The sequence below is a fragment of the Scyliorhinus torazame genome, chromosome 7 (assembly GCF_047496885.1).
Source record: "Scyliorhinus torazame isolate Kashiwa2021f chromosome 7, sScyTor2.1, whole genome shotgun sequence".
In the NCBI taxonomy this organism is placed as follows: domain Eukaryota; kingdom Metazoa; phylum Chordata; class Chondrichthyes; order Carcharhiniformes; family Scyliorhinidae; genus Scyliorhinus; species Scyliorhinus torazame.
Window position 1 is genome coordinate 10,560,043 of NC_092713.1, and position 576,716 is coordinate 11,136,758.

At 50.5% G+C, this 576,716-nt stretch overlaps 4 protein-coding genes and 1 pseudogene across 8 annotated transcripts; 4 read left to right on the plus strand and 1 right to left on the minus strand.

The window, feature by feature from the left end:
* Window positions 1-206,025: 206,025 nt before the first annotated feature.
* ccn1 (cellular communication network factor 1) lies at window positions 206,026-210,496 on the minus strand. Its single transcript, XM_072510303.1, has 5 exons — window positions 210,199-210,496; window positions 209,366-209,579; window positions 208,634-208,987; window positions 207,576-207,748; window positions 206,026-207,450 (listed from the first exon to the last, which is right to left on the minus strand). Exons 1-5 carry the CDS (start codon window positions 210,247-210,249, stop codon window positions 207,148-207,150), a joined length of 1,095 nt encoding a protein of 364 aa, XP_072366404.1. The 5' UTR covers window positions 210,250-210,496; the 3' UTR covers window positions 206,026-207,147.
* A 1,046-nt stretch (window positions 210,497-211,542) lies between these two features.
* Window positions 211,543-451,670, plus strand: ddah1 (dimethylarginine dimethylaminohydrolase 1). Of its 4 annotated transcripts, none has more exons than XM_072510305.1 (6): window positions 211,543-211,617; window positions 410,192-410,291; window positions 415,038-415,111; window positions 431,347-431,466; window positions 448,090-448,233; window positions 450,781-451,670. In XM_072510305.1, the coding sequence occupies exons 1-6, from the start codon at window positions 211,558-211,560 to the stop codon at window positions 450,889-450,891; spliced, it is 609 nt and encodes a 202-aa protein (XP_072366406.1). In that variant the 5' UTR covers window positions 211,543-211,557; the 3' UTR covers window positions 450,892-451,670. The 4 variants fall into 4 exon arrangements, with proteins under 4 accessions (XP_072366406.1, XP_072366405.1, XP_072366408.1 ...); XM_072510304.1 differs by lacking the exon at window positions 211,543-211,617 and adding an exon at window positions 289,978-290,533; XM_072510307.1 differs by lacking the exon at window positions 211,543-211,617 and adding an exon at window positions 368,562-368,580.
* A 22,601-nt stretch (window positions 451,671-474,271) lies between these two features.
* On the plus strand, window positions 474,272-529,746 carry bcl10 (BCL10 immune signaling adaptor). 2 transcript variants are annotated; one of them, XM_072510308.1, is made up of 3 exons: window positions 474,272-474,576; window positions 522,632-522,917; window positions 525,771-529,746. In XM_072510308.1, the coding sequence occupies exons 1-3, from the start codon at window positions 474,526-474,528 to the stop codon at window positions 526,139-526,141; spliced, it is 708 nt and encodes a 235-aa protein (XP_072366409.1). In that variant the 5' UTR covers window positions 474,272-474,525; the 3' UTR covers window positions 526,142-529,746. The 2 variants fall into 2 exon arrangements, with proteins under 2 accessions (XP_072366409.1, XP_072366411.1); XM_072510310.1 differs by having other exon boundaries at window positions 525,774-529,746.
* Window positions 529,747-546,255: 16,509 nt separating this feature from the next.
* On the plus strand, window positions 546,256-566,758 carry c7h1orf52 (chromosome 7 C1orf52 homolog). Its single transcript, XM_072510311.1, has 3 exons — window positions 546,256-546,552; window positions 553,247-553,439; window positions 564,875-566,758. The coding sequence occupies exons 1-3, from the start codon at window positions 546,289-546,291 to the stop codon at window positions 565,033-565,035; spliced, it is 618 nt and encodes a 205-aa protein (XP_072366412.1). The 5' UTR covers window positions 546,256-546,288; the 3' UTR covers window positions 565,036-566,758.
* On the plus strand, window positions 563,739-564,840 carry LOC140426027 (small ribosomal subunit protein uS8-like; annotated as a pseudogene).
* Window positions 566,759-576,716: the final 9,958 nt, after the last annotated feature.

The window sequence follows — 576,716 nt, forward strand, 5'->3', positions numbered from 1 at the left end:
CGCTGGTGACAGCGCGACTTGTATTCTGACGCTGGTGACGCAGTGCGGCTTGTATTCTGACGCTGGTGACAGCGCGACTTGTATTCTGACGCTGGTGACGCAGTGCGACTTGTATTCTGATGCTGGTGACACAGTGCGACTTGTATTCTGACGCTGGTGACGCAGTGCGACTTGTATTCTGACGCTGGTGACAGCGCGACTTGTATTCTGACACTGGTGACACAGTGCGATTTGTATTCTGACGCTGGTGACACAGCGCGACTTGTATTCTGACGCTGGTGACACAGTGCTACTTGTATTCTGACACTGGTGTCACAATGCTACTTGTATTCTGACGCTGGTGACACAGCGCGATTTGTATTCTGACGCTGGTGCCACAGTGCTACTTGTATTCTGACGCTGGTGACACAGTGCTACTTGTATTCTGACGCTGGTGACGCAGCGCTACTTGTATTCTGGCGCTGGTGACGCAGTGCGACTTGTATTCTGACGCTGGTGACGCAGTGCGACTTGTATTCTGACGCTGGTGACACAGTCCTACTTGTATTCTGATGCTGGTGACACAGTGCTACTTGTATTCTGACGCTGGTGTCACAGTGCTACTTGTATTCTGACGCTGGTGACAGCGCGACTTGTATTCTGACGCTGGTGACGCAGTGCTACTTGTGTTCTGACGCTGGTGACACAGTGCTACTTGTATTTGACGCTGGTGACACTGTGCTACTTGTATTCTGATGCTGGTGACGCAGCGCGACTTGTATTCTGATGCTGGTGTCACAGAGCTACTTGTATTCTGACGCTGGTGACAGCGCGACTTGTATTCTGACGCTGGTGACGCAGTGCGACTTGTATTCTGACGCTGGTGACGCAGTGCGACTTGTATTCTGACGCTGGTGACAGCGCGACTTGTATTCTGACGCTGGTGACGCAGTGCGACTTGTATTCTGATGCTGGTGACGCAGTGCGACTTGTATTCTGACGCTGGTGACGCAGTGCGACTTGTATTCTGACGCTGGTGACAGCGCGACTTGTATTCTGACGCTGGTGACACAGCGCGACTTGTATTCTGATGCTGGTGACGCAGTGCGACTTGTATTCTGACGCTGGTGACACAGTGCGACTTGTATTCTGACGCTGGTGACAGCGCGACTTGTATTCTGACGCTGGTGACGCAGTGCGACTTGTATTCTGATGCTGGTGACACAGCGCGACTTGTATTCTGATGCTGGTGTCACAGTGCTACTTGTATTCTGACGCTGGTGACGCAGCGCGACTTGTATTCTGACGCTGGTGACAGCGCGACTTGTATTCTGACGCTTGTGTCACAGTGCGACTTGTATTCTGACGCTGGTGACACAGCGCGACTTGTATTCTGATGCTGGTGACGCAGCGCGACTTGTATTCTGACGCTGGTGACGCAGTGCGACTTGTATTCTGATGCTGGTGACGCAGCGCGACTTGTATTCTGACGCTGGTGACGCAGTGCGACTTGTATTCTGACGCTGGTGACAGCGCGACTTGTATTCTGATGCTGGTGTCACAGAGCTACTTGTATTCTGACGCTGGTGACAGCGCGACTTGTATTCTGACGCTGGTGACACAGTGCGACTTGTATTCTGACGCTGGAGACGCAGTGCGACTTGTATTCTGACGCTGGTGACAGCGCGACTTGTATTCTGACGCTGGTGACACAGTGCGACTTGTATTCTGACGCTGGTGACAGCGCGACTTGTATTCTGACGCTGGTGACGCAGCGCGACTTGTATTCTGACGCTGGTGACGCAGTGCGACTTGTATTCTGACGCTGGTGACAGCGCGACTTGTATTCTGACGCTGGTGACGCAGTGCTACTTGTATTCTGACGCTGGTGACAGCGCGACTTGTATTCTGACGCTGGTGTCACAGTGCGACTTGTATTCTGACGCTGGTGACAGCGCGACTTGTATTCTGATGCTGGTGTCACAGAGCTACTTGTATTCTGACGCTGGTGACAGCGCGACTTGTATTCAGACGCTGGTGACGCAGTGCGACTTGTATTCTGACGCTGGTGACACAGTGCGACTTGTATTCTGACGCTGGTGACAGCGCGACTTGTATTCTGATGCTGGTGTCACAGAGCTACTTGTATTCTGACGCTGGTGACAGCGCGACTTGTATTCTGACGCTGGTGACGCAGTGCGACTTGTATTCTGACGCTGGTGACAGCGCGACTTGTATTCTGATGCTGGTGTCACAGAGCTACTTGTATTCTGACGCTGGTGACAGCGCGACTTGTATTCTGATGCTGGTGTCACAGAGCTACTTGTATTCTGACGCTGGTGACAGCGCGACTTGTATTCAGACGCTGGTGACGCAGTGCGACTTGTATTCTGACGCTGGTGACACAGTGCGACTTGTATTCTGACGCTGGTGACAGCGCGACTTGTATTCTGATGCTGGTGTCACAGAGCTACTTGTATTCTGACGCTGGTGACAGCGCGACTTGTATTCTGACGCTGGTGACGCAGTGCGACTTGTATTCTGACGCTGGTGACACAGTGCGACTTGTATTCTGACGCTGGTGACAGCGCGACTTGTATTCTGATGCTGGTGTCACAGAGCTACTTGTATTCTGACGCTGGTGACAGCGCGACTTGTATTCTGACGCTGGTGACAGCGCGACTTGTATTCTGACGCTGGTGACGCAGTGCGACTTGAATTCTGATGCTGGTGACACAGTGCTACTTGTATTCTGACGCTGGTGTCACAGTGCTACTTGTATTCTGACGCTGGTGACACAGTGCTACTTGTATTCTGACGCTGGTTTCACAGTGCTACTTGTATTCTGACGCTGGTGACACGGTGCTACTTGTATTCTGACGCTGGTGACGCAGCGCTACTTGTATTCTGACGCTGGTGACAGCGCGACTTGTATTCTAACGTTGGTGTCACACTGCTACTTGTATTCTGATGCTGGTGACGCAGTGCGACTTGTATTCTGATGCTGGTGACACAGTGCTACTTGTATTCTGACGCTGGTGACGCAGCGCTACTTGTATTCTGACGCTGGTGACAGCGCGACTTGTATTCTAACGTTGGTGTCACACTGCTACTTGTATTCTGATGCTGGTGACGCAGTGCGACTTGTATTCTGATGCTGGTGACACAGTGCTACTTGTATTCTGACGCTGGTGTCACAGTGCTACTTGTATTCTGACGCTGGTGACACAGTGCTACTTGTATTCTGACGCTGGTTTCACAGTGCTACTTGTATTCTGACGCTGGTGACACAGTGCGACTTGTATTCTGACGCTGGTGTCACAGTGCTACTTGTATTCTGACGCTGGTGTCACAGTGCTACTTGTATTCTGACGCTGGTGACAGCGCGACTTGTATTCTGATGCTGGTGACACAGTGCGACTTGTATTCTGACGCTGGTGACACAGCGCGACTTGTATTCTGACGCTGGTGTCACAGCGCTCCTTGTATTCTGGCGCTGGTGACAATGCGACTTGTATTCTGACGCTGGTGTCACAATGCTACTTGTATTCTGACGCTGGTGTCACAGTGCGACTTGTATTCTGACGCTGGTGACACAGTGCTACTTGTATTCTGACGCTGGTGACACAGCGCGACTTGTATTCTGACGCTGGTGTCACAGCGCTCCTTGTATTCTGGCGCTGGTGACATTGCGACTTGTATTCTGACGCTGGTGTCACAATGCTACTTGTATTCTGACGCTGGTGACACAGCGCGATTTGTATTCTGACGCTGGTGCCACAGTGCTACTTGTATTCTGACGCTGGTGACACAGTGCTACTTGTATTCTGACGCTGGTGACACAGTGCTACTTGTATTCTGACGCTGGTGCCACAGTGCTACTTGTATTCTGATGCTGGTGACACAGTGCTACTTGTATTCTGACGCGGGTGTCACAGTGCTACTTGTATTCTGACGCTGGTGTCACAGTGCTACTTGTATTCTGACGCTGGTGACAAAGTGCTACTTGTATTCTGACGCTGGTGTCACACTGCTACTTGTATTCTGACGCTGGTGCCACAGCGCTACTTGTATTCTGACGCTGGTGACACAGTGCTACTTGTATTCTGACGCTGGTGACACAGCGCGATTTGTATTCTGACGCTGGTGACACAGTGCGACTTGTATTCTGACGCTGGTGCCACAGTGCTACTTGTATTCTGACGCTGGTGTCACAGTGTGACTTGTATTCTGACGCTGGTGACACAGTGTTACTTGTATTCTGACGCTGGTGACACAGTGCAACTTGTATTCTGATGCTGGTGTCACAGTGCTACTTGTATTCTGATGCTGGTGACACAGTGCGACTTGTATTCTGATGCTGGTGACACAGTGCGACTTGTATTCTGACGCTGGTGACACAGTGCTACTTGTATTTGACGCTGGTGACACAGTGCGACTTGTATTCTGACGCTGGTGTCACAGTGCTACTTGTATTCTGACGCTGGTGACACAGTGCTACTTGTATTCTGACGCTGGTGACACAGTGCTCCTTGTATTCTGACGCTGGTGACATAGCGCGACTTGTATTCTGACGCTGGTGACACAGTGCTACTTGTATTCTGACGCTGGTGTCACACTGCTACTTGTATTCTGACGCTGGTGACACAGTGCTACTTGTATTCTGACGCTGGTGACACAATGTGACTTGTATTCTGACGCTGGTGACACAGCGCGATTTGTATTCTGACGCTGGTGACACAGCGCGACTTGTATTATGACGCTGGTGACACAGCGCCATTTGTATTCTGACGCTGGTGACACAGTGCGACTTGTATTCTGACGCTGGTGACACAGCGCGATTTGTATTCTGACGCTGGTGACACAGCGCGACTTGTATTCTGACGCTGGTGACACAGTGCTACTTGTATTCTGACGCTGGTGACACAGCGCGATTTGTATTCTGACGCTGGTGACACAGCGCGACTTGTATTCTGACGCTGGTGACACAGCGCGACTTGTATTCTGACGCTGGTGATACAGTGCTACTTGTATTCTGACGCTGGTGACACAGCGCGACTTGTATTCTGACGCTGGTGACACAGTGCTACTTGTATTCTGACGCTGGTGACACAGCGCGATTTGTATTCTGACGCTGGTGACACAGTGCTACTTGTATTCTGACGCTGGTGACACAGCGCAATTTGTATTCTGACGCTGGTGACACAGCGCGACTTGTATTCTGACGCTGGTGACACAGCGCGATTTGTATTCTGACGCTGGTGACACAGTGCTACTTGTATTCTGATGCTGGTGACACAGTGCGACTTGTATTCTGATGCTGGTGACACAGTGCGACTTGTATTCTGACGCTGGTGACACGGTGCTACTTGTATTCTGATGCTGGTGTCACAATGCTACTTGTATTCTGACGCTGGTGACACAGCGCGACTTGTATTCTGACGCTGGTGACACAGTGCTACTTGTATTCTGACGCTGGTGACACAGCGCGATTTGTATTCTGACGCTGGTGACACAGTGCTACTTGTATTCTGACGCTGGTGACACAGCGCGATTTGTATTCTGACGCTGGTGACACAGCGCGACTTGTATTCTGACGCTGGTGACACGGTGCTACTTGTATTCTGATGCTGGTGTCACAATGCTACTTGTATTCTGACGCTGGTGACACAGCGCGATTTGTATTCTGACGCTGGTGACACAGCGCGACTTGTATTCTGACGCTGGTGACACAGTGCTACTTGTATTCTGACGCTGGTGACACAGCGCGATTTGTATTCTGACGCTGGTGACACAGTGCGACTTGTATTCTGACGCTGGTGACACAGCGCGATTTGTATTCTGACGCTGGTGACACAGCGCGACTTGTATTCTGACGCTGGTGACACAGTGCTACTTGTATTCTGACGCTGGTGACACAGCGCGATTTGTATTCCGGCGCTGGTGACACAGTGCTACTTGTATTCTGATGCTGGTGACACAGTGCGACTTTTATTCTGACGCTGGTGTCACACTGCTACTTGTATTCTGACGCTGGTGACACAGCGCTACTTGTATTCTGACGCTGGTGATATAGCGCGACTTGTATTCTGACGCTGGTGACACAGTGCGACTTTTATTCTGACGCTGGTGTCACAGTGCTACTTGTATTCTGGCGCTGGTTCACAGTGCTACTTGTATTCTGATGCTGGTGACACAGTGCTACTTGTATTCTGACGCAGGTGTCACAGTGCTCCTTGTATTCTGACGCTGGTGACACAGTGCTACTTGTATTCTGACGCTGGTGATTTGCGCGACTTGTATTCTGACGCTGGTGACACAGTGCGACTTGTATTCTGACACTGATGACACAGTGCTACTTGTATTCTGACGCTGGTGACACAGTGCTACTTGTATTCAGACGCTGGTGACACAGCGCGAATTGTATTCTGACGCTGGTGTCACAGTGCTACTTGTATTCTGACGCTGGTGACACAGTGCGACTTGTATTCTGACGCTGTTGACACAGCGCGACTTGTATTCTGACGCTGGTGACACAGCGCGACTTGTATTCTGACGCTGGTGACACAGCGCGATTTGTATTCTGACGCTGGTGACACAGTGCTACTTGTATTCTGACGCTGGTGACACAGCGCGACTTGTATTCTGACGCTGGTGACACAGTGCTACTTGTATTCTGACGCTGGTGACACAGCGCGATTTGTATTCTGACGCTGGTGACACAGCGCGAATTGTATTCTGACGCTGGTGACACAGCGCGATTTGTATTCTGACGCTGGTGACACAGTGCTACTTGTATTCTGACGCTGGTGACACAGCGCGACTTGTATTCTGACGCTGGTGACACAGTGCTACTTGTATTCTGACGCTGGTGACACAGCGCGATTTGTATTCTGACGCTGGTGACACAGCGCTACTTGTATTCTGACGCTGGTGATATAGCGCGACTTGTATTCTGACGCTGGTGACACAGTGCTACTTGTATTCTGACGCTGGTGACACAGCGCGATTTGTATTCTGACGCTGGTGACACAGCGCGACTTGTATTCTGACGCTGGTGACACAGCGCTACTTGTATTCTGACGCTGGTGATATAGCGCGACTTGTATTCTGACGCTGGTGACACAGTGCGACTTTTATTCTGACGCTGGTGTCACAGTGCTACTTGTATTCTGGCGCTGGTTCACAGTGCTACTTGTATTCTGACGCTGGTGACACAGTGCGACTTGTATTCTGACGCTGGTGACACAGTGCGACTTGTATTCTGACGCTGGTGACACAGTGCTACTTGTATTCTGACGCTGGTGTCACAGTGCTACTTGTATTCTGACGCTGGTGACACAGTGCGACTTGTATTCTGACGCTGGTGACACAGCGCGACGTGTATTCTGACGCTGGTGACACAGTGCTACTTGTATTCTGACGCTGGTGATATAGCGCGACTTGTATTCTGACGCTGGTGACACAGCGCGATTTGTATTCTGACGCTGGTGTCACAATGCTACTTGTATTCTGACGCTGGTGACACAGTGCGACTTGTATTCTGACGCTGGTGATATAGCGCGACTTGTATTCTGACGCTGGTGACACAGTGCGACTTGTATTCTGACGCTGGTGTCACAGTGCTACTTGTATTCTGACGCTGGTGACACGGAGCGACTTGTATTCTGACGCTGGTGACGCAGTGCGACTTGTATTCTGACGCTGGTGACACAGCGCGACTTGTATTCTGACGCTGGTGACACAGCGCGACTTGTATTCTGACGCTGGTGACACAGTGCTACTTGTATTCTGACGCTGGTGACAGCGCGATTTGTATTCTGACGCTGGTGACACAGTGCTACTTGTATTCTGACGCTGGTGACAGAGCGCGACTTGTATTCTGACGCTGGTGACACAGTGCTACTTGTATTCTGACGCTGGTGACACAGCGCGATTTGTATTCTGACGCTGGTGACACAGGGCTACTTGTATTCTGAAGCTGGTGACACAGCGCGATTTGTATTCTGACGCTGGTGACACAGTGCGACTTGTATTCTGACGCTGGTGTCAGAGTGCTACTTGTATTCTGACGCTTGTGACACAGTGCGACTTGTATTCTGACGCTGGTGTCACAATGCTACTTGTATTCTGACGCTGGTGACACAGTGCGACTTGTATTCTGACGCTGGTGACACAGTGCTACTTGTATTCTGACGCTGGTGACACAGCGCGACTTGTATTCTGACGCTGGTGACACAGCGCGACTTGTATTCTGACGCTGGTGACACAGCGCGATTTGTATTCTGACGCTGGTGACACAGTGCTACTTGTATTCTGACGCTGGTGTCACAGCGCGACTTGTATTCTGACGCTGGTGACACAGTGCTACTTGTATTCTGACGCTGGTGACACAGCGCGATTTGTATTCTGACGCTGGTGACACAGCGCGAATTGTATTCTGACGCTGGTGACACAGCGCGATTTGTATTCTGACACTGGTGACACAGTGCTACTTGTATTCTGACGCTGGTGACACAGCGCGACTTGTATTCTGACGCTGGTGACACAGTGCTACTTGTATTCTGACGCTGGTGACACAGCGCGATTTGTATTCTGACGCTGGTGACACAGCGCGATTTGTATTCTGACGCTGGTGACACAGCGCGACTTGTATTCTGACGCTGGTGACACAGCGCTACTTGTATTCTGACGCTGGTGATATAGCACGACTTGTATTCTGACGCTGGTGACACAGTGCTACTTGTATTCTGACGCTGTTGACACAGCGCGATTTGTATTCTGACGCTGGTGACACAGCGCGACTTGTATTCTGATGCTGGTGACACAGCGCTACTTGTATTCTGACGCTGGTGATATAGCGCGACTTTTATTCTGACGCTGGTGTCACAGTGCTACTTGTATTCTGGCGCTGGTTCACAGTGCTACTTGTATTCTGACACTGGTGACACAGTGCGACTTGTATTCTGACGCTGGTGACACAGTGCGACTTGTATTCTGACGCTGGTGACACAGTGCTACTTGTATTCTGACGCTGGTGTCACAGTGCTACTTGTATTCTGACGCTGGTGACACAGTGCGACTTGTATTCTGACGCTGGTGACACAGTGCGACTTGTATTCTGACGCTGGTGACTCAGTGCGACTTGTATTCTGACGCTGGTGACACAGCGCGACGTGTATTCTGACGCTGGTGACACAGTGCTACTTGTATTCTGACGCTGGTGATATAGCGCGGCTTGTATTCTGACGCTGGTGACACAGCGCGATTTGTATTCTGACGCTGGTGTCACAATGCTACTTGTATTCTGACACTGGTGACACAGTGCGACTTGTATTCTGACGCTGGTGATATCGCGCGACTTGTATTCTGACGCTGGTGACACAGTGTGACTTGTATTCTGACGCTGGTGTCACAGTGCTACTTGTATTCTGACGCTGGTGACACGGTGCGACTTGTATTCTGACGCTGGTGACGCAGTGCGACTTGTATTCTGACGCTGGTGACACAGCGCGACTTGTATTCTGACGCTGGTGACACAGCGCGACTTGTATTCTGACGCTGGTGACACAGTGCTACTTGTATTCTGACGCTGGTGACAGAGCGCGACTTGTATTCTGACGCTGGTGACACAGCGCGATTTGTATTCTGACGCTGGTGACACAGCGCGACTTGTATTCTGACGCTGGTGACACAGCGCCATTTGTATTCTGACGCTGGTGACTCAGTGCGACTTGTATTCTGACGCTGGTGACACAGCGCGATTTGTATTCTGACGCTGGTGACACAGCGCGACTTGTATTCTGACGCTGGTGACACAGTGCTACTTGTATTCTGACGCTGGTGACACAGCGCGATTTGTATTCTGACGCTGGTGACACAGCGCGACTTGTATTCTGACGCTGGTGACACAGCGCGACTTGTATTCTGACGCTGGTGACACAGTGCTACTTGTATTCTGACGCTGGTGACAGAGCGCGACTTGTATTCTGACGCTGGTGACACAGTGCTACTTGTATTCTGACGCTGGTGACACAGCGCGATTTGTATTCTGACGCTGGTGACACAGTGCTACTTGTATTCTGACGCTGGTGACACAGCGCAATTTGTATTCTGACGCTGGTGACACAGCGCGACTTGTATTCTGACGCTGGTGACACGGTGCTACTTGTATTCTGATGCTGGTGTCACAATGCTACTTGTATTCTGACGCTGGTGACACAGCGCGATTTGTATTCTGACGCTGGTGACACAGCGCGACTTGTATTCTGACGCTGGTGACACAGTGCTACTTGTATTCTGACGCTGGTGACACAGCGCGATTTGTATTCTGACGCTGGTGACACAGTGCTACTTGTATTCTGACGCTGGTGACACAGCGCGATTTGTATTCTGACGCTGGTGACACAGCGCGACTTGTATTCTGACGCTGGTGACACAGTGCTACTTGTATTCTGACGCTGGTGACACAGCGCGATTTGTATTCTGACGCTGGTGACACAGTGCTACTTGTATTCTGATGCTGGTGACACAGTGCGACTTTTATTCTGACGCTGGTGTCACACTGCTACTTGTATTCTGACGCTGGTGACACAGCGCTACTTTTATTCTGACGCTGGTGATATAGCGCGACTTGTATTCTGACGCTGGTGACACAGTGCGACTTTTATTCTGACGCTGGTGCCACAGTGCTACTTGTATTCTGGCGCTGGTTCACAGTGCTACTTGTATTCTGACGCTGGTGACACAGTGCGACTTGTATTCTGACGCTGGTGACACAGTGCGACTTGTATTCTGACGCTGGTGATATAGCGCGACTTGTATTCTGACGCTGGTGACACAGTGCGACTTGTATTCTGACGCTGATGACACAGTGCTACTTGTATTCTGACGCTGGTGACACAGTGCGACTTGTATTCTGACGCTGATGACACAGTGCGACTTGTATTCTGACACTGGTAACACAGTGCTACTTGTATTCTGACGCTGGTGACACAGTGCTACTTGTATTCTGATGCTGGTGACACAGTGCTACTTGTATTCTGACGCTGGTGTCACAGTGCTCCTTGTATTCTGACGCTGGTGATATAGCGCGACTTGTATTCTGACGCTGGTGACACAGTGCGACTTGTATTCTGACGCTGATGACACAGTGCTACTTGTATTCTGACGCTGGTGACACAGTGCTACTTGTATTCAGACGCTGGTGACACAGCGCGAATTGTATTCTGACGCTGGTGTCACAGTGCTACTTGTATTCTGACGCTGGTGACACAGTGCGACTTGTATTCTGACGCTGGAGACACAGTGCGACTTGTATTCTGACGCTGGTGTCACAATGCTACTTGTATTCTGACGCTGGTGACACAGTGCTACTTGTATTCTGACGCTGGTGACACAGTGCTACTTGTATTCTGACGCTGGTGACACAGCGCGACTTGTATTCTGACGCTGGTGACACAGCGCGACTTGTATTCTGACGCTGGTGACACAGCGCGATTTGTATTCTGACGCTGGTGACACAGTGCTACTTGTATTCTGACGCTGGTGACACAGCGCGACTTGTATTCTGACGCTGGTGACACAGTGCTACTTGTATTCTGACGCTGGTGACACAGCGCGATTTGTATTCTGACGCTGGTGACACAGCGAATTGTATTCTGACGCTGGTGACACAGCGCGATTTGTATTCTGACGCTGGTGACACAGTGCTACTTGTATTCTGACGCTGGTGTCACAGTGCTACTTGTATTCTGACGCTGGTGACACAGCGCGATTTGTATTCTGACGCTGGTGACACAGCGCGACTTGTATTCTGACGCTGGTGACACAGCGCTTCTTGTATTCTGACGCTGGTGATATAGCACGACTTGTATTCTGACGCTGGTGACACAGTGCGACTTTTATTCTGACGCTGGTGTCACAGTGCTACTTGTATTCTGGCGCTGGTTCACAGTGCTACTTGTATTCTGACGCTGGTGTCACAGTGCTACTTGTATTCTGACGCTGGTGACACAGTGCGACTTGAATTCTGACGCTGGTGACACAGTGCGACTTGTATTCTGACGCAGTGACACAGTGCGACTTGTATTCTGACGCTGGTGACACAGCGCGACGTGTATTCTGACGCTGGTGACACAGTGCTACTTGTATTCTGACGCTGGTGATATAGCGCGACTTGTATTCTGACGCTGGTGACACAGCGCGATTTGTATTCTGACGCTGGTGTCACAATGCTACTTGTATTCTGACGCTGGTGACACAGTGCGACTTGTATTCTGACGCTGGTGATATAGCGCGACTTGTATTCTGACGCTGGTGACACAGTGCGACTTGTATTCTGACGCTGGTGTCACAGTGCTACTTGTATCCTGACGCTGGTGACACGGTGCGACTTGTATTCTGATGCTGGTGACGCAGTGCGACTTGTATTCTGACGCTGGTGACACAGCGCGACTTGTATTCTGACGCTGGTGACACAGCGCGACTTGTATTCTGACGCTGGTGACACAGTGCTACTTGTATTCTGACGCTGGTGACAGCGCGATTTGTATTCTGACGCTGGTGACACAGTGCTACTTGTATTCTGACGCTGGTGACAGAGCGCGACTTGTATTCTGACGCTGGTGACACAGTGCTACTTGTATTCTGACGCTGGTGACACAGCGCGATTTGTATTCTGACGCTGGTGACACAGGGCTACTTGTATTCTGAAGCTGGTGACACAGCGCGATTTGTATTCTGACGCTGGTGACACAGTGAGACTTGTATTCTGACGCTGGTGTCAGAGTGCTACTTGTATTCTGACGCTGGTGACACAGTGCGACTTGTATTCTGACGCTGGTGTCACAATGCTACTTGTATTCCGACGCTGGTGACACAGTGCTACTTGTATTCTGACGCTGGTGACACAGTGCTACTTGTATTCTGACGCTGGTGACACAGCGCGACTTGTATTCTGACGCTGGTGACACAGCGCGACTTGTATTCTGACGCTGGTGACACAGCGCGATTTGTATTCTGACGCTGGTGACACAGTGCTACTTGTATTCTGACGCTGGTGACACAGCGCGACTTGTATTCTGACGCTGGTGACACAGTGCTACTTGTATTCTGACGCTGGTGACACAGCGCGATTTGTATTCTGTCGCTGGTGACACAGCGCGAATTGTATTCTGACGCTGGTGACACAGCGCGATTTGTATTCTGACGCTGGTGACACAGTGCTACTTGTATTCTGACGCTGGTGACACAGCGCGACTTGTATTCTGACGCTGGTGACACAGTGCTACTTGTATTCTGACGCTGGTGACACAGCGCGATTTGTATTCTGACGCTGGTGACACAGCGCGACTTGTATTCTGATGCTGGTGACACAGCGCTACTTGTATTCTGACGCTGGTGATATAGCGCGACTTGTATTCTGACGCTGGTGACACAGTGCGCCTTTTATTCTGACGCTGGTGTCACAGTGCTACTTGTATTCTGGCGCTGGTTCACAGTGCTACTTGTATTCTTACGCTGGTGACACAGCGCGACTTGTATTCTGACGCTGGTGACACAGTGCGACTTGTATTCTGACGCTGGCGACACAGTGCTACTTGTATTCTGACGCTGGTGTCACAGTGCTACTTGTATTCTGACGCTGGTGACACAGTGCGACTTGTATTCTGACGCTGGTGACACAGTGCGACTTGTATTCTGACGCTGGTGACTCAGTGCGACTTGTATTCTGACGCTGGTGACACAGCGCGACGTGTATTCTGACGCTGGTGACACAGTGCTACTTGTATTCTGACGCTGGTGATATAGCGCGACTTGTATTCTGACGCTGGTGACACAGCGCGATTTGTATTCTGACGCTGGTGTCACAATGCTACTTGTATTCTGACGCTGGTGACACAGTGCGACTTGTATTCTGACGCTGGTGATATAGCGCGACTTGTATTCTGACGCTGGTGACACAGTGCGACTTGTATTCTGACGCTGGTGTCACAGTGCTACTTGTATTCTGACGCTGGTGACACGGTGCGACTTGTATTCTGACGCTGGTGACGCAGTGCGACTTGTATTCTGACGCTGGTGACACAGCGCGACTTGTATTCTGACGCTGGTGACACAGCGCGACTTGTATTCTGACGCTGGTGACACAGTGCTACTTGTATTCTGACGCTGGTGACAGCGCGATTTGTATTCTGACGCTGGTGACACAGTGCTACTTGTATTCTGACGCTGGTGACAGAGCGCGACTTGTATTCTGACGCTGGTGACACAGTGCTACTTGCATTGTGACGCTGGTGACACAGCGCGATTTGTATTCTGACGCTGGTGACACAGGGCTACTTGGATTCTGAAGCTGGTGACACAGCGCGATTTGTATTCTGACGCTGGTGACACAGTGCGACTTGTATTCTGACGCTGGTGTCAGAGTGCTACTTGTATTCTGACGCTGGTGACACAGTGCGACTTTAATTCTGACGCTGGTGTCACAGTGCTACTTGTATTCTGGCGCTGGTTCACAGTGCTACTTGTATTCTGACGCTGGTGACACAGTGCTACTTGTATTCTGACGCTGGTGACACAGTGCTACTTGTATTCTGACGCTGGTGACACAGCGCGACTTGTATTCTGACGCTGGTGACACAGCGCGACTTGTATTCTGACGCTGGTGACACAGCGCGATTTGTATTCTGACGCTGGTGACACAGTGCTACTTGTATTCTGACGCTGGTGACACAGCGCGACTTGTATTCTGACGCTGGTGACACAGTGCTACTTGTATTCTGACGCTGGTGACACAGTGCGATTTGTATTCTGACGCTGGTGACACAGCGAATTGTTTTCTGACGCTGGTGACACAGCGCGATTTGTATTCTGACGCTGGTGACACAGTGCTACTTGTATTCTGAAGCTGGTGACACAGCGCGACTTGTATTCTGACGCTGGTGACACAGTGCTACTTGTATTCTGACGCTGGTGACACAGCGCGATTTGTATTCTGACGCTGGTGACACAGCGCTACTTGTATTCTGACGCTGGTGATATAGCGCGACTTGTATTCTGACGCTGGTGACACAGTGCTACTTGTATTCTGACGCTGGTGACACAGCGCGATTTGTATTCTGACGCTGGTGACACAGCGCGACTTGTATTCTGACGCTGGTGACACAGCGCTTCTTGTATTCTGACGCTGGTGATATAGCACGACTTGTATTCTGACGCTGGTGACACAGTGCGACTTTTATTCTGACGCTGGTGTCACAGTGCTACTTGTATTCTGGCGCTGGTTCACAGTGCTACTTGTATTCTGACGCTGGTGTCACAGTGCTACTTGTATTCTGACGCTGGTGACACAGTGCGACTTGTATTCTGACGCTGGTGACACAGTGCGACTTGTATTCTGACGCAGTGACACAGTGCGACTTGTATTCTGACGCTGGTGACACAGCGCGACGTGTATTCTGACGCTGGTGACACAGTGCTACTTGTATTCTGACGCTGGTGATATAGCGCGACTTGTATTCTGACGCTGGTGACACAGCGCGATTTGTATTCTGACGCTGGTGTCACAATGCTACTTGTATTCTGACGCTGGTGACACAGTGCGACTTGTATTCTGACGCTGGTGATATAGCGCGACTTGTATTCTGACGCTGGTGACACAGTGCGACTTGTATTCTGACGCTGGTGTCACAGTGCTACTTGTATCCTGACGCTGGTGACACGGTGCGACTTGTATTCTGACGCTGGTGACGCAGTGCGACTTGTATTCTGACGCTGGTGACACAGCGCGACTTGTATTCTGACGCTGGTGACACAGCGCGACTTGTATTCTGACGCTGGTGACACAGTGCTACTTGTATTCTGACGCTGGTGACAGCGCGATTTGTATTCTGACGCTGGTGACACAGTGCTACTTGTATTCTGACGCTGGTGACAGAGCGCGACTTGTATTCTGACGCTGGTGACACAGTGCTACTTGTATTCTGACGCTGGTGACACAGCGCGATTTGTATTCTGACGCTGGTGACACAGGGCTACTTGTATTCTGAAGCTGGTGACACAGCGCGATTTGTATTCTGACGCTGGTGACACAGTGCGACTTGTATTCTGACGCTGGTGTCAGAGTGCTACTTGTATTCTGACGCTGGTGACACAGTGCGACTTGTATTCTGACGCTGGTGTCACAATGCTACTTGTATTCCGACGCTGGTGACACAGTGCTACTTGTATTCTGACGCTGGTGACACAGTGCTACTTGTATTCTGACGCTGGTGACACAGCGCGACTTGTATTCTGACGCTGGTGACACAGCGCGACTTGTATTCTGACGCTGGTGACACAGCGCGATTTGTATTCTGACGCTGGTGACACAGTGCTACTTGTATTCTGACGCTGGTGACACAGCGCGACTTGTATTCTGACGCTGGTGACACAGTGCTACTTGTATTCTGACGCTGGTGACACAGCGCGATTTGTATTCTGTCGCTGGTGACACAGCGCGAATTGTATTCTGACGCTGGTGACACAGCGCGATTTGTATTCTGACGCTGGTGACACAGTGCTACTTGTATTCTGACGCTGGTGACACAGCGCGACTTGTATTCTGACGCTGGTGACACAGTGCTACTTGTATTCTGACGCTGGTGACACAGCGCGATTTGTATTCTGACGCTGGTGACACAGCGCGACTTGTATTCTGGCGCTGGTTCACAGTGCTACTTGTATTCTGACGCTGGTGTCACAGTGCTACTTGTATTCTGACGCTGGTGACACAGTGCGACTTGTATTCTGACGCTGGTGACACAGTGCGACTTGTATTCTGACGCAGTGACACAGTGCGACTTGTATTCTGACGCTGGTGACACAGCGCGACGTGTATTCTGACGCTGGTGACACAGTGCTACTTGTATTCTGACGCTGGTGATATAGCGCGACTTGTATTCTGACGCTGGTGACACAGCGCGATTTGTATTCTGACGCTGGTGTCACAATGCTACTTGTATTCTGACGCTGGTGACACAGTGCGACTTGTATTCTGACGCTGGTGATATAGCGCGACTTGTATTCTGACGCTGGTGACACAGTGCGACTTGTATTCTGACGCTGGTGTCACAGTGCTACTTGTATCCTGACGCTGGTGACACGGTGCGACTTGTATTCTGACGCTGGTGACGCAGTGCGACTTGTATTCTGACGCTGGTGACACAGCGCGACTTGTATTCTGACGCTGGTGACACAGCGCGACTTGTATTCTGACGCTGGTGACACAGTGCTACTTGTATTCTGACGCTGGTGACAGCGCGATTTGTATTCTGACGCTGGTGACACAGTGCTACTTGTATTCTGACGCTGGTGACAGAGCGCGACTTGTATTCTGACGCTGGTGACACAGTGCTACTTGTATTCTGACGCTGGTGACACAGCGCGATTTGTATTCTGACGCTGGTGACACAGGGCTACTTGTATTCTGAAGCTGGTGACACAGCGCGATTTGTATTCTGACGCTGGTGACACAGTGCGACTTGTATTCTGACGCTGGTGTCAGAGTGCTACTTGTATTCTGACGCTGGTGACACAGTGCGACTTGTATTCTGACGCTGGTGTCACAATGCTACTTGTATTCCGACGCTGGTGACACAGTGCTACTTGTATTCTGACGCTGGTGACACAGTGCTACTTGTATTCTGACGCTGGTGACACAGCGCGACTTGTATTCTGACGCTGGTGACACAGCGCGACTTGTATTCTGACGCTGGTGACACAGCGCGATTTGTATTCTGACGCTGGTGACACAGTGCTACTTGTATTCTGACGCTGGTGACACAGCGCGACTTGTATTCTGACGCTGGTGACACAGTGCTACTTGTATTCTGACGCTGGTGACACAGCGCGATTTGTATTCTGTCGCTGGTGACACAGCGCGAATTGTATTCTGACGCTGGTGACACAGCGCGATTTGTATTCTGACGCTGGTGACACAGTGCTACTTGTATTCTGACGCTGGTGACACAGCGCGACTTGTATTCTGACGCTGGTGACACAGTGCTACTTGTATTCTGACGCTGGTGACACAGCGCGATTTGTATTCTGACGCTGGTGACACAGCGCGACTTGTATTCTGATGCTGGTGACACAGCGCTACTTGTATTCTGACGCTGGTGATATAGCGCGACTTGTATTCTGACGCTGGTGACACAGTGCGACTTTTATTCTGACGCTGGTGTCACAGTGCTACTTGTATTCTGGCGCTGGTGACACAGTGCGACTTGTATTCTGACGCTGGTGACACAGTGCGACTTGTATTCTGACGCTGGCGACACAGTGCTACTTGTATTCTGACGCTGGTGTCACAGTGCTACTTGTATTCTGACGCTGGTGACACAGCGCGATTTGTATTCTGACGCTGGTGACACAGTGCTACTTGTATTCTGACGCTGGTGACACAGCGCGACTTGTATTCTGACGCTGGTGACACAGTGCTACTTGTATTCTGACGCTGGTGACACAGCGCGATTTGTATTCTGACGCTGGTGACACAGCGCGACTTGTATTCTGATGCTGGTGACACAGCGCTACTTGTATTCTGACGCTGGTGATATAGCGCGACTTGTATTCTGACGCTGGTGACACAGTGCGACTTTTATTCTGACGCTGGTGTCACAGTGCTACTTGTATTCTGGCGCTGGTTCACAGTGCTACTTGTATTCTGACGCTGGTGACACAGTGCGACTTGTATTCTGACGCTGGTGACACAGTGCGACTTGTATTCTGACGCTGGCGACACAGTGCTACTTGTATTCTGACGCTGGTGTCACAGTGCTACTTGTATTCTGACGCTGGTGACACAGTGCGACTTGTATTCTGACGCTGGTGACACAGTGCGACTTGTATTCTGACGCTGGTGACTCAGTGCGACTTGTATTCTGACGCTGGTGACACAGCGCGACGTGTATTCTGACGCTGGTGACACAGTGCTACTTGTATTCTGACGCTGGTGATATAGCGCGACTTGTATTCTGACGCTGGTGACACAGCGCGATTTGTATTCTGACGCTGGTGTCACAATGCTACTTGTATTCTGACGCTGGTGACACAGTGCGACTTGTATTCTGACGCTGGTGATATAGCGCGACTTGTATTCTGACGCTGGTGACACAGTGCGACTTGTATTCTGACGCTGGTGTCACAGTGCTACTTGTATTCTGACGCTGGTGACACGGTGCGACTTGTATTCTGACGCTGGTGACGCAGTGCGACTTGTATTCTGACGCTGGTGACACAGCGCGACTTGTATTCTGACGCTGGTGACACAGCGCGACTTGTATTCTGACGCTGGTGACACAGTGCTACTTGTATTCTGACGCTGGTGACAGTGCGATTTGTATTCTGACGCTGGTGACACAGTGCTACTTGTATTCTGACGCTGGTGACAGAGCGCGACTTGTATTCTGACGCTGGTGACACAGTGCTACTTGTATTGTGACGCTGGTGACACAGCGCGATTTGTATTCTGACGCTGGTGACACAGGGCTACTTGGATTCTGAAGCTGGTGACACAGCGCGATTTGTATTCTGACGCTGGTGACACAGTGCGACTTGTATTCTGACGCTGGTGTCAGAGTGCTACTTGTATTCTGACGCTGGTGACACAGTGCGACTTTAATTCTGACGCTGGTGTCACAGTGCTACTTGTATTCTGGCGCTGGTTCACAGTGCTACTTGTATTCTGACGCTGGTGACACAGTGCTACTTGTATTCTGACGCTGGTGACACAGTGCGACTTGTATTCTGACGCTGGTGACACAGTGCGACTTGTATTCTGACGCTGGTGATATAGCGCGACTTGTAATCTGACGCTGGTGACACAGTGCGACTTGTATTCTGACGCTGATGACACAGTGCTACTTGTATTCTGACGCTGGTGACACAGTGCGACTTGTATTCTGACGCTGATGACACAGTGCTCCTTGTATTCTGACGCTGGTGATATTGCGCGACTTGTATTCTGACGCTGGTGACACAGTGCGACTTGTATTCTGACGCTGATGACACAGAGCTACTTGTATTCTGACGCTGGTGACACAGCGTGACTTGTATTCTGATGCTGGTGTCACAGTGCTACTTGTATTCAGACGCTGGTGACACAGCGCTACTTGTATTCTGACGCTGGTGTCACACTGCTACTTGTATTCTGATGCTGGTGTCACAGTCCTACTTGTATTCTGATGCTGGTGTCACAGTCCTACTTGTATTTGACGCTGGTGACACAGTGCTACTTGTATTCTGGCGCTGGTGACACAGTGGTACTTGTATTCTGATGCTGGTGACACAGTGCTACTTGTATTCTGGTGCTGCTTCACAGTGCTACTTGTATTCTGACGCTGGTGACACAGTGCGACTTGTATTCTGACGGTGGTGACACAGTGCTACTTGTATTCTGGCGCTGGTGACACAGTGCAACTTGTGTTCTGACGCTGGTGACACAGTGCTACTTGTATTCTGACGCTGGTGACACAGTGCTACTTGTATTCTGACGCTGGTGACACAGTGCTACTTGTATCCTGATGCTGGTGTCACAGTGCTACTTGTATTCTGACGCTGGTGACACAGTGCTACTTGTATTCTGACGCTGCTGACACAGTGCTACTTGTATTCTGACGCTGGTGACACATTGCGACTTGTATTCCGACGCTGGTGTCACAATGCTACTTGTATTCCGACGCTGGTGACACAGTGCCTCTTGTATTCCGACGCTGGTGACACAGTGTTAATTGTATTCTGACGCTGGTGACACAGTGCAACTTGTATTCTGATGCTGGTGACACAGTGCTACTTGTATTCTGACGCTGGTGACACAGTGCTACTTGTATTCTGACGCTGGTGACACAGTGCTACTTGTATTCTGGCGCTGGTGACACAGTGCTACTTGTTTTCTGATGCTGGTGACACAGTGCTACTTGTATTCTGACGCTTGTGACACAGTGCTACTTGTATTCTGACGCTGGTGACACAGCGCTACATGTATTCTGACGCTGGTGTCACAGTGCTACTTGTATTCTGACGTTGGTGACACAGTGCTACTTGTATTCTGACTCTGGTGACACAGTGCTACTTGTATTCTGACGCTGGTGACACAGTGCTACTTGTATTCTGACGCTGGTGACACAGTGCTACTTGTATTCTGACGCTGGTGACACAGTGCTACTTGTATTCTGGCGCTGGTGACACAGTGCTACTTGTTTTCTGATGCTGGTGACACAGTGCTACTTGTATTCTGACGCTTGTGACACAGTGCTACTTGTATTCTGACGCTGGTGACACAGCGCTACATGTATTCTGACGCTGGTGTCACAGTGCTACTTGTATTCTGACGTTGGTGACACAGTGCTACTTGTATTCTGACTCTGGTGACACAGTGCTACTTGTATTCTGACGCTGGTGACACAGTGCTACATGTATTCTGATGTTGGTGACACAGTGCTACTTGTATTCTGACGCTGGTGACACAGTGCTACTTGTATTCTGACGCTGGTGACATAGCGCTACTTGTATTCTGACTCTGGTGACACAGTGCTACTTGTATTCTGACGCTGGTGACACAGTGCTACATGTATTCTGATGTTGGTGACACAGCGTGACTTGTATTCTGACGCTGGTGACACAGTGCTACTTGTATTCTGACGCTGGTGACACAGTGCTACTTGTATTCTGACGCTGGTGACACAGTCCTACTTGTATTCTGACGCTGGTGACACAGTCCTACTTGTATTCTGACGCTGGTGTCACAGTGCTACTTGTATTCTGACGCTGGTGACACAGTGCTACTTGTATTCTGATGGTGGTGACACAGCGCGACTTGTATTCTGATGCTGGTGACACAGTCCTACTTGTATTCTGACGCTGGTGACACAGTCCTACTTGTATTCTGACGCTGGTGACACAGTGCTACTTGTATTCTGATGCTGGTGTCACAGTGCTACTTGTATTCTGACGCTGGTGACACAGTGCTACTTGTATTCTGACGCTGCTGACACAGTGCTACTTGTATTCTGACGCTGGTGACACAGTGCGACTTGTATTCCGACGCTGGTGACACAGTGTTACTTGTATTCTGACGCTGGTGACACAGTGCAATTTGTATTCTGATGCTGGTGACACAGTGCTACTTGTATTCTGACTCTGGTGACACAGCGAGACTTGTATTCTGACGCTGGTGTCACATTGCTACTTGTATTCTGACGCTGGTGTCACACTGCTACTTGTATTCTGACGCTGGTGACACAGTGCTACTTGTATTCTGATGCTGGTGTCACACTGCTTACTTGTATTCTGACGCTGGTGACACAGTGCTACTTGTATTCCGACGGTGTTGACACAGTGCTACTTGTATTCTGACGCTGTTGACACAGTGCGACTTGTATTCTGACGCTGATGACACAGTGCTACTTCTTTTCTGACGCTGGTGACACAGTGCTACTTGTATTCTAACGCTCGTGTCACAGTGCTACTTGTATTCTGACGATGGTGATACAGTTCTACTTGTATTCTAACGCTGGTGACAGCGCGAGTTGTATTCTGACGCTGGTGACACAGTGCTACTTGTATTCTGACACTGGTGACAGCGCGACTTATATTCTGACGCTGGTGCCACAGTGCTACTTGTATTCTGACGCTGGTGACACAGCGCGATTTGTATTCTAACGCTGGTGACAGCGCGAGTTGTATCCTGACGCTGGTGTCACAGTGCTACTTGTATTCTGACGCTGGTGTCACACTGCTCCTTGTATTCTGACGCTGGTGACACAGTGCTACCTGTATTCTGACACTGGTGACAGCGCGACTTATATTCTGTCGCTGGTGCCACAGTGCTACTTGTATTCTGAAACTGGTGACACAGCGCGACTTGTAATCTGACGCTGGTGACACAGCGCGACTTGTATTCTGACGCTGGTGACACAGTGCGACTTGTATTCTGACGCTGGTGACACAGCGCGACTTTTATTCTGATGCTGGTGACACAGTGCGACTTGTATTCTGACGCTGGTGACACAGTGCTACTTGTGTTCTGACGCTGGTGACACAGTGTTACTTGTATTCTGACGCTGGTGACACACTGCTACTTGTATTCTGACGCTGGTGTCACACTGCTACTTGTATTCTGACGCTGGTGACACAGTGCTACTTGTATTCTGATGCTGGTGTCACAGTGCTACTTGTATTCTGACACTGGTGACACAGTGCTACTTGTATTTGACGCTGGTGACACAGTGCTACTTGTATTCTGATGCTGGTGACACAGTGCTACTTGTATTCTCACGCTGGTGACACAGTGCTACTTGTATTCTGACGCTGGTGACACAGCGCTACTTGTATTCTGACGCTGGTGACACAGTGCTACTTGTATTCCGACGCTGGTGTCACAATGCTACTTGTATTCTGACGCTAGAGACACAGCGCTACTTGTATTCTGACGCTGGTGACACAGTGCGACTTGTATTCTGACGCTGGTGACACAGTGCTACTTGTATTCTGACGCTGGTGACACAGTGCTACTTGTATTCTGACGCTGGTGACACAGTGCTACTTGTGTTCTGACGCTGGTGACACAGTGCGACTTGTATTCTGACGCTGGTGACACAGTGCTACTTGTATTCTGATGCTGGGGTCACAGGGCTACTTGTATTCTGACGCTGGTGATTTTGCGACTTGTATTCTGACGCTGGTGACTCAGTGCTACTTGTATTCTGACGCTGGTGACACAGTGCTACTTGTATTCTGACGCTGGTGACACAGTGCTACTTGTGTTCTGACGCTGGTGACACAGTGCGACTTGTATTCTGACGCTGGTGACACAGTGCTACTTGTATTCTGATGCTGGTGTCACAGTGCTACTTGTATTCTGACGCTGGTGACTCAGCGCGAATTGTATTCTGACGCTGGTGACACAGTGCTACTTGTATTCTGATGCTGGTGTCACAGTCGTACTTGTATTTGACGCTGGTGACACAGTGCTACTTGTATTCTGACGCTGGTGACACAGTGCTACTTGTATTCTGATGCTGGTGACACAGTGCAACTTTTATTCTGACGATGGTGACACAGTGCTACTTGTGTTCTGGCGCTGGTGACACAGTGCTACTTGTATTCTGGCGCTGCTTCACAGTGCTACTTGTATTCTGACGCTGGTGACACAGTGCTACTTGTGTTCTGACGCTGGTGACACAGTGTTACTTGTATTCTGACACTGGTGACACACTGCTACTTGTATTCTGACGCTGGTGTCACACTGCTACTTGTATTCTGACGCTGGTGACACAGTGCTACTTGTATTCTGACGCTGGTGTCACAGTGCTACTTGTATTCTGACACTGGTGACACAGTGCTACTTGTATTTGACGCTGGTGACACAGTGCTACTTGTATTCTGGCGCTGGTGACACAGTGCTACTTGTATTCTGACGCTGGTGACACAGTGCTACTTGTATTCCGACGCTGGTGTCACAATGCTACTTGTATTCTGACGCTAGTGACACAGCGCTACTTGTGTTCTGACGCTGGTGACACAGTGCTACTTGTATTCCGACGCTGGTGTCACAATGCTACTTGTAATCTGACGCTAGTGACACAGCGCTACTTGTGTTCTGACGCTGGTGACACAGTGCTACTTGTATTCCGACGCTGGTGTCACAATGCTACTCGTATTCTGACGCTAGTGACACAGCGCTACTTGTATTCTGACGCTGGTGACACAGTGCGACTTGTATTCTGACGCTGGTGACACAGTGCTACTTGTATTCTGACGCTGGTGACACAGTGCTACTTGTATTCTGACGCTGGTGAGACAGTGCTACTTGTATTCTGACGCTGGTGACACAGTGCGACTTGTATTCTGACGCTGGTGTCACAGTGCTACTTGTATCCTGACGCTGGTGACACGGTGCGACTTGTATTCTGATGCTGGTGACGCAGTGCGACTTGTATTCTGACGCTGGTGACACAGCGCGACTTGTATTCTGACGCTGGTGACACAGCGCGACTTGTATTCTGACGCTGGTGACACAGTGCTACTTGTATTCTGACGCTGGTGACAGCGCGATTTGTATTCTGACGCTGGTGACACAGTGCTACTTGTATTCTGACGCTGGTGACAGAGCGCGACTTGTATTCTGACGCTGGTGACACAGTGCTACTTGTATTCTGACGCTGGTGACACAGCGCGATTTGTATTCTGACGCTGGTGACACAGGGCTACTTGTATTCTGAAGCTGGTGACACAGCGCGATTTGTATTCTGACGCTGGTGACACAGTGAGACTTGTATTCTGACGCTGGTGTCAGAGTGCTACTTGTATTCTGACGCTGGTGACACAGTGCGACTTGTATTCTGACGCTGGTGTCACAATGCTACTTGTATTCCGACGCTGGTGACACAGTGCTACTTGTATTCTGACGCTGGTGACACAGTGCTACTTGTATTCTGACGCTGGTGACACAGCGCGACTTGTATTCTGACGCTGGTGACACAGCGCGACTTGTATTCTGACGCTGGTGACACAGCGCGATTTGTATTCTGACGCTGGTGACACAGTGCTACTTGTATTCTGACGCTGGTGACACAGCGCGACTTGTATTCTGACGCTGGTGACACAGTGCTACTTGTATTCTGACGCTGGTGACACAGCGCGATTTGTATTCTGTCGCTGGTGACACAGCGCGAATTGTATTCTGACGCTGGTGACACAGCGCGATTTGTATTCTGACGCTGGTGACACAGTGCTACTTGTATTCTGACGCTGGTGACACAGCGCGACTTGTATTCTGACGCTGGTGACACAGTGCTACTTGTATTCTGACGCTGGTGACACAGCGCGATTTGTATTCTGACGCTGGTGACACAGCGCGACTTGTATTCTGATGCTGGTGACACAGCGCTACTTGTATTCTGACGCTGGTGATATAGCGCGACTTGTATTCTGACGCTGGTGACACAGTGCGCCTTTTATTCTGACGCTGGTGTCACAGTGCTACTTGTATTCTGGCGCTGGTTCACAGTGCTACTTGTATTCTTACGCTGGTGACACAGCGCGACTTGTATTCTGACGCTGGTGACACAGTGCGACTTGTATTCTGACGCTGGCGACACAGTGCTACTTGTATTCTGACGCTGGTGTCACAGTGCTACTTGTATTCTGACGCTGGTGACACAGTGCGACTTGTATTCTGACGCTGGTGACACAGTGCGACTTGTATTCTGACGCTGGTGACTCAGTGCGACTTGTATTCTGACGCTGGTGACACAGCGCGACGTGTATTCTGACGCTGGTGACACAGTGCTACTTGTATTCTGACGCTGGTGATATAGCGCGACTTGTATTCTGACGCTGGTGACACAGCGCGATTTGTATTCTGACGCTGGTGTCACAATGCTACTTGTATTCTGACGCTGGTGACACAGTGCGACTTGTATTCTGACGCTGGTGATATAGCGCGACTTGTATTCTGACGCTGGTGACACAGTGCGACTTGTATTCTGACGCTGGTGTCACAGTGCTACTTGTATTCTGACGCTGGTGACACGGTGCGACTTGTATTCTGACGCTGGTGACGCAGTGCGACTTGTATTCTGACGCTGGTGACACAGCGCGACTTGTATTCTGACGCTGGTGACACAGCGCGACTTGTATTCTGACGCTGGTGACACAGTGCTACTTGTATTCTGACGCTGGTGACAGCGCGATTTGTATTCTGACGCTGGTGACACAGTGCTACTTGTATTCTGACGCTGGTGACAGAGCGCGACTTGTATTCTGACGCTGGTGACACAGTGCTACTTGCATTGTGACGCTGGTGACACAGCGCGATTTGTATTCTGACGCTGGTGACACAGGGCTACTTGGATTCTGAAGCTGGTGACACAGCGCGATTTGTATTCTGACGCTGGTGACACAGTGCGACTTGTATTCTGACGCTGGTGTCAGAGTGCTACTTGTATTCTGACGCTGGTGACACAGTGCGACTTTAATTCTGACGCTGGTGTCACAGTGCTACTTGTATTCTGGCGCTGGTTCACAGTGCTACTTGTATTCTGACGCTGGTGACACAGTGCTACTTGTATTCTGACGCTGGTGACACAGTGCTACTTGTATTCTGACGCTGGTGACACAGCGCGACTTGTATTCTGACGCTGGTGACACAGCGCGACTTGTATTCTGACGCTGGTGACACAGCGCGATTTGTATTCTGACGCTGGTGACACAGTGCTACTTGTATTCTGACGCTGGTGACACAGCGCGACTTGTATTCTGACGCTGGTGACACAGTGCTACTTGTATTCTGACGCTGGTGACACAGTGCGATTTGTATTCTGACGCTGGTGACACAGCGAATTGTTTTCTGACGCTGGTGACACAGCGCGATTTGTATTCTGACGCTGGTGACACAGTGCTACTTGTATTCTGAAGCTGGTGACACAGCGCGACTTGTATTCTGACGCTGGTGACACAGTGCTACTTGTATTCTGACGCTGGTGACACAGCGCGATTTGTATTCTGACGCTGGTGACACAGCGCTACTTGTATTCTGACGCTGGTGATATAGCGCGACTTGTATTCTGACGCTGGTGACACAGTGCTACTTGTATTCTGACGCTGGTGACACAGCGCGATTTGTATTCTGACGCTGGTGACACAGCGCGACTTGTATTCTGACGCTGGTGACACAGCGCTTCTTGTATTCTGACGCTGGTGATATAGCACGACTTGTATTCTGACGCTGGTGACACAGTGCGACTTTTATTCTGACGCTGGTGTCACAGTGCTACTTGTATTCTGGCGCTGGTTCACAGTGCTACTTGTATTCTGACGCTGGTGTCACAGTGCTACTTGTATTCTGACGCTGGTGACACAGTGCGACTTGTATTCTGACGCTGGTGACACAGTGCGACTTGTATTCTGACGCAGTGACACAGTGCGACTTGTATTCTGACGCTGGTGACACAGCGCGACGTGTATTCTGACGCTGGTGACACAGTGCTACTTGTATTCTGACGCTGGTGATATAGCGCGACTTGTATTCTGACGCTGGTGACACAGCGCGATTTGTATTCTGACGCTGGTGTCACAATGCTACTTGTATTCTGACGCTGGTGACACAGTGCGACTTGTATTCTGACGCTGGTGATATAGCGCGACTTGTATTCTGACGCTGGTGACACAGTGCGACTTGTATTCTGACGCTGGTGTCACAGTGCTACTTGTATCCTGACGCTGGTGACACGGTGCGACTTGTATTCTGACGCTGGTGACGCAGTGCGACTTGTATTCTGACGCTGGTGACACAGCGCGACTTGTATTCTGACGCTGGTGACACAGCGCGACTTGTATTCTGACGCTGGTGACACAGTGCTACTTGTATTCTGACGCTGGTGACAGCGCGATTTGTATTCTGACGCTGGTGACACAGTGCTACTTGTATTCTGACGCTGGTGACACAGTGCTACTTGTATTCTGACGCTGGTGACACAGCGCGATTTGTATTCTGACGCTGGTGACACAGCGCGATTTGTATTCTGACGCTGGTGACACAGGGCTACTTGTATTCTGAAGCTGGTGACAAAGCGCGATTTGTATTCTGACGCTGGTGACACAGTGCGACTTGTATTCTGACGCTGGTGTCAGAGTGCTACTTGTATTCTGACGCTGGTGACACAGTGCGACTTGTATTCTGACGCTGGTGTCACAATGCTACTTGTATTCCGACGCTGGTGACACAGTGCTACTTGTATTCTGACGCTGGTGACACAGTGCTACTTGTATTCTGACGCTGGTGACACAGCGCGACTTGTATTCTGACGCTGGTGACACAGCGCGACTTGTATTCTGACGCTGGTGACACAGCGCGATTTGTATTCTGACGCTGGTGACACAGTGCTACTTGTATTCTGACGCTGGTGACACAGCGCGACTTGTATTCTGACGCTGGTGACACAGTGCTACTTGTATTCTGACGCTGGTGACACAGCGCGATTTGTATTCTGTCGCTGGTGACACAGCGCGAATTGTATTCTGACGCTGGTGACACAGCGCGATTTGTATTCTGACGCTGGTGACACAGTGCTACTTGTATTCTGACGCTGGTGACACAGCGCGACTTGTATTCTGACGCTGGTGACACAGTGCTACTTGTATTCTGACGCTGGTGACACAGCGCGATTTGTATTCTGACGCTGGTGACACAGCGCGACTTGTATTCTGGCGCTGGTTCACAGTGCTACTTGTATTCTGACGCTGGTGTCACAGTGCTACTTGTATTCTGACGCTGGTGACACAGTGCGACTTGTATTCTGACGCTGGTGACACAGTGCGACTTGTATTCTGACGCAGTGACACAGTGCGACTTGTATTCTGACGCTGGTGACACAGCGCGACGTGTATTCTGACGCTGGTGACACAGTGCTACTTGTATTCTGACGCTGGTGATATAGCGCGACTTGTATTCTGACGCTGGTGACACAGCGCGATTTGTATTCTGACGCTGGTGTCACAATGCTACTTGTATTCTGACGCTGGTGACACAGTGCGACTTGTATTCTGACGCTGGTGATATAGCGCGACTTGTATTCTGACGCTGGTGACACAGTGCGACTTGTATTCTGACGCTGGTGTCACAGTGCTACTTGTATCCTGACGCTGGTGACACGGTGCGACTTGTATTCTGACGCTGGTGACGCAGTGCGACTTGTATTCTGACGCTGGTGACACAGCGCGACTTGTATTCTGACGCTGGTGACACAGCGCGACTTGTATTCTGACGCTGGTGACACAGTGCTACTTGTATTCTGACGCTGGTGACAGCGCGATTTGTATTCTGACGCTGGTGACACAGTGCTACTTGTATTCTGACGCTGGTGACAGAGCGCGACTTGTATTCTGACGCTGGTGACACAGTGCTACTTGTATTCTGACGCTGGTGACACAGCGCGATTTGTATTCTGACGCTGGTGACACAGGGCTACTTGTATTCTGAAGCTGGTGACACAGCGCGATTTGTATTCTGACGCTGGTGACACAGTGCGACTTGTATTCTGACGCTGGTGTCAGAGTGCTACTTGTATTCTGACGCTGGTGACACAGTGCGACTTGTATTCTGACGCTGGTGTCACAATGCTACTTGTATTCCGACGCTGGTGACACAGTGCTACTTGTATTCTGACGCTGGTGACACAGTGCTACTTGTATTCTGACGCTGGTGACACAGCGCGACTTGTATTCTGACGCTGGTGACACAGCGCGACTTGTATTCTGACGCTGGTGACACAGCGCGATTTGTATTCTGACGCTGGTGACACAGTGCTACTTGTATTCTGACGCTGGTGACACAGCGCGACTTGTATTCTGACGCTGGTGACACAGTGCTACTTGTATTCTGACGCTGGTGACACAGCGCGATTTGTATTCTGTCGCTGGTGACACAGCGCGAATTGTATTCTGACGCTGGTGACACAGCGCGATTTGTATTCTGACGCTGGTGACACAGTGCTACTTGTATTCTGACGCTGGTGACACAGCGCGACTTGTATTCTGACGCTGGTGACACAGTGCTACTTGTATTCTGACGCTGGTGACACAGCGCGATTTGTATTCTGACGCTGGTGACACAGCGCGACTTGTATTCTGATGCTGGTGACACAGCGCTACTTGTATTCTGACGCTGGTGATATAGCGCGACTTGTATTCTGACGCTGGTGACACAGTGCGACTTTTATTCTGACGCTGGTGTCACAGTGCTACTTGTATTCTGGCGCTGGTGACACAGTGCGACTTGTATTCTGACGCTGGTGACACAGTGCGACTTGTATTCTGACGCTGGCGACACAGTGCTACTTGTATTCTGACGCTGGTGTCACAGTGCTACTTGTATTCTGACGCTGGTGACACAGCGCGATTTGTATTCTGACGCTGGTGACACAGTGCTACTTGTATTCTGACGCTGGTGACACAGCGCGACTTGTATTCTGACGCTGGTGACACAGTGCTACTTGTATTCTGACGCTGGTGACACAGCGCGATTTGTATTCTGACGCTGGTGACACAGCGCGACTTGTATTCTGATGCTGGTGACACAGCGCTACTTGTATTCTGACGCTGGTGATATAGCGCGACTTGTATTCTGACGCTGGTGACACAGTGCGACTTTTATTCTGACGCTGGTGTCACAGTGCTACTTGTATTCTGGCGCTGGTTCACAGTGCTACTTGTATTCTGACGCTGGTGACACAGTGCGACTTGTATTCTGACGCTGGTGACACAGTGCGACTTGTATTCTGACGCTGGCGACACAGTGCTACTTGTATTCTGACGCTGGTGTCACAGTGCTACTTGTATTCTGACGCTGGTGACACAGTGCGACTTGTATTCTGACGCTGGTGACACAGTGCGACTTGTATTCTGACGCTGGTGACTCAGTGCGACTTGTATTCTGACGCTGGTGACACAGCGCGACGTGTATTCTGACGCTGGTGACACAGTGCTACTTGTATTCTGACGCTGGTGATATAGCGCGACTTGTATTCTGACGCTGGTGACACAGCGCGATTTGTATTCTGACGCTGGTGTCACAATGCTACTTGTATTCTGACGCTGGTGACACAGTGCGACTTGTATTCTGACGCTGGTGATATAGCGCGACTTGTATTCTGACGCTGGTGACACAGTGCGACTTGTATTCTGACGCTGGTGTCACAGTGCTACTTGTATTCTGACGCTGGTGACACGGTGCGACTTGTATTCTGACGCTGGTGACGCAGTGCGACTTGTATTCTGACGCTGGTGACACAGCGCGACTTGTATTCTGACGCTGGTGACACAGCGCGACTTGTATTCTGACGCTGGTGACACAGTGCTACTTGTATTCTGACGCTGGTGACAGTGCGATTTGTATTCTGACGCTGGTGACACAGTGCTACTTGTATTCTGACGCTGGTGACAGAGCGCGACTTGTATTCTGACGCTGGTGACACAGTGCTACTTGTATTGTGACGCTGGTGACACAGCGCGATTTGTATTCTGACGCTGGTGACACAGGGCTACTTGGATTCTGAAGCTGGTGACACAGCGCGATTTGTATTCTGACGCTGGTGACACAGTGCGACTTGTATTCTGACGCTGGTGTCAGAGTGCTACTTGTATTCTGACGCTGGTGACACAGTGCGACTTTAATTCTGACGCTGGTGTCACAGTGCTACTTGTATTCTGGCGCTGGTTCACAGTGCTACTTGTATTCTGACGCTGGTGACACAGTGCTACTTGTATTCTGACGCTGGTGACACAGTGCGACTTGTATTCTGACGCTGGTGACACAGTGCGACTTGTATTCTGACGCTGGTGATATAGCGCGACTTGTAATCTGACGCTGGTGACACAGTGCGACTTGTATTCTGACGCTGATGACACAGTGCTACTTGTATTCTGACGCTGGTGACACAGTGCGACTTGTATTCTGACGCTGATGACACAGTGCTCCTTGTATTCTGACGCTGGTGATATTGCGCGACTTGTATTCTGACGCTGGTGACACAGTGCGACTTGTATTCTGACGCTGATGACACAGTGCTACTTGTATTCTGACGCTGGTGACACAGCGTGACTTGTATTCTGATGCTGGTGTCACAGTGCTACTTGTATTCAGACGCTGGTGACACAGCGCTACTTGTATTCTGACGCTGGTGTCACACTGCTACTTGTATTCTGATGCTGGTGTCACAGTCCTACTTGTATTCTGATGCTGGTGTCACAGTCCTACTTGTATTTGACGCTGGTGACACAGTGCTACTTGTATTCTGGCGCTGGTGACACAGTGGTACTTGTATTCTGATGCTGGTGACACAGTGCTACTTGTATTCTGGTGCTGCTTCACAGTGCTACTTGTATTCTGACGCTGGTGACACAGTGCGACTTGTATTCTGACGGTGGTGACACAGTGCTACTTGTATTCTGGCGCTGGTGACACAGTGCAACTTGTGTTCTGACGCTGGTGACACAGTGCTACTTGTATTCTGACGCTGGTGACACAGTGCTACTTGTATTCTGACGCTGGTGACACAGTGCTACTTGTATCCTGATGCTGGTGTCACAGTGCTACTTGTATTCTGACGCTGGTGACACAGTGCTACTTGTATTCTGACGCTGCTGACACAGTGCTACTTGTATTCTGACGCTGGTGACACATTGCGACTTGTATTCCGACGCTGGTGTCACAATGCTACTTGTATTCCGACGCTGGTGACACAGTGCCTCTTGTATTCCGACGCTGGTGACACAGTGTTAATTGTATTCTGACGCTGGTGACACAGTGCAACTTGTATTCTGATGCTGGTGACACAGTGCTACTTGTATTCTGACGCTGGTGACACAGTGCTACTTGTATTCTGACGCTGGTGACACAGTGCTACTTGTATTCTGGCGCTGGTGACACAGTGCTACTTGTTTTCTGATGCTGGTGACACAGTGCTACTTGTATTCTGACGCTTGTGACACAGTGCTACTTGTATTCTGACGCTGGTGACACAGCGCTACATGTATTCTGACGCTGGTGTCACAGTGCTACTTGTATTCTGACGTTGGTGACACAGTGCTACTTGTATTCTGACTCTGGTGACACAGTGCTACTTGTATTCTGACGCTGGTGACACAGTGCTACTTGTATTCTGACGCTGGTGACACAGTGCTACTTGTATTCTGACGCTGGTGACACAGTGCTACTTGTATTCTGGCGCTGGTGACACAGTGCTACTTGTTTTCTGATGCTGGTGACACAGTGCTACTTGTATTCTGACGCTTGTGACACAGTGCTACTTGTATTCTGACGCTGGTGACACAGCGCTACATGTATTCTGACGCTGGTGTCACAGTGCTACTTGTATTCTGACGTTGGTGACACAGTGCTACTTGTATTCTGACTCTGGTGACACAGTGCTACTTGTATTCTGACGCTGGTGACACAGTGCTACATGTATTCTGATGTTGGTGACACAGTGCTACTTGTATTCTGACGCTGGTGACACAGTGCTACTTGTATTCTGACGCTGGTGACATAGCGCTACTTGTATTCTGACTCTGGTGACACAGTGCTACTTGTATTCTGACGCTGGTGACACAGTGCTACATGTATTCTGATGTTGGTGACACAGCGTGACTTGTATTCTGACGCTGGTGACACAGTGCTACTTGTATTCTGACGCTGGTGACACAGTGCTACTTGTATTCTGACGCTGGTGACACAGTCCTACTTGTATTCTGACGCTGGTGACACAGTCCTACTTGTATTCTGACGCTGGTGTCACAGTGCTACTTGTATTCTGACGCTGGTGACACAGTGCTACTTGTATTCTGATGGTGGTGACACAGCGCGACTTGTATTCTGATGCTGGTGACACAGTCCTACTTGTATTCTGACGCTGGTGACACAGTCCTACTTGTATTCTGACGCTGGTGACACAGTGCTACTTGTATTCTGATGCTGGTGTCACAGTGCTACTTGTATTCTGACGCTGGTGACACAGTGCTACTTGTATTCTGACGCTGCTGACACAGTGCTACTTGTATTCTGACGCTGGTGACACAGTGCGACTTGTATTCCGACGCTGGTGACACAGTGTTACTTGTATTCTGACGCTGGTGACACAGTGCAATTTGTATTCTGATGCTGGTGACACAGTGCTACTTGTATTCTGACTCTGGTGACACAGCGAGACTTGTATTCTGACGCTGGTGTCACATTGCTACTTGTATTCTGACGCTGGTGTCACACTGCTACTTGTATTCTGACGCTGGTGACACAGTGCTACTTGTATTCTGATGCTGGTGTCACACTGCTTACTTGTATTCTGACGCTGGTGACACAGTGCTACTTGTATTCCGACGGTGTTGACACAGTGCTACTTGTATTCTGACGCTGTTGACACAGTGCGACTTGTATTCTGACGCTGATGACACAGTGCTACTTCTTTTCTGACGCTGGTGACACAGTGCTACTTGTATTCTAACGCTCGTGTCACAGTGCTACTTGTATTCTGACGATGGTGATACAGTTCTACTTGTATTCTAACGCTGGTGACAGCGCGAGTTGTATTCTGACGCTGGTGACACAGTGCTACTTGTATTCTGACACTGGTGACAGCGCGACTTATATTCTGACGCTGGTGCCACAGTGCTACTTGTATTCTGACGCTGGTGACACAGCGCGATTTGTATTCTAACGCTGGTGACAGCGCGAGTTGTATCCTGACGCTGGTGTCACAGTGCTACTTGTATTCTGACGCTGGTGTCACACTGCTCCTTGTATTCTGACGCTGGTGACACAGTGCTACCTGTATTCTGACACTGGTGACAGCGCGACTTATATTCTGTCGCTGGTGCCACAGTGCTACTTGTATTCTGAAACTGGTGACACAGCGCGACTTGTAATCTGACGCTGGTGACACAGCGCGACTTGTATTCTGACGCTGGTGACACAGTGCGACTTGTATTCTGACGCTGGTGACACAGCGCGACTTTTATTCTGATGCTGGTGACACAGTGCGACTTGTATTCTGACGCTGGTGACACAGTGCTACTTGTGTTCTGACGCTGGTGACACAGTGTTACTTGTATTCTGACGCTGGTGACACACTGCTACTTGTATTCTGACGCTGGTGTCACACTGCTACTTGTATTCTGACGCTGGTGACACAGTGCTACTTGTATTCTGATGCTGGTGTCACAGTGCTACTTGTATTCTGACACTGGTGACACAGTGCTACTTGTATTTGACGCTGGTGACACAGTGCTACTTGTATTCTGATGCTGGTGACACAGTGCTACTTGTATTCTCACGCTGGTGACACAGTGCTACTTGTATTCTGACGCTGGTGACACAGCGCTACTTGTATTCTGACGCTGGTGACACAGTGCTACTTGTATTCCGACGCTGGTGTCACAATGCTACTTGTATTCTGACGCTAGAGACACAGCGCTACTTGTATTCTGACGCTGGTGACACAGTGCGACTTGTATTCTGACGCTGGTGACACAGTGCTACTTGTATTCTGACGCTGGTGACACAGTGCTACTTGTATTCTGACGCTGGTGACACAGTGCTACTTGTGTTCTGACGCTGGTGACACAGTGCGACTTGTATTCTGACGCTGGTGACACAGTGCTACTTGTATTCTGATGCTGGGGTCACAGGGCTACTTGTATTCTGACGCTGGTGATTTTGCGACTTGTATTCTGACGCTGGTGACTCAGTGCTACTTGTATTCTGACGCTGGTGACACAGTGCTACTTGTATTCTGACGCTGGTGACACAGTGCTACTTGTGTTCTGACGCTGGTGACACAGTGCGACTTGTATTCTGACGCTGGTGACACAGTGCTACTTGTATTCTGATGCTGGTGTCACAGTGCTACTTGTATTCTGACGCTGGTGACTCAGCGCGAATTGTATTCTGACGCTGGTGACACAGTGCTACTTGTATTCTGATGCTGGTGTCACAGTCGTACTTGTATTTGACGCTGGTGACACAGTGCTACTTGTATTCTGACGCTGGTGACACAGTGCTACTTGTATTCTGATGCTGGTGACACAGTGCAACTTTTATTCTGACGATGGTGACACAGTGCTACTTGTGTTCTGGCGCTGGTGACACAGTGCTACTTGTATTCTGGCGCTGCTTCACAGTGCTACTTGTATTCTGACGCTGGTGACACAGTGCTACTTGTGTTCTGACGCTGGTGACACAGTGTTACTTGTATTCTGACACTGGTGACACACTGCTACTTGTATTCTGACGCTGGTGTCACACTGCTACTTGTATTCTGACGCTGGTGACACAGTGCTACTTGTATTCTGACGCTGGTGTCACAGTGCTACTTGTATTCTGACACTGGTGACACAGTGCTACTTGTATTTGACGCTGGTGACACAGTGCTACTTGTATTCTGGCGCTGGTGACACAGTGCTACTTGTATTCTGACGCTGGTGACACAGTGCTACTTGTATTCCGACGCTGGTGTCACAATGCTACTTGTATTCTGACGCTAGTGACACAGCGCTACTTGTGTTCTGACGCTGGTGACACAGTGCTACTTGTATTCCGACGCTGGTGTCACAATGCTACTTGTAATCTGACGCTAGTGACACAGCGCTACTTGTGTTCTGACGCTGGTGACACAGTGCTACTTGTATTCCGACGCTGGTGTCACAATGCTACTCGTATTCTGACGCTAGTGACACAGCGCTACTTGTATTCTGACGCTGGTGACACAGTGCGACTTGTATTCTGACGCTGGTGACACAGTGCTACTTGTATTCTGACGCTGGTGACACAGTGCTACTTGTATTCTGACGCTGGTGAGACAGTGCTACTTGTGTTCTGACGCTGGTGACACAGTGCGACTTGTATTCTGACGCTGGTGACACAGTGCTACTTGTATTCTGATGTTGGTGACACAGTGCTACTTGTATTCTGACGCTGGTGACACCGCGCTACTTGTATTCTGACGCTGGTGACACAGTGCTACTTGTATTCTGACACTGGTAACACAGTGCTACTTGTATTCAGACGCTGCTGACCCAGTGCTACTTGTATTCTGGTGCTGTTGACACAGTGCTACTTGTATTCTGGCACTGCTTCACAGTGCAACTTGTATTCTGACGCTGGTGACACAGTGCTACTTGTATTCTGACGCTGATGACACAGTGCTACTTGTATTTGACGCTGGTGACACAGTGCTACTTGTATTCTGACGCTGGTGACACAGTGCTACTTGTATTCTCACGCTGGTGACACAGTGCTACTTGTATTCTGACGCTGGTGACACAGCGCTACTTGTATTCTGACGCTGGTGACACAGTGCTACTTGTATTCCGACGCTGGTGTCACAGTGCTACTTGTATTCTGACGCTGGTGACACAGTGCTACTTGTATTCTGACGCTGGTGACACAGTGCTACTTGTGTTCTGACGCTGGTGACACAGTGCGACTTGTATTCTGACGCTGGTGACACAGTGCTACTTGTATTCTGATGCTGGGGTCACAGGGCTACTTGTATTCTGACGCTGGTGATTTTGCGACTTGTATTCTGACGCTGGTGACTCAGTGCTACTTGTATTCTGACGCTGGTGACACAGTGCTACTTGTATTCTGACGCTGGTGACACAGTGCTACTTGTGTTCTGACGCTGGTGACACAGTGCTACTTGTATTCTGATGCTGGTGTCACAGTGCTACTTGTATTCTGACGCTGGTGACTCAGCGCGAATTGTATTCTGACGCTGGTGACACAGTGCTACTTGTATTCTGATGCTGGTGTCACAGTCGTACTTGTATTTGACGCTGGTGACACAGTGCTACTTGTATTCTGACGCTGGTGACACAGTGCTACTTGTATTCTGATGCTGGTGACACAGTGCAACTTTTATTCTGACGATGGTGACACAGTGCTACTTGTGTTCTGGCGCTGGTGACACAGTGCTACTTGTATTCTGGCGCTGCTTCACAGTGCTACTTGTATTCTGACGCTGGTGACACAGTTCTACTTGTGTTCTGACGCTGGTGACACAGTGTTACTTGTATTCTGACACTGGTGACACACTGCTACTTGTATTCTGACGCTGGTGTCACACTGCTACTTGTATTCTGACGCTGGTGACACAGTGCTACTTGTATTCTGACGCTGGTGTCACAGTGCTACTTGTATTCTGACACTGGTGACACAGTGCTACTTGTATTTGACGCTGGTGACACAGTGCTACTTGTATTCTGGCGCTGGTGACACAGTGCTACTTGTATTCTGACGCTGGTGACACAGTGCTACTTGTATTCCGACGCTGGTGTCACAATGCTACTTGTATTCTGACGCTAGTGACACAGCGCTACTTGTGTTCTGACGCTGGTGACACAGTGCTACTTGTATTCCGACGCTGGTGTCACAATGCTACTCGTATTCTGACGCTAGTGACACAGCGCTACTTGTATTCTGACGCTGGTGACACAGTGCGACTTGTATTCTGACGCTGGTGACACAGTGCTACTTGTATTCTGACGCTGGTGACACAGTGCTACTTGTATTCTGACGCTGGTGAGACAGTGCTACTTGTGTTCTGACGCTGGTGACACAGTGCGACTTGTATTCTGACGCTGGTGACACAGTGCTACTTGTATTCTGATGTTGGTGACACAGTGCTACTTGTATTCTGACGCTGGTGACACCGCGCTACTTGTATTCTGACGCTGGTGACACAGTGCTACTTGTATTCTGACACTGGTAACACAGTGCTACTTGTATTCTGACGCTGCTGACCCAGTGCTACTTGTATTCTGACGCTGGTGACACAGTGCTACTTGTATTCTGACGCTGATGACACATTGCTCCTTGTATTCTGACGCTGGTGATATAGCGCGACTTGTATTCTGACGCTGGTGACACAGTGCGACTTGTATTCTGACGCTGATGACACAGTGCTACTTGTATTCTGACGCTGGTGACACAGCGCGACTTGTATTCTGATGCTGGTGTCACAGTGCTACTTGTATTCAGACGCTGGTGACACAGCGCTACTTGTATTCTGACGCTGGTGTCACACTGCTACTTGTATTCTGATGCTGGTGTCACAGTCCTACTTGTATTCTGATGCTGGTGTCACAGTCCTACTTGTATTTGACGCTGGTGACACAGTGCTACTTGTATTCTGGCGCTGGTGACACAGTGGTACTTGTATTCTGACGCTGGTGACACAGTGCTACTTGTATTCTGGTGCTGCTTCACAGTGCTACTTGTATTCTGACGCTGGTGACACAGTGCGACTTGTATTCTGACGGTGGTGACACAGTGCTACTTGTATTCTGGCGCTGGTGACACAGTGCAACTTGTGTTCTGACGCTGGTGACACAGTGCTACTTGTATTCTGACGCTGGTGACACAGTGCTACTTGTATTCTGACGCTGGTGACACAGTGCTACTTGTATCCTGATGCTGGTGACACATTGCGACTTGTATTCCGACGCTGGTGTCACAATGCTACTTGTATTCCGACGCTGGTGACACAGTGCCTCTTGTATTCCGACGCTGGTGACACAGTGTTAATTGTATTCTGACGCTGGTGACACAGTGCAACTTGTATTCTGATGCTGGTGACACAGTGCTACTTGTATTCTGACGCTGGTGACACAGTGCTACTTGTATTCTGACGCTGGTGACACAGTGCTACTTGTATTCTGGCGCTGGTGACACAGTGCTACTTGTTTTCTGACGCTGGTGACACAGTGCTACTTGTATTCTGACGCTTGTGACACAGTGCTACTTGTATTCTGACGCTGGTGACACAGCGCTACATGTATTCTGACGCTGGTGTCACAGTGCTACTTGTATTCTGACGTTGGTGACACAGTGCTACTTGTATTCTGACTCTGGTGACACAGTGCTACTTGTATTCTGACGCTGGTGACACAGTGCTACATGTATTCTGATGTTGGTGACACAGTGCTACTTGTATTCTGACGCTGGTGACACAGTGCTACTTGTATTCTGACGCTGGTGACATAGCGCTACTTGTATTCTGACTCTGGTGACACAGTGCTACTTGTATTCTGACGCTGGTGACACAGTGCTACATGTATTCTGATGTTGGTGACACAGCGCGACTTGTATTCTGACGCTGGTGACACAGTGCTACTTGTATTCTGACGCTGGTGACACAGTGCTACTTGTATTCTGACGCTGGTGACACAGTCCTACTTGTATTCTGACGCTGGTGACACAGTCCTACTTGTATTCTGACGCTGGTGTCACAGTGCTACTTGTATTCTGACGCTGGTGACACAGTGCTACTTGTATTCTGATGGTGGTGACACAGCGCGACTTGTATTCTGATGCTGGTGACACAGTCCTACTTGTATTCTGACGCTGGTGACACAGTGCTACTTGTATTCTGATGCTGGTGTCACAGTCGTACTTGTATTTGACGCTGGTGACACAGTGCTACTTGTATTCTGACGCTGGTGACACAGTGCTACTTGTATTCTGATGCTGGTGACACAGTGCAACTTTTATTCTGACGATGGTGACACAGTGCTACTTGTGTTCTGGCGCTGGTGACACAGTGCTACTTGTATTCTGGCGCTGCTTCACAGTGCTACTTGTATTCTGACGCTGGTGACACAGTGCTACTTGTGTTCTGACGCTGGTGACACAGTGTTACTTGTATTCTGACACTGGTGACACACTGCTACTTGTATTCTGACGCTGGTGTCACACTGCTACTTGTATTCTGACGCTGGTGACACAGTGCTACTTGTATTCTGACGCTGGTGTCACAGTGCTACTTGTATTCTGACACTGGTGACACAGTGCTACTTGTATTTGACGCTGGTGACACAGTGCTACTTGTATTCTGGCGCTGGTGACACAGTGCTACTTGTATTCTGACGCTGGTGACACAGTGCTACTTGTATTCCGACGCTGGTGTCACAATGCTACTTGTATTCTGACGCTAGTGACACAGCGCTACTTGTGTTCTGACGCTGGTGACACAGTGCTACTTGTATTCCGACGCTGGTGTCACAATGCTACTTGTAATCTGACGCTAGTGACACAGCGCTACTTGTGTTCTGACGCTGGTGACACAGTGCTACTTGTATTCCGACGCTGGTGTCACAATGCTACTCGTATTCTGACGCTAGTGACACAGCGCTACTTGTATTCTGACGCTGGTGACACAGTGCGACTTGTATTCTGACGCTGGTGACACAGTGCTACTTGTATTCTGACGCTGGTGACACAGTGCTACTTGTATTCTGACGCTGGTGAGACAGTGCTACTTGTGTTCTGACGCTGGTGACACAGTGCGACTTGTATTCTGACGCTGGTGACACAGTGCTACTTGTATTCTGATGTTGGTGACACAGTGCTACTTGTATTCTGACGCTGGTGACACCGCGCTACTTGTATTCTGACGCTGGTGACACAGTGCTACTTGTATTCTGACACTGGTAACACAGTGCTACTTGTATTCAGACGCTGCTGACCCAGTGCTACTTGTATTCTGGTGCTGTTGACACAGTGCTACTTGTATTCTGGCACTGCTTCACAGTGCAACTTGTATTCTGACGCTGGTGACACAGTGCTACTTGTATTCTGACGCTGATGACACAGTGCTACTTGTATTTGACGCTGGTGACACAGTGCTACTTGTATTCTGACGCTGGTGACACAGTGCTACTTGTATTCTCACGCTGGTGACACAGTGCTACTTGTATTCTGACGCTGGTGACACAGCGCTACTTGTATTCTGACGCTGGTGACACAGTGCTACTTGTATTCCGACGCTGGTGTCACAGTGCTACTTGTATTCTGACGCTGGTGACACAGTGCTACTTGTATTCTGACGCTGGTGACACAGTGCTACTTGTGTTCTGACGCTGGTGACACAGTGCGACTTGTATTCTGACGCTGGTGACACAGTGCTACTTGTATTCTGATGCTGGGGTCACAGGGCTACTTGTATTCTGACGCTGGTGATTTTGCGACTTGTATTCTGACGCTGGTGACTCAGTGCTACTTGTATTCTGACGCTGGTGACACAGTGCTACTTGTATTCTGACGCTGGTGACACAGTGCTACTTGTGTTCTGACGCTGGTGACACAGTGCTACTTGTATTCTGATGCTGGTGTCACAGTGCTACTTGTATTCTGACGCTGGTGACTCAGCGCGAATTGTATTCTGACGCTGGTGACACAGTGCTACTTGTATTCTGATGCTGGTGTCACAGTCGTACTTGTATTTGACGCTGGTGACACAGTGCTACTTGTATTCTGACGCTGGTGACACAGTGCTACTTGTATTCTGATGCTGGTGACACAGTGCAACTTTTATTCTGACGATGGTGACACAGTGCTACTTGTGTTCTGGCGCTGGTGACACAGTGCTACTTGTATTCTGGCGCTGCTTCACAGTGCTACTTGTATTCTGACGCTGGTGACACAGTTCTACTTGTGTTCTGACGCTGGTGACACAGTGTTACTTGTATTCTGACACTGGTGACACACTGCTACTTGTATTCTGACGCTGGTGTCACACTGCTACTTGTATTCTGACGCTGGTGACACAGTGCTACTTGTATTCTGACGCTGGTGTCACAGTGCTACTTGTATTCTGACACTGGTGACACAGTGCTACTTGTATTTGACGCTGGTGACACAGTGCTACTTGTATTCTGGCGCTGGTGACACAGTGCTACTTGTATTCTGACGCTGGTGACACAGTGCTACTTGTATTCCGACGCTGGTGTCACAATGCTACTTGTATTCTGACGCTAGTGACACAGCGCTACTTGTGTTCTGACGCTGGTGACACAGTGCTACTTGTATTCCGACGCTGGTGTCACAATGCTACTCGTATTCTGACGCTAGTGACACAGCGCTACTTGTATTCTGACGCTGGTGACACAGTGCGACTTGTATTCTGACGCTGGTGACACAGTGCTACTTGTATTCTGACGCTGGTGACACAGTGCTACTTGTATTCTGACGCTGGTGAGACAGTGCTACTTGTGTTCTGACGCTGGTGACACAGTGCGACTTGTATTCTGACGCTGGTGACACAGTGCTACTTGTATTCTGATGTTGGTGACACAGTGCTACTTGTATTCTGACGCTGGTGACACCGCGCTACTTGTATTCTGACGCTGGTGACACAGTGCTACTTGTATTCTGACACTGGTAACACAGTGCTACTTGTATTCTGACGCTGCTGACCCAGTGCTACTTGTATTCTGACGCTGGTGACACAGTGCTACTTGTATTCTGACGCTGATGACACATTGCTCCTTGTATTCTGACGCTGGTGATATAGCGCGACTTGTATTCTGACGCTGGTGACACAGTGCGACTTGTATTCTGACGCTGATGACACAGTGCTACTTGTATTCTGACGCTGGTGACACAGCGCGACTTGTATTCTGATGCTGGTGTCACAGTGCTACTTGTATTCAGACGCTGGTGACACAGCGCTACTTGTATTCTGACGCTGGTGTCACACTGCTACTTGTATTCTGATGCTGGTGTCACAGTCCTACTTGTATTCTGATGCTGGTGTCACAGTCCTACTTGTATTTGACGCTGGTGACACAGTGCTACTTGTATTCTGGCGCTGGTGACACAGTGGTACTTGTATTCTGACGCTGGTGACACAGTGCTACTTGTATTCTGGTGCTGCTTCACAGTGCTACTTGTATTCTGACGCTGGTGACACAGTGCGACTTGTATTCTGACGGTGGTGACACAGTGCTACTTGTATTCTGGCGCTGGTGACACAGTGCAACTTGTGTTCTGACGCTGGTGACACAGTGCTACTTGTATTCTGACGCTGGTGACACAGTGCTACTTGTATTCTGACGCTGGTGACACAGTGCTACTTGTATCCTGATGCTGGTGACACATTGCGACTTGTATTCCGACGCTGGTGTCACAATGCTACTTGTATTCCGACGCTGGTGACACAGTGCCTCTTGTATTCCGACGCTGGTGACACAGTGTTAATTGTATTCTGACGCTGGTGACACAGTGCAACTTGTATTCTGATGCTGGTGACACAGTGCTACTTGTATTCTGACGCTGGTGACACAGTGCTACTTGTATTCTGACGCTGGTGACACAGTGCTACTTGTATTCTGGCGCTGGTGACACAGTGCTACTTGTTTTCTGACGCTGGTGACACAGTGCTACTTGTATTCTGACGCTTGTGACACAGTGCTACTTGTATTCTGACGCTGGTGACACAGCGCTACATGTATTCTGACGCTGGTGTCACAGTGCTACTTGTATTCTGACGTTGGTGACACAGTGCTACTTGTATTCTGACTCTGGTGACACAGTGCTACTTGTATTCTGACGCTGGTGACACAGTGCTACATGTATTCTGATGTTGGTGACACAGTGCTACTTGTATTCTGACGCTGGTGACACAGTGCTACTTGTATTCTGACGCTGGTGACATAGCGCTACTTGTATTCTGACTCTGGTGACACAGTGCTACTTGTATTCTGACGCTGGTGACACAGTGCTACATGTATTCTGATGTTGGTGACACAGCGCGACTTGTATTCTGACGCTGGTGACACAGTGCTACTTGTATTCTGACGCTGGTGACACAGTGCTACTTGTATTCTGACGCTGGTGACACAGTCCTACTTGTATTCTGACGCTGGTGACACAGTCCTACTTGTATTCTGACGCTGGTGTCACAGTGCTACTTGTATTCTGACGCTGGTGACACAGTGCTACTTGTATTCTGATGGTGGTGACACAGCGCGACTTGTATTCTGATGCTGGTGACACAGTCCTACTTGTATTCTGACGCTGGTGACACAGTCCTACTTGTATTCTGACGCTGGTGACACAGTGCTACTTGTATTCTGATGCTGGTGTCACAGTGCTACTTGTATTCTGACGCTGGTGACACAGTGCTACTTGTATTCTGACGCTGCTGACACAGTGCTACTTGTATTCTGACGCTGGTGACACAGTGCGACTTGTATTCCGACGCTGGTGACACAGTGTTACTTGTATTCTGACGCTGGTGACACAGTGCAATTTGTATTCTGATGCTGGTGACACAGTGCTACTTGTATTCTGACTCTGGTGACACAGCGAGACTTGTATTCTGACGCTGGTGTCACATTGCTACTTGTATTCTGACGCTGGTGTCACACTGCTACTTGTATTCTGACGCTGGTGACACAGTGCTACTTGTATTCTGATGCTGGTGTCACACTGCTTACTTGTATTCTGACGCTGGTGACACAGAGCTACTTGTATTCCGACGGTGTTGACACAGTGCTACTTGTATTCTGACGCTGGTGACACAGTGCGACTTGTATTCTGACGCTGATGACACAGTGCTACTTCTTTTCTGACGTTGGTGACACAGTGCTACTTGTATTCTAACGCTCGTGTCACAGTGCTACTTGTATTCTGACGATGGTGATACAGTTCTACTTGTATTCTAACGCTGGTGACAGCGCGAGTTGTATTCTGACGCTGGTGACACAGTGCTACTTGTATTCTGACACTGGTGACAGCGCGACTTATATTCTGACGCTGGTGCCACAGTGCTACTTGTATTCTGACGCTGGTGACACAGCGCGATTTGTATTCTGACGCTGGTGACAGCGCGAGTTGTATCCTGACGCTGGTGTCACAGTGCTACTTGTATTCTGACGCTGGTGTCACACTGCTCCTTGTATTCTGACGCTGGTGACACAGTGCTACTTGTATTCTGACGCTGGTGACACAGTCCTACTTGTATTCTGACGCTGGTGACACAGTCCTACTTGTATTCTGACGCTGGTGTCACAGTGCTACTTGTATTCTGACGCTGGTGACACAGTGCTACTTGTATTCTGATGGTGGTGACACAGCGCGACTTGTATTCTGATGCTGGTGACACAGTCCTACTTGTATTCTGACGCTGGTGACACAGTCCTACTTGTATTCTGACGCTGGTGACACAGTGCTACTTGTATTCTGATGCTGGTGTCACAGTGCTACTTGTATTCTGACGCTGGTGACACAGTGCTACTTGTATTCTGACGCTGCTGACACAGTGCTACTTGTATTCTGACGCTGGTGACACAGTGCGACTTGTATTCCGACGCTGGTGACACAGTGTTACTTGTATTCTGACGCTGGTGACACAGTGCAATTTGTATTCTGATGCTGGTGACACAGTGCTACTTATATTCTGACTCTGGTGACACAGCGAGACTTGTATTCTGACGCTGGTGTCACATTGCTACTTGTATTCTGACGCTGGTGTCACACTGCTACTTGTATTCTGACGCTGGTGACACAGTGCTACTTGTATTCTGATGCTGGTGTCACACTGCTTACTTGTATTCTGACGCTGGTGACACAGAGCTACTTGTATTCCGACGGTGTTGACACAGTGCTACTTGTATTCTGACGCTGGTGACACAGTGCGACTTGTATTCTGACGCTGATGACACAGTGCTACTTCTTTTCTGACGCTGGTGACACAGTGCTACTTGTATTCTAACGCTCGTGTCACAGTGCTACTTGTAGTCTGACGATGGTGATACAGTTCTACTTGTATTCTAACGCTGGTGACAGCGCGAGTTGTATTCTGACGCTGGTGACACAGTGCTACTTGTATTCTGACACTGGTGACAGCGCGACTTATATTCTGACGCTGGTGCCACAGTGCTACTTGTATTCTGACGCTGGTGACACAGCGCGATTTGTATTCTGACGCTGGTGACAGCGCGAGTTGTATCCTGACGCTGGTGTCACAGTGCTACTTGTATTCTGACGCTGGTGTCACACTGCTCCTTGTATTCTGACGCTGGTGACACAGTGCTACTTGTATTCTGACACTGGTGACAGCGCGACTTATATTCTGTCGCTGGTGCCACAGTGCTACTTGTATTCTGACACTGGTGACACAGCGCGACTTGTAATCTGACGCTGGTGACACAGCGCGACTTGTATTCTGACGCTGGTGACACAGTGCGACTTGTATTCTGACGCTGGTGACACAGCGCGACTTTTATTCTGATGCTGGTGACACAGTGCGACTTGTGTTCTGACGCTGGTGACACAGTGTTACTTGTATTCTGACGCTGGTGACACACTGCTACTTGTATTCTGACGCTGGTGTCACACTGCTACTTGTATTCTGACGCTGGTGACACAGTGCTACTTGTATTCTGATGCTGGTGTCACAGTGCTACTTGTATTCTGACACTGGTGACACAGTGCTACTTGTATTTGACGCTGGTGACACAGTGCTACTTGTATTCTGACGCTGGTGACACAGTGCTACTTGTATTCTCACGCTGGTGACACAGTGCTACTTGTATTCTGACGCTGGTGACACAGCGCTACTTGTATTCTGACGCTGGTGACACAGTGCTACTTGTATTCCGACGCTGGTGTCACAATGCTACTTGTATTCTGACGCTAGTGACACAGCGCTACTTGTATTCTGACGCTGGTGACACAGTGCGACTTGTATTCTGACGCTGGTGACACAGTGCTACTTGTATTCTGACGCTGGTGACACAGTGCTACTTGTATTCTGACGCTGGTGACACAGTGCTACTTGTGTTCTGACGCTGGTGACACAGTGCGACTTGTATTCTGACGCTGGTGACACAGTGCTACTTGTATTCTGATGCTGGGGTCACAGGGCTACTTGTATTCTGACGCTGGTGATTTTGCGACTTGTATTCTGACGCTGGTGACTCAGTGCTACTTGTATTCTGACGCTGGTGACACAGTGCTACTTGTATTCTGACGCTGGTGACACAGTGCTACTTGTGTTCTGACGCTGGTGACACAGTGCGACTTGTATTCTGACGCTGGTGACACAGTGCTACTTGTATTCTGATGCTGGTGTCACAGTGCTACTTGTATTCTGACGCTGGTGACTCAGCGCGAATTGTATTCTGACGCTGGTGACACAGTGCTACTTGTATTCTGATGCTGGTGTCACAGTCGTACTTGTATTTGACGCTGGTGACACAGTGCTACTTGTATTCTGACGCTGGTGACACAGTGCTACTTGTATTCTGATGCTGGTGACACAGTGCAACTTTTATTCTGACGATGGTGACACAGTGCTACTTGTGTTCTGGCGCTGGTGACACAGTGCTACTTGTATTCTGGCGCTGCTTCACAGTGCTACTTGTATTCTGACGCTGGTGACACAGTGCTACTTGTGTTCTGACGCTGGTGACACAGTCCTACTTGTATTCTGACGCTGGTGACACAGTCCTACTTGTATTCTGACGCTGGTGACACAGTGCTACTTGTATTCTGATGCTGGTGTCACAGTGCTACTTGTATTCTGACGCTGGTGACACAGTGCTACTTGTATTCTGACGCTGCTGACACAGTGCTACTTGTATTCTGACGCTGGTGACACAGTGCGACTTGTATTCCGACGCTGGTGACACAGTGTTACTTGTATTCTGACGCTGGTGACACAGTGCAATTTGTATTCTGATGCTGGTGACACAGTGCTACTTGTATTCTGACTCTGGTGACACAGCGAGACTTGTATTCTGACGCTGGTGTCACATTGCTACTTGTATTCTGACGCTGGTGTCACACTGCTACTTGTATTCTGACGCTGGTGACACAGTGCTACTTGTATTCTGATGCTGGTGTCACACTGCTTACTTGTATTCTGACGCTGGTGACACAGAGCTACTTGTATTCCGACGGTGTTGACACAGTGCTACTTGTATTCTGACGCTGGTGACACAGTGCGACTTGTATTCTGACGCTGATGACACAGTGCTACTTCTTTTCTGACGCTGGTGACACAGTGCTACTTGTATTCTAACGCTCGTGTCACAGTGCTACTTGTATTCTGACGATGGTGATACAGTTCTACTTGTATTCTAACGCTGGTGACAGCGCGAGTTGTATTCTGACGCTGGTGACACAGTGCTACTTGTATTCTGACACTGGTGACAGCGCGACTTATATTCTGACGCTGGTGCCACAGTGCTACTTGTATTCTGACGCTGGTGACACAGCGCGATTTGTATTCTGACGCTGGTGACAGCGCGAGTTGTATCCTGACGCTGGTGTCACAGTGCTACTTGTATTCTGACGCTGGTGTCACACTGCTCCTTGTATTCTGACGCTGGTGACACAGTGCTACTTGTATTCTGACACTGGTGACAGCGCGACTTATATTCTGTCGCTGGTGCCACAGTGCTACTTGTATTCTGACACTGGTGACACAGCGCGACTTGTAATCTGACGCTGGTGACACAGCGCGACTTGTATTCTGACGCTGGTGACACAGTGCGACTTGTATTCTGACGCTGGTGACACAGCGCGACTTTTATTCAGATGCTGGTGACACAGTGCGACTTGTGTTCTGACGCTGGTGACACAGTGTTACTTGTATTCTGACGCTGGTGACACACTGCTACTTGTATTCTGACGCTGGTGTCACACTGCTACTTGTATTCTGACGCTGGTGACACAGTGCTACTTGTATTCTGACACTGGTGACACAGTGCTACTTGTATTTGACGCTGGTGACACAGTGCTACTTGTATTCTGACGCTGGTGACACAGTGCTACTTGTATTCTCACGCTGGTGACACAGTGCTACTTGTATTCTGACGCTGGTGACACAGCGCTACTTGTATTCTGACGCTGGTGACACAGTGCTACTTGTATTCCGACGCTGGTGTCACAATGCTACTTGTATTCTGACGCTAGTGACACAGCGCTACTTGTATTCTGACGCTGGTGACACAGTGCGACTTGTATTCTGACGCTGGTGACACAGTGCTACTTGTATTCTGACGCTGGTGACACAGTGCTACTTGTATTCTGACGCTGGTGACACAGTGCTACTTGTGTTCTGACGCTGGTGACACAGTGCGACTTGTATTCTGACGCTGGTGACACAGTGCTACTTGTATTCTGATGCTGGGGTCACAGGGCTACTTGTATTCTGACGCTGGTGATTTTGCGACTTGTATTCTGACGCTGGTGACTCAGTGCTACTTGTATTCTGACGCTGGTGACACAGTGCTACTTGTATTCTGACGCTGGTGACACAGTGCTACTTGTGTTCTGACGCTGGTGACACAGTGCGACTTGTATTCTGACGCTGGTGACACAGTGCTACTTGTATTCTGATGCTGGTGTCACAGTGCTACTTGTATTCTGACGCTGGTGACTCAGCGCGAATTGTATTCTGACGCTGGTGACACAGTGCTACTTGTATTCTGATGCTGGTGTCACAGTCGTACTTGTATTTGACGCTGGTGACACAGTGCTACTTGTATTCTGACGCTGGTGACACAGTGCTACTTGTATTCTGATGCTGGTGACACAGTGCAACTTTTATTCTGACGATGGTGACACAGTGCTACTTGTGTTCTGGCGCTGGTGACACAGTGCTACTTGTATTCTGGCGCTGCTTCACAGTGCTACTTGTATTCTGACGCTGGTGACACAGTGCTACTTGTGTTCTGACGCTGGTGACACAGTGTTACTTGTATTCTGACACTGGTGACACACTGCTACTTGTATTCTGACGCTGGTGTCACACTGCTACTTGTATTCTGACGCTGGTGACACAGTGCTACTTGTATTCTGACGCTGGTGACACAGTGCGACTTGTATTCCGACGCTGGTGACACAGTGTTACTTGTATTCTGACGCTGGTGACACAGTGCAATTTGTATTCTGATGCTGGTGACACAGTGCTACTTGTATTCTGACTCTGGTGACACAGCGAGACTTGTATTCTGACGCTGGTGTCACATTGCTACTTGTATTCTGACGCTGGTGTCACACTGCTACTTGTATTCTGACGCTGGTGACACAGTGCTACTTGTATTCTGATGCTGGTGTCACACTGCTTACTTGTATTCTGACGCTGGTGACACAGAGCTACTTGTATTCCGACGGTGTTGACACAGTGCTACTTGTATTCTGACGCTGGTGACACAGTGCGACTTGTATTCTGACGCTGATGACACAGTGCTACTTCTTTTCTGACGCTGGTGACACAGTGCTACTTGTATTCTAACGCTCGTGTCACAGTGCTACTTGTATTCTGACGATGGTGATACAGTTCTACTTGTATTCTAACGCTGGTGACAGCGCGAGTTGTATTCTGACGCTGGTGACACAGTGCTACTTGTATTCTGACACTGGTGACAGCGCGACTTATATTCTGACGCTGGTGCCACAGTGCTACTTGTATTCTGACGCTGGTGACACAGCGCGATTTGTATTCTGACGCTGGTGACAGCGCGAGTTGTATCCTGACGCTGGTGTCACAGTGCTACTTGTATTCTGACGCTGGTGTCACACTGCTCCTTGTATTCTGACGCTGGTGACACAGTGCTACTTGTATTCTGACACTGGTGACAGCGCGACTTATATTCTGTCGCTGGTGCCACAGTGCTACTTGTATTCTGACACTGGTGACACAGCGCGACTTGTAATCTGACGCTGGTGACACAGCGCGACTTGTATTCTGACGCTGGTGACACAGTGCGACTTGTATTCTGACGCTGGTGACACAGCGCGACTTTTATTCTGATGCTGGTGACACAGTGCGACTTGTGTTCTGACGCTGGTGACACAGTGTTACTTGTATTCTGACGCTGGTGACACACTGCTACTTGTATTCTGACGCTGGTGTCACACTGCTACTTGTATTCTGACGCTGGTGACACAGTGCTACTTGTATTCTGATGCTGGTGTCACAGTGCTACTTGTATTCTGACACTGGTGACACAGTGCTACTTGTATTTGACGCTGGTGACACAGTGCTACTTGTATTCTGACGCTGGTGACACAGTGCTACTTGTATTCTCACGCTGGTGACACAGTGCTACTTGTATTCTGACGCTGGTGACACAGCGCTACTTGTATTCTGACGCTGGTGACACAGTGCTACTTGTATTCCGACGCTGGTGTCACAATGCTACTTGTATTCTGACGCTAGTGACACAGCGCTACTTGTATTCTGACGCTGGTGACACAGTGCGACTTGTATTCTGACGCTGGTGACACAGTGCTACTTGTATTCTGACGCTGGTGACACAGTGCTACTTGTATTCTGACGCTGGTGACACAGTGCTACTTGTGTTCTGACGCTGGTGACACAGTGCGACTTGTATTCTGACGCTGGTGACACAGTGCTACTTGTATTCTGATGCTGGGGTCACAGGGCTACTTGTATTCTGACGCTGGTGATTTTGCGACTTGTATTCTGACGCTGGTGACTCAGTGCTACTTGTATTCTGACGCTGGTGACACAGTGCTACTTGTATTCTGACGCTGGTGACACAGTGCTACTTGTGTTCTGACGCTGGTGACACAGTGCGACTTGTATTCTGACGCTGGTGACACAGTGCTACTTGTATTCTGATGCTGGTGTCACAGTGCTACTTGTATTCTGACGCTGGTGACTCAGCGCGAATTGTATTCTGACGCTGGTGACACAGTGCTACTTGTATTCTGATGCTGGTGTCACAGTCGTACTTGTATTTGACGCTGGTGACACAGTGCTACTTGTATTCTGGCGCTGGTGACACAGTGCTACTTGTATTCTGGCGCTGCTTCACAGTGCTACTTGTATTCTGACGCTGGTGACACAGTGCTACTTGTGTTCTGACGCTGGTGACACAGTGTTACTTGTATTCTTACACTGGTGACACACTGCTACTTGTATTCTGACGCTGGTGTCACACTGCTACTTGTATTCTGACGCTGGTGACACAGTGCTACTTGTATTCTGACGCTGGTGTCACAGTGCTACTTGTATTCTGACACTGGTGACACAGTGCTACTTGTATTTGACGCTGGTGACACAGTGCTACTTGTATTCTGGCGCTGGTGACACAGTGCTACTTGTATTCTGACGCTGGTGACACAGTGCTACTTGTATTCCGACGCTGGTGTCACAATGCTACTTGTATTCTGACGCTAGTGACACAGCGCTACTTGTGTTCTGACGCTGGTGACACAGTGCTACTTGTATTCCGACGCTGGTGTCACAATGCTACTCGTATTCTGACGCTAGTGACACAGCGCTACTTGTATTCTGACGCTGGTGACACAGTGCGACTTGTATTCTGACGCTGGTGACACAGTGCTACTTGTATTCTGACGCTGGTGACACAGTGCTACTTGTATTCTGACGCTGGTGAGACAGTGCTACTTGTGTTCTGACGCTGGTGACACAGTGCGACTTGTATTCTGACGCTGGTGACACAGTGCTACTTGTATTCTGATGTTGGTGACACAGTGCTACTTGTATTCTGACGCTGGTGACACCGCGCTACTTGTATTCTGACGCTGGTGACACAGTGCTACTTGTATTCTGACACTGGTAATACAGTGCTACTTGTATTCTGACGCTGCTGACCCAGTGCTACTTGTGTTCTGATGCTGGGGTGACAGGGCTACTTGTATTCTGACGCTGGTGACATTGCGACTTGTATTCTGACGCTGGTGACACAGCGCTACTTGTATTCTGATGCTGGTGACACAGCGCGACTTGTATTCTGATGCTGGTGTCACAGTGCTACTTGTATTCTAATGCTGGTGACAGAGTGCTACTTGTATTCTGACGCTGGTGACACAGTGCTACTTGTATTCTGATGCTGGTGACACAGTGCGACTTGTATTCTGACGCTGGTGACACAGTGCGACTTGTATTCTGATGCTGGTGACACAGTGCAACTTGTATTCTGACGCTGGTGACACAGTGCGACTTGTATCCTGACGCTGGTGACACAGTGCAACTTGTATTCTGACGCTGGTGACACAGTGCAACTTGTATTCTGACGCTGGTGAGACAGTGCTACTTGTGTTCTGACGCTGGTGACACAGTGCTACTTGTATTCTGATGCTGGTGTCACAGTGCTACTTGTATTCTGACGCTGGTGACTCAGCGCGAATTGTATTCTGACGCTGGTGACACAGTGCTACTTGTATTCTGATGCTGGTGTCACAGTCCTACTTGTATTTGACGCTGGTGACACAGTGCTACTTGTATTCTGACGCTGGTGACACAGTGCTACTTGTATTCTGATGCTGGTGACACAGTGCAACTTTTATTCTGACGATGGTGACACAGTGCTACTTGTGTTCTGGCGCTGGTGACACAGTGCTACTTGTATTCTGGCGCTGCTTCACAGTGCTACTTGTATTCTGACGCTGGTGACACAGTGCTACTTGTATTCTGACGCTGGTGACACAGTGTTACTTGTATTCTGACACTGGTGACACACTGCTACTTGTATTCTGACGCTGGTGTCACACTGCTACTTGTATTCTGACGCTGGTGACACAGTGCTACTTGTATTCTGATGCTGGTGTCACAGTGCTACTTGTATTCTGACACTGGTGACACAGTGCTACTTGTATTTGACGCTGGTGACACAGTGCTACTTGTATTCTGGCGCTGGTGACTCAGTGCTACTTGTATTCTGACGCTGGTGACACAGTGCTACTTGTATGCCGACGCTGGTGTGACAATGCTACTTGTATTCTGACGCTAGTGACACAGCGCTACTTGTATTCTGACGCTGGTGACACAGTGCTACTTGTATTCCGACGCTGGTGTCACAATGCTACTCGTATTCTGACGCTAGTGACACAGCGCTACTTGTATTCTGACGCTGGTGACACAGTGCGACTTGTATTCTGACGCTGGTGACACAGTGCTACTTGTATTCTGACGCTGGTGACACAGTGCTACTTGTATTCTGACGCTGGTGAGACAGTGCTACTTGTGTTCTGACGCTGGTGACACAGTGCGACTTGTATTCTGACGCTGGTGACACAGTGCTACTTGTATTCTGATGTTGGTGACACAGTGCTACTTGTATTCTGACGCTGGTGACACAGCGCTACTTGTATTCTGACGCTGGTGACACAGTGCGACTTGTATTCTGACGCTGGTGACACAGTGCTACTTGTATTCTGACACTGGTAACACAGTGCTACTTGTATTCTGACGCTGCTGACCCAGTGCTACTTGTATTCTGGTGCTGTTGACACAGTGCTACTTGTATTCTGGCACTGCTTCACAGTGCAACTTGTATTCTGACGCTGGTGACACAGTGCTACTTGTATTCTGAGGCTGATGACACAGTCCTACTTGTATTCTGACGCTGGTGACACAGTGCTACTTGTGTTCTGATCCTGGGGTCACAGGGCTACTTGTATTCTGACGCTGGTGACATTGCGACTTGTATTCTGACGCTGGTGACACAGCGCTACTTGTATTCTGATGCTGGTGACACAGCGCGACTTGTATTCTGATGCTGGTGTCACAGTGCTACTTGTATTCTGATGCTGGTGACAGAGTGCTACTTGTATTCTGACGCTGGTGACACAGTGCTACTTGTATTCTGATGCTGGTGACACAGTGCGACTTGTATTCTGACGCTGGTGACACAGTGCGACTTGTATTCTGATGCTGGTGACACAGTGCAACTTGTATTCTGACGCTGGTGACACAGTGCGACTTGTATTCTGACGCTGGTGACACAGTGCAACTTGTATTCTGACGCTGGTGACACAGTGCAACTTGTATTCTGACGCTGGTGACACAGTGCTACTTGTATTCTGATGCTGATGTCACAGTGCTACTTGTATTCTGACGCTGGTGACACAGTGCTACTTGTATTCTGACGCTGGTGACACAGTGCTACTTGTATTCTGACGCTGGTGACACAGTGCAACTGGTATTCTGACGGTGGTGACACAGTGCTACTTGTATTCTGACGCTGGTGACACAGAGAGTCTTGTATTCTGACGCTGGTGTCACACTGCTACTTGTATTCTGACGCTGGTGTCACACTGCTACTTGTATTCTGACGCTGGTGACACAGTGCTACTTGTATTCTGATGCTGGTGTCACACTGCTACTTGTATTCTGACGCTGGTGACACAGTGCTGCTTGTATTCTGGCGCTGGTGACACAGCGCTACTTGTATTCTGACGCTGGTGACACAGTGCGACTTGTATTCTGACGCTGATGACACAGTGCTACTTGTATTCTGACGCTGGTGACACAGTGCTACTTGTATTCTTACGCTCGTGTCACAGTGCTACTTCTATTCTGACAATGGTGATACAGTTCTACTTGTAATCTAACGCTGGTGACAGCGCGAGTTGTATTCTGACGCTGGTGTCACAGTGCTACTTGTATTCTGACGCTGGTGTCACACTGCTCCTTGTATTCTGACGCTGGTGACACAGTGCTACTTGTATTCTGACACTGGTGACAGCGCGACTTATATTCTGACGCTGGTGACACAGTGCTACTTGTATTCTGACGCTGGTGACACAGTGCGACTTGTATTCTGACGCTGATGACACAGTGCTACTTGTATTCTGACACTGGTGACACAGTGCTACTTGTATTCTAACGCTCGTGTCACAGTGCTACTTGTATTCTGACGCTGGTGACACAGTGCTACTTGTGTTCTGACGCTGGTGACACAGTACTACTTGTATTCTAACGCTCGTGTCACAGTGCTACTTGTATTCTGACGATGGTGACACAGTTCTACTTGTATTCTAACGCTGGTGACAGCGCGAGTTGTATTCTGACGCTGATGTCACAGTGCTACTTGTATTCGAACGCTGGTGACAGCGCGAGTTGTATTCTGACGCTGGTGTCACAGTGCTACTTGTATTCTGACGCTGGTGTCACAGTGCTACTTGTATTCTGACGCTGGTGACACAGTGCTACTTGTATTCTAACACTGGTGACAGCGCGACTTGTATTCTGACGCTGGTGACACAGTGCGACTTTTATTCTGATGCTGGTGACACAGTGCGACTTGTAATCTGACGCTGGTGACACAGCGCGACTTGTATTCTGACGCTGGTGACACAGTGCGACTTGTATTCTGACGCTGGTGACACAGCGCGACTTGTATTCTGATGCTGGTGACACAGTGCGACTTGTATTCTGACGCTGGTGTCACAGTGTTACTTGTGTTCTGACGCTGGTGACACAGTGTTACTTGTATTCTGACGCTGGTGACACAGTGCTACTTGTATTCTGACGCTGGTGACACAGTGCTACTTGTATTCTGACGCTGGTGACACAGCGCTACTTGTATTCTGACGCTGGTGACACAGTGCTACTTGTATTCCGACGCTGGTGTCACAATGCTACTTGTATTCTGACGCTAGTGACACAGCGCTACTTGTATTCTGACGCTGGTGACACAGCGCGACTTGTATTCTGACGCTGGTGTCACACTGCTACTTGTATTCTGACGCTGGTGACACAGTGCTACTTGTATTCTGACGCTGGTGACACAGTGCTACTTGTGTTCTGACGCTGGTGACACAGTGCGACTTGTATTCTGACGCTGGTGACACAGTGCTACTTGTATTCTGATGCTGGGGTCACAGGGCTACTTGTATTCTGACGCTGGTGATTTTGCGACTTGTATTCTGACGCTGGTGACTCAGTGCTACTTGTATTCTGACGCTGGTGACACAGTGCTACTTGTATTCTGACGCTGGTGACACAGTGCTACTTGTGTTCTGACGCTGGTGACACAGTGCGACTTGTATTCTGACGCTGGTGACACAGTGCTACTTGTATTCTGATGCTGGTGTCACAGTGCTACTTGTATTCTGACGCTGGTGACTCAGCGCGAATTGTATTCTGACGCTGGTGACACAGTGCTACTTGTATTCTGATGCTGGTGTCACAGTCCTACTTGTATTTGACGCTGGTGACACAGTGCTACTTGTATTCTGACGCTGGTGACACAGTGCTACTTGTATTCTGAAGCTGGTGACACAGTGCAACTTTTATTCTGACGATGGTGACACAGTGCTACTTGTGTTCTGGCGCTGGTGACACAGTGCTACTTGTATTCTGGCGCTGCTTCACAGTGCTACTTGTATTCTGACGCTGGTGACACAGTGCTACTTGTGTTCTGACTCTGGTGACACAGTGTTACTTGTATTCTGACACTGGTGACACACTGCTACTTGTATTCTGACGCTGGTGTCACACTGCTACTTGTATTCTGACGCTGGTGACACAGTGCTACTTGTATTCTGATGCTGGTGTCACAGTGCTACTTGTATTCTGACACTGGTGACACAGTGCTACTTGTATTTGACGCTGGTGACACAGTGCTACTTGTATTCTGGCGCTGGTGACACAGTGCTACTTGTATTCTGACGCTGGTGACACAGTGCTACTTGTATTCCGACGCTGGTGTCACAATGCTACTTGTATTCTGACGCTAGTGACACAGCGCTACTTGTATTCTGACGCTGGTGACACAGTGCTACTTGTATTCCGACGCTGGTGTCACAATGCTACTCGTATTCTGACGCTAGTGACACAGCGCTACTTGTATTCTGACGCTGGTGACACAGTGCGACTTGTATTCTGACGCTGGTGACACAGTGCTACTTGTATTCTGACGCTGGTGACACAGTGCTACTTGTATTCTGACGCTGGTGAGACAGTGCTACTTGTGTTCTGACGCTGGTGACACAGTGCGACTTGTATTCTGACGCTGATGACACAGTGCTACTTGTATTCTGATGTTGGTGACACAGTGCTACTTGTATTCTGACGCTGGTGACACAGCGCTACTTGTATTCTGACGCTGGTGACACAGTGCGACTTGTATTCTGACGCTGGTGACACAGTGCTACTTGTATTCTGACACTGGTAACACAGTGCTACTTGTATTCTGACGCTGCTGACCCAGTGCTACTTGTGTTCTGGTGCTGTTGACACAGTGCTACTTGTATTCTGGCACTGCTTCACAGTGCAACTTGTATTCTGACGCTGGTGACACAGTGCTACTTGTATTCTGAGGCTGATGACACAGTGCTACTTGTGTTCTGATGCTGGGGTCACAGGGCTACTTGTATTCTGACGCTGGTGACATTGCGACTTGTATTCTGACGCTGGTGACACAGCGCTACTTGTATTCTGATGCTGGTGACACAGCGCGACTTGTATTCTGATGCTGGTGTCACAGTGCTACTTGTATTCTGATGCTGGTGACAGAGTGCTACTTGTATTCTGACGCTGGTGACACAGTGCTACTTGTATTCTGATGCTGGTGACACAGTGCGACTTGTATTCTGACGCTGGGGACACAGTCCTACTTGTATTCTGATGCTGGTGACACAGTGCGACTTGTATTCTGACGCTGGTGACACAGTGCTACTTGTATTCTGATGTTGGTGACACAGTGCTACTTGTATTCTGACGCTGGTGACACAGCGCTACTTGTATTCTGACGCTGGTGACACAGTGCGACTTGTATTCTGACGCTGGTGACACAGTGCTACTTGTATTCTGACACTGGTAACACAGTGCTACTTGTATTCTGACGCTGCTGACCCAGTGCTACTTGTATTCTGGTGCTGTTGACACAGTGCTACTTGTATTCTGGCACTGCTTCACAGTGCAACTTGTATTCTGACGCTGGTGACACAGTGCTACTTGTATTCTGAGGCTGGTGACACAGTGCTACTTGTGTTCTGATGCTGGGGTCACAGGGCTACTTGTATTCTGACGCTGGTGACATTGCGACTTGTATTCTGACGCTGGTGACACAGCGCTACTTGTATTCTGATGCTGGTGACACAGCGCGACTTGTATTCTGATGCTGGTGTCACAGTGCTACTTGTATTCTGATGCTGGTGACAGAGTGCTACTTGTATTCTGACGCTGGTGACACAGTGCTACTTGTATTCTGATGCTGGTGACACAGTGCGACTTGTATTCTGACGCTGGTGACACAGTGCGACTTGTATTCTGATGCTGGTGACACAGTGCAACTTGTATTCTGACGCTGGTGACACAGTGCGACTTGTATTCTGACGCTGGTGACACAGTGCAACTTGTATTCTGACGCTGGTGACACAGTGCAACTTGTATTCTGACGCTGGTGACACAGTGCTACTTGTATTCTGATGCTGGTGTCACAGTGCTACTTGTATTCTGACGCTGGTGACACAGTGCTACTTGTATTCTGACGCTGGTGACACAGTGCTACTTGTATTCTGACGCTGGTGACACAGTGCAACTGGTATTCCGATGGTGGTGACACAGTGCGACTTGTAATCTGACGCTGGTGACACAGCGCGACTTGTATTCTGACGCTGGTGACACAGTGCGACTTGTATTCTGACGCTGGTGACACAGCGCGACTTGTATTCTGATGCTGGTGACACAGTGCGACTTGTATTCTGACGCTGGTGTCACAGTGTTACTTGTGTTCTGACGCTGGTGACACAGTGTTACTTGTATTCTGACGCTGGTGACACAGTGCTACTTGTATTCTGACGCTGGTGACACAGTGCTACTTGTATTCTGACGCTGGTGACACAGCGCTACTTGTATTCTGACGCTGGTGACACAGTGCTACTTGTATTCCGACGCTGGTGTCACAATGCTACTTGTATTCTGACGCTAGTGACACAGCGCTACTTGTATTCTGACGCTGGTGACACAGCGCGACTTGTATTCTGACGCTGGTGTCACACTGCTACTTGTATTCTGACGCTGGTGACACAGTGCTACTTGTATTCTGACGCTGGTGACACAGTGCTACTTGTGTTCTGACGCTGGTGACACAGTGCGACTTGTATTCTGACGCTGGTGACACAGTGCTACTTGTATTCTGATGCTGGGGTCACAGGGCTACTTGTATTCTGACGCTGGTGATTTTGCGACTTGTATTCTGACGCTGGTGACTCAGTGCTACTTGTATTCTGACGCTGGTGACACAGTGCTACTTGTATTCTGACGCTGGTGACACAGTGCTACTTGTGTTCTGACGCTGGTGACACAGTGCGACTTGTATTCTGACGCTGGTGACACAGTGCTACTTGTATTCTGATGCTGGTGTCACAGTGCTACTTGTATTCTGACGCTGGTGACTCAGCGCGAATTGTATTCTGACGCTGGTGACACAGTGCTACTTGTATTCTGATGCTGGTGTCACAGTCCTACTTGTATTTGACGCTGGTGACACAGTGCTACTTGTATTCTGACGCTGGTGACACAGTGCTACTTGTATTCTGAAGCTGGTGACACAGTGCAACTTTTATTCTGACGATGGTGACACAGTGCTACTTGTGTTCTGGCGCTGGTGACACAGTGCTACTTGTATTCTGGCGCTGCTTCACAGTGCTACTTGTATTCTGACGCTGGTGACACAGTGCTACTTGTGTTCTGACTCTGGTGACACAGTGTTACTTGTATTCTGACACTGGTGACACACTGCTACTTGTATTCTGACGCTGGTGTCACACTGCTACTTGTATTCTGACGCTGGTGACACAGTGCTACTTGTATTCTGATGCTGGTGTCACAGTGCTACTTGTATTCTGACACTGGTGACACAGTGCTACTTGTATTTGACGCTGGTGACACAGTGCTACTTGTATTCTGGCGCTGGTGACACAGTGCTACTTGTATTCTGACGCTGGTGACACAGTGCTACTTGTATTCCGACGCTGGTGTCACAATGCTACTTGTATTCTGACGCTAGTGACACAGCGCTACTTGTATTCTGACGCTGGTGACACAGTGCTACTTGTATTCCGACGCTGGTGTCACAATGCTACTCGTATTCTGACGCTAGTGACACAGCGCTACTTGTATTCTGACGCTGGTGACACAGTGCGACTTGTATTCTGACGCTGGTGACACAGTGCTACTTGTATTCTGACGCTGGTGACACAGTGCTACTTGTATTCTGAGGCTGATGACACAGTGCTACTTGTGTTCTGATGCTGGGGTCACAGGGCTACTTGTATTCTGACGCTGGTGACATTGCGACTTGTATTCTGACGCTGGTGACACAGCGCTACTTGTATTCTGATGCTGGTGACACAGCGCGACTTGTATTCTGATGCTGGTGTCACAGTGCTACTTGTATTCTGATGCTGGTGACAGAGTGCTACTTGTATTCTGACGCTGGTGACACAGTGCTACTTGTATTCTGATGCTGGTGACACAGTGCGACTTGTATTCTGACGCTGGGGACACAGTCCTACTTGTATTCTGATGCTGGTGACACAGTGCGACTTGTATTCTGACGCTGGTGACACAGTGCTACTTGTATTCTGATGTTGGTGACACAGTGCTACTTGTATTCTGACGCTGGTGACACAGCGCTACTTGTATTCTGACGCTGGTGACACAGTGCGACTTGTATTCTGACGCTGGTGACACAGTGCTACTTGTATTCTGACACTGGTAACACAGTGCTACTTGTATTCTGACGCTGCTGACCCAGTGCTACTTGTATTCTGGTGCTGTTGACACAGTGCTACTTGTATTCTGGCACTGCTTCACAGTGCAACTTGTATTCTGACGCTGGTGACACAGTGCTACTTGTATTCTGAGGCTGGTGACACAGTGCTACTTGTGTTCTGATGCTGGGGTCACAGGGCTACTTGTATTCTGACGCTGGTGACATTGCGACTTGTATTCTGACGCTGGTGACACAGCGCTACTTGTATTCTGATGCTGGTGACACAGCGCGACTTGTATTCTGATGCTGGTGTCACAGTGCTACTTGTATTCTGATGCTGGTGACAGAGTGCTACTTGTATTCTGACGCTGGTGACACAGTGCTACTTGTATTCTGATGCTGGTGACACAGTGCGACTTGTATTCTGACGCTGGTGACACAGTGCGACTTGTATTCTGATGCTGGTGACACAGTGCAACTTGTATTCTGACGCTGGTGACACAGTGCGACTTGTATTCTGACGCTGGTGACACAGTGCAACTTGTATTCTGACGCTGGTGACACAGTGCAACTTGTATTCTGACGCTGGTGACACAGTGCTACTTGTATTCTGATGCTGGTGTCACAGTGCTACTTGTATTCTGACGCTGGTGACACAGTGCTACTTGTATTCTGACGCTGGTGACACAGTGCTACTTGTATTCTGACGCTGGTGACACAGTGCAACTGGTATTCCGATGGTGGTGACACAGTGCGACTTGTAATCTGACGCTGGTGACACAGCGCGACTTGTATTCTGACGCTGGTGACACAGTGCGACTTGTATTCTGACGCTGGTGACACAGCGCGACTTGTATTCTGATGCTGGTGACACAGTGCGACTTGTATTCTGACGCTGGTGTCACAGTGTTACTTGTGTTCTGACGCTGGTGACACAGTGTTACTTGTATTCTGACGCTGGTGACACAGTGCTACTTGTATTCTGACGCTGGTGACACAGTGCTACTTGTATTCTGACGCTGGTGACACAGCGCTACTTGTATTCTGACGCTGGTGACACAGTGCTACTTGTATTCCGACGCTGGTGTCACAATGCTACTTGTATTCTGACGCTAGTGACACAGCGCTACTTGTATTCTGACGCTGGTGACACAGCGCGACTTGTATTCTGACGCTGGTGTCACACTGCTACTTGTATTCTGACGCTGGTGACACAGTGCTACTTGTATTCTGACGCTGGTGACACAGTGCTACTTGTGTTCTGACGCTGGTGACACAGTGCGACTTGTATTCTGACGCTGGTGACACAGTGCTACTTGTATTCTGATGCTGGGGTCACAGGGCTACTTGTATTCTGACGCTGGTGATTTTGCGACTTGTATTCTGACGCTGGTGACTCAGTGCTACTTGTATTCTGACGCTGGTGACACAGTGCTACTTGTATTCTGACGCTGGTGACACAGTGCTACTTGTGTTCTGACGCTGGTGACACAGTGCGACTTGTATTCTGACGCTGGTGACACAGTGCTACTTGTATTCTGATGCTGGTGTCACAGTGCTACTTGTATTCTGACGCTGGTGACTCAGCGCGAATTGTATTCTGACTCTGGTGACACAGTGCTACTTGTATTCTGATGCTGGTGTCACAGTCCTACTTGTATTTGACGCTGGTGACACAGTGCTACTTGTATTCTGACGCTGGTGACACAGTGCTACTTGTATTCTGAAGCTGGTGACACAGTGCAACTTTTATTCTGACGATGGTGACACAGTGCTACTTGTGTTCTGGCGCTGGTGACACAGTGCTACTTGTATTCTGGCGCTGCTTCACAGTGCTACTTGTATTCTGACGCTGGTGACACAGTGCTACTTGTGTTCTGACTCTGGTGACACAGTGTTACTTGTATTCTGACACTGGTGACACACTGCTACTTGTATTCTGACGCTGGTGTCACACTGCTACTTGTATTCTGACGCTGGTGACACAGTGCTACTTGTATTCTGATGCTGGTGTCACAGTGCTACTTGTATTCTGACACTGGTGACACAGTGCTACTTGTATTTGACGCTGGTGACACAGTGCTACTTGTATTCTGGCGCTGGTGACACAGTGCTACTTGTATTCTGACGCTGGTGACACAGTGCTACTTGTATTCCGACGCTGGTGTCACAATGCTACTTGTATTCTGACGCTAGTGACACAGCGCTACTTGTATTCTGACGCTGGTGACACAGTGCTACTTGTATTCCGACGCTGGTGTCACAATGCTACTCGTATTCTGACGCTAGTGACACAGCGCTACTTGTATTCTGACGCTGGTGACACAGTGCGACTTGTATTCTGACGCTGGTGACACAGTGCTACTTGTATTCTGACGCTGGTGACACAGTGCTACTTGTATTCTGACGCTGGTGAGACAGTGCTACTTGTGTTCTGACGCTGGTGACACAGTGCGACTTGTATTCTGACGCTGGTGACACAGTGCTACTTGTATTCTGATGTTGGTGACACAGTGCTACTTGTATTCTGACGCTGGTGACACAGCGCTACTTGTATTCTGACGCTGGTGACACAGTGCGACTTGTATTCTGACGCTGGTGACACAGTGCTACTTGTATTCTGACACTGGTAACACAGTGCTACTTGTATTCTGACGCTGCTGACCCAGTGCTACTTGTATTCTGGTGCTGTTGACACAGTGCTACTTGTATTCTGGCACTGCTTCACAGTGCAACTTGTATTCTGACGCTGGTGACACAGTGCTACTTGTATTCTGAGGCTGATGACACAGTGCTACTTGTGTTCTGATGCTGGGGTCACAGGGCTACTTGTATTCTGACGCTGGTGACATTGCGACTTGTATTCTGACGCTGGTGACACAGCGCTACTTGTATTCTGATGCTGGTGACACAGCGCGACTTGTATTCTGATGCTGGTGTCACAGTGCTACTTGTATTCTGATGCTGGTGACAGAGTGCTACTTGTATTCTGACGCTGGTGACACAGTGCTACTTGTATTCTGATGCTGGTGACACAGTGCGACTTGTATTCTGACGCTGGTGACACAGTCCTACTTGTATTCTGATGCTGGTGACACAGTGCGACTTGTATTCTGACGCTGGTGACACAGTGCTACTTGTATTCTGATGTTGGTGACACAGTGCTACTTGTATTCTGACGCTGGTGACACAGCGCTACTTGTATTCTGACGCTGGTGACACAGTGCGACTTGTATTCTGACGCTGGTGACACAGTGCTACTTGTATTCTGACACTGGTAACACAGTGCTACTTGTATTCTGACGCTGCTGACCCAGTGCTACTTGTATTCTGGTGCTGTTGACACAGTGCTACTTGTATTCTGGCACTGCTTCACAGTGCAACTTGTATTCTGACGCTGGTGACACAGTGCTACTTGTATTCTGAGGCTGGTGACACAGTGCTACTTGTGTTCTGATGCTGGGGTCACAGGGCTACTTGTATTCTGACGCTGGTGACATTGCGACTTGTATTCTGACGCTGGTGACACAGCGCTACTTGTATTCTGATGCTGGTGACACAGCGCGACTTGTATTCTGATGCTGGTGTCACAGTGCTACTTGTATTCTGATGCTGGTGACAGAGTGCTACTTGTATTCTGACGCTGGTGACACAGTGCTACTTGTATTCTGATGCTGGTGACACAGTGCGACTTGTATTCTGACGCTGGTGACACAGTGCGACTTGTATTCTGATGCTGGTGACACAGTGCAACTTGTATTCTGACGCTGGTGACACAGTGCGACTTGTATTCTGACGCTGGTGACACAGTGCAACTTGTATTCTGACGCTGGTGACACAGTGCAACTTGTATTCTGACGCTGGTGACACAGTGCTACTTGTATTCTGATGCTGGTGTCACAGTGCTACTTGTATTCTGACGCTGGTGACACAGTGCTACTTGTATTCTGACGCTGGTGACACAGTGCTACTTGTATTCTGACGCTGGTGACACAGTGCAACTGGTATTCTGACGGTGGTGACACAGTGCTACTTGTATTCTGACGCTGGTGACACAGAGAGACTTGTATTCTGACGCTGGTGTCACACTGCTACTTGTATTCTGACGCTGGTGTCACACTGCTACTTGTATTCTGACGCTGGTGACACAGTGCTACTTGTATTCTGATGCTGGTGTCACACTGCTACTTGTATTCTGACGCTGGTGACACAGTGCTACTTGTATTCCGATGGTGGTGACACAGTGCTACTTGTATTCTGACGCTGGTGACACAGTGCTACTTGTATTCTGACGCTGGTGACACAGTGCTGCTTGTATTCTGGCGCTGGTGACACAGCGCTACTTGTATTCTGACGCTGGTGACACAGTGCGACTTGTATTCTGACGCTGATGACACAGTGCTACTTGTATTCTGACGCTGGTGACACAGTGCTACTTGTATTCTAACGCTCGTGTCACAGTGCTACTTCTATTCTGACGATGGTGATACAGTTCTACTTGTATTCTAACGCTGGTGACAGCGCGAGTTGTATTCTGACGCTGGTGTCACAGTGCTACTTGTATTCTGACGCTGGTGTCACACTGCTCCTTGTATTCTGACGCTGGTGACACAGTGCTACTTGTATTCTTACACTGGTGACAGCGCGACTTATATTCTGACGCTGGTGACACAGTGCTACTTGTATTCTGACGCTGGTGACACAGTGCTGCTTGTATTCTGGCGCTGGTGACACAGTGCGACTTGTATTCTGACGCTGGTGACACAGTGCGACTTGTATTCTGACGCTGATGACACAGTGCTACTTGTATTCTGACACTGGTGACACAGTGCTACTTGTATTCTAACGCTCGTGTCACAGTGCTACTTGTATTCTGACGATGGTGACACAGTTCTACTTGTATTCTAACGCTGGTGACAGCGCGAGTTGTATTCTGACGCTGGTGTCACAGTGCTACTTGTATTCGAACGCTGGTGACAGCGCGAGTTGTATTCTGACGCTGGTGTCACAGTGCTACTTGTATTCTGACGCTGGTGTCACAGTGCTACTTGTATTCTGACGCTGGTGACACAGTGCTACTTGTATTCTGACGCTGGTGTCACACTGCTACTTGTATTCTGACGCTGGTGACACAGTGCGACTTGTATTCTGATGCTGATGACACAGTGCGACTTGTATTCTGACGCTGGTGTCACAGTGCTACTTGTATTCTGACGCTGGTGACACAGTGCGACTTGCATTCTGACGCTGGTGTCACAGTGCGACTTGTATTCTGACGCTGGTGTCACAGTGCTACTTGTATTCTGACGCTGGTGTCACCCTGCTACTTGTATTCTGATGCTGGTGTCACAGTCCTACTTGTATTTGACGCTGGTGACACAGTGCTACTTTTATTCTGACGCTGGTGACACAGTGCTACTTGTATTCTGATGCTGGTGACACAGTGCAACTTTTATTCTGACGATGGTGACACAGTGCTACTTGTGTTCTGGCGCTGGTGACACAGTGCTACTTGTATTCTGGCGCTGCTTCACAGTGCTACTTGTATTCTGACGCTGGTGACACAGTGCTACTTGTGTTCTGACGCTGGTGACACAGTGTTACTTGTATTCTGACGCTGGTGACACACTGCTACTTGTATTCTGACGCTGGTGTCACACTGCTACTTGTATTCTGACGCTGGTGACACAGTGCTACTTGTATTCTGATGCTGGTGTCACAGTGCTACTTGTATTCTGACACTGGTGACACAGTGCTACTTGTATTTGACGCTGTTGACACAGTGCTACTTGTATTCTGACGCTGGTGACACAGTGCTACTTGTATTCTGACGCTGGTGACACAGCGCTACTTGTATTCTGACGCTGGTGACACAGTGCTACTTGTATTCCGACGCTGGTGTCACAATGCTACTTGTATTCTGACGCTAGTGACACAGCGCTACTTGTATTCTGACGCTGGTGACACAGTGCGACTTGTATTCTGACGCTGGTGACACAGTGCTACTTGTATTCTGACGCTGGTGACACAGTGCTACTTGTATTCTGACGCTGGTGACACAGTGCTACTTGTGTTCTGACGCTGGTGACACAGTGCGACTTGTATTCTGACGCTGGTGACACAGGGCTACTTGTATTCTGACGCTGGTGATTTTGCGACTTGTATTCTGACGCTGGTGACACAGAGCTACTTGTATTCTGATGCTGGTGACACGGCGCGACTTGTATTCTGATGCTGGTGTCACAGCGCTACTTGTATTCTGATGCTTGTGACACGGCGCGACTTGTATTCTGATGCTGGTGTCACAGCGCTACTTGTATTCTGACGCTGGTGACACAGTGCGACTTGTATTCTGACGCTGGTGACACAGTGGTACTTGTATTCTGACACTGGTAACACAGTGCTACTTGTATTCTGACGCTGCTGACCCAGTGCTACTTGTATTCTGGCGCTGGTGACACAGTGCGTCTTGTATTCTGATGCTGGTGACACAGTGCGACTTGTATTCTGATGCTGGTGACACAGTGCAACTTGTATTCTGACGATGGTGACACAGTGCGACTTGTATTCTGACGCTGGTGACACAGTGCAACTGGTATTCCGACGCTGGTGTCACAATGCTACTTGTATTCCGACGCTGGTGCCACATTGCCTCTTGTATTCCGACGCTGGTGACACAGTGCTACTTGTATTCTGATGCTGGTGACACTGCGAGACTTGTATTCTGACGCTGGTGACACTGTGCTACTTGTATTCTGACGCTGGTGACAGAGCGAGACTTGTATTCTGACGCTGGTGACACAGTGCTACTTGTATTCCGACGCTGGTGTCACAATGCTACTTGTATTCTGACGCTAGTGACACAGCGCTACTTGTATTCTGACGCTGGTGACACAGTGCGACTTGTATTCTGACGCTGGTGACACAGTGCTACTTGTATTCTGACGCTGGTGACACAGTGCTACTTGTATTCTGACGCTGGTGACACAGTGCTACTTGTGTTCTGACGCTGGTGACACAGTGCGACTTGTATTCTGACGCTGGTGACACAGGGCTACTTGTATTCTGACGCTGGTGATTTTGCGACTTGTATTCTGACGCTGGTGACACAGAGCTACTTGTATTCTGATGCTGGTGACACGGCGCGACTTGTATTCTGATGCTGGTGTCACAGCGCTACTTGTATTCTGATGCTGGTGACACGGCGTGACTTGTATTCTGATGCTGGTGTCACAGCGCTACTTGTATTCTGACGCTGGTGACACAGTGCGACTTGTATTCTGACGCTGGTGACACAGTGGTACTTGTATTCTGACACTGGTAACACAGTGCTACTTGTATTCTGACGCTGCTGACCCAGTGCTACTTGTATTCTGGCGCTGGTGACACAGTGCGACTTGTATTCTGACGCTGGTGACACAGTGCGACTTGTATTCTGACGCTGGTGACACAGTGCTACTTGTATTCTGATGCTGGTGACACAGTGCGACTTGTATTCTGACGCTGGTGACACAGTGCGACTTGTATTCTGATGCTGGTGACACAGTGCAACTTGTATTCTGACGCTGGTGACACAGTGCGACTTGTATTCTGACGCTGGTGACACAGTGGTACTTGTATTCTGACGCTGGTGACACAGTGCTACTTGTATTCTGACGCTGGTGACACAGTGCAACTGGTATTCCGACGCTGGTGTCACAATGCTACTTGTATTCCGACGCTGGTGCCACATTGCCTCTTGTATTCCGACGCTGGTGACACAGTGCTACTTGTATTCTGATGCTGGTGACACTGCGAGACTTGTATTCTGACGCTGGTGACACTGTGCTACTTGTATTCTGACGCTGGTGACAGAGCGAGACTTGTATTCTGACGCTGGTGTCACACTGCTACTTGTATTCTGACGCTGGTGTCACAGTGCTACTTGTATTCTGATGCTGGTGACACTGTGCTACTTGTATTCTGACGCTGGTGACACAGCGAGACTTGTATTCTGACGCTGGTGTCACACTGCTACTTGTATTCTGACGCTGGTGACACAGTGCTACTTGTATTCTGATGCTGGTGTCACAGTGCTACTTGTATTCTGACACTGGTGACACAGTGCTACTTGTATTTGACGCTGGTGACACAGTGCTACTTGTATTCTGACGCTGGTGACACAGTGCTACTTGTATTCTGACGCTGGTGATTTTGCGACTTGTATTCTAACGCTGGTGACACAGTGCGACTTGTATTCTGATGCTGGTGACACAGCGCGACTTGTATTCTGATGCTGGTGTCACAGTGCTACTTGTCTTCTGACGCTGGTGACACAGTGCTACTTGTATTCTGATGTTGGTGACACAGTGCGACTTGTACTCTGACGCTGGTGACACAGTGCTACTTGTATTCTGACACTGGTGACACAGTGCGACTTGTATTCTGACGCTGGTGACACAGTGCTACTTGTATTCTGACACTGGTAACACAGTGCTACTTGTATTCTGACGCTGCTGACCCAGTGCTACTTGTATTCTGGCGCTGTTGACACAGTGCTACTTGTATTCTGGCACTGCTTCACAGTGCGACTTGTATTCCGACGCTGGTGTCACAATGCTACTTGTTTTCTGACGCTGGTGACACAGTGCTACTTGTATTCCGACGCTGGTGCCACAGTGCCTCTTGTATTCCGACGCTGGTGACACAGTGCTACTTGTATTCTGATGCTGGTGACACTACGAGACTTGTATTCTGACGCTGGTGACACTGTGCTACTTGTATTCTGACGCTGGTGACACAGCGAGACTTGTATTCTGACGCTGGTGTCACACTGCTACTTGTATTCTGACGCTGGTGTCACACTGCTACTTGTATTCTGACGCTGGTGACACAGTGCTACTTGTATTCTGATGCTGGTGTCACAGTGCTACTTGTATTCTGACGCTGGTGTCACAGTGCTACTTGTATTCTGACACTGGTGACACAGTGCTACTTGTATTTGACGCTGGTGACACAGTGCTACTTGTATTCTGACGCTGGTGACACAGTGCTACTTGTATTCTGACGCTGGTGACACAGCGCTACTTGTATTCTGACGCTGGTGACACAGTGCTGCTTGTATTCTGAAGCTGGTGACACAGTGCTACTTGTATTCTGAAGCTAGTGACACAGCGCTACTTGTATTCTGACGCTGGTGACACAGTGCGACTTGTATTCAGATGCTGGTGACACAGTGCTCCTTGTATTCTGACGCTGGTGACAGAGTCCTACTTGGATTCAGACGCTGGTGACACAGTGCTACTTGTATTCTGATGCTGGGGTCACAGGGCTACTTGTATTCTGGCGCTGGTGACATTGCGACTTGTATTCTGACGCTGGTGACACAGCGCTACTTGTATTCTGATGCTGGTGACACAGTGCTACTTGTATTCTGAAGCTAGTGACACAGCGCTACTTGTATTCTGACGCTGGTGACACAGTGCGACTTGTATTCTGACGCTGGTGACACAGTGCTACTTGTATTCTGACGCTGGTGACAGAGTCCTACTTGTATTCAGACGCTGGTGACACAGTGCTACTTGTATTCTGATGCTGGGGTCACAGGGCTACTTGTATTCTGGCGCTGGTGACATTGCGACTTGTATTCTGACGCTGGTGACACAGCGCTACTTGTATTCTGATGCTGGTGACACAGCGCGACTTGTATTCTGATGCTGGTGTCACAGTGCTACTTGTATTCTGATGCTGGTGACAGAGTGCTACTTGTATTCTGACGCTGGTGACACAGTGCTACTTGTATTCTGATGCTGGTGACACAGTGCGACTTGTATTCTGACGCTGGTGACACAGTGCGACTTGTATTCTGATGCTGGTGACACAGTGCAACTTGTATTCTGACGCTGGTGACACAGTGCGACTTGTATTCTGACGCTGGTGACACAGTGCAACTTGTATTCTGACGCTGGTGACACAGTGCAACTTGTATTCTGACGCTGGTGACACAGTGCTACTTGTATTCTGATGCTGGTGTCACAGTGCTACTTGTATTCTGACGCTGGTGACACAGTGCTACTTGTATTCTGACGCTGGTGACACAGTGCGACTTGTATTCTGACGCTGGTGACACAGTGCTGCTTGTATTCTGGCGCTGGTGACACAGCGCTACTTGTATTCTGACGCTGGTGACACAGTGCGACTTGTATTCTGACGCTGATGACACAGTGCTACTTGTATTCTGACGCTGGTGACACAGTGCTACTTGTATTCTAACGCTCGTGTCACAGTGCTACTTCTATTCTGACGATGGTGATACAGTTCTACTTGTATTCTAACGCTGGTGACAGCGCGAGTTGTATTCTGACGCTGGTGTCACAGTGCTACTTGTATTCTGACGCTGGTGTCACACTGCTCCTTGTATTCTGACGCTGGTGACACAGTGCTACTTGTATTCTTACACTGGTGACAGCGCGACTTATATTCTGACGCTGGTGACACAGTGCTACTTGTATTCTGACGCTGGTGACACAGTGCTGCTTGTATTCTGGCGCTGGTGACACAGTGCGACTTGTATTCTGACGCTGGTGACACAGTGCGACTTGTATTCTGACGCTGATGACACAGTGCTACTTGTATTCTGACACTGGTGACACAGTGCTACTTGTATTCTAACGCTCGTGTCACAGTGCTACTTGTATTCTGACGATGGTGACACAGTTCTACTTGCATTCTAACGCTGGTGACAGCGCGAGTTGTATTCTGACGCTGGTGTCACAGTGCTACTTGTATTCGAACGCTGGTGACAGCGCGAGTTGTATTCTGACGCTGGTGTCACAGTGCTACTTGTATTCTGACGCTGGTGTCACAGTGCTACTTGTATTCTGACGCTGGTGACACAGTGCTACTTGTATTCTGACGCTGGTGTCACACTGCTACTTGTATTCTGACGCTGGTGACACAGTGCGACTTGTATTCTGATGCTGATGACACAGTGCGACTTGTATTCTGACGCTGGTGTCACAGTGCTACTTGTATTCTGACGCTGGTGACACAGTGCGACTTGCATTCTGACGCTGGTGTCACAGTGCGACTTGTATTCTGACGCTGGTGTCACAGTGCTACTTGTATTCTGACGCTGGTGTCACCCTGCTACTTGTATTCTGATGCTGGTGTCACAGTCCTACTTGTATTTGACGCTGGTGACACAGTGCTACTTTTATTCTGACGCTGGTGACACAGTGCTACTTGTATTCTGATGCTGGTGACACAGTGCAACTTTTATTCTGACGATGGTGACACAGTGCTACTTGTGTTCTGGCGCTGGTGACACATTGCTACTTGTATTCTGGCGCTGCTTCACAGTGCTACTTGTATTCTGACGCTGGTGACACAGTGCTACTTGTGTTCTGACGCTGGTGACACAGTGTTACTTGTATTCTGACGCTGGTGACACACTGCTACTTGTATTCTGACGCTGGTGTCACACTGCTACTTGTATTCTGACGCTGGTGACACAGTGCTACTTGTATTCTGATGCTGCTGTCACAGTGCTACTTGTATTCTGACACTGGTGACACAGTGCTACTTGTATTTGACGCTGTTGACACAGTGCTACTTGTATTCTGACGCTGGTGACACAGTGCTACTTGTATTCTGACGCTGGTGACACAGCGCTACTTGTATTCTGACGCTGGTGACACAGTGCTACTTGTATTTCGACGCTGGTGTCACAATGCTACTTGTATTCTGACGCTAGTGACACAGCGCTACTTGTATTCTGACGCTGGTGACACAGTGCGACTTGTATTCTGACGCTGGTGACACAGTGCTACTTGTATTCTGACGCTGGTGACACAGTGCTACTTGTATTCTGACGCTGGTGACACAGTGCTACTTGTGTTCTGACGCTGGTGACACAGTGCGACTTGTATTCTGACGCTGGTGACACAGGGCTACTTGTATTCTGACGCTGGTGATTTTGCGACTTGTATTCTGACGCTGGTGACACAGAGCTACTTGTATTCTGATGCTGGTGACACGGCGCGACTTGTATTCTGATGCTGGTGTCACAGCGCTACTTGTATTCTGATGCTTGTGACACGGCGCGACTTGTATTCTGATGCTGGTGTCACAGCGCTACTTGTATTCTGACGCTGGTGACACAGTGCGACTTGTATTCTGACGCTGGTGACACAGTGGTACTTGTATTCTGACACTGGTAACACAGTGCTACTTGTATTCTGACGCTGCTGACCCAGTGCTACTTGTATTCTGGCGCTGGTGACACAGTGCGACTTGTATTCTGACGCTGGTGACACAGTGCGACTTGTATTCTGACGCTGGTGACACAGTGCTACTTGTATTCTGATGCTGGTGACACAGTGCGACTTGTATTCTGACGCTGGTGACACAGTGCGACTTGTATTCTGATGCTGGTGACACAGTGCAACTTGTATTCTGACGCTGGTGACACAGTGCGACTTGTATTCTGACGCCGGTGACACAGTGCAACTGGTATTCCGACGCTGGTGTCACAATGCTACTTGTATTCCGACGCTGGTGCCACATTGCCTCTTGTATTCCGACGCTGGTGACACAGTGCTACTTGTATTCTGATGCTGGTGACACTGCGAGACTTGTATTCTGACGCTGGTGACACTGTGCTACTTGTATTCTGACGCTGGTGACAGAGCGAGACTTGTATTCTGACGCTGGTGACACAGTGCTACTTGTATTCCGACGCTGGTGTCACAATGCTACTTGTATTCTGACGCTAGTGACACAGTGCTACTTGTATTCTGACGCTGGTGACACAGTGCGACTTGTATTCTGACGCTGGTGACACAGTGCTACTTGTATTCTGACGCTGGTGACACAGTGCTACTTGTATTCTGACGCTGGTGACACAGTGCTACTTGTGTTCTGACGCTGGTGACACAGTGCGACTTGTATTCTGACGCTGGTGACACAGGGCTACTTGTATTCTGACGCTGGTGATTTTGCGACTTGTATTCTGACGCTGGTGACACAGAGCTACTTGTATTCTGATGCTGGTGACACGGCGCGACTTGTATTCTGATGCTGGTGTCACAGCGCTACTTGTATTCTGATGCTGGTGACACGGCGCGACATGTATTCTGATGCTGGTGTCACAGCGCTACTTGTATTCTGACGCTGGTGACACAGTGCGACTTGTATTCTGACGCTGGTGACACAGTGGTACTTGTATTCTGACACTGGTAACACAGTGCTACTTGTATTCTGACGCTGCTGACCCAGTGCTACTTGTATTCTGGCGCTGGTGACACAGTGCGACTTGTATTCTGACGCTGGTGACACAGTGCGACTTGTATTCTGACGCTGGTGACACAGTGCTACTTGTATTCTGATGCTGGTGACACAGTGCGACTTGTATTCTGACGCTGGTGACACAGTGCGACTTGTATTCTGATGCGGGTGACACAGTGCAACTTGTATTCTGACGCTGGTGACACAGTGCGACTTGTATTCTGACGCTGGTGACACAGTGCGACTTGTATTCTGACGCTGGTGACACAGTGCAACTTGTATTCTGACGCTGGTGACACAGTGCTACTTGTATTCTGATGCTGGTGTCACAGTGCTACTTGTATTCTGACGCTGGTGACACAGTGCTACTTGTATTCTGACGCTGGTGACACAGTGCTACTTGTATTCTGACGCTGGTGACACAGTGCAACTGGTGTTCCGACGCTGGTGTCACAATGCTACTTGTATTCCGACGCTGGTGCCACATTGCCTCTTGTATTCCGACGCTGGTGACACAGTGCTACTTGTATTCTGATGCTGGTGACACTGCGAGACTTGTATTCTGACGCTGGTGACACTGTGCTACTTGTATTCTGACGCTGGTGACAGAGCGAGACTTGTATTCTGACGCTGGTGTCACACTGCTACTTGTATTCTGACGCTGGTGTCACAGTGCTACTTGTATTCTGATGCTGGTGACACTGTGCTACTTGTATTCTGACGCTGGTGACACAGCGAGACTTGTATTCTGACGCTGGTGTCACACTGCTACTTGTATTCTGACGCTGGTGACACAGTGCTACTTGTATTCTGATGCTGGTGTCACAGTGCTACTTGTATTCTGACACTGGTGACACAGTGCTACTTGTATTTGACGCTGGTGACACAGTGCTACTTGTATTCTGACGCTGGTGACACAGTGCTACTTGTATTCTGACGCTGGTGATTTTGCGACTTGTATTCTAACGCTGGTGACACAGTGCGACTTGTATTCTGATGCTGGTGACACAGCGCGACTTGTATTCTGATGCTGGTGTCACAGTGCTACTTGTCTTCTGACGCTGGTGACACAGTGCTACTTGTATTCTGATGTTGGTGACACAGTGCGACTTGTATTCTGACGCTGGTGACACAGTGCTACTTGTATTCTGACACTGGTGACACAGTGCGACTTGTATTCTGACGCTGGTGACACAGTGCTACTTGTATTCTGACACTGGTAACACAGTGCTACTTGTATTCTGACGCTGCTGACCCAGTGCTACTTGTATTCTGGCGCTGTTGACAGCGCGACTTGTATTCCGACGCTGGTGTCACAATGCTACTTGTTTTCTGACGCTGGTGACACAGTGCTACTTGTATTCCGACGCTGGTGCCACAGTGCCTCTTGTATTCCGACGCTGGTGACACAGTGCTACTTGTATTCTGATGCTGGTGACACTACGAGACTTGTATTCTGACGCTGGTGACACTGTGCTACTTGTATTCTGACGCTGGTGACACAGCGAGACTTGTATTCTGACGCTGGTGTCACACTGCTACTTGTATTCTGACGCTGGTGTCACACTGCTACTTGTATTCTGACGCTGGTGACATAGTGCTACTTGTATTCTGATGCTGGTGTCACAGTGCTACTTGTATTCTGACGCTGGTGTCACAGTGCTACTTGTATTCTGACACTGGTGACACAGTGCTACTTGTATTTGACGCTGGTGACACAGTGCTACTTGTATTCTGACGCTGGTGACACAGTGCTACTTGTATTCTGACGCTGGTGACACAGCGCTACTTGTATTCTGACGCTGGTGACACAGTGCTGCTTGTATTCTGAAGCTGGTGACACAGTGCTACTTGTATTCTGAAGCTAGTGACACAGCGCTACTTGTATTCTGACGCTGGTGACACAGTGCGACTTGTATTCAGATGCTGGTGACACAGTGCTCCTTGTATTCTGACGCTGGTGACAGAGTCCTACTTGGATTCAGACGCTGGTGACACAGTGCTACTTGTATTCTGATGCTGGGGTCACAGGGCTACTTGTATTCTGGCGCTGGTGACATTGCGACTTGTATTCTGACGCTGGTGACACAGCGCTACTTGTATTCTGATGCTGGTGACACAGTGCTACTTGTATTCTGAAGCTAGTGACACAGCGCTACTTGTATTCTGACGCTGGTGACACAGTGCGACTTGTATTCTGACGCTGGTGACACAGTGCTACTTGTATTCTGACGCTGGTGACAGAGTCCTACTTGTATTCAGACGCTGGTGACACAGTGCTACTTGTATTCTGATGCTGGGGTCACAGGGCTACTTGTATTCTGGCGCTGGTGACATTGCGACTTGTATTCTGACGCTGGTGACACAGCGCTACTTGTATTCTGATGCTGGTGACACAGCGCGACTTGTATTCTGATGCTGGTGTCACAGTGCTACTTGTATTCTGACGCTGGTGACACGGTGCGACTTGTATTCTGGTGCTGGTGACACAGTGCGACTTGTAATCTGACGCTGGTGTCACAGTGCTACTTGTATTCTGACACTGGTGACAGCGCGACTTGTATTCTGACGCTGGTGACACAGTGCTACTTGTATTCTGACGCTGGTGACACAGCGCGATTTGTATTCTGACGCTGGTGACACAGCGCGACTTGTATTCTGACGCTGGTGACACAGCGCGACTTGTATTCTGGCGCTGGTGTGACAGTGCTACTTGTATTCTGACGCTGGTGACACAGTGCTACTTGTGTTCTGATGCTGGTGACACAGTGCTACTTGTATTCTGACGCTGGTGACACAGCGCTACTTGTATTCTGACGCTGGTGTCACAGTGCGACTTGTATCCTGATGCTGGTGTCACAGTGCTACTTGATTTCTGACGCTGGTGACACAGTGCTACTTGTATTCTGACGCTGCTGACACAGTGCTACTTGTATTCTGACGCTGGTGACACAGTGCGACTTGTATTCCGACGCTGGTGACACAGTGTTTCTTGTATTCTGACGCTGGTGACACAGTGCTACTTGTATTCTGACGCTGGTGACACAGCGAGACTTGTATTCTGACGCTGGTGTCACACTGCAACTTGTATTCTGACGCTGGTGTCACACTGCTACTTGTATTCTGACGCTGGGGACACAGTGCTACTTGTATTCTGACGCTGGTGACACAGCGAGACTTGTATTCTGACGCTGGTGTCACACTGCAACTTGTATTCTGACGCTGGTGTCACACTGCTACTTGTATTCTGACGCTGGGGACACAGTGCTACTTGTATTCTGATGCTGGTGTCACACTGCTACTTGTATTCTGACGCTGGTGACACAGTGCGACTTGTAGTCCGACGGTGGTGACACAGTGCTATGTGTATTCTGACGCTGGTGACACAGTGCTACTTGTATTCTGACGTTGGTGACACAGTGCTGCTTGTATTCTGGCGCTGTTGACACAGCGCTACTTGTATTCTGACGCTGGTGTCACACTGCTACTTGTATTCTGACGCTGGTGACACAGTGCCACTTGTATTCTGACGCTGGAGTCACAGTGCTGCTTGTATTCTGACGCTGTTGACACAGTGCTACTTGTATTCCGACGGTGGTGACACAGTGCTATGTGTATTCTGACGCTGGTGACACAGTGCTACTTGTATTCTGACGTTGGTGATACAGTGCTGCTTGTATTCTGGCACTGGTGACACAGCGCTACTTGTATTCTGACGCTGGTGTCACACTGCTACTTGTATTCTGACGCTGGTGTCACAGTGCTACTTGTATTCTGACGCTGGTGACACAGTGCCACTTGTATTCTGACACTGGTGTCACAGTGCTGCTTGTATTCTGACGCTGGTGACACAGTGCTACTTGTATTCTGACGCTAGTGACACAGCGCTACTTGTATTCTGACGCTGGTGACACAGTGCGACTTGTATTCTGACGCTGGTGACACAGTGCAACTTGTATTCTGACGCTGGTGACACAGTGCTACTTGTATTCTGACGCTGGTGACACAGTGCTACTTGTATTCAGACGCTGGTGACACAGTCCTACTTGTATTCTGACGCTGGTGACACAGTGCTACTTGTATTCTGACGCTGCTGACACAGTGCTACTTGTATCCTGATGCTGGTGTCACAGTGCTACTTGATTTCTGAAGCTGGTGACAGAGCGAGACTTGTATTCTGACGCTGGTGACACAGTGCTACTTGTATTCCGACGCTGGTGTCACAATGCTACTTGTATTCTGACGCTAGTGACACAGCGCTACTTGTATTCTGACGCTGGTGACACAGTGCGACTTGTATTCTGACGCTGGTGACACAGTGCTACTTGTATTCTGACGCTGGTGACACAGTGCTACTTGTATTCTGACGCTGGTGACACAGTGCTACTTGTGTTCTGACGCTGGTGACACAGTGCGACTTGTATTCTGACGCTGGTGACACAGGGCTACTTGTATTCTGACGCTGGTGATTTTGCGACTTGTATTCTGACGCTGGTGACACAGAGCTACTTGTATTCTGATGCTGGTGACACGGCGCGACTTGTATTCTGATGCTGGTGTCACAGGGCTACTTGTATTCTGACGCTGGTGACACGGCGCGACTTGTATTCTGATGCTGGTGTCACAGCGCTACTTGTATTCTGACGCTGGTGACACAGTGCGACTTGTATTCTGACGCTGGTGACACAGTGGTACTTGTATTCTGACACTGGTAACACAGTGCTACTTGTATTCTGACGCTGCTGACCCAGTGCTACTTGTATTCTGGCGCTGGTGACACAGTGCGACTTGTATTCTGACGCTGGTGACACAGTGCGACTTGTATTCTGACGCTGGTGACACAGTGCTACTTGTATTCTGATGCTGGTGACACAGTGCGACTTGTATTCTGACGCTGGTGACACAGTGCGACTTGTATTCTGATGCTGGTGACACAGTGCAACTTGTATTCTGACGCTGGTGACACAGTGCGACTTGTATTCTGACGCTGGTGACACAGTGCGACTTGTATTCTGACGCTGGTGACACAGTGCAACTTGTATTCTGACGCTGGTGACACAGTGCTACTTGCATTCTGATGCTGGTGTCACAGTGCTACTTGTATTCTGACGCTGGTGACACAGTGCTACTTGTATTCTGACGCTGGTGACACAGTGCTACTTGTATTCTGACGCTGGTGACACAGTGCAACTGGTATTCCGACGCTGGTGTCACAATGCTACTTGTATTCCGACGCTGGTGCCACATTGCCTCTTGTATTCCGACGCTGGTGACACAGTGCTACTTGTATTCTGATGCTGGTGACACTGCGAGACTTGTATTCTGACGCTGGTGACACTGTGCTACTTGTATTCTGACGCTGGTGACAGAGCGAGACTTGTATTCTGACGCTGGTGTCACACTGCTACTTGTATTCTGACGCTGGTGTCACAGTGCTACTTGTATTCTGATGCTGGTGACACTGTGCTACTTGTATTCTGACGCTGGTGACACAGCGAGACTTGTATTCTGACGCTGGTGTCACACTGCTACTTGTATTCTGACGCTGGTGACACAGTGCTACTTGTATTCTGATGCTGGTGTCACAGTGCTACTTGTATTCTGACACTGGTGACACAGTGCTACTTGTATTTGACGCTGGTGACACAGTGCTACTTGTATTCTGACGCTGGTGACGCAGTGCTACTTGTATTCTGACGCTGGTGATTTTGCGACTTGTATTCTAACGCTGGTGACACAGTGCGACTTGTATTCTGATGCTGGTGACACAGCGCGACTTGTATTCTGATGCTGGTGTCACAGTGCTACTTGTCTTCTGACGCTGGTGACACAGTGCTACTTGTATTCTGATGTTGGTGACACAGTGCGACTTGTATTCTGACGCTGGTGACACAGTGCTACTTGTATTCTGACACTGGTGACACAGTGCGACTTGTATTCTGACGCTGGTGACACAGTGCTACTTGTATTCTGACACTGGTAACACAGTGCTACTTGTATTCTGACGCTGCTGACCCAGTGCTACTTGTATTCTGGCGCTGTTGACACAGTGCTACTTGTATTCTGGCACTGCTTCACAGTGCGACTTGTATTCCGACGCTGGTGTCACAATGCTACTTGTATTCTGACGCTGGTGACACAGTGCTACTTGTATTCCGACGCTGGTGCCACAGTGCCTCTTGTATTCCGACGCTGGTGACACAGTGCTACTTGTATTCTGATGCTGGTGACACTACGAGACTTGTATTCTGACGCTGGTGACACTGTGCTACTTGTATTCTGACGCTGGTGACACAGCGAGACTTGTATTCTGACGCTGGTGTCACACTGCTACTTGTATTCTGACGCTGGTGTCACACTGCTACTTGTATTCTGACGCTGGTGACACAGTGCTACTTGTATTCTGATGCTGGTGTCACAGTGCTACTTGTATTCTGACGCTGGTGTCACAGTGCTACTTGTATTCTGACACTGGTGACACAGTGCTACTTGTATTTGACGCTGGTGACACAGTGCTACTTGTATTCTGACGCTGGTGACACAGCGCTACTTGTATTCTGACGCTGGTGACACAGTGCTGCTTGTATTCTGACGCTGGTGACACAGTGCTACTTGTATTCTGAAGCTAGTGACACAGCGCTACTTGTATTCTGACGCTGGTGACACAGTGCGACTTGTATTCAGACGCTGGTGACACAGTGCTCCTTGTATTCTGACGCTGGTGACAGAGTCCTACTTGGATTCAGACGCTGGTGACACAGTGCTACTTGTATTCTGATGCTGGGGTCACAGGGCTACTTGTATTCTGGCGCTGGTGACATTGCGACTTGTATTCTGACGCTGGTGACACAGCGCTACTTGTATTCTGATGCTGGTGACACAGCGCGACTTGTATTCTGATGCTGGTGTCACAGTGCTACTTGTATTCTGACGCTGGTGACACGGTGCGACTTGTATTCTGGTGCTGGTGACACAGTGCGACTTGTAATCTGACGCTGGTGACACAGTGCTACTTGTATTCTGATGCTGGTGTCACAGTGCTACTTGTATTCTGACACTGGTGACAGCGCGACTTGTATTCTGACGCTGGTGACACAGTGCTACTTGTATTCTGACGCTGGTGACACAGCGCGATTTGTATTCTGACGCTGGTGACACAGCGCGACTTGTATTCTGACGCTGGTGACAGCGCGACTTGTATTCTGGCGCTGGTGTGACAGTGCTACTTGTATTCTGACGCTGGTGACACAGTGCTACTTGTGTTCTGATGCTGGTGACACACTGCTACTTGTATTCTGACGCTGGTGTCACACTGCTACTTGTATTCTGACGCTGGTGACACAGTGCTACTTGTATTCTGATGCTGGTGTCACAGTGCTACTTGTATTCTGACGCTGGTGTCACAGTGCTACTTGTATTCTGACACTGGTGACACAGTGCTACTTGTATTTGACGCTGGTGACACAGTGCTACTTGTATTCTGACGCTGGTGACACAGTGCTACTTGTATTCTGACGCTGGTGACACATCGCTACTTGTATTCTGACGCTGGTGACACAGTGCTGCTTGTATTCTGACGCTGGTGACACAGTGCGACTTGTATTCTGACGCTGGTGACACAGTGCTACTTGTATTCTGACGCTGGTGACAGAGTCCTACTTGTATTCAGACGCTGGTGACACAGTGCTACTTGTATTCTGATGCTGGGGTCACAGGGCTACTTGTATTCTGGCGCTGGTGACATTGCGACTTGTATTCTGACGCTGGTGACACAGCGCTACTTGTATTCTGATGCTGGTGACACAGCGCGACTTGTATTCTGATGCTGGTGTCACAGTGCTACTTGTATTCTGACGCTGGTGACACGGTGCGACTTGTATTCTGGTGCTGGTGACACAGTGCGACTTGTAATCTGACGCTGGTGCCACAGTGCTACTTGTATTCTGATGCTGGTGTCAGAGTGCTACTTGTATTCTGACACTGGTGACAGCGCGACTTGTATTCTGACGCTGGTGACACAGTGCTACTTGTATTCTGACGCTGGTGACACAGCGCGATTTGTATTCTGACGCTGGTGACACAGCGCGACTTGTATTCTGACGCTGGTGACACAGCGCGACTTGTATTCTGGCGCTGGTGTGACAGTGCTACTTGTATTCTGACGCTGGTGACACAGTGCTACTTGTGTTCTGATGCTGGTGACACAGTGCTACTTGTATTCTGACGCTGGTGACACAGCGCTACTTGTATTCTGACGCTGGTGTCACAGTGCGACTTGTATCCTGATGCTGGTGTCACAGTGCTACTTGATTTCTGACGCTGGTGACACAGTGCTACTTGTATTCTGACGCTGCTGACACAGTGCTACTTGTATTCTGACGCTGGTGACACAGTGCGACTTGTATTCCGACGCTGGTGACACAGTGCTACTTGTATTCCGACGGTGGTGACACAGTGCTATGTGTATTCTGACGCTGGTGACACAGTGCTACTTGTATTCTGACGTTGGTGACACAGTGCTGCTTGTATTCTGGCGCTGTTGACACAGCGCTACTTGTATTCTGACGCTGGTGTCACACTGCTGCTTGTATTCTGACGCTGGTGACACAGTGCCACTTGTATTCTGACACTGGTAACACAGTGCTACTTGTATTCTGACGCTGCTGACCCAGTGCTACTTGTATTCTGGCGCTGGTGACACAGTGCGACTTGTATTCTGACGCTGGTGACACAGTGCGCCTTGTATTCTGACGCTGGTGACACAGTGCTACTTGTATTCTGATGCTGGTGACACAGTGCGACTTGTATTCTGACGCTGGTGACACAGTGCGACTTGTATTCTGATGCGGGTGACACAGTGCAACTTGTATTCTGACGCTGGTGACACAGTGCGACTTGTATTCTGACGCTGGTGACACAGTGCGACTTGTATTCTGACGCTGGTGACACAGTGCAACTTGTATTCTGACGCTGGTGACACAGTGCTACTTGTATTCTGATGCTGGTGTCACAGTGCTACTTGTATTCTGACGCTGGTGACACAGTGCTACTTGTATTCTGACGCTGGTGACACAGTGCTACTTGTATTCTGACGCTGGTGACACAGTGCAACTGGTATTCCGACGCTGGTGTCACAATGCTACTTGTATTCCGACGCTGGTGCCACATTGCCTCTTGTATTCCGACGCTGGTGACACAGTGCTACTTGTATTCTGATGCTGGTGACACTGCGAGACTTGTATTCTGACGCTGGTGACACTGTGCTACTTGTATTCTGACGCTGGTGACAGAGCGAGACTTGTATTCTGACGCTGGTGTCACACTGCTACTTGTATTCTGACGCTGGTGTCACAGTGCTACTTGTATTCTGATGCTGGTGACACTGTGCTACTTGTATTCTGACGCTGGTGACACAGCGAGACTTGTATTCTGACGCTGGTGTCACACTGCTACTTGTATTCTGACGCTGGTGTCACACTGCTACTTGTATTCTGACGCTGGTGACACAGTGCTACTTGTATTCTGATGCTGGTGTCACAGTGCTACTTGTATTCTGACACTGGTGACACAGTGCTACTTGTATTTGACGCTGGTGACACAGTGCTACTTGTATTCTGACGCTGGTGACACAGTGCTACTTGTATTCTGACGCTGGTGATTTTGCGACTTGTATTCTAACGCTGGTGACACAGTGCGACTTGTATTCTGATGCTGGTGACACAGCGCGACTTGTATTCTGATGCTGGTGTCACAGTGCTACTTGTCTTCTGACGCTGGTGACACAGTGCTACTTGTATTCTGATGTTGGTGACACAGTGCGACTTGTATTCTGACGCTGGTGACACAGTGCTACTTGTATTCTGACACTGGTGACACAGTGCGACTTGTATTCTGACGCTGGTGACACAGTGCTACTTGTATTCTGACACTGGTAACACAGTGCTACTTGTATTCTGACGCTGCTGACCCAGTGCTACTTGTATTCTGGCGCTGTTGACAGCGCGACTTGTATTCCGACGCTGGTGTCACAATGCTACTTGTTTTCTGACGCTGGTGACACAGTGCTACTTGTATTCCGACGCTGGTGCCACAGTGCCTCTTGTATTCCGATGCTGGTGACACAGTGCTACTTGTATTCTGATGCTGGTGGCACTACGAGACTTGTATTCTGACGCTGGTGACACTGTGCTACTTGTATTCTGACGCTGGTGACACAGCGAGACTTGTATTCTGACGCTGGTGTCACACTGCTACTTGTATTCTGACGCTGGTGTCACACTGCTACTTGTATTCTGACGCTGGTGACACAGTGCTACTTGTATTCTGATGCTGGTGTCACAGTGCTACTTGTATTCTGACGCTGGTGTCACAGTGCTACTTGTATTCTGACACTGGTGACACAGTGCTACTTGTATTTGACGCTGGTGACACAGTGCTACTTGTATTCTGACGCTGGTGACACAGTGCTACTTGTATTCTGACGCTGGTGACACAGCGCTACTTGTATTCTGACGCTGGTGACACAGTGCTGCTTGTATTCTGAAGCTGGTGACACAGTGCTACTTGTATTCTGAAGCTAGTGACACAGCGCTACTTGTATTCTGACGCTGGTGACACAGTGCGACTTGTATTCAGATGCTGGTGACACAGTGCTCCTTGTATTCTGACGCTGGTGACAGAGTCCTACTTGGATTCAGACGCTGGTGACACAGTGCTACTTGTATTCTGATGCTGGGGTCGCAGGGCTACTTGTATTCTGGCGCTGGTGACATTGCGACTTGTATTCTGACGCTGGTGACACAGCGCTACTTGTATTCTGATGCTGGTGACACAGTGCTACTTGTATTCTGAAGCTAGTGACACAGCGCTACTTGTATTCTGACGCTGGTGACACAGTGCGACTTGTATTCTGACGCTGGTGACACAGTGCTACTTGTATTCTGACGCTGGTGACAGAGTCCTACTTGTATTCAGACGCTGGTGACACAGTGCTACTTGTATTCTGATGCTGGGGTCACAGGGCTACTTGTATTCTGGCGCTGGTGACATTGCGACTTGTATTCTGACGCTGGTGACACAGCGCTACTTGTATTCTGATGCTGGTGACACAGCGCGACTTGTATTCTGATGCTGGTGTCACAGTGCTACTTGTATTCTGACGCTGGTGACACGGTGCGACTTGTATTCTGGTGCTGGTGACACAGTGCGACTTGTAATCTGACGCTGGTGCCACAGTGCTACTTGTATTCTGATGCTGGTGTCAGAGTGCTACTTGTATTCTGACACTGGTGACAGCGCGACTTGTATTCTGACGCTGGTGACACAGTGCTACTTGTATTCTGACGCTGGTGACACAGCGCGATTTGTATTCTGACGCTGGTGACACAGCGCGACTTGTATTCTGACGCTGGTGACACAGCGCGACTTGTATTCTGGCGCTGGTGTGACAGTGCTACTTGTATTCTGACGCTGGTGACACAGTGCTACTTGTGTTCTGATGCTGGTGACACAGTGCTACTTGTATTCTGACGCTGGTGACACAGCGCTACTTGTATTCTGACGCTGGTGTCACAGTGCGACTTGTATCCTGATGCTGGTGTCACAGTGCTACTTGATTTCTGACGCTGGTGACACAGTGCTACTTGTATTCTGACGCTGCTGACACAGTGCTACTTGTATTCTGACGCTGGTGACACAGTGCGACTTGTATTCCAACGCTGGTGACACAGTGTTTCTTGTATTCTGACGCTGGTGACACAGTGCTACTTGTATTCTGACGCTGGTGACACAGCGAGACTTGTATTCTGACGCTGGTGTCACACTGCAACTTGTATTCTGACGCTGGTGTCACACTGCTACTTGTATTCTGACGCTGGGGACACAGTGCTACTTGTATTCTGACGCTGGTGACACAGCGAGACTTGTATTCTGACGCTGGTGTCACACTGCAACTTGTATTCTGACGCTGGTGTCACACTGCTACTTGTATTCTGACGCTGGGGACACAGTGCTACTTGTATTCTGATGCTGGTGTCACACTGCTACTTGTATTCTGACGCTGGTGACACAGTGCGACTTGTAGTCCGACGGTGGTGACACAGTGCTATGTGTATTCTGACGCTGGTGACACAGTGCTACTTGTATTCTGACGTTGGTGACACAGTGCTGCTTGTATTCTGGCGCTGTTGACACAGCGCTACTTGTATTCTGACGCTGGTGTCACACTGCTACTTGTATTCTGACGCTGGTGACACAGTGCCACTTGTATTCTGACGCTGGAGTCACAGTGCTGCTTGTATTCTGACGCTGGTGACACAGTGCTACTTGTATTCCGACGGTGGTGACACAGTGCTATGTGTATTCTGACGCTGGTGACACAGTGCTACTTGTATTCTGACGTTGGTGATACAGTGCTGCTTGTATTCTGGCACTGGTGACACAGCGCTACTTGTATTCTGACGCTGGTGTCACACTGCTACTTGTATTCTGACGCTGGTGTCACAGTGCTACTTGTATTCTGACGCTGGTGACACAGTGCCACTTGTATTCTGACACTGGTGTCACAGTGCTGCTTGTATTCTGACGCTGGTGACACAGTGCTACTTGTATTCTGACGCTGGTGACACAGTGCTACTTGTATTCAGACGCTGGTGACACAGTCCTACTTGTATTCTGACGCTGGTGACACAGTGCTACTTGTATTCTGACGCTGCTGACACAGTGCTACTTGTATCCTGATGCTGGTGTCACAGTGCTACTTGATTTCTGAAGCTGGTGACAGAGCGAGACTTGTATTCTGACGCTGGTGACACAGTGCTACTTGTATTCCGACGCTGGTGTCACAATGCTACTTGTATTCTGACGCTAGTGACACAGCGCTACTTGTATTCTGACGCTGGTGACACAGTGCGACTTGTATTCTGACGCTGGTGACACAGTGCTACTTGTATTCTGACGCTGGTGACACAGTGCTACTTGTATTCTGACGCTGGTGACACAGTGCTACTTGTGTTCTGACGCTGGTGACACAGTGCGACTTGTATTCTGACGCTGGTGACACAGGGCTACTTGTATTCTGACGCTGGTGATTTTGCGACTTGTATTCTGACGCTGGTGACACAGAGCTACTTGTATTCTGATGCTGGTGACATGGCGCGACTTGTATTCTGATGCTGGTGTCACAGCGCTCCTTGTATTCTGACGCTGGTGACACGGCGCGACTTGTATTCTGATGCTGGTGTCACAGCGCTACTTGTATTCTGACGCTGGTGACACAGTGCGACTTGTATTCTGACGCTGGTGACACAGTGGTACTTGTATTCTGACACTGGTAACACAGTGCTACTTGTATTCTGACGCTGCTGACCCAGTGCTACTTGTATTCTGGCGCTGGTGACACAGTGCGACTTGTATTCTGACGCTGGTGACACAGTGCGACTTGTATTCTGACGCTGGTGACACAGTGCTACTTGTATTCTGATGCTGGTGACACAGTGCGACTTGTATTCTGACGCTGGTGACACAGTGCGACTTGTATTCTGATGCTGGTGACACAGTGCAACTTGTATTCTGACGCTGGTGACACAGTGCGACTTGTATTCTGACGCTGGTGACACAGTGCGACTTGTATTCTGACGCTGGTGACACAGTGCAACTTGTATTCTGACGCTGGTGACACAGTGCTACTTGCATTCTGATGCTGGTGTCACAGTGCTACTTGTATTCTGACGCTGGTGACACAGTGCTACTTGTATTCTGACGCTGGTGACACAGTGCTACTTGTATTCTGACGCTGGTGACACAGTGCAACTGGTATTCCGACGCTGGTGTCACAATGCTACTTGTATTCCGACGCTGGTGCCACATTGCCTCTTGTATTCCGACGCTGGTGACACAGTGCTACTTGTATTCTGATGCTGGTGACACTGCGAGACTTGTATTCTGACGCTGGTGACACTGTGCTACTTGTATTCTGACGCTGGTGACAGAGCGAGACTTGTATTCTGACGCTGGTGTCACACTGCTACTTGTATTCTGACGCTGGTGTCACAGTGCTACTTGTATTCTGATGCTGGTGACACTGTGCTACTTGTATTCTGACGCTGGTGACACAGCGAGACTTGTATTCTGACGCTGGTGTCACACTGCTACTTGTATTCTGACGCTGGTGACACAGTGCTACTTGTATTCTGATGCTGGTGTCACAGTGCTACTTGTATTCTGACACTGGTGACACAGTGCTACTTGTATTTGACGCTGGTGACACAGTGCTACTTGTATTCTGACGCTGGTGACGCAGTGCTACTTGTATTCTGACGCTGGTGATTTTGCGACTTGTATTCTAACGCTGGTGACACAGTGCGACTTGTATTCTGATGCTGGTGACACAGCGCGACTTGTATTCTGATGCTGGTGTCACAGTGCTACTTGTCTTCTGACGCTGGTGACACAGTGCTACTTGTATTCTGATGTTGGTGACACAGTGCGACTTGTATTCTGACGCTGGTGACACAGTGCTACTTGTATTCTGACACTGGTGACACAGTGCGACTTGTATTCTGACGCTGGTGACACAGTGCTACTTGTATTCTGACACTGGTAACACAGTGCTACTTGTATTCTGACGCTGCTGACCCAGTGCTACTTGTATTCTGGCGCTGTTGACACAGTGCTACTTGTATTCTGGCACTGCTTCACAGTGCGACTTGTATTCCGACGCTGGTGTCACAATGCTACTTGTATTCTGACGCTGGTGACACAGTGCTACTTGTATTCCGACGCTGGTGCCACAGTGCCTCTTGTATTCCGACGCTGGTGACACAGTGCTACTTGTATTCTGATGCTGGTGACACTACGAGACTTGTATTCTGACGCTGGTGACACTGTGCTACTTGTATTCTGACGCTGGTGACACAGCGAGACTTGTATTCTGACGCTGGTGTCACACTGCTACTTGTATTCTGACGCTGGTGTCACACTGCTACTTGTATTCTGACGCTGGTGACACAGTGCTACTTGTATTCTGATGCTGGTGTCACAGTGCTACTTGTATTCTGACGCTGGTGTCACAGTGCTACTTGTATTCTGACACTGGTGACACAGTGCTACTTGTATTTGACGCTGGTGACACAGTGCTACTTGTATTCTGACGCTGGTGACACAGCGCTACTTGTATTCTGACGCTGGTGACACAGTGCTGCTTGTATTCTGACGCTGGTGACACAGTGCTACTTGTATTCTGAAGCTAGTGACACAGCGCTACTTGTATTCTGACGCTGGTGACACAGTGCGACTTGTATTCAGACGCTGGTGACACAGTGCTCCTTGTATTCTGACGCTGGTGACAGAGTCCTACTTGGATTCAGACGCTGGTGACACAGTGCTACTTGTATTCTGATGCTGGGGTCACAGGGCTACTTGTATTCTGGCGCTGGTGACATTGCGACTTGTATTCTGACGCTGGTGACACAGCGCTACTTGTATTCTGATGCTGGTGACACAGCGCGACTTGTATTCTGATGCTGGTGTCACAGTGCTACTTGTATTCTGACGCTGGTGACACGGTGCGACTTGTATTCTGGTGCTGGTGACACAGTGCGACTTGTAATCTGACGCTGGTGACACAGTGCTACTTGTATTCTGATGCTGGTGTCACAGTGCTACTTGTATTCTGACACTGGTGACAGCGCGACTTGTATTCTGACGCTGGTGACACAGTGCTACTTGTATTCTGACGCTGGTGACACAGCGCGATTTGTATTCTGACGCTGGTGACACAGCGCGACTTGTATTCTGACGCTGGTGACAGCGCGACTTGTATTCTGGCGCTGGTGTGACAGTGCTACTTGTATTCTGACGCTGGTGACACAGTGCTACTTGTGTTCTGATGCTGGTGACACACTGCTACTTGTATTCTGACGCTGGTGTCACACTGCTACTTGTATTCTGACGCTGGTGACACAGTGCTACTTGTATTCTGATGCTGGTGTCACAGTGCTACTTGTATTCTGACGCTGGTGTCACAGTGCTACTTGTATTCTGACACTGGTGACACAGTGCTACTTGTATTTGACGCTGGTGACACAGTGCTACTTGTATTCTGACGCTGGTGACACAGTGCTACTTGTATTCTGACGCTGGTGACACATCGCTACTTGTATTCTGACGCTGGTGACACAGTGCTGCTTGTATTCTGACGCTGGTGACACAGTGCTACTTGTATTCTGAAGCTAGTGACACAGCGCTACTTGTATTCTGACGCTGGTGACACAGTGCGACTTGTATTCTGACGCTGGTGACACAGTGCTACTTGTATTCTGACGCTGGTGACAGAGTCCTACTTGTATTCAGACGCTGGTGACACAGTGCTACTTGTATTCTGATGCTGGGGTCACAGGGCTACTTGTATTCTGGCGCTGGTGACATTGCGACTTGTATTCTGACGCTGGTGACACAGCGCTACTTGTATTCTGATGCTGGTGACACAGCGCGACTTGTATTCTGATGCTGGTGTCACAGTGCTACTTGTATTCTGACGCTGGTGACACGGTGCGACTTGTATTCTGGTGCTGGTGACACAGTGCGACTTGTAATCTGACGCTGGTGCCACAGTGCTACTTGTATTCTGATGCTGGTGTCAGAGTGCTACTTGTATTCTGACACTGGTGACAGCGCGACTTGTATTCTGACGCTGGTGACACAGTGCTACTTGTATTCTGACGCTGGTGACACAGCGCGATTTGTATTCTGACGCTGGTGACACAGCGCGACTTGTATTCTGACGCTGGTGACACAGCGCGACTTGTATTCTGGCGCTGGTGTGACAGTGCTACTTGTATTCTGACGCTGGTAACACAGTGCTACTTGTGTTCTGATGCTGGTGACACAGTGCTACTTGTATTCTGACGCTGGTGACACAGCGCTACTTGTATTCTGACGCTGGTGTCACAGTGCGACTTGTATCCTGATGCTGGTGTCACAGTGCTACTTGATTTCTGACGCTGGTGACACAGTGCTACTTGTATTCTGACGCTGCTGACACAGTGCTACTTGTATTCTGACGCTGGTGACACAGTGCGACTTGTATTCCGACGCTGGTGACACAGTGCTACTTGTATTCCGACGGTGGTGACACAGTGCTATGTGTATTCTGACGCTGGTGACACAGTGCTACTTGTATTCTGACGTTGGTGACACAGTGCTGCTTGTATTCTGGCGCTGTTGACACAGCGCTACTTGTATTCTGACGCTGGTGTCACACTGCTACTTGTATTCTGACGCTGGTGACACAGTGCCACTTGTATTCTGACGCTGGAGTCACAGTGCTGCTTGTATTCTGACGCTGGTGACACAGTGCTACTTGTATTCCGACGGTGGTGACACAGTGCTATGTGTATTCTGACGCTGGTGACACAGTGCTACTTGTATTCTGACGTTGGTGACACAGTGCTGCTTGTATTCTGGCACTGGTGACACAGCGCTACTTGTATTCTGACGCTGGTGTCACACTGCTACTTGTATTCTGACGCTGGTGTCACAGTGCTACTTGTATTCTGACGCTGGTGACACAGTGCCACTTGTATTCTGACACTGGTGTCACAGTGCTGCTTGTATTCTGACGCTGGTGACACAGTGCTACTTGTATTCTGACGCTAGTGACACAGCGCTACTTGTATTCTGACGCTGGTGACACAGAGCGACTTGTATTCTGACGCTGGTGACACAGTGCTACTTGTATTCTGACGCTGGTGACACAGTGCTACTTGTATTCAGACGCTGGTGACACAGTCCTACTTGTATTCTGACGCTGGTGACACAGTGCTACTTGTATTCTGACGCTGCTGACACAGTGCTACTTGTATCCTGATGCTGGTGTCACAGTGCTACTTGATTTCTGAAGCTGGTGACACAGTGCTACTTGTATTCTGACGCTGCTGACACAGTGCTACTTGTATTCTGACGCTGGTGACACAGTGCGACTTGTATTCCGACGCTGGTGACACAGTGCAACTTGTATTCTGATGCTGGTGACACAGTGCTACTTGTATTCTGACGCTGGTGACACAGCGAGACTTGTATTCTGACGCTGGTGTCACACTGCTACTTGTATTCTGACGCTGGTGTCACACTGCTACTTGTATTCTGACGCTGGTGTCACACTGCTACTTGTATTCTGACGCTGGTGACACAGTGCTACTTGTATTCTGATGCTGGTGTCACACTGCTACTTGTATTCTGACGCTGGTGACACAGTGCTACTTGTATTCCGACGGTGGTGACACAGTGCTACGTGTATTCTGACGCTGGTGACACAGTGCTACTTGTATTCTGACGCTGGTGACACAGTGCTGCTTGTATTCTGGCGCTGTTGACACAGCGCTACTTGTATTCTGACGCTGGTGACACAGTGCGACTTGTATTCTGACGCTGATGACACAGTGCTACTTGTATTCTGACGCTGGTGACACAGTGCTACTTGTATTCTAACGCTCGTGTCACAGTGCTACTTGTATTCTGACGATGGTGATACAGTTCTACTTGTATTCTAACGCTGGTGACAGCGCGAGTTGTATTCTGACGCTGGTGACACAGTGCTACTTGTATTCTAACGCTGGTGACAGCGCGAGTTGTATTCTGACGCTGGTGTCACAGTGCTACTTGTATTCTAACGCTGGTGACAGCGCGAGTTGTATTCTGACGCTGGTGTCACAGTGCTACTTGTATTCTGACGCTGCTGACCCAGTGCTACTTGTATTCTGGCGCTGGTGACACAGTGCGACTTGTATTCTGACGCTGGTGACACAGTGCGACTTGTATTCTGACGCTGGTGACACAGTGCTACTTGTATTCTGATGATGGTGACACAGTGCGACTTGTATTCTGACGCTGGTGACACAGTGCGACTTGTATTCTGATGCTGGTGACACAGTGCAACTTGTATTCTGACGCTGGTGACACAGTGCGACTTGTATTCTGACGCTGGTGACACAGTGCGACTTGTATTCTGACGCTGGTGACACAGTGCAACTTGTATTCTGACGCTGGTGACACAGTGCTACTTGTATTCTGATGCTGGTGTCACAGTGCTACTTGTATTCTGACGCTGGTGACACAGTGCTACTTGTATTCTGACGCTGGTGACACAGTGCTACTTGTATTCTGACGCTGGTGACACAGTGCAACTGGTATTCCGACGCTGGTGTCACAATGCTACTTGTATTCCGACGCTGGTGCCACATTGCCTCTTGTATTCCGACGCTGGTGACACAGTGCTACTTGTATTCTGATGCTGGTGACACTGCGAGACTTGTATTCTGACGCTGGTGACACTGTGCTACTTGTATTCTGACGCTGGTGACAGAGCGAGACTTGTATTCTGACGCTGGTGTCACACTGCTACTTGTATTCTGACGCTGGTGTCACAGTGCTACTTGTATTCTGATGCTGGTGACACTGTGCTACTTGTATTCTGACGCTGGTGACACAGCGAGACTTGTATTCTGACGCTGGTGTCACACTGCTACTTGTATTCTGACGCTGGTGACACAGTGCTACTTGTATTCTGATGCTGGTGTCACAGTGCTACTTGTATTCTGACACTGGTGACACAGTGCTACTTGTATTTGACGCTGGTGACACAGTGCTACTTGTATTCTGACGCTCGTGACACAGTGCTACTTGTATTCTGACGCTGGTGATTTTGCGACTTGTATTCTAACGCTGGTGACACAGTGCGACTTGTATTCTGATGCTGGTGACACAGCGCGACTTGTATTCTGATGCTGGTGTCACAGTGCTACTTGTCTTCTGACGCTGGTGACACAGTGCTACTTGTATTCTGATGTTGGTGACACAGTGCGACTTGTATTCTGACGCTGGTGACACAGTGCTACTTGTATTCTGACACTGGTGACACAGTGCGACTTGTATTCTGACGCTGGTGACACAGTGCTACTTGTATTCTGACACTGGTAACACAGTGCTACTTGTATTCTGACGCTGCTGACCCAGTGCTACTTGTATTCTGGCGCTGTTGACACAGTGCTACTTGTATTCTGGCACTGCTTCACAGTGCGACTTGTATTCCGACGCTGGTGTCACAATGCTACTTGTATTCTGACGCTGGTGACACAGTGCTACTTGTATTCCGACGCTGGTGCCACAGTGCCTCTTGTATTCCGACGCTGGTGACACAGTGCTACTTGTATTCTGATGCTGGTGACACTACGAGACTTGTATTCTGACGCTGGTGACACTGTGCTACTTGTATTCTGACGCTGGTGACACAGCGAGACTTGTATTCTGACGCTGGTGTCACACTGCTACTTGTATTCTGACGCTGGTGTCACACTGCTACTTGTATTCTGACGCTGGTGACACAGTGCTACTTGTATTCTGATGCTGGTGTCACAGTGCTACTTGTATTCTGACGCTGGTGTCACAGTGCTACTTGTATTCTGACACTGGTGACACAGTGCTACTTGTATTTGACGCTGGTGACACAGTGCTACTTGTATTCTGACGCTGGTGACACAGTGCTACTTGTATTCTGACGCTGGTGACACAGCGCTACTTGTATTCTGACGCTGGTGACACAGTGCTGCTTGTATTCTGACGCTGGTGACACAGTGCTACTTGTATTCTGAAGCTAGTGACACAGCGCTACTTGTATTCTGACGCTGGTGACACAGTGCGACTTGTATTCAGACGCTAGTGACACAGTGCTCCCTGTATTCTGACGCTGGTGACAGAGTCCTACTTGGATTCAGACGCTGGTGACACAGTGCTACTTGTATTCTGATGCTGGGGTCACAGGGCTACTTGTATTCTGGCGCTGGTGACATTGCGACTTGTATTCTGACGCTAGTGACACAGCGCTACTTGTATTCTGATGCTGGTGACACAGCGCGACTTGTATTCTGATGCTGGTGTCACAGTGCTACTTGTATTCTGACGCTGGTGACACGGTGCGACTTGTATTCTGGTGCTGGTGACACAGTGCGACTTGTAATCTGACGCTGGTGACACAGTGCTACTTGTATTCTGATGCTGGTGTCACAGTGCTACTTGTATTCTGACACTGGTGACAGCGCGACTTGTATTCTGACGCTGGTGACACAGTGCTACTTGTATTCTGACGCTGGTGACACAGCGCGATTTGTATTCTGACGCTGGTGACACAGCGCGACTTGTATTCTGACGCTGGTGACAGCGCGACTTGTATTCTGGCGCTGGTGTGACAGTGCTACTTGTATTCTGACGCTGGTGACACAGTGCTACTTGTGTTCTGATGCTGGTGACACACTGCTACTTGTATTCTGACGCTGGTGTCACACTGCTACTTGTATTCTGACGCTGGTGACACAGTGCTACTTGTATTCTGATGCTGGTGACACTGCGAGACTTGTATTCTGACGCTGGTGACACTGTGCTACTTGTATTCTGACGCTGGTGACAGAGCGAGACTTGTATTCTGACGCTGGTGTCACACTGCTACTTGTATTCTGACGCTGGTGTCACAGTGCTACTTGTATTCTGATGCTGGTGACACTGTGCTACTTGTATTCTGACGCTGGTGACACAGCGAGACTTGTATTCTGACGCTGGTGTCACACTGCTACTTGTATTCTGACGCTGGTGACACAGTGCTACTTGTATTCTGATGCTGGTGTCACAGTGCTACTTGTATTCTGACACTGGTGACACAGTGCTACTTGTATTTGACGCTGGTGACACAGTGCTACTTGTATTCTGACGCTGGTGACACAGTGCTACTTGTATTCTGACGCTGGTGATTTTGCGACTTGTATTCTAACGCTGGTGACACAGTGCGACTTGTATTCTGATGCTGGTGACACAGCGCGACTTGTATTCTGATGCTGGTGTCACAGTGCTACTTGTCTTCTGACGCTGGTGACACAGTGCTACTTGTATTCTGATGTTGGTGACACAGTGCGACTTGTATTCTGACGCTGGTGACACAGTGCTACTTGTATTCTGACACTGGTGACACAGTGCGACTTGTATTCTGACGCTGGTGACACAGTGCTACTTGTATTCTGACACTGGTAACACAGTGCTACTTGTATTCTGACGCTGCTGACCCAGTGCTACTTGTATTCTGGCGCTGTTGACACAGTGCTACTTGTATTCTGGCACTGCTTCACAGTGCGACTTGTATTCCGACGCTGGTGTCACAATGCTACTTGTATTCTGACGCTGGTGACACAGTGCTACTTGTATTCCGACGCTGGTGCCACAGTGCCTCTTGTATTCCGACGCTGGTGACACAGTGCTACTTGTATTCTGATGCTGGTGACACTACGAGACTTGTATTCTGACGCTGGTGACACTGTGCTACTTGTATTCTGACGCTGGTGACACAGCGAGACTTGTATTCTGACGCTGGTGTCACACTGCTACTTGTATTCTGACGCTGGTGTCACACTGCTACTTGTATTCTGACGCTGGTGACACAGTGCTACTTGTATTCTGATGCTGGTGTCACAGTGCTACTTGTATTCTGACGCTGGTGTCACAGTGCTACTTGTATTCTGACACTGGTGACACAGTGCTACTTGTATTTGACGCTGGTGACACAGTGCTACTTGTATTCTGACGCTGGTGACACAGTGCTACTTGTATTCTGACGCTGGTGACACAGCGCTACTTGTATTCTGACGCTGGTGACACAGTGCTGCTTGTATTCTGACGCTGGTGACACAGTGCTACTTGTATTCTGAAGCTAGTGACACAGCGCTACTTGTATTCTGACGCTGGTGACACAGTGCGACTTGTATTCAGACGCTGGTGACACAGTGCTCCTTGTATTCTGACGCTGGTGACAGAGTCCTACTTGGATTCAGACGCTGGTGACACAGTGCTACTTGTATTCTGATGCTGGGGTCACAGGGCTACTTGTATTCTGGCGCTGGTGACATTGCGACTTGTATTCTGACGCTGGTGACACAGCGCTACTTGTATTCTGATGCTGGTGACACAGCGCGACTTGTATTCTGATGCTGGTGTCACAGTGCTACTTGTATTCTGACGCTGGTGACACGGTGCGACTTGTATTCTGGTGCTGGTGACACAGTGCGACTTGTAATCTGACGCTGGTGACACAGTGCTACTTGTATTCTGATGCTGGTGTCACAGTGCTACTTGTATTCTGACACTGGTGACAGCGCGACTTGTATTCTGACGCTGGTGACACAGTGCTACTTGTATTCTGACGCTGGTGACACAGCGCGATTTGTATTCTGACGCTGGTGACACAGCGCGACTTGTATTCTGACGCTGGTGACAGCGCGACTTGTATTCTGGCGCTGGTGTGACAGTGCTACTTGTATTCTGACGCTGGTGACACAGTGCTACTTGTGTTCTGATGCTGGTGACACACTGCTACTTGTATTCTGACGCTGGTGTCACACTGCTACTTGTATTCTGACGCTGGTGACACAGTGCTACTTGTATTCTGATGCTGGTGTCACAGTGCTACTTGTATTCTGACGCTGGTGTCACAGTGCTACTTGTATTCTGACACTGGTGACACAGTGCTACTTGTATTTGACGCTGGTGACACAGTGCTACTTGTATTCTGACGCTGGTGACACAGTGCTACTTGTATTCTGACGCTGGTGACACATCGCTACTTGTATTCTGACGCTGGTGACACAGTGCTGCTTGTATTCTGACGCTGGTGACACAGTGCTACTTGTATTCTGAAGCTAGTGACACAGCGCTACTTGTATTCTGACGCTGGTGACACAGTGCGACTTGTATTCTGACGCTGGTGACACAGTGCTACTTGTATTCTGACGCTGGTGACAGAGTCCTACTTGTATTCAGACGCTGGTGACACAGTGCTACTTGTATTCTGATGCTGGGGTCACAGGGCTACTTGTATTCTGGCGCTGGTGACATTGCGACTTGTATTCTGACGCTGGTGACACAGCGCTACTTGTATTCTGATGCTGGTGACACAGCGCGACTTGTATTCTGATGCTGGTGTCACAGTGCTACTTGTATTCTGACGCTGGTGACACGGTGCGACTTGTATTCTGGTGCTGGTGACACAGTGCGACTTGTAATCTGACGCTGGTGCCACAGTGCTACTTGTATTCTGATGCTGGTGTCAGAGTGCTACTTGTATTCTGACACTGGTGACAGCGCGACTTGTATTCTGACGCTGGTGACACAGTGCTACTTGTATTCTGACGCTGGTGACACAGCGCGATTTGTATTCTGACGCTGGTGACACAGCGCGACTTGTATTCTGACGCTGGTGACACAGCGCGACTTGTATTCTGGCGCTGGTGTGACAGTGCTACTTGTATTCTGACGCTGGTGACACAGTGCTACTTGTGTTCTGATGCTGGTGACACAGTGCTACTTGTATTCTGACGCTGGTGACACAGCGCTACTTGTATTCTGACGCTGGTGTCACAGTGCGACTTGTATCCTGATGCTGGTGTCACAGTGCTACTTGATTTCTGACGCTGGTGACACAGTGCTACTTGTATTCTGACGCTGCTGACACAGTGCTACTTGTATTCTGACGCTGGTGACACAGTGCGACTTGTATTCCGACGCTGGTGACACAGTGCTACTTGTATTCCGACGGTGGTGACACAGTGCTATGTGTATTCTGACGCTGGTGACACAGTGCTACTTGTATTCTGACGTTGGTGACACAGTGCTGCTTGTATTCTGGCGCTGTTGACACAGCGCTACTTGTATTCTGACGCTGGTGTCACACTGCTACTTGTATTCTGACGCTGGTGACACAGTGCCACTTGTATTCTGACGCTGGAGTCACAGTGCTGCTTGTATTCTGACGCTGGTGACACAGTGCTACTTGTATTCCGACGGTGGTGACACAGTGCTATGTGTATTCTGACGCTGGTGACACAGTGCTACTTGTATTCTGACGTTGGTGACACAGTGCTGCTTGTATTCTGGCACTGGTGACACAGCGCTACTTGTATTCTGACGCTGGTGTCACACTGCTACTTGTATTCTGACGCTGGTGTCACAGTGCTACTTGTATTCTGACGCTGGTGACACAGTGCCACTTGTATTCTGACACTGGTGTCACAGTGCTGCTTGTATTCTGACGCTGGTGACACAGTGCTACTTGTATTCTGACGCTAGTGACACAGCGCTACTTGTATTCTGACGCTGGTGACACAGTGCGACTTGTATTCTGACGCTGGTGACACAGTGCAACTTGTATTCTGACGCTGGTGACACAGTGCTACTTGTATTCTGACGCTGGTGACACAGTGCTACTTGTATTCAGACGCTGGTGACACAGTCCTACTTGTATTCTGACGCTGGTGACACAGTGCTACTTGTATTCTGACGCTGCTGACACAGTGCTACTTGTATCCTGATGCTGGTGTCACAGTGCTACTTGATTTCTGAAGCTGGTGACACAGTGCTACTTGTATTCTGACGCTGCTGACACAGTGCTACTTGTATTCTGACGCTGGTGACACAGTGCGACTTGTATTCCGACGCTGGTGACACAGTGCAACTTGTATTCTGATGCTGGTGACACAGTGCTACTTGTATTCTGACGCTGGTGACACAGCGAGACTTGTATTCTGACGCTGGTGTCACACTGCTACTTGTATTCTGACGCTGGTGTCACACTGCTACTTGTATTCTGACGCTGGTGTCACACTGCTACTTGTATTCTGACGCTGGTGACACAGTGCTACTTGTATTCTGATGCTGGTGTCACACTGCTACTTGTATTCTGACGCTGGTGACACAGTGCTACTTGTATTCCGACGGTGGTGACACAGTGCTACGTGTATTCTGACGCTGGTGACACAGTGCTACTTGTATTCTGACGCTGGTGAGACAGTGCTGCTTGTATTCTGGCGCTGTTGACACAGCGCTACTTGTATTCTGACGCTGGTGACACAGTGCGACTTGTATTCTGACGCTGATGACACAGTGCTACTTGTATTCTAACGCTCGTGTCACAGTGCTACTTGTATTCTGACGATGGTGATACAGTTCTACTTGTATTCTAACGCTGGTGACAGCGCGAGTTGTATTCTGACGCTGGTGACACAGTGCTACTTGTATTCTAACGCTGGTGACAGCGCGAGTTGTATTCTGACGCTGGTGTCACAGTGCTACTTGTATTCTAACGCTGGTGACAGCGCGAGTTGTATTCTGACGCTGGTGTCACAGTGCTACTTGTATTCTGACGCTGGTGACACAGTGCTACTTGTATTCTGACGCTGGTGACACAGTGCTACTTGTATTCTGACGCTGGTGACACAGTGCAACTTGTATTCTGACGGTGGTGACACAGTGCTACTTGTATTCTGATGCTGGTGTCACAGTGCTACTTGTATTCTGACGCTGGTGACACAGGGCTACTTGTATTCTGACGCTGTGACACAGTGCTACTTGTATTCTGACGCTGCTGACACAGTGCGACTTGTATTCCGACGCTGGTGTCACAGTGCTACTTGTATTCTGACGCTGCTGACACAGTGCTACTTGTATTCTGACGCTGGTGACACAGTGCTACTTGTATTCCGACGCTGGTGCCACAGTGCCTCTTGTATTCCGACGCTGGTGACACAGTGCTACTTGTATTCTGATGCTGGTGACACTGCGAGACATGTATTCTGACGCTGGTGACACTGTGCTACTTGTATTCTGACGCTGGTGACACAGCGAGACTTGTATTCTGACGCTGGTGTCACACTGCTACTTGTATTCTGACGCTGGTGTCACACTGCTACTTGTATTCTGACGCTGGTGTCACACTGCTACTTGTATTCTGACGCTGGTGACACAGTGCTACTTGTATTCTGATGCTGGTGTCACAGTGCTACTTGTATTCTGACGCTGGTGACACAGTGCTACTTGTATTCTGATGCTGGTGTCACACTGCTACTTGTATTCTGACGCTGGTGACACAGTGCTACTTGTATTCCGACGGTGGTGACACAGTGCTACGTGTATTCTGACGCTGGTGACACAGTGCTACTTGTATTCTGACGCTGGTGACACAGTGCTGCTTGTATTCTGGCGCTGTTGACACAGCGCTACTTGTATTCTGACGCTGGTGACACAGTGCGACTTGTATTCTGACGCTGATGACACAGTGCTACTTGTATTCTGACGCTGGTGACACAGTGCTACTTGTATTCTAACGCTCGTGTCACAGTGCTACTTGTATTCTGACGATGGTGATACAGTTCTACTTGTATTCTAACGCTGGTGACAGCGCGAGTTGTATTCTGACGCTGGTGACACAGTGCTACTTGTATTCTAACGCTGGTGACAGCGCGAGTTGTATTCTGACGCTGGTGTCACAGTGCTACTTGTATTCTGACGCTGGTGTCACACTGCTACTTGAATTCTGACGCTGGTGACACAGTGCTACTTGTATTCTGATGCTAGTGTCACACTGCTACTTGTATTCTGACGCTGGTGACACAGTGCTACTTGTATTCCGACGGTGGTGACACAGTGCTACGTGTATTCTGACGCTGGTGACACAGTGCTACTTGTATTCTGACGCTGGTGACACAGTGCTGCTTGTATTCTGGCGCTGGTGACACAGCGCTACTTGTATTCTGACGCTGGTGACACAGTGCGACTTGTATTCTGACGCTGATGACACAGTGCTACTTGTATTCTGACGCTGGTGACACAGTGCTACTTGTATTCTAACGCTCGTGTCACAGTGCTACTTGTATTCTGACGATGGTGATACAGTTCTACTTGTATTCTAACGCTGGTGACAGCCCGAGTTGTATTCTGACGCTGGTGACACAGTGCTACTTGTATTCTAACGCTGGTGACAGCGCGAGTTGTATTCTGACGCTGGTGTCACAGTGCTACTTGTATTCTAACGCTGGTGACAGCGCGAGTTGTATTCTGACGCTGGTGTCACAGTGCTACTTGTATTCTGACGCTGGTGACACAGTGCTACTTGTATTCTGACGCTGGTGACACAGTGCTACTTGTATTCTGACGCTGGTGACACAGTGCAACTTGTATTCTGACGGTGGTGACACAGTGCTACTTGTATTCTGATGCTGGTGTCACAGTGCTACTTGTATTCTGACGCTGCTGACACAGTGCTACTTGTATTCTGACGCTGGTGACACAGTGCTACTTGTATTCCGACGCTGGTGCCACAGTGCCTCTTGTATTCCGACGCTGGTGACACAGTGCTACTTGTATTCTGATGCTGGTGACACTGCGAGACATGTATTCTGACGCTGGTGACACTGTGCTACTTGTATTCTGACGCTGGTGACACAGCGAGACTTGTATTCTGACGCTGGTGTCACACTGCTACTTGTATTCTGACGCTGGTGTCACACTGCTACTTGTATTCTGACGCTGGTGTCACACTGCTACTTGTATTCTGACGCTGGTGACACAGTGCTACTTGTATTCTGATGCTGGTGTCACAGTGCTACTTGTATTCTGACGCTGGTGACACAGTGCTACTTGTATTTGACGCTGGTGACACAGTGCTACTTGTATTCTGACGCTGGTGACACAGTGCTACTTGTATTCTGACGCTGGTGACACAGCGCTACTTGTATTCTGACGCTGGTGACACAGCGCTACTTGTATTTGACGCTGGTGACACAGTGCTACTTGTATTCTGACGCTGGTGACACAGCGCTACTTGTATTCTGACGCTGGTGACACAGTGCTGCTTGTATTCTGACGCTGGTGACACAGTGCTACTTGTATTCTGAAGCTAGTGACACAGCGCTACTTGTATTCTGACGCTGGTGACACAGTGCGACTTGTATTCAGACGCTGGTGACACAGTGCTCCTTGTATTCTGACGCTGGTGACAGAGTCCTACTTGGATTCAGACGCTGGTGACACAGTGCTACTTGTATTCTGATGCTGGGGTCACAGGGCTACTTGTATTCTGGCGCTGGTGACATTGCGACTTGTATTCTGACGCTGGTGACACAGCGCTACTTGTATTCTGATGCTGGTGACACAGCGCGACTTGTATTCTGATGCTGGTGTCACAGTGCTACTTGTATTCTGACGCTGGTGACACGGTGCGACTTGTATTCTGGTGCTGGTGACACAGTGCGACTTGTAATCTGACGCTGGTGACACAGTGCTACTTGTATTCTGATGCTGGTGTCACAGTGCTACTTGTATTCTGACACTGGTGACAGCGCGACTTGTATTCTGACGCTGGTGACACAGTGCTACTTGTATTCTGACGCTGGTGACACAGCGCGATTTGTATTCTGACGCTGGTGACACAGCGCGACTTGTATTCTGACGCTGGTGACAGCGCGACTTGTATTCTGGCGCTGGTGTGACAGTGCTACTTGTATTCTGACGCTGGTGACACAGTGCTACTTGTGTTCTGATGCTGGTGACACACTGCTACTTGTATTCTGACGCTGGTGTCACACTGCTACTTGTATTCTGACGCTGGTGACACAGTGCTACTTGTATTCTGATGCTGGTGTCACAGTGCTACTTGTATTCTGACGCTGGTGTCACAGTGCTACTTGTATTCTGACACTGGTGACACAGTGCTACTTGTATTTGACGCTGGTGACACAGTGCTACTTGTATTCTGACGCTGGTGACACAGTGCTACTTGTATTCTGACGCTGGTGACACATCGCTACTTGTATTCTGACGCTGGTGACACAGTGCTGCTTGTATTCTGACGCTGGTGACACAGTGCTACTTGTATTCTGAAGCTAGTGACACAGCGCTACTTGTATTCTGACGCTGGTGACACAGTGCGACTTGTATTCTGACGCTGGTGACACAGTGCTACTTGTATTCTGACGCTGGTGACAGAGTCCTACTTGTATTCAGACGCTGGTGACACAGTGCTACTTGTATTCTGATGCTGGGGTCACAGGGCTACTTGTATTCTGGCGCTGGTGACATTGCGACTTGTATTCTGACGCTGGTGACACAGCGCTACTTGTATTCTGATGCTGGTGACACAGCGCGACTTGTATTCTGATGCTGGTGTCACAGTGCTACTTGTATTCTGACGCTGGTGACACGGTGCGACTTGTATTCTGGTGCTGGTGACACAGTGCGACTTGTAATCTGACGCTGGTGCCACAGTGCTACTTGTATTCTGATGCTAGTGTCAGAGTGCTACTTGTATTCTGACACTGGTGACAGCGCGACTTGTATTCTGACGCTGGTGACACAGTGCTACTTGTATTCTGACGCTGGTGACACAGCGCGATTTGTATTCTGACGCTGGTGACACAGCGCGACTTGTATTCTGACGCTGGTGACACAGCGCGACTTGTATTCTGGCGCTGGTGTGACAGTGCTACTTGTATTCTGACGCTGGTAACACAGTGCTACTTGTGTTCTGATGCTGGTGACACAGTGCTACTTGTATTCTGACGCTGGTGACACAGCGCTACTTGTATTCTGACGCTGGTGTCACAGTGCGACTTGTATCCTGATGCTGGTGTCACAGTGCTACTTGATTTCTGACGCTGGTGACACAGTGCTACTTGTATTCTGACGCTGCTGACACAGTGCTACTTGTATTCTGACGCTGGTGACACAGTGCGACTTGTATTCCGACGCTGGTGACACAGTGCTACTTGTATTCCGACGGTGGTGACACAGTGCTATGTGTATTCTGACGCTGGTGACACAGTGCTACTTGTATTCTGACGTTGGTGACACAGTGCTGCTTGTATTCTGGCGCTGTTGACACAGCGCTACTTGTATTCTGACGCTGGTGTCACACTGCTACTTGTATTCTGACGCTGGTGACACAGTGCCACTTGTATTCTGACGCTGGAGTCACAGTGCTGCTTGTATTCTGACGCTGGTGACACAGTGCTACTTGTATTCCGACGGTGGTGACACAGTGCTATGTGTATTCTGACGCTGGTGACACAGTGCTACTTGTATTCTGACGTTGGTGACACAGTGCTGCTTGTATTCTGGCACTGGTGACACAGCGCTACTTGTATTCTGACGCTGGTGTCACACTGCTACTTGTATTCTGACGCTGGTGTCACAGTGCTACTTGTATTCTGACGCTGGTGACACAGTGCCACTTGTATTCTGACACTGGTGTCACAGTGCTGCTTGTATTCTGACGCTGGTGACACAGTGCTACTTGTATTCTGACGCTAGTGACACAGCGCTACTTGTATTCTGACGCTGGTGACACAGAGCGACTTGTATTCTGACGCTGGTGACACAGTGCTACTTGTATTCTGACGCTGGTGACACAGTGCTACTTGTATTCAGACGCTGGTGACACAGTCCTACTTGTATTCTGACGCTGGTGACACAGTGCTACTTGTATTCTGACGCTGCTGACACAGTGCTACTTGTATCCTGATGCTGGTGTCACAGTGCTACTTGATTTCTGAAGCTGGTGACACAGTGCTACTTGTATTCTGACGCTGCTGACACAGTGCTACTTGTATTCTGACGCTGGTGACACAGTGCGACTTGTATTCCGACGCTGGTGACACAGTGCAACTTGTATTCTGATGCTGGTGACACAGTGCTACTTGTATTCTGACGCTGGTGACACAGCGAGACTTGTATTCTGACGCTGGTGTCACACTGCTACTTGTATTCTGACGCTGGTGTCACACTGCTACTTGTATTCTGACGCTGGTGTCACACTGCTACTTGTATTCTGACGCTGGTGACACAGTGCTACTTGTATTCTGATGCTGGTGTCACACTGCTACTTGTATTCTGACGCTGGTGACACAGTGCTACTTGTATTCCGACGGTGGTGACACAGTGCTACGTGTATTCTGACGCTGGTGACACAGTGCTACTTGTATTCTGACGCTGGTGACACAGTGCTGCTTGTATTCTGGCGCTGTTGACACAGCGCTACTTGTATTCTGACGCTGGTGACACAGTGCGACTTGTATTCTGACGCTGATGACACAGTGCTACTTGTATTCTGACGCTGGTGACACAGTGCTACTTGTATTCTAACGCTCGTGTCACAGTGCTACTTGTATTCTGACGATGGTGATACAGTTCTACTTGTATTCTAACGCTGGTGACAGCGCGAGTTGTATTCTGACGCTGGTGACACAGTGCTACTTGTATTCTAACGCTGGTGACAGCGCGAGTTGTATTCTGACGCTGGTGTCACAGTGCTACTTGTATTCTAACGCTGGTGACAGCGCGAGTTGTATTCTGACGCTGGTGTCACAGTGCTACTTGTATTCTGACGCTGCTGACCCAGTGCTACTTGTATTCTGGCGCTGGTGACACAGTGCGACTTGTATTCTGACGCTGGTGACACAGTGCGACTTGTATTCTGACGCTGGTGACACAGTGCTAATTGTATTCTGATGATGGTGACACAGTGCGACTTGTATTCTGACGCTGGTGACACAGTGCGACTTGTATTCTGATGCTGGTGACACAGTGCAACTTGTATTCTGACGCTGGTGACACAGTGCGACTTGTATTCTGACGCTGGTGACACAGTGCGACTTGTATTCTGACGCTGGTGACACAGTGCAACTTGTATTCTGACGCTGGTGACACAGTGCTACTTGTATTCTGATGCTGGTGTCACAGTGCTACTTGTATTCTGACGCTGGTGACACAGTGCTACTTGTATTCTGACGCTGGTGACACAGTGCTACTTGTATTCTGACGCTGGTGACACAGTGCAACTGGTATTCCGACGCTGGTGTCACAATGCTACTTGTATTCCGACGCTGGTGCCACATTGCCTCTTGTATTCCGACGCTGGTGACACAGTGCTACTTGTATTCTGATGCTGGTGACACTGCGAGACTTGTATTCTGACGCTGGTGACACTGTGCTACTTGTATTCTGACGCTGGTGACAGAGCGAGACTTGTATTCTGACGCTGGTGTCACACTGCTACTTGTATTCTGACGCTGGTGTCACAGTGCTACTTGTATTCTGATGCTGGTGACACTGTGCTACTTGTATTCTGACGCTGGTGACACAGCGAGACTTGTATTCTGACGCTGGTGTCACACTGCTACTTGTATTCTGACGCTGGTGACACAGTGCTACTTGTATTCTGATGCTGGTGTCACAGTGCTACTTGTATTCTGACACTGGTGACACAGTGCTACTTGTATTTGACGCTGGTGACACAGTGCTACTTGTATTCTGACGCTCGTGACACAGTGCTACTTGTATTCTGACGCTGGTGATTTTGCGACTTGTATTCTAACGCTGGTGACACAGTGCGACTTGTATTCTGATGCTGGTGACACAGCGCGACTTGTATTCTGATGCTGGTGTCACAGTGCTACTTGTCTTCTGACGCTGGTGACACAGTGCTACTTGTATTCTGATGTTGGTGACACAGTGCGACTTGTATTCTGACGCTGGTGACACAGTGCTACTTGTATTCTGACACTGGTGACACAGTGCGACTTGTATTCTGACGCTGGTGACACAGTGCTACTTGTATTCTGACACTGGTAACACAGTGCTACTTGTATTCTGACGCTGCTGACCCAGTGCTACTTGTATTCTGGCGCTGTTGACACAGTGCTACTTGTATTCTGGCACTGCTTCACAGTGCGACTTGTATTCCGACGCTGGTGTCACAATGCTACTTGTATTCTGACGCTGGTGACACAGTGCTACTTGTATTCCGACGCTGGTGCCACAGTGCCTCTTGTATTCCGACGCTGGTGACACAGTGCTACTTGTATTCTGATGCTGGTGACACTACGAGACTTGTATTCTGACGCTGGTGACACTGTGCTACTTGTATTCTGACGCTGGTGACACAGCGAGACTTGTATTCTGACGCTGGTGTCACACTGCTACTTGTATTCTGACGCTGGTGTCACACTGCTACTTGTATTCTGACGCTGGTGACACAGTGCTACTTGTATTCTGATGCTGGTGTCACAGTGCTACTTGTATTCTGACGCTGGTGTCACAGTGCTACTTGTATTCTGACACTGGTGACACAGTGCTACTTGTATTTGACGCTGGTGACACAGTGCTACTTGTATTCTGACGCTGGTGACACAGTGCTACTTGTATTCTGACGCTGGTGACACAGCGCTACTTGTATTCTGACGCTGGTGACACAGTGCTGCTTGTATTCTGACGCTGGTGACACAGTGCTACTTGTATTCTGAAGCTAGTGACACAGCGCTACTTGTATTCTGACGCTGGTGACACAGTGCGACTTGTATTCAGACGCTAGTGACACAGTGCTCCCTGTATTCTGACGCTGGTGACAGAGTCCTACTTGGATTCAGACGCTGGTGACACAGTGCTACTTGTATTCTGATGCTGGGGTCACAGGGCTACTTGTATTCTGGCGCTGGTGACATTGCGACTTGTATTCTGACGCTAGTGACACAGCGCTACTTGTATTCTGATGCTGGTGACACAGCGCGACTTGTATTCTGATGCTGGTGTCACAGTGCTACTTGTATTCTGACGCTGGTGACACGGTGCGACTTGTATTCTGGTGCTGGTGACACAGTGCGACTTGTAATCTGACGCTGGTGACACAGTGCTACTTGTATTCTGATGCTGGTGTCACAGTGCTACTTGTATTCTGACACTGGTGACAGCGCGACTTGTATTCTGACGCTGGTGACACAGTGCTACTTGTATTCTGACGCTGGTGACACAGCGCGATTTGTATTCTGACGCTGGTGACACAGCGCGACTTGTATTCTGACGCTGGTGACAGCGCGACTTGTATTCTGGCGCTGGTGTGACAGTGCTACTTGTATTCTGACGCTGGTGACACAGTGCTACTTGTGTTCTGATGCTGGTGACACACTGCTACTTGTATTCTGACGCTGGTGTCACACTGCTACTTGTATTCTGACGCTGGTGACACAGTGCTACTTGTATTCTGATGCTGGTGACACTGCGAGACTTGTATTCTGACGCTGGTGACACTGTGCTACTTGTATTCTGACGCTGGTGACAGAGCGAGACTTGTATTCTGACGCTGGTGTCACACTGCTACTTGTATTCTGACGCTGGTGTCACAGTGCTACTTGTATTCTGATGCTGGTGACACTGTGCTACTTGTATTCTGACGCTGGTGACACAGCGAGACTTGTATTCTGACGCTGGTGTCACACTGCTACTTGTATTCTGACGCTGGTGACACAGTGCTACTTGTATTCTGATGCTGGTGTCACAGTGCTACTTGTATTCTGACACTGGTGACACAGTGCTACTTGTATTTGACGCTGGTGACACAGTGCTACTTGTATTCTGACGCTGGTGACACAGTGCTACTTGTATTCTGACGCTGGTGATTTTGCGACTTGTATTCTAACGCTGGTGACACAGTGCGACTTGTATTCTGATGCTGGTGACACAGCGCGACTTGTATTCTGATGCTGGTGTCACAGTGCTACTTGTCTTCTGACGCTGGTGACACAGTGCTACTTGTATTCTGATGTTGGTGACACAGTGCGACTTGTATTCTGACGCTGGTGACACAGTGCTACTTGTATTCTGACACTGGTGACACAGTGCGACTTGTATTCTGACGCTGGTGACACAGTGCTACTTGTATTCTGACACTGGTAACACAGTGCTACTTGTATTCTGACGCTGCTGACCCAGTGCTACTTGTATTCTGGCGCTGTTGACACAGTGCTACTTGTATTCTGGCACTGCTTCACAGTGCGACTTGTATTCCGACGCTGGTGTCACAATGCTACTTGTATTCTGACGCTGGTGACACAGTGCTACTTGTATTCCGACGCTGGTGCCACAGTGCCTCTTGTATTCCGACGCTGGTGACACAGTGCTACTTGTATTCTGATGCTGGTGACACTACGAGACTTGTATTCTGACGCTGGTGACACTGTGCTACTTGTATTCTGACGCTGGTGACACAGCGAGACTTGTATTCTGACGCTGGTGTCACACTGCTACTTGTATTCTGACGCTGGTGTCACACTGCTACTTGTATTCTGACGCTGGTGACACAGTGCTACTTGTATTCTGATGCTGGTGTCACAGTGCTACTTGTATTCTGACGCTGGTGTCACAGTGCTACTTGTATTCTGACACTGGTGACACAGTGCTACTTGTATTTGACGCTGGTGACACAGTGCTACTTGTATTCTGACGCTGGTGACACAGTGCTACTTGTATTCTGACGCTGGTGACACAGCGCTACTTGTATTCTGACGCTGGTGACACAGTGCTGCTTGTATTCTGACGCTGGTGACACAGTGCTACTTGTATTCTGAAGCTAGTGACACAGCGCTACTTGTATTCTGACGCTGGTGACACAGTGCGACTTGTATTCAGACGCTGGTGACACAGTGCTCCTTGTATTCTGACGCTGGTGACAGAGTCCTACTTGGATTCAGACGCTGGTGACACAGTGCTACTTGTATTCTGATGCTGGGGTCACAGGGCTACTTGTATTCTGGCGCTGGTGACATTGCGACTTGTATTCTGACGCTGGTGACACAGCGCTACTTGTATTCTGATGCTGGTGACACAGTGCGACTTGTATTCTGATGCTGGTGTCACAGTGCTACTTGTATTCTGACGCTGGTGACACGGTGCGACTTGTATTCTGGTGCTGGTGACACAGTGCGACTTGTAATCTGACGCTGGTGACACAGTGCTACTTGTATTCTGATGCTGGTGTCACAGTGCTACTTGTATTCTGACACTGGTGACAGCGCGACTTGTATTCTGACGCTGGTGACACAGTGCTACTTGTATTCTGACGCTGGTGACACAGCGCGATTTGTATTCTGACGCTGGTGACACAGCGCGACTTGTATTCTGACGCTGGTGACAGCGCGACTTGTATTCTGGCGCTGGTGTGACAGTGCTACTTGCATTCTGACGCTGGTGACACAGTGCTACTTGTGTTCTGATGCTGGTGACACACTGCTACTTGTATTCTGACGCTGGTGTCACACTGCTACTTGTATTCTGACGCTGGTGACACAGTGCTACTTGTATTCTGATGCTGGTGTCACAGTGCTACTTGTATTCTGACGCTGGTGTCACAGTGCTACTTGTATTCTGACACTGGTGACACAGTGCTACTTGTATTTGACGCTGGTGACACAGTGCTACTTGTATTCTGACGCTGGTGACACAGTGCTACTTGTATTCTGACGCTGGTGACACATCGCTACTTGTATTCTGACGCTGGTGACACAGTGCTGCTTGTATTCTGACGCTGGTGACACAGTGCTACTTGTATTCTGAAGCTAGTGACACAGCGCTACTTGTATTCTGACGCTGGTGACACAGTGCGACTTGTATTCTGACGCTGGTGACACAGTGCTACTTATATTCTGACGCTGGTGACAGAGTCCTACTTGTATTCAGACGCTGGTGACACAGTGCTACTTGTATTCTGATGCTGGGGTCACAGGGCTACTTGTATTCTGGCGCTGGTGACATTGCGACTTGTATTCTGACGCTGGTGACACAGCGCTACTTGTATTCTGATGCTGGTGACACAGCGCGACTTGTATTCTGATGCTGGTGTCACAGTGCTACTTGTATTCTGACGCTGGTGACACGGTGCGACTTGTATTCTGGTGCTGGTGACACAGTGCGACTTGTAATCTGACGCTGGTGCCACAGTGCTACTTGTATTCTGATGCTGGTGTCAGAGTGCTACTTGTATTCTGACACTGGTGACAGCGCGACTTGTATTCTGACGCTGGTGACACAGTGCTACTTGTATTCTGACGCTGGTGACACAGCGCGATTTGTATTCTGACGCTGGTGACACAGCGCGACTTGTATTCTGACGCTGGTGACACAGCGCGACTTGTATTCTGGCGCTGGTGTGACAGTGCTACTTGTATTCTGACGCTGGTGACACAGTGCTACTTGTGTTCTGATGCTGGTGACACAGTGCTACTTGTATTCTGACGCTGGTGACACAGCGCTACTTGTATTCTGACGCTGGTGTCACAGTGCGACTTGTATCCTGATGCTGGTGTCACAGTGCTACTTGATTTCTGACGCTGGTGACACAGTGCTACTTGTATTCTGACGCTGCTGACACAGTGCTACTTGTATTCTGACGCTGGTGACACAGTGCGACTTGTATTCCGACGCTGGTGACACAGTGCTACTTGTATTCCGACGGTGGTGACACAGTGCTATGTGTATTCTGACGCTGGTGACACAGTGCTACTTGTATTCTGACGTTGGTGACACAGTGCTGCTTGTATTCTGGCGCTGTTGACACAGCGCTACTTGTATTCTGACGCTGGTGTCACACTGCTACTTGTATTCTGACGCTGGTGACACAGTGCCACTTGTATTCTGACGCTGGAGTCACAGTGCTGCTTGTATTCTGACGCTGGTGACACAGTGCTACTTGTATTCCGACGGTGGTGACACAGTGCTATGTGTATTCTGACGCTGGTGACACAGTGCTACTTGTATTCTGACGTTGGTGACACAGTGCTGCTTGTATTCTGGCACTGGTGACACAGCGCTACTTGTATTCTGACGCTGGTGTCACACTGCTACTTGTATTCTGACGCTGGTGTCACAGTGCTACTTGTATTCTGACGCTGGTGACACAGTGCCACTTGTATTCTGACACTGGTGTCACAGTGCTGCTTGTATTCTGACGCTGGTGACACAGTGCTACTTGTATTCTGACGCTAGTGACACAGCGCTACTTGTATTCTGACGCTGGTGACACAGTGCGACTTGTATTCTGACGCTGGTGACACAGTGCAACTTGTATTCTGACGCTGGTGACACAGTGCTACTTGTATTCTGACGCTGGTGACACAGTGCTACTTGTATTCAGACGCTGGTGACACAGTCCTACTTGTATTCTGACGCTGGTGACACAGTGCTACTTGTATTCTGACGCTGCTGACACAGTGCTACTTGTATCCTGATGCTGGTGTCACAGTGCTACTTGATTTCTGAAGCTGGTGACACAGTGCTACTTGTATTCTGACGCTGCTGACACAGTGCTACTTGTATTCTGACGCTGGTGACACAGTGCGACTTGTATTCCGACGCTGGTGACACAGTGCAACTTGTATTCTGATGCTGGTGACACAGTGCTACTTGTATTCTGACGCTGGTGACACAGCGAGACTTGTATTCTGACGCTGGTGTCACACTGCTACTTGTATTCTGACGCTGGTGTCACACTGCTACTTGTATTCTGACGCTGGTGTCACACTGCTACTTGTATTCTGACGCTGGTGACACAGTGCTACTTGTATTCTGATGCTGGTGTCACACTGCTACTTGTATTCTGACGCTGGTGACACAGTGCTACTTGTATTCCGACGGTGGTGACACAGTGCTACGTGTATTCTGACGCTGGTGACACAGTGCTACTTGTATTCTGACGCTGGTGAGACAGTGCTGCTTGTATTCTGGCGCTGTTGACACAGCGCTACTTGTATTCTGACGCTGGTGACACAGTGCGACTTGTATTCTGACGCTGATGACACAGTGCTACTTGTATTCTAACGCTCGTGTCACAGTGCTACTTGTATTCTGACGATGGTGATACAGTTCTACTTGTATTCTAACGCTGGTGACAGCGCGAGTTGTATTCTGACGCTGGTGACACAGTGCTACTTGTATTCTAACGCTGGTGACAGCGCGAGTTGTATTCTGACGCTGGTGTCACAGTGCTACTTGTATTCTAACGCTGGTGACAGCGCGAGTTGTATTCTGACGCTGGTGTCACAGTGCTACTTGTATTCTGACGCTGGTGACACAGTGCTACTTGTATTCTGACGCTGGTGACACAGTGCTACTTGTATTCTGACGCTGGTGACACAGTGCAACTTGTATTCTGACGGTGGTGACACAGTGCTACTTGTATTCTGATGCTGGTGTCACAGTGCTACTTGTATTCTGACGCTGGTGACACAGGGCTACTTGTATTCTGACGCTGTGACACAGTGCTACTTGTATTCTGACGCTGCTGACACAGTGCGACTTGTATTCCGACGCTGGTGTCACAGTGCTACTTGTATTCTGACGCTGCTGACACAGTGCTACTTGTATTCTGACGCTGGTGACACAGTGCTACTTGTATTCCGACGCTGGTGCCACAGTGCCTCTTGTATTCCGACGCTGGTGACACAGTGCTACTTGTATTCTGATGCTGGTGACACTGCGAGACATGTATTCTGACGCTGGTGACACTGTGCTACTTGTATTCTGACGCTGGTGACACAGCGAGACTTGTATTCTGACGCTGGTGTCACACTGCTACTTGTATTCTGACGCTGGTGTCACACTGCTACTTGTATTCTGACGCTGGTGTCACACTGCTACTTGTATTCTGACGCTGGTGACACAGTGCTACTTGTATTCTGATGCTGGTGTCACAGTGCTACTTGTATTCTGACGCTGGTGACACAGTGCTACTTGTATTCTGATGCTGGTGTCACACTGCTACTTGTATTCTGACGCTGGTGACACAGTGCTACTTGTATTCCGACGGTGGTGACACAGTGCTACGTGTATTCTGACGCTGGTGACACAGTGCTACTTGTATTCTGACGCTGGTGACACAGTGCTGCTTGTATTCTGGCGCTGTTGACACAGCGCTACTTGTATTCTGACGCTGGTGACACAGTGCGACTTGTATTCTGACGCTGATGACACAGTGCTACTTGTATTCTGACGCTGGTGACACAGTGCTACTTGTATTCTAACGCTCGTGTCACAGTGCTACTTGTATTCTGACGATGGTGATACAGTTCTACTTGTATTCTAACGCTGGTGACAGCGCGAGTTGTATTCTGACGCTGGTGACACAGTGCTACTTGTATTCTAACGCTGGTGACAGCGCGAGTTGTATTCTGACGCTGGTGTCACAGTGCTACTTGTATTCTGACGCTGGTGTCACACTGCTACTTGAATTCTGACGCTGGTGACACAGTGCTACTTGTATTCTGATGCTAGTGTCACACTGCTACTTGTATTCTGACGCTGGTGACACAGTGCTACTTGTATTCCGACGGTGGTGACACAGTGCTACGTGTATTCTGACGCTGGTGACACAGTGCTACTTGTATTCTGACGCTGGTGACACAGTGCTGCTTGTATTCTGGCGCTGGTGACACAGCGCTACTTGTATTCTGACGCTGGTGACACAGTGCGACTTGTATTCTGACGCTGATGACACAGTGCTACTTGTATTCTGACGCTGGTGACACAGTGCTACTTGTATTCTAACGCTCGTGTCACAGTGCTACTTGTATTCTGACGATGGTGATACAGTTCTACTTGTATTCTAACGCTGGTGACAGCCCGAGTTGTATTCTGACGCTGGTGACACAGTGCTACTTGTATTCTAACGCTGGTGACAGCGCGAGTTGTATTCTGACGCTGGTGTCACAGTGCTACTTGTATTCTAACGCTGGTGACAGCGCGAGTTGTATTCTGACGCTGGTGTCACAGTGCTACTTGTATTCTGACGCTGGTGACACAGTGCTACTTGTATTCTGACGCTGGTGACACAGTGCTACTTGTATTCTGACGCTGGTGACACAGTGCAACTTGTATTCTGACGGTGGTGACACAGTGCTACTTGTATTCTGATGCTGGTGTCACAGTGCTACTTGTATTCTGACGCTGCTGACACAGTGCTACTTGTATTCTGACGCTGGTGACACAGTGCTACTTGTATTCCGACGCTGGTGCCACAGTGCCTCTTGTATTCCGACGCTGGTGACACAGTGCTACTTGTATTCTGATGCTGGTGACACTGCGAGACATGTATTCTGACGCTGGTGACACTGTGCTACTTGTATTCTGACGCTGGTGACACAGCGAGACTTGTATTCTGACGCTGGTGTCACACTGCTACTTGTATTCTGACGCTGGTGTCACACTGCTACTTGTATTCTGACGCTGGTGTCACACTGCTACTTGTATTCTGACGCTGGTGACACAGTGCTACTTGTATTCTGATGCTGGTGTCACAGTGCTACTTGTATTCTGACGCTGGTGACACAGTGCTACTTGTATTTGACGCTGGTGACACAGTGCTACTTGTATTCTGACGCTGGTGACACAGTGCTACTTGTATTCTGACGCTGGTGACACAGCGCTACTTGTATTCTGACGCTGGTGACACAGCGCTACTTGTATTCTGACGCTGGTGACACAGTGCTGCTTGTATTCTGACGCTGGTGACACAGTGCTACTTGTATTCTGACGCTAGTGACACAGCGCTACTTGTATTCTGACGCTGGTGACACAGTGCGACTTGTATTCTGACGCTGGTGACACAGTGCTACTTGTATTCTGACGCTGGTGACACAGTCCTACTTGTATTCTGACGCTGGTGACACAGTGCTCCTTGAATTCTGATGCTGGGGTCACAGGGCTACTTGTATTCTGGCGCTGGTGACATTGCGACTTGCATTCTGAAGCTGGTGACACAGCGCTACTTGTATTCTGATGCTGGTGACACAGCGCGACTTGTATTCTGATGCTGGTGTCCCAGTGCTACTTGTATTCTGATGCTGGTGACACGGTGCGACTTGTATTCTGGCGCTGGTGACACAGTGCGACTTGTATTCTGACGCTGGTGACACAGTGCTACTTGTATTCTGACGTTGGTGACACAGTGCTACTTGTATTCTGATGCTGGTGTCACAGTGCTAATTGTATTCTGACGCTGGTTCACAGTGCTACTTGTATTCTGGCGCTGGTGACACAGTGCGACTTGTATTCTGACGCTGGTGACACAGTGCTACTTGTATTCTGACGTTGGTGACACAGTGCTACTTGTATTCTGATGCTGGTGTCACAGTGCTAATTGTATTCTGACGCTGGTTCACAGTGCTACTTGTATTCTGACGCTGGTGACACAGTGCTACTTGTATTCTGACGCTGGTGACACAGTGCTACTTGTATTCTGACGTTGGTGACACAGTGCGACTTGTATTCTGACGCTGGTGACACAGTGCTACTTGTATTCTGACGCTGGTGACACAGTGCTACTTGTATTCTGACGCTGGTGACACATTGCTACTTGTATTCCGACGCTGGTGACACATTGCTCCTTGTATTCTGACGCTGGTGACACAGTGCTACTTGTATTCTGACGCTGGTGACAGAGTGCTACTTGTATTCTGACGCTGGTGACACAGTGCTACTTGTATTCTGACGCTGGTGTCACAGTGCTACTTGTATTCTGACGCTGGTGACACAGTGCTACTTGTATTCTGATGCTGGTGACACAGTGCGACTTGTATTCTGACGGTGGTGACACAGTGCTACTTGTATTCTGACGCTGGTGACACAGTGCTACATGTATTCTGACGCTGGTGACACAGTGCTACATGTATTCTGACGCTGGTGACACAGTGCTACTTGTATTCTGACGCTGGTGACACAGCGCGACTTGTATTCTGACGCTGTTGACACAGTGCGACTTGTATTCTGACGGTGGTGACACAGTTCTACTTGTATTCTGACGCTGGTAACACAGTCCTACTTGTATTCTGACGCTGGTGACACAGTGCTACTTGTATTCTGATGCTGGTGTCACAGTGCTACTTGTATTCTGACGCTGGTGACACAGTGCTAATTGTATTCTGACGCTGGTGACACTGCGACTTGTATTCTGACGCTGGTGACACAGTGCGACTTGTATTCTGACGCTGGTGACACAGTGCTACTTGTATTCCGACGCTGGTGTCAGAATGCTACTTGTATTCTGTCGCTGGTGACACTGCTACTTGTATTCTGACGCTGGTGACACAGTGCTACTTGTATTCTGACGCTGGTGACACAGTGCTACTTGTATTCTGACGCTGGTGACACAGTGCTACTTGTATTCTGACGCTGGTGACACAGTCCTACTTGTATTCTGACGCTGGTGTCACAGTGCTACTTGTATTCTGACGCTGGTGTCACAGTGCTACTTGTATTCTGACGCTGGTGACACAGTGCTACTTGTATTCTGATGCTGGTGACACAGTGCTACTTGTATTCTGACGCTGGTGACACAGCGCTACTTGTATTCTGACGCTGGTGACACAGTCCTACTTGTATTCTGACGCTGGTGACACAGTGCTACTTGTATTCTGACGCTGGTGACACAGTCCTACTTGTATTCTGACGCTGGTGTCACAGTGCTACTTGTATTCTGACGCTGGTGTCACAGTGCTACTTGTATTCTGACGCTGGTGACACAGTGCTACTTGTATTCTGATGCTGGTGACACAGTGCTACTTGTATTCTGACGCTGGTGACACAGTGCTACTTGTATTCTGACGCTGGTGACACAGTGCTACTTGTATTCTGACGCTGGTGACACAGTGCTACTTGTATTCTGACGCTGGTGACACAGCGCTACTTGTATTCTGATGCTGGTGACACAGCGCTACTTGTATTCTGACGCTGGTGACACAGTCCTACTTGTATTCTGACGCTGGTGACACAGCGCTACTTGTATTCTGATGCTGGGGTCACAGTGCGACTTGTATTCTGACGCTGGTGACACAGTCCTACTTGTATTCTGACGCTGGTGACACAGCGCTACTTGTATTCCGACGCTGGTGATACGGTGCGACTTGTATTCTGGCGCTGGTGACACAGTGCTAATTGTATTCTGACGTTGGTGACACAGTGCTACTTGTATTCTGACGCTGGTGACACAGTGCTACTTGTATTCTGACGTTGGTGACACAGTGCTACTTGTATTCTGATGCTGGTGACACAGCGCTACTTGTATTCTGACGCTGGTGACACAGTCCTACTTGTATTCTGATGCTGGTGACACAGCGCGACTTGTATTCTGATGCTGGTGACACAGCGCGACTTGTATTCTGATGCTGGTGTCACAGTGCTACTTGTATTCTGACGCTGGTGACACGGTGCGACTTGTATTCTGGCGCTGGTGACACAGTGCGACTTGTATTCTGACTCTGGTGACACAGTGCTACTTGTATTCTGACGTTGGTGACACAGTGCTACTTGTATTCTGACGTTGGTGACAGTGCTACTTGTATTCTGATGCTGGTGTCACAGTGCTACTTGTATTCTGACACTGGTTCACAGTGCTACTTGTATTCTGACGCTGGTGACACAGTGCTACTTGTAGTCTGACGCTGGTGACACAGTGCTACTTGTATTCTGACGCTGGTGACGCAGTGCTACTTGTATTCTGACGCTGGTGACACAGTGCTACATGTATTCTGACGCTGGTGACACAGTCCTACTTGTATTCTGACGCTGTTGACACAGTGCTACTTGTATTCTGATGCTGGTGACACAGTCCTACTTGTATTCTGACGCTGGTGACAGAGTGCTACTTGTATTCTGACGCTGGTGACACTGCGACTTGTATTCTGACGCTGGTGACACTGCGACTTGTATTCTGACGCTGGTGACACAGTGCGACTTGTATTCTGACACTGGTGACACAGTGCTACTTAGAACATAGAACAGTACAGCACAAAACAGGCCCTTCGTGCCTCGATGTTGTGCCGAGCCTTGACCGAAAAAGGTCAAGCTATCCCACTCCCTGTCATTCTGGTGTGCTCCATGTGCCTATCCAATAACCGCTTGAAAGTTCCTAAAGTGTCCGACTCCACTATCACAGCAGGCAGTCCATTCCACACCCTAACCACTGTCTGAGTAAAGAACCTACCTCGGACATCCCTCCTATATCTCCCACCCTGAACCTTATAGTTATGCCCCCTTGTAACAGCTACATCCACCCGAGGAAATAGTCTCTGACCGTCCACTCTTATCTATTCCCCTCCTCATCATATACACCTCTATTAAGTCGACTCTCTTCCTCCTCCACTGCAAAAAGAAAAGCACTCGCTCCCTCAACCTTTCCTCATAAGACCTATCCTGCAAACCAGGCAGCATTCTGGTAAATCTCCTTTGCACCCTTTCCAATGTTTGCACATCCTTCCAAGAGTGAGGTGACCAGATCTGCACACAATACTCCCTTGTGGTCTCACTAGGGTCATGTACAGTTGCAGCATAATCCTCTTAAACTCAAGCCCCCGTTAATAAACGCTGACACACTATTTGCCTTCTTCACAGCTCTATCCACTTGAGTGGCAACCTTCAGACATCTGTGGACATGAACCCCAAGATCTCTCTGTTCCTCCACATTCCTCAGACCCCTGCCGTTAACCCTGTAATCCGCATTCAAATTTTTCCTCTCAAAATGAATCACCTCGCACTTATCAGAGTTAAACTCCATCTGCCATTTTTTTGGCCCAGCTCTGCATCCTATCAATGTCTCCTTGCAGCCTGCAACAGCACTCCACCTCATCCACTACTCCACCAATCTTGGTGTCATCAGCAAATTTACTGACCCACCCTTTAGCCCCCTCCTCCAAGTCATTGATAAAAATTACAAATAGCAGAGGACCCAGCACTGATCCCTGTGATAGACCGCTGGTAACTGGTCTCCAGTCTGAACATTTTCCATCCACCACCACCCTTTGTCTTCTTTTTGATAGCCAGTTACTTATCCAATTCGCCAAATTTCCCTCTGTCCCACACCTCCTTACTTTCTTCATGAGCCGACCATGGGGACCACCTTATCAAATGCCTTACTAAAATCCATGTATACGACATCAACTGCTGTACCTTCATCTACACACTTAGTTACCTCCTCAAAGAATTCAATCAAATTTGTGAGGCAAGACCTCCCCTTCATGAATCCATGTTGAATATCCCGGATTAAGCTGCATCTTTTCAAATGGTCATAAATCCTATCCTTCAGGGCCTTTTCCATTAACTTACCGACCACCAAAGTAAGACGAACTGGCCTATAATTACCTGGGTCATTCCTATTCCCTTTCTTGAACAGAGGAACAACATTCACCACTCTCCAGTCCTCTGACACTATCCCCGTGGACAGTGAGGACCCAAAAATAAAAGCCAAAGGCTCTGCAATCTCATCCCTTGCCTCCCAAAGAATCCTTGGATATATCCCATCTGGCCCAGGGGACTTGTCGACCCTAAAGTTTTTCAAAATTGCTCATACATCCTTCCTCAGAACATCTACCTCCTACAGCCCACCCGCCTGTATCACACTCTCATCATCAAAAACATGGCCCCTCTCCTTGGTGAACACTGAATAAAAGTATTCATTCAACGTCTCTCCTATTTCTTCTGACTCCACGGACAAATTCCCACTACTGTCCTTGACTGGCCCTACCCTCACCCTGGTCATTCTTTTATTTCTCACATAAGAGTAAAAAGCCTTGGGGTTTTCCTTGATCCGACCCGCCAAGGGCTTCTCATACCCCCTCCTAGCTCTCCTAAGCCCTTTTTTAGCTCATTCCTTGCTACCTTGTAACCCTCAAGCGACCCAACTGAACCTTGTTTTCTCATCCTTATATACGATTCCTTTTTACTCTTGACAAGACATTCAACCTCTTTTGTGAACCATGGTTCCCTCACATGGCCATTTCCTCCCTGCCTGACAGGGACATACATATCAAGGACACGCAGTATTTGTTCCTTGAACAAGCTCCACTTTTCATTTGTGCCTTTCCCTGACAGTTTCTGTTCCATCTTATGCTCCGTAATTCTTGCCTAATCACATCATAATTACCCCTCCCCCAATTATAAACCTTGCCCTGCCGTATGGCCCTATCCCTCTCCATTGCAATAGTGAAAGACACCGAATTGTGGTCACTATCTCCAAAGTTCTCTCCCACAAACAAATCTAACACTTGGCCCAGTTCATTACCCAGTACCAAATCCAATGTGGCCCCACCTCTTGTCGGCCTATCCACATTGTGTCAGGAAACTCTCCTGCACACACTGTACAAAAACTGCCCCATCCGAACTGTTCGACCTATAGAGGTTCCAATCAATATTTGGAAAGTTAAAGTCACCCATGACAACTACCCTGAGACCTCCACACCTATCCATAATCTGTTTTGCAATTTCTTCCTCCACATCTCTATTACTATTTGGGGCCTATAGAAAACTCCTAACAATGTGACCGCTCCTTTCCTATTTCTAACTTCAGCCCATATTACCTCAGTAGGCAGATCCTCTTCGAACTGCCTTTCTGCAGCTGTTAAACTATCCTTGATTAACAATGCTGCTCCTCCACCTCTTTTACCACCTTCCTTACTCTTACTGAAACATCTATACGCCGGAACTTCCAACAACCATTCCTGTCCCTGTTCTCCGTAATGGCCACAACATCGTGGTCCCAAGTACCAATCCACGCTCCAAGTTCACCTACCTTATTACGGATGCTCCTGGCATTGAAGTAGACACATTTCAACCCACCTTTCTGTCTGCTGGTACACTCCTGCGACCTTGATACCCTCCTCAGTACCTCACTACTCTCAACATTGACTTCTGGACTACAGCTCATTTTCCCATCCCCCTGACAAATTAGTTTAAACCCCCCCGAAGAGCCGTAGCAAATTTCCCTCCCAGGAAAATGGTGCCCCTCTGGTTTAGGTGCAAACCGTCCTGTCTGTACAGGTCCCACCTTCCCCAGAATGTGCTCCAATTATCCACGTACCTGAAACCCTCCCTCCTACACCATCCCTGCAGCCACGTGTTTATCTGCACGCTCTCCCTGTCCCTCACCTCGCTAGCACGTGGCACCGGCAACAGACCAGAGATGACAACATGGTTTGTCCTGGCTCTCAGCTTCCACCCTAGCTCCCTAAATTCCTGTTTTAAATCTCCGTCCCTTCTCTTACCTATGTCGTTGGTACCAATGTGCACCACGACTTGTGACTGATCCCCCTCCCCCTTAAGGATTCTGAAAACACGGTCCGAGACGTCACGGACCCTGGCGCCCGGGAGGCAACATACCATCCGTGAGTCTCTTTCGCTGCCACAGAACCGTCTATCTGTCCCTCTAACTATCGGGTCCCCAATAACTATTGCTCTCCTGCTCTCGCCCCTTCCCTTCTGAGCCACAGGGACGGACCCGGTGCTGGAGATCCGTTCACCGTGGCTTACCCCTGGTAGGTCCCCCCCCCCAACAGTATCCAAAGCGGTATACTTGTTACTAAGGGGAACGACCACAGGGGATCCCTGTACTGACTGCTTCCTCCCAGTCCTCTCACCGTCACCCATCTATCTTGATTCTTCGGAGTAACTACATCCCTGAAGCTACTATCTATGACCACCTCTGCCTTACGAATGATCCGAAGTTCATCCAGCTCCAGCTCCAGTTCCCTAACGCGGTTTCTGAGGAGCTGGAGATGGGTGCACTTCCCACAGGTGAAATCAGCAGGGACACTGATGGCGTCCCTCACCTCAAACATTCTGCAGGAGGAACATTTCACTGCCTTCCCCTCGAGATAAAACAAGAAAAAGAAAGAAAGAACGAGCTTACCTGTTATTCACTCAACCCCTTAGGTTAGAGGAGGTGGAAGGGTGAGGGACACTACAAGTGTAGTGTCTCGGGTTTAGGAACCGCCCAACTTAAATACAGGTAAAAATAAAACCCTTAACCAGCAACCACTGCGCCCCACACAATAACAGCAATCAGCTGCTATGGGCCTGCGCAAACAATTTAAATCTTTACTACTTACCCAGCAGTCACTCTGTCCTCACTCCGACCAGATTCAGCTGGAAACTCCCAACAGTAAGTTTTTTTAAAATTTACTTCCCTTCTCAGCAAACAGTCGCTCAGCAACCACTGCGCCCTGCACGATTGGATTGGATTGGATTGGATTGTTTATTGTCACGTGTACCGAGGTACAGTGAAAAGTATTTTTCTGCGAGCAGCTCAACAGATCATTAAGTACATGAGAAGAAAAGGGAATAAAAGAAAATACATAATAGGGCAACACAACATATACAATGTAACTACATAAGCACCGGCATAGGATGAAGCATACAGGGTGTATGTAGTGTTAATGAGGTCAGTCCATAAGAGGGTCATTTAGGAGTCTGGTGACAGCGGGGAAGAAGCTGTTTTTGAATCTGTTCGTGCGTGTTCTCAGACTTCTGTATCTCCTGCCCGATGGAAGAAGTTGGAAGAGTGAGTAAGCCGGGTGGGAGGGATCTTTGATTATACTGCCCGCTTTCCCCAGGCAGCGGGAGGTGTAGGTGGAGTCAATGGATGGGAGGCAGGTTCGTGTGATGGACTGGGCGGTGTTCACGACTCTCTGAAGTTTCTTGCGGTCCTGGGCCGAGCAGTTGCCATACCAGGCTGTGATGCAGCCCGATAGGATGCTTTCTATGGTGCATCTGTAAAAGTTGGTAAGAGTCAATGTGGACATGCCGAATTTCCTTAGTTTCCTGAGGAAGTATAGGCGCTGTTGTGCTTTCTTGGTGGTAGCGTCGACGTGGGTGGACCAGGACAGATTTTTGGAGATGTGCACCCCTAGGAATATGAAATTGCTAACCATCTCCACCTCGGCCCCGTTGATGCTGACAGGGGTGTGTACAGTACTTTGCTTCCTGAAGTCAATTACCAGCTCTTTAGTTTTGCTGGTATTGAGGGAGAGATTGTTGTCGCTGCACCACTCCACTAGGTTCTCTATCTCCCTCCTGTATTCGGACTCATCGTTATTCGAGATCCGGCCCACTATGGTCGTATCGTCAGCAAACTTGTAGATGGAGTTGGAACCAAGTTTTGCCACGCAGTCGTGTGTGTACAGGGAGTAGAGTAGGGGGCTAAGTACGCAGCCTTGCGGTGCGCCGGTGTTGAGGACTATTGTGGAGGAGGTGTTGTTTATCCTTACTGATTGTGGTCTGTGGGTCAGAAAATCGAGGATCCAGTTGCAGAGTGGGGAGCCAAGTCCTAGGTTTTGGAGCTTTGATATGAGTTTGGCTGGGATTATGGCGTTGAAGGCGGAGCTGTAGTCAATAAATAGGAGTCTGATGTCGGACTCCTTGTTTTCGAGATGCTCTAGGGATGAGTGTAGGGCCAGGGAGATGGCGTCTGCTGTGGACCGATTGCAGCGGTATGCGAATTGCAGTGGATCAAGACATTCTGGGAGTATGGAGGTGATACGCTTCATGATCAACCTCTCGAAGCACTTCATTACGACTGGAGTCAGGGCCACTGGTCGGTAGTCATTGAGGCACGTTGCCTGGTTCTTCTTTGGTACCGGTATGATGGTGGTCTTCTTGAAGCAGGTGGGGACCTCGGAGTGGAGTAAGGACAGGTTAAAGATGTCCGCGAATACCTCTGCCAGCTGGTCCGCGCAGGCTCTGAGTGCACGACCAGGGATCCCGTCTGGGCCCATCGCCTTCCAGGAAGGCCAATCTGACTTCGGAAGCTGTGATGGTGGGTATGGGTGAATTATGGGCTGCTGGGGCATTCGACAGCAGATTGTTGGTTACCTGCTTGAACCGAGCATTGAATGCATTGAGTTCATCGGGGAGGGGTGCACTGCTGCCAGAGATACTGTTCGACTTCGCTTTGTAGCCCGTTATGTTGTTTAGTCCTTGCCACAACCGCCGAGAGTCTGTCTGTGACTCTAGCTTGGTTTGATATTCTCTCTTGCCATTCCGGTTGGCTTTGCGGAGGTCGTACCTGGATTTCTTGTATAGGTCAGGGTCGTCTGCCTTGAACGCCTCAGATCTGTCCTTCAGTAGGGAGTCAATCTCGCGATTGAGCCATGGTTTCCGGTTGGGGAACACACGTACTGCTTTCTTTGGCACGCAGTCGTCCACACATTTGCTGATGAAGTCTGTGACGGTGGTGGCATACTCATTTAGGTTGGTCGCTGAGTTCTTAAATATGGACCAGTCCACTGTCTCTAAGCAGTCACGTAAGAGCTCTTCTGTCTCCTCGGACCAGCACTGCACGACCTTCTTAGACGGATTCTCCCGCTTAAGCTTCTGCTTGTATGCCGGGAGAAGGAGCACCGTCTTATGGTCTGATTTCCCAAAGTGAGGTCGGGGGATGGAACGGTAGGTGCCCCTGATTTTTGAGTAGCAGTGGTCAAGAGTGTTGTCGCCTCTGGTGGGTCAGGAGGTGTGCTGGTGAAATTTGGCAGTACACTCTTGAGGTTGGCCTTGTTGAAGTCTCCGGCCACGATGAACAAGGCCTCCGGGTGTTCTGTTTCGTAGTTGTTTATTACTGTGTATAGTTCGTCCAGCGCCTTCCTCACTACTGCTTGAGGTTGGATGTAGACCGCTGTGATAATGGCTGAAGTGAACTCACGTGGAAGATAATATGGGCGGCACTTCACGGTCAGGTATTCCAGGTCTGGGAGCAGTAGGTCGCCAGAGTCGCCACATCCAAGCACCAGGAGGAGTTGATGAGGAGGCAAACCCCTCCACCCTTCGCTTTGCCTGATGATGCCGTGCGGTCCGCCCGGTGAATTGAGAAGCCTTCAGGTTGTATGGCACAGTCCAGTGAGGCGGGGGTGAGTCATGTCTCTGTGAAACAGAGCACACGTCAGTTTCTTACTTCCCTCTGAGAGGTAAGTCTGGCGTTAAGTTCATCCAGCTTGTTTTCGATCACTTGGACGAGAATAGCAATCAGCTGTTATGGGCCCGCGCAAACAATTTAAATCTTTACTACTTACCCAGCAGTCACTCTGTTCTAACTCCAACCAAACTCCCAACAGTAAGTTTTTTAAAAATTTACTCCCCTTCTCAGCAAACACTCGCTCAGCAACCACTGCGCCCTGCAGAGAACACGTCAGGGAAAAGAAAAACTACTTACCAGTCACCAGCCAATCACTTACCTGCAGGCTGTGACATCACGGTTCAACTTATTTATACTTCTACCTACCCTCGAGTCTCCCTCTTGATCTTTATTCGGCTGGGATCCTTACAGTGATTGGTTTTTTTTGTTAGAGGAGGAGGTAGGGAGGGAAACACTGAAGAAGTGTTTGGGGTTTAACTGTCACTTGACAACAGCTCCTCCACAAACCACCTTCTGTTTACAGTGACCGCAATGCACTGGTGCAAATTTTCCCCCAATAGCCAATCAGCGGCTCTGCTCTGCCACCCCCTGGTGGATGCTTGCCTTCACTTGAACACAGAAGGTGTCTTGCTCAGGTACACCTTCTGGATACAGTGACCGCAATGCACTGATGTAAATTTTCCCCGCAACAGCCAATTAGCAGCCCTGCTCTGTTGCCCTCTGCTGGATGCTTGCCTTCACTTAAACACAGAAGGTGTCTTGCTCAGGTACACCTTCTGGATACAGTGACCGCAATGCACTGATGTAAATTTTCCCCGCAACAGCCAATCAGCGGCTATGCTCTGCTGCCCTCTGGTGGATGATTCTCCGACCCTGCGCCGGGCCAGAGAATCCCCGGGGGGAGGAGCGAATCCCGCCCCAACGCCATCTTCCCTATTCTCCGACGCCATTTTGCGGGCGCCGGCGTGATTCCCGCTACGCTGGTCGGGGGCCATTGACAGCGCCCCCCCGGCAATTCTCCGGGCCTCGATGGGCCAATTGGCCGACAGGTTTTGCCCAGTCCCGCCAGCGTGGATTACTCACCTCACACATGGCGGGACCTGGCAGGTAAGTGTGCAGGGGCCATCCTGGGTGGGGGTGGTGGCAGGGCGATCCGACCCCCAGGGAGGGGGGGGGGGCGGGGGCCACGGTGGGCCTGGCCTGCCATCAGGGTGTACCAATCGACTGGTGGGCTGGTTCCGTTGGGGTCATTTTTCCTCCGTGCTGGGCCCCTGTAGGGCTCCACCATACTGCCCTGCGGCCGGCGCAGAGGAGGGAACCCTTGTGCATGCACGGAAATACGCCGGCCCTTCAGCGCCAGCTGGAGCTGCGGGAACCACTCCGGGATCAACCTAGCCCCCGAGAAAGGGGCGAGTTCCCCGGTTTTCATGCCGGCGCGGGGACATAGCCCCATTATTGGAGAATCCCGCCCATGGTAAGTCACAGAGCCCGTGGGTGGGATTCTCCATCCCTTCATGCTGATGGGATTCTCCGGTTCCGCGATGTGAATGGAGTTTTGGCTGAGTGTCAAATTCTCAGGTCTCGCTGGCAGCGGTAGCTAGGCGAACTCTGATTGGAGCATTATGACTGGCATGTCTCTCCTGAGTACAGATTTTTCCATCTGCTCCACTGAATTTCCACCACACGAGTGCTCATGTCACCGCTACAATGATATACATCAATAACGCATTACCATAACTATTAACCCATTTGTGATGAACGGTTACTGCCTTGTCATCATGTACGGTGATGTCCCCTTTAAAATCGGGCTTGGAACCCTGGGGACTCTGCCTCTTGCTCCGCCCATCTGTGAGCCGTATATAAGGGGCTGCCTTGTGGGCTGTGCAGCAGTTAGCACATGTCTCGGCTCCAGCATAGTTCTTAGTCTATTAAAGCCTTCTTTACCGTTTACACTCTAAGCGTTGTTATTGAGGGTACCACAATTTAATAGACTAAACTAGATCAGGATGGACGCAGGCCTAAAACCAGAGAAGCTCAACCTGGAAGCACGGACACCGGAGGCAAAGGAAATTTTTTAATACTAGATGCGGTGCTTCGAGGCCTACCTGGACTCCGCAGAGATTCCCATCCTGGGGCCATGCAAGCTGAGCCTACTCCACGCCCCGGTGAGTCACAGAATCTCCGCCACGCTCGAAAAGGCGACGACTTATGAAGAGGCGGTCGAGTTACTCCGCAAGCGGTTTGTCAAACCCATCAACGAGGTACACGTCAGGCATCTGCTCTCTACCTGCCGGCAGCGCTCGGGGCAATCGCGAGACAAATTCGTCGAGAAACTCACCGCACTTGGCAGGGACTGTGACCATCAGGATGTGACAGGGGAAGTCCATATGAATCTGCACATCAGAGACGCTTTCGTGTCCGGCATCCGCTCGACCTACATCCGGCAGCGGCTGCTCGAAAACGGGGCAAAAGACCTCCAGGACACGCTAACATTCGCCTCCTCGCTGGAGGTGGCCCGACATATCTTGGGTGCGTATCCCGCGGACTCTGCGAGCCCCCACCCCCGGACTTCCTCAGACTCAGCCGTATTACAGGCCTGCGCCACGCGGCGACCCGCTCACCATGGGGGCACACCGTGCTACTTCTGCAGACAGGGCCAGCATCCACGCCCACCTGCCCAGCCCGCTCCGCGATCTGCAGCGACTGCGGGAAGAAGGGGCATTTTGCGAGGGTCTGCCTGGCCAGGCCCAGGGGCCAGAAAAACAAAGAACAGCCGGCCCGAAAATCAGGCCCGCAGGCCTTGCAATGCGGCTGCGCACCGACCCGACACGCCCTCTTCTAACGCGTCATCAGCCTTGTGCGAATCATGGGAGCGGCCATCTTGTTGGCGGCCATCTTATCGACCCGACACGTGCGACCGATGGCGGTGGCCATTTTACGAGTCCGACGCGGCTGACGCCTCCGACTACCCGCGACTGGGTACGATCACCCTCGACCAAATTCGGCCAAAACACCTGCAGAACTCTATGATGCAGGTCCAGGTCAACGGGCACGACACTGCATGTCTCTTCGACTCCGGGAGCACAGAGAGCTTTATCCATCCTGAAACGGTAAGGCGCTGCTCCCTGCATCCCGCATCCCAAACCATAGCCCTCGCATCCGGGTCTCACTCGGTACAAATCACGGGGTACTGTATTGCGGATCTCTCGATCCAGGGCGTCAAATACACCCATTTCAAATTTTATATCCTCCCTCACCTCTGTGCCCCCCTGCTGCTCGGACTGGATTTCCAGTGCAGCCACCGAAGCCTGACACTGAAGTTCGGCGGACCCTTGCCCCCCCTCATGGTGTGCTGCCTTGCGACACTGAAAGTCGCACCCCCCTCGCTATTCGCGAACCTCACTCCTGACTGTAAGCCCGTCGCCACCAGGAGCCGGCGCTACACTGCCCAAGATATGGCTTTTATCAAGTCAGAGGTCCAGTGCTTACTGGGAGAGGGGGTCATCGAGGCTAGCAACAGCCCTTGGAGAGCGCAAGTGGTGGTAGTCCGGTCCAGGGAGAAGAAACAGATGGTCGTGGATTATAGCCAGACCATAAACCGACTCACGCAGCTTGATGCGTACCCCCTTCCTCGCATCGCGGAAATGGTAAATCGGATCGCCCAATACCGAGTCTTTTCCACTGTTCACCTCAAATCCGCCTACCACCAGCTCCCCATCCGACCAAAAGACCGCCCCTATACTGCATTCGAAGCAGCCGGACGGCTCTTCCACTTCCTCAGGGTCCCCTTCGGCGTCACAAATGGGGTCTCCGTCTTTCAAAGGGCGATGGACCAAATGGTGGACCAGTACGGTTTGTGGGCTACATACCCGTACTTGGACAATGTCACCATCTGCGGCCATGACCAGCAGGACCATGACGCTAACCTCAAAGTTCCTCCAGACCGCCCGAGCCCTTAACCTGACCTATAACGAGGAAAAATGCGTTTTCCACACCACCTGGCTGGCCATCCTCGGCTATGTCGTGGAAGACGGGGTCCTAGGTCCCGACCCCGACCGCATGCGCCCCCTTAAGGAACTCCCTCTCCCCCGCAGCCTCAAGGCCCTCAAACGGTGCTTGGGGCTTTTCTCCTATTACGCCCAGTGGGTCCCCAAGTATGCGGACAAAGCCCACCCACTCAAAAAGACCACCATTTTTCCCCTCTCGGCTGAGGCTCAATTGGCCTTCAACCGCATCAAGGCCGACATCATCAAGGCCGCCATGCACGCGGTGGACGAAACCATCCCTTTCCAGGTAGAGAGCGATGCATCAGACATCGCCCTGGCTGCTACCCTCAATCAAGGAGGCAGACCAGTAGCGTTCTTCTCCCGAACCCTCACCGCCTCCGAGATTCGACACTCTGCAGTCGAAAAGGAGGCACAAGCCATTGTGGAGGCTGTGCGGTGCTGGAGACACTACCTAGCCGGTAGGAGGTTTACCCTCGTCACCGACCAACGGTCGGTTGCCTATATGTTCAATAACACGCAACGGGGCAAAATTAAAAATGATAAAATTTTGAGGTGGAGGATCGAACTCTCCACCTGCACGTACGACATCAAGTATCGTCCAGGGGAGCTCAACGAGCCCCCAGATGCCCTGTCCCACGGCACATGCACCAATGCGCAGGAGGCCCACCTGCAAGCCATCCACAATGACCTCTGCCACTGGGGGTTACCCGGCTCGTCCATTTTATCAAGTTCCGCAACCTACCTTACTCAACCAAGGAGGTCAAGGCCATGGTCAGGGCCTGCCAAGTCTGTGCGGAGTGCAAACCGCACTTCTATCGGCCAGACAAGGTTCGGCTCGTGAAGGCCTCGGGGACCTTTGAGCGACTGAGCGTGGACTCCCGTCCACCAATCGTTATGCCTGTTTCCTCACCATTATCGATGAGTTCTCCCGTTTCCAATCCGCCATTCCCTGCCCAGACATGACCTCTGTCACCGTGATAAAGGCACTGCACAGCATCTTCACTCTGTTCGGTTTCCCCGCTTATATCCACAGCGACCGGGGTACATCGTTCATGAGCGATGAACTGCGTCAGTATCTGCTCAGCAAAGGCATCGCCTCAAGCAGAACGACCAGTTATAACCCGCGGGGAAATGGGCAAGTGGAGAGGGAGAACGCGACAGTGTGGAAGGCTGTCCTTCTGGCCCTGCGGTCGAGAAGTCTCCCAACTACCCGCTGGCAGGAGGTCCTACCCGATGCCCTACACTCCATTAGGTCGCTCCTCTGCACGGTCACGAATGAGACCCCTCACAACCGATTGTTTGTCTTCCCCAGGAAGTCTACCTCCGGGGTCTCGCTTCCACCTTGGCTAATGGCTCTGGGACCTGTTCTTCTCCGGAGGCACGCGAGGAGCCATAAAACGGACCCCCTGGTTGAAAAGGTGCGACTGCTCCACGCCAACCCCAGTTACGCCTACATTGAGTACCCCGATGGCAGGCAAGATACGGTTTCCCTCCGGGATCTGGCACCTGCTGGATCCCCCACTACAGACTACCCCTTCCCGTGCCGCTCCCCTGCAGGACCTGGCGGCCCCTACAACACACCCCATTCCGGCCCTACCCCCCCATTGATGAGCACCTACCGCGTGCCCCCCTTTACACACCCCGCCGGCACCGGCACCGCTACCCCCGGCCCTGCCTAGTCCCCCTGCCCTGACCTGGACCGAAGCTCCGACCGCTGTGCTCCTGGATGTACCCTCAACCGGGACGTCCGTGCCCGCCGCACCACCGCCCAAACTGAGGAGGTCGATGAGGATGATCTGGCCACTGAGACGGATGGACCTATGATGGCACTTCACCCCCGCTGGACTCTTTTTTAAACATGGGGTGAATGTGATGAACGGTTACTGCCTTATCATCATGTAAGGTGATGTCCCCTTTAAGACCGGGCTTGGAACCCTGGGGATTCCGCCTCTGGCTCCGCCCATCTGTGAGTCATATATAAAGGGCTGCCTCATGGGCTGTGTAGCAGTCAGCAGATGTCTCAGCTCTAACGTAGTTCTTAGTCTATTAAAGCCTTCTTTACCGTTTACACTCTAAGCGTCGTTATTGAGGGTACCTCACCATTATACTGTACCCCACTCCCCAAGTGTAATATCAACTTCTTTAATCACAAACTGTGACTACTTCTTAAACTATTTACAATAGTGGCACGATTTAATCACCACATTGTGCCCGGCGTGGATCTGAGCGTGCCAGTTAAAAAGCGTGAAAGGCCAAAATCAAACGTAATTAGTTCACTATCTAACTGGTCCACCCCCGATGATGAGTTCCGGATCATGCCCCAATATGGCAAGCATATCATTGACATCAATTTGCATCAATTTCCAGCTCATTAGGCCTGTGCTGGAAAGTATATACATAAGCAGCTGTCAGTAAAGGCCAATGCTGTAACCACACAGACACTATTGGAACCATGTTTGTTTCTTCTCTAAAAATGCTGAGCAGGGGTTTATGATCAGTAATTACTGTAAAATGCCATAGAACATACAGTGCAGAAGGAGGCCATTCGGCCCATCGGGTCTGCACTGACCCACTTAAGCCCTCACTTCCACCCTATCCCCATAACCCCTCCTAACCTTTTTAGACACTAAGGGGCAATTTATCATGGCCAATCCACCTAACCTGCACGTCTTTGGACTATGGAAGGAAACCGGAGCACCCGGAGGAAACCCACGCACACACTGGGAGAACGTGCAGACTCCGCACAGACAGTGACCCAGCGGGGAATCGAACCTGGGACCCTGGCGCTGTGAAGCCACAGTGCTATCCACTTGTGCTATTGTGCTGCCCACATTTACAGCCATCTGCCAACATGTTGATAGAATTTTATTACGATCCCTGACCCGACCCCAAGAGTGGCTCGGATACTGGTCAGAAACCCAAATATTTTATTTTAATTTCGTCAGACTGAGGGGAGGAAACCTCGCTCCCCATCTGCATCAATGGCTCCGAAGTGGAGATGGTCGATAGCTTTAAGTTCCTGGGAGTCACCATCACCAACAGTCTGTCCCGGTCCACTCACGTTGATGCAACAGTCAAGCAAACCCAACAACGTCTCTACTTCCTACGGAAGCTAAAGAAATTTGGCATGTCTGCATCGATTTTCACAAACTTCTACAGATGTGCGAGAGAGAGCATCCTATCCGGCTGCATCACAGCCTGGTATGGCAACTGCTCGGCCCAAGTTCGCAAGAAACTGCAGACTGTGGTGAACTCAGCCCAACGCATCACACAAGCTTGCCACCCCCACATTGATTCTGTCTACACCTCCCTCTGCCTCAGGAAGGCAGACAGCATTGTCAGAGGCCCCTCCCACCCAGGCTTTGCCCCCTCTTCCAGAACCTTCCATCAGGCAGATGATACAGAAGTCTGAAGCCCGCACATCCAGACATAGAAACAGCTTCTCCCCCACAGCTACCAGACTCCTCAACGACTCTCCCTCTGACTGATCTGTTCCCTGTAAGAACACTATTCACGACGCCCTATGCTGCTCTTGTTTGGCCCCTTGTTCCGCACTGTAACCAATCACTGTTTTGTCGATGTACCATTTGTCAATGTATTCTGTTGATTATTCTTTTGTCTACTATGTACGTACTGTGTACCTTCCCTTGGCCGCAGAAAACTACTTTTCACTGTACTTCGGTACGTGTGACAATAAATATCAATCAATCAATTATAAGGAGTAATAGGGGTATGGTAAATTAAAACAAACTTTATTACTAACACAGTATAAAAATCTTTAATGTCACACCAGAAAACAGTTTACAATTAACCCGTAAACAATACTACTCAATACAGTGAATACAATACCCTTAACTGCTATCTTTATTCCCACTTAAACAACAAGACAAAACAAATCTCAACTATCAATCCATTATTAAACCAATGGCACTTAGGAATACTTGCTGTACAGAGATGTTCTTTGAGACAGAAAGATCTCTTGACACTGCTTTAAAGACAAGATCTGATTCCTGTCAGACCCATGCAGAAACCCTGCCTGTAGAAGCTTCTCAGTTTGCTTCTGCTCCCCCTTATTCTCAGACAAGTCTGCACTGCTTTAAAGACTGTTTATCTCTTTTAACTTAACTGCAGAGAGCAAACTGTTCGACTTCTGGACACAGCTTCATTCAGCTCACAACTGAACTGCTTTCTGCAAAACGCCCGATGTCTTAGCTCCACCCAGCAATGACATCATCTTACCAAGCTGAATTCTAATTAACTCCACAGGGAATCCGCTTAATACACACAACATTCCATTAGCCCGAGCTTTAATTGTACCCCTGGCTCCAAACCTTGGTTGTCTTTCAAACTCAAGTTTCTTTAAGAAAATGCCTGCAGCAGTCACGTACACTAACCCTGGTTTTTAACCCTTACTGCACCAAACACCTAGAGTACAATGTATCTGAAATTCCTATATTCACCACAATTACTTTATCCCGAAGATGATGGTCAAACCCTCTTTCTCTATCCGTGAGTATGCTTTCTCTGCGGTCAGACCTTGATGAATAGCCGATGGGCCTTTCTCACACGTCCATAAGGAGATACATCACAAGTCAGAATGATTTATTTGGAAGGGTCGAAATGGCTTAAAAGGCAGCACGTCTGCAAGTCTTGTTTCACTTGTCTGTTTTGCTGTGTCCTCCAGTTTCATCCCTGGTGTTTTTTTAATCATAGATGTCGAGGTGGCAATATCGTGGACAAAGTTGGGATGAACCTCCCATTATATTTTACCATTCCAAGAAAAGCTTTTAACTCTGACACATTCTTCGGGGCTGGTGCTTCTTTGATGGCCCTGACCTTACCCTCCCTCGAGTCCAACCCTTGTGCATCTACTCTAAACCTGGAATTCGTCATTTCATAGAAACATAGAAGATAGGAGCAGGAGGAAGCCATTCGGCCCTTCGAGCCGGCTCCGCCATTCATTATCATGGCTCATCATCCAACTCAATAGCCTAATCCCGCTTTACCCCCAAGAGTGGTGAACCTTTGATTCCCTTCGCCCCAATTGCTATATTGAACTGCTTTTTGAAGCATGCAATGTTTTGGCCTCAACTACTTCCAGTGGTAATGAATTCCACAGACTCACCACTCTCTGGGTGAAGAAATTTCTCCTCATCTCTGTCCGAAATGTTCTACCCCGTATCCTCAGACTGTGACCCCTGGTTCTGGACACACCCACCATCGGGAACATCCTTCCTGCATCTACCCTGTCCAGTCCCCCCCCACCATCGGGAACATCCTTCCTGCAGCTACCCTGTCCAGTCCTGTTAGAATTTTATAAGTTTCTATTTCCAGAGATCCCCCCCTCATTCGTCTGAACTCCAGTGAATACAATCCCAACTGATTCAATCTCTTCTCATGCGTCAGTTCAGCCATCCCAGGAATCAGTCTGGTAAACCTTCGCTGCACTTCCTCTACAGCAAGAACATCCTTCCTCAGAAAAGGACACTAGAACTGCACACAATACTCCAGGTGTGGCCTCACCAAGGCCCTGTATAATTGCAGCAACACATCCCTGCTCCTGTAATCGAATCCTCGCGCAGTGAAGGCCAGCATCCCATTTGCCTTCCTCACCGCCTGCTGTATTTGCATCCTTACTCTCAGTGACTGGAGTACGAGGACATCCAGGTCTCGTTGCACAATCCCCTCTCCTAATTTTGGCCATTCAGATAATAATTATCTGAGATCAACATCAGTAGAGAAATGGTGCTGGGAAAATTGATGGGATTGAAGGCGGATAAATCCCCAGGGCCTGAGAATCTGAATACCAGAATGCTTAAGGAGGTGGCTCTGGAAACAATGGATGCATAGGTGGTCATCTTCCGGGATTCTATAGACTCTGGAACTGTCCCTGCAGATTGGAGGGTAGCTCACGTCACTCCGATATTCAAAAAGGGAGGTAGAGAGAAAGCAGGAAATTATAGACCAGTAAGCCTAACATCGGTAGTGGGGAAAATGCTTGAATCCATTATCAAGGACTTTATAGCGGAACATTTAGAAAGCAGTGGCAGGATCAGTCAGAGTCAGCATGGATTTATGAAGGGAAAATCATGCTTGACAAATCTGTTGGAATTCTTTGAAGATAGAACCAGTACAGTTGACAAGGGGGAGCCAGTCGATGTGATATATTTGGACTTTCAGAAGGTGTTTGACAAAGTCCCGCAGAAGAGATTATTGTGCAATATTAAAGCTCATGGGATTAGAGGAAATGTATTGAGGTGGATATAAGTCTGGTTGGCAGAGAGGAAACAAAGAGTAGGGATTAATGGGTCCTTTTCAAATTGGCAGGCGGTAACTAGTGGGGTACCACAGGGATTGGTGCTGGGACCCCAGCTATTCCCAATATATATACTCCAGGATTTGGATGAGGGAACAAAATGTCCTTGTGCTCCATTCGCTGAAGGTAAGCATGCAGGTGCAGCAGGCGGTAAAGAAGGCTAATGGTATGTTGGCCTTCAATGCGAGAGGTTTCGAGTCCAGAAGCAGGGATGTGTTTCTGCAATTGTACAGGGCCTTGGTGAGGCCACACTTGGAGTATTGTGGGCAGTTCTGATCTCCTTCTCTGAGGAAGGATGTTCTTGCTCTCGAGGGAGTGCAGCGAAGGTTTACCAGACTGATTCCAGGGATGGTGGGACTGTCTTATGAGGAGAGACTGACTAGGTTGGGACTGTTCTCGCTGGAGTTCAGTAGAATGAGGGGGGATCTCATAGAGACTTATAAAATTCTAACAGGACTAGACAGGGTAGATACAGGGAAGATGTTACCAATGATGGACGTGTCCAGAACCAGGGGTCACAGTCTGAGGATTCAGGGTGAACCATTCGGACAGAGAGAAGGAGACATTTCTTCACCCAAAGAGTGGTGAGCCTGTGGAATTCATTATCACAGGAAGTAGTTGATGCCAAAACTTTGAATATATTCAAGAGGCGGCTGGATATAGCACTTGGGGAGAATGGGATCAAAGGCTATGGGATTGGATTGGATTTGTTTATTGTCACGTGTACCGAGGTACAGTGAAAAGTATTTTTCTGCGAGCAGCTCAACAGATCATTAAATACATGAGAAGAAAAGGGAATAAAAGAAAATACATAATAGGGCAACACAACATATACAATGTAACTACATAAGCACTGGCATCGGATGAAGCATACAGGGATGCAGTCAATGGATGGGAGGCAGGTTCGTGTGATGGACTGGGCGGTGTTCTCTCTGAAGTTTCTTGCGGTCCTGGGCCGAGCAGTTGCCATACCAGGCTGTGATGCAGCCCGATAGAATGCTTTCTATGGTGCATCTGTAAAAGTTGGTAAGAGTCAATGTGGACATGCCGAATTTCCTTTGTTTCCTGAGGAAGTATAGGCGCTGTTGTGCTTTCTTGGTGGTAGCGTCGACGTGGGTGGACCAGGACAGATTTTTGGAGATGTGCACCCCTAGGAATTTGAAACTGCTAACCATCTCCACCTCGGCCCCGTTGATGCTGTCAGGGGTGTGTACAGTACTTTGCTTCCTGAAGTCAATTACCAGCTCTTTAATTTTGCTGGCATTGAGGGAGAGATTGTTGTCGCTACACCACTCCACTAGGTTCTCTATCTCCCTCCTGTATTCGGACTCGTCGTTATTCGAGATCCGGCCCACTATGGTCGTATCGTCAGCAAACTTGTAGATGGAGTTGGAACCAAGTTTTGCCACGCAGTCGTGTGTGTACAGGGAGTAGAGTAGGGGGCTAAGTACGCAGCCTTGCGGGGCGACAGTGTTGAGGACTATTGTGGAGGAGGTGTTGTTGTTCATTCTTACTGATTGTGGTCTGTTGGTCAGAAAATCGGGGAGAAAGCAGGATTAGGCTATTGAGTTGGATGATCAGCCATGATCGTGATGAATGGTGGAGCAGGCTCGAAGGGCCAAAAGGCCTCCTCCTGCTCCTATCTTCTATGTATCTATGTAATCTGCCTTCCTGTTTTTGCTACCAAAGTGGATAACCTTGTATTTATTCAAATTATCTGCCATACATTTGCCCACTCACTCAACTTGTCCAAATCACCCTGCAGGATCTCTGCATCCTCCTCACAGCTCACCCTCCCACCCAACTTGGTGTCATCTGCAAATTTGGAGACATTACATTTTGTTCCCTCATCTAAATCATTAATATATTTTGTGAATAGCTGGGGTCCTAGCACCGATCGCTGCGGTACCCCACTATTCACTCACTGCCTACTCATTTGAAAAAGACCCGTTAATTCCTACTCTTTGTTTCCTGTGCCCCCAGTTTTTCTATCCACCTCAGTACACTACCACTAATCCCATGCGCTTTAATTTTACACACTAGTCTCTTACGTGCGGCCTTGTTAAATGCCTTCTGAAAGTCCAAATATACCACATCCACTGGCTCCCCCTCATCAACTCTACTAGTTACATCCTTGAAGAATTCCAGTAGATTTGTCAAGCATGATTTCCCCTTCATAAATCCCTGCTTACTCCGTCCGATCCTGCCACTGTTTTCTAAGTGCTCTGCTATAAAATCTTTGATAATGGATTCTCGAATTTTCCCCATTACCGATGTCCAGCTGCTCTATTTTAGGTGTTGGATACCTTTCCAATTTTGCCATTTGATTGACCGTTAATTTATAGTTGCCACATATTGGTGCCGTCTTATCTCACTTAAGTATTGGCAGAATGGGAGCTGCCCATTCCCCCAACCGCACAGGCTCGATAATGCCCAAATCTTCCCACCTTCGAATTCCGGTTTCCACCTTCTCATGCACGGAATAGGGCATAGGTCTTGCTCTATTAACTTTGGTATAACCTCTGGACGTCCGTAAGTTTTGACTTTCAAGCCTTGTATTTTGCCCAATGCTTCTTGAAATACCTCCTGATATCGCCGGATTAATTTTGAAAATTTCTAGCCAGTTCAATTTTATTTTCTGAAGCTAATCTCACCCCATCAAGCTTGACTCCCAACTACAATGAAAGGCACTTAGGCAGACTGCTACCTGTGATGGACAGTTGCTGTAATTGTTCCCAAATCCCGCCTAGCTTCCCCTCTATACGTCGCCAGCCTGTCTGCCGTATTTTTTAATCTGAGGGGCTGGAGCGCTCCCTGGAGGTGTCGATACGTTTGTTCTCCCACTACTGAGGCGGAGGCTCCTGTGTCGGCCTCCTTTGTGAGTGGACAACCATTAACCATCAGTGCGATTGTGATGGGAGCCACTTTGCCCTCCTTAATATTATTAACCCTCTACATATCCGATCCTCCTTCTGAATTACTCTCTCTGTTGTGCACTGGACCCAGAAGCTATTCTTTAGTGTCTGGGCAGGTCCTGTTAAGCCTTACACTTGCTTTTTATGTGCCCCTTCATGCTATAGGTGTAACACACAGCTTCCCTGGGGATTTTCACAGTAACTTCATTGCAATGTTAATGTAAGCTACTTGTGACAATCATGATGATTATTATTATTGGGTTGAGCTCTCCCACATCGATAGCATTCTTCACCATTCTTGGTTTGTGACTGAATATCCTCTATCTCTGCACCCTGTTTGGTTCTGTCCTTTGTTCATTAAACTCTGCGCCCAATTCCCTGGCACTACTGCCATTCACAGTTCATCTCCAAACTTGGTGTGAGTGAGTGTGCGTGTGTGTTTGTGTGTGTGAGCGTGTCTGTGTGTGTGAGTGAATATGTGTGTATATGTGTGTGTGTGTGTGAGCGTGTCTGTGTGTGTGAGTGAATATGTGTGTATATGTGTGTGTGTGTGAGCGTGTCTGTGTGTGTGAGTGAATATGTGTGTATATGTGTGTGTGTGTGAGTAAATATGTGTGTGTGTGTGAGCGTGTCTGTGTGTGTGAGTGAATATGTGTGTATATGTGTGTGTGTGTGTGTGAGCGTGTCTGTGTGTGTGAGTGAATATGTGTGTATATGTGTGTTTGTTTGTGTATGTGAGCATGTGTGGGTTTGTGAGTGTGTGAGCATGTGCGTGAGCATGTGTGTGTGAGTGAGTGTGTGAGTGAATGTGTGTGTGAGCATGTACATGTGTGTGTGTGTGAGTGAGTGTGTGTGAGCATGTGTGTGTGTGTGAGTGAATGCGTGTGTCAGTGAATGTGTGTGTGAACGTGTGGGTTTGTGAGTGTGTGTGAGCATGTGTGTGTGTGTGTGAGTGTGTGTGTGAACGTGTGGGTTTGTGAGTGTGTGTGAGCATGTGCGTATGTGTGAGCATGTGCATGTGTGTGAGCATGTGTGTGTGAGTGAGTGTGTGTGTCAGTGAAGATGTGTGTGAGCATGTGGGTTTGTGAGTGTGAGCATGTGCGTGTGTGTGAGCATGTGCATGTGTGTGAGTGTGTGTTAGTGTTAGTGTGTGGGTCTGTGTGTGAGTGAGTGTCCCTACACTGACCCCAGGGGAATTCCTCTGTAACCCTTCCTCCAGTCAGAACTCCAGAGGTGTGAAATATAATAGAATTGGCGGAAAGCAGGAGAGCTCCGAGAGCTGGAGGTTACGGCAACAGAGAGAGCGGTGGGAGGCCATGGAGAGATTTGAACACAAGAAACTAACACACAAGTACACACACTCACACTCACAAACATACACACACATAAAACAGACACACACACACACTCACATAAACACACAGTCACACACTCACAAATGCACTCACACTCACACACACACACACAAATGCACATACACTCACACACACACAGGCACAGACACGCAAACACTCACACACGAGGAATCTGCACTGTCCCCCCCTTTTCACTCACACAATAAATGGGGGTAAGATGCTTCAGGGCACGACCACAATAAAAAATACAAGTTGGGATTTTACATTCGTCCGGAATCTGACGTCAAGTGGAATGTTCCTTCCGAGAAGACTTTGGCTGAATGCAGGATGATCCATCTTCCAGAGCGAGCCTTCCATGACAGGAGGCGGTGTGTAGAGTGAGTTAGTTCACAGACACTAGTTCCAAACTTTCAGCAGTCGGCAGTTTTGATGAAGGTCAGAGTTCCTTCTGCTGCCACCAGCTGAGCTGTCGCCTGGAGTTCTGTTCACGTTGGAGGTCAAACAGGAACTGCCGGAGCTCAATATGACAGTCCAGCTGGGATGGTGGTCATGTGACAAACCTCCTCGATGTTGGACAAAGGTGGCTGGAGTCATGAGGTGTTTGATTCTCGCTAACTTCTACAGATGTGCCACAGAGAGCATCCTATCCGGCTGCATCACAGCCTGGTATGACAACTGCTCGTCCCGAGGTCGCAAGAACCTGCAGAGTGTGGTGAACTCAGCCCAACGCATCACACAAGCTTGCCACCCCCACATTGATTCTGTCTACACCTCCCGCTGCCTCAGGAAGGCAGACAGCATTGTCAGAGACCCCTCCCACCCAGGCTTTGTCTTCTTCCAGACATTTCCATCAGGCAAAAGATACAGAAGTCTAAAGACCCGCACTTCCAGACATAGGAACAGCTTCTTTCCCCCAGCTACAATACTCCTCAACGACTCCCCCTCGGACTGATCTGTTCCCTGCAAGAACACTATTCACGACGCCCTCTGCTACTCTTATTTGGCCCTTGTTCCGCATTGTAACCAATCACTATTTGTTGATGTACCATTTGTCAATATACTCTGTCGATTATTCATTTGTCTACTATGTACGTACTGTGTACGTTCCCTTGGCCGCAGAAAAATACTTTTCACTGTACTTCGGTACAGGTGACAATAAATATCAATCAATCAATCAATCAATCAATTGGAGTCAGGATTCCTTTTGTTTTTGGAGACACTGGATTCTGGTTAACTAAATAAAGCCCTCTTGTCGAAACCATTGTGTTAGATCAGTTAATACTGAGGCCATTATGGGTGATTACCTGCAAAGGCTTGCCTTTGATTGAAGTTGGCTCGGGCAGGCTCATCGTCTGCAGGACCATTGTGTTGGCTGGGTTGGAATGTTTTCGGTAGGCCAGGACTGTTATATTCCAGATGTTTGAGCCTTTGTCAACTTTGACACTGCTGGATGCCAGCTGGAGACATCTTGTCAGCTCAGCCGTTGTCCCAGCGCACAAGAAAAGGCCTTTATGAAGCAGTTCAGCCGACGGATGTCTGAACTGTATTTTCTTTCGCATCTCGACCGTGACACTGCCATGATCTCAGACAGCACCCAAGAGTGTTTTACCGGCAGTGAGTTGAAGTCACTGTGGTTAATGTAAGAACACTTAATTCATTATATTTCTGAGGCATTGGTTTGGAACACCTTGTTCATCTCAAGCGGTTCCTCATTAATTGGCCTTGAGGGGAAATGATGGCATTGTGGAAACGTCACCGGACTTGTAATCCAGAGGCCCAGGCTAATTGAAATGAAAATGAATGAAAAATGAAAATCGCTTATTGTCACACGTAGGCCTCAATGAAGTTACAGTGAAAAGCCCCTAGTCGCCTCATTCCGGCGCCTGTTCGGCGAGGCCGGTACAGGAATTGAACCGTGCTGCTGGCCTGCCTTAGTCTGCTTTCAAAGCCAGCGATTTAGCCCAGTGTGCTAATTCCCTGAGGCCATGAGTTCAAATCCCACCAAAGGCAGTTGGTGGACTGAAAGCAAGTTAATAAAAATCTACAATGGAAAGCGGGTCCCTGTGACGGAGAGCATGAAGCAAAACTATCAATGATTTCTGTAAAAACCCAACCGGTTCACGAACGTCCTTTCGAGAAGGAAATCTGCCGTCATTACCTGGTCTGGCCTACATGTGACTGCAGACCCACAGCAATGTGGTTGACTCTAAACTTCCCTCTGAAATGGTCAAGCCAGAGGCTCAGTTGGAGAGCCACTGGCACTGGGCAACATGTGGGCTTTGCCAGGGTAACCCACACCCCATCAATACATTTTAGAAATACTACAAGAGATGTGGAGTTTTCAAAATTTGTTTCATGGGATGAGGGTGTTGCTGGGTCGGCATTCATTGCCCATCCCGGAGGGCATTTAAGAGTAAGCCACATTGCTCTGGCACAGTGGTCAGCACTGCTGCTTCACAGCTCCAGGGTCCCAGGTTCGATTCCCGGCTTGGGTCACTGGCTGTGCGGAGTCTCCACGTTCTCCCCGTGTCTGCGTGGGTTTCCTCCGGGTGCTCCGGTCTCCTCCCACAGTCCAAAGATGTGCAGGTTAGGTGGATTGGCCACGATCAATTCTCATTACTGTCCAAAAAAAAAGGTTGGGTGGGGGTTACTGGGTTACGGGGATGGGGTGGGCTTGCGTAGGGTGCTCTTTCCAAGAGCCGGTGCAGACTCAATGGGCCAAATGGCCTCCTTCTGCACTGTAAATTCTATGATTCTATGACAGTGTGGAACTTCAAAAGCACAAAGGCAAGTTGGATGAATGGACGGAAAGATTGCAAATGAGGTTCAATGCGACGGAATGACTCATAAGAACATAAACATAAGAACTAGGAGCAGGAGTAGGCCATCTGGCCCCTCGAGCCTGCTCCACCATTCAATGAGATCATGGCTGATCTTTTGTGGACTCAGCTCCACTTTCCGGCCCGAACACCATACCCCTTAATCCCTTTATTCTTCAAAAAACTATCTATCTTTATTTTAAAAACTTTTAATGAATGAGCCTCTACTGCTTCACTGGGCAAGGAATTCCATAGATTCACAACCCTTTGGGTGAAGAAGTTCCTCCTAAACTCAGTCCTAAATCTACTTCCCCTTATTTTGAGGCTATGCCCCCTAGTTCTGCTTTCACCCGCCAGTGGAAACAACCTGCCCGCATCTATCCTATCTATTCCCTTCATAATCTTATATGTTTCTATAAGATCCCCACTCATCCTTCTAAATTCCAACGAGTACAGTCCCAGTCTACTCAACCTCTCCTCGTAATCCAACCCCTTCAGCTCTGGGATTAACCTAATGAATCTCCTCTGCACACCCTCCAGTACCAGTCCTTTCTCAAGTAAGGAGACCAAAACTGAACACAATACTCCAGGTGTGGCCTCACTAACACCTTATACAATTGCAGCAGAACCTCCCTAGTCTTAAACTCCATCCCTCTAGCAATGAAGGACAAAATTCCATTTGCCTTCTTAATCACCTGTTGCACCTGAAAACCAACTTTTTGCGACTCATGCACTAGCACACCCAGGTCTCTCTGCACAGCAGCATGTTTTAATATTTTATCATTTAAATAATAATCCCTTTTGCTTTTATTCCTACCAAAATGGATAACCTCACATTTGTCAACATTGTATTCCATCTGGCAGACCCTAGCCCATTCACTTAGCCTATCCCAATCCCTCTGCAGACTTCCAGTATCCTCTGCACTTTTTGCTTTACCACTTATCTTAGTGTCGTCTGCAAACTTGGACACATTGCCCTTGGTCCCCAACTCCAAATCATCTATGTAAATTGTGAACAGTTGTGGGCCCAACACTGATCCCTGAGGGACACCGCTAGCTACTGATTGCCAACCAGAGAAACACCCATTAATCCCCACTCTTTGCTTTCTATTAATTAACCAATCCTCTATCCATGCTACTACTTTCCCCTTAATGCCATGCATCTTTATCTTATGCAACAACCTTTTGTGTGGCACCTTGTCAAAGGCTTTCTGGAAATCCAGACATACCACATCCATTGGCTCCCCGTTATCTACCGCACTGTTAATGTCCTCAAAAAATTCCACTCAATTAGTTAGGCACGACCTGCCTTTTATGAACCCATGCTGCGTCTGTCCAATGGGACAATTTCCATCCAGGTGCCTCGCTATTTCTTCCTTGATGATAGATTCCAGCATCTTCCCTACTACCGAAGTTAAGCTCACTGGCCTATAATTACCCGCTTTCTGCCTACCTCCTTTTTTAAACAGTGGTGTCACGTTTGCTAATTTCCAATCCGCCGGGACCACCCCAGAGTCTAGTGAATTTTGGTAAATTATCACTAGTGCATTTGCAATTTCCCTAGCCATCTCTTTTAGCACTCTGGGATGCATTCCATCAGGTCCAGGAGACTTGTCTACCTTTAGCCCCATTAGCTTGCCCATCACTACCTCCTTGGTGATAACAATCCTCTCAAGGTCCTCACCTGTCATAGCCTCATTTCCATCAGTCACTGGCATGTTATTTGTGTCTTCCACTGTGAAGACCGACCCAAAACACCTGTTCAGTTCCTCAGCCATTTCCTCATCTCCCATTACTAAATCTCCCTTCTCATCCTCTAAAGGACCAATATTTACCTTAGCCACTCTTTTTTGTTTTATGTATTTGTAGAAACTTTTACTATCTGTTTTTATATTCTGAGCAAGTTTACTCTCATAATCTATCTTACTCTTCTTTATAGCTTTTTTAGTAGCTTTCTGTTGCCCCCTAAAGATTTCCCAGTCCTCTAGTCTCCCACGGATCTTTGCTACTTTGTATGTTTGTTCCTTCAATTTGATACTCTCCCTCCTTTCCTTAGATATCCATGGTCGATTTTCCCTCTTTTTACCGCCCTTCCTTTTTGTTGGTATAAACCTTTGCTGAGCACTGTGAAAAATCACTTGGAAGGTTCTCCACTGTTTCTCAACTGTTTCACTATAAAGTCTTTGCTCCCAGTCTACCTTAGCTAGTTCTTCTCTCATCCCATTGTAATCTCCTTTGTTTAAGCACAAAACTCTAGTGCTTGATTTTACCTTCTCACCCTCCATCTGTATTTTAAATTCCACCATATTGTGATCGCTCCTTCCGAGAGGATCCCTAACTATGAGATCTTGAATCAATCCTGTCTCATTACACAGGACCAGATCTAGGACCGCTTGTTCCCTCGTAGGTTCCATTACATACTGTTCTAGGAAACTATCGCGGATACATTCTATAAACTCCTCCTCAAGGCTGCCTTGACCGATCTGGTTAAACCAATCGACATGTAGATTAAAATCCCCCATGATAACTGCTGTACCATTTCTACATGCATCTGTTATTTCTTTGTTTATTGCCTGCCCCACCATAATGTTACTATTTGGTGGCCTATAGATTACTCCTATCAGTGACTTTTTCGCCTTACTATTCCTGATTTCCACCCAAATGGATTCAACCTTATCCTCCATAGTACCGATGTCATCCCTTACTGTTGCCCGGATGTCATCCTTAAATAACAGAGCTACACCACCTCCCTTACCATCCACTCTGTCCTTCTGAAAGGTTTGATACCCTCGGATATTTAACTCCCAGTCGTGACCATCCTTTAACCATGTTTCAGTAATGGCCACTAAATCATAGTCATTCACGATGATTTGCGCCATCAACTCATTTACCTTATTCCGAATACTACGAGCATTCAGGTAAAGTACACTTATGTTGGCTTTTTTACCTCTGTTCTGAATCTTAACACCTCGATCAGTAACCTCTCCTAAGTTATATTTCCTCTTAACCTTTCTCCTAATTTTCCTTGTCGTCGAACCCATATCTTCCTGTAACAACCTGCCGTGTCGCTTACCATTAATGTTTTCACTTCCCGTTTTATTTCTTTTAGTATTCCTGGTCCTATTCACTGAGCTCCCCTCAGTCACTGTACCTTGTACTGTCACCCTTTTTGATTTTTGACTATGGCTTCTCTGCCTTACACTTTCCCCCTTACTGCCTTTTATTTCTGTCCCTGTTTTACTACCTTCCAACTTTCTGCATCGGTTCCCATCCCCCTGCCACATTAGTTTAAACTCTCCCCAACAGCTCTAGCAAACCCCCCCCCCCCCCGAGGACATCGGTTCCAGTCCTGCCCAGGTGCAGACCGTCCGGTTTGTACTGGTCCCACCTCCCCCAGAACCGGTTCCAATGTCCCAGGAATTTGAATCCCTCCCTCTTGCACCATCTCTTGAGCCACGTATTCATCCTCTCTATCCTGACATTCCTACTCTGACTAGCTCGTGGCACTGGTAGCAATCCTGAGATTACTACCTTTGAGGTCCTACTTTTTAGTTTAACTCCTAGCTCCCTAAATTCAGCTTGTAGGACCTCATCCCGTTTTTTACCTATATCGTTGGTGCCTATGTGCACCATGACAGCTGGCTGTTCACCCTCCCCCCGCAGAATGTCCTGCAGCCGCTCCGAGACTCAAGTTTAGTATGAAGAACATGGAGGAACAATCTAAAATAAAGGATACAATTCTAAAGTGGGTGGAGGAACAGAGACACCTGGGTGCATATGGACTTAACTCATTGAAGGTAGTAGGACAGGTTGAACAAAGAACAAAGAAAAGTGCAGCACAGGAACAGGCCCTTCGGCCCTCCAAGCCCGTGCCGACCATGCTGCCCGACTAAACTACAATCTTCTACACTTCCTGGGTCCGTATCCCTCTATTCTCATCCTATTCATGTATTTGTCAAGATGCCCCTTAAATGTCACTATTGTCCCTGCTTCCACCACCTCCCCCGGTAGCGAGTTCCAGACACCCACTAGCCTCTGTGTAAAAAACCTGCCTCGTACATCTACTCTAAACCTTGCCCCTCGCACCTTAAACCTATGCCCTCTAGTAATTGACCCCTCTACCCTGGGAAAAAGTCTCCTCTATCAAGTCACCCCTCAACTTCCGTCGTTCCAGTGAGAACAAACCAAGTTTATTCAACCTCACCTCATAGCTCGTGCCCTCCATACCAGGCCACATTCTGGGAAATCTCTTCTGCACCCTCTCTAAAGCCTTCATAACCTTCTGTTAGTGTGGCGACCAGAATTGAACACTATACTCCAAGTGTGGCCTAACTAAGATTCTATACAGTTGCAACATGACTAGCCAATTTTTATACTCAATGCCCCGGTCAATGAAGGCAAGCATGCCGTATGCCTTCTTGACTACCTTCTCCACCTGTGTTGCCCCTTTCAGTGACCTGTGGACCTGTACACCTAGATCTCTCTGACTGTTAATGCTCTTGAGGGTTCTACCATTCACTATATACTCCTTATATTCCTTACCTGCATTAGACCTTCCAAAATGCATTACTTCACATTTGTCTGGATTAAACTCCATCTGCCATCTCTCCACCCAAGTCTCCAAACGATCTAAATCCTGCTGTATCCTCTGACAGTCCTCATTGCTATCCGCAATTCCACCAACCCTTGTGTCATCCACAAACTTACTAATCAGACCAGTTACATTTTCCTCCAAATCATTTATATATACTACAAACAGCAAAGGTCCCAGCACTGATCCCGCGGAACACCACTAGTCACAGCCCTCCAATCAGAAAAGCATCCTTTCATTGCTACTCTCTGCCTTCTATGACCTAGCCAGTTCTGTATCCATCTTACCAGCTCATCCCTGATCCCGTGTGACTTCACCTTTTGTACTAGTCTGCCATGAGGGACCTTGTTAAAGGCCTTACTGAGGTCCATATTGACAACATCCACTGCCCTACCTGCATCAACCATTTTCGTGACCTCCTCGAATAACTCTATAATCTTAGAGAGAGCAGCTAATAAATCATAGAGTATTCCAGGCTTTATTAATAGGGGCATGGAGTACAAAAGTAAGGAGGTTATGTTGAACTTGTATAAAACATTAGTTGGGCCTCAACAGGAGTGTTGTGTTCCGTTCTGGGCATCATAGTTCAGGAACGATGTGAAGGCATTGGAGCGAGTGCAGAAAAGATTCACGAGAATGTATCCCGGGACGAGGAACTTCAGTTATGAAGGTGGATTGGACAAATTGGGATGGTTTTCCTTGGAGAAGAAGGATGAGAGGAGATTTGACGGAGGTGTTCAGAATCATGAGGAATCTGGACAGAGTTGACAGGGAGAAACTGTTCCCAGGCATCAAAAGATCAAGAGCGAGAGGGCACAGATTTAAATGAATTGGCAAAAGATGCAAAAGCGACAACAGGGATAAACATTTTCACTTCCTACTGATCTGGTATTGCTGGCATTTTGTGTCGACCATTTAACGTGAGAGGATCATAAAGGATAGAGTCCAAGATTCCCTTATCCCCAGTGCGAGCAACGCTGAAACCATTGATATTGCACCAATCAGAATAAGGGAAGAATTGTGAGACCTGATAAGTAGAATCATAGATCATAGAACCACAGAATGTACAGTGCAGAACTCAAACAACTAAGATTACACACCATTCATCCAATAATTATAAAACGTCAATGAATTCCATTTGTTAGGTAACATATTATGTGACTAAATATGGTCAGTCTGCAAGCATGATTAACTTTGCACCTCCAACAGTAACAAGTCTTGTTCGTTAACTGCAAATCCTCAATGTCTGAAATGATTATTTTGCTTTGACCCACCAACCAGCCGATCTTTCTTCAAGTGATGCCATTTGGCACGAAATTGAATTTCATAATGTCATACATATCCTCAAAATGTAATCTCTGTGGCTAGGATATAAAATGTAATCTGTTTGTAAAAGGCAAGGTCACCTCAGGACGGTAACTGCTTTCGGTGCAAATGAATGTGTAATTTTCGCATCACTGCTTGAATAGAAAATATGAATTTTAAAAATTGAACACCGGTGTTCATGAACACTATTTTATCGCCGTGTATTTTGCCTTGAGTCTTGATGCTGAAGGTAACTGTTCTCTTGTTCTGTGTTCCATCGCCGACCACCATTGGCTCCCGATCCAGCACTGCCTCGATTTTAAAACAGTGTTTCTCGTGTTCAAACCTCTCCATGGTCTCCCCACCTCTCTCTCTATTCCTGGAACCTCCAGCTCTCTGAGATCTTCTGGGGAGGAAGAAAACAGGGAATCACAGGTCGTTTAGCCTAACATCAGGAGTCGGAAAAATGCTCGAGCCTTTTATAAAGGATGGGATAACAGGGCACTTAGAAAATATCAGCGGGATGAGACAAAGTCAATATGGATCAATGAAAGGGAAATCATGTTTGACAAAGCTACTGGAGTGTTTTGAGGATGTAACGAATAGAATAGATGGGGGAGAGCCAGTGGATGTTGTGTATTTGGGTTTTGAGATAGCTTGTGATAAAGTCCCACCTAAGACGTTCTTCAAAATTGCATTGAATTGGGGTAATACACTGGCATGGATTGTGCATTGGTTAACAGCCAGGAAACAGAGAGTAGATATAAATGGGTCTTTTTCTGGGCTTCACGGTGGCGCAGTGGTTAGCACTGCTGCCTCACGACGCCAAGGACCCCTGGTCGATGCCGGCCCTGGGTCACTGTCCGTGTGGAGTTTGCACATTCTCCCCGTGCCTGCGTGGGTCTCACCCCCACAACCCAAAAAGATGTGCAGCGTAGGTGGATTGGCCGCGCTAAATTGCCCCTTAATTGGGAAAACAAATAATTGTGTACTCTAATTTTTTTTTGAATGGGTGTTTATCGAAGAGGCAGGCAGTGACGCGTAAATCCCGCAGGGACCGGGGCCTGGGTCCCAGCTACTCACAAAATTCAATTTCATAATCTCATATATATCCTTGGATTGTCGGGCGCGATTTACCGGCCTCATCGTGCCCGACTTGGTGACGCGACGAAGCCGCTTGAGATGTCTCGCGAGATTCATCCAAACCTGGATCTTACCCTCATAGGGTGAGATCCGGATATAGATATTTACATGAGCTATATGACTAGGTTAAATATGTCTGCGCTGGATTCTCCCGGCGCCTGGGAACTAGCGAAGACTGTACCAGACACTGTTTGTACTGATCCACACAAATGTGGACCAGGCCTAATGGCACCTGGGGTTCTCCCAGGCTATTGGAGAGCTCTGGGTGGTCGGGGACAGGGCAGGGTGGGTCCTTGGCTCTCCCATTGGCAACTGGGAACCTTGGCACTGCCAGCCTGGTACTGCTGAGGTGCCTGGGTGGCACTGCCAGCGTATCAGGGTGACAGCACTGCTGGGATGCACACATGCCAGGGTGTCATTGCCAAGGGTTGGGGACGGAGGCGGGCTATGTTCATGAAAGGGGATATGAGGGGGAGTATGAAGGGTGGGGGGTGTGAAGAGTAGGTATGAAAGGGCCTCATAAAGGTTGGGGCATTAGGGGTGGTGGTCCTGAAAGGAGGGGGGGGGGGTCTGAAAGGGGGACGGGGAGGTCTGTAATGTGTGGGGGGGGGGGGGTCTCAGCAACCCCAAAGCCGGATGTCCTCACTTGGGGGTTAATGCCCATGTGTGCGGTGAATGACATTGCCTGTGGGTGGGGATGTGCAAATTCATTTCGAGATTGAGGCCTCCTTTCAAAATGGCGGCCCGATCTCTGAGGAGCCGGTCTTGTGGTGAGATGTATATATGATGGTATATAAAGAGTTAATGACTACATCATAGTGTAAGACTACCACTGGATGGCAGCACTAGATTCATGTATAAATAAATGAACTCAAAGGATATTGGGTCTCTTCAAACCAGGAGTGACTAGACAGCAGTCAGAGAGAGATATAGCATAGTTAATACGTGTAGTTAAATATAGTTAATACTTATTCTGATTTACTTTATCACTAGTTATAGTTCTGTAAGAGTGAACAAACTCATTAGTATTTAATTAGTTATTCATTAAGCCTATTTTGCTTTGAATTGAAGATTGGTATTTGCCTTGAAATCTAACCATCGGACCGTTCTGGAAGTAAAGCAAAGAGTAATGACACATTACAAACAAGTAATATAACACGGGCTGACCGGCAAGTCCAGTTCCCCAGTGTCGAAAAAACTTCTGAGTGTGGACTAGACCGCCGATCAATGCGCCAGGGTCCAGAAAGATGACTGTGTGTGGCTGAATAACAGTGTGGATCTCACACAAAAAACAGTGAAAAACAGCCCGTCAAACTTGCCCAAAATGACACTTTGAAATTTTTCCGTTGAATCGTGTCCATAATCTCTGTGGTTTGGATAAAAAATGTAATCTGTATGTAGAAGGAAAAGTCATCTCAGGTCGTTGTGAAAAAAGTGGAATTTTCACCTAACTGTTTGATTAGAAAACATGAATTTTAAAAATTGAACACCGGTATTCGTGAACACTATTTTATCGCCGTGTTATTTTGCCTTGAGTCTTGACGCTGAAGGTTCTCTTCTCCTGCGTTCCATCGCCGACCTCCATTGGCTCCCGATCCAGCAATGTGTCGATTTTAAAACAGTGTTTCTCGTGTTCAAATCTCTCCGTGGTCTCCCCACCTCCCTCTCTACTGCTGCCACCTCCAGCTCTCTGAGCTCTCCTGCCTTTCTCCAATTCTATCAACTTTCACACCTCTGGAGTTCTGATTGGAGGGAGGGTAACAGAGGAGTTCCCCTGGGACCCTTGCTCTTCCTGATACATATCATGGTGCACGGGGCGCAGTTTCCAAACCAGCGGACAATACGAATCTGGGAAACATTGCAAACAGTGAGGAAGATAGTGTAGAATTTCAGAATGATTTAGACAGGTTATTGGAATGACAGATAAGTGGCAATGAAATTTCAATGCAGAAAAATGTGAAGTGATTCATTTTAGTAAGAGGACGGCAGAGCGAGAATATAAAGTAAATGATACAATTCTAAAGGGGATGCAGGAGCAGTGGGACCTGGGGTTAATGTGCATAAACCCTTAAAGGTGGTGGGACAGGTTGAGAACGTGATTAATAAAGAAAACAGTGGGCGGGATTCTCCCCTACCCGGCGGGGCGGGGGGTTCCGGCGTAATGGAGTGGCAGGAACCACTTCAGTGTCAGGCTGCCCCAAAGGTGCGGAAGTCTCCGCTCCTTTAGGGGCCAAGCCCTCGCCTTGAGGGGCTCGGCCCGCGCCGGAGTGGTTTCTGCTCCGCCGGCTGGGGGGAAAGGCCTTGGGCGCCACGCCAGCCGGCGCCGAAAGGTCTTCGCCGGGCGACGCATGCGCGGGAGCGTCAGCGGCTGCTGACGTCATCCCCGCGCATGCGCAGTGGAGGGGGTCTCTTCCGCCTCCGCCATAGTGAAGACCATGGTGAAGGCGGAAGGAAAAGAGTGCCCCCACGGCACAGGCCCGCCCGCGGATCGGTGGGACCCGATCACGGGCCAGGCCACCGTGGGGGCACCCCCCGGGGCCAGATCGCCCCGCGCACCCCCCCCCCCCCAGGACCCCGGAGCCTGCCCGCGCCGCCTTGTCCCACCGTTCAAAAGGTGGTTTAATCCACGCTGGCGGGACAGGCATTCCAGCAGCGGGACGTCGGCCCATTGCGGGGCGGAGAATCGCCGGGGGTGGGCCCGCCGACCGGCGCGGCGCGATTCCCATCCCTGCCGACCGGTGCGGCGCAATTCCCGCCCCCGCCGATTCTCTGGTGCCGGAGAATTCGGGACACGGAGGGGGCGGGATTCACGCCAGCCCCCAGCGATTCTCCAACCCGGTGGGGGGTCGGAGAATCGCGCCCAGTATCCCAGGCTTCATTAATTAGGATGTGGAGATGCCGGCGTTGGACTGGGGTGGGCACAGTACGAAGTCTTACAACACCAGGTTAAAGTCCAACTGGTTTCCTCACCTGTTGGACTTTAACCTGGTGTTGTAAGACTTCTTATTAATTAGGGGCAGAGAGTACGAGAGGAATTTCCAAATTACTGAAAGAATCAAGAAGCAAATAGATTTCCTGACTCGACAAGGTGTGTGGTGTTTGGGGGGAGCTCTGGAGTATGACGTTGGGATAGAGGGTCAGTCATGTTCATACTGAACGGTGGAGCAGACTCGAAGGGCTGAATGGCCGCATGTATTTTCTCTGTTTCTCTGCTACTCAAGGACCCAGAAGTGATAGATTGGGTGAAGTGCAGGGTCCTGCGGTGGGGGGGTGCGGGGGGCGGCGGGAGGGTTGCGGTCGAAAGATCGGGGCTGCCTTTAAAAGTGGTGCCCGATTCGCAAGAAGTCTCCCTGAGCTCGCCAGTGCAGGAAATGACTTAGAGAGTGGCCTCAACGGGGCGTTCCTCGCCGAGGCCAAACAAAACGGCAAAGTGATGTTGAATAGCGGGGGGTTTCCCGGCGCTGCAGGGCCGTGGGACGCCCCGCTAAATGTACCATTCTGCAGACGTTATGTGTCCGCTGAAACGCGCCCAAGATTTCAGATCGATGACCTTTCAGCATTTCCTGGTGAACTCTAGGTCTCTCTCCGGAGATGCTGCCAGATCTGCTGAGCACTTCCCCAATTTTAGCCTTTTTTTCCAGATTTCTGTTTTTGTTTTGTGCCATTCTAGTAAATCTGTTCTACAAAGTACTTGCAGCACCAAAACAGACCATTCGGCCCGGCACAGGCATCTCCATTCCCTTCTTTAGCCAATCCCGTCGACATAGGGATTGCTGAGTGCTGAATTTGGTGCTTTTTGAGTGCTGTAGTGAGGGTTTGGTGACTGAGGGAGTTAGGTGAGGAGGGAGTAAGGTGCTCCTTTCATTTTGTTTCATACATTTCCGCAAAGAGTGAAAAGAGAGCCAGGAGTTTACAGAAAGTGCAGCTGACTGGGAGCAGAGTCGGAGGGCGGAGATCTAGTTAGTCCACAGGGCAGCTATATTCTGTCAGGTAAGAGGGGATGGAGGCTAGGCCAGTTGCATGCTCCTCCTGTAGGATGTGGGTGGTGAGGGATACCACCGGTGTCCCCGCTGACTATACCTGCGGGAAGTGCACCCAACTCCAGCTCCTCAAAGACCGTGTTAGGGAACTGGAGCTGAAGCTGGATGAACTTCGGATCATCCGGGAGGCAGAGGAGGTGATAGAGAAGAGTTACAGGGAGGTAACCACACCCAAGGTACAGGACAAGGTTACAGTCAGGGGAAAAAAAAAAAACAGGCAGACAGTGCAGGGATCCCTCGTGGCCGTTCCCCTTCAAAACAAGTATACCGTTTTGGATGCTGTTGGGGGGGATGACCTACCGGGGGAAGGCCCTAGCGGCCAGGTCTCTGGCACTGAGTCTGGCTCTGGGGCTCAGAAGGGAAGGGGGGAGAATAGAAAAGCAATAGTTGTAGGAGATTCAATGGTTAGGGGAATAGATAGGAGATTCTGTGGTCGCGAGCGAGACTCCCGGAAGGTATGTTGCCTCCCGGGTGCCAGGGCCAGGGATGTCTCGGATCGTGTCTTCAGGATCCTTCAGGGGGAGGGGGAGCAGCCAGAAGTCGTGGTGCACATTGGTACCAACGACGTAAGTAGGAAAAGGGGTGTGGAGGTAATAAATGAGTTTAGGGAGTTAGGCTGGAAGTTAAAAGCCAGGACAGACAGAGTTGTCATCTCTGGTTTGGTGCCAGTGCCACGTGATAGCGAGGCTAGGAATAGGGAGAGAGTGCAGCTGAACACGTGGCTGCAGGAATGGTGTAGGAGGGAGGGCTTCAGGTATTTGGATAATTGGAGCGCATTCTGGGGAAGGTGGGACCTGTACAAGCAGGACGGGTTGCATCTGAACCAGAGGGGCGCCAATATCCTGGGAGGGAGGTTTTCTAGTACTCTTCGGGAGGGTTTAAACTAATTTGGCAGGGGAATGGGAACCGGATTTGTAGTCCAGCAACTAAGGTAGCCGATATTCAGGACGCCAACGCGTGTAATGAGGCAGTGGGGAAGGGAACACTGACAAAGGAGAGTACTTGCAGACACGGAGATGGGTTGAAGTGTATATACTTCAACGCAAGAAGCATCAGGAATAAGGTGGGTGAACTTAAGGCATGGATCGGTACTTGGGACTACGATGTGGTGGCCATCACGGAAATTTGGATAGAAGAGGGGCAGAAATGGTTGTTGGAGGTCCCTGGTTATAGATGTTTCAATAAGATTAGGGTGGGTGGTAAAAGAGGTGGAGGTGTGGCATTGTTAATTAGAGATAGTTTAACAGCTGCAGAAAGGCAGTTCGAGGAGTATCAGCCTATTGAGGCAGTATGGGTTGAAGTCAGAAATAGGAAAGGAGCAGTCACCTTGTTAGGAGTTTTCTATAGGCCCCCCAATAGTAGCAGAGATGTGGAGGAACAGATTTTGGAAAGGTGCAGAAGTCACAGGGTAGTAGTCATGGGTGACTTTAACTTCCCAAACATTGAGTAGAAACTCTTTAGATCAAAGAGTTTGGATGGAGTGGTGTTTGTGCAGTGTGTCCAGGAAGCTTTTCTAACACAGTATGTAGATTGTCCGACCAGAGGAGGGGCAATATTGGATTTAGTACTTGGTAATGAACCAGGGCAAGTGATAGATTTGTTAGTGGGGGAGCATTTTAGAGATAGTGACCACAATTCTGTGACTTTCACTTTAGTAATGGAGAGGGATAGGTGCATGCAACAGGGCAAGGTTTACAATTGGGGGAAGGGTATATACGATGTTGTCAGACAAGAATTGAAGTGCATAAGTTGGGAACTTAGGCTGTCAGGGAAGGACACAAGTGAAATGTGGAACTTGTTCAAGGAACAGGTACTATGTGTCCTTGATATGTATGTACCTGTCAGGCAGGGAAGAGATGGTCGAGTGAGGGAACCATGGTTGACAAGAGAGGTTGAATGTCTTGTTAAGAGGAAAAAGGAGACTTATGTAAGGCTGAGGAAACAAGGTTCAGACAGGGCGCTGGGGGGATACAAGATAGCCAGGAGGGAACTGAAGAAAGGGATTAGGAGAGCTAAGCGAGGGCATGAACAATCTTTGGCGGGTAGGATCAAGGAAAACCCCAAGGCCTTTTACACATATGTGAGAAATATGAGAATGACTAGAGCGAGTGTAGGTCCGATCAAGGACAGTAGCGGGAGATTGTGTATTGAGTCTGAAGAGATAGGAGAGGTCTTGAACGAGTACTTTTCTTCTGTATTTACAAATGAGAGGGACCATATTGTTGGAGAGGACAGTGTGAAACAGACTGGTAAGCTCAAGGAAATACTTGTTAGGAAGGAAGATGTGTTGGGCATTTTGAAAAACTTGAGGATAGACAAGTCCCCCGGGCCTGACGGGATATATCCAAGGATTCTATGGGAAGCAAGAGATGAAATTGCAGAGCCGTTGGCAATGATCTTTTCGTCCTCACTGTCAACAGGGGTGGTACCAGGAGATTGGAGAGTGGCGAATGTCGTGCCCCTGTTCAAAAAAGGGACTAGGGATAACCCTGGGAATTACAGGCCAGTTAGTCTTACTTCGGTGGTAGGCAAAGTAATGGAAAGGGTACTGAAGGATAGGATTGCTGAGCATCTGGAAAGACACTGCTTGATTAGGGATAGTCAGCACGGATTTGTGAGGGGTAGGTCTTGCCTTACAAGTCTTATTGAATTCTTTGAGGAGGTGACCAAGCATATGGATGAAGGTAAAGCAGTGGATGTAGTGTACATGGATTTTAGTAAGGCATTTGATAAGGTTCCCCATGGTAGGCTTCTGCAGAAAGTAAGGTGGCATGGGATAGTGGGAAATTTGGCCAGTTGGATAACGAACTGGCTAACTGATAGAAGTCAGAGAGTGGTGGTGGATGGCAAATATTCAGCCTGGATCCCAGTTACCAGTGGCGTACCGCAGGGATCAGTTCTGGGTCCTCTGCTGTTTGTGATTTTCATTAATGACTTGGATGAGGGAGTTGAAGGGTGGGTCAGTAAATTTGCAGATGATACGAAGATTGGTGGAGTTGTGGATAGTGAGGAGGGCTGTTGTCAGCTGCAAAGAGACATAGATAGGATGCAGAGCTGGGCTGAGAAGTGGCAGATGGCGTTTAACCCTGAAAAGTGTGAGGTTGTCCATTTTGGAAGGACAAATATGAATGCGGAATACAGGGTTAACGGTAGAGTTCTTGGCAATGTGGAGGAGCAGAGAGATCGTGGGGTCTATGTTCATACATCTTTGAAAGTTGCCACTCAAGTGGATAGAGCTGTGAAGAAGGCCTATGGTGTGCTAGCGTTCATTAACAGAGGGATTGAATTTAAGAGCCGTGAGGTGATGATACAGCTGTACAAAACCTTGGTAAGGTCACATTTGGAGTACTGTGTCTAGTTCTGGTCGCCTCATTTTAGGAAGGATGTGGAAGCTTTGGAAAAGGTGCAAAGGAGATTTACCAGGATGTTGCCTGGAATGGAGAGTAGGTCTTACGAGGAAAGGTTGAGGGTGCTAGGCCTTTTCTCATTAGAACGGAGAAGGATGAGGGGCGACGTGATAGAGGTTTATAAGATGATCAGGGGAATAGATAGAGTAGACAGTCAGAGGTTTCCCCGGGTGGAACAAACCATTACAAGGGGACATAAATTTAAGGTGAATGGTGGAAGATATAGGGGGGATGTCAGAGGTAGGTTCTTTACCCAGAGAGTAGTGGGGGCACGGAATGCACTGCCTGTGGAAGTAGTTGAGTCGGAAACATTAGGGACCTTCAAGCAGCTATTGGATAGGTACATGGATTACGGTAAAATGATATAGTGTAGATTTATTTGTTCTTAAGGGCAGCACGGTAGCATTGTGGATAGCACAATTGCTTCACAGCTCCAGGGTCCCAGGTACGATTCCGGCTTGGGTCACTGTCTGTGCGGAGTCTGCACATCCTCCCCGTGTCTGCGTGGGTTTCCTCCGGGTGCTCCGGTTTCCTCTCACAGTCCAAAGATATGCAGGTTAGGTGGATTGGCCATGATAAATTGCCCTTAGTGTCCAAAATTGCCCTTAGTGTTGGGTGGAGGTGTTGACTTTGGGTAGGGTGCTCTTTCCAAGAGCCGGTGCAGACTCAATGGGCCGAATGACCTCCTTCTGCACTGTAAATTCGATGATAATCTATGATTAATCTAGGACAAAGGTTCGGCACAACATCTGTGCTGTATTTTTCTATGTCCTATGTTCTATATCCTTTTCCTTTCTGCCCCGATTTGTTTATCTAGGTGCCCCTTGACCGCATGGGGAGACCGTGGTATTGTGGTAATGTCACTGGGCTAGTAATCAAGGGGCCTCAGCTGAATCTCTGCGGGACATGGGTTCAAATCCCGGGGGGAATTTAATTTCAATTAATAAATCCGGAATATTAAGCTAATCTCAATAATGGCGACAAAGCTGTCATTGACTGCTGCAAAGATCCATCTGGTTCAGTAATGTCGCCTAGCAAAGGAACTGACTTGGTCTCAGTTCCTACCTGTGGTACTGGGTTCCATATTCTCCCCATTCTCCAGGTGAAGACGTTTCTCCTGAATGCAAAGCCTTGGAGTTCTCAGGACAGATGTATGAATGCCAAATGTCAAAGGGAGCTTATACTGCACAATAATAATAATAGCTTATTGTCACAAGTAGGCTTCAATGAAGTTACTGTGAAAAGCCCCTAGTCGCCACATTCCGGCGCCTGTTCGGGGAGGCTGGTACGGGAATTGAACCCTCGTCTTGCTCTGCATTACAAGCCAGCTGTTTAGCCCACTGTGCTAAACCAGCCCTATGCTAAACCAGCCCACAAGGGAAGGGTTGGCAGCTGGACTCTAATTGGTCAAGGCATTGCCATGGAGAATGTGACAGGGAACAGTTAACTTCCAAGCTTTTGTTTATGTGCAAACGTTAAACAAAAGCTTGGGTGATATATGTCCATTCACCAGGGCAACGGCTCGACCAATCAGAGTCCATTTGCCAAACAATCAGCACTCAAGAAGTATGAATTGTTGCTCTCTTTGAAATTTGATATTCTTGACGTCAACCCTGCTGAGTGCAAGTTGATAAGATTGGAGAGCATGATTCTCTTTTCGGCAACACACATTTGTCCTACCGAGATGGCAGGAAAAAGGGAAAAATCTGAAAATAAACTTGTTTCTCTTCAACATTCTATTGCTAAATTCTCTTTTTTTTCTGGACTGATCAAACGGCTGCAGGTGACCACATGATGGTAGTTCTGGAAAGTTTCTGACCAGTTTAAAAATGGATAACTCATCCAATTCCTGGAATGTAACACTCCTTGCATTGAATAAACATTCCAGCCAAGGCAACATAAGACCAGAAGACATAGGAGGCAGAATTAGGCCACTCGGCCCATCGAGTCTGCTCCGCCACTCAATCATGGCTGATATTTTTCTCATCCCCATTCTCCTGCCTTCTCCCCATAACCCCTGATCCCCTTATTAATCAAGAACCTATCTATCTCTGTCTTAAAGACATTCAGTGATTTGGCCTCCACAGCCTTCTGCGACAAAGAGTTCCACAGATTCACCACCCTCTGGCTGAAGAAATTCCTCCTCATCTCTGTTTTAAAGGATTGTCCCTTTATTCTGGGCAGCACGGTAGCACAGTGGTTAGCACAATTGCTTCACAGCTCCAGGGTCCCAGGTTCGATTCCCGGCTTGGGTCACTGTCTGTGCGGAGTCTGCACGTTCTCCCCGTGTGTGCGTGAGTTTCCTCGGGGTGCTCCGGTTTCCTCCCACAGTCCAAAGATGTGCGGGTTAGGTGATATTCTGAGATGGTGCCCTCTGGTTCTAGTTTTTCCTACAAGGGGAAACATCATCTCCAAGTCCCACTCTATCCAGGCCTCGCATCATGGATCAGTGATGAGATGTCATGATGGCACAGTGGTTAGCACTGCTGCCTCACAGCGCCAGGGACCCGGGTTTGATTCCGGCCTTGGATGACTGTCTGTGTGGAGTTTGCACTTTTCCTCCCACAGTCCAAAGATGTGCAGGTTAGGTGGATTGGCCAGGATAAATTGTCCCTCAGTGTCCAAGGATGTCCTTCTACACTGTAGGGATTCTATTCTATGTAATAATAACAATCTTTATTATTGTCACATGTAGGCTTACATTAACACTGCAAAGAAGGTACTGTGAAAATCCCCTAGTCGCGACACTCTGGCACCTGTTCGGGTACACAGAGGGAGAATTCAGAACATCCAATTCACCTAACAGCACGTCTTTCGGGACCTGTGAGAGGAAACCAGAGCACCCGGAGGAAACCCACGCAGACACGGGGAGAACGTGCAGACTCCACACAGACGGTGACCCAAGCCGGAATCGAACGTGGGACCCTGGTCCTGTGAGGCAGCAGTGCTAACCACTGTGCCACCCCTATTGAAGACACTCCACACCACCGGGAGACGGGCAGGCAGGGGGGAATTGCCGGCAGCAAAAGGGAATTGTAACGGCCAGAGAATTCCGGCCAAGGTGTTTCTCCATTTCATATTCATGTCCAACAGTTCTGGAGACGGTCACATGTGGAAACACCCCCTCTGCGTCTTTCGCAGTCAATCCCTTTCATCGTTTTAAAGTCCTTGGTCGGGTCCCTTCGCTTTTCCAGAGATAAGAGTCCAGACTGTGCAAATCCTGCACTGGTGGCTGTCTTCACCAGCACATTCCTAAACCATTTCACATGTTGAGGACGTGGCTTAGAGAAGCAGAAATGGCTGTGATGCTGAGCCCTGCCAAGGCTGAGGGAGTATGCAGCCAAACACAAAGTAATCATTCAATGTCAATCTTTCAGATTAACTTTAATGACTGCTAATAGGCTGATATGAAAGAAAGTCGGATGTTTTCCCTTCTCTCTTTATTGTGGAGTAATCCAGTTCGCTTGTCCTTGGCAAAATTCTTGTTCTTGTTGGAACAAGTTGTTATTTGGAGGACTTAACTTTCCAGAAACTTCCTGCTTTTCCTGGGAATGCAGCTGGATATCTGGCTATCACATTCGTCAATAAATATCAACCTGGCGCACTTTTACAGAAATAGTTGGAGGTAATGAATGCTGAATAGTAATGTGCGATTGGCTTTGAAACAGGAACCAAAGTGTGGTGATGGACAGTGGGTTCAGATTGAAGGGAAGTGCACCCTGGTGATTCCAGAAACTGCTCTTTGATCGGGTACGCTGCTTGGGCAGACAGCATATAAATCTCAAAGTTAGCAATTTACAAGTAACTCAGCCCAGTGAGGTGGATAGTAACAGATGTGGGCGTGGACTGGAGAAATGGATAGGCGCATGGCCAATGAGATTTCATACAGGCAAGTGTGAAGTCACCCCTTTTTGTGAAGAAAATGAAATGGAAAAGGACCACTTGGATTAATACGGCGGGCGGGATTCTCCAATAATGGGACTATGTCCCCACGCCAGCGTTAAGACGCTGGCAAATCACTCTAGACTTACCTGGAGAAAGTCCAGGGTGATTCTCCTACCTGGAGAGAGCTGGCAGGGCCCTGGAGTACTCCTCGCAGCTCCGGCTGCCAATAGGGGACCCTGCACTTCCTGTCGGCCGCCCGCGCGACATGGCGGACCCACACCGCGGACCGCACCAAAAAGATAGGCGCCTCCCCCCCCCCCAAGATCGCCCGTGCCCGCGGACCGGTGGCCCCTGATCGACAGCCAGGCCGTCCGTGAGGCCCCCCCCCCCCCCCGGCCCGGTGAATGATCCCCCCCGCCCCTCACCGGGAGTCAGTCCGCAGCCGCCATTGGCTGTTCCCGACAGGCAAAACATGGTTAGAACCACGCGTCGGGAACTCGGCCGGTTTACGTCGGAGAATCACCGCGGGGGCCTCTGTCGGTGGCCCCCGACCCATGCCGCGCAGACCACACGCGCGCGATGCACAACGATTCTTTGTTCAAGAGCAGCGTGGGACCGGTTTTTGGGTTTGGCGCCCAGTCTCCGCCCCGCGTCGATCGCGCCTTCGGAGGCTCGGAGAATCCCGCCCAGCATTTCTCACAACCTTCATCACCAATGGAGTGTTTTTGAAGGGGTGAACACTGTTGTAGGAATCGCAGCTGCTGTTTTGTGCACAGCAAGCTCCCACAAACAGCAACATAATAATGACCAGATCATCAGTTTCTGTGATGCCAAATCTGGATACAGGGGCATACTCCCTTGTTCCTCTTTGAAATAGTGCCGTGGGATCAGTCACATTCACCTGGGGAGGCAGATAAGGCAGTAGTTAAATGTTTCATCTGAAAGACAGCATCTCCCACAGCATGTTCGTGAAGGCTGCTGTGTCAATAACAGACAGACCTGGGGTTAACAGACACAAATGTTTGGGGTGGGAGGACGAATTAAGAAGGCTGTTTATAAAGCCATGGAGTTGTGTGTCTTTGACTAACGGGCATGGAGCACAAAAGCCAAGAAGTTATTCCTAAAAGTCTACAAATCACTGCATCGCCCCAGCTAGAATATTGTGTCCAACACTGGTCGCCACACTTTAAGTAGGATGTCCAGGCCTTGGAGAAAGTGGTTAATCGAATGGGACCATGGGTAAGGGCTTCACTACTAACATGGATTGACGATTGGCTGTCAGGCAGAAGGCAGAGAGTTGGGATAAAAGGTTCTTTTTCGGAATGGCAACCGGTGACGAGTGGTGTCCCGCAGGGTTCAGTGTTGGGGCCACAGCTGTTCTCTTTATATATTAACGATCTAGATGACGGGGGCATTCTGGCTAAGTTTGCCGATGATACAAAGATAGGTGGAGGGGCAGGTAGTATGGAGGAGGTGGAGAGGCTGCAGAAAGATTTAGACAGTTTAGGAGAGTGGTCCAAGGAATGGCTGATGAAATTCAACGTGGGTAAGTGCGAGGTCTTGCACTTTGGAAAAAAGAATAGAGGCATGGACTATTTTCTAAACGGTGACAAAATTCATAATGCTGAAGTGCAAAGGGACTTGGGAGTCCTAGTCCAGGATTCTCTAAAGGTAAACTTGCAGGTTGAGTCCGTAATTAAGAAAGCAAATGCGACTTCCGGGTGCGGCGATGACCAGCTAAGTCGCACGTTTCGGCAGCTCCTGGTGGAACGGACTTTTGGGCTCTTAATAGGAGCCCCAACGGCAATTTTAACGGCTAAAAACACTGTGCGGTAAACCAGAAGGGAATTCCCCCTGGACACAGATGGAAAAAGGAGAGGAAGGTGGCCGGATTGCGGAGGATCCTCTAGAGCAGCGGCAAGGAAAGCAAGCACAAAGCAAGATGGCGTCGGAAGGTGGCCGTCTAGTATGGGGCCCTGACCAACAAGAGTTCCTGCGGCGTTGTGGGGAAGAACTTAAAAAGGAGATGAAGAAGGAGCTGCTGGCCCCAATATTACAGGCGATTGAAGGGCTAAAGGAGGAACAAAAGACCCAGGAGCAGGAGCTTCTGGTCGTGAAGGCAAAGGCCGCGGATAATGAAGACGAAATACAGGGCCTCGTGGTGAGGACAGAGATGCACGAGGCACAACACAAAAGGTGTGTGGAAAGGCTGGAGGTGTTGGAGAATAATGCGCGGAGGAAGAATTTAAGGATTCTTGGTCTTCCCGAAGGTGTGGAGGGGGCAGACGTCGGGGCATATGTGAGCACGATGCTTCACTCGTTAATGGGATCGGAGGCCCCGACGGGCCCATTGGAGGTGGAGGGAGCTTATCGAGTTATGACGCGAAGACCGAGGGCTGGAGAAATACCTCGAGCCATAGTGGTGAGATTTCTCCGATATAATGACAGAGAGATGGTCCTCAGATGGGCGAAGAGAACTCGGAACAGTAGGTGGGAGAACGCGGTGATCCGCGTATATCAAGATTGGAGTGCGGAGGTGGCGAGAAGGAGGGCGAGTTTCAATCAGGCCAAGGCGGTGCTTCACAAAAGGAAGGTCAAATTTGGAATGCTGCAACCGGCAAGACTGTGGGTCACACACCAAGGGAAGCACCACTACTTTGAGACGGCAGAAGAGGCGTGGACATTTATTGTGGAGGAGCAGCTGGAATAGGCGGGCCAGAAAAAGAACGTTTGGGACAAAGTGGTGGTGTGATTTCGTGGGGTGAAGGGGGGAAAAAAGGGGGAAGGGATGATTTCTCAAGTTGTTAATCTTGCGACCCTGTAACTTTTCTCTCTTCCCCATGTCGTGGGGGAGGAGGGGGGGGGAAGGATGAGGAATTGTGGGCGCCGGCAATTGGGGGCGGGGCCGAGTGGGAAACGCGGGCTTTGTTCCCGCGCTATGGTAATCATGGCGGGAACAGGGAAGCAGGAAGGAGGGGGCCTCGCACAGTGGGGGCCGAGGTCACGGGGGGAAGCCGAGGTCAGCCAGAGTTTGCTGACTTCTGGGAGCAACATGGGGGGGTGCAATTACGCTAGAAGAGGATCTAGCGGGGGGGGGGGATTAACTGGGTTGCTGCTGCTGGGGAGAAGGGGGAGCTGGTACGGGGTGGGGTGGTCGAGGCGGGAGGGCGCCGTCGGGGGGAGATACGGCTACGTGGGAACCGGGTGAGGAGCTGGATTAAAAAAGGGGATGGCTAGTCGACAAGGGGGGGGGGTAAAGAGCCCTCCAACCCGGCTGATCACGTGGAACGTGAGAGGGCTGAACGGGCCGATGAAAAGGGCACGGTCACTCGCACACCTAAAGAAATTAAAGGCAGATGTGGTTATGTTACAGGAGACGCATCTGAAACTGATAGACCAGGTTAGACTACGCAAAGGATGGGTGGGGCAGGTGTTTCATTCGGGGTTAGACGCAAAGAACAGGGGGGTGGCTATATTAGTGGGGAAACGGGTACTGTTTGAGGCAAAGACTATAGTGGCGGATAGCGGGGGTAGATACGTGATGGTGAGTGGCAGATTGCAAGGGGAGGCGGTGGTTCTAGTGAACGTATATGCCCCGAACTGGGATGATGCCAATTTTATGAGGCGAATGTTGGGACGTATCCCGGACCTAGAGGCGGGAAAGTTGGTAATGGGGGGAGACTTTAATACGGTGCTGGACCCAGGGCTGGACAGATCGAGGTCCAGGACCGGGAGGAGGCCGGCTGCAGCTAGGGTGCTCAAGGACTTTATGGAGCAGATGGGAGGAGTAGACCCCTGGAGATTTAGCAGGCCTAGCAGTAAGGAGTTCTCGTTTTTCTCCTATGTCATAAAGTATATTCACGGATAGACTTTTTTGTATTGGGAAGGGCGCTGATCCCGAAGGTGACAGGGGCGGAGTACACGGCAATAGCTATCTCGGACCACGCTCCACATTGGGTGGACCTGGAGGTAGGGGAGGAAAAAGAACAGCATCCACCCTGGAGAATGGACATATTGGCAGATGAGGGGATATGTTTAAGGGTGAGGAGGTGTATTGAAAGGTACTTGGAGCTTAACGACAATGGGGAGGTTCAGGTGGGAGTGGTCTGGGAGGGGCTGAAGGCAGTGGTTAGAGGGGAGCTGATATCTATCAGGGCACATAAAGGAAAGCAGGAGGGTAGGGAAAGGGAGCGGTTGCTGAAAGAACTTTTGAGGGTGGACAGACAATATGCGGAGGCACCGGAGGAGGGACTGTACAGGGAAAGGCAAAGGCTACATGTAGAATTTGACTTGTTGACTACGGGTAATGAAGAGGCACAATGGAGGAAGGCACAAGGTGTACAGTATGAATATGGGGAGAAGGCGAGCCGGTTGCTGGCCCACCAACTGAGGAAGAGGGGAGCAGCGAGGGAGATTGGGGGGGTGAGAGACGAGGAGGGAGAGATGGAGCGGGGAGCGGAGAGAGTAAATGGGGTGTTCAAGGTATTCTACGAAAGATTATGTAAAGCTCAGCCCCCGGAAGGGAAGGAGAGAATGATGTGCTTTCTGGATCAGCTGGAATTCCCTAAGGTGGAGGAGCAGGAGAGTTCGGGACTGGGAGCACAGATTGAGATGGAGGAGGCAGTGAAAGGGATTGGGAGCATGCAGGCGGGGAAGGCCCCGGGACCAGACGGATTCCCGGTGGAATTTTATAGGAAGTATATGGACTTGCTGGCCCCGCTTCTGACGAGAACCTTTAATGAGGCTAGGGAAAGGGGGCAGTTGCCCCCGACTATGTCAGAGGCAAAGATATCACTCCTCCTAAAGAAGGAAAAAGACCCGCTGCAATGCGGGTCCTATAGGCCCATTTCTCTTTTAAATGTAGATGCTAAGATTCTGGCCAAGGTAATGGCGACGAGGATAGAGGACTGTGTCCCGGGGGTGGTACATGAGGACCAGACTGGGTTTGTGAAGGGGAGACAGCTGAACACGAACATACGGAGTTTGCTAGGGGTAATGATGATGTCCCCGCCAGAGGGGGAAGCGGAGATAGTGGTGGCGATGGATGCCGAGAAAGCATTTGATAGAGTGGAGTGGGATTATCTGTGGGAGGTGCTGAGGAGATTTGGCTTCGGAGATGGATATATCGGATGGTTACAGCTGCTGTATAGGGCACCGATGGCGAGTGTGGTTACGAGTGGACGGGGGTCTGCGTATTTCCGGCTTTACAGAGGGACGAGGCAGGGATGTCCCCTGTCTCCGTTATTGTTTGCACTGGCGATTGAGCCCCTAGCCATGGCACTGAGGGGTTCTAGGAAGTGGAGGGGAGTGTTTAGGGGAGGAGAAGAACACCGGGTATCTCTGTATGCGGATGATTTGTTGTTGTATGTGGCGGACCCGGTGGAGGGGATGCCAGAGATAATGTGGATACTTGGGGAGTTTGGGGATTTTTCGGGGTATAAATTGAACATGGGGAAAAGTGAGTTGTTTGTGGTGCATCCGGGGGAGCAGAGCAGGGAAATAGAGGATTTACCGCTGAGGAAGGTAACAAGAGACTTCCGATACTTGGGGATTCAGATAGGCAAGAATTGGGGAACCTTGCACCGGCTTAATTTAACACGATTGGTGGAACAGATGGAGGAGGACTTCAAGAGATGGGACATGGTATCCCTGTCACTGGCGGGTAGGGTGCAGGCGGTTAAAATGGTGGTCCTCCCGAGATTCCTCTTTGTGTTTCAGTGCCTCCCGGTGATGGTCACGAAGGCTTTTTTTAAGAGAATTGAGAAAAGCATTATGAGTTTTGTGTGGGCCGGGAAGACCCCGAGAGTGAGGAGGGGGTTCTTGCAGCGTAGTAGGGATAGGGGGGGGTTGGCACTACCGAGCCTAAATGATGATTACTGGGCCGCCAATATTTCAATGGTGTGTAAGTGGATGGGAGAAGGGGAGGGAGCGGCGTGGAAGAGATTGGAGAGGGCGTCCTGTAAGGGGACCAGTTTACAAGCAATGGTGACGGCACCGTTGCCGCTTTCACCGAAGAAATACACTACAAGCCCGGTGGTGGTGGCAACATTAAAAATTTGGGGGCAGTGGAGACGGCATGGGGGAAGGACGGGAGCCTCGGTGCGGTCCCCGATAAGAAATAACCATAGGTTTGTTCCGGGGAGAATGGATGGGGGATTTGGAGCATGGCAAAGAGCTGGGGTAGTACAATTGAGAGATCTGTTCGTAGATGGGACGTTTGCGAGTCTGGGAGCGCTGACGGAAAAATATGGGTTGCCCCAAGGGAATGCATTTTGGTATATGCAACTGAGGGCTTTTGCGAGGCAACAGGTGAGGGAATTCCCGCAGCTCCCGACGCAGGAGGTGCAGGATAGAGTGATCTCAGGGACATGGGTGGGGGATGGTAGGATGTCGGACATATACAGGGAAATGAGGGACGAGGGGGAGATCATGGTAGATGAACTAAAAGGGAAATGGGAAGAAGAGCTGGGGGAGGAGATTGAGGAGGGGCTGTGGGCTGATGCCCGACGTAGGGTAAACTCGTCGTCCTCGTGTGCCAGGCTAAGCCTGATACAATTCAAGGTTCTACACAGGGCACATATGACTGGAGCATGGCTCAGTAAATTTTTCGGGGTAGAGGATAGGTGTGGGAGATGCTCGAGAAGCCCAGCGCACCACACCCACATGTTCTGGTCATGTCCGGCATTACAGGGGTTCTGGGTGGGGGTGGCGAAGATGCTTTCGAAGGTGGTGGGGGTCGAGCCAAGCTGGGGGTTGGCTATATTTGGGGTTGCAGAAGAGCCGGGAGTGCAGGAGGCGAGAGAGGCTGATGTTTTGGCCTTTGCGTCCCTAGTAGCCCAGCGCAGGATATTGCTTATGTGGAAGAAAGCCAAACCCCCGGGCGTGGAGACCTGGATAAACGACATGGCAGGGTTTATAAAGTTAGAACGGAACAAGTTCGTATTAAGGGGTTCGGCTCAAGGGTTCACCAGGCGGTGGCAGCCGTTCGTCAACTACCTCACAGAACGATAGAGGGGATGAAAAGAAAGAAAGACAACAGCAGCAACCCAGGGGGGAGGGGGGGGTGGGGGAGAGGATCCGGGCGGGCTCTTAGGGATGTCATTGTATATGTATAGACATTTGCTATAGGCTGGAAAATATATAGTTCGAGTACAATAGATGGGTCGTTTTTTGTACAGTGTGTGCAGGAGGGTTTCCTGACACAATATGTTGACAGGCCAACAAGAGGCGAGGCCACGTTGGATTTGGTTTTGGGTAATGAACCAGGCCAGGTGTTGGATTTGGAGGTAGGAGAGCACTTTGGGGACAGTGACCACAATTCGGTGACGTTTACGTTAATGATGGAAAGGGATAAGTATACACCGCAGGGCAAGAGTTATAGCTGGGGGAAGGGCAATTATGATGCCATTAGACGTGACTTGGGGGGGATAAGGTGGAGAAGTAGGCTGCAAGTGTTGGGCACACTGGATAAGTGGGGCTTGTTCAAGGATCAGCTACTGCGTGTTCTTGATAAGTATGTACCGGTCAGACAGGGAGGAAGGCGTCGAGCGAGGGAACCGTGGTTTACCAAGGAAGTGGAATCTCTTGTTAAGAGGAAGAAGGAGGCCTATGTGAAGATGAAGTGTGAAGTTTCGGTTGGGGCGATGGATAGTTACAAGGTAGCGAGGAAGGATCTAAAGAGAGAGCTAAGACGAGCAAGGAGGGGACATGAGAAGTATTTGGCAGGAAGGATCAAGGAAAACCCAAAAGCTTTCTATAGGTATGTCAGGAATAAGCGAATGACTAGGGAAAGAGTAGGACCAGTCAAGGACAGGGATGGGAAATTGTGTGTGGAGTCTGAAGAGATAGGCGAGATACTAAATGAATATTTTTCGTCAGTATTCACTCAGGAAAAAGATAATGTTGTGGAGGAGAATGCTGAGCCCCAGGCTAATAGAATAGATGGCATTGAGGTACGTAGGGAAGAGGTGTTGGCAATTCTGGACAGACTGAAAATAGATAAGTCCCCGGGACCTGATGGGATTTATCCTAGGATTCTATGGGAGGCCAGGGAAGAGATTGCTGGACCTTTGGCTTTGATTTTTATGTCATCATTGGCTACAGGAATAGTGCCAGAGGACTGGAGGACAGCAAATGTGGTCCCTTTGTTCAAAAAGGGGAGCAGAGACAACCCCGGCAACTATAGGCCGGTGAGCCTCACGTCTGTAGTGGGTAAAGTCTTGGAGGGGATTATAAGAGACAAGATTTATAATCATCTAGATAGGAATAATATGATCAGGGATAGTCAGCATGGCTTTGTGAAGGGTAGGTCATGCCTCACAAACCTTATTGAGTTCTTTGAGAAGGTGACTGAACAGGTAGACGAGGGTAGAGCAGTTGATGTGGTGTATATGGATTTCAGCAAAGCGTTTGATAAGGTTCCCCACGGTAGGCTATTGCAAAAATTACGGAGGCTGGGGATTGAGGGTGATTTAGAGATGTGGATCAGAAATTGGCTAGCTGAAAGAAGACAGAGGGTGGTGGTTGATGGGAAATGTTCAGAATGGAGTACAGTCACAAGTGGAGTACCACAAGGATCTGTTCTGGGGCCGTTGCTGTTTGTCATTTTTATCAATGACCTAGAGGAAGGCGCAGAAGGGTGGGTGAGTAAATTTGCAGACGATACTAAAGTCGGTGGTGTTGTCGATAGTGTGGAAGGATGTAGCAGATTACAGAGGGATATAGATAAGCTGCAGAGCTGGGCCGAGAGGTGGCAAATGGAGTTTAATGTAGAGAAGTGTGAGGTGATTCACTTTGGAAGGAATAACAGGAATGCGGAATATTTGGCTAATGGTAAAGTTCTTGAAAGTGTGGATGAGCAGAGGGATCTAGGTGTCCATGTACATAGATCCCTGAAAGTTGCCACCCAGGTTGATAGGGTTGTGAAGAAGGCCTATGGAGTGTTGGCCTTTATTGGTAGAGGGATTGAGTTCCGGAGTCGGGAGGTCATGTTGCAGCTGTACAGAACTCTGGTACGGCCGCATTTGGAGTATTGCGTACAGTTCTGGTCACCGCATTATAGGAAGGACGTGGAGGCTTTGGAGCGGGTGCAGAGGAGATTTACCAGGATGTTGCCTGGTATGGAGGGAAAATCTTATGAGGAAAGGCTGATGGACTTGAGGTTGTTTTCGTTGGAGAGAAGAAGGTTAAGAGGAGACTTAATAGAGGCATACAAAATGATCAGGGGGTTGGATAGGGTGGACAGTGAGAGCCTTCTCCCGCGGATGGATATGGCTGGCACGAGGGGACATAACTTTAAACTGAGGGGTAATAGATATAGGACAGAGGTCAGAGGTAGGTTCTTTACGCAAAGAGTAGTGAGGCCGTGGAATGCCCTACCTGCTACAGTGGTGAACTCGCCAACATTGAGGGCATTTAAAAGTTTATTGGATAAACATATGGATGATAATGGCATAGTGTAGGTTGGATGGCTTTTGTTTCGGTGCAACATCGTGGGCCGAAGGGCCTGTACTGCGCTGTATTGTTCTATGTTCTATGTTCTATGTAATGTATATTGGATTGTTGGATTGTATTTTTGGAGAGTAACTATTTTTGACAAGGCAGTTGCCATTTTGTTTTGTTTTTGTTTCTGTTTATATATTATTTATTTACTTGTTTGAAACTGGCCACTGTTATTTATATTGCTTTATTGTTGTTTAAAAGAAACACTATGTATGTACTGTTAGGTTTGGCCAAAAAATCTTGAATAAAATATATTTTTTTTAAAAAGAAAGCAAATGCAATGTTGTCATTTATCTCAAGAGGCTTGGAATATAAAAGCAGGCCCCATTTAGAATACTGTGTGTAATTTTGGGCCCCACACCTCAGGAAGGACATACTGGCACTGGTGCGGGTCCAGCGGAGATTCACACGGATGATCCCAGGAATGGTAGGCCTAACATACAATGAACGTCTGAGGACCCTGGGGTTATATTCATTGGAGTTTAGGAGGTTGAGGGGAGATCTAATAGAAACTTACAAGATAATGAATGGCTTAGATAGGGTGGACGTAGGGAAGTTGTTTCCATTAGCTGGGGAGACTAGGACCCGGGGGCACAGCCTTAGAATAAAAGGGAGTCACTTTAGAACAGAGATGAGGAGAAATTTCTTCAGCCAGAGAGTGGTGGGTCTGTGGAATTCATTGCCACAGAGGGCGGTGGAGGCCGGGACGTTGAGTGTCTTTAAGACAGAAGTTGATAAATTCTTGATTTCTCGAGGAATTAAGGGCTATGGAGAGAGAGCGGGTAAATGGAGTTGAAATCAGCCAAGATTGAATGGTGGAGTGGACTCGATGGGCCGAATGGCCTTACTTCCACTCCTATGTCTTATGGTCTTATGGTCTTCACTTAATATGGGGGAAATAGTAATTGTTCTGCTGGGAACAGCGAAAGTTAAGTGGAGATTTAACAGAGGTGTCCATAATCATGAAGAGTTCCGATAGAGTATGTTATAACCTGCCTGCTTACCATTGGCTGGGGACTAATGACAATCCCACAATCCTGTGGGTGTATGAGCTTCCCCAATGAGCAGACTCCCTGTATAAATAAAGCTGGCCAGTTTGGAACCAGCAGGAAGGAGTGAGCAGCAAGCGAAGTTGCTGCTGCTGTTGTATATATACAGGTTATTGTAAATAAATATTATTTCTTTGTATCCTTAAAACTCGTGCTGGATTCTTCGTGGCCCTCACAAAACTGGCGACGAGGGTTAAAGTGAATAGCTGTCTACACTGCTGAAGCCACCTCCCTGGATTTTTGTTGGATACAGGTTGGAAGTTGTTTTCTATTATACCATGCCTCTGTACGGACGTTTGGATGTTTTCGATGCTGCGCTGGAAAGCTGGAACCAGTACGCACAACGGATGCGTTACTATTTCCGAGCGAACAATATCACCGAAAATGAGCGCCAGGTGGTCATATTGCTCACCGCCCGTGGCCCGCATACATTTGGGGTGATTAGGAGCCTTAAGTACCCAGCTGTGCCGGACACCAAAACGTTTGATAAACATGTGAATTTAGTGGGGCAACATTTTAACCCAACCCCGTCCACGATAGTCCAACGTTACCGGTTTAATACCGCTGAGAGGACCCCTGGAGAATCCCTTGCCGATTTTCTATGCAGGCTACGCAGGATTGCGGAGCACTGTGACTATGGTGAGACCTTGTCAGAAACGTTACGCGACCGTTTGGTTTGCGGTATTAACAATGCGGCCACCCAGAGAAAGTTGTTAGCTGGGCCAACATTGACTTTTCAACAGGCCATTCAAATAGTATTGTCCCGAGAGAGCGCAGAACGAGGAGTGCAGGAGCTACAGGGAATGGAGGTACATGCCTTGGGGCGCAACCCCTTCCGTCCGAAAATGTCCCCCCACACTCCTGCGGTACCTTGGGTGAGGCGACGTCCGGGTCGATGCCAGTGGCCGTCGGACATTCCTCCCCCCAGGGAGCCTTCTCCAGAACCAATGGATGAGGAGCCATGTCTATGTCAGACTTGTAGGCGTCGACCCCGTCGCGGACACCCGTCCTGGGGGCGCCAGAGGCGGCATCGTTCTGACCGAAACTGGGACCAGCCCAGGGGCCGTACCTTCCATGTGGATGAACCTACGGCGACTACTCCTGAGGACGTGGAGACGGAGGACGACTGCCTGCAGCTGCATTGTGTGGCAGTTCCCTGTGTGGCCCCCATTAAGGTGACAGTACGGGTCAATGTTCACCTGCTTGAGATGGAGTTGGACGCTGGCGCAGCGGTCTCCGTGATCGCCCAGAGGACATTCGACTGGATCAAGCAGGGTATACAGACCATTACAATAACCGACACACAGGCCAGGTTGGCCACCTACACGGGGGAACCACTGGACATTGCAGGAACTACGATGACCCCTGTTGACTATGGACGCCAGGAGGGGCGTTTCCCACTTATCGTGGTGCGCGGCCATGGGCCCAGCCTGTTGGGTCGGGACTGGTTGCGCCATTTGCGGTTGCAATGGCAGCACATCCTCCAAACAGTTTCTGGAGGGTTGACTGAGGTGCTAGGACGATACCCAGGTGTATTCCAGCCCGGTTTGGGGAAAATAAAAGGGGCCGTAGCCCGTATCCAAATCGAACCAGGAGCCACGCCGCGCTATTTCCGCTGCGCCCGATGCCTTACGCTTTGCTCGAGAAGGTAGAAGGGGAGCTCACTCGTTTGGAGACTTTGGGTATTATCAGGCCCATCCGTTTTGCTGACTGGGCAGCACCAATTGTACCTATAATGAAGCCAGATGCCACAGTTCGCTTGTGCGGCGACTATAAACTTACAGTGAATACGGCTTCCTGACTCGACCGATATCCAATGCCTCACACAGAGGATCTCTACGCGAAGCTTGCTGACGGACTCTCGTTCACGAAATTAGATATGAGTCATGCCTACCTACAGTTGGAGCTGGACCCTGCCTCCCGACCATCTGTAACGATTAATACACACCGGGGCCTGTATGAATATACACGGTTGCCCTTTGGAGTATCCTCTGCCTGCGCTATTTTTCAACACGTTATGGAGGGCATTTTGAGAGGTTTACCGCGTGTCGCTGTCTACTTAGATGACGTTTTGATTACAGGGACGTCGGAGCAGGAACATTTGGAAAATCTGGAGGCTGTCCTTAGATGCTTTTCGGAGGCTGGAGTCCGTTCACGTCGCACACAGTGCGTCTTTCAGGCGCAGATAGCAAATGCCGACGCACTGAGCCGATTGCCTTTATCGACCGGCCCCATGTCGACCCCCACGACCGGTGAGATGGTCGCAACCCTAAATTTTATGGACATCTTGCCTGTCACGGCATCACAGATCCATGAGTGGACCCAGACGGAGCCAGTCCTGTCAAAGGTTCGGCACATAGTCCTGGATGGTGGGCAGCATAGACAGCACCCAGGCGAGTTGCGGGCATTTTCCTCCAAGCTGTCAGAATTCAGCGTGGAAGACGGCATCCTCTTGTGGGGGACGCGTGTGATTGTCCCGGAAAAAGGACAGGAGCTGATATGAAAAGACTTGCACAATGGGCATCCAGGTGTGACCAAAATGAAAATGTTGGCCCGGAGTTATGTCTGGTGGCCAGGCCTCGACACCGACATTGAGAAGGTGGCCCAAAACTGCTCCATTTGCCAGGAGCATCAGAAGCTTCCGCCGGCCGCGCCCCTACATCACTGGGAATGGCCAGGGCGGCCTTGGGTGCGCTTGCATGCGGATTTCACCGGCCCTTTTCAAGGATCCATGTTCCTTTTATTAATCGACGCCCAGTCTAAATGGCTAGAGGTGCATAGGATGCTAGGCACAACGTCCTGCGCAACAACTGAGAAGATGCGTTTGTCTTTTAGTACGCATGGCCTCCCCGAGGTGCTGGTCATGGATAATGGCACTCCATTCTCAAGTGACGAGTTTGCGAGGTTCATGAAGATGAACGGCATACGCCATATCCGCACTGCCCCTTACCACCCGGCTTCAAATGGGTTGGCGGAACGCGCAGTGCAGACATTCAAACGAGGCCTAAAGAAGCACTCTTACGGGTCAATGGACACGAGACTGGCTCGCTTTTTGTTTTCGTATAGGATCACCCCCCATGCGGTGACTGGGGTAGCTCCTGCAGAACTCCTAATGGGCCGGAGACTTCGCACCCACCTTAGTATGGTTTTCCCAGACATTGGCGCAAAAGTACGCCGCACACAAGAACGGCAGGGTTTTTCGCGGCATCGGCCGATTCGGCAATTTGCGCCCGGTGACCCAGTGTTCGTTCGGAATTTTGCTGGTGGTGCCCAGTGGGTCCCTGTTGTAATCGTTCGACAAACGGGCCCTATCTCTTACCAGGTGCAAGCCCAGGGTCGTCTCCAGTGCAAACATGTAGACCACGTTCGGTCCAGAAGACTATCCCTTCCAAAGATTCCCCGCCCCCGCAGCTCATTTCTACAGCCACAGAGACAAGAGACAATGGAAAGTAGTCCTCACAATCTTCCTCTGGTGCCTCACTCGAAGCCTGCGCAGGTCGTTACAGAACCGCGTGGAGATAGAGACGCCGAGGTGACAGAGGCAGCAGACTCTGACTCCGAGATGGAGACACAGGACGCATCAGAAGGGGAATCCTCGGGCCCACGGGCCGTGGATGTACAACCGTTACGCCGTTCATCACGGAAGCGCCGGTCTCCGTCTCGTTACACGCCGCCTGATCCAGTGCCGCGTGCAAATGGTGTCCGGCCTGCGGCAAAACGAGTCCGACGCCCTCCTTCGCCAGGGTCTTCGGTGGATTCCTTGAACTTTGGGGGGGATGTTATAACCTGCCTGCTTACCATTGGTTGGGGACTAATGACAATCCCACAATCCTGTGGGAGTATGAGCTTCCCCAATGAGGGGGCGGAGAAATCATTAGCAGACTCCCTGCATAAATAAAGCTGGCCAGTTTGGAACCAGCAGGGAGGAGTAAGCAGCAAGGGAAGTTGCTGCTGCTGTTGTGTATATATATGTTATTGTAAATTAATGTTATTTCTTTGTATCCTTAAAACTTGTGCTGGATTCTTCGTGGCCCTCACAAAAGAGTAAATAAGGATATCAGCAGTAGAAGGGTTGGTAACCAGGCAACACGGATTTGTCAAAGAACCAAAGGGAAACTGGGAAGAAACTTTATTGCTCACCAATTTGTTGTGATCTGGAAGGTGCTGCCTGGAAAAATGCTGGAAGCAGATTCAATAATAACTTTCAAAAGGCTGGGACTGATTGGATAGCTCTTTCAAAGAACCAGCAGAGGACGATAGGCCGAATGGCCTCCCTCTGAGCTGTGAGGTTCTGTGATAAAAAAGAACCTGAAGAGCTTTGAATGAAAGAGCTCAATCGACCAAAGCTCAAAAAGAACAAACTCCAAATATAAATTGATTGAATTGAAAACTCGCAGCGGTGTTAAAAGTCGAAACGGCGGGTTTACGTAGTGCTGGTACTAGGGGGGGAGTGGGGGGCAAATGTTCTGCTGACGGTGGAGGGACTTTTGCTGTGGGACAGAAAGGAGGTCGGGGGTGGAGGCTGCCTGGGGGCGGGCCGGCGGATGCGTGAGGCGCGGGATGGAGACTGGCCCAAGAATGGTGATGGCTGATCGGCGAAGAGGGGGGAGGGGGTGGGGATGATTAGCCCCCCAACCAGGCTGATCACCTGGAACGTAAGAGGGCTAAATGGGCTGGTTAAGAGGGCACGCGTGTTCACGCATTTGAGGGGACTGTAGGCGGACGTGGTAATGTTACAGGAGACGCACCTTAGAGTAACTGATCAGATTAGATTAAGGAAGGGATGAGTCGAACCGGTTTTTCACTCGGGACTGGACTCTAAGACTAGAGGGGTCGCGATCCTGATTAACAAGCGAGTGTCGCTCGAGGCGGGAAGAATAGTTGCGGATGTGGGAGGCCGGTACATTAAGATCAGTGGGAAGCTGGGGGGCTGCCGGTGGTACTCGTGAATGTGTACGCGCCAAATTGGGATGATGTAGAGTTTATAAAGAGGATGTTAGGGAAGATCCCGGACTTGGATTCGCATAAGTTTGTCATGGGGAGGCACTTCAACACAGTCATCGACCCTGGGCTAGACCGGTCGAGCTCAAGGACAGGCAGGGTGGCAGCAATGGCGAAGGAGCTACAGGGGTTTATGGAGCAAATGGCGGGGAGGGGGGGGGGGGGGAGGGGGGGGGGGGGGCATGGAGATTTGGGCGGCCGAGAGTGAAGGTGTTCTTCTACTCACACGTGCATAACGTGTCCTCCCGGATTGACTTTTTTATTCTGAACAGGGCTTTACTGATGGGGGTGGACGAAGGGCATTTGGCGATCACAATCTCAGATCATGCCCGCACTGGGTTGACCTACAGGTTAGCAAGGAGACTAGCCAGCGCCCGCACTGGAGGCTGGACGTGGGACTTTTAGCTGATGAGGAGGTGTGTGGGCGGCTGAGGAAATGTATTCAGAGCTACCTGGAAGTTAACGACACGGGTGAAGTTTCAGCAGCGGTGGTCTGGGAGGCATTGAAGGCGGTGGTTAGAGGGGAGCTGATCTCGATACGGGCCCACAGGGAGAAGGCAGACAGAGCAGAGACGGACCGACTGATAAAGGAGATACTGCAGGTCGATAGGAGGTATGCGGAGACCCCAGAGGCAGGGCTTTTAAGGGAACGGCGGAGGCCACAGGCGGAGTTTGGCTTGTTAACTACAGGGAAGGCGGTGGAGCAACGGGGGAAGGCGAGGGGGGCGATTTATGAATATGGAGAGAAGGCCAGCAGAATGCTCGCGCAGCAGCTTAGAAAGAGGGAGGCAGCCAGGGAATTAGGGAAAGTAAAGGACGGGGGCGGGAACCTGCTCGGAGACTCAGCAGGGGTTAAGAAGGCGTTCAAGGAGTTTTACAGCAGGTTGTATGAGTCGGAATCCGTGGCTGGGCCGGAGGGGATGAGGCACATTTTAAGGGGGCTGAAGTTCCCGAAGGTGGACGAGGGGGTGGTAGAAGGGCTGGGGGCCCCGATCGGGTTGGAGGAAACAGCAGAGGGTCTGAAAGCCAGGCAGTCGGGTAAGGCCCCGGGGCCGGACGGGTACCCAGTGGAGTTTTATAAAAGGTTCTCTGGGATATTGGGGCCGGTGTTGATGGGGACATTCAATGAGGCAAGGGAATGTGGGGTGCTTTCCCCCGACGATGTCACAAGCCACTATCTCATTGATCCTGAAGCGGGACAAGGACCCCGAGCTATGCGGGTCCTACAGGCCGATATCCCGACTAAATGTAGACGCCAAACTGTTGGCCAAAATCTTGTCCTCTAGGATTGAAGACTGCGTTCCGGACATGATTAGGGAGGACCACACGGGATTCGTTAAGCGAAGGCAGTTGGCGGCCAACGTAAGAAGGTTGCTAAATGTGATCATGATGCCCCCAGAGGTTGCGACTTGGAGGTAGTGGCCGCAATGGACGCAGAGAAGGCATTTGATCGGGTGGAATGGGAATATCAGTGGGAGGTACTGGGGCGGTTTGGATTTGGGCGGGGATTCATTGACTGGGTCAGGCTGCTGTATCAGGCTCCTGTTGCGAGCACACAGACGAAGAGGTCAACATCGGACTATTTCCGGCTGCACCGGGGGATGAGACAAGGATGCCCCCTCTCCCCACTGGTGTTTGCGCTGGCCATAGAGCCGCTGGCAATTGCGTTGAGAGCCTCAAGGGGCTGGTCTGGGGGGGGGCTGGGACACAGAGTCTCGCTATACGCAGACGACCTGCTCCTATATGTTTCGGACCCACTAGAAGGAATGGAAGAAATTATGAGGATTCTGGGGGAATTTGGCCGGTTTTCGGGTTATAAACTGAATATGGGGAAAAGTGAGATGTTTGCGATCCAGGCAAGGGGGCAGGAGAGGCGATTGGGGGAGCTGCCGTTTAGGGTGGTAGGGGAAGCTTTCGGTACCTAGGCATTCGGGTGGCGCGGGAATGGGAACGGTTGCACAAGTTAAATTTGGCCCGGTTAGTAGACCAAATGAAGGACGATTTCCGAAGGTGGGACCGGCTCCCGTTGTCACAAGCTGGGAGAGTCCAGACGGCGAAAATGACGGTCCTCCCGAGATTCCTGTTTGGGTTTCAGTGTCTCCCCATCTTTATTCCGCGGTCCTTCTTTAAAAGGGTCAATAAGGTGATCACTGGCTTTGTCTGGGCGGGTAAGACCCTGCGAGTAAAAAAGAGGATGCTGGAGCGGAGCCGGGGGAGGGCGGGCTAGCGCTGCCTAACTTTAGTAACTATTACTGGGCGGTGAATATAGCCATGATCAGGAAGTGGGTGGTGGGGGGAGGGTCAGCATGGGAGCGTATGGAGGCGGCTTCATGGAAGGGGACCAGTTTGGGGGCATTGGTAACGGTGCCTCTGCCGTTCCCGCCGGCACGGTACTCCACCAGCCCCGTGGTAGTGGCAGCCCTGAGAGTCTGGGGGCAATGGAGGAGACATGTGGGAGCAGAGGGAGCAGCGGTCTGGTCCCCAATCTGTAATAATCACCGGTTTGCCCCGGGAAGGCTGGATGGTGGGTTTTGGAGATGGCAGAGAGCGGGGATTGAGAGGATGGGGGATATGTTTATAGAGGGGAGCCTTTCTAGCCTGAGGGAGCTGGAGGAGAAATTTGGATTGATGAGAGGAAATGAGTTTAGGTACCTGCAGGCGCGGGACTTCCTATGCAGGCAAGTCTCAACCTGATACAGTTCAAGGTCATTCACTGCGCTCACATGACAGTGGCTCGGATGAGCAGGTTCTCTGGGGTAGAAGATAGGTGCGCAAGGTGTGTGGGAGGGCCAGCGAACCATGCCCACATGTTTTGGGCATATCCAAAGTTTAGGGGATTCTGGCAGGGGTTTGCGTACGTCATGTCCACGGTGTTAAAAACAAGGGTGGCGCTGAGTCCAGAGGTGACGATCTTCGGGGTGTCGGAAGACCCGGGAATCCAGGAGGAGAAAGAGGCAGACGTTCTGGCCTTTGCTTCCCTGGTAGCCCGGAGACGGATACTATTAGCTTGGAGGGACTCAACGCCCCCGAAGTCGGGGACCTGGCTATTGGACATGGCATGCTCTCTGTCTGGAGAAAATCAAGTTCGCCTTGAGAGGGTCAATGTTAGGGTTCGCCCGGGGGTGGCAACCATTCGTCGACTTTTGGGGGGAAAAGTAACCATCAGCAGAAGCGGGGTGGGAGGTCGGGGTTTAGTTTAGTTTAGAGTAAGGGGTTAGTAAAGGTGGGGCCTGTAAGGGAGGATGACGGCTTTTGCACTATGTTTATAGATTCATGTACATTGTTTATTCTGTTGTTGTTATAAAACCATAAATACGTCAATAAAATGTTTAGGAAAAAAAAGTTGAAATGGCTAAGAGGGTGATTTTTCTCCGTTTGCTTGTTGCCAAACAGATCTACGGCTGGCCATGTGAACAGTTCTCATTCTCCGTGCCCTGGTTTGCATGATGGTTCACATTGAAGCATAATGGTTTAATTGATTCCAAATCTCTCTGATGTTTTCTCCCCGACAAGACATATTCTTGTTTGTTCCTGGGTTAATATAGCAATGGGTAGGTGGAAGAGATCTGAAAGCACATGAAAAAGAGAGTGACCCCCTATCCAAGTCCCCTTGCTCTAAATGACAGAGCACAAGAGACTTGCTTTCATTAGAGTCTGTAACGAAATGTGACATTAGACGGCTACCGACTGGATATTATATCCCAAATAGACAAGCTTTGTCTTTTCTTTAACTGTCAATATCTGGGATAAAAAGTATAAATTACCATTTTTTAGCTTAGAAGTGCTTTGCATGAAACTCAAAGTCACCCTAAGCTGAGCTCTTTAATTGTTAAAGTAGTAATGGCATGGGAAATATATGTGGGCCATTCACATCCTATGGCTGGTCTGCAGAGTTTAGTTCCAAGGCTCTTATTTTACTTTGAAGATTGACACATTTATTTGCTTGACATTTTTAATATATATATATAACGTGACTCGCTTTTTAATGTTGAGGCCCGAACTAGAAGAGGGTACTTAAAGGATTTATTGAACGGCTATATTGGCAGAGCTGCATTCAGCAATCTCTGCTCTTTGAAGAACTTTTGATCTAATCATATTGTTTATTATTCTGATCATGTGAGCTTACAATTCACAGGGTGATGTCTCCAATATTCTGTATAAATGCCACTAGGTTGGTTTAAAAAAAAATCAATGCAGCAGATCACACATAACCCCAGATCCAGGAGGGCAGACACATGATCCCAGTGAAGGAACAGTGTAGGAGGAAGCTGAATACTAAGATGTTGAAAATATTGCCATTTCACTGAGCCATTTCCAGCGCTCTCCTGGCTGGCTTCCCTTCTTCGACCAACACAAATGTTTGCTCATCAAAACTCTGCTACCTCTTTCTGAACTCACACCAAACCCCTCCCCCCCCCCACACTGACCTAAAGTGACTTATGATCTTGACAACACCTTGATTTAAAATTCTCGTCCTCGGTTGCAAATCGCTCCATGGCCGTGCCCCTGCCTATCTCTGTCACCTCCTCCAGCTGCACAACCCACCGAGATCTCTGCTCACCTCACCCCCACTGGCAGCTGCCAAGGCTCTGAGCTGGGAATTCCCTCCCCAGCCCTCTCCATCTCTCCCGCCTCCTTGAAGGCACTCCTCTAAACCCGCCTCTTCCTCCAAACAATTGGCCATCTGCCCGGCCGCCTTTTGTGGCTAGGGATAAAAATGTAGATTATTAACATTCTTGTGAAACGCCTTGGAAGAGTTTTGTTATTTTAAGGGTACAATTCAATGAAAGTTGCTGTGAAATCTTAGCATTTCATTCTCGAGTACTGACAGGATGACAAACTCTACAACCTGAATGGTTCCTTTTTATGGATATAACTCCTCTGTAGCTAATGAGAGTAATTAATAGTGGCATTTAATTGTATTTGTTCTCTGGAGATTGCTAATCACGTTTCCTTGTTCTGATGAAGAGTTATTGATATGAAAGATGGACGGAATCTGGTGTGTGGGTTTGGCGGTGGGAGGGAAAGTTGGATTTCTGCTGGTGGGGTAGGGGGAGGATGGGAGGTGAGTGAGTCAGCTGACCATTGGGCTGGTCAGCTAACTGCTTGTGTGTCCGTGAGGAGCACAGCGGATCTTGTGGTGAGGGTGGGCATGGAGTCAGGATCTTCGCCGTTACCTGATGGGATCGAAGGCCTGAGCGCCACGTTTATAGGGCACCCAGACAGCCACTGGGGGCTGGTTTAGCACAGGGCTAAATCGTTGGCTTTGAAAGCAGACCAAAGCAGGCCAGCAGCATGGTTCGATTCCCGTACCAGCCTCCCCGAACAGGCGCCGGAACGTGGCGACTAGGGGCTTTTCACAGTAACTTCATTTGAAGCCTACTTGAGACAATAAGCGATTTTCATTTCATTTCATTCATTCCCTGCAGCTCAGGAGCTTCAGCCCTTGACATGCCGGAAAAAATAAACAATCGCGCGATTCTGCATAACCTCCCTGGGGGACTCGTCATCCCACCTGCTGGAGCTCGACGGGCACAGCGAAGGCTAATGCCCAGCATAGGAACACCCAATGGTGTTGGAAGAGGATGAATGAGCGGCTGCATTTCAACACCATCTACGCTCACTGCAAACTGACAGCCGTCAGGGTGTCAGGCTGTGTAAGTGTGCGAGTGGCACAGGGGTGTCAGTCAGGAGTGTGGTTTGCACGATTCACCAGCAGAACAAGGCAGAGGAATAAAATCATAGCCAGGCCATTCATAGAATTTCATAGAATTTACAGTGCAGAAGGATGCCATTCGGCCCATCGAGTCTGCACCGGCTCTTGGTAAGAGCACCCTACCCAAGGTCAACACCTCCACCCTATCCCCATAATCCAGTAATCCTACCCAATACTAAGGGCAATTTTGGACACTAAGGGCAATTTATCATGGCCAATCCACCTAACCTGCACATCTTTGGACTGTGGGAGGAAACCGGAGCACCCGGAGGAAACCCACGCACACACGGGGAGGATGTGCAGACTCCGCACAGACAGTGACCCAAGCCGGAATCGAACCTAGGACCCTGGAGCTGTGAAGCAATTGTGCTATCCACAAGGCTACCGTGCTGCCCTTTCAGGAGTGTTCATCAGGAATCCCGTACCAGCCTCCCCGAACAGGTGCCGGAATGTGGCGACTAGGGGCTTTTCACAGTAACTTCATTGAAGCCTACTTGTGACAATAAGCGATTTTCATTTTCGAATCACTTCTTACCAAGGCTAATGGTAACCTGGAACGCTCCCCCACCCCCCACAAAAAACAGCTGTGACCGCTGGGGTGGGGGGTGGGGGTCAATTAAATGTCTCAAAGCTGAGATGTAGATTTTGGAGAGGCAAAGGCAGCAGAACCAAGTAGGTTCTCAAATCGGATGTTTTTGCTGAAAAGAGAGGCATGTTCTCAAAGCCTTGGGCCCGTATTGATCAGGAAAAATCAAGAATGCCAAATTTCAAATGATCACAACACTTTATATTACAGGAAGAAAGGGTGCTGATTGGTTGTCCAGTCGACTCTGGTTGTCTGAGGCATTGCCATGGAGACAGCAACAGGGAACTATAGGCTCTCCAAATTTTCGGATAAATCAGAAAAGATGCAAGGCTTGAACACATTCCTTTCGTTGCACACGTGGGCCCCTGTGTATGAACGCATGCCGCTTCTAGCAAGAGTAAATGAGCCATGTTAGGTCCTTAAATTATCTGTTACTGTTGCTATTAGCGCACTCAGGATTGTTCAGTGAGTGTTGCCCAATCCCAGAATCACACCTAACAGTCGGTGTTTTGTTTTGGGTTTGTAAGCGTGGGCTGGTTGAGTACGGTCTGTACGCGGCCTATGACAAACAGCCAAAGGAACATGGGGCGAGATTCTCTGACCCCCCCGCCGGGTTGGAGAATCGCCGGGGGCAGGCATGAATCCCGCCCCCGCCGGTTGCCGAATTCCCCGGCACCGGATATTCGGCGGGGGCGGGAATCGCGCCATGCCGGTTGGCGGGCCTTCCCGCGCGATTCTCCGCCCTGGATGGGCCGAAGTCCCATTGCTAAAATGCCTGTCCTGCCGGCGTAGATTAAACCACCTACCTTACCGGCGGGACAAGGCGGCGCGGGCGGGCTCCGGGGTCCTGGGGGGGGGGCGCGGGGCGATCTGGCCCCGGGGGTGCCCCCACGGTGGCCTAGCCCGCGATCGGGGCCCACCGATCCGCGGGCGGGCCTGTGCCGTGGGGGCACTATTTTCCTTCCGCCTTCGCCACGGTCTGCACCATGGCGGAGGCGGAAGAGACTCCCTCCACTGCGCATGCGCGGGAATGCCGTCAGCGGCCGCTAACGCTCCCGCGCATGCGCCGCCCGGAGATGTCATTTCCGCGCCAGCTGGCGGGGCACCAAAGGCCTTTTCCGCCAGCTGGCGGGGTGGAAATTCGTCCGGCGCGGGCCTAGCCCCTTAAGGTTGGGGCTCGGCCCCCAAAGATGCGGAGCATTCCGCACCTTTGGGGCGGCGCGATGCACGACTGATTTGCGCCGTTTTGGGCGCCAGTCGGCGGACATCGCGCCGATACCGGAGAATTTCGTCCCATGCTGTTTGCTTTGATTAGCTGATTGTTGAGATGTATGGATTACATACCTCAGATGGAAGGTTTCCACTTGGAGCCACCTAATCTGGGAAAGGCAGGAAATCAGGAAAAATGCAGGATAATTGAGTGGAATAAAACCTGGAAAATTTCAGTCCAATCCCTTTAGGAAATCAAAACGAATTCAGTTGATCACTTTGCACTGGATTTAAATTATACAGGAACTACCAACCTCTTGTGCGAGTTGAAGATATTAATGTAGTGGTAAGGATGCTGGCCTTGAAACCCAGAAGCTAAAAGCCCAAATTTCACCGTGGCAACTTCAGAAACTGAATTCAATATGGGGTGGCACAGTGGCTAGCACTGCTGTCTCACAGCATCAGGTTCCCAAGTTCAATTCCAGTCTTCGGTGACTGTCTGTGTGGAGTTTGTACGTTCTTCCCGTGTCTGCGTGGGTTTCCTCCCACAGTCCAAAGATGAGCAGGTTCGGTGGACTGGCCATGATAAATTGCCCCTTAGTGTCCAGGGATGTGTAGGTTATGAGATTACGGAGACAAGGCTGGGTGGAGATTGGTGCAGTGCTCATTCGAAGAATCAGTGCAGACTCGATGGGCCGAATGGCCTCCTTCTGCACTGAAGTGATTCTATGATTCTGTGATCGTGAGCTGATATTAGAGAAAGGTGACTATGGAAGTTGCCGGATCACCATAAACATAACTGGTTATCACCATGTTGAGACCTTCAGGGTTGAGAACCTCTCCATATGGCGCACCCACCTGCATGTTACTCAGCTGCAGACACAGCCACTCGAAGAATGGGCATTTAGGTGGCATTGCTACTGTCACCGACACCCTAAGAACAATAACTGCAGAACCTCAAGATAAGAGTAAAGGGGTGAGAAGAGGATGTGAAATCGATGGGGAGTTTCACTCTGCCACAGTGGACCTGGAGTTTCACCACAAAGATTGATATCCACAAAGAAATGAAACGATTCCTTGCAGAAAGAACGCAGGAAAGAGCACAGGAAATAGGAAATAGACCATTCGGCCCACCAAGCCTGATCCACCATTCAACACAATAATGACTGATCTTGGGTTTCAACTCCTGTTCCCCGCCCTTGGATTTGTCTTGATTCTTGTGTACAGGCCATATTTGAGCAATTTTCCACATTGCCGGGTAGATGCCAGTGTTGTAGCTGTACTGGAACAGCTTGGCTAGGGGTGCGGCAAGTTCTGGAGCACAAGTCTTCAGTACTATTACCGGAATATTGTCAGGGCCTTTGCAGTACCCAGTGCCTTCAGCCATTTATTGATATCAATTGAATCATAGAATCACAGAATTGTTACAGTGCAGAAGGAGGCCATTCAGCCCATCGAGTCTGCACCGGCCATTTGAAAGAGCAACCTACTTAAGCACACACCTCCACCCTACCCCCGTAACCCAGCAACCCCTCCTAATCCTCTGGACACTAAGGGGCAATTGAGCATGGCCAATCCACCTAACCTGCATATCTTTGAACTGTGGGGGGAAACCGGAGCATCCAGAGGAAAACCCACGCAGACACGGGGAGAACGTGCAGACTCCGCAGAGACAGTTAACCGAGGACGGAATTGAACCCGGGACCCTGGAGCTGTGAGGCAACGGTGCTAACCACTGGGTCACCGTGCCGCCCAGGCAAGGGATTGTGAAGCAAATTAAATTGGCTAAAGACCGACATCTGTGATGCTGGGGACCTCCGGAGGAGACCGAGGTGGATCATCCACTCGGCACTTCTGGCTGAAGATTGTTGCGAATGCCTCAGCCTTGTCTTTTGCACAGATGTGCTGGGCTCCTCCATCATTGAGGATGGGGATATTTGTGGAGCCTCCTCCTCCAGTGAGTTGCTTAATTGTCCACCATCACGGCAGCTGGTGGAGTTTAAATTCAATTAATAAATCCGGAATTGAAAGCTGGTCTCAGTCAGGGTGACCATGAAAACATCATGAGTTGTTGTAAAAACCCGTCTGATGCTCCCTCACGGAAGGAAATTCTCCTTCCCAACCTGGTCTAACCTACATCCAGGGCAATTAGTGGTGGACAACACATCCTGAACTTGCCAGTGACCCCCACATGGGCTGAATGCCGTTTGCTGCGCCATTGTATTTATGGGGAGGCAGTGACGTTGTGGTCTTGTCGTTGGACTAGTAATCCTGAGACCCAAGGTAATGATTTGGGGACCCATGGCAAATGGTGAAATTTAAATTCAATAAAAATAAATCTGGAAGTAAAAATCTAAACGTAAACGTGAATCGATTGTCAGAAAAACCCATGTGGCCCATTAATGTTCTTTAGGTCTGGTCTGGTCTGCACGTGACTCCAGACCCACAGCAATGTGGTTGACTCTTAAATATCCTCGGGGATGAGCAATAAATGACGGCCCAGCCAGCAACGCCCACATCCCACAAATTAATGAAAAATAAATGGAGTCATAGTGTCACACGGGAGGGTTTAAACTAGTACGGCAGGGGGATGGGTACCGGAGCAATAGGTCGGAAGGTGAAAAAATTGAGGGAGAACTAGGGAATAGGGCCAGTATAGCTCTGAGGCAGAGCAGACAGGGAGATGTTGCTGAAAATAGCGGGACTGGTGGCCTGAAGTGCATATGTTTTAATGCAAGATGTATTACGGGTAAGGCAGATGAACTTAGAGCTTGGATTAGTACTTCGAACGATGATGTTGTTGCCGTTACAGAGACCTGGTTGAGGGAAGGACAGGATTGGCAGCTAACCATTCCAGGATTTAGATGTTTCAGGCGGGATAAAGGGGGAGGTAAAAGGGGTGGCGGAGTTGTGCTATTGGTTAGGGAGGATATCACAGCTGTACCACGGGAGGACACCTCAGAGGGCAGCGAGGCTATATGGGTAGAGATCAGGAATAAGAAGGGTGCAGTCACAATGTTGGGGGTTTACTACAGACCTCCCAACAGCCAGCGGGAGATAGAGGAGCAGATAGGTAGACAGATTTTGGAAAGGAGTAAAAGCAACAGGGTTGTTGTGATGGGAGACTTCAACTTCCCCAATATTGACTGGGACTCACTTAGTGCCAGGGGCTTGGACGGGGCAGAGTTTGTAAGGAGCATCCAGGAGGGCTTCTTAAAACAATATGTAGATGGGCCAACTAGGGAGGGGGCTGTAATGGACCTAGTATTGGGGAATGAGCCCGGCCAGGTGATAGAATTTCAATAGGGGAACATTTCGCGAACAGTGACCACAATTCAATAAGTTTTAAAGTGCTGGTGGACAAGGATAAGAGTGGTCCTAGGGTGAATGTGCTAAATTGGGGGAAGGCTAATCATAACAATATTAGGTGGGAACTGAAGAACCTAGATTGGGGGTGGATGTTTGAGGGGAAATCAACATCTGACATGTGGGAGGCTTTTAAGTGTCAGTTAAAAAGAATTCAGGACCGGCATGTTCCTGTGAGGAAGAAGGATAAATACGGCAATTTTCGGGAACCCTGGGTAATGAGGGATATTGTAGGCCTCGTCAAAAAGAAAAAAGAGGCATTTGTCAGGGCTAAAAGGCTGGGAACAGACGAAACCTGTGTGGAATATAAGGAAAGTAGGAAGGAACTTAAACAAGGAGTCAGGATGGCTAAAAGGGGTTACGAAAAGTTATTGGCAAATAGGGTTAAGGAAAATCCCAAGGCTTTTTACACGTATATAAAAAGCAAGAGGGTAGCCAGGGAAAGGGTTTTGCCTGGTCCGTGTTTGTGTGGGCCAGTGTTAAACAGTATCATGGCACGGTCTCCCAGGCGCGGGCATTCGTTACCAGGCATGGGGAGAATCTGATGCCGAGATATTTAAGTGAGCCTCACTGCTCGTTTAAACAAGCAAATCTGGATTCCGCCCAGTTAGGGTGAGATCCAGATAGTGACATCTCGCGAGGCATCTCGAGCGTCGCAAATCTCGCGAGAGGCTGCCCACGTCGGGCGTGACGAGGCCATTCAATCAGGCCCATAATTTTGTAAATTCTAGCAGATCCCCCCTCAGCCTCCTCTGCTCCAGGGTAAACAAACCAGCCTATCCAGTGTCTCCCCATCGCTGAAACCTTCCATCCCAGGGAACATCCTGGTGAATCTCCTCTGCTCCCTCTCCAGTGCAATCACGTCCTTCCGATGGTGTACTGGCCAGAACTCTTCACAATATTCAATCTGTGGCCTAACCAATGTTTTATCAAGTTGTAGCAAGACCTCCCTGCTCCTTTCTGTGCCCCAACTAATGAAGGCAAGCATTTCATTTGCCTTCTTCACAAGTCTATCTACCTGTGCTGCCACCTTCAGAGATCCATGGTTTGTGCACCAAGGTCCCTTAGTTCCTCAATATTCCCGAGGGACCTTCATTGTACATCGTGTATATCTTACTATTACACCTCCCAAAATGCATCACCTCACACTTATCAGGGCCGGGATTCTCCCCTACCCGGCGGGATGGAATGGCGGGAACCACTCCGGCATCGGGCCCCCCCAAAGGTACGGAGAAATCCGCACCTTTAGGGCCAAGCCCTCACCTTAAGGGGCTAGGATGATAAATGATAAAATATTAAAACATGCTGCTCTGGGTGTGCGAGTGCATGAGTCACAAAAAGTTGGTTTCCAGGTGCAACAGGTGATTAAGAAGGCAAATGGAGTTTTGTCCTTCATTGCTAGTGGGATGGAGTTTAAGACTAGGGAGGTTATGCTGCAATTGTATAAGGTGTTAGTGAGGCCACACCTGGAGCATTGTGTTCAGTTTTGGTCTCCTTACTTGAGAAAGGACGTACTGGCACTGGAGGGTGTGCAGAGGAGATTCACTAGGTTAATCCCAGAGCTGAAGGGGTTGGATTACGAGGAGAGGTTGAGGAGACTGGGACTGTACTTGTTGGAATTTAGAAGGATGCGGGGGGATCTTATAGAAACATATAAAATTATGAAGGGAATAGATAGGATGGATGCGGGCAGGTTGTTTCCACTGGCGGATGAAAGCAGAACTAGGGGCATAGCCTCAAAATAAGAGGAAGTAGATTTAGGACTGAGCGTAGGAGGAACTTCTTCACCCAAAGGGTTGTAAATCTATGGAATTCCTTGCCCAGTGAAGCAGTAGAGGCTCCTTCATTAAATGTTTTTAAGATAAAGATAGATAGTTTTTTGAAGAATAAAGGAATTAAGGGTTATGGTGCTCGGGCCGGAAAGTGGAGCTGAGTCCACAAAAGATCAGCCATGATCTCATTGAATGGCGGAGCAGGCTCGAGGGGCCAGATGGCCTACTCCTGCTCCTAGTTCTTATGTTCTTATATCTTGAAAATACTTCTGTCTTGTCAGACACCAATCCTACAGCAAACTGATGTTCAACTTAAAATTTTACAACACATTGCAAAACTACAGACAGGCTTGGTTCTTCCCATTAATTACATCATCTGTGTCCCATTAAGTTCCATCATAGAATCCCTACAGTGCAGAAGGAGGGCATTCGGCCCATCGAGTCTGCACCAACCCTTCGAAAGACCACCCTATCTTGACCCAATCCCCCGCCCTATAACCTCACCCTAAGGGGAAATTTAGCGTGGCCAATCCACCTAACCTGCACATCTTTGGACTGTGGGAGGAAACCGAAGCACCCAGGGGAAACCCAAGCAGACACGGGTAGAATGTGCAAACTCCATATAGACAGTCACCCGAGGCCAGAATCGAACCCGTGTCCTGGGCTCTGTGAGGCAGCAATGCTAACCACTATCCTCTGTGCAGCCTTGCTTAGCTAGGACTAAATACAATCCTTCATACATTATCTACTCTCCAGGGAATCTCCAGCAATCAAAACAATGTCCCATTAGCCATCTCTCTGTAAAAAGGTAAATGGGTAAAACAAATAATTACCTCACCTTTTACGACAGTTTAATTACAGCTTTAGTAGACATGCTGCCCGTACGCATTTTAAATCAGGGTTTTTAATAACATTACCGCTACAAATATGAAATATAATATGTAACAATTTTTACATTCATCACAGTTGGATTAACCTTTGTGCTCTACACTGAGTGAACTGGCAAAATATTCCAGTGAATTTCCTTACCAGCAACAACACATGCATTCACAACAAAGGATTGACAATCTTGTGTAAAATCAGTCAGCTTCAATGATCTGTGGTCTTCAGTGATGTTCAGAGAGTGAATATTCCCACTCCACTCATTCTCAAAACCGTGTGGAAGGTTAAAAAGCAGCGCTAACCTCGAGTGCCTCAAAGGTGGTTGAACCTAATTTTTCTCTCAGACCTTGATTACAACTTCTTGGATCTCACCACAGCAAAATTTGTCACCGTCTTCACCTACATGCCCGCAGCTCAAAATCATTTTGTTCAAGGTGAATTTCTTGTCTTCTTTCTCTGAGGGACACATCAGTTAGAATCATAGAATCATAAAAGTTTACAGCATGGAAACAGGCCCTTCAGCCCAACCAGTCCATGCCGCCCAGTTTTTACCATTAAGCTAGTCCCAGTTGCCCGCACTTGGCCCATAACCCTCTATACCCATCTTACCCATGTAACTATCTAAATGCTTTTTGAAAGACACAATTGTACCCGCCTCTACTACTACCTCTGGCAGCCCATTCCAGACACTCACTACCCTCTGAGTGAAGAAATTGCCCCTCTGGGCCCTTCTGAATCTCTCCCCTCTCACCTTAAACCTATGCCCTCTAGTTTTAGACTCCCCTACCTTTGGGAAAAGATGTTGACTATCTACCTTATCTATGCCCCTCATTATTTTATAGACCTCTATAAGATCACCCCTAAGCCTCCTACGCTCCAGGGAAAAAAGTCCCAGTCTATCCAGCCTCTCCTTATAACTCAAACCATCAAGTCCTGGCAACATCCTAGTAAATCTTTTCTGCACTCTTTCTAGTTTAATAATATCCTTTCTATAATAGGGTGACCAGAACTGCACACAGTATTCCAAGTGTGGCCGTACCAATGTCTTGTACAACTTCAACAAGACGTCCCAACTCCTGTATTCAATGTTCTGACCAATGAAACCAAGCATGCCGAATGCCTTCTTCACCACCCTGTCCACCTGCGACTCCACCTTCAAGGAGCTATGAACCTGTACTCCTAGATCTCTTTGTTCTATAACTCTCCCCAACGCCATACCATTAACTGAGTAGGTCCTGGCCTGATTCGATCTGCCAAAATGCATCACCTCACATTTATCTAAATTAAACTCCATCTGCCATTCGTCGGCCCACTGGCCTAATTGATCAAGATCCCGTTGCAATCCTAGATAACCTTCTTCACTATCCACTGTGCCACCAATCTTGGTGTCATCTGCAAACTTACTAACCATGCCTCCTAAATTCTCATCCAAATCATTAATATAAATCACAAATAACAGTGGACCCAGCACCGATCCCTGAGGCACACCACTGGTCACAGGCCTCCAGTTTGAAAAACAACCCTCTACAACCACCCTCTGCCTTCTGTCGTCCAGCCAATTTTGAATCCAATTGGCAACCTCACCCTGGATCCCGTGAGCTTTATCCTTCTGCAACAACCTACCATGCGGTACCTTGTCAAAGGCTTTGCTAAAGTCCATGTAGACAACGTCTACTGCACTGCCCTCATCTACCTTCTTGGTCACTCCCTCAAAAAACTCAATCAAATTTGTGAGACATGATTTTCCACGCACAAAGCCATGCTGACTGCCCCGAATCAGTCCTTGCCTCTCTAAATGCTTGTAGATCCTGTCTCTCAGAATACCTTCTAGCAACTTACCTACTACAGACGTTAGGCTCACCGGTCTGTAGTTCCCAGGCTTTTCCCTGCTGCCCTTCATAAACAAGGGCACAACATTCGCCACTCTCCAATCTTCAGGCACCTCACCTGTGGCTGCCGATGATTCAAATATCTCGGTTAGGGGACCCGCAATTTCCTCCCTAGCCTCCCACAACATCCTGGGATACATTTCATCAGGTCCCGGGGATTTATCTACCTTGATGCGCTTTAAGACTTCCAGCACCTCCTCCTCTGTAATATGCACACTTCTCAAGACATCATTATTTATTTCCCTTAGTTTCCTAACATCCATGCCTTTCTCCACCGTGAATACCGATGAGAAATATTCATTCAGGATCTCACCCAACTCTTGTGGCTCTGCACATAGATGTCCTTGTTGATCCTTAAGAGGCCCGACTCTGTCCCGAGTTACTCTTTTCCCCTTTATGTATCTGTAGAATCTCTTTGGATTCTCCCTTGCATTATTTGCCAAAGCAATTTCATGTCCCCTTTTTGCCCTCCTGATTTCCCTCTTAACTCTATTTCGACAATCTCTATACTCTTCAAGGGATCTACTTGATCCCAGTTGCTTATGTACGTCATATGCCTCCTTCTTCTTTTTGACCAGAGTCTCAATATCTCGAGTCATCCAGGGTTCCCTACTTCTACCAGCCTTGCCCTTCACTCTAAAGGGAATGTGCTTACCCTGCACCCTGGTTAACACATTTTTAAAAGCCTCCCATTTACCAGCCGTCCCTTTGCCTGCCAATAGTCTCCCCCAATCTACCTCTGCAAGTTCCTGTCTGATACCATCAAAATTGGCCTTGCCCCAATTAAGAATTTTAACTCTTGGGCCAGACCTATCATTCTCCATAGCTATCTTAAAACTAATGGAATTATGGTCACTTGTCCCAAAGTGATCCCTCACTAGCACTTCTGTCACTTGCCCTTCCTTATTTCCCAAGACGAGGTCAAGTTTTGCCCCCTCTCTAGTCGGTCCATCCACATACTGAATGAGAAATTCCTCCTGAATACACTCAACAAATTTCCCTCCATCCAAGCCCCTAATGCTCTGGCTGTCCCAGTCAATGTTGGGAAAGTTAAAGTCCCCTACTACTACCACCCTATTATTCTTGCAGCTATCTGTAATCTCCTTACATATTTGCTCCTCAATTTCCCGCTGACTATTTGGGGGCCTGTAGTACAGTCCTACCAAGGTGATCTCTCCCTTCTTATTTTTCAGTTCCACCCATATAGACTCAGTGGGCGAACCCTCGGATATATCCCCTCTAAGTACTGCCGTGATGTTCTCCCTAATCAAAAACGCCACTCCCCCTCCTCTCTTACCTCCTGTTCTATCCTTTCTATAGCATCTGTACCCCGGAACATTGAGCTGTCAGTCCTGCCCCTCCCTTAGCCATGTTTCAGTCATAGCTATAATATCCCAGTCCCATGTGCCCGTCCATGCCCTGAGTTCATCCGCTTTGCCCGTCAGGCCCCTTGCATTGAAATAAATGCAGTTTAATGTAGACCTTCCTTGCTCTCTGCCCTGCTTTCTCTGGTCATGCTTTACACACTCTCCCTTCCTGCCTTTTGTTTCTGTCCCCACTGACTTCCTACATCGGTTCCCATCCCCCTGGCACATTAGTTTAAACCCTCCCCAACTGCACTAGCAAACACCCCCCCCCGAGAACATTGGTTCTGGTCCCACCCAGATGCAGACCGTCCGATTTGTACAGGTCCCACCTCCCCCAGAACCGGTCCCAATGTCCCAGGAATTTGAAACCCTCCCTCTTGCACCATCTCTCAAGCCACGTATTCATCCTAGCTATCCTGTCATTCCTACTCTGACTATCACGTGGCACTGGTAGCAATCCTGAGATTACTACCTTTGAGGTCCTACTTTTTAGTTTAACTCCTAACTCCCTAAATTCAGCTTGTAGGACCTCATCCCGTTTTTTACCTATATCGTTGGTGCCTATATGCACCACGACAGCTGGCTGTTCACCCTCCCCCTCCAGAATGCCCTGCAGCCGCTCCGAGACATCCTTGACCCTTGCACCAGGGAGGCAACATACCAACCTGGATTCTCGTTTGCGTCCGCAGAAACGCCTGTCTATTCCCCTTACAATTGAATCCCCTATCACTATAGCTCTGACACTCTTTTTCCCGCCCTTCTGTGCAGCAGAGCCAGCCACGGTGCCATGAACCTGGCTGCTGCCACCTTCCCCTGGTGAGCCATCTCCCCCAACAGTTTCCAAAACGGTAAATCTGTTTTGGAGGGAGATGACCGCAGGGGATCCCTGCACTGCCTTCCTACTCTTCCTCTGTCTGTTGGTCACCCTTTCCCTATCTGCCTCAGTAATTTTAATCTGCGGTGTGACCAACTCACTGAATGTGCTATCCACAACTTCCTCAGCATCGCGGATGCTCCAAAGTGAGTCCATCCGCAGCTCCAGAGCCGTCAAGCGGTCTAACAGGAGCTGCAGTTGGGCACACTTCTTGCAGATGAAGGAGTCAGGGACACCAGAAGGGTCCCTGACTTGCCACATCTCACAAGAGGAGCATGACACGGGTCTGAGCTCTCCTGCCATGACTTAAACCTGAAGTTAAATTTGAACTACGCTACACAGCTAAGAGAAAGTCAAAGAGAGAGAAATCACTTACCAGTTACAAGCCAATCACTTACCTGCTGGCTGTGATGTAATTGCTCCAGAGACTCCCTCACAGCTCTGCTTCTCTGCACCTCCTTCAGGTGAGCACCAAATTCCCTTAACTAGTTAATTAATTTACTTAATTAATTTGATTTTTTTTTTTTTTGTCACTCCCCTCTTACCCGAACTCAGCCTTACCCAAACTCAGATACACTCTGTTTGCCTCCAGCACTGTTTCTAAAGGCACTTCAGCCACACCCTTTGTATCCTTCCTGATTTACAGTCAGCCAATAGGCCTGCTCCCAAAACTGATCTCTCTCCCGAACAGCTGACCTGCAAGGTAAGGAAGTGGTTAAGCAGTACTTACCTCACCCACGGCGCGACCTTTTAAACTGTCCCCTCTGCCTCGCAGCTCCCGCGCTTTTTGAAACTCCCGCGCTGTTTCCAAGGTCCCGGCTCCCTCTCTCTCCCGAACAGCTGACCTGCAAGGTAAGGAAGTGGTTAAGCAGTTATCCCGAGGAACAAATTCACTCCGATTGATATTCCAGTTAACCAAACATTCTCCTGATTTTACTTTAAAGGGTGTAACTCACGCAACGTGACAACTTTTCCACACCAAAAATAGTACACAGATTGTACACTTGGTTAGATACTTCTGAATTTGAGGGCTAAGTGAATCAGCATAGCAACTATATGTTGCTATCTCACATAGAAACTTTTTATGCTGGCCATTTGTGGCTGTACGCTTGTTATCCTACAAGACAACAGCAACAGCAACAACATGCCTTTATGTAGAACCTTAGTGCATTAAAATCTCCCAAGGTCCTCTACATGAGCGAGTATCACGCAATGTTTCACACTGAGTCACATAACGATATGTTTTTTTTTAAACAGGATGTGACAAGCATTTATTGCCCATCCCTAATTGCCCTTGAGAAGGTAGTGCCTTCTTGAACCGCTACAGTCCTTGAGGTGTAGGTACACCCACGGTGCTGTTAGGGAGGGAGTTCCAGGATATTAACCCAGCGACAGTGAAGGAACGGCGATATATTTCCAAGTCAGGGTGGTGAGTGACTTGGAGGGGAACCTTCAGGCGGTGGGGTTCCCAGGTACCTGCTGCCTTTGTCCTTCTAGATGGTAGCGGTCATGGGTTTGGTAGGTGCAGTCTAAGGAGCCTTGGTGAGTTACTGCAGTGTATCCTGTAGATGGTACACATGGCTGCTACTGTCCATCAGTGGTGGAGGAAGTGAATGTTTAAGGTGGCGAATGAGGTGCCGATCAAGCGGGACTGCTTTGTCCTGGATGGTGTCGAGTTTCTTGAGTCTTGTTGGAGCTGCACTCACCCAGGGAAGTGGAGAGTATTCCATCACACTCCTGACTTGTGCCTTGTAGATGGTGGACAGGCTTTAGGTGGTAAGGACATGAGTCACCCGCAGTAGGATTCATGATTTTCACCTGCTCCTGTAGCCACAGTTTTAATGTGGCTAGTCAATTTCTGATCAATGGTCACCTCCAGGAAATGAAAATGAAATGAAATGAAAATCGCTTATTGTCACAAGCAGGCTTCAAATGAAGTTACTATGAAAAGCCCCTAGTCGCCACATTCCGGCGCCTGTTCGGGGAGGCTGGTACGGGAATTGAACCGTGCTGCTGGCCTGCCTTGGTCTGCTTCAAAGCCAGCTATTTAGCCCTGTGCTAAACCAGCCCCTGATAAATGTTAGTAGTGTGGGGGATTCAGCGATGGTAATGTCATTGAATGTTAAGGAGCAATGGTTGGATCCCCACTTGTTGGAGATGGTCATTGCCTGACACAAATGTCACCTGCGACTGCTCCAGACCTTTCTGCATCGGGACATGGTCAGCTTCATTTCAGGTGACCAAAACCTTGGTGAAATATGTTGGGGTCAGTGGTTCAGGAGCAGAGTTTGTTGTTGGGACAGAACACAATGATTCCAGTGATTCCCGTGACAATCCTTTTCTTAAAATAAATTTAGCGTACCCAATTATTTATTTTTCCCAATTAAGGGGCAATTTAGCGTGGCCAATCCACTTACTCGCCACATCCTTGGGTTGTGGGGGTGAGACCCACGCAGACACGGGGAGAATGTGCAAACTCCACACGGACAGCGACCTGAGGCCGGGATCGAACCCGGGTCCTCGCCGTTGTGAGGCAGCAGTGCCAACCACTGCGCCACCATGCCACCCTCTAATCCCATGATAATCCTATCAGATATTATTTTCAATGGTAGAAATAGAAACTTAGAAAATAGGAGCAGGAATAGACCATTAGTCCTTTGACCCTGTTCCACTATTCATTGTGACCATGACTGACCTTTACGTCAATGCCATTTTCCCACATAACCCCCCCCCCCCCCCCCCCCATACCTCTCAATGCCTTTAGAGTCTAGAAATCGATCTAATTACTTCTTTAATATATTCAGTAACTTGATATCCGTAACTTTCTGTGGTCGGAAATTCTACTGGTTTACCAGACTCTAAGTGAAGAAATTTCTCCTCATCTCAGTCCTAAATGTCCTACCCCGTATCCTGAGACTGTGACCCCTTGTTCTAACCCCCCCCCCCCCCCCCCACCCCCAGCCAGAGGAAACAACATCCCTGCATCCAGTCTGTCCAGCCCCGTCAGAACTTAATACATTTCAGTCCGATTTGATCTCATTCTTCTAAATTCCAGTGGATACAGGGCCAGTCGACCCAACCTCCTCTCATACAACGATCCTCCCATCCTAGTGATCAGCCTGGTGAACCTTCACTGCACTCCCTCTCTGGCAAGTATATCCTTTCGTAGGTAAGGAGACCAATGCTGCGCACAATACTCCAGGTATGTCCTCATCTAGGCCCTGTCCAGCTGCAGTAAGACACCCCTGCTCCAGTTACTCAAATACTGTTGTAATAAAGGCCAACATACCATTTGCCTCCCTCACCGCTTGCTGCAGCTGTATGCTTTCTTTCAGTGACTGTGGGTACATGGACACGCAGGTCCCTTTATACATCAACATTTCCCAATCTATCACCATTTAAATAACACTCTGCCTTTGTGCTTGTCCTCCCAAAGTGCATCATTTCATATTTATCCGCGTTATTCTGTATCTGGCATGTATTTGCCCACTTACTCAACTTGACTAACTCGCCTTGAAGCCTCTCAGCATCCTCCTCACCACTCACCTTCCCACCACGTTTTGCGAGTTCAGCAAACTTGGAAATATTGCATTTGATTCCCTTATCCAAATTGTCGATGTATATTGTGAATAGCTGGGGCCCGAACACTGATTCCTGCAGGACGCCACTAGTTTCAGGAAACATAGAAACATAGAACAGTGCAGAAGGAGGCCATTCAGCCCATCGAGTCTGCACCGACCCACTTAAGCCCTCACTTCCACCCTATCCCCGTAACCCAATAACCCCTCCTAACCTTTTTGGCCACTAAGGGCAATTTATCATGGCCAATCCACCTAACCTGCGCGTCTTTGGACTGTGGGAGGAAACCGGAGCACCCGGAGGAAACCCACGCAGACACGGGGAGAACGTGCAGACTCCGCACAGACAGTGACCCAGTGGGGAATCAAACCTGGGACCCTGGCGCTGTGAAGCCACAGTGCTATCCACTGTGCTACTGTGCTGCCCACTAGTCTCGCCAGCCACTTTACAAAAAACCTTTATTCCTACTCTCTGTTCTGTCTGTTGACTAATTCTCAATCCATGCCAATATACTACACTCAATCCCGTGCGCTTTAATTTTGTGCATTAACTTTTTGTGTGGAACCTTATCAAAAGCTTTTGGAAGATCTAAATACACCATATTCACTGGTTCTCCCTTATCTATTTGACTAGTTACATTCTCAAAAATCTCCAGTTTTTGAAATCATAAATCCATATTGATTTTCATAGAATTTACAGTGCAGAAGGAGGCCATTCGGCCCATCGAGTCTGCACCGGCCCTTGGAAAGAGCATCCGACCCAAGCCCACACCTCCACCCTATCCCCATAACCCAGTAACCCCACCCAACACTAAGGGCAATTTTGGACACTAAGGGCAATTTAGCATGGCCAATCCACCTAACCTGCACATCTTTGGACTGTGGGAGGAAACCGGAGCACCCGGAGGAAACCCACGCACACACGGGGAAGATGTGCAGACTCCGCACAGGCAGTGACCCAAGCCGGGAATCAAACCTGGGACCCTGGAGCTGTGAAGCAATTGTGCTAACCACTATGCTATCGTGCTGCCCCAAATTTGTCTAATCCGTTGATATTTTCTAAGTGTCCTGTTATGACATCCTTTACAATAGACTCTAGCATTTTCCCTACTCCTGATGTTAGGATCGCCAGTATGATAATTGTTTTTTTTCCCTCCCTCCCTGCATTTACAAGATTGTGTATCATTAATTATTGTTGCATTTGTCTTTATAGTGGTAGTAGCTACACTTCAAAAAATAATTAATTGGATACAACACACTTTTGGACACTCTGGGGTGTTTCTTTGTCAGTTCAGGTGAAGCATGCAATCATATAACACCTGTTAGATAGCCAAAACCGCATCCTTCCCTATCTTTGAAATATCTGGCCTCACAACCCTGGGAGATCTCTGCACGCCTCCGATTCTGGACCCTTGAGCATCCCTGACTTTAGCCACTGCGAAGTTTGCGGTCATGCCTTCAGCTGCCTAAGCGCTGAACTTTGGAACTCTCCAGCCGAACCTCTCTGCCTCGCTCGCCTCCTTCAAGACCCTCCTTCAAACATGACCAAGCTGTCCTACTATTGCCTTGTGTTGAACTTTGTTTGATAATTGCTCTTGTGGAGTGCCTTTGGACATCCTACAACCTGAAAGGTGCTATGTAAGGGCAGGTTGTTGTTGTTATATAGCAACCAAAGTGTTTTGCAGTGAGGGCTGGGATATGTCGAGACGTATAGCACAAATGTTACTTTATATTACAATTGGTTAGAGTTCTTTGGTGTTTGAAAAGGATGGGTGCGCATATGGATTTATTTAATTTGGGTTTGCATTGCTCAACATTACTTTTAATACATTTAATCCCAAAACAGGCAGGATTTTGAAATACAAAAACATCTTTTCCTTTTTATTTTTTTTTCTTGGAATTATAAAAGTAGTCAAATAATTCACAACAAATATGAAGTATAACAAGTGGCAAAGTAATCAAAGATGATAAATAGGTGCTCTTACATTCAAAATAACTTTATTCGGGGAAGTTAAATACAAGTGGAGACATGGCAGGGCATGGAGATTCTGTTATCTCTAAACCAGGAATAAATCTAAATTCAGGAACGGATTGGGAAAGTTTGAATCATTTTTCCCGGATATATCTCCACAGCATTATAGATATTCTGCCCAAATATTTTTCTGAAAAGTAAAACGTTACCTTTTGAAGTGAACGTGATTGGTTTCCTTGGCTCATTATTTTCAAGGTTCCCTTTTAAGAAAAACATCTGCTGCCCATCAGGTTCCATTCTGAGCCACCACTGCATTCCTTTGCAGTTTTATACCTGCTGCTGGTGTAATGGAATAAAGCAGATTCTTTCCTTGTCTTAAAAGAAAAATTCCTTCAAGTAGCAAACAGCGATTTAATGTTAAGGAAGGAATGTAGATATTAATAGTTGGTCACTTTCTTGGAAACATCGACTTGTTAGCTAACTGAAATGAAATGTGGCCCAATCCTTTTAAATAAACAAAGTTGTCTTTCTGTCTGTGTTATGCTCACCTCACTTCGGCAACAGTGGAGCAGCCATTCGTCAAATCTTTAGTTAATTTATGGACCATTTCTTGGCATCCTGCAAGGAGCGCAAATTGCGTGAACTTTCACCTAAAGCACATCTCTGAGTATTCTTCACTTCTGTAAGTCATATCTGTCTATCAATCAGAAAAGACAGTGGATCTCAGGTGGATTTGCCACTTAGAAGCAAGTTTCAAATCTTATTTATTGCAATTGAAAGGCCTGAGTTCTTCCTCTCCTGAGACTTAAGGACTATTCTTTTTATTTGAATATTCACTGTTTCATTTTTTTAAAATTACAACCCAACATCCTGCTTTTTTTACAAGTCTGCCACTTGCTCTGCCCTGTGACTCTGCATGCAGATTTCAGTCTGATGTATATCAACAGCATGATCCTCATCTTCACACAATTAACACACCTTTAGGAAAACACAGGTTATTTTTAACAGCCCCCCCTAACGCTGTTCACTCCTGCCCACATCATTGTCCTCCCCACACCCCTCACTTCCTTTCCCCCCTCTCTATCCCCACAACCCTCCCTCTCTTTTCTATTCCTCCCATCTTTTCTTTCCCTCTCCCTCCCCTTTCCCACCCCTCATCCTCGTCTCCTTGCCTCATCTTCCTTTTCCTCCATCCCTTAATCCTTCTCCCCCTCCTTCCATCACCCTCCCTCTCATTGCTCCATCTCTTCCCCAACCAGCCCCTCCCTCCCCCTCTCCCGCTATGCATGCCTCCCTCTCTCCCTGATTCTCTCTCTCTTGCCCTCCCTCTCTGCCCCTCCGTCCCACATTTCCGTCCTCTATCTCCACCTTCCGTCTCTCGCTCTCCCTCCTTTCATTCCTTCCCTCCTCTACTTCTCTCCCTCCCCCTCTCTCCCCACTTCTCTCTGTCTTGCCTTTTTGATTCCCATTAGAGAGCTACTTGAGATTCCACACATTCCTCTTCACTTTTATCATTCCGAGGTATAATGGGTGGGTTATTGGGATTAAACAGAAGTAATTGCTTATGCTCAACTAGTGAAAGTGAACCACCTGCGACAGACTGGGAGACATTCTTTCCAGCTAATTCCTTTCAGCCCCACGTCTGGCTTCAATGTAGAAAGTATTTGACATTGTGTAAAGACTCCTTGCACTTCAAGATATGATTCTTTGTCTGCACACAATACAGATTGCAGTATGTAAGTCTTTCACAATTTGGGACGAAACTTACAGGGGGTAAAAGGGGGTATTTTGAACATTGCAACAAAAGGCTTGGATCTCCCCTGTTTCGGCTGCACACTAACCTAAGGGATTGTCTGGGCTTTTTACCTCCACTGAATCAGTTCACTGCTTATTTCACCGAATTGCTCTGTGTATGTCCAACGGAAATTCATAAATACTGGATTAAATTTGATTTAAATACTTTGGGAGCCAAGGAAGCCTTTAGATCTGACCATCAATAAGGACAATAATAAAATGCACTAATCTTGGGACTGGGTGAAAGGTGACAGTCAGGGTCATTGACAGAATAAGTCAAGTCCCCCCTTTATTTCACGGGATTGTTTTAAACAGGGGCTTTTGGTATATTATTCCATTCTTGCAAAATACCTTTCCCATTCTCCCGTGATATGAGAAGCATAATATCTATAATATATCTATAAGCATAATAGGGGCTGTTTAGCACACGGCTAAATCGCTGGCTTTGAAAGCAAACCAAGGCAGGCCAGCAGCACAGTTCAATTCCCATAACAGCCTCCCCGAACAGGCGCCGGAATGTGGCGACTAGGGGCTTTTCACAGTAACTTCATTTGAAGCCTACTTGTGACAATAAGCGATTTCCATTTCAATTTTTCATTTCTTGGGGTTTGGCGGGCTCAAGCTCACAAAAATGACCCGTTTGGGCCATTGCCTCCTAACGCCTATTTTATCTTTCAAGTATTGGCCGCTACTCTTTTAAAGCAGAAACTCACCAAGTCTCCTACCACAGCACCGTCCAGCTCTCCCACCTAGGAGAGAGGATGCATGGGAACGCCACTTATTATCCTGACTTGGAAATATAATCGTTGTTCCTTCACTGCCAGCGAATCGACATCCTGGAGCTCCCTTCCGAACAGTGCCGTGGTTTACCCACACCAAAGGACTGTAGCGGTTCAAGGTGATGGATCAACACTGCCTGCTCAAGGAGCTACGAGGGATGGGATAGAAAGTCCGGTGATGTTCACATCCCGTGTAAAAAAAATTCAAAAAGACAGAATCCGACATGGGATAGCAAACTCCTGTCATATTTACAGAGGTCTGTCATTCTGGCACAGTCCTTGACGTTTTATATTGGTTCATTTTGGAGATCACCACTTGATTGGCTCCTATTACACAACATCCCATGCAGAATATTTAATTGGGGGTGTGCAGGTGTCTGAAGGTTCACCATTGTTTAAATTTCCAGCTGTACACTTTAGTCCATGACTGGCTTAACACGCTTTTAACACAGAAACAAACAGAATGTACCAGAAGTCTGTTCCATAAATAAAATTGTTTATTTCTTCCTCTTAAAAAAATTAAATCTATGTACATTTCATTCCAGTATGACATTTTCTTTCTGTATCCCAATAGAATTTGCTACATTTTTGATAAATAATGCAACATTGAAAGGATATACTGCAGGATTTGTAATAACTGAATGCTGTTTGCTGTGCTTATGCATAGTCGACAGCGGAAGCTTTAACAGGGTTGGTTACTAGCTGCCACATAACGTGAGCTATGTAGCTCACTTCAGGAAATAATGTGATCCACCTAGGGGTTGTGTAAGCCCGGGACCTCGGATTATTATTACATTTTCAATAACAACCATGTTTTCACACAAGTACTTGATAAAAGACAATACACTGCTAATTGTACATGGTAAGACATTATATAATAATACAAATATACATCATTTTGTTACAAATCAAACAAATGTTGGGAAAACATGCTCCAAAATGAAGCTATCTCCATGCTCCAATAAATTGAAGCTTTCATTTAACCTTGAGGGTTGACCCTTCCCTCAGTCACAGCGGCCACGAGAGCAACGCTGTACAGTGCACATAGGTATAGCTACAGTATTACAGTCTCTGCCCCCCACCCACCCATCCCTTTTGATGTGGTTGCATGTACGGTGTGTAAAGATTTAAACAGAAAATTACACCACCGCCCCTCCACCAAAAAAAGCCCCAGCCCTCTCAAAAGCATTCGCCAAGCCCCAATGTTACGCTGGATCTGATGTTTAGCTGGGGAAAGTATAGCTGGGGCCAGTGCAAAGGGGCTGGTTTAGCACAGTGGGCTAAACAGCTGGCTTGTAATGCAGAACAACGCCAGCAGCGCGGGTTCAGTTCCCGTACCGGCCTCCCCGAACAGGCGCCGGAATGTGGCGACTAGGGGCTTTTCACAGTAACTTCATTGAAGCCTACTTGTGACAATAAGCAAAATTATTATTATTATTAAAACCTCTCGAAGCGAAGAGAGGAAAATAAATAAATCCTGCCCCATTAACAGCCGCTGCTGCCGCCCCATTTTTAATTGTGCCCCTTTCTTCCTCACTCGTGATGCCAATTCATTTCTTCCTCTGCCTGCTTGCCCCGGTCTCAACAGCCTGCGCCGTTTCTCAATCTAGGAACTTGTGAATGTCATTGTGCAACATGACGTAAGGACTGGAGGCCTCGTTGTGGTGGGGGCAGTTGTAGTGACATCTGCACGACTGAATCATCATCATGTTCCTGGTGAAGGCCTCCCCGTCGTCACAACGGAAGCGAACACGGACAGTCCGGGTCTGCTGGGGAGTGCAGCAACGCCCGTCGACGCACGAGCCGCACTGCTTGGTGCGGTACCTCTTCACACTGGCGCAACCTGCGTAGGTGAAGCGGACGGCTGAGCTGGATTTCCGGGTTCTGTAACACTTCTTTCCTTTCTGTTAGTGGGAGAGGGGTGGGGGGAAAGAAAATGAGACACCATCAGCAAACGTACGGATTTATTGTAGATTAGAGTTGTAGCAACATTATAGAATCAAGGGGTATAGGGAGAAACGGGCCTTACTTTAAGGTTCGGAATCGTCGGCTGGTCGCACGGGCGGATGTCACAGATTCTGGTCTCTTTCCGAAGTCTACAGTCAGGGTTGTCATTGGTGACTCTTGTGGAGATGCCTGTCCCACAGGTCCTGGAGCACTGCGACCAGTCCGTTGTCTGGACGAAGCATTTGGGTCTCCAAGCTGAAAAATAAATTGAATGACGGCCGGGTTAGAAAACGGAGAGAGGATGTTGGTTCAATCAAATCGTTTCACAAAACAGCTTCCTATTTCAGGTGAGCACAATATACGTGAGGCTCTTCTTGTGTTGGATCGCGGTTAACATCAATGTGCACGTCCGCGTGAGAAATGCTTGTTCCGCTGGGTCGTTGACAGGGATCAGTTTCAATTTTGTGGAAGTTTTCCAAAAACTCTCCGACCAGTGAGGGAAGTAAATCTAGCACGGCGCCTGCTGATGATGTCATCGCTGGTGCCGGTTCGACATGTGCTTTGGGATTTCCCAACCCTTTTAAGTCCTAATTTCCTGAAGTAGCCGATAGTTAACGAGTTTGGCATGGCCACGGTTTAGTGTTTGCAGTAAAAGTTCGGGATACCCCACTTGGGATTGTTAATATGGGCGGGATTTTCTGCGCAACCTGCCGCGCGTTTTTTGGCGGCAGAGGCAGCCCGTACCTCGTGTTGCCCTATTATGTATTTTCTTTTTATTTTATTTTCATGTACTTAATGATCTGTTGAGCTGCACGCAGACAAATCCTTTTCACAGTACCTCGGTACACGTGACAATAAACAAATCCAATCCAAAGCGGGATTTTATGGTCCCGCCGATGTCAACGGGATTTCCCGTCGAATACACCCGTCGCCGGGAAACCCTAGGCGAGGGTGCACCATCGGTGAGACAGGAATAGGGAACTGATCCGGCAGCAACTTTCAAAAGGGAATTGGTGAAATACCTCGAGGGGGCGGCACTGGGGGGAAAGAGCAGGAAGATTGGGGCCAATCCGATAACTCTTACAAAAGAGCTAGCACAGGCAGGATGGGCTGACTGGACTTGATGATTCTATAACTTACCAGGTAGTCTCTTGAGGCCCCCTCGGAGTAGGGAGAGCAGTTCGTTGTTGTACAGCGATCCATCTTGCCATGTCTTCAGCACAGTCTCTTGACTGAAGAAGTCCCCCGTGTCCTCGGCGTCCAAAACCGCCTTGTTTCCGTCACAAACCCATTCCTCGCAGCACTGGCCTGGGACCTTAACCAGCCGTGGGTTAGGGCAGCCAGTGTTGGGCAGTGAGAGCTCTTGAGGGCAGAGAGGGGTACAGCCCACTGCTCCATTGATACAAGTGCACTGATGTTTGCAATTGGGTTGAAAGATCTCCCCATTTTGGTAAATCTTACTGTTGTACTCACAAGGTCTTCCTTCAGATCTGGCTGTGAAAACATAAATCAAATAAAAAGATACATTAAAAAGCGAACTGGGGGAATAGACAGACATCTCTCCCTTTTGCCAAGTGCCTCCAGATATATCTAAAACTGTGGAAATTCTAAGCACAAGTCCCTCGAGGCATGCACAATGGATTACTAAGGAATCACTTTCCCTTCAAACATCCACACACACACCGATTTACATTCCTGACTGCTGAAATCATTTCCCTTGCTGCCAATCGATGGCCAAAGAACAATATAGCATAACCATACATGGTTTTAAGCGATGACAGAACTCCCTTTTCTTTCGGACTAGGCTCAGCGGCGGGAGACATTCCCAAAGGTTTTTAATAAGCCCTCAAATGAGCCGCAAGAATCTCTTACCTCTACAGATGCCCCGCAGGGCACTGGGGCTGGCTCCGAAGTTGCACTGCAAGCCCTTGGTGTGATCGCAGGGCTGTGACTTGCTGCAGTCCTCATTGAGCTGCTTGGCACAGACCCGGCAACACCCACAGCCGTCCAGAACCAGGCTCACCCCTGGGGGGCAGCTTGACACCTCCTGAGGGCACTGACATCTCGATGGGCAGGTTAAGGTCGCCTGGAAGTGGGGAAAGGGAACAAACACTTAGTCTCCTGCTCTCAATTAAATTGTAACATAGCGTTTTCCAAATTACCCCCGCCCCCCCCCCAAAAAAAAAACCCACTGCTCAACCACGTCCCAACAGTTTAAAGCTACTCACACAGTCCAGGCCATTCTGCCCATCCTGACTAGTTTTCTTCCCGGGAAGCGCAGGTGGCAGTTCATAGACTGATGCAGTGCCACAGCGAGGCCATTCGGCCCGTCGTTCCTTTGCCAGCCCATTTTGGAAGAGCTGTCCAATGATTCCCCCTCCCCCCCAGAAAAAAAAAGAATTAAAACCCCTTCAAGCGGTCAACCGGGTTCTCTCAGATTCCCAGTTCTGTGTAAGAGTCACATTGTGTTCACTCTGTGTTCCTCTCCCCACAGATGCTGCTGGATCTGCTGAGTTCATCCAACAGTCTCTGCTTTTTTTTTGTTTCAGATTCCTAGCTCAAAGAACTGCCTTGGTCCCAGCAACAGCAACAAGAAGAAACCCTTCAAGCATTTGTGCACAGTTAGAATCCCCTCAAGCATTTCTGCCCGTTGAGGAATTAATTCCTTTACAGTTTGTGAGCAAATTGCAAGTGGGCAAACTCACCTTAGCCAGGCAGATGACGAGGAAGACAGCGAATGCTGTGAGCTGGAACATTTTGGGAAGATGTGTCCCAGCAAGAGTTTCTTTTTTTTTCCCCCCCCTCTGGATTGACACAAGCTGCTCTGTGTGTGTGTGCTTGCTGTCTGTTCCTAGCTGCTCCTGTGTTGCTGGGTCCTGTTGCTCTTGCAGTCTCTGCACAGCCTGTTGCCTGTAGTTGCTGACTCCACTGCCTTGTGTGCAAGCTGCTTGGAGCGCCCTGCTTTTTATAAGCGACTGGCCCCGGCTGGCTGACGTCCTCCCGGCTGTCTGGGGCTGCACAGCTTGTTTGATTTCAACGGGAGGAATGTCAGGAATGTTTCTGGCGCGTTTTTCTCAGACGCCGCCCCAGCTATAGAGGGGAGAGGGGGGGTTTAGAGAGATAATATTCAGGCTGCTCTCTCATCTTATCCAAATTAAAACAGCACACATCATTGAACCACATTCTATTAAGAGAGGGGGGTGGGGGGGCAAAATACTTGAAAGTTTGCATCATAAAACATTGACAAATCATTCCAATAGAACAGACGGAAAGTTTATGGCTTCAAAACTGGCCCCTTTCCTCTCCCACCGCCCCCCCCCCTCTCCTTAAGTATTTCCAGATGAATTATACTTAACGACGTAACATTATTTCCATATTTGGTATGGGAGAAGTCTGCCTTTTCCACATTCTTTGTGTTTGCCTGCCGACCACAACGCCTTGTTGACATCCCCAAACTTATTTTAATACTTTTCTCAAAGGGTCTGATTGATGGTTGCAAGAAGGGTGTCGTTTTTAAAAAGGTTCCTCGCCTTCTGCTTTTGAAGGAAGTCTTTAGAAAGTTTGCTGTGTTTGAGAGGAGGGGGGGGCGGAGGGAGAGCAACTTCCACACTCACAATTTGGGGTATTTTTATTTTGCACACACATAGTTATAAAGGCAGCAGCCAGTCACATCCGAGTAACAAGTGACATTAGCCAGGCATGGTTAGAGGAGCGATTTCAGGGTTTGTCGTGGAGGATGTGCTTCTAAGAATTGAACCATTGATATGTTTACCCCCCCCCCCCCCCCCCCCCAGGTACTGGCTCTGTACAGGGATCACCTAAAGACCTAAAGGGGTTTAAAGGAGTATTTCATCTTTTCTAGAAACATTCAGAGACTGGTTCTAACCACAACCCCCGCCCCCCCCCCCCCCCCCCTCCTCCTCTGGATACTTTGATGAAAGGGATCTTTTAATTTCACGCTGGTTAAAAACAGTCCAAGAATTTTGCTTGGCTGCAGATCAGATGAGGGATACAGGCAGATTCCTGTCTGGCTGGATGCTGCCAGGGTCACTTTTAACCTCAGAATGTGCAAAAAGGCCGGACCTGTGGATGTGTGTGTGAAGTCGGTGGGGAGCTTTGAAGGGGTAAGTTTGACAGTTTCATTAATTGGCTCTGGGCTATCCTGGAGGAAGGAGTTCCATCCCATCCCATGCCGGGACTGACCCTGGTTGAGTGGGATCGCACCCCTGGGCTCAAATGAATCAACCCCTCCTGATTCAGAGTTACTGGCCCTGCACTGGGCATTTTCACTCCTCAATCAATCAATGGCAACAACACTCGAGTCGTCCTCTAAGTGTATCTGTCATTCAAAAGAATGCTATTGCTTATTATCAGGTGAGAGATACCTAGAGAAAAGGTCAACATGGGACACCTCCAGCTGCTTTTAGCAATGTTCATTCCTCTGCATTCATGTGGGGAGGTGCGACATTCTGAAATGTTCTGAACTTTTCTCCCTTATTTTTCTGACACTCACAAGGGCTAGGCAGGCAGGAAATACTATATAAGTCTGCCTAGTTCCGAGACTGCCTCTGTGAAGATTGAATGATGCCGATTATATTAATCTACTGTTTGTTTGAAACTGATTTTTTTTTTTGGCCTCGATTTTTTAAATTCCAACCGTGCTACGCACACTGGCCTAACCAATCTCATTGCAGATCGCAGATACTATTTGTTTAATAAAAATAGATGATTCCCCGTGAGTATTGGATCTGCCAGGATAGTTACATAGGAACATAGGAATTAGGAGCAGAAGGAGGCCATTCAGCCCCTCTAGCCTGCTCCGCCGTTCAATCAGACCATGGCTGGTCTCTTCCTGGTCTCAAATTCACCTCCCACATGTTCCCCATATCCCTTTAACCTGTTTTTAAAAATCAGAAATATATCTATCTCCTTCTTGAAACCATTTATTGACTCAGATTCCACCGCACTATGGGGCAGCGAGTTCTACAAATAATAATAATCTTTATTGTCACAAGTAGGCTTACATTAACACTGCAATGTCGTCAACCCGTCCCATTCTGGCGCCTGTTCGGGTACACTGAGGGAGAATTCACAATTCACCTAACAGCACGTCTTTCGGGACTTTCGGAGCACCCGGAGGAAACCCACGCAGACACGGGGCGAACGTGCAGACTCCGCACAGTGACCCAAGCCGGGAATCGAACCTGTGACCCTGGCGCTGTGAAGCAACAGCGCTAACCACTGTGCTACTGTGCCGCCCATTCACCACCCTCTGCGAGAAGCAGTTCCTGCTCATCTCAGTTCGATCCTGGTGCGGTCAGGCGGCGGTTAGCACTGCTGCCTCACAGCGCCAGGGAACCACGTTCCCTCCGGGTGCTCCGGTCCCTCCTACAGTGCAAAGATCTGCAGATCAGGTGGATTGGCCATGCTAAAATAATAATAATCTTTATTAGTGTCACAAGTAGGCGTACATTAGCACCACAATGAAGTTACTGTGAAAATACCCTCGTCACCACATTTAGTGTCCAAAGGTGTGCAGGTTAAGTGGGGCTATGGGGAGACGGTGGGGGAGGAAGGGGTGGAATGGGCCTACATAGGCACTTTGGCAGGGTCGGTGGAAACTCAGTGGGCCGAATGAAAAGTAGGCTTCAATGAAGTTACTGTGAAAAGCCCCTAGTCGCCACACCGGCACCTGTTCAGGGAGGCTGGTATGGGAATTGAACCGTGCTGCTGGCCTGCCTTGGTCTACTTTAAAAGCCAGCGATTTAGCCCTGTGCTAAACCAGCCCTTGCTGGTTGGCCTCCAGAATGGCCTCCTTCTGCACTGTAGGGATTTTATGATTCTATGATCGGTGTACGTTGGGAGTTCAGTCATTCATTATGGTCCAGAGGCTTTAGAGGGGATACAGCAAGGATTTATCAGCATGATTCTAGTCATGAGGAAGTAGGTTGGAGAAGCTCGAACGATTCTACCTATGGAGGAGGTGGTTTGATAGAGATTCCCAAAATGATGAGCGGTCTGGACAGAGTCAATCGGGAGAAACTGTTCCCATTGGTGGAAGGATCAGGAACGAGAGGACACAGATTTACGGTAATCGGCAGAAGTAGCAATGGGGACATGAGGAGAAACTTTCTCACGCAGCGAGCGGCTAGGATCTGGAATGTGCTGCCTGAGAGTGTGATGGAGACCGGTTCAATCGAGGCTTTCAAAATAGAATTGGGTAATAACCTGATAGGAAGGGATCTGTGGGCTATGGGAGAGAATCACAGAATACTACAGTGCAGAAGAGGGCCTTCAGTCCATCGAGTCAGCACCAGTGCGTGAAAAACACCGACCTGCCCACCTAATCCCATTGGCCCATAGCCTGGAACATTATGACGTGCCAAGTGCTCATCCAGGTACTTTGTAAAGGATGTGAGGCAACCCGCCTCGACCCCCCTCCACCCCCCTCCCAGGCAGAGTGTTCCAGACCCTCACCACCCTCTGGGTAAAAAGGTCTTTCCTCAAATCCCCCCTAGCCCCCTGCCCCTGACATTGATCTGGTGCCCCCCTCGTAACTGACCCTTCAACAAAAGGGAACAGCTCCTCCCTGTCCACTCTGTCCATGCCCCTCGGAATGAGGTGGGAGTATAGCATTGGGTAAGTTGCTCTTACCGAGAGCTGGCAGGATACGATGGGCCATATGGCGTTGTTCTGTGCTGGAACCATTCGCTCATTCCTTGGTCTGCTTTCTGACGGTGCGTTCCCCAGGAAATTAAAAATTTTGGACATTTGCCAGTGGATTCCCCACCAGCTTCAGTACATTCCATGTCCATGATTCATTTCAGCTCCGTAACAATAAGGTGAAATATCATCCGATTTAAACACACAGAAGATGCTATCTGCGTCTTATCTGGTGAGAAATTAAGACAGATCTACTCCAACACTGCCAGGCCGCTGCTTCCGCCCATGTTTGCCCACAGATGTGCCCAGAAGCCAGCCACAAGAAGCCAGCCACAAATCACAAGCTGGCAAGGCACCAGAGATCCTACAGCAACCAACCACTAGAGGCCACTCATCCCCCACGAGCAGCCAGACACGTCTCATCGGCCAGACATCCCCCTCGAGCAGCCAGACACGTCTCGTCACCCAGACATCCCCGACGGGCAGCCAGACACGTCTCGTCACCCAGACATCCCCCTCGAGCAGCCAGACACGTCTCGTCACCCAGACATCCCCCTCGAGCAGCCAGACACGTCTCGTCACCCAGACATCCCCCTCGAGCAGCCAGACACGTCTCGTCACCCAGACATCCCCCTCGAGCAGCCAGACACGTCTCGTCACCCAGACATCCCCCTCGAGCAGTCAGACACGTCTCGTCACCCAGACATCCCCCTCGAGCAGCCAGACACGTCTCGTCACCCAGACATCCCCCTCGAGTAGCCAGACACGTCTCGTCACCCAGACATCCCCCTCGAGCAGCCAGACACGTCTCGTCACCCAGACATCCCCCACGGGCAGCCAGACACGTCTCGTCACCCAGACATCCCCCTCGAGCAGCCAGACACGTCTCGTCACCCAGACAATCCCCCTCGAGCAGCCAGACACGTCTCGTCACCCAGACATCCCCCTCGAGCAGCCAGACACGTCTCGTCACCCAGACATCCCCCACGGGCAGCCAGACACGTCTCATCGGCCAGACATCCCCCTCGAGCAGCCAGACACGTCTCGTCACCCAGACATCCCCCTCGAGTAGCCAGACACGTCTCGTCACCCAGACATCCCCCTCGAGCAGCCAGACACGTCTCGTCACCCAGACATCCCCCACGGGCAGCCAGACACGTCTCGTCACCCAGACATCCCCCTCGAGCAGCCAGACACGTCTCGTCACCCAGACAATCCCCCTCGAGCAGCCAGACACGTCTCGTCACCCAGACATCCCCCTCGAGCAGCCAGACACGTCTCGTCACCCAGACATCCCCCACGGGCAGCCAGACACGTCTCATCGGCCAGACATCCCCCTCGAGCAGCCAGACACGTCTCGTCACCCAGACATCCCCGACGGTCAGCCAGACACGTCTCGTCACCCAGACATCCCCCTCGAGCAGCCAGACACGTCTCGTCACCCAGACATCCCCCTCGAGCAGCCAGACACGTCTCGTCACCCAGACATCCCCCTCGAGCAGCCAGACACGTCTCGTCACCCAGACATCCCCCTCGAGCAGCCAGACACGTCTCGTCACCCAGACATCCCCCACGGGCAGCCAGACACGTCTCGTCACCCAGACATCCCCCACGGGCAGCCAGACACGTCTCGTCACCCAGACAATCCCCCTCGAGTAGCCAGACACGTCTCGTCACCCAGACATCCCCCTCGAGCAGCCAGACACGTCTCGTCACCCAGACATCCCCCTCGAGCAGCCAGACACGTCTCGTCACCCAGACATCCCCCACGGGCAGCCAGACACGTCTCGTCACCCAGACATCCCCCACGGGCAGCCAGACACGTCTCGTCACCCAGACAATCCCCCTCGAGCAGCCAGACACGTCTCGTCACCCAGACATCCCCCTCGAGCAGCCAGACACGTCTCGTCACCCAGACATCCCCCTCGAGCAGCCAGACACGTCTCGTCACCCAGACATCCCCGACGGGCAGCCAGACACGTCTCGTCACCCAGACATCCCCCTCGAGCAGCCAGACACGTCTCGTCACCCAGACATCCAGCACGCGCAGCCAGACACGTCTCGTCACCCAGACATCCCCCTCGAGCAGCCAGACACGTCTCGTCACCCAGACATCCCCCTCGGGCAGCCAGACACGTCTCGTCACCCTGACATCCCCCACGAGTAGCCAGACACGTCTCGTCACCCAGACATCCCCCACGGGCAGCTAGACACGTCTCGTCACCCAGACATCCAGCACGCGCAGCCAGGCACGTCTCGTCACCCAGACATCCCCCTCGAGCAGCCAGACACGTCTCGTCACCCAGACATCCAGCACGCGCAGCCAGGCACGTCTCGTCACCCAGACATCCAGCACGAGCAGCCAGACACGTCTCGTCACCCAGACATCCCCGACGGTCAGCCAGACACGTCTCGTCACCCAGACATCCCCCTCGAGCAACCAGACACGTCTCGTCACCCAGACATCCCCCACGGGCAGCCAGACACGTCTCGTCACCCAGACAATCCCCCTCGAGCAACCAGACACGTCTCGTCACCCAGACATCCCCCACGGGCAGCCAGACACGTCTCGTCACCCAGACATCCCCCACGAGCAGCCAGACACGTCTCGTCACCCAGACATCCCCCTCGAGCAGCCAGACACGTCTCGTCACCCAGACATCCCCCTCGAGTAGCCAGACACGTCTCGTCACCCAGACATCCCCCTCGAGCAGCCAGACACGTCTCGTCACCCAGACATCCCCCTCGAGTAGCCAGACACGTCTCGTCACCCAGACATCCCCCTCAGGCAGCCAGACACGTCTCGTCACCCAGACATCCCCGACGGGCAGCCAGACACGTCTCGTCACCCAGACATCCCCCTCGAGCAGCCAGACACGTCTCGTCACCCAGACATCCCCCTCGAGCAGCCAGACACGTCTCGTCACCCAGACATCCCCCTCGAGCAGCCAGACACGTCTCGTCACCCAGACATCCCCCTCAAGCAGCCAGACACGTCTCGTCACCCAGACATCCCCCACGGGCAGCCAGACACGTCTCGTCACCCAGACATCCCCCTCGAGCAGCCAGACACGTCTCGTCACCCAGACATCCCCGACGGGCAGCCAGAAACGTCTCGTCACCCAGACATCCCCCTCGAGCAGCCAGACACGTCTCGTCACCCAGACATCCCCCTCGAGCAAGTAGACACGTCTCGTCACCCAGACATCCCCCTCGAGCAGCCAGACACGTCTCGTCACCCAGACATCCCCCTCGAGTAGCCAGACACGTCTCGTCACCCAGACATCCCCGACGGGCAGCCAGACACGTCTCGTCACCCAGACATCCCCCTCGAGCAGCCAGACACGTCTCGTCACCCAGACATCCCCCTCGAGCAAGTAGACACGTCTCGTCACCCAGACATCCCCCTCGAGCAGCCAGACACGTCTCGTCACCCAGACATCCCCCTCGCGCAGCCAGACACGTCTCGTCACCCAGACATCCCCCACGGGCAGCCAGACACGTCTCGTCACCCAGACATCCCCCACGGGCAGCCAGACACGTCTCGTCACCCAGACATCCCCCACGAGCAGCCAGACACGTCTCGTCACCCAGACATCCCCCACGGGCAGCCAGACACGTCTCGTCACCCAGACATCCCCCTCGAGCAGCCAGACACGTCTCGTCACCCAGACATCCCCCTCAAGCAGCCAGACACGTCTCGTCACCCAGACATCCCCCACGGGCAGCCAGACACGTCTCGTCACCCAGACATCCCCCTCGAGCAGCCAGACACGTCTCGTCACCCAGACATCCCCCTCGAGCAAGTAGACACGGCTCGTCACCCAGACATCCCCCTCGAGCAGCCAGACACGTCTCGTCACCCAGACACACCCGACGGGCAGCCAGACACGTCTCGTCACCCAGACATCCCCCTCGAGTAGCCAGACACGTCTCGTCACCCAGACATCCCCCTCGAGCAGCCAGACACGTCTCGTCACCCAGACATCCCCCTCGAGCAGCCAGACACGTCTCGTCACCCAGACGTCCCCCACGGGCAGCCAGACACGTCTCGTCACCCAGACATCCCCCTCGAGCAGCCAGACACGTCTCGTCACCCAGACATCCCCCTCGAGCAAGTAGACACGTCTCGTCACCCAGACATCCCCCTCGAGCAGCCAGACACGTCTCGTCACCCAGACATCCCCCTCGAGTAGCCAGACACGTCTCGTCACCCAGACATCCCCCTCGAGCAGCCAGACACGACTCATCACCCAGACATCCCCCTCGAGCAGCCAGACACGTCTCGTCACCCAGACATCCCCCTCGAGCAGCCAGACACGTCTCGTCACCCAGACATCCCCCACGGGCAGCCAGACACGTCTCGTCACCCAGACATCCCCCTCGAGCAGCCAGACACGTCTCGTCACCCAGACGTCCCCCACGGGCAGCCAGACACGTCTCGTCACCCAGACATCCCCCTCGAGCAGCCAGACACGTCTCGTCACCCAGACATCCCCCACGCGCAGCCAGACACGTCTCGTCACCCAGACATCCCCCTCGAGCAGCCAGACACGTCTCATCACCCAGACATCCCCCTCGAGCAGCCAGTCACGTCTCGTCACCCAGACATCCCCCACGGGCAGCCAGACACGTCTCGTCTCCCAGACATCCCCCTCGAGCAGCCAGACACGTCTCATCACCCAGACATCCCCCTCGGGCAGCCAGACACGTCTCGTCACCCAGACATCCCCCTCGAGCAGCCAGACACGTCTCATCACCCAGACATCCCCCTCGAGTAGCCAGACACGTCTCGTCACCCAGACATCCCCCTCGAGCAGCCAGACATGACTCATCACCCAGACATCCCCCACGGGCAGCCAGACACGTCTCGTCACCCAGTCATCCCCCACGGGCAGCCAGACATGACTCATCACCCAGACATCCCCCACGGGCAGCCAGACACGTCTCGTCACCCAGACATCCCCCTCGAGCAGCCAGACACATCTCGTCACCCAGACATCCCCCTCGAGCAGCTAGACACGTCTCGTTACCCAGACATCCCCCTCGAGCAGCCAGACACGTCTCGTCACCCAGACATCCCCCACGGGCAGCCAGACACGTCTCGTCACCCAGACATCCCCCACGGGCAGCCAGACACGTCTCGTCACCCAGACATCCCCCACGAGCAGCCAGACACGTCTCGTCACCCAGACATCCCCCTCGAGCAGCCAGACACGTCTCGTTACCCAGACATCCCCCTCGAGCAGCCAGACACGTCTCGTCAACCAGACATCCACGACGGGCAGCCAGACACGTCTCGTCACCCAGACATCCCCCTCGAGCAGCCAGACACGTCTCGTCACCCAGACATCCCCCACGGGCAGCCAGACACGTCTCGTCACCCAGACATCCCCCACGAGTAGCCAGACACGTCTCGTCACCCAGACATCCCCCACGGGCAACTAGACACGTCTCGTCACCCAGACATCCCCCTCGAGCAACTAGACACGTCTCGTTACCCAGACATCCCCCACGCGCAGCCAGACACGTCTCGTTACCCAGACATCCCCCTCGAGCAGCCAGACACGTCTCGTCACCCAGACATCCAGCACGAGCAGCCAGACACGTCTCGTCACCCAGACATCCCCCACGGGCAGCCAGACACGTCTCGTCTCCCAGACATCCCCCTCGAGTAGCCAGACACGTCTCGTCACCCAGACATCCCCCTCGAGCAACCAGACACATCTCGTCACCCAGACATCCCCCTCGGGCAACTAGACACGTCTCGTCACCCAGACATCACCCACGGGCAGCCAGACACGTCTCGTCTCCCCGACATCCCCCTCGAGTAGCCAGACACGTCTCGTCACCCAGACATCCCCCTCGGGCAACTAGACACGTCTCGTCACCCAGACATCCCCCTCGAGCAACTACACACGTCTCGTCACCCAGACATCCCCCACGGGCAACTAGACACGTCTCGTCACCCAGACATCCCCCTCGAGCAACTAGACACGTCTCGTCACCCAGACATCCCCCTCGAGCAGCTAGACACGTCTCGTCACCCAGACATCCCCAACGAGCAGCCAGACACGTCTCGTCACCCAGACATCCCCCTCGAGCAGCTAGACACGTCTCGTCACCCAGACATCCCTCTCGAGGAGCCAGACACGTCTCGTCACCCAGACATCCCCCTCGAGCAGCTAGACACGTCTCGTCACCCAGACATCCCCGACGGGCAACTAGACACGTCACGTCACCCAGACATCCCCCTCGAGCAGCCAGACACGTCTCGTCACCCAGACGTCCCCCACGGGCAGCCAGACACGTCTCGTCACCCAGACATCCCCCACGGGCAGCCAGACACGTCTCGTCACCCAGACATCCCCCTCGAGCAGCCAGACACGTCTCGTCACCCAGACATCCCCCTCGAGCAGCCAGACACGTCTCATCACCCAGACATCCCCCTCGAGCAACCAGACACGTCTCGTCACCCAGACATCCCCGACGGGCAGCCAGACACGTCTCGTCTCCCAGACATCCCCCTCGAGCAGCCAGACACGTCTCGTCACCCAGACATCCCCCACGAGCAGCCAGACACGTCTCGTCACCCAGACATCCCCCTCGAGCAGCCAGACACGTCTCATCACCCAGACATCCCCCTCGGGCAGCCAGACACGTCTCGTCACCCTGACATCCCCCTCGAGTAGCCAGACACGTCTCGTCACCCAGACATCCCCCTCGAGTAGCCAGACACGTCTCGTCACCCAGACATCCCCCACGGGCAGCCAGACATGACTCATCACCCAGACATCCCCCACGGGCAGCCAGACACGTCTCGTCACCCAGACATCCCCCTCGAGCAGCCAGACACGTCTCGTCACCCAGACATCCCCCTCGAGCAGCCAGACACGTCTCGTCACCCAGACATCCCCCACGGGCAGCCAGACATGTCTCGTCACCCAGACATCCCCCTCGAGCAGCCAGACACGTCGCGTCACCCAGACATCCCCCACGGGCAGCCAGACACGTCTCGTCACCCAGACATCCCCTTCGAGCAGCCAGACACGTCTCGTCACCCAGACATCCCCCTCGAGCAGCCAGACACGTCTCGTCACCCAGACATCCCCCACGGGCAGCCAGACACGTCTCGTCACCCAGACATCCCCCACGGGCAGCCAGACACGTCTCGTCACCCAGACATCCCCCTCGAGCAGCCAGACACGTCTCGTCACCCAGACATCCCCCTCGAGCAGCCAGACACGTCTCGTCACCCAGACATCCCCCTCGAGCAGCCAGACACGTCTCGTCACCCAGACATCCCCCACGGGCAGCCAGACACGTCTCGTTACCCAGACATCCCCGACGGGCAGCCAGACACGTCTCGTCACCCAGACATCCCCCTCGAGCAGCCAGACACGACTCGTCACCCAGACATCCCCCTCGAGCAGCCAGACACGTCTCGTCACCCAGACATCCCCCTCGAGCAGCCAGACACGTCTCGTCACCCAGACATCCCTCACGAGCAGCCAGACACGTCTCGTCACCCAGACATCCCCCTCGAGCAGCCAGACACGTCTCATCACCCAGACATCCCCCACGAGCAGCCAGACACGTCTCGTCACCCAGACGTCCCCCACGGGCAGCCAGACACGTCTCGTCACCCAGACATCCCCCACGGGCAGCCAGACACGTCTCGTCACCCAGACATCCCCCTCGAGCAGCCAGACACGTCTCGTCACCCAGACATCCCCCTCGAGCAGCCAGACACGTCTCGTCACCCAGACATCCCCCTCGAGCAGCCAGACACGTCTCGTCACCCAGACATCCCCCTCGAGCAGCCAGACACGTCTCATCACCCAGACATCCCTCACGGGCAGCCAGACACGTCTCGTCACCCAGACATCCCCCTCGAGCAGCCAGACACGTCTCGTCACCCAGACATCCCCCTCGAGCAGACAGACACGTCTCGTCACCCAGACATCCCCCACGAGTAGCCAGACACGTCTCGTCACCCAGACATCCCCCTCGAGCAGCCAGACACGTCTCGTCACCCAGACATCCCCCACGAGTAGCCAGGCACGTCTCGTCACCCAGACATCCCCCACGGGCAGCCAGACACGTCTCGTCACCCAGACATCCCCCTCGAGTAGCCAGACATGACTCATCACCCAGACATCCCCCACGAGTAGCCAGGCACGTCTCGTCACCCAGACATCCCCCACGGGCAACTAGACACGACTCATCACCCAGACATCCCCCACGGGCAGCCAGACACGTCTCGTCACCCAGACATCCCCCACGCGCAGCCAGGCACGTCTCGTCACCCAGACATCCCCTCGAGTAGCCAGACACGTCTCGTCACCCAGACATCCCCCTCAGGCAGCCAGACACGTCTCGTCACCCAGACATCCCCCTCGAGCAGCCAGACACGTCTCGTCACCCAGACATCCCCCACGCGCAGCCAGACACGTCTCATCACCCAGACATCCCCCACGAGTAGCCAGACACGTCTCGTCACCCAGACATCCCCCACGAGTAGCCAGACACGTCTCGTCACCCAGACATCCCCCTCGAGCAGCCAGACACGTCTCGTCACCCAGACATCCCCCTCGAGCAGCCAGACACGTCTCGTCACCCAGACATCCCCCTCGAGCAGCCAGACACGTCTCGTCACCCAGACATCCCACACGAGTAGCCAGACACGTCTCGTCACCCAGACATCCCCCTCGAGCAGCCAGACATGTCTCGTCACCCAGACATCCCCCTCGAGCAGCCAGACACGTCTCGTCACCCAGACATCCCCCACGCGCAGCCAGACACGTCTCGTCACCCAGACATCCCCCTCGAGTAGCCAGACATGACTCATCACCCAGACATCCCCCACGAGTAGCCAGGCACGTCTCGTCACCCAGACATCCCCCACGGGCAACTAGACACGACTCATCACCCAGACATCCCCCACGGGCAGCCAGACACGTCTCGTCACCCAGACATCCCCCACGCGCAGCCAGGCACGTCTCGTCACCCAGACATCCCCTCGAGTAGCCAGACACGTCTCGTCACCCAGACATCCCCCTCAGGCAGCCAGACACGTCTCGTCACCCAGACATCCCCCTCGAGCAGCCAGACACGTCTCGTCACCCAGACATCCCCCACGCGCAGCCAGACACGTCTCATCACCCAGACATCCCCCACGAGTAGCCAGACACGTCTCGTCACCCAGACATCCCCCACGAGTAGCCAGACACGTCTCGTCACCCAGACATCCCCCTCGAGCAGCCAGACACGTCTCGTCACCCAGACATCCCCCTCGAGCAGCCAGACACGTCTCGTCACCCAGACATCCCCCTCGAGCAGCCAGACACGTCTCGTCACCCAGACATCCCACACGAGTAGCCAGACACGTCTCGTCACCCAGACATCCCCCTCGAGCAGCCAGACACGTCTCGTCACCCAGACATCCCCCTCGAGCAGCCAGACACGTCTCGTCACCCAGACATCCCCCTCGAGCAGCCAGACACGTCTCGTCACCCAGACATCCCCCTCGAGCAGCCAGACACGTCTCGTCACCCAGACATCCCACACGAGTAGCCAGACACGTCTCGTCACCCAGACATCCCCCACGAGTAGCCAGGCACGTCTCGTCACCCAGACATCCCCCACGAGTAGCCAGACACGTCTCGTCACCCAGACATCCCCCACGGGCAACTAGACACGTCTCGTCACCCAGACATCCCCCTCGAGCAGCCAGACACGTCTCGTCACCCAGACATCCCCCACGGACAGCCAGACATGTCTCGTCACCCAGACATCCCCCTCGAGCAGCCAGACACGTCTCGTCACCCAGACATCCCCCACGGGCAGCTAGACACGTCTCGTCACCCAGACATCCCCCTCGAGCAGCCAGACACGTCTCGTCACCCAGACATCCCCCTCGAGTAGCCAGACACGTCTCGTCACCCAGACATCCCCCTCGAGCAGCCAGACACGTCTCGTCACCCAGACATCCCCCTCGAGCAGCCAGACACGACTCATCACCCAGACATCCCCCTCGAGCAGCCAGACACGTCTCGTCACCCAGACATCCCCCACGGGCAGCTAGACACGTCTCGTCACCCAGACATCCCCCTCGAGCAGCCAAACACGTCTCGTCACCCAGACATCCCCCTCGAGCAGCCAGACACGTCTCGTCACCCAGACATCCCCCACGGGCAACTCGACACGTCTCGTCACCCAGACATCCCCCACGAGCAGCCAGACATGTCTCGTCACCCAGACATCCCCCTCGAGCAGCCAGACACGTCTCGTCACCCAGACATCCCCCACGAGCAGCCAGACACGTCTCGTCACCCAGACATCCCCGACGGGCAACTAGACACGTCTCGTCACCCAGACATCCCCCTCGAGCAGCTAGACACGTCTCGTCACCCAGACACCCCCCTCGAGTAGCCAGACACGTCTCGTCACCCAGACATCCCCCTCGAGCAGCCAGACACGTCTCGTCACCCAGACATCCCTCACGAGCAGCCAGACACGTCTCGTCACCCAGACATCCCCCTCGAGCAGCCAGACACGTCTCGTCACCCAGACATCCCCCACGAGCAGCCAGACACGTCTCGTCACCCAGACATCCCCCACGGGCAGCCAGACACGTCTCGTCACCCAGACATCCCCCACGGGCAGCCAGACACGTCTCGTCACCCAGACATCCCCCTCGAGCAGCCAGACACGTCTCGTCACCCAGACATCCCCCTCGCGCAGCCAGACACGTCTCGTCACCCAGACATCCCCCACGGGCAGCCAGACACGTCTCGTCACCCAGACATCCCCCACGGGCAGCCAGACACGTCTCGTCACCCAGACATCCCCCTCGAGCAGCCAGACACGTCTCGTCACCCAGACATCCCCCTCGAGCAGCCAGACACGTCTCGTCACCCAGACGTCCCCCACGGGCAGCCAGACACGTCTCGTCACCCAGACATCCCCCACGGGCAGCCAGACACGTCTCGTCACCCAGACATCCCCCTCGAGCAGCCAGACACGTCTCGTCACCCAGACATCCCCCACGAGCAGCCAGACACGTCTCGTCACCCAGACATCCCCCTCGAGCAGCCAGACACGTCTCGTCACCCAGACATCCCCCACGAGTAGCCAGACACGTCTCGTCACCCAGACATTCCCCACGGGCAACTAGACACGTCTCGTCACCCAGACATCCCCCTCGAGTAGCCAGACACGTCTCGTCACCCAGACATCCCCCTCGAGCAGCCAGACACGTCTCGTCACCCAGACATCCCCCTCGAGCAGCCAGACACGTCTCGTCACCCAGACATCCCCCACGCGCAGCCAGACACGTCTCGTCACCCAGACATCCCCCACGAGTAGCCAGACACGTCTCGTCACCCAGACATCCCCCTCGAGCAGCCAGACACGTCTCGTCACCCAGACATCCCCCTCGAGCAGACAGACACGTCTCGTCACCCAGACATCCCCCACGAGTAGCCAGACACGTCTCGTCACCCAGACATCCCCCACGAGTAGCCAGACACGTCTCGTCACCCAGACATCCCCCACGGGCAACTAGACACGTCTCGTCACCCAGACATCCCCCTCGAGCAGCCAGACACGTCTCGTCACCCAGACATCCCCCTCGAGCAGCCAGACACGTCTCGTCACCCAGACATCCCCCACGGGCAACTAGACACGTCTCGTCACCCAGACATCCCCCACGGGCAGCCAGACACGTCTCGTCACCCAGACATCCCCCTCGAGCAGCCAGACACGTCTCGTCACCCAGACATCCCCCTCGAGCAGACAGACACGTCTCGTCACCCAGACATCCCCCACGGGCAACTAGACACGTCTCGTCACCCAGACATCCCCCTCGAGGAGCCAGACACGTCTCGTCACCCAGACATCCCCCTCGAGCAGCCAGACACGTCTCGTCACCCAGACATCCCCCACGAGCAGCCAGACACGTCTCGTCACCCAGACATCCCCCACGAGCAGCCAGACACGTCTCGTCACCCAGACATCCCCCTCGAGCAGCCAGACGTCTCGTCACCCAGACATCCCCCACGGGCAGCCAGACACGTCTCGTCACCCAGACATCCCCCACGGGCAGCCAGACACGTCTCGTCACCCAGACATCCCCCACGGGCAGCCAGACATGTCTCGTCACCCAGACATCCCCCACGGGCAGCCAGACACGTCTCGTCACCCAGACATCCCCTCGAGTAGCCAGACACGTCTCATCACCCAGACATCCCCCTCGAGCAGCCAGACACGTCTCGTCACCCAGACATCCCCCACGGGCAACTAGACACGTCTCGTCACCCAGACATCCCCCTCGAGCAGCCAGACACGTCTCGTCACCCAGACATCCCCCTCGAGCAGACAGACACGTCTCGTCACCCAGACATCCCCCACGAGTAGCCAGACACGTCTCGTCACCCAGACATCCCCCTCGAGCAGCCAGACACGTCTCGTCACCCAGACATCCCCCACGAGTAGCCAGGCACGTCTCGTCACCCAGACATCCCCCACGGGCAACTAGACACGACTCATCACCCAGACATCCCCCACGCGCAGCCAGACACGTCTCGTCACCCAGACATCCCCCTCGAGTAGCCAGACATGACTCATCACCCAGACATCCCCCACGAGTAGCCAGGCACGTCTCGTCACCCAGACATCCCCCACGGGCAACTAGACACGACTCATCACCCAGACATCCCCCACGGGCAGCCAGACACGTCTCGTCACCCAGACATCCCCCACGCGCAGCCAGGCACGTCTCGTCACCCAGACATCCCCTCGAGTAGCCAGACACGTCTCGTCACCCAGACATCCCCCACGGGCAGCCAGACACGTCTCGTCACCCAGACATCCCCCACGAGTAGCCAGACACGTCTCGTCACCCAGACATCCCCCTCGAGCAACCAGACACGTCTCGTCACCCAGACATCCCCCACGGGCAGCCAGACACGTCTCGTCACCCAGACATCCCCCACGGGCAACTAGACACGTCTCGTCACCCAGACATCCCCCTCGAGCAGCCAGACACGTCTCGTCACCCAGACATCCCCCACGGACAGCCAGACATGTCTCGTCACCCAGACATCCCCCTCGAGCAGCCAGACACGTCTCGTCACCCAGACATCCCCCACGGGCAGCCAGACACGTCTCGTCACCCAGACATCCCCCTCGAGCAGCCAGACACGTCTCGTCACCCAGACATCCCCCTCGAGCAGCCAGACACGACTCATCACCCAGACATCCCCCTCGAGCAGCCAGACACGTCTCGTCACCCAGACATCCCCCACGGGCAGCTAGACACGTCTCGTCACCCAGACATCCCCCTCGAGCAGCCAAACACGTCTCGTCACCCAGACATCCCCCTCGAGCAGCCAGACACGTCTCGTCACCCAGACATCCCCCTCGAGCAGCCAAACACGTCTCGTCACCCAGACATCCCCCTCGAGCAGCCAGACACGTCTCGTCACCCAGACATCCCCCACGGGCAACTCGACACGTCTCGTCACCCAGACATCCCCCTCGAGCAGCCAGACACGTCTCGTCACCCAGACATCCCCCAGGAGCAGCCAGACACGTCTCGTCACCCAGACATCCCCGACGGGCAACTAGACACGTCTCGTCACCCAGACATCCCCCTCGAGCAGCTAGACACGTCTCGTCACCCAGACACCCCCCTCGAGTAGCCAGACACGTCTCGTCACCCAGACATCCCCCTCGAGCAGCCAGACACGTCTCGTCACCCAGACATCCCCCTCGAGCAGCCAGACACGTCTCGTCACCCAGACATCCCTCACGAGCAGCCAGACACGTCTCGTCACCCAGACATCCCCCTCGAGCAGCCAGACACGTCTCGTCACCCAGACGTCCCCCACGGGCAGCCAGACACGTCTCGTCACCCAGACATCCCCCACGGGCAGCCAGACACGTCTCGTCACCCAGACATCCCCCTCGAGCAGCCAGACACGTCTCGTCACCCAGACATCCCCCACGAGCAGCCAGACACGTCTCGTCACCCAGACATCCCCCTCGAGCAGCCAGACACGTCTCGTCACCCAGACATCCCCCACGAGTAGCCAGACACGTCTCGTCACCCAGACATTCCCCACGGGCAACTAGACACGTCTCGTCACCCAGACATCCCCCTCGAGTAGCCAGACACGTCTCGTCACCCAGACATCCCCCTCGAGCAGCCAGACACGTCTCGTCACCCAGACATCCCCCTCGAGCAGCCAGACACGTCTCGTCACCCAGACATCCCCCACGCGCAGCCAGACACGTCTCATCACCCAGACATCCCCCACGAGTAGCCAGACACGTCTCGTCACCCAGACATCCCCCACGAGTAGCCAGACACGTCTCGTCACCCAGACATCCCCCTCGAGCAGCCAGACACGTCTCGTCACCCAGACATCCCCCTCGAGCAGACAGACACGTCTCGTCACCCAGACATCCCCCACGAGTAGCCAGACACGTCTCGTCACCCAGACATCCCCCACGAGTAGCCAGACACGTCTCGTCACCCAGACATCCCCCACGGGCAACTAGACACGTCTCGTCACCCAGACATCCCCCTCGAGCAGCCAGACACGTCTCGTCACCCAGACATCCCCCTCGAGCAGCCAGACACGTCTCGTCACCCAGACATCCCCCACGGGCAACTAGACACGTCTCGTCACCCAGACATCCCCCACGGGCAGCCAGACACGTCTCGTCACCCAGACATCCCCCTCGAGCAGCCAGACACGTCTCGTCACCCAGACATCCCCCTCGAGCAGACAGACACGTCTCGTCACCCAGACATCCCCCACGGGCAACTAGACACGTCTCGTCACCCAGACATCCCCCTCGAGGAGCCAGACACGTCTCGTCACCCAGACATCCCCCTCGAGCAGCCAGACACGTCTCGTCACCCAGACATCCCCCACGAGCAGCCAGACACGTCTCGTCACCCAGACATCCCCCACGAGCAGCCAGACACGTCTCGTCACCCAGACATCCCCCTCGAGCAGCCAGACGTCTCGTCACCCAGACATCCCCCACGGGCAGCCAGACACGTCTCGTCACCCAGACATCCCCCACGGGCAGCCAGACACGTCTCGTCACCCAGACATCCCCCACGGGCAGCCAGACATGTCTCGTCACCCAGACATCCCCCACGGGCAGCCAGACACGTCTCGTCACCCAGACATCCCCTCGAATAGCCAGACACGTCTCATCACCCAGACATCCCCCTCGAGCAGCCAGACACGTCTCGTCACCCAGACATCCCCCACGGGCAACTAGACACGTCTCGTCACCCAGACATCCCCCTCGAGTAGCCAGACACGTCTCGTCACCCAGACATCCCCCTCGAGTAGCCAGACACGTCTCGTCACCCAGACATCCCCCTCGAGCAGCCAGACACGTCCCGTCACCCAGACATCCCCCTCGAGTAGCCAGACACGTCTCGTCACCCAGACATCCCCCTCGAGTAGCCAGACACGTCTCGTCACCCAGACATCCCCCACGAGTAGCCAGACACGTCTCGTCACCCAGACATCCCCCTCGAGTAGCCAGACACGTCTCGTCACCCAGACATCCCCCTCGAGCAGCCAGACACGACTCATCACCCAGACATCCCCCTCGAGCAGCCAGACACGTCTCGTCACCCAGACATCACCCTCGAGCAACTAGACACGTCTCGTCACCCAGACATCCAGCACGAGCAACTAGACACGTCTCGTCACCCAGACATCCCCCACGGGCAGCCAGACACGTCTCGTCACCCAGACATCCCCCTCGAGCAGCCAGACACGTCTCGTCACCCAGACATCTGTCATCTTTGGTCACTCAGGCACTCACAAAATAAATTGTGATGTAAAGATCGAAAAGCCAATTTGCGTACAGCCAGGTTCCAAAAACAACAGTTTGACAACGAGTACATCATTGGCTTTCAGAGATATGAGCTAAAAGGTGAGTATTTGACTGGGGAGAACTCTCTTGCTCAGTGTGTCACAGGATCTTTTATTTTCACCTGAGTCATTAACAGTGCAGTCATTCTATGTGTCATCTGGAAGGTAAAGCCTCGCTCCTTCAACCCTGCAAGGGAATTCCAGCCTGGATTACTGCTGAAATCCCTCCAGGGAGATTTCAACTCCGAATCCTCTGTCTGGAAGGTATGAGGAGCAGCCCGGGGTCATGGCTGACTCCACCATCAGCGACCTGAACCTCATTACTCAGCCAACATTTGCTCCATGTCATCAGCAATCAGTTTATCAGGAGCTGACAGGATAGAGCTCGAGAGGCAGTATGGCAGGGAACAGTCTATTAAAGGGTTCAAGCCTCTGATGTGAGAAGGACACAGTTTGAGATGGATAGGAAAAGCCATTTAATCCATCAGTCCAGAAATATCTAACCTCCTTTCCTATTACAGCATCCAATTGCTGAAATAATTCCAGAGTTCCATCTTTTTACTACTTGATTTTTTCGAGGAGGTCACAAAGATGATTGATGCAGGTAGGGCAGTAGATGTTGTCCATATGGACTTCAGTAAGGCCTTTGACAAGGTCCCCCATGGTAGACTAGTTCAAAAGGTGAAGTCACACGGGATCATCGGAGAGCAGGCAAGATGGGTACAGAACTGGCTAGGTCATAGAAGGCAGAGAGTAGCAATGGAAGGGTGCTTTTCTGATTGGAGGGCTGTGACTAGTGGTGTTCCGCAGGGATCAGTGCTGGGATCTTTGCTGTTCATAGTATATATAAATAATTTGGAGGAAAATGTAACTGGTCTGATTAGTAAGTTTGCGGACGACACGAAGGTTGGTGGAATTGCGGATAGCGATGAGGACTGTCAGAGGATACAGCAGGATTTAGATTGTTTGGAGACTTGGGCGGAGAGATGGCAGATGGAGTTTAATCCGGACAAATGTGAGGTGATGCATTTTGGAAGGTGTAATACAGGTAGGGAATATACAGTGAATGGTAGAACTCTCAAGAGTATTGACAGTCACAGAGATGAAATGAAATGGAAAATGAAAATCGCATATTGTCACAAGTAGGCTTCAAATGAAGTTACTGTGAAAAGCCCCTAGTCGCCACATTCCGGCGCCTGTTCGGGGAGGGTGGTACGGGAATTGAACCATGCTGCTGGCCTGCCTTGGTCTGCTTTAAAAGCCAGCTCTTTAGCCCTGTGCTAAACCAGCAGATCCAGGTGTACAGGTCCACAGGTCACTGAAAGGGGCAACACAGGTGGAGAAGGTAGTCAAGAAGGCATACGGCATGCTTGCCTTCATTGGCCGGGGCATTGAGTATAAAAATTGGCAAGTTGCAGCTGTACAGAACCTTGGTTAAGCCACACTTGGAGTATAGTGTTCAATTCTGGTCGCCACACTACCAGAAGGATGTGGAGGCTTTAGAGAGGGTGCAGAAGAGATTTACCAGGATGTTGCCTGGTATGGAGGGCATTAGCTATGAGGAGCGGTTGAATAAACTCGGTTTGTTCTCACTGGAACGACAGAGGTTGAGGGGCGACCTGATAGAGGTCTACAAAATTATGAGGGGCATAGACAGGGTGGATAGTCAGAGACTTTTCCCCAGGGTAGAGGGGTCAGTTACTAGGGGGCATAGGTTTAAGGTGAGAGGGGCAAGGTTTAGAGTAGATGTACGAGGCAAGTTTTTTACGCAGAGGGTAGTGGGTGCCTGGAACTCGCTACCGGAGGAGGTGGTGGAAGCAGGGACGATAGTGACATTTAAGGGGCATCTTGGCAAATACATGAATAGGATGGGAATAGAGGGATACGGACCCAGGAAGTTTACCGTGGTTTACCAAGGAAGTGGAATCTCTTGTTAAGAGGAAGAAGAAGGCCTATGTGAAGATGAAGTGTGAAGTTTCGGTTGGGGCGATGGATAGTTACAAGTTAGCGAGGAAGGATCTAAAGAGAGAGCTAAGACGAGCAAGGAGGGGACATGAGAAGTATTTGGCAGGAAGGATCAAGGAAAACCCAAAAGCTTTCTATAGGTATGTCAGGAATAAGCGAATGACTAGGGAAAGAGTTGGACCAGTCAAGGACAGGGATGGGAAATTGTGTGTGGAGTCTGAAGAGATAGGCGAGATACTAAATGAATATTTTTCGTCAGTATTCACTCAGGAAAAAGATAATGTTGTGGAGGAGAATGCTGAGCCCCAGGCTAATAGAATAGATGGCATTGAGGTACGTAGGGAAGAGGTGTTGGCAATTCTGGACAGGCTGAAAATAGATAAGTCCCCGGGACCTGATGGGATTTATCCTAGGATTCTATGGGAGGCCAGGGAAGAGATTGCTGGACCTTTGGCTTTGATTTTTATGTCATCATTGGCTACAGGAATAGTGCCAGAGGACTGGAGGACAGCAAATGTGGTCCCTTTGTTCAAAAAGGGGAGCAGAGACAACCCCGGCAACTATAGACCGGTGAGCCTCACGTCTGTAGTGGGTAAAGTCTTGGAGGGGATTATAAGGGACAAGATTTATAATCATCTAGATAGGAATAATATGATCAGGGATAGTCAGCATGGCTTTGTGAAGGGTAGGTCATGCCTCACAAACCTTATTGAGTTCTTTGAGAAGGTGACTGAACAGGTAGACGAGGGTAGAGCAGTTGATGTGGTGTATATGGATTTCAGCAAAGCGTTTGATAAGGTTCCCCACGGTAGGCTATTGCAAAAAATACGGAGGCTGGGGATTGAGGGTGATTTAGAGATGTGGATCAGAAATTGGCTAGCTGAAAGAAGACAGAGGGTGGTGGTTGATGGGAAATGTTCAGAATGGAGTACAGTCACAAGTGGAGTACCACAAGGATCTGTTCTGGGGCCGTTGCTGTTTGTCATTTTTATCAATGACCTAGAGGAAGGCGCAGAAGGGTGGGTGAGTAAATTTGCAGACGATACTAAAGTCGGTGGTGTTGTCGATAGTGTGGAAGGATGTAGCAGGTTACAGAGGGATATAGATAAGCTGCAGAGCTGGGCTGAGAGGTGGCAAATGGAGTTTAATGTAGAGAAGTGTGAGGTGATTCACTTTGGAAGGAATAACAGGAATGCGGAATATTTGGCTAATGGTAAAGTTCTTGAAAGTGTGGATGAGCAGAGGGATCTAGGTGTCCATGTACATAGATCCCTGAAAGTTGCCACCCAGGTTGATAGGGTTGTGAAGAAGGCCTATGGAGTGTTGGCCTTTATTGGTAGAGGGATTGAGTTCCGGAGTCGGGAGGTCATGTTGCAGCTGTACAGAACTCTGGTACGGCCGCATTTGGAGTATTGCGTACAGTTCTGGTCACCGCATTATAGGAAGGACGTGGAGGCTTTGGAGCGGGTGCAGAGGAGATTTACCAGGATGTTGCCTGGTATGGAGGGAAAATCTTATGAGGAAAGGCTGACGGACTTGAGGTTGTTTTCGTTGGAGAGAAGAAGGTTAAGAGGAGACTTAATAGAGGCATACAAAATGATCAGGGGGTTGGATAGGGTGGACAGTGAGAGCCTTCTCCCGCGGATGGATATGGCTGGCACGAGGGGACATAACTTTAAACTGAGGGGTAATAGATATAGGACAGAGGTCAGAGGTAGGTTCTTTACGCAAAGAGTAGTGAGGCCGTGGAATGCCCTACCTGCTACAGTAGTGAACTCGCCAACATTGCGGGCATTTAAAAGTTTATTGGATAAACATATGGATGATAATGGCATAGTGTAGGTTAGATGGCTTTTGTTTCGGTGCAACATCGTGGGCCGAAGGGCCTGTACTGCGCTGTATCGTTCTATGTTCTATGTAAGTGTAGAAGATTGTAGTTTAGTCGGGCAGCATGGTCGGCACGGGCTTGGAAGGCCGAAGGGCCTGTTCCTGTGCTGTACTTTTCTTTGTTCTTTGTTAAATGAGAGGTTAACCCGAGGCTCTATCTGCCATTTCAGATCGATGTATCAGATTCCGTGGCACTGCATTTTTTAAAAAAGAGAGCGAGTGAGTTCTTTCCGCTGTCCTGGCCAATACTTATCACTCAATCAACTAGAACAAAGAACAATATAGCACAAAAATGGGCCCTTCGGCCCTCCAAGCCTGTACCAGTCACGCTAGCAACCTTGGCCAAAACCCTCAGCACTTCCTAGTGCCGTATCCCTCTATACCCGTCCTATCCATGTATTTGTCGAGATGCCTTTTGAACGCCGTTAATGTATCTGCTTCCACAACCTCCCCTGGCAACGCGTTCCAGGCACTCACCACGCTCTTGGTGGAGTAAGCTCGAGGAGCTGAGTGGTCCCCTCCAGCTCTAAACAGTACATTCATATCCAGCGCTTGACTGTGAAATCTTGCTGAGCATAACCTGGGTTTGTCTGCATGACAGGCAATAGGCCAGATTCTCCGTTGATGGAATTTACAGTGCAGAAGAAGGCCATTCGGCCCATCGAGTCTGCACCGGCCATTACAAAGAGCACCCTACTCAAGCGCACGTCTCTACCCTATCCCCGTAACCCCCACTTAACTTTTTTGGACACTGAGGGCAATTTATCATGGCCAATCCACCTAACCCACACATCTTTGGACTGTGGGAGGAAACCGGAGCCCCCGGAGGAAACCCACGCAGACACGGGGAGAACGTGCAGACTCCGCACAGACAGTGACCCAAGCCGGGAATTGAACCTGGGGCCCTGGAGCTGTGAAGCAACTGCGCTATCCACAATGCTACCGTGCTGCCCACACCGTGCTGTTGACAACAGGACAGGATTTGTGGAGTTCCAGGACAGCAAACCTCGCGCTGCGCCTGCACCAATTCACCAACCGTTAACGGGCCAGCACCAACGCCACCTGGAACTTATTCGATTCCAATCGTAAATGGGATTGTCACTCGAGAGGTTGACAAGCTGCAGCCGCATATTAGCCCCACACACAGTCAACATCTAAGTCAACAAGATGGCACTGGTTGCGCTGGAGCGCGCCCATCCCGTTGATGGTCGGCTGGGGCAGAGGGTACCTAGGAGGGTGGCCTGGGGCAGACACCTATACGACCTGTGGCACTAAGTTCACAGCGGGCAGTCAGCGGCGTGCCCGGCTGCGGCAATGTTGTTCCGTGCCCGTCCACCCCGACCCCACAGCCCACCTCCTGCCGCCCCCCCCCCCCCCACTACCCCCGCTCCGGCAGAAGCCCCCCCCCCCCCGGCCAATGGCACCACAGTCAGCAAACTATGGCGATGTTGGACACTCTCCATCCCCCTCATCATCAGCCATGACGCCTGTTTCACGATTTTTGAAAGTACAAGTGAACGTCACCGTTGAGATTTCCCCCCGGTGGAGGCGGAGAATCACGGAGACCCCGGAGAATACCGGCTCAGACCCGCTAATGATATACCAACGGCGTTCACTGTACGTGCGGAGTGGAACGCATTGGCACCTCCATCGAAGCACCAGAGAATGGTGATTTGGCGTGAACCTGGCGCCCGCCACGATTTCGGCGTCAAAAACGATTCTCCGCCCAATCGCCTTTCCTGATTTCGGTGCCGGCCGACGGAGAATCCCGCCCACAGCACATTCCGAAACAACGTCATAACACACCATAAATAAATAGAACATTTTGCTCTTTCGTATTTATCAATATTTGGATGCCGAGGCTTCTGCTTCGGCGTGAGAACAGCTGGTGAGTCAGTTTCAGCGGGAGCATTGCGGAAGTGGTTGCTGGGAGGTAAGTCTGTCCTTTAAAAGCACTTGTCTTTGCAGGGGCAGGCCAGTCGATTTCGGCGTGAGAACAGCTGGTGAGTCAGTTTCAGCGGGAGCATTGCGGAAGTGGCTGCTGGGAGGTAAGTCAACCTTTAAAAGCACTTGTCTTTGCAGGGGCAGGCCAGTCGATTTCGGCGGGAGAATCAGCTGGTGAGTCAGTTTCAGCGGGAGCATTGCGGAAGTGGCTGCTGGGAGGTGAGTCAACCTTTAAAAGCACTTGTCTTTGCAGGGGCAGGCCAGTCGATTTCGGCGGGAGAATCAGCTGGTGAGTCAGTTTCAGCGGGAGCATTGCGGAAGTGGTTGCTGGGAGGTAAGTCAACCTTTAAAAGCACTTGTCTTTGCAGGGGCAGGCCAGTCGATTTCGGCGTGAGAATCAGCTGGTGAGTCAGTTTCAGCGGGAGCATTGCGGAAGTGGCTGCTGGGAGGTAAGTCTGTCCTTTAAAAGCACTTGTCTTTGCAGGGGCAGGCCAGTCGATTTCGGCGTGAGAACAGCTGGTGAGTCAGTTTCAGCGGGAGCATTGCGGAAGTGGCTGCTGGGAGGTAAGTCAACCTTTAAAAGCACTTGTCTTTGCAGGGGCAGGCCAGTCGATTTCGGCGGGAGTGGAGCTGGCTTGTTAGTCAATTTCAGCAGGAGCTGAGAATTTTTCTTTTTTTTAAATTAGTTTTTTAGGCGGGAACAGGAAGTCGACCCGCGGACGTCTGGGAAGACCCTCACCAATAAATTCTGGTGGAGAGGAAACCCGAGACACTACACGTGTAGTGTCTCCCACCCGCCCTCCTCCTCTAACCTAATAATAAAACCCATTGGTCTGAGGTAAGTCCCATATTTTATTATATTATTATTTTTTATAAAAATTTAATTTAGTTGTTAGCCAGATCTTGGTAGAAAGTTAGAGGAATGGCAGGGAAGGGAGTGCAATGTTCCTCCTGCAGGATGTTTGAGGTGAGGGATGCAGTTAGTGTCCCTGCTGATTTTACCTGCAGGAAGTGCTGCCATCTCCAGCTCCTCCAAGACCGAGTTAGGGAACTGGAGCTGGAGTTGGAAGAACTTCGGATCATTCGGGAGGCAGAAGGGGTCATAGATAGCAGCTTCAGGGAATTAGTTACACCAAAGATTGGAGATAGGTGGGTAACTGTAAGAGGGACTGGGAAAAAGCAGTCAGTGCAGGGATCCCCTGCGGTCGTTCCCCTGAGAAACAAGTATAACGCTTTGGATACTTGTGGGGGGGACGACTTACCAGGGGTAAGCCATGGGGTACGGGCCTCTGGCACGGAGTCTGTCCCTGTTGCTCAGAAGGGAAGGGGGGAGAGGAGCAGAGCATTAGTAATTGGGGACTCTATAGTCAGGGGCACAGATAGGAGATTTTGTGAGAGCGTGAGAGACTCACGTTTGGTATGTTGCCTCCCAGGTGCAAGGGTACGCGATGTCTCGGATCGTGTTTTCCGGGTCCTTAGGGGGGAGGGGGAGCAGCCCCAAGTCGTGGTCCACATTGGCACTAACGACATAGGTAGGAAAGGGGACAAGGATGTCAGGCAGGCTTTCAGGGAGCTAGGATGGAAGCTCAGAACTAGAACAAACAGAGTTGTTATCTCTGGGTTGTTGCCCGTGCCACGTGATAGTGAGATGAGGAATAGGGAGAGAGAGCATTTAAACACGTGGCTACAGGGATGGTGCAGGCGGGAGGGATTCAGATTTCTGGATAACTGGGGCTCTTTCTGGGGAAGGTGGGACCTCTACAGACAGGATGGTCTACATCTGAACCTGAGGGGCACAAATATCCTGGGGGGGAGATTTTTTAGTGCTCTTTGGGGGGGGTTTAAACTAATGCAGCAGGGGCATGGGAACCTGGATTGTAGTTTTAGGGTAAGGGAGAATGAGAGTATAGAGGTCAGTAGCACAGATTTGACGTCGCAGGAGGGGGCCAGTGTTCAGGTAGGTGGTTTGAAGTGTGTCTACTTCAATGCCAGGAGTATACGAAACAAGGTAGGGGAACTGGCAGCATGGGTTGGTACCTGGGACTTCGATGTTGTGGCCATTTCGGAGACATGGATAGAGCAGGGACAGGAATGGATGTTGCAGGTTCCGGGGTTTAGGTGTTTTAGTAAGCTCAGAGAAGGAGGCAAAAGAGGGGAAGGTGTGGCGCTGCTAGTCAAGAGCAGTATTACGGTGGCGGAGAGGATGCTAGATGGGGACTCTTCTTCCGAGGTAGTATGGGCTGAAGTTAGAAACAGGAAAGGAGAGGTCACCCTGTTGGGAGTTTTTTACAGGCCTCCTAATAGTTCTAGGGATGTAGAGGAAAGGATGGCGAAGATGATTCTGGATATGAGCGAAAGTAACAGGGTAGTTATTATGGGAGACTTTAACTTTCCAAATATTGACTGGAAAAGATATAGTTCGCGTACAATAGATGGGTCGTTTTTTGTACAGTGTGTGCAGGAGGGTTTCCTGAAACAATATGTTGACAGGCCAACAAGAGGCGAGGCCACGTTGGATTTGGTTTTGGGTAATGAACCAGGCCAGGTGTTGGATTTGGAGGTAGGAGAGCACTTTGGGGACAGTGACCACAATTCGGTGACGTTTACGTTAATGATGGAAAGGGATAAGTATACACCGTAGGGCAAGAGTTATAGCTGGGGGAAGGGTAATTATGATGCCATTAGACGTTACTTGGGGGGGATAAGGTGGAGAAGTAGGCTGCAAGTGTTGGGCACACTGGATAAGTGGGGTTTGTTCAAGGATCAGCTACTGCGTGTTCTTGATAAGTATGTACCGGTCAGACAGGGAGGAAGGCGTCGAGCGAGGGAACCGTGGTTTACCAAGGAAGTGGAATCTCTTGTTAAGAGGAAGAAGGAGGCCTATGTGAAGATGAAGTGTGAAGTTTCGGTTGGGGCGATGGATAGTTACAAGGTAGCGAGGAAGGACCTAAACAGAGAGCTAAGACGAGCAAGGAGGGGACATGAGAAGTATTTGGCAGGAAGGATCAAGGGAAACCCAAAAGCTTTCTACAGGTATGTCAGGAATAAGCGAATGACTAGTTAAAGAGTAGGACCAGTCAAGGACAGGGATGGGAAATTGTGTGTGGAGTCTGAAGAGATAGGCGAGATACTAAATGAATATTTTTCGTCAGTATTCACTCAGGAAAAAGATAATGTTGTGGAGGAGAATGCTGAGCCCCAGGCTAATAGAATAGATGGCATTGAGGTACGTAGGGAAGAGGTGTTGGCAATTCTGGACAGGCTGAAAATAGATAAGTCCCCGGGACCTGATGGGATTTATCCTAGGATTCTCTGGGAGGCCAGGGAAGAGATTGCTGGACCTTTGGCTTTGATTTTTATGTCATCATTGGCTACAGGAATAGTGCCAGAGGACTGGAGGACAGCAAATGTGGTCCCTTTGTTCAAAAAGGGGAGCAGAGACAACCCCGGCAACTATAGACCAGTGAGCCTCACGTCTGTAGTGGGTAAAGTCTTGGAGGGGATTATAAGAGACAAGATTTATAATCATTTAGATAGGAATAATATGATCATGGATAGTCAGCATGGCTTTGTGAAGGGTAGGTCATGCCTCACAAACCTTATTGAGTTCTTTGAGAAGGTGCCTGAGCAGGTCGACGAGGGTAGAGCAGTTGATGTGGTGTATATGGATTTCAGCAAAGCGTTTGATAAGGTTCCCCATGGTAGGCTATTGCAAAAAATACGGAGGCTGGGGATTGAGGGTGATTTAGAGATGTGGATCAGAAATTGGCTAGCTGAAAGAAGACAGAGGGTGGTGGTTGATGGGAAATGTTCAGAATGGAGTACAGTCACAAGTGGAGTACCACAAGGATCTGTTCTGGGGCCGTTACTGTTTGTCATTTTTATCAATGACCTAGAGGAAGGCGCAGAAGGGTGGGTGAGTAAATTTGCAGACGATACTAAAGTCGGTGGTGTTGTCGATAGTGTGGGAGGATGTAGCACGTTACAGAGGGATATAGATAAGCTGCAGAGCTGGGCTGAGAGGTGGCAAATGGAGTTTAATGTAGAGAAGTGTGAGGTGATTCACTTTGGAAGGAATAACAGGAATGCGGAATATTTGGCTAATGGTAAAGTTCTTGAAAGTGTGGATGAGCAGAGGGATCTAGGTGTCCATGTACATAGATCCCTGAAAGTTGCCACCCAGGTTGAGAGGGTTGTGAAGAAGGCCTATGGAGTGTTGGCCTTTATTGGTAGAGGGATTGAGTTCCGGAGTCGGGAGGTCATGTTGCAGCTGTACAGAACTCTGGTACGGCCGCATTTGGAGTATTGCGTACAGTTCTGGTCACCGCATTATAGGAAGGACGTGGAGGCTTTGGAGCGGGTGCAGAGGAGATTTACCAGGATGTTGCCTGGTATGGAGGGAAAATCTTATGAGGAAAGGCTGATGGACTTGAGGTTGTTTTCGTTGGAGAGAAGAAGGTTAAGAGGAGACTTAATAGAGGCATACAAAATGATCAGGGGGTTGGATAGGGTGGACAGTGAGAGCCTTCTCCCGCGGATGGATATGGCTGGCACGAGGGGACATAACTTTAAACTGAGGGGTAATAGATATAGGACAGAGGTCAGAGGTAGGTTCTTTACGCAAAGAGTAGTGAGGCCGTGGAATGCCCTACCTGCTACAGTAGTGAACTCGCCAACATTGAGGGCATTTAAAAGTTTATTGGATAAACATATGGATGATAATGGTATAGTGTAGGTTAGATGGCTTTTGTTTCGGTGCAACATCGTGGGCCGAAGGGCCTGTACTGCGCTGTATTGTTCTATGTTCTATGTTCTATGTTCTATTTATTTAAAATTTAAAAAAAGATATTCTCCATTTATAATAACAGAAAATGCTCGAAATACTCAAAACGCCTGGCAACATCTGCGGGTAGAGAAACAGAGGTCACGGGTGAAATTTTCCCCAAATCTGGTGGATCGTCAGGGTCAGACTGGAAACCGGCGTGTCTATCCCCAGGCGCACAGCCGAGTTTTCACGCCAGAGTTTTTGGCATTCTTTGCACAGGGAATCTGGGGGCGTGGTTTTCACCAAAACTCTGGAGGGGCGGGACCTGATAGAGTCGGCAAGATCGGCCCCATCGAGGTCGGGGCGGCATCATTAACGGGCACCCCGATTTATACTGAAAATAAACTCCCCCCGACGGACACGGAGGACCCCCCCCCAACCACCATAAACATCAGGACGACCCACCCCACCACACAAGTATTGGGGCATTCCTGCGCCCCCCCCAACACACATGTTATGCCCCTTGCTCCAACCGCAATTGGGCCCGGCACTCCCTTCACAGGCATCAGCCCCCCCCCCCAACACTCATAAGGGGACCCCCCCCCCCACTTCCTCAATGGGGCTTGCTCCTGGCACGGCCAGTCTGGCATTGCCAGAATCGCACTGGCATGTTGACGTTGGGCAGTGCCAGGCTGCCAGGAGGGTATATTCCACATCACCTGGGGGCCGTACCTGCCCCTGCACCCCCGGCTTGGTCATCACAACTGGTTTGTTCTCACTGGAACGAAGGAGGTTGAGGGGCGACCTGATAGAGGTCTACAAAATTATGAGGGGCATAGACAGAGGGGATAGTCAGAGGCTTTTCCCCAGGGTAGAGGGGACAATTACTAGGGGGCATAGGTTTAAGGTGAGAGGGGCAAGGTTTAGAGTAGATGTACGAGGCAAGTTTTTTACGCAGAGGGTAGTGGGTGCCTGGAACTCACTACCGGAGGAGGTGGTGGAAGCAGGGACGATAGGGACATTTAAGGGGCATCTTGACAAATACATGAATAGGATGGGAATAGAAGGATACGGACCCAGGAAGTGTAGAAGATTGTAGTTTAGTCGGGCAGCATGGTCGGCACGGGCTTGGAGGGCCGAAGGGCCTGTTCCTGTGCTGTACATTTCTTTGTTCTTTGTTCTTTGTTTGTTTGCGTTTTTGAAAGCCAGCAGTGTGACATCAGGGCGGCTGGGTGGGATAATGTGGTGAGGGCGGATGTAGTGGCGCTAAACCCTATAATACATACAAGCTTATTATAAAATATGCAAATACGGCTTGTGCCCTTCCTGGGCTTGAACCTGATCATGTGACCCGAGAGGGGTGGGGAAGATTGCAAACTGAAATCTTATCGGCCCAAATCCGTTTTGGGCCTCTCACCTGATTTAACGGCCCTTACGGGATTCGTACTGCTGACCAGCACGGCTGCTAGATTGCGGCCTCCTTGTCAGGCCGAGGACCTTCCTTCACAACCGGAAAATCGGAGAGCGGTGGAAGCAACCAAACAGCGATTTCCATGAAAATATTTAACGCTTTCAACATCGGCCAGGTTTGGCTTTTGCTCCAGTGAGTATAAAAGTGAGTTTGCTCTAGTTGAGTATAAAAATTGGCAAGTCATGTTGCAGCTGTATAGAACCTTAGTTAGGCCACACTTGGAGTATCGTGTTCAATTCTGGTCGCCACACTACCAGAAGGATGTGGAGGCTTTAGAGAGGGTGCAGAAGAGATTTGCCAGAATGTTGCCTGGTATGGAGGGCATTAGCTATGAGGAGCGGTTGAATAAACTCTGTTTGTTCTCACTGGAACGACGGAGGTTGAGGGGCGACCTGATAGAGGTCTACAAAATTATGAGGGGCATAGACAGAGCGGATAGTCAGAGGCTTTTCCCCAGGGTAGAGGGGTCAATTACTGGGGGGCATAGGTTTAAGGTGCGAGGGGCAAGGTTTAGAGTAGATGTACGAGGCAAGTTTTTTACACAGAGGGTAGTGGGTGCCTGGAACTCGCTACCGGAGGAGGTGGTGGAAGCAGGGACGATAGTGACATTTAAGGGGCATCTTGACAAATACATGACTAGGATGGGAATAGAGGGACCCAGGAAGTGTAGAAGATTTTAGTTTAGACGGGCATCATGGTCGGCACAGGCTTGGAGGGCCGAAGGGCCTGTTCCTGTGCTGTACATTTCTTTGTTCTTTGTTTAAATTAGCAAACTGCCCAAGTGGTCTGAGTGATCACTTTTTCAAGCTGGTTTCATACCACATTGGATCTCAGCTTCTTTGCTGTGTCAAAGTCTGCCATTCCAGCTCCATGCTCCTCTGCTCCCTCTGAGTGCTGATTGCACTCTGACTGTATGTGTGACTGTAAAGCAAAAACAGCTTCGCCCCTGAACTGTTCCCAGAGGCTTCGCCACTGTATCTGAATAATATGGATCAGAAAACAACCCCCAGAAAGGTGAAGTCATTCAAAATTCTGCTGTCTGTGTCCTAACTCACCCCGAGTCCTGCTTCCCTTTCCCCCCCCCTGTGCTTGCTGGCTCCGGGTCAAACAACACCTCAATTTTTAAGTTCTCCTAGTTCTCAAAGCCCTCGGTGCTCTCACTCCTCCCCATCGCTGCAATCTCCTTCAGCCCAACAAGCCTCCAAGATAGCGGCACTCCCCCAAATACAGCCTCTTGAACATGGCGGCCATGTCTTCAGCTGCCTTGGTCCTTAGGTCTGGAATTCCCTGCCGAAACCTCTCGGCCTTTCTCACTCACCTTTGACCACCTGGCCAAATATCTCCATCTGTGTCTCATAGAGGTAAGAGAATCCCAACAGTGCACAAGGAGGCCACTTGACCCATATGGTGTGTGCACTGACCCTCCAAACGTGCATCCTGCCCAGGCCCATGCCCCTGCCCTATCCCTGTAACCCCTAACATTTTGGACACTAAGGGCAATTTAGCACGGCCAATCCACCTCACCTGCCCATCTTGGACTGTGGGAGGAAACCGGAGCACCCGGTGGAAACCCACGCACACACGGGCGAAGGTGCAGACCCCACGCAGACAGTGACCCGATGTTGGAATTAATCCCGGGTCCCTGGAGCTGTGAGGCAGCAGTGCTAACCACTGTGCCACTGTAACGCACTGAGTGTTGTAGTTTCACGTCTCACCATGTGCTATGTTAATAAATGTCAGCCAGGTGTCAGCAGAAACATCATCTTTGGCCTCAGGAAGGGAAAAAACAATCAGCTTCTGCTTCACTATCCTCTAACCCTAGCTGCAAATCACAATGAACATGCAGGCGCATGAATTAGGAGAAGGAGCCGGCCATTCGGCCCCTCGAGCCTGCCCTATCATTCAATAAGATCGTGGCCGACCTGTTTGCGTTTTGAATTCCACATTCCCATCTACCCCTGATAACCTTTGATCCCGTTCCCGTTCCTAACGAGAATCTATTTACCGCCACCTTCAAAATATTCAGTGACCCCGGCCTCCACCGCCAAACTTGCGCAATCTTCCGAGAGAAAGCTTTCTGCGCATCTGTGTCCTGAAAGGGCGACCCCTAATTTTCAAACTGTGCCCTCTAATTCTAGACTCACTCACAAGAGGAAACATCCTTTCCAAGTCCACCTTGTCAAACCATTCAGGATCTTATAAACCTCAATCAAATCATCCCTCACTAATCTAAATTCCGCTGGGAACAAGCCCAGTCTGTCTAAGCTTTCCTCATAAGGCACCCCTAGTGCTCACTCCAGGTATCAATCTGGCGAAGCTCCTCCGGACCACCTCCAGCACAGTGAGGTGCCACCTGGACCTCAGTAGTTGCCCTCTTGTCTCTGAGTCAGAAAGTTGTGGGTTCAAGACCCACACCAAAGACCTGAGCACAAATCCCAGACTGGCTCTCCTTGCGCAGCATTGGGGGAATGTCGGAGGTTCCCGTTCCTTAATGGCACCCTTCGCTGCCATGCCAGGTGGATGTACAAGATCGCAAGGCACTATTGCAAGAAAGACGTGCATTTATGTAGCGCCACTCACAACCTTGGGTCACCTCAAAGCACTCGGAGAAACACGCGGCTGTCATGATATGCACTCATGCACATAATGAGATACAGACAGGCAGCGACAGACACCCAGTACAGCCAATCAACACACAGGACAGAACACAACCAATCACCTGGCAGAACACTAGAGGGTGGTCTCCCACTATAAAACACATGAGGCATCAACACTCCGCCTCTTTCCACTGGTGACAACTGTAGTGACAGTCAGGGTGTATATATCAGTTAGCACCTTTTACTTGTGGCTCAGAGTTAGTCTGGTCTAGTTAGTCATAGTAAGTTATAGTTAGATTAGAACAAAGAACAAAGAAATGTACAGCACAGGAACAGGCCCTTCGGCCCTCCAAGCCCGTGCTGCCCGACTAAACTACAATCTTCTACACTTCCTGGGTCCGTATCCCTCTATTCCCATCCTATTCATGTATTTGTCAAGATGCCCCTTAAATGTCACTATCGTCCCTGCTTCCACCACCTCCTCCGGCAGCGAGTTCCAGGCACCCACTACCCTCTGTGTAAAAAACTTGCCTCGTACATCTACTCTAAACCTTGCCCCTCTCACCTTAAACCTATGCCCCCTAGTAATTGACCCCTCTACCCTGGGGAAAAGCCTCTGACTATCCACTCTGTCTATGCCCCTCATAATTTTGTAGACCTCTATCAGGTCGCCCCTCAACCTCCTTCGTTCCAGTGAGAACAAACCGAGTTTATTCAACCGCTCCTCATAGCTAATGCCCTCCATACCAGGCAACATTCTGGCAAATCTCTTCTGCACCCTCTCTAAAGCCTCCACATCCTTCTGGTAGTGTGGCGACCAGAATTGAACACGATACTCCAAGTGTGGCCTAATTAAGGTTCTATACAGCTGCAACATGACTTGCCAATTCTTATACTCAATGCCCCGGCCAATGAAGGCAAGCATTAGTAGAGTGTCAAACCCACAGCGAACTGTGTGCACTGCTTAACAAGTTCAATAAAGTGTATTGAACTAACATCAAAGTTTGGAGTCTACTTTCAAGTACAACTGCATCCAGTTGCAGCCCGTGTTACTCCAGGGTGATTAACACGACAGTGGCTAGCGGACCGGAGAATCCTGCCACTAGTCACTGTTGGAATGTCGTAAACGTGGCATTCAATATCTGCACAGCAAGCTCCCGCAAACAGCAGCAATAATGTTTTTAAATGATGTTGGCTGAGAAATAAATACTGTCTGTAAGGGTGGGATCGTGAACGTGAGGGCACGGATTTAACGTAAATGGTAAAAGAAGCAAAAACGACCGGAGGCAAAACATTTTCACACACCGAGTTTGCGGGGGGGGTCTGGCATTTACTGTCTGAGAGTGTGGTGGAGGCGGGTCCAATCGAGGCATTCAAGAGGGTGTCTGAAAACAAAGAATGTGCAGGGTTAGAGGGAGAAGACAAGGGTGTGGAATTGGGGGAATTATGGGGAGACAGTGGTGTAGTGGCATTGTCAAGTCAGGGTATCCGGAGACCCGGGGTAACGATGACATTTGAATTCCATTAAACATCTGGGATTGAATGTCTAACGATGACCATGAAACCATTATCAATTGTCGTAAAAACCCATCTGGTTCACTAATGTCCTTTGGGGAAGGAAATCTGCCGTCCTTACCTGGTCTGGTCTACATGTGACTCCAGGCCCCCAGAAATGAGGTTGACTCCCAACTTGTCCCTTCAAGGGCAATTAGGGATGGGCAATAAAAGCTGGCTCAGCCTCGACGCACATGTCGCATGAACGAATAAAGAAATTACTCATTCGGAGAGCCAGTACAAACACAGTGGGCAGAATGGCCTCATTCTGCACTGTAACAGTTCTGTGATTCTGGCCAGGGTGCTGGGGACGAGTTGCCCAGAATTTTCCCCAAAGTACCAGTGAATCTTTTACATCCAGAGCGGGGGCCTTGGATTAATACTTAATTCAAAAGGGAGCAGTGGGAGCATCGGTCTGGGCCCCAATCTGTGATAATCACCGGTTTGCCCCGGGGAGTATGGATGGGGGGCTCTGGTTATGGCGGAGAGCGGGGATTGAGAGGATGGGGGATATGTTCATAGAGGGGAGCTTTCCGAGTATGAGGGCGCTGGAGGAGAAGTTTGGGTTGGCGAGGGGAAACTAATTCAGGTATCTGCAGGTACGGGACTTCCTACGTAAACAGGTGTCAACCTTCCCGCTCCTACCGCTAAGGAGGATTCAGGACAGGGTAGTTTCCAGAGGGTGGGTAGGAGAAGGGAGCGTCTCGGGCATTTAGAATGAGCTTATGGGGTCGGAGGAGACTCAGACCAAGGAGCTGAAGCGCAAGTGGGAGGAGGAGCTGGGAGGAGAGATAGAGGATGGTCAACGCGTCCACAACATGTGCCAGGCTCAGCCTGATACAATTCAAGGTTGTTCACCGGGCTCACATGACAGTGGCCCGGATGAGCAGATTCTTTGGGGTGGAGGACAGGTGTCCAAAATGTGCGGGAGGACCAGCGAACCATGTCCACATGTTCTGGGCATGTCCGAAGCTTAGGTGATTCTGGCAGGGGTTTGCGGACATCATGTCCACGGTGTTAAAAACAAGGATGGCACTGAGTCCAGAGGTGGCGATTTTCAGAGTGTCGGAAGATCCGGGAATCCAGGAGGAGAAAGAGGCAGACGTTCTGGCCTTTGCTTCCCTGGTAGCCCGGAGACGGATACTATTAGCTTGGAGGGACTCAAAGCCCCCGAAGTCGGAGACCTGGCTATCGGACATGGCCAGCTTTCTCTGTTTGAGGAAAATCAAGTTCACCTTGAGAGGGTCACTGTTAGGGTTCACCCGGAGACGGCAACCGTTCGTCGACTTCTTCGCGGAAAATTAATCGTCAGCAGACGCGGGGGGGGGAGTAGTTTAGGTTAGAGTAGGGGGTCAATAAGGGTGGGACGTGTACGAAAGGTAAATGGCTTTTGCACTATGTTTATGGTTTCATGTATATTGTTTATTTTGTTGTTGTTACTATACCAAAAATACCTCAATAAAATGTTTATAAAAAAAAAGGTAGTACTCCTGATAAGAGTGCTGCACTCTCTCAGTACTGCACCAAAGCAGCAGCCCAGAATACGGTGCTCGGGCCTATGAAGGGAGGCTTGAGCCTGTGGTATTATGGTTCAGAAAAAAGACGGCTTTTTTAAAAGTATTCGTTAATGGGATGCGAGTGTCGCCGGCTAGACTAGAATTTATTGCCCATCCCCAATGGCCCTTGAGGAGTTTGTGGTGACACTTGTCGATGGTCCACACGTCTGCCAATGAGCGTTGGTGGTGGAGGGAGTGAAAGTTGAGGGTGGTGGATGGGGTTTCAATCAAGCCTTCGTCTTGGATGGTGTCGAGCTTCTTGAGCGTTGTTGGAGCTGTGCTCACCCAGGCGAGTGGCGGATCTTCCACCACACTCCTGACTTGTAGATGGTGGACAAGCTTTGGGGAGTCACGTGGTGAGTTACCCGCCGCGGGATTTCTAATCTCTGACCTGCTCTAGTAGCCGCAGCATTTATGTGGCTCGTCCAATTCAGCTTCTGATCAATGGTGATCCCCAATGGGGAAACCCAGTGACAGTAATACCACTGAATGTTATGGGGAGATTGTTGTGTATTATTTGTTTAGCCTGGCTTGCCATACTTTGCATGTGGGATGACAGGATCCATGTTTTCTCATTAGTTCGACTGCGACAGCAAGAGAGTACACTTGCAATGTTTTTTTTCCTATAAATTTAGAACAGCCAATTATTTTTCTTTTCCAATTAAGGGGCAATTTAGCGCGGCCAATCCACCTAAGCAGCACATCTTTGGGTTGTGGGGGCGAAACCCAGGCAGACACTGGGAGAATGTGCAAACTCCACACGGACAGTGACCCAGGGCCGGGATCGAACCTGGGACCTCAGCGACGCAGTCCCAGTGCTAACCACTGCACCACATGCCGCCCTGCAATTGCAATGTTTTAAAAAATATTATTTTTATTCTCCTTTTTCACATTTTCTCCCAAATTTACACCCACCAACATTAAACTATAATCAGTAACAAATACGTCAATCGCCATATCAATAACAACGATCCCATCCTCCCACCAAACCCCAAACATTAGCCTGCATGTTCACACAAACAAATGACAAAAAGGAATTAGGGATCACCCATAGTCACCATTAAAACACACAGCCCCCTCCCCCCAACCTCCCCCCCCCCAACTAATGTTCGATGTTATCCAGTTCCTGAAAGTGAAATGTGAACAAAGCCCATGAATTGTAGAACCCCTCCGTCCCTCCCCTCAGATCAAACTGAACCTTCTCCTCAGGTCAAACTGAACCTTCTCAAGAGTCAGGAATTCCAACAGGTCCCCCCACCACGCCAGGGCACTGGGTGGAGAGGCTGCTCTCCATCCCAACAGGATCCGCCTTCGGGCGATCAACGAGGCGAAGGCTATGATATCTGCCTCCGCATCTGTTTCCAACCCTGGCTGGTCCGACACCCCGAATATGGCCTCCCGAGGGCCCGGGTCCAGTTTCACGTGCACCACTTTAGAAATTACCCTAAAAACCTCCTTCCAGTAATCCTCTAGCTTTGGACAGGACCAAAACATGTGAACGTGATTAGCGGGGCCTCCCCCGCAATGTTCACACACATCCTCTACACCTTCAAAGAATCGGCTCATCCTCCCCCTCGTGAGGTGTGCTCTGTATACCACCTTCAGCTGTATCAGCCCCAACCTCACGCATGAGGTGGAGGCATTCACTCTCCAGATCACCTCACACCAGACCCCCTCCTCTATAACCTCTCCCAACTCTTCCTCCCACTTTACTTTGATCCCTTCCAGTGATGCCTTCTCCTCTTCCAAAATAGCTCCGTAAACCGCTGACACTAACCCCTTCTCCAGTCCCCCTGTCGTCAGCACCTCCTCCAGCAATGTGGAGGCCAGCTCCTCTGGGAAGCTCTGTATCTCCTTTCTGGCAAAATCTCGAACCTGCATGTATCTAAACATTTCCTCCTGCTCCAGCCCATACTTTGTTTCTAGCTCCTTCAATCCTGCAAACCGACCCCTAAGAAACAAATCTTTTAGTGTCTTCATCATAGAATTTACAGTGCAGAAGGAGGCCATTCGGCCCATCGAGTCTGCACCGGCTCTTGGAAAGAGCACCCTACCCAAGGTCCACATCTCCACCCTACCCCCATAACCCAGTAACCCCACCCAACACAAAGGGCAATTTTGGACACTAAGGGCAATTTATCACGGCCAATCCACCTAACCTGTACATCTTTGGACTGTGGGAGGAAACCGGAGCACCCGGAGGAAACCCACGCACACACGGGGAGGATGTGCAGACTCCGCACAGACAGTGAGCCAAGCCGGAATCGAACCTGGGACCCTGGAGCTGTGAAGCAATTGTGCTAACCACAGTGCTACCGTGCTGCCCCATCTCCTTGCATTTCTGAAAATTTCCATCCCACTTCCCTGGCTCAAATCTGTGGTTCCCCCGAATCGGCATTTCCCTTGACCCTGCCCCCAACCCGAAGTGTTGGCAAAACTGCCTCCAAATTGTCAATGAAGCTATTATTACCGGACTCCCTGAGTATTTCCCCGGGGCCATCGGGAGCGACGCCTGCAGTTGCAATGTTTTTTTGTTAAATAATTTTTATTAAAGGTTTTCATAAAATATCAATAACAAAATGAGAAAGAAAAAAGAACCCAACAGGGTTAAGGACAAAACACAATCTAAAAAAGCAACCCCCCAAACCCCTCCCCCCCGTACCTAAATAATAAATTAACATTAACACCCCGACTTAAGACAACAGGTGTATACACACCCTCAGACCCTTCCAGTGTAAATAACATAAACAAAAATAAAGTAAACCCCCCCCCCCCGCCCCCCGAGCTGCTGCTGCCATTGACCAATGTCTATCGTTCTGCCAGAAAGCCTAAGAACGGTTGCCACCGCCTAAAGAACCCTTGTACTGACCCTCTCAAGGCGAATTTCACCCTCTCCAATTTAATAAACCCCGCCATATCGCTGATCCAGGATTCCACGCTTGGGGGCCTCGTATCTTTCCACTGAAGGAGAATCCTTCGCCGGGCTACCAGGGACGCAAAGGCCAGAATTCCGGCCTCTTTCGCCTCCTGCACTCCCGGCTCCTCTGCCACCCCAAATATTGCGAGCCCCCAGCCCGGTTTGACCCTGGATCCTATCACCCTCGACACCGTCCTCGCTACACCCTTCCAAAATTCCTCCAGCGCTGGGCATGCCCAGAACATATGGGTGTGATTTGCTGGGCTCCCTGAGCACCTAACACACCTGTCCTCACCCCCAAAGAACCGGCTCATCCTTGTCCCGGTCATGTGTGCCCTGTGCAGCACCTTAAACTGTATGAGGCTGAGCCTCGCGCATGAAGAGGAAGAATTCACCCTTCCTAGGGCATCTGCCCACGTCCCCTCTTCGATCTCCTCTCCCAACTTCTCCTCCCACTTACCTTTCAACTCCACCACCGAGGCCTCCTCCTCCCCCTGCATCACCTGGTAAGTTTCCGAGATCTTCCCCACTCCCACCCACCCCCCCGAGAGCATCCTGTCCTGTACTGTGTGTGGAAGCAGCCGCAGGAATTCCACCACCTGCCGCCTGGCAAACGCCCTTACCTGTAAGTACCTGAAGGTGTTCCCCGGGGGGGGAGCCCGTACTTCTCCTCCAGCTCACCCAAGCTCGCAAACTTCCCGTCCACAAACAGGTCCCCCAACCTTCGTATCCCTGCCCTGTGCCACCCCGAAAACCCTCCACCTGTTCTTCCTGGGGCGAACCGGTGGTTCCCCCGTAATGGGGTCCACACCGAGGCCTTAACTTCCCCCCTATGCCGCCTCCACTGCCCCCAAATTTTGAGGGCCGCCACCACCACCGGGCTCATGGTATACCTCCTTGGAGGGAGCGGCAGCGGCGCCGTTGCCAGCGCCCCCAGCCTCGTACCCTCACAGGACGCTGTCTCCAGCCTCTTCCATGCAGCCCCCCCATCACCCACTTGCGCACCATTGTCGCATTGGCGGCCCAGTAGTACCCACAGAGGTTGGGCAGCACCTGGCCCCCCCTATCTCTACTCCACTCCAGGAACACCCTTCTCACCCTCGGAGTCCCTCGCGCCCACACAAACCCCATTATACTCCTGTTAACCCGCCTGAAAAAAGCCTTCGGGATAAACACGGGGAGGCACTGGAACAGGAACAAAAACCTTGGGAGCACTGTCATTTTGATTGACTGCACCCTACCCGCCAAGGACAGCGGCAACGCGTCCCACCTCTTGAACTCCTCCTCCATTTTCTCTACCAGCCTTGTAAAGTTAAGCCTATGCAGGGCCCCCAAGCTCCTGGCCACCTGGACCCTCAAATATCTGAAGCTCCTCTCCGCCCTTTTTAGTGGGAGCTCGCCAATCCCCCTCTCCTGGTCCCCTAGCTGAACTACGAACAGCTCACTCTTCCCCATATTGAGCTTGTACCCCGAAAAGTCCCCGAATTCCCTCAGGATCCTCATTACCTCTGGCGTTCCTCCCACCGGGTCCGCCACATACAGCAGCAGGTCGTCCGCATAAAGCGACACCCTATGCTCCTCCCCACCCCGCACCAACCCCCTCCAGTTCCTCGACTCTCTCAGTGCCATAGCCAGGGGTTCAAACGCCAGTGCGAAGAGCAGGGGGGACAGGGGACACCCCTGTCTCGTCCCTCGGTGCAACCGAAAGTACTCGGACCGCCTCCTATTTGTGGCCACACTCGCCATCGGGACCTCGTACAACAGCCTAACCCAACTGACAAACCCCTCCCCAAAGCTGAACCTCTTCAGCACCTCCCACAGGTACCCTTACTCCACCCTATCGAAGGCTTTCTCAGCGTCCATCGCCACCACTATCTCCGCCTCCCCCTCCCTCGCCGGCATCATGATAACGTTCAAAAGCCTCCGCACATTCGCGTTCAACTGTCTCCCCTTCACAAACCCCGTCTGGTCTTCATGGATGATCTGCGGCACACAATCCTCAATCCTCGTGGCTAAGACCTTCGCCAGCACCTTGGCATCTACATTTAGCAAGGAAATCGGTCTGTAAGACCCACATTGCAGGTGATCCTTGTCCCGCTTCAGGATCAAGGAGATCAGTGACCGGGACATCGTCGGGGGTAAAGCCCCCCCCTCCCTTGCCTCACTGAAGGTTCTAACTAACAGCGGGCCCAACAGGTCCATATATTTTTTATAGAACTCGACCGGGAAACCGTCCGGCCCCAGTGTGCAGTTGCAATGTTGATCACCTCCTGTGCTACTTGTGTCCTGACAGATCTTGAAATCGACTCGGACCAAAAAACACAGCAAAGTGGCGACGAGGATAACAAATCTCTGCGTGATGACCACGCCAAGAGTGAAACTAAAGTACGGAAACTTTAATTTCCACCTGAACCACATACTGGAGAAAGGTTGGGAGCTAGATTCAGGCACCTGCGGAGTTGGAGCAACAGGAAACCTGTGGTGCTGTTACTATAAGTTAAAAACCCAATGTGCAAAGAAAATCCAGAAGAATGTCTGCAGTAATTTGGAAAAATAAACGAGAAGTGTTCAAACATTGTTTTAAAAAAAAACCGCAGCCCTGACCACAAGTCTCCCCCAAAAAGCACGGGAAAAACACAGAGACACGATCCCGTCAGCTGCACAGACAGCGGAGTGAGAATGCAAACGGCAATAGTCTTAATGCAGCAACACAGCAACTGACAAAGAAGAGGAATGAAAGGCTGAAATTGGTCACACTGACCGGACGGCTGGGGAGTCTTTCTGAGACTTTTGAACAGTGCAGCTCCTGTGCTGAACGCTTTGAATTTTTCCGTCCTTGCAAATGGAATTTGAAATGATACAACGGTGGCAATTTTCTTAAATGTGAAGGGAACTCAAACAGCAAAGAACAATGAACAATACAGACGAGGAACAGGCCCTTCGGCCCTCCAAGCCTGTACCGGTCATGATACCACCCTTGGCCAAAACCCTCAGCACTTCCTTGGGCCGTATCCCTCTATACCCATCCTATCCATGCGTTTGTCAAGATGCCGTTAATGTATCTGCTTCCACAACCTCCCCTGGCAACGCCTTCCAGGCATTCACCACCCTCTGGGTAAAAAAACCTGCCTCGCACATCTCCTCTAAACTTTGCCCCACGGACCTTAAACCTATGCCCCCTGGTGACTGACCCCTCCATCCTGGGAAAGAGTGCCTGCCCATCCACTCTACCCAAGACCCTCATAATCTTGTAGACCTCTATCAGGTCACCCCTCAACCTCCGTCTTTCCAATGAAAGCAGTCCGAGTCCATTCAGCCTCTCCACATAGCTAACACCGTCCAGACCAGGCAACATTCTGGTAAACCTCCTCTGCACCCTCTCCAAAGCCTCCATATCCTTCTGGTAGTGTGGTGACCAGAATGGTGCGCAATATTCCAAGTGCGGCCTTACCAAGATTCTATACAACTGCAGCATGACTTGCCAGTTTTCATACTCAATGCCCGTCCAATGAAAGCAAGCATACTATATGCCTTTTTGACTGCCTTGTCCACTTGTGTTGCCACTTCCAAAGATCTGTGGACCTGCACGCCCAGATCTCTCTCACTTTTTATATTCCTAAGAGTTTTGCCATTTATGATATATTTCCCCTCTCTGTTAGACATACCAAATGCATTACCTCACATTTGTCTGGATTAAACTCCATTTGCCATTTCTCTGCCCACCTCTCCAACCTATCTATGTCCTGCTGTATCCTCTGACAATCCTCAACACTATCTGCCACTCCACCAATCTCGGTGTCAACCGCAAACTTACTAATCAGACCAGCTACATTTTCCTCCAAATCGTTTATGTACACCACAAACAACAGAGGCCCCAGCACAGATCCCTGCGGAACACCACTAGTCACAACCTTCCATTCAGAAAAACACCCTTCTACTGTTACCCTCTGCCTCCTGTGACCGAGCCAGTTCTGTATCCATCTTACCACCTCTCCTCTGATCCCGTGTGACTTCACCTTTTGTACCAGTCTACCATGAGGCACCTTGTTAAGCCTTTGGCTTATTAAGAAGTTTGGTGCAACCTGGGAAACATTTTTTTTTAATTTTAAGATTAAATTTAGAGTACCCAATTATTTTTGTTTTCCAATTAAGGGGCAGTTTAGCGTGGCCAACCCACTTAACCTGCACATCTTTGGGTTGTGGGGGTGAAACGCACGCAGACACGGGGAGAATGTGCAAACTCCACACGGACAGTGGCCCAGGGCCAGGATTCAAACCCGGGTCCTCAGCGCCGTAGTCCCAGTGCTAACCACTGTGCCGCATGCCGCCCCTGCAACCTGACAACGATGGCACAAAAGATGCTGTTGTTATAAACTTCATTTGAAGCCTACTTGTGACAATAAGCGATTTTCATTCATTTTTCATAAAGAACATAGAACATAGAACAATACAGCGCAGTACAGGCCCTTCGGCCCACGATGTTGCACCGAAACAAAAGCCATCTAACCTACACTATGCCATTATCATCCATATGTTTATCCAATAAACTTTTAAATGCCCTCAATGTTGGCGAGTTTACTACTGTAGCAGGTAGGGCATTCCACGGCCTCACTACTCTTTGCGTAAAGAACTTACCTCTGACCTCTGTCCTATATCTATTACCCCTCAGTTTAAAGTTATGTCCCCTCGTGCCAGCCATATCCATCCGCGGGAGAAGGCTCTCACTGTCCACCCTATCCAACCCCCTGATCATTTTGTATGCCTCTATTAAGTCTCCTCTTAACCTTCTTCTCTCCAACAAAAACAACCTCAAGTCCATCAGCCTTTCCTCATAAGATTTTCCCTCCATACCAGGCAACATCCTGGTAAATCTCCTCTGCACCCGCTCCAAAGCCTCCACGTCCTTCCTATAATGCGGTGACCAGAACTGTACGCAATACTCCAAATGCGGCCGTACCAGAGTTCTGTACAGCTGCAACATGACCTCCCGACTCCGGAACTCAATCCCTCTACCAATAAAGGCCAACACTCCATAGGCCTTCTTCACAACCCTATCAACCTGGGTGGCAACTTTCAGGGATCTATGTACATGGACACCTAGATCCCTCTGCTCATCCACACTTTCAAGAACTTTACCATTAGCCAAATATTCCGCATTCCTGTTATTCCTTCCAAAGTGAATCACCTCACACTTCTCTACATTAAACTCCATTTGCCACCTCTCAGCCCAGCTCTGCAGCTTATCTCTATCCCTCTGTAACCTGCTACATCCTTCCACACTATCGACAACACCACCGACTTTAGTATCGTCTGCAAATTTACTCACCCACCCTTCTGCGCCTTCCTCTAGGTCATTGATAAAAATGACAAACAGCAACGGCCCCAGAACAGATCCTTGTGGTACTCCACTTGTGACTGTACTCCATTCTGAACATTTCCCATCAACCACCACCCTCTGTCTTCTTTCAGCTAGCCAATTTCTGATCCACATCTCTAAATCACCCTCAATCCCCAGCCTCCGTATTTTTTGCAATAGCCTACCGTGGGGAACCTTATCAAACGCTTTGCTGAAATCCATATACACCACATCAACTGCTCTAGCCTCGTCTACCTGTTCAGTCACCTTCTCAAAGAACTCAATAAGGTTTGTGAGGCATGACCTACCCCTCACAAAGCCATGCTGACTATCCCTGATCATATTATTCCTATCTAGATGATTATAAATCTTGTCTCTTATAATCCCCTCCAAGACTTTACCCACTACAGACGTGAGGCTCACCGGTCTATAGTTGCCGAGGTTGTCTCTGCTCCCCTTTTTGAACAAAGGGACCACATTTGCTGTCCTCCAGTCCTCTGGCACTATTCCTGTAGCCAATGATGACATAAAAATCAAAGCCAAAGGTCCAGCAATCTCTTCCCTGGCCTTCCAGAGAATCCTAGGATAAATCCCATCAGGTCCCGGGGACTTATCTATTTTCAGCCTGTCCAGAATTGCCAACACCTCTTCCCTACGTACCTCAATGCCATCTATTCTATTAGCCTGGGGCTCAGCATTCTCCTCCACAACATTATCTTTTTCCTGAGTGAATACTGACGAAAAATATTCATTTAGTATCTCGCCTATCTCTTCAGACTCCACACACAATTTCCCATCCCTGTCCTTGACTGGTCCTACTCTTTCCCTAGTCATTCGCTTATTCCTGACATACCTATAGAAAGCTTTTGGGTTTTCCTTGATCCTTCCTGCCAAATACTTCTCATGTCCCCTCCTTGCTCGTCTTAGCTCTCTCTTTAGATCCTTCCTCGCTACCTTGTAACTATCCATCGCCCCAACCGAAACTTCACACTTCATCTTCACATAGGCCTCCTTCTTCCTCTTAACAAGAGATTCCACTTCCTTGGTAAACCACGGTTCCCTCGCTCGACGCCTTCCTCCCTGTCTGACCGGTACATACTTACCAAGAACACACAGTAGCTGATCCTTGAACAAGCCCCACTTATCCAGTGTGCCCAACACTTGCAGCCTACTTCTCCACCTTATCCCCCCCAAGTCACGTCTAATGGCATCATAATTGCCCTTCCCCCAGCTATAACTCTTGCCCTGCGGTGTACACTTATCCCTTTCCATCATTAACGTAAACGTCACCGAATTGTGGTCACTGTCCCCAAAGTGCTCTCCTACCTCCAAATCCAACACCTGGCCTGGTTCATTACCCAAAACCAAATCCAACGTGGCCTCGCCTCTTGTTGGCCTGTCAACATATTGTTTCAGGAAACCCTCCTGCACACACTGTACAAAAAACGACCCATCTATTGTACTCGAACTATATCTTTTCCAGTCAATATTTGGAAAGTTAAAGTCTCCCATAATAACTACCCTGTTACTTTCGCTCATATCCAGAATCATCTTCGCCATCCTTTCCTCTACATCCCTAGAACTATTAGGAGGCCTATAAAAAACTCCCAACAGGGTGACCTCTCCTTTCCTGTTTCTAACTTCAGCCCATACTACCTCGGAAGAAGAGTCCCCATCTAGCATCCTCTCCGCCACCGTAATACTGCTCTTGACTAGCAGCGCCACACCTCCCCCTCTTTTGCCTCCTTCTCTGAGCTTACTAAAACACCTAAACCCCGGAACCTGCAACATCCATTCCTGTCCCTGCTCTATCCATGTCTCCGAAATGGCCACAACATCGAAGTCCCAGGTACCAACCCATGCTGCCAGTTCCCCTACCTTGTTTCGTATACTCCTGGCATTGAAGTAGACACACTTCAAACCACCTATCTGAACACTGGCCCCCTCCTGCGACGTCAAATCTGTGCTCCTGACCTCTATACTCTCATTCTCCCTTACCCTAAAACTACAATCCAGGTTCCCATGCCCCTGCTGCATTAGTTTAAACCCCCCCAAAGAGCACTAACAAATCTCCCCCCCAGGATATTTGTGCCCCTCAGGTTCAGATGTAGACCATCCTGTCTGTAGAGGTCCCACCTTCCCCAGAAAGAGCCCCAGTTATCCAGAAATCTGAATCCCTCCCGCCTGCACCATCCCTGTAGCCACGTGTTTAAATGCTCTCTCTCCCTATTCCTCATCTCACTATCACGTGGCACGGGCAACAACCCAGAGATAACAACTCTGTTTGTTCTAGTTCTGAGCTTCCATCCTAGCTCCCTGAAAGCCTGCCTGACATCCTTGTCCCCTTTCCTACCTATGTCGTTAGTGCCAATGTGGACCACGACTTGGGGCTGCTCCCCCTCCCCCCTAAGGACCCGGAAAACACGATCCGAGACATCACGTACCCTTGCACCTGGGAGGCAACATACCAAACCATAAAGGTCCTGCAGATGCTTTTTCCTCCTCAGCCACTTGCCATAGCTGAAAGATTTAGGTTTCACAAAGGAAAGCAAGAAGAGGCAGTAACAGCGGGGCAGTCGTATGAGGAACGTTTGAAGACTCTGGGCCTGTGCTCATTGGAGTTTAGAAGAATGAGGGGGGATCTTATTGAAACTTACAGGATACTGCGAGGCCTGGATAGAGTGGACGTGGAGAGGATGTTTCCACTTGTAGGAAAAAGTAGAGCCAGAGGACACCATCTCAGACTAAAGGGACGATCCTTTAAACCAGAGATGAGGAATTTCTTCAGCCAGAGGGTGGTGAATCTGTGGAACTCTTTGCCGCAGAAGTCTGTGGAGGCCAATTCACTGAGTGTCCTTAAGACAGAGATAGAGAGGTTCTTGATTAATAAGGGGATCAGGGGTTATGGGGAGAAGGCAGGAGAATGGGGATGAGAAAACATCAGCCATGATTGAATGGCGGAGCAGACTCGATGGGCCAAGAGGCCTAATTCTGCTCCTATGTCTTACGGCCTTATTGATGCCTGCATAAATAATTATGAAAACATATGTAGGAGACTCTATATCAATGATGGGCAGAACAGAAGCTAACGTGGAACTAAATGGGCAAGCTGCTGGAATCCACTGTTTGTGGTGTAAGATAAATACACGGCTTCAGTTGGCTGCAGAAGATCCCGTTAAACGGGGATGAAGTACACAGCATTGTGAAGATTGTGAAGAAACTGCACTGACAGCTGTCATCCAAAAAAGATGCTGTTGTTTTCAAAGAAGATTTGGGAAGCATGAAGGGAATTAGCATAAAAATGAGAAAAAAAAATGAAAATCGCTTATTGTCACAAGTAGGCTTCAAATGAAGTTACTGTGAAAAGCCCCTAGTCGCCACATTAAAGCTAACTCTCAACCTGAATTTCTGAAGAATTTCTGCCTTATGCCTTACGAAGCATTTGGTCAAGATAGGAGTCTTTGGTACTGTTTCCCCCAAAGTGAACGGGCAGCACCCGTCGGTCCAGTGATCAGGAAAGACGGCTCCAGATCCATCTGTGGAGATGAAAAGGTTACTGTTAACCCTGTGTTGTGTGCTAAACAATATCCACTTCCACAGATTGAAGACCTCTGTACTGGTGTGGCTGGAGTTCAGCAAACTATACCGAGACCAGGCCCACTGGCAAATGCCCATTGATGAGAAGTCACCAGAATATCTTAACATCACAACGATATAGATATTGTACAGATATTGCCGCTTGTCTTTCGGAATAACGTCAGCTCCAGCCCTGTTTCAGAGGGCCATGGACCAGATCCTGAATCTGGAGTTCAGTGCTACCTTGATGACATCTTGGTAATGGACAAGACTGATAAGGATCTTCGAAAGAATCTGGATGCCACCGTACATAGGCTAGAGGAGTATGGTCTGCGGGTTTACAAAGGCAAATGTAAGTTTTCTCAGCTCTCTGTACTGTGGGTGTTGGCATATCAATCACCCTTTCAAGCCTTGGAAAATCTCTCCAGTCACAGGAAACAAATTATATGTTGAGTATCAAAGAGAAATGGTGCTTTGATTTGATTTATTATCACATGTACCGAAGTACAGTGAAAAGTGTTTTTCTGCGGCCAAGAGAGCGTACACAGTACGTACATAGTAGACAAAAAGAATAATCGACAGAGAACATTGACAAATGGTACATCGACAAACAGTGTTTGGTTACAGTGCGGAACAGGGGGCCAAACAAGAGCAGCATAGGAAATGAAATGAAAATGAAAATCGCTTATTGTCACAAGTAGGCTTCAATGAAGTTACTGTGAAAAGCCCCTAGTCACCTCATTCCGGCGCCTGTTCGGGGAGGCTGTTACGGGAATTGAACCGTGCTGCTAGCTTGCCTTGGTCTGCTTTCAAAGCCAGCGATTTAGCCCTGTGCTAAACAGCCCCACGTGAGGGCATCGTGAATAGTGTTCTTAGAGGGAACAGATCAGTCCGAGGGGGAGTCGTTGAGGAGTCTTGTAGCTGTGGGGAAGAAGCTGTTCCTATGTCTGGAAGTGCGGGTCTTCAGACTTCTATATCTTCTGATGATGGAAGGGTCTGGAAGAAGGCAATGCCTGGGTGGGAGGGGTCTCTGACAATGCTGTTTGCCTTCCTGAGGCAGCGAGAGGTGTAGACAGAATCAATGTGCGGGTGGCAAGCTTGTGTGATGCGTTGGGCTGAGTTCACCACACTCTGCAGTTTCTTGCGACCTCGGGCCGAGCAGTTGCCATACCAAGCTGTGATGCAGCTGGATAGGATGCTCTCTCTCGCACATCTGTAGAAGTTTGTGAGAGTCAATGCAGACATGCCGAATTTCTTTAGCTCCCGCAGGAAGTAGAGACGTTGTTGGGCTTTCTTGACTTGCATCAACGTGAGCGGACCGGGATAGATTGTTGGTGATGGTGACCCCCAGGAACTTAAAGCTATCGACCATCTCCACTTCGGGGCCATTGATGCAGCCAATGTGGGTGTGGTTCACTACCATTTGTGTGGCATGTCTTAAACTTGCATGGATCTCTGCCCGTATCGCGTGCAGTTTTATAAGGTACCCTTTATAAGTCAAACATCCATTTCTGAGGTGATAAGTTGAGGTTGTTGACTAATGCAAATCTAGCATGTTAAGGCTCAAAAACGAGTCAACTTATCCAAGAATATGCAAAAGCAGGGGTTTTGGAAAAATGTAGTCATTTTTCCTGGCTGAACCAGGATTAGTCCCTTCCTTCGCTTGTTCAGAGTTGAGTGGGGAAAATAACATAAGAACTAGGAGCGGGAGTCGGCAATTCAGCCCCTCAAACCCACTCCGCCATTCAATATGAACATGGCTGATCTCATCTCAGCTTCATCGCCACCTTCCTGCCCACTCCCCATATCCCTTCATCCCACTGCTAATTAAAAACCGATCCACCTCCTCCTTAAATGTGTTTAGTGTCCCGGCGTCCACTGCACTCTGGGGTAGAGAATTCCTCAGATCCACCACACTCTGAGTGAAGTAATTCCTCCTCATTTCTGTTTTAAACCTGCTGCCCCTTAGCCTAAAACTATGGCCTCTCATTCTGGAATGTCCAATAAGGGGACACATCTGCTCTACGTCTACCCTGCCAATCCCCTTTAGCATCTTATATCCCTCAATTAGATCCCCCCTCATTCTCCTAAACTCCAGCGAGTTTGGGCCTAAACTGCTCAATCTCTCTTCATTAGACAAGTCCTTCATCCCTGGAATCAATCGAGTGAACCTTCTCTGAACTGACCCTAATGCATTTACATCCTTCCTCAAGTAAAGGGACCAGAACTGTACACGGTGCTCCAGATGTGGTCTCACCAATGCCCTATCCAGTCGCAGCAACACCTCTCTACTTTTATCCTCTATTCCATTAGCCATGAATACCAGAATTCCATTTGCCTTCCTGCACCTGCAGACTAACAATCTGAGATTCATGCACGAGGACATCCTGATCCCTCTGCATCAAAGCACTCTGAAGTTTCTCTCCATTTAGAGAATAATTTGCCTTTCTATTCCTCCCACTAAAATGGAGAACCTCACATTTATTCACGTTAAACTCCATCTGCCAGATTTTGGCCCGCTCACCTAACCTCATTTCCTCATTGCAACTTACCATCCCACCTATTTTAGTGTAACCAGCAAAGTTGGCTCTAGAACCTTCTATCCCCGCATCCAAGTCATTAATAGATTGTAAATAGTTGGGGTCCGAGCACCGGACCCTGTGACACACCACTGATTACCGATTGCCAACCAGAAAACCGACCCATTTATCCCCACCCACTGCTTTCTGTTGGTTAGCCAATCCTCTATCCAAGCTAATAGATTAGGGGCAGCACGGCAGCACAGTGGTTAGCACAGTTGCTTCACAGCTCCAGGGTCCCAGGTTCGATTCCCGGCTTGGGTCACTGTCTGTGCGGAGTCTGCACGTTCTCCCCGTGTGTACATGGGTTTCCTCCGGGTGCTCCGGTTTCTTCCCACAAGTCCAAAGACGTGCAGGTTAGGTGGATTGGCCGTGATAAATTGCCCTTAGTGACCAAAAAGGTTAGATGGGGTTATTGGGTTACAGGGATAGGGTGGAGGCGTGGGCTTAAGAAGGGTTCTCTTTCCAAGGGCTGGTGCAGACTCGATGGGCTGAATGGCCTCCTTCTGCACTGTAAATTCTGTAAATTCTATGATTATCAACAACCCTGTGGGATCTTACTTTTTGTGCAGCACCTTATCTAACGCCTTCTGGAAGTCCAGGTATACGACATCTACAGGATTTCCATTTCCACTTTGCTTGTTACATCTTCGAAGGATTCTAGCTAATTAGTCAAACACAATTTACCCTTCATAAAACCATACTGTCTCTGATGGATTGTGTTTTGACTTTCCAAATGTCCTGTTATTATTTCCTTAATAATGGTCCCCAACGACAGATCCCAAACTAACTGGTCTATAATTTCCCACTTTCTGTCTTTCTCCCTTTTGAATAGTCTTTTTCCAATCTACTGGAACCTTTCCTGCACCCAGGGGATTTTGGAACATTATAACCAATGCTTCCATTATCTCTGCTGCCACTTCCGTTAAGACCCTAGGATGTCGGCCATCGGCTTTGGGGACTTGTCTGCCTTCAATCCCAATCGATTGCTCACCCTTTGACCTAGTGATGGCGATTGTTTTAAGTTCCTCCTTTACAACAACCTCTGCATTACTTGTTCTTATTGGGGTGGTTCGAGTATAAAAACTGAGGCAAAATATTGATTTGGTGGCTCTTTCCCCATTATTAACTCTCGTTCTCTAAGGGATCAACATTGACTTTAACTACTTTCTTCCCTTTCCTATACTTACAGAATCTTTTGCTATCCGTTTTTATATTTTGTGTTATATTTCTTTCATAATTTACTGTTGCACTTTTTATTACTTTCTCAGTAACCGTCTGTTGGTCTTTAAAAGCTTCCCGATCCTACAGCCTGCCACTGACATTTGCAAATGGTATGCCTTAGTTTTTGTCTTAATGTTATCTTTAACATCCTTGCTTAGCCAGGGCTGCATTCTCCCTGTCTTACAATCTTTTTTTCCCTCTTTCAGTTGATATGAATTGAATATCCCCTTAAATATCTGCCACTGTTCATCAACTGACCGACCTTTTAGTATTTCTGCCCAGTGCACTGGGGTCAAATCTGTCCTCATGCCAACCTTCTTTTATCCCAGAAGACTAGCATGGGACTCACGCTTATCGCCCTCAAACAAAATTCGAAATTCAAGCACGCAATGGTCACTATTCCCTCGAGGATCTTTTACTGCAAGATCATTATTTAATCCCTCCTCATTACACAATACCAAGTAGCCTGCTCCCTGGTTGGTTCCACAACATACTGTTCCAAGCAACGATCTCTAATAGATTCAATGAACTCTCCCTCGAGGATACCCTTGCCAATTTGATTAATCCAGTCGATATGCATATTAAAATCACCCATAATTATTGCTGTACCTTTCTTAAAAGCCCCCAGTATTTCCTGGTTTACACTGTGTCCTACTGCAGAACTATTGATAGGGTATCTATAGATTACTCCCACCAGGGAGTTATTTCTTATTTCTACCCAGACTGATTCTACGGGCGGGATTCTCTGACCCCCCGCCGGGTCGGAGAATCGCCGTGGGGGGGCGGCGTGAATCCCGCCCCCGCCGGCCTCCGAATTCTCCAGCACCGGTCGGCGGGGGCCCCCCCCCCGGCGATTCCCCAGCCCGCGATGGGCCGAAGTCCCGCTGCTGCTATGCCGGTCCCACCGGCGTGAATTGAACCAGGTCCCTTACCGGCGGGACCTGGCGACGCGAGCGGGCTCCGGGGTCCTGGGGGGGGGGGCGATCTGGCCCCGGGGGGGTGCCCCCACGGTGGCCTGGCCCGCGATCGTGGCCCACCGATCCGCGAGTGGGCCTGTGCCGTGGGGGCACTCTTTTACTACGCGTCGGCCTTGTAGGTCTCCGCGATGGCCGAAGTGTAGGTGACCCCCCTCCTACGCATGCGCGGCGATGACGTCAGCAGCCGCTGACGCTCCCGCGCATGCGCGGACTCCCACCGGCCAGCGGAGTCCCTTTGGCCCCGGCTGGCGTGGCGCCAAAGGCCTTTCCCGCCAGCAGGCGGGGCACCAACCACTCCGGGGCGGGCCTAGCCCCGAAAGGTGCGGGCTTGGCCCCTAAAGGTGCGGAGGAATCCGCATCTTTGAGGCGGCCCGTCACCTGAGTGGTTCACGCCACTCCATCTCGCCGGGACCCCCCGCCCCGCCGGGTAGTGGAGAATCCCGCTGTACGTCTTGATCGCCAGTTCCAATATCATTTCTCACTATAGCGCTGATTTCTTCCTTGACTAACAACATTTCACCAGCTCCTTTTTCCTTCTGTCTCTCCTTCCAAAATACTTGGATATTCAACTCCCAGACCTAGTCTCCTCGTAACCAGGTCTCAGTAATCGCCACTAAATCATACCCACTTGCCTCTATTTGTTAAGGCATTAATTTTATTCTGCACATTCAGATACAAAGCCTTTAATTTGTTACATTATTAATTTTCCTACTCTTGTACGGTTCCCTGGTGTATGATCCACACTCCGTCCCTTCCTGCCATTATCTGGTAACAATTAGCCTCATCATAGAATCCCTACAGTGCAGAAGGAGGCCATTCGGCCCATCGGGTCTGCATCAACCCTCCGAAAGAACACCCTACCTAGGCCCAATCCCCCACCCTTACCCCGTAACCTGACGCTCTGCACATCATTGGACACTAAGAGGCAATTTATCATGGCCAATCCACCTAACCTGCACATATTTGGACTGTGGGAGGAAACCGGAGCACCCGGAGGAAACCCACGCAGACACGGGGAGAACGTGCAGACTCCGCACAGACAGTGACCCAAGGCCAGAATTGAACCTGGATCCCTGACCTGTGATGCAGCGGTGCTAACCACTGTGTCACCGTGCTGCCCTGTAACCTGTACTCCTACATTCTCCTTCCACCTTGATTTTTTAAAATTTCCATGCAACTGGAGCCCCCCACCCCACCCCACTCTTTAGTTTAAAGCCCTATCTACAGCCCTAGTTATTCCATTTGCCTTGACTCTGGTCCCAACTTGATTGAAGTGGAGCGCATCCCAATGGAAGAGCTCCCTCCTTCCCAGTACTGGTGCCAATGTTTCATGAATTCAAACCCACACCAATCTTTTAAGCCACACAGTTACCCCCTTAATCTTTTGACCCTATGCCAATTAGCTCGTGGCTCAGATAGTAATCCGGAGATTATTACCTTTTTGTTTCTGCTTTTTAATTAAGCCCCTATCTACTCATATTCCCTCCACGGAATCTCTTTCCTCATTCCACCTGTATCGTTGGCACCGACTTGGACCAAGGTAACCGGATCTTTCCCCTCCTACTCAAAGTTCCACTGCAGCCCAGATAAGATATCCTGAACCAGGCACCAAGCAGGCAACACAACCTTCGGGACTCTCAGTCCTGGCTACAGAGAACAGAGTCTATTCCCCTAACTAAACTATCCCCGATTACAACTACATTTCTCATTCCTCTCCCCACTTGAATGACTCCCTGTACCACGGTGCTCCTCCTCCCCATAATCGCCGCTCTCGTCCACACAGGGAGCAAGAAGCTCGAACTGATTGGACACGGGCAGAGGCTGAGGCTCCTGCAATGCTACCTCTTGGATCACTCTGATGTGTTATGTACTCTGGGATAACACAGGCTGCAACTTGATGCAGCTTTGACCAAAATATACTCCAGACTTTGAAGTAAGTTCAATGTGATTTATTGAACCATCAGCACAGTTCTCTATGAGTTCGACTCTCCTGCTAATCTTGCTATAGTAACTCAGTCTAACTAACCAGTCTGTTCTAAGCCACGTGGTGGATGTGATGCTTCTGATCTGCCCCTGTCCTACTCTCTAAGTGTCGCCTGTGGAAAGAGACAGAGCATGTGTGCCCTGTCCTTATATATATGGGTTGTGTAATGCCCCCTTGTGGTAGTGTCACCTCTGGGTGTCTTGACTGCCCATTGGTCGTGTCCTATTCTATGTGTTCATTAGCTGTATGTCTGCATATCTTGACGTCTCTGGTGCTCCCTCTAGTGTTTACTTAGTCATAGTGTATTTACATTAACCCCTAGTGTATTTACAGCGATGCATATCACCACACACTCAACCTGCCTCACTCATAGTCACACATTCCTGTCCCAAACCACTGACCAATTTCAAGGTCGTTAATCTAAGGGGTCTGACTGCTTCTGAAACACAGAGTCCAGGAAATTCTCCCCCTCGCTGATGTGTCACTCTGTCTGAAGCTCAGACTCCAGCTCATTAATTCGAGGAACCAAAGGGCGGCACGGTAGCATAGTGGTTAGCACTGATGCTTCACAGCATCAGCGTTCCACGTTCGATTCCCGGCTTGGGTCAGTGTCTGTGCGGAGACTGCATGTTCTCCCTGTGTCTGCGTGGGATTCCTCCGGGTGCTCCGGTTTCCTCCCACAAGTCCCGAAAGAAATGGGACGGGGTTCTCTGACCCCCCACCCCGCTGGGTCGGAGAATCGCCGGGGAGTGTCGTGAATCCCGCCCCCGCCGTGTCCTGAAGTCTCCGCCACCAGAGATTCGGCGGGGGTGGGAATCATGGCGCGCCGGTCGGCGGGCCCACCCCCCCCCCCCCGCCGATTCTCCGGCCCGCGATGGGCCGAAGTCCCGCTGCTGGAATGCCTGTCCCGCCAGCGTGCATTAAACCACCTTTTGAACGGCGAGACAAGGCGGCGTGGGCAGGCTCCGGGGTCCTGGGGGGGGGGGGCGCGGGGCCATCTGGCCCCGGGGGGTGCCCCCACGGTGGCCTGGCCCGCGATCTTCTTCCGCCTTTGCCTTCGCCATGGTCTTCACTAATGTTGTGGAGGAGAATGCTGAGCCCCAGGCTAATAGATTAGATGGCATTGAGGTACGTAGGGAAGAGGTGTTGGCAATTCTGGACAGGCTGAAAATAGATAAGTCCCCGGGACCTGATGGGATTTATCCTAGGATTCTCTGGGAGGCCAGGGAAGAGATTGCTGGACCATTGGCTTTGATTTTTATGTCATCATTGGATAAAGGAATAGTGCCAGAGGACTGGAGGATAGCAAATGTGGTCCCTTTGTTCAAAAAGGGGAGCAGAGACAACCCCGGCAACTATAGACCGGTGAGCCTCACGTCTATAGTGGGTAAAGTCTTGGAGGGGATTATAAGAGACAAGATTTATAATCATCTAGATAGGAATAATATGATCAGGGATAGTCAGCATGGCTTTGTGAAGGGTAGGTCATGCCTCACAAACCTTAACGAGTTCTTTGAGAAGGTGACTGAACAGGTAGACGAGGGTAGAGCAGTTGATGTGGTGTATATGGATTTCAGCAAAGCGTTTGATAAGGTTCCCCACGGTAGGCTATTGCAGAAAATACGGAGGCTGGGGATTGAGGGTGATTTAGAGATGTGGATCAGAAATTGGCTAGCTGAAAGAAGACAGAGGGTGGTGGTTGATGGGAAATGTTCAGAATGGAGTACAGTCACAAGTGGAGTACCACAAGGATCTGTTCTGGGGCCGTTGCTGTTTGTCATTTTTATCAATGACCTAGAGGAAGGCGCAGAAGGGTGGGTGAGTAAATTTGCAGACGATACTAAAGTCGGTGGTGTTGTCGATAGTGTGGAAGGAAGTAGCATGTTACAGAGGGATATAGATAAGCTGCAGTGCTGGGCTGAGAGGTGGCAAATGGAGTTTAATGTAGAGAAGTGTGAGGTGATTCACTTTGGAAGGAAAAACAGGAATGTGGAATATTTGGCTAATGGAAAAGTTCTTGAAAGTGTGGATGAGCAGAGGGATCTAGGTGTCCATGTACATAGATCCCTGAAAGTTGCCACCCAGGTTGATAGGGTGGTGAAGAAGGCCTATGGAGTGTTGGCCTTTATTGGTAGAGGGATTGAGTTCCGGAGTCAGGAGGTCATGTTGCAGCTGTACAGAACTCTGGTACGGCCGCATTTGGTGTATTGCGTACAGTTCTGGTCACCGCATTATAGGAAGGACGTGGAGGCTTTGGAACGGGTGCAGAGGAGATTTACCAGGATGTTGCCTGGTATGGAGGGAAAATCTTATGAGGAAAGGCTGATGGACTTGAGGTTGTTTTCGTTAGAGAGAAGAAGGTTAAGAGGAGACTTAATAGAGGCATACAAAATGATCAGAGGGTTAGATAGGGTGGACAGTGAGAGCCTTCTCCCGCGGATGGAAATGGCTAGCACGAGGGGACATAGCCTTAAACTGAGGGGTAATAGATATAGGACAGAGGTCAGGGGTAGGTTCTTTACGCAAAGAGTAGTGAGGCCGTGGAATGCCCTACCTGCTACAGTAGTGAACTCGCCAACATTGAGGGCATTTAAAAGTTTATTGGATAAACATATGGATGATAATGGTATAGTGTAGGTTAGATGGCTTTTGTTTCGGTGCAACATCGTGGGCCGAAGGGCCTGTACTGCGCTGTATTGTTCTATGTTCTATGTTCTAAGGTGAGGACTTGGCCCCTAAATGAGCGGAGACTTCCGCACCTTTGGGGCGGCCCGACACCAGAGTGGTTCCCGCCACTCCATTACGCCGGAACCCCCCGCCCCGCCGGGTAGGGGAGAATCCCGCCTTCTTGTTGCTATTTCCCTCCATGACTACATTCATAAAGCAAAGGATCGGGCTGAAGTCTGCAACTGATCTGCGCGTTTCGCCTTTCCCCCCTTGAAACGGATTCAAGTAAGATTGTGAGGAGAAAGCAGGCTCCCTTTCGCATTGAAGGTAAGTGAACACGGTGTGTGTCGTGAAGGTCGGTCAGCGTGAGTCGTGATGATTGGCCACTGAGGGTCGCGAAGGTTAGCCGGCATGTCTTGCGAAGGTCGGCCAGTGTGGTTCACGAAGGTCAGCCAGCGGGAGTCACAAAGGTTGGCCAGCATAGGTCGCAAACGTTGGCCAGCGTGTGTCATGAAGGTTGGCCAGCATGGCCCGCATTGGGTGGACTTGGAGATGGGGGAGGAGAGGGACCAGCGCACGCTGTGGCGCTTGGAGGTGGGGCTGTTGGCGGACGAGGAGGTGAGCGAGCGGGTCCGAGGAAGTATAGAGAGGTACTTGGAGACCAACGACAACGGGGAGGTCCGAGTGGGGATGGTATGGGAGGCACCGAAGGCGGTGGTGAGGGGAGAGCTGATCTCCATTAGGGCCCACAAGGAGCGTAGGGAGCAGGGGGAGAGGGAGAGGCTGGTGGGGGAGATGGTGAGGGTAGACAGGAGGTATGTGGAAGAGCCTGAGGAAGGGTTGTTGAGGAAGAGGCGCAGCCTCCAGGCCAAATTCGACCTGGTGACCACCAGGAAGGCGGAGGTGCAGTGGAGGAAGGCCCAGGGGGCGGTCTATGAGTATGGGGAAAAGGCAAGCTGGATGCTGGCGCATCAGCTTCGGAAGCGGGACGCAGCTAGGGAGATCGGGGAAGTTAAGGACACGGGAGGGAGCGTGGTGCGGAGTGGGGTTGGCATCAATGGGGTCTTCAGGGACTTCTACGAGGAATTGTACTCATCCGAGCCCCCACGGGAGGAGGGAGTGATGGGCCGTTTCCTGGACCAATTGAGGTTTCCAAAGGTGGAAGAGGGACTGGTGGCGGGACTGTGGGCCCCAATTGGGCTGGAGGAGCTGATCAAAGGGATAGGAAGCATGCAGGCGGGGAAGGCACCGGGGCCGGACGGTTTCCCGGTCGAGTTCTATAAAAAATATATGGACCTGTTGGGCCCGCTGTTAGTTAGGACCTTTAATGAGGCAAGGGAGGGGGGGGGCTTTACCCCCGACGATGTCCCGGGCACTGATCTCCTTGATCCTGAAGCGGGACAAGGATCCCCTGCAATGTGGGTCTTACAGACCGATTTCTTTGCTAAATGTAGATGCCAAGGTGCTGGCGAAGGTCTTAGCCACGAGGATTGAGGATTGTGTGCCGCAGATCATCCACTAAGACCAGACGGGGTTTGTGAAGGGGAGGCAGTTGAACGCGAATGTGGGGAGGCTTTTGAACGTTATCATGATGCCGGCGAGGGAGGGGGAGGCGGAGATAGTGGTGGCGATGGACGCTGAGAAAGCCTTCGATAGGGTAGAGTGGGGGTACCTGTGGGAGGTGCTGAAGAGGTTCGGGTTTGGGGAGGGGTTTGTCAGGTGGGTTAGGCTGTTGTATGAGGTCCCGATGGCGAGTGTGGCCACAAATAGGAGGAGGTCCGAGTACTATCGGTTGCACCGAGGGACGAGACGGATGTCCCCTGTCCCACCTGCTCTTCGCACTGGCGATTGAACCCCTGGCTATGGCACTGAGGGAGTCAAGGAACTGGAGGGGGTTGGTGCGGGGTGGGGAGGAGCATAGGGTGTCGCTCTATGCGGACGACCTGCTGCTGTATGTGGCGGACCCGGTGGGAGGAATGCCGGAGGTAATGAGGATTCTTCGGGAATTCGGGAACTTTTCGGGGTACAAGCTCAATATGGGGAAGACCAGGAGAGTGGGATTGGCGAGCTCCCACTAAAAAGGGAGCCCAGGAGCTTCAGATATTTGGGAGTCCAGGTGGCCAGGAGCTGGGGGGCCCTGCATAGGCATAACTTTACAAGGCTGATGGAGCAAATGGAGGAGGAGTTCAAGAGGTGGGACGCGTTGCCACTGTCCTTGGCGGGTAGGGTGCAGTCAATCAAAATGACAGTGCTCCCAAGGTTTTTGTTCCTGTTCCAGTGTCTCCCTGTGTTTATCCCGAAGGCTTTTTTCAGGCGGGTTAACAGGAGTATAAAGGGGTTTGTGTGGGCGCGAGGGACTCCGAGGGTGAGAAGGGTGTTCCTGGAGCAGAGTAGAGATAGGGGGGGGCTGGCGCAGCCCAACCTCTGTGGGTACTACTGGGCCGCCAATGCGACAATGGTGCACAAGTGGCTGGAGACGGCGTCCTCGTGGGTACGAGTCTGGGGGCGCTGGCAACGGCACCACTGCCGCTCCCTCCAATGAGGTATACCACGAGCCCGGTGGTGGTGGTAGCCCTCAAAATTTGGGGGCAGTGGAGGCGGCATAGGGGGGAAGTTGGGGCCTCGGCGTGGCCCCATTACGGGGGAACCACCGGTTCGCCCCAGGAAGAACAGGTGGAGGGTTTTCGGGGTGGCACAGGGCAGGGATACGAAAGTTGGGGGACCTGTTTGTGGATGGGATGTTCGCAAGCTTGGGTGAGCTGGAGGAGAAGTACGGGCTCCCCCCGGGGAACACCTTCAGGTACTTACAGGTAAGGGCGTTTGCCAGGCGGCAGGTGGTGGAATTCCCACGGCTACTGCCACACACAGTACAGGACGGGGTGCTCTCGGGGGGGTGGGTGGGAGTGGGGAAGATCTCGGAAACTTACCAGGTGATGCAGGAGGAGGAGGAGGCCTCGGTGGTGGAGTTGAAAGGTAAGTGGGAGGAGGAGTTGGGAGAGGAGATCGAAGAGGGGACGTGGGCAGATGCCCTAGGGAGGGTGAATTCTTCCTCTTTGTGCGCGAGGCTCAGCCTCATACAGTTTAAGGTGCTGCACAGGGCACACATGACCGGGACAAGGATGAGCCGGTTCTTTGGGGGTGAGGACAGGTGTGTTAGGTGCTCAGGGAGCCCAGCAAACCACACCCATGGTTCTGTGCATGCCCAGCGCTGGAGGAATTTTGGAAGGGCGTAGCGAGGACGGTGTCGAGGGTGGTAAGATCCAGGGTCAAGCCGGGCTGGGGGCTCGCAATATTTGGGGTGGCAGAGGAGCCGGGAGTGCAGGAGGCGAAAGAGGCCGGAATTCTGGCCTTTGCGTCCCTGGTAGCCCAGCGAAGGATTCTCCTTCAGTGGAAAGATGCGAGGCCCCCAAGCGTGGAATCCTGGATCAGCGATATGGCTGGGTTCATTAAATTGGAGAGGGTGAAATTCGCCTTGAGAGGGTCGGTACAAGTGTTCTTTAGGCGGTGGCAACCGTTCTTAGACTTCCTGGCAGAACGATAGACATTGGTCAATGGCAGCAGCAGCTCGGGGGGCGGGGGGGGGTTTACTTTATTTTTGTTTATGTTATTTACACTGGAAGGGTCTGAGGGGGTGTATACACCTGTTGTCTTAAGTCGGGGTGTTAATGTTAATTTATTATTTAGGTACAGGGCGGGAGGGGTTTGGGGGGTTGCTTTTTTAGATTGTGTTTTGTACTTAACCCTGTTGGGTTCTTTTTTCTTTCTCATTTTGTTATTGATATTTTATGAAAACCTTTAATAAAAATTATTTTTTTTTAAAAAGAAGGTTGGCCGGCATGGGTCGCAATGATTGGCCAGTTGGCAAAATGAAATGAAAAAATGAAAATCGCTTATTGCCACGAGTAGGCTTCAATGAAGTTACTGTGAAAAGCCCCTAGTCGCCGCATTCCGGCGCCTGTTCGGGGAGGCTGGTACGGGAATTGAACCGTGCTGCTGGCCTGCTTTGGTCTGCTTTCAAAGCCAGCGATTTAGCCCTGTGGGTCCCGAGGAAAAAACATTTGAAAAGCACTGCTCTAGGACTCGGCCAGCTCGGTCAGTTATGGTGGTGCTACCAAGCCACTCTTGTTGATGGACATTGAAGTCCACCACCCAGTGTATATTCTGTTCTCTTGGTGCCCTCAGTGCTTCCTCCAAGTGGAGTTCAATATGGAGGAGTACTGATTCACCAGCTGAGGGGAGTGCGGTACGTGATAATTAACAGGAAGTTTCCTTGCCCATGTTTGACCTGGTGCCATGAGATTTCATCGGGTCCAGAGTCGATGATCAGAACTCCCGGGGCAACTTCCTCCTGACTGTGTACCACTCTGCAGCCACCTCTACTGGGCCTGTCCTGTTGGTGGGACAGGTCACACCCAGGGATGGTAATGGTCATGTCTGAAACATTGGGCGTCATTCTCCGACCCCCCAGCGGGTCGGAGAATGGCCGTTGGCCGCCGTGAATCCCGCCCCCGCCGGTTGCCGAAGGCTTCGGTACCGGATATTCGGCGGGGGCGGGAATCGGGCCGCGCCGGTTGGCGGGCCCCCCCGCTCGATTCTCCGGCCCGGATGGGCCGAAGTCCCGCCGATAAATTGCCTGTCCCGCCGGCGTAAATTAAAGTACCTATTTATCGGCAGGACAAGGCGGCGTGGGCGGGCTCCGGGGTCCTGGGGGGGCGCGGGGCGATCTGACCCCGGGGGGTGCCCCCACGGTGGCCTGGCCCGCGATCGGGGCCCACCGATCCGCGGGCGGGCCTGTGCCATGGGGGCACTCTTTCCCTTCCGCCTCCGCAACGGTCTCCACCATGGCGGAGGCGGAAGAGACTCTCCCCACTGCGCATGCGCGGGAAACTGTCGGCGGCCGCTGACGCTCCCACGCATGCGCCGCCCCGACAGCTCTCCCAGTTTTGGCTCACGAAGCCATGGGCGGGATTCTCCGACCCTCCTCCGAGTCGGAGAATCGCCGGGGGTGGGGGGCATGAATCCCACCCTTCGCAAAAACGCCGCCTGCCGAATTCTCCGGCGCTGGTTTTTCGGTGGGGACGGGAATCGCACCGCACAGGTCGGCGGCCGTTGGAAGCGGACCACTCCGACGATTCTCCGCTCTTACGGGCGGGCTGCAGAGACCTCGGGGGGGGGGGGTGCGGGGGGGGGGGGATGTGGGGGGATCTGGCCCCGGGGGGTGCCTCACTGTGACCTGGCCCGCGATCGGGACCCACCGATCCGCGGGGGGGCCTGTGCCGTGGGGGCACTCTTTCCCTCCACACTGGCTGCTGTCGACCTCCGCCATGGCAGGCACGGAGAAGAACCCCCCCCTGCGCATGCGCCAACTCGCGCCGGCCGGCGGAGGCCCTTCGGCGCCGGTTGACCAGCCTGCTGGCGTGGGACAACCCCGCCGGCGCCGGCCTCGCCCCTAAAGGTGCGGAGGATTCCGCACCTTCCGGCGGCCCGACGCCGGAGTGGTTCACACTCCTCGGCGCCGGTATGGCCCGTCCCGCCTGTTAGGGGAGAATCACGGCCCCGTATGTTAGTCAGGAGGACTTCTTAGCAGGTTCGACTAGGGTGGGTGCGGCTTTGTAATTTCCAGGCGGTCCGATTTTATCGTGTTTCATTTCTCACAAAGTGTTTGGTACAGCTGAGCAACTCGCTCGGCAATTTCAAAGGGCAGTCAAGAGTCACCCACATTGCTGTGGGTCTGGAGTCACGTGTAGGCCAGGCCAGGTAAGGACGGTAGATTTCCTTCCCTAAAGGACATTAGTGAACCTGATGGGATTTTACAACAATCCGGCAGCTTCGTAATGAATGAAATTTCTTCCAGATTTAATAATTAAAAATTAAATCAGCTGCCTTGGTGGGATTTGAACAGGCATCCAATCACATTAAAGAATTCTTAAAGACAGCCAACCAGGAAATGAAAAGCGGTAACGATCAAATCCCTAATTCAGAATTCTACAGAATGAAATGAAATGAAGAAAAATATTGGGTGAAGACAGAAGTTGAAATACGAAGAACAAATTTTTAAAAAACTATTTTAAAAGGGCAATTTATCATGGCCAATCCACCTAACCTGCACATCTTTGGACTGTGGGATGAAACCGGAGCACCCGGAGGAAACCCACGCACACATGGGGAGAAGGTGCAGACTCCGCACAGACAGTGACCCAAGTGGGAATCGAACCTGGGACCCTGGAGCTGTGAAGCAACAGTGCTAACCACTGTTCTACCGTTTCCTCCCACAAGTCCCGAAAAGAAGTGCTTGTTAGGTAATTTGGACGTTCTGAATTCTCCCTCAGTGTACCTGAACAGGTGCCGGAATGTGGCGACTCGGGGTTTTTCACAGTAACTTCATTGCAGTGTTAATGTAAGCCTAGTGGTGCCAATAAAGATTATTGTTCTGTATAAATTTATTCAAAAAAAGGTTGGCTATTCAGCAGTTGTTGTTACTCCAGTTGCCATGGAAAGCCCAGTTACACCTCACTCACGGCTTATTGTAAGCAATAGCTCAATTGGTAGCACTCTCTTGAGTGACAAGATTCCACATTCAAATCCCACTTCAGGACTCAAGCACCAAAAGCGAGGCTAACAATGCTGAGGGAGTGCTGCACTGTTGGAGGAGACCTTGGGTGGGGTGCTCTTTCCAAGAGCCGGTGCAGACTCGATGGGCCGAATGGCCTCCTTCTGCACTGTAAATTCTATGATTCTATGATTAAACTGAGGCCCTATTAACAAAAGAAAGTCACTTATTGTCACAAGTAGGCCTTAAATGAAGTTACTGTGAAAAGCCCCTAGTCGCCGCATTCCGGCGCCTGTTCGGGGAGGCTGGTACGGGAATTGAACCGCGCTGCTGGCCTGCCTTGGTCTGCTTTAAAAGCCAGCTATTTAGCCCAGTGTGCTAAACCAGCCACCTCAAGTGGAATTAAATATGTTACAGCACTATTTCAAAGAAATGCACTCCGGTGTCCTGGTCAGTATTTATTCCTCAGCCAAGGTAACAAAATCAGATTATCTGATCATTTTCACCTTGCTGTTTTTGGAAGTTTGTTGAAACTCATTGGTTGCCATGTTTCACTCGTTCCACCAGGAACTACACTTCAAAAGTATTTCCTTGGCTGTGAGCCACTTCGGAAAGCCCTGCTATTGTGCAAGGCACGATCTGAGTGTAATCTTTCTTTTGAAAGGTTTTTTGACGGAGCTGTTCAGAATCATGAAAGGTTTGACGGCTTGGAATGGTTCCAGTGCAGAAACAGGCCATGGGGTCCACATGCCCATGCTGACCCTCTGCGTGAACAAGTCACCCCCTGCCACCACCTTACCCTCGTATCCTCACGCATGTTCCCTTTTCTGATAATGATCTCATTCCCTTTTGAGTGCCTCAATTGATCAACTAAGGAGGGGCAAGTGACTAACCAGATTGAAGGTAACTGGCAAAAGAGCCCGAGGGGACATTTATAGCGCGGCCTGCAAGGGAGCACAAAGCATATTCAGCCATAATTTTCAAAAGGGAATTGGACGAAGAATTGAAAGAGTAAAATTGAGGAAGGGAGAGGAGCAGATAGGGAGATAGAGTGAGAGGATGATTAAAAACTTTAATGATGACCATTGTTGTAAAAACCCATCTGGTTCACTAATGTTCTTTAGGGAAGGAAATCTGCCGTCCTTACCCGGTCTGGTCTACATGTGACTCCAGATCCCCAGCAATGTGGTTGACTCTTAAATACCTTCAGGGAATGGGCAATTAATGCTGGCCCAGCCAATGATGCCCACATCTGCCCGCAGGGCAGCATGGTAGCACAGTGGTTAGCACAGTTGCTTCACAGCTCCAGGGTCCCAGGTTCGATTCCCCGCTGGGTCACTGTCTGTGCGGAGTCTGCACGTTCTCCCCGTGTCTGCGTGGGTTTCCTCCGGTTTCCTCCCACAGTCCAAAGATGTGCAGGTTAGGTGGACTGGCCATGCTAAATTGCCCTTAGTGGCCAAAAAGGTTAGGTGGGGTTAATGGGTTACAGGGATAAAGGGGGATAGGGTGGAGGTGTGGGCTTGGGTAGGATGCTCTTTCCAAGGGCCGGTGCAGACTCGATGGGCTGAATGGCCTCCTTCTGCACTGTAAATTCTATGATTCTATGATCTCATGGACAAATACCAAAGTGCTAGCGAATGAGGCAAGGGCGTGGGAAGAATTGGACAGCTGGTCCATAGGGCTGAATAATTTTGTACAGTATCAGTCCATGCTATAAAAAGAAAGGCTGACTCGAGAGAAAGAGAGAGAGGGAATAAACAGACAGTAAGGAAAAACAAGGAAAATGTTTTCTTTAATGCAAATGTTAACGTTTCTTAGCAACAATTTACTATTTACAGGATGTGGAGATGCTGGTGTTGGACTGGGGTGAGCACAGTAAGAAGTCTTACAACACCAGGTTAAAGTCCAACAGGTTTGTTTCGATGTCACTAGCTTTCGGAGCGCTGCTCCTTCCTCAGGTGAATGAAGAGGTATGCTCCAGAATGTCTATATACATGTTTCTGGAGCATACCTCTTCATTCACCTGAGGAAGGAGCAGCGCTCCGAAAGCTAGTGACATCGAAACAAACCTGTTGGACTTTAACCTGGTTTGTAAGACTTCTTACTATTTACAGGAGTAAGACTCCAGACTTTCAATTGTATCTTTTCTTGGCCAGAGAGGTTGACTGATATTACAGGAACATAAACTCGATATTAAAAAGGTGTAGGAATACGATATAGTGGCAAGAACAGAAATGCAGCTTTGTGCTGGTGGTTACAAAGGAAGAGGATGTTGGCAAGGGGCCAGTAGAGGTGAAGGTGGTAGGGGTGCCTAGAAGGAAAAAACAGGGGAAAATAGGAATACTGGTGTTAGCTTGGAGAAAAAAACTTTGTTCGAGGACAGAATGCAGGCAGTTGTGGTAAATGGATGCTTTTCAGATTGGGTCATGTGTGTCCCCTCAGGGTCAGGGCTAGGGTCACTGCTCATTTGGCATGTAAGTGGTGAGGATATCGAAATGCAGAGTAAAAGTTCAAAAATGTTCCTGATGATGCCAAACCTGAAGGTGCATCAGGCATTGAGGGGGTATGAATGGAGTGTACCGGGGTGTGGCAACCCCAGAGTGGGCAGATAATTGGCAGGTGGAATTTAATACAGGAAAGGGAAATGTGATACGTTTTGGCAGGAGGGATAGGGAGAGGCAATGTAGACTTTAATGGAGCAATCGTAAAGATTTGTGGGCGAGGAGGAATCAACGGCTCATGGGTGTAGGTATGTGAAGGAGACAGGACATATTGAGAGCGATTAGCAAAGCGTATGGAGTCTTGGGTTTCATAAATTGAGGTTACTTACAAGTTACTAAATCAGGGAGGTTATGCTGAACCTTTACAAATCTCTGGTTCGGTCCCAACTAGAATATCGCCCCCAGTTGTGGTCAGCATGCTTGAGAGGGTGCAGGGGGGAGATATACCAGAATGATGGCAGGGTTGGGGGACTTTAGCCACAAGGTTATATTGGATAATCTGGGGCTCTCCTTCTTGGGCCTAAGGAGATTGAGAGAAGTGTACAAGATAATGACAGGTTTAGATACTGTAGACAAAGAAAGCCTCTTCTCACGAGCTAATGGTGTTAGGAACACGGACACAGATTTGAAGTTTGGGGATAAAACGCAGGAGAGGGTGCTAGGAAGATCGTTTTGACGCCGCGAGTTGCGATGGCCTGGAACTTGCTGTCTACGAGGGTGGTGGACGCAGAGAAACTATTTCAGAAGGAAATTGACTCGGCCCTTGTAGGAAATAAACTTGCAGCGATTGAGGGAGGGCGCTGACTGGATTGGTCGACTGAACTGGCCCGGAATGTCAGAGGCCTGAATTTCATGCTGCCCCAAGGGGTGGGATGGCAGGCGAGGGTGGGGCTGGGGGTAAAACTGGGCACCATGCCCATGACGGGGCAAGCGTCAGGTAGGCCATTGCTCATGAGCCAATGAATGGCCACTTAAGGACCTCTTCTGTAATAGAACATACAGTGCAGAAGGAGGCCATTCGGCCCATCGAGTCTGCACCAACCCACTTAAGCCCTCACTTCCACCCTATCCCCAAAACCCAATAGCCCCACCTAACGTTTTTGGTCACTAAGGGCAATTTATCGTGGCCAATCCACCTAACCTCCACGTCTTTGGACTGTGGGAGGAAACCGGAGCACCCAGAGGAAAGCCACGCACACACGGGGAGAACGTGCAGACTCCGCACAGACAGTGACCCAGCCGGGAATCGAACCTGGGACCCTGGCGCTGTGAAGCCACAGTGCTATCCACTTGTGCTACCGTGCTGCCTTCCTGCTGCTGGGATTTTCCAATAGTGGGGTGTCCATAGCAAGTCAACAGGCTGCCCATCAAGAGCTGGTGGCCTCATAGTAAGGCTGGGCAAGGAGTCTGCACATCCTCCCCGTGTGTGCGTGGGATTCCTCCGGGTGCTCCAGTTTCCTCCCACAGTCCAAAGATGTGCGGGTTACATGGATTGGCCGTGATAAATTGCCCTTAGTGTCCAAAATTGCCCTTAGTGTTGGGTGGGGTTACTGGGTTATGGGGCTAGGGTGGAGGTGTTGACCTTGGGTAGGGTGCTCTTTCCGAGAGCCGGTGCAGACTCAATGGGCCGAATGGCCTCCTTCTGCACTGTAAATTCTATGATCTACTCTGAGGTGGGCACCTGCAATCATCAGAGGCATCCTCTCCCCTGCCAACCAGGTGTGATCTCACCCTCCACCTGCATTTGCCCCATATTGATCTGTCATCCTCTGCCCCACATCGCCCTTGCCCCTAGCCTGCCAGCCTAGCCCCAGCGAGACCCTCCTGGGCATCTCAAAGTCAAGGCTCCATTTCTGATCACCTTCTTCAGCCACGGCTCCCGGCGTCACTGCGAGGACAAGAGAGCAGCTGGCAATTCAATTGGCCAACAACCCTCTGAGGCGGGAGTTCTGCTGGGCAGGTAACAGAGGTCCAGCTTCCAGCCAACGAATATACCGATGGCTGTCAGATGGTTATTGAGGACGCCAGCCGTGTGGAAACATGGCATCAGTCCCCATGTGCTCACTGTGACACCCAGCTCCATCTAATCAGCACCTCTCTCGATTCATTTACTTTTGCTAAATGATCAGATTTCTTATCTAATGTCCAGGGGCGACACGGTAGCACAGTGGTTAGCACAATTGCTTCACAGCTCCAGGGTCCCAGGTTCGATTCCCCGCTGGGTCACTGTCTGTGCGGAGTCTGCACGTTCTCCCCGTGTCTGTGTGGGTTCACTCCGGGTGCTCCAGTTTCCTCCCACAAGTCCCGAGAGACGTGCTGTTAGGTGAATTGGACATTCTGAACTCTCCCTCTGTGTACCCGAACAGGCGCTGGAGTGTGGTGACTAGGGGATTTTCACAGTAATTTCACTGCAGTGTTAATGTAAGCCTACTTGTGACAATAAAGATTATTATTTATTATTATAGTATTGGATGAGCACAAATTCCCTCCAACTAAATATTAGGAGACTGAAACCATTGTGTGCGGCTCCCTCGCAAACTCCATCCGCAAACCATTGACTCCATCCCGGTCTGGGGGCCGAATTAGTCCGTTCACAACCTTGGTGTCATTTTTTAACATAAAAGGAACCACATCTGTGCAGCATCACCAAGACTGTCTATTTCCATCTCCGTCACATGGCCAGATTTTGCCTCCTTCAGCTCTTCTGCTGCGGAAACCCTCACCCATTGCCTTTTGTTACATCTGGACCAGTTTGTTCCACTGCACTCCTGCCTAATCTTCCACATTTTTCACACCCCCATACCCACCCCTCCTCCATAAAGTCTTTCTAAACTCTGCATGTTCCTAACTGTACCCGAGCTCCCTGACTTACATTGGCTCCAGTTAAACAAGCCTTCATTTTAAAAGTCTCATCCTTTTTTGCAAATCCCTCCCTATCTCTGTAAACTCCTCCAGTTCCACCTCCCTCCGAGACACTGGCTCCCTCCAATTCTCACCATTGAATATCTGGGATGTCAATCACTCTCCCATTGATGGCCGTGCATTCAGCTGCCGGGGCCCAACTACTGAAATCCCCTCCCTTCCTCGCCCTGTCTCACCCTCACACTCTCTCACCCTCACACTCTCTCACCCTCATACTCTCGCACCCTCACACTCTCTCACCCTCACACTCTCTCACCCTCACACTCTCTCACCCTCACACTCTCTCACCCTCACACTCTCTCACCCTCACACTCTCTCACCCTCATACTCTCGCACCCTCACACTCTCTCACCCTCACACTCTCTCACCCTCACACTCTCTCACCCTCACACTCTCTCACCCTCATACTCTCTCACCCTCACACTCTCTCACGCTCACACAAGCAAGAGGGTAGCCAGGGAAAGGGTTGGCCCACTGAAGGATAGGCAAGGGAATCTATGTGTGGAGCCAGAGGAAATGGGCGAGGTACTAAATGAATACTTTGCATCAGTATTCACCAAAGAGAAGGAATTGGTAGATGTTGAGTCTGTAGAAGGGTGTGTAGATAGCCTGGGTCACATTGAGATCCAAAAAGACGAGGTGTTGGGCGTCTTAAAAAATATTAAGGTAGATAAGTCCCCAGGGCCTGATGGGATCTACCCCAGAATACTGAAGGAGGCTGGAGAGGAAATTGCTGAGGCCTTGACAGAAATCTTTGGGTCCTCACTGTCTTCAGGTGATGTCCCGGAGGACTGGAGAATAGCCAATGTTGTTCCTCTGTTTAAGAAGGGTAGCAAGGATAATCCAGGGAACTACAGGTCGGTGAGCCTTACTTCAGTGGTAGGGAAATTACTGGAGAGAATTCTTCGAGACAGGATCTACTCCCATTTGGAAGCAAATGGACGTATTAATGAGAGGCAGCATGGTTTTGTGAAGGAGAGGTCGTGTCTCACTAACTTGATAGAGTTTTTCGAGGAGGTCACAAAGATGATTGATGCAGGTAGGGCAGTGGATGTTGTCTATATGGACTTCAGTAAGGCCTTTGACAAGGTCCCTCATGGTAGACTAGTACAAAAGGCGAAGTCACACGGGATCAGGGGTGAGCTGGCAAGGTGGATACAGAACTGGCTAGGTCATAGAAGGCAGAGAGTTGCAATGGAAGGATGCTTTTCTAATTGGAGGGCTGTGACTAGTGGTGTTCCGCAGGGATCCGTGCTGGGACCTTTGCTGTTTGTAGTATATATAAATGATTTGGAGGAAAATGTAACTGGTCTGATTAGTAAGTTTGCAGACGACACAAAGGTTGGTGGAATTGCGGATAGCAATGAGGATTGTCAGAGGATACAGCAGGATTTAGATTGTTTGGAGACTTGGGCGGAGAGATGGCAGATGGAGTTTAATCCGGACAAATGTGAGGTAATGCATTTTGGAAGGTCTAATGCAGGTAGGGAATATACAGTGAATGGTAGAACCCTCAAGAGTATTGACAGTCAGAGAGATCTAGGTGTACAGGTCCACAGGTCACTGAAAGGGGCAACACAGGTGGAGAAGGTAGTCAAGAAGGCATACGGCATGCTTGCCTTCATTGGCCGGGGCATTGAGTATAAGAATTGGCAAGTCATGTTGCAGCTGTATAGAACCTTAGTTAGGCCACACTTGGAGTATAGTGTTCAATTCTGGTCGCCACACTACCAGAAGGATGTGGAGGCTTTAGAGAAGGTGCAGAAGAGATTTACCAGAATGTTGTCTGGTATGGAGGGCATTAGCTATGAGGAGCGGTTGAATAAACTTGGTTTGTTCTCACTGGAACGACGGAGGTTGAGGGGCGACCTGAAAGAGGTCTACAAAATTATGAGGGGCATAGACAGAGTGGATAGTCAGAGGCTTTTCCCCAGGGTAGAGGGGTCAATTACTCAGGGGCATAGGTTTAAGGTGCCAGGGGCAAGGTTTAGAGTAGATGTACGAGGCAAGTTTTTTACACAGCGGGTAGTGGGTGCCTGGAACTCGCTACCGGAGGAGCTGGTGGAAGCAGGGACGATAGTGACATTTAAGGGGCATCTTGACAAATACATGAATAGGATGGGAATAGAGGGATACGGACCCAGGAAGTGTAGAAGATTGTAGTTTAGTCGGGCAGCATGGTCGGCACGGGCTTGGAGGGCCGAAGGGCCTGTCCCTGTGCTGTACATTTCCTTGTTCTTTGTTCTCGCTCACCCTCACACTCTCTCACCCTCACCCCCTCTCACCCTCACACTCTCTCACCCTCACACTCTCTCACCCTCACACTCGCTCACACTCACCCTCTCTCACACTCACCCTCTCTCACCCTCACCCTCACACTCACCCTCTCTCACACTCACCCTCTCTCACCCTCACCCTCTCTCACCCTCACCCTCTCTCACACGCACACTCTCTCACCCTCACACTCTCTCACCCTCACACTCGCTCACACTCACCGTCTCTCACCCTCACACTCGCTCACACTCACCCTCTCTCACCCTCACCCTCTCTCACCCTCACACTCGCTCACACTCACCCTCTCTCACCCTCACACTCTCTCACCCTCACCCTCTCTCACCCTCACCCCCTCTCACCCTCACTCTCACACACTCACTCTCTCACCCTCACACTCACACTCTCACACGCACACTCTCTCCCCCTCACACTCTCTCACCCTCACACTCTCTCACCCTCACACTCTCTCACCCTCACCCTCACACTCTCTCACCCTCACACTCTCTCCCCTCACACTCTCTCACCCTCACACTCTCTCACCCTCACACTCTCTCACCCTCACACTCTCTCACCCTCACACTCACACTCTCCCACCCTCACACTCTCTCCCCTCACACTCTCTCACCCTCACACTCACTCACACTCTCTCACCCTCACACTCTCTCACCCTCACACTCTCTCACCCTCACACTCGCTCACACTCACACTCTCTCACCCTCACACTCTCTCACCCTCACACTCTCACTCTCTCACCCTCACACTCTCTCACCCTCACACTCTCACACCCTCACACTCTCTCACCCTCACACTCTCTCACCCTCACACTCGCTCACACTCACACTCCCTCACCCTCACACTCTCTCACCCTCACACTCTCTCACCCTCACACTCACACTCTCTCACCCTCACACTCACACTCTCTCACCCTCACACTCGCTCACACTCACACCCTCGCACCCTCACACTCTCTCACCCTCACACTCTCTCACCCTCACGCTCACACTCTCTCACCCTCACACCCGCTCACACTCACACTCTCTCACCCTCACACTCTCTCACCCTCACACTCTCTCACCCTCACACTCACACTCTCTCACCCTCACACTCTCTCACCCTCATACTCTCTCACCCTCACACTCTCTCACGCTCACACAAGCAAGAGGGTAGCCAGGGAAAGGGTTGGCCCACTGAAGGATAGGCAAGGGAATCTATGTGTGGAGCCAGAGGAAATGGGCGAGGTACTAAATGAATACTTTGCATCAGTATTCACCAAAGAGAAGGAATTGGTAGATGTTGAGTCTGTAGAAGGGTGTGTAGATAGCCTGGGTCACATTGAGATCCAAAAAGAAGAGGTGTTGGGCGTCTTAAAAAATATTAAGGTAGATAAGTCCCCAGGGCCTGATGGGATCTACCCCAGAATACTGAAGGAGGCTGGAGAGGAAATTGCTGAGGCCTTGACAGAAATATTTGGGTCCTCACTGTCTTCAGGTGATGTCCCGGAGGACTGGAGAATAGCCAATGTTGTTCCTCTGTTTAAGAAGGGTAGCAAGGATAATCCAGGGAACTACAGGTCGGTGAGCCTTACTTCAGTGGTAGGGAAATTACTGGAGAGAATTCTTCGAGACAGGATCTACTCCCATTTGGAAGCAAATGGACGTATTAATGAGAGGCAGCATGGTTTTGTGAAGGAGAGGTCGTGTCTCACTAACTTGATAGAGTTTTTCGAGGAGGTCACAAAGATGATTGATGCAGGTAGGGCAGTGGATGTTGTCTATATGGACTTCAGTAAGGCCTTTGACAAGGTCCCTCATGGTAGACTAGTACAAAAGGCGAAGTCACACGGGATCAGGGGTGAGCTGGCAAGGTGGATACAGAACTGGCTAGGTCATAGAAGGCAGAGAGTTGCAATGGAAGGATGCTTTTCTAATTGGAGGGCTGTGACTAGTGGTGTTCCGCAGGGATCAGTGCTGGGACCTTTGCTGTTTGTAGTATATATAAATGATTTGGAGGAAAATGTAACTGGTCTGATTAGTAAGTTTGCAGACGACACAAAGGTTGGTGGAATTGCGGATAGCAATGAGGATTGTCAGAGGATGCAGCAGGATTTAGATTGTTTGGAGACTTGGGCGGAGAGATGGCAGATGGAGTTTAATCCGGACAAATGTGAGGTAATGCATTTTGGAAGGTCTAATGCAGGTAGGGAATATACAGTGAATGGTAGAACCCTCAAGAGTATTGACAGTCAGAGAGATCTAGGTGTACAGGTCCACAGGTCACTGAAAGGGGCAACACAGGTGGAGAAGGTAGTCAAGAAGGCATACGGCATGCTTGCCTTCATTGGCCGGGGCATTGAGTATAAGAATTGGCAAGTCATGTTGCAGCTGTATAGAACCTTAGTTAGGCCACACTTGGAGTATAGTGTTCAATTCTGGTCGCCACACTACCAGAAGGATGTGGAGGCTTTAGAGAAGGTGCAGAAGAGATTTACCAGAATGTTGTCTGGTATGGAGGGCATTAGCTATGAGGAGCGGTTGAATAAACTTGGTTTGTTCTCACTGGAACGACGGAGGTTGAGGGGCGACCTGAAAGAGGTCTACAAAATTATGAGGGGCATAGACAGAGTGGATAGTCAGAGGCTTTTCCCCAGGGTAGAGGGGTCAATTACTCAGGGGCATAGGTTTAAGGTGCCAGGGGCAAGGTTTAGAATAGATGTACGAGGCAAGTTTTTTACACAGAGGGTAGTGGGTGCCTGGAACTCGCTACCGGAGGAGCTGGTGGAAGCAGGGACGATAGTGACATTTAAGGGGCATCTTGACAAATACATGAATAGGATGGGAATAGAGGGATACGGACCCAGGAAGTGTAGAAGATTGTAGTTTAGTCGGGCAGCATGGTCGGCACGGGCTTGGAGGGCCGAAGGGCCTGTCCCTGTGCTGTACATTTCCTTGTTCTTTGTTCTCGCTCACCCTCACACTCTCTCACCCTCACCCCCTCTCACCCTCACACTCTCTCACCCTCACACTCTCTCACCCTCACACTCGCTCACACTCACCCTCTCTCACACTCACCCTCTCTCACCCTCACCCTCACACTCACCCTCTCTCACACTCACCCTCTCTCACCCTCACCCTCTCTCACCCTCACCCTCTCTCACACGCACACTCTCTCACCCTCACACTCTCTCACCCTCACACTCGCTCACACTCACCGTCTCTCACCCTCACACTCGCTCACACTCACCCTCTCTCACCCTCACCCTCTCTCACCCTCACACTCGCTCACACTCACCCTCTCTCACCCTCACACTCTCTCACCCTCACCCTCTCTCACCCTCACCCCCTCTCACCCTCACTCTCACACACTCACTCTCTCACCCTCACACTCACACTCTCACACGCACACTCTCTCCCCCTCACACTCTCTCACCCTCACACTCTCTCACCCTCACACTCTCTCACCCTCACACTCTCTCACCCTCACACTCTCTCCCCTCACACTCTCTCACCCTCACACTCTCTCACCCTCACACTCTCTCACCCTCACACTCTCTCACCCTCACACTCACACTCTCCCACCCTCACACTCTCTCCCCTCACACTCTCTCACCCTCACACTCACTCACACTCTCTCACCCTCACACTCTCTCACCCTCACACTCTCTCACCCTCACACTCGCTCACACTCACACTCTCTCACCCTCACACTCTCTCACCCTCACACTCTCTCTCTCACCCTCACACTCTCTCACCCTCACACTCTCACACCCTCACACTCTCTCACCCTCACACTCTCTCACCCTCACACTCGCTCACACTCACACTCCCTCACCCTCACACTCTCTCACCCTCACACTCTCTCACCCTCACACTCACACTCTCTCACCCTCACACTCACACTCTCTCACCCTCACACTCGCTCACACTCACACTCTCTCACCCTCACACTCTCTCACCCTCACACTCTCTCACCCTCACACTCTCACACCCTCACACTCTCTCACCCTCACACTCTCTCACCCTCACACTCTCTCACCCTCACACTCGCTCACACTCACACTCTCGCACCCTCACACTCTCTCACCCTCACACTCTCTCACCCTCACGCTCACACTCTCTCACCCTCACACCCGCTCACACTCACACTCTCACCCTCACACTCTCTCACCCTCACACTCTCTCACCCTCACACTCACACTCTCTCACCCTCACACTCACACTTTCTCACCCTCACACTCGCTCACACTCACACTCTCTCACCCTCACACTCACACTTTCTCACCCTCACACTCGCTCACAGTCACACTCTCTCACCCTCACACTCTCTCACCCTCACACTCTCTCACCCTCACACTCTCTCACACTCACACTCTCTCACCCTCACACTCGCTCACACTCACACTCTCTCACCCTCACACTCTCTCACACTCACACTCTCTCACCCTCACACTCTCTCACCCTCACACTCGCTCACACTCACTCACAATCACACTCTCTCACCCTCACACTCTCTCACCCTCACATCCCTCCTCAAACAATTGTTCTATAAAATGACCTGTGGGGGTGGGGGAAAGAGTGGAGGGTGGTGTTGGTTAAGGGGGGGGGGGTGGGGGTGAGTGGAATGGAGAGAGAGGAAGTGGGAGAGGGTTAAAGATGGGGGAGAGAGGGAGGGAGGAGCAGGGTGGGAAGGGGGCGGAGCCTTTAGCCAAAGCACCGAGGGGACAGTATTTGAGGGCGAGTGAGGAGGGGGGGGGGGCGCGCAGATCCCGGCAGCTTGTCAGATACAGAGAGAGAGAGAGAGATAGTGATAGAGAGAGAGATAGTGATAGAGAGAGAGAGATAGTGATAGGGAGAGAGAGAAAGAGATAGTGATAGAGAGAGAGAGAGAGAGATCGTGATAGAGAGAGAGAGATAGTGATAGAGAGAGAGATAGTGATAGAGAGAGAGATAGTGATAGGGAGAGAGAGAGAGAGATAGTGATAGAGAGAGAGAGATAGTGATAGAGAGAGAGAGAGAGATAGTGATAGAGAGAGAGAGATAGAGAGAGAGAGAGATAGTGACAGAGAGAGAGAGAGAGTGACAGAGAGATAGTGATAGAGAGAGAGAGATAGTGATAGAGAGATAGTGACAGAGAGAGGGAGTGACAAAGAGATAGTGATAGAGAGAGAGAGATAGTGATAGAGAGATAGTGACAGAGAGAGAGATAGTGACAGAGAGAGAGAGATAGTGATAGAGAGAGAGATAGTGATAGAGAGAGAGATAGTGACAGAGAGAGAGAGAGTGACAGAGAGAGAGAGAGAGATAGTGAGAGAGAGAGAGATAGTGATAGAGAGAGAGACAGTGACAGAGAGAGAGAGAGATAGTGACAGAGAGAGAGAGAGATAGTGATAGAGAGAGAGATAGTGATAGAGAGGTAGTGGCAGAGAGAGAGAGACATAGTGACAGAGAGAGATAGTGACAGAGAGCGAGAGAAATAGTGATAGAGAGAGAGATAGTGACAGAGAGAGAGAGAGAGAGATAGTGATAGAGAGAGAGAGAGATAGTGACAGAGAGAGAGAGGGGGAGTGACAGAGAGATAGTGATAGAGAGAGAGAGATAGTGATAGAGAGATAGTGACAGAGAGAGAGATAGTGACAGAGAGAGAGAGATAGTGATAGAGAGAGAGATAGTGACAGAGAGAGAGAGAGATATAGTGACAGAGAGAGAGAGAGATAGTGTTAGAGAGAGAGATAGTGACAGAGAGAGAGAGAGAGAGAGAGATAGTGACAGAGAGAGAGACATAGTGACAGAGAGAGAGACATAGTGACAGAGAGCGAGAGAGAGAGAGAGAGATAGTGACAGAGAGAGAGAGAGATAGTGACAGAGAGAGGGAGAGAGACATAGTGACAGAGAGAGACAGATAGAGAGATAGTGACAGAGAGAGGGAGAGAGATAGTGACAGAGAGAGAGGTAGTGACAGAGAGAGAGAGAGTGATAGAGAGAGAGATAGTGACAGAGAGAGATAGTGACAGAGAGAGAGAGAGAGATATTGACAGAGAGGGAGAGAGATAGTGACAGAGAGAGAGAGATAGTGATAGAGAGAGAGATAGTGACAGAGAGAGAGAGAGAGAGATAGTGACAGAGAGAGAGAGATAGTGACAGAGAGAGAGAGAGAGATAGTGACAGAGAGAGAGAGAGAGAGAGATAGTGACAGAGACAGAGAGAGATAGTGACAGAGAGAGAGAGAGAGAGATAGTGACAGAGAGAGAGAGAGATAGTGACAGAGAGAGAGAGAGAGACATAGTGACAGAGAGAGAGAGATAGAGAGATAGTGACAGAGAGAGGGAGAGAGATATAGTGACAGAGAGAGAGAGAGAGATATTGACAGAGAGAGGGAGAGAGATAGTGACAGAGAGAGAGAGAGAGACAGAGAGAGTGAGAGATAGTGACAGAGAGAGAGATAGAGATAGTGACTCTAAGAGAGAGAGAGAGACAGAGAGAGAGAGTGACAGAGAGACAGAGAGAGAGAGAGAGACAGAGAGAGAGTGACAGGGAGAGCGTGAGAGACAGAGTGAGAGAGAGAGACAGAGAGAGAGACAGAGTGAGAGAGAGAGCGAGACAGAGTGAGAGAGAGAGAGGCTTAGTCAGAGTTGGGCAGTGCTGAGTTGTGTGTCAGAGTGCAGTGTGTTGCAGCCAGACTGTGTCACTGTGCCTCTGTGCCACTCAGCTGGGCACTGTGCTCTGTCTCTCTGTCTGTGTCTCTCTCTGTCTGTGCTCTCTCAGTGAGCTGGGCACTGTGCTCTGTCTCTCTGTGTCTCTCTCTGTCTGTGCTCTCTCGGTGAGCTGGGGAGTGTGCTCTGTCTCTCTGTGTCTCTCTCTGTGTGTGCTCTCTCTCTGTGCTCTCTCGGAGCTGGACAGTATGACTATGGCTGCCAGCCTGCCTGTCTTTGGCAGATGCAGCCACGCTGTGGTGCGGGGCATCCCGGACTCTCTGGCGGCTGAAGCGTTGCGGATGAGCGGGGGAGAGGCGGTGGATCTGGAGGCTGCCCGGAGGGAGCACCAGCGCTACACCCGGGTCCTGGGCACCGAGCTGGGGTTAGAGCTCCGCCAGCTGCCCGCAGACCCCGCGCTGCCCGACTGCGTCTTCGTGGAGGACACGGCGGTGGTTTGTGGAGACACCGCCTTACTGACCCGGCCCGGGGCTCCGAGCCGGAGGAGAGAGGTAAGAGAGACCACCCCCCCCCACAAATACAGCCCCCACCCCCCACAAATACAGCCCCCACCCCCCACAAATACAGCCCCCACCCCCCACAAATACAGCCCCCACCCCAACCCAACCGAACCCCCTCCCCCCCCAAATACCCCCCCATCCCCAACCCCCCCAATACCCCCATCCCCCCCATACCCCCATCCCCAACCCCCCCAATACCCTCATCCCCAACCCCCCCAATACCCCCATCCCCAACCCCCCACATACCCCCATACCCCCTATACCCCCACCCCCCCTATACCCCCACCCCCCTAATACCCCCAACCCACCAATACCCCCATCCCCAACCCCCCCAATACCCCCATCCCCAACCCCCCCCCAATACCCCCATCCCCAACCCCCCAAAATATCCCCAACCCCGCCCAAATACACCCCCAATCCCAACACCCCCAATACCCCATCCCCCCCAATACCCCCATCCCCAACACCCCCAAATATCCCCAACCCCCCCAATTACCCCCAACCCCCCCAAATACCCCCCCATCCCCCCCAAATATCCCCCCATCCCCACCCCCCCAAATATCACCCCATCCCCCCCAAATACCCCCCATCCCCAACCCCCCCAATACACCCCCCCATCCCCAACCCCCCCAAATACACACCCCCATCCCCAAACCCCCAAATACCCCCCCATCCCCAACCCCCCCCAAATACACCCCCAACCCCCCCCAAATACACCCCCATCCCCAACCCCCCCCAAATACACCCCATTCCCAACCCCCCCAAATAAACCCTCCATCCCCAACCCCCCCAAATAAACCCCCCATCCCCAACCCCCCCAAATCTCCTCCCCAACTATGTATCCCCCCAAATCCACCCCCTCCATCCCCATATCTCCCCAAATACACCCGCACCCCCAAATCCCCCCCATCCCCCCAATACACTCCCCCATCCCCAACTCCCCCCAAATACAACCCCCCATCCCCAACCCCCCCAAATACAACCCCTATCCCCAAACCCCCCAAATACACCCCACCATCCCCAACCCCCCCAAATACACCCCCCATCCCCACCCCCACAAATCCCACCCCCATACCCAACCCCCCGAACCATGTCCCCACCAAATCCCCCCTAACCAGTTTCCCCCCCACCCATCCCCAACCCCCCAAAATCCCCCCATCCCCTAACCATGTACCCCCCACACACACTTCACCCCCACCCCACCCCATCCCAAATCCCGCCGTACACACACACCTCTCCTCCACCCTGTATCCTCCCCATCCCCAAACACCCCCCACACACCTCCCCCTAACCATGTAACCACCCCACCCCATCCCACCCTGCACCCCCCACCCCTTCCCCAAATCCCCCCACCAGCCCCCCACACACACATCTCACCCCTACCCTATACCCCCCACCCCCACATCCTCCTCACCCCCACCCCCCACCATGTACCCCCCATCCTCCTCACCCCCACCCCCCACCATGTACCCCCTCCACCCCCCACACACTCCTCCCCCAACATCCCCCACCCCTCTGCCCCCCCACCCACTACCCACCATGTACCCCCCACACCCCCCACTACCCCCACCCTGCCTCCACCGTGTACCCCCAACCCCACACACACCTCACCCCACCCCCCATACACATACATCCCTCCACCACTCCACACTGCCCACCCCCACATCCCCCTCCCCACCCCCACACCATGTATTCCCCACACACACCTCATCCCCCCTGCACCCACCACCATGTACCCCCACACACCTCAGACCCCCAGACCCCCCACCATGTACCCCCACCCCACACACACCACCCCTACCCCCCACCCTCACCCCTATACAACCGTTCAAACACACCCTGCACCCCCACATCCACCCCATCCTGCACGCCCCACTCTCACACTGCACCCCAGCCTCACCCTGCACCCCCCACCCCACCCTGCACCCCCACTCCACCTCCATCCTGCACCCCCCACCCCACCCTGCACCCCTACCCTCACCCTGCACCCCCACATCCACCTCCACCCTGCACCCCCCACCCCACCCTGCACCCCCACCCTCACCCTGCACCCCCACATCCACCTCCACCCTGCACCCCCCACCCTCACACTGCACCCCAGCCTCACCCTGCACCCCCCACCTGCACCCTGCACCCCCCACCCTGCACCCCCCACCCCACACCCCCCATGCTGAAAACCCCACCCTCCATCTCCACCGTCCATCTCTCCAACCTCTATCCCCTCCAACCTCTGTCCATCCCTTCTATACACTTTAACCTCTATCCCACGATCACTCCTGCACTGTTAGCACTGTAGCAGCATTCATTACGTGGACAGAACGGAAGCACAGTGGTTAGCACTGTTGCTTCACAGCTTCAGGGTCCCAGGTTCGATTCCCGGCTTGGGTCACTGTCTGTGCGGAGTCTGCACGTTCTCCCCGTGTCTGTGTGGGTTTCCTCCGGGTGCTCCGGTTTCCTCCCACAGTCCCGAAAGACGTGTTGTTCGGTGAATTGGGACATTCTGAATTCTCCCTCTGTGTACCCGAACAGGCGCCGGAATGTGGCGACTAGGGGCTTTTCACAGTAACTTCACTGCAGTGTTAATGTAAACCTACTTGTGACAATAATAAAGATTATTATTATAACCTCCAATTCTATAACTTTCCTCCATCACTCCATAGAACCATAGAAATGTTACAGCACAGAACGAGGCCATTCGGCCATTTTGTCCATGCCAGCCCGTGTACACCCCGGTGCCCTTTCTTTTTCTTTTAATAAATTTAGAGTATCCAATTTATTTTTTCCAATTAAGGGGCAATGTAGCGCGGCCAATCCACCCACCCTGCACATCTTTGGATCGTGGGGGCGAAACCCACGCAGACACGGGGAGAATGTGCAAACTCCACACGGACAGTGACCCAGAGCCGGGATCGAACCTGGGACCTCGGCGCCGTGAGGCAACAGGGCTAACCCACTGCGCCACCGTGCTGCCCTCCGGTGCCCTTTCTGATCCCACCTTCCTGCACCCAGTATCCCTGTAGCTTACAGCTGGTAAGAATCAGATCCCAGTACTTTTTAAAAGAGTTTAGGGTTTCTGCCTCCACCACCAACTCGGGCAGCGAGTTCCAGACTCCCCACTACCCTCTGTGTAAAAAAGTTCTTCCTCATGTCCCCTCTACACCTTCTGCCACTCATCCTGAATCTATGTCCACTGGTTCTAGAATTCTCCACTCTATCTCCTCCCCTCATAATTGTGTACACCTCACTCAAGACACCCCTCAGCCTTCTTTGTTCCAGGGAAAATACCCCAACCTATCCAATCTCTCCTCGTAGCTACACTTTTCCAGCCCTGGCAACATTCTTGTAAACCTCCTCTGCACTCTCTCCAGAGCAATAACGTCCTTCCTGTAATGTGGTGACCAGAACTGCAGACAATACGGCCAGTTGTGGCCTCACGAGTGTTTTATACAATTCCAACATTATACCTTTACTTTTATATTCTACACCTCTGCCAATGAAGGCGAGCATTCCGTATGCTTTCTTAACAACCTTGTCTACTTGAACTGCTGCCTTTAAGGACCTGTGTCCCTGTACGCCAAGATCTCTCACTTCATCGACCCCTTTAGTATATTCCCATTGATTGTGTACTCCCAATAAATGTTTGACCTCCCTAAATGCTGACCTCACACTTCTCATGGTTAAATTCCATCTGCCATTTTATCGCCCACTCCACCATCTCATCTATATCATTCTGGAGATTACAGCTATCCTCGAGACTGTCCACCACTCGGCCAATCTTTCTGTCGTCTGCAAATTTCCCAGTAAGTCCCCAACTTTCACATCCAAATTGTTAATATATAACACAAACAGTCAGGGTCCCAACACCGAGCCCTGTGGAACACCACTTCAAACAACTTTCCAATTGCAGGGCAGCCATCGGCCATTACTCTTTGTTTCCTGTTACTCAGCCAACTTTTTATCCAGTTTGCCACATTCCCTGTATCCCATGGGCTTTCACTTTTTTGACCAATCTGCCATGTGGGACTTTGTCAAACTCCTTGCTGAAATCCATGTCCACCACATCCATTGCACTACCTTCATCAACTCATCCTGTAATTTCCTCAAATAATTCAGTCAAATTTGTGAGGCAAGACCTTCCATTAACAAATCCAAGCTGACTCTCCCTGACTAGCCCATGCCTTTCTATGTGACAGGTAATCCTACCTCTCAGGATTGATTCTAGTAATTTTCCCAACACCGACATAAGACTAACTGGCCTATAATTGTTCGGCATTTCCTTTGATCCCCTTTTAAACAATGGAACCACGTTTGCATTTCTACAGTCCTCCGATACCTCTCCTGTGTCTAGTGAGATTTAGAAAATCATCCTCAGTGCATCTGCTATCTTCTCCTGACCTCCTTCAGGAGCGTCGGAAACAATCCATCTGGCCCTTCCAACGTATCAAATTTCATGGATTTCCCGTCCAATCTCTCACGGTGTTCCTCCAGGACTACTATATCTGCATCATCCCTTTCCTTTGTAAACACGGAGATAAAATATTCATTTAAAACCTTTCCCATCGCCTCTGCATCTACACACTAGTTCCCCTCTTCATCGCTGATCGGTCCCACGTTTTCCTTAACTAATCGTTTACCATTAATATATTGGTTACGCTTTGGGTTTTCTTTAACTTTACTTGCTAATCATTTTTCATGCACTTTCTTTGATTTCCTTAGTTCCTTTTTGACTGCGTCCCTGCCCTTCCTCTACTTGTCTAGTCTATCTACAGTGCTTAGTTCTTTGTGCCGATTGTCCGCTTTCTTTTTGTTTGATCTTCCCCTGTATTCCTCCAGACAACCAGGGAGGTCTAGATTTGGCAGTACCACTATTATTTTTGGAGGGGACATGTCTGCTTTGTACATTTAGGATCTCGCTTTTTTGTGCTTTCCACTGATTTAATCCTCTAGCCAACGCTGGCTAGCCCACCTCAACCAAGACCCTTCTCATTCCTGCTAAATTTGCCTTCCCCCAGTTCAAAACTTTTACTCCTACCTCATCTCTGTCCGTTTCCATGGTAATACTGGATCTAACTGAATTGTGATCACTATCCCCGACATGGTGCTGTCCCTTCACGCACTTGCCTTCTTCGTTCCCCAAGACTAGATCGAGAATTGCATCTCCTCTCGTTGCCTTTGTCACTAATTGGTTGAAAAACATTTCCTGGACATACTGCATGAATCATTCTCCTTCAGCTTCCCTTATATTGTTTGAATCCCAGTTGACTTTGGGATAGTTAAAGTCTTCTACTGTTATAACCCATGCAAATACATGGTGAACATGCAGACTCCTTCACATTGCCCTCTTATTCTTATGGTCAGAAATTTGCCTACATTTTTGTTTTTCTATCTCCCATTCACTATTTGGGGGAGTGTAGTATATTCCCAGTAGTGTGACGGCCTCTTTTTTATTTCTATGTTCAACCCACAAAGCCTTGTTTGCTGACCCATTTATTATGTCTTCCCTTCTCACAACTGGAATTGATTCTTTAACCATTACTGCTACTCCCCTCCTTTTCTGTCTCCTCCTCTATCCTGCCTGAAAACTCTGTACCAAGGGATATTCAGCTGCCAATTTCCCCCCCCCTTTAGCCAGGTTTCCGTTATAGCAATGACATCCTGCTGTCATGTGTCTACCTGTGCCCTGAACTCAGCTACCTTGTTTGTAATACTCCTTGCATTGAAGTATAAACAGTTCAACACCACCATCTTCCCTTGCTGGACACTTTTTAACCTTTGTTTCTTCTGTATTTCCCAAGTCCATCACAACATCTTCTACATCACTACCTCCATTTTCTTGATCTGAATCTGACCTATCAGGGATCTCAGCCTCCTGCCACACTAGTTTAAATACTCCCCAACAGAACTAGTGAAAGCCCCCGTTAGAACGTTGGTCCCAGCTCTGCCTGGGTGCAATCCACCCGGTTTGTACACGTCCCATCTTCCCCAGAACCAGCCCCAGTGCCTCAAGATACTAAATCCCTCCCGGCCACACCATCTCTCCAGCTCCTCTCGCGCTCTTTTCAAACTCCCAGCTCCTCTCGCGCTCTTTGTGAACTCTCAGTTCCTCTCTCGCTCTTTGTGAACTCTCAGTTCCTCTCTTGCTCTTTGTGAACTCCCAGTTCCTCTCTCGCTCTTTTCAAACTCCCGGCTCCTCTCTCGCTCTTTGTGAACTCTCAGTTCCTCTCTTGCTCTTTGTGAACTCCCAGTTCCTCTCTCGCTCTTTTCAAACTCCCAGCTCCTCTCTTGCTCTTTGTGAACTCCCAGTTCCTCTCTCGCTCTTTGTGAACTCTCAGTTCCTCTCTCGCTCTTTGTGAACTCCCAGTTCCTCTCTCGCTCTTTTCAAACTCCCAGCTCCTCTCTTGCTCTTTGTGAACTCCCAGTTCCTCTCTCGCTCTTTGTGAACTCTCAGTTCCTCTCTCGCTCTTTGTGAACTCCCAGCTCCTCTCTTGCTCTTTGTGAACTCCCAGTTCCTCTCTCGCTCTTTGTGAACTCTCAGTTCCTCTCTTGCTCTTTGTGAACTCTCAGTTCCTCTCTCGCTCTTTTCAAACTCCCAGTTCCTCTCTCGCTCTTTGTGAACTCTCAGTTCCTCTCTTGCTCTTTGTGAACTCCCAGTTCCTCTCTCGCTCTTTTCAAACTCCCGGTTCCTCTCTCGCTCTTTGTGAACTCTCAGTTCCTCTCTCGCTCTTTTCAAACTCCCAGCTCCTCTCTCGCTCTTTGTGAACTCCCAGTTCCTCTCTCGCTCTTTGTGAACTCTCAGTTCCTCTCTCGCTCTTTGTGAACTCCCAGTTCCTCTCTCGCTCTTTTCAAACTCCCAGCTCCTCTCTTGCTCTTTGTGAACTCCCAGTTCCTCTCTCGCTCTTTGTGAACTCTCAGTTCCTCTCTTGCTCTTTGTGAACTCTCAGTTCCTCTCTCGCTCTTTTCAAACTCCCAGTTCCTCTCTCGCTCTTTGTGAACTCCCAGTTCCTCTCTCGCTCTTTGTGAACTCTCAGTTCCTCTCTCGCTCTTTGTGAACTCTCAGTTCCTCTCTCGCTCTTTTCAAACTCCCAGCTCCTCTCTTGCTCTTTGTGAACTCCCAGTTCCTCTCTCGCTCTTTGTGAACTCTCAGTTCCTCTCTTGCTCTTTGTGAACTCCCAGTTCCTCTCTCGCTCTTTGTGAACTCTCAGTTCCTCTCTTGCTCTTTGTGAACTCCCAGCTCCTCTCGCGCTCTTTGTGAACTCTCAGTTCCTCTCTCGCTCTTTGTGAACTCCCAGTTCCTCTCTCGCTCTTTTCAAACTCCCAGCTCCTCTCTCGCTCTTTGTGAACTCTCAGTTCCTCTCTTGCTCTTTGTGAACTCCCAGTTCCTCTCTCGCTCTTTTCAAACTCCCGGCTCCTCTCTCGCTCTGTGAACTCCCGGCTCCTCTCTTGCTCTTTGTGAACTCCCAGTTCCTCTCTCGCTCTTTTCAAACTCTCAGTTCTTCTCTCGCTCTTTTCAAACTCCCAGTTCCTCTCTCGCTCTTTGTGAACTCCCAGTTCCTCTCTCGCTCTTTGTGAACTCCCAGTTCCTCTCTCGCTCTTTTCAAACTCCCGGCTCCTCTCTCGCTCTTTGTGAACTCCCAGTTCCTCGCTCGCTCTTTTCAAACTCCCGGTTCCTCTCTCGCTCTTTGTGAACTCCCAGTTCCTCTCTCGCTCTTTTCAAACTCCCAGCTCCTCTCTCGCTCTTTTCCACCTCGCATCACTCCACCCCTCCTCCATCCCACTTACTCTCTTTCAAGTCCCAGCACCCTGCGCCCTTTCCCCCTATTTCATGCTTCGGAAATCAGAAGCACAAAGGGACTTGGGAGTCCTTGTTCACGATTAATGTGCAGGTTCAGTCGGCAGTTAAGAAGGCAAATGCAATGTTAGCATTCATGTCGCGAGGGCTAGAATACAAGGCCAGAGGGTGGTGAATTTCTTCGGCCAGAGGGAGGTGAATCTGTGGAACTCTTCGCTGCAGAAGGCTGTGGAGCCCAATTCACTGAGTGTCTTTAAGACAGAGATAGATAGGTTCTTGATTAATAAGGGGATCAGGGGTTATGGGGAGAAGGCAGGAGAATGGAGATGAGAAAATATCAGCCATGATTGAATGGCGGAGCAGACTCGATGGGCCGAGTGGCCTAATTCTGCTCCTATGTCTTATGGTCTGATGGTCTTATGGCCTTATGGTCCTGCCCTCCACCTCTGTACCCCCATCCTGTATCCCTCCTCCATTGTTCTCCCCCCTGGTCCCCTCTCCGCCCCCCCCCCATTCCCCTCCCCTCATTCCTCTCCCCCTAGGTCTCCTCTCTGCCCCCCTGCTGTCCTCCCCACCCCACCCCCTCACTGGGTCCCCTCTCCACCCCCCATTCCCCTTTCTGCCCCCCATTCCACTCCATTCCCCCCTGTCCCCCCCCTCCCTCCCAGTCCCCTCTCCACCTCCTGCCCGCTCCCCCTCTGTTCCCCTCCTGGTCCCCTCTCCGCCCCCTCTTGCTCCCCCCTCTCCCACCAAGATGTGGTCTGGAGCCTGTTGCTGTGCCTCGTGTTTGCTGCCCCGTGTTCATTCATTCATTGGTCCATTTAAACAGAGAGCTTTGGGGAGAATCATGCACGCTTTTCATCCATTACTTCCACATTTCCCACTCTGACACAAGTTCATCGAGGGACTGTGTCTCTTTCCTTCCCTCTCTTTAACTCTGTCTCCTCTTTCACTCCCTCCTTATCCTTTGCATTCTCCCTTTTTACCACTACCCTCCCTCACTTCCTCCCCATGTTACTCCCTCTCCCTCCAAGATGCAGAATAATATTAACGGTGCACAAATCTGAACCTGTAACTGAAGAATTAACCATCTTCCTGCCGGATACTTGTGAAAATGCAAATCGACGTTGGTGCCTCCCCATTCAATTCTGCCCTTTGATCTTGTGTTTGATAACCAAGCATTTAAATCTAGTTAATGATTTCTCAGTCAGTTCGATGATCATTAACATTGTTTATCTATTGAGTAAACAGTCCTCACTGATACCGTGTGCAAGTCACTGGAGGTATTTCTGACTGCGTTGAAATTTAAAATGGGAAAAGTGCACAATGACATGAAAATGGAACAAGATCATAAGTTCACTAAGAAACGGACTATTTTCATTCCAATCTCAATGTCATTGTTCTTAAGCTGCTGAAAATTGGGTTCTTTCTGTTTTTCTGTTGTTGGACATTAAGTGGTTCTTGTATTGGTTGAAACACAAACGCTGAACTTCCATGTGTACCTCAGGATAAGAAGTCATTTAGAAAACATAGACATGTTTATGCAGCACGGTAGCACAGTGGTTAGCACTGTTGCTTAACAGCTCCAGGGTCCCAGGTTCGATTCCGGCTTGGGTCACTGTCTGTGTGGAGTCTGCACGTTCTCCCCGTGTCTGCGTGGGTTTCCTCCGGGTGCTCCGGTTTCCTCCCACAGTCCAAAGACGTGCAGACCATGGATTGGCCATGATAAATTGCCCATAGCGACCAAAAAGGTTAAGAGGGGTTATTGGGTTACGGGGATAGGGTGGAAGTGAGGGCTCCAGTGGGTCGGTGCAGACTCGATGGTCCGAATGGCCTCCTTCTGCACTGCATGTTCTATGTATGTTCTATGACACGAACCTGTCCGCTATTCAATATTATCATGGCTGATCCTCCATCTCAATGCCATACAGGCGCACTCTCCCCATACCCCTTTGATATGTTTAGTGTCTGGAAATCTATCTATTTCTATCTTAAATATATTCAGTGACTTTGGCTGGGATTTAATGCTCCCCCCGCCCCACACACACACAATGGGTTCTAAGGCGCGGGGGGGGGGGGGGGGGGGCGGAGATACAATCCGCCTGGAATCCCAACCGTCCTAGCCCAGATGCAACTTTACTGTGGGAGGGGCAGGGCCTTGGTCTGGAAGCCCCTCAGTATTTCCGCATCAAGGCCCTTAAATGGCCAAACTTGTGCACAGCACTGCAGTACCTCTTCCAGCCACTGCAGTGCTGTACCTGGAGGGGCTTTATAGCTGTCGGCCAATCTGCTTGGCCAACTGCCTTCCAAGCCGAGACTTCCATCCAAGTCTGGCTAGAAGTCCCGCCTACTGGAAATCAATGCTCAACTGAGCGCAAAGTAGTGGCGGGCTTGTCAGAGTTGGCGGGGAAGAGCTCCCTGCCAACTCTCAGGGTCGCAGGCACCGGATGGATAACTTCACACTTGTTAAACTGCATCCGGCATGTATTTGCCACTCACTCAGTTTGTCTAAATTGCCTTGAAGCCTCGTTCCATCCTCCTTACCACTCAATTTTGTGTCATCGGCCAACTTAGAAATATTGCCATTGGTTCCCTCTTTCAAACCATTTCTATAGGTTTGTGAACAGCTGAAGCCCAAGATCCCTGTGATACCCCACTAGCCACTGTCTGCCACTCCAATAAAGACCCATTTATTCCTACTCTGTTTATGACTGCTAACCAATTTTCAATCCAAGCCAATCCCATGTGCTTTAATTTTCCACACAAGCTCTTTTTAAAAAAAAGTTTGAGTACCCAATTCACTTATTCCAATTAAGGGCCAATTTAGCGCGGCCAATCCACCCACCCTGCACATCTTTGGGTTGTGGGGGCGAAACCCACGCGGACACGGGGAGAATGTGCAAACTCCACACGGACAGTGACCCAGAGCCGGGATCGAACCTGGGACCTCGGCGCCGTGAGGCTGCAGGGCTACCCCACTGCTCCACCGTGCTGCCCGTTCCACACAAGCTCTTATGTGGGACTTTATCAAAAGCTCTCTGAAAATCCAAATCCACCACATTCGATTGGTTCCCCCTTACCTATTCTACGCGTTACGTTCTTGAAAGGCTCCAGTAGGTTTGTCGAACATGATTTCTCTTCTATAGATCCATGCTGACTTTGTTTAATTCCATTGATATTTTCTACACATCCTGTTATCACATCCTTTATAATAGACTCCAGTATTTTCCCGACAATAACTAACTAGTCTGTAATTTCCTGTAAATACTGTGGCTGCAAGACTAGGTGAGGTGTTTGGAATCCTGCAGTGAATAACTCACCTCCTGACTCCCCCAAAGCTTGTCCACCATCTACAAGGCACAAGTCTCCACTTGCCTGGATGAGTTCAGCTCCAACAACACTCAAGAAGCTCAACACCATCCAGGACAAAGCAGCCCCGCTTGATTGCTCCCCCTTCCACAAACATTCAAACCCTCCACCACCGTCGAACAGTGGCAGCCGTGTGTACCATCTACACGATGCACTGCAGTAACTCACCAAGGTTCCTTAGGCAGCACCTTCCAAACCCACGAACACCACCATCTAGAAGGACAAGAGCAGCAGATACCTGGGAACCCCACCATCTGGAGGTTCCCCTCCAAGTCACTCACCACCCTGACTTGGAAATATATCGCCGTTCCTTCACTGTCGCTGGGACAACACCCTGGAACTCCCTCCCTAACAGCACAGTGGGTGTACCGACAGCTCAGGGACTGCAGCGGCTCAAGAAGGCAGCTCACCACCATCTTCTCAAGGACAATTAGGGATGGGCAACAAATGCTGGCCTAGTCAACGAAGCCCACATCCCGTAAAAGTAAATTTTAAAAAAATCACACAGCTGGAATCGCATGTAGGCCAGACCCTGTAAGATTGGCTAACTTCCTTCCCTAAAGGACAGCAATGAACAAGTGGGTTTTTCTGACAATCCGCCATGGTTTTTCAATTCCAGTCTTTTAAAATTGAATTCATATTTCACCATCTGCCATGGTGTGGTTTGAACCCTGGTCCCCAGATAAACAGGTGTCCCAAATACTAGCCCAGTGACAATACCACTACACCATTGCCACCCCTCTGCCACAGCATCATTGCTAATTTGGGTTACAATTTCGGAGGGGGCGGAATTTCTTCACTCAAACGTTTGGGGAGCCTTGGAATTGTCCATCCCTGAGAGCTGTGGATACTCCGATGTTGGGTGTACTTGAGAGTTCTGGGTACGCGAGGAATTAAAGGATATGGGGAGAGTGTGAGAAGTTGGAGTTGACACAGAGGACCAGGGTGAACTTGTTGAATGGCAGAGCAGACTTTAAGGGCTGAATTTTCCTGTTTCTTACGAATATTGTTCCAGTGTACACGGTGATGCTGTGGTTACACAGGACGTTCCCAGTGCACTGTGTGCAGTTTTGGTCTCCGTACCTGGGAAAGGATATACTTGCCATAGAGGGACTGCATCGAAGGTTCACCCACCTAATTCCTGGGATGGCTGGATTGTTGTATGAGGAGAGATTGGACCCGTATTCATTGGAATTTAGAACAATGAGAGGGGATCTCATTGAAACGCATCCAATCCTGACAGGGCTGGACAGACTGGGTACAGGAATGATGTTTCTCCTGGCTTGAGGGAGGGGAGGGGCAGGGAGGGGTTGTTTAGAACAAGGGGTCACAGCGTCAGGCTACAGGGAAGGCCATTTAGGAGTGAGATGAGGAGAAGTCTCGTCACTCAGAGGGTGGTGAACCTGTGGATTTCTTTACCGCAGGAGGCTGTGGAGGCCGAGTCACTGAATATATTTGAGAAGTAAATAGATAGATTTATAGACTCCAAAGATGTCAAGGGGCATGGGGAGAGCGTGCGAGTATGGTGTTGAGATGGAGGATCAATTGTAGTTACATTGAATGGTGGAGTACACGTGATGGGCAGAATGGCCTACTGCTCCTATTTTCTGTGCTTCTACGTGATGTATATTGTCGGCAAGTCGCAACTGCGTTGGGGAAAAAAATAATTAATGCGATGAAGCTATTCACTTCATGGTGCAAGATTTCAATCTTTGGCATATATTTGTGTGGGATTGTGTTAATTACATTATGGTCACTGCTGCAAAATGACACCTCCCTGTTGCACTTTTCCTCACCAAATCCATGAAATAATCGAGAAAACAATCCTTCGAATTAAAGAGTATAGATACTGCACACATTCCAGAAATACCCATTTAACAGCTGAACTGCTCAGCTCTCACTGAAATGTTAACCATCGTTAAATTACCTCTTTAAAACCTCTCTTAATGTTAAGATCAGGTTTTGTATCTCGCCAGCTGGTGTTTCACAAGGATTATAGATCTTTGCAGCAATGATCTGTTCCAGGATTTGGTGCAACCTAATTTAGCAGAAGCTGGTGTCTTTCTTTTGAGGATAGAAGTGTAACGTTTGTTTTCTCTGAGGGTCGTTGTGGTGTAATACCAATTGTGGCATTTGGAATGTTGAAACAGGAAGTTGTTGGGAGTAACGGTGAATTAGGGTTCGCTCTCTTTTAAATGTTTCGGTGTAGGATGCAAGTTCTGCCAGGGACAGGCAGGAGCAGTGGACCATCCAGCTCCTCAAGCCCACCTGGTCAAATTTCCCAGGTAACATCTTTGAACAATAAAAGCAAATATTCTTATGACTGACCAAAGCTGCATTCAATATATTGGGTGACACAATGATAGCTTCTACAATGCTTCAGATTAAGTGTTGCAGACAGATCTGTGCAAACTGTTAGAATAAAGATACTAGGGAGACAGAAAAGGAAGATTCCCTGGGATACAAATGATAGCCATGAAAGCTGGCAAAGTGGTCTTTGATTTCCCAACGGAATGACAAGAGTTGAAGAGCAGACTTGTGTCTTTATCGAGATTTATCATGACAAAACCTCAAGAGGGAAACGGTGAAATATTGTTGGGCTGATAAATCAGGAATAGCGCGAGAAAAGCAGGAGAAATTAGAAACATCTATCTTTCAGCAGGTGGTCACCAGACTGTGGAAGGCTTTGACACAAGTGGCTTATTGAGGCAGCGCTGAGAGTAAAAGGGAATTGGAGAGATATTTGAGAAGGTAATTAAACAGCAAAAATTCCTCTTGCAAGAGCAAGTGCTGCACCTTTTCACAAAAGAAACATGCCTTGTTCTGACAAAATGGGTTGTGCAACTATCTGGCAAGGGCACAGATGCCTAGACAAATAAATCTTTCAAAGGAGCAGGACATGGTCAGAGTGAATAGTTGGAAGAATTAACGCTGGCACAGGAGAACTCACTGGCTTCTTCCTTTGGTTTTGCCATGATCTCCGAAAAAAGGGGTCTCGTTTTTTTCCTGTTGACTCATCTTTAGGATTTCACCCTGTACTGGTGGCAACCCCAAATACTTGGCTCCCATGTGTCATGGATCAGTGTCAAAAATGAAATGAATGAATGAAAAAATGAAAATCGCTTATTGTCACAAGTAGGCTTCAAATGAAGTTACTGTGAAAAGCCCCTAGTCGCCACATTCCGGCGCCTGTTCGGGGAGGCTGTTACAGGAATTGAACCGTGCTGCTGGTCTGCCTTGGTCTGCTTTCAAAGCCAGCAATTTAGCCCTGTGCTAAACAGTTTGTATCTAAAACTACACTGAATTTAAGAGAATAAGGACTGTTAGTGGGAGTTTGCTGGGTTTGCACACGGACACCCAGGTCTCCGACACTGCAATAGCGACTACCCTTCAAAACGGCTTATTGGCCCTGGATCGCTTTGGCATTTCCTGAGACCACGAAAGGCGCGACATAAATGCAAAGTCTTTTCTTTTTTCTTTTTCGTCGTCAGTACCACACAGCATGGTCAGCCGAGGTTGTGGATACATTACGGAGGGACTTGAATCTGTAGCTTTCCTACAACGAAGAAGAATGCGAACAACAAGGCAAAGCTGACACTTGAAAAGGTCATTACACATCCAGAATGCAAGTTGAGAAATCAAAAAGTGTACCGGTTCCCGAAATGCAGGGATCTTGTTCGGCGAAGTTAGATTGACTAATACTTGAAATTGGCACATAGGTGACAGATGTATAATCTTACAAAATAAATTTCCTGTCAAGTCACTATATTATTACATCATTAACATGGTTGAACTTAAGGGTAAAAGGATACAACCTTTCACAGCTTTTCAAAAAATCAGACATTCAGCTCTTATTTTTGACTTTGTTTTTAAAGACTGTCATGGAGGCTTTGTGGCGCAGTGGGTAGCGTGCCTGCCTCTGAACCAGAAGCCCCGGGTTCGATTCCCACCCCAAGACTTGATGGCCGAGGAAGGTGCGTTCGTACCGCGGCCGAACAGGTCAACCTGCAAATCCTCCCAGACACGCCAATGGCTGGCGGTGAGATTGGGAGAGAGCCCTGGTCAGCAATGCTCGATGTGAAGAGGTGCCCCTCACGCGATAAACCCCTGGCGACAGATAGCGACCTGTTCCAGGAATTACTAGCTATGGAAACAGACACAAGCCGGCCCTAATGCATCACTAGGATCGGGCAGGGAATTGGAAATTGAAAGACTATGGTTAATTGGTCTGATAGTTCTATCTGAATAGTTAGGTTAGTGGTTGATGGAATCCCTACAGTGCAGAAGAAGACCATTTGGCCTAACAGGTCTGCACTGAACTTTGAATGAGTACCCTACCTCGGCCCACTCCCCCACCCTATCCCCGCAAACCCACCCAACCTGCACATCATTAGACATTGAGGGGTAATTTAGCCTGACCAGTACGCCTAATCTGCACATCTTTGGACTGTGGGAGGAACACCCGGAGGAAATACACGCAGACACTCGGCGAAAGTGCACAGACAGTGACTCGAGGCCGGAATGGAACCCGGGTCCCTGGAGCTGTGAGGCCGCAGTGCTAACCACGGTGCTACTGTGCTGCCCAGTTCTCTGGGGACACACAAGCCTTCAAACCTACTCAGTCAACACCCATTACCCATTTCTGTTTGTTATCAGTTGTGAAGGCCAGAAGCTGCTCATAAACCACTTGTGACGTTTGATCATTCTTAATTCCTTATCCAACTTTTTCACTGTGGAATGATTCACCATGTTAACAAAAACACCTCCCATTCCATTTTTACACTGGTTAATGACACATTTTAGCAAACAGCTTAGTTAAACAAGCTTGAAGGACAATCCTTTCTAATATAGTTGTTTATTTAGACATCCACCCCTGCTATATCTCCTGGGCAATTGCTTCCCTGAACCTGGGGCAATTATCAAAATGCTCATTTCACTTGTCTCTGGTGAAATGAAAGGTGATTAATCTAACCCTCGACCTTATTGCAAGTTGAATATCAGCAACTATATATTATGTGCATAATTCTAATTTCGAACACCTTTTGAGATGCTGCTTATAACTTACCTCTTCACCAAGCCTTTACCTGACATCCTATTGGGTTCAGTGTCCATTTTCATTCTGACAGTCACTTCTATGAAACTTGAAGAATTTGTATGAAATTGGAGGCAATTCTTCTATCTTATAGGTGCTATATAAATGCAAGCTGTTGCTGGTGTTACCATCAAAAAGTGTGGCTATCCAGCTCACTTACCCTGCGCGTGAGAGTGAGAGAAATACAATAGTTAAGCCGGCAGGGGCTGCTGAAGTGAGAAGCAATATTTATTTTTATCCTACAGAATTACTTATTCACGTGAAAGAAGTGGGTGACTGGTCAGGGGACGGGCATAGTTTATTCATTTTCTGCAGCTTAATTATTTGAGTGGCTTAACCCAGATGGATTGTTTGATGCATTGACATATAAATAGCACCTGCATACATTAGTTCATCTCTGTTTGTGGCATGGCTTGTATTAATTGCTGCATTGGGCATCTATGGACAGTCACCGATATTAATGTGCAGTTTATTTACTGTCCATTTGGATGTAAATTAAGCTTATTGTCAGCGAGCAAAATCAGCTCTCTCAGCATTATTATTAATGACACCATTGTTGGATTGATATCTCTAACATCAGTGGGTGAGAAAGGATTGCGCCAAAACAACATTTACAGGAATCTTTGTGGTGTTCAGCACACTATCAACCCAAGCTGGAATTTCTGTGGTGCCCCTAATATGAATCATCGCATTACAAATTGGAAGACATTTTGAAGTTATTTGGAATTCATTTCTATACTGAATTATTTTATACTTTAATTTATGTTTTACTGAGCTGTTGGAAATTAGAAGTAAACATATCTTTTGTTCTTTACTTTTTGAGTACTAACACATTTGCTCATGGTAGAAGTGCCTTGTTGTAATCCGTTAATAAATGGAACCGGCATTTTAATTAACTGGCACCACAGATTCCCCACACATAACGGATCTGGAAGATTTGACTATATATCTGTTTATTAATCTGTTAAATTCGCTGAGTTTCAGTGATTTTTAATCATGACCAACTATGGAATGAATATAAGAAAGAACGGTTTGCAATTTATACACTTCATTTCATAATATCCCAAAGTGCTTTACAGTCAATGACTTCAGTCATACAAAAACACGGCAGCCAATTTGTGCACAGTAAGCTCCCACAAACGGCAATGTGATAATGACAAGATCGTCTATTTTTAGTGATGTTGAGGGGGTAATTATCGCGACGTCAGGGCAAACTCCTATTTTCTTTCTCAGAGTTGTGCTTTGGACCATTTACATTCAGCTGAAGGTGAGGTGGGGGACCTCCATTTAACGTATCATCCGGAAGAGGTTGTTCCGACAGGACAGACATAAGAATTAGGAACAGGAATAGGCCCCTCGGTCTGTTCCCAAATCCGGACTGTCCAGCATGTCCTCAGTTCTGAAGCAACATTTGGCACACCTGCAGTGTTTCTGTCGATTGCTGGAGTCTGCAGTAATTCTCACCGAACTTAACCCTACCCGATCCACCTCCACCGTAAGCTAATAGGAAGCATCCTGTAATGGTGCAACAGCTGCTTAGACTGCAGATGTAGCCCAGTGCACACCGATTGATGTAGAACATCTTCCGAAGTCTCTTGTGCAATCCCTCGGTTTTGTGGCCAGTGTGGTAATCATTGCAATTCAATGTAATCAGCTCCTTGTGGGTGAAGTATGGCATACTACATGAATGCAAGTCCAACCCACATTACAGAAATAATTCAGTTTGAAACTAGCAATGACCACAGACCGCCCCAGCTAAGGGTTGTTTTGCGCCTGGAGGTTTTGGTGCATGACCCCTCGACCCCAGTAAACTCCCCTCCCTCCCACATTCTGGCACTGATCACCCAAATAGGTGACATAACGCATCCCCATGACCAATCAGAATAATAATCTTTATTAGTGTCACAAAATTATAAAAAGGTAGGCTTACATTGACACCGCAATTAAGTTACTGTGAAAAGCCCCTAGTAGCCACATTCCGGCGCCTGTTCGGGTACACAGAGGCAGAATTCAGAACGTCCAATTCACAGCACGTCTTTCGGGACTTGTGGGAGGAAACCGGAGCACCCGGAGGAAACCCACGCAGACACGGGGAGAACGTTCAGACTCCGCACACACAGTGACCCAAGCCGGGAATCGAACCTGGGACCCTGCCACTGTGAAGCGACAGTACTAATCACAGTGCTGCCATGCTGCCCACTGTGCTACTGTACCGCAAAAGCAGACTCTTTGTTATCAGTTTGGATCATTCGTGATAAATAAACATGAATGTCTCCAATGAAAATACAGGGTGAAAACACCTTCTCAATCTCCCCAGCGATCTTTCTCCTGGACCTTTGTTCTTACCCTGTGGAAACTCCAGTGTATTCCTGAAGGGCTGGCAACCTTAATCCCAGATGCTCAAGATTTAATTGGTAGATAATGTGCTGCAAGGGAGAGAGTGAGAACGATAAGGATATTGGAGATTCGCCAGTGTCCCGCTTTCAGGTTTCCAGTGCAAGCCCGAACCAAGAGGCCCAGGCTGGCCTGGAATTAGGCCTCACACCTGATGGTAATAATATCAATGAGCTGCGAGCACCTGATATGTTTCCAGAGTCACCTCAGCTCGTGTGGCCAAGGCTGATTTGGACTATTTGCCTGTTTGTTGCTGGTGGTCCTTCCTGTGGGAAGGTGACTGGGACAGTGGGTAACCATGAGCCAATGGGAGTGTTCTTTAATAATTTGTTCATGTCATGTTGTTGGAAAGTGCGCTATTTCATGCCCGCAAAGGTGGGGGTGGGCTGCCTCCTTGAACCGCTGCAGCTCATGAGGTGTAGGTACACCCACAGTGCAGTTGGGGAGAGAGTGCCAGGATTTTGACCCAGAGACGGAGAAGAAATGGACGATATATTTCCAAGTCAGGGTGGTGAGTGACTCGGAGCGAACCTCCAGGTGGTGGGGCTTCCCAGGTATCTGCTGCTCCTGAACTGCTAGATCAGTGTTTTTCAAACCTTTTTGCCCGGGACCAATTTTTACCCACTGGCCACCCTCCAGGATCCACGCCAGCTGACCTTCGCGACCCACGCCAGCTGACCTTCGCGACCCACCATTTTCTCTCAGAAGCGAGAGGTGAGCCTGGGTTTATATTTTGTAGTCTAGAGCAGCGAAGAATGAGAAATGACCTCGTTGAAACAAACATTATTCTCTCCGGACTCTACAGAGCAGATGCAGAATGTAAATTGTCCTCAGATGGGTGATTAACAGCCTGGGCATATAGTCTGCTAATTACAATGCAACTATTTTAGACATTTAGATGCGGAGCAATTACTCAACTCAAAGTATTGTGAATCTTTATAATCTCTAGAATTCACTATCAAAGAGATCACCATCAAATTCACCATCAAAACGAATCACACCATGTGTGTTACTCTGAAAACGTCACAGTGGAAAAGACCACAGCCTGTTTAAGGTTGGCCCAATTCCTTCAGTCAGGGCTTTTGATCGAAAAGCTTTGGCAATTTATCCATAGATTGTGAATGGCTTTGATGGAGAGAAGGGGCGGGATTCCCCGACCCCCCCCGCTGGGTGGGAGAATCGGCAGGGGTCGGCGTGAATCCCGCCCCCGCGACCCTCCCAATTCTCCCGCCCACCAAAAACCGGCCCGGCGTGAGATGCGCCGCCCCGCCTCGGAGAATGGCGGGGTCCGGCGCGACTCAATGGGCGCCGGGACCGCCCGAATTCTCCGGCCCGCGATGGGCCGAAGTACCGCCCGCCTGTAGCCGGTCCCGCTGGCGTCAATTGGAGTAGGTTCCTGACCGGCGGGACCTGGTGGCGCAGGCGGGCTCCGGGGTTCCTGGGGGATCGCGGGGGGATCTGGCCCCGGGAGGTGCCCCCACGGTGGCCTGGCCCACGGTCGGGGCCCACCGATCCGCGGGCAGGTACGGGAGAATCCCGCCAAAGATAGTTACAGATCGCTTTGTTCAGTCAAATTGTTTTAGGTCTCTGAGATAAAACAGAATTTTAGTGAAAAATGATCATTTTTGAAAACAAATCGAAGGGAGGGTGTGGGGAGGAGGGTGTGGGGGGGAGAGGGTGTGGGGGAGAGGGTGTGGGGGAGAGGGTGTGGGGGTGAGTGTGTGGGGGTGAGTGTGTGGGGGTGAGGGTGTGGGGGTGAGTGTGTGGGGGTGAGTGTGTGGGGGGGAGAGGGTGTGGGGGAGAGGGTGTGTAGGGGAGAGGGTGTGGGGGTGAGGGTGTGGGGGTGAGTGTGTGGGGGTGAGTGTGTGGGGGTGAGGGTGTGGGGGAGAGGGTGTGGGGGAGAGGGGTGTGGGGGAGAGGGTGTGTGGGGGAGAGGGTGTATGGGGAGAGGGTGTGTGGGGGAGAGGGTGTGGGGGGAGAGGGTGTGGGGGAGAGGATGTGGGGGTCAGTGTGTGGGGGAGAGGGTGTGGGGGTGAGGGTGGGGGGTAGAGGGTGTGGGGATGACTGTGTGGGGGAGAGTGTGTGGGGGAGAGGGTGTGGGTGGGAGTGTGTGGGGGAGAGTGTGTGGGGGAGAGGGTGTGGGGGAGAGGGTGTGGGGGAGAGAGTGTGGAGGGAAATGTTTGGGGGCAGTGTTTGGGGAGAGTGTGTGGGGGTGAGGGTGTGGGGGAGAGGGTGTGGGAGTGAGGGTGTGGGGAGACGGTGTGGGGGAGAGGGTGTGGGGGAGAGTGTGTGGGGGGAGAGTGTGTGGGGGAGATGTGTGTGGGGGAGAGGATGTGGGGGTCAGTGTGTGGGGGAGAGGGTGTGGGGGTGAGGGTGTGGGGGAGAGGGTGTGGGGGTGAGGGGGTGGGGGAGAGGGTGGGGGGGGAGAGGGTGTGGGGGAGAGGGTGTGGGGATGACTATGTGGGGGAGAGTGTGGGGGAGAGTGTGTGGGGGAGAGAGGGTGTGGGTGGGAGTGTGTGGGGGAGAGTGTGTGGGGGAGTGTGTGGGGGAGAGTGTGGGGGAGAGTGTGTGGGGGAGAGTGTGTGGGGAGAGGGTGTGGGGGAGAGAGTGTGGAGGGGAGTGTTTGGGGGGAGTGTTTGGGGGAGAGTGTGTGGGGGAGAGGGTGTGGGGGAGAGGGTGTGGGGGAGAGGGTGTAGGGGAGAGGGTGTGGGGGGGATTGTGTGGGGGAGAGTTTGTGGGGGGGAGGGTGTGGGAGAGAGGGTGTGGGGAGAGGGTGTGGGGGGAATGTGTGGGGGAGAGGGTGTGGGGAGAGGGTGTGGGGGAGAGGGTGTGGGGGAGGGTGTGGGGGGGAGAGGGTGTGGGGGAGAGGGTGTGTGGGGGAGAGGGTGTGGGGTGAGTGTGTGGGGGTGAGTGTGTGGGGGTGAGTGTGTGGGGGTGAGGGTGTGGGGGAGAGGGTGTGGGGGAGAGGGTGTGGGGGAGAGGGTGTGTGGGGGAGAGGGTGTATGGGGAGATGGTGTGTGGGGGAGAGGGTGTGGGGGTGAGGGTGTGGGGGGGAATGTGTGGGGGGAATGTGTGGGGGAGAGGGTGTGGGGGGAGAGGGTGTGGGGGAGAGGATGTGTGGGGGAGAGGGTGTGGGGGAGAGGGTGTGTGGGGGAGAGGGTGTGGGGGTGAGTGTGTGGGGGTGAGTGTGTGGGGGAGAGGGTGTGGGGGAGAGGGTGTGGGGGAGAGGGTGTGTGGGGGAGAGGGTGTATGGGGAGAGGGTGTGGGGGGGAATGTGTGGGGGGAAATGTGTGGGGAGAGGGTGTGGGGGAGAGGGTGTGTGGGGGAGAGGGTGTGGGGGAGAGGGTGTGGGGGAGAGGGTGTGTGGGGGAGAGGGTGTGTGGGGGAGAGGGTGTGTGGGGAGACGGTGTGTGGGGCAGAGGGTGTGTGGGGCAGAGGGTGTGTGGGGGAGAGGGTGTGTGGGGGAGAGGGTGTTGAGGGAGAGGGTGTGTGGGGGAGAGGGTGTGTGGGGGAGAGGGTGTGTGGGGGAGACGGTGTGTGGGGGAGAGGGTGTGTGGGGGAGAGGGTGTGTGGGGGAGAGGGTGTGTGGGGGTGAGGTTGTGTGGGGGTGAGGTTGTGTGGGGGTGAGGGTGTGGGGGTGAGGTTGTGGGGGAGAGGGTGTGGGGGTGAGGGTGTGGGGGGGGAGGGTGTGGGGGGGGGAGGGTGTGGGGGGGAGGGTGTGGGGGGAGGGTGTGGGGGGGAGGGTGTGGGGGGAGAGGGTGTGGAGAGAGGGTGTGGGAGGGAGGGTGTGGGGGGGGTGGGTGTGGGGGAGAGGGTGTGGGGGAGAGGGTGTGGGGGAGAGGGTGTGGGAGGGAGGGTGTGGGGGGAGGGTGTGGGGGAGAGGGTGTGGGGGAGAGGGTGTGGGGGGGAGGGTGTGGGTGAGAGGGTGTGGGGGGAGGGTGTTGGGGAGAGGGTGTGGGGGGGAGGGTGTGGGGGAGAGGGTGTGGGGGAGAGGGTGTGGGGGAGAGGGTGTGGGGGGGGAGGGTGTGGGGGGGAGGGTGTGGGGGGGAGGGTGTGGGGGGGGAGGGTGTGGGGGGAGAGGGTGTGGGGGAGAGGTGTGGGGGAGAGGGTGTGGGGGGGCGGGTGTGGGGAGAGTGTGTGGGGGGGGAGCGTGTGGGGGGGAGGGTGTGGGGGTGAGTGTGTGGGGAGAGGGTGTGGGGGAGAGGGTGTGGGGGGAGGGTGTGGGGGGGGGAGGGTGTGGGGGAGAGGTTGTGGGGGAGAGGTTGTGGGGGGAGGGTGTGGGGGAGAGGGTGTGGGTGGGAGGGTGTGGGGGAGAGGGTGTGGGGGAGGGTCTTGGGGAGAGGGTGTGGGGGGGAGTTTGTGGGGGGGAGTGTGTGGGGGAGAGGGTGTGGGGGAGGGGTGTGGGGGGGAGGGTGTGGGGGGGAGGGTGTGGGGGAGAGTGTGTGGGGGTGAGTGTGTGGGGGTGAGTGTGTGGGGGTGAGTGTGTGGGGAGAGTGTGTGGGGGAGAGGATGTGGGGGAGAGGATGTGGGGGTCAGTGTGTGGGGGAGAGGGTGTGGGGTGAGGGTGGGGGGGGAGAGGGTGTGGGGATGACTGCGTGGGGGAGAGTGTGTGGGGGAGAGGGTGTGGGTGGGAGTGTGTGGGGGAGAGTGTGTGGGGGAGAGTGTGTGGGGGGAGAGGGTGTGTAGGGGAGACGGTGTGTGGGGGAGAGGGTGTGTGGGGGAGAGGGTGTGTGGGGGTGAGGTTGTGTGGGGGTGAAGGTGTGGGGGTGAGGGTGTGGGGGTGAGGTTGTGGGGGAGAGGGTGTGGGGGGGAGGGTGTGGGGGAGAGGGTGTGGGGGGGAGGGTGTGGGGGGGAGGGTGTGGGGGGGGAGGGTGTGGGAGAGAGGGTGTGGGGGAGAGGGTGTGGGAGGGAGGGTGTGGGGAGGGTGGGTGGTGGGGGGAGGGTGTGGGTGTGGAGAGAGGGTGTGGGGGAGAGGGTGTGGGAGGGAGGGTGTGGGGGTGAGGGTGTGGGGGAGAGGGTGTGGGGGGGAGGGTGTGGGTGAGAGGGTGTGGGGGAGAGGGTGTGGGGGGAGGGTGTGGGGGAGAGGGTGTGGGGGGAGGGTGTGGGGGGGAGGGTGTGGGGGAGAGGGTGTGGGGGAGAGGGTGTGGGGGAGAGGGTGTGGGGGAGAGGGTGTGGGGGGGGAGGGTGTGGGGGAGATGGTGTGGGGGAGAGGGTGTGGGGGAGTGGGTGTGGGGGGAGGATGTGGGGGAGAGGGTGTGGGGGGAGGGTGTGGGGGGAGGGTGTGGGGGGAGGGTGTGGGGGAGAGGGTGTGGGGGGAGAGGGTGTGGGGGTGAGGGTGTGGGGGGGGGGGGTGTGGGGGGAGGGTGTGGGGGAGAGGGTGTGGGGGAGAGGGCGTGGGTGTGGGGGGGAGGTTGTGGGGGGGAGGGTGTGGGGGAGAGGGTGTGGGGGAGGGTGTGGGGAGTGGGTGTGGGGGGGAGGGTGTGGGGGAGAGTGTGTGGGGGGAGGGTGTGGGGGAGAGGGTGTGGGGTGAGTGTGTGGGGGAGAGGGTGTGGGGGGGAGGGTGTGGGGGGGAGGGTCTGGGGGAGAGGGTGTGGGGGAGAGGTTGTGGGGGAGAGGTTGTGGGGGGGAGGGTGTGGGGGAGAGGGTGTGGGTGGGAGGGTGTGGGGGAGAGGGTGTGGGGGAGGGTCTGGGGGAGAGGGTGTGGGGGGGAGGGTGTGGGTGGGAGGGTGTGGGGGAGTGTGTGGGGGGGAGGGTGTGGAGGAGAGGGTGTGGGGGGGAGGGTGTGGGGGGGAGGGTGTGGGGGAGAGGGTGTGGGGGAGAGGGTGTGGGGGAGAGGGTGTGGGGGGGCGGGTGTGGGGGAGAGGATGTGGGGTGGAGGGTGTGGGGGGGAGGGTGTGGGGGAGAGGGTGTGGGGGGGAGGGTGTGGGGGAGAGGTTGTGGGGGGGAGGGTGTGGGGGAGAGGGTGTGGGGGAGGGTCTGGGGGAGAGGGTGTGGGGGGGAGGGTGTGGGGGGGAGGGTGTGGGGGGGAGGGTGTGGGGGAGAGGGTGTGGGGGGGAGGGTGTGGGGGGGAGGTTGTGGGGGAGAGGGTGTGGGGGGGAGGGTCTGGGGGAGAGGGTGTGGGGGGGAGGGTGTGGGGGGGATGGTGTGGGGGGAGGGTGTGAGGCTGGCGCCGGAGTGATTTGCGCCGCGCCAATCAGCGGTGAAGGGCCTCCGCCAGCCGGCGCGAGTTGGCACATGCGTGTGAGCGGCACACGTGCTGCGTCATCCCAGCGCCTGCGTTGGGGGGGTTCTTCTCCACGTCGGCCATCGCGGACTGTTATAAGCAGCCACGCGGAGGAATAGAGTGCCCCCACGGCAGAGGCCCGACCGCGGATCAGTGGGCCCCGATCGCGAGCGAGGCCACCAATCACCTGTTGTAATTAATGCCGGCGGGACCGGCCGGTAATGGACGGCCACTCCTCCCATCGCGGGCCAGAGATTCGCCGGGGTGGGGGCCGCAGCCAGCCGCCGCCGACCAGCGCGGCGAGTTTCCCGCTCCCGCCAAATGGCCGCCGCTGGAGGATTCGGCAGCCGGAGGGGGCGGGATTCACGCCGCCCCCCCGGCGATTCTCCAACCCGACGTGGGTCGGAGAATCCCGCTCAATATCTCTGGACCGGTCAGTTTACGCTCCACAAATCATCAGCACGAACCACACCATCACCATCCCATTTGCGCTAAAGAGTGCGAATGAACTGAATCGTGTTAAGTGCGTAATTGGCTTTGTTTCAGACTTGGAGAACCATCAGGTGCATTGTTCACCAATACGGCATATATTAATTTAAAATGCTACCATGTAATGTATCTATGTTCACCTGTCAGCCAGTGCCAAAACAAAAAGTGCAATGCACTCAGTAACCTTTTTAACGTCGCTATCCTCCAGTCATCTATCCATCTGCATTAATTTCTTGGCTGCATTTGTTGAATTGTTGAAGTTAATGCATTGTCTACTTTTCTATTTGCCTTTCCTCGATGGACTTTTTCCTCACAGCCACACCTGTCCATCTGTCTGATCTTCATTTTGATAAACGTTTCAGAACTTTAGAATTTCCCAAAACATTTTACAGCTAAAGTAAGTATGTTGGAAACACCCTCTCACAGTGCAGCGCTCCCTCAGTACTGACCCTCTCACAGTGCGGCGCTCCCTCAGTACTGACCCCTGACAGTGCAGCACTCCCTCAGTACTGACCCTCTGACAGTGCGGCACTCCCTCAGTACTGACCCTCTGACAGTGCGGCACTCCCTCAGTACTGACCCTCTCACAGTGCGGCACTCCCTCAGAACTGACCCTCTGACAGTGCGGCACTCACTCAGTACTGACCCTCTGACAGTGCAGCACTCCTTCAGTACTGACCCTCTGACAGTGCGGCACTCCCTCAGTACTGACCCTCTGACAGTGCGGCACTCCCTCAGTACTGACTCTCTGACAGTGCGGCGCTCCCTCAGTACTGACCCTCTGACAGTGTGGCACTCCCTCAGTACTGACCCTCTGACAGTGCAGCACTCCCTCAGTACTGACCCTCTGACAGTGCAGCACTCCCTCAGTACTGACCCTCTGACAGTGTGGCATTCCCTCAGTACTGACCCTCTGACAGAGCAGCACTCCCTCAGTACTGACCCTCTGACAGTGCAGCACTCCCTCAGTACTGACACTCTGACAGAGCAGCACTCCCTCAGTACTGACCCTCTGACAGAGCGGCACTCCCTCAGTACTGACCCTCTGACAGTGCAGCACTCCCTCAGTACTGACCCTCTGACAGTGCGGCACTCCCTCAGTACTGACCCTCTGACAGAGCGGCACTCCCTCAGCACTGACCCTCTGACAGTGCAGCACTCCCTCAGTACTGACCCTCTGACAGTGCGGCACTCCCTCAGTACTGACCCTCTGACAATGCAGCACTCCCTCAGTACTGACCCTCTGACAGTGCAGCACTCCCTCAGTACTGACCCTCTGACAGTGCAGCACTCTCTCAGTACTGACCCTCTGACAGTGCAGCACTCCCTCAGTATTGACCCTCTGACAGTGCAGCACTCCCTCAGTACTGTCCCTCTGACAGTGCGGCACTCCCTCAGTACTGACCCTCTTGACAGTGCAGCACTCCCTCAGTACTGACCCTCTGACAGTGCAGCACTCCCTCAGTACTGACCCGCTGACAGTGCGGCACTCCCTCAGTACTGACCCTCTGACAGAGCAGCACTCCCTCAGTACTGACCCTCTGACAGTGCAGCACTCCCTCAGTACTGACCCGCTGACAGTGCAGCACTCCCTCAGTACTGACCCTCTGACAGAGCAGCACTCCCTCAGTACTGACCCTCTGACAGAGCAGCACTCCCTCAGTACTGACCCTCTGACAGTGCGGCACTCCCTCAGTACTGACCCTCTGACAGTGCGGCACTCCCTCAGTACTGCCCCTCTGACAGTGCGGACTCCCTCAGTACTGACCCTCTGACAGTGCGGCGTTCCCTCAGTACTGACCCTCTGACAGTGCAGCACTCCCTCAGTACTGACCCTCTGACAGTGCAGTACTCCCTCAGTACTGACTCTCTGACAGTGCGGCACTCCCTCAGTACTGACCCTCTGACAGTGCGGCACTCTCTCAGTACTGACCCTCTGACAGTGCAGTACTCCCTCAGTACTGACTCTCTGACAGTGCGGCACTCCCTCAGTACTGACCCTCTGACAGTGCAGCGCTCCCTCAGTACTGACCCTCTGACAGTGCAGCACTCCCTCAGTACTGACCCTCTGACAGTGCGGCACTCTCTCAGTACTGACCCTCTGACAGTGCAGCACTCCCTCAGTACTGACCCTCTGACAGTGCAGCACACCCTCAGTACTGACCCTCTGACAGTGCAGCACTCCCTCAGTGCTGACCCTCTGACAGTGCAGCACTCCCTCAGTACTGACCCTCTGACAGTGCGGCACTCCCTCAGTACTGACCCTCTGACAGAGCGGCACTCCCTCAGCACTGACCCTCTGACAGTGCAGCACTCCCTCAGTACTGACCCTCTGACAGTGCGGCACTCCCTCAGTACTGACCCTCTGACAATGCAGCACTCCCTCAGTACTGACCCTCTGACAGTGCAGCACTCCCTCAGTACTGACCCTCTGACAGTGCAGCACTCTCTCAGTACTGACCCTCTGACAGTGCAGCACTCCCTCAGTATTGACCCTCTGACAGTGCAGCACTCCCTCAGTACTGTCCCTCTGACAGTGCGGCACTCCCTCAGTACTGACCCTCTTGACAGTGCAGCACTCCCTCAGTACTGACCCTCTGACAGTGCAGCACTCCCTCAGTACTGACCCGCTGACAGTGCGGCACTCCCTCAGTACTGACCCTCTGACAGAGCAGCACTCCCTCAGTACTGACCCTCTGACAGTGCAGCACTCCCTCAGTACTGACCCGCTGACAGTGCAGCACTCCCTCAGTACTGACCCTCTGACAGAGCAGCACTCCCTCAGTACTGACCCTCTGACAGAGCAGCACTCCCTCAGTACTGACCCTCTGACAGTGCGGCACTCCCTCAGTACTGACCCTCTGACAGTGCGGCACTCCCTCAGTACTGCCCCTCTGACAGTGCGGACTCCCTCAGTACTGACCCTCTGACAGTGCGGCGTTCCCTCAGTACTGACCCTCTGACAGTGCAGCACTCCCTCAGTACTGACCCTCTGACAGTGCAGTACTCCCTCAGTACTGACTCTCTGACAGTGCGGCACTCCCTCAGTACTGACCCTCTGACAGTGCGGCACTCTCTCAGTACTGACCCTCTGACAGTGCAGTACTCCCTCAGTACTGACTCTCTGACAGTGCGGCACTCCCTCAGTACTGACCCTCTGACAGTGCAGCGCTCCCTCAGTACTGACCCTCTGACAGTGCAGCACTCCCTCAGTACTGACCCTCTGACAGTGCGGCACTCTCTCAGTACTGACCCTCTGACAGTGCAGCACTCCCTCAGTACTGACCCTCTGACAGTGCAGCACACCCTCAGTACTGACCCTCTGACAGTGCAGCACTCCCTCAGTGCTGACCCTCTGACAGTGCAGCATTCCCTCAGTACTGACCCTCAGACAGTGCAGCACTCCCTCAGTACTGACCCTCTGACAGTGCAGCTCTCCCTCAGTACTGACCCTCTGACAGTGCAGCACTCCCTCAGTACTGATCCTCTGACAGTGCGGCACTCCCTCAGTACTGACCCTCTGACAGCGCAGCACTCCCTCAGTACTGACCCTCTGATAGTGCAGCACTCCCTCAGTACTGACCCTCTGACAGTGCGGCACTCCCTCAGTACTGACCCTCTCACAGTGGAGCCTGTGAGGCTGGGGATACCATTTATTTACATATGAGCGCACCAATTCCCATTTACCCTTTATGTCTCCACTCGCTAACCAAATTGGTTCCACGCCTAGCAGTGCCTCGAGTTTAAAATTCCCACCCTTGTTTTCAGCTCCCTCCGTGCCCTGCCCTCCATGTCTCCATAACCTCCGACAACTTTGAGAATTCTGCATTGCTCCAATTGTGGCCTCTTGGGTTTTCCTGATTTTTGTCACTTCATCGTGGTGACTGTACCTTCAGCTGTCCGGATTTAGCTCCCTAAACCGCGCCCATTCTCCCTCCTCTTTCGCCTTGTAAAATGCACCACTTTGGACTGAGAGGGTGGTCACCAGCCCAAACACGCCATTGTGCGGCTGTGTGGCAAATTGTGTTTGATATTCGCACCCGTTGATGTGTTCAGTGAGTTGGTTCAACGTTGACTGCAACTGGGTGCAGTGAAACTAGAAACAGGCGTCTGACACAGGAGATGGTCCAACGCTGTTTTTTTGAACTTCCTGATTGCTGTACATAGTCTGCTGTGGGCTGACACTCTATCAATCTAACTGAGAACCTCCTACTGGCTTGTCCAGACTAACTCTCTACCTCATGGAGATGGTGCTCACTGGCTTGTGCACTCTAACTATCTCAGGAGCTGTGTCCTGTAGAGAGAGAGAGGGTCTTAATGCCCTGTGTGCTTTATAGTGGCGGTGTCTTGTCTGGTGATTGGTTGTTATGTGTCGTGTGTGTTCATTGGTTATCCTGTGTGTCAATCACTGCCTGTCTGCATCTCATTATATACATGAGTGGATATTATGACACCCGTCAAGTGCCATATTGCTACATTAAAGGTGCTATTTAAATGTAGCTTGTTGGTGTGGCAGGCTAAAGGAATCTTTAATTTATAGGAATCTTAACCTGTCGAACTACGCCAAGTTTGGGGGAAACTTAGTTGATGAATCAAGTCCTGGCGCAATACGACAAGTTATAAGATTTGTACTATTTGTAGACTGTGTTAAGTTGTTCGATTCCTTGTATTATTCGACTGTGTAAAGTTGAAGGAATTTATATCATCTCTGCTATTCGGTTATCAGTAGCACTTTGCGAATACTGGAACTCAGCAGAAATTTGCAGTATAAACTCCTCAGGTGCCAAAAGGAATTGTTTTATTTGTAGTCGCTTGATTACAATTTGAAAGTCATTTAAAAGGCAATTCGTAGACAATTCAAAGCTTTCAGAGAATTACAGACATTATCTTTCTTTGCTTAGGCAGACAGCTCGAAAGTAACTTTTAAAAGGTCAAAGTCTGGCAATGAAACATGAAGAGAGAGAGAAAGCTAATCTTCAGCTAAACTCAAACTCAAAGTCAAAAGTGGACTAACATCACTGACACAGACTGTTAGACTGACAGAACCCCCAAAAGACATCTCTAAAATGGAGACTATAAAGGACAAAACTGACTAAACTAAACACTAAAACAAAACTTAACCTAAAATGGCCGGGAGAAACTTTTCAGTTATACACTTTCATATCTGTCTTAAGTCATCTAATTACACCCCAATATAATCCTAATTGGTTTGGGTTAGACTCAAACACATTTGATTTGATGGCAAGCCGTCCATCTTCAATGTGCAACATCAGCTTTTCTGACCTAGCTGTTATCTGCATTGTGAACAATGGTGCCTTCATGTTGCTGTGTATTCAATCCCTTGGCCTTGACAATTAGCACAAGACAGTGTCAAATTATCTTGCAACTGTGCTTTTTTTAATGTCACACTGTCTTTGAAAATATGCATTTGCCAGAACAACGGACTTCAGTATAAGTGAATTATGCTGTACAAATGGGTATTAAAAGTGGGGCTCAACATTTATGCTTAAACAGCATCTTTTACCTATACTAGTTGTATTCGAAATACCTGGCTTCTACACAGGCTAGTCAGATCTCGCACCAGGAGACAGAGAGATAACAGAAGTTAGTGACTCCAAGAACAGGATCAATTCTTTGCTAACCTATTCGATTAAGCTTTTGTGTCTGGTCCCCGTTTTATTATAGCATCGGCCTGCACGCTGCGGGGCAGCCACACTTTTATCCATTTCTGTCAATGCCTTCTGCACCTTGTCCACAACACACAGTGACAGCCTGACATTGGGGCTTGTGGGTGCAAGGTTCACGCTGTCTGCCCCCTGCTCTGCGCTGTATTCACTTGGACCTGACCACTGAAATCCCCTTGAGTAAGGGCAGTGCATTTCCTGGCAGAGTCGAATAAATCCAGCATTGCCTAAATAATCTGTCACTGTTTCTACACCCTGTGATTACAAATAACAAGAATGGTATTCACCATTGTTCTGCACTACACAAAGGCCTTTGTGTGTTTGGATCTGGCACAGCTGGCTGCTGCCTTTAGAAAAGCGATTGAAATGATGCAGTGAAAAAAAATCTTCCTCCATTAAGAATACTGCGATTGGAATTCCTTCAAAGTCTGCCCAGTAACTGGATTCCTTCGTCTCAAAGCAGATCATTTAAGCTGTGAGATCCCAGGCTGCATGTCACTCAGGTGAGAGGCCTTTGCATCGTTCAACCCTTTCAATAAATTCTTGACCACATTTTTGCGGGCTTGTGAAAAATTTAAATTGAAAGAAAATGTTATTTGTTTGCCACGGACAGCCGGTCCACAAATGTTTCGTTGAACGATTATCATTCAGTCGCAAATGTCTGCCGAAATCAATTTCTCAATTGTGGGGAAGAATGTCAATGAGACATCGGTCAATACTAAACTAGATGTGAATGATGCATGATATCTTCGACAGCCCCCTTCCAAACCCGCCACCTATAAAATCTAGAAGGACATGAGCAACAGATACCTGGGAACCCCACCACCTGGAGGTTCCCCTCAAAGTCACTCACCACCCTGGCTTGGAAATATGTCGCCGTTCCTTCACTGTCGCTGGGTCACAATTCTGGAACTCCCTCCCTAACAGCACAGTGGGTGCACCTACACCTTAGGTCTGCAGCGGTTCGAGAAGGCGCCTCACCACCACCATCTATGGGGCAATTAGGGACGGGCAATAAATGTAGGCCTAGCCAACGATGCCCATATCCCATAATGAATGGACAAGAACTCCTGCAGCAGGGACTGATCTGTCGAGAATTGTGATGTCCTCAGAGTTCCCCTGGAAAATCCTGGCCACCCACTTACATTTCCGTGGCTGAGCAAAGGCCTGGAACATGACGCCCACTCAGCAGATGTCATCAAGATCCCAAAATGTTCCTATTTCCATGATCCACCCATTAAATTGTCTGAATTTAGCCAGACCCATGTAGAAATGAGCACCCCTTTAGTGGAGCTTTGGTTGAATGCTTCATTGAATGCTCAAGCATTCATTGACCTGTGGACTGGTGTTTGCCTTCCCATGAATGTCGGAGATTAAGGGGCTGGTGTTTGAGATGGTTAACGGTGTTGATAAGTGGAGTGGGGGTTGCGGGGGGGGGGATAGAGGGGAATTATCTGGTGGTCATGAGAGTGTTGAACAAGGGCGCGAAGCCTTGAAATTCAAGCTAGGTGGGTAGACCATCTGTTTTGGGTGTAATTGACAATCCACACATCAATTCTCGCCCTTATTCGCTCAGGTTTTGTTCAGGCTGCTTTGCATATCATCAAGCTAACATTCCCCTGGGAATCAATGAATTGGGCAACGTTTTGATATGTAATATGAAAGAAATCTGCTTTAAAAGATTATTTGCTGTATTTAAAGCGATAAAGTGGTACTGTTTGATTGGCACAGCTGACAATGGCCATTCACAGTAAAAGCATTTTTAATCAGTGTCTTTAAGCCACCGATGAGTGTGCCAATTTTAAATGACGGAAAATTGCTTTTCAAGAATTTACAGAAGCATTAGTCAGATTGAGGTATTTAATCAGTTCCTTAGAAAATCCAAAGTAAAAGATGTTCAGAAGCTTTTGAAACATTCGTGATCATTGTGGTAATACCAGGTATTGCGGTACCTAAGAGGTGGATGACCATTGGTTAGACCCAGGAGCCTACCATTGGCTGATGTACATAGCTCCGCCCTGAGAGGCGGAGTATAAGAACCGATGCCGTCCCAGCAGCCTTCACTTTCTGTATCGAAGCCGGCGCCGCATAACTGGCGTCACCCGCGCATGCATGGTTGCCGTCCTCTCCGAGTCCGCCCCGCAAGAAGATGGGGGACGGATCTTGTGGGGCTGCGGAAGGAAGGAGGTCCTCCTTCAGAGGTGGGCACCGATCGCGGGCCACCCCACATTTGAGGTATCCCCCAGTGCAGGATCTGCCCCCCCCCCCCCCCGCAGGCCACCCCCCCAGCGTTCCTGCGCTGTTCCCGACGGCAGCGACCAGGTGTGGACGGCGCCGGGGGGAACCCGCCGTTTTGGGATGGCCGCTCGGCCCATCCGGGCCTGAGAATAGCAGGGGTGCCGGAGAATCGCCATTTTGGGTGTCTCAGGCGATTCTCCGGCCTGCGGCCCGCAGAACTCTACGGGGCCATTCCCGCCGCTTGGGAGAATCGTGGGAGGGCGTCGGACCAGCGTCGCGGGAAATTTTGGCGGCCCAGGCGATTCTCCCAACCGGCGCGGGAGTGGGGAATCGCGCCCAGTGTCAGAAAACAGCCTGCAGATTCTTGTCTGTGTCAGACTACTGCTTAACCTGACAGCCTTTTGCAGGAGCTGCTGTTCAGCTCCAAGCCGAAACTGGCCAACATCAAAACTGACTACTTCCCTGGCTCTCTCCATTAATTATATCATGTTTATCCCATGCAAATCCCGTGACTTATTACTTAAGTTTAAACACAATGGGCATGAACAACCGGCCTCGTCACACCCAACTCAGGACGCAACCAAGCCTTTACCCTCACAAGAGGCCTCTCGCAAGATTTACGATGCTCGTTATGCCTCGTGAGATCTAATGAGATCTCGTGAGGCATCGCGATCGTAGTTTAGTCGTCACAGAGGAGTCCAGAAAGGAGAGTCAATCAAAAGGTTTATCAACAAAAGTGAAGAATTTACAAGTAACAATCCCAGTCCCAGCCGGGACTATTCTGCCGGTTGGTACCTACCTGGGCCGGCTTTTAATGTCCTGAATTAGCAATCCCGCTGAGGGGGAGCTTGTGAACCATGAGGCTCATGGGGAGACTATTTGGGCCATCCCCATGGGACTCGGGCAGTTATAACGTTCCCCCCCCTCTGTCCCCCCCCCCCCCCCCGCCACCTCCGAAGTCTGTACGTCTCTCCGAAAAAGGTGGAACAGGAGGACACCTATTCCCCTTCACCCACTGCTGCACTTTCAGTGGATCCTGGGCTGGGTCGGGAGCGTATAGCGTGTCGGGGAACATAGTTTCCTCAATGACTGCCTGGTGTAGATGCACTGGTGGTCATCTTCCAGGATTCTATAGATTTGAGAACAATTCCTGCAGATTGGAGGGTAGCTAATGTAACTCCACTATTTAAAAAAGGAGGTAGAGAGAAAACATGGAATTATAGAGCAGTCAGCCTGACGTCTGTAGTGGGGAAATTCTAGAATCCATTATTAAAGATTTTATAGCAGAGCACATGGATTTATAAAGGGGAAATCATGCTTGACAAATCTGCTGGAATTCTTCAAGGATGTAACTAATAGGGCGGGATTCTCCGCGATCGGCGCGATGGCCCGACGCCGACGCCAAAAGCGGCAGAACCATTCCAGCGTCGGGCCGACCGGAAGTAGCGGAATTCTCCGCACCTCCGGGGGCTCGGCCGTCTCCGGAGGGGTTGGTGCTGCACCAGCCAGCGCCGAAGGGGCTGCACGAGTTCGCACATGTGCAGAACCGCCGGCATGGTTCCGCGCATGCGCAGACCGGCTGGCGTATTCTGGCGCATGCGCAGGGGGTGTCTTCTCCGCGCCAGCCCTACAGGGGCCGGGGCGGAAGGAAGAAGTGCCCCCACGGCACAGGCCCGCCTGCAGATCGGTGGGCCCCGATCGCGGACCAGGCCACCGTGGGGGCCCCCCCTCCCCCGGGGTCGGATCCCCCCGCACCCCCCCCCCCCTCCCGAGGACTGCACCAGCCGGCCTACCAGCCAGGTCCCGCCGTGTGGGACCATGCCCAATCCACGCCGGCGGGACTGGCCAAAAACGGGCGGCCGCTAAACCCATCGGGGCCCGGAGAATTGCCGGGGTGGCCGCCGCCAACGGCCCCCGACCGGTGTGGCGTGAATTCTGACCCCACCCGAAAACCGGCGCCAGAGAATACGGCAGCCGGCGTCGGGGCGGGATTCACACTGCCCCCCAGGAATTCTCCGACCCGGCAGGGGGTCAGAGAATCCCGCCCATAGAGTTGATGAGGAGGAGCCAGAGGGCTTTGACAAGCCCTGCATAAGAGACTAGCGTGTAAAATTAAAATGCATGTGATTAGGGATAGTGTATTGAGATGGATATAAAAGAGGGAGGCAGACAGGAAACAAAGAGTAGGGGTCACTGGTTGGAGTTTGCACATTCTCTCCATGTCTGCGTGGGTTTCACCCCCACAACTCAAAGATGTGAAGGTTAGGTGGATTGGCCACAATAAATTGCCCCTTAATTGGAAAAAAAATAATTGGGTACTCTAAATTTGTTAAACTAAAGGAAACAAATTATTGGAATCAACGGGACTTTTTCAAATTGGCAGGCAGTAACTAGGGGGGTACCGCAGGGATCAGTGCGAGGACCCCAGCTATTTACAATATATATATTAATGATGTAGATGAGGGAACAAATTTGCAGATGACACCAAGTTGGGTCGGAGGGTGAGCTGTGAGGAGGATGCATAGATCCTTCAGTGTGAGTTGGAAAGTTGAATGAGTGGGCAAATCAATGGCAAATGCAGTATAATTTGGAGAAATGTGATATTATCCACTTTAGTAGCAAAAATGAGAAGACAGACGATTATCTGAATGGCCATAAATTAGGTGAGGGGAATTTTCAACAAGACCTAGGTATCCTCGTACACCAGTCATTGAAGGTAAGCATGCAGGTACAGCAGGCGGTAAAGAAGGCAAATGGTATGTTGGCCTTCATTGCGAGAGGATTCGAGGACAGGAGCAAGGATGTCTTGCAATTATACAGGGTTTTGTGCGCAATTTTAGTCTCCTTATCTGAGGAAGGATGTTCTTGCCCTAGAGGGAGTGCAGCCAAGGTTTACCAGGGTGATTCCTGGGATGGCGGGACTGATGTATGTGGAGAAATTGAGTTGGTTAGGATTGCCTTCGCTGGAGTTCAGAAGAATGAGGGGGGATCTCATAGAAACCTATAAAAATCGAACAGGACTGGACAGGGTAGAAGCAGGAAGGATGTTCCTGATGGTGGGGGGTGTCCAGAACCAGGGGTCACAGTCTGAGGATATGGGGTAGACCATTTCGGACAGAGATGAGGAGAAATTTCTCCACCCAGAGAGTGGTGAGCCTGTGGAATTCGTTATCACAAGAAGTAGTTGAGACCACATTGAATATATTCAATGACCCAGCCTCCACAGATGTCTGGAAAGGAAATTCCAGACACTTAACGAGCCTCAAAGAGAGAGAAAGAAATACTCCTCGTCCCCATCTTCAATGGGAGATCCTCAAACTCTGTCCCCTAGTTCCAGATTCCCCCCAACTACTCCCATTGGAAAACTCTGTCAGTATCAAAGAGCAGGACTTATTTACTCTGTAATGCGCTTGGCTAATCCAGTATCTGAGCCTGGCAGCTCTCCTGTACTCCACAATGCCAACGGATGATTGCTCACCAGTCCTGGTTCATGGGTGGGCCCAGAGTGTGTGGATGTTTATGTCTGTCACTGGAGTCTGCTAATGTTCCCACTCCCCCTCTGCTCACCTTCTTAACCAATGCTTTGTTCTGCAGGATAAATCAGGAACAGCAGCGAAAGGTTTACTGTTATAGTGTGAGAGATCAAACAGCACAGTTTAATCTGATTTAGCTCCATATACACATTTTTTGCACATGGATGGGAGAGGGGTTTGGAAACGCATCTTCAGGCAGAAGCTCTGTGAGCTCTGTCCCACAAAATGTAATTGATGGTCGGTCATCTGAAGGAATTTCAATCTGAGAGGGGTAGAGATTTTGCTACCCCGGGTGCAGAAGGCGATAGAGCCTATGTGGGTGGATGGAGTTAGGATATAAACCGCGCCATCTCACCAAATGGTAGGGCAGGCTCAAATCGCTGAATGGCCCAGATATTGGCCAATTTGCGCCTATATGACATAGAATGCCTACAGTGTAGAAGGAGGCCATTCAGCCTATCGAGTCTGCACCAACCCTCCAAAAGAGCACCCCACCCAGGCTCACTCCTCCTCCCTATCCCCGTAACCTCAACTAACCTACACATCTTTGGACACAAAGGGGCAATTTTAGCTCGGCCAATCAAAGTAACCTGCAAATCTTTGGACTGTGGGAGGAAACCGGAGCACCCGGAGGAAACCCACGCCGACACGGGGACAACATGCAGGCTCCATAAAGACAGTCACCCGAGGCTGTAATCGAACCTGGGTCCAAGGCACTGTGAGGCAACAGTGCTAACCACTGTGCCACCATGACAGTGACATACCTTCCTGTTGGAGGAAGTGTGCACTTGCTTTCGCTTTAATTTTGTGTGAGTTTATTCTGGCAATAGTCTGGATTGGAGACTGTTAGACATGTAGGACGGGGTCTACCAGCTGCATCACGCTGGAACTGGGGGCGACGCAGCCGGCAGAGGTCTACCCCGGGATTCCCGATGGCCGTTACGCCTCAGTGGGTGGGTCCCAGTCTCACATGGCTGTGAGTTTAAGAACCCACTTAGCCATGCTCGCGCAGGATCTAACGGCCAGCTGGCATCCACCAACCTTGCTGAGGAGACACAGCCGGGCGCCGTTCAGTACTGGTTCCCCTAAATGGGGACCAGGTGGTACCGTATCTGGGGGAGTCTACCAGGCAATAGGAGGCCTCCGAGCAGGCGGCCTCTGAGCAGGGTGGTGCCACCTGAGCTCCTTGGCACTGGCTGCCTGGCATCCTGGGTGTACCACCTGGGTGCTACTCTCCCACAGGTGCACTGCCAAGGCGCCAGGTTAGAATTTTGTCTGCGCCGAGATCAGACCGGGGGGTGCCTGCCCGTGTGAGATGGGGTGGCTCAGTGACCTCCTTATAGTTGAGTTGGGCTTTGGGGATGGCCCTGGTGTCATGATCTGTAGACTGACCAAAGTCAACGATTAACTACAGAACATCTAGTTTAAATAATTTATTACAAAACAGTTGCGTGATAAAGATAACTAGGACAAATAAAATAATAAACTACCAACACTAATTAACTATCGTGGAGCTACTGTAAAATACAGTCTATCCTCCAGCACGACCTACTCCCAACTCCCCAGCCACAGGGTCACGTGGTGGGTTTGCACTGCCATCTAGTGGTCGTGGGCAGTGCATAACATTATGTACAGAATTACTTTATGCATATCATCACATCGGGGGTTCGAGAGATCGGGATCCTGCACGGAGGACTCCGCTCGCTGGAGCTTCTCAATGCAGGAAATGATGCTGATTGTTGCCTGGGGGTGGGGGGGGGGTGGGGGAGGGTGTGTTCCCCGCACTGGGAACGATCCCGCTAATCTTGCCCAGAACGGACTCTTTTTTTAGTTAGATGGCGCCCGTTAATGGGGAAGTGTTGGACTCTTGGCAGTCACAATTAAAAATGAATTAAATTCCCCAAGTAATCTGGATTCAGATAAAATCCTTTTTCACAAACCCATTACACAGAGAGAGAAGCAAAACTGCTTATTGTGAAAAAACAGCTGAAGTAATGGAGGAGCAAGCATCTTGTGAGTGTTCACCGCGTTCTCCATTGTTGCTATCAGCCTGTGCCATGAACTGGGTCCCATTGTGTGAATGTTTGCTGTGATTAATGAAGATTAACCGCCGAATGTGACATTATGAATGCGCCTGGTGCCTAACACATGCCATGCAAGTTGTTAAACTTGGATCTCGTTACTGTGACAAAAACATTTACCGCGTCAACTCTATTTGAGCAGCAGCTTGTATTTATGTAGCACCTTCAACATCGAATGTTCCAAAGCGTTTCGCAAAAGCATCATTAAGTAGAATTCGCCAGCGGGCCACACAGGGAGGTATTAGAACAGGTGACAGATTGGTTACAGTTAAGGAGCGCCAAATCGAGGGGCCAGAAATTGAGCGCGTATAGGTAACTCTAGGAAATATTTTCAAATTAAAATGCCCTACATGGAAATATTAACAAATCTCTGGTTCAGCGACCCCGGGGGAGAATACTCTGAACCTTCAGAAACAGCGGCCAACAGGCCTCAAAAGCCTGCCGAGTGCAAATTGCAATTATTTGAGCAAATCGTTTCATTTGTAAGGGCTGGTTCTTAGTGTAACTAAAATATTTGTACTGTTAAATAATATTAGAAATGTGCATCTCAATGGGCCCTATGAATCTTTCATAAGTTCGTAAGAAATAGGATAATAATAATCGCTTATTGTCACAAGTAGGCTTCAATGAAGTTACTGTGAAAAGCCCCTAGTCGCCACCATTTTCATTTTCATTCATTTCATTTTTCATTCCGGCGCCTGTTCGGGGAGGCTGGTACGGGAATTGTTCTGCATTACAAGCCAGCTGTTTAGCCCACTGTGCTAAACCAGCCCCAGGAGCAGGTGTGAGGCCATGCGCTCCATCAAGGCTGCTCCCCTGTTGAACAAGATCAGATTGTGGTCTTAACTCCACTTTTCTGCCCCCCTCCCCTCCATAACCTTTGATTCCCTTGGCAATCAACAATCTGTCTAATTCAGCTTTGGATATATTCAATGGCCCAGCAGCCTCCACTGCTCTCTGGGGAGGGAATTCCAAACAACAGCCTATCCTGGCCCCCCCCATGCTGACACTATAGTTAAGAAAGCCCACCAACGACTCTACTTTCTCAGAAGACTAAGGATATTTGGCATGTCAGCTACGACCCTCACCAACTTCTACAGATGCACCATAGAAAGCATTCTTTCTGGTTGTATCACAGCTTGGTATGGAGCCTGCTCTGCCCAAGACCGCAGGAAACTACAAACAGTTGTGAATGTAGCCCAGTCCATCACGCAAACCATTGACTCTATCTATAATTCCCGCTGCCCAGCATAAATAAGGACCCCACGCACCCCGGACATACTTTCTTCCACCCTCTTCCGTCAGGAAAAAGGGCGAGATTCCCCGACCCCTCGCCGGGTCGGAGAATCGCCGGGGGCTGGCGTGAATCCCACCCCCGCCGGTTGCCGAATTCTCCGGCACCGGAGATTCGGCGGGGGCGGGAATCGCGCCGCGCCGGTTGGCGGACCCACCCCGGCGAATCTCCGGCCCGGATGGGCCGAAGTCCCGCTGCTAGAATGCCTGTCCCGCCGGCGTGGATTAAACCACCTCTCTTACCGGCGGGACACGGCGGCGCGGGCGGGCTCCGGCGTCCTGGGGGGGGCGCGGGGCGATCTGGCCCCGGGGGGTGCCCCCACGGTAGCCTGGCCCGCGATTGGGGCCCACCGATCCGTGGGCGGGCCTGTGCCGTGGGGGCACTCTTTTCCTTCCGCCTTCGCCATGGTCTCCACTGCGCATGCGCGGGGATGCCGTGAGCGGCCGCTAACGCTCCCGCGCATGCGCCGCCTGACAATATCATTTCCGCGCCAGCTGGCGGGGCACCAAAGGCCTTTCCCGCCAGCTAGCGGGGCGGAAATCAGTCCGGCGCGGGCCTAGCCCCTCAAGGTTAGGGCTCGGCCCCCCAAGATGCGGAGGATTCCGCACCTTTGGGGCGGCGCGATGCCGGACTGATTTGCGCCGTTTTTGGCACCGGTCGGCGGACATCGCACCGATTACGGAGAATTTCGCCCAAGATATCAAAGTTTGAGGTCACGTACCAACCGACTCAAGAACAGCTTCTTCCCTACTGCCATCAGACTTTTGAATGGACCTACTTCGTATTAAGTTGATCTTTTCTCTACACCTTGCTAGAACTGTAACGTTATATTCTGCATTCTCTCCTTCCTTCCCTATGTACGGTATGCATTGTTTGTATAGCATGCAAGAAACAATACTTTTCACTGTATACCCATACATGTGACAATAAATCAAATCAAATCAAATCCTCTGACAGCAGAAATTTCTCCTCATCAAATGGGAGGCCCGTTATATTTAAACTGTGCCTCTTATTTCTAGATATCAGCCCCCAGCCCTCCATGGGGGGAGACTCCTTTCAGCATCAACACTGATAAGTGTTGCTAACTTTTGGTTGGATCAATTGGCTCTGTTTTATAACCTTTGCTCTAGAGTCGCCAGGTATCTTTATGATACCGCCACGAGGTTCAAGTTCAAGTAATGATCAATAACGCAACACACCAATTAGTAAGATTCAAATCAAAACACATTTATTACACACAGTCAATCGCTACTCATGCATAAATTCTACTTAATAAACTATCTCTATCACTAAAAGGCCTATACTTAGCTTCGGAATTGGCCCACCAGGTCAGGGGAATAAATGGCCTTTTGTTCAGGTCCTGAGTCTACGGGATTCGAAAGCTGGTATGGACTGGTAGCTCGGAGCGTCTATCTCGTAGCGAGCGTTGACTTGAGACTTACTTGCTTGGAGCGGCAGCTTGGGCAGTTCACTCTCAAGGGTTGATTCGCTGCTGGAGTGACCCTGCCAAGAAGGACGATTTGAACTTGGGGGCTTTACTTTATACTCCCCAGGGGCTACCCGCCCTTCAGGGCAGACCCCGTACCTGGTTCCAAGTGATTGGACTACTTTCTGATCACTTGGATCGATTTCTCCAATGCTGGAGCGGTTCCCTGATCGCTGGGCGGTCCCTAAATGTCCGTTGGCCTTCCTTTGTCTTGGCTCCTGCTGGCGCCGAGGAGTCTGGCTTGGCTTTATTCACCTTAACTGTTGCCATTGTGCCCGGGGATCGCTCATTACTATGCAGATGGCTGCTGCATTACTATTCAGATGGCTGCTGGTTTCAGTGCTGTCTGGTTCTTTACACATGATTTCTGTATTTGCCAGTCTTTGCCTGTGTTGGCTGAATTTCCCTTCAGCCTTTGCGGTTCTCCATTTTAAGTCGGGAAGTGGCCAACTCAGGTGGCTACATAAGCCCCTTCAGAATCTTATATGTTCCAATGAGATCACCCCTCATTTGTCTAAACTCCAGTGGGTTTGGCCCAACCTGTTCAATTTTTCCTCGTAAGACAAACCCTCTTCATCTCAGGAATCAGCCAAGTGAACTTCCTCAGAACTACTTCCAGTGCAAGTAGATCCCACCTTTAGTAAGGCAACCAAGATTGTGTGCAGGACCTCAGTGCTGTCTCAGCGGCTTCCGCCTCTACGTCCTCCCCAACCTCTGCGCTGCCTTGCTACTCGGCCCGGACTTCCAGTGCAACCTCCGGAGCCTAACCCTGAAATTCGGCGGGCCCCTACCACCCCTGACTGTGTGCGGCTTCGCGACCCTTAAGGTCGATCCACCTTCCCTTTTTGCAAACCTAACCCCGGATTGCAAACCCGTCGCCACCAGGAGCAGACGGCACAGCGCCCAGGACAGGACCTTCATCAGGTCTGAAGTCCAGCGGCTGCTTCGGGAAGGCATCATCGAGGCCAGCAACAGCCCCTGGAGAGCCCAAGTGGTAGTGGTCAAAATTGGGGCAAAAAACAGGATGGTCGTTGACTACAGCCAGACCATCAATCGGTACACGCAGCTCGACGCGTACCCCCTCCCACGCATATCTGATATGGTCAATCAGATTGCACAGTACCGGGTCTTCTCGACAGTAAACCTGAAATCTGCCTACCACCAGCTCCCCATCCGTAAGGCGGATCACCCATACACTGCCTCCGAGGCAGATGGCCGCCTTTACCACTTTCTTAGGGTTCTCTTTGGCGTCACCAACGGGGTCTCGGTCTTCCAACGGGATATGGACCGAATGGCTGACCGGTACGGGCTGCGGGCCACTTTCCCGTTCCTGGACAATGTCACCATCTGCGGCCACGATCAGTCGGACCATGACACCAACCTTGCCAAATTTCTCCACACCTCCACTCTCCTCAACCTCGCGTATAACAAGGGCAAGTGCGTGTTCAGCTTAGCCATCCTCGGCTATGTGGTCCAGAACGGAGTTCTGGGGCCCGACCCCGATCGCATGCGCCCCCTCATGGAACACCCCCTCCCCCACTGGCCAAGGCCCTCAAACGTTGCCTGGGGTTCTTTTCGTACTACGCCCAGTGCGTCCCAAACTATGCGGACAAGACCCGCCCACTCATTCAATCCACTGTTTTTCCTCTGACGGCCGAGGCTCACCAGGCCTTTAACCGTATCAATGCCGACATCGCCAAGGCCGCGATGCACGCGGTCGACGAGACGCTCCCCTTCCAAGTCGAGAGCGATGCATCAGATGTTGCTCTGGCCGCCACCCTCAACCAGGCAGGCAGGCCCTTGGCATTCTTTTCCCGCACCCTCCATGCCTCCGAAATTCAGCACTCCTCCGTCGAAAAAGAGGCCCAAGCTATCGTTGAAGCTGTGCGGCATTGGAGGTATTATCTGGCCGGCAGGAAATTCACTCTCCTGACTGACCAACGGGCGGTTGCCTTCATGTTTAATAACACACAGCGGGGCAAGATCAAAAACGATAAAATCTTGAGGTGGAGGATCGAGCTCTCCACCTACAATTACGAGATTTGGTATCGCCCCGGTAAGCTCAACAAGCTCCCCATTGCCCTATCCCAAGGTACATGTGCGAGCGCACAAGTGGACCGACTCTGGACCCTGCACGACAACCTCTGTCACCCAGGGGTCACACATTTTTACCATTTCATCAAGGCCCGCCAACCTGACCTACTCCGTCGAGGAAGTCAGGGTGATCACCAGAGACTGCCAGGTCTGCGCGGAGTGCAAACCGCACTTCTACCGGCCAGACCGTGCGCGCCTGGTGAAGACCTCCCGCCCCTTTGACCGCCTCAGCGTGGACTTCAAAGGGCCCCTCCCTCCACCGACCGCAACACGTACTTTCTCAGTGTGGTCGATGAATATTCCAGATTCCCCTTCGCCATCCCATGTCCCGATATGACGTCTGCCACCGTCATCAAAGCCCTCAACACCATCTTCGCTCTGTTCGACTTCCCCGACTACGTCCACAGCGACCGGGGATCCTCATTCATGAGCGATGAGCTGCGCCAGTACCTGCTCAACAGGGGCATTGCCTTGAGCAGGACGACCAGCTGCAACCCCAGGGGAAACGGGCAGGTGAAGCGGGAGAATGGGACGGTCTGGAGGGACGTCTAGCTGGCCCTACGGTCCAGAAATCTCCTGGCCTCCCGCTGGCAGGAGGTCCTCCCCGACGCACTTCACACCATTCGGTCGCTCCTGTGCACCACGACTAACGAAACCCCCCATGAATGTCTCTTTGCCTTCCCCAGGAAGTCCACCTCCGGGGTTTCGCTCCTGACATGGCTGGCAGCTCCGGGACCCGTTCTCCTCCATAGGCACGTTCGACTCCACAAGGCGGACCCGTTGGTTGAGAGGGTACAGCTACTTCACGCCAACCCGCAGTACGCCTATGTAGCGTACCCCAACGGCCGCCAAGACACAGTCTCCCTCAGGGACCTGGCACCAGCTGGTTCCACCCGCGCGCCCTGACCCGGCGCCACCCCCCCCCCCACCTCGCCCCACCGCAGCCCCCGCTCCGGGACAATCCGTCCTCCCCTTGCTCCCACCCGGGAATGAAGAGGATTTCGACACGCTCCCGGAGTCACCGAAGACCAAGCCGTCGCCTGAGTCACCACCAGCACTGCGGCGCCCTCAACGACAGATCAAGGCACCGGACTGCCTGAATTTTATCTGTACTTTTAAATCACAACTTTCTGTATATAGTTCTCCACCACCCCCGCAGGACTCATTTTTGAACAGGGGGTGAATGTGGTAGTCACCACTGATGTATATATTGTATATATAGGATGTTGATATAGGTGCTTTACGGTAAGGCCCCTATACTACAGGTATGGGGGGTAGATCCCTGCCTGCTGGCTCCGCCCAGTAGGCGGAGTATAAATATGTGTGCTCCCAGTACAGCAGCCATTTTGTCAGCTGCTGTAGGAGGCCACACATCTCAGTGTAATAAAGCCTCGATTACATCCTACTCTCGTCTTTGTGAATTGATCGTCCATCAGTGCTTTCATGTTAGATCAGCTCCCACTTCCAGCAATGAAGGGTGAAACATTCAGCCGAAAGTCTCAACAGGGCTCCCACTGTGCAATGCCTCCCCCCAGCAAGGATGGAGCCAATAACGTGTCCAGCCTGCGTTGTCATGGTAAATTCACAGAATGCAAAACTGCTGCCAGCATCTAAAATTACAGTGACCCTTGCTTACATCGGATACAGTCAATAGAGTTATTTTAAGCTGCTTGTTCTGCAGCCTGGAGCAATCTTCAGTGGCAATGGACCTTCCCGATCTGACATGACTCTGCGAAAGTGGGGGAATGAATGGGACCATTGATTCAATCACATCCTCGTCGTGGAGGCTGATGTCTGGTGTCCCAGCAAAGCTTCAGGTTGACCCCTCGAAAAAAGAGCGCAGTTTAACCCTGTAACTGCTGAAGCAAATGCAGTTTTATTCTGATGTCTGTCTGAAATCAGGGGCGGGATTCTCCCCTACTCGGCGGGGCGGGGGGTTCCGGCGGGATGGAATGGCGGGAACCACTCCGGCGTCGGGCCGCCCCAAGGTGCGGAAGTCTCCGCTCCTTTAGGGGCCAAGCCCTCACCATGAGGGGCTAGGCCCGCGCCGGAGCGGTTTCCGCTCCGCCGGCTGGCGGGAAGGGCCTTTGGTCTTCGCCGGGTGACGCATGCGCGGGAGCGTCAGCGGCTGCTGACGTCATCCCCACGCATGCGCAGGGGAGGGGGTCTCTTCCGCCTCCGCCATAGTGAAGACCGTGGCGAAGGCGGAAGAAAAAGAGTGCCCCCCAGGTCAGAGGCCCGCCCGCGGATCGGTGGGCCCCAATCATGGGTCAGGCCACCGTAGGGGCACCCCCCGGGGCCAGATGGCCCCGCGCCCCCCCCCCCCCCCCCAGGACCCCGGAGCCTGCTGCGCCACCTTGTCCCGCCGTTCACAAGGTGGTTTAATCCACGCCGGCGGGAGAGTGTTGACAGCGGCGGGACTTCGGCCCATCGCGGGCCGGAGAATCGCCGGGGGTGGGCCCGCCGACCGGCGCGGCGCGATTCCCACCCCCGCCGAATCTCTGGTGGCGGAGAATTCGGGACACGGAAGCCCGCCCCCGGCGATTCTCCGACCCGGTGGGGGGTCGGAGAATCGCGCCCCAGGTGTTGAACTGAAATTCCGACAGATCGCAATCAAAAGGAAGTTGAGCTGTAACTACAACTTGCAATTTTTCCAATTTGTTCCCAGTGTGTGTGTGTGTCTGTGTGTGTGTGTCTCTGTGTGTGTGTCTGTGTGTGTGTGTGTGTCTGTGTGTGTGTCTGTGTGTGTGTCTCTGTCTGTGTCTGTCTGTGTCTGTCTGTGTGTGTGTGTGTGTGCATCTGTGTGTGTGTGCATCTGTGTGTGTGTGTCTCTGTGTGTGTGTCTGTGTGTGTGTCTGTGTGTGTGTGTGTCTGTGTCTGCCTGTGTGTGTGTGTGTGTGTGTCCCTGTGTGTGTGTGTGTCTGTGTGTGTGTGTCTGTGTGTCTCTGTGTGTGTGTGCATCTGTGTGTGTGTGTCTCTGTGTGTGTGTCTGTGTGTGTGTCTGTGTATGTGTGTGTGTGTCTGTGTCTGTCTGTGTGTGTGTCTGTCTGTGTGTCTCTGTGTGTGGCTGTGTGTGTGTGTCTGTGTGTGTGTGTGTCTGTGTCTGTGTGTGTGTATGTGTGTGTGTGTGTGTGTCTGTGTGTGTGTGTCTGTCTGTGTGTGTGTGTGTCTGTGTATGTGTGTGTGTCTGTGTGTGTGTGTGTCTGTGTCTGCCTGTGTGTGTGTGTGTGTGTGTCCCTGTGTGTGTGTGTGTCTGTGTGTGTGTGTCTGTGTGTCTCTGTGTGTGTGTGCATCTGTGTGTGTGTGTCTCTGTGTGTGTGTCTGTGTGTGTGTCTGTGTATGTGTGTGTGTGTCTGTGTCTGTCTGTGTGTGTGTCTGTCTGTGTGTCTCTGTGTGTGGCTGTGTGTGTGTGTCTGTGTGTGTGTGTGTCTGTGTCTGTGTGTGTGTATGTGTGTGTGTGTGTGTGTCTGTGTGTGTGTGTGTCTGTCTGTGTGTGTGTGTGTCTGTGTATGTGTGTGTGTCTGTGTCTGTGTGTGTGTGTGTGTGTCTGTGTGTGTGTGTCTGTGTGTGTGGGCACCACTGACATTTTTTGCCCATCCCTAAGTGCCCTCGAGAAGGTGGTGGCGAGTCACGTTTTTGAGCCTGTGCAGGCCTTGGGGTGTAGGTACATCCACAGTGCTGTTAGGGAGTTCCAGGATTTTGACCCAGCGACAGTGAATGAATGTTAATAAATCTCCAAGTCAGGATGGTGGGTGACTCAGAGGGGAACCTCCAGGTGGTGCTGTCACCATGTGTCTACTGTGCTTGTCCTTCCAGACGGTAAAGGTTATTTGAGGTTGGATAGATTTCATAGAATTTACAGTGCAGAAGGAGGCCATTCGGCCCATTGAGTCTGCACCGGCCCTTGGAAAGAGCACCCTACTTAAGACCACACCTCCACCCTATCCCCATAACCCAGCAACCTCACCTAACCTTTCTAGAATATCTTTGTTATTGTCACAAGTCGGCTTACATTAACACTGCAATGAGGTTACTGTGAAAATCTCCTCGTCGCCACACTGTGTTCGGGTACACAGAGGGAGAATTCAGAATGTTCAATTCGCCTAACAACACGTCTCTCGGGACTTGTGGGAGGAAACCGGAGCACCCGGAGGAAACCCACGCAGACACGGGGAGAACGTGCAGACTCCGCACAGACAGTGACCCAAGCTGGGAACCTGGACTCTGGCGCTGTGAAGCAACAGTGCTAACCACTGTGCTACCGTGCCGCTTCTGCAAATTGCACCCGTTATCCCTGACCCCCTGCTACATCTTGGGTTCATGAACAGTCCTTCAGTGGGACTGGTTCAGATGAAGCCCGGGTGACTGTGCGGATCCTGCACGTTCTCTGAGCTGGGTTAACAAGGCTGGGTTATTGGATTTGTTTATTGTCAGGTGTACTGAGGTACAGTGAAAAGTATTTTTCTGCGAGCAGCTCAAACAGATCATTAAGTATATGAAAATAAAATAAAATAAAAAGAAAATACATAACAGGGCAACACAATGTACACAATGCAAATACATAGACACTAGCATCGGGTGAAGCATACAGGAGTGTAGTATTAATCAGGTCAGTCCATAAGGGGGTCATTTAGGAGTCTGGTTACCAAGGCTGTGTTACCAAGGCCGGGTTACCAAGGTTGGGTTCGACAATGTAAGACCATAAGACATAGGAGCAGAATTAGGCCACTCGGCCCATCGAGTCTGCTCCGCCATTCAATCATGGCTAATATTTTTCTCATCCCCATTCTCCTGCCTTCTCCCCATAACCCCTGATCCCCGAGGCTGACTTACCAAGGCGGGGTTACCAAGGCTGGCTTACCAAGGCGGGGTTACCAAGGCGGGGTTCTCCAGTTTCTGATCGACAATGGAAGAGCAGGCAGGAAAGGGGAATTGAGGCCAAAATCAGATCAGCCATGATCCTATTGAATGGGGGAGCAGGCTCGAGGGGCCGAATGGCCGACTCCTGCTCCTATATCTTATGTTCTTGCAAAATAGATGCACTGGTCTGATCCATTGGTGGGAGTTTTCAGTGTTCATATTGACTGAGTAGGTTACTATACTGCAGTGACTATAATTCATAAAATATTTAATTGACTGTAAAGTGCTCTGGGCAGCCTGAGATATAAATACACGCTCTTTCCTATTTCCTTCCTATCTGGGACTACGTGCTCACATTCCTGCCGTGCTGTACCCATAGCTTTCTGACTCCGGAGACAAGAGTCAAGCTCGAGTCTGAGTTTCCGAATGTATAGTTTTGTTTTTAATAGCAGGATAACATCAGATTTTCCCTGAGTTTTACACACGCCAGCAAATCCTTGTTCAGGCACACAGAGGAATTCCAATGGTTCTGCAGCGAGCTCTGGGTTTATCACGCTCCCAGCAGCTACAGGAAATATGTTCAGAAACACAGATGTGCAAGTCGGATCATCTTGTGTCCATATTAGGAAAAAGGCAGGAAAGGCGCTTTTGATGCCCATGTCAGTCGGGCTTGGCTTCACACTACGCTGTCATCTGTTGTTACTGGGTGATTGGTGTAAGCTGCTGAACAGAATTGGAAGCGCACTCCCCACTCTTTAGACAGTTGCAGAAAGTGTGTCTCTTCACATGTTCGGGCCACCCAGCTAGTGCAAAAGACACATCCACACTGCAAGAATCTGTGGCGGCGTTGTTGGGGGGGGGGCATCTGGCAGGGGGTTGGGGCTGGGCAAGAGGCCAATGACCCAGCGCTGGTTCTGTAGCTATGGCTGTGCCAGTGGCTCCCCTGGAGAGTTGAGTGGTTGGCCCATGTAAAACGGAAAGCTAAATTTACGCAGAGGAGCCTGAGTTCACAAAGCCAGGCGAGATTGCTACCGCTTCTCCCCACGCCTGGGGGTATCAGCTCATGCCTCCCAACCTTTGTGTCAGACGACACAAAGGTTGGTGGAATTGCGGAGAGCGATGAGGACTGTCGGAGGATACAGCAGGATTTAGATTGTTTGGAGACTTGGGCGGAGAGATGGCAGATGGAGTTTAATCCGGACAAATGTGAGGTAATACATTTTGGAAGGTCTAATGCAGGTAGGGAATATACAGTGAATGGTAGAACCCTCAAGAGTATTGAAAGTCAGAGAGATCTAGGAGTACAGGTCCACAGGTCATTGAAAGGGGCAACACAGGTGGAGAAGGTAGTCAAGAAGGCATACGGCATGCTTGCCTTCATTGGCCGGGGCATTGAGTATAAGAATTGGCAAGTCATGTTGCAGCTGTATAGAACCTTAGTTAGGCCACACTTGGAGTATAGTGTTCAATTCTGGTCGCCACACTACCAGAAGGATGTGGAGGCTTTAGAGAGGGTGCAGAAGAGATTTACCAGAATGTTGCCTGGTATGGTGGGCATTAGCTATGAGGAGCGGTTGAATAAACTTGGTTTGTTCTCACTGGAACGAAGGAGGTTGAGGGGAGACCTGATAGAGGTCTACAAAATTATGAGGGGCATAGACAGAGTGGATAGTCAGAGGCTTTTCCCCAGTGTAGAGGGGTCAATTACTAGGGGGCATAGGTTTAAGGTGCCAGGGACAAGGTTTAGAGTAGATGTACGAGGCAAGTTTTCTACGCAGAGGGTAGTGGGTGCCTGGAACTCGCTACCGGAGGAGGTGGTGGAAGCAGGGATGATTGTGACATTTAAGGGGCATCTTGACAAATACATGAATAGGATGAGAATAGAGGGACACGGACCCAGGAAATGTAGAAGATTGTAGTTTAGTCGGGCAGCATGGTCGGCACGGGCTTGGAGGGCCGAAGGGCCTGTTCCTGTGCTGTACATTTCTTTGTAACCCACTTCCTTTCAACCCCAGGGCCATCCCACAACCATTTGCATTCATGTAGCGCCTTTTACATGCAGAAATATCCCAGGATGTTTCACAGGGGTATTAGCAAGTAGAATTTGGCACTGGGGCACATGAGGTGAAACTTGGGTCACGATGAGCAATGGGGTTTGGTTGAAGAGATTGGTTGTAAGAAGTGTCCAAAAGGAAGAGGGAGAGTCGGGGGAGGTTTAGAGAGGCAATTGGAGAGCTTTGGGCCCAGGCAGGTGAAGATACGGCCGTCAATGGAGGGACGACGGAAATCGGGAATCACAAAGGATTCTTCCGCAGGAACACTTTCAGTACTTTTCTCAATGTTTATCACAGTCATTTTTTCAGTTAATATATTTACCAGCGAACCCAACCAAGCTGTAGTAATTTGTTTTAAATGTCCCTTGACAGAATGTTCCTGGCCTGGCACGAGAGTTTGAAACAGATAGTCTCGTTGGTTTCCTGACTTCTCTGCTTCTGCCTTCTCAGATCAGACATTTTGCATTTTTCCCAATCTGTTCTCTTAATAAACTGCAGATGTAAGTTTGTCGGAGAAATGGCCAGACCAGTAGTGCTCCTTTTTGGGACACTCTAAGTGGGGGAACTCCATTTTTTGCTGCCTCCGATCTTACCTTTCCACATGGGTTTATTTCTCAAGCCATGTTTTCTCTTCCGTAACTCTTATTGAACTTATCAAGCCTAATTTTGTCCAGGACTCGGTATTACTCTCAATGTTAACCCTTTCTTCATAAAGCACCAGCTAAGACCCAAGTTTGCCAACTCATGGGCAGTCATGCCCAGCTGCTTATCTCCTTCACTAACCTTTCTGTCCTGTTAGTCGCGATCATAGTAAATGGCGGAGCAGGCTAGAAGGGCCGAATGGCCTCCTCCTGCGTCTCTTTTCTATGTTTCTACCCTGACCAGCAGATTGGTGCTGCTCCACTTCTCTTGCCTTGCTCTTGCTAAGTTCCAATCCAGATCAAGAATTGGCTTCTCCTGGGCAACACGGTGGCGCAGTGGTTAGCACTGCTGCCTCACGGCGCCGAGGTCCCAGGTTCGACCCCGGCTTCGGGTCACTGTCCGTGTGGAGTTTGCACATTCCCCCCGTGTTTGCGTGGGTTTGGCTCCCACGACCCAAAGATGTGCCGGGTAGGTGGATTGGCCACGCTAAATTGCCCCTTTCTTGGAAAAAATGAATTGGGCACTCTGAATTTTAGGGAAAAAAAAGAATTGGCTCCTCCTGCTCTAGGTGACCAAGATCAATGACCTTCAGAATCATCTGTCCCATTTACAGTGATTTCGACGTGGCATTTGTCGAGAAGTAGTTGACAGTAATGTTATTTTTGTATTTGTTGATGGAAATGGGGTGGAGCTGGAGTCAAACAATAATCATGCTGGATTGGATTTGTTTCTTGTCACGTGTACCGAGGTACAATGAAAAGTATTTTTCTGCGAGCAGCTCAACAGATCATTAAGTACATGAGACGAAAAGGGAATGAAAGAAAATACATAATCGGGCAACACAACATATACAATGTAACTACATAAGCACTGGCATCGGATGAAGCATACAGGGTGTAGTGTTGATGAGGTCAGTCCATAAGAGGGTCATTTAGGAGTCTGGTGACAGTGGGGAAGAAGCTGTTTTTGAGTCTGTTCGTGCGTGTTCTCAGACTTCTGTATCTCCTGCCCGATGGAAGAAGTTGGAAGAGTGAGTAAGCCGGGTGGGAGGGATCTTTGATTATGCTGCCCGGTTTCCCCAGGCAGCGGGAGGTGTAGATGGAGTCAATGGATGGGAGGCAGGTTCGTGTGATGGACTGGGCGGTGTTCACGACTCTCTGAAGTTTCTTGCGGTCCTGGGCCGTGCAGTTGCCATACCAGGCTGTGATGCAGCCCGATAGGATGCTTTCTATGGTGCATCTGTACAAGTTGGTAAGGGTTAATGTGGACATGCCAAATTTCCTTAGTTTCCTGAGGAAGTATAGGCGCTGTTGTGCTTTCTTGGTGGTAGCGTCGACATGGGTGGACCAGGACAGATTTTTGGAGATGTGCACCCCTAGGAATTTGAAACTGCTAACCATCTCCACCTCGGCCCCGTTGATGCTGACAGGGGTGTCTTTGCTTCCTGAAGTCAATTACCAGCTCTTTAGTTTTGCTGGTATTGAGGGAGAGATTGTTGTCGCTACACCACTCCACTAGGTTCTCTATCTCCCTCCTGTATTCGGACTCGTCGTTATTCGAGATCCGGCCCACTATGGTCGCATCGTCAGCAAACTTGTAGATGGAGTTGGAACTAAGTTTTGCCACGCAGTTGTGTGTGTACAGGAAGTAGAGTAGGGGGCTAAGTACGCAGCCTTGCGGGGCGCCGGTGTTGAGGACTATTGTGGAGGAGGTGTTGTTGTTCATTCTTACTGATTGTGGTCTGTTGGTCAGAAAATCGAGGATCCAGTTGCAGAGTGGGGAGCCAAGTCCTAGGTTTTGGAGCTTTGATATGAGCTTGGCTGGGATTATGGTGTTGAGGCGGAGCTGTAGTCAATAACTAAGAGTCTAATGTAGGAGTCCTTGTTGTTGAGATGCCCAAGGGATGAGTGTAGGGCCAGGGAGATGGCGTCTGCTGTGGACCGGTTGCAGCGGTATGCGAATTGCAGTGAATCAAGGCGTTCTGAGAGTATGGAGGTGATGCGCTTCATGATCAACCTCTCGAAGCACTTCATTACGACTGAAGTCAGGGCCACTGGTCGGTAGTCATTGAGGCACGCTGCCTGGTTCTTCTTTGGTACCGGTATGATGGTGGTCTACTTGAAGCGGGTGGGGACCTCGGGAGTGGAGTAGGGACAGGTTAAAGATGTCCGCGAATACCTCTGCCAGCTGGTCCGTGCAGGCTCGGAGTGCACGACCAGGGATCCCGTCCGGGCCCGTCGCCTTCCGAGGGTTCACTTTCAGGAAGGCCAATCTGACTTTGGAAGCTGTGATGGTGGGTATGGGTGAATTATGGGCTGCTGGGGCACTCGCCAGCGGATTGTTGGTTACCTGCTCGAACCGAGCATAGAATGCATTGAGTTAATTGGGGAGGGGTGCGCTGCTGCCAGAGATACTGTTCGGCTTCGCTTTGTAGCCTGTTATGTTGTTTAGTCCTTGCCACAACCACCGCGACAACCAGTGCAGTTGACATTGAATTTAATGTGATGTTGAGAAAAAATGACTGAGGGAGAATCATAGAATCCCTACAGTGCAGTAGGAGGCCATTCAGCCCGTCAGGTTTGTACCGATCTTCCGAAAGGGCAACCTACCTAGGCCCACTCCCCCACTCTCTCCCCATAGCCCCACCAACCACACTAAGGGCAATTTAGCGTGGCCAATCTTCCTAATCTGCACATCTTTGGACTGTGGGTGGAAACCGGAGCACCCGGAGGAAACCCACGCAGACAGTCACCTGGAATTGAACCCGGGTCCCTGGCGCTGTGAGGCAGCAGTGCTAACCATTGCGTTGTCTTGTTGGATCGAAAATGGTCGGTGACAAACTATATAATCAAATATATTGAGTGAGATGTGGAGGTTATTGAGTAGACGGGGCCGATATTCCTCAGTGTTTCGAAGAATGACCTGGTAGAAATGAATAACGTCCTGAAGGGGTGACAGGGTCAGTGATGGGAGGATGTTCCCACTGAGTGTGGGCTGGCCATTGAGAACTGAGGTGAAGAGAAGCTATGAATGCTCATTTGTTGAGTATATGCAAATCTGAGGTGGATTTTTGCACACTGAAGCAATTAAGGGATATGAAAATAGAATGGTAAAGTGGAGTTGAGGTGGAAAATCAGACATGATCTTGTTGAATAGCTGAACAGGCTCAACGGGTTGTATAGTCAACCTTCTGCGTTCCTACTCTCACATTGTTACAAAGAAGAAATCATTTGTGTTTTGTACAGCACTTTATAAAGCTGGCCGTGTTAAAATGAAGCTGTTAAAGCGGTTAACTTTGTGAGGAAATGTCCAGTTTTGTGTTTTTTATTCTTTCGCGGGATGTGGGCGTCGCTGGGTGGGCCAGCATTTGTTGCCCGTCCCTAATTGCCCCGGAACCGAGGGCCTCGCTCGGCCATTTCAGAAGGGCAGTTCAGAGTCAGTCACATTGCTGGGGACCTGGAGTCACATGGGGGACCCGACCGAGTATGGTTTGTGCGGTGTAAACGTTTAACTGTGCAGAGTGAGGGCAGCATGTGGCGCAGTGGACCATGGGTTCGAATCCCGGCCCCGGGTCACTGTCCGTGTGGAGTTTGCACATTATCCCCGTGTCTGCGTGGGTCTCACCCCCACAACCCAAAGATGTGCCGGGTAGGTGGGATTGGCCACGCTAAATTGCCCCTTAATTGGAAAAAAAATAATTGGGTACTCTAAATTTAGGGTGTTGGGCTGAAGGAGAGGGGGGGGGTACGGCCAGGGGGATTCTGCCAGGGCCGGGGGGGGAGCAGCGGAGGGCAGCCAGGAGGTGGGCGGTGAGGTCGGAGTGGATGGGCATGGACCACCATTTCCGCAGCTGCGAAAGCAGCCATGGGGCTGCGCACACCACTGGTTGCCCACTGTGAGCTTAACGCCTCCCCAAGCCACCCCCTGAGGCACCCTCTGACCCCAGCTGACCCATCAATGGGATGGGTGAGCTCCAGTGGAACCAGTGCCATCTTCTTGGCTGTGATGAGGGTGTGTGTGGGGGTGTGGGGGTGGGGGGCTGCCTATAGACAACTCCTGCTTATCAGACTCTCCAGTGCCGATCCCGACCCCGGCGAGTCACACGCCAGCATTCATTGGAATAGCACTGGTTACACGTGGTGCCTGTGCTAGCTCATTGCGATGTCCTGAATGTCTCCGGGACCGGACTACAGAACCCACACGATTCAGGCCCAGCGCCAGCCCTTCGTCTCTGAGACGGAGAATCCGGCCCGTTTGTGAAAAGATAATGCAGTCGTGTATCTGCTGCTCTTGCTAATATGTTCTGCCAAAGATTCTTCATTGCACACAAAGATTTGGTTCTAATACATTGTGTTCATCTTGTTACAATGTGTACATGAGAGTCCTTGGGGAAGCTTGGCATGATTTAAATATTCATGCACCCATGGTTACCGTAGCAATTCATCTTGTCCATTCAGTGACCCTGCTTTATTCTAATCTACCGTAATACTGTCACTGAGACTCCTGGGCCGGGATTCTCTGCTATCCGGCGGGGCGGGCCGGACTGGCGCCGAGGAGTGTTGCGAACCACTCCGGCGCCGGGCCGCCCGGAAGTGCGGAATCCTCCGCACCTTCAGGGGCTAGGCCGGCGCCGGCGGGGTTGGCGCCGTGCCAACCGGCGTCGAAGGGCCTCCGCCGGCCGGCACAAGTTGGCGCATGCGCAGGAGCGCCAGTGTGATTCCTGCGCCTGCACAGGGGGGTTCTTCACCACGCTGGCCATGGCGGACCGTTACAGCAGCTGGTGCGGAGGGAAAGAGTGCCCGCACGGCACAGGCCCGCCCGCAGATGGGTGGGCCCCGATCGCGTGCCAGGCCACCGTGGGGGCCCCCCATGGGGCCAGATCCACCCGCTCCTCCCCGAAGACTCCGCAGGCCGCCCACAGAGCCAGGTCCCGCCGGTAAGGACCTTGTTTGATTTACTTTGGTGGGACTGGCCGAAAACGGGCAGCCGCTCGGCCCATCGCGGAGCGGAGAATCGCCGGGGGGCCACTGCCAACGGTCCCTGACCGGCGCGATGTGATTCCTGCCCCCCGCTGAAAATCCGGCGCGGGAGAATCTGGCAGCCAGCGTCGGGGCAGGATTCACGCCGCCTCCCGCCGATTCTCTGGCCCGGCAGGGGGTCGGAGAATCCCTGAATTGTCATAAAACTCACCTGGTTCACTAATGACCTTCGGGGAAGGAAATCTGCCACCCTTACCTGGTCTGGCCTACATGTGACTCCACACCCAATGGACCCTTAACTGCCCTCTGAAACGACCGAGTAAGACCCCCAGCTATGTCCAAGAAGGCGGCTCATCACCAAGGGCAATTAGGGAAGGGCAATAAATGTTTGTTTTGCCGCAACATCCACATTTGCAAAAATCCAGATTTTTGACCACCCATGGGGCTCAAATGGCCTCCGAGGACCCCAGAGTGACCATGACACCTGGGGCGAAATTCTCCGTAATCGGCGCGATGTCCGCCGACCGCCGCCAAAAAGGGCGCAAGTCAGTCCGGCATCGCGCCGCCCCAAAGGTGCGGAATCCTCCGCATCATGAGGGGCTGAGCCCTACCTTGAGGGGCTAAGCCCGCGCCGGACTGATTTCCGCCCCACCAGCTGGCGGGAAAGGCCTTTGGTGCCCCGCCAGCTGGCGGGAAAGGCCTTTGGTGCCCCGCCAGCTTGCGCGGAAATGACATTGCCGGGCGACTCATGCGCGGGAGCGTTAGCGGCCGCTCACGGCATCCCCGCGCATGCGCAGTGGAGGGGGTCTCTTCCGCCTACGCCATGGCGGAAGGAAAAGAGTGCCCCCACGGCACAGGCCCGCCGGCGGATCGGTGTGCCCCGATCGCGGGCCAGGCCACCGTGGGGGCACCCCCCGGGGCCAGATCGCACCACGCCCCCCCCAGGACCCTGGAGCCCGCCCGCGCCGCCTTGTCCCGCCGGTAAGAGAGGTGGTTTAATCCACGCCGGCGGGACAGGCATTCTAGCAGCGGGACTTCGGCCCATCCGGGCTGGAGAATCGCCGGGGGGGGGGTGCCTGCCGACCGGCGTGATTCCCGCCCCCGCCGAATCTCCGGCGCTGGAGAATTCGGCAACCGGCAGGGGCGGGATTCACGCCAGCCCCCGGCGATTCTCCGACCCGGCGGGGGTCGGAGAATCTCGCCCGCGATCTCTGCTTGTGGAGACCAGTATTAATGGGCGCCCGGGCGAGCCTTCGTCGGTGTGGCCAGAGACTCACGGGAGCCGGGAGAATGTGGGGTGGGATTCTCCGGTCTCCGACGGCGAAATAAATTGCTGGCTTTTAAAGGAGACCAAGGCAGGCCAGCAGCACGGTTCAATTCCCGTACCAGCCTCCCCGAACAGGCGCCGGAATGTGGCGACTAGGGACTTTTCACAGTAACTTCATTGAAGCCGACTTGTGACAATAAGCGATTTTCATTTCATTTCATTTTCAAATCACCGTTAGGCAGCCGGCCGGAGAATCCAATTTTCCGATGAAATCGGGGCGGCGCCGCTTCTGCGATGCTCCGCCGCCTCCAAAGCCGTACGCCGCGCCACGTATCGACGGCCTCGGGACATTGCCTGAGACCACCACCTACCCCCCCCCCGCCCCCGATGCTCCGCCCCCGGCCGGCTGGGTTCCCGACAGAGTGGGTCTCTCACGGTCTCACCTGCCGGGAACGCGGTGCGGCGGCTGCGGACTCAGTCCAGTGGTACCACAGTCGGGGGGGGGAGGGCCAATCCTCGGGCAGGGGGGACATTATTCGGGGCTGGGTGCACTGCGGGGGGGGGGGGGGGGGGGGGGGGGTTTGGGGGGTGGTCCAGGGCACACGAGCCAGCCGAAAGGGGGGTGACGGGACTATTCCGCGAGCCAGGTCCACAGGTGGCCGCCGCCATGTTGCACGGCCCGGCCTCTGAAGGCCCGCCGCCGTGCACATGCGCGACCAGGGACCCCGCAATTCTCCGGGCCACATCAGCAGCTGGAACCAGGTTACGCTGCCTCCAGCAAAATGGGGAATCATTTTGCGCCACTTTTTCTGGGGTAAAACGCCACCGTTCCCACGACGGCATGGGGACATAGCCTCAGAATCGGAGAATACAGCTCCTGGTCTCAACCAGGCCGTGCATATTTAAATGAGCCTAATGGTTAATTTAAATATGAGTGTCTGGTTCACGTCCAGCGAGGGTGTGATCAAGATCGCGCCAGGAGCCGCAGGTCAGGTGACTCGCACACGGTTTTGCGCCCGGCACGAAGTCTGATTTGGGCTCCTCCCACGATGCTTCTGCAGCACGGGAGGAAGGCCACGTCCTTTATTTCTTTCCGAGGCAGGATGTGAAATTAATGGCTCGACACAGCGGTGGAAATAGAATCCATAATAATGGCTTTTAAAAAGGAGGTAGATCGATATTTGTAAAATAAAGAGGGAGCCAGGTAGTTCAGGGGGGAGGGAGGCTGTGAATAGACCTTTCAGAAAGCTTACTCAAGCACAATAGGTCAAATTGGCCCCTCCAGCGCTGTAAAATGTTATGGTTTGCAGGGGCTTCAGAGATTTGGGTACTTTTCTGCTCATTACTCAAACATTTCATAAACTGATGCACTGCAGAAGGAGCCATTCAGATCACTGTGTGAGTTGTCCACACCCTCGATCCATTCCCCCCTGACCCTGTTTAGATAAAAGAAAATACCTTCAAACATTTATCCAGCTTCTTGGAAAAACCAAACCGTAAATAGGAGCTGGAGTAGACTGCACGGCCCGTCCCATTCGAAGGACATCACTTGTGAGAAGGTAGCGCTCCCTCAGTACAACACCGAGACACTACTAGTGGGGATTAAAAGGACATAATTAATACGAGCAGAAATAGACCACTCAGCCTTTCGAGTCTGCTCTAGTATTCAACAAGATTCTGGCCGACCTAAATCGATTCCACTTGCCCACTCAATCCCCACGTCCTTTGATTCATACACACAAACATATGAATTAGGACCATTCGTCCTTCTGCGCCATTCAATAAGATCACCTGATCTTATTCAGGCTGATCTGAATATGGCCTCAACTTGACATTCGATCCCTTAATGTCCAAATATCTATTGATCTCAGCCTTGAATATACTCAATGACTGAGCACCTCAGATGTTTCAGATGTGATAAAGGGGGAGATAAAAGAGGAGGAATTGCATTATTGAAAAATATTAAGGTAGATAAGTCCCCAGGGCCTAATGGGATCTACCTCAGAATACTGAAGGAGGCAAGAGAGGAAATTGCTGAGGCCTTGACAGAAATCTTTGGATCCTCACTGTCTTCAGGTGATGTCCAGGAGGACTGGGGAATAGCCAATGCTGTTCCTCTGTTTAAGAAGGGTAGCAAGGATAATCCAGGGAACTACAGGCCGGTGAGCCTTCCATCAGTGGCAGGGAAATTACTGGAGAGAATTCTTCGAGACAGGATCCACTCCCATTTGGAAGCAAATGGACGTAATAGTGAGAGGCAGCACGGTTTTGTGAAGGGGAGGTCGTGTCTCACTAACTTGATAGAGTTTTTTGAGGAGGTCACAAAGATGATTGATGCAGATAGGGCAGTGGATGTTGTCTATATGGACTTCAGTAAGGCCTTTGACAAGGTCCCTCATGGCAGTCTGTAACAAAAGGTAAAGTCACACGGGATCAGGGGTGAACTGGCAAGGTGGATACAGAACTGGCTAGGTCATAGAAGGCAGAGAGTAGCAATGGAAGGATGCTTTTCTGATTGGAGGGCTGTGCCTAGTGGTGTTCCGCAGGGATCAGTGCTGGGACCTTTGCTGTTTGTAATATATATAAATGATTTGGAGGAAAATGTAACTGATCTGATTAGTAAGTTTGCAGATGACACAAAGGTTGGTGGAATTGCGGATAGTGATGAGGACTGTCAGAGGGTACAGCAGGATTTAGATCTTTTGGAGACTTGGGCGGTGAGATAGCAGATGGAGTTTAATCCGGACAAATGTGAGGTAATGCATTTTGGAAGGTGTAATACAGGTAGGGAATATACAGTGAATGATAGAACCCTCAAGAGTATTGACAGTCAAAGAGATCTAGGTGTACAGGTCCACAGGTCACTGATAGGGGCAACACAGGTGGAGAAGGTAGTCAAGAAGGCATACGGCATGCTTGCCTTCATTGGCCGGGGCATTGAGTATAAAAATTGGCAAGTCATGTTGCAGCTGTATAGAACCTTAGTTATGCCACACTTGGAGTATAGTGTTCACTTCTGGTCACCAGAAGGATGTGGAGGCTTTAGAGAGGGTGCAGAAGAGATTTACCAGGATGTTGCCTGGTATGGAGGGCATTAGCTATGAGGAGCGGTTGAATAAACTCGGTTTGTTCTCACTGGAACGAAGGAGGTTGAGGGGCGACCTGATAGAGGTATACAAAATTATGAGGGGCATAGACAGAGTGGATAGTCAGAGACTTTTTCCCAGAGTAGACGGGTTAATTACTAGGGGGCATAGGTTTAAGGTGCGAGGGGCAAGGTTTAGAGTAGATGTACGAGGTAAGTTTTTTACACAGAGGGTAGTGGGTGCCTGGAACCCGCTGCCGGACGAGGTGGTGGAAGGAGGGACGATAGTGTCTTTTCAGGGGCATCTTGACAAATACATGAATAGGACGGGAATAGAGGGATACAGACCCCGGAAGTGTAGAAGATTTTAGTTTAGACGGGCCGAAGGGCCTGTTCCTGTGCTGTACTTTTCTTTGTTCTTTGTCCTGCTCTTTGGGCTAGAGAATTCCAAAGATTCTTAAAGAAGTCTGTTGTTTCAATTGTAAACAGCCTTGGTGAGACCTCACCTGGAGTATAGTGCGCTGTTTTGACCCCCTTGCCTGAGGAAGGACATATTTGCCACAAAGGGAGTGCAATGGAGGCTCACCAGACTAATAGCTGGGACGGCAGGATTGTCTTATGAAGAAATATTGAGAAACCGGGCCTGTATTCTGTAGAGTATCGAAGAATGAGAGGCGATCTCACTGAATCTTATTAAATTCTCACGGTGTGACAGGGTCGATGTGGATAGGGGCGTGGGTGTGTGTGTAGGGGGAGGCGGTGTCTAGAACCAGGGGTGGGATTCTCCGACCCACCCGCCGGGTCAGAGAATCGGCGGGGGAGGGGCCGCGTGAATCCAGTCCACGCTGGCCGCCGAATTCTCCGGCATCGAAAATTCGGCGGGGGCTGGAATCACGCCGGTCGGCGGGGCCCCCCCGGCGATTCTCAGGCCCACGATGGGCCGAAGTCCCACTGCTGTCCTGCAGTCCCGCCGGCGTGAATCAAACCACCTACTTTACCGGCGGGACTGGCGGTGCGGGCGGGCGCCGGGGTCCTGGGGGGGCAGAGCGATCTGGCCCCGGGGGGTGCCCCCACGGTGGCCTGGGCCGCGATCGGGGCCCACCGACCCGCGGGCGGGCCTGTGCCGTGGGGGCACTCTTTTCCTTCCGCCTCGGCCATAGCCTTCACGATGGCCGATGCGGAAGTGACGCCCCCCCACTGCGCATGTGCGGGGATGACGTCAGCAGCCGCTGACGCTCCCGCGCATGCGCGGACTTGCGCCGGCCGGCGAAGTCCCCTTCGGCCCCGGCTGGCGTGGCGACAAAGGCCTTTCCCGCCAGCCGGCGGCGCGACAGCCACTCCGGTGCGGGCCTAGCCCCTCAAGGTGAGGGCTTGGCCCCTAAAGGTGCGGAGAAATCCGCACCTTTCTAGCGGCCCGACGCCGGAGTGGTTCCCGCCACTCCATCCCGCCGGGACCCACTGCCCCGCCGGGTAGGGGAGAATCCCGGCCCAGGAGACACAGACTCAGAATAAGGGACAGGACATTTAGGACTGAGATGAGGAGGGGTTTCTTCACTGAGTGTGGTGAATCTTTGGAGTTCTCTACGCCAGAGGCCTATGGAGCTCAATCATTGAGCATGTTGAAGGTAGAAATTGATAGATTCCTAGACACCGATGTCTTTATGGGATATGGGGATAGTGGCGCTGAGGTAGATGAGCCATGATCGCATAGAGGTTATTCCTGAAGGCCCCGCCTTTTTAACCCTCCCCCCTCATCTGAGATGTGGTGACCCTCAGGTTAAATCGCCACCAGTCAGCTCTCCCCCTCAAAGGGGAAAGTAGTCTATGGTCATCTGGGACTAGGGCGACTTTAGTTTTACCCATTGATGGGCCGAACAGCCTGCTCCATATGTTCCTATGTAGCACGGGCTTGAAACACTCAACATCGGTGTCAGAGATGAAACTGTTATTAACTGTGTCGGGCTGACACATGTGGTAGATGAACTGCAATTCTCATTTGCGAAACAATACTAGTGTTGGAAAGAGCATCAGTGAGTGGGACATCTAATATAGCCTGCAGTCATCACTGGCGCCTTGCAGTGAAGATTGTGGGTTACGTGAGTGGGTCTTGACAAGCAATATGTGGAAAACAAAAAGGTAAGGAACGCATATAAACAAATAAGCAGACAATCCATAATAGTGACGGGAGTTAGTTTTCTCGAAACAGTGTCAATCCTGAAAGATATTCAGCGGGAGTCTCCGACCACCCGCCGGGTCGGAGAATCCCCGGGAGGGGGGGGCAGCGCCAATCCGACGTATTCTCCGGCGCCGTGTTTTGGGCATGGGCCGGCTTCACGCCTCGCTGGTCGGGGGCCATTGGCAGCGGCCACCCCCCCCGGCAATTCTCCGGGCACCGATGGGCCGAGCGGCAGTCCGTTTCTGGCCAGTCCCGCAGGCGTGGATTAGACATGGTCCCACACGGCGGGACCTGGCAGGTAAGTCAGCTGGGGCGGTCCTCGGGGGAAAACGGGGAGGTCCGACCCCGGGGTGGCGGGGGGGGGCGGGGGGGTGCCACAGTGGCCTGGCCCACGATCGGGACCCACCGATCTGCGGGCGGGCCTGAGCCGTGGGGACACTCCTTCCTTCTGCGCCGGCCTCTGTATGACTCCGCCACGGCCGGCGCGGAGAAGAGAACCCCTCCGCGCATGCGCCAAAACACGGCGGCGGGTTCCGCACATGCGCGGGATCGGCGGGCCCTTTGGCACCGGCTGGCGCGGTGCCAACCCCGCCGGTGTCCACCTAGCCCCTGGAAGTGCGGAGAATTCCGCATATTCGGGGGCTGTTTTGGACGGAGTGGTTCGTGCCGGTTTTCCTGCCGACGTAGGGACTTAGTCCCCGGAAAGGAGAATCCCGCCCATTTTGAACCTTGAAGAGGATCAGAAAAAACAGCCCATTTCCCTTAAACCCCTCGCCCACAGAAAGAGAAAATGATTTGTGTCTCGGGTTCTGTGGCCACAATAATCTCTCCGTCCCTAATAAAGTTAATATTGAGATATACCGAGTGTATGGCCCAGAAACAGGCCATTCGGCCCACATACCCGTGCTAGTGTTTCTGCTACACGTGAGCTTCCTCCCTCCCCCTCTTCATCTCTCCCTCCCTCTCGCCATCTCACTCTATCAGCATCTCCTTCTATTCATTTCTCCCTCATGTGTTTATCGAGCTTCCCTTCAATGTATTGGTATTATCCACCTCAACCACTCCCTGTGGGAGCGAGTCCCACATTCTCACCACTCCCTGTGGGAGCGAGTTCCACATTCTCCCCACTCCCTGTGGGAGCGAGTTCCACATTCTCCCCACTCCCTGTGGGAGCGAGTTCCACATTCTCCCCACTCCCTGTGGGAGCGAGTCCCACATTCTCCCCACTCCCTGTGGGAGCGAGTTCCACATTCTCCCCACTCCCTGTGGGAGCGAGTCCCACATTCTCCCCACTCCCTGTGGGAGCGAGTTCCACATTCTGCCCACTCCCTGTGGGAGCGAGTTCCACATTCTCCCCACTCCCTGTGGGAGCGAGTTCCACATTCTCCCCACTCCCTGTGGGAGCGAGTTCCACATTCTCCCCACTCCCTGTGGGAGCGAGTCCCACATTCTCCCCACTCCCTGTGGGAGCGAGTCCCACATTCTCCCCACTCCCTGTGGGAGCGAGTTCCACATTCTCCCCACTCCCTGTGGGAGCGAGTCCCACATTCTCCCCACTCCCTGTGGGAGCGAGTTCCACATTCTCCCCACTCCCTGTGGGAGCGAGTCCCACATTCTCCCCACTCCCTGTGGGAGCGAGTCCCACATTCTCCCCACTCCCTGTGGGAGCGAGTCCCACATTCTCCCCACTCCCTGTGGGAGCGAGTCCCACATTCTCCCCACTCCCTGTGGGAGCGAGTTCCACATTCTCCCCACTCCCTGTGGGAGCGAGTTCCACATTCTCCCCACTCCCTGTGGGAGCGAGTCCCACATTCTCCCCACTCCCTGTGGGAGCGAGTCCCACATTCTCCCCACTCCCTGTGGGAGCGAGTCCCACATTCTCCCCACTCCCTGTGGGAGCGAGTTCCACATTCTCCCCACTCCCTGTGGGAGCGAGTTCCACATTCTCCCCACTCCCTGTGGGAGCGAGTCCCACATTCTCCCCACTCCCTGTGGGAGCGAGTCCCACATTCTCCCCACTCCCTGTGGGAGCGAGTTCCACATTCTCCCCACTCCCTGTGGGAGCGAGTTCCACATTCTCCCCACTCCCTGTGGGAGCGAGTCCCACATTCTCCCCACTCCCTGTGGGAGCGAGTTCCACATTCTCCCCACTCCCTGTGGGAGCGAGTCCCACATTCTCCCCACTCCCTGTGGGAGCGAGTCCCACATTCTCCCCACTCCCTGTGGGAGCGAGTCCCACATTCTCCCCACTCCCTGTGGGAGCGAGTCCCACATTCTCCCCACTCCCTGTGGGAGCGAGTTCCACATTCTCCCCACTCCCTGTGGGAGCGAGTCTCACATTCTCCCCACTCCCTGTGGGAGCGAGTTCCACATTCTCCCCACTCCCTGTGGGAGCGAGTTCCACATTCTCCCCACTCCCTGTGGGAGCGAGTTCCACATTCTCCCCACTCCCTGTGGGAGCGAGTTCCACATTCTCCCCACTCCCTGTGGGAGCGAGTCCCACATTCTCCCCACTCCCTGTGGAGCGAGTTCCACATTCTCCCCACTCCCTGTGGGAGCGAGTTCCACATTCTCCCCACTCCCTGTGGGAGCGAGTTCCACATTCTCCCCACTCCCTGTGGGAACGAATTCCACATTCTCCCCACTCCCTGTGGGAGCGAGTCCCTCATTCTCCCCACTCCCTGTGGGAACGAATTCCAGAGCCTCTTCACTCTGGGTAAGGAAGATTCTCCTGAATTAGAATCATGGAATCCATGTCGAGGCAGGTCATTCGGCCCATCGGGTCTGTACTGATCCACTGAAAGAGCATCCTATCTAGGCCCACGACCCAACCTGTCCCCATAACCCAGTCACCTCACCTGACCTTTTTGGAGACTAAGGGGTAATTTATCATGGACAATCCACCTAACCTGCACGTCTTTGGACTGTGGGAGGAAACCGGAGCACCCGGAGGAAACCCACGCACACACGGGGAGAACGTGCAGACTCTGCACAGATAGTAACCTGAGGCTGGAATTGAAACCGGGTCCCTGGCATTGTGAGGCAGCAGTGCTAACCACTGTGCATCTATTTTAACCTCTTGGGCATGATTTAACCAAAATAAAACTGAGTCGGTTCTGGGCGATATTAGCGGGGTCATTCCCGGCACTTGTGGCACTGGGAACAATGCCGCTATCTAACAGCGCTCTCTTGTTTTTGTCCCCCAGTGTGGACGGGCCCTCCTGCACTGAGGAGCTCCGGCAAGCGCAGTGCAGGAAGAGATCAGGACGCCAGTTTTAAATGGTGCCCCGATTTCTTGACCGCCCTGACGCAACCCCCGGACCCCCTCAACGCCCCAGCTCACCCGTTCGGGGGTCTTCGAGCCCCCCCCCCCCCCCCCCGGGCTCACCACATACGGGCAGGGCACCCCCGGGCCTGATCCCCGGCGCAGGCACAGCCCCAGCTCAGCAATTTGGCACTGCCAGTCGGGCACCCTGACAGTGCCAGGCTGGCACCCAGGTGGCCAGGGCGGCACCAGAAGAGCCAGGATGGCACCCTACCCAGAGGCCGACCACCCAGAGATCCCGCCCCCGGTACCGTTCCGCCTTGTCCCTGTTTGTGCGGACCCGTACTGAGTGGCGCCCGGCTGGTGTCTCCTCGGCGAGGCTGGGTGGCCAGTCGATCCGGCGCCGGTTTGGCTAAGTGGGAAACTCAGTTAACCGCGCAAGACTGGGCCCCACCCACAATGAGCGGGACCCATATTGCGACTCTCCCGGGATCTAACCAGAGGCGTAATGGCCGTTGGGAATGCCAAGGGAGATCATCACAGGATCTTGCGGGGGAGGAGTTTGCGCCCCTAGTTTTGACCCTCTGACAGGTGAAATGAAAAATGAAAATCGCTTATTGTCACAAGTTGGCTTCAAATGAAGTTACTGTGAAAAGCCCCTAGTCGCCACATTCCGGCGCCTGTGCGGGGAGGCTGGTACGTGGAAGCATCATCTCTGTTTATTCAATCATATCCCTTCATTATTTTAAATCAAGTCACACCCCAATTTTTGTTTTCCTAAAAAATATCCCAGTCTGTTCAATCTTTCCTGTTAAATACATCGCGTCGGGAATTCCAGTGTCACCATTGTAAATCTTCTTTGCACCTTCTTCAATGCCTGTACATCATTTTTGCAACATGCAGACTCGGCCTGTGCACAGTATGCTCCAGAATACTGTATCTGAAATAGTTATTAATGAAATGCAATGCTGTGGGATTACCACAAGTTCAGGATAACTCACAGCATGATTGTGACCACACTGGGTGACAAAGTAAAGTGTTTTTCCATCATTTACCAATATCAGGAGGAGGCTGGTTTAGCACAGGGCTAACTGGCTGGCTTTGAAAGCAGACTAAGGCAGGCCAGCAGCATGGTTCAATTCCCGTACCTTCTCCCCCCATCAGGCACCGGAATGTGGCGACTAGGGGCTTTTCACAGTAACTTCATTTGAAGCCTACTTGTGACAATAAGCGATTTTCATTTCGTTTTTTTTCATTTACAAGTTGCAACATGTTTTGAATTAAGGAAGTTCTCTTACATGTGTAGCTTTTGCAAGGCAATTGCCTAATTCCATGTTCGTACTTCTGCAGTTTAATTTTTTGTTTGCAGAAGCCAGATGAGGGAAGCAGCATGTTTTGGTGTCCTACTTCTTGTTTTAAATTCCAATTTCCTAACAGGAGGTTGGAATTTACGACAGCACTTCCCCACTGGGTGTCGATTTGTCTGCTTAACCTTGAGGACAGGTGCTGCAAGGGTCTGAGGTCAACAGAAGGTGTCTCAACAGGGTGGATGTGGAGAAGATGTTGCCCCTGGTCAGAGAATCTAGAACTAAGGGTCACTGTTCAAAAATCAGGGGTCGCTCATTTAAGATGGACATGAGGAGAACTTTGCTCTCAGAGGGTAGTGAGTCTCTGGAATTCTCTTTCTCAAAAGGGCCCGAATGGCCCTCCTCCAGCTCGTAGTTCATGTACAAAAGTGTCAGTGAATTGGTGGCTTGGTAACTAAACTTCACTGATTTAAATCAGCGTTGGCTTGTCTCAGTCGGTGATACTCTGGCCTCTGTCTCCGAAGGTTTGAGGCTCATGGCCCAGAGCTTGGTTTGGAGGCACCGTCTGTTCTCCCAGGTGAATGTGAAAGATCTCATGCTATATTCCAAAGGACAGGGTGACCTGACGTATATTTATCCCTCTGTCAGCTTCACTAAGACAGCTCACCGCGTCATTCATCATTGCTGTTTGTGGAACCTGTTTTCTATTTAACTCTTTTTAATTTTTCTTACGGGATGTGGCGAGGCCAGCATGTGTTGCCCATCCCTAATTGCCCTTGAGAAGGTGGGGGTGAGCTGCCTTCTTGAACCGCTGCAGTCCATGTGGTGTAGGTACATCCACTGTGCAGTTAGGGAGGGAGTTCCAGGCTGTTGCCCCAGCGACAGTGAAGGAACGGCGATATATTTCCAAGTCAGGTTGGCGAGTGACTTGGAGGGGAACCTCCAGGTGGTGGGGTTCCCAGGTATCTGCTGCTCTTGTCCTTCTAGGTGGGTTGGAAGGTGCTGACTAAGGAACTCTGATGAGTTCCTACAGTGCATCTAGTCGATGGCACACAGTGCTGCCAGTTTAGCTCAGTTGGCTGGACAGCTGGTTTGTGACGCAGAGCAAGGCCAATGGCGCGGGTTCAATTCTCGTACCGGCTGAGGTTATTCAGCATTACCCGTGCCCGAGAATTCTCCCCTTCAAAGGGGAAAGCAGCCAATGGGCATCTGGGGTTATGGCAACTTTACTTACTTTCTTACACATGGCTGCTACTGTGCATCAGTGGTGGAGGGAGAGAATGATTGTGGAAAGGGTGATAGTCAAGTGGCTGCTTTGCCCTGGATGGGGTTTAAGGTTCCACATTGCTGGGTAGATGCCAGTGTTGTAGCTGTACTGGAACAGCTTGGCTAGGGGTGCGGCAAGTTCTGGAGCGCAAGTCCCCAGTACTATTGCTGGGATATTGTCAGGGCCCACAGCCTTTGCAGTGTCCAGTGCCTTCAGCCGTTTCTTGATATCACGGGGAGTGAATCGTATTGGCTGAAGACTGACATCTGTGATGCTGGGGACCTCTGGAGGAGACCGAGACGGATCATCCACTCAGCACTTCTGGCTGAAGATTGTTGCGAATGCCTCAGCCTTGTCTTCTGCACAGTTACACTGGGCTCCTCCATCATTGAGGATGGGGATATTTGTGCAGCTCCTCCTCCAGCGAGTTGTTTAATTGCCCACCACCATTCACGGCTGGATGTGGCAGGACTGCAGAGCTTAGATCTGATGCATTAGTTTTGGAATCACTTAGCTACATCCATCACTTGTTGCTTATGTTGTTCAGCACACAAGTAGTCCTGTACTGTAACTTCACCAGGTTGCCTGGCACGCTCTCCTGCACTCTTCACTGAACCAGGGTTGGTCCCCTGGCTGGGTGGTAATGGGGGAGTGGGGGATATGCTGGGCCGTGAGGTTACAGACTGTGGTTGATACAATTCTGCTGCTGCTGATGGCCCACAGCGCCTCATGGATACCCAGTCGTGAGTTGTAGATCTGTTCGAAGCCTATCCCATTTAGCACAGTGTTAGTGCCACACAACACGATGGAGAGTATCCTCAATGTGAAGACGGGGTCAGGTCTCCACAAGGACTGTGTGGTGGTCACTCCTACCGATACTGTCATGGTGCAGACGCATCTGCAGCAGGCAGATTGGTGAGGATGAGGTCAAGCTCCTTGGTCACCAGTCTAATGACAACACCATTATGTCACCACCTCTCCCTTTTCTACATTACAACACTTCAAAAACCTTTACAGCTCGTTGAAATGTCCTGGTCTCTTGCAAGGTGAGATAGAAGGTCAGCTTCTCTGATCGGACATGCAGGGGGCAATTTATACTTGATACAGCGCACGTTACCTCGCTTCAGGAACTGCCATTCCATATTTCTGTCAGCCCAAGAAAAGAAACGTGCAAGTACAACTGTCTAGACAGAGCTAAGAGCTTCAGGAAATCCAGCAACTGCTCCTGTCCTACTGAAACCTGTCTCAAAACGTGAATGGCTAAATGCTTAATGGGATATGCTTACTGCTGGTTGGTAGTAAATGAGCTGTCAACATTAAAGCCATTCAGCACATTTGCATCCAGTGGAAGTTTGGAAGTGCGTTGCCTTAAAAGATACACATGAAGCAGCATGTTGGAGCAATCATCATACATTGTCCAAACATTACTACAACATTACTCTTGCATTACGTTACCCGTTGGACCCTGCTCGGAGTGTTGATTTGCAAGTTTGGCAGAGCTCGTGGAGCCTCTGTTTTATCTCTTGCACAGACAGGCCTCTGCTTCCACTAACTGATGGTGTTGTGAGAAATACCGGCACTGTGACCGAGAGTTCAAAATAAATGAGGGCCCGCTCACCAAACGGAAACTACCGCGAGCCAACGTCCCGTTGCGCTCGCTGGACTTTGACAGGAATCAGAGCAGAGATTCGTATTTCCATTTTTGGGGTCACACCTGCCGGACCTGAACTTACAAAGGAGGTCATTCTGCCGGATTCATTGTCCTAGCTCTATTTAAAGTTGAGTTTTTGTCCAAAGAAAATTCATAAAATTACTTTGGTCAATTATTACATCAAGTGCTTGCATTCGAACAGCAGATTTAATGCAGTCGCGGCCTCGGAGGGTTTGAACGTTAAGGCAGAGAATTTTAAAATCAAGTCATTGCCAGGCTGTGAGCTGATGTAGGCCAATGAGCACAACAAGGTGATGGGTGAACAGGTGAGATACAGGCAGCAGAGTTTTGGATGTGTTAGAGATTATGGGGGGTGTAAAGTGGGTGCACCAGGAGCGTGTTGGAATAGTAGAGTCCAGAAGTTATGAAGGCAGAGGTGAAGGTTTCTGTCGCAGGCGAGCTGAAGCGGGGGGGTGGGGAGTTGGGTACCATCACAGAGGTAAAAATAGTTGGTTGTGTTTCTGGAGAAAGTTTTTAAAAATAAATTTTGAGTACCCAATTAATTTTTTCCAATTAAAAGGCAATTTAGCGTGGCCAATCCACCTACCCTGCACATCTTTGGGTTAGAACAAAGAACAAAGAAAAGTACAGCACAGGAACAAGCCCTTCGGCCCTCCAAGCCCCTGCCGATCATGCTGCCTGTCTAAACTAAAATCTTCTGCACTTCCTGGGTCCGTATCCCTCTATTCCCATCCTATTCATGTATTTGTCAAGATGCCCCTTAAACGTCACTAATGTCCCTGCTTCCACCACATCCTAGCTTGTGCTCCGAGTTGTGGGGGCGAAACCCACGCAGACACGGGAGAATGTGCAAACTCCACACGGACAGTGACCCCGGGCCGGGATCGAACCTGGGACCTCGGCGCCGTGTGAGGCAGCAGTGCTAACCACTGTGCCACCATGCCCCCGTCCCCCCAGTGTTTCTGGAGAGAGTTAAGGGATTGGAACCTTGACTCTGGATCCAACAGGGTTTCAGAAAACGACAGTAGGGAGCAATTGAATTAACTATTTGTAATTGTGTTCAAACCTCGTGAGACCTTTAAAGAGTTACTTCATCAATTTCACCAGGAAATTAAGTCAGCGTCCCAGAAAGGATGACATGTAACAACATGATTGTAACCTGGCTTCTATCTGTTGAAAGAAGTGATGAAATCGGGGAAAGGAATGAAGGTGATGGACATCCTGGAATGTCAGAGCTTTGAACCAAGAGTAGCTTTTGGGGATAACTTGATTTGAAACATTAGTGTTTTGCTTCCCATTTGCAGTCTAACATGGTTTCTTTAGCTCATTTACGTTTCTTTGCGGTCATTTCCCTCTTTATTTTGATCAAGTATTTTCCCCATCCTAACTCTGCCCAGTTGCCTGCATGGAAGTGCACAATGGAACTGTTCTTCCACACTCTGTGTTGTAATCTTGAATCAGATATCTGACAGAAGAGAATCAGAGATAAAACACTTGCTCTAAGGCACAGAGCTCATAGCCTGAGAAGCTGGAGGATATAACTATTCTTAGGCTCCGCCTGCTGGCCAATATAAATATACACAAGGAGCATTCTTCCTCCTCCTTGGAGATTGGCAAAATCTTTATTCATTCATTCACGCATTGCAGTTTCAACTACCCCAGAATGTCTAAAACCAGGTGGTTTTGTGAAATAAAATGTCGGTGGACTTTGGGCTCATTCGAATTTTCGTTCAGCTGCAGTTTGTGTTTCTATTGCCGCGTTGACACCAAACATCCCAATGAGCCTCACAGGAAGACTGGCCAAACAAATGTGACCTTGAGCCAGCAAAGGACATAGTCGGACTGCGGACCGAAGGCTGGATGGAAGGGTCAGTTTTAAAGAGCTTGCTGAAGTAGGAGTGAGAGGGAGTTAGGGAGGTGAAGAGGATTAGGGAGGGAATTTTAGAGTTCGGAGGCAGCTAAGGGCACGGCCGGGAACGCTGGAGGGAAAACAATTGGGGAATGCTCCAGAGACCAGGATTAGAAGGCAGAGATCTCAAAGGTTTGTGGGACTGGAGGAGATGACAAAGACGGAAAGGGGGGCACGCCCATGGAGAGATTTTAAAACCAGGATGGGGGTTTTAATATCAAGGCATGGCTGGACTGGAGCCAATGAGTACAGGGGTGATGGATGATGCAAGTCTCAATCAGATCCCAATCCCGCGGTGTTGTCTGGACAAGGTATTGGTGACAGAAATCTGCTGCTGGCCACTCATCAACACAAAACCATCTTGTTACAGCGCCAAGGGAGGTAATTTCTCCCATCGTGTTAGCACTGCCTCTCTGAATGAGTATCCCTCTGCCTTCTCCCTGTAACCTGCACATTGTTCCGTTTCAGACAACACTCTGATTCCCTTTCGAACGCCTCGATTGAAGCTGCCTCCACCACACTCCCAAGCAGAACATTCCGGTCCGGGACCACTCACCGCGTGGAAAAAACAAATTCTCATATAGCTTTGGCTTTTTGCCAATTACGTTAAATCCGTGCCCTCTTCTTCGCGATCGTTTTGCGAGCGGGAATGATTGATTTCTCCCAGTCCACTCTGTCCAGACCTGTCATGATTTTGAATAACTCTATCAAATCCCCTCTTCTCTAAGGAAAACTGTCTCAACTTCTCTAATCTAGCTTCATAACTTGAGTTCCTCATCCCTGGAATCATTCTCGTGAATCTTTCCTGCGCTCGCTCCAAATCGTTCACATCCTCCCTAAAGTGTGGTGACCAGAACTGGACACAGTAATTCAGCTGAGGCTAAACAAGTGTCTTACACAAGTTCAACATAACCTCTTGTACTCGATGCCCCTATTAATATAGCCGAGGACCCAGGATTCTGTAGGCTTCACTAATATGCTCTCCCAACCTGTCCTGCTACCTTTGTTAACTTGTGCGTTAAAACATCAAGGTCCCTCTACACCTGCACCCCCTTTAGAGTGGTACCCCCTATTTTATATTATCTCTCCATGTTATTCCTATCGAATTGAATCACTTCACATTGCTCTGCATTGAACTTCATCTTTTACCTGACAGCCTATTCCACTATGTCCTTTTGAAGTTCTACACTCAGTTCACAGTGTTCCAAGTTTGGGATCGTCGGCAAATTTTAACATTATGCCCCGTATACCAAGATCTAGGACATTAATATATATCAGGAAAAGCAAGGGGACCAACACTGACCCCTGGAGAACACTTCTACAAACCTCCCTCCAGCCCAGAAAACATCCATAACCACTTCTCTCTGTTCCCTGTCACTCAGCCAATTCTGTACCCATGTACCTAATTTCCCTTTTGTTCCATAACTATAACTTTGCTCACAAGTCTGTTGTGTGGCACTGGATCAAATGTCTTTTGGAAGTCCATGTACACCACATCAACAGCATTGCCCTCATCCACCCTCTGAAACTTCATCTAAAAACTCCAGCAAGTTAGTCAGGCAAAATTTTCCCTTAACAATTCGACGCTATGTTTCCTTAATTAACCCACTTTTGGCCATGTGACTACTAATGTTGTCCCTGATTATTGTAAGTTGATGTTGCTCCACCATTGAAGTTAATTTGACTGTCCTGCATTTGCTGGCATTATCCTTACACCCTTTTATTGAACGAAGGTGTATTATTTGCAAGTCCCCAGTTCTCCACCCCTGAGTCTAAAGTAGACTAAAGTTGTGGCCTGTGCGTCTACAATTTCCACTCTGACTTCCCTCTGTATCCTCGGATGTACCTCATCTGGCCCTAGTACCTTATCATCTTTGAGATACCTTACGCAATACCATCTCCTCGTGTCTGAGTTACATCCTCTTTCACCATGGTCTGGGTCGCTCCAGTGCCGTGCTGGCCCCCTGTAGGGGCCAGAATTGCTGATACTGAGGCCATGTTGACGCCGTCAGGAAACCCGACGGCGTTTCCGACGGCATCGACACTTAGCCTCAGGATCAGAGAACCCCGCCCATTATGTCTGTTTTTCACTAAGGAAGTTACAGATGGAGTGAAGCCTCGAATTACTGGTCGGGCTTGATGGGCCGAATGGCATACTTCTGTTCCTATTTTCCCATTCCGAAATGGCCGAGCGAGCAACTCGGTTCAAGGGCAATTAGGGATGGGCAACAAGTTTTCGCCTCAGTCAGCGACGCCAGTATCCCACAAAAGAATTAAAAAACTATCAAAGCCCTTCATGATTTTGAACAATCTATTAAATCTTCTCCCCCACCTCTAACCTGAGACTAGATGGAGGTGCTTCATTGCTTGGGAAGGTGCTTTGGGACATCCTGAGGCGCAATCTAAATGCAAGAGTGTTTTCATTTCAGAGATTTAGAACAAAGAAAAGTACGGCACAGGAACAGGCCCTTCGGCCCTCCAAGCCCGCGCCGACCATGCTGCCCGAACTATAAATAAAACCTTCTGCCCTTACTGGGTCCGTATCCCTCTATTTCCTCCCTATTCATGAATCCATCCAGATGCCTCTTAAATGTTTACTGACTGGAGACACGAGAGGAATGTTTATATGTTCAAGGCAGAAAAATGTGTGAGCAGAAAATGCCGCAACACTGGAAGATTTTCATTTGCATAGAGAGTGGGAAAGCAGCAAGAGAGCAAATAGGTTTTCCAAAATGATTGTTATCTAAAGTAGCAGGTCTTAAAACCAAATGAGACCCGGCAATTATTGATTTAGCTGTGGGGGGGGGGGGGGGGGGTGCGGGGAGGTGGCGTGGGCATCACTCGAATGTTTCAAGGGCAGTTAAAAAAGAGCAGTAAATGCCAGGGACACCCTTACCCCATGGGTCTAAACATTTAAAAAGTATCAGTGTTAAAGTGGATTACATGATGAAGAATAATTGCCAAAATAATTGCGTAAAGCAGCAATAGGAAATAATATGGGCAGCCAAAGCGACTATTAACAAAACATTGTTGTATGGTGGTTAATGGGCGGAACGGTAGCACAGTGGTTAGCACTGTTGCTTCCCAGCGCCAGGGACCCGGATCGATTCTCGGCTTGGGTCACTGTCTGTGCGGAGTCTGCACGTTCCCCCCGTGTATGCGTGGGTTTCCTCCGGGTGCTCCGGTTTCCTCCCACAAGTCCCGAGAGACGTGCTTGTTAGGTGAATTGGACATTCTGAATTCTCCCTCGGCGTACCCGAACAGGCGCCGGAATGTGGCGACGAGGGGATTTTCACAGTAACTTCATTGCAGTGTTAATGTAAGCCTACTTGTGACAATAAAGATTATTAAAAATTAATACTGGAAGATGAATCTATATCAACATTTAAAAGGGAAATGAGTGAATATTTGGGGGAAAACATCAAAATGTATCCGGAACTTTGAGTTATTTTGGAGAAGATGGTTTGATGAGCTGATAAGTGTTTTTCTGTTGGGAAATCCTCTTCAGCGTTTCGATGATATTCATCTCAGCTACTCCTGATGAAAGGAAGACTTGTATTCATCTTGCTCCTTTCACAAACCTGGAATGCCTGAAAGTGTATTCCAGCCAATGAAAGTGTGTTCCCTGCTGGAGGAAACATAACAGCCAATTTTCTCATAAACAGCGATGCAAACATCAGATCAAAAAATAACTCTGCTGCCCATGTTCTGACTTCCCAAGTCCTGTTTACTGATCACCACTGTGCTTGCTGATCTCTACTCAACGCCAACCCCACCTCAAATCCCTCCATGATCTCATTCCTCTCTGTCTTTATCATCTGCTCCTGCCCCACAATCCTCTGAGATCTCTGCACTCATCTGATTTTGGCTCCTTGGAGCCTCCAGTTTTAATCGCTCCACCTCCAGAATCATCGAGCCCTTTCAGTGCAGAGGCAGGCCATTCGGCCCATCGAGTCGGCACCGACCCTCTGAAGAGCACCCTACCTAGGCCCATTCCTCTATCCCAGTAATCCCAGAACCCCACCTAACCTTTGGCCACTAAGGGGCAATTTATCATGGCCAATCCACCTAACCCGCACATAGAATCATAGAATTTACAGTGCAGAAGGAGGCCATTCGGCCCATCGAGTCTGCATCAGCCCTTGGAAAGAGCACCCCACCCAAGCCCACACCTCCACCCTATCCCCGTAACACCACCTAACCATATTTGGACACTAAGGGCAATTTAGCAAGGCCAATCCGCCTAACCTGCACGCCTTTGGACTGTGGGAGGAAACTGGAGCACCCGGAGGAAACCCACGCAGACACGAGGAGAACGTGCAGACTCCACACAAACAGTCACCCAAGGCTGGAATCGGTCCCGGGTCCCCGGTGACGTGAGGCTGCAGTGCTAACCACTGTGCCACCCTGCCACCCCCCCCCCCCCTTTCTTGGTGAGTGTACCTTCAATTTGGGTTCTAAGCACTGGAATTCCCTCGCTAAATGTTTCCACGTATTCATTTTCTTTCTTTAAGACATTCCCTAAAACCTCTGGTTCACACCTGCCGGTGGAATTGCTTCTCCGTATTTATCTTCTCCAAATCCCTCAAGATTTTAAAAGCCTCCCTTAGACCTTCCACTCAGCCTCCTCTGCTCGGAGGAGAGCCCCAGCTTCTGAATAAATGACTCAAGGTTAACCCAATGCCCGTCTGAAATCGTAACCATCTTGATGTTCTCTGCTCTTGGCAACGACTGCTCTTCAGAGCGAATGGAAGGTGTTCAGCCTGTACACCACATTTAGATTTGTATAACTAAACTTGCGATTGGGTTGCTTCCAGAGCAACAATTCATCTGATTTTGCGCATGGGTAAATTTGAAGTGAGGAAAGGTCCAGATTTGGCCAGGTGGCTGTTCTTTGCATGTCGGCACTTGGCACCTACAAGGAATAGAAACCGAGGCAAAGTACTGGTGGAGTTGGGGGTGAGGGGTTTGGGGGAATAAGTGGACAAAACTGGCAGCTGGAGTGAATTGTGGGGTCTTCCATATTGGACCCTGGGTGATACATCAGAGTAATTTCTTAATGGTGAGACGCTAGGAACCTTGGCAGAGAGATTTAAGGATCCAAGTATACAAGTCACTCAAAGAAGGTACAAAATAGAATGAAAAATGCTTGTGGAATGTTGGACTGTGATACAAAGGACTGGAATCTTTGCTACAATTGTATGCAGCTCTGACTAAACCTATTTAGGACAATGCATTCCAGGGAGGTGGTGATGGCATCGAGGTCGTGTCTCTGGACAAGTAATCCAGACGCCCAGGCTAATGGTCTCGGGACCTGGGTTCCAATCCCACCACGGCAGATGGTGAAATTTAAATTCAATTAATAAATCGGGGATTAAAATTTATTCTTGCTGATCATGAAACTAAATAGTGTCCTTTAGCGATGGGGGCAGATTTGCTCAAATGGTACTGCGGCTGAAAGAGTTCAATTATGAGGTCAGGTTAGACTATTGATCCTTGGAATGAAGAAGATTAAGACATGATCTAATTGAGGTATTTGAGGTTTTAAAAGGAATAGACCGAGAAACTGGGTGGATGGGATTCTCTGTCCCCGCCGTGGGGGAAGGGGGGGGTTAGCTTAAACCTCGAGCCAGGGGCATTCAGTGGTGATGTCAGGAAGCACTTCTTCAAAGGGGAGTGGAAATCAGGTACTCTATCTGGGGGGGGGGTCAATTGAACAATTGAAAAGTCCCAAACTGAGATAGGTAAATGTTTGTCGCATTACGTCTTACCAGGGTTGGGGAACTATGGTGAGTAAATCAAGTTAAGTTACAGTTTCACTGTGAGCTAAATGAACGGTAGAACAGTGTTGAGGGGCTGGACGGCCTTCTCTTGTTCCTTTGTTACCTGTGGATGTTTTTGTGACCCCTGTCGATGAGTTGCCCCGCTGAGGGCATTCTGAATATCTGCAACTATACTAATCTCGGGTTCAAAATTGCAATTTTTGTTTTAACTTTTCATTGTAAGTGCAAGCGCACTTTACTAATGAACAAACTGTGTGCGCTATAATCGCAATGAAATGTTTGTTTCATGTTGGCATGGTACATGCAAATCTCACCGTGTGCTGTCAGCTTCATTCTGTTTGCTCGCTAAAGCATCCCGAAGCTCCTTGCATTTATTGAACTCTTCCCGTGTAAAAGGGATGTCCTCGCAACAAGCAGGGCAAGACAACTACTTCTTCATCTGTTTTTCTTTAAGTGCTTCCAGCCCACTCGTGTTGATTCTCGGTTGTGCCTGAGCTCACAAGTGGGCTGTGTTTCTGTTTATTTTATATTTATTTCAATGAACCGTCCAATGCTTGCTGAAACTACACATGTGTACGTGACTCTCTGCATGTGCATGTATGGACATAGAATTCTACATACATGTTTGCAGCTGCTGCTTCCTCGTCCCTTATGGAACATATATACAGTGGCGGCAGAATTGTGGCTGGTTTCATGTGGCTCAGTAAAATTGTACACAGCGGCAAATGTCAATCCGTCGTCATGGTAACAAACAGTACGTTTGTTAGTGACTGCGTCCAAGACTAACAGGAGTTTTTTTTTTCCATCTTCTGTGCATATTTGAGTCCCACATATTTGCCATTTAATTGTACAATAACCTTTTTAGAACTGTTTGGATCATTGGATTCCGTTTGTCGCTCTAAACTGGTGATCTCATGTCTGGTTATGTAAACCGTTCCTTGGTTGAGGGTAGCAGATGAACTAATGATGAAATGGTCCAACTGTTTTTTTTTTAATGAAACGAGAAATGAAGAGAAACACTTGCTCCCTGCGAGATACTCCGCAGCGAGCAGATGACAACCTTTAATAAGCAGAAGGTCAGGGTGGCATTTTCTCAGCCTTGTATGGAACAATTCAAGGGAACGCAAATTGAAAGATTATTTTCCGTGTCGCTCTCTTCAGACAGCAGTGACTGTCAGTATTTTAAGAAGACACACAGACGGGGAGGTTCTCAGTAATATATGAGGAACTGATGGAGTGGGAAGGGGTTTCAATTGGAGAGGTGAAGAGGAAGTGGGAAGAAGGGTTGGGAGGGGAGTTGGAAGTCGGGTTGTGGGTGGAAACGCTGAGGAGAGTCATCATAGAATTTACAGTGCAGAAGGAGGCCATTCGGCCCATCGAGTCTGCACCGGCTCTTGGAAAGAGCACCCTACCCAAGGTCAACACCTCCACCCTATCCCCATAATCCAGTAATCCTACCCAATACTAAGGGCAATTTTGGACGCTAAGGGCAATTTAATCATGGCCAATCCACCTAACCCGCACATCTTTGGACTGTGGGAGGAAACCGGAGCACCCGGAGGAAACCCACGCACACACGGGGAGGATGTGCAGACTCCGCACAGACAGTGACCCAAGCCGGAATCGAACCTGGGACCCTGGAGCTGTGAAGCAATTGTGCTAACCACTGTGCTACCGTGCTGCCCCTCCTCGTCGTGTGCCAGGCTTAGCCTGATCCAGTTCAAGGTGGTCCACGGGGCTCATATGACTGTGGCCCGGATGAGCAGGTTTATTGAGGAGGTGGAGGACTGGTGTGGGCGGTGTAGGGGGGGTCCTGCAAATCATGTGCACATGTTCCGGGCGTGTCCGAGGTTGAGGGGCTTTTGGCAGGGATTCACAGATGTCATGTCTGAGGTCCTGGAAGGGAGGGTGACTCTGTGTCCAGAGGTGGCAATATTTGGAGTGTCGGAAGATTCAGGAGCCCAGGGTGGGGGAGAAAGGCCGATGTTTTGGCCTTTGCCTCCCTGGTGGCCCGCAGACGGATTCCGCTGGGATGGAGGGACTCGGAGCCTCCAAAGGCGGGGTTTGGGTCAGTAACATGGCAGAGTTTCTCAGGCTAGAGAAAATTAAGTTTGCCTTAAGAGATTCATTACAGGGGTTCGCTCAGAGGTGGCTCCCTTCTTCAAGGAGAATTGACCGTTAGCAGGCGGGGTGGGGGGGGCATGGAAGTGACGAATAAGGGCAGGGAATCTAATGTATGGGTAGTTCGGATAGAGGGCTGGGGGAGTTGGGTCTGTTATTGTGGGATTTGTGTGTGTTGTTTTTTTTTTGTTTTAACTGTCAAAATTATAAATGCCTCAATAAAATATTTTCTTAAAAATAAAGAAGACATACAGATGGAAGATATCCTCTGCATTGTGTCGTGAAATATAAGGAACCCGTTTATAATTTCAATACACCCATGTCCGGGGTTGTTTGTGGGGGTGAGGGTGGAGCCATGCCCACTCGCGGTGACCCCTCGGGGTATCGTAACAGCCAGAACTCTTTACGGTGAGAGGGGCGGTGTCCCTCACCCCTCACCTCCCCCATCGCCCGCCGGAGACTCCTGCTCGGCTGCAGATCGCCAGCACCACCCAAGGCTGGCTGTCCGACTTAGCGGAATTCCTTAAATTGAAAAAATAAAATTCTCCATTCGAGGAACGGAGGAAGGCTTGGGTAGTCTAAATTTATAATTTAAAAAAAGTATCTATGGGCAAATCTATGTTGAAAGCCCAAATGGATGAGGTGCGTGCAAAATGGGAGGGGGAACTGGGATCTACTTTAGATGAGGAATGTGGTGTGAGGTACTTCGCAGGGTAAACTCCACGTCATCCTGTGCACGACTCGGCCTAATTCAGCTCAAGGTGGTACTTAGGGCTCACCTAACTAAGGCGAGGGTGAGTGGTTTCTTTTTGGGAGTGGCGGGCAGGTGTGATCGGTGTTCCCTGGGGCCGGCTAACCACACCCATATGTTTTGGTTATGTCCTAAGACGATGAGCTTCTGGGTCTCCACATTTAGCACCATGGGGCGGGATTCTCCGATATCGGCATGATGTCTGCCGACCGGCGCCAAAAACGCGCGAATCAGTCCGGCATCGCGCCGCCCCAAAGGTGCGAAAATCTCCGCACCTTGAGCGGCCGAGCCCTCACCTTGAGGGGCTAGGCCCGCGCCGGACTGATTTCCGCCCCGCCAGCTGGCGCGAAACTGACTTTGCCGGGCGGCGCATGCGCGGGAGCATCAGCGGCCGCTCACGGCATCCCCGCGCATGCACAGTGGAGGGGGTCTCTTCCGCCTCCGCCATGGTGGAGACCATGGCGAAGGCGGAAGGAAAAGAGTGCCCCCACGGCACAGACCCGCCCGCGGATCGGTGGACCCCAATCACGGGCCAGGCCACCGTGGGGGCACCCCCCGGGGCCAAATCGCCCCGCGCCCCCCCCCAAGACCCCGGAGCCCGCCCGCGCTGCCGTCCCAAAGGTGGTGAAACCCACGCCGGCTGGCGTGGGTTGACAGCGGCGGGACTTCGGCCCATCGCGGGCCGGAGAATCGCCAGGGGGAGCCCGCCAACCGGCGTGGCGCGATTCACGCCCCCGCCGAATATCCGGTGCCGGAGAATTCGGCAACCGCCGGGGGTGGGTTTCACGCCAGCCCCCGCCGATTCTCCGACCCGGCGGGGGGTCAGAGAATCCCGCCCCATGTCAACGATTCTCAACATTGATCTGGAGCCATGTCCTTTGGTGGCCATTTTCGGGGAATCGGGCTCACGGGGCGGCGGCAGATGGGGTGAAGGCCGACGTCCTTGCCTTTGCCTCATTAATAGCCCAGGGGCAAGTTCTGATGGAACGCGGTTGACTCTTAACCGTCCTGCTGAAATGGCTGAGCAAATCTCTCAAGGGTGATTAGGAATGGGCAACAAATGCTGTCTTCATCAGTGATGCCCACATCCTGTGAAAGAATAAAGGGGGGGGGGGAAATACTACACACAGGGGTCATTGCGGTATGTGGCAAATAAGCCTCTTGAATGACGTGAGACAGGCAGGTGAGCTGCGGAGATGCCGTAGGGTGAGACCTCCAGGATCAGGTGTGAGAGCCAGCAGCAAGCGATGTTGTGATAGGTGGAGGAAGGTTCTTGGTGGCAACTATTCTTTATTGGCACCCTTAGACCTGGATTTTCTCTTTCGAGTCAGGTTCATAGCTCCTTGAAAGTGGAGACGCGAATGGACAGGGTGGTGAAGGAGGCATTCAGCATGCTAGGTTTCATTGGGCAGAACATTGAATACAGGAGTTCGGACGTCTTGTTGAAGTTGTACAAGACATTGGTAAGACCACACTTGGAACACTACGTTCAGTTCTGGTCTCCCTATTATAGAAATATTATGAAACTAGAAAGAGTGCAGAAGAGACTTACGAGCACGCTACTGGGGCTAGATGGTCTGAGTTATAAGGAGAGGCTGGATAGGCTGGGACTTTTTTCCCTGGTGCGTAGGAGGCTTAGGGGAGATCTTATAGAGGTTTATAAAATAATGAGGGGCATAGATAAGGTAGATAGTCAACACCTTTTCCCAAAGGTAGGGGAGTCTAAAACTAGAGGGCACAGGTTTAAGGTGAGATGGGAGATACACAAAAGGGTCTAGAGGGGCAATGTTTTCACACAGAGAGTGGTGAGTGTCTGGAACGAGCTGCCAGAGGCAGTATTAGAGGCGGGTACAATTTTGTCTTTTAAAAAGCATTTGGACAGCAATTGGGACTAGCTTAGTAGTAAAAACTGGGCAAGTTGGGCCAAAGGGCTTGTTTTCATGTTGTAAACCTCTAAGACTCTATGGGCGCGATTCTCTGCGCCCGCGAATAAGTGCCCACGCCGTCCTCGACGGCGCGAAGCGGCCCCGATCTCGACCGATTCAGGGCCCGAAAATGGGCAAGGATCGGGGCCGCGAGAAACTCGGGGGGCATGTCACGAAAGCAGCGTCGTCAGCGCACGCCGGGCATTGGCGCCGCATAAAAGCAGCGGCGCGTAACTGGCGTCACCTGCGCATGCGCGGTTGCCGTCCTCCCCGAGGCCCGCCCCGCATGAAGATGTCGGATGGATCTTGCGGGGCGCCGAGGAAAGGAGGTCCTCCTTCAGAGAGGCCGGCCTGCCGATCAGTGGGCACCGATCGCGGGCCAGACCCCTTTTGAGTCCTACCCCGGTGAAAGAACCCCCCTCGCCCCCCCCTCCCCCCCACAGGCCGCCCCCCCCCAGCGTTCCCGCGCTGTTCCCGCTGGCAGCGACCAGGTGTGGATGGTGCCGGCGGGAAGCCGTCGTTTTGGGCAGGCCGCTCGGCCCATCCGGGCCGGAGAATAGCGGGTGTGGCGGAGAATCACCATTTTGGGTGTCCCGGGCGATTCTCCGGCCTGCGCCGCGCAGAACTCGACGGGGCCGTTCTCGCCGCTTGGGTGAATCGCGGGAGGGCGTCGGACTGGCGTCGCGGGGGAAAATGGCGCGCCAGGCGATTCTCCCAACCGGCGCGGGAGCGGAGAGTCGCGCCCTATGACTCTACGAGTCAGGAACTCCTGACTCTGCCCGGCTCGGGAGAATGTGTCCCGGACGGTCAGATTTCCGTCCCTGCATGCTGTGTGTGTTAACTGGAATCGGGGTCCGGCCCCAGAGGAAGTAATGGGGCACCCCCGAGGCAGCCACAAGGGGGTGCCCCATGGCGAGGTGGGCTGTGTCGAAGCCCAGGATCCCGTTGCAGTGCCATTTTGGTTAAGCTGCAGACCCTGTCCATCCCCGTGAAAACTCAGGCCTTGATGTCTTGAGCAATAGCCACACACAGAAATAAATGGCACTGTCCACTCTCAATTTAGATAGGAAACGTAAATCTTTATCAATTCCTTTGTTCTTATCCCTCTCCTCGAATTGTGAAGGAAAGTTCAGGACCTCAATGGGCTCTAGTTGTGTACAGTCACCCGGTTAGCTCTCCCTTTCCTGACTGCTCTTTGTCCTTTGTGCTACAGGCTACCCTTTTAACCAGGAGACGCAGATTTTATTCCGCATTCCTTCCGAACAACAGGTCATCCCCTTGCTAACAAAACCTTTTCCTGCTACATTTTATCTGTACAAGAATCCTGGGAATCTTGACAATTTCATTACTTTGAACAGCAGTTTTGGTTTACAAGCTATGCTAATCGGATACAAAACCTTTAATCACATGATATTAAACCAAATTACACATGTTTAAACCTTGTGTATATATTTATAAAGTGAGGCACCTTGCAGACTGATGGGGAGGGGGTGGCGGTCACGACCATGGAGGTCAGGGGATATGATGGGGTGCCTGACCCTGGAGGAACATCCCTCCTGCTTATCTTTAACTGCCTCTCCAGTTCCATTGCTGGTGGCAACGTGCAGACTCCTACCAGTCCCAACCTAAAATGGCCATTCCTATTTACCCCATGTAACCTCCAATTTCCATAGTGAAATTAACCTCTTACTCTGAAAGAGGCAAGCACATTGGACACCCAATGACAGGCCCCCTTTCAAAGTGGATGTGCCGGCCATTAGTACGAACGGGTCTGAGGAAGATCGTTTTCTTTACAATACTCTCCCTTTCCGGCAAATAAATTATTTCTGCTGCGTGTAGTGCTCCATTGTGCATAGTTCCATGTGACGAAAGGGATAAAGGTGAAGGAGCAGGAAGATTCACAAGGATGATATCAGAACTGAGAGGATACAACTATCAGGAAAGACTGAAGAGGGAAAAACAGACAGAGGAGTAACCTGGTAGAGGTCTTCAAGATCATGAAAGGATATGATGGGGTGGAAGAAGAGGTGCTTCCATTTGTGGAGAGTGTTGTGTGATGTAATTTGGAATAACACAAGCTGCCACTTGATGCAGTTTTGAGTAAAAGGTGCTCCGGACTTTGAAGTGAGTTCAATGTGTTTTATTGAACTATTAGCACAGTTCTCAATGAGTTCGACTCTCTGCTAATCTAAATGTGGTAACTCAGTCTAACTGAACCAGCCTTGCTCTGAGCCACGTGCTGGGGTGTGATGCTGAGGATACACCCTGTCTCACTCTGTAGATGTTGGTCTGTGGAAAGAGGCGGGGTGTGAGTGCCTCATCCCTTTTATAGTGAGATACCACCCCTGAGTGTCCTGACTGCTCATTGGTCGTGTCGTATTCTATGTGTTCATTAGCTGCATGTTTGCATATCATGACAAGAGAGCAGAACCGGGAGCCAGAAATATAAATTCAGTGATGAATACAGGAACAAAAACTTCATTGCGAGAGTAGCGAGTGGTTAAGGTGAACAGTTTAGATGCTTTTTAGCAGAAGCTAGGTAACTCATGAAGAAGAAAGGAATAGAAGGATATCACAGATTTTACAGTGCAGAAGGAGGCCATTCGGCCCATCGAGTCTACACCGGCCCTTGGAAAGAGCACCCTACTTCAGTCCACACCTCCACCATGTCCCGGTAACCCAGTAACCCCACCTAACCTTTGGACACTAGGGGAAATTCAGCACGGCCAATCCACCTAACCGGCACATCTTTGGACTTGTGGGAGGAAACCGGAGCACCCGGAGGAAACCCAGACACGAGGAGAATGTGCAGACTCCGCACAGACAGTGACCCAAGCTGGGAATCGAACCCGGGTCCCTGGCGCAGTGAAGCAACAGTGCTAACCACTGTGCTACCGTGCTGTGCCAAATGCTAATGGGGCGAGTTGCAGATGGGGAGGGGGGGGGCAGAGCCTCTTGTAAAACCTAAACGCCAAAATAAACTAGCTTGGCTGAAAGGTCTGTTCCTTGCTGTGACCTCGATGTAATACCCAATTTGTGCTGTTTTCCTTGGAGTTTGTGAGGATTAAGTGTCATTACACTTTCTTCTTCTGTCTAAACACCACAGCACCAAGAGCCAGCACTGGTATTGGAATAGACACAAGTCTGGAAGCCCCCGGACTGTGCAGTTCATTGACCTCAGTTAGGGGAAGCAAGAAGAGAATTGAGGAGGTACAATCAGTCTCGGTGTCTCGGCCTGAGGAGACAGGGGGGGGGAAATAAATAAGCCTGGGTCCCTGCTCCCGATCGCTGAAAGCTCCAGTCAGAGGGAGAGAGAACAGAACAGACTCAGGCACGAGGATAGCCAACTTGGCTCATCGACAAAGAGCAGCCTCTTTGGCAGGTCCCTTAAATGTGCGAATTGTACCCATGAAGTCATATCCCAGTTACAACTGAGAGAGAGAGAGAGAGAGAGAGAATTGACAGTGGGGAAAAGAACCACAGACAGCAATTCTTTCCTGCTACGTAGTGTACAAGACGTGGCTTGACTCCAGATTTGAGAGGGTAGGAAAAAGTTATTCCATCTGCTGTAAGAGAAAGTGCATCACACAGTTCTGGAATTTAGTTCAGTAACTAAAAGGCATTTTTTTTTTTTGTTTGGCAGACGTCCAAAAAAATAACATCACCAGCATAGCATTTTCTTTTATTTATGAGCGTGACCTTTTCCAGCATGCTTGCTCCATAAGGTAGTCTATTACATAAACATACTGGCAAATCACAGGGAAATACAGGAGGAAGTTCAGGAAAGGCGTATTCTCAACCTCCCCAATAAGAGAGGGCATTTAATTAGCACTTTCAAACCCAGAACTTACCATCAAAGCCCAATAATTACTTCTGATGTGTGATTGCTGTAGCTATCTTTGGCAAAAACAGTCGATACTTGCCACACTTCAAAGTCCTGCACAGAGGAACAAAATGCAGTACCTGTGAATTAATCATTTAATGTGCTTGTGGTGTGTGCTTAACTGAATGTTCCCTGTTGCTCCTCGAATGGTGACATGACATCTTTTACATCAACTAAACATGCGTATTTCGCCATCATTTAGTCTCACCCAAAGGATGGTGAGTGCCTGGAACGCGTTGCCAGGGGAGGTTGTGGAAGCAGATACATTAACGCCAGTCAAAAGGCATCTTGACAAATACATGGATAGGATGGGTATAGAGGGATATGGCACATGGAAGTGCTGATGGTTTTGGCAAAGATTGGTATCATGACCGGTACAAGCTTGGAGGGCCGAAGGGCCTGTTCCTGTGCCGTTTTGTTCTTTGAGGGATAGTACTTCCCAGGTGTTCACAGAGGTGAGGTGCTATGAAAGGTGTGCGGACGCTTTTCATTAAAGGCGTTCTATAAATTCCAGTTCCTATCGTCACGGCAGAAAGCAAACAAAATTCCAAAATGCCCACCTTGCTGCGTCATATTCTGTCGCCCACCTGCATCCTGTGTCAACTCAACATCTGGGCATTCAGAGACTTCAGAAATGACTAATGCAGAATGTATTTACTGTACAAATAAAACAAAAGCGTATTCGGGGCATGTCTTTAAGGGTCGTTTCAACAGACGACCAGCCCGGAACTGCAAAAAGAGAGGGGAAATAAATGACAAATATGGGCAACTCCACTTAAAACCAAATTTTCTGCTTGCGTTGCATCTTGTGTCGGAAGACACTGAACTTTGAGCAGCCTGGCAAGGGTCAGGGTCTGAAATGTTGGCGCGTTGCCACGTCTCCACCGTGAGTCTAGAATTTCACTGGGCCTCTGATGAAGCTGCAACCCTGTTTTCAGACATAACACAGCGAAGGCGGAAGGGTCGGGAGAGGAGGTCAAGTTGCAGCTGCGGTATGCCCTTGGAACGCTCGATTCAAAAAAAAAACCCCAGCCCCAGAGAAAAAAATCTGTTGGACAAAATACCAACTGAGGTTACATTTTTTGGAGCAGAGTGCCCTTCCGTACTTTGTAAATAATTGATAGTTTTAATTGATGCCTGAGCTAGAGTATTCGGTGGCGTTGCAATGCTGGTTAGTTTTTGTAACAGCCGCGATGAATTAACAATGACTTAATTGTTGCCGTACATTTTAAACGCTAACTTATTAAAGGTATTTTGGAATGTCAATAGAAGTTTAATCCAAGATCGTTAACCACTTCCTCGGCCATTTTGTTATGTCGAGAAATGGTCTTCTTTCATTTTTTTCCAAAATACACAGTAACTGAGCCTCATCACGTTTCAAAGACTGGGTGGAACGTGAATGTTTGAATGGAAGGTTCTTCAGGATTGCAGCTTATTTCCGTCAGAATTGGGTGTTTCTGTGAAGAGAGAAAGAGGTGGGGATTTCAGGAATATTTCTATCCAGGTTTGACTCTTTAATCCTTCACGGGATGTGTGCGTTGCTGGCAAGGATGACCGGCCCTTTATTGCCCAACTGAGTGTCTCGCTGGGCCATTTCAAAGGGGTAATTAAGAGTCAACCACATTTGAACATAGAACATACAGTGCAGAAGGAGGCCATTCGACCCATTGAGTCTGCACCGACCCACTTAGGCCCTCACTTCAACCCGATGCCCTTAACCCAATAAATCCTCTTAACCTTTTTTGGGACACTAAGGGCAATTTAGCATGGCACGTCTTTGGACTGTGGGAGGAAACCGAAGCACCCGGAGGAAACCCACGCAGACACAGGGAGAACGTGCAGACTCTGCACAGACAGTGACCCAGCAGGGAATCGAACCTGGGACCCTGGTGCTGTGAAGCCACAGTGCTAACCACAATGCTACCGTGCTGTTGTGCGTCTGGAGTCACATGTAGGCCAGACCGGGCAAGGACGGCAGATTTCCTTCCCTAAAGGGCATCAGTGAACCAGATGAGTTTTTAGTAACAATCGATGATAGTTTCATGCTCACTATTACTAGATTTATATTCCTGATTTTACGTTTTATTAATTGAATCGAATTTCCGCCAACTACCACAGTGGGATTTGAATTGGCACTCCCAAAGCATTAGCCTGGGCTGCTGGGTCACTAGTCCAGTGATATTACCACTTTACCGCCATCTGGTGGTACTGGCATTTGAATGGAATATTATTTGACTCCCTCTGTGCATTAGATTTGTGCTACTGACCCGGTTAAAATGTTTGGCGGCAAAAAGCATGATATAAGCTGTTCTGCTACTTTTAATCTGCTTCGCCAGTTGCAAATTCACAAACTGATCTTGGTTCTATTATTAAAGAACTCGGAAGCACTGAAATAGATACTGTGCAGATCCCCCCCCCCCCCCCCCCCCCCCCCCCCCGAGCATGAAGCAAGATGTAACGCTGATTCAGAAGAATTGAAAAACCACAGATGTGATGTAACAGCAGATGATAAATCCTCTTGGACTGCTTTAGGCTTGTACCCATAGCAATTGGGCTTCCTCCCAACATGCTAAACTTCCACGATCGCGGCAGGAAAGACGATTGAATGTTGGATTGTAATGTACTTTCTTCAATGGGATCGCAAGCAACAGTAATCGCAATCAACCCACGATGTAATGCAGACCACACAAACGGATTCCCACAGGATCCCCATTCCGGCTGCTTGTCCATGCGGGAAAGTGGCAAGTGTCACTTGAATTGAACAAATTGATTGAACGAAATTGGGGTTAAAGAGACACCCTTGCCCCCTTCACTCAGGTTGCAAATGACCGGTTATCCTCGTTGCACCACCGTCAGCTCAACGTTCCACCCACTTTCAGCGTGAAATATCAGCGAGATTATGCGGGCAAGGGTACATCTGTAAACAATGCCAGCACAGTTTGATTCACCGCGACAACAAATGATGTCCCATTACATCTTGGCCTTTTGCCTCGGCTTCACGATACAGAGCCATGATGAGTTACCCTAAACATCTCAACTCCTGGTCCAGCGCACACAGCACGGGGTTATCATGGGGGAGGTGATGGTGTAGTGGTATGGTCACTGGACTAATATTCTAGAGACCCAGGGCCATGCTCTGGGGATCCCAGTTCCAATCCCACCAGGGCAGGTGGTGAAGTTTGAATTCAATAAAAATCTGGAATTAAATTTAATAATCTTTGTTGTCACAAGTAGGCTTACATTAACACTGCAATGAAGTTACTGCGAAAAGCCCCGAGTCGCCACATTCCGGGACCTGTTCGGGTACACTGAGGGAGAATTCAGAATGTCCAATTCACCGAACAGCACGTCTTTCGGGACTTGTGGGAGGAAACCGGAGTACCCGGAGGAAACCCACGCAGACACGGGGAGAACGTGCAGACTCCGCACAGACAGTGACCCAAGTTGGAATCGAACCTGGGACCCTGGCGCAGTGAAGCAAACAGTGCTAACCACTGTGCTACGGTGCTGCCCCAGTGAGGTATAATTATGAAAGCATTGTCGATTGTTGTAAAAACCCATTTGGTTCACTAATGTCCTTTAGGGAGGGAAATCTGCCGTCCTTACCAGGCCTGGCCTACATGTGACTCCAGACCCACAGCAATGTGGTTGACTCTTAACTGCCCTCAGGGAATGGGCAATAAATGCTGCCCCAGCCAGCGACGTCCACATCCATGGACAAATAAAGCTAAAATGTCAGCGAAAGTCTAATGGATGGGGACTGCATGCTCTATTGCGCCAAGTGAAATGAGTTGGAATTTAACCCTGTGGATACTATACAGTAAAAGGAATATCATAAAAAAGTATTTTCTCAATGTACTTTTGTCGGCAATTTCCTCGGTAATTCTCCCAAATGCCCCAACTTCAACAGAAACTGGGAAAGATGGATTTCCAGGGACATTATGCTGTCAATTTAGGAAAAACAAGTGAGGAAATTCCATAATTCATTTTGCACGGAGGGACAATGTCAACACCCAGCTTTAATAGAAGCGAACCCTCAAGAGTATTGAAAGTCAGAGAGATCTAGGAGTACAGGTCCACAGGTCACTAAAAGGGGCAACACAGGTGGAGAAAGTAGTCAAGAAGGCAAACGGCATGCTTGCCTTCATTGGCCGGGGCATTGAGTATGAGAATTGGCAAGTCATTTTGCAGCTGTATAGAAGCTTATTTAGGCCACACTTGGATTCAATTCTGGTCGCCACACTACCAGAAGGATGTGGAGGCTTTAGAGAGGGTGCAGAAGAGATTTACCAGAATGTTGCCTGGTATGGAGGGCATTAGCTATGAGGAGCGGTTGAATAAACTCTGTTTGTTCTCACTGGAACGACGGAGGTTGAGGGGAGACCTGAAAGAGGTCTACAAAATTATGAGGGGCATAGACAGAGTGGATAGTCAGAGGCTTTTCCCCAGGGTAGAGGGGTCAATTACTAGGGGGCATAGGTTTAAGGTGAGAGGGGCAAGGTTTAGAGTAGATGTACGAGGCAAGTTTTTTTACGCAGAGGGTAGTGGGTGCCTGGAACTCGCTACCGGAGGAGGTGGTGGAGGCAGGGACAATAGTGACATTTAAGGGGCATCTTGACAAATACATGAATAGGATGGGAATAGAGGGATACGGACCCCGGAAGTGTAGAAGATTGTAGTTTAGTCGGGCAGCATGGTCGCCACGGGGTTGGAGGGCCGAAGGGCCTGTTCCTGTGCTGTACATTTCTTTGTTCTTTGAACTACTAGCCAAGATTCTAGTTTTACACAGCTGTGTTCCAAGGTATGGACTTTGTGACACAGTGGGGCGTATCCATACCTTTGCGCCAGAAGCTCCAGGTTCGAATTCCCACCCCGGGACTGGATGGCCAAAGAAGTTCCGTTCATAACGCGATCAAACTGGTTGAGTGTGTCAACCTGCAAATCCTCTCAAACACACCAATGGCTGGCAGTAAGAGCGGGAGAGGCTCCTGGTCAGTCCCTCAAGCGAGAGTCCCCTGGTGACAGACTAGTGATCCATTCTGGAAAACGGACCAAAGTCTATCTTAGCACACCACTAGATGCGGGAAGAGAATTGGAATTGGAGTGTTCCTGGATGCACAGTCCTTATTGTGTGCCAGTTCTATTCAGCTTCAGTCCTATTCCCCCATAAACATAACTGTGTGAAATTCAATGAGGTCAAGCTTATTGTCTACCTCACCTGCTCCCCATAATCCTTTAATTCTCTTCGTGCCCCAAAAGTCTCCCCATCTCTCTTGAATATACGCCGTGATTGAGGGGATCCGGGGAGAGAGAATTTACATCTTTCTGAGCAAAGACATTTTTCTTCTCTTCCCTAAATGGCCAACTCCTTATTCTGAGAGCCTGCTCACGCTTCTAGATTCCCCAGACACGGGAAACATTTTATCGGTATTTACCCTGTCAAACATCTTAAGAATGTCATGCGTTCTTCTAAATTCAAGGGGATATAGGCCATGAGTGAAAATAAAACCAGCAGGCTACACCATTATAGAGTTACGTTGGGCGGCACGGTGGAAGAGTGGTTAGCACTTCTGTCTCACAGCGCGAGGTGGATTGGCGCAAGGTTTACGGGGAAATGGCGGGGAAGTGAGCCTAGGTAGACTGCTCTTTCGGAGGGTTGATGCAGGCTCGATGGGCTGAATGGCCTCCTTCTGCACTGCAAGGATTCTACGGAGGGTTCCGCACCATTCAGCCCAAATGGTCTGCGCTGAAGATTCAGTGGAGATTTAATAGAGGTGTTCAAAATCAGGCAGAGTTTTGACGGAGTAAATAAGGAGGAACTGTTTCCCCGGCAGATGGATTGGTAACCGGAGGAGGTGAATTTAAGGCGACTGGCAAAAGGACCAGAGCCAACGCGAGGAATTTGTTTTTGACTGTGATATTTCTGTGATCTGGAATGCACTACCTGAAAGGGAGGTGATGGTTTGCATTTCACCTATACAATGAAAATGATGATCTCGATATGCACAGGTACAAATGAGATTGAGTGATACAGCCCGTTGACTGAGATAGACAACACGCATCACAATAAGAGGCAAAAACTTCCAGCCCAAAAGAAAAACAGGAGGGTAGCCTTCTGGGTGCCCTCAACCAGCCACACAGCGGCAGAAAGTCAGCGTGCCTCGGCACAAGGTGGCCAGCAGAAGCCGGGAGATCCCGCTCCCCGGATCTGTTCAACTCGCTACACCTCACGAGATCTAACATGATCCCTCGAGGCGCCACGATGTGAATCCCGCCCATTATGGGTTGGATCGCTTTTTGGCAAATCAAAATATTAGAGCGAGATAGCTAGTCTCACTTTAAAATGCAGTTCCCTGAGGTAACCAAGGCATTGGAGCCTATCCCCTTTCTCTCGCAGACCTCAGGCGAGCGACGTTCAGTGCGGGTCTCACGAACAGGGCCCCAGAGATCAGGGGCCCCCAGGCTTCATAGTTTCATAGAATTTACAGTGCAGAAGGAGGCCATTTGGCCCATCGAGTCTGCACTGGCCCTCGGAAAGACCATTCGACTTAATCCCACACCTCCACCCCATCCCCGCAACCCAGTAACCCCACCGAGCCTTTTTGGACACTGAGGATAATTTGGCATGGCCAATCCACCTAACCTGCGCAATCTTTGGACTGTGGGAGGTGCTCGCCCTCTGGGCAGGGTGGCACCCTGGCAGTGCCACCTGGGCACGGTCTCCATCAGTAAAGAAAATGCCAGCTTGGCAGTGCCAACCTGGCACCCTGGCAGTGCGCACGCCAGCTGGTAGTGACCATAAGACCATAAGACATAGGAGCGGAAGTAAGGCCATTCGGCCCATCAAGTCCACTCCACCATTCAATCATGGCTGATTTCAACTCCATTTACCTGCTCTCTCTCCATAGCCCTTAATTCCTCGAGAAATCAAGAATTTATCAACTTCTGTCTTAAAGACACTCAACGTCCCAGCCTCCACCGCCCTCTGTGGCAATGAATTCCACATACCCACCACTCTCTGGCTGAAGAAATTTCTCCTCATCTCTGTTCTAAAGTGACTCCCTTTTATTCTAAGGCTGTGCCCCCGGGTCCTAGTCTCCCCTGCTAATGGAAACAACTTCCCTACGTCCACCCTATCTAAGCCATTCATTATCTTGTAAGTTTCTATTAGATCTCCCCTCAACCTCCTAAACTCCAATGAATATGACTGCTAATGTTGTCCCTGATTATTGTAAGTTGATGTTGCTCCACCATTGAAGTTAATTTGACTGTCCTGCATTTGCTGGCATTATCTTTACACCCTTTTATTGAACGAAGGTGTATTATTTGCAAGTCCCCAGTTCTCCACCCCTGAGTCTAAAGTAGACTAAAGTTGTGGCCTGTGCATCTACAGTTTCCACTCTCACTTCCCTCTGTATCCTCGGATGTACCTCATCTGGCCCTAGTGCCTTATCATCTTTAAGATACCCTACGCAATACCATCTCCTCGTGTCTGAGTTACATCCTCTTTCACCATGGTCTGGGTCGCTGGCTATGCGAGCATTTATTACTCATCCTTAGTTGCCCTTCAGAAAGTGGTAGTGAACAGCTGCAGTCCCAGCCACAGTGAAGGAACGGCGATATATTTTCAAGCCAGGGTGGTGAGTGACTCTGCTGCTCTTGTCCTTCTAGACGGTAGTAGTCGTGGGTTTGGAAGGTGCTGTCGAAGGTACAAAGAACAGTACAGCACAAGAACAGGCCTTCGGCCCTCCAAATTTGCCTCGATTATGCTGCCCTTCTAAACTAAAACCTTCTGCACCTCCGGGTTCAGTATCCCTCCATTTCCATCCTATTCATGTATTTGTCAAGATGCCCCTTAAACGTCCTTATCGTCCCTGCTTCCACCACCTCCTCCGGCAGCGAGTTCCAGGCACCCAGTACCTTCTGTGTAAAAAGCTTCCCTCCCACATCTCCTCTAAACCTATGTTCCTTAGGCTTTTCCACCCTGGGGAAATTTTTATATTCAGTGCCCCGATTGATGAAGGCCAGCATGCCATCTGCCTTCTTGACTACCTTACCCACCTGCGTTGCCACTTTCAGTGATCTATGGACTTGTACGCACAGATCTCTCTGCCTGTCTATACTCCTTGGGGTTCTGCCATTTGCTATATATTTCCCACCTGTATTAGACCTTCCAAAATGCATTACCTCACATTTGTCTGGATTAAACTTCATCTGTCATCTCTCCGCCCACAACTCCAACCAATCTATATCCTACTCTGCCCTTCTAGCCCTTATGAATGCTTCCTTTTTCTTTCTGACTAGGCTCACAATATTCCTGGTTAGCCAAGGTTCCCATTGCCATACTTATCCTTCTTCCTCACAGCAACAAGCTGGTCCTGAATTCTAATCAACTGACATTTGAAAGCCTCCTACATGTCAGAAGTTGATTTATCTTCAAACAGCCGCCCCCAATCTAAATTCTTCAGTTCCTGCCTAATAGTGTTAGAATTAGCCTTCCCCCAATTTAGCACCTTCACCCGAGGACCACTCTTATCCTTATCCACAAGCACCTTAAAAATCACAGAATTATGGTCACTGTTCCCAAACTGCTCCCCCATTAAAACCTTGACCATGTGGCTGGGCTCATTCCCCAATATCAGGTCCAGTTGGACTATTACATATTATTTCAAGAAACCCTCCTTGATGCTCCTTACAGATTCAAGCCTCTAGCATTAAGTGAGTCCCAGTCGATATAGGGGAAGTTAAAATCACCCACCACAACAACCCTGTTACTTGTCTACATACCTATTCCTTTATCTCTCGCTGGTTGTTGGGAAACCTGTAGTAAATGGCCAACATTTTGCACCTTGGCGAGTTACTGCAGTGCATCTTGTAGATGGTGCACACGGCTGCTCCTGTCCGTCAGTGGAGGAGAGGCTGCTTCATTATCTAAGGAGTCGCGAATGGTGCTGAATCCTGGGGTGGATCAGGGATAGTCAATCCAGATTTGTTGGTGGGAGACCCTGTCTAACTAATTTAATTGTGTTTTTTAAAAAGGGAGCTAAACATATTGATGAGGGTAGCACGGATGATGTGGTTTACATGGATTTCAGTAAGGCCTTTGACAAGGAAAAAAGTTAGAACCGATGGGACCCAACGCAAGTTGGATCCAAAGTTGGCTTGTTAATAGGAGGCTAAGGATGATGATGGAAGGTTGCTTTTGTGATTGGAAAGCCTGCGTCCAGCTGTGGACCACCATGATTGGTGCTATTTGTTATACACATTAACGACTTGGATGTGACGTAGAAGGTATAATTAGTAAGTTTGTAAATGACACGTAAATTGGTGTTGTTGATAGTGAGGAGGGTAGTCTGATATTGATCAGCTGGTAAATTAGGCAGAGCAATGGCAGATGGAATTTAATCCTCTAAGTGTGAGGTGATGCATTTTGGGAGGTCTATTATTAGGATATTCATAATGAATGATAGCTGCCACAGGAATATTAAGGAACTAAGGGACCTTGGTGCACAAGTCCACGGATCCCTGAAGGTGGCAGCACAGGTAGATTGGGTGTGAAGGAGGCAAACGGAATGCTTGCCTTCATTAGCCGCAGCTTAGAATATAGGAGCAGGGAGGTCTTGGTACAACTTTATAAAACGTTGGTTAGGCTACAGGTGGAATATTGAGAGCAGTTCTGGCCACCACACCATTGGAAGGACGTGATCGCACTGGAGAGGGAGCAGAGGAGATTCACCAGGATGTTGTCTGGGATGGAAAGATTCAGCTGTGAGGGGAGACTGGAAAGGCTGGGTTTGTTTTCCCTGGAGGGGGGGGGGGAGGGGGGATCTGAAAGAGGTATACAAAATGATGAGGGGCATAGATAAAATATATCGTAAGAATCTTTTCCCATGGCAGAAATGTTTTAGGCCAGAGGGAAGAGGTTTAAGGTGAGGAATATGTGGTTTAGAAGGGACCTGAGGGGGTGGTGGAGGCAGGAACACTCGCAACATTCAAGAAACATCTGGACGGGCACTTAAATCGCCAAAGCAGAGTAAGCTGTGGACCAAGTGCTGGTAAATGGGATTAATACAGACGTGGTTAGCATAGACATGGTGGGTTGAAGGGCCTGTTTCTGTGTTCTATGACTCTTGATCACCCTCTGACAAAGCAATGATTTTCATTGTCGCAAAAACCTATTTTGTCAGCGAATATCCTGAGGAAAGGAAATCCGTCATCCTCACCTGACCTGGCCTACAGCTCACTCCAGAACCACAGAAACGGAGTTGGCTCTGAACTGCCCTCTGAAATCGCCACGCGAGCCACGCGAGGGCAATTGGTGACAGGCAGCAGATGCTACGCTTGCCAGTGGTGTCTGTGTCCTGTGAAAGAATAAATTGCATTCTCACAAAACAAATTCACAAAGAACATCTTTTTGCCTCATTTACAATCTTTTAAAATCGGTCTCCTTGGATCTATATGTACTCCTTTCAAATTGTAGAATAATGGCCTGTCACTGAGACGGATAGTCACACTGCTCGGGGGATCAATATTAAAAGCATCAGAAAAACACTTAACAGCCATCAGTAATGTGTGGGTCATTTAGAATCCATTCAAAAACCTGCTTGAAAGACGACAATGGACCCGGCACTTACCGATGAGAAGAAAAAGGTCCCCTGTGACACCAATCTCCCTGGATTATTGTATTATGTGAAAGGCAAGAGGAGGCGGCTCTGGCAAAACTGTCAGAATCCAGCCTGATCAGTCAGTGTTTGTCTCTTTGAGAACAGAATTTTACAGCCCAGATAGGGACCATTAGTCTGACTGGTAGATGCTCCACATGAACCTCCTCCCAGCTCTCTTAGTCTGTCAGTATATCCTGTGTTAGAGGCAGATTTAATCATAGCTTCAAAGGGATAATTATCTGAAGAGAAAAGATTTGCAGGGCTTTGGCCAACAGAGGAGCAGAATATATTTTGAAAGGTGTGAAACTTGTGAATGTTGATTTTCAGGAAGGCAGAGAGCTAGCCTGCAGGTCCGGCAAGCGATCAGGAAGGCAAATGATCAGCGGGATTCTCCCCAATCCCCGCGATGACCCGTGAGCGGAGTGAAACGCGGCGCCGACCGGAAGTTGCGGCTGGGGTTGGCCTGCGGAAGGCGGCGGAGGGGTTGGCGCCGCGCCGACCGGCAGCGAAGGGCCGGCACGAGTTACCGCATGCGCAGAGCCGCTGGCGTGGTCCCGCGCATGCGCAGTCCGGCCGGAGTATTTTAGCGCATGCGCAGGGGGATGTCTTCTTCCTGACGGCCATGGCGGAGCCCGACAGAGGCCGGCGCGGAAGGAAGGAGTGTCCCCCACGTCACAGGCCCAGCAGATTGGTGGGTTCCGATCGCGGGCCAGGCCACCGGGGGCCGGATCCCCCCCCCCCGAGGACCGCACCAGCCGGCCTACCAGCCAGGTCCCGCCGTGTGGGACCATGTCCAATCCACGCCGGTGGGACTGGCCAGTAACCGACGGCCGCTCGGCCCATCGGGACCCGGAGAATTGCCGGGGGGGGGGGGGGGGGGGGGGGGGGGGCGCTGCCAACGTCCCCCGACCAGAGTGGCGTGATTCCCGCCCCCGCCCGAAAACCGGCGCCGGAGAATACGGCAGCCAGTGTCGGAGTGGCAGGGCGGGATTCACGCCATCCCCCCCCCCCCCCCCCCGGGGATTCTCCGACCCGGCGGAAGGTCGGAGAATCCCGCCCAATTATGTTTCAAGAGGAGTGAAGCACAATAATAAAGGAGTCTTGTTGCAGTTGTACAAGGGTTTGGCGAAACCACATCTGGAATACTGTGGGCTGTTTTCATCTCTACGTCTAAGAAAGGATATACTTACATTGGAGGCGATGCAGCGAAGGTTCACTCGATTGATCCCTGGGTTTATGTCCTTTGATGATAGGCTGAGCAAATTGGGCTTCTATGCTCCGGAGTTTAGAAGAATGAAAGGTGAACTCATTGAAACATCCGAGATTGTGAAGGGGTTCAATCAGGTGGACCTGAGAGATTGAGTCCAAAACATGGGGGCACAGTCTCGGGGCTAGGCGCCGATCATTTAGGACTGAGGTGAGGAGAGATTTCTTCACTCAAAGGGTTGTGAATCTTTGGACTTCTCGACCTCGGAGATTGTGGATGTTGCATCGTTGAATATGTTTAAGGCTGGGGTAGACAGGTGTTTTGGTGTCCCAGGGAATTAAGGGAGGTGGAGAGCGGGCGCGAAAATGGATTGCGAACCAAAGAGCAGCCTCAAGGGGCCGAATGGTCTACTCCTGTTCTCCATTCCGCCGCGCCCGTTTCCTGGTGCGGCGCGATCCTCCGTCCCGGCAGCCGGCCAATGGGGTTTCCCATTGTGGGAACCCCCACGCCGGCGGGATAACCGGCCCATATCTTTTATGTTCTTGGAAAAGGCACGGGAGTGGGGCGAGCTAAGTTGTTCTCAAAGAGAGCCAACATGGACATGGCAGGCTGAATGGCCTCCTTTGTGGTGTAACCATTCCATGATAACTTTCTATTCCTTTCTCCCTCATGTAATCACCCAGCTTCCCCTTAAAGTCAATGATGTGAGTTACCTCAACCACTCCCTGTGATAGTGAGTTCCGCATTCTCACCAGTCTCTGGATACTGAATATTCATACCCCTTCATTGGGCTGGAGTGCTGTGTAGGAACCATCCCTCAGACGCCTCTCCCCTCTCAGTGTGCCGTTCTTGACACCTGTCGGTAACTCCCTTCAAGTACTGGGGCACAGTAATCCCTGGTCCCTCGCTGTGGCCTCCTCCTGACCAATGGTGAGCCAACGTCCTGGTCATTTTGATTGAGAACTTGGCCAGTCAGGTGAAGCTGTGACAGGCTGACCACTCATTACCACCGTGTTTCCTCCGAAGATTTTACATTGAGCCCCTGATATACCCACAATCTCCAGAAACTGTGGATAGGGCTATAATGTGGAGCATCAACTCAAGTTTCAAAGAGGGATGTTTACAGTTTATTGAATAGTTTAAGCCAGGCAGCCTCTCTAGCACCCCCATTTGCAGTATTTCCTTGATAATCTTCTGCTAACTGTTGCCTACCTTGCAACAGTGACTGCACTTAATCGACTGTAAAACACTTTGCACGGAACTTACATAGGAAATAGGAGCAGCAGTAGGCCATTCAGCCCCTCAAACCTGCTCTGCCATTCAGCCAGATCATGATCACCACTCTCTGAGTGCAGAAATTCCTCCTCATCTGAGCCTTAAATGGCTTATTATTCTGAGAGTGTCTCCTCTAGTTCTAGAATAGCACCTCCCCCCTCGAAAGCCAGGGGGAAACATCCTTCCCGCACCCACCCTGTCGAGCCCTTGGAAGAAGTTTGTACGTTTCAATAACATAATTTCACATTCTTCAAGACTCCAGAGAATACAGACCCAGATTCCACAATCCCTCCTCATCAGACAGTTCCAATATCCCTGGGATTAATCTGGTCAACCTCTGTCGTACTCCCTCCATGACAAGTGTATCCTTCCTTAGGTAAGGAGACCCAAACTGTGCACAATACTCCAGGTACAGTCTCACCAAGGCTGTATACAATGGCTGTGAGGCATCTTTACTCCTGCACTCAAACCTCCTTGCACTGAAGGTCAACGTATTATTTGCCTTCCTAATTGCTTGCTGCACCTGCTACCAGCGTTTTAAAACAATTCATTTTACAGGATGCGGGGTCGTTGGTTAGACCAGCATTTATTGCCCATCCCTAGTTGCCCTTCAGAAGGTGGTGGTGAGCTTCCTTCTTGAAACGCTGCAGTCCATGCGGTGTAGGTACATCCACGATGCTGTTAGGGAGGGAGTTCCAGGATGTTGACCCAGCGACAGTGAAGTAACAGCTGATATATTTCCCAGTCAGGGTGGTGAGTGACTTGGAGGGGAACCTCCAGCTGGTGGGGCTCCCAGGCATCTGCTGCTCTTGTCCTTCTAGATGGTCATGATCGTGGGTTTGGGAAGGTGCTGCCTAAGGAACCTTGGTGAGTTCCTGCAGTGCATCTTGTAGATGGTACACACGGCTGCTACTGTGCATCGGTGGTGGACGGTTTGAATATTTGTGGAAGGGGGAGCAATCAAGCGGGGCTGCTTTGTCCTGGATGGTGTGGAGCTTCTTGAGTGCTGTTGGAGCTGCACTCATCCAGGCAAGCGGAGAGTATTCCATCACACTCCTGACTTGTGCCTTGTAGATGGTGGACAGGATTTGGGGATCAGGAGGTGAGTTACTCGCCGTAGGATTCCTAGCCTTTGACCTGCTCTGGTAGCCACAGTATTAATGTGGCTAGTCCAGTACAGTTTCTCATCAATGGTAACCCCCAGGATGTTGATTATGGGGGATTCAGCGATGGTAATGCCATTGAATGTCAAGGGGCAATGGTTAGATCCTCTCTCATCATTACTTGGCACTTGTGTGGTGCGAATGGAATTGTTTAGTTCAGTGTATTACTTGCTGCTTCTGTTGTTTGCCACACTAATCCTGTGTTGTAGCTTCACCAGGTTCACACCTCGGGCGGAATTCTCCAGTATTGGCGCGATGTCCGCCGACCGGCGCCAAAAACGGCGCTAATCAGTCCGGCATCGCGCCGCCCCCAAGGTGCGGAATCCTCTGCATCTTGAGGGGCCGAGCCCTAACCTTGAGGGGCTAGGCCCGCGCCAGACTGATTTTCGCCCCGTCAGCTGGCGGGAAAGGCCTTTGGTGCCCCGCCAGCTGGCGCGGAAATGACATCTCCGGGCGGCGCAATGCGCGGGAGCGTCAGCGGCCGCTCACGGCATCCCCGCGCATGCGCTGTGGAGGGAGTCTCTTCCGCCTCCGCCATGGTGGAGACCGTGGCGAAGGCAGAAGGAAAAGAGTGCCCCCACGGCACAGGCCCGCCCGCGGATCGGTGGGCACCGATCGTGGGGGCACCCCCGGGGCCAGATCGCCCCGCGCCCCCACCCCCCCCAGGACCCCGGAGCCCGCCCGCACCGCCTTGTCCCGCCGGTAAGAGAGGTGGTTTAATCCACGCCGGCGGGACAGACATTCTAGCAACGGGACTTCGGCCCATCCGGGCCGGAGAATCGCGGGGGGGGGCCCGCCAACCGGCGCGGCGCGATTCCCGCCCCTGCCGAATCTCCGGTGCCAGAGAATTCGGCAACCGGCGTGGGCGGGATTCACGCCAGCCCCCGGTGATTCTCCGACCCAGCGGGGGGTCGGAGAATCTCGCCCCTCATTTTTCGGTATGCCTGATGTTGCTCCTGGCATGTTCTGCTGCACTCTTCAGGGTTGGTCCCCTGGCTGGGGGGTAATGGTAGAGTGGGGGAAATGCTGGGCCATGAGGTTGCAGATTGTGGTTGGATACAATTCTGCTGCTGCTGATGGCCCACAGCGCCTCATGGATGCCCAGTCGTGAGTTGCTCGGTCTGTTCGAAGTCTATCCCATTTAGCACGGTGGTAGTGCCGCACAACACGATGGAGGGTATCCTCAATGTGAAGGTGGGACTTTGTCTCCACAAGGACTATGCGGTGGCCACTCCTACCAATACTATCATGGTGCAGATGTATCTGTCCAGGACAATTGGTGAGGATGAGGTCAAGTATGTTTTTCCCTCTTGTTGGTTCCCTCGCCACCTGCTGCAGTCCCAGTCTAGCAGCTATGTCCTTTAGGGCCCTGCCAGCTCGGTCTGTGGCAGTCGTACCAAACCACTCTTGATGATGGACATTGAAGTCCCCCACCCAGAGCATATTCTGCACCCTTACCACCCTCAGTGCTGCCTTTACTGACTCATGAACTAGGACAAACATGTCCTTTTGAAGTTCAAGATGTCCCAATTCCAAACCATTTAAGAAACACTCTGTTCCTCCCAATAACTTCATACATATTCACATTAAACTCCATCTGCCATCTTCTTGCCCACTCGCTAGACCAATCCAAATTCCCTTGAATACTCTTTGATACAAAGCACAGAGGCAGACCATTCAGCCCATCAGGTCCATGGTGATATCCATGCTCCAATCTGTCTACTCTGACGCCTCTATAAATCACTTTATAAAATAAATAAATAAATAATCTTTATTGTCACAAGTAGGCTTACATTAACACTGCAATGAAGTTACTGTGAAGAGCCCCTAGTCGCCACATTCCGGGCGCCTGTTCGGGGAGGCCGGTACGGGAATTGAACCCGCGCTGCTGGCCTTGTTCTGCATCACAAACCAGTTATCTGTCTATTCATTTCTCCCTCATGCATTTCTCTAGATTCTCCTTAAATGCACCTCTACTATTCACATCAACTGCTCCTTATGGTAACTTTTGGACAACCTGAGATTATAAAATCTGCTTGATCATATTTTTCCAATAACCCCAAGTCCTAGATTTAAATGAGAGGGTGAAATAGACTGAAGAGAATGTGCTGGCATATCGTGCTGGAATGTTTAAAGGACAATTGGATAGATAGTTAGAGACATGAGTAAATGAATGTCAGTGCCAATGTGATGTCAGGTATGTAGGTTGTAGGAGCCACAATTGGCTGGTCGAATCAAACAGCACGTTCCTTTGGTTATTTGTAATAGGCCGCGTACAGACCGTACTCAACCAGCCCACACTCGCAAAATCCAAAACAAAACACCTACTGTTAGTTGTGATTCTGCGTTTGGGCAGCACTTACCGAACAATCCTGAGTGACACTGGCAACTAATGTAAGATAATCAGTTGAGTTTGTAACATGGCTCATTTACACTTTCTAGAAGCGGCAAACATTCATACACAGAGACTCGAGTGGGGATTTTTGATGCGTGCCTCAATTCGTCAGGAGATAGCATTGCTCCCCTGTGGGGATATTGGGAAACTAGGCAACCTGTACCTCCTACACAACCACAACTTTCATCTCTATAAACCTACATTGTAATAAAACATCCCAACGCCCTTCGCAGGCACGTTACAAAGCGAAATTAGCTTCACCCAACCCCATAGGGGAGGGATTCTTTGGGAATCGGCGGGGCGGGCAACTCCAGCGGGAAGGAGTGGCGTGAACCACTCCGGTGTCGGGCCGCCCCGAGGGTGCGGAATCCTCCGCACCTTCAGAGGCTAGGCTGGCGCCAGAGTGGTTTGCGCCGCGCCAGCCAGCGTGGAAGGGGCTTGGCACCATGCCAACCGGCACCGAAGGGCCGCCGCAGGCCGCGCGAGTTGGTGCATGCGCGGGAGCGCCAGTGTGTGCTGGCGTCATCGCAGCACATGCGAAGGGGGAGTTCATCTCCGCGCCAGCCATCGCGGAGCGGTATATCAGCCGGCGCGGAGGAATAGAGTGCCCACACGGCACAGGCCCGCCCGCGGATCGGTGGGTCCGATCGTGGGCCAGGCCGTCATGGTGGCACCTCCCGGGGCCAGATCCCCCCCGCCCAGGAACCCAGAGGCTGCCAGGTCCCGCCGGCAAGTACCTGTCATAACATACGCCGGCGGGACCGGCCGAAAACGGGCGGCCACTCGGCCTTTCGCGGGCCGGAGAATCGGCGGGGGGGGGGGGTCGTTGCCAGCGGCCGCCGATCGGAGCGGCGCGATTCCCGCCCCCGCCAAATCCCCGGCGCCGGAGAATTCGGCAGCCGGATCCCGCCCCTCCCCCGGTGATTCTCCAACCCGGCGGGGGGTCGGAGAATCCCGCCCAAGATGTCCAAATGCCTAGTGAAGGAGGTCGGCGTTAAGGAATATCTTAGTGGGGGTGGAATTCCAGAGCTCAGGGTCTCACTGGTCGGATAATTAAAATTGTGACGGTGCAAAGATACTGACTGGAATTCTCCAGCCGTTGGGATTCACTTTCCCCGTTGGCAGCCCACCCCCGCCTGCAGGATTCCCGGCGGTGTGGGCTGGCTTTGATGGGGAATCCCATTGACGAGCAGCGGGAAGATAAAATCCCGCCGCCAGCGAACGGCGCACTGTCGGGAAACACATGGCTCGGGGTTCGGAGAATCCTGCCCACTGTTGGAACAGTGTACAGTGTAGAGATAAATCTAACCCCATTCTCCCCCTTTAAAACTCTCCATAAAACCCCCCTGTTGACCTAACAACTCTTTACACGCCTCAGTCCCAGTTATTGTCTGATTGTACACCTGTGAAGCACCTTGGAAATTTACGACGCTAAGGGTGCTATATAAATGCAGGCTGTTGTTAACTGAGACCTGTCTATTCCTCTGTCCCAAGATTAGCTGTTCTGAAGCCTGGAAAGAATTGTCCTTTCGGCATCCCACATTCTTCATTGATCATCCAACAGCTCCAAGCGGATATGACCATGGACCGGGAAACTATTCAGATATTGTACATGCCTCACGAGGATAGACTTGCCCCATTGAACTTAAATCTGTTCCAAGTGGCTGCGACTAATTCAAATTTGACATAGGGACTCGAAGGAACCAAGCAAATCTTACTGGGCCCTGGGAGATTAAATAAAATCAACGAAATATGATCCACATTTTATTTCCTCCCCCAGTCAGCAAGCAGCATAAATATGAAATAAAGACAGAAAATGCTGGAAATATTTGCCCAATTAGACAACATCAAAGGGGTTGGATTTTACAGCCGCAATTCGGCTAGGCCTCGCCCCCACAAATATGTAAAATATGGCGCGTTGACTTTGGATCGGCAATCCATGTCGTTACACCGACATATTTGGGACTCCAGGAATGAGGAGGGGGCACAAAGGAGGAGGACGAGCTCTGCCAATGAGACCACGGCTACAGGTTGCAGCAGAGTCTGTGCTGGTGAACGCGGCAGCGTTTGTTTGTTGATTTACTTCATTTTGTTTCCATTGTCGTGAACCTGGCAGAAGAACTCAGGAGAGAGAGAGGGCAGGGGAGCTTTTAAAGTGTTGGGCGTGACCCACTCCCTGCTCTGTGTACCTGAACAGGCGCCGGAGTGTGGCGACTAGGGGCTTTTCACAGTAACTTCATTGTGGTGTTAATGTAAGCCTACTTGTGACACTAATAAAGATAAGGGGCGGGATTCTCCGACCCCCCGCCGGGGCGGATAATTGCCAGGGGGGCGGCGTGAATCCCGCCCCGACGCTGGCTGCCGGATTCTCCGGCGCCGTTTTTTCAGCGGGGGCGGGAATCGCGTTGCGCTGGTCGGGGGCCGTTGGCAGCGGCCCCCCCACGGCGATTCTCCACCCCACGATGGGCCGAGCGGCCGTCCGTTTTCAGCCTGTCCCGCCGACGTAGATTACACCAGGTCCGTAGCGGCGGGACCTGGCTCTGTGGTCAGCCTGCGGAATCCTCGGTGGCCTGGCCCGCGATCGGGGCCCACCCATCCGCGGGCGGGCCTGTGCCGTGGGGGCACTCTTTCCCTCCGCGCCAGCCGCTGTAACGGTCCACCATGGCCGGCGCGGAGAAGAACCCCCCTGCACAGGCGCTGGGATGATGCCAGTACACGCTGGCACTCCCGCGCATGCGCCAACCCCGCCGCCGCCAGCCTAGCCCCTGAAGGTGCGGAATACCGGGTGGCCCAACGCCGGATTGGTTCACGCTACTCCTCGGTGCCGGTACGGCCCGGCACGCCGGTTAGGGGAGAATCCCGGCCAAGATTCGCCCTCACCCCGCTGAAAACTGTAAAAATCCAGCCCCGTGATCCAGATCGATGTTTGTAGACAGCAGCAAAATAACATCTCACAGTAGTTTGTGATTTGTAAAGTGTCTTGCTCTGAAGAAATCCACACATCATCGAGCAATACTCCAGGATTAATGTCCTTTACATTTTTGTTTATTCGTTTCCTGGACTTGGGGACAGCTGGTGAGGCTGGCATTGATCAGCCACCTCTGCACGATGCCATTGCTGCATTGATCTCACCTTGTCCTAAAATGCTTTAGACGTTCAGTTGAAGTGTAGGAACATGGGAAAGGTGGCAGCCAATTTACACTCAGCAAGCTCCCAAGTACAGCATATAAACAACCAGGTACTGTGTTCCATTCCAATTCTTTTCCCACACCCAGTGATGCACCCAGACTTTGGGCTGGTTTAGCACACTGGGCTAAACAGCTGGCTTGTCATGCAGAACAAGGCCAGCAGCCCGGTTCAATTCCCGTACCGGCCTCCCCGAACAGGCGCCGGAATGTGGCGACTAGGGGCTTTTCACAGTAACTTCATTGAAGCCTACTCGTGACAATAAGCGATTTTCATTTTTTCATTGTCATCTGTTTCCATAGCGAGTAATTCCCGGAACAGGTCGCTAGTCCATCGCCAGGGATTTCTAGTTTGAGGGGGGCCACTCCATATCGAGCAGGGCTGACCAGGAGAATCTCCCAATCTTACCACCAGCCATTGGTGTGTTAGGAAGGTTTTGCAGGGAGACGTACTCAACCTATTTCCCCCGTTATGAACGCGCCCTCCTTGGCCCTCGTCAAGTCCTGGGGTGGGACTCGAAACCAGAGTTTCCGACTCAGAGACAGGGACGCTACCCACACGCCACAAGACCTCCAACAGGTGTGTGAGGGATAAATACCGGCTCCAACAGACTAAGAAGAATACCCAGAATGAGACGGTAAAGCCACAACCGGGTCAGCCACCATTTCATTGAGTGATAGAATAGGAACGAGGGGCAGAATGGTCGACTCCTGCTCCTCTTCCTTATTAACTTGGGAAGAAGTAGATCCAAGAATATTTCATCATTTTAAATATATTTTCCAAGCAATTCTGCGTTCAGCCAGTGACGGAAGCAGTAATTAGGGGAGACGGTGGTGTGTGCTAATGTTACCAGACTAGCAATGCAGAAGTCCATAGCAACTGGTGGAATTTGAGTTCAGTCAATAAAATCTGGAATATGAAGCTCGTCTCAGTAACGGTGACCGTGAAATGATCATCAATTGTTGTAAAAACCTAGCTGGTTCACTAATATCCTTCAGGAAAGGAAATCTGCCGTCCTTATCCGGTCTGGCCTACATGTGACTCCAGGCCCACAGCAATGGGGTTGACTCTTAAATACCCTCCTCCGAAATGGCCGAGTGAGACACTCAGCTCAGGGCACCAAATGCCGGACTGCCAGTGACACACATCCCATTGAAGAAAAATAAACAGCAAGCATTTTGTCTGCTGTACTCTGGGACATTGCACTTTTTGAATGATTATGAATGCAGTGCATTCCTGGGCCAATAGTGCGTGCTCAGTCACAGAGAATTGAGCCAAATGTAGCCATTGAGTATGATCATGGTTGATTTGATTGAGGTCTCCACTGCACTTTCCTGTCCGGACCCCCATAACCTTCGACTCCCTTATCTATCACAAATCAGTCTAACTCAGCCTGAATATGTTTAATGACCCAACTCCACTGATCCCTGGGGGAGAGAATTCCACAGGCTAACGACGCTCTGAGAGAGAAAATACTCCTCAACTCTATCTGGAAAGAGAAACCCCCCTATTCTTAAAACTTTTAAAAATTCATTTACAGGATGTGGGCATTGCTGACTAAGCTAGCATTTAGTGCCCACCCCTAGCTGCCCTTAAGAGTGGCTGGCTAGACCGTCCGGAATCACATGTGGGCCAGACCGGGTAAGGACGGCAGATTTCCTTCCCTAAAGGACATTAGTGAACCAGATGGGTTTCCCTTCACGACAATCATTTCATGGTCATTATTAGACTTTTATTGAATTCAGGGGTGGGATTCTCCGACACCCCGCTGGGTCAGAGAATCGGGGGGGGGGGGGGGGGGGGCGTGAATCCCGCCCCCACCGGCTGCCGAATTCTCCAGTGCCGGGTTTTGGCGGAGGCGGGAATCGCGCCGGTCGGCGGCCGCTGGTAGCGCCCCCCACCCCCGGCGATTCTCCGGCCCGCGATGGGCCGAGTGGCCGCCCGTTTTCGGCGAGTCCCGCCGGCGGAAATCACAACAGGTCCTTACTGGCGGGACCTGGCTCCACGGGCGGCCTGCAGAGTCCTCGGAGGGGCGCGGGGGGATCTGGCCCTGGGGGGCGCTCCCATGGTGGCCTGGCCCACGATCAGGGCCCACCGATCCGCACCAGAGGTGACTGCAGGAAAAACGAGTGATTAGGATTTGGAATTCACTGTCTGATAAGGCGCTGAATACAGATCAGGGCCCACCGATCCGCGGGCAGGCCTGTGCCGTGGGGGCACTCTTTCCCACCGCACTGGCCGATGTCAACCTCCGCCATGGCCGGTGCGGAGAAAAAGCCCCCGATGCGCATGCGCTGGGATGACGCAGCACACGCTGGTGCTCCCGCGCATGCATCAACTCGCGCCGGCTGGCGCGACGCCAAACACTCCGCCGCTGGCCTCGCCCCTCGGCGCCGGATTGGCCCGCCGGTTCGCGGAGAATCCCGCCCCAGATTTCTATTGAATTCAGATTTTGCCATCTGCCAATTTGAACCTGGGTCTCTGGATTACAAGTCCAGCGACAATACCAACGCCGCCTCCCCCCGTCTATGCTCCCAAGTTCCAATGTTCACGATATTGGTTCAGAAACTCAGCTTTGGCGATGTTACATCATTGCTCACTGGTGCACACAATGCCACATAAAATGTGAGGAATCTGGGGCGAGATTCTCCGACCCCCCCGCCGGGTCGGAGAATCGCCGGGGGTTGGTGTGAATCCCGCCCCCGCCTGTTGCCGAATTCTCCGGCACCGGATATTCGGTGGGTGCGGGAATCGCGCCGGTTGGCGGGCCCCCCCCCCCCGGGATTCTCCGGCCCGGATGGGCCGAAGTCCCGCTGCTAGAACGCCTGTCCCGCCGGCGTAGATTAAACCACCTCTCTTACCGGCGGGACACAGCGGCGCGGGCGGGCTCTGGGGTCCTGGGGGGGGGGCGCGTGGCGACCTGGCCCCGGGGGGTGCCCCCACAGTGGCCTGGCCCGCGATCGGGGCCCACCGATCCGCGGGCAGGCCTGTGCCGTGGGGGCACTCGGAGGCGGAAGAGACTCCCTCCACAGCGCATGCGCGGGGATGCCGTGAGCGGCCGCTTACGCTCCCGCGCATGCGCCGCCCGGAGATGTCATTTCCGCGCCAGCTGGCGGGGCAACAAAGGCCTTTCCCGCCAGCTGGCGGGGCGGAAATTCGTCCGGCGCCGACCTAGCCCCTTAAGTTTGGGGCTCGGCCCCCCAAGATGCGGAGGATTCCGCACCTTTGGGGCGGCGCGATGCCTGACTGATTTGCGCCATTTTGGGCGCCGGTCGGCGGACATCGCGCCGATACCGGAGAATTTCGCCCATAAAGCCTTTCGAGAAGGGTACAGAGGAGAATGATGGTTTCAGGGTTGAGAAACTAAAGTTATGTGGAGAGGCTGGAGAATTTGGGATTGTTCCTGTAACAGCTCAGTAGATTGAGAGGAGATTTGATAGAGACATTCAAATTCATTGAGGTTGGGTAAGTAAGGACGAGCAGGTTCCAACCCAATCACTGAAATTTCTATCTTTATTTTCCTTTTTTTCATGAATTTAGAGTGCCCAATTCTCTTTTTTTTTCAGTTAAGGGGCAATTTAGCGTGGCCAGTCCACCTACCCTGCACATCTTTGGGTTGTGGGGGTGAGACCCACACAGACACGGGGAGAATGTGCAAACTCTACACGGATAGTGACCCGGGGCCCCGAGGCAGCTGTGCTAACCACTGCTCCGCCGTGCCGCCCCCGACTGAAATGTCTATAACCAGAAGGCACAGATTTCGGATGATTGGCAAATGAACCAGAGTGACCACAGGAAAAACGAGTGATTAGGATTTGGAATTCACTGCCTGATAAGGCGCTGGATACAGATTTATTAACAGACACTGAAAGGGGATTGAATAAATATTTGAAGGGGAAATGTAAGGATATGGGGAAAGAGCAGAGGAATGGAAAGAAATTGCCTCACCTTGTCTAAAGCTGGCACAATCTTGTTATCGATTAGCCCCTCAACCTCCTTTGCTCCAAGGGGAAGGATCCCAATTTCTCCAACCCTAACCGTGGGACTAAATCCCCCATTCCTGGAATCGTACCAGGAAATCTCCTCCGCACCGTATCTCGCACTATAAGAACAACAAAGAACAAAGAAATGTACAGCACAGGAACAGGCCCTTCGGCCCTCCAAGCCCGTGCCGACCATACTGCCCGACTAAACTACAATCTTCTACACTTCCTGGGTCCGTATCCCTCTATTCCCATCCTATTCATATATTTGTCAAGATGCCCCTTAAATGTCCCTATCGTCCCTGCTTCCACTACCTCCTCCGGTAGCGAGTTCCAGGCACCCACTACCCTCTGCGTAAAAAACCTGCCTCGTACATCTACTCTAAACCTTGCCCCTCTCACCTTAAACCTATGCCCCCTAGTAATTGACCCCTCTACCCTGGGGAAAAGCCTCTGACTATCCACTCTGTCTATGCCCCTCATAATTTTGTATACCTCTATCAGGTCGCCCCTCAACCTCCTTCGTTCCAGTGAGAACAAACCGAGTTTATTCAATCGCTCCTCATAGCTTATGCCCTCCATACCAGGCAACATTCTGGTAAATCTCTTCTGCACCCTCTCTAAAGCCTCCACATCCTTCTGGTAGTGTGGCGACCAGAATTGAACACTATACTCCAAGTGTGGCCTAACTAAGGTTCTATACAGCTGCAACATGACTTGCCAATTCTTATACTCAATGCCCTGGCCAATGAAGGCAAGCATGCCGTATGCCTTCTTGACTACCTTCTCCACCTGTGTTGCCCCTTTCAATGACCTGTGGACCTGTACTCCTAGATCTCTTTGACTTTCAATACTCTTGAGGGTTCTACCATTCACTGTATATTCTCTACCTGCATTAGACCTTCCAAAATGCATTACCTCACATTTGTCCGGATTAAACTCCATCTGCCATCTCTCCGCCCAAGTCTCCAAACAATCTAAATCCTGCTGTATCCTCTGACTAATGTCAGTTAAAACTGTCATGCAATTGCACACTGATGTATCAAAGCGTTGCCAGAAAGCAGCACCAATTTAATATGTGCGGAATACAAGTTTGCAATGTAAGAGGCCTGGCAACATTGCAGTTTCAAATTGCAAAGAACAGCGACCCATCTGCTGAGCAGATATACCCGTGGAGCCCTAATCATTGGCTCATGTGTCATGTCAGACACCCACACATATCCCACTTTACACGACAGATTGAGGTCATAGGCTTGTGAGGGGTGGGGTGGAGGGCTGGGGGGAGCAGATTGCGTCTCCAGTTTGTGTGTCTAATTAACTTTATTCCATGGGCCCGAAGCCAACAGTGGACTGAGAGCACGCGAGAAGAAGAGGCGACAAATCGCTTGCGAGTGAATATTTGATGCACTTTCGGCTTAAAAGATAGCTGGGAAAAACATTGCCGTTTCCTTAATCACCTCATTCACCGTGCCTATCCCAAATCTGGATGGCCTCTCAAGAGGGAACGCCTCCTGTCAGCGCACTCCAATCTGCCTCCCCCTCAGTGCATTACCTCCTTCCCTCTTTTTGTAAAGTGGGTTATTCACTGTAATTTAACCGTTCACTGAGCTTCTACATGTGAGGGATTTAATGTTCTTTAAATGAGACGGACAGGAGTACTTCATGTCAGCAACATAGAAATGGCGCAGTATTAGAACATTCAATCTATTGGGCGCGATTGAATGACAAGCTGATGGCCATGGCTGATTTTCTACCACAATTCTATCAGCCCGGATTATCCCCATATCCCTCTCAATCCCATATTATCCAAAAACCTACCAATCCCAGACTCAAATATACTCATCAACTGGGCATCCAAAGCTCTCCAGGGCAGAGAAATCTTCCGAGTGAAGAGATCTCTCCCCATCTCAGTCCTAAATGGCCGACCCTTTCTTGTGAAGCTGTGACCCCTGTGTTCCAGGCTCTCCCAACGGGGGAAACATTCCCTGTTTTGTCTCTTTCTCCCACCCCTGCCTTTCTGGAACATCCAGGGGTTTTGTTTGCTATCTTTCAATCCACAGGAACTGTTCTAGAATCAAGGGAATTCTGGAAGGACAGACCCAGATCACCCAGTACCACCCGCCGCTGCCTCTTTAAAAAGCCTAGGATTTAGGCCGGCACCTCCTGGGGGTTTACCGACCTTCAATCCCCTTAATTTCTCCAGTACAATTTCTTCACTAATTCTAATTTCTTCAAGTTCCTCATTCCCACGAGACCACTGGTTCACCTTCATTCCCCAAAATGCATTTGTGTATCCTGTCATGAAGCTCTAAAGTATTTGTTTCTTAAAAAATAGTCTTTATTCTCCTTTTTCACATTTTCTCCCAGATTTACACCCACCAACAATAAACAATAATCAGTAACAAATACGTCAATCGCCATATCAATAACAACGATCCCATCCTCCCACCAAACCCCAAACATTAGCCCGCATGTTCACACAAACAAATGACAAAAAGGAATCAGGGATCACCCATAGTCACCATTAACACACACCGCCCCCCCCCCCCCCCCCCCCCCGCAACTAATGTTCGATGTTATCCAGTTCTTGAAAGTGCAATGTGAATAAAGCCCATGAATTGTAGAACCCCTCCATCCTTCCCCTCAGTTCAAACTTAACCTTCTCAAGAGTCAAGATTTCCAACAGGTCCCCCCACCACGCCAGGGACCAGGGTGGAGAGGTTGCTCTCCATCCCAACAGGATCCGCCTTCGGGCGATCAACGAGGCGAAGGCTACAACATCAGCCTCCGCACCCGTTTCCAACCCTGGCTAGTCCGACACCCCGAATATGGGGCGAAATTCTCCTACCCGCCCCGCCACATTTCTGCGTCGACCGGCCGGCGGGAGTCTCCGTCACACCGGCCGGTCAATGGGGTTTCCCATTGTGGGGCAGCCCCACGCCGTCGGGAAACCCCCGGGCGCCGGCAGAACGGAGACTCCCGCCAGCGGAGAATGACGCCCATGGCCTCCCAAGTCCAGTGTCACATGCACCATTTTAGAAATTACCCTAAAAACCACCTTCCAATAATCCTCTAGCTTTGGACAGGACCAAAACATGTGAACGTGATTAGCGGGGCCTCCCCCGCAACGTTCACACACATCTTCCACTCCCTCAAAGAATCGGCTCATCCTCACCCTCGTGAGGTGTGCTCTGCATACCACCTTCAGCTGTATCAGCCCCAACCTCGCGCACGAGGTGGAGGCATTCACTCTCCGTATCACCTCACACCAGACCCTCTCCTCTATAACCTCTCCCAACTCTTCTTCACACTTTGCTTTGATCCCTTCCAGTGGTCCCTTCTCCTCTTCCAAAATAGCTCCGTAAACCGCTAACACTACCCCCTTCTCCAGTCACCCTGTTGTCAGCACCTCCTCCAGCAATGTGGAGGCCGGCTCCTCCGGGAAGCTCTGTATCTCCTTTCTGGCAAAATCTCAAACCTGCATGTATCTAAACATTTCCCCCTGCTCCAGCCCATAGTTCGCTTCCAGCTCCTTCAATCCTGAAAACCGACCCCTAAGAAACAAATCTTTTAGCGTCTTAACCCCCTTCTCCCATTTCCGAAAATGTCCATCCCACTTCCCTGGCTCAAATCTGTGGTTCCCCCGAATTGGCATTTCCCTTGACCCTGCCCCCAACCCGAAGTGTTGCCGAAACTGCCTCCAAATTCTCAATGAAGCTATTATTACCGGACTCCCTGGGCGGGATTCTCCGAGCCCCACGCCAGGTCGCCGAATCACCGCAACCGCGCCACGCCGCCCCGACGGCGGCACGCGATTCTCCGAGGAGCGGGCCGCCGATTCTCCAGCCTTGATGGGCCGCGCGGAAAAGGCAGAGTCCCACCAGCACCGTCCACACCTGGTCGCTGCCGTCAGGAACACTGCGCGCAGGGTCGGGGGCGGCCGGGGGTGGGGGGGGGGGGCGGCCTCCGATGAAGTCTGAACCACGATCGGGGCCCGCCGATCGGCGGGCCGGCCTCTCCAGCCCCGGCGCTATTTTGTTATGCGACCGGCCTCTGAACCCCCCGCGCCATGTTGCGTCGGGGCCGGCGTGTTGAGAAAATCCCCCGCGCATGCAGCGCCCGGTTGGTGCCGGGAAGGGAGGCTGGAGCGGCGTGAACCGCTCCCGCGCTGTGCTGGCCCCACCGGGAGTGCCCGCGCCCATTTCACGCCATCGTGAAACGCGGGCACTCTGCCTCCATTTCGGAGAATCCCACCCCCTGAGTATTTCCCCGGGGCGATCGGGAGCAGCGCTGTTGCTAGAGCTTTCATTCCCGACCCCCTGCACAAACTCTCCTCCATTCTGACCCACTGGGAGTCAACCCCTCTGACCCAGCTCCGCACCTTCTCCATATTCGCCGCCCAGTAGTAATACATCAGGTTCGGGAGACCCAAACCCCCGCCTGCCTTCCCCTCTGTAGCAGCTCTGGCCACCTTCCCTCCCCATATGAACGACGTAATCCTTCCCTCAATCTCTCTGAAAAAAGCCTTTGGCAGGAAAATCAGCAGGCATTGAAAAATAAACAGAAATCACGGCAACAACTTCATTTTAACCGCCTGTACCCGACCCGCCAGTGACAGAGGGAGACCATCCCACCTTGCCAGATCAGCTTTCACTCTCCCCACCAAACTAGAAATGTTGTACCTGCGGAGCCCTCCCCCACTCCCGGGCAACCTGCACCCCCAGGTACCTAAAGTGAGTCCCTGCCCTACGGAATGCCATTTCGGCAGCCCCCCCCACCCCTGTCCCCACCCCCGGCCGAGACACCACAAAATACTCACTCCTGTCTAGATTTAGTTTGTACCCCGAGAAAGACCCAAACACTCGAAGCAGCTCCAATATTCCCTCGATCGACATACTCGGTTCCGACACGTATAACAGCAAGTCATCGGCATATAAGGACACCCTATGCTCTATCCCCCCCCCGCACTATTCTTTTCCATACCCCCGAACCTCTTAATGCGATGGCCAATGATGCACGATCAATTGTACAAAGACTCAGATTGGGTACAACTATGGCTTTATTGCAGGAAGATGCCTGGACTCCTACAGCAGCTGGTGAAATGGCAGCTGAATGGAGGACACGCATATTTATACTCCTCCTCCTGGGAGGAGCCAGCAGGCAGGGGCTACCGGCGAACCTGTAGTACAGGTCCTACCTTACATCCCCTAATACAGGTGTATAGTGGTTCACCACATTCACCCCCTGTTAAAAATGAGTCCGGCGTGGGTGGTGTAGAACTATATACAGTATTGAAAATTATGTACAGCGTTTTATTAAAAAAGTGAGAGAGAAAAAATGTCCTCTTGAAAGTTCGGTGCCAGTTAGAGGTTCCCGTACCAGCCTCCCCGAACAGGTGCCGGAATGTGGCGACTAGGGGCTTTTCACAGTAACTTCATTTGAAGCCTACTTGTGACAATAAGCGATTTTCATTCATTTCATTTCAACCGGTCTGGTGCCTTGACGTTCCGCTGGGAGCGACGTAACGGTGGCGGCGACGTCGATGCTGGCCTGTTGTTCGGTGACTCCGGGAGCGTGCCAAAATCTTCTTTGTCCTCTTGCGTGGGCAGGGGAAGGAGGGATGGACCTGGTGGGGTTAATGTTGGAAGCGCCGGGGAAGGGGAGGATGGCTGGACGGGGGTGGTGTTGGGGTGGAACCTGCTGGTGCCAGGTCCCTGAGGGAGACAGTATCTTGGCTGCCATCGGGGTACGCCACATAGGCATACTGGGGGTTGGCCTGGAGCAAGTGTACCCTATCCACCAACGGGTCCGCCTTTTGGAGTCGGACGTGCCTAGGGAGCAGGACCGGTCCTGGAGCTGTGAGAAAAGTCGGGAACGACACTCCGGATGTGGACTTTCTGGGGATGGTAAAGAGTACTTCATGGGGTGTGCTATTCGTAGCGGTGCACAGCAGTGACCGGATGGAGTGTAGTGCATCAGGGAGGACCTCCTGCCCGGGAGAGGCTGGTAGGTTCCTGGACTGTAGGGCCAGCTGGACGGCTCTCCATACTGTCCCGTTCTCCCTCTCTACCTGCCCGTTTCCCCGGGGGTTATAGCTCGTCGTTCTGCTGTAGGCGATACCCCTGCTGAGCAGGAACTGATGCAGCTCATCACTCATGAATGAGGATCCCCTGTCACTGTGGATGTAGGCGGGGAAACCGAACAGAGTGAAGATTGTGTTGAGGGCCTTGATGACGGTGGCAGACGTCATATCGACCTGAGTATTCATCGACCACACTGAGGATATATGTGTTTTGGTCGGTGGAGGGGAGGGTCCCTTTGAAATCCACGCTGTGGCGTTCAAAGGGGCGGGTGGCCTTCACCAGACGTGTATGGTCCGGCCAGTAGCCCTTTGAGAGGTTGCTGGTGCAGCCACTGGCTGTTTCCACTGCAGCCCATGTGGTGTAGGTACACCCAGAGTGCTGTTAGGGATGGAGTTCCAGAATGTTGCCCCAGCGACAGTGAAGGAACGGCGATATATTTCCAAGTCAGGGTGGTGAGTGACTTGGAGGGGAACCTCCAGGTGGTGGGGTTCCCGGGTATCTGCTGCTCCTATCCTTCTGGATGGTAGAGGTCACTGGTATGGAAGGTGCTGTCGAAGTGTTGTCAAGCTCAGTGAGGGCAGGTGCTTTATAAGGAGGTCTATCCGTGAAGCAGCAACGTACGTCAACTTGCGCTGATACAACTTATTCAGGTTTCAAACAGAGTGAGCAATGATAACTATTACAATTTGGGCTGAAGTACAATCACTGTTGGACAATGGATGTAGCGTACATTGGAATAAACAAAACAAGACTGTGATAAGGGCAGCACGGTAGCATTGTGGATAGCACAATTGCTTCACAGCTCCAGGGTCCCAGGTTCGATTCCGGCTTGGGTCACTGTCTGTGCGGAGTCTGCACATCCTCCCCGTGTGTGCGTGGGTTTCCTCCGGGTGCTCCGGTTTCCTCCCACAGTCCAAAGATGTGCAGGTTAGGTGGATTGGCCATGATAAATTGCCTTTGTGTCCAAAATTGCCCTTAGTGTTGGGTGGGGTTGCTGGGTTATGGGGATGGGGTGGAGGTGTTGACCTTGGGTAGGGTGCTCTTTCCAAGAGCCGGTGCAGACTCAATGGGCCGAATGGCCTCCTTCTGCACTGCAAATTCTATGATAACGGCTGGAATTTTGTGGCTCCTTCCGCCCCGGGGTCCTCTGGTCCCGCTGAAGGGAATGGAATTTTTAGTTGCCTGCCGTATTTTCCCAATCTCAACCCTCTCACGGGGGGCTGTCAAATTCCACCCAATGACTTTGAACACAAAGAACGTGCACTGGGTGGACATGCGATCGAGTAGTTAAGAGCAAATCAGAGCAGGAACTCACCGAGGCACCTGAGGCCATCTCCCAAGCCCACCTGGAAGTATAAGTTTCCCGCCAATCCACTTACCATCCTGACTTAGAGCTATATTGCCGTTCCTTCACTGTTGTTGGGTCAAAATCCTGGAACTCCTCAATGGGGCTGGTTTAGCACAGGGCTAACTTGCTGGCTTTGAAAGCAGACCAAGGCAGGCCAGCAGCACGGTTCAATTCCCGTACCAGCCTCCCCGAACAGGCGCTGGAATGTGGCGACTAGGGGCTTTTCACAGTAACTTCATTTGAAGCCTACTTGTGACAATAAGCGATTTTCATTTCATTTCATTTCATTTTTTCTTTCACCTCACAGCACAGTGGGTGTACCTACACCACATGGACAGCAGCAGTTCAAGAAGGCAGCTCACCACCAACCTTCTCAAGGGCAATTAGGGATGGGCAATAAAAGCTGGCCTAGGCTGTGATGCCCACATCCCGTAAATTGATTTATCAATAACTCACTATATCTACCTGCTACGCAGGGGGGCAATTCACCTGACAGGTGTGCTTTTGGTCAGTGAGGCTATGAAGGATTTCCTGGTGAATAAGCTAAAATAACGCCACTGATGTGTGCTAAAGTTATCCTTGACAAATTTCACAAATCTTTGCACTTCTATTTTTCTTTGTCGTAATTAATTGTAATCAAATCCTGCATTGAAACATTAGACTCAGGGGTAAGTCATTCAGCTCCTCAGACCTACTCCACCAGTTTTTAATCATAGTCATAGAATTTACAGTGCAGAAGGAGGCCATTCGGCCCATCGAGTCTGCACCGGCTCTTGGAAAGAGCACCCTACCCAAGGTCAACACCTCCACCCTATCCCCATAACCCAGTAACCCCACCCAACACTAAGGGCAATTTTGGACACTAAGGGCAATTTATCATGGCCAATCCACCCAACCTGCACATCTTTGGACTGTGGGAGGAAACCGGAGCGCCCGGAGGAAACCCACGCACACACGTGGAGGATGTGCCGACTCCGCACAGACAGTGACCCAAGCCAGAATCGAACCTGGGACCCTGGAGCTGTGAAGCAATTGTGCTATCCACAATGCTACCGTGCTGCCCTTAATTTCAGAGGTTGGTGGGCTTTTATGTAGCTCTCCTCTCCATCCAGCTTAAACGTTGGATCATTACTAATAACATTAGTCATAAATGACTAATTCCAGTCTGGAATTTACCAGAGAGGTGAGAACGTGGAACTTACTACTACAGGAAGTAGATTCTTAATAATGTATCAATTGTCTTTGATTAGCTGGATATGGGAAGCATTAATTGGAGGGTTTCCCTCGAAAACCATAAAAAGACACTTACTAGAATTAAGTTGTAGTTAAATTAGGAGATGTATGCTTGTATTGTTTCACTCTGTAAATAAATGTTGCACTGAAAAATGATCGGTTTCATTTCTATCCTTCACCGACTGTTTTTCCGGAGTGAAGCATGGTTGAGGTGAATGGTATCGATACATTTAAAGGGAAGCTGGACAAGTACATGAGATACATTTTATTTTTATAGGGTTAGATTGGAGGAGGCTTGTGTGGAGCCTAAACACCAGCATGAACCAATTGGGTCACATGGCCCATTTCTGCATTGTGTCTTTGATGTTAATTGAGACCCAACATTTATTTTTCTTAATAGGTGGAAGCTACAAAGCAAGTTCTGAATGATCTTAATTTTAATGTCGTTGAAATGACAGACGAGGCAGCAACTCTTGATGGTGGCGATATTCTCTTTACAGGTACATGTCTTATATATTCTGATAATCGTCAAGCAGTCAACAGTGGGAATGAACACTGTCTATTTTTTATTGTATATCATGTCAGTTGCTAGTAATAATATGTAAGAATATAAGAAATGGGAGCAGAAGTAGACCATATGGTTCCTTGACCTTCACTGCCATCCAATAGGATTAGGGATGATCTTCTCTAACAACTGGATTTTTGTGCCCAATCTATATATCCCTTCATTCCCCCAGTGTCTAAACATCTACTAATCTTAACCTTAAATATTATCAGTGACTGACAATCCACTGCTCCCTGGGGTTGAGAATGTCAAAGATTCACAACCTTCTAAGTGAAGAAATATTTTCTCAACACAGCCCAAAAGAGCCAACCCTTTCTCCTGGGAGAACGCCTCGCAGTTCCAAGACTCTCCAGGCGGGGACTTGCTGTCCACATTGACATTTCAAAGTATGTGAAGTGTTTTGGGGTATTTCTGAGAGATGTGACGAGCTCTATAAAAATGTACGTGTTGTCTTTCTTTCAGATACGTTCAAGCGCATATTCACCTGCAAAAGTTGAAATTGCTCGCCATTTTCTTAATGTTTATGGATTTTGACGACTCATTTTGAGGTTGGGGGCTTGGAGGTTTTTGCTTCCTACATTACCTGTGGTCTGGGAGCCTGTGAATCTTCATCATGGATTTCCCATATTGGAAAGTAGCTCATTCTGCTGTGTTACTGACCTACCCCAGCGCTCATCTTTACAATAGCGAGGCATGGATTACTTGTGCAAGCCAAGAAAAACTGCTTCACAGTTTCCACCTCCACTGCCTCAGATGAATATTGGGCATCTCCTGGCAAATCAGAGTGTCAAATATGATAGTGGAGTCATAGAGGTCTACAGCACAGAAAAGGCCCTTTGGCCCATCGAGTGTGCGCCGGCCAAAACCCAGGTTCGATTCCAATCTCGGGCGACTGTCTGTGTGGTGTTTGCACATTCTTCCCGTATCTGAGTGGCTTTCCTCCCACAGTCCAAAGATGTGCTGTTTAGGTGGATTGGATATGCTAAATTGCCCCTATGTGGGGTTACAAGGATAGAGTGGGGGATTGGACCTAGGTTAGGGTGCTCTTTCAGAGGGTTGCTGTAGACTCGATGGGCCGAATGGCCTACTTCTGCACTGTAGGCATTCTATGTTTCATTATCGAGTGTTCCCTGGATTTGTTGGTTCCACCCTGTTTCTTGATTGGAACATGTTGGCCCTGCACGCTCCCTATTTCCTTCTTGAAGCGTCCTACTGTTCTGTCACAGATTTGCCTAAAAGTGTCTGCTCCCAGTCCACTCTGGCCAAATCATATCTGACCTTATTAAAATCGGCCTTCCCCCAGTTTAGAACTTTGACCTCAGGCCCATCCGTGTCCTTTTCCAAAACAATCTTGAATCTAACTGAGTTATGATCACTGTCTGCAAAATGCTCCCCGCTGATACTTCTACCACTTGTCCAGCTTCATTCCCGGAAATTAAGTCCAGGGCCGTCCCCTCTCTTGTAGGATCCTCTGCATACTGGCTTAAAAGGTTCTCCTGGATGCATGTTAAGGCCACAGGCTGCTTTCCCCCTTTGAGGGGGGAGAGCTGACTGGTGGTGATTTAACCTGAGGATCACCACACCTCAGGTGAGGGGCAAGGTCCTGAATAACCTCCCACGGTGGAAAAGAGAGTCTGCTGGATGGAACACAAATCAGTAAAGCTCAGGCCAACACTGTTCATCTGTGTCAACTGTGGAAGCCTGGGATGTGAATGTTACTTTATTGCCTTTCCCTAATTGCCCTTCAACTGAGTGACTTGTTGGACCATTTCTGGGTCTGGGGCCACACGTGGGCCGGGCCAGGTAAGGACGGCAGATTTCCTTCACTGAAGGTCATTAGTGAGCCAGATGGATGTTTTCAGGAATCAACAACTATTTTTAATCCCAGATTTTTATTGAATTCAAATTCCGCCCCCTGCTGGGGTGAGATTTGAACCCTGGACCTCAGGATGACTAGTCCAGTGACAATATCACTGCACCATCACCACCTCCCCTTGAGTTACAAGGACTTCATTGAATCACAGAAACTTTACAGTGCAGAAAGAAGCCATTCGGCCCATCGAGTCTGCACCGGCATTTGGAAGGAGTACCCTACTTAAGCCCACCCTATCCCAGTAACCCCACCTAATCTTTTGGACACTTAAGGGCAATTTAGCACGGCCAATCCACCTAACCTGCACGTCTTTGGACTGTGGGAGGAAACCGGAGCGCCCGGAGGAAACCCAAGCACACACGGGGAGGACGTGCAAACTCCGCACAGACAGTCGCCCGATGGGGCAGTTCTGTAAACGATCATCGTTTCAGTAAAGGCATTTGAAACTCGAGTTAGTTATTTCAGATTGTTTCTGCGGTGGAGGGAGCAATAACCAGGAACCACAGATTTAAGATCATTTGAAAAGGACCAGAGGTGGATTGAGGAAACACAGGTGTCAACCTGCACTTGAAAAGCGTATCACGTGCATTCGCCCATTAGAGCCATGTGTTGCTAAATTGCATTTGCAATGTTGTTATTCTGTGATAGTGTTGGAGGAAGCGTTTGATAATTACTGCGACATACCATCGAGTATTGCTTTCACACGTATTTAGATAACCTGCCAACGCTATCTTTTCAGGCTGTGAACGTTTGCAGTTTGTTTTGTATCCAGTTATCTTTATGAAGCTCATTACTGTAATCAGTTGCTACAATGCTGTTTATGAAGAGATGCTTTTGTGTGGATTCTGGGATGGAGATATGAAACTTCCGAGCAAAGCTTTTCCGGTTTGTTTTTAATCAGGTGTGCCCATTGGAAGACCTTGGGCGGGATTCTCTGCTCTCGCTGCTGTCAGTGGGATTTCCCATTAAAGCCACCCCACGTCGCTGGGATCAATAAGGGGATCAGGGGTCATGGGGAGAAGGCAGGAGGATGGGGATGAGAAAATATCAGCCATGATTGAATGGCGGAGCAGACTCGATGGGCCGAGTGGCCTAATTCTGCTCCTATGTCTTATGGGTGCTGTGCTAGCAGGACCCAGTTAATCCCATTTCCTGCACTGAAGAACTCCACTCTTCAGATGAATCCCGTTAGATCTCGCGAGGCCTGGCGAGCTGGATACATATCGCGAGAGGCCTCTCGAGAAATTTACCGGGCGCGGCACGCCCAAGTTCAGGCACAGCGCGGCCATTAGGTTTCACCCCAGGTCTTTAATATTATTGGCGGTTATGGTCACCAACTCGGGAAGCATTCTCGGAGGTCTCATCACGTGATCTCCTGCCACAAACAGCCTGCTCCCAAACACGCCCATCATTGGTCACCTGACACCTCTGCCTGTGCAAATTCCAGCCTTCCTACGGCTAATTAGTGAACGTACTCATTGCCCAATTGGATAATTATTGACTCAATCGAAGAGTTTTCTGCCCCCATCCACCGCCTCCAACCAATAAACAAAAGTGTTGAAAGAAAATGGAGGGAATTCTATTTTCTTTGAATGTTCCAATGAGCTTCCACTTCTTTGCTCACAGCAGTGTCCTGCAGGTTATCCTTCAAGGCCAGGGCCATCCCGGAGGGTAGGCAACTCTAATCTTGGATGGCAGAGATTTAAAACAATAAGGTCGAGAAACATGACCATTCAGCCCCGCGAGCCCATGCCGCCATTCAATAAGAGGATGACTGATCGGATTCTGACCTCCACTACACTTTCCTGTCTCGCCCCCATCTCCAGTGACTCCCTTGTCTATCAAAAAACCATCATGTGGGCAGCACGGTAGCATTGTGGATAGCGCAATTGCTTCACAGCTCCAGGGTCCCAGGTTCGATTCTGGCTTGGGTCACTGTCTGTGCGGAGTCTACACGTTCTCCCCGTGTGTGCGCGGGTTTCCTCCGGGTGCTCCGGTTTCCTCCCACAGTCCAAAGATGTGCAGGTTAGGTGGATTGGCCATGATAAATTGCCCTTAGTGTCCAAAATTGCCCTTAGTGTTGGGTGGAGTTACTGGGTTATGGGGATAGGGTGGAGGTGTTGACCTTGGGTAGGGTGCTCTTTCCAAGAGCCGGTGCAGACTCGATGGGCCGAATGGCCTCCTTCCGCACTGTAAATTCTATGATAATCTGTGATAAAAGTCTGTCGCTCCCGGTCTTGAATATATTCAAGGACTCAGCCTCCACTGTTCTATGGGCAAGAAAATTCCAAAGATTAACAACCCTCTGAGAGAAGAAATCCCTCCTCATCCCGATCCTAAATGGGGGATCCTTAATTCTAGATTCCGCTCGGAGCATTTACCCTGTTCAAGCCTTAGAATATTTTACATTTCGATATAATCACCGTTCATTCTTCTGAACTCCAGTGAGCACAAACCCAACCTGTTCAACCTTTCCTCATAAGGCAACCCCTTCATTCCAGGAAGTGAACCTCCTCTGAACTGCCTGCAATGTAAATGTATCTCTCCTTGGGTAAGGTGACCAAAACTGTCCGCAGTACTCCAGGTGCAGTCTCACCAATGCCCTGCGCAGTTGTTGCAAGACCTCCCTACTTTCAAACTCCATCCCCCTTGTAGTAAAGGCTATTTGGAGGGTAGGTAGAGGGTGACACAGTGTGGAGTTTGTTAGCCCCAATGGCAGGAGTATCTGCTGCTGTATTGATGCTGTATTCACCTGCTAGATATCCCCTGCAACCAATCCAGTTCCAACATGGTTCTTTTTGTCTTCAGGTAAAGAATTCTTTGTGGGTCTTTCGCAGAGAACCAATCAGCGTGGTGCCGAAATTCTGGCTGATGTTTTTAAGGTGAGGGTGAACACTTTTCTCATGTAACTTTATGAGACAAGAAGGCTGAAGGCGCTAGAGGTCTTCAGGTTATGAAAGGGATTTGTCGGGGTAAATGTAAAGAGGATTTTTCCACTGGTAGAAAAGCCCAAAGTTATAGCTGCCGTCAACATGAGATCGTCACTCATCAGTCCAATGGGGAATTCTGGAGAAGCTTGGTGAGAATGTGGAATTCGCGACCAATGAGGGGAAGACTATCAGTTCAGTTAAGGTCGTAAAATACGCCAGGCGGACGCTTGAAATCTGAAAGAAAAGCAGAATATGCTGGAAAATCTCAGCAAGCCTGGCAGCATCAATGGGGAGAGAAACCGAATTCATGTTTCGAGTCCGTGAGACTCTTCATCAGGCTTGAAGAGAGGTATAAAAATGATGGGTTTTTGGTGGGGGGAGGTGGAGCAAAATAGAAGGTCAGGGATTGGTTGGAGACCAGAAGTGATTAAATGACTAAGATGTCATGGACACAAAACAAAGGGAATGGTGATGATAGTATTCAATCAAAAGCAGGTATTAATAGTGACATCAAGGTCAGCAATGTCTGAAAGCAAGAGCAGAATGTGTGAATAGCAGACTAGGGGTCAGCGCTTTCTGAAAGTGAGATATGAGAACAAGGGGAGGGATTCTTCGCAATCGGCGCGATGTCCGCTGACCGGCGCCAAAAACGGCACGAATCAGTCCGGCATCGCGCCGCCCCAAACGTGGGGAATTCTCCGCATCTTGAGGGGCCGAGCCCTCACCTTGAGGGGCTAGGCCCATGCCGGAGTGATTTCCGCCCCGCCAGCTGGCGCGGAAATGACTTTGCCGTGCGACGCGTGCGTGGGAGCGTCAGCGGCCGCTCACGGCATCCCCGCTCATGTGCAGTGGAGGGGGTCTCTTCCACCTCCGCCATAGTGAAGACCATAGCGAAGGCGGATGGAAAAGAGTGCCCCCACGGCACAGGCCCGCCCGCGGATCGGTGGGCCCCGATCGCAGGCCAGGCCACCGTGGGGGAAACCCCGGGGCCCGCGGAGCCCGCCCACGCAGCCTTGCCCCGCCGTTCGAAAGGTGGTTCAATCCACGCCGGCTGGCGTGGGGTTCACAGCGGCGGGACTTCGGCCCATCGCAGACCGGAGAATCGCCGGGGGTGGGCCCGTCGACCGGCGCGATTTCCGCCGACCGGCGCGGCGCGATTCCCGCCCCCCCGCCGAATCTCCGGTGGCGGAGAATTCGGGACACGGCGGGGGCGGGATTCACGCCGGTCCCCGGCAATTCTCCGACCCGGTGGGGGGTCGGAGAATCGCGCCCAAGATACTTGGGAAGGTGGGAGAGAGAGGTTGGAAAATAATCCAAGTCGGGGACAGCGTATATGGTCTGAAGGTGATGAACTCGGTGTTAAGTCCAGAAGGTAGTAAAATGCCGAATTGGAAGATGCCAATTCTCCGATTTGTGCTGCACTTTGTGGGTGGGTGTGTGGCCATGTGTGTGGCTGTGTTGGTATTTGGGTGGGTGGGTGTGTGGCCATGTGAGTGGCTGGGTTGGTATTTGGGTGGGTGGGTGTGTGGCCATGTGTGTGACTGGGTTGGTATTTGGGTGGGTGGGTGTGTGGCCATGTGTGTGGCTGGGTTGGTATTTGGGTGGGTGGGTGTGTGGCCATGTGTGTGGCTGGGTTGGTATTTGGGTGGGTGGGTGTGTGGCCATGTGTGTGACTGGGTTGGTATTTGGGTGGGTGGGTGTGTGGCCATGTGTGTGGCTGGGTTGGTATTTGGGTGGGTGGGTGTGTGGCCATGTGTGTGGCTGGGTTGGTATTTGGGTGGGTGGGTGTGTGGCCATGTGTGTGGCTGGGTTGGTATTTGGGTGGGTGGGTGTGTGGCCGTGTGTGTGGCTGGGTTGGTATTTGGGTGGGTGGGTGTGTGGCCATGTGTGTGGCTGGGTTGGTATTTGGGTGGGTGGGTGTGTGGCCATGTGTGTGGCTGGGTTGGTATTTGGGTGGGTGGGTGTGTGGCCATGTGTGTGGCTGGGTTGGTATTTGGGTGGGTGGGTGTGTGGCCATGTGTGTGGCTGGGTTGGTATTTGGGTGGGTGGGTGTGTGGCCATGTGTGTGGCTGGGTTGGTATTTGGGTGGGTGGGTGTGTGGCCATGTGTGTGGCTGGGTTGGTATTTGGGTGGGTGGGTGTGTGGCCATGTGTGTGGCTGGGTTGGTATTTGGGTGGGTGGGTGTGTGGCCATGTGTGTGGCTGGGTTGGTATTTGGGTGGGTGTGTGTGTGGCTGGGTTGGTATTTGGGTGGGTGGGTGTGTGGCCATGTGTGTGGCTGGGTTGGTATTTGGGTGGGTGGGTGTGTGGCCATGTGTGTGGCTGGGTTGGTATTTGGGTGGGTGGGTGTGTGGCCATGTGTGTGGCTGGGTTGGTATTTGGGTGTGTGGCCATGTGTGTGGCTGGGTTGGTATTTGGGTGGGTGGGTGTGTGGCCATGTGTGTGGCTGGGTTGGTATTTGGGTGGGTGGGTGTGTGGCCATGTGTGTGGCTGGGTTGGTATTTGGGTGGGTGGGTGTGTGGCCATGTGTGTGGCTGGGTTGGTATTTGGGTGGGTGGGTGTGTGGCCATGTGTGTGGCTGGGTTGGTATTTGGGTGGGTGGGTGTGTGGCCATGTGTGTGGCTGGGTTGGTATTTGGGTGGGTGGGTGTGTGGCTGGGTTGGTATTTGGGTGGGTGGGTGTGTGGCCATGTGTGTGGCTGGGTTGGTATTTGGGTGGGTGGGTGTGTGGCCATGTGTGTGGCTGGGTTGGTATTTGGGTGGGTGGGTGTGTGGCCATGTGTGTGGCTGGGTTGGTATTTGGGTGGGTGGGTGTGTGGCCGTGTGTGTGGCTGGGTTGGTATTTGGGTGGGTGGGTGTGTGGCCATGTGTGTGGCTGGGTTGGTATTTGGGTGGGTGGGTGTGTGGCCGTGTGTGTGGCTGGTTGGTATTTGGGTGGGTGGGTGTGTGGCCATGTGTGTGGCTGGGTTGGTATTTGGGTGGGTGGGTGTGTGGCCATGTGTGTGGCTGAGTTGGTATTTGGGTGGGTGGGTGTGTGGCTGGGTTGGTATTTGGGTGGGTGGGTGTGTGGCCATGTGTGTGGCTGGCTTGGTATTTGGGTGGGTGGGTGTGTGGCCATGTGTGTGGCTGGGTTGGTATTTGGGTGTGTGGGTGTGTGGCCATGTGTGTGGCTGGGTTGGTATTTGGGTGGGTGGGTGTGTGTCCATGTGTGTGGCTGGGTTGGTATTTGGGTGGGTGGGTGTGTGGCCTTGTGTGTGGCTGGGTTGGTATTTGGGTGGGTGGGTGTGTGGCCATGTGTGTGGCTGGGTTGGTATTTGGGTGGGTGGGTGTGTGGCCATGTGTGTGGCTGGGTTGGTATTTGGGTGGGTGGGTGTGTGGCCATGTGTGTGGCTGGGTTGGTATTTGGGTGGGTGGGTGTGTGGCCATGTGTGTGGCTGGGTTGGTATTTGGGTGGGTGGGTGTGTGGCCATGTGTGTGGCTGGGTTGGTATTTGGGTGGGTGGGTGTGTGGCCATGTGTGTGGCTGGGTTGGTATTTGGGTGGGTGGGTGTGTGGCCATGTGTGTGGCTGGGTTGGTATTTGGGTGGGTGGGTGTGTGGCTGGGTTGGTATTTGGGTGGGTGGGTGTGTGGCTGGGTTGGTATTTGGGTGGGTGGGTGTGTGGCCATGTGTGTGGCTGGGTTGGTATTTGGGTGGGTGGGTGTGTGGCCATGTGTGTGGCTGGGTTGGTATTTGGGTGGGTGGGTGTGTGGCCATGTGTGTGGCTGGGTTGGTATTTGGGTGGGTGGGTGTGGTGCTGGGTTGGTATTTAGGTGGGTGGGTGTGTGGCCATGTGTGTGGCTGGGTTGGTATTTGGGTGGGTGGGTGTGTGGCCATGTGTGTGGCTGGGTTGGTATTTGGGTGGGTGGGTGTGTGGCCATGTGTGTGGCTGGGTTGGTATTTGGGTGGGTGGGTGTGTGGCCATGTGTGTGGCTGGGTTGGTATTTGGGTGGGTGGGTGTGTGGCTGGGTTGGTATTTGGGTGGGTGGGTGTGTGGCCATGTGTGTGGCTGGGTTGGTATTTGGGTGGGTGGGTGTGTGGCCATGTGTGTGGCTGGGTTGGTATTTGGGTGGGTGGGTGTGTGGCCATGTGTGTGGCTGGGTTGGTATTTGGGTGGGTGGGTGTGTGGCCATGTGTGTGGCTGGGTTGGTATTTGGGTGGGTGGGTGTGTGGCCATGTGTGTGGCTGGGTTGGTATTTGGGTGGGTGGGTGTGTGGCCATGTGTGTGGCTGGGTTGGTATTTGGGTGGGTGGGTGTGTGGCCATGTGTGTGGCTGGGTTGGTATTTGGGTGGGTGGGTATGTGGCCGTGTGTGTGGCTGGGTTGCTATTTGGGTGGGTGGGTGTGTGGCCATGTGTGTGGCTGGGTTGGTATTTGGGTGGGTGGGTGTGTGGCCATGTGTGTGGCTGGGTTGGTATTTGGGTGGGTGGGTGTGTGGCCATGTGTGTGGCTGGGTTGGTATTTGGGTGGGTGGGTGTGTGGCCATGTGTGTGGCTGGGTTGGTATTTGGGTGGGTGGGTGTGTGGCCATGTGTGTGGCTGGGTTGGTATTTGGGTGGGTGGGTGTGTGGCCATGTGTGTGGCTGGGTTGGTATTTGGGTGGGTGGGTGTGTGGCTGGGTTGGTATTTGGGTGGGTGGGTGTGTGGCCATGTGTGTGGCTGGGTTGGTATTTGGGTGGGTGGGTGTGTGGCCATGTGTGTGGCTGGGTTGGTATTTGGGTGGGTGGGTGTGTGGCCATGTGTGTGGCTGGGTTGGTATTTGGGTGGGTGGGTGTGTTGCTGGGTTGGTATTTGGGTGGGTGGGTGTGTGGCCATGTGTGCGGCTGGGTTGGTATTTGGGTGGGTGGGTGTGTGGCCATGTGTGTGGCTGGGTTGGTATTTTGGTGGGTGGGTGTGTGGCCATGTGTGTGGCTGGGTTGGTATTTGGGTGGGTGGGTGTGTGGCTGGGTTGGTATTTAGGTGGGTGGGTGTGTGGCCATGTGTGTGGCTGGGTTGGTATTTGGGTGGGTGGGTGTGTGGCCATGTGTGTGGCTGGGTTGGTATTTGGGTGGGTGGGTGTGTGGCCATGTGTGTGGCTGGGTTGGTATTTGGGTGGGTGGGTGTGTGGCCATGTGTGTGGCTGGGTTGGTATTTTGGTGGGTGGGTGTGTGGCCATGTGTGTGGCTGGGTTGGTATTTGGGTGGGTGGGTGTGTGGCCGTGTGTGTGGCTGGGTTGGTATTTGGGTGGGTGGGTGTGTGGCCATGTGTGTGGCTGGGTTGGTATTTGGGTGGGTGGGTGTGTGGCCATGTGTGTGGCTGGGTTGGTATTTGGGTGGGTGGGTGTGTGGCCATGTGTGTGGCTGGGTTGGTATTTGGGTGGGTGGGTGTGTGGCCATGTGTGTGGCTGGGTTGGTATTTGGGTGGGTGGGTGTGTGGCCATGTGTGTGGCTGGGTTGGTATTTGGGTGGGTGGGTGTGTGGCCATGTGTGTGGCTGGGTTGGTATTTGGGTGGGTGGGTGTGTGGCCATGTGTGTGGCTGGGTTGGTATTTGGGTGGGTGGGTGTGTGGCCATGTGTGTGGCTGGGTTGGTATTTGGGTGGGTGGGTGTGTGGCCATGTGTGTGGCTGGGTTGGTATTTGGGTGGGTGGGTGTGTGGCCGTGTGTGTGGCTGGGTTGGTATTTGGGTGGGTGGGTGTGTGGCCGTGTGTGTGGCTGGGTTGGTATTTGGGTGGGTGGGTGTGTGGCCATGTGTGTGGCTGGGTTGGTATTTGGGTGGGTGGGTGTGTGGCCATGTGTGTGGCTGGGTTGGTATTTGGGTGGGTGGGTGTGTGGCCATGTGTGTGGCTGGGTTGGTATTTGGGTGGGTGGGTGTGTGGCCATGTGTGTGGCTGGGTTGGTATTTGGGTGGGTGGGTGTGTGGCCATGTGTGTGGCTGGGTTGGTATTTGGGTGGGTTGGTGTGTGGCCATGTGTGTGGCTGGGTTGGTATTTGGGTGGGTGGGTGTGTGGCCATGTGTGTGGCTGGGTTGGTATTTGGGTGGGTGGGTGTGTGGCCATGTGTGTGGCTGGGTTGGTATTTGGGTGGGTGGGTGTGTGGCTGGGTTGGTATTTGGGTGGGTGGGTGTGTGGCCATGTGTGTGGCTGGGTTGGTATTTGGGTGGGTGGGTGTGTGGCCATGTGTGTGGCTGGGTTGGTATTTGGGTGTGTGGGTGTGTGGCCATGTGTGTGGCTGGGTTGGTATTTGGGTGGGTGGGTGTGTGGCCATGTGTGTGGCTGGGTTGGTATTAGGGTGGGTGGGTGTGTGGCCTTGTGTGTGGCTGGGTTGGTATTTGGGTGGGTGGGTGTGTGGCCATGTGTGTGGCTGGGTTGGTATTTGGGTGTGTGGGTGTGTGGCCATGTGTGTGGCTGGGTTGGTATTTGGGTGGGTGGGTGTGTGGCTGGGTTGGTATTTGGGTGGGTGGGTGTGTGGCCATGTGTGTGGCTGGGTTGGTATTTGGGTGGGTGGGTGTGTGGCCATGTGTGTGGCTGGGTTGGTATTTGGGTGGGTGGGTGTGTGGCCATGTGTGTGGCTGGGTTGGTATTTGGGTGGGTGGGTGTGTGGCCATGTGTGTGGCTGGGTTGGTATTTGGGTGGGTGGGTGTGTGGCCATGTGTGTGGCTGGGTTGGTATTTGGGTGGGTGGGTGTGTGGCTGGGTTGGTATTTGGGTGGGTGGGTGTGTGGCCATGTGTGTGGCTGGGTTGGTATTTGGGTGGGTGGGTGTGTGGCCATGTGTGTGGCTGGGTTGGTATTTGGGTGGGTGGGTGTGTGGCCATGTGTGTGGCTGGGTTGGTATTTGGGTGGGTGAGTGTGTTGCTGGGTTGGTATTTGGGTGGGTGGGTGTGTGGCCATGTGTGTGGCTGGGTTGGTATTTGGGTGGGTGGGTGTGTGGCCATGTGTGTGGCTGGGTTGGTATTTGGGTGGGTGGGTGTGTGGCCATGTGTGTGGCTGGGTTGGTATTTGGGTGGGTGGGTGTGTGGCTGGGTTGGTATTTGGGTGGGTGGGTGTGTGGCCATGTGTGTGGCTGGGTTGGTATTTGGGTGGGTGGGTGTGTGGCCATGTGTGTGGCTGGGTTGGTATTTGGGTGGGTGGGTGTGTGGCCATGTGTGTGGCTGGGTTGGTATTTGGGTGGGTGGGTGTGTGGCCATGTGTGTGGCTGGGTTGGTATTTGGGTGGGTGGGTGTGTGGCCATGTGTGTGGCTGGGTTGGTATTTGGGTGGGTGGGTGTGTGGCCATGTGTGTGGCTGGGTTGGTATTTGGGTGGGTGGGTGTGTGGCCATGTGTGTGGCTGAGTTGGTATTTGGGTGGGTGGGTATGTGGCCGTGTGTGTGGCTGGGTTGCTATTTGGGTGGGTGGGTGTGTGGCCATGTGTGTGGCTGGGTTGGTATTTGGGTGGGTGGGTGTGTGGCCATGTGTGTGGCTGGGTTGGTATTTGGGTGGGTGGGTGTGTGGCCATGTGTGTGGCTGGGTTGGTATTTGGGTGGGTGGGTGTGTGGCCATGTGTGTGGCTGGGTTGGTATTTGGGTGGGTGGGTGTGTGGCCATGTGTGTGGCTGGGTTGGTATTTGGGTGGGTGGGTGCGTGGCCATGTGTGTGGCTGGGTTGGTATTTGGGTGGGTGGGTGTGTGGCCATGTGTGTGGCTGGGTTGGTATTTGGGTGGGTGGGTGTGTGGCTGGGTTGGTATTTGGGTGGGTGGGTGTGTGGCCATGTGTGTGGCTGGGTTGGTATTTGGGTGGGTGGGTGTGTGGCCATGTGTGTGGCTGGGTTGGTATTTGGGTGGGTGGGTGTGTGGCCATGTGTGTGGCTGGGTTGGTATTTGGGTGGGTGGGTGTGTTGCTGGGTTGGTATTTGGGTGGGTGGGTGTGTGGCCATGTGTGCGGCTGGGTTGGTATTTGGGTGGGTGGGTGTGTGGCCATGTGTGTGGCTGGGTTGGTATTTGGGTGGGTGGGTGTGTGGCCATGTGTGTGGCTGGGATGGTATTTTGGTGGGTGGGTGTGTGGCCATGTGTGTGGCTGGGTTGGTATTTGGGTGGGTGGGTGTGTGGCTGGGTTGGTATTTGGGTGGGTGGGTGTGTGGCCATGTGTGTGGCTGGGTTGGTATTTGGGTGGGTGGTGTGTGGCCATGTGTGTGGCTGGGTTGGTATTTGGGTGGGTGGGTGTGTGGCCATGTGTGTGGCTGGGTTGGTATTTGGGTGGGTGGGTGTGTGGCCATGTGTGTGGCTGGGTTGGTATTTGGGTGGGTGGGTGTGTGGCCATGTGTGTGGCTGGGTTGGTATTTGGGTGGGTGGGTGTGTGGCCGTGTGTGTGGCTGGGTTGGTATTTGGGTGGGTGGGTGTGTGGCCATGTGTGTGGCTGGGTTGGTATTTGGGTGGGTGGGTGTGTGGCCATGTGTGTGGCTGGGTTGGTATTTGGGTGGGTGGGTGTGTGGCCATGTGTGTGGCTGGGTTGGTATTTGGGTGGGTGGGTGTGTGGCCATGTGTGTGGCTGGGTTGGTATTTGGGTGGGTGGGTGTGTGGCCATGTGTGTGGCTGGGTTGGTATTTGGGTGGGTGGGTGTGTGGCCATGTGTGTGGCTGGGTTGGTATTTGGGTGGGTGGGTGTGTGGCCATGTGTGTGGCTGGGTTGGTATTTGGGTGGGTGGGTGTGTGGCCATCTGTGTGGCTGGGTTGGTATTTGGGTGGGTGGGTGTGTGGCTGGGTTGGTATTTGGGTGGGTGGGTGTGTGGCCATGTGTGTGGCTGGGTTGGTATTTGGGTGGGTGGGTGTGTGGCCATGTGTGTGGCTGGGTTGGTATTTGGGTGTGTGGGTGTGTGGCCATGTGTGTGGCTGGGTTGGTATTTGGGTGGGTGGGTGTGTGGCCATGTGTGTGGCTGGGTTGGTATTAGGGTGGGTGGGTGTGTGGCCTTGTGTGTGGCTGGGTTGGTATTTGGGTGGGTGGGTGTGTGGCCATGTGTGTGGCTGGGTTGGTATTTGGGTGGGTGGGTGTGTGGCCATGTGTGTGGCTGGGTTGGTATTTGGGTGGGTGGGTGTGTGGCCATGTGTGTGGCTGGGTTGGTATTTGGGTGGGTGGGTGTGTGGCCATGTGTGTGGCTGGGTTGGTATTTGGGTGGATGGGTGTGTGGCCATGTGTGTGGCTGGGTTGGTATTTGGGTGGGTGGGTGTGTGGCCATGTGTGTGGCTGGGTTGGTATTTGGGTGGGTGGGTGTGTGGCCATGTGTGTGGCTGGGTTGGTATTTGGGTGGGTGGGTGTGTGGCCATGTGTGTGGCTGGGTTGGTATTTGGGTGGGTGGGTGTGTGGCCATGTGTGTGGCTGGGTTGGTATTTGGGTGGGTGGGTGTGTGGCTGGGTTGGTATTTGGGTGGGTGGGTGTGTGGCCATGTGTGTGGCTGGGTTGGTATTTGGGTGGGTGGGTGTGTGGCCATGTGTGTGGCTGGGTTGGTATTTGGGTGTGTGGGTGTGTGGCCATGTGTGTGGCTGGGTTGGTATTTGGGTGGGTGGGTGTGTGGCCATGTGTGTGGCTGGGTTGGTATTAGGGTGGGTGGGTGTGTGGCCTTGTGTGTGGCTGGGTTGGTATTTGGGTGGGTGGGTGTGTGGCCATGTGTGTGGCTGGGTTGGTATTTGGGTGTGTGGGTGTGTGGCCATGTGTGTGGCTGGGTTGGTATTTGGGTGGGTGGGTGTGTGGCCATGTGTGTGGCTGGGTTGGTATTTGGGTGGGTGGGTGTGTGGCCATGTGTGTGGCTGGGTTGGTATTTGGGTGGGTGGGTGTTGGTATGAGTGTTTTATTTTAATTCATTCATGGGATGTGGTCTTCACTGGCTAGGCCAGCTTGATCGTCCAATCGTAATTGCCCTTAGGAAGGTGATGGTGGGTAGCACGGCGGTGCAGGGGTTAGCACTGCTGCCTCACAGCGATGGGGACCCGGGTTCGATCCCAGCCCCGGGTCTCTGGCGGCGTGGAGTTTAATCAAAGCCTCCTCACTGTGTACTACTCCACCAATTTCCGTATCGTCCGCAAATTTATTGATCAACCCTCCTAGATTCATGTCTGAATGAGCTCACTTGGCTATATAGCTGGTTTGTGATGCAAAGCGAGGCCAGCATGGCGGGTTCAAGTCCCGCACCGGCTGAGGTTATTCATGAGGGTCACGCCTTCTCAGCCTTGCCCCTTACTCCAGGTGGGGTGACCCTCGGGTTAAATCGCCACCAGTCAGCTCTCCCCCTCAAAGGGGAAAGCAGCCTACGGTCATCTGGGGCTAGGTGACTTTACTTACTATAAACCACAAACAGCAGGGGCTCCACACTAACCCCTGCGGGACCCCACTGGACACAGGCTTCCAGTCAGAAAAACACCCCTCGACCATCACCCTCTGCTTCCTGCCACCCAGCCAATTCTGGATCCAATTTGCCAAATTTCCTGGGAACCCATGGGCTCTTACCTTCGCTATCAGTCTCCCATGTGGGACCTTGTCTACAGCCTTGCTGAAGGCCGAGTAGACTACGTCAAATACATTTCCCTCATCTACACACCTGGTCACCTCTTTGAAAAGTTAAATCAAGTTGTTCAGACATGACTTCCCCTTAACCAAACCATGCTGACTGTTCCTGATTAATCCCCGCCTCTCCAAATGCAGATTCATTCTGTCTCTCAGAATTGCTTCCAATAGTTTCCCCACCACTGAGGTTAGACTGACAGGCCTGTAGTTTCCTGGTTTATCCCTTCCTCCCTTCCTCCAATGGTATCACATTGGCGATCCTCCAGTCCTCCGGTATCTCTCCTGTGGCCAGAGAGGAATTGAAAATTGTTGGTGTGTGGGTGTTGGTGTGTGTGTGTGTGTTGGTGTGTGGGTGTTGCTGTGTGTGTGTTGGTGTGTGGGTGTTGCTGTGTGGGTGTTGGTGTTGGTGTGTGTGTGTGGGTGCTGGTGTGTGGGTGTTGGGGTGGGTGTTGGGGTGTGGGTGTGTGTGTGTTGCTGTGTGTTGCTGTGTGGGTGTTGCTGTGTGGGTGTTGCTGTGTGGGTGTGGGTGTTGGCATGTGGGTGTTGGTGTGTATGTGTGTTGCTGTGTGTGTGTGGGTGTTGGCATGTGGGTGTTGGTGTGTATGTGTGTTGCTGTGTGGGTGTTGGTGTGTGTGGGTGTTGGTGTGTGTGGGTGTTGGTGTGTGTGTTGGTGTTGGTGTGTGGGTGTTGGTGTGTGGGTGTTGGTGTGTGGGTGTTGGTGTGTGGTTGTTGGTGTGTGGGTGTGGGTGTGTGTGTGTACGTGTGTTGCTGTGTGGGTGTTGGTGTGTGTGGGTGTTGGTGTGTGTGGGTGTTGGTGTGTGTGGGTGTTGGTGTGTGTGTGTTGGTGTGTGTGGGTGTTGGTGTGTGTGTTGCTGTGTGTTGGTGTTGGTGTGTGTGGGTGTTGGTGTGTGTGTTGCTGTGTGTTGGTGTTGGTGTGTGTGTGTTGCTGTGTGGGTGTTGGTGTGTGTGGGTGTTGGTGTGTGTGGGTGTTGGTGTGTGTGTTGCTGTGTGGGTGTTGGTGTGTGTGGGTGTTGGTGTGTGTGGGTGTTGGTGTGTGTGGGTGTTGGTGAGTGTGTGGGTGTTACTGTGTGAGTGTGGGTGTGTGGGTGTTGGTGTGTGTGGGTGTTGGTGTGTGTGGGTGTTGGTGTGTGGGTGTTGGTGTGTGTGTGTTGGTGTGTGTGGGTGTTGGTGTGTGTGTGTTGCTGTGGGTGTTGGTGTGTGTGTGTTGCTGTGTGGGTGTTGCTGTGTGGGTGTTGCTGTGTGGGTGTTGGTGTGTGTGGGTGTTGGTGTGTGTGGGTGTTGGTGTGTGTGGGTCTTGGTGTGTGTGAGTGTTGGTGTGTGTGGGTGTTGGTGTGTGTGAGTCTTGGTGTGTGTGAGTCTTGGTGTGTGTGAGTGTTGGTGTGTGTGGGTGTTGGTGTGTGTGTGTTGGTGTGTGTGGGTGTTGGTGTGTGTGGGTGTTGGTGTGTGGGTGTTGGTGTGTGTGGGTGTTGGTATGTGTGTGGGTGTTGGTGTGTGTGTGTGTTGCTGTGTGGGTGTTGGTGTGTGGGTGTGTGTGTGTTGCTGTGTGTTGATGTGTGTGTGTTGCTGTGTGGGTGTCGGTGTGTGTGTTGGCATGTGGGTGTGTTGCCGTGTGGGTGTTGCCGTGTGGGTGTTGCCGTGTGGGTGTTGGCGTGTGTGTGTTGGCGTGTGTGTGTTGATGTGTGTGTGTTGATGTGTGTGTTGGTGTGTGGGTGTTGGTGTGTGTGGGTGTTGATGTGTGTGTGTGTTGCTGTTGGTATTGGTGGGTGTTGGTGTGTGTGGGTGTTGCTGTGTGGGTTTTGCTGTGTGGGTGTTGGTGTGTGGGTGTTGGTGTGTGGGTGTTGGTGTGTGTGTGTTGCTGTGTGGGTGTTGCTGTGTGGGTGTTGCTGTGTGGGTGTTGGTGTGTATGTGTGTTGTTGTGTGTGTGTTGCTGTGTGTGTTGGTGTGTGGGTGTTGGTGTGTGTGGGTGTTGGTGTGTGTGTGTGTTGCTGTTGGTATTGGTGGGTGTTGGTGTGTGTGGGTGTTGCTGTGTGGGTTCTGCTGTGTGGGTTTTGCTGTGTGGGTGTTGCTGTGTGGGTGTTGCTGTGTGGGTGTTGCTGTGTGGGTGTTGGTGTGTGGGTGTTGGTGTGTATGTGTGTTGCTGTGTGTGTGTTGCTGTGTGTGTGTTGCTGTGTGTGTTGCTGTGTGTGTTGGTGTGTGGGTGTTGGTGTGTGGGTGTTGCTGTGTGGGTGTTGCTGTGTGGGTGTTGCTGTGTGGGTGTTGGTGTGTATGTGTGTTGCTGTGTGTGTGTTGCTGTGTGTGTGTGTTGCTGTGTGGGTGTTGGTGTGTGAGTGTTGCTGTGTGTGTGTTGGTGTGTTTGTGTGTTGCTGTGTGGGTGTTGCTGTGTGGGTGTTGGTGTGTGGGTGTTGGTGTGTATGTGTGTTGCTGTGTGTGTGTTGCTGTGTGTGTGTTGCTGTGTGTGTTGGTGTGTGGGTGTTGGTGTGTGGGTGTTGCTGTGTGGGCGTTGCTGTGTGGGCGTTGCTGTGTGGGTGTTGCTGTGTGGGTGTTGGTGTGTGGGTGTTGGTGTGTATGTGTGTTGCTGTGTGTGTGTTGCTGTGTGTGTGTTGCTGTGTGTGTGTTGGTGTGTGAGTGTTGCTGTGTGTGTGTTGGTGTGTTTGTGTGTTGCTGTGTGGGTGTTGCTGTGTGGGTGTTGGTGTGTGGGTGTTGGTGTGTATGTGTGTTGCTGTGTGTGTGTTGCTGTGTGTGTGTTGCTGTGTGTGTTGGTGTGTGGGTGTTGCTGTGTGGGTGTTGGTGTGTGGGTGTTGCTGTGTGGGTGTTGCTGTGTGGGTGTTGGTGTGTGGGTGTTGGTGTGTATGTGTGTTGCTGTGTGTGTGTTGCTGTGTGTGTGTTGCTGTGTAGGTGTTGGTGTGTGGGTGTTGGTGTGTGTGGGTGTTGGTGTGTGTGTGTGTTGCTGTTGGTATTGGTGGGTGTTGGTGTGTGTGGGTGTTGCTGTGTGGGTTCTGCTGTGTGGGTGTTGCTGTGTGGGTGTTGCTGTGTGGGTGTTGCTGTGTGGGTGTTGGTGTGTGGGTGTTGGTGTGTATGTGTGTTGCTGTGTGTGTGTTGCTGTGTGTGTGTTGCTGTGTGGGTGTTGGTGTGTGAGTGTTGCTGTGTGTGTGTTGGTGTGTTTGTGTGTTGCTGTGTGGGTGTTGCTGTGTGGGTGTTGGTGTGTGGGTGTTGGTGTGTATGTGTGTTGCTGTGTGTGTGTTGCTGTGTGTGTGTTGCTGTGTGTGTTGGTGTGTGGGTGTTACTGTGTGGGTGTTGGTGTGTGGGTGTTGCTGTGTGGGTGTTGCTGTGTGGGTGTTGGTGTGTGGGTATTGGTGTGTATGTGTGTTGCTGTGTGTGTGTTGCTGTGTGTGTGTTGCTGTGTAGGTGTTGGTGTTTGAGTGTTGGTGTGTGGATGTTAAAATACCAGATCCCAACGTTTACTGGGTGAAAACTTCAAATGTTTTTTTTCAATTTGTAAAACTGAGGAAAGGATACTTCACCCCAGGAGTGATGACTCTGACAAACAAACATTTATTTACACTCCGAATTGGCCACGTTAACAGCAAAGAAAAAGTTTTACAATTATCAGTTCATAAACAAAAGGAAGAATTTGGTAACATACTATCTACACCTGCCACTAATTCCTATTAAACAACCCAATACAGTTCAAATGCCACTTATAAATAAGGGTAACAAAACACGTCACTTGCTTAGCTGTGTATAGACTGTTGGCGAGAGATATTTTCTAGAGCAGATCTGGTACACTTCTGCCTTCTCAGACTCAAATCCTACGGAAACTGCTGTTTAATTTCAAATCATGTAACAAAATGCTAAACTACAGACAGACCTGGCTCCTCCCATTAATTACACTATCTGTATCCCACTAAGTTCCCTGACCTGGGGCGGGAATCTCCGGTCCCCCTAGCCCTGTGGTTCTCGGCCGCGCACCGTTCACTGGTGGAAGGGTTTTATCTTCCTGCCGCCTGTCAATGGAATTTCCCGTTGTAATCAGCCGATGCTCCTGGGAAACCCCCTGGGAAGGGGGTGTGCATAGTTAGCGGGAAGCCCTGATTAGCTAGGACTGAATATAATCCCTCATAAATTATCTACTCTCCAAGGAACCATCCAAAATAGAAACAATGTTCCATTAGCCCTTTACCTGTAATCAAGTAAGTGGGTGAAATGAATGATGACCCCATCTTTTAGGACTCTTGAATTACAGCTTTAGCAAACACACTGCAGTATGTATTTTAAACCAGGGTTTTAAACAACATTACTGCCAATAATATAAACTATAATCTATAACAATTTCTACGTTCATCGCATTGGTGTGTGGATGTGCGTGGGTGGGTTGGTGAGTGGGTAGGTTGGTGTGGGTGTTTGTTGGTGTGGGTATGTGTTGGTGTGGGTGTGCTGGCGTGGGTGCCCATTAGGCCCTCCTCCTTCACTCTCATCATACCCTACCCCCCCATCCCGTGTGTCCCGCACCCACAGACGGCCCACGTACCATGCCACAGGCAGCAGGCTCACACAGGCCTGTAAGAACTTTTAAAGTAACTCAGGCAGCCGGCTTCAAGACCACCCACACCAACCGCGGCCCCCATCCCGGTAACCCTGATACTCCACCACAAAACCCACAAGGTCCCCCCCCCGCCCCACCACGGAGCTGGGCAGCGGGTTTTGTCCTCCTGGAGACCCTGTGTTAGGTGGAAACAGCGGTGCGCACCTCCTTCCCCCCCTCTAGGAGGTCATGGCGCGCGCTTTCAAAAAGCTGCAGTGATTTGCACCCATGTGACGTCACGCCTGGTGGGTGGGAAGATTCGATGAGGCCTGAAGATGTGACTTTGTCCGCACTAAATATATTATAATGGCATTCAAATTAATGCAAATCAGGATCGCGCCCTTCCTGAGCGTGAACACGATCGCTCTTCAGGGAGGCACCGGGAAGATGGTATTCTGAAGTCTCGCCATCTCAAACGCCGTTTTTAGCCTCTTGCGATGTTTTGCTGGATTTGCGCCATAAGACCATAAGACATAGGAGCGGAAGTAAGGCCATTCGGCCCATCGAGTCCACTCCACCATTCAATCATGGCTGATTTCAACTCCATTTACCCGCTCTCTCTCCATCGCCCTTAATTCCTCGAGAAATCAAGAATTTATCAACTTCTGTCTTAAAGACACTCAACGTCCCGGCCTCCACCGCCATCTGTGGCAATGAATTCCACAGACCCGCCACTCTCTGACTGAAGAAATTTCTCCTCACCTCTGTTCTAAAGTGACTCCCTTTTATTCTAAGGCTGTGCCCCCGGGTCCTAGTCTCCCCTGCTAATGGAAACAACTTCCCTACGTCCACCCTATCTAAGCCATTCATTATCTTGTAAGCCCTTGGCTAATGGGCTCCGCTAAATCCCGCCACTGCCTGAGCCACAAGGTAAGGATGGATATTGGAGCAGGGGATTGAGGAGAAAATTGGAGGCTAAATCAATCGTGGTGCAGTACATGAATATAATTCTGTTTCGACTTCGAGTTATAGTTATAGTTTTGAAGGCATGGATTTGATTCAGCATTTTATTCAATAAACTTCCCATTCTTATTTTCTTCGATACAGGACTATGCTGTTTCCAAAGTCAGCGTCACAGGGACTTTGCATTTGAAGAGTTACTGCACTATGGCTGGCCCCGAACTGATTGCTATTGGCTCCAGTGAGCATGCTCAGAAAGCACTGCAGGTACGTAGGGAGGAACAGGAAGCAGCTATTTAACCACTTGTGTCTGTGCAGTCATTCATCGAGACCATTGCTGATCTGAACCCATTTCATAGAATTTACAGTGCAGAAGGAGGCCATTCGACCCATCGAGTCTGCACCGGCGCTTGGAAAGAGCACCCTACCCAAGGTGCACACCTCCACCCTATCCCCATAACCCAGTAACTCCACCCGACACTAAGGGCAATTTTGGAAACTAAGGGCAATTTATCATGGCCAATCCACCGAACCTGCACATCTTTGGACTGTGGGAGGAAACCGGAGCACCCGGAGGAAACCCACGCACACACTGAGAGAACGTGCCGACTCCGCACAGACAGTGACCCAAGCCGGAATCGAACCTGGGACCCTGGAGCTGTGAAGCAACTGTGCTAACCACAATGCTACCGTGCTGCCCATTTGCCCACCTTTACTTCATGCCCCTTAATTCCCCAGGTGCAACCAAAATCTATTGCCCTGAGTTTGAAGACACTCCCCTGGGATGGGGGGCAGAGGTGAGGGCTGGGGGGAAGGGGGGCAGGAGGTGTTGCTGCAGAGAAAACCACTGCCCCCCCCCCCTCCTCAGCCTGGCCTTAGAATTCTGGTGAGATTCAGCTCAGAGGTAGACTTAGGAGGTTCTTGCTGTGGAGGGAGTGCAGCGAAGGTTTACCAGACTGATTCCTGGGATGGCGCGACTGTCCTATGAGGAGAGACGAAGTTGGTTAGGATTCTATTCACTGGAGTTTAGAAGAATGAGGGGGGCATCTCATCGAACCCTATAAAAGTCTAACAGAACTGGACAGGGTAGATGCAGGAAGGATGTTCCCGATGGTGGGGGTTGTCCAGAACCAGGGGTCACGGACTGAGGATACGGGGTAGACCATTTAGGACTGGGATGAGGAAAAATTCCTTCACCCAGAGAGTGGTGAGCTTGTGGAATTTGCTGCCACAGGAAGAAGTTGAGGCCAAAACGTTGTACTTTCAAGAAGGAGGAAGATTTTGCAATGGGGTGGAAGTGATCAAGGATATTGAGGGAAGGTGGGATCAGGGTATTGAGCTGGTTGATCAACCATGATCATGATGAATGGCAGAGCAGTCTTGACGGGCCGAGTGGCCTCATCCTGCTCTCATTTTGTTTCTCTGCTAATACATTTTGCAAAGGAACAGAGACAATTACAATACAGATAGAAAAATAAATATGACAATGTTACTGAAAAGAAGGACATGTTGCCAATGCTTTGCATCGTGGACTCATCAGGACAACCACAAGGGGCGGGATTCTCCTGTACCCGGTGGGGCGCGGGGGTCCCGGCGGGACGGAGTGGCGTGAACCACTCCGGCGTCGGCCCACCTCAAAGGTGCGGGGCGGGAGAATTGGGAGGACGCCGGGGGCGGGATTCACGCCGACCCCCGGCGATTCTCCCACCCGGCGGGGGGTCGGAGAATCCCGCCCAAGAATACCAAATTTCAAAGAATCACAACAATTATTACTGCAGCAAAAAAGGGTGCTAATTGGTTGACAAGTTGACACTGATTGACTGGAGCGTTGCCAGTGAGGAAGCAACGGGGGAAGTTTAGGCTCCCCAAGCTCCCAGGTAAATCAAAAAAGGCACAAGGATTGAATGTATTTCGTTCGTTGGCAGAGAACAGGTAGTTGGGTGTGAATGTCTGTCACTTTGAGCAAGTGTTTAGCGTAAATTGGTTGTCAGTGTCGCAATTATCACACTCAGGATTGCTCAGCAAGTGCTGCCCAATCACAAAATCACATCTAACAGTAGACATTTTGTTTTGGGCAAGTGTGAGCTGGTTGAGCACAGTCTGTAATCCGCCTATTGCGAACAACCAAAGGTAATGCTAGTGTTAGTATTTGAAATTTGGCATTCTGGCGGTTGTCCTGATGAGTGCAAGATGAAAAGCTTCAGCGACACACCTCTCTTTTCAGCGATATTCAATTGCTGTACTATCAGGTGAACGTAAACATGACAACGTTTCATCCAACTGGGCAGAAACACATTTTAAATAAGGAAAGCATTTAACAGCTGTGCGGTGAAGCAATATCTTCTGCAAGGTTTTATTCTGCATGAAACTTCAGCTGAAACCACATTCAGATAATTGTACTCGCAGTCTGCCGCTGGGCTTTGAATAGAAATAGAGAATGCTGGAATGTTGAATTTAGCCGGATCGGGGTTTGTGTGTGTGTGTGTGTGGGGGGGGGGGGGGGGCTGGGGGGGTTGCAGTGCTCTTATCTTCTATATTTCTGTTAATGTATCTGCTGTCACCTACGTGAGACCCAATTGATTTTTAATTGGTTTTGGACCATGCATTTTCTTGTCTTAAATGTTGAATTTTTGCTTGAAGTTAATGTCCCTTCTCATCAGCTTCACCGAGGCACTGGGTAGTGATGTTTGACGTCACTAAGCTCTCAAGGGTGCTTGTTGGGTATTCGCGCAGCTGTTGTGATTGTGTTGAAATTGTTCCCGTCTGAAGACAGCAGACGTTAATCTCTTGACCCCAGAATGGGATGAGATGGGAAGTCTAATTTAAAAAAAAAAATTTTAATATGTTTATTCAGAATTTTTCAACAAAGATGTTCAACCATTCAACCCCCCCCCCCAGTAACAAAAAAAAGAAAAGAAAAGTAACAGAACAGGACATAAACATATCAATCCAACATAATACACAACTTGGACAACGGGTTCCTCCCGCACATATTGACTCTCCCATATGTTTATGTTTTTCCTTTTTCAAGTGTCCCTAGGAAAACCCCCTTCCCCGCCCATCCATATACCCCCCTCCCGAAAGAGATGGGAGCAACGGGAATTCCCTCACTTGTCGCCTCACAAACGCCCTCACTTGCATGTACCTGAAAGCGTTTCCCGGGGGTAGCCCAAACGTCTCCTCCAGCGCCCCTAGGCTCGCAAACGTCCCATCGATGAACAGGCCCCCCATTCTTCTAATCCCTGCCCGATACCAGCTCTGAAACCCCCCGTCCATCCTTCCTGGGACAAACCGATGGTTATCTCTGATCGGGGACCACACCGAGGCTCCCATCGCACCCCTGTGTCGTCTCCACTGCCCCCAGATCTTTAGCGTTGCCGCCACCACCGGACTCGTGGTGTACCTTGTCGGCGAGAGCGGCAGCAGTGCCATCACCAGCGCCCCCAGGCTTGTTCCTTTGCAGGACGCCATCTCCAACCTCTTTCATGCCGCCCCCTCTCCCTCCTTCACCCACTTACGGATCATCGTCACGTTGGCTGCCCAATAGTAGCCACCCAGATTCGGCAACGCCAGCCCTCCTCTGTCCCTACTACGCTCCAAAACCCCCTCCTTACCCTCGGGGTCTTGTTTGCCCACACAAAACCCATGATGCTCCTGCCTACCCTCTTAAAAAAGGCCTTGGTGATCATAATAGGAAGGCACTGGAACACAAAAAGAAACCTCGGGAGGACCATCATTTTAATTGACTGTACCCTGCCCGCTAGCGAGAGTGGCAACATATCCCATCGCTTGAAGTCCTCCTCCATCTGCTCCACCAGCCGCGTCAAATTAAGCTTGTGCAGGGACCCCCAACTCCTAGCTACTTGGATCCCCAAGTACCGAAAGCTCCTTTCCACCCTCCTCAATGGTAGATCGTCTATCCCTCTTCCCTGGTCCCCTGGATGCACCCCGAAGAGCTCACTTTTCCCTACATTGAGCTTATAGCCCAAGAAATCCCCAAACTCCCTTAGGATCTGCATGACCTCCACCATCCCCTCCACTGGATCCGCCACATACAGCAACAGGTCGTCTGCATACAGCGACACTCGATGCTCCTCTCCCCCTCGGACCACCTCCCTCCATTTCCTGGACTCCCTTAATGCCATGGCCAAAGGTTCAATTGCTAATGCAAACAACAGGGGGGACAGGGGGCACCCCTGCCTCGTCCTTTGATACAGCCGAAAATACTCCGACTTCCGCCGATTCGTAACCACACTCGCCATCGGGGCTCTGTATAGGAGCTTAACCCAACTGATAAACCCCTCCCCAAACCCAAACCTCCGCAACACTTCCCAGAGATACTCCCACTCTACTCGGTCAAAGGCCTTCTCCGCGTCCATTGCTGCCACTATCTCCGCCTCTCCATCCACCAATGGCATCATAATCACGTTTAGGAGCCTCCGCACATTGGTGTTTAGCTGCCTGCCCTTTACAAATCCCGTCTGGTCCTCGTGAATCACCCCCGGGACACAGTCCTCGATCCTCGTAGCCAGCACTTTTGCCAGCAACTTAGCATCTACGTTGAGGAGTGAGATCAGCCTGTACGACCCACATTGCAGTGGGTCCTTATCCCGCTTCAGAATCAAAGAGATCAGCGCCCCGGACATTGTCGGGGGCAGGGCCCCCCCTCCCTTGCCTCCTTGAAAGTCCTCACCAGCAACGGGGCTAACAGGTCCGCGTACTTCCTGTAAAACTCAACCGGGAACCCATCTGGTCCTGGGGCCTTCCCCGCCTGCATGCTCCCCAGTCCTTTAATCAGCTCCTCCATCCCAATTGGCGCCCCCAAAACAGCCACCTCCTACTCCTCCTCCCTCGGGAACCTCAGTTGGTCCAGAAATCGTCGCCTCCCCTCTTCCCCCGCTGGGGGCTGAGATCTGTACAGCTCCTCATAAAAGGCCTTAAATGCCTCATTTACTTTCACCGCACTCCCCACCGTAGTTCCCCTGCCATCCTTGATTCCACCTATCTCCCTCACTGCCATCCTCTTACGGAGCTGATGTGCCAGCATCCGGCTCGCCTTCTCCCCATACTCATACGTCGCCCCCTGTGCTTTCCTCCACTGTGCCTCTGCCTTCCCTGTGGTCAACAGGTCGAATTCCGTCTGGAGACTTCGCCTCTCCCTAAGTAATCCCTCTTCAGGAGCCTCTGCATATCTCCTGTCCACCCGTAAAATCTCCCCCACTAACCTCTCCCGTTCCCTGCCCTCTCTCTTCTCCCTGTGAGCCCTGTTGGAGATTAACTCTCCCCTGACCACCGCCTTCAGCGCCTCCCATACTACCCCCACCTGCACCTCCCCGTTGTTGTTGGCCTCCAAATACCTTTCAATGCACCCCCGAACCCTCCCGCACACCTCCTCATCTGCCAGTAATCCCACATCCAAACGCCACAGCGGGCGTTGGTCCCTCTCCTCTCCCAACTCCAGTTCCACCCAGTGCGGGGCATGGTCTGAAATGGCTATGGCCGAATATTCCGTTCCCTCCACCTTCGGGATCAGCGCCCTGCTCAGAACAAAAAAATCTATCTGGGAGTAAGCTTTGTGTACGTGGGAGAAAAAAGAAAATTCTCTGGCCAGGGGCCTGGCAAACCTCCACGGATCCACTCCCCCCATCTGGTCCATAAACCCCCTAAGCACCTTGGCCGCAGCCGGTCTCTTCCCCGTCCTAGATCTGGAACAATCTAATGCTGGGTCCAACACCGTGTTAAAACCCCCCCATTATCAAGCTTCCTACCTCCAGGTCCGGAATGCGGGCCAACGTACGCTTCATAAATCCAGCATCGTCCCAGTTCGGGGCGCATACGTTTACCAATACCACCCACGCCCCCCGCAGCCTACCGCTCACCATCACGTATCGACCTCCATTGTCCACTACTATAGTCTTGGCCTCAAACAACGCCCGCTTCCCCACCAGTATTGCCACCCCTCGATTCTTCGCATCCAGCCCCCAATTGGAATACCTGTCCTACCGATCCCTTTCTTAACCTGACCTGGTCTGCCACCTTCAAATGTGTCTCCTGAAGCATGACCACGTCTGCCTTCAGTCCCTTTAAGTGCACGAACACTCGGGCCCTCTTAACCGGCCCATTCAGGCCCCTCACATTCCACGTTATCAGCCGGAGTGGGGGGCTTCCCACCCCCCCCCCCACCCCCTGCCGACTAGCCATCTCCTGTTTTAGGCCTGTCCCGTGCCCGCGCCTCCCGCACCCTCCAGTCCCCCAGGCAGGGGACCCCCGTCCCGACCACCTCTTCTGTTTTCAGTTCCCCCTCGGCCAATGCAGCAGCAACCCTATTTCCACCCCCCTTCCCCCTCCCCCCGCTAGATCCGTATCTAGCTCTTTTGCTCCCCCATAACACTCCCGTAAGTCAGCTGACACCTGCTGACCCCGGCTTCCCCCGCCTTCCCGTTGACCCCCCCGTGTGGAAATCCCCCCTCCTCCTCCTCACCAGCAATCGGTGTGCGCTCCTCCATCCTTCCATAGCGCGGGAAAAAGCCCGCGCTTTCCTGAGCCAGACCCGCCCCCTCTGGCGCAGCTCCTGTTGCGGCCTTATCCCAATTCCCCCATTCCCGGGCCTCCCCTCCCTACAGCACCGGTGCCCACATTCCCTCACAGTCTCCCCATCAGATCTCTTCCATCCATCGCCCCACCCGTGGAACATTCCTTACACATATTTAAAACCCTGTATACAACCGACATCCCCCCCACAACCACAGACCCTCAGTTTGAGTCCAACTTTTCAGTTTGTATAAAGGTCCACGCCTCTTCAGGCGTTTCAAAGTAGTGGTGTCGATCCTGAAATGTGACCCACAATTGCGCTGGCTGCAGCATTCCGAATCTCACCCCCTTCCTATGCAGCACCGCCTTGGCCCGATTAAAACCAGCTCTCTTTTTTGCCACCTCTGCACTCCAGTCCTGATAGATTCGGATCACCGCATTCTCCCACCTGCTGCTCCGTTCCTTCTTGGCCCATCTCAGGACACACTCTCTGTCCACGAAACGATGAAACCTCACCTCGCCGGCCTTGGGTCTCCTCGCCAGGACCCGGTGAGCCCCTTCTAGCTCCAGGGGACTCGGAGAGGCCTCCGCACCCATCAGCGATTTGAGCATCGTGCTCACATATACCCCGGCATCGGCCCCCTCCACCCCTTCAGGGAGACCCAGAATCCGAAGATTCTTCCTCCTCGACCTGTTCTCCAGGTCCTCGATCTTTCGGCCCACCTCTTGTGCAGCGCCTCGTGCGCCTCCATCTTCACCGCCAGGCCCAAGATCTCATCCTGATTCTCTGCGGCTCTTTCCCGCACCTCTCGGATCTCTACCCCTTGGGCCTGCTGGGTCTCCTTTAGCCCCTCGATCGCCGTCAGCAGTGGCGCCAGCGCCTCTTTCTTAAGCTCCTCCACGCAGCGCCTGAGAAACTCCTGCTGCTCCGGCCCCCATGCTGCTCGATCTCCGCCCTCCGCCATCTTGTTTTTCCTCCCTCGTTTCTTCCGCTGCTCCAAAGCCGCTTTTTTACCGCTCCACTTCTGGTCCACTCCATATACTATGGAAGGGGGACCTTGCTCTCACCTACCCACACGGGAGGTCGTCGAGAAATTTCCGTTGGGGCTCCTCTGGAGAGCCCAAAAGTCTGTTCGAGCGGGAGCCGCCGAAATGTGTGGCTTAGCTCCGCATCGCCGCAACCGGAAGTCATGGGAAGTCTAATTAATGTGAGAATTCTTTTTCTTTCCTCCAGCCTTAAAAATTTGTCAGAATCCCTCGGTCAGCTGGTAGCGGCACGGCGTAACCGAGCCTGCTATTGAGCACGGAACGTGCCCAGTCCAATTAAGCATCACTGCTGAGTTATTGTTTTCAGCTTGGAAGCATGGGCCGGAATTCTCCAGATGTTGCGATTCAATTTTCCCGCGGCGCCCCCGCCAACGGTTTCATGGCAGTGCGGGATGGCCACAACGGGAAATCCCGTTGACAAGCGGTGGGAAGATAGAATCCCTTCACCGGCGAACCGCACCCCCGCTCCCCGAGAAACAGGGGACTGAGGGGTCAGAGAATCCAGCCCATTGATTAATTTCCCTGTTCAGCGGAGAGGGGGGGGGGGGGCGGAAGAGGTGGAAATCAGCCAGCGACCCGTTCCCATCATTGATCGGAGTAATCCTTGTTGGAAGTTCAGATAGATGAATGATGTGTGAAGATAAGAACAGGCTTAGCTGGAAAAGTTTAGACTGTTGACTAGTACACTGACACTCATTTGCTCGGTTGGTATATTTAGGTGAGAAATCAGGAGGCAATAACCTGCCAACAATTGAATTAGTTGTGATGGGAGGAAATTGCCTCCCAGGGCGCGATTCCTTGTTTGTGCCCGATTAAAGAATCTGGTATCAGGGAGGGAGGGCCCACTGAGAGGCAATCCCTGCTCTTGCTGTCTTCACAATTGCTGTGTTCATCAATTGGATTTGAGAGAGGAGTTCAAGATTTTAAACCGTTTTGACAGAGCAGATAAGGAGAAACTGTTTCCTGAGGCCAGTGGGTCAATAAACAGAGACACAATGTGAGGAGAATTGGCAAAAGAACCAGGTGGGGATTGTTTTTACGTCACAAATTTTAACCTGGAATGCATTATCGCATTTTGCCACAACTGGTCTACGGAAGACACTATCTCCCTGGCCCTACACTCATCCCTGGAGCATCTCGACAGCAAGAACTCCTACATCAGACTCCAATTTATTGACTACAGCTCCGCCTTCAACACCATAGTCCCAGCCAGGCTCATTTCAAAACTCCAAACCTAGGACTTGGCTCCTCACTCTGCAACTGGATCCTAAACTTCCTGGTCCATAGACCACTATCGGTAAAGATAAACAACACACCTCCTCCACAATAGTCCCCAATATTGAAGCCCCGCAAGGTCACGTATTTACTTCCTACCATACCCCCATACACACATGACTACGTGGCATAATTTGGCTCCAACTCTATTGCTGATGACATGACCAGAGTGGGTCGGATCTCGAACAACGATGAATCCGAGTACTGGAGGGAGATTGAGAACCTAGTGACATGGTGTAACGACAACAATCTTCCCTCAATGTCAGCAAAACTAAGGAGCTGATCATTGACTTCAGGAAGCGAAGTATCGTACACACTCCTGTCTACATCAATGGTGTCAAGGTGGGGAGCGACAATGGCTGACAGCTACAAATTCCTAGGGGTGCACATCACCAACAATCTGTCCTGGACCACCCACGTCGATGTATGACCAAGAAACCACAACAGCGCCTAAACATCCTCAGGAAACTAAGGAAATTTGGCATGTCCACATTGACTCTTACCAATTTTTACAGATGCACCATAGAAAGCATCCTATCAGGCTGCATCACAGCCTGGTATGGCAACTGCTCGGCCCAGGACCATAAGAAACTACAGAGAGTCGTGAACACCGCCCAGTCCATCACACAAACCCGCCTCCCATCCATTGACTCCATCTACACCTCCCGCTGCCTGGGGAAAGCGGGCAGCATAATCAAAGACCCCTCCCACCCGGGTTACTCACTCTTCCGAAGTCTGAGAACACGCACGAGCAGACTCAAAAACAGCTTCCTCACCGCTGTTACCAGACTCCTGAATGATGCCCTCATGGACTGAACTGCTCTCTTCACACATCTTCTCTACTGAGTTGTACTATGCTCCATAAGCTTCACCCGATGTCTGTGTCCATGTATTTACATTGTGTATCTATCGTATGTCCTATGTTATTTTTCTCATGGATGGAACGATGTGTCTGGACTGCAAGCAGAACAATACTTTGCACTGTACCTCGGTACACTAAATTCAAATCCATTATCCCGATGGGTGGTGGGAGCAGATTCAATAGTAACTTCCAAAAGAGAATTGAGTAAATAACTAAAGGGAACAATTATTTGCAGGGTTATGGTGAAGGGGAGGGGGATTATATTGAAAGCTCCACCAATGAGCCAGCAAAGGTGGCGATGGACCGAATGGCTATCTCCTGTCAAGCCTCATTCTGTGGCACTTGTATCATCACCTTGTGGAAGTGAAATTTACACAATGGCTGTTCCAACATAATGTTGCTCTTTTTAGCCTTAGTCTATTTGCTCTGATTACGTCACCTTTGCTCATGAGTCGCCAGGTATCTTTATGATACCGCCACGTGGTTCAAGTTCAGGTTATGATTAATAATACAGCACACCACTTAGTAAGGATTAAAACAACGGTCATTTATTATATACAACAAGCAATATTAATACCCTAATACTACTATTTATATAATAAACCTATCACTACTGGCCAATACTTAACTTAGGAAGAGCCCACCAGGTCAGGGAAACGAATGGCTTGTCCAATCAGATCTGGCCCGCGGGATTCAAAAGGCTGCTACAGGTTGGTGGCTAGGTGTCTCTACCGGATAGCGATCGCTGGATTCAAACTTACTGTTGCTGGTTGCTGTTCTTGCGAAGGTCTCGAGCAGGCGAAGATGAGAGAGAGCGAGATCTGAACTTGGCCCCTCATTTTTATAGGGCCCAGGGGCTTCCCGCCTCCCGGGGCGGCCCTTGACCCTGAGTCCCAAGTGATTGGATTTGTCCCCAATCTCTGGGGTCGATGTGTCCAATGGTGAGGCGATTCCTCGATTGGGGGGTGGTCGCTCACCTGTCTTTGTTTCGGCCACTACAGGCGCCGACAGGTCTGGCCCGGCATTCAATTGCTAATATGTTGCAATTGTTCCCGGGGATAGCCGATTTAACTGTGGATGTCTGGATAGATGGGCTGCAAACAGTCCTGAATGCAACTGCGAATACCTGGGTTGATGGGCTGTTGATAGCCCTGAGTATCGATCTGGGCTAACTTCCCCAGAGCCGAATATGTTGCTTTTCCCAGCAGTCTTTCGGGTTAGCCGTTTCAAACTGGGTTTTGGCCAGATTAATCGGATCACAGCCATTTTACATGGCTACAATAATCCCTCGTACGTGCTTCAAAACTGGGACCATTTCATAGAGTTGTTACAGAGCCAATATGGCACTGAGGACCATTCAACCCTTGACTTACCTCCCTCAGAATCTCGCTGAAAACCTACAAAACTTTTTAAGAGCCATTTGGGCTAGAATTCTCCAGCAGTCTCTTTTCCTTCCAGCAGTGTACCCCCGCCTGCGGGTTTCCCAGAGACGTGTGTGTGTCGGGGGGGGGGGGGGGGGGGGGGCTTCTATGAGAAATCCCATTGACAAGCGGTGGGGGAAGAGAATCCCACCACTAGCGAACGGCTGGAGTGACTGGGTTCAGGTCCGGGTCCTGCACATCAGGAACTGAATGACAGAACAGGTTTAAGGGGCCGAATGTCCTCCTCCTGTTCCTATTACGTTAGCAAAGTCTTGAGAGGAGAACGTAGTGTTCTTGCTACTTGACCTGACACATGAGCCAGGTTGCACCTAAGACCGAGAATGCAGTCACTGGAGGTGGTGGTAAGGTAGCAGGAATTGGAGACAAATCAATTCAGCCGGCTCCAGGTGCCGAAAATGAATTGTGCTTCTTTCCTATTTATCTGGTCTTATTTTCCACTTCCCAATCCTGTCGCAATTCTGACCTCTCTCTGCCCCGCAATTTATTAAACCACGACTGGTGCATATAGCTCATTGTCAGCAGTCATCTTCATTCCATCTGCTAATGGATCACTGAAGCCAGGAACATTACCTGTGGAAAGAATGACTCTGCCTCGCTTTATCTAAACAACAGCGGCTGCACTTTGGGGAGAAAGAAACAATTTATTCCCCAAAAGAACTCAAAGCAGTTTATTCATTGTAGCTGATGTACAATTCTCAGATGTGTGAAAAGATTCTGTAGAAATGTATAAGCCATCTTTCTTAATCATTACTGCCAGGTCAAATATTTTCAGATGTCAAGCAGCAGAGTTTACACCAATAGACTAAAAGTGGCAATCTTACATAAAATCATAGAATTTACAGTGCAGAAGGAGGCCATTCAGCCCATCGAGTCTGCACCGGCCCTTGGAAAAAGCACCCTACTTAAGGCGCATGCCTCCACCCTATTCCCGTAATCCAGTAAGCCCACCTAACCCTTTTAGGCACTAAGGGTAATTTATCACGGCCAATCCACCTAACCTGTACATCTTTGGGCTGTGGGAGGAAACCGGAGCACCCGGAGGAAACCCACGCAGACACGGGAAGAACGTGCAGACTCCGCACAGACAGCGACCCAAGCCGGGAATCGAACCTGGGACCGTGGAGCTGTGAAGCCACAGTGTGCTAACCACTGTGCTGCCCACTGACCAGATGACCAAATTTGCCTTGACTAAACTTACCCATTTCCCTCATTCAGTTAAATTCTTTCGCGGATGTGGACATCGCTGTCTCGGCAAAAATCTGTTGCCTATTTCTAATTTTAATTAACCAAAATCTGGAATGTAAAGTAGTCTCAGTAATGGTGACCACAAAACCATTATCGATTGCCGTTAAAAAAAACATCTGGTTCACTAATGCCCTTTAGGGAAGGAAATCTGCCATCCTTACCCGGTCTGGCCTACACGTGACTCCAGACCCACAGCAATGTGATTGACTCTTAACTGCCCCTCTCTGAAATGGCCCCGTGAGACACTCAGTTGTATCCGAGAAGGCAGCTCATCATCGCCTTCTCCAGCACAATTAGGGTGGGAAAATAATGTTGGCCTTGCCAGCAATGCTCACATCCCAGGGTGGCACAGTGTTTCACACTGCTGCAACACAGCGCCAGGGACCTGGGTTCGATGCCGAGTTTGGCTGACTGTGTGGGGTTCGGGTGTTCTTCCCGTGTCTGCGTGGGTTTCCTCCCACAGTTCAAAGAGGGGCAGCACGGTAGCATAGTGGTTAGCACAGTTGCTTCACAGCTCCAGAGTCCCTGGTTCGATTTCCGGCTTGGGTCACTGTCTGTGCGGAGTCTGCTCGTCCTCCCCGTGTGTGCGTGGGTTTCCTCCGGGTGCTCCGGAGTCCAAAGATGTGCGGGTTTGGTGGATTTATTACAGTCCAAAGATGTGCGGGTTTGGTGGATTGGCCGTGATAAATTGCCCATTAGTGTCCTCAAGGTTAGGTGGGGTTACTGGAATAGAGTGGGGCCTGGATGGGGTGCTCTTTTGGAGGGTTGGTGTAGACCCGATGGGCCGAATGGCCTCCTTCTGCACTGTAACGATTCTCGCAATGAATTAGCATATTTCACAGAAAATTACCATAACTTCAGTTTTTCTAACCTGTGCAATTGTTGGAATTTTATAATTTTAAGCTTGGGGGGAGGGGGGGAGAGGGGGGGTGGGTGGGGGGGTGGGTGGGGGGGGGGGGGCTGGTGTGTATTCTATTGGAAAGAGTCAGCCCAGCTTTCTCCCACATGTACTGGCTGGTGGAATGTGGGGCAGCTTGTAAACACGCGAGTTAACCTTCTGGGAAATCTGACCCACATCAATTTTTCCAACCCTTGTGCACCCTTCCTTCCTTCCTTTGGTCCCATTTTGGATTTCCAGTGTCCGTATCTTGCTTTTATGTTACTGAAAGAGAGGGTTTCGGGTTTGGAGCCTCGTGTTTGTAATATGTATCTCCGTAAATAAAAGCATCTGAGCGTATAAATACGCTTTAATAAACGTGAGGTGGCAGATTAACATAGAAACATCGAAAACAGGAGGAGGAGGAGGGCCATTCGGCCCTTTGAGCCTGCTCCAACATTCATTAAGATCGTTGCTGATCATCCAAAACAGTAACCTGTTCCCGCTTTCCCACCAAATCCTTTGACCCCCCTTTAGCCCCAGGGACTGTGTCTAACACCTTCCTGAAAACACACGTTTTGGCCTCAGCTGTGGTAGAAAATTCCACAGGCTGACCACACTCTGGGTGAAGATATTTTCCTCATCTCTGAATAGCCACAGCAGTGTTGTCGTAAGAAGGGTAGAAATGATTTTCAAAAAAAGAGCGGGTGCTATATATATATATAAATGTTGCTGAAATATCAAACCTTAATGAGGTCTGACTCACAAGAGCTTTTTACATTCTAAGATGTAAATTGAGACCAGCACGAGGACCCAGATTCCCTGAACTCATTTGGGAATCCAGGAGAAACGTCTTTACCAGACTGGTGAGAATGTGGAATTTGCTACCACAAGGAATAGTTGAGGTGAATTGTACAGATATGTTTTAGGGCAAGCTGGGTAAGCGCATGAGGCACACGGGAGTAGAAGGATAGATGGAGTTAGATGAAAAGGGTTGGGAGGAGAATTGTGTGGTGTATAAACACCAGCATGGACTAATTGGGCCGAAGGGCTTGCTTCTGCGCTGGAACTAATAATAATAATACTCTTTATTGTCACAAGTGGGCTTACATTAACACTGCAACAAAGTTACTGTGAGAAGCCCCTCGTCGCCACATTTCGGGTACACAGAGGGAGAATTCAGAACCTCCAATTCACCTAACGATCACGTCTTTCGGGACTTGTGGGAGCAAACCGGAGGAAACCCACACAGGCACGGGAAGAACGTGCAGACTCCGCACAGACAGTGACTCAAGCCGGGAATTGAACCCGGGTCCCGGGTGCTGCGAAGCAACTGTGCTAACCACTGTGCTAGCGTGCTGTTGTAATCTCTGATTTTCATTTCAGAATTTATTGACCCGCTTGTACACACCTTTATTGATCGCGTTCTCTGCATCAGGAAAGGAAGGAGGTCTTGCGGCTCAGTGGTCAGCGGCCCTGCCTCTGAGCCAGGCGCTCCCGGTTCGAGTCCCACCCCAGGGCTCGACGGCCACGTTCATAACGCAGCCAAACAGGTTAACCTGTAATATCCTCCGAAAGCATCAGTGGCAGGCGGTAAGAGCGGGAGAGACTCCTGGTCAACCAAGCCTGATGTGGAGAGGCGCCCCTTAAGATACATCCTCACCATGGGAATAGATCAAAGTCTGCCTTGTGCGTCACAAGGTGCGGGATGAGAAACATCAACAAGGCAAAATGTGTCCCACTGTCCCTAGTTGGATATATGATCAACCATGATTAAATTAAAATGCCAACGAGGCTGTAAGGTCTCATCCTGCTTCTATCAGCTGATGCAAATATAAGAAGTGGGGCGCGTGGGAGAGGCCCAAATCGGGCTTTGCGCATTACCCTGGCGCCCGAGGCCTCCACCGGGCGCCGATTAGTACTGGTCTCCACAAGCGGAGGCTGGGAGTGATGGCCACTCCGGGAGTCTCGGAGACCAGTTTCCCAGGTGGTTGGGGACAGGGCAAGGCAGCACGCTGGCACTCCCACTGCCATGGGGAGATGGCAGGAGAACGGGGATGAGAAAAATATCAGCCATGATTGAATGGCAGAGCGGACTCGATGGGCCGAGTGGCCTAATTCTGCTCCTATGTCTTATGGTCTTATGATGCCCGGTTGACATTGCCAGGGTGCCTGGGTGCCAGGCTGTCAGGTTGGCACTGCTAAGGGGTTGTGGCCTGAAGGGGGGGCCATGCCCATGAATGGGGGTGTGGGTGTTATGGGCCAGGGTTTAGAGAACCCCAAAGTGTATCATGGAGTTCACCTGACCCACAACTTTTACTAGATTGTGGTATGGGGAGCACACGGCCCACTCTACAGGTGTGGTACAGCAGAAATGGAAAAGTATTTTTTTAAAGTAAAACAATGTTTATTCTATGAACTCAAGTTAACCTTTTTAAAACATACAGTGAACATCTTAGCAACCATCAATTCAAATACAACCCCCAAAGAATACAACACTAAGTAATACTTTAAGCTTTCCTTTTAACATCCATAAGACTTAAAACACCTTTTACCAGAAGCACATTACGTTTACATTCACTACCGAGAACATTTATAATTCTGAATTCACCAAATGATCAAGAGATAGTCTTTTCATGGCAGAGAGATCAACAGTGCACCTGCTCTGTCTGGCTTCAGCTCCAACACTGAACACGAAACTAAAACACAGACAGCCCAGCTCCACCCACACTCTGACATCGCTGATAAACACCCATTTCTTAAAGGTACTCTCACATGATAGTGGGGGATATGAAGATGCATTATAGGTTGGGGGGGTGAAGGGTGTGCCCTGTGGGGGCAGTGCTGATGGGGGGCCCCTCAGTTACACCGTAGCAGGGTATCCTCACTTTCATAGATTATCATAGAATTTACAGTGCAGAAGGAGGCCATTCGGCCCATCGAGTCTGCACCAGCTCTTGGAAAGAGCACCCTACCCTAGGTCAACACCTCCACCCTATCCCCATAACCCCACCCAACACTAAAGGGCAATTTTGGACACTAAGGGCAATTTACCATGGCCAATCCACCTAACCTGCACATCTTTGGACTGTGGGAGGAAACCGGAGCACCCGGAGGAAACCCACGCAGACACGGGTAGGATGTGCAGACTCCGCACAGACAGTGACCCAAGCCAGGAATCGAACCTGGGACCCTGGAGCTGTGAAGCAATTGTGCTATCCACAATGCTACCGTGCTGCCCCTGGGGTAATGCTCATATCTGCGAGGGGTAGCATTGCCCGTGGATGGCAGGGGGGAGGGGGCACCGGGGGGCACCCTCAAACTCACTTAGGGATCGGGGGCACGCTTTCAAAATGGTGCCCTGATCTCTGATGAGCTGGTCTCGCCGGCACGCTCAGCTCCCCGGTGTTGAAAGTGTGAGCTGGCCCAGGGAGAAACTCACCAAGGCTCCAAAAAATGAGTAAGAGCGAGCGAATACCGGTGTGGATCTCACCCAAAAAGCCGGCGGCGAACAACCAGCCAAACACACCCAAAATTACACTTGGTCACTGCTAATTGAGCCAATTGATTGTGATGCTAATGAGTTTGATTTGACTTATTTTACCCAACAGATCATGCAGGAGATGAGTGACCATCGTTACGACAAGCTCACACTGCCAGATGATCAAGCTGCAAATTGTGTTTACCTAAATATACCAAACAAGGGGCACGTTCTGCTGCACCGCACCGCTCAGGAGTTCCCGGAGAGCGCAAAGGTAATTGCAGCATTGGATCTATTTGGGTGAACTTCATTTCCCCCCCAAAAGAAGAACTTTAATTTGCTGTTCTTTATTTTTTTTTCTCCATATTAAGATCTGATGAGTGGGGAGGAGCCTGTGCTGCAAACACTGCCAAATGATGAAATCACACAACACAAAGGGAGGCCAGTCACCCCCTCATATTAGAGGGGCAGCACGGTAGCACACGTGGCTAGCACTGTGGCTTCACAGCCCCAGGGTCCCGGGTTCGATTCCCGGCTTGGGTCGCTGTCTGTGCGGAGTTTGCACATTCTCCCCCGTGTCTGCGTGGGTTTCCCCCGGGTGCTCCGGTTTCCACCCACAGTCCAAAGACGTGCAGGTTAGGTGGATTGGCCACGCTAAATTGCCCTTAGTGACCAAAAAAAGGTTAGGAGGGGTTATTGAGTTACGGGGATAGGGTTGAAGTGAGGGCTTAAGTGGGTCGGTGCAGACTTGATGGGCCGAATGGCCTCCTTCTGCACTGTATGTTCTATGTTCATATCTGTGCTAGCTCATTAATTAATTATCTAATTGATATCCACACCTCCAGCCTTGGAGGGCAGCTAATAGCCATAAGTTCGCTAAGAAGAGAAATAAAAGCTGCAAATGCTTGAACTGTGTACAAAAAATACTGGGCGGGTTTCTCTGGTGCCTGAGCCGTGTGTTTCTAACTTCCTGCCGCCTGTCAATGGGATTTCCCATTGTAACCAGCCGGCATCGCTGGGAATCTCGTGGGCGGGGCTGCGCTGCCGGCGGGAAAAGAGCATCCCAACGACCGGATAATTCCGGCCACACCCGTTGAAGCCCTTGCATGACAGCCTTTAGATATTGGGAACTTTGGAAGGAGGGGGAATTTTGTCCATCTGGCGAACATGGAATTTATTTTCCGCATTTAGTGGTTTGGTTACATCTTAAACAACGGCAGCTTTGCGAATCTCAAAATTCTTTTTGTTATTGCGTGAATCTGGAGAAGTGGGTGGGACTTACCGACACCCCCCCCCCCCCCCCCCCCCCCCACCAATCCCCACCCCCCGCCGTGTGCTTTGCGGTGGCTGCTTTCTTTCAGCGGTTGATTAGAGTCTCATTCAAGAGACTTGCCTACGTAATCCAGGCAGGCACGCCCGGTGTAGCGCTGAGGGAGTGCTGCACGGTCAGAGGCGCCGACTTTCGGATGTGACGTTAATTATCCAGGCGTTCCCGCCAGCGGGATATTCCAGTTCCGCCGACGGCGCACTCTCAAGGGATACATTCGGAAAACCCCCGTTGTCAACAGCTGGACCAGAAGATCCCACTTCTGGCTAATGGGCAGCTGCCTCTCCCCCCCCCCCCGGGTCTGCCCTCTGTGGCCGAAGTAAAAGATCAACTGGCTGCTACATTGAAGAAGGGGAGTGGAGCTATGCCCGATGCCCTGACCAATAATTATTCCTCAATCAGTGTCAACTAAAGCAGATTATAGTGCACTATCTCCTCGATGTTTGTGGGATTTTGCTGTCTGCTAATCAGCTGACAGGTTTCCTATATTATAACAGTGACTATACTTCAGAAATACTCGCATTAGCTGCAAAATGCATCAAGATGTCCTCTAGTTGTGAAAGGCTCCATATAAAATGGCCATTCTTCCCCAGCTGAAGTCATTTGGCAGGACCCACAAGAGGTGATGACTGCAGGTGATGTGGTTGAAGTGATTGTTAATCAGAGATGGATGAGTAATGGGGGTTGCAAAACACCTTGGCGTCAATGTGACTGAAACATTTCCTTGTACTCACTGACATCCAAAGGTGTGCGGGTTAGGTGGATTGGCCATGCTAAATTGCCCTGAGTGTCCAGAATTGCCCTTAGTGTTGGTTGGGTTACTGAGTTATGGGGTTATGGGGATAGGGTTGACGTGTGGGCTTGGGTAGGGTGCTTTTTCCAAGAGCTGGTGCAGACTCGATGGGCTGAATGGCCTCCTTCTGCACTGTAACTTCTATGATTCTATGATTCTAAGACGCAGACTTGATAATGTCTAGAAATCATTTAGAGCCAAACGACGTGTTCCTGTTTCAACCTTGAAGATTTTCAATCAAGTAATCGCTAGATTGTGATCTTACTTCAAGTGGATAATTAGCAGCATAGAACTTGATTATTAGTAAAAGGAGAGCCATGTTGCTGAAGCTTTTCATTGTGGACTCATCAGGACAAACACAAGAATGCCAAATTCTAAACTCTCACACCAATTTGTACTCCAGGAGAAAAGGGTGCTGTTTGGTTGAAGCGTTGACTTCTTGCATTTGTCCTGAGGAGTGCAAGACAAAACGTTTCGACAACACGGGTGGGCTTTTCTATCTGTTAAGATCCCGCAGCTCACCCACCCCCACTGTGGGTTTCTTGGTGGCGGAAGGTGCGAACCACGGTTAACCCCATTGACAACAGTGGGACAGGTGGATTTCCGCCCCATGTCTCTGTCTGTAGCCAATATAACCAGCAGTGCGTGATTTAGACCAGATTTTAAACGGGCTACTGCAATAATCTCTTTCTCCCTCACAGGTCTTTGAAAAACTGAAGAACTACACGCTGATTCCAGTGTCCAACACTGAACTGGCCAAAGTTGACGGAGGTCTTACCTGCTGCTCTGTTCTTCTTAACAAGAGGGCTTGAAATATTCGGCTCATTTGAAAAAAAAATGATATTTCTTTTGATTTGCAATAATGTGATTATTACATACTGAGCCTATTCTGAAAAGTTATCCTATTTTTATGTTGGTAACTTTCACTGTGCTATGAATGCTATTTTTAAGACAGAGATCAGATGGTCTTATATTGCCACCTTGTGATTTGAACCGTGTATAATTTTCTTTTCTGTGGTGAACTGCTGTTGAATTCTGATGAGCAGAATATATACATATATATATGTTTGTGTATGTGTATATACATTCAGGTTAAAAGGGTGAATTTAATCATTTAAGAAACAATTCAATTTTTATTTAGATACTGCAGTTGTTTTGTAAGTGGGGGTTGGTTTTCCCTCACTGCTAATTCTGCGGCAGTTTCCTTAACCTCTCTTCCCAATGAGCAACACAGTTGTTAGTTAATATTTAGCAGCATCAATATTGTAATACAATGCTTTGGTACTTGCATGCCTAAGAGCGTCTCCCCCTTCTGCATTCCACAGTTGCACGTGCTTTGAAGTTGCGTGGATTTGCATTATTCAATAATCCGAAATGACCCAGTTCCATTTGCTATTCTAATTTTCTTGGGATGCCGGCTTTGTTTGAGACAGTCTTGCTTGTTTGCGCCAAAGGCATCAATACATTCAGTTTGGTCAGAAAAAGTCACCACAACGCATTATCTATCAGTGCTCACTCTCGCCAAACTTGATTGCTTGATGTGTTTTTCATCTGCTTCGTATAAATTGAATAAAAACCATTATCAATGCTACATCCAATGTGTTCAGTCCATTTTACTTAGTGCCATATTCCTAATTTCAAACAAATATGCTTTTACTGCAGCATTGCAAACATGCTACTGTTTTACGATTTTCCAGTGACTTTGCCAGCACATCCCATGTATTTTACACTGTTGTTGCCACCTCTACATTCCACAGACACCAGTTGCTTGAGATTCTTCAGGCACCCTTTTAACAGTGAAATATTGCTGCGTTTTAATATGATTTAAAAGGCGTTTCGATATTCAAACAGTGCCAAGGAAAATGATCAAAGAAGATGCACAGCTTTTGTATGGATTTTTCTGTCATAGTCTTTTACTGAATTTCCTGTTTATTTCATGTGACAATCGACAGGGCGTTGCTCAGCCAATCTTAAATACTTTCAATTTTAAACGTCAGTTTTTAATAAACTGTTTTGATATATTTTATGGGAGAATAAATACAGGTTTAAAATTTTAGAAATTAATTCGAGGTACTTGTACAAAATGATGAGCAACATCGATAGAGTAGTTCGGAAGACAGGTTTTCTCTCAGTAGAGGGGCCAATAACCAGGGGGCATAGATTTAGAGGCGGTTTGAGGAAAGTCCTTTTCACCCGGGGTGGGAGGGGGGGAATCTGGAACTCGCTGCCTGAAAGGGTGGGGGAGGCGAGAATTCCCACGACATTTAAGAAGCATTTAGAGGAGCACTTGAAACGCAATAGCATACAAGGCTACGGACTAAGTTCTGGAAAGTGGGATTCCAATAGATAGGTGATTGATGGCCAACACAGCCACAATGGAGAGCCTTTCTGTGCTGTAAAACCCTAGGACGCTATGACTACTACCATCCTGAAAATGAAATAATTCTGTGGGCGAGGACAGAAATTGTTGCTGATGTACCACTTGGTGACTGGGACAAGTTCCTCTCGTGGCTATTTTAACAGCGGTGCTTTATTAAACATGCTAATGAAAATCTGTTTACAGAGAAGAGGGTGAAATTTGGTGTGATTTCTTCAAATGTAGGACTTGCTGTGTGCAATTGTTTCTTGCATGGTCACATGATGAGGTCGCCACTGTATTCTCCCCGTAACGTCTGACTGATATTAAAGAAGCCTGCCTTTGTCAATGCATTGCATTTTGTCTTGCATTTTCTTTGTAGGAATATTTGAACACTTTCTACCTGCTGGGATGTGTTACCAATTGTTTGTGTTGTCAAAACGAAGAGTTGGATTTAGATGTAGTTAATATACCTAACAACTCTTCCAGTGTAAGAATTTAATCTTTTCAGGCATTGTGAGAGCCAGGATATTTGAGTTTCTGACGGACGGCGTTTGGAAATTCTCGACAAACTTGCCATTCGCGTCAGTGCAGAGGGCAAAATCCATTGTGTCGACACGGGGAAAAATATTGAATGACTGAAAGTCACATTTTACTCTGCATTTTGAATGGGTTAAAACATAAGCGATTAAATTCTGGGAGTAGAAAGCTTGTCTCCGTATTATTTACCCCTGAGCCCTCTAACCCTGCCTCCACATTATCTCATTTTGAATCTTCCTTAGTTTCCCCTGAATTTCGCACCTGCCACTTTTATTAATATAACCCTTTTAGCATAGCAAAACATGGGCGGCACGGTAGCACAGTGGGTAGCACTGTTGCTTCCCAACGCCAGGGTCCCGGGTTCAATTCCCGGCTTTGGTCACTGTCTGTGCGGAGTCTTCACGTTCTCCCCATGTCTGTGGGTTTCCTCCGGGTGCTCTGGTTTCTTCCCACAAGTCCCGAATGTCGTGCTGTTGGTGAATTGGACATTCTGAAATCTCCCTCTGTGTAGCCGAACAGGCTCATCTGAATCTTCGCCATCTTCAAAATCATCCCCTTCGATGTCCCCCTCTTCCAAGGAGATGTGAAGCTGGGCCTCCAAATAATGACACGCCTGATCGATCCAAGTGACTGAAACGTAGATTAAAGAGGTCAATAGTCTAGCTCTATTCAGGCCCTTGTACCTGAATTTGCAGCATTTTATCTCTCTTCAGATGCACTCTGTGGATCAGGCATCGTTAGCCACACCTTCAGGGGGTAGTGCTTATCACCGAGAAGCCTGCCCTCCATATGCCGAGGGTCCTCAATGATCTGTGTCACTGCAAATGACTGAAGATTATTCCAACCCCAACCAGACACCAAGAGTGGCTCGGATACTGGGCCAAAACCCCAATATATTAATTTATTTTAAGATCGTGTGGAAAGAATGATTCGCCCCAGGAGCGATTGCATGAAAAAATAGAGCTTTGGTGTTTCTAAAACAAAACTTTATTCTAAATACAATATTAAACTTTTAACTTCACACCCAAAATAAACAGTTTATAATTACCCCTTAACACAACTATAAAATTTCCTGCTTTAATCATAATAATAATCTTCATTATTGTCATAAGTAGGCTTACATTAACACTGCAATTAAGTTACTGTGAAAATCCCCTAGTCGCCACACTCCGGCGCCTGTTCGGGTACACTGAGGAAGAATTCAGAATGTCCAATTCACCTAATAAGCACGTCATTCAGGACTTGTGGGAGGAAACTGGAGCACCCGGAGGAAACCCACGCAGACACGGGGAGAACGTGCAGACTCCACACAGACAGTGACCCAAGCTGGGAATCGAACCTGGGACCCTGGCGCTGTGAAGCAACAGTGCTAACCACTGTGCTACCATGTTAAACAACAAGAAAATAAACCTACAGCTCTAAATCCATCGTAAAATTACCAGAGCAAAGATTAATAAAACAGATTTAGCTCCGGTTGGAAACCCATCAGACTCTGGCTGAATATCTTCAAATAGCTGTTTTAACACGGTTGTTTCAGCCTCTTCCTTGTCATCAGACAAGACTGCTCTGCTTTAAAATACTGTTACTCTTTTTTTAACTATCCTACTGGGAAAGAATTGTGAACTCGGAGTCAGGCAGATCAGAACTCAGCTCCTCACTCTCTCAAAGCTTCTCCAAACTCACTGCCTCTCTGCCTTTTTGGGCTCCACCCAGCAATGACCTCATCTCCCCAAGCTAAAAACACAAATCATCTGTGCTGGCTGATAAAAGCACATTAACTCCCCAGGGACTTCCCCAGTCAAACCACAGTCCATTAGCTTAGATTGAAAAACACATTCCTTCATCAATTTCACCTGCTAGTCCATAAAAGCAAAACAAAATCCTTTTTGATACCTTGATCACTGAAGCCACACACTATACCCCCAGACTTGAAACTCCTAACTTGCCCCACTGTTTAAAAGTCAATATTCCTAAAATCCTGCAATTCTTACAAGATGTATTAGTCGTGAGAGCTCCCAGGATCGCTCGCACAAAAATGCATGGTCTGAACATAGATCAGCTGGGCATTTAGAGAGGGAAATACTTTTCTGTTTGTGGTTGCTGCCAGGGAGCTCTCGAGGCCCCATGTGTGCAGTCGATGGTCCACTCAGCTTGTGGGAAGCCAGAGATACCAGAAATTCTGGCTGTCTGACTCACTACATCCATGCTGAACCACATGTAATTGTGAATGTTATTGAAAAGAGTATTGAACACCACCTTTATGCATTTATGCATCACTGATTGTGAGATTCCATCAAGATCTCCAGTGGAGCTCTAAAAAAGAGTTGAGTGTGCTGGTAACCTTGAGAGCAATTAACATTGTGTGGCCTCCACTCTGTGCAGTGATATATCCTCATGGAGAATTACACCTTGCCTTGAATCGTCTCCGCCCATCTCCCAGCCAGGCAGCCAATGCGAAGCCTTTGAGCTCCACTCAGTCTAGACATGGCATTCCCACGTCACCCCTTATAGCTCACGTACATCCTGAGGGTTCACAGGTGACTGAGCATGCCCCTCCAAGATGAGTGTGCATTGACAAAGAGGGTCGTCATCAAGATGTGTTGACCCATGTGCCATAACCCTCAGCCAGGCGATGGTCAGCTTGTCCCCGTTAACAAAACACTAGCCTAGTCTTGTACTAATGCCATGACATTGTGCCCGGTACGTCATGACCATTAACACGAGAATATTGAGGCCTGCAGTGGACACGTAGCTTCTGCCCAGGAACTGCCTTTTAACATGCCTCTGTCAGAGACAGGTGGTCAACCAGACCAACTCAAATCTAGTGTCAAAACATATTGAATGTGCACCACCAGGAAAGGAGCAATGACCCCTCAATGGGCTTTTGATCCTCAAATTCAATACTCAGCTGAGTCTCCATGTCTTTAACCCACAATTATTAAGGTGCCTTTCAATTGGCACTGAATAATAATCACTTATTGTCACACGTACACAAGTGTCACATTCAGGGCTGGTTTAGCACAGTGGGCTAAACAACTGCCTTGTAATGCAGAACAATGCCGGCAGCGCGGGTTTAATTCCCGTACCAGCCTCCCCGAACAGGCGCCGGAATGTGGCGACTAGGGGCTTTTCACAGTAACTTCATTAAAGCCTACTTGTGACAATAAGTGATTATTATTATAAGTAGGCTTGAATGCGGTTACTGTGAAAATCCCCTAGTTGCCACATTCCGGCGCCTGTTCGGGGAGGCCGGTACGGGAATTGAACCCGCGCTGCTGGCATTGTTCTGCATTACAAGCCAGCTGTTTAGCCCACAGTCGGCGAGTCCTTCTACACACCATTAGACCCCTCCCCAAGCGATTTGTTTCAGCATATATTTTATACTTTTCAACTACATCATTGTCAGGTAATCTGGAAAAAGGTGCTGCAGAATTTCTTCTGACACCAGTTTCCATCAGGTTTCTCCGTCCTATCTTTCTCCATCCTCAGCGACTGCAAATTTCTCCTCCGCCCTTCAACATCCAGCCTCCCCCGTCACCCGTGAGTTCATAGTCATTGATGTAGATATTCCAATACTCCATCCCGACCCCTCTAATGATGGGGATCCCATACCCCTTAGCTACCTGATCACTCCTGTTCTCGAGGCTAAATGCACCCTGACCACTCCCATCATGAGACCATGCAATACCCCCCATACAATTACCCCCATACAATACCCTCTGTGCAATAACCCCATATAATAATCCCCTGTACAATAACCCCCATACAATAACCAACATTATCCCCCAATAAATACACCTCATTCAATAACCCTACATACAATGACTTCCTGTACAATAATAATCATTTTTATTGTCTCACGCAGGCTTGCATTGATACTGCAATGAGGTTACTGTGAAAACCTCCTCATCGCCACATTCCGGCACCTGTTCGGGTACACAGAGGGAGAATACAGAATGTCCAAATTACCCAACAGCACGTCTCTCAGGACATCTGGGAGGAAACCGGAGCACCCGGAGGAAACCCACGCAGACACGGGGAGAACGTGCAGACTCCGCACAGACAGTGACCCAAGCCGGGAATCGAACCTGGGACCCTGGAGAAGTGAAGCAACAGTGCTAACCACTGTGCTCCCGTGCTGCCCACAATAACCCTCCATACATTACCCCGCATTCAGTACACTCATCAAATATAATAGTCCCACACAAAATATTCCCCACACAATATCCCCCACACAATATCCCCCACACAATATCCCCCACACAATATCCCCGCACAACATCCGCCGCACAATATCCCCCGCACAATATCCCCTGCACATCCCCCATACAATATACCCCACACAATATCTCCTATACAATATACCCCACACAATATACCCCACACAATATACCCCACACAATATCACCCGCACAATATCCCCCGCACAATATCCCCCGCACAATATCTCCTGCACAATATCCCACGCACAACATCTCCCGCACAACATCCCCAGCACAATATCCCCCGCACAATATCCCCCGCACAATATCCCCCGCACAATATCCCCCGCACAATATCCGCCACACAATATCCCCCACATAATATCTCCCACACAATATCCGCCACACAATATCCGCCACACAATATGCTTCACACAATATCCCCCACACGATATCCACCACACGATATCCCCCACACAATATCCCCCACACAATATTCTTCACACAATATCCCCCGCACAATATCCCCCGCACAATATCCCCTGCACAATATCCGCCACACAATATCCCCCACATAATATCTCCCACACAATATCCGCCACACAATATCTGCCACACAATATCCTTCACACAATATCCCCCACACGATATCCACCACACGATATCCCCCACACGATATCCCCCACACAATATCCCCCACACAATAACCCCCACACAATATCCTCCACACAATATCCCCACACAATATCGCCCACACAATATCCCCCACACAATATCCCCCATACAATATCCCCCACACAAAATCCCCCACACAATATGCCCCACACAATATCTCCTACACAATTTACCCCACACAATATTCCCCATACAATATCCCCCACACAATATCCCCCACACAAAATCCCCCACACAATATGCCCCACACAATATCTCCTACACAATTTACCCCACACAATATTCCCCATAAATTATCCCCCACACAATAACCCCCACACAATATGCCCCACACAATATCCCTCACACAATATATCCTACACAATTTACCCTACACAATATTCCCCATACAATACCCCCCACACAATATCCCCCACACAATATCCCTCACACAATATCTCCTACACAATTTACCCCACACAATATCCCTCACACAATACCCCCCACACAATATCCCCCATACAATATCCCTCACACAATAACCCCACACAATATCCCCCACACAATAACCCCACACAATATCCCTCACACAATATCCCCCATACAATATCCCCCACACAATATCCCCCACACAATATCCACCACACAATATCCCCCACACAATATCCCTCACACAATATCCCCCACACAATATCCACCACACAATATCCCCCACACAATATCCCCCACACAATATCCACCACACAATATCCCCCACACGATATCCCCCACACAATATCCCTCACACAATATCCCCCACACAATATCCCCCACACAATATCCCTCACACAATATCCCCCACACAATATCCACCACACAATATCCCCCACACAATGGGCATCATTCTCCGACCCCCCGCCGGGTTGGATAATCGCTGGGGGCTGCCATGAATCCCGCCCCCGCCGGTTCCCGAAGTCTCCGGTACCGGATATTCGGCGGGGGCGGGAATCGGGCCGCGCCGGTTGGCGGGCCCCCCCACTCGATTCTCCGGCCCGGATGGGCCGAAGTTCCGCCGATAAATTGCCTGTCCCGCCGGCGTGGACTAAACCACCTTTTGAATGGCGGGACAAGGTGGCGTGGCCGGGCTCCGGGTCCTGGGTGGGGCGCGGGGAGATCTGGCCCCGGGGGGTGCACCCACGGTGGCCTGGCCCGCGATCGGGGCCCACCGATCCGCGGGCGGGCCTGTGCCGTGGGGGCACTCTTTCCCTTCCACCTCCGCCACGGTCTCCACCATGGCGGAGGCGGAAGAGACTCCCTCCACTGCGCATGCGTGGGAAACTGTCAGCGGCTGCTGACGCTCCCGCGCATGCGCCGCCCGGGGATGTCATTTCCGCGCCAGCTGGCGGGGCAACAAAGGCCGTTTCCGCCAGCTGGCGGGGCGGAAATTCCTCCGGCGTCGGCCTAGCCCCTCAATGTTGGGGCACGGCCCCCAAAGATGCGGAGCATGCCGCACCTTTGGGGCGGCGCGATGCCCGTCTGATTGCCACCGCTTTGGGCGCCAGTCGGCGGACATCGCGCCGTTTCGGGAGAATTTCGCCCCAAATCTCCTACACAATATCCCCCACAAAATATCCCCCACACAATATCTCCTACACAATAGCCCCACACAATATCCCCAACACAATGTCTCCTACACAATATCCCCCACACAATATCCCCCACACAATATCTCCTACACAATATCCCCCACAAAATATCCCCCACACAATATCTCCTACACAATATCCCCCACACAATATCCCCCACACAATGTCTCCTACACAATATCCCCCACACAATATCCCCCACACAATATCTCCTACACAATATCCACCACATAATATCCCCCACACAATATCCCCCACACAATATCCCCCACACAATATCTCCTACACAATATCCCCCACAAAATATCCCCCACACAATATCTCCTACACAATATCCCCCACACAATATCCCCCACATAATGTCTCCTACACAATATCCCCCACACAATATCCCCCACACAATATCCCCCATGCAATATCTCCGACACAATATCCACCACACAATACCCGCCACACAATATCCCCCACACAATATCCCCCACACAATATCCCCCACACAATATCTCCTACACAATATCTCCCACACAATATCCCCCACACAATATCCCTCACACAATATCCACCACACAATATCCCCCACACAATATCCCCCACACAATATCTCCTACACAATATCCCCCACAAAATATCCCCCACACAATATCTCCTACACAATATCCCCCACACAATATCCCCCACACAATGTCTCCTACACAATATCCCCAACACAATATCCCCCACACAATATCCCCCACACAATATCCCCCATGCAATATCTCCGACACAATATCCCCCACACAATATCTCCTACACAATATCTCCCACACAATATCCCACACACAATATCCCTCACACAATATCCACCACACAATATCCCCCACACAATATCCCCCATGCAATATCTCCGACACAATATCCACCACACAATACCCCCCCGCACAATATCCCCCACACAATATCCACCACACAATGTCCCCCACACAATATCCCCCACACAATATCCCCCACACAATATCCCCCACACAATATCCCCCGCACAATATCCCCCACACAATATCCCCCACACAATATCCCCCACACAATAACCCCCACACAATACCCCCACACAATATCCCCCACATAATATCCTACACACAATATCCCCCATACAATATCCCCCACTCGATATCCCCATACGACATCACCCATAAGACATCCCCCACACGACATCCCCCACACGACATCCCCCACACGACATCCCCACACGACATCCCCCACACAATATCCCCCATACAATACCCCCCACACAATATCCCCGACATAATATCCCCCACACAATATCCCCCACAGAATATCCCCCACTCGATATCCCCCACACGACATCCCCCACACGACATCCCCCACACGATATCCCCCACACGATATCCCCCACTCGATATCCCCCACACGACATCCCCCACACAATATCCCCCACACAATTTCCCCATACAATACCCCACACAATACCTGATACAATAACGCCCGTGCACAAACCCCATGCAGTAACCCCCATACAAAAAAAACCATGGGCGAAATTTACGGAAACTGCGCGATGTCCGCCGACTAGCGCCCAAAACGGCGCAAATCAGTCGGGCATCGCGCCGCCCGAAAGGTGCGGAATGCTCCGCATCTTTGGGTGCCGAGCCCCAACCTTGAGGGGCTAGGCCGGCGGCGGACGAATTACCGCCCCGCAAGCTGGCGGCAAAGGCATTTGGTGCCCGTCAGCTGGCGCGGAAATGACATCTCCGGGCGGCGCATGCGCGGGAGTGTTAGCGGCCGCTCACGGCATCCCCACGCATGCGTAATGGAGGGAGCCTCTTCTGCCTCCGCCATGGTGGAGACTGTGGCGGAGGCGGAAGGGAAAGAGTGCCCCCACGGTACAGGCCTGCCCGTGGATCGGTGGGCCCTGATCGCGGGCCAGGCCACCGTGGTGGCACCCCCCGGGGCCAGACCGGCCCGCGCCCCCCCCAGGACCCCAGAGCCCGCCCGCGCCGCCTTGTCCCGCCAGTAAGGTAGGTGGTTTAATCTACGCCGGCGGGACAGGCATTTTAGTGGCGGGACTTTGGTCCATCCGGGCCAGAGAATCGCGGGGGGGGCCCGCCAACCGGCGTGGCGCGATTCCCGCCCCCGCCGAATATCCGGTGCCGGAGAATTCGGCAACCGGCGGGGGCGGGATTCACGCCAGCCCCCGGCGATTCTCCGACCCGGCGGGGGGGGTCGGAGAATCTCGCCCCTGATATGAACCCCCATATAATGGGCGTCATTCTCCGACCCCCCCGCCGGGTTGGAGAATGGCCGTTGGCCGCCGTGAATCCCGCCCCCGACCCCGCCGAAGTCTCCGCTCCGGAGATTGGGCGGGGGCAGGAATCCGGCCGTGCCGGTTGGCGGGACCCCCGCTGGATTCTCCGGCCCGGATGGGTCGATGTCCCGCCCAGGAATTGCCTGTCCCGCCGACGTAAATTAAACCTGGTATTTACCGGCGGGACCAGGCGGCGTGGGCGGGCTCCGGGGTCCTGAGGGGGGCGCGGGGCGATCTGACCCCGGGGGGTGCCCCCACGGTGGCCTGGCCCGCGATCGGGGCCTACCGATCCGCGGGCGGGCCTGTGCCGTGGGGGCACTCTTTCCTTTCCGCCTCCGCCACGGTCTCCACCATGGCGGAGGCGGAAGAGACTCTCCCCACTGCGCATGCGCGGGAAACTGACAGCGGCCGCTGACGCTCCCGCGCATTCGCTGGGAAACTGACAGCGGCCGCTGACGCTCCCGCGCATGCGCCGCATTTCCGCGCCAGCTGGCGGGGAAACAAACGCCATTTCCGCCAGCTGGCGGGGCGGAAATCCCTCCGGCGTCGGCCTAGCCCCTCAATGTTGGGGCTAGGCCGCCAAAGATGCGGAGCATTCCGCACCTTTGGGCCGGCGCGATGCCCGTCTGATTGGCGCCGGCTTTGGCGCCAGTCGGCAGACATCCCGCCGTTGGGGGAGAATTTCGCCCAAGAACTCCCAATAAGTATCCCCATTGAATAACCCCCATATACTACCTTCACACAAAACCCCATATAATATTCCCCACACAATACCCCTTACTATACACCCCAGGCAATAATCCCCCATACAATAACCCCAATACAATACCCCCACACAATAAACTTGCATACAATACCCTCCATCAAATAACCCCTCATAAAATACTCCCCATAAAATAACTTCAAAAACAATGCACCCCCATACAATAACCCCCCTACAATAATCCCCATACAATACCCTAACATAGTTATCCCCATATAATACCTCCCATACAATACCCTCTCATACAATACCCCAATACAATTATCCACATACAATACTGCCCATACAATAACCCCCAGACCATAACCGTCCCTACCATACCCCCATACAATTCTCCCCATAAAATACCATACGCACAATAATAATATAATAATCTTTATTGTCACAAGTAGGATTACATTAACACGGCAATGAAGTTACTGTGAAAAGCCCCTAGTCGCCACACTCCGGCACCTGTTCGGGTACACAGAGGTAGAATTTAGAATGTCCAATTCAACTAACAACACGACTTTCGGGACGTGTGGGAGGAAACCGGAGCACCCGGAGGAAACCCCCACACACACGGGGAGAACGTGCAGACTCCGCGCAGACAGTGATCCAAGCCGGGAATCGAACCTGTGAAGTAACAGTGCTATCCACTGTGCTACTGTGCTGCCCACTACAATACAATACTGCCCCAATACAATACTCCCTATGTAATAACTCCTCATACAATAGCCTCCATACAATAACTGCCCATAAAATACCCTCATACAACACCCCCATGCAGTAACCCCCCCCCCCCCATCCAATAACCCGCATTCAATACCAGATACAATATCCCCCAAACGATGGTGCGGACCATGGGGAGCCGCCAGGGCTGGCAGAACCAAATGGTGCAGGGGCAGCCGGGGCTCAAACCAGCTGCCCCCCCCCCCGTCCCGAGGTGAACCCCGGGGCTCTGTTGGAGTGGGAGGGGAGGACGCTGTTCTGTAAATGTCTGTGTAATTGTGTGTGATTAATCCTCCTTTTGTGAACTGTGTGTTACAGTTACTTCACCACTATACATATGCAGCACATATCCAACCTAACAATTGTGAAGAATTTTCTCAATCATATCAGATGATTTGATCAGTCTCAGATAGCAGTCTAATTAACAAGACTTAAGCCAATTTCCCAACCTCATCCTTCAGGAAATAGGAAGATATCAAAGGGAAATAATAGAAAGATCTTGTCACTGATGAACATATAACTTTCTCCTCAGGAATGTATGCAAGGTGAGTAAACATAGGCAGACCGCCAACAAGCACATTTCAAATTGCTGCTACGTAATAAAGAAGCTTACATCATTGCAATAAAATAATTATTATATTAAAAACAAGGATTTGCATTTATGCCGTGTTTTTATCGCATCTCAAATGCTACCCGGCCAGCAAGGGGCAGTCACTGTTTAATGCACACAAGAAAATCTCAAAAACAGCAATGTCATGTCAATCAAGGGATAGATATTCATCAGTGTCATAATATACACCAGTATATCATGGTGCAGACACACACTGATGGACACACAGTGGGACCAATCAACACACACAACACCGCAGCCAATCACCAGTTAGAGCACACGCACTATAAAGACAGGGAGCATCAGAGTTCCCACTCATTCGAGCTGCAGCTCGCTAGGAGGACAGAGCTCACAGCCTGCAACACAGACGTTCACCATGTGCTGAGTGCATCGACTGGTTAGGACAAGGCAGAGGTCTTTAGTTAAAGCTAATATCGTGTTAACCCACAGTGAGAGTATGTTAAACAGTTAATGATTCAATAAAATAGTGTTGCACTATTTCAAGTGTTGGTGACCTGTATGTGTTCCACGGATCCAGAACACCCAACACAACAATCAGGACACTGGAAATAACTTCTCTGCACTTTGTGAAAATAGTACCAAAGTTACATCCACTTGAGCAGGCAGCTGCGGCCTCGGTTTGTCTCATTTGAAATACAGTACCGACAACAGTGCAGGGCTCCCTCAGACCTGCCCTGGAGCATCAGCCCTGTTCATTGTGGACCAGTGGAACTTGAACCCAGAATCTTCTGATTCAGGGGTCAGGTGCTACCAATTAAACCACAATTGACAGTGTTATTGGGTGTCCCGGCTGGAATCTATGTGCCGTAAGCGGCTCTTTCTTTTGGTTATAATAAACCTTTGTTTGAATCACCTTCTCAGATCTCCTGAGCATTTATATAAATGAAAGCACAATGTTAAACATTCACTCCCTCCACCACCGACACACAGTGGCAGCCGCGCGCACCTTCTACAAGATGCACTGCAGCAACTCACCAAGGCTTGTTCGACAGCTCCTTCCAAACCCCTCCCCTCTACCATCTAGAAGGACATGAGGCACAGCAGCATGGGAACTACCCTGTCTGCAAATTCCCCTCCAGTTGCTCACACACACCGGGGAACTGGGACATCATGGCGGCACAGTGGTTAGCACTGCTGCCTCACAGCTCCAGGGACACGGGTTCAATTCCAGCCTTGGGCCACTGTCTGTGCGGAGTCTGCACGTTCTCCCCGTATCTGCGTGGGTTTCCTCCGGGTGCTCCGGTTTCCTCCCACAGTCCATAGATGCACAGGTTAGGTGGATTGGCCATGCTAAATTGTCCTTTAAGAGTGGGGTTGCAGGAATAGGGCGGCGGATTGGACCTAGGTAGAGTGCTCTTTCGAAGGGTCGGTGCAGACTCGATGGGCCGAATGGCCCCTTGTGCTCTGTAGGGATTCCATGATTCTATGAATTAGAAAACCTGCAGGCAAGAAAATGCAAGAACCCATTATAAACAAGCCCATCAACTGAAATAAATATTAATAAGACACCAAGAAAGTGATATTCAATAGACGCATTTGATTGTTGAGGATCTAACCAGGTCAGTGGATAAAGGAATATACTGAATAATAGTTTGACTTGAACAAAACATTTGACACAAAGAGAGGATCAAGAATAAAAGTGAAAATTGAATAGAGTACTGTCTTGAAAATAGGAACAGAAGGAAGCTATAATGTTGAATTATTTAACTTGGCAGGCAATGAATAGTGTGATCCCTCTGGGATCTCCTCTGAAGCCTCCAGTGTTCCATTTATTAATAGCTCAAGCAAGGGTACTGTGACTGAAACGTCTGTTTTGGCTCCAACGCAGGCTTATGAAGGAAGGGAACATACTTGGAGGGATTGTGTACACAGAATTAGTATCTGCAAATGACACATAGCAATGGCAAATAAAAGGTAATTTCGGCACTTCAAAAATGACTGCTATTTGTTACACAATGACAGCTACAATCTTCCAAAATGTTGAGATGACAACTGAGAAATCATTTTAAGCTTTTGTACAGATGGAAAGAGGATTGCTAATACTTGATAATGAATTGGCTAGACTGCACTTGGAGTGCAGAACCTATCCCAGGTGTAATAACTGGATTCAAAGACAGTCTATTAAACCCACAACCGTAGCATTAGTATCAAAACCATTTTCTTTGCACTGACTCTTGCCATTAAATCATTAACGAAGACTGAATCCAAAGGCTGGAGTCTTTGGCACCGGAGTGAATCATTTGATTCCCTTTTGCAGGATATGCTGTTCACCTTATTCCAAAGGCAGATTCTTCAACACTCAGATTATACAAATCAAGTTGAGCATTTGGTACAAAATTAAAACCGCTTTGCATCAATTTCAAACATGCAATACAAACGCACATTAAAAACAGACAGCTCAAACTGCTGAGAGCAGCCTGTTGGAGCAGGTTTGTGAATCAGAGAAAGGCAGTGTTGATTTCTAATGGGCCAGTCATGTCTCAGTAATATCGTTGATTTTCTTTGAGGGGGTAACTGATTGCCAAAGACGTTATCTACATGAACTTTCAGAGAGCACTCGACAATGCTCCGCAGAAAAGACAGAACAAAAATGTGATTGCACAGAATAGGAGGGAACGTGAATAGGGAATGGTTAGGAGGGTAGGAAGCAGGAGAGTAGGGATGATGGATATGAACATGGAAATGTGGAAACTAGGAGCAGAAGGTGGCCATTCGGCCCTTCGAGCCTGCTCCGTCATTCATTATGATCATAGCTGATCACCCACCTTAATAGTCTAATCCCGCTTTTCCCCATATCCTTTGATCTCCTTTGTCCCAAGTGCTATATCTAACTGCTTCTGAAAACCTTTAAGGCTGGATTCTCCGATTGCCGATGCTGAAATCGCATTTGGTGATTGGCCGGAGAATCCATTGTGACGCCGAAATTGGGGGCGGTGCCATTTTTGGGATGCTCCACCCCCTCAAAAACGGCGTCATCGATGATTACGCCCCATGCCATTGGGAAGGCCTCAGGACGTCACCTGAAGGCCTTGCCCCAATGCTCTGCCCCCGATGGGCCGACTTCCCGAAGGCATGGGGCACGTGTGCTCACAGTTTTCGGGGATCTCGCATGGCGGCTGCAGACTGTGTCCAGCGCCGCCACTGTCGCTGGCCGGGGGTGTTTCGACTGGGGGCTAGGTGGACGGTGGGGGGTGATCTGGGGGTGGCGAGAGGTTTACAGGGGGAGCACTATTTGGCAGGCCAGGACCGCGTGCAGCCAGCGCCATGTTGTACGCACGAACGCAATCCACCGTGCACATGCGCGGCCATGGTTCCGGCAACTCTCCGTCCGCATCGGCTGGTAAAGCTGGGGGCTTTGTAGGCCAGCAGTGGGTTAGTGGGGTACCCAGGTCCCAGGTTCGATCCCGGCTCTGGGTCACTGTCTGTGTGGAGTTTGCACATTCTCCCCGTGTCTGCGTGGGTTTCGCCCCCACAACCCAAAGATGTGCAGGGTAGGTGGATTGGCCGCGCTAAATTGCCCCTTAATTGGAAAAATGAATTGGGTACTCTAAATTTTTTTTTAAAGCTGGGGACTTTATGTGCCGTGGCGGCTAGCCCCCCACCGGATGGAGCATCGGTGCAGGGACAGCACCAACATTTTGTTTGTAAGACTAGACACTTCCTCCGGACTTACCCGCAGAATCGGAGAATCCAGCCCACAATGTTTTGGTCTCAACTGCTTCCTGTGGTAACGAATTCCACAGACCGACCACTCTCTGGGTGGAGAAATTTCTCTGTATCTCTGTCCTAAATGGTCTACTCCGTATCCTCAGTCTGTGACCCCTTGTTCGGGACTCCCCCACCATCGGGAGCATCCGCTCTGCATCTACCCTGTCCAGTCCTGTTAGAATTTTATAGGTTTCTATGAGATTCCCCCCCTCATTCTTCTGAACTCCAGCGAAGGCAATCCTAACCGACTCAATCTCTCCTCGTATGTCAGTCCCGTCATCCCAGGGATCGGTCGGGTAAACCTTTACTGCACTCCCTCTAGAGCAAGAACATCGGGCTCAATTCTCCACGACCGGGATTCTCTGTTGCGCCTGTTTGATACCTTGTGTAATATATGTTACTCATTTGCTTCTTACTAAGATGATCTTAAACCTGATGTTGATCAACACTCGTAGTCTTCCAATTAAAGCAAATAATTTATTGAGTAACTTAAACAAATAAACGGTGAGTTTGTTCTCTCTCCAGTACTTATACTAGATGTTAAATAAACCAGATCGAATAAGAATAAATTGACTAACAGCACTTTCACTCTGAGCAAACTCTCTCTACCTCTGGTCACTATACACACGAAGAGGCGGCAACTCTGCTTGAGTCTGTCTTTTATACCCCTTTCTAGTGCTGCCCTCTAGTGATCACTTGGCTGTTATGTCTAGACATTAACCCCTTGTAAACATACAGATATGCAGGTCACTACAGCACTGGCAGCCCGGGGATTTTCCAGCGGCGTGGGGCTGCCCACAATGGGAAACCCAATTGGCCGTCTGGCAAGACAGAGAATCCCGCCCATTCTTCCTCAGAAAAGGAGACCAAAACTGCACACAATATTCCAGGTGTGGCCTCACCAAGGCCCTGTGTAATTGCAACAACACATCCCTGCTCCTGTACTCGAATCCTCTCGCTATGAAGGCCAGCGTACCATTTGTCTCCTTTACCGTCTGCTACACGTGTAGGCTTACCTTTAGTCACTTGTGTATGAGGACACCCAGGTCTTGTTGCACAGTCCCTCCTCCTAATTTATGACCTTTCAGATAATAATCTGCCTTCCTGTTTTTGCTACCAAAGTGGATAACCTTGTATTTATTCAAATTATCTGCCATTCATTTGCCCACTCACTCAACTTGTCCAAATCACCCTGAAGGATCTCTGCATCCTCCTCACAGCTCACCCTCCCACCCAACTTGGTGTCATCTGCAAATGTGGAGATATGACATTTTGTTCCCTCATCTAAATCATTAATATATTAATATATATATAATATATTAATATATATTATTAATATATATTGTGAATAGCTGGGGTCCCAGGACTGTTCGCTGCGGTATCCCACTAGTCACTGTCTTTGTTTCCTGTCTGCCAACCTGTTTTCTATCCACCTCAACACACTACGCCCAATCCTATGCGCTTTAATTTTACACACTAATCTCTTATGTGGAACTTTATCAAAAGCCTTCTGAAAGTCCAAATAAACCACATCCACTGGCTCCCCCTCGTCAACTCTACTAGTTACATCCTCGAAGAATTCCAGTGGATTTGTCAAGCATGATTTTCAATCCAATCTGTCCAATCCCGGGTGGGATTCTTCGTTAGCCGACGCTAAATCGGGGAATGCGATTGGACGGAGAATGGCTTCCGACGTCATAATCGTGGCAAGCGGCGGTTTGACGCCAAATCGCGATTCTCCGTTACTCCTAAAATGGCATATATGTGAGGTGTGCTGCGTGGAGTCCAATCGCCGTATACATCTCTTTAATGGGCCCACCCACGATTCTCCACCGCCAATGGGTCGTGTTCCCGATGGCGCGGTCCACGTGTGCTCTCAAAAATCGTGAATCTGGCATGGTGGCTGCTGAGAGAGAGAGAGAGAGAGAGAGGAGGTAGGACACGGAGAGGAGCGACAGCGGACTGCCGGCCCGGACACAGGCCGTGCTGGCTGGGTGGGGGGGGCTTGCCAGGGCAGGGTGGATCAGGGGTGGGGAACAGGCCGGGCGGCTGGGGCGGTGCCCAGACACTGACCGCCATTACGGCGGCCACCTTGCTGCGAACCCACCGACCACAGTGACACTGGCCGTTTGGGTGCCCCCCCCTACCGGCGGCAACACTGCCACCCACTGCCCCAAACGCCCCGTCCAACCAGCTGCCACCCACCGGCGGATCACCCAGGGCAACACCCATTGCAGCCCCTAGAGAGTGCAGTCTCAGCCAAAGGTACTCCTGGCATCAGGGCCGGAGAACCCCACGGTGCCGGCGATCGACAAGTCTGGGGTGCGGGGCTTGGGGGGGGGCATATGGGGGGGGGGCATGTGGGGGCGGAGCCCACAATGCCAGCTGGGGCCACCATGTAGCCCGTTGAACCTGGTTGGGCACGAGGCTACGGACCATGCCAACATGTTGGCCTTTCATTCCCTGCAGACAATGAATTTTGGGGTTCGGCCGGCCATGGTGGCTGCCCTGGTGGTCACCACAGCTCTGGGGGATGCCCTGCAGCCATTTGAGCGGGAGCCACTTGAAGATGGTGGAAACTGCAGCAGCGGAGGTGGTAGCAGAGGGGCAGGTGGCAGCGGAGCCGATATCAGTGGAACGGGCAGCAGTGGAGTGGGCAGTAGTGGAGTGGGCAGTAGTGGAGCGGGCAGCAGCGGAGCCGATATCAGTGGAGCGGGCAGCAGCGGAGTGGGCAGTAGTGGAGCGGGCAGCAGCGGAGCGGGCAGCAGCGGAGCCGATATCAGTGGAGCGGGCAGCAGCGGAGCCAATATCAGCGGAGTGGGCAGTAGTGGAGTGGGCAGTAGTGGAGCGGGCAGCAGTGGAGCGGGCAGCAGTGGAGCGGGCAGCAGTGGAGCGGGCAGCAGCGGAGTGGGCAGCAGCGGAGCCGATATCAGTGGAGCGGGCAGCAGTGGAGCGGGCAGCAGCGGAGTGGGCAGCAGTGGAGCGGGCAGCAGTGGAGCGGGCAGTAGTGGAGTGGGCAGTAGTGGAGCGGGCAGCAGTGGAGCGGGCAGCAGTGGAGCGGGCAGTAGTGGAGTGGGCAATAATGGAGCGGGCAGCAGTGGAGCGGGTAGCAGCGGAGCTGGTAGCAGTGGAGCGGGCAGCAGTGGAGCGGGCAGCAGTGGAATGGGCAGCAGTGGAGCGGGCAGCAGTGGAGCGGGCAGCAGTGGAGCGGGCAGCAGTGGAGCGGGCAGCAGTGGAGCGGGCAGTAGTGGAGTGGGCAGTAGTGGAGCGGGCAGCAGCGGAGCCGGTAGCAGTGGAGCGGGCAGTAGTGGAGTGGGCAGTAGTGGAGCGGGCAGCAGTGGAGCGGGCAGCAGTGGAGTGGGCAGTAGTGGAGCGGGCAGCAGCGGAGCCGGTAGCAGTGGAGCGGGCAGCAGTGGAGCGGGCAGTAGTGGAGCGGGCAGCAGTGGAGCGGGCAGTAGTGGAGTGGGCAGTAGTGGAGCGGGCAGCAGCGGAGCCGGTAGCAGTGGAGCGGGCAGTAGTGGAGTGGGCAGTAGTGGAGCGGGCAGCAGTGGAGTGGGCAGTAGTGGAGCGGGCAGCAGTGGAGCGGGCAGCAGTGGAGCGGGCAGTAGTGGAGCGGGCAGCAGTGGAGCGGGCAGCAGTGGAGCGGGCAGCAGTGGAGCGGGCAGTAGTGGAGTGGGTAGTAGTGGAGGGGGCAGCAGCGGAGCCGGTAGCAGTGGAGCGGGCAGTAGTGGAGCGGGCAGCAGTGGAGCAGGCAGAAGTGGAGCGGGCAGCAGTGGAGCGGGCAGCAGCAGAGCCTGTAGCAGAGGAGCAGCTGGCAACTGCCCAGATTGGAGAACCGGCGCCCAATAGGCCAAGGGGGAGGAGGTGCCAAGGAGATGCCGCAAGAGGCCTCGTGTGTACCGACAGCGCGTGTCATTCGAGGGCCCACCAGGCCGGGCATGCCGTCCAAGACTCCGGCTGAGTAAGGAGCCAGTGCAGCATATCTGCCAGATGATGGCACACCTGCCACCTCAGGGGTATGGGGGAGGACACCCGCTCCCAGTGGCAGTCAAGGTGACCATCGCCCTGAACGTCTACGTGACGGGGTCCTTCCAGGAGCCGAGTGGGGACCTGTCAGGGATCTCACAGACCTTTATGCACAGGTGCATCTGCGCCATCACATAGGCCCTATATGCCCAGACAGATTAATTCATCCATTTCCATGTGGACCGAGCCCATCAGGATGCCCAGGCAGCGGGGTTTTGCTGCCATCGCCGGGATGCCCCAGATCCAGGGGGCGATCGACGGGATGCATGTCACCCTACGGGCACTTATATATATCCGGCCACTCTACTCTAACCGAAGGGGGTGCCATTCAATAAACGTTCAACAGGTCTGTAACCATCAGCTGGACATCGGTCACGTCTGCGCCCGATTCCCGGGCAGTGTGCATGATTCCTTCACCCTGGCACACTCGGAGATTTGTGACATGTTCGAGGGTCATCCCCCCTGGCTGGGGGGTTGGCTTCTGGGTGACAGGGGTTACCCATTGCGGCCGTGGCTGATGACACCTATCCGGAGGCCACAGACCGATGTGGAGACCCGCTACACCGACGCCCATACAGCGACCAGGAGTGTGATCGAGCGGTGCTCCGGCCTCCTGAAGATACGGTTCAGATGCCTGGACCACTCTGGAGGGTTTTCCAGCACGATGCTGTGAATGGCAGTGGGACGACTTGCTGGAGGAGGAGGAAGGGCAGGCCTTGTCCGCCGAGGAGGATGTGGGGGAGGGTGAAGGTGGGCAGGACATGGGGCCCTTGCAGGCACGGGAGATCGCACAACATCATCACCAGGGCCAATGCACATGGGACGCTCTGATCACCTGCAGGTTCACCAACTGGGGGGGGGGGGGGGGGGGGGGGATGGCCTGGGGAATGGACACTACAGCCCAACCCCACGTGCCTACATGCCCCACCCGTACAACCATCGTGCTTGCCCCCCTCTGAGATATATACCACAGGCACTACGGGATGGGGTCCTGGGTTGGTAGGCACAGCGGGTCTGGTCCATGGGATAAAGGATGATGACAACCTGCTCTGTGATGAGCTCTGGTGCTCCACATTGTATGACAGCGTCTGATTCATGCCCACAGTAGTACCTTCCACCTGGGTGATCACTGCATGTGAGCTGGCCAGTCTACCACACGGTCACGTCGAATCCCTGGGGTGGGGGTGCTGGGGATTGTCGGGGCAGGCGGGGAGGAGGGTGGGGAGCATGGGCCACCCACAGGGCCTGCACCATTCCAACGCCGCCCCACCCCCCCACCCGGCCAGCCCAGACCAGCCCATCGCCTATCAGACAGAGCACCGGGGCAGGTTGTAATGGTGGTCACAGGTGTTTATTGTGAACAGACATTACAGATATGTGCCCTAGCCCCTATAATTTAATTTAAGGTAAGGTACAGGAGGTTAAGAGGGGATGCGAGGATTTTTTTTTTACCCAGAGGGTGCTGGGAGTCTGGAACTCGCTGCCTGAAAGGGTGGTGGAGGCAGAGACCCTCGTAACATTTAAGAAACATTTAGATGTGCACTTGCGATGTCAGGGCAGACAAGGCCAAGTGCTGGGAAATGGGATTAGAATAGTTAGGTGGTGGGTTTTGACCGGTGCAGACTCGATGGGCCGAATGTCCTTTTTGGACTGTGGGAGGAAACTGGAGCACCAGGAGGAAACCCACACAGACACGGGGAGAAGGTGCAGACTCCACACAGTCACGTCACCCAAGGCCGGAATCGTACCCGGGATCCTGGTGCTGTGAGGCAGCAGTGCTGCCCACTGTGCCGCTATTCCAGAGCAGTGACATTACCACCCACGGTAGCACGGCTGGGCAGCACGGTAGCACAGTGGTTAGCACTGTCGCTTCACAGCCCCAGGGTCCCGGGTTCAATTCCCGGCTTGGGTCACTGTCTGTGCGGAGTCTGCACGTTCTCCCCGTGTCTGCGTGGGTTTCCTCCGGGTGCTCCGGTTTCCTCCACAGTCCTGAAAGACGTGCTGTTAGGTGGATTGGACATTCTGAATTCTCCCTCTGTGTACCCAAACAGGCGGCGGAATGTGGCGACTAGGGGCTTTTGACAGTAACTTCATTGCAGTGTTAATGTGAGCCTACTTGTGACAATAAAGATTATTATTACCGTCCTGCTGTTTAAAAATGGACGCATAAACATAAACAGCAGTCTCCGATAAATCCAGTCCGGAATTCAGGGAATCCACAGGGAGTGTTTGAGGTGAATAGTATGGGTACATTCAAGCGGGAAGTTTAAACAGGTGAGTGAGAAAGGAATAGAGGGAGATGCTGGTAGGATTGGGGGAGATGAAGTGAACCTCAGCAAAAACTGGTTGGTCTGAATGAGCTGATCAATACTGTAAATTCATTAATTTGCTACCTTTTAAATTGCCATCAAGAAATTAATTTTCCCAAAAGACAGACTTTGTTTTCTAAAAGAGGAAATGGAAATAGTGGAAAGAAAATAATTTTCACCCGGTCAGGACGTTAGTGAAGCCTTTTATTTGTGAAAGCGACGTTATGTTTAACCAATGTTAAAGCTGTGGTCGTGCTATCTGCGCTGAATCTTCCGCTGAAACTTCCGCTGCTGACTGGCCAAGTTCCCACACCCACAACCCCAAGAGTTTGGGGCTGAAACTTTTTGACGTCAGCCCTGGCAGAGGAAATTGCTGAAGGTGCGGAGGTTGTAATTGGCTCGAATTACAACCGGCTTCCCCTAACAGTGTGTTAAAGAAACAGCCAGGAAGTGGCGGGTTTAACCAATACAAACATGCTGCTTGGTGCGGGAGGGAGCTGGTGAATTTCACCCCGAGCAGCCTGGGCATTTCACAGCCTGGGCATTTCCCCCTGTGTGTGCGTGTGAGAGACAGGGAGAGTCAGCAAGCAGATTCACACCAGCCATTCCCCGGAACCCGGCCCTAATGGAGTCTGTGCAACTCACCGAGGACGAGATGGCTGAAATAAAAAAGGAAGTAAGTTGATGGCGCTGCTTTAAGGCTGCAGGGAGGGAGCGGATTGCCCCTCCCGCCCTCTGCCACTGACTCCACCGCTGCCCACCCACTCTCATGTCCGCAGGGAGGACAGGTGAGTGAGTGAAGGTGAGTAAGGCTGACATGCCTGGGCCATTGAGGTGGCTGCACTTGGAGCAGACTGGCGCACCCAGAGCACTGTGGGACAGGTGTGCCTGGAGCACTTATCTGGTACACCTGGAGGGGCCGGGGCGCAGGGTACACCTGGAGGGGCCGGGGCGCAGGGTACACCTGGAGGGGCCCGGGCGCAGGGTACACCTGGAGGGGCCCGGGCGCAGGGTACACCTGGAGGGGCCCGGGCGCAGGGTACACCTGGAGGGGCCCGGGCGCAGGGTACACCTGGAGGGGCCGGGGCGCAGGGTACACCTGGAAGGGCCGGGGCGCAGGGTACACCTGGAGGGGCCGGGGCGCAGGGTACACCTGGAGGGGCTGGGGCGCAGAGACTGGCGCACCTAGAGCACTGTGGGACAGGTGTGCCTGGAGCACTTATCTGGTACACCTGGAGGGGCCGGGGCGCAGGGGACACCGGGAGGGGCCGGGGTGCAGAGCACACCTGGAGGGGCCGGGGCGCAGGGTACACCTGGAGGGGCCCGGGCGCAGGGTACACCTGGAGGGGCCGGGGCGCAGGGTACACCTGGAGGGGCCGGGGCGCAGGGTACACCTGGAGGGGCCGGGGCGCAGGGTACACCTGGAAGGGCCGGGGCGCAGGGTACACCTGGAGGGGCCGGGGCGCAGGGTACACCTGGAGGTGCTGGGGCGCAGAGACTGGCGCACCTAGAGCACTGTGGGACAGGTGTGCCTGGAGCACTTATCTGGTACACCGGGAGGGGCCGGGGCGCAGGGGACACCGGGAGGGGCCGGGGTGCAGAGCACACCTGGAGGGGCCGGGGCGCAGGTTACACCTGGAGGGGCCGGGGTGCAGGGCACACCTGGAGGGGCCGGGGCGCAGGTTACACCTGGAGGGGCCGGGGCGCAGGGTACACCTGGAGGGGCCGGGGCGCAGGGTACACCTGGAGGGGCCCGGGCGCAGGGTACACCTGGAGGGGCCCGGGCGCAGGGTACACCTGGAGGGGCCCGGGCGCAGGGTACACCTGGAGGGGCCCGGGCGCAGGGTACACCTGGAGGGGCCGGGGCGCAGGGTACACCTGGAAGGGCCGGGGCGCAGGGTACACCTGGAGGGGCCGGGGCGCAGGGTACACCTGGAGGGGCTGGGGCGCAGAGACTGGCGCACCTAGAGCACTGTGGGACAGGTGTGCCTGGAGCACTTATCTGGTACACCTGGAGGGGCCGGGGCGCAGGGGACACCGGGAGGGGCCGGGGTGCAGAGCACACCTGGAGGGGCCCGGGCGCAGGGTACACCTGGAGGGGCCGGGGCGCAGGGTACACCTGGAGGGACCGGGGCGCAGGGTACACCTGGAGGGGCCGGGGCGCAGGGTACACCTGGAAGGGCCGGGGCGCAGGGTACACCTGGAGGGGCCGGGGCGCAGGGTACACCTGGAGGTGCTGGGGCGCAGAGACTGGCGCACCTAGAGCACTGTGGGACAGGTGTGCCTGGAGCACTTATCTGGTACACCTGGAGGGGCCGGGGCGCAGGGGACACCGGGAGGGGCCGGGGTGCAGAGCACACCTGGAGGGGCCGGGGCGCAGGTTACACCTGGAGGGGCCGGGGTGCAGGGCACACCTGGAGGGGCCGGGGCGCAGGTTACACCTGGAGGGGCGAGGCGCAGGTTACACCTGGAGGGGCGGGGCGCAGGGTACACCTGGAGGGGCGAGGCGCAGGTTACACCTGGAGGGGCGGGGCGCAGGGTACACCTGGAGGGGCCCGGGCGCAGGGTACACCTGGAGGGGCTGGGGCGCAGGGTACACCTGGAGGGGCCGGGGCGCAGGGTACACCTGGAGGGGCCGGGGCGCAGGGGACACCTGGAGGGGCCGGGGCGCAGGTTACACCTGGAGGGGCCGGGGCGCAGGGTACACTTGGCGGGGCCCGGGCGCAGGGGACACCTGGAGGGGCCGGGGCGCAGGGTACACCTGGAGGGGCCGGGGCGCAGGGTACACCTGGAGGGGCCGGGGCGCAGGGTACACCTGGAGGGGCCCGGGCGCAGGGTACACCTGGAGGGGCCCGGGCGCAGGGTACACCTGGAGGGGCCGGGGCGCAGGGTACACCTGGAGGGGCCGGGGCGCAGGGGACACCTGGGGCTATCCAACGCGACTTGCTTTGAATAAGGGGTCTGAACAGAGAAGGCGTGGCCGAGGCCTTGTTTTTTTTACGATGGCGAGAGATCTGGACGCCATTTTTAAATGGCATCCGGATCCCTGAGGCCCACAAAAGAAATTCATGAGGCTGACTGCCTCGCTCTAATATGCAGATTTGCCTAAAAGTGATCCTGCCCATTGTGGGTTTGGCCTTGCAAGATTGCGTTGAGTCTCGCGAGCCGGGGAGATCCGGGAGCGGGGTCTCCGACTTTCACCGGCCACGCTGTGCTGCGGCGAGCTGCTTTTCCGACGCAGCGTGGGCGGAGGTTCGCCCCCTGGAACACTGAGGCTGCTGTAGTTGGGGCAGTGTAGACGCAAGCACTTGGGGAGCTACAGGATGGCTGCAACTGGGGCACCATTGTGTTATAACCTGCCTACTTACCATTGGCTGGGGACTAATGACTATCCCACAATCCTGTGGGAGTATGAACTTCCCCAATGAGGGGGCGGAGAAACCATTAGTAAACTCCTAGTATAAATAAAGCTGGCCAGTTTAGGAACCAGCAGGAAGGAGTGTGCAGCAAGGGAAGTTGCTGCTGCAATATATATATATATATATATATAATATATATATGTTATAGTAAATAAATGTTATTACTTTATATCCTTAAAACTCGTTCTGGATTCTTCGTGGCCCTTACAAAACATAGGTTTGGCACATCTGGGCACAAGCTGGTGTACTGGGCAGCATGGATAAGTGCACCTGGGCATTTCAGGATAGATTCGCCTGGGCACAGGGTTGTTAACTGGGACAAAGCAAGGCTGCAGCGCTTCATTTCAAATATGGCTGACTAACTGGACAGAAACACTCCACAATGGGCAGCACGGTAGCACAAGTGGCTAGCACTGAGGCTTCACAGCGCGAGGGACCCAGGTTCGATTCCGCGCTGGGTCACTGTCTGTGCGGGGTCTGCACGTTCTCCCCGTGTGTGCGTGGGTTTCCTCCAGGTGCTCCGGTTTCCTCCCACAGTCCAAAGACGTGCAGGTTAGGTGGATTGGCCATGATAAATTGCCCTTGGTGTCCCAAAAAAAGTTAGGAGGGGCTATTGGGTTACGGGGCTAGGGTGGAAGTGAGGGCTTAAGTGGGTCGGTGCAGACTCGATGGGCCGAATGGCCTCCTTCTGCACTCCCAAGTTCGATGTTCAAATGAATGACCTGATAGAGACTGCCTCAAGTGTCATCAACCAAAATATATTTTGAAAACTAAACTGAATTATTCAACTAAAATCTTCACTTTGGCTTGTGTTAATAAAATCCCGGTCATTTCTACTTTGAACCTTTGAGGTTTCCTTTAATTTGAAGCTATGCTTTTTGGAAAATCTTTCCGAGTGTCACGTGCCTGTCAGCATTGACAATGTGTTTTATTTAAAAATAGCCGATGTGACTGTGGGTAGAAGCAGATTGATGATGTGTACAGGAAGAGCTAACACGCGCACACATGTGCCTGTGAACAGGGTCATAGTCTCGAAAAGATTAGTATTGTTACGGAAATTTTGACAAGTGCTTTCATCCCCTGTAATCATAGATTATCATAGAACTTACAGTGCAGAAGGAGGCCATTCGGCCCATCGAGTCTGCACCGGCTCTTGGAAAGAGCACCCTACCCAAGGTCCACACCTCCACCCTATCCCCATAACCCAATAACCCCACCCAACACAAAGGGCAATTTTGGACACTAAGGGCAATTTATCATGGCCAATCCACCTAACCTGCACATCTTTGGACTGTGGGAGGAAACCGGAGCACCCGGAGGAAACCCACGCAGACACGGGGAGGACGTGCAGACTCCGCACAGACAGTGACCCAAGCCGGGAATCGAACCTGGGACCCTGGAGCTGTGAAGCAATTGTGCTATCCACAATGCTACCGTGCTGCCCTTGCTGGTGGCAAAAAGGAGCATTTGACTGATTTCAATTTGTTTTAATTTTTTAAATTTCTTCCCTTCTAAAGCTGACCTTTGGGGGAAATAGGAAATGAAATATTTTTTTAATTCTCATTCTTGCTTTCCGATCTCTTAATGGCCGAGCCTCTTGCCATCTCTGTGCAACCCCCCCCCCCCCCCCCACCCCCAAACCTTACAACCCTCCTCTTGTCAATCCCTGATTTTAATTTCCTCATTTTTGGTGGCTACGCCTTCAGCTGCTTTGGCCGTTAGCACTGGAATTCTCTGTCTTTTTACACGCTTCTTAAATGATCTGCGAGCAGGAACCGAGTGTGACATTGCTACATTTGCAGACGATACTAAAATAGGCGGGAAAGCAGGCGGTGAAGAGGGGATAAAGATTTTACAGATATGGATAGGCTAGGCGATTGGGCCAAAATTTGGCAGATGGAGTTTAATGTAGGTAAGTGTGAGGTTATCCATTTTGGTTGAAGAAATACAAAGGCAAATTATTATCTGAATGGAAAGTAGATTCAAGAGGCGTCTGTGCAGAGGGATCTGGGCGGCTTTGTTCATGAATCGCAGAAAGTCGGTACGCAGGTACAGCATGTAGTTAAAAAGGGAAATGAATGGCCATGGAGGAGTAGGTCGCACATTTGATAGCTCCCGCCTGTGACAGACTCTTTGTCCTTTTCCCCCTTTTTTCCCCGGATTTTATGGGATGAATCGGTGAAGAGGGAGACAGTGAGGAGAAATCCCCCTCAGGAGAATTGGACCAGAAGTGGCCGTGTGAGAAGACAAAGGAAGATGTGACCAGAGCCGGTAACGTGGGAAAGCATGGCGGAGAAGCAGGATTGCTTTGCCAAGCTGAAGAAGGACACGCTGGACCCCATTAAGGCTTCGATTGATCAAGTTGTGCAGAATCAAGAGACCCACGGGAGAGCGATCCAGGAGGTTGAACAAAAGCTGTCCGAGCACGAGGAGTACATGACCTTGCTGGAAAGCAAGGTGGGAATGATGAACGACTGCCAGAGAAGAATGCAGGAGAAGCTGGAGGACCTGGAGAACAGGTCCAGGAGGCCGAATCATAGAATTGTCGGCCTCCCTGAAGGCAGTGAGGGATTGGATGCGAGGGCTTATGTGACGGACATGCTGGAGAAGTTGATGGGGGCTGAGGCGTTCCCTCGGCCCCTGGAAGTGGATGGAGCGCACAGAGCCCTCGCGAAGGAGCCCCGAGGGCGATGGTGGTACGCTTTCACCGATTCCTGGACAAGGAACACGTTCTGCGGTGGGCCAAGAAGGAACGGAGCAGCAAATGGGAGAACTGTGAGCTGCGCATTCATCAGGACCTGGGTGCGGATCTGGCCAAGAGGCGAGCTGGGTTTAATCGGGCAAAAACGGCCTTCTTTAAGAAGGGGGTGAAGTTTGGGGTGCTGTACCCGGACTGTCTGTGGGTCACGCATGAGGAATGGGACTTCTACTGCGAAACACCAGACAAAGTATGGACTTTTATTAAAGAAAAGAGGTTGGAGGCGAATTAAAAGCCACTGAAGCCTTGGAGAAGTACTGTGGTGGTGATTTGTTGTGCTGGGTTTTAGAAATATAAGTAGTGCTGTGCGTAATAAGGGGCTGTTTGGATGGCTAAAGGTAACTTTGTATTGCAGGGGGCTGGTCTTTGGGGTTGGTTCTGCTTTTTGGGAGATTATTTTTCTAAAGTGGATGTTTCTTCACTGTTTTTTCTGATGTTTGTTGACTGGGGAATGAGAGAGGGGAAGAGAACAATGGGGAGACAGACTGCTTGGTGCCAGAGGCGGGAGCTATCGAGTCAGCATGGGTCAGCTGACTCTCGAAAGCGCAGTGGGGGGTGAGCAGGTGTTAAGCTAGAGCTTGACTTGGGGGTGGTGGGGGGGGGGGGTTGGGTTTCTAGTGTTGTTGCTGGGGGGGGGGGAAGGGAGTGGGGGGAACTGCTTTGCTGACGGGTGAAACTGTTACTAGGGGACAAATGGGAGGTCGGGAACGGCGGCTGCTCAAGGAGGCGGAGAGCTCGAGGCTGGCCTAAAAAGGGTGATGGTTAGTCGGCAGAGAAAAGGGGGCTGGAGGCCCCCCCCTGGCCAGGCTGATTACATGGAACGTCAGAGGGCTGAATGGGCCGGTCAAAAGGGCTCGCGTGTTTGCGCATTTGAGGGAACTGAAGGCGGAACGTGCCAACAAGAGACACACCTAAAGGTTACAGACCAGACGAGATTGAGAAAGGGGTGGGCAAGCCAAGTGTTCCACTCGGGGATGGATTCAAAGACCAGGAGGGTAGCGATCTCGATCAGCAAACGTGTGGCATTCGAGGCAGGGAGAATCGTGTCGGACAAGGGGGGTAGGTACATAATGGTGAGTGTCGGAAGATCCGGGAGTTCGGGGGGGGGGGGGGGCGAAAGAGGCTGATGTCCTGGCCTTTGCCTCCCTGGTAGCCCGGGGACGGATCTTGTTACTGTGGAGGGACTCCAAGCCCCTGAGTGCAGAGACCTGGGTTAGCGACATGGCTGGGTTTCTCAGTCTCGAGAAAATAAAGTTTGCCTTAAAGAGGGTCAATGGTCGGGTTCACCCGGAGGTGGCAGCCGTTCGGCGACTTTCTCGGGGAAAATTAAAATGTCAACACAAGCAGTATTCCGGGGTGGGGGAGGGGGCGGGGGGAGAGAAGAGGGTCAGATTGTTGTTTTATGATTGGGCTGTGTGAAGATTGAGATTTGGGGGGGGGTTGGGGGCGATGTTTATTATACCATGTCTATGTTATTTTTATAAAAATTTTCAAATACCTTAATAAAACTTTTTTTTAAAAGGCAAATGGAATGTTAGCGTTTATTGCAAAGGGACTGGAGTATAAAAGTAGAGAAGAAGTGTTGTTGCAATTGTATAGGGTGTTGTTGAGACCACATCTGGAGGATTGTGTCCCGCTTTGGTCTCCTTATTTGAGGAAGGATGTGGTGGCATTGGAGGCAGTTCACAGGAGGGTCACCAGATTGATTCTGGGGATGAAAGGGTTGACGGATGAGGAGAGATTAAACAGTTTGGGTTTATACTCGTTGGAGTTTAGAAGGATGAGAGGGGATCTGATTGAGGTATATAAAATACTAGAAGAATAAAAATATAAAGCAAACGTAGACCAGGGGCGTCATTCTCCGACCCCCCACCGGGTTGGAGAATCGCCGGGGGCTGCCGTGAATCCCGCCCCCGCCGGTTGCCGAAGTCTCCGGCACCGGATATTCGGCGGGGGCGGGAATCGTGCCGCGCCGGTTGGCGGGTCCCCCCGCTCGATTCTCCGGCCCGGGTGGGCCGAAGTCCAGCCGATAAATTGCCTGTCTCGCCGGCGTGGATTAAACCACCTTTTGAACGGCGGGACAAGGCAGCGTGGGCGGGCTCTGGGGTCCTGGGGGGGGGGGGGGGGCGCGGGACGATCTAGCCTCGGGGGGGGGGGGGGGTGCCCCACAGTGGCCTGGCCCGCGATCAGGGCCCAGCGATCCGCGGGCGGGCCAGCGCCGTGGGGGCACTCTTTCCCTTCCGCCTCCGCCACGGTCTCCACCATGGCGGAGGCGGAAGAGACTCCCTCCACTGCGCATGCGCGGGAATGCCGTCAGCGGCCGCTGACGCTCCCACGCATGTGCCGCCCGGGGATGTCATTTCCACGCCAGCTGGCGGGGCAACAAAGGCCGTTTCCGCCAGCTGGCGGGGTGGAAATTCCTCCGGTGTCGGCCTAGCCCCTCGATGTTGGGGCTCGGCCCCCAAAGATGCGGAGCATTCCGCACCTTTGGGGCGGCGCGATGCCCGTCTGATTGGCGCCGTTTTGGGCGCCAGCCGGCGGACATCGCGCCGTTTCGGGAGAACTTCGCCCCAGATGTTTCCCCTTGTGGGGAAATCTAGAACGAGAGGTCGCAGGTTGAGATTCAGCAATGAGATGAAGAGCAGCTACTTCACAGAGGGTGATGAATTTGTGGAACCCGCTGACCCACAGTGCGGTGGAATCTGAGTCATGAGATGGTTTCAAGAAGGAGGTACATATTTTTCTCATTTAAAAAAAAAAAAAAAATGGGTTACAGGGATATGGGCAACAGGATATGGGTGGGGGGGGGGGGGGGGGGAGGTGGATTTGAGAGAGATCAGCCACAATCTGATTGAATGGAGGAGCAGGCTCGAAGGGCTGAATTGCTCCTAATTCCGATGCTCCTTAAAGCTGACCTTCTGGTCTCAAATCTCATGTAGCTGGATATCATACTTTGTTTGACAATCGTTCCTGTGAAGTGCCTTTGGGTTTTCTTTACTACATGAAAGGCGCTATGCAAATGCAAGCTGTAATAAGTTAAGAATGAATACTTTGCTCTTTTCGCAAACTTTATTTCTGAAGGTATAGCTGGTGAAAGTGGCATTAAATTAGATAGATATTGTCACTCTTTGAAACTTTGTCCATGCGATATTGCCATCGCTGGCTGGGTCAGCATTTAGTGCCCATCCCTGAGGGCATTTAAGAGTCACCACATTGCTGTGAGCCTGGAGTCACATGTAGGGCAGACTGGTTAAGGACGACAGATTTCCTTCCCTAAAGGACATTAGTGAACCAGATGTTTTTTTTAAATGACAATTGACAATGGTTTCATGATGTGGAGATGACGGCGTTGGACTGGGGTGAGCACAGTAAGAAGTCTTACAACAATTCAGTGGCTTGACACAATTCACACCTCTTTAACCTGGGGTTACCCCATCTCTGGGTCTGTAAAGATTTAATCACCTGCTAATGCTTGTATTCCAAGCATTGTCTGGCATCTTTGAATTTGACTATATATATGTTTCTGGAGCATACCTCTTCATTCACCTGAGGAAGGAGCAGTGCTCCGAATGCTAGTGACATTGAAACAAACCTGTTGGACTTTAACCTGGTGTTGTAAGACTTCTTACTATGGTTTCACGGTCACCTTTTAGACTACTAATTCCAGATTTTTATTGAATTTAAATTTTGCCATGACTCTGGGTCTCTGGATTACTAATCCAGCGACAATACACCACTTGCCTCCCCTTGGATGTCAGGTGTGAATCTGGTAGTGATGGTGAGAGTGTGAGAAATGGAAAGAAAGTGGGCAGCACGGTAGCATTGTGGTTAGCACTGTTGCTTCACAGCTCCAGGGTCCCAGGTTCGATTCCCGGCTTTGGTCACTGCCTGTGCAGAGTCTGCACGTTCTCCCCATGTCTGCGTGGGTTTCCTCCGGGTGCTCCGGTTTCCTCCCACAGTCCAAAGATGTGCAGGTTAGGTGGATTGGCCATGATAAATTGCCCTTAGTGTCCAAAATTGCCCTTCGGCTTGGGTGAGGTTACTGGGTTATGGGGATAGGGTGGAGGTGTGGACCTTGGGTAGGGTGCTCTTTCCAAGAGCCGGTGCAGACTCGATGGGCCGAATGGCCTCCTTCTGCACTGTAAATTCTATGGAACATGGGTGGGATTAATGTGAGGGGATATGTAACCAGCTGCATTGGAAACTATCGAAACCAGCTGCTAATGGAGGGAGAATCTGGGGATGAGAAAAAGGAAATGAAAGACTGACATTTCTAGACCCACTTTCAATACTTTTGAAATGCAGGGGAGGGATTTTCCACCTCTGTTTTTGGTGAGCGGGTATGGCGGTGGGGACGGGGAATCGAGGGGGGAGGGGGTGTCCCAAAACAGCTTTCACCCTGGCGGGATTTCCCCACACGATTGTCCCCGCCCCTCACTGATGAGGGTAGGTGGCTTCCCTGGGGAGGGGGGGTCCTTTAAAAAAGAGAGTTTTTAGATTGGGACTTTGCTGGTGAAATGCAGCCAGCTGGTGGGCTACACCCTTTTCTCTCCTGACTTGACACATTGAATAGCGGCGGAATTGTCTCTCTTTTTGTTTAAACGCTGTTGTAATGCTGCTGGTAGTTTGTACACAGCAAGCTCCCACAAACAGCAATGGAAATAATGATTTGATAATCTGTTTTTAGTGATGTTGGTTGAGTGATTAATATTGGCCAGGACACCGGAGAGAGTGGCCTAGTTTTTCGTCAGAGTTGTGCAGGTCGACTGGGCGTTGGTTTTAACACCTCATCCCAAAAGACACCATTTGGTGAGGCAATACCGCGAGTGTTGTATCCAGAGCTGGTCGCCACACTTCAGGAAGGATGTGAGGGTCCTTGAGAAGCTGCCACCTCCGGGAGAACCCTAACACTGATCCTCTTAAGGCAAACGTTATTTTCTCAAGGCCGAGAAACCCAGCCATATCGCTGACCCAGGTCTCCACACTCGGGGGCTTCGACTCCCTCCACAATAACAGGATCCGTCTCCGGGCTACCAGGGAGGCTAAGGCCAGAATGTCGGTCTCTTTCACTCCCCGAACTCCCGGGTCTTCTGGCTCCAACGATCGTCACCTCTGGACTCGGCACCACCCGCGTACCTAGCACCTTGGACGTTGCCCTGGCAAACCCCCGCCAGAACCCTTCAAGCTTCGGGCGTGCCCAAAACATGTGGACATGGTTGGGCTCCCCGCACACCGCGCACATCTGTCTTCTACCCCGGAAAACTTGCTCATCCTCGCCTCCGTCATGTGTGCCCGGTGAACCACTTTAAACTGTATCAGACTGAGCCTGGCACATGATGAGGAGGAATTGACCCTACTTGGGGCTTCCGCCCAGGGATGACAGTTTGGGTTGGAAACACTTGGGTTATTCTCCTTGGGGCAAAGGAGATTGAGGGGAGGTTTGATAGAGGTGTGCAAGATAATTACAGGTTTGGATAAGGGAGACGAGGGAAAAACTATTCCCATTAGCTGATGGCACAAAGACGAGAGGACGTGGATTTAAGGTTTTGGGTAAGACATGTAGTCGGGGTGTGAGGAGCGGCGAGTGGGAATGATCTGGAAACTGCTGTCCATGAGGTTGGTGGAAGCCAGAGACGATGAATGATTTCAAAAGGGAATTGAATGTGCATTTGAGGGGAATCGACTTGCGTTGATAGAGCATAGAGCAACTCTATGGAGAGTGATGGCATGGAGTCAATAGATTGAAGGCCTTCCGTTCGATTCCATAAATGGTTCTGTGACCTCCAGCGTTGCTGTACTGGAGTATTCGCCTTTTGATTTTTGTGTTCCAGTCTCCGGAGTGGGACTTGAACCCACAACCCAATTCAGAGGTTTGAACACTACCCAGTGAGTCACAGGTAGACACCGAGACAGGATGAGCTGACACAGTTTAAATAGAGTGGAGGTGGAAGCCGCGAATGCTGGAAATACTCAGCCAGGTCGAGCAGCGGTTGTGGAGCGAGACCGAGTTAATAGTTCAGTTTGATTATCTTTCAGTTTGACTCCACGTTAACCCTGTTTTGCTCTCCGTCGATTCTACCGGAATCGCTGCTTTTTCCGTCATTTTCTGTTTTGATTTCAGATTAGCAGCATCTCCAGTATTCTGATTTTTTAAAATTGCTGATTTTTCAGCTTTTCCCCACTTGGTGAATTTGAACAAGTATCTTTCCAATGCTTTTACTTTGTATTCCCAATATAAAGGCAGCTTCTATAAGTAAACTCTTGTGTGCTACCATCTGGAGCTGGTGTAGCACAGTGGGCTAAACAGCTGGCTTATAATGCAGAACAAGGCCAGCAGCACGGTTCAATTCCCGTAACAGCCTCCCCGAACAGGCGCCGGAATGTGGCGACTAGGGGCTTTTCACAGTAACTTCATTGAAGCCTACTTGTGACAATAAGCGATTATTATTATCTGGGGCCTTCTGGATGCTGTCTTCCAGAATAGGCCCAAAGTGGGTGGAAGTTCTGTCGCTGACGACAGGGTGAGTATATTGGGAACAGAAGGAAATATATGGCTGGAGGAGATTGCAGAAGTCAGAAACTGAAGAAGGAGGGCAGCACGGTGGTGCAGTGGGTTAGCACTGCTGTCTCATGGCACCGAGGTCCCAGGTTCGAATCCTGGCTCTGGGTCGCCGTCCGTGTGGAGTTTGCACATTCTCCCCCGTGTGTGCGTGGGTTTTGCCCCCACAACCCAAAAGATGTGCAGGGTGGGTGGATTGGCCACGCTAAATTGCTCCTTAATTGGAAAAAATTAATTGAGTACTTTAAATTTATATTTAAAAAAAGAAACAAAGCATTTTGAAAATGGGGGCTGGTTTAGCACAGTGGGTTAAACAGCTGGCTTGTAATGCAGAACAATGCCAGCAGCACGGGTTCAATTCCCGTACCGACCTCCCCGAACAGGCGCCGGAATGTGGCGACTAGGGGCTTTTCACAGTAACTTCATTGAAGCCTACTTGTGACAAGTTATTATTATTATTTTATTATTATTATTATAATGGTGAGGGTGTTAAATTGTATGCGTTGGGGGTGATGGGAAAGGTTGTTTATCAACAAGGACAAAGTGATTGACAAGCTGGACTTGGTCTCTGTCAGGAAGTAGGCAGATGGTCTAGGATTTGGGGTCCAGGAAGTAGGCAGATGGTCTAGGATTTGGGGTTCAGGAAGTAGGCAGATGGTCTAGGATTTGGGATTGGTGAATAATCAGAAGCCATCAAGCAGATCATTTGAATCCATCAAGTCGTGAGGTAGTCTCTGGTTCTTCAAAATCATGCTGTGGAAATCATTTTGTGCCCACCCAAGAGAATAGCAGGTACCTGCAATAATGTAGCACTATCTCAGTACCACACAGCCAGGGTTGGCCTAAATACTTTACTCAAATCTCTGACATGGGACTCGAACCCACGCTGGGGTTGTACAAAACACGTGTTAGGTCACAGCTGGAGTACTGTGCGCAGTTCTGGTCGCCACACTATAGGAAGGATGCGATTGCACTAGAGAGAGTGCAGAGGAGATTCACCAGGACGCTGTCTGGGCTGGAGCATCTGAGCTGTGAAGAGAGGCTGGTTAGGCTAGTTTCCTTGAGGCAGAGAAGGCTGAGGGGGATCTGATTGAGGTGAACAGTGAGGGACACCGATCGGGTAGTAAGGAAGAATCTTTTCCTCATCGTGAAGGGCTCAATAACTATAGATTTAAAGTCGGGGGCAGGAGATTTCGAGGGAATTTGAGGAACAACTTTTCACCCACCGGATGGCGGGTATCTGGAACTCGCTGACTCAACCCTCAACATTTAAGAAGCATTTAGATGAGCAGTTGAAACGTCATAGGAATGGGAATAGACTAGATCAGTGTTTTTCAAACTTTTTTTCCAGGGACCCATTTTTACCAAACGGCCGACCTTCGCGACCCACGCCGGCCGACCTTCGCGACCCACGCCGGCCGACCTTCGCGACCCACGCCGGCCGACCTTCGCGACCCACCATTTTCTCTTACCTTGTTTGTTGCTGACAAAAATGGAGGAAATGGTTTTGGGTCCCTTTGGGCCCCACTGGTCCCTTTGTCCCTCTGGCCCCCCCAAACTTGGGGAAAAAAAGGCTCAGACCACATAAAAATAATGCGGCCGATCATGCGCACCGGTGATCGGGCACGCATGCGCAGTGCGGCAGCATTTTAAAAATCTGTCCCTGGCCATTTTGCAAGCTGCTCGCAACCGGCATTATTAAAAGCTGGCTGCTGCGGTTGTTGCGCGCGGATTTGCGCGATCGGGAGCGCCGCGCCGGACGGCTCCGCGACCCTCCCGACACCCGCCCGCGACCTGTCGCGCCCCTGAGTTTGACAATGCCTGGAATAGATAGGTGTTTGATGGCTGGCTGCATGATGGGCGGAAGGACCTTTTTCTGTGCTGTAAAACATTATGACTCTGACTCAGAGGTGAGTGTTACCAGCGGAGATTCATTGGACGCTGGGTGCAGTATATACAAGGATATATTTTTGGGGAAACTCTGGAAGCGAGAGAGGGGGTGATTGGTGGAGGTGGAGATGACTTTATTCAGGGAGGGAAGCTCGGTGCTAATGTGAGAACAGTTCCACAGACTTGAAGAATGGCCGAGAAAGTATTATTTGCTGGAAGTGGGGGACAAGGAGTGATAACTACGATTGCCATTCATGACTTTGGCCAGCGTCACTTTGCTTGATGGTCATAACCTTGGTGGGAATTCTGCGTGACTGAAATCAAAGTAGCAATTTCCAGGTCAAATTGATTGCGAGGCATAATATCGACCCAGAGAGTATAGCACTTGAAACAATTTGAATCCTTTCTTGGAATGCTCTTGCAGAAGTCCAGGATGATAGATTCAATATAGTACAACTCTGATTTGATTTCCTAATCCACTGGAATTCTAATTGCCTGAGTCATAATGAAAAAAAAATGAAATGGAAATCGTTTATTGTCACAAGTAGGCTTCAAATGAAGTTACTGTGAAAAGCCCCTAGTCGCCACATTCCGGCGCCTGTTCGGGGAGGCTGGTACGGGAATTGAACCCGCGCTGCTGGCCTGCCTTGGTCTGCTTTAAAAGCCAGCGATTTAGCCCTGTGCTAAACAGCCCCAATGAAAGCTGACCTACAAGAACTATGATTTACGCTGTGGAAATCCTGGCCAACAAGCAGCAGCATTGTTTCAAAGTTAGTCGCACATCTTGTTGGGATGTTGATGCCCGGCTAGCATAATCCTCCAGCAAATAACATATCTTGCAAGATGATACATGATGGTGATGTTGAGCTTCTCCCTTTTTTGTTTTGACTTGTGCCTCCATCGTTCAGTTTAGCAGTCAGCAATTGTCTTTCCAAAACAAAAAAACATGAGCAATAGGAGGAGGCCCTGAGGGCCTTCCAAGTCTGTTCCTCCATTCAAGAAAGATCAAGGCTGCCTTTTCACGTCCAGCTCCCACACCTTTCCCATGTCCTTCGATTTTTGCACACTTGGGGAATCTCTGTTTTGATTATACTGGTGGTTGAGCTTTCGCAGCTCCCTGGGGTAAAGATTCCCGAGGCTCACAAATGAAGAAGTTTCTCCTCCATCCAGGTCTGTAATGGCTGACTGCTCATGACCCCGTGCCCTACATCCTCGAACCACCCTGCTGAGTGCTCTAGGCATTTTACATCTTCAATTGAGATCACTTAAACAGCAGAGAATGGTGGATCATTCTACACGCCATTTTCAACAATTATTTTTTTAAAAATGTTTTTATTCCAGGTTTTTCAATTTTTACAAAACACTCCAAAAAGGGAAATAATACAAAGAAAACAGGGCAATATGCCAACAAAACAAAACAACTTAACCCTCTAAACGATTAACAATTTAACACCCATCACAAAGCAAAATGTGGCACGCGCCCCTTACAAAAAGAAAAGTAAATCAGCCCCCCCCTGGTTTGCTGCTGCTGCCGACCTCCACCTAACGTTCCGCGAGAAAGTCAAGGAAACGGTTGCCACCGCCTGGAGAACCCCTGCAAGGACCCTCGCAAGGCAAACTTTATCTTCTCCAACCTAAGAAACCCCGCCATGTCGTTGACCCAAGCCTCTACGCTTGGGGGCTTCGCGTCCCTCCACATTAACAAGAGCCTTCTCCGGACTACCAAGGAGGCCTCTTTCGACTCCTGCACTCCCGGATCGTCCAATACCCCAAATATCACTATCCCCCAGCTCGGTTTTACCCGAGTATCCAAGACCTTGGACATGGCCTTTACGAAGCCCTTCCAAAATGCCGGGCATGTCCAGAACATATGGTGTGGTTCGCTGGGCTCCCCGAACATCTCACACACTTGTCCTCTACCCCAAAGAACTTACTCATCCTCGCCCCTATCATATGCGCCCGGTGCACCACCTTAAACTGGATCAGGCTGAGCCTGGCGCAAGATGAGGAGGAATTGACCCTGCCCAGGGCGTCAGCCCACAGGCCCTCATCTAGCTCCTCGCCCAGCTCCTCCTCCCACTTGCCCTTCAACTCCTCCACCGAGGCTTCCTCCACCTCCTGCAGCTCCTGGTATAACTCCGATATCTTACCCTCCCCGACCCACCCGCCCGAAACCATCCTGTCCTTTATCCTCCAGGCAGGCAGCAGCAGGAATTCCCCTACCTGCTTTCTCACGAACGTCCGAACCTGCATATACCTAAAGGCATTTCCTGGAGGTAACCCAAATTTCTCCTCCTGCGCCCTCAGACTGGCAAAGGTCCCATCGATGAATAAAACCCCCATCCTTTTAATTCCTGCCCGATGCCAGCTCAGGAACCCACCATCTATCCTACCTGGAATGAACCTATGGTTGTCCTGTATCGGAGCCCAGACTGAGGCCTCTACCTCCCCCTTATGCCGTCTCCACTGCCCCCAAATCCTCAATGTCGCCGCCACCACCAGGCTCTTGGTATTCCGCGTCAGCGGAAGCGGCAAGGGTGCCGTCACCCGTGCCCCCAGACTAGTACCTATACAGGACGCCGCCTCTAACCTTTTCCACGCCACCCCCTCTCCCTCCATTACCCACTTCCAAATCATAGACACATTCATTTTCAACAATTTTAATTTGCAATGTTAGCCTGGAGCTTGGTAAACCTGGCTTAAAGGATTGCAGAATTCTGGCAATGGGTTTGTTGCGCGCACAGGTACACTTCTTGCAAAACTCCTCAATCCTTTCGGATTGACAATCAACCCCGCTGCCCGTGGCCTGCTCCCAAGCTACAGAGCCTTCCTTGTACATGAGACTGCATCAGCTCTGCGGCTCGGGGGCAGCATGTGGCGCAGTGGATAGCACTGGGACTGCGGCACTGAGGACCCGGGTTCGAATCCCGGCCTTGGGTCACTGTCCGTGTGGAGGTTGCAAATTCTCACCGTGTCTGCGTGGGTTTCACCCCCACAACCCAAAGATCTGGCAGCACGGTAGCATGGTGGATTGCACAATTGCTTCACAGCTCCAGGGTTCCAGGTTCGATTCCGGCTTGGGTCACTGTCTGTGCGGAGTCTGCGCATCCTCCCCGTGTGTGCGTGGGTTTCCTCCGGTTGCTCCGGTTTCCTCCCACAGTCTAAAGATGTGCAGGTTAGGTGGATTGGCCATGATAAATTGCCCTTAGTGTCCAAAGTTGCCCTTAGTGTTGGGTGGGGTTACTGGGTTATGGGGATGGGGTGGAGGTGTTGACCTTGGGTAGGGTGCTCTTTCCAAGAGCTGGTGCAGACTCGATGGGCCGAATGGCCTCCTTCTGCATTGTAAATTCTATGATAATCTGCATGGTAGGTGGATTGGACATGCTAAATTGCCCGTTAATTGGAGAAAAAAAATAATTGGGTACTTAAAATTTTTTTTAAAACTCTTGTGGCTTGGAGGCTCTTTTCAAATTCCGGGCAGATTCTCACATGCAGCAGGGAAGTTATTCTTGAATGTTTTTCAAACATTTATCTTGCAGTGTGATCTCTGTTTCTTTTGAATGTGTTTTTAAGGAGTAAATTCATTGCATTGAATAGCTTGTTGAACATAGGTGCATGAATGATGGCTTAATGAGTTGGAACTGAAATGTTCACATGAACTTATGAACTAGGTGGCATGGTGGCACAGTGGGTAGCACTGTTGCCTCACAGCGCCAGGGTCCCGGGTTCAATTGTGACTGGGTGGAGTTTGCATGTCCTCTCCGTATCTGTATGGATTCCCTCCGGGTGCTCCGGTTTCCTTCCACAGTCCAAAGATGTGCAGATTAGGTGGATTGGCCATGATAAATTACCCCTTGGATGTCCAAAAGGTTAGGTGGGGTTATGGGGATAGGGTGAGCCTCGGTAGGGTGCTTTTTTTGGAGGAATGGTGCAGACTCAAAGGGCTGAATGGCCTCCTGCACTCTGGGGACCCTATTCTATGAACAGGAGTGGGCCATTCAGCCCCTCGAGCCTGCTCCACCATTCAATAATCTGATTGATTGCGGCCTCAAATCCCCATCCTGGGCGCGATTCTCCCCAAACACTTGTAAGTAAAATCATAGAATTTACAGTGCAGAAGGAGGCCATTCGTCCCATTGAGTCTGCACTGGCTCTTGGAAAGAGCACCCTACTTAAGCCCACGCCTCTGCCCTATCCTTATGACCCAGTAACCCCACCTAACCTTTTTGGACACTAAGGGTAATTTAGCATGGCCAATCCTCTTAACCTGCACGTCTTTGGACTATGGGAGGAAACCGGAGCACCCGGAGGAAACCCACGCAGACACGGGGAGAACGTGCAGACAGTGACCCAAGCTGGGAATCGAACCTTGGACCCTGGAGCTGTGAAGCAACAGTGCTAACCACTGTACAACTGTGCTGCCGTGCAAATTGTGGTGGGTTTTTCAGGGAGTTTCCCAATGGCTGTGCCGGCAAGTTCCCCACCGCTATTCAATGACATGTAGTCACTTTATTTGGGGGCCCTGGGGAGCTTCTGACCGGCGTAGGCCACACTTAGAAATGTTTTCAACACCGGGAGCTGAACTCCGAATCGGGCCGCCATTTTGAAAGAGCACACCAATCTCGAAGTGAGCTTTCGGGTCCCCTACACCCCCCACCCCCACCCCCCCCACACACACACATGGACACTACCCCACATCCCCCAAGTGTGGACACCCTCTTCAGGTCCTGTCCCCCCCAATCTCCCGGAGGCCCCTACTTACCTGCCCTGTGTTCCCCCACCCTTCAAACCCCCCCCTCCAAGCTCCTTTCATGAGCATGGCCCCCCCCCCTTGCCCCCTGACCTGTAGCAGTGCCACCCTGGCACCAGGCAGTGCTCCTGGCTTGGCAGTGCCGTCTGGCCACCTGGGCAGTGCCATGGTGCCAGTTGGGCAATGCCAAGGTGTCCACGTTCCAGGCGGAGGGCCAGGGCGCCACCCTGTACTTGCCCTGGCCGCCGGGGTCTCCGATGGCCCGGGAGACCTCCCGGGTGCCGTTCCACCTGGTCCACGTTTGTGTGGACCAGCACTGATCGGCGCCCGGCTGCAGCCTCCCTGGGAAGGCCGAAGAATGGAGGAGGTTGGTGGATCCCGTGTAAGTAGGTTTACAACCTACTTCCGCGTGCGTCACTTAGGCCCATTTGAGGAAGGTTTCTGACTCCAACATCTCCCGGGACGCTGGAGAATCTCACAAGGCACAGAGCCTGTCGGGAGACTCGCTGGAGGGCTTTCCCGAGATTCTCCGGCCTTGGTGTGCTCTCCCTTGAGTGCAGCATGGCCAGAGAATCACGCTGACTGTCTACCCCCAATAACCTTTCACCTCCTTGTTAGTCCAGAAACAGCGCAGCCGGAGAATCGCGCTGACTGTCTACCCCTAATAACCTTTGACCTCCTTGTCAGTCAAGAATCCTATCTGTCTAGAATCTAATTGACCCCGTCTCCACCGCTCTCTGAGGAAGAGAGTGCCAAGGATTCACGCCCCTCCGAGAAAGAGATTCATGTCATCCTTTGCTCTCGCCTTTCTTGCAAGGAGAAACATCCTGTCATAAGATATAGGAGCAGAATTAGGCCATTCGGCCCATCGAGTCTGCACCGCCATTCGATCATGGCTGATCTCATCCTGGCCTTAACTCCACCGTCCTGCCCGTTCTCCATAACCCATTACCAATTAAAAATCTGTCTCACTCCTCCTTAAATTTACTCACTGTCCCAGCATCCATTGCACTCTGGTGTAGCGAATTCCACAGATTCACAACACTTTTGGGAGAAGTAATTCCTCCTCAACTCTGTTTTAAATTTACTATCTCTTATCCTGAGATTATGACCCCTCTTTTTAGATTGCCCCACAATAGGGAGCATCCGCTCCACGTTTACTTTATCCACACCTTTTATCATCTTGTATTCCTCAACTTGATCTCCCCTCAGTCCTCTTTCAGTGTCCACCCTGTCCAGTCCCCTCAGGACAATTCAATACAGTCCCCTCTCAAACATCTAAACTCCAATGGATACTGGCCAAACCTGTCCTCGTACGATCACTGCCCATATTTGTCGAAGAAATATTTGGTATGATTTTGTTGCTGTCTCGGAGTCCTAATTGTTTCTGCTGATTTCCACCCATTTTGTGTTCATCTGTTTGAGGTGCTCCAATTCATTGATGGGCCTGGGAAGAGTAAAGAGGGAAAAACTGTTCCCACTGGTGAAAGAATCGAGAACCAGAGGTCATTGGCAAAAGAAGCCATGGAGACATTTTCACACAGAGCGTGGTTAGAACCTGGAATTCACTGCCCGAGTGTGGTGGAGGCAGGGTCAATGGAGATTTTCAGGTGGGCGGCACAGTTGCACAGCGTGTTAGCACTGTTGCCTCACAGCGCCAGGGACCCGGGGTTGATTCCTAACTTGGCTGACTGCGTGGAGTTTGTACATTCTCCTCGTGTCTGCGTGGGTTCCCACGGTTTGGTGGATTGGCCGTGATTGCCCCTCAGCGTCCAAAGATGTGGGCACAGTAAGAAGTCTCACAGCACCAGGTTGAAATCCAACAGGTTTATTTGGAATCACTAGCTTTCGGAGCACAGCTCCTTCCTCAGCTAGCTCCTTCATCATGCTACGCTCCGAAAAAGTGATTCCAAAAAAACCTGTTGGACTTTAACCTGATGCTGTAAGACTTCTTACTGTGCCCACCCCAGTCCAACGGATGCATGTAGAAATGGTACAGCGGTTATCATGGGAGATTTTAATCTGCATGTCGATTTGGTTTAACCAGGTTGGTAAAGGCAGCCTTGAGGAGGAGTTTATAGAATGTGGCCGGGATAATTTCCTGGCACAGTATGTAATGGAACCTACAAGGGAACAAGCGGTCCTAGATCTGGTCCTGTGTAATGAGGCAGGATTGATTAATGATCCCATAGTTCGGGATCCTCTTGGAAGGAGCGACGACAATATGGTGGAATTTAAAATACAGTTGGAGGATGACAAGGTAAAATCAAACACTAGTGTTTTGTGCTTAAACAAAGGCGATTACAATGGGATGAGAGAAGAACTAGCTAAGGTAGACTGAGACAAAGACTTCATGGTGAAGCAGTTGAGGAACAGTGGAGAACCTTCCGAGCGATCTTTCACAGTGTTCAGGAAAGGTTCATACCGACAAAAAAGAAAGACGGTAGAAAGGGGAAAAATCGACCGTGGATATCTAAGGAAATAAGGGAGAGTATCAAATTGAAGGAAAAAACATACAAAGTGGCAAAAATTAGTGGGAGACTAGAGGACTGGGAAGTCTTTAGGGGACAACAGAAAGCTACTAAAAAAGCTATAAAGAAGAGTAAGATAGATTATGAAAGTAAACTGGCTCAGAACATAAAAGCAGATAGTAAAAGCTTCTACAAATATATAAGACAAAAAAAGAGTGGCTAAGGTAAGTATTGGTCCTTTGGAAGATGAGAAGGGAGATTTAATAATAGGAGACGGGGAAATGGCTGAGGAGCTGAACAGGTTTTTTGGGTCAGTCTTCACAGTGGAAGACACAAATAACATGCCAATGACTGATGGAAATAAGGATATGATAGGTGAGGACCTTGAGATGATTGTAATCACTAAGGAGGCAGTATTGGGCAAGCTAATGGGGCTAAAGGTAGACCAGTCTCCTTTCCCTGATGGGATGCATCCCAGAGTGTTAAAAGAGATGGCTAGGGAAAGTGTAAACGTACTAATGATAATTTATCAAAATTCACTAGACTCTGGGGCGGTCCCAGAGGATTGGAAATTAGCAAATGTGACACCACTGTTTAAGAAAGGAGGTCGGCAGACAGCGGGTAATTATAGGCCGGTAAGCTTAACTTCGGTTGTAGGGAAAATGCTGGAATCTATCATTAAGGAGGAAATAGCAGGGCACCTGGAGGGAAATTGTCCCATTGGGCAGACGCAGCATGGGTTCACAAAGGGTAGGTCGTGTCTGACTAATTTGGTAGAATTTTTTGAGGACGTTACCAGTGCAGTAGATAACGGGGAGCCAATGGATGTGGTATATCTGGATTTCCAGAAAGCTTTTGACAAGGTGCCACACAAAAGGTTGCTGCATAAACTAAAGATGCATGGCATTGAGGGTAAAGTGGTAGCATGGGTAGAGGATTGGTTAACTAACAGAAAGCAGAGAGTGGGGATAAATGGGTGTTTCTCTGGTTGGCAACCTGTAACTAGTGGGGTCCCTCAAGGATCAGTGTTGGGCCCGCAGTTGTTCACAATTTACATAGATGATTTGGAGTTGGGGACCAAGTGCAATGTGGCAAAGTTTGCAGACGACACTAAGATGAGTGGTAAAGCAAAAAGTGCAGAGGATACCGGAAGTCTGCAGAAGGATTTGGATAGGTTAGGCGAATGGGTTAGAATGGGCCAGACCGGCAGATGGAATTCAATGTTGCCAAGTGTGAGGCTATCCATTTTGGGAGGAATAACAGCAGAATGGATTATTATTTAAAGGGTAAGATGTTAAAACATGCTGCTGTGCAGAGGGACCTGGGTGTGCTGGTGCACGAGTCGCAAAAAGTTGGTGTGCAGGTGCAACAGGTGATTAAGAAGGCAAATCGAGTTTTGTCTTTCATTGCTAGAGGGATGGAGTTCAAGACTAGGGAGGTTATGCTGCAATTGTATAAGGTGTTGGTGAGGCCACATCTGGAGTATTGTGTTCAGTTTTGGTCTCCTTACCTGAGAAAGGACATATTGGCACTGGAAGGAGTGCAGAGGAGATTCACTAGGTTGATCCCAGAGTTGAGGGGATTAGATTATGACGAGAGGTTGAGTAGACTGGGATTATACTCATTGGAGTTTAGAAGGATGCGGGGGGGATCTTATTGAGACATATAAAATTATGAAGGGAATAGATAGGATAGATGCGGGCAGGTTGTTTCCACTGGTCGGGGAAAGCAGAACTAGGGGGCATAGCTTAAAAATAAGGGGAAGTAGATTTTGGACTGAGCTTAGGAGGAACTTCTTCACCCAAAGGGTTGTGAATCTCTAGAATTCCTTGCCCAGTGAAGCAGTTGAGGCTCCTTCTTTAAACGTTTTTAAGAAAAAGATAGATACCTTTCTAAAGAATAAAGGGATTCGGGGATATGGTGTACAGGCCGGAGAGTGGAGCTGAGTCCACAAAGATCAGCCATGATCTCATTGAATGGCGGAGCAGGCTCGAGGGGCCAGATGGCCTACTCCTGTTCCTAGTTCTTATGTTTCTTATGTTAACGCTGGCATCTCCACGTCAAAGATGTGGGGTTATGAGGATAGGCCGGGGGTTTGGGCCTAGGTAGGGTGCTCTTTCAATGGGTTGGTGCAGACTCGATAGACTGAATGGTCTCTCTTCTATACTGGGGATTCTATGAAATTGGAATATTATTTGAAAGGAGTCTGCAGGGTTGGGGCGTGGGGACGGAACCCAGTGCGTTGCTCATTCGGAGAGCTGGCACCGATACGGCAGGCCGAATGGCCTCCTTCTGTGTTGTGACCATTCTCTGATTTTCCAGGAATTGACTGGAGATCTGGGCAACTTCACTTTGGCGGCGTTGGCGCAGATTAGGGTGTAACATCTGCGTTTTGCCAACGGAAAGAATCCAAAACTATTGTTTCCAAAAGTCAGCTGGAGCCCTCGGGCTGATTGATTAAAGTTTGAGGAATTTTGGCGCAGGTCAGCTATTAATGGGGAAGATGTTTGTGGTCACTGTTGCCATATTTCATGGAGTCATTTATGGCACAAAAGGGGGACCGCTCAGCCCGTCAAGCCTATGCTGGCTTCCTGTGGAGGGAACTACATTCAAAGAATAAGAGCTTCATTTAGTGAGTAACGGTCTAATCTTCACATTGTAATATTTATTGCATATGCCATGAAGTACATTTTATGGCAAAATAGTGTTAGCAGAATGTTCACTGTTTATATCTAATCTCTTGACATTGCAATGTGTAACTGTGGACATTTGGAAAATTACTGTGAAACCATTAACCCTGAGTCAAGGCCAATGAGCTTTCAGCCGACAAGGAGGAAGGTGGTTTGCTTGGGCAGTGGGATTTGTGAGGGAAAAATGCTAGAAGTGTTCCATTAAAGTAACTCCCGGAGCAGCTTGTTTGCATGTTTGTGTTTGCCCTGGATTCCATCCCTCTCTCCTTCTTGTCGAATAAACATTGGGCGGGATTCTCCGACCCCCCCCCCGCCGGGGGTGCCCCCAAGGTGGCCTGGCCTGCGATCGGGGCCCACCGATCCGCGGGCGGGCCTGTGCCGTGGGAGCGCTCTATTGTTCCGCGTCAGCCGCTGTGGTCCTCCGCGATGGCCGACGCGGAGGTGATCCCCCCCCCCCCTGCGCATGCGCTGGGATGACGCCAGCACACGCTGGCGCTCCCGCGCATGCGCCAACTCGCGCCGGCCGGCAGAGGCCCTTCACCGCCGGTTGGCGCGGCGCCAAACACTCCGGGGCCGGCCTAGCCCCTGAAGGTGCGGGGGATTCCGCACCTTTGGGGCGGCCCGACGCCGGAGTGGTTCACGCCACTCCTCGGCACAGGGACCCCCCCCCCCCCCCCCACTCCGCCGAGTAGGGGAGAATCCCGTCCAAGGTTTTGGAGAAGCAGCTTTAGAGCTTCTATCACGCGACACATTCCTGAACCAGCAACTAATGGGGGAGGAAATTATGAGGGGTCCAAAATCTATCGAGCAGTTAGTATAGGAGACTTTATCCTAATATAGACTGGGATAGTCATGACAACATGCGAATTGGCAGCAAGAGTAGGCGTTCGGCCCTTCAAGACTGCTCCACTATTCATTAAATCATGGCTAATTTGATTGTGCCCTCAATTCCACATTCTGTTGACCCCCGATAACCTTTGGCTCCCTTGTTGGTCAAGAATTTATCTACTTCTACCTTTTAAAAATGACCCTGCTTCCACCACATTGCGGTCTGGGGAAGAAAGTTCCAAAGATTCACAATCCTCAGAGATAGAAATTCTCCCGATCGCCATCTTAACCGAGCAGCCCCTTATTTTCAAACCCTGTCCCCTTGCCCTCATCTCGCCCACATCCTTTCAGCGTCCACTTGTCAAGTCCCCTGGGAAACTTGGGTGTTTCAAGTGTAAAGGGCAGAGAGGGGGGCAAGAGTTCCTAGATTGTGTTCAGGAGAACTTTCTTGATTCAGTCTCACAAAGAGGAGGACATTGACAAAAGCAAAATACTGCAGATGCTGGCAATCCGAAATTCAAACCTTTTCGCTGCAGGTCAAGCAGCATCTGGGGAGAGAAACTTGAGTTGACGGGACAATTTCACGACCTCCACTGGGTTGAATTTGGATGCAGGGCGTGGGGAGGGGCGTTTGACCAGGCAGGGGGGAGCCTTCGCAGCTCTGCCCTGATTAACTCCACATAATGTCCACACGAGAGCCCCAACCAGTCCGCACTGGTATTCAACCCTGCCGTGTTTGCTTTGGGGAGAGCCCCACTGAGAGTCGACCATTGCCCTGACTTCTGACCTCCTTCGAGTCCAAAGGTTAGGTGGGGGGTTATGGGGTTACAGGGATAGGGCGGGAGAGTGGGCCTCGGTAGGGTGCTCTTTCAGAGGGTCGGTGGGACTCAGTGGGCCGAATGGCCTCCTTCTGCAATCTGTCATTCTACGAAAATTGGCTCAAAGGATAGGAAACTGAGAGCTGTGATGAACTATTATTTTCGGGTTGGGAAATGTCTATGGTGCGGTTCCTTGGGGGTTGCTATTGGACCCCTGCTTTTCTTGATCTGCATTAATGGCATTCGGTGTAGAAGGAGGCCATTCGACCCATCAAGACTGCAGTCACCTGTGCTCCAACAAAGCACCCTACTGAGGCCCAATCCCTCGCTCCTATCACCGTAACTCCACCTCACACTTTGCGCAATATTAGCATGGCCAATTCACCTAACCTGCACATCTTTGGACTGTGGGAAGAAACCAGAGCACCCGGGGGAAACCCACGCGCACACGGGGAGAACGTGCAGACTCCACACATTGTCACCCAAGGCGGGAGTTAAAGGTACCTGGTGCTGTGAGGCAGCAGTGCCAACCACTGTGGGCAAAACCTGCAGACGACACAACTTGGGATTGTGATGAACTGTGAGGAAGATAGTGATTGATTTTGAACGGACGTAGACCGGCTGGCGAATGAAATTTAATGCAGAGAAGTGTAACGTGGCACTTGAGGGCAGAGGCAATATCAAATATAGGTACAATTGTAAAGAGAGTGCAGGAATATTGAGACCTGGGCGTACATCCTTCAAGGTGGCAGGCAGATTTTGAAAGTGATCAATAAAGTGTACAGGATCCTGGCCTTTATGAATAGAGGCAGAGAACACAAAAGGAGCGACGCTGAACAATGTTTCAGCCACCGCTGGGGTATTGTGTCGAGTCTGGGTGCTGGGATTTCAGAAAGATGTGAAAGTATTGGAGGGAATGTCGAGACGATTCACGTCGATGATTCCAGGGTGAGGGACTTCAGTTCTGTGGCGAGTTGGAGAAGCTGTTTTCCTTGGAGAAGAGAAAGTTTGAGAGATTTGACCGAGGGACCTAGACGGTGTAAATAAAGAAACAACTTCAAATTGATGCAAGGATCGAGAATCAAAGGAACCATCAAAAGAACCGAAGGCAACATGAGGGAAATCTTTTTTTTAAATACAGTGAGTGATTGGAAGCTCCCTGAGTGTGTCGTGGAGGCAGATTGAATCAAAGGGTTTTGGATACCCATCTGATGGAGGGTGGGGGAATGATTTGGAGGCTACAGGGACAAGGCAGGTCAGTTGGGCCAAGCTAGGTTGCTCTTACAGACCGCCAACATGGACACGATGGACTGAATTACCTCCATCTGTGTTGTAATCGATTATGATTCTTTACCTTGTCTTAGACTGTTAAAGGAACGTATCTTTATTGTGGATGTAGCTGTAAGTGATGTAAGCTGCAACCACCCCCCCCCCCCCCCCCCAATATATTGGTAACAGAATTGGTCATGTGAGAGTACCTTTAAGAAATGGGGGTTTATAAAATAGATGTAGTGGATGTACCTTTAAGAAATGGGTGGTTATCAGTGATGTCAGAGTATGGGTGGAGCTGGGCGGTCTGTCTGCTTCAGGGTATGTTTAGTTTCGTTTTAGACTTGGAGAAGCTGTAATCACAGCAAGATGTGTTTGAATCTCTTCAAGCTAAAAAATGTTCATTTGGTAATTTTAAAATGGTAACGGTTCTCAGTAGAGAAGTTAAACCTGCTGTCTTTCTGTAAAAAGGGTTCTTTTTGTCTTATGGATGGGAAAGATTAAGAGTTACTTGGAGAGTACTGTATTATTTGGGGGATTTATTGGTGTTGATAGTTGTTAAGATGTTTACCGTGGGTTTATAAAGTGTTAACTGGTTTCATAAATAAACATTGTTTTAATTTACAAGTACTGTGGATCTCTGCTGTACTACACCTGCAGAGTAGGGCCGTGTGCTCCCCATAACCACAATCTATTCAAAGTTGTGGGTCAGGTGAACTCCCATGATAACACTTTGGGGTTCTCTAAACCCTCGCTCATAACAAATCATAGAACTTACAGTGCAGAAGGAGGCCATTCGGGCCCTCGAGAGTCTGCACCAGCCCTTGGAAAGAGCACCCGACCTAAGCTCACACCTCCACCCTAACCCCGTAACCCCACCTAACCCTTTTGGACACTTAAGGGCAATTTAGCATGGCCAATCCACTTATCCTGCACATCTTTAGACTGTGGGAGGAAACCGGAGCACCCGGAGGAAACCCACGCACACCCGGGGAGAACGTGCAGACTCCGCACAGACAGTGACCCAAGCCGGGAATCGAACCTGTGCCCCCTTGTAATTGAGTCTTCTACCCTGGGGGGAAAATGCTTCTGACTGTTCACCCTGTCTATACTTCATTGCAGTGTTAATGTGAGCCTACTTGTGACACTAATAAAGATTGTTATTATAATAATTTTGTAGACGTCAATCAGGTCTCCCCTCAGCCTTCGTCTCTGACGTTTGTCGAGAAAGAAAGCAAGTTCAATTTTCAAGTCCGTAATACTTTGTTTCATCATTTCATAAATTTCCAGAATCTGCAGTATTTAGCTTTTTTTATGGATCTGTGAGATCTCTTTTTGGAATTATTTTATTTGTTCATGGGATGTGGGTGTCACTGGCTAGTCCAGCATTTGTTGCCCATTCCTATTTACCTTTCTGAAGGTGGTGGTGGTGAGTTGCCTTCTCGAACCACTGCAGCCCAATTGGTGCATCCCCACTGTGCTGTTCGGGAGGAAATTCCAGGATTTTGACCCAGCGACAGTGAAGGAACGGCCGCTATATTCCCAAGTCAGGATGGTGAATGACTTACAGGAGAACTTGCAGGTGGTGGTGTTCCCAGTTATCTGTTGCCTTTGTTAGAAGTGGTAAATATTGTAGATTTGGGGGGTGCTGTTGAAGGAGCCTTGGTGAGTTGCTGCAGTGCATCTTGCGCAGTGCGTCAGTGGTGGAGGGCGGGTGAATGAATACTGAAGGAGGTGGGCAGGATGCTGACTAAGCAGGCTGCATTCGGTCTGGATGGTGTTGAGCTTCTTGAATGCAGTTGGAGCTGCCCGCATCCAGGCAAATGGAATGCATTCCACCACACATCTGTTGAGGATTGGACAGCATTAAAAAAAAAAGGGCAGACAAAGCTGCCAGAGATGGTAATAAACCTGAAGATTGGGAGAATTTTATAATGGGCAATGGAGAAATGGCAGAGAAACTAAATGATTTAAAAGTTGTCTCTTTTCACTGAGGAATATACAGAAAATCTTCCAGAATTAGAGACCAAGGGACAACGGATAATGAGGAATTGAAAGATATTAGTATCAGTAAGAAGATTGTATTGGAGAAATTAATGGGGCTGAAGATCCCCAAGACCTGATATTCCACATCCCAGAGTGCTGAAGGATGTAGCTAGGGAGAAAATTCTATAGATTCTGGAGTGGTTCCTCAGGATCGGAAGGTAGCAAATGTCACCCCCCTATAGTTACGAAGGGAGGAAGAGAGAAGAGTACAAGACCTTGGTTAGACCACATTTGGAGTATTGTGTGCAGTTCTGGTCACCTCATTATAGGAAGGATGTGGCAGCATTGGAAAAGGGTGCAAAGGAGATTTACCAGGATGCTGCCTGGATTGGCGGGTGGGCCTTATGAGGAAAGGTTGAGGGAGCTAGGGCTTTTCTCATTGGAGCGAAGGAGAATGAGAGGTGACTTAATTGAGGTGTATAAGATGACGAGAGGGATATATAGAGTGGACGTTCAACGACTTTTTCCTCGGGTGGATGTAGCTGTTACAAGGGGGCATAACTATAAGGTTCATGGTGGAAGATATAGGAGGGATGTCAGAGGTAGGTTCTTTACTCAGAGAGTGGTTGGGGCGTGGAACGCACTCCCAGCTATGGTAGTGGAGTCGGACACTTTAGGAACTTTCAAGTGGTTATTGGATCGGCATATGGAGTGCACTAGAATGATTGGGAGTAGGTTGATTTGATCTTAGTTTCAGACTAGTTCATCACAACATCGTGGGCCGACGGGCCTGTACTGGGCTGTACGGTCTATGTTCTATGTAAGATGGTGAAACTACAGACCAGTTAGCCTTGCATCAGTGGTAGGGAAAAAGCTGGAATCTATTATAAAGGATGTGATAAATGGACACTTGGGTAATAATGTGATTGGGCATAGTCAACATGGATTTAGGAATGGAGAATCTTGTTTGACCAATCTGTTGGGAGTTTTTTGAAGATGTTTGATAAAGGGGGATTGGTACCACACTGATCAGAACTTGGTCCCAGCAGTTCACAATATAGATCAATGATTTGGATGTGGGGACCACATGCAATATTTCCAAGTTCACCTGATGATGGGAATGATGTGAGGAAGATGCAAGGCGGCTTCCAAGGGGACTTCGACCTGAAGAGTGGTGCAAGGACATGGCCGATGGAGTATAATGTGTAAAAATGTGCGGTTATCCACTTTGATAGGTGGAACAGATGTGCAGGGTATTTCATTTTTAAATGGTGAGATTAGAAAGTGTAGATGTACAAAAGGACCTGGGTGTTCAGAAGTCACTGAAAGTTAACATACAGAGGCGTTCACCTTTATCACACTGTAAAGAAGTTTTGGTTAGAGTGCACCTAGAGCAGTATTGTGTGCAGTTCTGGTCCCCTTACCTCAAAGGATATTATTGCCATAAAGGGAGTGAAATGAGGGTTCACCAGACTTGTTCCTGGGATGGCGGGACTGTCCTAGGAAGAGAGATTGGGGAAACTCAACCCATATCTCCAGCATTTCAATGAATGAGCGATAATCCCATTGAAACTATTTGAAGGAATGGGCAGGGCATATGCAGGTCAGATGTTTCCCTTGGTTGGGGAGTCTAGATGGGGGCAGTCACTTGGGACCAAGAAGAGGAGAAATTTATTTTACTCCGAAGGTTGTGAACCTTTGGAATTCTCTAGCCCAGAGAGCAGCCGAAGCACAGTTATTGAGAATGTTTCTGGTGGAGCAGGTTCACTGGGCTGAATAACCTACTCCTGCTCCTATGTTCCTGACTAGTGCCTTGTAGATGGTGTACAGACTTTGGGGAGTCAGAAAGCGAGTTACTGTGGTCAATGTTGACAGCGGGGATCCAGCAGATTCTCCCAGGTTGTAGGTGGTCATTGACTGGCACTTCTGTGGCATGAGTTGTTATTTGACACCAACAGCCCAAGCCTGAATGTTGCCCAGGTCTTAGTGCATATGGGCACAGAGTGTTTCAATAACTGAGGAGTTGTGAATTGGTTTACCATTGTGCAAATATGTGCAAAAAACATTTGGAAGTTCTCTATTCACAGGGTGCCCTAAATTTGCTGTCAAAGTAATGTGAAGGCTAAAAACGTTGACTTATGTTTATCCGTAGTTTCAGGACAGCACGGAATAAATGGGGAAATTGCAAAGTTGCTGTCTGAGAGGCATCATGCTCCTGTTAATTTCATGAAAACAGTATCTCGCTGTTTGACTCTATTTGTGCAATGGATGTGAACTAAATTGTCTTGTCCCCTCCTCTTTAAGTACCGTTTCAACAAAGAGATCTATTTGTTATAGATAGTCCACCTCTTTGCACTGAAAATTAATTATTACAAGTGTGGAGTCTCATTCCTCCAAGCCTTTAATTGCTGTTGGAGAATTGAAATGAAACAGTTTTTCAATAAGTTCCTTCAGCCCTTCCTTTCTTCTCGCTCAATCCAATCTTTCCCGTTCTTTGGCCACATCCGTGGTCCCTGATGCCTCTTTCCACCGCCGCCCCCCCCCCCCCCTACAGAATTTCATGCAGATTTGCGGCGGGCAGATAGGTGGCAGGAAGGCCACCTGCTGGCTTTCAAGTGCCCGCCACCTTTAAACCCGCCAGTGTGTGTGTGAAATGTAGAACTGTGAACCAGATAGAATGACGGAGATTCAGGAAATACACATTGCTTGCTCTATTTGCTCGGCTGTGGGTACTATGCACTTGCAGCCTCACCAATTTCACTTTGTGCTTCCAATCCGGTTGGTGAAATGTGCAAAAGCCAGTCTAACTAAGAAGTTCAAAAGGTGAAAAAATTGAGGGAGAACTATGGAATAGGGCCAGTATGGCTCTGAGGAAGAGCAGACCGGGAGATGTTGCTGAAAACAGCGGGACTGGTGGCCTGAAGTGCGTATGTTTTAATGCAAGATGTATTACGGGTAAGGCAGATGAACTTAGAGCTTGGATTAGTACTTGGAACTGTGATGTTGTTGCCATTACAGAGACCTGGTTGAGGGATGGACACGATTGGCAGCTAAACATTCCAGGATTTAGATGTTTCAGGTGGGATAGGGGGGATGTAAAAGGGGTGGAAGAGTTGCGTTACTGGTTAGGGAGAATATCACAGCTGTACTGCGGGAGGACACCTCAGAGGGCAGCGCGGCTATATGGGTAGAGATCAGGAATAAGAAGGGTGCAGTCACAATGTTGGGGGCTTACTACAGGCCACCCAACAGCCAGTGGGAGATAGAGGAGCAGATAGGTAGATGATTTTGGAAAGGAGTAAAAGCAACAGGGTTGTTGTGATGGGAGACTTTAACTTCCCCAATATTGACTGGGACTCACTTAGTGCTCGGGGCTTGGATGGGGCAGAGTTTGTAAGGGGCATCCAGGAGGGCTTCTTAAAGCAATATGTACATGGTCCAAGTAGGAAAGAGCTATACTGGACCTGGTATTGGGGAATGAGCCCGGCCAGGTGGTAGAAGTTTCAGTAGGGGAGCATTTTGGGAACAGTGACCACAATTCAGTAAGTTTTAAAGTGCTGGTGGACAAGAATAAGAGTGGTCCTAGGGTGAATGTGCTAAATCGGGGGAAGGCTAATTGTAACAATATTAGGCGGGAACTGAAGAACCTAGATTGGGGGTGGATGTTTGAGGGTAAATCAACATCTGACATGTGGGAGGCTTTCAAATGTCAGTTGAAAGGAATTCAGGACTGGCATGTTCCTGTGCGGTAGAAGGATAAATACGGCAAATTTCTGGAACCTTGGATAACGAGAGATATTGTAGACCTTGTCAAAAAGAAAAAGGAGGCATTTGTCAGGGCTAGAAGGCTGGGAACAGACGAAGCCTGTGTGGAATATAAGGAAAGTAGGAAGGAACTTAAGCAAGGAGTCAGGAGGGCTAGAAGGGGTCACGAAAAGTCATTGGCAAATAGGGTTAAGGAAAATCCCAAGGCTTTTTACACGTACATAAAAAGCAAGAGGGTAGCCAGGGAAAAGGTTGGCCCACCGAAGGACAGGCAAGGGAATCTATGTGTGGAGCCAGAGGAAATTGGCGAGGTACTAAATGAATACTTTGCATCAGTATTCACCAAAGAGAAGGAATTGGTGGATGTTGAGTCTGGAGAAGGGTGTGTAGATAGCCTGGGTCACATTGAGATCCAAAAAGATGAGGTGTTGGGCGTCTTGAAAAATATTAAGGTTGATAGGTCTCCAGGGCCTGATGGGATCTACCCCACAATACTGAAGGAGGCTAGAGAGGAAATTGCAGAAGCCTTGACAGAAATCTTTGGATCCTCACGGTCTTCAGGTGATGTCCCGGAGGACTGGAGAATAGCCAATGTTGTTCCTTTGTTTAAGAAGAGTAGCAAGGATAATCCAGGGAACTACAGGCCAGTGAGCCTGACGTCAGTGGTCGGGAAATTACTGGAGAGAATTCTTCGAGACAGGATCTACTCATTTGGAAGCAAATGGATGTATTAGTGAGAGGCAGCATGGTTTTATGAAGGGGAGGTCGTGTCTCACTAACTTGACAGAGTTTTTCGAAGAGACCACAAAGATGATTGATGCAGGTAGGGCTGTGGATGTTGTCTATATGGACTTCAGTCAGGCCTTTGACAAGGTCCCTCAAGGTAGACTGGTACAAAAGGTGAAGTCACTCGGGATCAGTGGTGAGCTGGCAAGGTGGATACAGAACTGGTTAGGTTATAGAAGGCAGCGAGTAGCAATGGAAGGGTGCTTTTCTAATTGGAGGGCTGTGACTAGTGGTGTTCCGCAGGGATCAGTGCTGGGACCTTTGCTGTTTGTAGTATATATAAATGATTTGGAGGAAAATGTAACTGGTCTGATTCGTAAGTTTGCAGACGACACAGGTTGGTGGAATTGGGGATAGCGATGAGGACTGTCATAGGATACAGCAGGGTTTAGATTGTTTGGAGACTTGGGCGGAGATTTAGCGGATGGCGTTTAATCCGGACAAATGTGAGGTAATGCATTTTGGAAAGTCTAAACAGGTAGGGAATATACAGTGAATGGCAGAACCCATAGAGTATTGACAGATAGAGAGATCTCGGTGTACAGGTCCACAGGTCACTGAAAGAGGCAACACAGGTGGAGAAGGCAGTCAAGAAGGCATACGGAATGCTTGCCTTCATTGGCCAGGACATTGAGTATAAAAATTGGCAAATCATGTTGCAGCTGTATAGAACCTTAGTTAGGCCACACTTGGAGTATATTGTTCAATTCTGGTCGCCACACTACCAGAAGGATGTGGAGGCTTTAGAGAGGATACAGAAGTGATTTACTGGAATGTTGCCTGGTATGGAGGGCATTAGCTATGAGTAGCGGTTGAATAAACTCGGTTTGTTCTCACTGGAATGACGGAGGTTGAGGGGCGACCTGATAGAGTTCTACAAAACTATGAGGGGCATAGACAGAGTGGATAGTCAGAGGCTTTTCCCCGGGGTAGAGGGGTCAATTACTAGGGGGAATAGGTTTAAAGTGCGAGGGGCAAGGTTTAGAGGAGATGTACGAGGCAAGCTTTTTACACAGAAGGTAGTGGGTGCCTGGAACTCACTGCCGGAGGAGGTGGTGGAAGCAGGAACGGTAGAGACATTTAAGGGGCATCTTGACAAATACATGAATAGGATGGGAATAGAGGGATACGGACCCCGGAATTGCAGAAGATTTTAGTTTAGACGGGCAGCATGGTCGGCGCAGGCTTGGAGGGCCGAAGGGCCTGATTCTGTGCTGTACTTTTCTTTGTTCTTTCTTTTTGTTCTAGTGCGGTGGGGGACAGAGCATAGGGTGTCCTTGTATGCCAATGACTTGTTATTAAACGTTTCGGAACTGACTGTGTCAATAGGGGAATATTGGAGCTGCTTCAGGTGTTTGGGTCCTTCTCTGGGTACAAGTTAAATCTAGACAAGAGTGAATATTTTGTGGTGTCTCGACCAGTGGTGGGGGCAGGGATAGGGGGGCTGCCATTCCATAAGACGGGGACACACTTTAGGTACCTGGGGGTGCAGGTTGCCCGGGGGGAGGGGGGGGGCTCCCCAGGTACAACATTTCTAGTTTGGTGGGGAGAGTGAAAGCTGATCTGGCAAGGTGGGATGGTCTCCCTCTGTCACTGACGGGTCGGGTACAGGCGGTTAAAATGAATGTGCTGCCGCGATTCCTGTTTATTTTCCAATGCCTGTGATTTTCCTGCTAAAGGCTTTCTTTTAGAGAGATTGAAGGGATGATTACCTCGTTCATATGGGGAGGGAAGGTGGCCAGAGTTAGAAAGGTGCTACTACAGAGGGGAAGGCAGGCAGGGGGTTTGGGTCTTCCGAACCTGATGTATTACTACTGGGCGGCGAATGTGGAGAAGGTGCGGAGCTGGGTCAGAGGGGTTGATTCCCAGTGGGTCAGAATAGAGGAGAGTTTGTGCAGGGGGTCGGGATTGAAAGCACTAGAGGTCTATAAAATAATGAGGGGCATAGATAAGGTAGATAGTCAACATCTTTTCCCAAAGGTAGGGGAGTCTAAAACTAGAGGGCATAGGTTTAAGGTGAGAGGGGAGAGATTCAGAAGGGCCCAGAGGGGCAATTTCTTCACTCAGAGGGTAGTGAGTGTCTGGAATGGGCTGCCAGAGGTAGTAGTGTGTCTTTTAAAAAGCATTTAGATAGTTACATGGGTAAGATGGGTATAGAGGGTTATGGGCCAAGTGCGGGCAACTGGGACTAGCTTAATGGTAAAAACTGGGCGGCATGGACTGGTTGGGCCGAAGGGCCTGTTTCCATGCTGTAAACTTCTATGATTCTTCTATGATTCTAACAGCGCCGCTCCCGATAGCCCCGGGAAATACTCAGGAAGTCCGGTAGTACTTTGGGTTGGTGACAGGGTCAAGGGAAATGCCGATTTGGGGGAACCATAGATTTGAGACAGGGAAGTGGGATGGAAATTTTCGGAGATGGTCGGAGAAAGGAATTAGGACACTAAAAGATTTGTTTTTTAGGGGTCGGTTTGCAGGATTGAAGGAGCTGGAAGCGAAGAATGGGCTGGAGCAGGGGGAAATATTTAGATACATGCAGGTTCGAGATTTTGCCAGAAAGGTGATACGGAGCTTCCCGGTGGAGCCGGCCTCCACATTGCTGGAGGGGGTGCTGACGACAGGGGGACTGGAGAAGGAGGTAGTATAGGTGGTTTACGGGGCAATTTTGAAGAGGAGAAGGCATCACTGGAAGGATCAAGGCAAAGTGGGAGGAAGAGTTGGGAGAGGGTATGGAGGAGGGGGTCTGGTGTGAGGTGCTCCAGAAGGTGAACGCCTAAACCTCTTGTGCGAGGCTGGGGCTGATACAGCTGAAGGTGGTATATAGAGCGCACCTTACAAGGGCGAGGATGAGCCGGCTCTTTGAGGGGGTAGAAGATGTGTGTGAACGTTGCGGGGGGGCGGGGGCCCAAAAACCACGTTCATATGTTTTGGTCCTGTCCAAAGCTGGAGGATTACTGGAAGGAGGTGTTTAGGGTAATCACTAAAGTGGTGCACGTAAAACTGGACCCGGGCCCTCGGGAGGCCATATTCGGGGTGTCGGACCAGCCGGGGTTGGAAACGGGCGCGGAGGCAGACGTTGTAGCCCTCGCCTCGTTGATCACCCGAAGGTGGATCCTGTTGGGGTGGGGATCAACCTCTCCACCCAGTGCCCTGGCGTGGCGGGGGGACCAGCTGGAATTCTTAACTCTTGTGAAGGTCAAATTTGAACTGAGGGGAAGGATGGAGGGGTTCTACAATTCATGGCCGTTATTCATTATGCACTTTTGAGAATTGGATTACATTGAACATTAGGGGGGTTGGGGGCTGGGAGGGTTGTGGGGGGGGGGGGGGGGGGGGGGGCGGTGTGTGTTAATGGTGACTATGGGTGATTCCTGATTCCTTTTTGTCATTTGTTTATGTTAATATGCGGGCTAATGTTTGGGGGTGTGGTGGGAGGATGGGATCGTTGTTATTGATATGGAGATTGACATTACTGATTATTGTTGGATGTAGATTTGGGAGAAAATGTGAAAAAGGAGAATAAAAATATATTTTTTAAAAAGCAGTCTAACTAAATGTGGTTTTCATTGACTGGTGACAACACATTCTGGGCCAAGCTGGTTTGGGTTGGTTTCCTAGCGCCTTCCAACAGTTGCAACACAATCGAGGAGGAAATTGAGAAGGAGGCATTGAGATAATATTTCATGGGGGAGAAAGAGTTCTTTGAATGTGGGCGAGTAAAGGAAAGAAATTCCTCAAATTCCACTGACCTATTTTTCTGAAGAAAACTGACTACCGGGTTGAGTGCTGTTATATCACTAATGAGTGCCTGCTCAGCCAGAGTGAGATCAGATATCTGATAGTGAAACCTTTATAAACCAGAGTGTAAGGAGTTGATTCAATCACAGCTCAGGTCAGCACTCTCTTTCTCAGTAGATAAAGGGAGAGATGTTAGCTGTTTTAATTGGAGGATTGTCTTGTGCACCAAACTGCATTCTTAATGTATAAAAATAAAGGCTAGGCCATTTGTAAATCATGCAGAGTCACAGCTAACTATCGACTAACGCGTGCTGGTGGAGTACAGTCTACTCTGCCTATTACTGTTAGATATGATTCTGCGATGGGGCAGCACCTGCTGAACAATCCTGAGTGCGTGAAGAGCTGCACTAACAACCAAATTAAGATGATTAATCGATCTCATAATGTGGCCCAGTTACACTTGCTGAAAGTGACAAACGTTCATACACAAGGACCCATTCTCTACAAACAAAAGGAATATGTTAAGGTCTTGCACCTTTTGTGAATGACCCGGGAGCTTGTGGAGCCAATGTTGACAATGCCTCACCAATCTGTAGCATAAATTGTTTCATTGTTTGAAATTTGGCATTCTTGTGTTTGTCCTGATGCGTGCAAGATGGAAAAACTTCAGCAGCGTGTCTCTTTTTTTCAGTGATACTTCCAGATGAGTTTGGGCTTTCCATTTTCAATCCCCGTCTTGGTATATTTTCTTGTGCTCAATGTTGTAAGAGGTTCAACTGTTTCCAATTTTTCTTTTAATCATTGGTGGGATGTGGGCTTCGCTGGCGAGGCCAGCACTTATTTTCCATCCGTAATTGTCCTGGGTGGTGAGCTGCCTTCTTGAACCGCTACAGCCGTGCGGTGTAAGTACACCCACAGTGCTGTTAGGGAGGGAGTTCCAGGATGTTGCCGCAGCGACTGAAGGAATGGCAATATATTTCCGAGTTGGGATGGTGAGTGACTTGGCGGGGGACCTCCAGGTGGGTGGGGTACCCAGGTATCTGCTGCCCTTGTTCTTCTACATGGTCGTGGGTTTGGAAGGTGCTCCCTAAGGAGCCTTGGTGAGTTACTGCAATGCTTCTTGTACACATGGCTGCTACTATGTGTTGGTGGGATTTGTGGATGGATGGCAATCAAGTGGGGCTGCTTTGCCCTGAATGGTGTCGAGCTTCTTGAGTGTTGTTGAAGTTGCACTCATCCAGGCCTGTCTTGTCCCTTGTAGGTGGTGGACAGGCTTTGGAGAGTCAGGACACGAGTTACCCGCCACAGGATTGTTAACCTGTTGACCCGCTCTTGTAGCCACAATATTTGTATGACCGGGGGCCGTTTTAGCTCACTTGGCTAGACAGCTGGTTCGTGATGCAGAGCAAAGACACCGGCGCAGGTTTATTTCCCGTACCGGCTGATATTATTCGTGGAGGCTCCGCCTTCTTAACCTTGCCCCTTACCCAAGGTGTGGTGATCCTCGGGTTAAACCATCACCAATCAGCTCTCCCCCTCAAAGGCAAAAGCAGCCTATGGTCATCTGGGACCATGGCAACTTTACCTTTACCTTTTATGGCTGGTCCAGTTCAGTTTCTGATCAATGGTAACCCCCAGGGTGGTATTTGTGGGGGATTCAGTGATGTTAATGCCATTGAATGTCAAGGGTTGATGGTTGGACCCTTTCTTGTTGGAGATGGTCATTGCCTGGCACTTGTAGGTCACAAATTTAACTTGTCAGTCCAAACCTGGATATTGTCCAGGTCTTGCTGCGTTTGGACATGAACTGCTTCATTATGTGAGGAGTCGCAAATGGCGCTGAACATTGTGCAGTCATCTGTAAACATCCCCTCCTCTGATCTTATGATGCAAGGAAGATCATTAATGAAGCAGCTAAAGATGGTTGTGCCTAGGACACTATCCTGAGGAATGAGCAGTGATGTCCTGGAGCTGATGAATGACCTCCAACGACCATCTTCCATTGTGTCAGGTATGACTCCAACCAGCGGAGAGCCCCCTTCCCCCTTCCCGACTCTCATTGACTCCAGTTCTGGTAGGGCTCCTTGAATTCTGCCTTGATGTCAAGAGCCGTAACTCTCGCCTCGCCTCTAGCATTCAGCTCTTGGTCCATGTTGGAACCAAGGCTGTAATGAGGTCAGGAACTGATTGCCACTTGGTAGCACTGTTGATGATCCCTTCCTTAATTTTACTGATGATTGAGAGTAGATTGATGAGGCTGTAATTGACCGGGTTGGGTTTGTTCCTGCCTTTTGTGTACAAGACCTGCCTGGACAGTTTTCCACATTGCCGGTTAGATACCAGTGTTGCAGCTGTACTGGAACAGCTTGGCTAGGGGTGCGGTAAGTTCTGGAGCACAAGTCTTCAGTACTATTGCCGGAATATTGCCTATAACGATGTAATTACCCACTTTAAAAAAAAAAAAAAAGAAACATCTTGTAACTTCATGTTTTCCCCTCGCTGTTATGTAAAAGAGTTTGAGAAATTGTTCATTTAAACTGTGAATTTTCTAAGGATGAGCATTCTCTGGACTAAACATCCCTGTTAAGATTCTCTGGTTAATATGCTACTTAACAATTGCATTTCCGAGAAAGATTGGTTGGAATAACTTGTTAGGTTTGCCTTCTCAAAGTTGTTAACAAATTCTTGGCCACAATTCAACAATTCCTTGAATGCTTGCGTGTGGAATATTTCTGCCTCGTTTACCTTTCAACTTACTGGCTCTATTCCAAAATCATATCTTGCTTCAAGAACTGTGACATATTTGATATCTGTCCATTTAACAAATCCGTGATAGGCATTGTACACAACGCTCCAGCTATGATTGGGTACAATTTCACTCCATGGAGTTGAAAAGGGAGTTGTCCATCTTCATCGATTGTCACAATATCGTGAGAAAGGAGATTCGCGGAGATTGACTGGCCTTGTAGTTGTATGTTTGGGTGAAATGGTCTGTTAGTGTGCTGTACATTGTGTAATGGCCAGCTACGACGATATTACATCTTTGTGCAGCAAAAAACCCTTCATGGTCAAAAAACCCTGCACGTCAGGGAACATTACATGTTGTCCCACCCCGACAGGGGGTCAGTGCCGGGGGAAGCTGCACCCTGGCAGGAGGTCGGACAAGATATTGAATTATCTCTGCCTGCCTTCTCGGGCAGGTATGAAAGATCACATTGAGCTGAGAGAGAGGAGATCCCCCTGATGATTAGGCTAATACATATCCCTCAAACAGATTGGGGGGGGGTGAATGAGAATGTGCATTTCCGATAACTCCATCTGCAGGTAGTCAGCACCAAGTAAATTTCCTTCCGTGTTTAAGGTATAGATTTGGGTCACTGTGGTTTCTGACACGCCACATGGTGGTTGGAGAACGTTGCTGACGACGTGTCTTGTATCACAGAATCCTGTTGCCCAAATAAGGAGCGTATGGCATTGCATGTTTGCTACGTTGGATGTAATTACCATGATCTGGGGCTTCCTGTTTATTAGCACAGGGCTAAATAGCTGGCTTTTAAAGCAGACCAAGGCAGGCCAGCAGCACGGTTCAATTCCTGTACCAGCCTCCGGAGTGTGCTGGAACAGGCGCCGGAATGTGGCGACTAGGGGCTTTTCACAGCAACTTCATTTGAAGCCTACTTGTGACAATAAGCGATTTTCACTTTCAAATCACATTTAACATTTTTTTGTTCAAGAGATCAAATCTCCCATAGATCCCGCCACACTCCATTCATGTCAAATGCTTTCAGAAACAGCAGGAGAAAACTTGCATTTCTGTAGCACCTATTAGGGTCCTAAAATGGCACACGCTGTTTCACAGGGCTGCCTATCAGACAGAACTTGGGAGCAAAACAAAAGCAAATTTCGAAGCAGAACATACTGGGCAATCTCAGCAGGTCTGACAGCATCTGTGGAGAGAGAGAGAAAGGAGCTAACGTTTCGAGTCTGGCTGACTCTGTCAACGCTCACGTCAAAATTTTGGTGTGTTGTGAACTGTTGAGGAGATGGGAGGAGGAGAAACTGATGGAATGGGTGGACAAGTGGCAGATGAAGCGTTTGTGAAGTGATACATTTTGGTGGGAAAAGCTAGAGACACCAGGTGAAATAAAGGGTAGAATTCTGAAGTGGGTGCAGGAGTAGAGGGGTCTGGGTGAATGTGTTTAAACCATTGAAGATGACAGGACAAACTAAGAAAGTGCTGAGTTAAGCATACTAAGCTTTGTAAATAGAGGCAGAGAGCGCAAAACAAAATTTAAATTTGTATAAACTTCGGCATTAATTGGAGTATTGTGGGAGGAAACCGGAGCACCCGGAGGAAACCCACGCAGACACTGGGAGAACGTGCAGACTCCGCACAGACAGTGACCCAAGGTGGGAATCAAACCCAGGTCCCTGGTACTGTGAAGCAACAGTGCTAACCACTGCTATTGTGCCGCCCTACCGTGACTGCGAGTCCACACTTGTAATTGCATATGAACATACAGATTGACACACACAGGTGACATCTTTGTATCCTCATTGGCTCCAGGTGAGATCCCAGAGGACTGGAGAAGAGCTAACACTGACTCTCTATAGGAGCAATTTACCTGGTGGGGGTCATTCCTCTGCCTTTACCCCATAGCCCTGGTACCGCTGTTTAAGAAAGGTAGCAGGGATAATCCAGGAATCTATAGGCCAGTGAGCCTCACGTCCGTAGTAGGTAAATTATTGGAGAGAATTCTCAGGGACTGGATTTATACCCGTTTGGAAACAAATGGACTCATGAGCGATAGACAGCATGGTTTTGTGAAGGGGCGGTCGTGCCTCACTAACTTGACCCAAGAAATGGGAGGAGCAGGTCACAAGATCCATCTGGCCTGCTCCACCATCCAATATGATCGTGGCTGATCTTTGATTTCAACTCCACTTTCCCGCTCACAACCCATATCCCTTAATTCCCCGAGGGATCAGAAACTTTAATATATTCAAAGGTGGAATGTCCACAGCCATCTTGGGTGGAGAATTCCAAAGATTCCCAACCCTTTGACTGAAGTCATTTCTCCACATCTCAGTCCTAAATGATTGGCCCCTAATCCTGAGACTGTACCCCCGGGTTTTAGATTCTCCAGGAATCTCTTGTGTTCACCCTATCGAACCTCTTCAGGATTTTGTACATTTCAATAAGATTGCTTCTCTATATTCTAAACTCAAGTGATTATAAATCAAATTTACTCAGCGCCTCATCATAGGACATCCCTCTCATCCCAGAGACTAACTTAGTGAAGCTTAAATGTGGAGACCAAAACAGACCAGATAGAACATACAGTGCAGAAGGAGGCCATTCGGCCCATCGAGTCTGCACCGACCCATTTAAGCCCTCACCACCCTATCCCCGTAACCCAATAACCCCTCCTAACCTTTTTGGACACTAAGGGCAATTTAGCACGGCCAATCCACCTAACCGGCACGTCTTTGGACTGTGGGAGGAAACCGGAGCACCCGGAGGAAACCCACGCCGACACGGGGAGAATGTGCAGACTCCGCACAGACAGTGACCCAGCGGGGAATCGAACCTGGGACGCTGGTGCTCTTAAGCCACAGTGCTAACCACTGTGCTACCGTGCTGCCCCAAGCGCCTGTACAATTGTAACAAGTCGTCTTTATTTTTATACTCCAATCCCTTGTAATAATGGCAACATGCCATTCACCTTTCTAATTGCTTGCTGCACATGCATGCTAACTTTCTGCATTCCTTGTACAAGCTCTTTGAACATCAACACTTACAAGTGTAACATCATAAAAATAGTCTGCTTTTATATTCTTGAGATCGAAGTGAGTAACTTCACACTTTCCTATATTGTGTTCTCCATTTGCCATCTTGTTGCTCACTGCCTTAACCTGTCCATATTTCTTTAGAGTCTGTCTCTGATCTCTGCACTTTACAATCCTAGAATCCCTACAGTGTAGGAGACCATTCGGGCCATCGAGTCTGCACCGATCCACTCCGCCCTATACCCGTAACCTGACCTGCACATCCATGGACACCAAGAGTCAATTTATCATGGCCAATGCACCGAACCTGCACATGCTTGAACTGTGGGAGGAAACCGGAGCATCCGGAATAACAAACAAAGAACAAAGAAAAGTACAGCACAGGAACAGGCCCTTCGGCCCTCCAAGCCCATGCCAACCATGCTGCCCGACTAAACTACAATTTTCTACACTTCCTGGGTCCATATCCCTCTATTCCCATCCTATTCATGTATTTGTCAAGATGCCCCTTAAATGTCACTATCGTCCCTGCTTCCACCACTTCCTCCGGCAGCGAGTTCCCACTACCCTCTGTGTATAAAAAAAAAAAAAACTTGCCTCGTACATCTACTCTAAACCTTGCCCCTCGCACCTTAAACCTATGCCCCCTAGTAATTGACCCCTCTACCCTGGGGAAAAGCCTCTGACTATCCACCCTGTCTATGCCCCTCATAATTTTGTAGACCTCTATCAGGTCACCCCTCAACCTCCGTCGTTCCAGTGAGAACGAACCGAGTTTATTCAACCGCTCCTCCCAGCTAATGCCCTCCATACCAGGCAACATCCTAGTAAATCTCTTCTGCACCCTCTCTAAAGCCTCCACATCCTTCTGGTAGTGTGGCGACCAGAATTGAACACTATACTCCAAGTGTGGCCTAACTAAGGTTCTATACAGCTGCAACATGACTTGCCAATTCTTATACTCAATGCCCCGGCCAATGAAGGCAAGCATACTGTATGCCTTCTTGACTACCTTCTCCACCTGTGTAGCCCCTTTCAGTGACCTGTGGACCTGTACACCTAGATCTCTCTGACTTTCAATACTCTTGAGGGTTCTACCATTCACTGTATATTCCCTACCTGCATTAGACCTTCCAAAATGCATTGCCTCACATTTGTCCGGATTAAACTCCATCTGCCCAACTCTCCAAATGGTCTAATTACTGCTGTATCCTCTGACAGTCCTCATCGCTATCCGCAATTCCACCAACCTTTGTGTCGTCTGCAAACTTACTAATCAGACCAGTTACATTTTCCTCCAAATCATTTATATATACTACAAACAGCAAAGGTCCCAGCACTGATCCCTGCTGAACACCACTAGTCACAGCCCTCCAATTAGAAAAGCACCCTTCCATTGCTACTCTCTGCCTTCTATGACCTAGCCAGTTCTGTATCCATCTTGCCAGCTCACCCCTGATCCCGTGTGACTTCACCTTTTGTACCAGTCTGCCATGAGGGACCTTGTCAAAGGCCTTACTGAAGTCCATATAGACAACTGCCCTACCTGCATCAATCATCTTTGTGACCTCTTCGATAAACTCTATTAAGTTAGTGAGACACGACCTCCCCTTCACAAAACCGTGCTGCCACTCGTTAATACGTCCATTTGTTTCCTGTCTCGAAGAATTCTCTCCAGTAATTTCCCTACCACTGACGTAAGGCTCACCGGCCTGTAGTTCCCGGGATTATCCTTGCTACCCTTCTTAAACAGAGGAACAACATTGGCTATTCTCCAGTCCTCCGGGACATCACCTGAAGACAGTGAGTATCCAAATAAACCCACACAGACACTGGGAGAACGTGCAGACTCCACACAGCCCGTCACCCAAGGCCGGAGTTGAACCCGGGTCCCTGGCGCTGTGAGCTTTCCCACCTAGCTTTGTATCGTCAGCACACTTGGATTATGAGACGGAGAAACTGTATCAAAGTCACTCATATAGGTTCCCATCATGTCTAAACCAGAGTGAACACCGATCTAAAGCCAGATAGCCTGGTCATGGCTCAGTTGGTAGCACTTATGCCTGCAAATCACAAGGCTCTGGGTTCAAGTCCCACTCCAGGACAGAAAGCTGATATTTCAGTGCAATACTGGAGACTGTTGGAATGCCGCCTTTCAGGGGAGAAGTTGACCCTGGGCTACCTCCCACCACTGAGAAACACACCGCGGGGAGGCCAGAGAATCTCGCCCAAGTTATCTGTTTGTTATTACATTGATGTTTATGGGAGCTTGCTGTATGCAAATTTACCGCTGTGTTTCCTACATTACATCAGGGACTGTATTCAATAAAGAAACTTTGTGATTGTAAAGCGCTTTATTGCGATATAAATGCAAGTCTGTCTTTCCCTTTTTCACCATTCAGTCCTGGTTGCAGAGTTTTTTGACCTGCACATAATGTCCTTTGCTGGTGTGCCTGTTCTAGAAGTTGCTTCCATAAGATATAGGAGCAGAATTAGGCCATTCGGCCCATCGAGTCTTTTCCCCCATTCGATCATGGCTGGCATGTTCCTCATCCCCATTCTCTTGCCTTCTCCACATTACCCCTGACCTCCATATTAATCAAGAAATTCCCTTAGTAATCAAGAACACCCAATTTGTGCTTGAGTGCTGTTCCCTACAGGGCTACAGACCAAGAGCTGGAAGGTGGAATCAGACAGAATGGTTCTTTCTTAGAAAGTCAGAACTAAGAGCAGGAGTAGGAAATTTAGGCCTCTCGGGCTTGCTCCACTGTTCAATACGTGTATGGCCTCAACTCCACCGTCCTGCCCGTTCTCCATAATCTTTCAACCCATTGCAAATTAAAAATCTGTCTAACTCCTCCTTAAATTTACTCACTGCCCCAGCATCCATTGCACTCTGGGGCAGCGAATTCCACAGATTCATGACCCTTTGGGAGAAATAGTTTCTCCTCATCTCTGTTTTAAATTTGCTATCCTCGTTTTAAAATGCCCCACAAGTGGAAGCACCAGCTCCACGTCTACTTTATCCAAAACTTTTATCATCTTGTGCACTTCAATTTGATCTCCCCTTATTCTTCTAAACTCCAGAGAGTATAGGCCTAAATTGCTCAATCTCTCTTCATGCGGCAAACGCCTCCTCTCTGGAATCATCTGTGGTCTTCTGTCCCTTTCAGTCAGTCATGTGACCTGGCTTCAAACTCCCGACATTGTTGTGGTGTTCATCTTCCTTTCCAGGCAGCATGCCTGTTCCTAGCTTTCTGACTTTCCTGCTTTATCTGTTTAACTTTTGCTTGTTTCCTTTTGGCATATCAGATGGTCAGGAGATATTTCCCTCTCACACAGCCCAGATGTGATCAGGGGCCATGTATTTACCAGTTCAGCTTATCCTTTTGTCTGGGATCCTCGCGTTCCCTTACCTGATGATGACCTCCTGATGTAATTTGTTTCTGATTATCATCTTAAGTTTCACTCATCGTTGTTCTTGTTCGATGCAACAGCGGTTGTTTTTTGGTTTGGATGAAGCATATTTCTTGACAGTGCTCACCCCACGCACTCAGGTTGTTTAAGTATCATATTAACAGTAGACGTTTACAGTTGCTGGACGCAACGTATATTCTTACAGGGCTAGAGTATGCAGCCTTCCCTCATTATTTAGCCATCATTGCATCAGTATCATTCTGATGAATTTTGCTTCTCCAAAGCTAACCTATCCTTCCTGAGGTGCAGTCTCCGATGTGAGCAGTGCTTTGTGGGGGGTCTAACAAGAGCTCCTTTGCCAGTCCTTCTAAACCCACAACCACTGCCATCTAGAAGGACCAGGGCAGCAGATACATAGAACGTAGAACATAAAAAATACAGCACAGAACAGGCCCTTCGGCCCACGATGTTGTGCCGAACTTTTGTCCTAGATTAAGAACAAATGAATGTACACCCCATCATTCTATCGTAATCCATGTGCCTATCCAATAGCCGCTTGAAGGTCCTTAACGTTTCCGACTCGATGACTTCCACAGGCAGTGCATTCCATGCCCCCACTACTCTCTGAGTAAAGAACCTACCTCTGACATCCCCCCCCCCCCCCCCCCCCCCCCCCCTATATCTTCCACTATTCACCTTAAATGTATGTCCCCTTGTAATGGTACCTGGGAACTCCACCAGCTGGAGGTTCCCCTCCAAGTCACTCACCACCCTGACTTGGAAATATATCGCAGTTCCTTCCATGTGGACATACTTAATACTATATGGACTGCAGCGGTTCAAGAAGGCGGCTCACTACCACCTTCTCTAGGGCAATTAGGGATGGGCAATAAATACTGGCCTGGCCCCCGATGATCACATCCCATAAAGGAATTTTTAAAAGTCCGTAATGTACTTTTCAGAGCTTTGTAATCCAACTCACATGAGATACAGGCTAAACTCGCCTTTTCAATTCTGTTTTGTGATGATTTTGTAACTTGGATCCCTGACTATCCCGACTCATCCACAGTGTCTGGTCTCTCCCCAGTTACAAATACTGTAGTTTGTCCTTGTCAAGAAATTCTGACCTCAAAGCTCTCGAGTGATGGGAGGCTTGGGATTTAAAAAAATCTGGAGATTGTAAAAGGAAGAATAGACTGATGCCAATCAGAAGTCCTGGAGCGTGTATATTCGGGAATAAATGAGGCAAAAATTGGAGATTCTATTTGTCTTGATTCTGACGGCGAGCATTCATTTGCTGTATTGAGTTTCTCTTTCCCAAAACAAAATTCAAGATAGGGGCTGGTTTAGCACAGGGCTAAATCGCTGGCTTTGAAAGCAGACCAAGGCAGGCTAGCAGCACGGTTCAATTCCCGTACCAGCCTCCCCGAACAGGCGCCGGAATGTAGCGACGAGGGGCTTTTCACAGTAACTTCATTTGAAGCCATGTGCCATTAAGCGATTTTCTTTTCATTTCATGAGAGTTGGCCCTGAGCTACCATGGCGATCAAATTAAGGAAAAGAGAGAGTGGGACTTCAAGGGGAGGGCAGCGGTGAAGCTTTCCTCAAGAAGTGAAAACGATAATCATCATTCATAACAGTTTCAGTCTTGTTACCGTGATGATTCTTCCTGAAGCTGCTCCTCCTTCTGAGTCTCTTCATTGAGCGACCATTTAGTAAATGGGAGGAGATGCGGATTGGCGTTTCACGTTACTGAGTGTGTGAGATCGCTAACATCTCTTATCGTTTTGTTTGCAGGCTTTAGAGAAGCTGAGGCCTACATTATGTGAGAAGGTCATTGCAGAGAGACACTATGATTACTTGCGAGCAAAAAGGATATTGTCCAAGGAAGATACGGAGGAGATTTCTTACCAGATATCAAGTAGGCGGAAGGCGGGGAAACTGCTTGACCACCTAACGGAAAACCCGAAGGGCCTGGATATGCTGATCAGTTCCATCCGGCGAGAAGGGACACAGAACTTCCTCGTCCAGCGAATAACAGATGAGGTGCAGAAGATTAAAAATGATAAACTGCTCCAGAAAGGTAAAATAAAAAATCTCCCTCCCCTCATCAAAGTGTGTGTGAGCATTTCTTCTCTCTGGAATTGATTGGAAACTCTTATTGTCCTTCACTGTTAGATAACTTTTACAGGATAAAGCATTGTGCACACCATCCGATTCCAGGGTAACTTTTATTCTGTGTCATTTCTGATGGATTACACTAAAGATCATCCCTGTGTCTATTCATTGGGTACAATTCCATTTGTAGAATTTATTCTCAAGAGAATTGTGTGCCTCTGGATCTCTCTGCCTCAGAAGGCGGGGGGGGGATATTTTTGAGGTGGAGGTAGATGGATTCTTGTTAGGCACCGGGAATCAAAGCAGCAGACGGGGAGGAAAACATAAAACCAATTAGCCACCATCTTATTGAATGGTGGAGCAGGCTCGAGGGGCCGAATGGCCTACTTCTTGCTCCTATTTCGTATGTTTGTATAATTCGTGCCCTTAAGGCAGATCCAAAATTAATCGTTTGACCTTCCATGGATGTGCTCCCGTTTGGTGGAATCCCTGCTTCAGGTCGAATCAGGAAATTGTGCTGGTCACAATAGGGTTCAAAATTCTTCTGCATAATCGCACAAAGAATTTAAGGAAACGCGACTTTACTTTTCCATCCCTTTTAACAGGTATTCCTCCGGGTGGCGCAGTGGTTAGCGCTGCTGCCTCACGACGCTGAGGACCCGGGTTCGATCCCTACCCTGGGTCACTGTCCGTGTGGAGTTTGCACATTCTCCCCGTGTCTGCGTGGGTCTCACCCCCACAACCCAAAGATGTGCAGGATAGTCGTGCTATATTGCCCCTTAATTGGGGAGGGGGGTTGCGGGGTGGTAAGGATTGGGCGCTCTACATTTATTTTAAAAAGACCAAAACATAAAAGGTCTTCCCCGATGTATTTTAGGTGTGGTAACTTGGCACAGTTTTATTAAAGCACCGGAAAATGGGTTTAACACCAAAAATAAGCATTTAGATCAATGTCAGGTTATTCATGTGCAAGCCAGATTTAATGTCTAATGACTTCAAGAAGATTACTGAACCATTTAATAGTTTCATTGAAGTAAATTGGTCAGTTTCTTTGTAAGTTCAGGATGTCTGTGATGTGGAGAAAGTTTTGGAACATGCTGACTGGAACCTGATTGAATAAAAACCTGCAGTACCATCAGCAGAAGTTTGAAATGTTGACCTGTGCGTGTGCAGAGCCCCGTGAGCAGGGCCTGACTGGGGGATTTGAATCTTGACCCTGCTCAAAAGATTGTGGAAAAACATGACTCCTTTGGCCGTAACTCACTCTGATTTAACAATCCTTTGATTTTTATTTTGCACTTTTCAGCTGATTCAGCCAATATAATTAACCTGACGCCGCTCTGATTTTTTTTCGCAGTAGTTGTAACTGCCTGAGATGTTACAGAATCATCTCTTGGACCATTGCAGTGTAACCCATAGATACCTATGCTGCAAGCACATTATAAATAGACAGTGGAGGTTTAACTGATTATTCATTGGATTTTAGTATCATCAACCGACATTGAATTTTATTCCTGTTTGTAATTTAGTAAATGCATCAAAGGCCTGTGTTGGTGTCTCTGTGAGCAACAAACCTAAATTTCCCATCCTCTCCTCTCACTGACCTTCCCACTTCTGGGCACTCTTGGGATGGGGGCTAATCTTCACAATTTGGCTCATCTTGCTCAACACTTTTTCCTGTCCCACCACTGACCACATGGACTCTACCGGTGGGTCAGTCACCCTTTTCCACCTCCCACCTTTGCATCTCCCACAAGACAGTCCGCTAAGTCACACAAACAAGGCCCTTGCCATCGATGTCCTTTACTGTGGATGATTGCATTGCCATTAGGATTTTGGCTGAAGCCTCCTGGCCACATCTCCCGCCTGCCACACACTCTGAACTTCCTCACCAAACTTCACCCTGAACAGTCCCCCTATTCCTCGGGCAACTTCCCCTCTTTATTCTATCCATCTCACCTCTCCCTTTTTAAAAATCTTTTATCTACCAAATTTGGTTGCATGGCGCCTCTTTACTTGTAACCAGCTCCCTCCTATAGCACTACTTTTTAATCTCCATGTTATTTTCTGTATTTTGTGTGAGTTGTATAAATTGAACTCTCCCACCAACGAACCTATTTTCATGGCCACTGTCTCTGTGCCTGTTGTCTCGAGTAGAGACGAGGTTGATTGTGTTACTTCCTTGTATGTTTCACCATGCCCCCTTCGTCCTAACTGCTATATCTCACTGCTTCTTCAAAACATGCTCTCTGGGTGAAGAAATTTCTCCTCATCTCTGCCCTAAATGGTCCATCCTGTATCCTCAAGACTGTGACCCCTGGTTCTGGCCACACCCACCATCGGGAACATCCTTCCTGCATCTACCCTGTCCAGTCCTGTTAGAATTTTATAGGTTTCCATGAGATCCCTCCTCATTCTCCTGAACTCCAGCGGAAACAATCCCAACCTCGTCAATCTCTCCTCCTACATCAGTCCCGCCATCTGTAACCCCATCCAGCCCCACAATCCTCTCCACACTCTGTGATCTTCCAGACTCGGGAATCGTTTCTCCTGACTCAATCCTGCCCCCAGCTCCCCGGGGTGAAAATTGGGCCCTTTAAGCCGATTCCGGTCTGCCGAATCAGGAAGTTTGCTAACTCGGCTAGCGGCCTCGGTAGAAAGAATCCAGCCTCTGGCTTTGTGGATATGTTCCTTTGTCATGGAGCTGTGTTCCTCTTAATGGGTTTCATTCTCCAGTCAAAGAATTAAAATCACCAACCACATCAAATCCCTATTCATCCAGTGTTGTGTTCACTTTTGTTTTCTCTTCCACTTGAAGCAGGATCCTTTTCCAGCAGTTGTGAGACGTCCAAAGAAATATCCGGAACAAACCACCTGTCTGCGTTTCTTTCCGTTGAGTCCAACCCGCCGAGGACAGAAGCAAACATTCTGTTTCACCCTGAAGGAGAATGCAGCCCCGTGCCGTCTAGCTCGCCGACTCTCTCCCCGTTAGATTTGCAATCCATGTCCTTGCTGGAGAAGGCAGTCAATCTGAGCAATGTGGAAACCCTGCCGACAGCATTAAGCCTCCCCAGGCCAGGGGAACCTGGGGCTCCATCCCTTCCTCCTGAACTCGAGGCTGAATCCGAAGGAGCATGTAGCAATTCCAGTGACACTGAATTCTTGCCCTTGAGGTCGCGTGCACCGTGACTTTGCAACCTCAAGCTCAGCTTGCTTTAAAAAGACATGGACGTTGAAGGAGAAGATTTATACAGGCTCTGGCCTTTTTTGGGTTCTCCTATATATATATATATATATATAATATATATATATCTTTGTTATGTTTGGGTTTAAAAACTGATTCCATTTGCAAATGTCCAGTTGCATTAAGTTTCTGTGTTTCATCTCTTCACAAGTTGAACCTCCTCTGCAACATCAAACAGTTATTTTCATTGCCATTCTGCAGCAGCACGAACCTGCAAGAGTGGCTGATGTCTTTTCATTACTGAAAGAGGCAGTGGTTTAGTACTGTGTGTGTGCGCGCGCCACACAGCAGGGAGCTCCTCATTTTTAACGGTAAGTCGTTGGGTTTGAGCCGCCTGAGTTTGTTCTGGGACCCAGGACAGGGGCAGGGGAGCCAACTGCAACTGAGGCAAAGCCAATGCCGGCTCGGCTGTTCCACCGGGTGTGTTAAGCGGGGCACCGATGTTCCCATTCAGCAGCCTCGTGCGGGACGTTTTGGGTTCGTGAGGGAGGGAACCTCTCCACCCACACGAGCTGCGGTAAAAGCTGGGATGAATTAATTCCAATCTTGCTGCAAACCCCAAGGGAGACGCCCTGCCATCTCAAAAATACGCTGTAACTGTAGCGGGTACATCTTACCATGTAAACCGTCAATGAGCCTTATTGCTGAAAAATGTGTTTGCGCTTGCAGTGGAGGCAGGGCCACCTTGGCAGCAGGCCCCACACTGCACCTGTTATCGATTGTGAAAGAAACAAAGGAAACACGATGAATGTGGTTCCTCCAGAAAGAGGCCATTCGGCCCATTGCATTTGTGCTTTGCCCTTGGGGAGCCCCCCCAATTGGTTCCCCTGCTCTCTTTTCCCCAGAGCTCTACAGACTTTTCACCTTCCAAGTGTTTATCCGACTCCCTTTTGAAAGTTATTGAATCTGCTTCCACCGCCTGTTCAGGCAGTACCTTCCAGATCACAGCTGCCCAATGAAAATCATCATCTTGTTGTGCCTGACCCTGGAGAAGAGGTTTAAAACATAGAACATAGAAAATACAGCACAGAACAGGCCCTTCGGCCCACGATGTTGTGCCGAACCTTTGTCCTAGATTAATCATAGATTATCATTGAATTTACAGTGCAGAAGGAGGCCATTCGGCCCTTTGAGTCTGCACCGGCTCTTGGAAAGAGCACCATACCCAAACTCAACACCTCCACCCAACACCAAGGCCAATTTGGACATTAAGGGCAATTTATCATTGGCCAATTCACCTAACCCGCACATCTTTGGACTGTGGGAGGAAACCGGAGCACCCGGAGGAAACCCACGCAGACACGGGGAGGACGTGCAAACTCCGCACAGACAATGACCCAAGCCGGAATCGAACCTGGGACCATGGAGCTGTGAAGCAATTGCGCTATCCACAATGCTACCGTACTGCCCTTAAGAACAAATAAATCTACACTATATCATTTTACCGTCATCCATGTACCTATCCAATAGCTGCTTGAAGGTCCCTAATGTTTCCGACTCAACTACTTCCACAGGCAGTGCATTCCATGCCCCCACTACTCTCTGGGTAAAGAACCTACCTCTGATATCCCTCCTATATCTTCCACCTTTCACCTTAAATTTATGTCCCCTTGTAATGGTGTGTTCCACCCGGGGAAAAAGTCTCTGACTGTCTACTCTATCTATTCCCCTGATCATCTTATAAACCTCTATCAAGTCGCCCGTCATCCTTCTCCGTTCTAATGAGAAAAGGCCTAGCACCCTCAACCTTTCCTCGGAAGACCTACTCTCCATTCCAGGCAACATCCTGGTAAATCTTCTTTGCACCTTTTCCAGAGCTTCCACATCCTTCCTAAAATGAGGCGACCAGAACTGTACACAGTACTCCAAATGTGGCCTTACCAAAGTTTTGTACAGCTGCATCATCACCTCACGGCTCTTAAATTCAATCCCTCTGTTAATGAACGCGAGCACACCATAGGCCTTCTTCACAGCTCGATCCACTTGAGTGGCAACTTTCAAAGATGTATGAACATAGACCCCATGATCTCTCTGCTCCTCCACATTGCCAAGAACTCTACCGTTAACCCTATATTCCGCATTCATATTTGTCCTTCCAAAATGGACAACCTCACACTTTTCAGGGTTAAACTCCATCTGCCACTTCTCAGCCCAGCTCTGCACCCTATCTATGTCTCTTTGCAGCCTACAACAGCCCTCCTTACTATCCACAACTCCACCAATCTTCGTATCGTCTGCAAATTTACTGACCCACCCTTCAACTCCCTCATCCAAGTCATTAATGAAAATCACAAACAGCAGAGGACCCAGAACTGATCCCTGCGGTACGCCACTGGTAACTGGGATCCAGGCTGAATATTTGCCATCCACCACCACTCTCTGACTTCTATCGGTTAGCCAGTTCGTTATCCAACTGGCCAAATTTCCCACTATCCCATGCCTCCTTACTTTCTGCATAAGCCTACCATGGGGAACTTTATCAAATGCCTTACTAAAATCCATGTACACTACATCCACTGCTTTACCTTCATCCACATGCTTGGTCACCTCCTCAAAGAATTCAATAAGATTTGTAAGGCAAGACCTACCCCTCACAAATCCGTGCTGACTATCCCTAATCAAGCAGTGTCTTTCCAGATGCTCAGAAATCCTATCCTTCAGTACCCTTTCCATTACTTTGCCTACCACCGAAGTAAGACTAAGGTTTGTTTAGTTTTAACTGCGGGATTATTAATTAGTGAGGATTTAAATGGAATGCAATCAACTTCTGCAGTTAGAACTCCGGCTAGTTGGAGCGGGCAGGTGAGATCAACTTGTGACATTTAGTTTGTGAAGAGCATTCCTTTGAAAGCAATTCGGCCACTAAACAATATTCCAGATGTTTAGAAAAAAACAAAATAATGGAATTTACTGGAAATACACAGCAATTCTAAGGAGAAAAGGAAGTTATTGATGTTGCAAAATCCTTTTCAGGATCTGGGGCTTGAGACTCAAAACAGCAAGAATTCCTTGACTGGGGGTGACTGGTTTACGGAATAATTCCACGAATACAGCCGTGGGCACCATGGTAGCACAGTGGTTAGCACTGTTGCTTCACAGCGCCGGGGTCCCTGGTTCGATTCCCGGCTTGGGTCACTGTCTGTGCGGAGTCTGCACGCTCCCCGTGTCTGCGTGGGTTTCCTCCGGGTGCTCCGGTTTCCTCCCACAAGTCCCAAAAGACCTGCTGTTAGGTGAATTGGACATTCTGAATTCTCCCTCTGTGTACCCAAACAGGCGCAGTGTTAATGTAAGCCTACTTGCGACACTAAATATTATTATTCTACAATAATTTTAGTTTACATAAATGGTGGGGTAATTTTTTTATCTCATCACCAGCATCTAGTATCATAACTGCCACACACAAGTGACTCGAAACAACTTTGTTTTAAATACAGTTTTCTTTTCATTGTTTCGTGGGATGTGGGTGTCGCTGGTTGGGCCAGCATTTGTTGCCCATCCCTCGTTACCCTTGAAGGACAGTAAAAAGTCTTACAACACCAGGTTAAAGTCCAACAGGTTTGTATCAAATCACTAGCTTTCGGAGCGTAGCTCCTTCCTCAGGTGCTGTTTTCCATCTGAGGAAGGAGCTCCGCTCCGAAAGCTAGTGATTCGAAACAAACCCGTTGGACTTTAACCTGGTGTTGTAAGACTTCTTGCTGTGCTCACCCCAGTCCAACGCCGGCATCTCCACATCATGACCCTTGAAGGAGGTGGTGAATTGCCTTCTTGGACCGCTGCAGTCCGGGAGGTGTAGGTACACCCACTGTGCTGTGAGGGAGGAATTTTGCCTCCGCGACAGTGAAGGAACGGCCAATATATTTCCACGTCGGGGTGGTGAATGACTTGGAGGGGAACCTGCAGGTGGTGGGGTTCCCAGGTATCTGCTGCTCATGTCCTTCGAGATGGCAGTGGTCGTGGGTTTGGAAGGTGCTGCCTGAGGAACCTTTAATAAAAGTGCTCAAAATCAAACTGGTCTGAAGAGAGTGGAGAGAGAGAAACTGTTCTCGTTGGTGGAAGAGTCGTGAACCAGAGGGGGGGGGGGGGGGGGGGGCACAGGTTGTAAGGTGATTGGCAGAAGCGTCAAGGCCAAAAACATGAGGAAAAACATTTTTGTGCCCCAACTGTTCCGGATGTGGAATGCACTGCCGGAGAGCATGGTAGAGGCAGATTCAACTGCGGCTTTCAAAGAGGAACTGGATAAACTCCTGAAGATGGAAAATTGCAGAGCAGCAGGGATAAGGACCTGTTGAGTTGCTTTTGCTGAGACTCGATGGGCAGAATGGCCTCCTTCTGTCCTGTAACCATTCCGTGGGTGGGAATTTACGGCCCCTGCCCCCGCGGCGTGTTTTCCGCAGTGGAGGGAAGGGCTAGTAAATCCCAGCCCTGTGACTCTCGAATAATCCACCCTCGGACAATAACCTTGTACAACCAGTTTCGACCCATTCTCTTGCATGTTTTTTTTTTAAATTCTCCAAATAAAAAATGTTTAGTTTTAAAGATGAGCCCTGGCGGTTAGTTTTGTGCAGCTAATTGTCGCATTGGCCATTATTGGTGTTGGGTTCATTTTAGTGATGTGTTCTTTTGATTTATAAGATGTGATAAAACTGACCTGAGAAGGAATTATGTTCTCAAATCTTTTATTCATTCAGATTTCTTTTGAGGAGAGCAGGAAGGATGTGAGTGGGCTTTTTAAACTTTGTTTTCCCTGTGGGGATTTCTGTCAAACAGGGACAAAGAGCTGCGTTTTATGAAGCACCTTATCACAGCCCTTCAGGCACCCCCAAAAGCACTTCATACAGAACAAATCGTTTTGGAAGTAAGTTGATGGCTGTTATGTAGAGAAACCTGGCACCAGCCAGCCGTTTCGTGCACAGTAAGGCTTCAAACAGCGGGGCTGTTTGTCCAACACATTCTAAGCGCTCTGCTGCTGTAGAAAGGCTGCCACTGTCGCTCTGAAAGGGGCAGGCTGCTGAAAGTGGGATCTCCAAAAACCGGAGCATTTGTTTCCAGTCTGATACTAACTACATAATGTACATAATGTTTTGACAAATCCATGGTCATTGTTTTGGTGAAATTATAACTTTAGGATTAGAAATGTCTTTTTTTTTAAAAAATTAATACAATTGTTTATTCTTTCTGTGACTGCTTCAATTTGTCTACTAACATAAACTGTGACCTTGTATTTGAATGTATTACCCTGTGAACCTAAGGATTGAGTGACTGTGTACTAATTTGTTCATGTGCCTGCACTTGTTCTAGTTGTAAAGCAGTAGGTTGTATCTTGTTTGATGTCCTATTTTAAATTGAATTGCTTCAAATAGGATGTCAACCAAAAATAGGGCAGAGATTTGCTCTTCTATGTCGATTACTGTAAAATATATGGCACAAATGGGCCATTCAGCCCAACCAGTCTATGCTAGCTCCCTCTTGAGCCTCCTCCCATCTTATTTCACTTAAAATCGATCGTCGTAACCTTCTATTCCCTTCAACCTTTAAAATCAGTTCCCCATTCTGTTTCTTGGCAAAGAGTTTTTGTGTGAATGTCTGATTAGATCTCTCTCTTTCTCCCTTTTTCTCTTTCTCTCCTCTCTTCTCTCTCCTCCTCTCTCTTCTCACTCCTCTTCTCCTTTTTTCTTCTCTTCTCCTTCTCTCTCTTCTCTTCTCCTTCTCTCTTCTCTTTCCTCTTCCTTCTTTCTCTCTCCTCTTCTCCTTCTCTCTTTTCTCTTCTCCTTCTCTTTCTTCTATTCTTCTCTCTCTCCCCTCTTCTCTTTCTTCTCTTCTCCTCTTCTCCTCTCTCTCCTCTTCCTCTCTCTCTCATCTTCTCCTTCTCGCTCTCCTCTTCTCCTTCTCTCTCTCCTCTTCTCCTTCTCTCTCTCCTCTTCTCCTTCTCTCTCTCCTCTTCTCCTTCTCTCTCTCCTCTTCTCCTTCTCTCTCTCCTCTTCTCCTTCTCTCTCTCCTCTTCTCTCTCTCCTCCCCTCCTCTTTCTCCCCTGATGGCTCGGGCGGTGAAGATAAGCCTTATCACGACCCTACACAGGAGCGGGTACAGGTTCGATCCCCAATCTGTCCTGTGATCTCAGCCAGGGTAGTGGGTTGGCATGACAATTAGCTATCACATTCCTGTGCTTGGCGAGAAGAATCCCTGTCAACTTGCTGCTATTGGTTTGTTTCCTGCCTGCCCCCTTAGATACCCACAGTCACTGCCTGGCAGTGCCATCTGACGAGTCTGCTGGTTAGGCACCATGGCTGAGGTCGCCCGTGACGCTATTTCACCAAGCCTTCGGGGGAAGAATTGCCTTCAGGGGAAGAATTAGGAGAAAATTCAGAGAATGGTTGCAGCACAGGAGGAGGCCATTTGGCCTGACGTGTCCCTGCTAGCCCTCTGCTAGAACAGTTCACCTCGTGCCATCCCTATCAGCTTTTGCTTGCCGCACTGCTACCTTTTTCCTTTTATATTGATCCCATTCCCTTTGGAAGCCATGATTGAATCTGCCTCTTGGGCAGTGCATTCAAGATCCTAACCTGCCGCTGCACGACTGCTCCTGCCGCTGCACGACTGCTCCTGCCGCTGCACGACTGCTCCTGCCGCTGCACGACTGCTCCTGCCGCTGCACGACTGCTCCTGCCGCTGCACGACTGCTCCTGCCGCTGCACGACTGCTCCTGCCGCTGCACGGATGCTCCTGCCGCTGCACGGATGCTCCTGCCGCTGCACGACTGCTCCTGCCGCTGCACGGATGCTCCTGCCGCTGCACGGATGCTCCTGCCGCTGCACGACTGCTCCTGCCGCTGCACGACTGCTCCTGCCGCTGCACGGATGCTCCTGCCGCTGCACGGATGCTCCTGCCGCTGCACGGATGCTCCTGCCGCTGCACGGATGCTCCTGCCGCTGCACGGATGCTCCTGCCGCTGCACGACTGCTCCTGCCGCTGCACGACTGCTCCTGCCGCTGCACGACTGCTCCTGCCGCTGCACGACTGCTCCTGCCGCTGCACGACTGCTCCTGCCGCTGCACGACTGCTCCTGCCGCTGCACGGATGCTCCTGCCGCTGCACGGATGCTCCTGCCGCTGCACGACTGCTCCTGCCGCTGCACGGATGCTCCTGCCGCTGCACGACTGCTCCTGCCGCTGCACGACTGCTCCTGCCGCTGCACGACTGCTCCTGCCGCTGCACGAATGCTCCTGCCGCCAGTCTGCTGCTACTTTTGCCAATTACCGTAAATCGGTGCCCTCTCGTTCTCGGTCCCTCCCAGAAAAGGGGACGTGTCTCTCCATCCAGACGCCTGGTGGCTTTTGAACACCTCCTTCAGACCTCCTCTCCGCCTTCTCCAAGGAAGACAGGGCTTCAGTGTTTTGTAAATGTTTGAACGCAGTGATAATTTCCTATATTTTGTAGACCCGTTTATTCAGTTAATGTGGCTATTGCTTCAATAGTCTGTTTTAGAATTTGAGTCTGACTTTCTCATTAGCCTCTGATGTGGGGTTATGATTTTGTGCCAATATACTTCATTCCGAATGTAACAATGCGTCTGGACACTTGTACCAATCACTACACCCTCCTGGGTTTGTGTAGCACTGCTTATTATTATTATAATGGTCATCAACTGTTCAATGGTACAATGAGATGATTAAGACTGTGCAACCTACTGTTAAATGGTGATGGACTTCTTGTTTTTGGTCATTTAAAATAAAAGTCCCCAGTTTGCTAAATCCTAACCTTGCTGTGATTCTTCGTGTATCCTTTCCAGTTTTTGAACTCCCCACTCCGATTACTCTTCATAACATTTCCAACTGAAGCTTCAGACACATCGAGTCGGGGTGGCAGACATTTACTTCCATCTTTCAATAAACTTGCATCAGAATCCGATTTCCCCCGGTTTTTATATCTGTCGACAGCAGCTTTTGGCAGGACTGAAAACCACCCGACGTTGCTGATACTGATGGATCTATAGGTGTCAGGGTAGATTGAGTGGTGTGCGGTTACCAAAACAACAGGTTGGATTTCATGCAAGACTAGAACAAAGAAATGTACAGCACAGGAACAGGCCCTTCGGCCCTCCAAGCCTGCGCCGACCATGCTGCCCGTCTAAACTACAATCTTCTACACTTCCTGGGTCCGTATCCTTCTATTCCCATCCTATTCATGTATTTGTCAAGATGCCCCTTAAACGTCACTATCGTTCCTGCTTCCACCACCTCCGGCAGCGAGTTCCAGGCACCCACTACCCTCTGTGTAATAAAACTTGCCTCGTACATCTCCTCTAAACCTTGCTCCTCGCACCTTAAACCTATGCCCCCTAGTAATTGACCCCTCTACCCTGGGGAAAAGTCTCTGACTATCCACTCTGTCTATGCCCCTCATAATTTTGTAGACCTCTATCAGGTCGCCCCTCACCCTCCTTCGTTCCAGTAAGAACAAAGCAGGTTTATTCAACCTCTCTTCATAGCTATTGCCCTCCATGCCAGGCAACATTCTGGTAAATCCCTTCTGCACCCTCTCTAAGCCTCCACATCATTCTGGTAGTGTGGTGACCAGAATTGAACACTATACTCCAAGTGTGGCCTAACTAAGGTTCTATACAGCTGCAATATGACTTGCCAATTCTTATACTCAATGCCCCGGCCAATGAAGGCAAGCATGCCGTATGCCTTCTTGACTACCTTCTCCACCCGTGTTGCCCCTTTCAGTGACCTGTGGACCTGTACACCTAGATCTCTCTGACTCTTGAGGGTTCTACCGTTCACTGTATATTCCCTATCTGTATTAGGCCTTCCAAAATGCATTACCTCACATTTGTCCGGATTAAACTCCATCTGCCATCTCTCCGCCCAAGTCTCCAAACAATCTAAATCCTGCTGTATCCTCTGACAGTCCTCATCGCTATCCGCAATTCCACCAACCTTTGCGTCGTCCGCAAACTTACTAATCACAAAGGAGGAAAATGGTGGACGGTTTTGGACAGAAGAAAAGAACTGGCTGAACATAACCTTCAATGATTATTTATTTATCTGTACAAAGGATGAGGATGTCGCTGGCTAGACAAGCATCCAACCCTAATAAAGTGGTGGTGAACCGCGTTCTTAAACCGCTGGTGTAGGTACACCCACAGTGCTGTTAGGGAAGGAGTTCTACGATTTTGGTCCAGTAACAATGAATAAATATTTTTTTAATAAATTTAGATTACCCAATTATTTTTTTTCCAATTAAGGGACAATTTAGTGTGGCCAATCCACCTAATCTGCACATCTTTGGGTTGTGGGGGTGCATGCAGACAGGTGGAGAATTGCGCAAACTCCACACACACACTGACCCGGGGCCAGGATCGAACCCGGGTCTTCACTGCCTTAGGCAGCAGTGTTAATCACTGTGCCACCATGCTGCCCCAGGAAGGGCAATTATAGTTCCAAGTCAGGAGGGTGTGTGGCTTGGAGGGGAACTTGCAATGGTGGAGTTCCCATGCGCCGGCTGCCTTTGGCCTTCTAGATGAGGAGGTGTCAAGGTTGCAGGTTTGGAAGGTGCTGTCAAGGACGGCTTGGTGAGTTTCTGCAGTGCACCTTGTAGAGAGTATATAAGATATTGGATGGGGTGCTGATCCAGTGGGCTGCTTCCTCGTGGATGCTGTTGAGCTTATTAAGCAGCAGTCATCCTGCATATGGCTTGTAGGCAGCAGACAGACTTTGGGGAGTTGGGAGGTGCGCCACTCTATAAAGTTCCCAGCCTCTGACCTGTTTTTGTAGCCACAGTATTTATTTGCCCGGTTCAGGTCTGTTTCTGGGCAATGGTAAACCCCCCCCCCCCATCAAGGGGGAGATGGCTACATCCTCTCTTGGAGAAGGTCATTAACGGCATTAATTTGGCATGAATGTTATTCAACGCTTACCAGCCCAAACCTGAATGTTGTCCCCGTCTTGCCATATGGACGATTTCAGTGTCTGAGTAGTAACAAATGGTACAGAATATTATGCAATCATACATGTTGGCAAAATGTTGGCCAGGAGGGATACCTGAGTGGAGCAAGAGATAAAGATTTATGTCTTATGGAAGAGATGGGATTGGACAGGGTGTGAAGGCACAAAATTGATGAGGGATCTAATGCATGGTGGATCGGAAAGGGGGGGGGGGAGATTGGTAGTGTGAAGCAGCAGAAGTGATCTCAATCCATGGGCTCCTTACGTTTGTTGTTGGGTTTCAGGAGAAAGGAGGTCATTGACTGTCCGTATTGCTGTAAAGAAGCCTTGTTTATTATCAGTCCTTAGGAAGACCCTGTTGAGATTGCAATGTGGGACTCAATTACTTATAAAATTATGGAACCATGGACACTGTATTGCTAGACCTCCGATACAAGGGATTAGAAGTAGGGACTCGCGTGTGGCGAAGGCTGTGGCATTGTCACTGGACCAGTAATGATGATCTTTATTATTGTCACAAGTAGGCTTACATTAACACTGCAATGAAGTTATTGTGAAAAGCCCCTAGTTGCCACATTCCGGCGCCTGTTCGGGTACACTGAGGGAGAATTCAGAATGTCCAATTCACCTAACAGCACGTCTTTCGGGACTTGTGGGAGGAAACCGGAGCACCCGGAGGAAACCCACGCAGACACGGGGAGAGCGTGCAGACTCCGCACAGACAGTGACCCAAGCCGGGAATCGAAGCCGGGTCCCTGGCAGTATGAAGCAACCGTGCTAACCACTGTGTTACTATGCCACCCCAGAGACCTAGGGTATTTCTTTGTGAACCTGGGTTCATATTTTACCACAAATTCAATTTTTAAAATGTCATTAAAGGTTGAATGACCATGATACCATTGTTGATTGTCGTAAAAACACCTCTGCTTCACCAATGTCCTTTAGGGAAGGAAATCTGGTCAGCCTTACCTGGTCTGGCCTACCTCTGACTCCAGACCCACAGCAAGGTGGTTGACTCAACTTCCCTCAGAAATGGGGCGGCACGCGGCGCAGTGGTTAGCACTGGGACTGCGGCGATGAGGACCCAAGTTCGAATCCCGGCCCTGCGTCACTGTCCGTGTGGAGTTTGCACATTCTCCCCGTGTCTGCATGGGTCTCACCCCTGTAATGATATCCAGGTGAACATCATAGCACATACATACATACATACATACTGATGGACAGATCAACGGACCAATCAACACACACACAACACGACAGCCAATCACAGGCAAGAGCATACACAGTACAAAACAGGGAACACAACACTTCCTGGGCACTCGAGGACGAGACAGCTCAGGGGACAGAGCTCATAGCAAGCCACTCAGACATCCACCATGTGCTGAGTGCCACGACAAGATAGAATTAGGAATAGGTCCACAGATTCTAGGGTTATGATCGAACCTCAGTAAACCATATACAACTGTAAATAAATGTTAGTAATAAAACTGCGTTGTACCATTCGCAACCGTGTTGGTTTGTCTGTGCTGCAGAGCACCCAACACTTCAGCCCCCACAACCCAAAGATGTGCAGGGTAGGTGGGGAGTGGGGGGGTGTGGGGTTGGCGGCCGGTCGTGCGGGAGTGGAGGGGGGGGCGGTGGCTCATGGGGGCTGTTCATGGCAGGGGTATTTAGCTGGTGGGGATGGGATGGGCTGTCTATGCCGCTGGCCGGGCTCCTTACCCGGTGAGCCTGGCAGCGATTCGGGTATCCTGCGCATGTCGGTCCTGGTGCACACATTGTTCGGCCTCCTGTCTCTGCCCGGACCCCACGTCCTCCCCATGCGCGCCATCCACTGCGTCCTCCTCGTCGGACGAGGGCTGACGTTCACCTCCTCGTCCAGCACGTCGCCCGTTTGCTGCCCAACATTGCGGACGATGCAGCGGGCCGCCACAATGCGGGCACCATTCTCCGAGCCATACCGGAGCCATCCAGGTCCAGGTACCTGAACCGCATCTTGAGGAGACCGAAGCACCGCTCAGTAACGCTCCGGGTCACGGCATGGGCACTGTTGTAGAGGGTCTAGGGGGCAGCACGGCAACACAGTGGTTAGCACAGTTGCTTCACAGCTCCAGGGTCCCAGGTTCGATTCCCGGCTTGGGTCACTGTCTGTGCGGAGTCTGCACGTTCTCCCCGTGTCTGCGTGGGTTTCCTCCGGGTGCTCCGGTTTCCTCCCACAGTCCAAAGATGTGCAGGTTAGGTGGATTGGCCATGATAAATTGCCCTTAGTGTCCAAAATTGCCCTTAGTGTTAGGTGGGGTTACTGGGTTATGGGTATCGGGTGGAGGTGTTGACCTTGGGTAGGGTGCTCTTTCCAAGAGCCGGTGCAGACTCGATAGGCCGAGTGGCCTCCTTCTGCACTGTAAATTCTATGTTAATCTATGTTATGACTCTGCATCGGTCTGTGGCCTCCGGATAGGCATCGTCAGCCACCGCCGCAGTAGACAACTATGTTGCCCATAGCGTGGGGTTTGCCTCGAAGAGTTCAGAAACCATTGAGTGCGCCAGGACAAAGGCATCATGCACACTGCCCAGGTATCGGGCACACTGCCCAGGTATCGGGCACACTGCCCAGGTATCGGGCACAGGCGTGAATGATGCGCATCTGATGGTCACACACCAGTTGCACATTCATCGAGTGGAACTCCTCTCGGTTTGTGAGCACCGGCCTCTGCAGGTGCTCATAGGGGAACAGGCATCTAGTCAGTTACCACCTGGACCGGGGCACCTCGGCAACGGCAGCGAACCCCGCTGTCCGGGCATCCTGGTGGGCTCAGTCCACATGGAACTGGATGTATTGAGCCGCCTGGGCATATAGGGACTCCGTGACGGCGCAGGTGCACCTGTGCACCGAGGTCTGTGAGATCCCAGACAGGTCCCCACTCGGCGCCTGGAAGGACCCCGTGGTGTAAAGGTTCAGGGCGACTGTCACCTTGACTGTCACCAGGAGTGAGTGTCCTCCCCCATACCCTCGCGGTGCCAGGTCTGCCATCATCTGGCAAATATGTCGCACTGTCCCCCTGCTGAGCCGGAGTCTTCGGCATGCTAGGTCCTCGAATGGCAGGTGCTGCCGGTACACACGAGACCCTCGTGCGTCACCTTCTCCCCCTCGGCCTGTTGGGCGGCCGGCTCTCCATCCTCACCGGCTGCCTCCTGTTCCTCTGGGGCTGGCTCCACTGTTGCAATGTCTGGCTCGAACAGCACCAGCTCATTCAGCCGAGGTACATCTCCCAGGGCTGCGGCGACCAGTAGGAAGGCCACCATTCCTGGTTGCATTCCAATATCCATTGCCTGTAGGGGGTGGAAGGCTGACATGTTAGCATAGTGCGTACCCCCCCCCATGCCCAACCAGGTCAAACAGGCTAAAGATGGCCCCGGTTTGCAGTGCGGACCCTGCCCCCGCATGTCCCAATCTCTGCACCCCTGTCCCGTCATTGCCTGGCACCGTGGGGGCCTCTTGCCCTGCTGCCGGTCCCTGCTGCCAAGGGTACTATTAGCTGGCATTATCCATGCCAGTGGGAGGTTTGTGGCCCCCCTCCGGCACCCCCTGTAGGAGCTACTGTGAGCGTTGTCCTTGGATGGGCCGCGTGCTGCCCCGCTGGTGGGTGGCGGCCAGTTTGGGGGAGGACGGGTGGTATGGCGGAGGGTGGGGTGCGGGATGGTGTTGTGGGGGCACCCAGGAGGCCGGTGTTACTCTGCAGAACCACGGGCCACGGTGGGTGATCAGTGGGCTCGCAGCAAGATGTTTGCCCGTGCCTGAATGCCCCAGTCCTGTGGGGGATCTCCCATCCCCACGGCCCGTCCCCTGGTCCCCACCACCACCCTCTCTCTGTTTCCTACCTCCTCTCTCCCCCCTCCTCGGCCACGGCGCCTGTTTCCTGATTTTTAAAAGCACGAGTGAACCTCACCATCCCCCCGAATAGGCGGCGGATCGCAGCGGCCCCGGAAAATAGCGGGTCAGGCCCGCTAAGAATATGTGAACGGTGTTTACCGTACGTGTGGAGTGGAACGCATTGACGCCACTCTCAAAGCACCGGAGAATTGCGATTTGGCGTGAACCCGACACCCACCATGATTTTGACGTCAAGATCGATTCTCTGCCCTCTCGCCTTTCCCGATTTCAGCGTCAGCCAACACAGAATCCCGCTCACAATGTTTTGGCCTCAACTACTTATGATGGTAACGAATTCCACAGACTCATCACTCTCAGGGTGTGAACATTTCTCGTCTCTGTCCTAAATGGTCTACCGCTTATCCTCAGACTGTGACCCCTGGTTCTGGACACTCCCACCATCGGGAACATCCTTCCTGCATCCAACCCGTACTGTTAGAATTTTATAGGCTTCTATCAAATCCACCCTCATTCTTCTAAACTCCAGCGAATACAATCCTAACTGACTCAATCTCTCCTCCTACGTCAGTCCCGCCATCCCAGGAATCAGTCTGGTAAACCTTTGCTGCTCTCCCTCCACAGCAAGAACATCCTTCCTCAGATAAGGAGACCAAAACTGCACACAGTATTCCAGGTGTGGTCTCACCAAGGCCCTGTGTAATAGCGGCAACACATCCCTGCTCCTGTACTCGAATCCTCTCGCTGTGAAGGCCAGCATACCATTTGCCTTCTTTACCGCCTGCTATATCTGTATGCTTACCTTCAGCGACTGGTGTACGAGGACACCCAGGTCCCGCTGCACACTCCCCTCTCCTAAGTTATAACCATTCAGATAATAATCTACCTTCTCATTTTTGCTACCTCGCATTTCTCCAAATTATACTGTATCTGCCATTCATTTGCCCACTTACTCAACTTGTCCAAATCACCCTGGAGTATCTCTGCATCCTCCTCACAGCTCACCCTCCCATCCAGCTTGGCGTCATCTGCAAATTTGGAGATATGACATTTTGTTCCCTCACCTATAGCATTAATATATATTGTGAATTCCTGGGGTCCCAGCTTCGATCCCTGCGGTACCCCACTAGTCACTGTCTGCCAATTTGAAAAAGACCCATTAATTCCTACTCTTTGTTTCCTGTGCCACCAGTTTTCTATCCGTCTCAATACACTACCCCTAATCCCATGCGCTTTAATTTTATCTAATCTCTTATTCGGGACTTTATCAAATGCCTTCTGAAAGTCCAAATATACCACATCCACTGGCTCCCCCTCATCAACCCTACTAGTTACATCCTCAAAGAATTCCAGTAGATTTGTCAAGCATGATTCCCCCTTCATAAATCCATGCTGACTCTGTCCGATCCTGCCACTGTTTTCTAAGTGCTATAAAATATTTGATAATGGATTGTAGCATTTTCCCCACTACCGACATCAGGCTGACTGCTCTATAATTCCATGTTTCTCTCTACCTCCCTTTTTCAATGGTGGAGTTACATGAGCTACCCTCCAATCTGCAGGAACTGTTCCAGAGTCTATAGAATCCCGAAAGATGACCACCAATGCATCCACTATGTAGAGCCTCTTAAGTACTCTGGGGTGTAGATTTTCAAGACCTGGGGATTTACCTGCCTTCAATCCCATCAATTTCCCCAACATCATTTCCCTCCTGATATTGATTTTCTCAGTCACTCCCTCTCACTCAACCCAGCATTCCCCAACCTTTCTGGTATCTGATTTGCATCCTCCTTTGTGAGGACAGAACCAAAGTATGTGTTTAGTTGCTCAGCAATTTCTTTGTCCCCTGTTGCTGTTGTTACTCCTGTGAATGTTCCACTGTAAATTGACCATAAGATGCAGGGGCAGAAGTAGCCCATTTGGCAATTGGGTCTGCTCCGCCGTTAAATGTGATCATGATTGATCTGCTATAATCTCAGCTTCACGTTCTCACCTTATCCCGTGATTCTCTCACTGATTGAAAATTTGTCCCTCTCAGCCTTGAACACACTTAACGACCCAGCCTCTACAGCTCTCTGCGGTAAAGAATTCCACAGATTCCCTACCCTCTGAGAGAAGAAATTCCTCCTCATCTCTGCCTTAAATAGACAACCCCTTCTTCTGACGTTATACCCTCTGGTCCAAGAACCTCCCACGTGGAAAAACAACCTCCCAGTATTGACCCTGTCAAAGCCCCCCCTGAGAATCCGATATGTCTCAATAAGGTCACCTCTCATTATTCTAAACTCCAGTGAGTACACGCCCGACCCACTCAACATCTTTGACAACAGCTTTGACAAAGGGTCATCTGGACTCAAAACGTTAGCTCTTTTCTCTCCCTACAGATGCTGCCAGACTTGCTGAGATTTTCCAGCATTTTCTCTTTGGCTACACAACATCTCCTCATGAGAAAATCCCTCCACACCTGAAATTAACCTGGCGAACCTTCTCTGGACTGTCTCCAAGGCCAGTATATATTTGCTAAGATATGCCAACTAAAACTGTTTACAGTGTTCAAGGTGTGGTCTAACGAGTGCCTTGTATAGGTTTCGCACGATTCCCCTATTTTTGTACTCCGTTCCCTTTGAAATAAATAAATAAATTCAATTTGCCTTCTCTATGACTTGCTGAACTTGCTAGCTTTGTTTGATTGATGCATGAGGACCCTCAAATCCCTCTGTGCCCCAGGTTTCTTCAGTATTTCTCCATTTAAATAGTATTCAGCTTATTTATTCTTCCTACCAAAGTGCCTATCTTCACATTTTGCATTTATAAATACTCTGCTTTACATCTTTTATAATAGACTCCAACATTTTTCCAATGACAGATGTTAATCTAACTGACCTATAGTTGCCTGTTTTTTTTTTTTTGTTTCCTTTTCGAATAAGGGTCTTACATTGGCAGCTTTCCAATCTTCTGGGACTTTTCCAGAATTTAAGGATCGTTGGAAGATTACTATCAGTGCGTCAATTATCTCTGTGGCTACTTCCCTTCATATCCGAGGATGGAATTCATGAGGCCCATGGGACTGTACTGTCTTCAGCCCCATTAGTTTCCCGATGACTTTATCTCTTGTGATAATTATTGTATTTATTGCCCCCCTCCTTGCCCTTTGATTATTTAGCATTTCTGGAATGTTATTAGTGTGTTCCACCGTGAAGACTGACGCAAGGTATTTATTTAACTTCTCTGTCATTTCCCCAGTCTCATTCTCTGAGTTCCTATGTTTATTTTGGCCTCTCTCTTCCTTTTATGTATTTAAAGAAGTTCTTACAGCCCGTGTTTATATTACTTGCTCGTTTGCTCTCATATTTGATCTTCTCCCTCATATTTTGTTGGCTTTTAAAACGTTCCCAATCCTCTAGTTTACCGATAAAATTTGCCACATTGTGTGGTTTTTTTTCTTTCAGTTTAATATTATCCTGAAACTTCCTTGGTTAATATATCCCCTTCCTAAAATCCTTCCTCTTTACTGCGATATATCTTTGTTGTGGGTCATTAACTATTTTCATAAACAGCTGCCATTGCTGATCTTTTCTGCTAAACTCCTTTCCTAGCCCATCATTTAAGTTTCACACAGTTGTTTCTACCCCAAGTTTCTTTCTATCATATTATGGTCACTATTTCCGAGGGGATATTTTCAGCCTCCATGTGATTTTGGATGTTCATGTTTTTTTTGCGGGAGACAGCTCCACCTCTTTATTCTTTCTAGGAGGTCCAGCCCAGAGACGTTAACCCCCCCTTGCACATCGTAGCTTCAAATTGAGGATGTCCTGACATACTGTGCACACAAGCTGACCACCCGAAGCAAAAAGCTGTTTAGTTTTTAATTTTGAACTCCTCACGGTACGATAGCACAGTGGTTAGCACTATTGCTTCACAGCTCCAGGTTCACAGGTTCGATTCCCTTGCTTGCTTGGGTCACTGGCTGTGCGGAGTCTACACGTTCTCCCTGTGTCTGCGTGGGTTTCCTCCGGGTGCTCCGGTTTCCTCCCACAGTCCAAAGATGTGCCGGTTAGATGGTTTGGCCATGTTAAATTGCCCTTAGTGTCCAAAAAGATTAGGTGGGGTTATTGGGTTACGGGGATAGGGTGGAGGTGTCGGGTGCTCTTTCCAAGGGTCGGCGCAGACTCGATGGGACGAATGTCTTCCTTCTGGGTGGTACGGTAGCACAGTGATTACCACAGTTGCTTCACAGCTCCAGGGTCCCAGGTTCGATTCCCGGCTTGGGTCACTGTCTGTGCGGAGTTTGTACTTTCTCCCCTTTCTTTCTGATTTTCAAATTAATCCAAGACACTTAAAATTTGTAACAGAATATACAATTCTGAATCTCATAGATTATCATAACATTTACAGTGCAGAAGGAGGCCATTCGGCCCATCGAGTCTGCACCGGCTCTTGGAAAGAACACCCTACCCAAGGTCCACACCTCCACCCTATCCCCATAACCCAGTAACCCCACCCAACACTAAGGGCAATTTTGGACACTAAGGGCAATTTATCATGACCAATCCACCTAACCTGCACATCTTTGGACTGTGGGAGGAAACCGGAGCACCCGGAGGAAACCCACGCAGACACGGGGAGGATGTGCAGACTCCGCACAGACAGTGATCCAAGCCGGAAACGAACCTGGGACCCTGGAGCTGTGAAGTAATTGTGCTATCCACAAGGCTACCGTGCTGCTACCGAATCTGAATGATGTGAGATGTGCTTGTTGGGTGAATTGGACATTCTGCATTCTCCTTCTGTGTATCCGAACAGGTGCTGGAATTGGAGACTAGGGGATTTTCACAGTAACTTCATTGCAGTGTTAATGTAAGCCCACTTGTGACGATAAAGATTATTATTATTATTAATGCAGTCATCCAGTCTATGTTTAGTCTCCCCAATGTAGAGGAGACCGCATTGGGAGCAGAGAATACAGTCAACCAAATTTGAAGGAGGTGGCCGTGGATGAGCGCAGAGGCTGGTGAAGTGAAACGTGAGGTCAAGAGGGACACTATCCTGGTCCCGGGAGGGAGGGGAAGGGGTGAGGGCAGAGGTGAGGGAGATGGGTCAGATACGGTTGGGAGCCTCTGCCGACCACGTGGGGGGAGGGGGGGCCTCAATTGAGGAAAAGGCAGACATGTCCAAAGCGCCATTTTGGAAGGTGGCGTTGTTGGAACAGATGCGACGGAGGCGGAGGAGCTGGGAGAATGGGACGTGTTTGTCTTGTTTGTCCTTTATCTTCGTTTCCCAAAACTAACTTGCTAAATCACGCTGCACTTTTCTTATTTCATTTCATTTATTGCAAAAAAAGTATCCCCAATTACAAATTATCCCCATTTTAATGGTGGACCAGCAACAAGTTCCACATTTTGACCAAACATTAAAAATTCTCCAAAGTATAATTTTTATTCTCTGTATTCAGTATCCACTCCCTCTGCTGACCAAACCTTTTCCATTTTGTCCCATTCACAGGTTGAGGTGGCGACCTGCAGAGGGCGCGCGGCTTGGGAGGTCGGAGCACTTTCCCTGGCGACCGGCAGAGGACGGGGGGTTTGGGAGGTCGAAGCGCTTTCCTCCAGCGACCGGCAGAGGGCGCGGTGTTTGGGAGGGCGAAGCTCTTTCCTCTAGCGACCGGCAGAGGGCGCGCTGTTTGGGAGGTGGGGGGATTTTCCCCTGGCGACCTGCAGAGGACAAAGTGTTTGGGAGGTCGGAGCTCCTTCCCCTGGCGACCTGCGGGGGGTCGCAGTGTTTGGGAGGTCAGAGTTCTTTCCTCTGGTGACCTGCGGGGGGCGCCATGTTTGGGAGGTCGGAGCTCCTTCCCCTGGCGACCGGCAGAGGGCGCGGCGTTTAGGAGGTCGGAGCTCCATCTCCTGGCGACCTGCGGGGGGCGCAGTGTTTGGGAGGTCAGAGTTCTTTCCTCTGGTGACCTGCGGGGGGCGCCGCGTTTGGGAGGTCGGAGCTCCTTCTCCTGGCCACCTGCGGGGGGCGCAGTGTTTGGGAGGTCGGAGTTCGTTCCCATGGCGTCCCGTGGGGCGGAGGGGTCGCTGGGTTTGGGGGAGGTCGGAGTTCTTTCCCCTGGCGACCGGCAGAGGGAGCGCCGTTTGGTAGGTAGGGGCGCCTTCCTCTGGCGACCTGCGGGGGGCGCGGTGTTTGGGAGGTCGGGGCTTTGCGGGACCGGGTTCACCTTTGCCGCTCGCTGCGTCCTCGGCGGCCGGTGGCGGTTGCTATGGCGGAGGGGCCTAGCGACCCGCTCTCCTATTTCGCCGCGTACGGGAGCTCGGGGTCGGACAGCGACTCGGACTCCGGGCCGGCCGTCTCCCCGGGAAGGGAGGGCCGAGCGGCGGGAGACCCGCTCCCCGCCCCGGGCTCCCGCGCCGCCCTGCCCCGGCCCGACGAGCTGTTCGGCAGCGTCTCCAGACCCAGTTTCCTGGGCAGCCCGAGGAGCGGCCTCATCGACTGGGAGCGGCGGCTGGTGCGGGCCCCGGAGGAGGTGAGACTGGGGCCCGGGGGCAGAGCTGCAGCCATTGCCAGGTGGCAGGGCCCACAGCAACTTACACTGCAGCGGGGTTGGCTTTACTGTCACCGCGGTGCAGACACGCGTCCCATCCGGGAGAAAACAGGACATACCATAAACACACAGTGTAAATACATAAGCACCGGCATTGGATGAAGCATACAGGGTGTAGTGTTAATCAGGTCAGTCCATAAGAGGGTCGTAAGAATTCTTACAACACCAGGTTAAAGTCCAACAGGTTTGTTTCGATGTCACTAGCTTTCGGAGCGCTGCTCCGTCCTCAGGTGAATGAAGAGGTCTGTTCCAGAAACACATATATAGACAAATTCAAAGATGCCAGACAATGCTTGGAATGTGACCATTAGCAGGTGATTAAATCTTTACAGATCCCGAGATGGGGTAACCCCAGGTTAAAGAGGTGTGAATTGTACCAAGCCAGGACAGTTGGTAGGATTTCGCAGGCCAGATGGTGGGGGATGAATGTAATGCAACATGAATCCCAGGTCCCGGTTGAGGCCGCACTCATGTGTGCGGAACTTGGCTATGAGTTTCTGCTCGGCGATTCTGCGTTGTCGCGCGTCCTGAAGGCCGCCTTGGAGAACGCTTACCCGGAGATCAGAGGCTGAATGCCCTTGACTGCTGAAGTGTTCCCCGACTGGAAGGGAACATTCCTGCCTGGTGATTGTCGCGCGATATCCGTTCATTCGTTGTCGCAGCGTATGCATGGTCTCGCCAATGTACCACGCTTCGGGACATCCTTTCCTGCGGCGTATGAGGTAGACAACGTTGGCCGAGTCGCACGAGTACGTACCGCGTACCTGGTGGGTGGTGTTCTCACGTGTAATGGCGGTATCCATGTCGATGATCTGTCACGTCTTGCAGAGATTGCCATGGCAGGGTTGTGTGGTGTCGTGGTCGCTGTTCTGAAGGCTGGGTAGTTTGCTGCAAACAATGGTTTGTTTGAGGTTGCGCGGTTGTTTGAAGGCAAGTAGTGGGGGTGTGGGGATGACCTTGGCAAGATGTTCATCTTCATCGATGACGTGTTGAAGGCTGCGAAGAAGATGTTGTAGTTTCTCCGCTCCGGGAAAGTACCTCTTCATTCACCTGAGGAAGGAGCAGTGCTCCGAAAACTAGTGTTTCAAACAAACCTGTTGGACTTTAACCAGGTATTGTAAGACTTCTTACTGTGCTCACCCCAGTCCAACGCCAGCATCCTAAACATCATTTGGACAGCACGATAGCACAGTGGTTAGCACAATTGCTTCACAGCTCCAGGGTCCCAGGTTTGAGTCCCGGCTTAGGTCACTGTCTGTGCGGAGCCTGCACATCCTCCCCGTGCGCGCGCATGGGTTTCCTCCGGGTGCTCCGGTTTCCTCCCACAGTCCAAAGATGTACAGGTTAGGTGGATTGGCCATGATAAATTGCCCTCCGTGTCCAAAATTGCCCTTAGTGTTGGGTGGGGTCACTGGGTTATGGGGATCGGGTGGAGGTGTTGACCTTGGGTAGGGTGCTCTTTCCAAGAGCCGGTGCAGACTCGATGGGCCAAATGGCCTCCTTCTGCACTGTAAATTATATGATCACTAGCTTTCGGAGCACTGCTCCTTCCTCGGGTGAAACAAACCTGTTGGACTTTAACCTGGTGTTGTAAGACTTCTTACTGTGCTCACCCCAGTCCGACGCCGGCATCTCCACATCATAAGAGGGTCATTTAGGAGTCTGGTAACAGCGGGGAAGAAGCTGTTTTTTTGAGTCTCTTCGTGCGTGTTCTCAGACTTCTGTATCTCCTGCCCGATGGAAGAAGTTGGAAGAGTGAGTAAGCCGGGTGGGAGGGATCTTTGATTATACTGACCGCTTTCCCCAGGCAGCGGGAGGTGTAGATGGAGTCAGTGGATGGGAGGCGGGTTCACGACTCTCCGAAGTTTCTTTGGTCTTGGGCCGAGCAGTTGCCATACCAGGCTGTGATGCAGCCCGATAGGATGCTTTCTATGTTACATCTGTAAATGTTGGTAAGATGTGGACATGCCAAATTTCTTTAGTTTCCTGAAAAATTATAGGCGCTGTTGCGCTTTCTTGGTCGTAGCATCAACGTGGGTGGACTAGGACTGATTGTTGGTGATTTGCACTCCTATCAATTTGAAGCTGTTAACCATCTCCACCTCAACCCTGTTAATGCAGACAGGGGTGTGTACAGTACCTCGCTTTCTGAAGTCAATGACCAGTTCCTTAGTTTTGCTGACATTGAGGGAGAGATTGTTGTCGTTATCCCATTCCACTAGGTTGTCTAGCTCCCTCCTGCATTCTGACTCATCGTTCGAGATCCGACCCAGTATGGTCGTGTCAGCAAACACGTGGATGGTTGGAGCCAGATTTTGTTGCACAGTTGTGTGTGTGTGTGTGTGTGTGTATAGGGAGTATAGTAGGGGGCTAAGTACGTAGCCTTGCAGGGCCCCGGTATTGAGGACTATCGTTTCCGGCACTTGGTGCTGAACTGGATTATTTGCTGAAACTTTTCACCTTGTACTCATTGGGACCAATGTTGTTTTTGGACCTGTTGATGAGGGACAATGAGGTCAGCCTGGACAGATTTGCTGTTCATTTCATTTATGTTTTCTTTAAAAACTCATATCTGCAGCGTAAACACTTTATATTTCCTCATCCAGTGTCAGCATCAAGCCCGTGCAGATCAGACATGGTTAAAACATCCTAAAGCTCTCTCTATCTCCGTGAAGTAGCTCCTACTGTGATATTTTCCCACAAGCTGTGATTTGGATGGGTGAGATGGCTGCAAGATGAATTTAGGGATACTTTTAAAGAAAGGAGCTGGGAAAACTGGATGTTAGTTGTTGCTTATATATGATATCTAGCTAAATGTTCCATACACATATGTTCAGTGGAAGCATGGGTAGGAAACTGAGTGGCAGAAATCAGAGAGTAGTGGTTAATGGATGGTTTTCAAGCTGGAGGGTGGTTTGTAGTGGAGTTTTTCCCAGGGCTGGTGTCAGCACCCTCACCTTTTCTGATATATAAATTAATGCCCTAGAGCTTGATGTACAGGGCACAATTCCCGCAATAAATCTTGGGATCATTCTGAACTGTGCGGAGCATTATGTAGCACTTCAGAAGGACACAGACAAGTTGGTGGATGTAGTTCACTGTGGAGAAATGTGAAGTGATTCATTTTGGCCAGAAGATAATATAAAACAAAGGGTACAATTCTAAAAGATGTGCAGGAACTGAGGCAAGTGGGTGTATATGTGAATAAGTCATTGAAGGTGGCAGGACGTGTTGAGAGAGCAATTAATAAATCATACAGTATCCTAGGGGCATGAGAGTACAAGAGCAAGGAGATTATGTTAAACTTCTTGTTTAAGGCACTTGTTTGGCCTCAGTTGGCTTATATTGTGTGCAGTTCTGTTTTTTTTTCTTTATTCATTTGTGGGATGTGGGCGTCGCTGGCGAGGCCAGCATTTATTGCCCATCCCTAGTTGCCCTTCAGAAAGTGGTGGTGAGTTGCCTTGAACTACTTCAGGTGTAGGTACATCCACTGTGCTGTTAGGGAGGGAGTTCCAGGATGTTGCCCCAGTGACAGTGGAGGAACGGCAATATATTTCCAAGTCAGGGTGACGAGCGACTTGAGGGAAGGTTGGGGGGGGTGGGTTCCCAGGTATCTACTGCTCTTGTCCTTCTAGATGGTAGTGGTCGTGGGTTTGGAAGATGTTGTATAAGGAACCTCGGTAAATTACTGCAGTGCATCTTGTAGATGGTACACACGGCTGCCACTGTTCATCAATAGGGTTTGGAGGGTTTGAATGTTTGTGGAAGGAGGAGCAATCAAGCGGACTGCTTTGACCTTGGTGGTGTCGGGCTTGAGTGTTGTTGGAGCTGCACTCATCCAGGCAAGTGGAGAGCATTCCATTACACTTCTGACTTAATAATAATCTTTATTAGTGTCACAAGTAGGCTTACATTAACACTGCAATGAAGTTACTGTTAAAATACCCTAGTCGCCACACTCCGACGCCACCCTGGTACACTGAGGGAGAATTCAGAATGTTCAATTCACCTAATAGCATCTCTTTCAGGACTTGTGCCTTGTAGATGGTGGACAGGCTTTTGGGGGTCAGGAGATGAGTTATTCACCGTAGTATTCCCAGCCTTTGACCTGTCCTGGGTAGCCACAGTATTAATATGGCTAGTCCAGTTCAGTTTCTGATCAATGGTAACCCCCTGGATGTTGATTGTGGGGGATTCAGCGATGGTAATGCCATTGAATGTATAGAGGCGATGGTTAGATCCTCTCTTGTAGGCACAAATGTAACTTGCCACTTGTCAGCCCGATATCACGTGGAGTGAATCGTATTGGCTGGAGACTGACATCTGTGATGCTGGGGGCTTCTGGAGGAGACCGAGATGGATCATCCAGTAGGCAGTTCTGGCTGAAGATTGTTGCAAATGCTTCAGTCTCGTCTTTTGCACAAATGTGCTGGGCTCCTCCATCATTGAGGACGGGGATATTTGTGGAGCCTCCTTCTCCAGTGAGTTGTTTAATTGCCCACCACCATTCATGACTGGATGTGGCAGGACTGCAGAGCTTAGATCTGATGCATTAGTTGTGTGATCGCTTAGCTCTGTCTATTACTTGTTGCTTATGCTGTTTGGCTCACAAGTAGTCCTGTGTTGTAGCTTCACCAGGTTGACACCTCATTTTTCGGTGTGTCTGATGTTGCCCCTCGCATGCTCTCCTGCACTCTTCATTGACCAGGGTTGATCCCCTGGCTGGGTGGTAATGGTAGAGTGGGGATATGCCGGGCCATGAGGTTGCAGACTGTGGTTGATACAATTCTGCTGCTGCTGATGGCCCACAGCGCCGCGTGGATGCCCAGTCGTGAGTTGTAGATCTGTTCGAAGCCTATCCCATTTAGCACGGTGTTAGTGCCACACAACACGATGGAGAGTATCCTCAATGTGAAGACGTGATTTTTGTCTCCACAAGGACTGTGTGGTGGTCACTCCTACCGATACTGTCATGGACAGATACATCTGCAGCAGGCGATTGGTGAGGATGAGGTCAAGTATGTTTTTCCCTCTTGTTGGTTCCCTCACCACCTGCTGCAGTCCCAGTCTAGCGGCTCTGTCCTTTAGGACCCGGCCAGCTCAGTCTGTGGTGGTACTACCGAGCCACTCTTGGTGATTCCCCACCCAGAGCATATCCTGTGCCCTTGCCACCCTCAGTGCTTCCTCCAAATGGTGTTCAACATGGAGGAGTAACTGATTCATCAGCTGATGGTGGCCGGTACGTGGTAATCAGCAGGAGGTTTCCTTGCCCATGTTTAACCTGAAGCCATGAGACTTCATGGGGTGCAGAGTCAATGTTGAGGACTCCCAGGGCGACTCCCTCCTGACTGTAAACCACTATGCTGCCACCTCTGCTGGGTCTGTCCTGTCGGTGAGACAGGACACACCCAGGAATAGTGACAGGGGTGTCTGTACGGTGTGATTCTGTGAGTGTTACTATGTCAGGCTGTTGCTTGACCAGTCTGTGAGACAGTTCTCCCAACTTTGGCACAAGCCCCCAGATGTTAGTAAGGAGGTCTTTGCAGGATCGACAGGGCTGGGTTTGCCGTTGTCGATTCCGGTGCCTGGGTCGATGCCGGGTAGTCCGTCCGGTTTCATTTCCTGTTTTTGTAGCGGTTGAATACAACCGAGTGACTTACTCGGCCATTTCAGAGGGCAGTTAAGAGTCATTGCTGTGGGTCTGGCCATGTTGGACAGACTGGGTAAGGACGGCAGATTTCCTTCCCTAAAGGACATTAGTGAACCAGATGGGTTTTTACGACAATCGACAATGGTTTCACGGTCATCATTAGACTTTTAATTCCAGATATTTTATTGAGGTTCCCAGATCATTATCCGGGGTCTCTAGATTACTAGTCCAGTTACAATACCACTACGCCACCATCTCTCCTGCACTTTACGGATGTGAACGCATTGGCGAGAGCAGAAGGGGTTTGCAAGAATGGTTTCAATTATGAGGATAGTTTGGAGAAGTTGGGACTGTTCTTCTTGGTTCAATCAAAGCATTCACGAGGGAATTAAACTCGTATGTAAAGGAAGAATATGCAGGGTTATGGGGAGAAGGCAGGAGAATGGATCTAAATTAATTGTTCTGAGCCAGTGCAGCCGTAATGGACTGAATGGCCTCCATCCAGACTGTAACAATCCTGTGATTTGTAGCTTAAACAAGAGGATGGTAGTTGAAAGTGAAGAAATCAGTCACCAAATGAGAGGAGTTACTCACCAGGGTTAGGTGACAATGTAACAATTAAACTATCAGCATAATGCAAATATGAGGGTTATAATATGGCGTATTTAATTTAAGGAAAAAATGAAGGCAGCCATGTTAATGATTAAAGGGAAGCCTGGGTTCTTTTGCTGGAAAGAAGGTGTTAGGTGTTTACACTTGGAGACAGTGGCATCAGTATCTGAGTTTACAGTGACCAGACTGCTGGTCTCCATAGTCCCAACAAAATTTCAAGAATTTGTTTGGTTTTCAAGTTTGTTTCATTAATATCTAGGAATTAGTCACAATAAAAGAGAAGACCTTTTTAATAATTGCTTCTTGTGCTAATACTTGGGTTTGCACTGATCTCCATTTCTGCTAATTCAACAGCCACCAAAAGAATTCAAAGTTTGGAAAACAAATGCTGTGCCTCCACCAGAGACTTATGCAGTGGAGGAGCAAAAGCCACCATTGGGTGTGGACATGGCAGTCAAATGGTCCAGCATGTACCAGGATAATGGTGATGATGCTCCACAACGTAAAGGTGCCTTGCTTCCTGAAGAACCTGAAATCTCTGACTCAGGTAGGATTCCAATCCCTTGGAAAACACATCACGCCGTTGGTCTGTCCCAAATGGAGTTCACGCAAACGTTAAATGCCATTTTGTCTCAGCTGGTAGTTCACTTATCCCTGAAGCAGCAGGTTGTGGATGCAACATTATGAACCATTTCCCTCTGTAGCAATTTTGTTTACTTAGTCACAGGGCATGATGGATTTTGAAAGCAATTGCAGGCAGAAGGGCACGAGGGTTGTTTTCCTTTATTGGCCAAAGCCTAGAGTAATAGAGCAGGGGTCATGACCCTGGAGCCAATTCATCATACGGAAGTTCTCTGGGCGTATGGCCGTCATCCATCCAATGAACATGATCAAAGCAGTGCAGAGGTCATTGGCTTAGCAGTGCGTGTATGCTGATGGGATTAGCATGCTCCACAGGACCAGCATTGACATCTTGTTCTTGCCAAGGATTGTCTGAGACAGCAAAGGTGGAAACTGTTCAGCCATTTCTCCAGGCAACAGAGAGAAGAATACGCCAAAGTGTGTCTGTGCCGGAACACAACCTGGTTTGATGTCACTGCAGATCGCAAAGGACTGCCATATAACTCCATCATAGCTGGCCTTGGCCTTCCAGGTTGTCTTAAACCACCAAAATGAGGAAAGGTTACAAGAATTTATTTTTATCCAGGTGTACGTTTGAACCTGGAACACTCAACCCCAGCGAGTGATGAAAACAGAATAACATAATAGCTTTCTAAAGTGACCAAATGGGGAAACAGTCACAGAATTGTTATAGCCCACAGAGGCCATTCGGCCCACTATGTCAGCACTGGCCCTCTGAATGAGCAAATCACTTTGTATCATTCCCCCAACTTCTTCCTGTAACCCTGCACATTCTTCCTTCTCAGATAACAGTTTAATTCCCTTTTGAATGCTTCAACTGAACCTGATTCCACCACACTCTCAGGCAGAGTATCCCAGAAGTTATCCACTTGCTACGTGACAAAGTTTATATTACTTTTTTTTTGTTTTACTTTAAATTTATGCTCTCTTATAAGACCATAAGACATAGGAGCAGAATTAGGCCACTCGGCCCATCGAGTCTGCTCCGCCATTCAATCATGGCTGATATTTTTCTCATCCCCATTTCACCTGCCTTCTCCCCATAACCCCTGATCCCCTTATTAATCAAGAACCTATCTATCTCTGTCTTAAAGACACTCAGTGATTTGGCCTCCACAGCCTTCTGCAGCAAAGAGTTCCACAGATTCACCACCCTCTGGCTGAAGAAATTCCTCCTCATCTCTGTTTTAAAAGATCGTCCCTTTAGTCTGAGATGGTGTCCTCTGGTTCTAGTTTTTCCTACAAGTGCAAACATCCTTTCCACGTCCACTCTATCCAGACCTCGCAGTATCCTGTAAGATTCAGTAAGATCCCCCCTCATCCTTCTAAACTCCAACGATTACAGACCCGGAGTCCTCAACCGTTCCTCATACGACAAACTGTTCATTCCAGGGATCATTCTTGTGAACCTTGTCTGGACTCTCTCCAAGGCCAGCACATCCTTCCTTGAATACGGGGCCCAAAGCTGCTCACAATACTCCAATTGGGGTCTGACCAGTGCCTTATACAGGCCTCAGAAGTACATCCCTGCTCTTGTATTCCAGCCCTCTTGACATGAATATTAACATTGCATTTGCCTTCTTAACTGCCGACTGAACCTGCACGTTAACCTTAAGAGAAACGTGAACAAGGACTCCCAAGTCCCTTTGTTCTCCATCCTTTTACGAGTGGGAACAGTTCTCTCCGTATACTCTGTCCAGACCCCTCATGATTTTGAACACCTCAATCAAATCTCCCCATGACCTTCTCCTCTCCAAGATTAGAGGAATGGGGTTAAGAATAGTCACCTGCGGCACCATGGCCAAACAGCCTCATTCAATGCAGTATCCCTGCTTGGTGGCGCTGCACATCTGTCCCGCTTCTAACTACCTCTCAAATTTACCTTTTTGATTCCCAGCTACCAATTACTGATTGAAAATGACCTCTCTGTTCATTTCTAATGCTGTCTTGCACTGAACTCCCTAGACAGCCAGTCTGCCGTGGTCTCTCAATTCAAAAGTAAGTCTGAAAATAGTTTATTTGTAGTCGCTTGTATATTTTAAAAAAACTATAAAGTGAATACAGTATAATCTGCATTTAAATTAATCGCTTTCCAAATTGTCTCCCAAAGCTTTCTCAGGATAATATCTTATTCTAGTTATTGCCGACTGTATATTTAAAAAAAATATTTTTTATTCTCTTTTTTCACATTTTCTCCCAAATTTACACCCACCAACAATAAACAATAATCAGTAACAAATATGTCAATCCCCATATCAATAACAACGATCCCATCCTCCCACCAAACATTAGCCCGCATGTTCACACAAAGAAATGACAAACAGGAATTAGGGATCACCCATAGTCGCCATTAACACACACAGCCCCCCTCCCCCCAACCCTCAACTAATGTTCGATGTTATCCAGTTCTTGAAAGTGCATAATGAATAATGCCCATGAATTGCATATATTTTAATGCAAGACGTATTACGGGTAAGGCAGATGAACTTAGAGCTTGGATTAGTACTTGGAACTGTGATGATGTTGCCATTACAGAGACCTGGTTGAGGGATGGACACGATTGGCAGCTAAACATTCCAGGATTTAGATGTTTCAGGCGGGATAGAGGGGGATGTAAAAGGGGTGGTGGAGTTGCGCTACTGGGAGGGAGAATATCACAGCTGTACTACGGGAGGACACCTCAGAGGGCAGCGAGGCTATATGGTTAGAGATCAGGAATAAGAAGGGTGCAGTCACAATGTTGTGGATTTACTACAGGCCTCCCAACAGCCAGCGGGAGATAGAGGAGCAGATAGGTAGAAAGATTTTGGAAACGAGTAAAAACAGGGTTGTTGTGATGGGAGACTTCAACTTCCCCAATATTGACTGGGACTCACTTAGTGCTAGGGGCCTGGACGGGGCAGAGTTTGTAAGGAGTATCCAGGAGGGCTTCTTAAAACAATATGTAGACAGTCCAACTGGGGAAGGGGCTGTACTGGACCTGGTATTGGTGAATGAGCCTGGCCAGGTGGTAGAAGTTTCAGTAGGGGAGCATTTCGGGAACAGTGACCACAATTCAGTAGGTTTTAAAGTGCTGGTGGACAAGGATAAGAATGGTCCTAGGGTGAATGTGCTAAATTGGGGGAAGGCTAATTATAACAATATTAGGCAGTAGCTGAAGAACCTAGATTGGGGGAGGATGTTTGAGGGTAAATCAACATCTGACATCATGTGGGAGGCTTTCAAATGTCAGTTGAAAGGAATTCAGGACCGGCATGTTCCTGTGCGGAAGGAGGATAAATACGGCAAATTTCGGGACCCTTGGACAACGAGAGATATTGTAGGCCTCGTCAAAAAGAAAAAGGAGGCATTTGTCAGGGCTAGATGGCTGGGAACAGACGCAGCCTTGTGTGGAATATAAGGAAAGTAGGAAGGAACTTAAGCAAGGAGTCAGGAGGGCGAGAAGAGGTCACGAAAAGTAATTGGCAAATAGGGTTAAGGAAAATCCCAAGGCTTTTTACACATACATAAAAAGCAAGAGGGTAGCCAGGGAAAGGGTTGGCCCACTGAAGGATAGGCAAGGGAATCTATGTGTGGAGCCAAAGGAAATGGGTGAGGTACTAAATGAATACTTTGCATCAGTATTCACCAAAGAGAAGGAATTGGTGGATGTTGAGTCTGGAGAAGGGTGTGTAGATAGCCTGGGTCACATTGAGATCCAAAAAGATGAGGTGTTGGGCGTCTTGAAAAATATTAAGGTTGATAGGTCTCCAGGGCCTGATGGGATCTACCCCACAATACTGAAGGAGGCTAGAGAGGAAATTGCAGAAGCCTTGACAGAAATCTTTGGATCCTCACGGTCTTCAGGTGATGTCCCGGAGGACTGGAGAATAGCCAATGTTGTTCCTTTGTTTAAGAAGAGTAGCAAGGATAATCCAGGGAACTACAGGCCGGTGAGCCTGACGTCAGTGGTCGGGAAATTACTGGATAGAATTCTTCGAGACAGGATTTACTCCCATTTGGAAGCAAATGGACGTATTAGTGAGAGGCAGCACGGTTTTATGAAGGGGAGGTCGTGTCTCACTAACTTGACAGAGTTTTTCGAAGAGATCACAAAGATGATTGATGCAGGTAGGGCAGTGGATGTTTTCTATATGGACTTCAGTCAGGCTTTTGACAAGGTCCCTCATGGTAGACTGGTACAAAAGGTGAAGTCACACGGGATCAGGGGTGAGCTGGCAAGGTGGATACAGAATTGGTTAGGTCATAGAAGGCAGCGAGTAGCAATGGAAGGGTGCTTTTCTAATTGGAGGGCTGTGCCTAGTGGTGTTCCGCAGGGATCAGTGCTGGGACCTTTGCTGTTTGTAGTATATATAAATGATTTGGAGGAAAATGCAACTGGTCTGATTAGTAAGTTTGCAGACAACACAAAGGTTGGTGGAATTGCGGATAGCGACGAGGACTGTCGGAGGATACAGCAGGATTTAGATTGTTTGCAGACTTGGGCGGAGAGATGGCAGATGGAGTTTAATCCGGACAAATGTGAGGTAATGCATTTTCGAAGGTCTAATGCAGGTCGGGAATATACAGTGAATGTTCGAACCCTCAAGAGTATTGAAAGTCAGAGAGGTCTAAGTGTACAGGTCCACAGGTCACTGAAAGGGGCAACACAGGTGGGGAAGGTAGTCAAGAAGGCATACGGCATGCTTGCCTTCATTGGCCGGGGCATTGAGTATAAGAATTGGCAAGTCATGTTGGAGCTGTATAGAACCTTAGTTAGGCCACACTTGGGAGTATCGTGTTCAATTCTGGTCGCCACACTACCAGAAGGATGTGGCGGCTTTAGAGAGGGTGCAGAAGAGATTTACCAGGATGTTGCCTGGTATGGAGGGCATTAGCTATGAGGAGCGGTTGAATAAACTCTGTTTGTTCTCACTTCAATGACGGAAGTTGAGGGGCGACCTGATAGAGGTCTACAAAATTATGAGGGGCATAGACAGAGTGGATAGTCAGAGGCTTTTTCCCAGGGTAAAGGGGTCAATTACTAGGAGGCATAGGTTTAAGGTACGAGGGGCAAGGTTTAGAGGAGATGTACGAGGCAAGCTTTTTACACAGAAGGTAGTGGGTGCCTGGAACTCGCTGCTGGAGGAGGTGGTGGAAGCAGGGACGATAGAGACATTTAAGGGGCATCTTGACAAATACATGAATAGGTTGGGAATAGAGGGATACGGACCCAGGAAGTGTAGAAGAGTTTAGTTTAGACGGGCAGCATGGTCGGCATGGGCATGGAGGGCCGAAGGGCCTGTTCCTGTGCTGCACTTTTCTTTGTTCGTTGTATTTGTAGAACCCCTCAGTTCAAACCTGACCTTCTCAAGAGTCAAGAATTCCAACAAGTCCCCCCGCCAGGGCACAGGGTGGGGAGGTTGCTCCTAACCTATCCGCATCCGCCTTCGGGCGATCAACGAGGCGAAGGCTACAACATCTGCCTCCGCACCGATTCCAACCCTGGCTGGTCCGACACCCCGAATATGGCCACCCGGGGGCCCGGGTCCAGTTTCACGTGCACCACTTTAAAAATTACCCTAAAAACCTCCTTCCAGTAATCCTCTAGCTTTGGACAGGACCAAAACATGTGAACGTGATTAGCGGGGCCTCCCCCGCAACGTTCACACACATCTTCTACTTCTTCAAAGAATCGGCTCATCCTCGCCCTCGTGAGGTGTGCTCTGTATACCACCTTCAGCTGTATCAGCCCCAATCTCGCGCACGAGATGGAGGCACTCACTCACCGGAGCACCTCACCAGAGCCCGTCCTCCATATCCTCTCCCAACTCTTCCTCCCACTTTGCTTTGATCCCGTCGAGTGGTGCCTTCTCCTCTTCCAAAATAGCCCCGTAAGCAGCTGACACTACCCCCTTCTCCAGTCCCCATGTCGTCAGCACCTCCTCCAGCAATGTGGAGGCCGGCTCCACCGGGAAGCTCTATCTCCTTTCTGGCAAAATCTCGAACCTGCATGTATCTAAACATTTCCCCCTGCTCCAGCCCATACTTCGCTTCCAGCTCCTTCAATCCTGCAAATCGACCCCTAAGAAACAAATCTTTTAGTGTCTTAACCCCCTTCTCCCATTTCCGAAAATTTCCATCCCACTTCCCTGGCTCAAATCTGTGGTTCCCCCGAATCAGCATTTCCCTTGACCCTGCCCCCAACCTGAAGTGTTGGCGAAACTGCCTCCAAATTCTCAATGAAGCTATTATTACCGGACTCCCTGAGTATTTCCTCGGGGCTATTGGGAGCGGCGCAGTTGCTAGTGCTTTCAATCCTGACCCCCTGCACAAACTCTCCTCCATTCTGACCCACTGGGAATCAACCCCTCTGACCCAGCTCCGCACCTTCTCCACATTCGCCGCCCAGTAGTAATACATCAGGTTCGGAAGACCCAAACCCCCTGCCTGCCTTCCCCTCTGTAGCAGCACCTTTCTCACTCTGGCCACCTTCCCTCCCCATATGAACAAAGTAATCCTTCCCTCAATCTCTCTGAAAAAAGCCTTTGGCAGGAAAATCGGCAGGCATTGAAAAATAAACAGAAATCGCGGCAACACGTTCATTTTCACCGCCTGTACCCGACCCGCCATCCCACCTTGCCAGACCAGCTTCCAATCTCCCCACCAAACTAGAAATGTTGTACCTGCGGAGCCCCCCTATGGAATGGCAGGCTCCCCCACCCCTGCCCCCACCCCCGGCCGAGACACTACAAAATACTCGCCTTTGTCTAGATTTAGTTTGTAAACTGAGAAAGACCCAAACACTCGAAGCAGCTCCAATATTCCTCCTATCGACGCACTCAGTTCTGACATGTATAACAACAAGTCATTGGCATATAAGGACACCCTATGCTCTATCCCCCCCCCCCCCCCCCGCACTATTCCTTTCCATACCCCCAAACTTCTTAATGCGATGGCCAACGGCTCAATCGCGAGTGCAAACAGCAGGGGGGACATAGGACATCCCTGCCTAGTCCCACGGTGGAGAGAAAAGTATCTCGAGCTGATGTTGTTTGTGCGGACACTCGCCCTCGGCTCCTTATATTGTAGCTTTACCCAGTTCACAAATCTTGGTCCAATCCCAAACCGCTCCAGCACTGCCATCACGTACCCCCATTCTACCCGGTCAAACGCCTGCTCAGCGTCCAATGCCACAACCACCTCTGTTTCCTTCCCCTCCGCCGGTGCCATAACGACGTTCAATACCCTCTAACGTTTGAAAACAGCTGCCTCCCTCTCACGAACCCCGTCTGATCTTCACCTGTCACCTTCGGGAGGCACTCCTCCAGCCTACCCGCCAGTACCTTCGCCAATACTTTTGCGTCCACATTCAGAAGCGATGTGGGCCTATACGACCCACCCTCCCTTGGATCCTTATCTTTTTTTAGCAACAGGAAAATCGATGCCTGCCCCAAAGTTCCCTATCGCCTCTTCAAACATCCCCACCATCAGGGGTGCCAGCTTATCCTTGAATTTTTTATAATACTCCACCGGAAACCCATCCGGCCCTGCCACCTTCCCCGACTGCATCCTCCCAATCACATCCTTTATCTCCTGCTCCACTATCACTCCTTCTAAAGTAGCCCTGTCTCCCTGCCCTAACCTCGGGTACTCCAACCCATCTAGAAATTCCTGCATCTCCCGGTCTCCCCCAGGTGGCTCTGACCTGTACAACCTCTCATAAAATTCCTCAAAAACCTTGTTAATCAGATCCGGAGCCACCACCAACGTCCCTGCCCTGTCCCTCACCTGCACAATTTCCCTTACCGCTGCCACCCTCCGGAGTTGACTTGCTAACATACTTTTGCTTACTGTATATTGATTATATTCTTGGCTTTGTTATCTTATAATATGAGTGAGACCAAAGTTGGAAGATTCTTAAGGCCCATTATCTGTCATGGAAAGGTCAATCTGTGGTAAGTTATGGAAAACTACCAGGTTTTCTTTATATTAATGGATGGAATGATTCCGCTCAGCCAGAAGCAGTCAGAATCCCCACATCCAGCCTCCACTGCGGGCGCTGGCCCCCTCCCTTGTTTCCCCACGTCGACTAGCAGCAAACTCCACATCGTCCCAGCTCGGAGCATAAATATTCACCAGCACCACCGGCATCCCCTCCAATTTCCCACTCACCATAAATACCTCCCCCCAGAGTCAGCCGGTATACTCCCCACTTCAAACGGCACCCGTTCGTTAATCAAAATCACCACCCTCCTTGTTTTGGAATCTAGCCCCGAATGGAATACCTGCCCTACCCACCCTTTCCTCAGCCTAGTCTGATCCCCAACCTTCAGGTGTGTTTCCTGCAAAAGAGCCCCATCTGCTTTAAACTCTTTAAATGTGCGAACACACGAGCCCAGCTGACCGGCCCATTCAACCCCTCACATTCCATGTGGTCAACCTGGTCGGCTCCCCCGCCGCCACCGATCAACCATGGGCCAGTCTCAAGCCCGCATCCAGCACCTCCTCAAGCCCGCCCTCGGGCGTCCACCGTCATCGACCCTCCCCATACCACATTTTAAAAACCCTTCCCCTGTCAGCAGTTCCTTTTCCACCCGCCTCTCCACCCCACCCACAAAATAACCGCCCCAACCCCCATCAACACTAACCACCTGCTAACCCCCCACTGCGCTTCTGTGAACTAGCCTGCCCAGCAAGACTGGGAGCTTCTCTTCCCCACCCCCATGGCGCCTAGCATCCTACCCCCCACTGATCCCCGCCCCCCCCCCCCCCAAACATCCCGGTGCAAATGTGACAACACCAACCCAAACACAAAGAAAAGATCAACCCACCATCCCCCATCAAGCAAAAACTCAGGACCATGGCCCCAATAGAATACAAAACAAACCTGAAGGAACAGGTATGGGCAGCACGGTAGCACAAGGGGTTAGCACTGTGGCTTCACAGCGCCAGGGTCCCAGGTTCGATTCCCCGCTGGGTCACTGTCTGTGCGGAGTCTGCACGTTCTCCCCGTGTCTGCGTGGGTTTCCTCCGGGTGCTCCGGTTTCCTCCCACAGTCCAAAGACGTGCAGGTTAGGTGGATTGGCTATGATATTGCTCCTTATTGACCAAAAAGGTTAGATGGGGTTATTGGGTTATGGGGATAGGGTGGAAGTGAGGGCTTAAGTGGGTCGGTGCAGACTCGATGGGCCGAATGGCCGCCTTCTGCAATGTATGTTCTATGAACAGAAAGCGAGCATCTCCTCCAAATTTCAATGTCCCCCTTCTCCTGCCAGTTCATTGTCTCTGACAAATTACATTGCCTCCTCCAGCATCCCAAAGTACAGCTCACAACCTTTATAGGTCACCCACAGGCACGCCAGGTACAGCATACCGAATTTCACCCCTTCTTGAAGAGGTTCACCTTGTTGAAGCTCGCTCTCCTCTTGGCCAGCTCTGCATCTAGGTCCTGATATACACGTAACTCACTGCCCTTCCAGGTACAGTGCCCCATCTGTCTGGCCCACCTCGAGATCCGCTCCTTGTCCAGGACCAGTGCAGATGCACCATCATCGCCCTCGGCGGCTCGTTCCCCTGCGGGTTCCTCATCAGCGCCCTGTGTGCCCGATCCACTTCCAAAGGTAGTTCAAATGCCCCTTCACCCAGCAGCTTCTCAAACACCCGAGCCACGTACTTGCCAGTGTCCGCTCCCTCGCTGCCCTCCGGCAGACCCACAATCCTCAAATTCTGCCTGAGGGACCGGGTCTCCAAGTCCTCCACCTTATTCTGCAGTCACCTCTGATTATCCCGTATCACTCCCAGCTTGGCCGTCATCGAGACAAGCTGCTCCTCGTGCTCCCCTACCGTTTCCTCCACCTTCCGCATCGCCTGATTCTGGGCCTCCAGCCTCGTTTCCCGGCGGTCGATCCCCGCTTTTATCGGGTCCACCGCCCTGGCCAGGCCCTCCAGATTCTCCTTCCCCTGCTGGGTTAACCTCTCGTTCAGGAAGCCCACCAGCTGCTCCGTCGACCATTGAGAGGGTAGGGCCGGTCCCTGACCCTCCGCCATCTTCTCCTGTGTTGCAGGTACAATTCTTACTCTCTCCAACTGCTCCTTTCTTTTTGGACAATTCCTGGTCCACAAATCCAACCACTGGCGGGACACTCTCTCCTTCCACCTCTTCTGCACCTTTTTTGATTAACACATCCACCCGTTAGCTGGGAAAAGGTCCAAAAATATCACCACGAGCGGGAGCCACCAAATGTGCGACCACTCGCACCATGGCCGCCACCGGAGGTCCGGTAGAAAGATTCTGACAACCCGGTCCAAAACCTGCCTCTGGATCACTCACTGGTTCGTTTCAATGGAAATAATTCAGAAACTTGTCTTGAATTTAACTTTCTCACCATCGCATTTCCGCCATATTCTCCAAAGCGGCATCATGATGTGCATTAATGTCCTCGCCAATACCCTGACCAGCATCAACAATGCAGAGAAATGTGGAAAACAGCAGGTTCTCAGTCGGCCGTGTCCAAAGCGATTGTAAGATTCCTGACTGTAATGCTGAAGCATGGCGACATTAGAGAGTTTGAGATTATTGATTACCACAGGGGTGAGAAAATAGTTGTCAATCTCACAGGCAGACTGAATAAGTGCGGTGTCATTAGCTCTAGATTCAATGTTCGAGTAAAGGAGATAGGTGGCAAAATGGACGACTGTCTTCCTGCAGTTTAGGTATCTTGTTCCAACGACTTCAGCTGGCATAATCTTCATTGTCACAAGTAGGCTTACATTAACACTGCAATTAAGCTACTGTGAAAAGCCCCTAGTCGCCACACTCCGGCGCCTGTTCAGGTACAAGAGGGAGAATTCAGAATGCCCAATTCACCGAACAGCATGTCTTTTGGGAATTGTGGGAGGAAACCGGAGCACCTGGAGGAAACCCACGCAGACACGGGGAGAACGTGCAGACGCTGCACAGACAGTGACCCAAGCCGGGAATTGAATCTGGGACCCTGGAGCTGTGAAGCAACAGTGCTGATCACTGGACCATGAAGAGGTCAAGCAAAAACAAACGGGAGGAAAAATCCTAGGATACATTTTCTAAAACATGAAACCAGTCTATAATAAAACATTGAAACCCAAAAAACCCTTCTCACCAACATTCTCCTACTTGTTTAATGTTCTTACCCTTGCCTAGATCAAAGATGGAGGTGCAATAAAACATTGTACAGGCTGTTCTGTTCCCCTCTAGACTGCTGCTCAGGGCTAGTTGGGGCTCCTTCTTGCTGCGTAACGAAATCTATTCTAATTGGTATCAACAGAATCACTAGATGTCTAACCGAGTTACTTACTGCTGGATACTTTCTCTCCTTTCAGATGAAGAGGATGCAGAGGACCCGTCGGCGAAGAAACGCAAGATTGAAACGTTTCAACAGAAGGAGAAAAGAAAGAGAAATCAGGGGCAAGCCAACAGGGAGAAAAGTTTTGTTGAAGAAGAAAAGCGAATTCTCAGACAGGAGTTTTGCTTAAAAGATTGATGAGAACGTTAACTCGATAAACCCCCTTCCCCGTCGAGTTTGCCCTACTCCACCTGAAGCTGAGTGGCTCACAGCTTCAGAAGATTAAATCACACACTTGGTGTTCGGGATAAAACTGCTTGTGAAGGCCAGGTGGAAGCTGCAGAAAGAGACTGTGTGAAATAAAGCTGTATATATTGTTCACTCGTTCTTTTCAAATAAACAAGAGTGAAACCTTTTTACAGGGTGCTAAGAGAAAGCGGTGAGAAATCTATCGGCTGGTTCTGACTTCTTAGTGTGGACTTTATATTTTTTCCCCTTAAAAGTTGACATTTTGATTTGATGCAGCCATTTTGATTCAGGGGGCACTCTACCCGTGTTCCAGTTTTACTTCAGGAACAATCAAAATGACGTGTACAGCTGACTCAAGTATGGAAAACAGGCTTAATTTGTACCCTATTAGAGGAGTTGTTACACCACTGCTAATTTACTGAACACGAGTCCAAAGTCTTAACATAGCCTGCTCAGATTTGGCATCTGTTGTTCTGACCATGTGTTCCGGTAACCTGTTGACTTTTTAATTGTTCTATCACCTTTAACATTGAAAGTATCATGTCTGTGGTTATGTATGAGTTCCATCCTGTATGAAGCATACAGATAATACGGAGTAGAACCAGGGCCCACAATTATAAGCTGTTTAGTCACAAATCTCTTTACCCAGAGAGTGGTGAGTATTTGGAACCACCTTGTGGTTGAAGTGAATAGTGTGGATATGGTGCAGGGGAAATTGGATAAACACAAAGGAGAAAGAAACAGGAGAATATTCTAATAAAGTGAGATGAAGAGGGGCAGGCTTATGTGAAGCAGAAACGCCAGCATGGGCGGTGGGGCCGAATGGCTGTAAATACTTTCTGATATAACAACCTCGTATGTTTAGTTGAAGTTAAGATTTGGAGCTTTTTCGGTGAATGCAATACAGTTTGGGATGCTTTTCGTACGCACATGTGGACATGCTGATCTTAATTAAACACTTATTTCGACATGAAAATGTCCTTTAAGATGTACATGACTCATTAACTTGTCATTTGCTTATTAACCATTGTGGTTTCAGTTGCGAAATGATTGGGCAGTAGCTCAGATACGTCTCTGCTGATTGCAAGGTGTTGACTTTAGGAAGAAAGAGAAAAATTGATCTCAGGATAACTTTGACATGAGCAGAGGAAATACATCACTGGTTACAGCATTGTGTTTGAAACATCTCGACCGAACAAAACAGCTCAGCTGGCATCAGGCAGCTGGACGAGGAATTAACTGTGTTCGTGTTCACAATAGATCCTTGGATGGAAATTGTTATCACATGACTTTACGAATGGGTCAAATAGTTAAGTGAGGTTCCCATGGATACAGAAGGAGAAAGTGCCGAAGAGAAACTTTGCGGGATTGCGGTTTACAATCTGAATTAAGATACTGGATCAAAACCAGTTTGCACCATATTTCAAACGAGCTGATAATGGCTGTGACAGAATTGGAAGAGAGGGGTTTGAAAGTTGGTGTACTCCTGCAGCTGGAGTTTGAGCTCCAGGTGCCAGAGCTCAAACTCTGCGATGACGAGAAGTGAGCTGGCCTAATTTAAGTTATTGTGGATGTGTGGGGGTCTTGTATATTTACTATGCTCGGTATATCAATATAAGACAAGGCAGAGACTCAATCTTGTATTCCTTAATAAAGTATTCAAATTGATAAATTCTTGGACTTATTAATAAGGTAAGCGGGAGAAACAAAATCTAACACCAGGATTCTACCTGGAGAGCATCCAGGCACGAAACGTGAGCTCCCTTCTCTATGGACGCTGTCAGACCTGCGATTGTCCAGCATCTTCTGTTTTTGTTTCAGATTCCAGCATCCCCAGTAATTTGTTTTTATCTTGGATATTCTCAGCCCAGTTCATAGCATAAGCAATAGGACCAGGAGTTGGCCATTGGCTTTGAACCAGCACTGCTGTTCAATAAGATCATCATGGCTGAGCACCTACGTTCTTGCACTGTTTCCACATTCGTTAATTCCCAAAAGCCCATCGCTCTGTCACGAATATACTCAATGATTGAGCATTCACAACTCGGGACGGGTAGAGGAATAGAGAATTCCGAAGGTTTGCAACTCTGGAGAAATTCCTGCTCATCTCTGTCCTAAATAGCTGACTTATTTTGATATTGTGGTCATGTTCCAGATTTACTGGCCAACGGAAACATTTTCTCAGCACCTACACTGTTAAGCCCCTCAAGAATTTTATGTTTCAATTAGATTTTTCATTCTTCTAAACTCCAGGGAATATATTTCTAGCTTACTCGATATTTCCTGATCCCAGAAAGCAGTCGACTGAACCTTTGCCTAACTCCCTTTTGTGCAAATATGTCCTTCATAAAAATCATTCATTCGTGGGCTCTGCCTAAAGGCAAGTCCTTGGCTCATTGTCTGCTGATACTTCATCCTGAGTGGATTTCTTGGCAGTTTTTGTCAGTGGTAGTTTGCCACTGTCTTCTCAGGACCAGGGTCGGGAAGCAGGTCCCAATGGAGTTTAACCCGCACTGTTGGGGATGTTCTGAAGCACACTCTAGCCAATGGAACTAACCACCCCGACCCACAAATCCTCCACCTCCACTTTCTTTAGTTTTTTTCCACCGAAAGACCCGTGGTACTGCGACCAACCCTGTGCTGTTAGTACCAATCTGGTTCACATTGGCCATCCGCTCCATATTCCTACCACTCTGGATAAAGAGGTTTCTTCTGCATTTCTTTTTGTACTTCTTGGTGATTATCTCACAATAAAGGACTCTAGTTATATGTGGCATGGTAGCACAGTAGTTAGCACTGTTGCTTCACAGCTGCAGGTTCGATTCCAGCTTGGGTCACTGTCTGTATGGAGTCTGCCCGTTCTCCCTGTGTCTGCGTGGGTTTCCGTCCACAAGTGCTGTTAGGTGAATTGGACATTCTGAATTCTCTCTTGTGTGTACCTGAACAGGTGTCACTATGTGGTGACTAGGGGCTTTTCACAGTAACTTCATTGCAGTGTTAATGTGAGCCGACTTGTGACAATAAAGATTATTATTACAGGGGAGGGGAGGCAGGTGGTATTGGCATATTGTCACTGGACAGAGACCCAGGATAATGTTCTGGGGTCCCGGGTGCAAATCCCATCACTGCAGATGATGAAATGTGAATTAATTTATAAATCTGGAATTAGTTTAATGATGACTTGTCCCCTTGATCACCAATGTCGATTGTTGAAAAAACTACCTGGTTCACTAATGTCTTTTCGGGAAGGAAATCTGCCATCCTTACCTGGTCTGGCATGTATGTATCTCCAGATTCACATCAATATGGTTGACTCTTAATTGCATCTGAAATTGCCCAGCAAGGCACTCAGTTCAAGGGCAATTAGGGATGGTGTGTATTTGTGTGCATGTGTTCCAAGGTTTAGATCATCAAAAGGGCTAGGTGTAAACTCAGGCATTTGAAGAGATGACCAAGTTAAATAGAACTTGAGTAGAAATTTGCATCAGGAGATAAGTGAGGATTTGGATTTTAGCTGTTGAATTTTAAAGGAGGTTTACAACTGGTCCTGATCAGAATTGAATAAAGCAAAAAGATTATATTTATTTTGCCTGAAAATAATGGCCATTGGGGAAAAAAATTAATAATTTTTATATTCCAGGAAAGCTAAATTCCAAATGGTTTTAACAATGAAAGAGAAGAAAAATATTGAAGGAAACTATTGCAATCCTAGACTAGGCCCCCAACAGTGGCCAGGATACTGTACTGAAAACCCAATATTTTAGTTCATTTTGTAAGATGGTGTGGAACGAATACTTCGCTCCAGGCACGATTGCATGAAGAAATATGAATTTAGTAATGTAAAACAAAACATTTAAAGAATATATATTTTATTCCTAACATTATCAAATTCTTACATACAAAGGCTTAACTATCTCATATAAACAGTTTGTCATTTTTATTTTAACAAAGTTTAACAAACTAACCCGCTCAGCCCCACGAGCCTCCCTCCCTTATCCCTTCCCCTCCTAACCCCTCTGCCCCATCCCCCTAACTGCTGGCCACGAACAGGTCCTTGAAGAAAGTGATGAACGATATCCGCCTGGAATAGAACCTTTCTTCTGACCCTCTCCGGGTGTATTTAATCTTTTCCAATCACAGGAATTCTGCCAGGTCACTCAACCATGCCAAGGCCCTGGGTGGCACCGCCAACCTCCACCCAAGCAGCATTTGCCTCCGAGCTACCAAGGAGGCAAAGGCTAAGACATCAGCTTTCCCTCCCCTTCAAGGAGCTCCGGGAAGTCCGACGCCCCAACAATCGCCACCAGCGGACATGGCTTGAGTTTGACCCCAACCATCTCTGACATGATCTCAAAAAATGAGACCCAGAACCCAACTAGCTTGGGGCAGGACCAGAACATGTGTGTGAGTGATTCGCAGGGCCCCCCGTCCACCTCAGGGAAGAACCCATTCATACACGTCTTCTGTCGAGTTTGGTAACCTGCAGACATGCCCATCCAGGGGAAAACGTATCCCCCTCCACTCTCCGCGCAACATTTCTGTTGAAATTCCCCAAAGTTTGGGTTAAAGGGGCCAAAACCAACCCCTTCAAGCAGGAGCCAGTCTCTGTGTGACCACTCACTCCATGGCCGCCACTGGAAGTCTTAATGAAATATAAATTGCAAATAGTTGTGGCAGCTTGCCCACGTTTCTCTTTGGATTTGACAGATACCATCTGCCATATCTTCCTCACTAAAGGATCACATTCGGTATTCACACTGTCAATTTTTCATAATTGTAAAGGTATCTTAGATTATCCCTCATCCTTTTTACAATAGAAAATAGACCCAGCCTGTCAATCCTTTACTGATATGGACACCCAGACATTTGTGGTATCTTTGTAAATATTTTCTGCGCCCTCTCCAGTTCCTCTATATCCTTATTTTATATCGCAACCTCAGAGGGGATTTATGCGGGGAGGCAGGGGGCACGGCCGAGGCACTAAACAAATAGTTTGCCAAGGATGGAGAAATGGTAAGTCATTGTGAAAGAGGGGATAATTGAGATACTTGATAGGCTGGAACTGATCATGCAATATTAGATAGTGGAAACGGTGCTGTCACTGTCCATAATATTCCACTTCACCTTGGATTCAGCCAGGGAGCCAGAGAATTGCAAATGTTGCACCCTTGTTCAAATTATATCCAACACTACCAGCCAGTCAGTTTAACCAGTGGTGTTGGCACAGGTAGGGGAGGGGTGTAGATTGGTGGGCAGAAGCTTTTTTTAGAAATGAGACTTAACATTTTCACACAGTGAGTGATTAGGATTTGGAATGGACTGCTTGAGAGTGCGGTGAAAGAGCTGGAAGAATATCTTCTGTATCACAGAGTAAATAGTCAACGTAATTACTGAAATAGTCAACATAACTAGTTATACATTTCGTATTATTATCACAAGTAGGCTGACATTAACACTGCAATGAAGTTACTGTGAAAATCCCCGAGTCGCCACATTCTGGCGCCTGTTCGGGTACACAGAATTAAGAATGTCCAATTTACCTAACATCACGTCTTTCGGGAACTTGTGGGAGAAAACCGGAGCACCCGGAGGAAACCCACACAGATACGGGGAGAACGTGCAGACTCTGCACAGACAGTGACCCAAGCCGGCAATCGAACCTGGGACGCTGGTGCTGTGAGACAGCAGTGCTAACCACTGTGCTACCGTGCTTCCCCATATCGTGTACTGTACAGACCTGGAAGTATTTCATTCTTCTACCTTAGATATCCTTTTATCTCAGTAAGAAGTCTTACAACACCAGGTTAAAGTCCAACAGGTTTGTTTCAAATCACTAGCTTTCGGAGCACTGCTCCTGCATCAGTTCTGCACTTGTTGTTTTCTTTTGTTTAGACATGTTCTGACTGACATAAGAACATAAGAACTAGGAGCAGGAGTAGGCCATCTGACCCCTCAAGCCTGCTCCGCCATTCAATGAGATCATGGCTGATCTTTTGTGGACTCAGCTCCACTTTCCGGCCCGAACACCATAACCCTTAATCCCTTTATTCTTCAAAAAACTATCTATCTTTATCTTAAAAACATTTAATGAAGGAGCCTCAACTGCTTCACTGGGCAAGGAATTCCATAGATTCACAACCCTTTGGGTGAAGAAGTTCCTCCTACACTCCGTCCTAAATCTACTTCCCCTTATTTTGAGACTATGCCCCCTAGTTCTGCTTTCACCCGCCAGTGGAAACAACCTGCCCGCATCTATCCTATCTATTCCCTTCATAATCTTATATGTTTCTATAAGATCCCCCCTCATCCTTCTAAATTCCAACGAGTACAGTCCCAGTCTACTCAACCTTTCCTCGTAACATGACGATGTTAGCCTCAGAGAAGAAAATTGAACGATTATCAAAAGTAGAAATATATCCCTCGGGTGCTTGGCTGTTGGGAAACAGGTGGTGCAGTGGCTGGAGCAGCTCCTGGTGCCTATTTATATCCCAGCATTGTCAGAGGTGTAGGAAGAAGCTATCTGCGTGCAATCTAATCAGGGAATGGCATGGGAAAGTCTAAAGGAAAGAAAGCAAAATAGGCAGAACTGGGATAGAAAGGTATCTAAGATGGATGAATAAAAGACATCCAGGTGTGTAGAGTGCAGGATGTAACACCTCATCAGGTTGTATGAGATGTTTCAGTAGTAAAGTTGAGTAGTTACAGAATATCCTTGCAGCTCTTCCCGTCCCCTGAATCTGAGTCACAGCTCAGTGTTTCCGCCAAGGTGCAGCGAAGGAATTTCCCCCAAACACCAACGTGAGCTGCCAGTTCTGTGGATGTCCACGTTGGAGTCACACATCAGACTCTTCAGTCATGGGAGAACCCACAGAAGATGTTGAAGTCGCTCACAGGTTGCAGATACTCGAATAATGGAGAGTCAGCAGCCAGAGAATTTAAATTCAATAAATGAATAAACCTGGAATAAAAAGCTAGACTCGTTAACGTCGATTATCAAACCACCGGATTGTTGGAAGAGCTCGAACCACCTCACTAACATCCTTCTGGAGAGAACACCTGCCGTCCTTCCCAGGCCTGGCCTACATTTGTCTCCAAGCTCGGGCAAGGAGTTCAGTTCAAGGGTGGCTATGGATGAACATCTTGCCTGTGAAGCTCATGTCCCAAGAACAAATTTAAAAAACGCATTTCAAGGAAGAATACTCCTGACCAATAGAACAAAGAACAAAGAAAATTACAGCACAGGAACAGGCCCTTCGGCCCTCCCAGCCTGCGCCGATCCAGATCCTTTATCTAAACCTGTCTTCTATTTCCCAAGGATCTAATTCCCTCTGTTCCCCGCCCGTTCATATATCTGTCTAGATGCATCTTAAATGATGCTATCGTGCCCGCCTCTACTACCTCCGCTGGCAAAGCGTTCCAGGCACCCACCACCCTCTGCGTAAAAAATCTTCCACGCACATCTCCCTTAAACTTTCCCCCTCTCACCTTGAAATCGTGACCCCTTGTAATTGACAACCCCACTCTTGGAAAAGGCTTGTTGCTATCCACCCTGTCCATACCTCTCATAATTTTGTAGACCTCAATCAGGTCCCCCCTCAACCTCCGTCTTTCCAACGAAAATAATCCTAATCTACTCAACCTTTCTTCATAGCTAGCACCCTCCATACCAGGCAACATCCTGGTGAACCTCCTCTGCATCCTCTCTAAAGCACCCACATCCTTCTGGTAATGTGGCGACCAGAACTGCACGCAATATTCCAAATGTGGCCTAACCAAAGTCCTATTTACATAGAATTTACAGTGCAGAAGGAGGACATTCGGCCCATCGAGTCTGCACCGGCTCTTGGAAAGAGCACCCTACCCAAGGTCAACACCTCCACCCTATCCCCACAACCCAGTAACCCCACCCAACACTAAGGGCAATTTTGGACACTAAGGGCAGTTTAGCATGGCCAATCCACCTAACCTGCACATCTTTGGACTGTGTGAGGAAACCGGAGTACCCGGAGGAAACCCACGCACACACGGGGAGGATGTGCAGACTCCGCACAGACAGTAACCCAAGCCGGAATCGAACCTGGGACCCTGGAGCTGTGAAGCAATTGTGCTATCCACAATGCTACCGTGCTGCCCCTATACAACTGTAACATGACCTGCCGACTCTTGTACTCAATACCCCGTCCAATGAAGGCAAGTATGTTGTATGCTTTCTTGACCACTCTATCGACCTGCTTTGCCACCTTCAGGGTACAGTGAACCTGAACTCCCAGATCTCTCTCTACATCAATTTTCCCCAGGACTCTTCCATTGACCATATAGTCCGCCTTGAATTAGATCTTCCAAAATGCATCACCTCGCATTTGCCATTTCTCTGCCCAACTCTCCAATCTATCTATATTTTGCTGTATTCTCTGACAGTCCTCCTCGCTATCTGCAACTCCACCAATCTTAGTATCATCTGCAAACTTGCTAATCAGACCACCTATACCTTCGTCCAGATCATTTATGTATATCACAAACAACAGTGGTCCGAGCACGGATCCCTGTGGAACACCACTAGTCACCTTTCTCCATTTTGAGACACTCCCTTCCACCACTACTCTCTGTCTCCTGATGCCCAGCCAGTTCTTTATCCATCTAGCTAGTACACCCTGAACCCCATACGACTTCACTTTTTCCATCAACCTGCCATGGGAAACTTTATCTTCCCTGCACAAAACCATGCTGCCTATCACTGATAAGTCTATTTTATTCCAAATGTGAACAGATCCCTGCTACCCTTCTTAAACAAAGGGACAACATTAGCAATTCTCCAGTCCTCCGGGACCTCACCCGTGCTCAAGGATGCTGCAAAGATATCTGTTAAGGCCCCAGTTATTTCGTCCCTCGCTTCCCTCAGTAACCTGGGATAGATCCCATCCGGACCTGGGGACTTGTCCACTTTACTGCCTTTTAGAATACCCAAAACCGCCCCCTTCCTTATGCCAACTTGACCGAGAGTATTTTAACATCCCCCTAACCTCAACATCCGTCATGTCCCTCTCCTTGGTGAATACCAATGCAAAGTACTCGTTAACAATCTCACCCATTTCCTCTGACTCCACGCATAAATTCCCTCTTTTGTCTTTGAGTGGGCCAATCCTTTCTCTAGTTACACTCTTGCTCCTTATATACGAATAAAAGGCTTTGGGATTTTCCTTAACCCTGTTAGCCAAAGATATTTCATGACCCCTTTTAGCCCTCTTTATTGCGCGTTTGAGATTGGTCCTACTTTCCCGATATTCCTCCAAAGCTTCATCAGATTTAAGTCGCCTAGACCTTATGTATGCTTCCTTTTTCATCTTAACTAGTCTCACAATTCCACCCGTCATCCATGGTTCCCTAATCTTGCCATTTCTATCCCTCATTTTCACAGGGACATGTCTGTCCTGCACTCTAATCAACCTTTCCTTAAAAGACTCCCACATTTCAAAATCTGAACCCCTCCCTCCTGCACCATCTCTCAAACCACGTATTCATTCTGACTATTCTTGAATTTCTACTCTGACTGTCTTGTGGCACTGGTAGCAATCCTGAGATTACTACCTTTGAGGTCCTACTTTTTAACTTATCTCCTAACTCCCTAAATTCTGATTGTAGGACCTCATCCCATTTTTTACCTATATCATTGGTGCCTATATGCACCACGACAACTGGCTGTTCACCCTCCACCTTCAGTATGTCCTGCAGCCGATCTGAGACATCCCTGACCCGTGCAACCGGGAGGCAACATACCATTCGGGAGTCTCGTTTTCGACCACAGAAATGCCTGTCTACACCCCTTACGATTGAATCCCCTATGGCTATAACCCTGCCAGTCTTTTTCCCGCCCTTCTGTGCAGCAGAGCCAGCCATGGTGCCATGAACCTGGCTACTACTTCCTTCCCCTGGTGAGTCATCTCCCCCAACAGTATCCAAAACGGTATACCTGTTTTGGAGGGAGATGACCGCAGGGGACACCTGCACTGCCTTCCTGCTCTTTTGGTCACCCATTCCCTGTCTCCCTCACCAATCCTAATCTGCGGTGTGACCAACTCACTGCACGTGCTAGCCATGACCTCCTCAGCATTGCGGATGCTCCAAAGTGAGTCCATCCGCAGCCCCAGAGCCGTCATGCGGTCTAACAGGAGCTGCAGCTGGACACACTTCCCGCACATGAAGGAGTCAGGGGCATCGGCCGCGTCCCTGAACTCCCACATTGAGCACGAGGAGCATAACACGGGTCTGGGATCTCCTGCCATTTTTACACTTTACCTTAACTGATTACAAATATAACATCAAATATAATATGTGTCCCTCAATCAGTCTCACAAAAAAACAATTTGCCCCATCATTTATCTTGGTGCTGCTTCTGGGATCTTGCTGTGCACACATTGGCTGCCGCATTTCCCACATTACAACAGCGACCACATAAATAACCACCCAGTAATTACACTGGACGGCATTCTGTTGTTGCGGCAAAGAAAGGCAAGTCGTTCTTTAAACTGAAGGCATGTTTGCAGAAGGTGTGATAGGGAGACGATAGCAAGTCCTGACATGGCAAGGAATATCTCTGCACAGATTGAGACCGCGATCGCCCACAAAAACCTGTCTCTGAGGTCAGGTCAACGGCACTCAGGAAAAATAATCCTTCAACACTCCAGGCACCTTGCACGACTGGAGATAGCCTTTCACTGCAGGTTTTGTGACAAATCCCAGCAGCTTTGACATGTCACTTACATGTGGCAGAGTCACCCTACACTGGGCCATCCCCTCTCGCTCCAACGTTGTTTCATTAAAACGTGACCTCTCGCTTGAGGTAATATATTATTCGCAATTTTCATGTGTGCCAGAGCCAGTCTACACACACACACACACACAACAAGCAGCGGTCTTTGTTGCAACAAGTATTTAAGTCCCTCCAGGCTACAGCCTGCCAGTCTGGGAACTATCGTGAGAAATGCGCATTCTCTGAGCACAGCTATCGGTCCTTCAGATCTCTTTCTGTGATTGAGATATTTAGCGTTCAATGCGAATTCTGCACGCCTTTTTAAAAAGACCATTCTCAGGTTGAATGGAGCTGTTGGATTTCGAGGCAAAGATTCCTTCACCCACTAGGGGGCAGTCGGAAACAAGGGAATGCGATGAGTTGCTGCAATCAAGGAATTGAGTGAGTGAACATGTGCAGCTCACATCTCACCAGCCCAGGCCAACTATTCATTGGTGATAACCCCAAAGCTATAAGAAGGTGAGAGAGGTCAATCTTGGCTGACACGTGGAGGTAGTTTGGACGCTTAGCTTAAGGAGCTTATTATGCGGGGTTAAGCAACCTCATAACCAAGCTGTTTTTTATTATTTTTGTGAGACATTGAGATTTCGTGGGTATGCTTGGCCAGGCCAGCATTTATTTCCCATTCTTAATCGCCCGTTGAGAAGGTGGGCGTGAGCTGCCTTCTGGAACCGCTGCAGTCCGTGTGATGTTGGTAATGGGCGGCATGGTGATTGGCACTGCTGCCTCACAGCGTCAGGGATCCAGGTTCAATTCCGGCCTCGGGTGACTGTGTGGAGTCTGCACTTCCTCCCCGTGTCTGCTCCTCCCTCTTGGTGCTCCG

What these genes read in the sequence shown, in the direction of transcription:
- c7h1orf52 (XM_072510311.1), top strand. Translation starts at nt 546,289, where the DNA reads ATGGCGGAGGGGCCTAGCGACCCGCTCTCCTATTTCGCCGCGTACGGG. An exon ending in TGGTGCGGGCCCCGGAGGAG is followed by an intron (nt 546,553 to 553,246) that starts GTGAGACTGGGG and finishes CTAATTCAACAG; the next exon opens with CCACCAAAAGAATTCAAAGT. An exon ending in ACCTGAAATCTCTGACTCAG is followed by an intron (nt 553,440 to 564,874) that starts GTAGGATTCCAA and finishes CTCTCCTTTCAG; the next exon opens with ATGAAGAGGATGCAGAGGAC.
- bcl10 (XM_072510308.1), top strand. Translation starts at nt 474,526, where the DNA reads ATGGAGTCTGTGCAACTCACCGAGGACGAGATGGCTGAAATAAAAAAG. An exon ending in TGGCTGAAATAAAAAAGGAA is followed by an intron (nt 474,577 to 522,631) that starts GTAAGTTGATGG and finishes TTTTGTTTGCAG; the next exon opens with GCTTTAGAGAAGCTGAGGCC. An exon ending in TGATAAACTGCTCCAGAAAG is followed by an intron (nt 522,918 to 525,770) that starts GTAAAATAAAAA and finishes TTCCACTTGAAG; the next exon opens with CAGGATCCTTTTCCAGCAGT.
- ddah1 (XM_072510304.1), top strand. Translation starts at nt 290,231, where the DNA reads ATGACTATGGCTGCCAGCCTGCCTGTCTTTGGCAGATGCAGCCACGCT. An exon ending in ATGCTCAGAAAGCACTGCAG is followed by an intron (nt 431,467 to 448,089) that starts GTACGTAGGGAG and finishes TTTACCCAACAG; the next exon opens with ATCATGCAGGAGATGAGTGA. An exon ending in AGTTCCCGGAGAGCGCAAAG is followed by an intron (nt 448,234 to 450,780) that starts GTAATTGCAGCA and finishes TCTCCCTCACAG; the next exon opens with GTCTTTGAAAAACTGAAGAA.
- ccn1 (XM_072510303.1), bottom strand. Translation starts at nt 210,249, where the DNA reads ATGTTCCAGCTCACAGCATTCGCTGTCTTCCTCGTCATCTGCCTGGCT. An exon ending in TCGTCATCTGCCTGGCTAAG is followed by an intron (nt 209,580 to 210,198) that starts GTGAGTTTGCCC and finishes CCCCACTTCCAG; the next exon opens with GCGACCTTAACCTGCCCATC. An exon ending in CGACGATTCCGAACCTTAAA is followed by an intron (nt 207,451 to 207,575) that starts GTAAGGCCCGTT and finishes TCCCACTAACAG; the next exon opens with AAAGGAAAGAAGTGTTACAG.